At 37.7% G+C, this 576716-nt stretch overlaps 3 protein-coding genes, 1 long non-coding RNA gene and 1 pseudogene across 8 annotated transcripts; 2 read left to right on the top strand and 3 right to left on the bottom strand.

Moving 5' to 3' along the window:
• Positions 1-55957: 55957 nt before the first annotated feature.
• On the bottom strand, positions 55958-64175 carry LOC118837049 (thymosin beta-4-like). The gene is made up of 2 exons (XM_036744072.1): positions 64055-64175; positions 55958-56031 (listed from the first exon to the last, which is right to left on the bottom strand). The coding sequence occupies exons 1-2, from the start codon at positions 64173-64175 to the stop codon at positions 55958-55960; spliced, it is 195 nt and encodes a 64-aa protein (XP_036599967.1).
• Positions 64176-79039: 14864 nt separating this feature from the next.
• On the bottom strand, positions 79040-83500 carry LOC118852176. Its single transcript, XR_005010521.1, has 3 exons — positions 83330-83500; positions 81480-81589; positions 79040-79073 (listed from the first exon to the last, which is right to left on the bottom strand). It is a non-coding gene; the product is annotated as an uncharacterized LOC118852176 (long non-coding RNA).
• Positions 83501-117756: 34256 nt separating this feature from the next.
• Positions 117757-377765, top strand: ASPH (aspartate beta-hydroxylase). Of its 5 annotated transcripts, XM_036761803.1 has the most exons (27): positions 164176-164329; positions 171731-171880; positions 172361-172405; positions 173865-173933; positions 180728-180901; positions 208249-208341; positions 213001-213075; positions 217143-217274; positions 219799-219840; positions 220712-220768; positions 221384-221440; positions 221881-221913; positions 226805-226846; positions 229329-229364; positions 230499-230543; positions 249650-249688; positions 296110-296195; positions 299220-299306; positions 308745-308895; positions 314438-314574; positions 320873-320971; positions 324104-324193; positions 336449-336586; positions 346187-346322; positions 356698-356789; positions 357149-357282; positions 373480-377765. In XM_036761803.1, the coding sequence occupies exons 1-27, from the start codon at positions 164314-164316 to the stop codon at positions 373628-373630; spliced, it is 2406 nt and encodes an 801-aa protein (XP_036617698.1). In that variant the 5' UTR covers positions 164176-164313; the 3' UTR covers positions 373631-377765. The 5 variants fall into 5 exon arrangements, with proteins under 5 accessions (XP_036617706.1, XP_036617698.1, XP_036617715.1 ...); XM_036761811.1 differs by lacking the exons at positions 164176-164329; positions 180728-180901 and adding an exon at positions 117757-117890; XM_036761820.1 differs by lacking the exons at positions 172361-172405; positions 180728-180901.
• Positions 132785-133463, top strand: LOC118855881 (annotated as a pseudogene).
• A 42-nt stretch (positions 377766-377807) lies between the features above and the next one.
• On the bottom strand, positions 377808-569548 carry CLVS1 (clavesin 1). The gene is made up of 7 exons (XM_036744062.1): positions 568930-569548; positions 500866-501040; positions 476605-476783; positions 410091-410211; positions 405655-405765; positions 400342-400577; positions 377808-378080 (listed from the first exon to the last, which is right to left on the bottom strand). The coding sequence occupies exons 1-7, from the start codon at positions 569382-569384 to the stop codon at positions 377993-377995; spliced, it is 1365 nt and encodes a 454-aa protein (XP_036599957.1). The 5' UTR covers positions 569385-569548; the 3' UTR covers positions 377808-377992.
• Between the last annotated feature and the right edge of the window lie 7168 nt (positions 569549-576716).

The following is a 576716-nucleotide window of genomic DNA, read 5'->3' as shown; positions in this document are numbered from 1 at the left end:
CTTTGAGAATCTTATAGTGAGAGATAAAAGTGATTTATCACAGAAGTACCCACAATAAACTGTGAAATGTATAGAATATTGAAAGAATGCATTTCTTTTTTTTAAGCTTTATGCCCTATAAACCCAAGGAGTTATTTCAGGTGCTAGTTACCAATTTTCAGTGTATTGGTTATATGTCATATTAACATCCCCTGAGCACAATTAATTCAGGTAGAAAAGGAAATGGCATAAAAAGAGAACTGTTTGGAAAATGATTGTCCCTTTCTTGCTTTGAGGATCACTCACTATTCAGTTTATATTTCCACTAAAGTATAATTAAATTTTAAAATATGATTGAAACGTATAACAACAGGAATGAATGCTTCAGGTGGGAAAATTATGTCCTTGAAGGGGAAAAATCCAGTAAAATAGTTCAGATTTAAAAGAAAACAATTATGTAGGTATTCACATGCCACTACCCAGAGGAACACTAACACCCTCAGTATTTGGAATACTAATGAGAAAACTCACGTCTTGCTGCTTTTCAAATGGCAGCATTGACATACCCAACAAAATTGCTCTCAACTCATCTAGAGCCCTAAAGTCAGTAAAAGCCCAGCTGGATGACAAAGATGACCTTCTAGTCTGTTGAGATGTTATTGGGAGCTTCATTGTGAGGTTTGGGGGACTGAGGAAAGTCTGAGACTGAGATGTCTACCTGGAAGCGACCAAGTACTTCAAATCTCATGAATTCTCCATTGATTAGGCTATAGCACTTTCCTCCAGTTGGCTAGCTGTGGCAAGTTTGGTCAGTGCAACAGGCAACAGACATAAGAATGCCTCCTCAGACCTGAATCCATTGGTGGGGAAAATGAATATGAATTTGGGTTTGGGCATGGATGATGTGAATGTTGCCATCTCACAAGGCAAGCTATTGGACACTTTGTAAAACACATGTTATCTATTCAAATCCCTAGACCTAGCTTCCAACAACCAAAATCCACCTTTTATAGTTAATCTGACTGGCCATCTCCTTTAACCTCCACTTAAAACTAATCAAATGAGATAATACACAGAGCCTTGCAAGTCTAAACATGCAATATAAAATCAGTATCATCAAGTAATACCATTCCTCTTCCTTTAGTCTTTTTCTCTTCTCATATCTTCTCCAGAGGCTCAGTCTTCCACTCCAGACCATTCTGTTAGTTCTGAATTAGCCAAAAGAGTTAATGTATTGGGAGAAGACAGCTAATAAAAGTTATAAGATGCACAACTCAAAAGAGGAAAAAGGTTCCCATGTGGCAATATAGTATACATGAGCCCAGAAGCCAACAGGAGTTTCTCCTCAGCATAGGTTTTCCACTTGCATGGGGTTCCCAATATGAGCCAGCTATCCACAGATCCCCTTTTCCTTTCTGCCAAATGTCATGAACAATCTACAAAGGACAATGTGATAGCAGTGAGATGACAGGAGGGGAGTAGATAGACAAGAAAGTAAAGAAAATAGAACAGAACAAGACAGTTTCTATAGGATACTACAAAAGGAGAAGACAGAGGCAGGAGAGTATCAAGGGAGTACTCAGAATTAGAGCAGAAAAAATGAAGCTTTGAAAGGAAAGACAGAGTTCCTAAGCAAAGAGATACAGTATTTGAAAGACTTTATAGATGAGATCTAGAAAGGACAAGAGAAGTACATAGTGAGTTGTGTGGTCAAATTAAACGGATAGATAGACAGAAAGACAGACAGGTATATATGTGTGTGTGTGTGTGTGTGTGTGTGTGTGTGTGTGTGTGTGTGTGTGTGTGTCTTCTACTTTAAGCTATGCATTGACTAGTGAATTATTTTGTATTTTTAAAAAGGTAGAAAATGTCATTTGTCCCTTTTTTTTGCAACAATACATGAATATGAATCAACCAATAAGCACTTGTTAAGGTCCTACTATGTACCAGGCACTGTGATATAGATATACATTCTATGTTGGGACCAAAGAAACCTATAATTTTCCAATAGCATGGGTTCAATTAGATCAATTTCCTACTCAACAAACTCCAGTGGATACCTATTGCCATTAAGATCAAATATAAAGTCATTTGTATGGAATTTTAAGGCCTTCAGAATGTAGACCCAACTCTGGTCTTATTATACATTAGTCCCTTCTAGAGACTCTATTTTGTTGTTCCTCACACATTGGGTCACCAGATCTCATCTTTGTATCTTTGCTTGGCTATCCCCCATTCTTGGAATGCATTCCCTTGTCCCTTTTGCCTCTTACAATCACTTGTTTCCTTCTGTGGTAAAATGGTAGAAATTAAGATATACTACGATACAAAGTTCTAAACACAATCCATCTATTAGTAAGACTAGCAGTTACTGATAAATGGGGTCAATGGCTTCTCTTGATGACCAGAGACTCTTTCCTTTGAGTCTTTCCTTTTATAACAATTAGCAAGGTGGCAAAGCAAAATCTTGAGCCACGTAGATGTGTTTTCATCTGACTGGTTATTGGTGACATAGAATTGAAATTACATAATTTGGACCTCCCCTTCTGAAATTCCTTTAACCACTGTGAAGGCATGAGATTTGAGTCACAACATGAACATTCCTAGGTGATAGAATTAGTCTGTAGGCAGTGGGATCGGCCTGCTCCCTGTGGAAGTTGCTTGTAATTATGCTTCAGTCCTTCAGTCATGTATGACTCTTCCTGACCCCATGAATTATAGCATATCAGGCCCTCCTATCCTCCACTATCTCCCAAAGTCTGTCCAAACTCATGTTTGTAGCTTCCATGATAGTATCTGTGCATCTTACCCTCTGCTGTCCCCTTCTCCATTTGCCTTCAATCTTTTCTGACATCAGGGTCTTTCCCAATGAATCTTGTGTTCTTATCATGTGGACAAAGTGTTTAAGCTTCAGTTTCAGTGTATGGCCTTTCAAAGAATAGTCTGAATTGATTTCTTTAAGTATTGACTGATTTCATCTCCTTGCTGTCCAAGGGACTCTCAAAAATCTTCCTTAGCGCTACAATTCAAAAGCACCAATTCTGTGGTGCTCAGCTTTCCCTATAGTCCAACTCTCACAGCCCTACACTGCTACTGAAAAAACCGTTGCTTTAACTATATGGACCTTTGTTGGCAAGGTGATATCTCTGCTTTTTAGTATGCTATTCAGATTTGCCATGGCTTTCTTTTCAAAGAGCAAGTGTCTCAATTCCATGGCTTCAGTCACTGTCTGCAATGATCTTTGAGCCCAAGAATATAAAATCTGACACTGCTTCCATTTCTTCTCCCTCATTTTGCCAGGAAGTGATGAAACCAGTTGCCACAATCTTAGTCTTGTTTTGGGGGTTTTTTGAAGCTAAGATTTAACATTAAGCTTTTATTCTCTCCTCTTTCACCCACATCAAGTGGCTTCTTAATTCTTCTTCACTTTCTGCCATCAGAATGGTATCATTCACATATCTGAAATTGTTGCTATTTCTCCCAGCCACTTTAATTCCTGCTTTTGATTCATCCAGCCTGGCATTTCACATGATGGTAGGGACTCTGCATATAAGTTAAATAAGGTGACAATATATAGCCTTGTCATACTCCTTTTCCATTCTTAAACCAATCATTTGTTCCATGTTCAATTCTGTTTTCTTGGACCACATACAGGTTTACCAAGAAACAAGTAAGATCATCTGGTACTCCCATCTTTCAGAGGACTTGCCGCATTTTGTTGTAATCCACACAATCAAAGGCTTTAGTGTAGTAAATGAAGTGAATGGGTTTGTTTGTTTGTTTTCTGGAAATCCCTTGCTATCTCCTTTATCCAGTGATTGTTGTGATTCTTCAAAATCCATCCTACTCTTTGGAAATTCTTGGTTCATATACTGCTGAAGCCTAGCTAGCAGAATCTTAAACACAACCTTGCTGGCATGTGAAATGAGTGCAACTGTTCAGTAATTTGAACATTCCTTAGCATTACCCTTCTTTAGGATTGGAACAAACCATTGAGTTTTTCAAATTTATTAGCATATTGAGTGCAACAGTTTAAAAACATCATCTTTTAGGACTTTAAACAGCTCAGCTGGAATTCCATTACCTCCACTAGCCTTATTGTTAGACATGCTTCCTAAGGCCCACTTGACTTCATTCTCCAAGGTGTCTGGTTCTAGATCAGCAACCACACCATCGTGATTATCAGTGATATGAAGATCTTTATTGTATAGTTCTTTTGTATATTCTCATTGCCTCTTCTTAATTCTCTTTTACTTCTGTTAAGTGCCTACATTTTTGTCTTTTATCACGCTCCTCTTTGCATGAAATTCTCTCTTGATATCTCTAATTTTCTTGAGATCTTTGTATTTCCCATTTTTATTGTTTTCCTCTATTTCTTCACATTGACCATTTGAAAAAACCTCCTTATCTCTCCTTGCTATTCTGCATCAAATTGGGTTTATCTTTCCCTTTTCTCTCTCCCTTTCCTTCTTTCCTCAGGCATCTGTAAAGCTTCCGACAAACATTTTGCCTTCTTTTTCTTTGGAAAGGTTTGTTTTTTTTGTTTGTTTTGTTTTGTTTTTGTTTTTGTTTTGTTTTTTTTTGCTTCCTCCTGGACAGTATTGTGAACCTCTGTCTGTAGTTCTTCGGTTCTTCTATCTACCATATCTAATCCCTTAAATCTATTTATGGCTTCCACTTCATATTCATAAAGGATATCTTGGTCATACCTACAGGGTATGATGGTTTTTCCTACTTTCTTCCATTAAGTCTGAATTTTGCAATAAGGAGCTCACAATCTCAGCCACAGTCAGTTCCAGGGCTTGTTTTACCTGATTGTACACAGCTTCTTCTCTACCTTTGATTGCAAAGTATATAATCATTCTGATTTTGATATTGACCATCTGGTGATGTCCATGTGTAGAGTCAACTTTTGCATTGTTGAAAAAAATCTTTACTATGACCATCAGGTTATCTTGACAAACTCTATTAGTTTCTGCCCTGCTTCATTGTGTACTCCAAGGCCAAACTTGCCTGTCATTCCAAATATCTTTTGGATGAATGTGACATCTTCCTTAGTGTTATTTCTAGAAAATGTCATAGGTCTTCATAGAACTGATCAACTTTGGCTTCTTCAGTATCAGTGGTTGGAACATAGACTTGCATTATTGTGATGCTGAACAGTTTGCCTTGGACTTGAACAGATATCATTCAGTCATTTTGGAGATTATACCCCACTACTGCCTTTCTCACCCTTTTATTGACAATAAGGGCTCCTCTATTTCTTCTAAGGGATTCTTACCCACAGTAGTATATATAATGACTATGGGAGTTGCTACAAGAGTTTAAATTGATGAGAATTGACCTTTTAGGTTAGGAAACTGGGTGATGGGTGGGGTTTTAAAGGTGGAGGTAATTACAAGGCAAAGGCTTGACCTTTAGGCAAGTTTCTCTAGGATGTGGGTGAAGTTTACTAGAGGAAGGAACTAGGAAAGGGAATATTAAATCTAGCTTAATTAAGTCTTAGCAAATGTTAAATCTAGCTTAATTAAGTCTTAAAAAAATAGAATTAAAATCAATTTTCAATTTTACACTTCAGAACTCAGCTCAAGCACCACCTTCTACATAAGACCTTTCCTGTTCTCCCCAGCTCCTAGTGTCTCCTCTAAATTACTTTGCTTCGATTTGAATCTATTTTGTATACATTCACACATACACACAGAGGTGCATGTGGGTACATGTATGTATGTGTATATGTGTATATGTACATACTTATGTGTATATATTTATACATAATATATACATGTGTGTTTATGTATATGTATATATTCTGTCTTCCTTGATAAACTATAAACTCTTTGAGGGCAGGGACTGTTTAAGTTTTATCTTTGTCTTCCTAGCATCTAGCACAGGATACACACACACACACACACACACACACACTCACATACACAACATAGAATGAGGCCACTTTCACACCAACAGCCTTCCTTTGAAAGTGATGATGGGGGGAAGGGCAGAAAATAATCAACCATAATGGCGTCCACAGTACGTGCAAGATACTTTTGAAGTGCTTCTATTCTGAGACCATTTTAGATACTTTGTTGTGTATCCTTCATGGCGCCCTAAGGTAAAGGGAGAAGAGGAAATAGCCAAATCCTGAAGTAATAGGATCTCCTGTAGGACTATTCATACCCCAGTTTCTAATACTTGGAGCTAAGCCATGGAGGCCCAACTATATCTACCCCTAGTTCTGGATCTCCCCAGCACACTCCAACTTCATGCTGTACTAGACTCTGGACTCTCCAGTAGCTTTATAGATCACAACTTAGCCCAGATGAAATATGTCTTGACTAATCTAATGATTGAGAGCCATGGCCTTTCTTGGAGCCAGTCATATAAAAGATCTGTCACCATCAGGTCCACATAGGAACTCACAAAGCCATAATTCCTGATAGTTCACAGGAATTAGTGGGCTGACCTTGTATGATCAACCTATCTGAACATGAAAGAAGTATTATGTTCTATTCATCATCTGGCTGTCACAGACCAACTTTGCTGCTACTGCTACTACTGCTACTACTTGATATATGTTGCAAGGTAGTTGGAGGAGGCCAGAGCAGGAAGTGTGTCTCAAGTCTGAGGCATAGTCTACATGTATGTTTCCATGATAGGAAAATTGGTAGGGCTAGTCCAGGCCCTTCTTGCCCTGCAGCAGCTTTGATCTATGGATTTCATCACTCCTTGACACTTAGCTAGTTAATACATCTTACCTTAAATAGCGGAGTCAGTATCTTATATACATAAGATATATAGTATATATAGATATAGATATAGATATAGATATAGATATAGATATATACACACACATATATACATATATATGTACATATATGTATATATATATAGTAAGATATAATATATCTTACCTAATATATCTACCTTAGTGAAGTCAGTATCTTATATATATATAACATATATATTATATATATATATTATGTATATATATATATATATCGTAAGATATAATATATCTTACCTAATATATCTACCTTAGTGGGGTCAGTACTCAAGGGATCTATGATTTCATTGGTATGTGAGTTCCTTCCCCCAACACCGATCACAACCCTTCTATGCCTTTATCTGTTATCATGATCAACTTAGTAAGCATGAAACTCTCTCACCATAGCTAGACTGGTTTTCAGATGATAAACACAACCCTAAAAATAATGTATGTTGATTGACTAATGCCATCCATACTTCCAGGGAGGTTTGATGCCAAAGATTTATTTCAACCTCTAGAAGTCAGAAATGGGTATTAAAAAAAATACTGTTCCCATGGAAACCCCAGTGTCACCCTCTACAATTAGCATTTGTGCCCTATGAAAACATCATCCAGTAGCATCATGAAAATATTGTTTGCGGACCAATCTTTAACTCAGGGAAGAAGGTTGGAAAGAGCATTGCCGCTGGAGACAGAAAGCCTGAACTGGGTTTGAGACCCAGATATGCATTAGCTCTGTAACCATGAACATAACTTCCAGTAAGTTTCCTCATCTGTAAAATGGAAACAGTGCAACTTGCACTGTCTAGTTCATAGGAGTTTTGTGAGCAAAGAGCTTTATCAATCTTAAAAGGCTACAACACACATGAATATGGATGAGAAGTTCTGTGAGGGTCCTGGATCATCCTAATGTACCAGCATTAGGGCAGCTAGATGGCACAGCAGGTAGAGCGCTGGGTCTGGAGTCAGGAGGATTCATCTTCATAAGTTCAAATTTGGCTCCAGATACTGTGTGACCCTAGGCAAATCTCTTAACCCTGTTTGCCTCAGTTTCCTCATCTGAAAAATGAGCTAGAGAAGGAAATAACAAACCACTCCAGTATCTTTGCCAAGAAAACCCCAAATAGGGTCATGAAGAGTTGGGCACAACTCAAAAAACGACTGAACTCTGGGGACTTTTATTTGTAGTGTTTGCCCCCACTGCAACTCTTGCTTCCTCCCTCCATTTCCCACTCTCTTCTTCTCTGCTACTTCTAGGAGGCTCTGATGCTAAAAGGAAGAACAAGTATGTTTTTTAGTGACTTTGCTGGTGTGGGTCCTCTCTGTGACACTTCTCAAAATTGTTTTTGAGGTGCTGCCTCATTTGTTTTATGGTACTTCTGCTTGGTCAAGCCCAGTTCCTGTCAGGTTCTAATAGATTGTCTGCCTTATTTCTTCCTGCTCCCAAGAGGCCTCACAGCCAAGTCAGGAAAAAGTCAACTAGATTCTTTTTATTCTTTGACTCCCCAGACCACTTTGTTTTCCATAGCTCAAGCTTGTCCTCTAGTATGTGGTACTGGGGCTGGGGCTGGTTTGGGCAAAGCAGGCAAAAAAAAGGTAAAATTTTAAAATTTAACAGTAGTCTCTATAATCTCTTTTAAGCTCTTCATGGAAAAATGTGGAGCTAAAGAAACAGAGTTCAGGAAGGATTTTTTTTTGCTATCTGTTTCTCTATATCTTAGGAAAAGAAGTGTTTGATTGAAAGAAAACCTTCACAAAGCACAAAGATTGTATTTTTAAGGAAAGTTGAGCTGTTGATCTAAAAAGTATTTACTTGTTTTAATTTTTTTGATGAAATAATGAATGTCCTTTATTAGTGAGTATTCAATAAATGTTCACCTTTTTAAAATTAAAAATAAAGTTGCCTGGGTATACAACCTTATGAAATGTACTATGCACACCAATGAATGCCATAGAGAAATGTGAGTTATTTTATGATAATAGTGAATAAATACATCATCTCCTCTGTCAACATTAAAAAAAGAAATTCTATCTTCTTTATCAGAAAAAGAGTTCCAGTTTACATAACAGAATTTATGTAAAACTTCTAAACGTACTTAAGTTTTTGCCAGCCAGCATCAATCTTGGCACTTCAATCAACTAAGGAGGCTTGACTTTGATATAAGATCTGCAGAGGCCTGCTTCATTCACCTCAGGGCCTTCCCAGACACCATAGGCTTCACTTTGTCTATTAGCTCTTCCATCGTTGATATTCTCCCTGTTCTATGGCTAGCAAATTTCTGTTACTCTGATCCCTGTGATTCAGAACCATTATCTATCTAGGCAAAAATGTTTTCTGTCCTTCATCTCATCAATCAATGAATCAAAAAGCATTTATTAAATGTCTACCGTATGCCAGAATCTGTGCAAGGATCCACGGATATAAATACAAAGAACAAAACAGCCCCTACTCACAAGGAGCTCATATACTACTATCACACATTCTCCATGCCTCCCAGTGATCTCTTTCAGAAGAAGAAGACAAGGAAGATGAAGGAGAGGGAGGAAGAGGAAGAGAAGCAGAAGGAGAAAGGAGAAGGAGGAGAAGACAGTGAGGATGAAGGAGAAAGAGGAAAAGGAGCAGAAGGAGAAGGAGAAGGAGAAAGGAGAAAGGAGAAAGGAGAAAGGAGAAAGAGAAAGGAGAAAGGAGAAGGAGGAGAAGACAAAGGAGGAGAAGGAGGAGGAGGAGGAGCTTGGAAACACTAAATTCAGTTATAATTGTAGCATACCCTCCCTCAGCCTCTCTTCTCCCTCTCTGAAGACTGATGGGAATGAAATCCTAGAGCTAAACACCGTGAGGGAAGGGAGCGAAAGAGTAAGTAGGCAAATCATAAGTGATAAAATACCATCCAGGAAGACTTTCTAAAGTATGATAGGAGTATAGAGGATATGAAGACTCTGGGAGGAATGAATGCCAGTGAGTCTTGGCACTCAGTCCCGTGAGGTATTGTAGGTATTAAAACTAATCTGATTTCACTGATGACTGAGGCGGCTAGGCGGTACAGTGGATAGAGTGCAGATCTTGCAATCAGAAAGACCTGAGTTTAAATCTTGCCTCACTTATTCCCTAGTTGAAAGATCTTAGCCAAGTCACTTAACCTCTCTGCCTCAGTTTCTTAGTCTCTAAAACAAGGGTAATAATAGCACTCACTCACTGAGTTGTTGTAAGGATCAACTGAAATAATAGTTGTAAAGTGCTTTGAAAACCTTTTAAAATGCTATATAAATATTTGCTATTATTATTATTATTAGGAGGAGGAGGAGGGTGCTTTGGAGTTACTTTTCATAAATAACATGCATGGTGCTGACTTAATTATTATTTTCCAGTTTATATTAATTTTATTAAGACCTAATTTTGTTAGGACTGAACACATCATTGTCAGAATGCAGAAGGGTTGATTTATTATAGGAAAAGAACACTATGTGTTAATTACAGGCTTAAAGTTAAATTATGTCCTGTTTTTATGCAGCAGCAATGTAATCAGAAGATGATCACGTGCCTACATTAAACATTTACATTAGAAGTGCCTAATTACACTAGGATTTGTTTCGGTAGCACTGGCAGATGTTCTGAAGAGCCCTGGAAAATGGCATTTGCTGTTTCATAGGAGATAGGGCAGATGAATATTATTAGCCTGTCATTAATTCAGGACAGATGTAGGTAGAGATAAGACAGGAGATTTATTTTGTATTTGGCTGATTCTTCAATATAATTAATCATTTGTGCTTCTGGTCAGGACAGTGTTTCCTGTCTGTCTCCCCATAATAGTGCAAAACAAATGCAGGAAATGTCAATCTTCTCGTATTAAATGTTACAGAAACATGGATTGTTTAATTTGTGGGTTAGAGTGTCGGTGTTTAAAAAAAAGAGGAGAGTTCACAATTCCAGTTGAGAACACGTTTCCCAGAACCTTTTGCTCACCATGAGAAGGCACCAGATCACACATTCTATAAGACCTTGCCCTCTTGTTCCCTTTAAAGTGGTCATAAGCTAGTAGAGGTAGAGAGAACTGCACCCTGTCAATTATTTCCTCTCATCAAAGGAGCCTCAATTATTCCAACAGATCTATGAGCTTATGAATGTGAGTATTACCTCCATTGATGTGTATCACAACCATCTTTGCCTGTCCATCCTGTGCAAATTTCATCCGAGTCCACCTGTAAATCTGTCCCAGACAGTCCACCAAAGCCTAAGGGCTTTTTTCATGTTCTCTTGATATTATACATATAAGAATGTTACACATAAGTGAGCTATCCATCAGTTATCCTGGTTTTCCATCAGTCACTTCATAAATGTATTTCTGTTATGACTTCATTTTTTACCACTTTTCCTGCATAATTCTTCGTTTGTGATGTATTGACACCTGTAGGCATGTGCTAAATACTTGTCCAATGCTTGTTGGACTTTTATTTGTATAATTTTTACCCCATGTTTGAAAATGCAACTATATTTTCCCTCTTTCTACTTTCACTAAAGCAGAGAAGAGAGTTACAGAAGTATTTGAGACCCAGTTTTCTACCAACTTTTTTTGGTTACTTTCATCATTAATCATTAAGGTGTTCACCCTAATTTCATAGAAAAGGGAAACTCAATATTATTGTAAGGGAACTCAGCAAGCATCCTTTTACTAATAGTCTGGTCCCAGTCTAAGAGAAACATTGGACTGAAACAGTCCAAAGGACTCAGGGGAATCCATGTCCATCTAATTCCTAATGGAATCATTATATCCACCTTTAGGAATTAGTTTTACTTCCCAAGACAGATTTAGAGGATCCACGAAAGGAAGAAGACTAGAGCTCCTTGGTGAACCAGCCCTCTGTAGAATCACAGGAACACAGAACTGAATGGGACTTGCCAGGAAGGATTCCTAGTCCAACTCATACCTGAACATAAATCCATCTACAGCATCCCTAACGAGGGGTCATCCTGTCTTTGCTTGAGAACCTCCAGTGAGTAGCAATCCACTACCTCCCAACCACGTTCCTCTTTTGGATCACGTTGTTAGGAAGTTTTACTTCATTCAAGCTGAAATCTGCCCCTGCAGACTTAAAACTAAGTCAGACACTGTGTCAAACTGCCCTGAAAGACCTATGCTGCATTGTTTTTTAAAAAAAATGGCTTGATATCAAACTCCCCCACCCCATATCAGTGTTGTTGTTGAGCCATGTGCTCCACTTTTGGTGACCTCATTTGGGGTTTTCTTGGCAAAAATACTGGAGTGATTTTCCATTTCCTTTTCCAGTTCCTTTTACAGATGAGGAAACTGAGGCAAACATGTGTGTGTGTGCGTCTGTGTGTGTGTGTGTGTGTGTGTGTGTGCACGTGTGTGACTTGTCCAGGGTCACACACTAGTGAGTGTCTGAGGCTGGATTTGAACTCAGGTCTTCCTCAGTCCAGGCCAGGTGGTCTATCTACTGTGCAGCCTAGCTACCCTCTCCACCGCCACCATTAGCAGTACAACAATTAGCATTTTTATAGTATTTTTCACTTTAACTCAAATAATCCTGAGACAACCCTGAGAAGTGCTCTTATGATTCTCATTTTACAGATGAGAAAACTGAGACTGTGAGAGGTGAAATGACTTTCCCAATACCACAGAACTAATAAATGTCTAAGGTTAGAATTAAACTCAGGTCTTCCTGACTCCAGGCTCAGAGCTCTATCCAATGCACCACCTGGCTGCCAGCACGACTCATTACTCTAGAAGCACTCCTAGCTATGGTCCCTCTTCTCAGTACACCTACTACCTTACCTATGCTCTCTTCTTTTCTACTACCAACCTTGACCCAATAGCCACAAATATTTTTCTTTCTGCTACTGGATGCATCCTGATTCTCACTCCTGATTTTCACCCTCTGGCCTGCCTGCTTTGGAAAGATGTACCTGAGCAGGTTCTCTACTATATTCATGCCCTGACATCCACTTGATCTTCCTTCATCAAGGGCTTAAGTCAGATTTCTAGGTTTCAGCCTCAGGACCAAATAATCAAGGTTTTTTAACCAGTCTTCCATTCTAATTAATCAGCCTCATCTCCTACCCAAACCTCAAGCTCTAATTATGAATATTCATTTGTAATGCTTGTCTGCTTTCCTCCAGTCTTGAGAAAGAGATATCTTTCTCAAGTATATATTTCTGGGTTAACCATGGTCAAAGGTGGCATATGCTCTTAAATACTTCTGGGTTATTTCCTTGTACTTTCTTTGGTTTCTAGTTTAACCACCAGAGGGTTCTGCTATCTGACTCCAAGCTGAGGAGGAAGAATATTCTAGGTATGAGGGATATCCAGAGAAAATGCTCAGAGATGATGTCTTGATGAGAGATGGAGTCTTGTCCTAGAACAGCAAAGAGGCCAGCATCAGTGGATCTGAGAGTATGTGGCAGGAAATAGCAGTAATGATGATGATGATGACCATGATGATAATGGTGGTGGTGGTGAAGATGATGATAATGATGATGATAGTAGTGGTGGTGGTGGTAGTAGTGATGACGATGATGATGATAAGGAGGAGGAGGATGATTATGGTGATGGTGGTGGTGGTGGTGGTGGTGGTGATGATGATCATGATAGCTAACATTTACATAGCTCTTCCTAAGTGCCAGGCACTATGCTAATTATCTTTGCAATTATCTTATCTGATCCTCATAACAACCCTGCAAAGTAAGTGCTATTATCATTATACAGCTGAGAAAACTGAGGCAAGTAGAGATGAAGCAACTTGCCCAAGGTCACACAGCTAGTAAGTGTCTGAGGCCAGGTTTGAACCCTCTTCATGACTCCAAACTTTGTGCTCTGGTATAAGAAGATTAGGATGGTAGGAAGGAACTAGGTTATAAAGGCTCTGAGCACCAGAGAATTTGGGGTGACAGGAAACTGCTGGAGCTGATTGAGTCAGTGGGGTGACATGGTTAGACCTATCCACAATACTTAAGAATGAAATGTCTGTTTCTCACTTTTCCCCAACCCTATAAAGAGATATTGGGACCCTTTCCCAGGACATACGTGGCCCTGGGCTAATGCTGGCCGTACAAGTCTGCCAAGGTGGTACCTAAATCAATTGGGATATAGATTTCCTAATGCCCTATTTTTTCTTTGCTTCAGTAAAGTGCTATTTATGGTGAAAACAAGATTTAGTCAGGAATTACATAGGAAATTACCCTGTCAAGGTGTCAGTTTTCACTTTTTGAGAGACAGAGACAAAAGAAAATGGGAAGAAAGGAATAAAGCAGGCAGCTGTTCCTGCTGTAGTACTTACATCATCATCTTCAACAACAAGCATTTATTAAGCACCTGCTAAGTGCTATTGTTTTGTCCTTTGTTTTGAAGAGGACCAATGATATCACAAGGGTAATGTCTTGATTCTTTTGTGAATTGGATTTAAGTGAGGCAGAATTGAACAAAGTCATTAACCTTACTCTCTTTTTCAAAGTCATCAAAATCCAGTGGAAAGACAAAAGTCAAGATGACTGGCAATGGCCTGTAATGGCAAGCAAAATGGGACTTTTCACTATTATTTGTTTGAATGGGGCAGGCACTGTGGGATCTACTGCCTTGGAATGTTTCTCTGCACTAAGACAATTGAGAGTCATTGAATGGTATAGGATGCGGTGCTGATGGTTGAAGCTTTCCCACACTAATTTCTCACACTCTAAATGGTCAGCCTCAAGTGCCCCAGGGCCCTGAGACAGGTACATAAGATCCGAGATTGAGGTTTGACTTTTGGGGGTACACTCATTGAAAGAATGTGAGTGACAAGACTCTGGGCAAGCCATTGAAGCCACCTCCCCCCTCCCCGCTTTGTAACCCAGACACATAGATATTTGTGCTTCTCTGGTAACTCTGAAATGTGATTTGAATCAGACAAAGTCTGTCTATCAATGTTTGCAATTTCTGTTTGTATTTGCCTTGAATTTCAGGGGGCTGATCTTTTCCCCCCAATCTAAGTGAATGATATACGTATGTTTGATAAAACTGAAATTGTTAACCCCTTTAAGTTGCTTTCCTTAGAAAAGCAGATCAAATAAACTGTGCTAGCAGCTCTAGTTGTTGGTCTTGTGTTGGTCTTACACCCCTACAGCAGCTGCTAGCCACATTGTTGTTACATGGCCTAAGATGCAGTGGATGGCCTTGGCATCTTTAATGTCTGACCAGGCTCTAAGTTCTCCACAATACCTGCTTCAGCCACTTTCATGGCCATTGGAACAAACCTTTCTCATGTGCCCATTCTGCTGGGGAAAGTCTTCACATGCTTGGGGTAGATGCCCCTCAACTCATAGGTCTGAAGTCCATCAGTTACCATCAATCTGGTTTAGCCCATCTGCCAAGATGGTTTACCAAGTTGTGGCCACTGCTCATGCTGCAACTTTTTGGAGTCACAAATGAAAGTTGAGTGTCAGGTAGACATTAAAGGTGGGTGAGCAAGCCCTGATATCAGAGGCATTAGTCCTCCTTGAACACCCTAGCTAAGTGTTGGGGACACAAAGAAAGGCAAAAACACCTTCTCCACCCTCAAGGAGCTCACACTAGAATGAAAGAGAAAATATGCAAATCTGAGGCCAGATTCATACAGCTATGCACATACCAGATATATGCAGTGTAAATGATATACAGTCAGTCCTCAACATTCAAGCATTTAACTTTCAGACTTTAAGCATTCCCATGATTTTGTTACTTCATTTTCACCAAACATTCCCAGCTATGTACAACAGAAAAATAAATGAGAGGTACAAGGCATGCAAGTTTGTGGAGTGGCTGTTACCCTATTAGGTGCTTCATTGGTCTTGTTGTCCCTACTGTTGCAAAGTAAAGAGCTCCCCATTCATTCATTGCATGTTTTCATTATTTGCCTTTAAAACTCAAGTTTTTTATTGCAATTATACCCCTAGACCACAGTGCAAGTCCTTTGGGCTCTAAGTCCAAGTGTGCAAAGTCAATGACGTGGTTTACTGAGAAAACAAAAGTTTTAAATAAACTTCATGCCTAAATGTCTGCATTCAGTCGGCTGGGAGTTTGGTGTTAACAAATCAGTGATTTGTTATATCCGCAAAAAGGAGGAAAATATTTATAAAAGTGCTTGTGAATGTGCTCCGTAAAATGCTGAAGTAACCTTTCAAGTGTGCAATGAGGGAATTGATAAAATGGAAAAGTGGCTAAGTTGGTGGGTAAATGAGTTAGTTTTGATATTAATTAATTTTATCAGTATTAATGTGTTAATGGTTTGTTATGAAGTACTGTACACAAAAAAAGTGTATTTTCAGCAATCTCTAGCAAAAGATTAGAGTTTTTGGTGGTCATGGGAACCTAACTGTTGATTTCTCATAGGTTCAATGTATCAACATTTAAGTTTTTTACTTTTTTTTTTGAGGGGGAAAGGCAGGGCAATTGGGGTTATGTGACTTGCCCAAGGTCACACAGCTAGTAAGTTTGTCAAGTATCTGAGACCAGATTTGAACTCAGGTCCTCCTGATTCCAGGGCCGATGCTCTACTCACTGTGACACCTAGCTGCCCCATAAGTTCTTTACTTTCATGCCATTTTCTAGGAACATTCCCCTTGAAAGTTGAGGATTAACTGTATTAATAAGTGGGAAGGGAGGGGACAGGAAAGGCCTCCACAACTCAGATTTGATCTGAGTCTGGTTTCCACAGAAACCAAGAGGTGAAAGCAAGGAGGGAGAGCATTCCAGGCAAGGTAAACAGTCTATGAAGAGGCTCAAAGTTATTGAATCAACAGATCTGGGTTGTTATCCTAGCTCTGCCACTAATCTTTCTGAACCTGTTATTTTCTAAGTAATATTTGCATCTAAAAAGTTCTTCCATTTTCAGTTTTCTTTGGATCTTTGGCCCAGAGAAAACCACAAGACAGCTCATTCCAGCTGAGCCTTTAGCTCCCCTGAGGAAAAGTCAAATAATAATAACAGTGGATGTCTATGTAGCACTTTACCATTCGCAAGGCATGATCCTATGATGAGGACTAGGCACGCCTATGGATATGTGCATACCATTGAGAAACTCTGCTTGCTGCTCACTCAGATAAGTGCGACCACCAGGTTTCACCACCTATGTCCACCCCCTAGTCACCTGGGTCAGTCTAACATTGTCCACATACTCTACAATCATTGTTTCTTTGATACATGCTCTGGAAAAGTCTTTCCAGCCATAGCACAAACTCAGAGGACTTAGTTCCCCACCTGGCTGAGGGTATCATGGAAATACAGTTCTGAAGCTAGCTGGAAGTCATCTCAGAGACCACCCTAACCCCTCATTTTACACATGAGGAAACTGAGGTCCAAGAAGGTTAAGTGACTCGCCCAGGATTATTCGGGTGGTAAATGGCAAAGGCTGGATTTGAATCCAGGTTCTCTGACTGTGAAAAGCTAGTGTTCTTTCCACAGTATCACACTTCCTTCCATGTAAGATAATACAGATAGCTGACATTTATATAGTGCTTTAAAGAGTACAGATCTGCATACATTATATCACATTTGAACTTCACAACAACTCTCTTAAGGTAAGTACTACAGTTCTTTTTATTCCCATTTCACAGACAGGGAAAGCAAGGTATAGTGAGGTTAAGTGATTTACTGGTAGTGTTAAAGGAAGAATGAAAACCCAGGTCTTGCCTAACTCTGAGTCCGGCATGCCGCTCCTAAGTTCAGACTTTGCCGAAGGAATTTGCTGCAGCACTCACTCCTGCCTGGCTCAGTTCCCAGTACTCTAACAGGCATGCCAGGTATCCCGGCTTCTGCTTTGGACACTATCCCTGGGTCTTCCCTGGTAACTTATTTATTCCTGGCTTTTATTTCTGATGTTTTGAAATATTGAATCATGAATGCTTCCCCGGGCTACCTACCCTACTTCTGCTTCTCCAAATGAATGAATAAATAAAAAGGCATTTATTAAGCAACTACTTCGTGCCAGACATTAAACTAGGCATTTGGGATACAAATACAAGAGATTTGATCCCCTTCCCTCTTAGGTTGTAACCTATGGCTTCCAGGATTTTGAGCCTGACTTTGACACTTTCCCTGACCCTAACAAATCATCCCAGGCACCTTCCCTCCTGATCATGGGTTCCCTAAAAAGAGCCAGCCCCTTATCCACCTGTCCTTGGCATGTAGCTGCCACCCAGTGGCATTTTGCAGCATTACACTATCTGAATTGCAGCCTGGCCCTTTGTGTCCTGGGAGCAGCTGAAGGGATGGAGGGTACATATTCTCACAACAGAACTGGATGCACTTTGGAACCTCAGGCCTGCTCACTGACAGATATTCCAGTTCCCTGCCAGAAAGACTTGGCATTAGCAGCTGTATGGCCAAAGCTGGGTTGTGGGAAGGAAAAGGTGGGAGGGGCAGGAAGAAGTGTTTGGAATCCAACTCTGCCACTTAGTAGGACCCTAGACAAATCAGTTCCCTTCTCTGGGCCTCAGTTTCTTCATCTGTCAAATGAAGGATTTGGAGAGGCTAATCTTTAAGGTCCCTTCCAACTCTAAATTCCATGATCCTGAATGGATATAGTCATTGAGAATTAACTCATTCTCCCGTCCCTTAGTCCCAGTCAATGGCACACAGCCAGACACTCCTCTAATTTGCCCCTTTGTCTACCCTGGCACAGACAAAGCACTTTCTACTGATTGATGTTCTTAAAGTCCTCAAGGAGTCCCTGCTGGCAGCTCTCATTGCTTTTTCAAAGCACATACACACACACACACACACACACACACACACGCAACACAAAATGGGCAGAGGAGGGGCAGCAATTATGTGAGGGTATTTTCCTTTATTTTCTTCTAGGAGGAAAGAAATACGTGAGAGATTGGGAAGCAGCAATTAAGTTTATATGGTTCTTAAGGAAGAATGCAATCCCTCCTTACAGGCACTTGTGTTTTGTTAGCACTTCAGATAATAGAGCTGTGAGTCTAAGAAATAGGGATAGAACACTCTTCTTGGAGCCTCTCATCATGAGTCCTTGAGACAGTTCTCCAGAACTACTTCACTGAGTTCCCAGAATACTCTCTATGCTTCGCAAGGGCACACAGACAACTGTGCTAGAAAAGGACACCTGAAAGTAAGCCAACAATGCCCAAGTTTACGAGGAGGGGGTTGGGGTGAGGAAAGAACGAATGTGTAGTCTTCATCCCATCAGTTGCAGTGGGGTAAGTGGTATGAGTAGAGGTTAAACATAAGAGTTAAAGACTCTAAGATCGTCGGAGCTGGATAGGACCTTAAAGAAAATCTAATCCAACCCAATTAACAGACGAGGAAATTGAAAACTTGAGAAGCTCAGCCACTTTAACACAGCTAAGGATAGAGCTAGGACTCAGATTCAGACTTGGATCCCTTAGACTCAGGGCTTCTGATTCAAAGTTCAGTGTTTTTCCAATTAAACCTCACAAGCAGACTCCTGAGGGGCATAATATTTACACAATCATTACTACAAACTCAGAACTCTGTCAAACCCCGGAGAAGATGTCCTGCCACATATACACTCATGTGCAAGAGCACACACACACACACACACACACATACACACACACACACACACTCACACGTATTTAAACACTTCTTTATTTATGTAGTTTCAGATCAGAGCAGGTCTCAAAAACCTGGCTTGGTCCAGATCAATAAGAGGAGATCCACTCAGAGCTTATGACAGCACTGGGCAATGCCCAAACAGCCCAAACAGTTAATTCTAGGACTTTTCTGGGGATTCTGGTTCTCTGGGAGATATGTAAGAAGATAAAGACTAAACTCCCTGATAGAACTAGAGGCTCTCAGTACTGTTCTACCTTTTCTTGGAAGTCAGAGATTTCTGGAAAAATTAAAGATGTGCCAGTCTATAAGGATGACTAAAACCTTTCCTTAAAGGTATTTTATGCTTTAATACTTAAGATAATAAAGAGATGGTGTTCTAAGTATAAACAGGTATTCAGACTTTCCCTGAAAAGTTCTGGGAAATAGCAGCATGGACTTCTGGGAATCATAGTTCTGATGGGCATTATGAGTTCCCCCTAAGCGGAAACTCACGTTGTTGGAATAATGATTCCCAGCAGTCCAACTACCAGTAAGGAAGGTATTATTCTACCTTCCTTCTGATAAGCATTGTGACTGCTTTCACTATGCTCTTTTGGCATTTCTTCCGGCTTCTTTCCTGTCTTTCTTCTCTCCCCTCCTTCTAACCAATTTCTCATGTGTTTTGCTTTTCTTTTCATGGAGCTAGGAAAGGATGGATCCAAGTAGAGGAGTTCTGGTTAATGTCCAATAATCATCTCTCTGGGAAAAAATGTACCCATAACACTTTAAGTTTAGTCTACAATACTAAGATTTTGTCCATAACTTTTTTTTTAGTCTGGAAATCAACAAAATAATGAAATAAGGCCTAATTTGTAGCACTGGATATATGTTCACAATGCTAATTTAACAATTGGCTTTTAGGAGTCTGTTTTAACCAGCTCCACCACCTGCCTGACTTCAAAGGTAGAAAAGAATCCAGAAGAGAGTAGAGGTGGCCAAGTGTTCCTACTTGATAATCAGTTATGGAGGTACATAGAATTCAGTGGAAGATACATATAGCTCATACTCTATCACCACTTACTGAGTTTCTATATTTTAGAGATAGCACAGGCTTTCCTCATATAAAATTGCAAAATTTAGAGAAAGCATCTGTCCTTGTGGAGCTTATATTCCAAGTCATTGTCCAGGACAAACTAAAGTTGATTATAGTCAACTGACAGTAAAAGCTTCTTTGTTTTGCAGACCCTATAACTACTGCAGCCCATTTGTCACTCAATGATTCTATTTAGACTGTTAGCCTAGACACTGGAAGAGCTTTAGGGATCCCTAACACAACTCTACAGGGGATCAAGTAGGAGTTGATATGAATCCAAATGATACATTCTAGATTGTAGATAGTCTAGGAGTTTTTTTCTAGGCTTAGGATAAAAACAAAGGCTTTGACAACCCCAAGAGGTTGAAGAAAGTTTCAGGATCCTCCCAGAGTTTCCAATTCATTTCTGATACCAGTAATTCCATAGCCAAAATGTACATGAAACCACATTGAAAAGCTTCAATTGCTTTACAAGGACAAGATATCATTAGTAACAGCATAATCACAGCATTTCACAGACGAAAGGTGCCTCAGAGGTCATCCAGTCCAAACTATAACTGAATAAGAGCTCCCTTCTCTAAAACCTCCTTATGCAATGATTGAAGACCTCCAGTGACGTGGAAACCAACCAAGGGGACTTCACTACCTCTTGGCTAGGTCTAATTGTTGTACTTCCTTCATTCTCAGAGAGGACCAATGACATCATGAGAGTGGTGTCTTGACTTGCTGGTGATTTGGATTTAAGTGAGACAAAGCTACTCAAAGTCATCAGCCTCATTTTCTCCTCCAGAGTCATCAAAGTTCAATGGCAAGACAAAAGTCAAGATGCCTGGCAATGGCCCCAGATGCAATGGACAACTTGGCCTTTCTAAATTAAGGTAAATGCTTTATTTTTTTACCTTGAGTTATTTAAGCTGCTAGGTTGTCCATGCCAATATTCCCTCTAGTATTTCAACTTTCAACAATATCCATGTTATTTTTTTTTCAATTAGGGTCTCATGACCTAAGCATGCCCAAGAAAAATAATATGAAAACTCTGGGTGGAGATTGTCAAGGATGCAAGCTGTTACTGGTATTATAACACGAAGTCACTGCTATTTAGCCCTTTGTTGTGATTAATGTCAATGACCTTGAGCAGGGTGCAGGACAACCTAAAGCTTTTCCCAGAGACATTTATAATGTAGGGTAGAATAAGCTCAGCTATATGGGGGAAATGCTCAGGTAACCAGACTCCCAAGAATCACACTTCTCTACCACAGAGAGTTCATTCCTAGCCAGCAGTGTGATGGTAAATGTTTGATGACAGTCTCTCCAGAAGAAGAAAAATATATACACAGAATATATTAGGTTTAATCTGCATTATTAACATTTCTCCCATCACTTTCTCAAGTCTACACAATCAACAAAACATTAAATTAAGCCCTGATTTGTAGCTTAAATGTTCACACTGAAAATTTAGCAATCAGATCCCCACAGGTGATTTGAACTAATTCCATCATACTCCCTACTCCTGGCTTTCTTGCTTTCTTTCCTATCAACACATTTAGGTCCAAAGCCACAGGATCAGTGCCCACTTAAGGAGCAGCATCCCAGAGCCATGGGCTATCTCCTCTTCCATAAACTGGCTACAGAGAGCCTCAGAATGGGCCAGAGATTGATGCCTCATTAGGGCTATCAGATTGGAGACGGTTGCCTTCCTGACCTTGTGATTCCACTGCCATGGATCCCTGATTGTAGTGACAATCTCTCCTTGTTTTTACATGACTTTTCTCTGACTTCCATTTCCCCAGCTCTTTATTTGGAGTGTTGCTTTCCTTTTCAGTCTTTTTCAACTTTAGTTTTTCAGATGTTTGACTCAGGAAAATGAGTATTTTCTTTGAAATCCAAATTTACCATGTCAGCCCTTTGAGAATTGGCAGTTTACTGAGAGCAGCTATGCCCAGCGCATTCAAGAACTCCACTTCTCTTCACAGGCCAAGTGGATTTAGTATTCCTTCTTTGACGAGAGAATAAAGACGCCCTTCTTTACCTTCTGTTGATTAGACCCTTTCAGTGATTACATTCCAAAGTTGTTGTGTTGGCCCTCATAACTCTCTGAACTGTAAAGCTGCTTATTCTCCATCTTAGTGGCCCTGGGTGACAATGCCAGATGAACTGAAGCAATTTATAATGTTTTTTGTGCATATTTAACTTCTTTATATATGTGAAATGTCTTCCCTTCAATCCAGCTAATTAAAGTAGTCCAGGTTACTCAGAGTTAGAAGATATACCACAAAGCTGGGAGAAATTAAGTAACAAGTTCGCAATTACACCCCATAGGAGAATCACATTGCACCTACCCTTCTGGATTAAATTTCTCAAACATTGATGATCCTGGTAATAGTGAAATGGAGCATGAGCACCTACTGTGTTCAGCATTGATGGAATTTGAAGGAAGTAGAAAGGGTACGTGTACATCCATAATGGGTGCAGTCAGTTTTTGAAAACCATTCTTTTTTAAAATCAGATTAATACATTTCTCATTCAGACTATGTCAGTAAGACATTACAGGATTATTTTTTAAATTTTTTAATAATACCTCTTGGGAAATGACAAAGCTGACTTCAAAATCTTTTCCATGGACCTCGGCTGGGAGCAATTCCAAAATGCCCTTGTTTCTCTATAAACCAACCAGGATCTATGCACTACCATATTTGAAAAGCTACTAAAGTCAAACTGTGGGGAACTATGACTGTTACATGCTGATTTTTAAAGTGATTGAATTATTACATGAATGAAAAACAGAACTTTGCAGAGGAAAGTAGCAGGCCCATCTTTTCTAATGGTCAGTTTTGCATGTAGCAACAGTTCTTTTCCAGTAAATGTGTATGTATAAATATGTACATATGCATATACATATTTATTTACTTATTTAGATGTGATAATAATAATTTTCCCTCTTGGGGAAAAATATATTATTTCAACTATAAATTGCTATTTAAAATATAATTTAAATATAAGTTGATTCAGCTTTTAAAAATCATTTTATAAAAATCAAAGCACAAAATAGGTAAATTTACAGAAAGATTCTTTACATAAAAATTTTACATTAAGATTTTTTTTCAAAAGTAATGCTCCTCTTGCATTTGAAATACAGAAAGGGGCCCTGGATTTGAAAGTAGTGGATCTGGACTCAGACCCCAGCTCTACCACTTTCAATCTACATGAATTAGGGCAAGTTATTTAATCTCCTGAGTCTTAATTTCCTCATTTGTAAAATGAAGGGTTTGGGCTAATTGACCTGGAAGATCCCTTGTAGATCTAAATCTGAGAGTTAATTTTACAAAAGTAAAATGTATATATACAAATTTTCAGAAATATATTTTTATCAAACTTATTATCACCATGGTTCAGCACAGTGGATAGAGATCTGGGCCTGGAGCCAGGAAGAACTGAGTTCAAATCCGGTTCAGACACTTACTAGCTGTTTGACCCTGAGCGAGTCATTTAACCCAGTTTGCCTCAGTTCCTCATCTGTAAAATGAGCTGGAGAAAGAAATAGCAAACTGTAATAGTAACATAAATTTGAAGATCTTTCCCACCCATTAATAGGCTCGTGTGACCTGCTTACATCACAGGAAGCCTAAGTCACATGTGGTAGGAGGAACTTGCAGAACTAGAAGAACAAGAAAGGGTGGAGCAGGAAATTCTCAGAGCAGTTAGAGCTGAGGGAGAGAGAAGAGGAGTGCTAGCTGGGCTGTGAGTGAGTTTGTGGGAAGGCTCCAGCAGGGAGGCAGAAGGCTAATGGGATGGCAAGGCTCCATGCCGTGATATTGCATTTTAAGTTCCTTGCTATTATGATAAAGTAGGCTTACTGGTTTGGGGAGTTGCTTGCTGCTTGGATGGGTTGGACTTACTGGTTTTGGGATCTGGTTCTCTGGTATCTGAATACATGTTTTACTTCTTCTACCTTCTATATGGAGAGTCTCTCATATTTTGCAATACAGAACTACATAGGCATATTCACAATTATTGTAGATGTTGTGTTTATTGCCTCACTAATACACAAACCACTTCAGTAACTTTGCCATGATAACCCCAGATAGGATCATGAAGAATCCAAAACAACTGACAAACAACATATGGTGTAAAACAAAGCACACTTACTTCTTAATATTACAAAAGATGCATGAAACTGAGAAGACTTGTATGAATTAATGCAGAGTGAAGTTGAGCCATAATAATTTATAAAATAATAACATCACAGAGAGAAGCAACTTTAAAAGACCTATGAGTTCTCATCAATGCAAGGATCACTCACGATTCCAGAGGACCAATAACAGTGCATGCTCCCAACCTCCTGACAGGAAGCTAATGGAGTCAAGATGCAGAAGGCAACATACATTTCTGGACAAGGCCAGGATGAGATTTGGTTTTGCTCAACTATGTATATTTGTTACAAAGATTTTTTTTTCCTTTTTTTGGGGGGAGGGGAAGGGTGATACTAAAGGCAGAGAAAATAAATGCTTGTTAATTGACAAAATATAATTAAAAAGAAAAAACAGACCATGTATTATTAAAACTGTAAATTATTTTGTTACAGTTGCTGAACTAGGCTAGCCTCAGGTTAATTTTTATGCTCCCATCCCTCTTTTTTCTTTTTGTCATGTTTCACGACTGACCTCTACTGAGCATTAAGTAGAGTGAAAACCAAAACACTTTTTAATTCTTAAGTTAATGCTGTCCTTTGTACCAGTACGATCTCCTTTCAAATATATATAGAGAGAGACTGATTAAAGGCTATTGTGATTTAAAGGAACAGACTTTCGTTATTAGCTTGGATGACTGGCTGCCAAGAATGATAAGGAAGCCTGTGGTGTCAGGATAACCAAATTCTAAATTTAGGTCTTGTGTGATGCTTGCAAATGAGTAAATTATGTTAATATATGCAGAAGCCTGCCCATTTATCTATATAGGGTCTGCTTAAGCTTCGGGGCTTAAAAAACAATTAAATTTTATTTGTAAAAGCACATTGCATATTATTAAAAAACAGAGTTCCAAAGCAATTGAGTTAATAAAATAGTCTCAAGTTAATAAAATACTCAATACAAGTGTCTTTTTTATTTTTTAATTTATTTTTAGTTTTCAACATTCATTTCCACAAGATTTCGAGTTACAAATTTTCTCTCCATCTCTACCCTCCCCTGCCACCCCAAGATGGCATGTATTCTGATTGCCCCTTTCCCCAGCCTGCCCTCCCTTCTATCACCCCACTGCCCCCCCTTATCCCCTTTCCCCTTACTTTCTTGTAGGGTAACATAGATTTCTATATCCCACTGCCTGTATAACATGCATGTAAAAACAATTTTTTAAACATTTGTTTTTAGAACTTAGAGTTCTAAATTCTCTCCCTCCCTCCCCACCTGCCCTCCTTGAGAAGGCAAGCAATTCAATATAGGTTATACAAAATACAAGTTTTTTTTATTAATTTCATCTTTTAACACCACCAGAAATACAAAAGTCTATTAGTATCCATGCAAATAAAAGTAATAATAAAAAAATAACATTTTAAAAATACTGAATCAAACTTCTTTATATTTGAGTAGGCAGAGTCTACAAATATGCATATGAATGGGCCTTTTTTCCCTTGGTTTGGCTACTTTATATGGGCCTTCTTATATGTAGCATATGTATAAATTTAGATCGTTGATCTAGTATTTCAGGATATCTCTTGTTTTATATAGGGTGTCCCAAAAGTCTTAGTTCAATTTTAAGTTTTAATAGCTCAAAGCTGCATTGAGACTTTTGGGACATCCTGTGTATACCATTGACTAGACATGCATCACTCCGACGAAGTACCAAAAAAAGCTCCTAATTTTAAAACTGAGTTTAAAGGGGATCATTTTTCAAAAGATTGGCTAAGAGGGGCAATTTTTAAAGAACTTTCTTTTCCATAGATAGTGTTCATTTGTAAAGCACTTAGTACAATGCCTGGCACAAGGTAGACACTAAATAAATGTTTATTCCTCTTCCTTCCCTTGTAACATGAATGACAATGCCAAGTCAGTCGCACAAGTGGATTTTGCTTCCTTGCTCCTTTCAAGGTCCCAATAAATGCGGCTCTGTGAAAATTTGGCACTTTATCAGAGAGCTCAAGTTTTAGTTGTATTCAATGAGGACTTAAACTTTTATGGAGATGTGGAAACAACACTAGCTGGGGGAAAAAACCCACTAAACAATTCTACATTAGCATCCATTCTCTCCAATGGAGCAGTAAATTTCTGGGTGACTAATAAGCACATCTGATTTTCTTTATCTTCCAGATGAGGAAGAGAGGTCTATAAAAAGTCTCTGACAAATAATGTGCTGGTCTTCATTAGTCACCAAGCCTCCACGGGAACATTTTTTGCTATGTAGTGGATATCTTAGCATTTGATTTTTTTTCCCTACTACTAATATCCTACATTCATATAGCACCTTCTAGTTTTCAAAGCACTTTGCCATTTGATCCTCATGATAATTCTATGAAATACTTAGGACAGATATCATCATTACTATAGATGAAGACACTGAGGCTGAATAGCTAGCCAAAAGTCACAGCTAGTATTTCAGTCCTCTAAACTCTGAGTTCAGAGCTCCTTCCAATATACTTTGTTGCTTCTCTATTCTTCAGAGTTATCCATGAGGAGGCAGCACCTACCAATGGTATGGAGCAGAAGAGTTTATTCCACTCACTCCTCCCAAATGATATGCTATCGGTTATCCTATAGATAAGGATAATTTTCAACAGATGGATTGCACAAACATTGATTCTAGGAGTTTTATGGCTCTCATTAAATTCTACCACTAATTATACATATGGATATATATATATTTGTGTCTCTGTGTGTCTACACACACACACACACACACACACACACACACATATTGAAAGCAGGTGCCCATAAAAAAATAAGATGAGTCATAAATCCCTATTCTTCTCAGGAACTTGCTGAACAAGGAAACGAAGTCAGCATTAAAAAAATAAAGATAAAGATAAAAATAAACCAATCGGGTGAAACTGCAGGCTTGTAATTATGATCATGACACAGAAAGAACTCTGTGGTTGGCAGCTGTCCAGAAAGACACAGATAGGCTAGGAATGAGAGGGTTTCTTAAGGTTTCTGGGAATGGGGGCTTGGGGTGGGGGTGGTAGAGACAGGAAGAGCATTTACTTCACCCCAACTGCTGATTGGCAAGTTTTTCTATGCCTATCGTAGACATTACATAAAATATTAACACCACTGTCATTTTGATCTGGAAGCAGACATAGAGAACCAGAGGAGTTTATGGGGAAGTATGAGAGCAGTGATACTTGCAATTTGATGCAATAAAATCAGGTTATGGTGGGATACTACTGTGCTATAAGAAATGATGAGCATAATGATTTTAGAAAGGCATGTAAAGACTTTCACAAAATGATGAAGAGCCAAGTGAGTAGAACCAAGAGAACATTGTACACAGTAACAGAAATATTGTTTCAAGAACAACTTTGAGCAACTAAGTCATTTTGACTAATATAAATACACAAATTGAAAATAAAGGACAAATGAAGAAAGGTGCTATCTGCACCTAGAGAAAGAAATGATAAATAGAAACAAGTATAGAATGATTTAATAAATTTAAGAATATATATATATATATACATACACACACACACATATATATATATATATATATATATATATATATATATATATATATATATATATATACCTATTTGTGTCTAATGGTAGCCATCTCTTAGAATGAGGGAAGAAAAAAGGGAAAAAAAGAAATTTACATAATAATTTTGTTACATATTTGGAGGGAATAGCAAGTTGCACATGGCTAATTTGCAGTTTCACGCGCAATCTTTTTTATTGTACTGTTATAGAAATTCTTGTTTTGTTCCATGAATTGAAAATAAAATAAATTTTAAAAAAAAAGAATCAGGCCTGAGACTCTATACCTCTCTATTACTTCCTTTGCCCCAACAACTTGTAACCAGTCTAGATGCCAACTGACTAATGGTCAATTCAAAAACCCTTATTTTTAGAGTAATAGGAGGAGGGCTAAATTTGCAGTCAGAGAATCTGCATCCTAATGCTGTTTCTGCCTCCTACTACCTATGTGACCTTAGGCAAGTCATTTAACCTCTGAACCTCAGTGTCCTTATCTTTAAAATTAGGGGGTTGCACTAGATGACCTCTAAAGTCCCATTCAGCTCTAGCTCTATGAGCCCATGACCCAAAGGAAATGAAATACTGCTTCACAGATAAAGTGAAATGCCCACCTTTCTGACAGAATTGATAGCAAAAGAATTTTTGCAATCTTTTTTCTTCAACGAACATTCATATTTATGGAGAGAAGAATATATAGGAGCAACTGCAAAAATATAGGATGAAATTCACCATTTCTACCCTGTCCCTTGTAGTCCTTTTTCGTTCGTGTGTTTGTTTATTTTGGCAAGGCAATCAGGGTTAAATGACCTGCCTAAGGTCACACAGCTAGCGTCAAGCGTCTGAGGCTGGATTTGAACTCAGGTCCTCCTGACTCCTGGGCCAGTGTGCCACCTAGCTGCCACTCCTTAAGAGTAATTTGTGTGTCCCTAGCTGTGATGTTGAAGAGCATAACAGCAGCTGAGAGAAGTTTGCTCACACCAACTTGAAGACCAAGACAAACTGAATAAGATGATGCTGAAGGAAGCAAAAGGAGTTCAATAAAACAAATTTGAATTGAGGGACTTTTACTATACTAGATGACTATAGGTATGAATATGGCTCACAAAAGAGCTGAAATAGTCCTGCGCTTTGGCTATTATGCTTACAAAAGTTCCGTAAGATCTCCCCTGTGGGAAGAAGCTACTTAGCAAATGCAATTAGATGGGAAAACAGCAGACAGGTTAGCAGCTTGGGAGAGGGCAGCCCAGTGAAGAAAGCAAACAGATGGCAAAAGGAGATGAGCCAACGACAGCAGCTCTGTAGGGAAGGAAGTAGGAACTTCAGATGCAGAGAGTTGTCCCACCTGGCATGACTCCTAGGAATGTGAGATGTCCAAGCTATTCACTTCACTCTCCCACCAGGAAAATACTGTAAATTGCTATTTGTGTGAGGGTGGGTTTGTTGTTGTTGTTTTTGCCTAATTTCTTACCTATCTGTTCTATTTAATTGGAGCTAATTTATCTACTGGTCTATGCTGATGAAAGGAAAACATGGGTGAAGTATCATAAGTTGTGATTTTAAATAAACACCAACCCAAGGCACATTTTGAAACCAGATTTTGCTTTCAAGTTTCCACATTTGAGGAGAGCCTAGATTACATGTGGGAGTATTTTAAGCAAATGCAAAATATTTACATAACTTCTAGTGCTCTCAAAATAATGGTTGGAAATTAACTGGTGATTTATTAAAAATTCATTTAGCCCTATGAAAAACTGTCCTCAAAGACAAAAGAAAGTCAGGCCATGTATACATAAGGTACAGTCATTATTTATACCAAATTAAAATTCTCAATCAGAGACTAAAAAGAAAATCAAAATAACTGCCTAATTAAGGAAGACAAAGAAAAAAATGGTTTCAATACAATTCAAGGTGTAGATTTTCAAAAATTCATTCTATAGCAGTTATTCTGTAACAAATTCACTTGCTTAAAAATCCACATCCATTTTTTACTCTAATAAAGAATCTACGATCTCATCAGTGTGAATATTCCCCTCAATGGTTCAGATAGCAGGCTATCTATGTGTGCCTGTCTTGTGCAGCTTTTGTCTATGTCCTCCCATGAATTCAGGCCATAAAATGCATCTATTTTAATGCCTTACCTAAATTGAAAATCCTACCCTGATGACTCTTTATAGCATGGAGGTGATCCTGTGTCCTTGAAGGTTATGCCAGTGGAGCAAGTTATGGCAGGTCCTTTAAAAAATGCAAAGCTTTTTAGTATGAGGCCAGAAGCAGACTGTCTGTCATCTAAAGATAAATCTAAATCTGGAGTCTCTTGTTGCTAAAAATTTGACCACCAAGCAATGATTTGGAGAGGGTGGGGTGGTGGTAGTGGTAGGGATTTCATCATTTCTAAACTCACTACCATACTACTAACTTAAGCCTTGATTAACTCCACTCCTTTTCTCTCTGGAGGGTTAAAGGGTAGAGTATCAAATTTCTCCCAATGCTTTCTTTTAAAGAGGGCAAAAAATAGACTTTCAGATCACTCCAATTTGCATCTGTTGCCCTGCCTGGTTTCAATTCCACAGAACAAGATGCCACTGTGCTGGGTACCCCCCTGGTGCTCTGTTGCCTGAGTCCTTTTGTGTTTTGTCCCCTCCTTTAGATTGTAAGCTCATTGAAGTAAGGGACTGTCTTCCTTATTACTAATGGTATCCCCAGCATTTAGCTCAGTGCCTGACATATCACAGGTACTTGAAATTTGTTTCTTGGATTGCGTTGGATTTGTTTAAGGAATGCAGAAGGTCCATAGAAATCCATCAGTCTTTCTACTAGCACACAAAGGAGTTGCAATCTGCATCTGCAGAGGGGGTACCCACAACAATAAAATAAAAATATTTCGAGGTATTGAAAAGTCTAAACAAAAATAAAATTGAAAAGAAGCACCCTATAGAAATATAGTCTCTTAGAACTAAAAGGGACTTCAGAGATCATCAACTACAACCCATATTTGAATAGGCGTACCCCTACAGCATAGCCATCAAGCCGACATCCGATGATTTTCAGTGAGGGAAAATTGCTCTCTCCTAAAGGAGCCAATTCTACTTTTGGATAATCCTAAAATGAGCAAACATTTTTTTCCCTTTTCTCAAGCCTAAATTTTCCTCTTTGCAATTTTTGCCCATTGTTCCTAGTTCTGCCCTCCAAAGCCAAAGAGAACAAGTCTAATCCCTCTTTCAGATTGCAGTTTTTCATATACTCGAAGAAAGCTATCATACCACTTCTAAATCTTCTCCAGGCTAAATAGTCCCAGTCCTTTCAATTAATCCTCATGTGGCATCCTATTTACCCTCCTCTGAATCTCCTCCAGCTTATTAATGTCCTTCCCAAAATGTGGCATCCAGAACTGAACATATCCAGCCTCCACTTAAAAGAGTCAAGTGTAGGAGAAGCAACCAAAGGGCAGCTCACTCAACAATTATTAGGGAGACATTGCCTTGGAACAAAAAGAGAATCACTGTAAGAATCCCACTTATTTGGCTTTTCAATGCACCTCTTGCTGAATGGTTTTATAAAAATCTCATATTTCTAATTCTATTATTGTTATAAATATTATCAGAAATTAAATTTTATGCAAGGCGAAACAAGAATGCAATTTTTTCCAATAAAAGCTAAAGCTTAAATTTAGTAGCCACATAGAAATTTTGAGTTTACAGTTTATCACCTCTTCTGGAGTCACTTTCCCAACCTATATTGTACTTTATGGATTAGGTCCCCAAAGGAGTGACTGTTACTCTCAGAGCTCCAGGGGTAATCTTGAGGAACTCAGTTTCTAGTAGCATTGATCAATCACTAGCCCTCACCTGTGTGCTTCCCATTAACTATCAGCCAGTAGAAAATTTAGCAAAGGCATTTATTAAGGTAGTATATAGAAAGAACACTTGGCAAAAAAATACTTCTTACCCTCTCCCCAAAAAGAAGCCTAGGGAATGCTCTAACACAAATCACACAAATACACACAGACCCAGGGTTTTAACAGGGGCTCAAACTTAAGAGTATAATGGAAGTGAAGCACACAATACAATACACATATAGCAAAGGAATAACTCACATGTCTTGGTTCTTTTTGGACTGAATGTCCTTCTTTAAGTCTATAGCTAGCATTCTTCTCTAGTACAAGGAGTCATGTCCCTTAGGTGACTGTGTCTACACCTATTTGTCTAAATATATTGTCTCCTACTGGTTCATGGTCAACTGACAGAGGAGACAGAAAAGATATGGGGCAGTGAGACAGAGAGAGTTAGAGAGTCAGAGACAGGCAGGGAGACAGAGGCAGTGAGGAAAAGAGTGAGAAAAGATAAAGAAAGAGAAAGATGGGGGGGGTGGGAGGGAAAGACAGGAACAGAGACAGAGATGGAGACAGAGAGACAGAGGCAGAAACAGACATTAAGATGGAGAGAGAGACTTCTCCTTCCAAAAGTGACTACCTCTCAGGGCCTTGCTCCAACTCTGGAACTAGAATCCTCAACTCCCAAAGTGCGAAGTTCTTCTCCCTCCACCATTGGACTAACTGCTGCATGTGTACATAGGCCCAGAGATGTATCAGATTCTTACAGAAAATCACAATATTTCTTTCCTATATAGTAGCATCATCCTTCATAATCCTGGCAAATTAATCAAAGGCTTATTCACGCATTTTGCCAGGGTTGGTTGTAGAAAAATTTCTTAATACCCAGTTTACTCTGTTGATTGAATCTAGTTGTCTGGACCATCTGTTACATTAACTGAAGTATAAATAAAGCCTTACCCCCTTGCATAAATACATTACAAGCTAAATGGGTTGTTTTTAATTTAGCAGTACTGTCTGCGGAAAAAAAGCTTGAAATATTGACTCAAACTCAATATCTCAACTTTTCATCTGAATATAATATGCTGAATATTGGCAGGATCTAATGCTAAAATGAATATAAATTTAATTTAATAAATTTCAATTAAGTGTCTCAATTCCCTCCATCACATACACATAAATAAAAACACCACTCTTATGTTCCTTTGTCCAATATTACTAGCTTCTGTGTATGTGTGTGTGTGTGTGTGTATGTATGTGTGTTGTATATCTTAGCTAACATGGACTAATTACTTGAAGAGCTTTGCTGAATTATTTTTTATTTTCCAGTCTCAGTTGTGATGCCAAATGGACCATATTCCTACATAACCCTACACCCAACAGGAGGTGTGGTCCTGGGCAAGATAGAGAATGGTAAAGAGGAGTTAGCTTGTATTTTTATAACAGTTCTCTTGTTTCCCTGAAACTAGGGTCCTGATTTCCCTGGACCTGGACCCATCCAGGGCTCTCCTACACAAGGTATGTGTCACCCTGCTCACTCGGGTAGCAGCTCACTCATTCTCCAGCTGATGTAAGACCTGTTGCAATGGAAAGCTGAGAAGGTAATGGAAAAGGTGTTCATGCCCAGGTAGGCATGTTGCTAATGTCTGCCCAGATACAAAGAGGAAAAAAAAGGGAGAGGCATCTAGAATCGTCTTTAAGATTCCTATGTATCCCCAACCACTTATAAAGCACAGAGAGACTGTCAAAAGAACTTTTTGTCACAAACTTTTATTATGTTTATGTTTCACCTTTTTCTTTACATGAAGAAAGGCAGCTTGCAAATTTATAATTTCCAAAGGCATATTTAAGTGAAAAATAATTATAACTGCATGGTGAGAAAGATTTTTATGACACATTCCCTTCCCTAAAGATCCATCTTCCAAAAGCCCTACAAACCCCTAAAAATGTGCTATTATTCTCCCACAGTAAGCTTTAGCCACTCCTCACTCCGTGTTGCAAATGAATTCTGGATGTTTTCTGCTTTCTATGCCATAATCTACTTCTCCCCTCCTTCAGGGAAGAGAATGTCAAAGGAGAACTCTTAGCAAATGCTTTGAATTTATTCCAGTTCATTTTGTAATGAAAAATATTCTAGACTCTATAAATTAGTAATAATGAAGATGAGATGGCTGAGACAGGAGTGTTGATCAGTAGCACATGTTACATTTGGAATGAATTAAAATGCCATGCTTCTGTAGATAAAAAGAGAATTGTTACTACCAAAACATGGTGAGTAGGGCTCATGCATATACACGTATATGCACATGTGCCCACATACAAGCATACACATATACACAGAAATTCATACATCTTATTCAATATAAGAAATAAGGATTATCACAGAAGCAGAAAGTGTTTTTTCATTTCAAAAGCTACTACACAAAATAATTATTTCCAAGTAGATGAAATCATGAAGCAGACCATCTGTTGGCAAAATTTATGAATCAGTAGAATGGAAATAAGCCTCTCTCTCTAAGGATACTAAAATGATTTATTTAAATTTAAATAAATCTTCAAAATATCCCCTACTCCAAATTCAAATGTGAGTATAAATTAGAAGCATAACTTTTAGAAAAACTTTTTTGACTATAATTAATATAAGATCAATCCTTGATTAGCCTGTGACTTTTCTTTAGTAAATAGTATTTTATTTTTTAAAATTACATGCAAAGGTAGTTTTCAACATTCATTTTTTATAAGATTTTGAGATACAAATTTTTCTTCCTCCCTTTCCAACCCCCTCCCTAAGATAGCAAACAATCTGATATAGGCTATATATGTATAATCATGTTAAAGATATTTCCACATTAGTCATAAAATGAAAGAAGAAACAGAACAAAAGGGAAAAACCATGAGAAAAACAAAAACAAAAGTGAAAATAGTATGCTTCCATCTGCATTCAGACTCCATACTTCTTTCTCTGGATGTGGATAGCATTTTCCATCATGAGTCTTTTGGAATTGTCTTCATTCATTGTATTGCTGAGGAGAGTTAAGTCTACCATTGTTCATCATCACAAAATGTGTCTGTTACTGCCTTTACAAGAATTCTAAAGAAAACCTTATTCAAAAAAATTTTTGACAAATATAAAAACTCCCCCAAAATGAGGAAAATAAACCATTTGCAGACTTTCCTTGGGACAGAGATTTTCATTCTAAAACCCACAAGGTCACTAGGATCCTTTTAGTGGGAATGAGGAATCTCTAAGCTCACAGTCATACAATCATGGATAAGTGGAGGAAACCCTACTCTGATACTCTCAAGTTCTACAAAAGGCACAAAATATGCAAGACCAAATCATCTTTTAAAGCTTGCTCTTTTTTTGCTTTTAAAATTAATACAATTCCCTCAATTTCTTTTTCTTGATATTTCTATAAATAATTAACAAGGAATAGATATCACAGGAGATAAAATGGAAAATTTGATTACATAAAATTAAAAGCTTTTGCACAAAGGAATCTAATAAAGCTAAGATTAAAAGAGAAAGAATTAAATGGGGAAGGTGAAATCTTTGCAGCAAGTTTATCTGATGAAGGTCTCATTTACAAGATATATACATATGGAACTGATTAAGATTTATAAGATAAACAGCCATTCCACAATTGATAAATTGTCCAAGGATGTGGACAGTTCTCAAGCAAAGAAATTCAGACTGACTATAGCCATAAGGAAAAAAAAAATGCCCCAAATCACTACTAATTAGAGATATGCAAATTAAAGCAATTCAGGGGTCCTATTTCACATTCATTAGAGTGGCAAAGATGGCCAAAAAAAGGAAAATGATACATTTTCCTTTCCTAAATAAAATTTATTTTCCTAAAATAAAGGGGCTATGGAAAAATAGGCACATTGATGCACTCCTAGAGGACTTGTGTATAACCATTCTGGAAAACAATTTGGGATTATACTAAAAAAAGTTACTAAATATTGTACACCCTTTGACCCAGCTGTACCACTGCTAGACCTGTATGCAAAAGAGATCAAAGCAAGAGGTCAAGGTCCTTCATGTACAAAAATATTTATAGCATTTCTTCTTGTGATAGCAAAATGACTTGAAACTAAAGGGATGTTCATCAATTCAGGAATGACTGAATAAACTGTTGTTCATGGATTTGTTGGAAAACTATTGTGCCACAAGAAATGAAGAAGCAAATGATTTCAAATTATATGAACTGAAGCAGAGGAAAGTAAGCAGAATCATTAATTCTATAGCATCAATATTATAAAAAATGAAAATTTTTGAGAACTTTTATAAACTGATAAAGAACCAGGAGAAAATTTTTTATAATACAACACTGTAAAAACAAATAACTTTGAAGGTTTTAAGAACTATGATCAATACAATGGTCACTCATGATTCCAGCTTTCTATTATAGACAAAGGGTGGATTTACAGTGCAAAATGGCACACATATTTTTGCAATGTAACCATAGAGAGAATATGTTTTTCTTGACTATGCATATTTGTCATTTTTTTCTTTTGTTTTTCTTAAAAGGGCTGGAAGTGGGAGGGAGAAAAATAGATGACTATTAAGCAAAAAAGAGAGAGAGGTGAGAGGAAGAATACTACAGGCATGAAATGTTGCATGCACTTTCAGATACGGTTGCTATTATTTGTTTTATTTAACTGTTTTACTTTGTCATAAAAGACCTGTCACAAAATGGGAGTAATCTCTACATTGTAAATATTTGTAATGCAAAAACAAAACACATGGATAAAACCTTTTTTTTAAAAAATCAGTAAAATTCTTTGCAACTGCCCAGAGGACATTAATCCTTGTAAAGCCAGTAATTGTCATTACACTTTGGATCACACACGGATCTGGGAAAAAGCTATCCTTTTGCATTACAGAATGCTCAATTGTTCACATTCCCATTAATGTTATTTGTTTTATACTTGATCTATATGTATATCTCCCTTGCTAATAAGGCCTCTGGATAAACTTTAAAAAAAAATGACCTTGTCTTTAAGGAATGAGAAAAACCTGCTTTTTGACTGCATTAATGAGAAATCATAGAACAATTTATAATTTCCACCCAATTCTCAACCCAGGACAGTCGTTAGCAAACTCTACTCTGATTTAATCCTACCGCAAATGCCTGAGGAGGTCTCCTGGGCTTACATTAATGATCAGGGTAATTCTAGGTCTTTGGCATTAACAGATAAAGTGAGCTTCAGAGTTCCCAATGCTGATCGTTCCCCTGCCTTATCTCAGATCTCCAGAAGTCAGACAGTACAACAATGTCATCAAAAATTCCTTGCTTCACTTTAATGGTCAAATTCTATTCAGAGAGAGAAGCAGTCTCTTGAGTAAGGGACCCTAACCTACAAGACAGTTGGTACAGAATGACCCATTTACAGGACAACCCAGTTTTAAATGGTTGCCATGTTGCATTTCTCAGGGGCTGATTTAATTGGGTTATCTTGTAGATTAAACTAGTATCTCGAATTGCATCTGGAAACAAATGTAAGTATAAAGTCATTGAAACGTCCTGAACAAAAACATTACATGTTCCTAGCAATTTACTTTACAGAGACAAACAGAAAAGATGGGTTCTAGTATTGCCTCAGTTCCCATATGACCTTTGTGCAGTCACTGAAACTTGCAGGGTCTCAATTTCATCAGTTATAAAGTGAAGAAGTCAAACTAGATCTCTATAATCCCTTTTAGCTACAACTTTCTTTCTAACTTATTCTCTGCATACCCTTTGGCAATCACTTACCTCTCTGAGGCTCAATTTATGAATCCGTAAAATGCTGATAATAATACTTACACTACCTACTTCACAGAGTTTCTGTAATTAAAGTATTTTATAAATTTTAAAGCACTATATAGGTGTGATAAATTTTTGTTGTGATTATTACAATGTCTATGGTAACGCAAGTGTTTTATTGCACAACATAGTTCCATTGGGAGAATGAAACTGAGAAATTCAAGCCCAACCCAGGTCATGCTGAGGAAAGCATGCTTTATTAATTTGAATTATCTGAATAATCATTTTGAAATTCTGCCTTGTCTTTTTTGCCTCACTTTATTTTTCCAAAACAAACAAGCATATTAAGAAAAAAGTCTGCATTTAGCTTTACTGCATGTTATAAATATCCACAAAAGTTGTTTATTACTCTATTATTACTTAGCTATTATTATTCTAGTATTCACAGTTCCCCACAGCAATTATATTTAAGGTCATCTAGGAAAAAAAAACCTAATTAGACGATGTTTGAATGCTTTCCAAGTTTATCACATACTGCATGGTAAACTTGGCCCAGTTTGAAGCTTATTGCTACACAGAGGGTTTCTTTAAGTACTTTACCAAAACTTTTGAGTATTACTCTTTAAGATTCCTTCCAGGTCTAAAATTCTATGAGTCTATGCACTTTGGTTAAGATTAGTAAAAATCTTTCACTTTCTAGAAATGCCACACTCATCTACTTGAAGTAAATAATACTTCTTTATGAAGCATTTTATTTTGGAGAGAGAAAGACAGAGCTAGAGGCATATACATGCAGTACCAATCAGGGCTTAAATCAAAAGAATTCTTACAGGCAAGACCCACATGATATATAGAATCATAGTATTGTGGATTTAGATTGGAAGAGACCTTAAGGATTATTCTGTTAGTCCCCTTATTTCATGGATAAAGAAATTGAGGCCAGAGAAGTGAAATAATTTAACCAAGTATGAGGAAAAAAATCTAGGACCTAAACCCATCTCCTCTGCCTCAAAATCTAGAACAGGGGTGGGGCACCTGTGCCCTCAAGGCCACACGTAGCCCTCTAGGTCCTCAAGTGCAACCCTTTGATTTGGATTCAGAGAACCTACAGGACCACATGTGGCCTCAAGGCTGCAAGGCCCTGATCTAGTACCCCTCCCAGCACCCAGGGAGGTATACGTTTAAGAGTACTTACTATACAGCCCTGACTTGACCTCAAATTTCTTTCCTATTTTCTTGTCATGATATATCTTCCCTTCCTACTTGGCCTGAAACTGCCACTGTTGGCACCACTCCCCTGGATTAGCTAACTAAAGTAGAGGTACTAAATTCCTATTCAGCATGAGAGGTGGCATGGCATGCTGCAGCACCGGCGATAGGATGCCCTGGTCTCAAGTCTAGCCTCTTAAACCTGCTGGCTGTGTGACCCTGGGCAACTCACATGACTTCTCCTTGCTCTCTAGACCACTGTCCACTAAGAGGTCAGAGACTTTGGAGAAGTCTAACATCTGGAGAAGATGCCAACCTTCATTGGCAGAGAGAATTTCTGCATCTGGAGTTCTCTTTGTCAACAAAATCGATCAGTAAGCTTTTATTGGATACTTATTAAAGGTCTGTGCTAAGAGCAAGGAAAGGCAATAATAACAGTAAGCTCTGCTCCCAAGATCTTCACAGTCTAATGTGGGAGATATAGACAAAGGACTATGTGCAAATGAGACAAACTAGATAATTTGGAGGATGGGAGGGAGACTGGGAAAGGTTTCTCATACGAAGAGGGATTTTAGGAAGTTGGGAGGCAGAGATAAGCAATGAAAGCATTCCAGGCCTGGAGAAGAGTCTGGAAACTGGAGATGAGTGTCCTGTGAGAGGAACAACAAGGCCAGTTTCACTGGCTGGAATAATATGTACAAAGGAGTAAAGCATGTATATCCCTATACTATTTTTTAAATTTTATTTAATTTTTAATTTATGGAATAAAAAAGCATTTCCATAACATAATATAATTTTTTAAAAAGATGACTGCACATGAAATTGCAAATCTATTATGTACAACTTGTTATTCCTTTTAAATACATAATAGTTATCACATAATTTTTTTTCCTTTTTTTCTTCCCTCCCCCTTCTCCCCTCAAGATGGCTACCATTATACCATTAGACACTATACATATATATATATATATATATATATATATATATATATATATACACACACATACACACACACACATATATAAAATTATTTCATATATACTTCTATTTATCAGTTCTTTCTCTGGAATACAGATAATACCATCTTTCTTTGCATGGCTTTTATTGTGCCACCAAGCTGCCTCTAGATATTTTTAAATAAGTAACATCCATTGGCAACACTTTCTTTTCAATGTACCCAGTGAAGATCTCACACTTTTTATATACCTACTACCATCCACTGCCATCTTGGGCCAGTAGAACCCATTCTGTACCCACACCAAGTGTTTTCTCTTTGACCAAGTGTCTAAGATGCTTTCATGAGCCCATGATCAATAAGTCTTCAGTGGCCCCAACTGCGTTCATGCACCCCCTATGGTTCAGTACAGGGCTCCATTGCATAAAGGCAGTTTCTGCCATACTTCTGACAGCAGAAGGGAGAGATTCTCTGTGGAATGATGTTTGATTCCTCAAGAGACACACTCCATTTTCTTGGCCTGGATCATTTCTTAAAGAACATCATCCTGCAGTTACTCTCCTTGTCAAACAAATGATGATAAATGGGGCATAGAGCATTATTCCGATACTTCAATATTTGTCTGTTGATGCTCATTCCTGGGGGATATCTTAGGTATTCGGCTTTCTTGCATGTGTAAATCCACATATTGAACTTTTTTCCCATTAACAATGCATGTCACAATTGATCTTCACTCTTTCGCTTTCAACCCTTTTAACCATTTTTGCTATAGCCTTCCCAGGCCAAAGATCACTCACTGTCTTTGACAGAAAACCAGAAACAGAAAGTCTTGAGTTATTCTGTCTTCTCACCATCATCCATCCACCTTCATTAGCGTATCTGACTCAAGTCTCAGCTCTGTCCATCCTTTAATTCTCTTCTTGCCCACAGCATAGTCTTAAAAAGAAAACTAAAAACTTTGGTTTATCTTATTATCCATTACTAGACTAGACTCATTCTGAGCTTGAGTGTTTCTGAAACTGTCCTTAGAGGACTGTGCCATTCCTTTTTTTTTACACTTGGACTTTTCCTTAGCTCACTTTTATTTCTGTGTCTCTCTTGACTGTCCTGATGCATCTAGGGAATAGACAAGACCCATATACTATCTCTATCTTTTTAATTTTGGGGACCTTTCTACTTCTGCCCCAATGTCTGCAAAGAGATAAGATGCCTCCTGTCTCTTTTTTTTCTGAAACCATTCAATACCTTTTAATATTTTTAGTTTTCAGCATTAATTTGCACAAGAGTTTGAATTACAAATTTTCTCCCCGTTTCTACCCTCCCCTCACTCCAACATAGCATATATTCTGATTGCCCCATTCCCCAGTCAATGCTCCCTTCTGCCCCCCCACTCTTCTCCATCCCCTTTTCCTTTACTTCCTTGTAGGGCAAGACATTTTTATTACCCATTGCCTGCATACCTTATTTCCTACTTGCATGTAAAAACATTTTTTGAACATCTGCTTTTAAAACTTTGAGTTCCAAATTGTCTCCCCTCCTTCCTCCCCACCCACCCTCCCTAAAAAGGCAAGCAATTCAACATAGGCCACATGTGTGTCCTTTTGCAAAACTCTTCCACAATACTGATGTTGTGAAAGACTAACTATATTTTGCTCTTTCCAATCCTATCCCCTTTATCCAATTTTCTCCCTTGACCCTGTCTCTTTTCAAAAGTGTTTGCTTTTGATTACCTCCTCCCCCTATCTGCCCCACTTCTATCGTCCCCCATTTTTGATCTCCTTCCTCCTTCTTTCCTGTGGGGTAAGATACCCAATTGAGTGTGTATGTTATTCCCTCCTCAGGTCAAATCTGATGACAGCAAGATTCACTCATTCCCCCTCACCTGCCCCCTCTTCCCTCCCAACAGAACTGTTTTTTCTTGCCACTTTTATGCGAGGTAATTTACCCCATTCCACCTCTCCTTTTCTCCCTCTCTCAATACATTCCTCTCTCATCCCTTAATTTGATTTTTTTAGATATCATCCCTTCATATTCAACTCACCCTGTGCCCTCTGTCTTTATACATATACATATGCATATTCCCTTCAGCTATGCTAATACTGAGGTCTCATGAACCATACACATCATCTTTCCATGTAGGAATGTAAACAAAACAGTTCAACTTTAGTAAGTCCCTTGTGATTTCTCTTTCTTGTTTACATTTTCATGCTTCTCTTGATTCTTGTGTTTGAAAGTCAAATTTTCTATTCAGCTCTGGTCTTTTCATTGAGAAAGCTTGAAAGTCCTCTATTTTATTGAAAATCCATATTTTGCCTTGGAGCATGATACACAGTTTTGCTGAGTAGGTGATTCTTGGTTTTAATCCTAGCTCCATTGACCTCCAGAATATCATATTCCAAGCCCTTTGGTCCCTTAATGTAGAAGCTGCTAGATCCTGTGTTATCCTGATTGTGTTTCCACAGTACTCAAATTGTTTCTTTGTGGCTGCTTGCAGTATTTTCTCCTTGATCTGGGAGCTCTGAAATTTGGCAACAATATTCCTAGGAGTTTTCTTTTTGGGATCTTTTTCAGGAGGCAATCAGTAGATTCTTTCAATTTCTATTTTACCCTCTGGTTCTAGAATATCAGGGCAGTTCTCCTTGATAATTTCTTGAAAGATAATATCTAGGCTCTTTTTTTGATCATGGCTTTGCGGTAGTCCAATAATTTTTAAATTATCTCTCCTGGATCTATTTTCCAGGTCAGTGGTTTTTCCAATGAGATATTTCACATTGTCTTCCATTTTTTCATTCCTTTGATTCTGGTTTATAATATCTTGATTTCTCATAAAGTCACTAGCATCCACTTGCTCCAATCTAATTTTTAAGGTAGTATTTTCTTCAGTGGTCTTTTGCACCTCCTTTTCCATTTGGCTAATTCTGCCTTTCAAGGAATTCTTCTCCTCATTGGCTTTTTGGAGCTCTTTTGCCATTTGAGTTTTGACATTTTAAGGTGTTGTTTTCTTCAATATTTTTTCAGTATTTTTTGGGTCTCCTTTAGGAAGTCATTGACTTGTTTTTCATGGTTTTCTCACATCACTCTCATTTGTCTCCCCAATTTTTCCTCTACTTCTCTAACTTGCTTTTCCAAATCCTTTTTGAGCTCTTCCATGGCCTGAGACCACCTCATGTTTTTCTTGGAGGCTTTTGATGTAGGCTCTTTGACTTTGTTGACTTCTTCTGGCTGTATGCTTTGGTCTTCTTTGTCACCAAAGACAGATTCCAAAGTCTGAGTCTGAATCTGAGTCCATTTTCGCTGCCTGGCCATGTTCCCAGCCAACTATTTGACCCTTGAGGTTTTCGTCGGGGTATGACTGCTTGTAGAGTAGAGAGTACTTTGTCCCAAGTTTGAGGGTCTGCACTGTTGTTTTCAGAGCTGTTTCTACACAGCAAGCTCTGCCACACCAGTGCTCCTCCTCCCCCAAGACTCAGATCTTAAGCAGGCTCTGCACTGCTCTGATCCAGCCAACTCAGGCCTCGACTCAGGTCTTAAGCAGGCTCTGCACTCCTGCTCTGATCTGCCACTTAATTCCTCCCACCAGTTGGGCCTGGGGCTGGAAGTAACTGCAGCTGTAGTTCTGTCCTCAAACTGCACCACCTCCGCTGCCCCCAGGGCAGTGGTCAAACCATGAACTCCTTTCACTCTGTCTCCACAGCTTTTCCCACTAACCTTCTCTGTTGTCTTTGGTGTTTGTGGGTTGAGAAGTCCGGTAACTGCCACAGCTCACTGATTCAGGGTGTTAGGGCCTGTTCCGCCCGGCCCCTGGTCTGGTTGGTCCAGGCACTGCTCACGCTGGGCTCTGCTCTGCTCCACCCCTAGCTCTGTGAGATAGACCTTACCAGCAACCATCCAGGCTGTCCTGGGCTGGAGCCCTGCTTCCCTCTGCTATTTCATGGGTTCTGCAGTTCTAGAATTTGTTCAGAGCCATTTTTATAGGTGTTTGGAGGGTCCTGGGGCAGAACTTTAGGCAAGTCCCTGCTTTCCAGCTGCTATCATGGCTCCGCCCCCCTGTGCCACCCTTTTGAACTGATGTTCTGTAACCAAACACTGAGAAGCAGTGCTGGGGAATTGGATCAAGAGATGGCTTCAAAGATGAGAAGACTTGGTCTCAATCCTTCCAGAAGACATTTGTTTGACCCTGAGCAAGTCCTTTACCCATTCTAAAACTGTTATCTATAGAAAAATCATAGATTTGCTTTGGTAGGGGAAATTTATTCACCAAAAATTCCTTATACCAACTAGTTCATAGGTAAAAACAACTCTGGTCTTGTTTCTGTCCTCTGTAAATGTCTTTTTTTAAATCAATCAACTAGATTTTTAAGGAGTTTCCCCTTTTCCTAATCAGAATCATATCAGAATTATTTTTGCTTGTATGTTCAGAATTTTATGTTGTTTATTTGCCATAAATTTGAGTAGAAGCATGCAGACACATGGACCAATGATTATTCTCTGTCTGCCTTTCTGCTTATTGTCTCCTACAACTTTCTAGAGCCTTTACCTACTATTCTTGTTCCTATCATACCTATGTTCCTCTCAGTGTTTGGCTTGGCAGTTGTATCTAGGCTATAGTCTCCCTTCTTTTCAATTTTCAGTTTAAAGCTTTTCAGATTAGATCAGCAAGACTCTAGCCAAATATATTCTTTCCAGTCCTCACTAGGCACCATCTGCCCTTTGCCAAAAGCTCATCATTCCTGTATGTTAATCCATATTCCAGAAAGCTAGATCCTGACCTCTAAACATAATTTTCTTAGTGAGCCATTCATTTCCTGTATCTTTTCTTTCTTTTTTTTTTTCTACATCCTTACTTCTAATCAGAAGCAGTAATGAAAATACCATCTATGTCCCCAAATCCCTCAATATATTTTCCAGGACTTCATAATGCCATGCATATGCATATGTATAGATCTGTACATATATATGTATATATGTTTTTTGCAGCTTTCTACAAAAGAATTGGTGCTTCCTGTTCTTATATTAAAAGCAAGGTTGAAAAAGTTTTTTTTTTCCTTTCCATCTAGTAATATCATAATCCTCACTACCTTATTTCCAAGTACATTAGATTGCTTTTTAGGCAAATGAGTTTTGATTAATTCTCCTCTACCCCCAGTGGATGAGAGGGAAGATTTTCCACCCCCACTTTAACTATTTATGGCAAACTCAGCTTCATTCTCCTTCTATACTAAATTAAAATTATACTACAATAATGCAATTTAAAGATCAACTCAGTTTATGATAGTATTTACAGCAACTATCTTTGATTATGTTTCCAAACCCCACATTAAGTACTGTATGTCCAATCATGAACAGATTCAAGATAACCAGTTAAATGTTAAACATTTAGGCTTTCATACCAAAATCAAATAACCAACTATATCAGGCATGCATTAGAGTTTCCTGAGCAAATAAAGATTTTTTTTGTCTCTATCACAGGTTTTAACAATATGAAAACATTGTAAGAAAAATGACAAAAATCTTTAGTTCATTAAAATATTTCTCCTCCATGCATATTGTAAAAAGCACTTAATTTGATCATTTGTGTCTGTCTACATTCTTGAGTCTATCTACCAGGGGTGGGGAACCTGTGGCCTCGAGGCCACATGTGGCCCTCTAGGAAGGGCTATCCTTGAGGACCTAGAGGGCCACATATAGGCTCAAGGCCACAGGTTCCCCACCCTTGGATTCCATAGTTAGAAGTCCTTTCCAATTTTATTGATGCTTTACACCTAGTGAGTTGGTGTATCCCTGAGTTGAACCAATGCTCCTCAGCTCTATTCTTTTGCCTGACTGTGAAGGGATCAAAACAAGTTTTTTCCCTCTCTGAAGTTTAATAAAATTTGACAGGCCATGCTCTAGTTAGCAAACTAGGAATTTGTACATCTTGTGTGAGGTCCAGGAACACTCCCACCTTTCTATGCCATCATCTGACCTTTTACTTTTATATTCACACCTCAATTTCCAAAACTAAAACATTAGCTAAAGTATTCTCCCACCATCCAAGGCCTACCAGTTAATTATACCCAAACTACCATCCGTGCAGCATTATTTAATGAATATTTGGTCTGGGCAAAGCACTGTATTGTTGTATAAAAAATAGATGTAAATGACATATAGAAGCATGATCTCTGACCTCAAAGAATTGGAGGATGGGCAAGAGCTGAGTGAGGCTAAGCAAAGAGAACAGTTTCAGTAGGAATTTAAGGAGGAAAATGGATGATTCAACTGCAGCCATTCCATCCATCTAGTTAGAGTACTAGTTTGTAATAGCACTGCTCAAGGAGACAGGAAAATTTGTATATTTTCCTAATTCAACATTTAATTGTTTCTGCACTCTTGGATAAGTCACTGAACTTTTGAGTTGAGTTTTTCATGTATAAACTGAGGACTCTACTGTCTGGGGCTCTCAAAAAACAGGGTAATTTAGGACAAAATCTCAAGTAGCTGCCACAATCACTCAGTCAACAATCATTTATTAATGCCTTTTGTAGGCCTAAATCATGCTAGATAAAAACAAAACAGTCCTCACCACCTCCAATTCCATGACCTTTCTTCCCAGTTAGTGATCTTGGCTTATTGCCATGATGATTCTGCCCTCTCCCTATGCAAGGACAATGCACTCTTTATTCTTCCTTTGATGGCAGGACCTCAATTAGTACCATCTGACCTACTCAGCAGGTCCCAGTTGGGCCCTAACTCTAGCCTCACTAGTGGTAGGGTCCAGATGGTGCCAGGTCCATGGCTACAACAGGAGAAGTGTTCCAGTAGTGATAGACACATGCCAGAGATTTAGCGTTCTAATTAACAGTGATTAATGGTAATAAACAGAGCCAAAGTAAGAGGAAATGTATTAAGGGAAGAAAGGGCGCAATTAAAATCAAGATTCAACAAGGCAGGGGTGTGCTAGGAAGTGCTTAACAACTAGCCCTCTGGGGGAACAATATTCTCATGAGACACTTATAAGTTTAATTTGTATCATTAACAAGTTCTCCATCACTTTCTTAAGTTTAGACGATCAACAAAATAATATATCAAGCCTTGATGTGTAGTATTAGCTGATTTCTGAGGCATAAATGCTCACACTGAAAATTTAACAATAGAAAAATTAATAAGCCAGTGTGAACTGGCTGCAGCACACACCTGCAGTCAGAATCCCTTAGTCGGGTGGAAAGGGAACAGCCCAGAACCAAAAAAAAAAAGGGAGGGATAAGATCACAGAATATAAGGTGGTCATTTTTGATTATATGAAAAAGAAAAGGCTCATTTTTCTTTGCTCCAAAGAGCAGAACTAGACTCAATGAAAGGGAATTGCAGAGAAGCAGATTTAGATTTGACTAAGGAAAAAAAAATTAGTTATCCAAACATAGGAATGGAGGTCTAGGAGAGGATAATCAATCAATCAGCATTTATTAAGTATCTGCTATGTGCCAGGTATTGAGCTAGGTGCTGGGCATGCTAAAATACTCAAATAGAATTATGTTCTCATCATTTTGGATGCATGCTTACCCTATGTGATTCTTATCCATATCCTCCATATCCTCATCCCAGGGTTGCCATTAAGCATCCTAATTTTCTCCTGACATTTCTAATATACCAATAGGGTACTCAGGTGTCTGCCTGTTTTCCCTCCCCCTCACCACCACTTGACCAGTCCATTTTATTATCAAACTTTTCCCTGACAACATCTTTTACTCTTGTTTTTCATTGATTATTTATGGCCATCCGTTCAAACCCACCATGTGCTTCTCTATTGCTCTTCATGTAGTATTCATTTTCAGTTGTTCGGAGACTGTTGTGTTCCACATTTCAAAGCCATAACAACAATACCAGTAGAACATTGCCATTAAAAACATGGATGTTTGTTTCTGTGAGAAGCTTGGGATAATGGAAAGAAGCTTAGCAATTTCCTCAAAGCAATCTCTCTTGTTTTCCCCCTCCTTTTTAATTCTGGACTCAACTGGTCCATTTGTAGAACCACCTACACGTTCTGAAGGATGAGCTCTGGTGGATACATGGCATAATCTAAACAGTAAACATTATTTATCTGATTGATCTTTCTTCTTATATAGCCGGGCCAAACTTTCTGAGTGACTACCAATCTCTTCCAAAAGGTTCTGCAATGTTCTAGAGTTTAAAAATAGACCAATGCGATCCACAAAGGAGGGCATCTGGAGGACTTTATCATCCTCAAGGAACTCCTCTTCAACTTGGATTCTGTGCTTCATCTCCATTATCACAGTGCCCAACATGCTTGGTGAGTCTGTTTTCTGTTGCTCCTGACAATTATGATCTGAAGATCATTGAGCTCTCTCCATTACTATGTTTCAAAGAATTTCTAATGCTTTTTGTATGAACAAGAGATGTTCTATTGGAAGGAAGTCTTTGGAGTGTTGTGTGTATGTGTGTGTTTTGCACCACTTAATCAAATGTCCTTTCATAATGAAAAAATAATAATAAGCACAGAGTAATAAGCACAGAGTAGCAGTTTAGTCTAGTGGATAGAGAACAGGTTTCTTAATCAGAAAGGCCTAGGTTCAAATCCCTATGTCTAATATATACCAGGTGAATGACCCAATGCAGATTTCTTAATGTGTCAGTAAACCAGACACTGACACTTCTAAGTAATTGTTTATTTTTCAAATTTCCACATATAGTAATATTTTCAGCACATCATTTAATTAGCCAGGATTTTTTTTAAAAAAAGCTTGAGAATTTGATCTGACATTGAAGACACCAAGATTATCTACTGCATCCCTGGCCATGGCCAATCATTTTGACTTTTGTCTTGCCACTGGACTTCAATGACTGGAAAAGAGAATGAGGCTGATAACTTTGTCTAACTCTTCCTCACTTAAATCTAATTCACTCAAAAGTCAAGACACGATGTCATTGGTCCTCTTCAAAATGAAGGGCAAACAGTAACAATCTCTCAGTGTTACAGTTCTACTACGCTCTAAGACCATAAATTGCAAATAAGGAGTTGATTTACATTAGTAGAGGAGGTTCCTCACTAGGAGCTCCACATGTCAATGAACTGACAGATGCTGTCCATTTTTTTTTCTTCCGGCATTTTACTAATTTTGATCTTTAACAAATTAGTGGTCTGACCATATAACAGCTATTTCAGGAGAGACTAAAGGTGCTTACACTCTGTTGAGTAAAGGAAAGATAGTTGGTTCTCCTTGCCTAAGAAAAAAATTAATACTAATATTGTAAAACTAACATTTTAAGCTCATCTTCCAAAAATAACCATATATGATTTAGTATTATTCTGATATCCAAGAATTTCTAGCTTAGAGAGGGGAAGGGTGTCCAAACTGGCATAGTCCACCATGCCTTCCAGCATGACTGTACTATTTGAGGTAACACTTATAGAAATAGCTAGGTGGCACAATGTATAGAGTTTTGGGGCCTGAAGATAGGAAGATTTTAGCTCAAATCAGGTCCTGGATACCTACTAGCTGTATGACTCTGGACCCTGTGACCTCTGTTTGCTTCTCCTCTATAAAATGGGGATAATAACTGTACCTAGCTCCCCCAGCTCATTATCAAATGAGATAATAATTATAAAGTGTTAGCATAGTGCTTGACACATAGTAGATGATGTCTAAATAATTATTCCCTTCACTTTAGCCCTTATGGGGATCATGGACTAGGTAAAGATTGTAATATGTTAAAATATAGTTTGGGGTTAACATCCCAGAATTGTCAAGTAATGAAGTCACCATCCTATTTCTCCCTAGGCCATTATCCTAGAGGAACTGAGACTCCAGGGAGTAAAAAAAATTATCTTCTCCCTTCTAAAGATATCTTAACCGAGAAGAATGATTGCCAATCAGCCAATTGCTTCAGCGGGGTGGATAGAAAAGGAGACTAGCCAAAGATGGGTCAACAAACTATCACTTCGTTGTGGTTGGGAAGCAAGGACATAAACCAGACAAGCTTTAGTCTTTGTTCAATGATTTGATCCCCACCTTCAACTCAGCTCCCTAAAAAAGGGCCTTAGCTTTTGTTCTACCCACTTTCCTAAAGGGAAATTCTGAAAAGGTTCTTAAGCTATAGAAAACATTATTCCCTAGTATTTCTAGAAAAGCTAAAAAGGAGTTGGTGGTGTTTTTTTACATGCTTTCATGCCACTCTAGAAGTCTTTAAAGTGAAGGCTGGATAATCATTGCTGGAGGACATTACAGAAGACAATCTTGATCAGGTGCAGCTTAGACTAGATGGGCCCTGAGTTCTCTTCCAGTTTGTGGAGGCAGTAATTCTGAAGTCAACGTCAGAGGCCCGTATAAGTAACCAATTCAAAGAACTGGGCAGGAAATTGTTGTCTGGTCCCAAAGAAAAAGTTCAAAGCAGGGGAAAGCTGGGGGAGGAGGTCTGCTTGAAGCAAAAGTCCTGAATTATAAAGCAGGGTATAACAGCTTATATAGCTGCTTCACCCAAGGAAAGGCCTGAGGCAGCTTGCTTGCTTTTGTGGTTGTGACTTGCAGTGCACACACACACCTCTCCTCAGACAGCTGTAGTCCCTGGCCTAGGCAGATAGAATGGTGCAAACTCTGGTCAGAACTAGCTCAGAACCTAGCCATCCAGTGTTCAACAGGAGAGGAAGTGAGCCTCCCCACACCACCGTCCCCTAGCCTCCTCAGTTCAAATAGCTGTAGAGAGGGAGGTGCAATGGGAAATCTCCCAAAACACAAGACCCCCTCTGCTTCTTTCTGCACACTCAATCGGATTGTCTCCACTAGAATTTATTTTTTGCTTGTATCTCTGTCTTTTGGCAGCGTAGGGGGGTATCCAGGTGGCAGAGTGGATACAGTGCCAGGCCTAGAGTTAGCAAGACCTGAGTTCAAATCCAGCCTCAGAAAGTTACTAGTTCTGTGACCCTAGACAAGTCACTTAACCCTATTGGCTCAGTTTTCTCATCTGTAAAATGAGCTGAAGAAGGAAATAGCAAGCACCAAAGAAAACCCCAAATGGGGTCACAAAGAGTCAGGCATGACTGAACAACAGAAGTCTTTTTTGTGGGTTTGTCCCTGACTAGTTTTAACTTACCACAGTTTACTTCCCCCAGAGCTAGGTCATAAAGCACAGCATTCAGACTAGTTCTATCCTTATCTAAAGCACTGAATTCTTACCCTCTCATTTCAAGGGCTGAAACCAGTAAATTATTCCTTTCCTCTTTCCCTGTCATACATGAAATATATATTATCTACATCTCCCTGGCCTTGGGATGAAGATACTGGCTTCAGGCTTTGCAGGTCACTCATTCATAGCCAATTGCAGCAACCCCTACACACACACACACACACACACACACACACACACACACCCTGTTTTATGACCATCTTCTCTCTCATTGTCAAGCAAAGTCTGATGACCTCATGGCAGTACTTGTGGCAGTTAATGTCGGCTGGGACATTTGGGGGAGGGAGGGGTAGATTATTGATTTTCCCAGTGTCACATTTAGGAACCCCAATGATAAACTGGAAAACATCTAGAGTTTACAGAAGAGGGTGAAGGAATTCAACATTGGGATAATTGAAAAAACTAGGGATGTTTTGCCGAGAGCAGGGGTGTCCAAAATATGGCTCGCGGGCCATGTGGCCCACAGTGCAATTTTAATTTTCATGAGCAGAAAAAATAAAATAATAATTTGCATGGAATACATATTAGATTTTTTAATTCCATCACTAATAAATAATCTTATTGATGTTAATTTTCTTTGGTGTTTTTAAGCAGTATTACAGATGGAACATATCACACAGAATTTTCAATCCGTCTGTAGGATGTGTTCCATCTATATAATACAGACTAGTCAGTATGCACCTACCTTTATGCTGTTGTGTTGTCGCTTTGTTGTTTTGTGTTTGCTTTTGCTTTGTGCCTTGGCCTGTTGTACTAATGACACATGTTCCCCCACTTTCTATTAGTGTATTGTATTTTTTATTCTGGGTGCAGCCCTTGAATAATTATTTTATTTTAATGCTGCCCTAAGATAACCTAAGGTTGGACAGCCCTGGCCTAGAGAAAAGAAGATTCAATATGTGTAGAGGAAAGAGGGGAGGAGAAAGAGGAACAAGATGTCTTCAAGCATTTGAAGGGCTATCATGTGAAAAAGTTACTATCTGCTTGACCTCAGAGGGTAGAGCAAAAATGGGTAGAAATTGAAGAGGCAAGTTTAGGCTCGATGGAAAAAAACTTGAATACATATAACAATTAGAATCACCCAAAAGTAAAATGGACTGCCTCAGAAGGTATGAGTTTCCTTTTCCTACAGGTCTTGAAATTCATCTAGGTGGCACAGTGGATAGAGTGCCGGGCCTGGAGTCAGAGAGATTCATCTCCCTGAGTACAAATCCAGCCTTGGACACTTACTAGTATATAACTCTGGGCAAGTCACTTACCTCTGTTTACCTCAGTTTCCTCATCTGTAAAATGATCTGGAGAAGGAAATAGCAAACCACGCCGGTATATTTGCCAAGAAAACCCCAAATAGGGTCGTGAAGAGTTGGGCACAACTGAACAAAAACAATTGATATCTCTTCAAGAGAAGACTAAATGACCAGTGGGCATGTTGTGGACGGGATTCCTCTTTAGATACAGATTGGACTAAATAGACTCAGAGGCCTTTCTCAATGTTAGGATTCGGTGATTCTAATTCAGTGGGACTTCTGGGGCTGAATTCTCATTTATGCTCAAATGTGACAATACTGTGCTACAATATGCCATGGGAGATATTTCTAGATTGGAGTGGGATAAATTCACGTGGTGTGCTGTGTGAATTTGCCCAACTCCCAACCTCCCTGCAGTTATTGCTCTTCAAAGGCAGCTTCTTTGCCAATGATTATTTCCCATGTATCTTTTTTAAGAGATGTAGACCAGAGATGTAGACAATATATATTTCATGCATGAAATTCTTGCCAAATTGTCATCAATCCAAGGAGAGCCAAAGGTAATAGCATAAGTAGGTAGACAGCCCAAAGATAGCAAAGTGCCTAGGGCTAATTGTGATAATAATTGAGAACTTAGAGTATTTTTAAGGAAGGAATAGAGGAGGTTGTTGAAGTGTTTCAGACAGTAGAAATAGCACGAGAGAAGATTTCAAGTAAGGAGTAGATGAACAAGACAGAAAAAAGGAGAAAGCTGGTATGCTTTGGGTATGGAGTAAGGAGACACTTTATTCACAATTGTTGTTCAGTCATGTCTGACTATTCATGACCCCATTTGGGGTTGTCTTGACAAAGATACTGGAGTGGTTTGATATTTCTTTCTCAGCTCATTTTACAGATGAAGAAATTGAGGTAAATAGGGTTAAGTGACTTGCCAAGGGTCACACAACTAGTAAGTGTCTGAGGTCAGATTTGAACTCAGAAAAATGAGTCTTCCTGACTTCAAGTCCAGCATCCTATTTACTGCACCACCTAGATGCCTTTATTCACAATGCTACAGCATTTATCTTGTTATGTAAAGGGTTTAAAAAGAAAAACAGGCAAAGGACCAGCAGGTCTTCATCATCACAGTCCTTTAGTGCTACAAAACTATCCTGGGCCAACCTTATCCCCAAAAATCACTGTAGGAGGAGGCTGCAGAAATGCTAAAAGAACAACATCACAGAACTTCTGAATTAAAAGAAATCTCAGTGATGATCCCATCTAACCCATACACAAAATTGATCTCCACTCTAACATGCCTGACAGGAGGTCATCCAACTTATCACGGGAATTGAGTTGTTTCTCTGACCCATCCCCAAGTAAGGTCATGAATGAGATAGAAAATGGCCATGGCTGAGAGCATGCCAAAATGCAAGCCTGATGGTGGCCAAGAAGTTTTCAGCAGTAAAGTCTCAGTTTATGAGCAGCAAGAAGTAATTGAGGGTGGGTGGGAGCAGAGAATGGCAAAAAAAAAAAAAGAGTATTGGATTTGAATCTTTTGCTTCCAGGTTCACATATTAGCTCTGATAAATATGACCTGTATGATTTTTTCTAAGTCACTTAAACTACCTGGGCCCCAGGTTCCTCATCTGTAAGATGAATGAGCTGTATTAGAGGATTTCTAAGATAGCTTTAAATCTGATGATCCTTTGAAGGCTTAATTACTAGGTGTCAATATAGTCTACAATAGAGTGGGGGCACTGTCATGCTCAACATAATAGGCATATTAACATCCTTTTAAAGCTAGCATGTGATATCAAGTCACCTTCTTTATTTATGAATGAGCCACGAACAGTGTTTACCACAGGAATAACAGCTATGTAGGAACAGTTTGTTCCAAGGGAAAATCCATGATTCAAGTGACATCATTCAAAGTGTAGACAAAAAACTAAAAAGGCAACAACCCAGTGAAAATGCCAACACATATTTATCTGTGTGACTTCTGGAAAAGTCATTCAATCTCTCTGGGCTTCAATTTCCTCAATTATGTAGCTTACATTTGGGGCAGAGATACTTCAGGAAGAGCCTGATGTTGATTCCCAAGCCAGAAGGAAGGGATGAAGGAAATAAGCATTTATTAAGCACCTATTATGTACCAGGTGCTGTACTAAGCACTTCAAAAGAAAACTATCTCACTTGGTCCTCACAACAACCCTGGGAGGTAGGTTCTATTATCATTATTACCATCTGATGAAATTGAGGCAGACAGAGGTTAAGTGACTTTACTCAGAGTCATATAGCTAATGAGCATCTGAGGCCAGATTTGAATTCAATTCTTCCTGGCTTCAGGCCCAGAGCTCTATCCACTTCAACACCTATCCGTGCAGCCTGTATTTGGAGTGAAGATTCTCTAGGATGGGACTGACATGGACTCCCAAGCCAGAAGAAGGGAGTCAGGAATCAAACAAGCAGGAAGAAAAGACAGGATAGCTAGAATGGGATCAAGCGGCATGCTGGAAGATCAACCATGAGAAAATCTGAGGTTCCATACAGCAGGAATCAGGGTAGCAGCAGAAACAGGGATCCCCAACTTGAGGATGGTTCGAGCTGGAGCTGGCTTTAGGGACCAAGTCAATCCAAGAATGTCTTCTATTTCCTAGCATAGCTGCTTCTCCCTCTTCCAGTTATCCAGGTAGGCTAGCTGTTGTTCTATAACTGTTGCTCTCAATTAGGTAACATTGAGCTAGTATGAGACCCTGTTGACCCATAAAAATGTCAGCTGGATAACAGGAAGAGGGGAAAGCAGCTTTGCTAGGAAATTCATCTTGAGGAAGTTGTGCACCCTGGTGCTGGTTTAGCTTTCCCTGTATTGCAGCTCAGGGTCAGTCAGATCTTCTGATAGGCTCTCTCATAACATCTTCTAGCATTCGGCTTGCTCCCATGTTGTCTATCAAATCCTTTCCCCGATTTGCTTACCCCTTGATTCACCTCATCTGCATTGGTGGCCAAGGTCAGTTGTTTTTCCAAGTCTCTCTGCCCCAAAGGAAGACTCTATCTGTAAAATGGACAACTTAATCTAAGTGACCTCCGAAGTCTCTTCTAGATCAAAAATCTAAAATCCTCCGTAACCAAGGGAATAGACCAAAGATAGGTGCTAAAATTCAAACAAATGTTTCCGAAGATAGGTAAAGTTGAGACAGCTGTAATAAGCAGTAGATGTTAAAGTGACAATTTGACTGACAGCTTCCCCAAAACAACATTCATTGCTATGGAGGAGATGCATTGGCCACATCTTCACTTCCTCTTTGCTGCTATGCAGCTGCAGGTTAAGTCATATGTTTCTATAATTGCAACCAGTGGCACCTAAATCAATTCACCTGAATGTAAAGAGGTCCAGCTGGTAGGCTATGGGACTTATCACATAAAACTACCCAAACTTCCAATTTTCTTTAAATTCAGTCAGAGTGCTGTTTCAAGATGCTCCACTTAAAAAAGTTCTCCAGGCTATGGTGACTGTCAACCATTCGTTTGGAGGTAGTGTTGGCTGTTTCTATCATGGTTTATAAGTTGACCACTTCCAGCTCCTCAAATGTAGGAATGGTTATATATGACAAGGTTTAACCGGCTGGGCCTGGCTCAGGCTAGTCTGGTACCTTAGGTTTGAGATTAGAATGGATTGAGACATTCACAGTCTATTTAGTCATAGCAAAAAAACATTCAGAGCAGAGAAAGATATTCATCAAAGATTCAGCTGTGATTTACTTGAGCACAGCATCTTGGTGTTGATCATGCTGCTTGTCTGCTGATCCAAAACTTCAGAGAATAAATAAATACATAAATGAATGAATGAAAAAAATTTCTTAAGCACTTATAATATGCCAAGCACTGTCCTATGTGCTAAGAATACAAATACAAGAAAGACAATTCCTGCCCTCAGGAGCTTACATTCTAATAGAAGACAAAGACATGGTAGGAGACTGGTGGTCAAGGAAGAATGTTTTGGGCAGAGAAGTCAAAGGGAATGGTGATTGGAGTAATAGGGAAATTTATGGATATGTCTTTATAGAGAATGTTAGTGTTGATTTGATTAATGTTCTTAGAGGTACCATGGAAAATCAGGGGTCTGAGGGGTGGTAGAAACACACATTGTGGCTTTACATGAAGATGGCCAAGAACTGGCATGGAGAGCATAAGACTATAAGAGGAAATGCTCACCATTGGAAGACCAGGGTCACAAGGGTGAGACTTTCAGATCCCAATGAAAGTAGAAGCCGGAATGCATACAGTATGGCATGGAGATGGTGGGAGATGAGATGGGGAAAGAGTGAGTTTGATTCCTTGTGCCCTGTTTTTTCTAGTCAGGTAATCAGGAAGCTACGTCAATAACCTGAGACTCAGTCCCCTGAGCCAATCAAGCCTCTAAGAGAGATTTAATCCTGTTGAAAGAAGAACTTACCAAGCCCAAATAGTGTGGGATTTACAGGTAAATATTATTCCAATCACATAGAGAATGGAAAGGAAGAAAAAAATCTGAAAGTAAAAATGGTAATTTTCAAGGAATTATGTGTTCCAGGTCAAAGTCTGCTCAGTGGAAGAATTCAGAAGTGGAAAGGGAGCAAAACCAATTATCCTGGTAGTAGAACAAAGAGTACCTGAAGTACTGTTCCAATGTTTAATGGGTATATTTAGCCTGATTATTAGACCAAGTGTGATACATAATTCAAAAGTGGACTTTAACTTGGAGGGCAAAAATGTGGTTTATCCAAAACTATGACAATGTAAAAGCCAGTTGGAGATAAGCTAGTAGGACAAACGAGGAAGCTGAGAAATCCTCAAGGGATAGATGAGTGGCTGCCTAGTATACAGTCCTTGAATCAGAGATCTCAGAGTTTAAAACAACTTGAGAGGCCATCTAGTTCACGAATTCTATTTACAATGTCTTCAACACCTGGATATTCACCCTCTTCTAAACCCCATTATTATATTCATCTCCATAGCAGCCTCTTCTGTTTTTGGGTAGCCAAAATTGCTCACAAGCAGTTCCCTACATCGAACCTAAATCTGCCTTCCTTGTTTTCCATATGTTGGTGTAAGCTCTACCATCTGGTACCAAGTCCTTCCTCCACATGACAGTTCCTCAAATGCTTGAAGACCCCTCTCATATGTCTCCCTTAAATTTTCATTGTTCTAGACAAATGTCCTTCTTTCCTTCAATCATTTCTCATGTGACATGGGTGTCAATTCTCTCATCACCCTAATCACCTTCTTCTAGCTATGCCATAGCTTGCTAATATCCTTCTTTAGTTGTGACACGCAGAGCCAAACATACTTCTGCAATTGTAAACCAACTTGAGCATAGTCACAAATATCCTGGGACAATCTCCTATAATAGAATGAATGTCTGTCAGGATTTTCTCACAGCACGGGAAGCTTCCTTCTTTGAGCAGGGACCCTAAAATGAGACAAAGCTATCCCTGTTTTGGTTTCCTTGAAGCAGCTCCCTGGTCACCTGAGGGCATAAAAAGTGTCAGCCAATCTGAGTCTCATAGACTTAGTAGGTTTCTCAGAAGCATGTAAATTGCCATGTCCTTCACCATATCCTGACCTAATGACCAAATACTAATGATATGCTGGTAAATGGTTAAAAACTGACTCTCTAAGGGGAAAAAATACACAGGCATACTTTTAAGTTTAATCTGAATTAACAATTTTTACACCACTTTAAGTCTTGGCCACCAACAAAACAATAAATTGAATGTTTGCTGATTTCTGAAGTGTAAATAGTCATGTTGAAAATTCATCATCCCTCTCTGCTGTTGTGTGTTTTGTCCTTCATTTTAGAAGAGAACCATGACATCGGGAAAATGATAACATGACTTGCAGTTGACTTTGATTTGAATGTGGGAGGGCTGTGCAAGGTCACCAGCCTCACTTTCTCCTCCAGGGTGATCTGAGTACAATGGCCTGATATTCATCAGGATGACTGGAGATGGCCCAGGATGCAATGGGAGACCCTGGCCCTTTTAGGCTAAGGCCTTTTCGGGTTCTCACTTTGAGTAAGGTAATGCCCATTTAGTGAATAGTCCTCTTTATGAAGTGAGTAGGCGTGAGGAACCACCCCAGACCATATGGGAGCATTTTACCTGAATGGGAGCAGGCAATGCCCAGGCCTCTTGGTGCAGGGCAGGAGTCAGTCCAAGCTAGGTGAGACAGAGCTGTGCTAGCAGCCACCCTGGGTATGCCAGTGTGGTTGCTGTTACAGATACTTACTAGCTGTGTGACCCTGGGCAAGTCACTGAACCCTGTATATACCTCCATTCCTCATCTGTAATGGGAAAGGAAATGGCAAACCATTCTAGTATCTTTGCCAAGAAAACCCCCAAATGGAATCACTTTCAGTGGGATACAATTGAACAACAAATTCATTTGATAAACTTGTATGACTATTGAAAGTATACATTTCACTCTCACCATTGGTCATTGTTTAGCAGTTTACAACGAATAAATGGAATAAGCAGCTTAGCGAGTAAATTGCTATTTATATCACAGAGCTGCACCACCTATAGCAGCACTACAATTGAAAGGATTGCACCATGCTAAGTCGGAGCCAGGGCCACACAATGGACTATACCTGGAGAAATGCTAGTACTATGCTAGTACAATCTAGTACAGCTAAGGCTTTGAGAGAGGACAGAGTCATGATACACCAGCTCAGCTCACCTACAAGGGAGATGGAGGTGAGGAAACGTTGTCCTACAAGGGCAAACCAGTAAAGACCAAGTTCAAGTCACCATTGTTCACATCAAAGGCAAACAGATCAAAAGAAGTACTCAAAGGGGCAAACAAAAACAAAATATCATACTGAAGCAGGACACACTGGGGCTGGGAGGGGATCAAAGAGGAACAGCTTTGACCAGGAGGCTGTGGGCACTGAAGCTACTGACAAACTACCAACCTTATTTAAGAGGGTTAAGAAAGTTTTATGACTGGTACTGCTCCCATAACTTGGGAGAATAGCCTGGATTGATGATTGCAGACCTAAGAGCTTGAGTTTACTGCAGCACAGACAGAAAACTGATATGTGTGACCTAAGTGCATTTAGTACTTAAAGATTGTGTCAGTACTTCTACTAGGGAGTTCAGAATCCAATGTGAGGGTGATTTCCATAGTTATATGAGAGAGATGGAGAAGATGAGCAGAAGAGCCATAACTCCATAATTGGATTTATCAGCGTAGGGTACTCATTCACAATCTACAATCATTTTCAATGGAACGCTGCACAAGTTTAGAAGAAGGGAAAGGCAAGGCAAGTATGCAAGTAGAACTTGCCCTAACTTTTCATAGAAATAGGGAATTGAAATTACTAGTTTATGGAGCTGAAGAGAAGTGATTGAGAAGAGCCCTTCTCAACGGTAAAAGCATGACTAGACTATATGAAATATCTATATTGCACATGGATAAGCCTTTTCAGATCTCTGATGTGTCAAAGATTGACCAATATTTTATGGTGTTCTGTGCTCTTGCTCTTTTAGTAGCTATTGCCTATGGGTACATTTGCATGACAAAAATGGTATGGTCACCCAATTCAACTTGGCTTACAGGCAGGAAGACCTGAGTTCAGATTCTGCCTCAGATGCTTGCTAGCTGGGTGACCTTGGGAAAGTCTCTTAATTTCTCTCAGTATTTGTAAAATGGGAGTAATAATAGAGCATACCTCACAGAGTTTCTGTGAGAATCAAATAAAATGACAGTGAAAATATTTGCGGATTCTAAAGCACTAAATAGATGCTAACTACTACCACTACTAGTGACAAAGCAGTAACAGAAGCAGCAGTTAGCACTTGCCCTTCTTGTTGCTGTTGCTAGCGGCAGCGATAGTTGTAGTAATGATAATAATAGTAGTAGTAATAGTTGTTGTAGTTTTTCCTTCGTCCTTGAAGAGGACCGTGACATCACGAAGGTAATGTTGCGACTTGCAAGTGAAGGGAATTTAAGTGAGGAAGGGCCGTCCAAAGCGATGGGCCTCACTCTCTCCTCTGGAGTCATCTGGGTCCAGTGGCAAGATATGGATCAGCACCACTGGACTTGGTTCCGATGCAGCGGGAGACCTTTTTAAGCTAAGATCTTCTCCAGGTCACAGTTTGTCTGAGGCAACAACCACTCAGTGGTTAAGGCTAGGTAAGAAATAAGACCAAGAATGGCCTCTTTTACCACATGAAAAATAAAAAATCCAGCTCAGAGGGGAAGACCCTCAGGGTTTCTGGCCAAAACAGAAACAGTTGAATTTACAAAACACTCTGAAACTTGGGCTGGGACTTAGTGTTGGGCAATCAGTGAGAGCCAGGGTGATTTGGGTTTAAGGTATGGTCCTTAAAAATGAAATCTAGCTGGTAAACCCCAAGGTATCTTGCAAGGTTTTTATCGAAGTTTATATTCCTTTGGTCAGAGCACTGAAAGGTAAGGGTATGATTCCCTATGTGGACAGAGGGAGAAGAGGGAGGGAGGGAAGGAAGGAAGGAAAAGAGAAAGGAGGGAAAGAAGGAGGGAAGGAAGGAGGGAAGGAAGGACTGAAGGAGCAGTGTTGCCCAAGTGGAACTGGCCAGTTGGGTCCCCAGTGGGGCAGCTACTGTTATTCACAGATTGTTGTCTGTCCTTCATTCTCAAAGAAGACCATGACATCAGGAAGGTGATGTCAGAAGGAAGAGGAGGAAGAAGAGATTGGAATGCCAAGAGTCTAGGTCCATCTGTGTCCCACTGGGGATTCAGGATATGATGGTAAGTGGCCTCACAAAGAAATGTGGAAAAAAGACATATAAAGAGTTTACCAAGTCAGAGCTATGACCGGAGGGAACATGAGTGATTGATAATTTACAAGCACCTTAGTGATTAAATAGTAGTTATTAAGTAGTATGTAGTTACCCTGTGAGAAGCTTTAGGTATACAAAGAAAGACAAGACAGTCCCTGCACTCAAGAAGTTCACCATCTAATGGGAACTGCCATGTAAGAAAGAGCCAGAGCTGTTATTGACTACGCAAACATTGCTTCCAGGAATACAAGAAGATAGTTAATCTCAGATAGCTTCTGTTGAGACTAACTGTAGCTTGAATGATATTTTGATTACTCACAAAGAAACACATGCATTCAGTTTTTCAAGATTGCTCTGACTGCATTACATTGGTTGACTAATGAGTTTCAAATGGATGTTGACACTAATATTGAATCATGTAAATGATCAATGGCCAGGAACTCAACAGTATTTGTAGCACTACTAATGAATGGCTAGCAATGCAAGTTCCAAGTTGAAAATATCAATCACATTATATTAATACCTGGCAAAGATTCTTTTCCCCAATTTTTTTGGTCCTTTGTCAAAGTTATTGAGGCTACCATGGAGTCTTCCTGATTAAAATAGCCACTTAGTTGATAGCAATTGTGCTGTCTGTGTGCAACAGAGCTCCTTCACACCTAAGTTTCCACTTATGACCACAAGGGACAGGTTAAAAGACTTCTTTGAAAAAAAAACTGGTTCCTGCCACCAAGAATGAATACTTTGAAGACAAGTACAATGAATGGATGTCATCATTAGATTCTCTATGTAGTTCTTCTAAAAACTGAGACCTTACTGAGTCATTCCATCTGGTTTCAGCTATTGCACTAATTTTCTCAAAACCCAGAAACTGACCTTTTATTCCAGGTGAAAAAAAATTAAAGTGTTGGCATATACCAAACAAAATATTTCCAACTAGTTACACATACACACACGCGCGCGAGCACACACACACACACACACACACACACACACATACCAGATTTTCACCAAATTGTTGTTGTTATTCAATCAATCAATTCAATTGTTATTCATTCATTCAATCAAACTCTTTGTGACCTGATTTGGGGTTTTCTTGGCAAAGATACTGAAGTGGTTTGCCATTTCCTTCTCCAGTTCATTTTACAGATGAGGAAACTGAGACAAACAGGGTTAAGCGACTTGTCCAGGGTTACACAGGTAGTGAATATCTGAGGCCAGATTTAAACTTAGGAAGGTGAGTCTTCCTGCCTCCAGGTCCAGTACTCTATCTACCGCATCAACTAGCTGCCCTTTCACCAAATATACTGGCAGTGAAGTCTAATGTTAAGGTAAAATTCTATTAAAATGTCAAGTGTACTATGAACGGGTTATTTTAGCAATGCCAACATCAAGTGTATGCAAGTCATTCAATATCATTGGCATTTCCAGAAGAAAGGTTTATAGGACTTGCTTAAACATATCTATAATTGATCTTCAATCATGGTGCCATAAATATACAAAGACATCATGAACTGAGAAGTCATTCTGAGCAAACCACCTTCATTGCAGAATTTATTTTCCCACAGGAATTTTCTGCTTCATAGGAACCCTACTTTGTATTATAAGAGTGATACCTAGAATTAATGATATTCTGATCTAGACAACAGTGAATATACTCAGGAAAAGACCACAAGAAGTCTTTAATTTAATTTGAGAAATATTTATTATACACCTATATGAGTAAGGTACTGTGGTGGGCCCTGATGATGCAAAGGTGAAAAATAAGAAATTCTTGGCCCCAAGGAACTTTCCATCTAATAAGCTCTGTAACCAAGTCCATAGGAAAGAGCAGGAAGTTGAACCCAGCTTTCTTTTTTTCCTTCAGGTTTTAAAACTTCTTATTTGCATATTAAAACATTGTGCATTCCAATAATTAAAATCATTTGAACAAAAAAATGGGACTCTGATTAACTGCATTTTACAGCTTGCCAGGACCTTGGTACAGCTTTGCATTTTACTGTTAACTAGATTTACTATAGTCCCATCCAGGTTCTTCTTTTCACCAACATGCAAGATCTTTTTAAAAAAATTTTTTTAATGCCACCAGGACCTAAACTAGCCAGGACAGGCAGATGGAAAGAGGTCCCCAGCTTGGACTTCATTCAATTCAATGTCAGTAGTTCTCTACTCTTTTGATGTTGAAAGGGGCAGAGCAGTCATTTAAACTGTATCCAATCTCTTTGCATCTTACAAAGTTAAATCACACAAGCGGGAAAAGGACCCACATCTACAAGGATATTTATAGCGGCTCTTGTTGTGGTAGCCAAGAATTGGAAATCAAAGGGATGCCCATCAATTGGGGAATGGCTGAACAAGTTGTGGTATATGAAGGTAATGGAATACTATTGTGCCATAAGAAATGGGGATGATACGGACTTCATAACAACCTGGAAAAACCTACACGACATAATGCTGAGTGAGTGGAGCAGAGCCAGGAGAACACTGTACACAACCACAGATACATGGATTCTGTGAGAACCAAGCCTGACAGACTTCACTCCTCTCAGTAACACAAGGTGCAGGCACAACTCCAAAGGACTCATGATGGAGAAGGCTATCTACATCCAGAGGAAGAACTATGAAGTTTGAATGCAGATTGAGGCACACTTCATGCTCGCCTTTTTCTCTTCTCTTCTGTTTTTGTTTTTGGGTTGTTTTATTTATTTTTTTTGGTTCTGTTTCTTCTTTCTTGTTATTCATTCCATTGGTCGTAATTCTTCTCTGCAACTTGACTAGTGTATAAATTAATTCAATGTGAAGTCATTCATGGTAGTTATATGAGATTCCATGCCGTCTTGGGGAGGGAGGGGGGAGGGAAGGGAGAAAATCTGGAACTCAAAATTATGTAGAACTGTCTGTTGTAAACTAAAAATAAAAATAAATTAAAAAAAACACAATTACAAAAAAAATAAAACAGCTAAAAGAAGTAAAATTAAGAAGGCAAGGCTTATGGAATGTACAATGTGTATCGTCAGGGCAGATTTCACCCGCTTGCTTCTCCTGTTCAACTGTTTCTTTTAAAGGCAGTGGGTTTTCTCTTGTTTCTGTCTTCTTCAATTTAGACTTACCGAATTTATGGATCTCAGCCTTGTCTGGCTTGTCAGACATTTTTGCAGGTTAGGCAGTGATGGGCAGGGCTCACCAGCAGTCAGGTCTCCCAGGTGGCAGCTCCAAACTGTCTGAACCCAGGTTTCTTAATACTCATTTGAGTACTCTTTCCACTATTCCCTAATCCATTATGCACAATCTAGTGTCTCAGGAATGACTGCTTGTTATATAAGAAAATTGTAGTGCTGACATAATCCTAGTTGCATCTGCCATTAATTGTCAGCTTAGGTACTAGCATTATTTCAGGAAAAAGCAATTCTTTGGCCTTAGTTCGCATTCGATATGCTGTAATCCTTTCAAATGTAGTGCTTCTATAGGTGGTGCAACTTTGTGATATAAATAGCAATTTTCTCACTTGGTTGTTTATTCCATGTGTTCCATATAAACCTCTAAACAGTTACGAGCAGTGAAAGTGAAAAGTACACTCTCAATAGTCACAAAAGTTCATCAATAGAGTAGTTTTACCTGACTTTTGTTTATTAATTCAATAGTTTTCTTGGTTTCAATTTTATTAATCTCTCCTTTGATTTTCAGTATTTCTAATTTGGTATTTAATTGGGGGTTTTCAATTTGCTCTTTTTCTAGCTTTTTCAGCTGTATGCCCAGATCATTCATCTCCTTTTTCCCTATTTTATTCATGTAGGCATTTAGGGATATAAAACTTCCCCTAAGAACTGCTTTTGCTGCATCCCATAAGTTTTGGTATGTTGTTTCATTATTGTCATTCTCTTGAATGAAGTTATTAATTGTTTCTCTGATTTGTTCTTTGGCCCACTCATTCTTTAGAATTAAATTATTTAGTTTCCAATTAGTTTTTAGCTTATTTTTCCATGGTTCTTTATTAAAAATGATTCTTATTGCATCATGATCTGAAAAGGATGCTTTGACTACTTCTGCTTTTCTGCACTGGATTGTGAGGTTTTTATGCCCTAGTACATGGTCAATTTTTGAGTATGTACCATGTACTTTTGAGAAGAAAGTATATTCCTTTTTATCCCCATTCAGTTTTCTCCAGAGGTCTATCATATGTGCCTTTTCTAAAATTCTGTTTACCTCCTTAACTTTTTTCTTATTTATTTTGAGGTTAGATTTATCAAGTTCAGAAAGGGGGAGGTTGAGGTCTCCCAATATTATAGTTTTGCTGTCTATTTCTTCTTGTAACTCCCTTAACCTCTCCTCTAAGAATTTGTATGCCTTACCACTTGGTGCATATATGTTAAGCAATGATATTGCTTCATTGTTTATGGTGCCTTTTAGCAGGATATAATGTCCTTCCTTATCTCTTAATAAAATCTATCTTTACTTTTGCTTTGTCTGAGATTAGGATTGCTACACCTGCTTTTTTTACTTTAGCTGAGGCACAATATATTTTACTCCAGCCTTTTACCTTTGCCCTATGTGTATCCCCCTGTTTCAAATGCATTTCTTGTAAACAGCATATTGTAGGATTATGGTTTTTAATCCATTCTGCTATCTGCTTCTGTTTTGTGAGAATGTTCATCCCCTGCACGTTCAGGGTTATGATTTCTATCTGTGTCTTTTTCTCCATCCTAATTCCCCCTGTTTATGCTTTTATTTCTCCCTTTCCCCTTCTCCTCCTCAACAAAGTTTTGCTTTTGACCGTCGCCTTCCTCAGTTAACCCTCCCTCTTTATTCCCCTCCCTTATCTTACCATTACCCACTTGCTACTTCTCCTCTCCCTTCTGACCACCCCCCTCCCTTTTTCCCCCCTTCCCCTCCTACTTCCCGTAGGACAAGTTAGATTTCTAAACTTATCAGGGTATGTTATTCCCTTCTTGAACTAGATCAGATGACAGTAAAGCTCAAACACTGCTCTTCTTCCTCCCTTCTTTCCCTCTACTATAATATGTTTTTGTGCCACTTCATTTGGTGTAATTTACCCTTTTCTACTACCTCCTTACCGCTTCCCTCATAGCCCTCCCTTTATATCTCTTACTTATATTTTATATCTTTACATCAGTTAATTTACACAGGCATTCACAACCTATGTATATCCCTTTCAATTGTCATAATAGCTGTACCATTCTCAAGAATGACTTATATATATGTGTGTATATATATATATATATATATGTATATATATATATATATATATATATATATATATATATATATATATATATATGGTTAATAAGGTTTGTGGGGTTTTTCCCCCTGGTTACCTTTTTATGTCTCTCTTGAGTTTTGTATTTGGAGATCAAATTTTCCATTGAGTTCAGGCCTTTTCATCAGGAAGGTCTGGAATTCCCTTATTTCATTGAATGTCCATTGCCTTGCCTGGAAAATTATGCTTAGTTTTGCTGGGTAGTTGATCCTTGGTTGTAGTTCCAGCTCCTTTGCCCTTCAGAATATCATATTCCAATTTCTCCTGTCTTTTAATGTGGAAGCTGAGAGATCCTGTGTGATCCTGACTGTAGTTCCACGATATTTGAATTGCTTCTTTTTGGCTGCTTGCAGTATTTTCTCCTTGAGTTTATAGCTCTGAAATTTGGCTATAATATTTCTTGGTGTTTTCAGTTTGGGATTTCTTTCAGGGGGTTATCGGTGAATTCTTTCAATGACTATTTTGCCCTCTGGTTCTAGGACCTCTGGGCAGTTGTCTTTGATGATTTCTTCGAAGATACTGTCAAGGCTCTTTTTTTCATCATGGATTTCCGGTAGCCCAATAACTCTTAAATTGTCTCTCCTGGATCTATTTTCCAGGTCGGTTGTTTTGCCCATCAGATATTTCACATTTTTTTCTATTTTTTTATTCTTTACATTTTGTTTTATTACTTCTTGGTGCCTCATAGATTCATTAGCTTCCACTTGCTCAAGTCTAATTTTTAATGAGTTAGTGTTTACATTTTGCTTTTGAGTCTCCTTTTCCATTTGGTTGATTTTGCCTCTCAGGGTGTCCTTTTCTCTCTCTAGATTCTGAATCTCCATAGCCATTTCACCAATCTTATTCTTTAGGGACTTGATTTCATCAGTGGATTTTTTTTTCCATTTTTCCATATTTTCTTTTAGCTCCCTAATTTGGTTTTTAAAATCCTCCTTTAGCTCTTCCAGCAGTGCTTTTTGGGCTGGAGACCAGTTCATATTACCTTTTGAGGTATCTGATGTATCTACAGTAGTGTTACTTTCCTCTTCCATATTGGTATTTTGATCCTGCCTGTCTCCATAAAAAGAATCTATTGTCCTCGGTTTTTTTGTGTTCTTCTTCATGTTGGTTTGCCTTTTGCTGGCTTTACCACGAATTTCTACCTTTGGGCCTCAGGGCTTTCTGTCCCAGCTTTCTTATTCTGGGGGTTGTGAGTCTAGAATTATAACCTTCAGTTTCCTGAGGTGTGGGGGAGGGGTCTGGCTCCCTGGTGTCTCACTCCCTATGGGTGCTCTCCAGCACTTGCTTTTCAGCAATGGTCTCAGCTGTTTGTTGTTTGAGCTGATGTCTGGCACTTCCCCTGGGGGAGCAAGGTTACGTCTGGGCTCCTGGCGTTGACCCCTGCCGACTCTGCCCCTATGGGACTAATGAACTTCTACTATTTGACCACTGAAGCCCCACTACTTTCTGCTCAGTTCCAGCGTTCTTTTTTTCCCGAGGAATTCTCTGGGTGGGGAGGGGAGGGATTAGAGTTGTTTACCTGGCCATTAAGCCTCCTGGAAGTTCAGCAAGCCACGTTTCATACGTTTGGGCTGCAAACCTCTGGAGTCGATGTTTCATGGCCGGTGGCCCTTGCGCTGCCTCTTGTCGCTTCCACAGACTGCCATCCTGTGTTGGGAGGCCTGGGGATCTCCGCCGGTTTCGGGCGCCCAGCTTTCGCCCAGCCCGTCTCCCATTTGGATTTCCCGGCCAGCCGCTTCTGCCTTGGTCTGGAGCAGCTGCACCGAGCACTCTCCGAGCCTACAGGTTCGTGCCTCCGGCCTTTCAGACTCTCCCAGCTTGGAAATTTGCCCCATGCAGACTGCTCGTGGTTTCTGACTCTCTCAAATCTGCTCAAATTCACTTTTTTATAGGAATCTGACAGACCTGGTGAGAGAGCTCCAGTAAGACGCTGCCTTCATGCGGCCATCTTGGCTCTGCCTTTACCTGACTTTTGACAGATTTTTGAGCCCCTTTGTAAGAAATGGGAGGAGGAGTTTTGTTTCCACAGAACTAAATGTGTACTTCCCCCCTCCCCCACCCCAGCTTTAGCAGAAACCAGGCCTCAAGGTCGGTCAGGTGAGAGGTCAGAGGCTTGTACGCATGTGCATGCTTTTTGAGAAGGCAGTCAGGGGAATTAGAGAGGCTAAACTGCTTGAACCAGTTCAAGCTTATCCCGGGTCTGGTCTTAGTCAAGAATCCAGGCCTACTGATTTGCATAATTTGCATATATTAAGGAGGGAAAGTAAGGGAAGTAAAAGAATGTAGTTTAATCCTAAACTAAGACAAGGGAAATCCAATTAACTTCACTTTTGCTTCTGTATCCTTATTATCCTACCTATATAAACTGTACAACCTAGGAAAACTATGTAAAAAATAAAGATTGGTGGGGCAGCTAGGGTGGTGCAGTGAGTAGAGCAACAGCCCTGGAGCCAGGAGGACCTGAGTTCAAATCCAGCCTCAGACACTTGACATATGTACTAGTTGTGTGACCATGGGCAAGTCACTTAACCCCAATTGCTCTGCCAAAAAGCAAAAATAAAATAAAATAAAATAAAATAAAGATTGTAAACTAACCATAACTCTAGCGGGAGAGGAAGGAATGATTACCCCTGCTCCTGCAGCTGTATCAGTGTGAGTGTTCCCGTGAGCCCTACACCCGCTCTCTCGAGGAGTGTAATAAAATGCCTTCCTCTGCCCACTCTGGTCCTGAGTTCTTTGGGTGAGGATGGGCAAATCACATGGATCTTCCTAAGGTCAATCGAAGGGAAGCAATGAGCAGTGGAAGCTCGTTTTGGGCGTACTCCCAGATCTTGCCTTGGGGTGTCCTGTGATCCCCACTGCGGTGTTAAGAGGGCTACCACTCCTGATTCCCTTGGGAACCCTGTGGTCTGCACAGCCTTCCTAAGCGGACATCACTTGGGTCTTCCGGCCCTGTCTTGGGAGTCTTGTGATCTTACCGCCATTCTAAGGGACCATCACTTGGGTCCTCCTAGGATCTGACCCTGGGAAGCCCTGTGATCCCCACAGATTAAGGCGGGGGGGGGGCCTACCACTTGGCCTTCCCCTGGGAGTCCTGTGGTCTGCACAGCCTTCCTTAGGGATTATCACAGGGTTCTTCCTCAGGACTTTGGCCCTGCCTAGGAAGTCCAGTGATCCCCAAAACCACGTTTCTCACACCCTTGAATTGTCAGAAGTAGAATTCTCTTTTTTGTTTGATCTAAGGTAAAAGGGCAGTCACAACAAAAGAATCACAAAAAGGAAACTGACTGTCCTAACAATTAGATCTGTCTAGAAGTAGAATGCAATGTCTCAGGATGTAAGAAGAAACTATTCTTTGTCATCTCCATTTTAAAATTACTGAACCAAATAGCTATAGGCACAAAAGAATAAAACAAGCTACTAACAGGTATGGAAAAGGTTAAAAACAACTGAAATATTTCACCAGTTTCCCTTGGTACTCTTGGGTGAGATGGACTCTGAGTCATGATTGCCTCTTCTATAAAATAAGGGGGCTGAATTAGATCAGTAGTTCCCAGACTTTTCAATGAGGACCCTTTTTTAAAGGTAAAACAAATTTTCATGGATTCTAACATGATTTTTTTTCTTCACCTAAACCTGTGATTTTTATTGCAGAAAACTGGTGGCATCAACCCTGATCAATAACGAATGAGTAATTTGAAATATAACAGAGTAAACTGAAACACTAGGAGGTTAAATAACCTATTATTATTAAATTATTTACATTATAATTATACAATTGCATTATCATTAAATTATATTATTAAATTATTTTAAAATTATTTATTGTTGTTATGATTAAATTGCTTTCCTATGGTAACACAGCTAGTATCAGTCAACACTTGAACCTTGATCTTCCACATTCCAAAGAGAATCCTCTCTCTACTATACCAGGCTTCCTCCCTTGATGTTATAAGATTAGTGACTTTTGAGTAAAAACAAAAAATACATGGCAAAAAGCTACTATGACTTCAATAATCTTTTAAATGAGTTTTCATTTAATTAACTACAATAGCATCCACATATATCTTATTTCCAGTTTTCACCTAACATATTTTATTTCTTGAAAATAACTATGCCTGGTCTTCACATGGATTTCGGAACCTGTTTTACCAACTTTGTGGCCCATCACATGCAAGGCCCACAATTTGGAAGCCACTGACATATTAAGGTTCCTTCCAGCTCTAAGTCCTATGTATTTATAGCAAGCAAACTTTGTATTTGTTTTAGTGTTTCTTTTTATCATTTCAATGTCTGCCCATGAGCACACATTCCTATATTCAGATGCTTTTTTATTTTATGTAGCATGGTGAGTTCGATTAATTCAGGTTAAGGGGGACTGCAAATTTGAATTGTCAATTTATTATGTCTATGCTCATTCAGCTATCATAATTATGTTGGAAAAATGGAATTGAAGTTTGGAACAGAAGAATAATTTCTTAGCACAAAATCAATTTACTCTAATGCTTTTAAAAAGAATTGTGTAGCCAAATATGAGTTTTTAAAATCTACTTTCATCATTTAAATGACTAATTTATTAAACGTATGCCATTTTAGAGCATTTGAGGGGTTTACAAAACAGTCTGGGAGCTTCATCTGACACTCATTGTTCTTTTTTTTTTTAATATGGCTCATTATCTTTTCCATTCCTAAAACTACGTTTTATTTTCATTTTACCTTTGGTTCTATAGTTCCAAATGAGCAATTTTTCTAATACAAATATAGGAAGATCTACAGGGTTTTCTTTGCTGGCAGATATGCACAGTAACCTCAAGACCATGGCCTGGGGGTGGAGTAGGTGTAGAGGACTGTTTTTTCTTCATCTAGCTTTTGTTTTCTTTCCTTACTTTCTTTACCTATCAAAGAGGGTCTTGGCAATAACACTCACTCCAGTGTCAAAAGCTTCATATGGTTTTTATTTATTTGTGGGGAAGCAGTGTCCCCAAAATGGATTTTAGAGGGACAGGCTCACAATCAGAGATTTAATGGGAATCATAAGGAATTTTCTAACATTATTAGATAATATCTCGGACCGTAGACCTAGAATTAGCATCAAACATGATCAAAAGATTCAGTCTTCAGGTGGGACATGTTGAAGGCTTTAGTTAATTCTCTAGCTAGGTATGATACCTCAAAACTTTGCTTATGTACTCAAAAAGCAGTAGCCAAGCTTATCACAACGAGGCTTTCTAGCCACTACACCTTAGCAAATCGGACCAAGGAGCAACCAATGGCCCTGAAGAGCTAGAAACCAGAAGATATTGATGGAGAACAACTTGGCAATTGTAAAATCAATGAGGTGTCTAGCAGAGATGAAACAACAGAGAGTGAGTACGTTAAGCCTGGTAGAGAACAGCAAAGAACAAATTGATATCATCAGCCCTGTGGCATCAAAAGTTCAAGTATCCTCGTCTGCACACATCCTTATATGTATGCCCTCTACAATATGCCTTGATCATCTGGCTTCCTGATATTTGGTTCTTTCTTTTACATATCTGGCCTCATAGGTCCCTGATGTATGCCTGGACTGTATGGGTTCCACATAAGCATATAGGCCCTTCCTCCACTGGTAGTATGGTAACCTATAGATATTACCACATTTGTGTTTTAGTAGATTTTTTCTTATCATTCTATTTGCTATGCTGTTTGATTAAATATCTTTTATTCTGAATTAATTTGTCCTCTATATGACTGGCAAAAGTAAACACATTAGAGGGTGCTTATGAGCCATAGTTTTCTGTGAGTGCTAACCCAGAGAGGGCCTTGAACATGGTATAGTTTTTCTGGGACCTCACATGTCCTACATTAACATCCTATTATTGGTAAAAGGTGTATCAAAGATGTGCCAAACATAGCATGCTATGACTGAATATACAATATTTATTACATTTTAATGAGTCATCAATTATATTTTCTATCCTCTGTATGAACACTCTCTCCAACAATGAAGGTTCATATACCCTTCTTATCCTATGTAATTTTTGTCCATGCCTTTTTATTAGTCATCCGTAAAGAATCTATCCAGTATAGTCAGTAAAAAACCTTTACTAAGTGCCTACAATGTGCCAAACACCATGCTCAAATGCTGGGGATACAAAAAGAGCCAAAAGACAGCCTTTTAATATAAGATAGATACAAATATAGTGCCCAAATTGTCTATCGGTTATCCTTCATTCTCACTCCACGATTTGATGTTGTTGTTGTCAGCCATTTCAGTTGTATCTGACTCTTCATGATTGAGCCAATTTGGGGTTTTGATATGGGAGTAGTTTGCCATTTACTCCTCCAGCTCATTTTACAAATGAGGAAACTGAGGCAAACAGGGTTAAAGTGACTTACCCAGGGTCACACATCGAGTAAGTGTCTGAGGCCAGATTTTAACTCAGGTCTTCCTGACGCCAGGTCCAGCGCTATTCACTTACCACCTAGCTAGTCCACCTCATTTTTGCATACATGTATGTGTATATATGTACATATATACACATACATATATGCATACACATATATTCTTTTTTAACATTTTAATTAAATTCATTTTCCATGTGTAAAAATCTAGCTTCTCTCCCTTTCTTCCTCTCCACTGAGAATAAAAAAAAATAAAACCCTTGTTACAAATACATAATACAAATATGTAACAAGCAAAACAATTTCCACATTGGACATGCCACCCCCCCAAAAAAAGAAGAAACTGAGTGATAGGCAAATGGAAAGCAACTTCCCAGTTTCAGGGACAGAAGAGGTGGTAAAGAAATTGCACGCAGGACCCAGCTTGTCTCACCAATCTGTCTGTGACTTCAGACTGGGTTTTTCAGCCAACGTCTGTCAAAAATGATCTACTGGGTTCTAGAGGAGTTGTGATCTGACACCAGCAAAATGTTAGCTCCTTGAAGTTGAAGCACTGAATAAATTGAAAAACTGGTGGAGTTCTGGTCTGTGTTTTCTAGGTTGGTTGTCCAGATAATGACCCATCCTTCAGCTGGCTTGAGATGATAAACAGTAGGCATAAGCTGTTTCATGGAAAGAATTTTATATTTAACATTTAATTACCTATTTTTAAAAATTGGGTTTGGTAGGTTAAAAAATAGAAAGAATACCTGGGTGTTTTTTAAATGGGTATCCCAAAGTTTCTCAGGAATAAAAGCAACTTTGTAATGAGTGGATTACAGAAGTCTTAGCCGAGCATTCTGGGTCCTTCTCAAATTATTTCTAGACTCCTTTTCTAGCCTTTTCTCATGTTATTCCTTCTCTTGCATCCCATACTCTAACTTACTATTTCCTGAAACTAATCTATAATTTTCAATCACTTTAGCTGATTGAAACAAGTTAGCTGATTCAAAAAAATCAAGGGCAAAAATCACGGGCAAACAGATGCAGAAATCAAATGTTTAAATGTTAAGATGTAGTTGTCATGTCAGACACAGATCTTTCTTCCCTGGAGATATTACCATTAAGATTTGATGGGGTGAAAAATGTCTTCCCATGGATAGACAGTTCTCCCAGTTCTCAAAGTTGAAAGATTCCATGCAGAAGGGGAAACCATGACAGACTGATGGCATTCAGGATAGAATGCCATCTGGCACTCCCACTCTGAATCACCTGGACATGGAGCAAAGTAGAAGGATGGTCCTCAGCCATTGCATTGCTTGCCTGTCAGCAATGAGCAGAGAACAGTGGGCTTAATCATACTGGGAAGTAAGGGAAGATGCTAACCAGATGCAAGAGGGAGATAAGCTGGACCTAGTCAGGCGACTAGAGCGCTGATCAAGCTGAGGTCACAGACAGTGTGTGCTACTTCCTGTGTGTGGCTTCTCACTACTTCCTTTGTCCCTAGATCTGGTAAGCTGCTTTCTACTTACCTGTCCAACACTCACATCTCATTTCCTCTGTCGATCCAATGTGGGAAGAAGATGGAGGGAGGGTAGAGAAAAGCATCTGCCTCCTTGACTAATAGCAAAAACAGCCTGCCTTTGGAAGCATTTTCCTTTAGTCTCTGACTTTTATGTGTATGCTATTGAATCTTTTAAAAACAAACAAACAAATGAACACAGTCTACTGTGAACTACACAGTCATCTAACATGAGGTTTTTGAGGGGTGTTTCTCTCTCTCTCTCTCTCTGTCTCTCTCTCTCTCACTCTCTCCCTCTCTCTCTCTCTCTCTCTCTCTCTCTCTCAACTATGAACAGAACAGAATTGAGGAAGGAGAACTTAAGCCTAAAAGGGAACAGAGATTTTATTTTATTTTTCTAGCACAAGCTGGATGGATGTAGAGACAATTAGGGAAAGTATATTTACTATTTTTAAAATTCAATTTTAATTTATTTTCAGTTCCAAATTCTCTTTCTCCTTCCCCACTCCCAATTGAGAAGACAAGAAAAATAAAACCCGTTACAAATATGCATAGTCACACAAAACACATTTCTGCATTAGTCACACTTTTTTTAAAAAAGCTAGAAAAAGAAAGAGGAAAAAATGCATTTCAATCTGTACTCTGTTCATCAGATCTCCATCTAGGGGTAGATAGCACGTTTCATCATGAGTTCTTTGGAAATGTGGTTGTCCATTGTGTTGATCAGGGTTACCAATTCTTTCAAAGTTGGTTATCTTTACAATTTTTCTGTTACTCTATAAATTGTCCAATAATTTATTGTTTACTAATAATTTGCTATTGATAATTTTGTAGAGTACATATTTATAAATATATGTTCTGATCATGTCCCTGGACCTTCTTCTTTTGGACCTGGAGAAATACTGCTAAGGAGAAGGAGCTAAAAGACATGAAACTGAAGTAGAGGGGAGGAGGTAGGAGGGTGTTGGTGCAATTTTTGCCTAAGCACTCCTGGGCACTGAAGCTGCTACTGCCAGACTTACTGGGAATCGAACAAACAAACACACACACACACATATACAGAATTCCTCGGGGGTTCTAGCCTAATCAGCACATGAAAGACATTTAGAAAGATAATCATAAGACCATAGCTTTAGAACCGGAAGGGATGAAAATCATCTAGTTCAATGCCCTTGTTTTATAGAAATGGAACTAAGGAAACTTAAGTGACTTCCCCAAGGTCAAATAATATATGGCAGTTTTGAACACAGAAAATAGGAGTTCAAACAAGTTAATCAATCAAATAAAGCATTTATTAAGCACCTTTTATGTTCCAAGGGGCAGCTAGGTGGCACAGTGGATAGAGTGCTGGGCCTGGAGTCAGAAAGACTCATCTTCCAAAGTTCAAAGCTGACCTCAAACACTTACTAGCTGTATGACCCTGGGCAAGTCACTTAACCCTGTTTGCCTCAGTTTCCTCATTTGTAAAATGAGCTGGAGAAGGAAATGGCAAATCATTCCAGTATCTTTGCCAAGAAAACACCAAATAGGGGCATGAAGAGTTGGAGGTGACTGAAATGACTAAACAAAGGACAGCAACAATTATGTTTCAGGTACTGGGCAAACAAATTCAAAAGTACACAGTTCTTGTCCTCAAGGATCTTACATTCTAATGGGGGGAGAGGAAGAGGAAATATGTACAGGGGAGTGTTGGCCAGAGAAGAGAGTTTTGGTCCAGAGAGTCAAAGGGTTTGTGAATGGAGCCATAAAATAATAATTCCCTTTCCAATGGCAGAGGTAGTGTTGATTTTATTTTGTTTCCAGAGTAAAAACAAGAGATTGAAAGTAGGAAATGGTGGTGAGGGTTTGCCTGAGGAACCATGAAGATGGAAAGTTTCTTGTGCACATTAGGCTCTGGAATCCTGGTAGACAGCTGGATAGGATGTGAATCATAGTCAGGGCCCTCTAGATATAGTGTGTGGGGTGAGCTTTCACTCATTTATTCAGGTCACCCAAAGGCAGACTAGATTATCTGGGGGATAGGATAAGTTCAGAGAGTGAGTGATTCTTCGTGGATTCAGTGAGCATATACCATATGCAAAGTCACTCTGGGCTTGGCTGAGCTGATTGGCATGGTGAATTAAATATTTGCCCCATAAACTCAAAGGAAGTGTAATTTACTGTACAAAGTCCAGTTTTAGGAGGCAGGATGTCTGACAAGGAAGAAAGAAAGAAGGAATGAAAGAAAGGAAGGAAGGAAGAAAGGAAGAAAAATGAAAGAAGGAAGGAGAGAGAGAGAAAGAAAAAGGAATGAAGGAAGGGGAAGAGGAAAGCGGGAGGGAGGAAAGAAGGAATGGGAAGAGAGGAAGAAGAAAAGAAAGGAAAGAGGGAGGGAAGAAAGAAGGAAGAAAGGAAGGAAGGAAGGAAGGAAAGGAGGAAGGAAGGAAGAAAGGGAGAAGGGAAAGAAGGTAAGGGAGGGAGGGAGGGAGGAAGAAGAGAAGGATGTTGGTTCTTGGATGAGGTGGGGCTGGGAGTATGGAGGAGAGATAAGCAAAAAAGATTTGCCTTTAAAAATTTTTGGTGAGCCTCATTATGACTTTCGCAGCATAGAAACATGTCTGGGTTTGGTTTTAATAATGTCAAATGGTCAGCATTGACTAACTAGTGTGTGCAGAAGAGTATAACAGAATCTATTTACAACAAAGTTTTTCTGTTGTAGGAGTTTACATATTCAATCCACACAGCAAATATGGTTATATCCTTCACCAAAGTCCTACTCTGATGTGTCATCATGGTGTGATGGCGATACTTTCTTCTTAAGGGCTATGACAGAATATACACTCTGTCTGAAACGTTCTACCAAACTAGAAATGCTTCAAGTATGTCTCCAGCAACAGATTGTCTCTGTCTCCTCTACCTAGAATGTCCTTTCCCCAACATCTTCACCTGTTGTTGCCCTGACTTATCTTCAACACCCAGTCCAGGCACCATCTCCCCAGGTCCTCATAGCTGGAAGATGACTTTCCCTTCTCTAGTTCCATAGTACTTTGTTTGGCTCCACCTTATGGGATTTATTTCATTTCCAATATTCAATATATGTGTACATGTCTTAGCTTACCCATGAGATAACAAACTCTTAAAAGTCAAAGACTGTGTCTATGTTTGTATCTCTCATCATGACTTGCTTATAGGAAGGGCTAAATAAATGTTTGATGAAGAAATGAATGAATGAACAAATAAATGAAAGAATATTAATGCCACTAACAAACAAGGATGCTAAGAACAAAAGCTGATTTGGTGGGGAGGGGGAAAGGATATTAAGTCTGGTCTTACATGTGCTAAATCTGAGGTGATAGAAATAGCTAAGTAGGGGCAGCTAGGTGGCGCAGAGCACTGGCCCTGAAGTCAGGAGGACCTGAGTTCAAATCGTCATCAGATACCTGACATGTTTACTAAGCAGTGTGACCTTGGACAAGTGACTTAACTCCAATTGCCCTCCCTCCCCCTCTCAAAAAAATAGCTAAGTAGAGATAGAAAATATCTGTGAAAGGATAATTAAATCTAGCACTTTTGGTGTCTCTACTCCAGGAGCTTTTGGGAAAGGGGCTAGGACATGTCCCCGTAGTTGTATTATTTTGTCTGTCATTGCTAGCGTATTTTCTCTCCTTTCTTGTTAGGATGATGCAGAAAACAAATGGAAAATGGCAGGCTATAGATATAAAGACAGAGAGAGGTTCTGTTACACTATGTGTAGATAGGAATGGTGCTTCAATTTTGCTCCTTTGGTGATATGTCTTATTTCCCTTAAAAAATGAAACAAGGGAGGGAACAAGTGGGGAGTGACACCCCACAGGAGAAGTGGCTAAATGTGGCACTAAAGATAATGCTGCCAAAAATAAAAATAAAAAAGTCACTTGATGTGAAATCAGAGCTCCTGTATGATTTCCCTCTTCCACCTGTCCCTGCTTTTTAGACTCACAGAGAAAAGTCTATGTATAAAATTTCCCCAATACCTTGGAACTACTTCTCAAGTCAGTTTATAATGTTTCTGAGATTCTGTGAAGATGAAAAATTAATGAAGAAAAAATTGGGGAAAATATATATTACACAAATAGTAGTCCTAATAATTAAGCTAGTATGGTTAATATGTTTTAAAAAGAAGTATTACATTTTTCCTTTCTTTTTTTTCTTCTTTTTTACAAGGAATGGCCCACTAGGTAGAGATATACTTGGAAGTGAAGGTGATCAAAGACAAAAGATATCAATTAAAAAATCATAAAGAAAAAAAAACAGTGCTGTGATGGTATACAGGGTCAGGGAGGATAGTGCCTAAGTACTTGAATAGGCTAATGTCGTACACTGCAACATTCAACCTTCAGAAACAGAATACATCTTTTACTGGAGATGGTAATATACAGAGTGTAACAAACCCTTAAACATCCCTTAGAGGCCTGAAGTAGAGTTTCAAATCATTTTCACTGACGTGTAGCTCAGGCTGTGTCTGATTCCTATATCATCACAGACTCACCCTTCTGGTAAATTGGTCCTCTACTCCAGGTTAGATACCAAAGAAAGCCACAATACATGAGACGCCAGGAAAGGCAAGAGGGAAATGAATAGTTCAATCACTAGCCCCATAGCTGCCTTTCCAAAGGGCCAGTCAGTTAATCAATTAATATTTACTAAGTGCCCACTATGAGCCAGGCACTGGGGAGATAAAGAAAGACAAGAAATAGTCTTTGCTTTCAAGGAGCTCACAGTCTTCTTCTTGTTGTTGGCATATTGCTGCTCATCCTTTGTTCTCGAAGAGGGCCAATGACATCATGAGGGCGATGACTTGACTTTCATGTGAATTGGATTCAAGTGAGACAGAGCGGCTCAACGTTCTCTCCTCCAGAGTCATCAAAGTCTAGTGGCAAGACAAAAGTTAAGACAACTGGTGATGGCTCAGGATACAGTCAGTCTAATGGGGAGACAACATACAAATGCAAACAAGCAATCTATCTACAGCAAAAATTGAAGATAATCAGCACACCCTTAGAGTATGAAGAATGTCTACACAAGAAAAGGTTACATGGATTTCCCACAGAGTTACTGCTACATTTTTCCTTGATCTCCAGATTCTACTTTTGGTTATTTTCTCTTTACACAGAAGAACCAATTTTGCCTGAAGACATGTAGGTTGTAACCAGTCTTCAATTTGCTGGAAATACTAACTACTCTCCCTTCTTTCAGAATGCCCCAACTAAATATTAGAATGACAGTGTGCTGCTTCCTTGTAGCACACTTCATTTGCTCCCCTCCATTGGGTTTCATTGTAGTCTCCTGATTGCCACAGAGCTAGCAGCTATTTTAAATTTAGGTATGGAAAAATCTAAGGTTTCTTTTTTTTTCTCATGATCGCCAACATACTAAAAATAATAGCTTATGAGACAAATGTTTCAAGCATTTCTTCTTCAACCACACTCCCTTCAACAATGCAGATGGTAATTTTTAGTAGATTTTCTTTGTGAGCTTCCACCCCAGAAAGACTTCATCCCCAGGTACCCTGCCTTCTGTAGATGAGCCTCACTAAACCTAGCAAGGCTGGTCCTGAGGCAAACATACTGTCCATCACAGGCTCTGATCAGAAACAATTCATAACAAAACTTTGATTAAAAAGAACCTAAATAATCAAATTCATCAATTAACCAGGATTTTCTCTGCCTTGAATCTTTATGAGTGTGAAGCAAATGACAAGAAAGCTGGTTAAAAACTAGGTTCTTGTTGTTTAGTCATGTCTGACTCTTCATGACCTTTTTAGGGATTTTCTTGTCAAAGATGATGGATTGGTTTGCCATTTCCTTCTCCAACTCATTTTAGAGATGGGGAGCTGAAGCAAACAGGGTTTAAATGACTTGCCCAGAGTCACACAGCTAGTAAATGCCTGAGGCCAGATTTAAACATATGAAGATGAATCTTCCTGACTCCAGTGCTCTATCCACTGAACCATCTAGCTGCCCTTAAGAACTAGGATTTATCTAAAAACAAAGTATACTGGAGTCAAGGCACATTTAGATTACATATACAGTCTATATTACTGTTCAGTAAACACCTTTTTAAAAAGTATCAATACCTTCTGTTTTCATATCACCTTTATATCTCAATGTATCCTTCCCCTATTGAGTGAGCTATCCTTTGTAACAAAGAATTTTTTTAAAAGTGAAAGAAAAGCAAATCATCAAAACTAACCAAAATATAACAGAGTTTGACAGTATAAGAAATGTTCTTCATCCGTAATACCCTAACTCTGCAAAGAAAGGAGGCAAGTACATTTTCTCATCTCTTCTCCACGGATAAATGTAATCATCATAGTTGTGTATCTGCATATACATTGTTAGTTTTGTGTAATCTTTGGTGACACTCAGAATAGGACCAGGAAGCATTTATTAAGAACTTTGTATGTGTAATCACTGTAAAAAGCACTGGGGATACAAAACAATCTCTGCCCTCCAAGAATTCACATTCTAATGGGGGAGATAATATGTCAATAATCACATACTTAGAAGGTGTATACAAAGTAGACGAAGATGATCTGAAAGGCAGAGGCAAGAAATTTAGACATCGAAAGGAGACTCACTTATGGATACTCCACTAAATCTTTTAAAACAAAAAAAGTGGTCTAATGCATTCTAAGAAAAAAAAAGTCAATCCCCAGAGTCAAAAGACAAAAAAGGATTTTTTGTTTAGCCCACAGTTAAGCCAAAAAATGTAATTAATTAGAATGCACAATTTCCCAGCATTCCAGTTAACCAAGGTTATACTGGCTTTCAAGATACAGCTATGAAGAACATTGCTCTTTCTGATTATAAAATTTTCTTAGCATATTGAAGCAATATCCTGGGCTAGTGTACATACTATGGTGTATTGGTTTAGATTAAATACTGCAAACAGTTGTTTAAATGAGTCATTCTCTTTCCTGTTCATTTTAAAAGGCAAGATAGTAATCATGTTTGACTGCTTTGGCTAATAAATATTTACTTTTTAGTCAAGTTCCTTCTGTTGATAATTTTGACTTAAATAAACACCTTACCACTGATTCACTGCAAGGACTTCCTTCCCTCTCCAGAACTGGGAACATTTTTACGAAAACAGGAGGAAAAAAATCTCAAAAAGATCATGAGCCAATCATAGGATCAGATCCAGGAACAAAGCCAAGGGTAGAAGCAATTACTAAAATACATGATGGATTAGGGAGTCAGCTGGGCTTAGCAGAAAGAACACTGGCCTCAGAGTCAGAGACCTGATATTGACTCAGAATTCTGCCACTAACTACCTGTGTAAATGTGAGCAAGTTATTCAACCCTCTGCATCTCAGTTTCCTCATATGTAAAAATGAGGGGGTGACACAAGATGATCTCTGAGGTGCCTTCCAGCTGGAACAATCTATGAACAAAAGAACAAAGGAAAAAATTATTACCCTGTGAACATATGACATTGTCATAAATTAAAAGAGGATAATTTAACATTGGAATGAAGTTTTATTTTTCTTTTAAGGCAACTAGTCTGAATCTAGGCAAGCCACTTAAAAAAAACTCTCTGTGCCTCAGTTTCCTCATCTGCAAAATTGGAATAATAATAGTATCTATCTCCTAAGGTTGTCGTGAGGATCAAGTGAGAGTATATTTCTAAAGCACACAGCACAGTGCCTAGCACAGGGTAGGCACTTAATAAATGCTTGTGTCCTTCTTTCCCTCCCTCTTTTCTTTTTTTTTTCCTTTTTCCTTTCCTTCTTTCACTTTTTTTGTAAGAAAATGTCAATTGCAGGTTCTAGTTTGACTTGATTTTCTAGAAATGTGTTTGTAAGGAAGCATAGAATGCCTGAAGTACTTACATTTCACTGTTCTTTCCTTAAATGACTGTAGTCAGACTTAAAGGTAGAAAATCGTGGTTGATTATTTAATATAAAAAGTTTAGTAAAACTTATAAGTATGACATTAGTAACATAAGAAGGTAAGCAGCTGAGTGCATGAAATGGTGGAACATGTTTCTTGTCTACACATCACAATTATTCACAGGTGAACATTAAGGTTGCATCTCAACTAGTTGTTTCTATCCTGGGAATAATATCCTGGGAATAGATAACTTAAGCTACACAAAAAAGTGGGCACGTTTATATGCTCGAACTAGTTGAACCAATGAGAGGTCAGTAACCCAACTTTCTTGTCTTTTGAATGTCAACAGTGCCATGTAGAACAAATGTTCAATAAACTTTTGATAAAACAACCAGTGAATGAATTCATATATTCACTTAATTGCTTATATCCTTTTCAGCATTAACGTCCAAGCATTCCTGACCAATCAGGCATTCGCAATTCCTGCCAAACCGGTTAGGAGCAGTGTCTGCTTTTGCTACCCCTCCCCGCACATACCTCAGGAGGCTTATAAAAGTAAATCAACCAATAAACATGAGATAAGCACTCAGGCTGTTTCAAAAATGATTTTAAGGAAAGATCCAAAGATCCTCTTTTGGAATGCCTCAAAAGGACAAAATTTTTAAGAGAACAGCTTCAGCAGAAAAGCTATCCCTGTGGCTGCCTATGTCTGTGTGGAAAATATTCTCTGGCTTTACTTTTCTCAAAGCCAGATCAGCTATATCCCCTCCCCCCTCCCCCCCCAACCAGGGGTAGGAAGAGTCTTTCACTAATGCTGTTGGTTCAAGCCTGCCTCTTGTTGTGTTCCCTACTCCTACCCCTCTTAGTCACCAGTGACGTCTTTTTAAGGGCAGCTAGGTGATGCAGTGGAAAGGGCATTGGGCTTGGAGTCAGGAAGACCTGAGTTCAAATCCAGCCTCAGACACTTACTAACTGTTTAGGTGGGCAAGTCATTTAACTCTGTTTGCATCAGTTTCCTCCTGTGGAAAAGGAAATGGCAAACTACTCCAGTATCTTTGCTGAGAAAACCCTATATGGGGTCCAGGAGAGTCAGACACGACTGAAACAACAGGCACCCTTTTACAAAGGGATATTTACTTCAAAGGTATAGTAACAACAGAAGTACAAACATTCCCCATCCCCCAATATGTGAGGGGGCATCCCCTATACCAATTTGCTTGCTGGGAAGAATGAGCTCCAACTTAATTCAGTTTCTACATAGCATTGGTTCTACTAAACTTACATCAAATACCTATTGATGCTAAATGAATTCCTCTCTCATCTTCTAATGACCTGAGTCCTGAAGGTTGCCCGTTGTTCCTCGGGGTCTTAAAACTGGACTAGTTGGCTGCAAACCCCAGCAGTGACTTCACTTCTAGACCTTCCAATGGCTTGCTTTCCTGATCTTTCAAAACTCACAAGGTTACAGCCACCAATCTCCTTCACCTAAAATGAAAAAACAAACCTTGAGGTAAAGAACAAAGGCCCATATTTTTAAACCACAAGTTGGCCTCAGAAAGGGAGGGGCCGAGGGCTCTCCTCTTACAGCTTTGTCTCTTAAAAATGTAGGAAGGAACTAAGCAAAATATGTGGGCTTAATGACCTTTTGAATGGACCCCAGGTCCACCTACACAGCCAGTTAATGAAGTTCCTCTTCACTATCTGGTTAGTAGACCAGTTACAGAATGTTTACGCTTATTCCAGGTCTTTCCACAAACCATCATAACTCTCAGAAAGCAGGATCCCAGCTGTTTCCACATGGGGGATTGCATCACCCAAGTACAATGATGACTACTCATCTTTTCATTATATAGCGAACTTACATGAAATCTCTGTGAATTCAGTTGACAAAGGAGTTCTTGACAGATAATATGAATCAGAACAAGGTTGGAACTTATTGAATCAAGGCAGTAGAGTCAAGCAACAAGGGCCTCCAATCATCCTTAGCTCCCAATGAAGTCATCACTACCAACCATCTGCTCCTACCCATTATTCTGCTCCAGGTTGGAAGTCTCCATTCTGACCTTCCATCAGCTCCACATCATGACTTCCCTGAAACTTCTCTGTTGCCTCACATGGACTCTCTCTTCTTTATAAGTTCACTCAAGTTCAAAGTCAAAACCACAGAAACTTGGGGAAGATACCAGGTAGTCTGCCTGACTATGAACAATCACTTCCTATATCCCAAGTCTCCATGGTAACAACATCTATTAGCATGGCAAGGACAGGCTACACACACACACACACACACACACACACACACACACACACACACACACAAATACCCACACACACACAAACACACAATCATCAAAGTGATTACTTGGTCAAAAAGCACCATTTTCAGCAGAGGTAGAAATCAGAATGTTAAGATAATCTATAGTTAATTAACTTGGCTCCGTGTCAATGTGTAAATATGTTAATGTGCATACCTGATAATTCGTTTAGCAGCATAAAGACATGTGATCTCATAGCTAGATAAAACAATTGATTTTTATAGTTGAATAAAATCATCTTCTGTAGATCCATTTAAATAATCTTTGAAAAAATTCCAGCGGCAGAAAGGATGATGAAAATGGCATGTTCCTCATCTTGTTTCCTCATGATTTTTCTTCTGCTAAGTCTCTATTTTGAAATCTTTTTTGGAGAAAAACTATTCAAGTCCCCCATTCCCACTTCTTTTTTAGCCCTCTGTGTGATATTATCCTGAATAATTTTCTAAAAGCAGCCACAGCCAAAGTTGAAATTTTAAAAAAGAAGTTTCGAAAGTCTGGTAAATTACTTCTAAATTATACTAAGTAGGGCATATTCCTTCTATTTTGAAGGTTATAAATATGGCATGGCAACACCTATTTAGAATGTTGTTCTTAAGTTTTGGTGGGCCATGGTATGTCTGGGTAAAGGTGGACAAAGTTTTGTTCATACTAACCCTCTGATTCCAGTAGAGTTTATTCATTAAATTATTGGATATTTAAAAAATAACACTTTAGAAATAAGAATTAAAATATAAATATACCAGTTAACAACAATATTATTTCAATTAACAAAATCTATTAAATATCTATTTGAATGATGTAAAAATGATGTATTAAGTTGAAGATAAGAATTAAGGGAAAAAAGGAATCTCATATTTACACAGGACTTCAGGATATGTAAAGTACTTTAATTGCATTATAGTAATAACTGCATCTTCTCTGTTTTGGCGAACCCCTCCCCATAGCAGCCTGTTTCTGATCTTGATATGCCCAAAACTATATCTCTGTCCTTTCTGGAAATTTCCATGTCCCACCTGAAACAGCTGAATCCTTGACAGCATCAAAATCTAGTATCTCTGTGCCTCTGACATCAGAGATGGGAAACCAAGTAGATGCACCTTAACATGAACCTCCTCCCTGCCCCCTTTCTAAGAAAACCCTGTATAATTTGAATGGCCCTGGTATGAAAGACACAAAGAACAGGGTCATCCCACAAACTGACTAGGAAGAGAGGCCAAGACCTATGAAGCCTAAATGTGCCAAGTCAGAGGACAACCTTTCCAAAAGGCCATCACCGACCACCACCAACACCCCCATCCATCTTTCTGCCACAGCCTAGGTTTCTCTACTTCCCCAGCAACTGAGATGCCCCTTCTGTGTCTTTCTTTCTACAGTCACTGAGACCCAGTTTTTACCATTCTCCAGTTGGAGGCTGAGATCTGGGAATATCTTTGGTTCTGTGTACCGTTTCCTTTACCTTTCTTTCTCCATGTCCCTGTACCAGGGCATCTCATTTTAAACCTTAGGCCTACCCTAATGTTAGTTAGAATACACCATTATAAATACCTGCTGATTTACATGCAGTAGATTTGCTTATCTCTTCTGTGAAAACTTCCTCTAGATCCCCAAATCCCAAATGGAATGAGACATAAATTATTTCATTTGAGCATCAATAAATTTCGTACAATGTCTTATTATCTTCAATTTGCTGATGAGGAAATTTAGGTGTAGAGAGGTTAAGTGTCAGATCCATAGTCACACAATCATGAGGTATAAGAGGAGTTTTAAACTAGATCTTCCAGATTTTATCCAACAAGAAGGCAATCAACAAGCATTTACTACTACTACTACTACTACTACTACTACTGCTACTAGCTAATTAGCATTTATTATCTCATTTTACTCTCCCAACGCTGGAAGATAAGTGCTATTCTTTTTCCCATTTTACAAATAAGGTAACTGGAGGAAGCAGTTCTGTGGGAGGAGGGGAGAGGGCAGGTGAGGGGGGAATGAGTGAACCTTGCTCTCATCAGATTTGGCCTGAGGAGGGAATACCAGACATACTCAGTTGGGTATCTTACCCCACAGGAAAGAAGAGGGAAGAAGATAAAAAAGGGTGGGGATGATGGAGGGGAGGGCAGATGGGGGTGGAGGTAATCAAAACAAACACTTTGGAAAGGGGACAGGGTCAAGGGAGAAAATTCAATAAAGCGGGATGGGTTGGGAAAGAGCAAAATGTAGTTAGTCTTTCACAACATGAGTATTGTGGAAGGGTTATACATAATGATACACATGTGGCCTAGGTTGAATTGCTCGACTTCTTAGGGAGGGTGGGTGGGAAGGGAAGAGGGGAGAGAATTTGGAACTCAAAGTTTTAAAAACAGATGTTCAAAAACAAAAAAAAAAGTTTTTGCATGCAACTAAAAAATAAGATACACAGGCAATGGGGCGTAGAAATTTATCTTGCCCTAGAAGAAAGGAAGGGAAAAGGGGATGAGAGGGGAGGGGGTGATAGAGGGGAGGGCTGACTGGGGAACAGGGCAACCAGAATATGTGCCATCTTGGAGTGGGGGGGAGGGTAGAAATGGGGAGAAAATTTGTAATTCAAACTGTTGTGAAAATCAATGCTGAAAACTAAATGTGTTAAATAAATAAATTTAAATTTAAAAAAAAAAGAATACAAATAAGGTAACTGAGGCAGACAGAGGTCAATGACTTGTCTGGGGTCACACTGCTAGTAAGTACCTAAAGTTGCATTTGTATTCATCTTCCTGACTCCAGGCCCAGCACACTGTGTCACTAGCTGCCTATTAAGTACTTCATATATTGTTGTTGTTGTGTTTGTCAGGAAAATGATGACATCACTTGCAGTTGACTTCAGTTTGAGTGAGGGAAGGCTGTGCAAGGTCACCAGTCTCACTTTCTCTTTCAGAGCCATCTGGATCCAGTGACCAGATATTCATCAGGATGACTGGGGATGACCCAGGATGCAATGGGAGACCCTGGCCTTTTCAGGCTAACACCTTTTCAGGTTCTCACTTTGAGTGAGGTAACATCCATCCAGCGAATAGGCCTCTTTAGGAGGTGAGTCAAGGCATGTCCCCTTTAATTAGAAAAAAGAAAAAAAAATCAAGCTGGGACGGGAAGCCCTCAGGGTTGCTGTTCCAAAGAGAAACTGTAAGCATTGACATTCACTCTGAGCCCGGAGGGCCCAAAATATGGACATTAAGTGGAGCTTGGGCAGGGATCTATTGTGTTCCAATCTATGAGCTTCAGAGCTAAATAGGTCAGGAAAGATAGATAGAGAGAGAGAGAGAGAGAGAGAGAGAGAGAGAGAGAGAGAGAGAGAGAGAGAGAGAGAGAGAGAGAGAGTGAGAGAGAGAAAGAAAGAAAGGAAGGAAGGAAGGAAGGAAGAAAAGAAAAGAAAAAGACAGGAAGGCAGGAATGTAGCCAGTAAACCCCAAGTTAACTGGGGAACCTTCAGCCATCAAAATTTACCTTCCTTTAGAGAAGAGGAGAGGGAGAGGTCTAGCTGAGTTACCCAACTGGCTGGTCCCCTTTCAGGCACTGTGCTATACGCTGGAAATACCAAGGGAGAAAAGACACACACACACACACACACACACCTACACCCACACCCACACCCACACACACACACCCACCATTTCCTGTCCAAAGGATAAAATGGGCAAATTTGTTCTAAAGTCAAGTATAAGGGTGAGGCACATTAATTATCCCACCCCATTTACAAGTAATTACCTTTTTTTTTTTTAGGTAAAAATATTTCTTTGTTGAATTCATCAATCAAAAATGAGTCCCCAGCAAGCCACTCATCTCCCAATTGCATTTTCAGTGGATATCTTTGAAACTCTCTTCCTCCTCATCTCTACCTCATGACTTCCCTTGACTTCCTTTCATTCTCAGCTAAAGTCTTACTTACATTCCACAAGAAACTTTTTCCAGGTCTCCTTAATGCACCTTGAGACTCTGTCCATTTTAACCTGTATATATCCTGGTTGCCCATAGTTATTTGCATGCTGTCTTCCTCTATTAGATTATGAACTCCTTGAGAAAAGGGGCTATCTTTTGCCTTTCTTTGTAACCTCAATGCTTAGTATAGTACATGGTACATAGTAAGCACTTAGTAAATGTTTGTTGACTTTATGACAGTTTTAATCCAGAGCAAAGTCCCAACTGCACATAGATTGTCTTTTTTGAAAAATTAAAAAGATTGAAATACAAGTTATTTATGCAATTCATAAAATTCTGAGTGCCTAGGTGATTTTTTTTTTGGTCACTAAACTGTCTAGGCTATTTCCTACTCAGTTGAATTTGATATAATCCATTGTTCACAGTTGCCCTCTCTTATCACACTCCCTATAGAAATCACCAACTCAGGATACAATTAAAATTATCTTATCTTTATCTAGGAAACATTGTTTAAAAGACAAATAAGGATAAAGAAAGATTTAAAATGGCAGAGAAACTCTTACTAGTGAGCCATGCCACTTGTATGTGACAATAGCAGAGGGCAGAGAGAAACAGACTCAAGTAAATTCCTCATGTATCCAGTGTTTTTTTCTAAGTAGACATAAGTGAGCGACCCCTTGCTAGATTCTCTTAACAAACTGATCAGCAAGGCAGGAGTAGGAAAGGGTTCTAGTCATTATAAGACTTAGAGTCTTTTGAAAAGTGTGCTTCATATGCTGGTACTGCCATTCAATCAATCAATTTAATAAACATATATTATTATTACTATTATTATTATTATTGTGCCTACTTGTGCCAGGCACTGTGCTAAGCACTGCAGATATAAAAAGAGGCAAAAGACAGTCCCCATACTCAAAGAGTTCACAATTTAATGGACTCTTTGCACATGAAACAGCAAATCTATTATGTACAACTTGCTTTTTCTTTTAAATATATAATAAAGTTATCATGTATTTTTTTTTCCTTTTTTTCTTCCCTTCCCCCCTCACCCTGAGAAATGGCTACCATTAGACACGGGTACACACAGGCACGCACACACACACATATGTGTGTGTATGTATGTATATAATATGATTCTACTCATCAGTTCTTTCTCTGCATGCAGATAGCACTTTCATATGTCCTTTGTAGTTAATTTGGGCATTTATAATAATCAAAATGACTTATTTGCTCCAAGTTGTTCTTAAAACAAAACTGCTGTTACTGCATATAATGTTGTCTTAGTTCTGCTCATTTCACTCTTTATTATTTTGTGTAAATCGATCCTTGCTTTTCTAACATCACCAAACTCACCATTTCTTACAGCGTAGTAGTATTCTATCACAATCATATACCACAACTTGTTTAGCCATTCCCCGATTGATGGGCATCCCCATCATCTAGGTAGATTCGAAGCTGCTACTACAGCAGAAAACTCCATCCTTCCGATCCAATCTTACAATAGTTTCATCTCTTCCTGAGATGGGAAGAAATACTACTCTTAAGGCCTATAAAGACCCCTTACAAGGCAGACAGTCTAAACTTGACAAAATGACTGTTACACTCAAACCAAAACAGCCTCTGACTTCAGGGAGCTTATATCCTGGGGAGGGAAGCAACATGTACTTAGGAAAACAAATATAAACTATAGAAAACATTGATACAGAGTAATTTCTAGCAACTGAGGGGATCTGGATAGGCTTCCAGATATATACTTAAATATATATATACCTGAGTCATACATAGAAAGAAGGAAATTCTAAGGTATATAGGTGAGGAGAGAATATATTCCAGGCATGTAGAACATACAGCCTTTTCAAAGGCACAGAAGGCAGGAAATGGAATGTTGGGTTACAGGTAACAACCAGTAGGCCAGTTTGCCTGGAACACAGAGTACGTGAAGAAGGAGAATAGGATATAATAAGGCCATGATGGCAGGCTGGTGCTAAGATGTGAAGAGTTTTAAATGCTGAACAGGAATAATTAATACTTTTGTTACCTAACACATGAAGTTTTATCGAGGCAAATGATTTACAAAACTCAATATATAATGTAACTATTTTATGTTATACTCACTTTTCTGTGTACATGTTAAGAGGATATCAATAGGACACTCTGGCCATCCACTCACTTATCATCCCTCACCATATGATTGTGTGACTTAACAATGTTTCTGGATTATTATTATTATTATTATATTTCCTTGGTGACTCCTGTTTTGACTCCTATTCTCCCACAAGATTTCTTATAAATTAGATGTTGAGCCCTGATCACATTGTGGACCCACCATTGGCCTTTCCACAGACCTCTTTCTGATGCTTATTTTTAATTCTTCAGAGATCGTTGTGATATTTTGGAGACTGTTTGAATGACTTTGGTGCAAAAGATCCAAAGGACAGAGTTGCCTCAGATATTGACCAGGAAGAGAGGCCAAGAGGTGGTGAATCCTGAACTGCCAAGCCTCTCTAAGGGGCCATCACTGACCACTACCACCCCCATCTTCTTGCCACAGCCTGAAGAATCTCTCACCTCTTCTCTGACCTCAAGGAGCTTACATTGCTTTAAAGGAAGCAACATGTATGCAGAAAAATAAATACAAAATATAGGGAAATTAGATACAAAGTAATTTATAATGGTGAACACTAGCTATTGAGAGGATCAGAATAAGCTTCCTGCAAGAGATGGCACTTAAGCTATATGATTATAAGGAAGGATATTCTATCAGATAAAAGGGAAGTGGGAGTGCATTCTGGACATATAGTGTCACTGACATATCGCAATACCAGGTGACACCTGGCACAGGGCCAGTAGGCATGAATGGATTGCTATCTGCATTGTTGGAAGGAACTTCAAATTTGATGAGATAAGAGATCCATTTGGATACTTAGATATTTGGCAACTAGAAATTACACATTTTATCTTTTGTGCTTACTTTTATCTTTTATTAGTTAAGAAATCTTCCCCTAGCCATAATTGTGACAGAATTTTTAATGACCTGGATATTGGTTGTAGGTGCCTTTGTAGGTTATCTCATTTCCAATCTACTGCTTTGGTGATGGTGAAGGAAGTGGAGAGCTGGTCCAAAGATACTGTTGTTTTCTAACTTCTGGAGAATGTAATCCCTGCATTTCTATGTTATATCACAGTCTGGAGTCCCACCAAACCCACCAAAATTCAGTGATATATGTGAAGTTAAATTTGTTTCCTTGAATTAAGGTCGTTAGTTTGCCTTTTTTGTTACTTACTCTCTATGCATCTGTGTCCCATTCGAGATTTTTTTGTTTTATTGCTGACTTCCTTCTTGGGAATTTTCTTCTATAATTTACTGGCACTTTTTACACCTCTTTTTTCTATATCATGTCTGTTTTTCTTTGCATTCTCTGGTTTGGCAGATAACTGTGAGTAATTTTCTTCCTTCCTCTCCAATTTCAGTTTTAAGCTCTCCTAATCAGATTTTCACAACTCCATTTTTACCAGCCTCTGTTGTGTCCACTCCATCCCTGGCCAAGAGCCCATCATTCCTTTATTTTCAACCTTGGTTCAGAAATCCAAATCCTATTCTGAGATACTCTCTCCCAAAGCCTTTACCATCTGTTGGCAACTGTGAGGTAAACACCACCTGTGCCCATAAGATTTTCAGGACATTTTTTTCCAGTTTTTCGCAATGCTTAACAATGTTTCTATGGTCCTTATGACAGTTTAATTTGTTCCCATATGAATTATGAGGATTCTGTATCATTTGTTAGTCTTGCAATACCTTGGAAGGTTCATTATAGCACCCCAGAAACATTCCCCAGGAATACAGGGGACCTTTGTAGTTTACACATCAGGTCAACAAGCAGCTATTTGTGCACCCCTCAGCAGAAAGTCACAAATTATCACTATTTGTCTCATCTGACAATTACTGGATGAACTATCTTTTACAGTACAAGTAGGTTCATATCACCATCCCTTAGCACACAAAAAGCTACTATATCCTGAGAGGGTACATCCTCTCTCTCTGTATAGGAACAATTTCATAAAAACCAATAACTCCACCACAGTGAAGTATAAGTAAAGAACATTGGATTTAGAGTCCATTGGAGGAAGGAGAGACCTGGGTTGGGATTCTGCCTTTGAGAGTTATTAGGTATAATAACCACTGGCAATTCACTTCACCTCTCTGGGCCTTAGTTTCCTCATCTGAGAAATGGGGAAAATAATACCTATAATACTTCCCTCACAGTATTAAGTATCAAGTAAAATAATGTAAATAAACTGTTATTATATATAGTCAGCTATTATTATTTCCTTCATTCTTGCTACAACATCCCACCCCACTTACCCCTCATCCTCCAGCCACCTGATACTGATTAGCAATCCCTGCTGCCTTTTCATAGCTTTTTTTTCTCCTTTGTTTTTATCCATTTTTTTGCATGAGCTTCATACAAATTTTTGTCTCTCCCTTTCTCCTTCTCCCAATATAGTCCTTTCTCTCTCCTTAATTTTATATTTTTAGATATCATCTCTTCATATTCAACTCACCCTGTGCCCTCTGTCTATATATACATACAAATTTTTGTATGAATGTATATCACTCCTCACAGCTGTGAGCCCTGTGCCCTTCCCACCCCACCATGAAAATGACTGATCCTGTAGACAAGGTTAAAGTCTGAGAGAGAATATTTGTCTCACTTAACTGGATCTTGGTTGGCTAATTCATTATCCACCAGATGTGACCTATCCAAATGTGTAGAAAATTTCAAGGAATGTATATATATGAACTAAATTTTCATTTATCAAAAGTCACCAGCCAATATATTAACAGCTAATATTAATCATAAGTCATTAATAATTAATTTGTAAGCTATCTAATAAATTTTAGTCATCAATAAATAAAATATATTTAAATAAAATATAGTATTATAGTGTTGGTGCCTAAAAATTTAAGGAAAGTATAATTTAATATACTTTGAGTTTATTAAAAAGTCATACAAAAGTTAACCAAATGTCTCACTATTCTTTTTCATCTAATAATACTGATATTTTAGTTTTCCTCATTAAAAAAAAGCAAACTCCTGAGTTTTTCTGTGCATGAGCAGTTCCAATATGTTGCATTATAGCTAGAGGACCGAGATAGTGTGGAGGCTATGGATTCTTACTATATTTGTAATATTACAATAAAATTAACTGACATTTGTGAAGTGCTTTAAAATGAGCAAAGCATTTTACAGACACTATTTCATTTCAGCCTCATTATAACCCTGTTAGGTAGGAACTTCAAGTATTTTTATTTTCGTCTTATAGAAGAGGAAAGTAAGGTTCAGTGACTAGTACAAGGTTACAGAACTTGAATGCATCATAAGCAGGATTTGAACACAGGTCTGTCCTAACTTCATATTTAACTTACAAATTAACTATTCCACATTGTACTTTGAGGGAAGAATCTTAATTATTGCTATAGAAAGTGCTTAGTATTTTTTTCTTTTTAAAATTACTACCACCACTGGAAACTATTAAAGGGTAGAAAGGTTTTTAATACATATATAGGTATAATGGTAATCAGGGTGGGACTTTTTGCTGTTTTTTTGTTTGAGTGCTTCTCAGCACTGGGGTAATCAAGTGCCTTTGATGAGTCTTGCCCTTGTTTTAATTGGGAGTCTTTGAATCAAGAGTCTTTGATGAAAGCCCCAGACCCTAGGTCCCACACCCTTTTGCTAAACAGAGATGAAGCCCCAGGTACCTGAGAACAGTATATATGATCTGAGGTAGGGGTTTTGTTTTGGGGCTCTCACTCACTGGAAGAGTATCATGTGATTTGACCAGATGAGACTTTGGGTAGTTGTCAGGGAGCCCCCCGGCTTTGAAAACCCAGATGTTGATGCTTCTCTCTCTGATAACTCTATGTATTGCTACAGTTAGACAGTTAGAAGCTTGTCTACTGGTTTGTGTTTATTTGCTCTGTTTACATAATGAATGCTTGTAATTTCTGTTTGTATACCCTCTGAAGTTCAGGGTGCTGGCTTTTTCCTCTGAACTAAGTGAGTGATGTATGTATGTTTAATTAAAGTAAGATTGTAAACTCCTTAAAGTTACTTTCCTTATTAAAGCAGATCAAAGAACCTGCGCTAGCAGCCCTCCTGTGTGCTGGTGTTATTGACCTTACACAGCCACAGTAGCGGCAAGTAGCATTGTTGTTATAACAAGGTGTTCCCAAAGTCTCAGTGCTTAAAACTGCACTAAAACTACATTAGGGACACACTGTAAATATATATATTATGTGTATACGCACATAAATATAAATGTGTATATATGTATATTGAAATGGAATTGGTATATATGTAGCCTCACAACTGCATCTTTAAAAGGAAGGAATTACTTGTAAGTAATAAGATAGCTAAAAATATATTTTAACTGGAAAAATTAATATGAAATAGTATACCAAGAAAAGGATTAGAAAAACTTTGTGAATTTGTTCTTTAGGTGGGGTATATTAGCACACACACACAAACACACACACTTCAAAGTTTAAAAAGGATATCATAAAATTTTTTTAAAAAAACACACAACATGATCTGCCCAGTTCATACAGCAGCAAATACTATATCAGAATGCAAAGAACTAAATTGTCATTTATCTTGTCTTCAACGAAAACCACAAAATATCTGCTAACCTTTACATGGGCTGTTAATTCAGCCCTATAGACATTTGTCAAGAGCAATGGTGCAAATGCCAAACAGCCCCTGCTTTCCAGGAGCTTACATCATACCAGGGGAAGCAAAGCTTCCACAGATAAATAAAAAGTAACTAGGAGATAGAAGAGAAGACCGAAAACCAGAGAAATCAGGAAAGCACTCCACCCCCTCCCCCTTTGCAAGGGGGTAACTGGGCTTTGAAGGCAGATAGGAATTTGCATGCCAGCCTTCAGGGGCAACTTGTACAGAAGATGGAATATATTGCACAGGTAGGGAATTTCAAGTAGGCCAGTTTGGCTGGAAAATAGAATTCATTATGGAGAACAACATGAAATCAGTTTGAAAAGATAGGTTGGAGTCAGATTGTAAATGGCTTAAAATGCCAAAAAGAAGAATGTTTATTTTATTCTAGAGAGTAATAGAGAACCAATGAAACTTCTCGAGCAGGGAAGTGAGACCTGTTCTATGGAAATATCAACTTGGCAGTTGATGTACTTCAAGTACCTCCTGTGTATATTCTCTTTTCTCAGCCAGATAAATTCTTTTTAACCTATCTTAAAAAAACTTTAATAAATTTAATTACAAATTTCTGATCCTCTTCATTGGCCCGAATCTAGAGAAAGTTCCTACCTGCTCTCTCCTGCTCTGTGAAAACGTCCGGTACGTCATCCCAAGGGCATAATCATTTATACTTCCCTGTACCTCCAACTCTTAATGGAGAGGGGCATCAAGTGTACACAATCTGTCTGCTGAGATACAGTGTTTCCACAGAGACTGCCAACACTGGGACACTTTCCAGTTGGTCTTGGGGCCAGCCCAGCCCAGATAGTTTGGATGATGGATGTGACATGACACAGGTGTGGCATATGGAGCCTGAAGGAGAAAGCGCCAGAGACAAGGTCAGTAAGAACTACAGGAACTTGTAGTTAGGGTGGTTTGTCTTCTCTGTGGTAAGACAGGTTTGGATAATTGATGTAGACACCTGGCTATGTCCATGCCTGGGGACAGACTTGGCACAGAGCAAGTGCTCTTTCTTTTAGTATGTGGCATCGGTGGATACAGGTGCCACACTTTCAATGTGGCACAGTGGATAGCGCTTTGGGCCTGGAGTCAGGAAGAACTAAGTTTAAATTGAGACTAGTTTTGTGACCTTGGGTAAGTCATTTAACCTCTGTTTTCCTCAGTTTCCTCACCTGTAAAATGGAGGTAATGGTAGAGTTTACCTCTCAGGGTTGTTGTGATGACCAAATGAGATAATATTTGTAAAGTGCTTAACACAGAGCCCAGCACATAACAAATGCTATAGAAATGCTGCTATTGTGATTGTTAATTTTCATCTGGAAGAATGACGTTTGTCTGTGGCCATGGTAGCTGACTCCTGATCTTCTGAACCAGTGGTGACTGCTATCACCTTGGCCAGTACTGACCACCTGCCATTAGATTCAAAGCCCATGGAACACCTAGGGAGAAATGGACCAATGAGCACAATTGTTCCTCCTGGACAGATCTTTGGGGCCATAGATTAAGGTAGCATCACATAGTGGAGTACTGAACTTGGGCTGAGGAAAGCTTGAGTTCATTTGTCAGACACTATGAGTGTGACTGTGAGTTAGTAAGTCAGTTTACCTCTCTGAGCCTGTTTCCCTATACATAAAACATAAGTGATAATGAAGTTAGAGCCATTAGATCTAACTAGGATGGGATGACCAAGGTTTTGCCAAAAGATAAGAATTTCCTCAAGGGCAGACTAGTTAAAGAATTAACATTACTACAGTTATCCATTCCACATCATGGGGATTAGGGGTATGATGCCCTGGTGATTTGGAAAATCCACATTAAATCTGCTGGGGTAGACCCTTCACCTTCATTTTCCTTTAGGAAATTAAATAAGGACTTAGCCATCATATGATGACAGAGTCTACTGGAATGCCTTTTTTATAATAATCCTGCATTTCTATGTTTCTGAACTTTTTCTGTGTCATCTACTGGCCTTTGCATGTCATCTATGGCTTCTGCAAAACTGCCCCAAAATTCCCATTTAATTTCTTAAGCCAACCCAGCAATATGTTGAAACCGTGATGGGGAAAGTGGCAATGTGAAAGGTATAACTGTATATTCTTCCAAGGAAGCAGTTTGCTCAGTTTTAACATTGGTAGTCCTTTAGGAATTGCCTTGGAACTTGACTCATCACTCAGGAGGGGTAGTACAGCTGCTGGACAGCTCAGAAAGTTGTGGGTTGGTTAGAGGGAACCCTATTCATGATCAGCCCATGGCAGGTGGTGCCTGAAATTGTGCAAAATGGGGGAAGAAAGATAGTACCTTAGTTCCTAGTCAAGGGATGTCTTCCTGTAGATATTTCTGTCTCTCTGGTCCTAGACCTTTTCTTTCTCTGGAAGCTTTAAGTTCCTCAGGTTCACAGAGTTTCCTGGAATTTATGTGTGTGGGAGTAGGAGGAAGATTGATGACATTAAAAGTGTGGCAAACTGTCCTATGTGTTGAGAGCAGGACACTTCAGGGCCCCATGACCTGTGGAGCCCTTTGTGGACTAGAGAGGAGGGAGATGCTTCCCTACATCCAAGAGCTCTCTGCTTAGAGATGCCTCTCAAGTCAATGTACCCTAGAAGAGGAGGGGCAGGGCAATAAGTACACTTCAGGTAGAATAAGGTAGGGGAGGGAGACAGTTCTTGCTGGAGTCATGTCTGTCCTCCTCCCCCAATCTTTATCTTTCTTGAAATTTAATTTCTGTGGATTCTTGACACTTTACTTCAAAATAGAGCCCAAGGCACGGTGTCAACTTAGAATTGGCTACTTTCCCTGTGTCATGAGATCAGGGGCCACTTGCCTGGAAGATATGCCAAATGTCAACAACATAGCTGAAAGTAATGAACTGGAAGTTAGGAGACCTGGTTTCTACTACCTGCTCTAATAGCATGGGATCTCTGTTCTCTTCTCTGTAAAATGAGAATAGATCAGGTACATCCTATGTGATTTTTCCCAGATTTGGGTTCCATCCTACTCCAATTCAGCTCATCCTAAAATTTCAGTAACCATTAAGTAATCATCGAATGAACCTTCCTTTGTGATCTTGGACAAGTGATTTTTCTATGGGCCCTAAGTTTCCATTTCTGTAAAATAAAGGAGTTGAACTAGATGATACCCAAACTCCCTTTTATCTCTAATGTGACACTTTGAGAGTTTTTTGAAGAGTGAGGAAGAATACTACAAACTTTCAGTCCCTTCTCCAAAAGCTTTCTGGGTAGAGGCAGGGCAGGGAATAGTCTCCCCATAAGCCATCTTTTGGTGTCCTATGTCTTGGGGTCTGTTTCTCCACAGGGGCCAGTGTCCACTTTCCTCACAATTGAGGATACCTTTTGTGTTGCTTGCCCCAGGTACTGTTGTAGTGCATGACCTGGGTACAAAAAGTCTAGATATTGTAGTTCTTGTAGCACCCTTTGCATAGGATTGTTATGGAATTCAAATGGGATAATGTGTATAAAGTACTTCAACAACTTCGATGCACTATATAAATGTAAGATATTATTATAATTTTTATTACAGAACAGCATTATCAGAATGTAATTTGGAAAAGAGAGCTATTTTTTGTTATAGATGTAGACTAGGTGGATATTTATATGCTAAATGCCCTTGGAAGGCTAATGGAGACTTGGTTTAGCAGAAACCGATATTCATTTAACAAACATTCAGAAATGGTGTTGGAGTTGGGGAAAAAGCCTGCCCCATACCATGAAAGACTTAAGCCATGATCCACCATCAACCTTTCCTGAATTCTTTCTATCCAGACTCAGGCATCATATAGCAATGACATATAGAGAGGACTAAGAAGACAGAATGTCCTACTATGCTAGACAGTGTATCCCCAGTGCCATTTGCATTCCATCTGTTTTATGAAAGTACAATATACTGTCCCTTTCAGGGACATTGCTCTTTCATACAGAGCAGCTTTTTAGTGAGCAATATTTGTACCCGTGTATCTAGGTTAGTGTATTTTGGGGTCCTTTGGTTTCATATATGTGTATGTACATTCCTATGTTGTTAGCCCCAACCTCTGGAAATCATCTGAATGATTTAGTCCTGCACACAATTAAAATCTACAAAATTAAGTGAACTACTAGAAAATACTCCCAATCGCTAATACTTCGAAAAATGTAAATAACTCTGAGGTCCCACCTCATATACACCACATTGACTAACTTCACAAAAAAGGAAAATGACATGCTGGAGGGGCTGTGGTAAAACAGGTGCTTTAATACACTGTTGGAACTGTGAATTGGTCCAACCATTTTGGAAAGCAATTTGGAATTATGCCCAAAAAGCTATTAAATTACCCATACCCTTTGATCCTGCCATACCATTGCTAGGTTTATGTGCCAAAAAGATCAAAGGAAGAGGAAAAGGGACTATATGTACAAAAATATTTATAGCAACTCTTTTTGTAGTGGTAAAAAAATTGGAAACTGAGAGGATACTCAGCAATAGGGAAATGGCTAAGTATTTTATGATAATGAATGTGATAGGATAATATTGTGTTGCAAGAATTATGAAGGGGATGGTATCAGAAAAAAAAAGCTGGGAAGACTTGTATGAAGTGATTCAAAGTGAAGTGAGCAGAACCAAGAGAATAATTTATACAATAACAATGTTGTGAAGATAGTCAAATTTGAAAGACTAAGGAACTCTGATCAACACAATGACCAGTCACATTTCCAAACAGCTCTTGATGAAACATGATATTCACTTCCAGACAGAAATCTGATGGACTCAGAGTGCAGGCTGAAACATAATTTCTTCTATTTCTTTTTCTTTTTTTTGGAGATGGCTAATGTGGAAATTAATTTTGCATGACTTTACATATTTGTAATGGGTTTTATTTTTTTTTGCCTTCTCAATGAGTAGAGGAGGGGGAAAAGAGGTGAGAATTCAAAACTGAAAATAAAATTGAATGACTTTAAGCAACTAAATAATTTTGACAATTTTAAGTACACAAATTAAAAATAAAGGACATATGAAGATGCTATCTATATCCAGAGAAAGAATTGATAGATGTACAGAATAATTTTACATATATACATATACATGTGTATATATCCCTATTGTTGTCTAATGGTAGTCATCTCAAGGTGGGGGAGAGGAGAAAAAAAAGAAAAAAATAAATTTTCATGATAACTTTGTTGTATATTTGGAGGGAATAGGAAGTTGTACATGGTAGATTTGCAGTTTAATGTGCAACCATCTTTCTTATTGTACTGTATTATAGAAATGCTTGTTTTGTTCCCTGAATTGAAAATAAAATAAATTTTAAAAAACACAGTGAGGCATTTTCATCAGATTAAAATTCTTTGTTTTAAAAAATCACATAGAACTGACAAAATGAATAAGATCACAGATTGACTCATATGTTGTTTCCTTTTTGAAGTATTATTATCTAAAAATGAAGAAACTGGGAACAAATCCAGAACTTAGTGCTACTAAATTTTTATGTATGAAGAACATCGATAAAAATGCTAATCAAATTTTATCATAATGACATAAAATTAAAAAGTAAAAAAAATTCTCTGAAATGCAACTGTGAAGCTGAATGACATATGGTGAGAGAAATTTGGGGTAGTTAGAGCACATTTGGGAAAAATTAGTTCTTTGTTGACTTCTATTTGTGAGAGTTCAAACTGAATTGCTTGAATATTACTTTAATCCTCATATTCTCATTTGTTGCAAACATAGAGCTATGGGCTGTGCCTGAGCAACTTAGTCAAACAACTGGTTGGACTTTTCACCCCATATAAATTGAGTAGGTGCTCAACCAAATTAATTATTGCAGGGTGGGTTCTGAAGATGATTATGTAGACACACCCATATTTGGCAAACAGAGTTCTGGAATAGTGCTAATCTTAAGCAAACTTGTTAAGTAAGTGAGTTTGGCTTTTGTGCCTCCAGCTTCCAATTTCTGTCCAATTCTTTTCCTTAATGGGAATGGTTCCTTCACTATTCAAGGATTCAGTGTTCTACCATATGAAGGCCCCTACTAAAGTAGCTAACTCATTAACATTTAAGTACAAATGCCTGATATCTTAAAATGTTACTTCTCCTACAGGGACTTGTAGTTTAACCAGAACCAAAGACAAACTAAAGAAAATTAATATGCTGCTGTGGCATTTGAGGCCTCTCAGAACAGATGGGAGAGATTATTTGGGGGTTTGGGGCCCATCTTGTACCCTGATATCATATCACCATTCCCAACAGTTGGGGAAATTAATTATTCAGCATAAAAAATTTCTTCTTCTTCCATGCACAGATTCTTCTCAGCATGAACAGATGAGAAGATAGGCTAGAATTATTGGGACATGGCAGTTAACTAACTCCACAAAGCAATCTGGACAAATTGTTGTGCTTATTATTAGTTTATTAGTTTATTAGTACTGGTTTATTAGTAATCATAATCATAATAAAGCAAAAATGTCCCAAATTCCCAAGTAAAGAAGAAAGTGCAGGTTTCTTATTTGGGTAGTATAACCTTGGTAAAGTGTATGGAGAGATAATGGCATGGAGGAAAGGCAATACCAGTACGTGAAAAAAAACTGAAGCAGGAAGAAGCATCTCTAGCTTTTTAGTGAAGGGATACTTTTCATTTCCTCAAAGCTTGAAATCATCTGAGGCAGGATGAAGGAGAAAGCGCATGAGGCCAAATGGATGCTGCTGAGTATGGAGGGTAGGGTATGTGAGGACAGGGATGACACCAAACAGTAGTCATTGATGGATTGATATCATCTTGGAAATACATCTCTATTGGAGTACCCTATTTATCTGTCCTGTTCTATTTTACATTTTAAAATGAATAACTTGGATGGATACTTAGATGGCATGACTATCTGATTTGCAAATGACAGAGCTGGGAGGGATAGCTAACCCATTAGATAACAATCAAAAGTCAAAATCTTCTTGAGAGTCTACAATGATGACATTTAAAAAGATGAAACTGAGTAGGAATAAACATAGAGTCCCATATTTGGTCTATGGTTGGACAATGGTTTGCATAAAAAAAAATCTAGGGGTTTTAGTGGATTGCCAGTTTAATAGCCATCATTACCTCCACTGTTTCCATGTCAGTAGTGTGACACAGAAGCCAGAAAAGTAAATGCAGTTATGTTGTGTTATGAGAGGTATGGTGTTGAGAATAAGGGAAGGATAGTTCTGATGTGGGTTGGAGAGACACAGGAACCCCAAGACTGGAGTTCCCAGAAAGGGTTGGGGTCATCGGGAATGAATTAGTGGTCTTAAGCATATTTTAAGTCAAGGTGGCAAAGATTTACTGTTATGCTTTTCAGCGGGCAAGAATTCTTAGGGAACCTGCAATCTTAGAGGGGTACAGTTAAAGTTTATATAGGATAAACTATAGTAAGACATGTGCCAATATGCCAACTAGGTAATTCAGGGCGGGATTAGGGAATGGTTAAGGAGTGGTCAGTTCTTTAAGGAACATACACTTTTTGTATCTACTATGCAGGTGTTTTACCCAGAGTTTATCTCTAAATAGCCCAAAGTGGGGCCATAGGGAGGTATGGCTTTAGGCCTGAAATGTCATTAAATCAACTAAAGGTCAGCACTGACTGAGAAATACTCAGGCTGCCCTCCACCAATGTCTTGTTAGACAAGATAAACATAAAGAAGTATATAGATATCTAAGCCTAAGATACACATAATGAGGAGCTCAGGAAACATACAATAGTTCAGTTAGTGGTAAATATCTCTAAGAGCCAGCACACAGCCAGTTCAGTCAGTACACAGCCAGTTCGAACTAACAAATTCTATACGTGCAGCTGGCTACCGTATCAGGAAGAGAGATAAATGTTTTTTTTCCTAAGGCAAGCAGTTCTTGGACTGGAGAAAAAACTGCCTGAGACAGTGTTTTGAGGCTAGGGAGAAATGTGATTTTAGAACTGGGGTCCAAGCACAGATACCCAAGCACTGATCAGTTCCACTATACTCTGCCCTATTCAGTCCATAACTGAAATACTGTATTCAGTTCTTGATGCCATGTTTTATGAAGAATATTGTTAAGCTGTAGCATGTCCCGAGAAGGGCAACCAGGATGGTGAAGAACCTGGGTAGTATGCAATGACACAATGTTTCTCTTGGGAAAAGAGAAGACTTAGGGAGACTATGGTAACTATCTTTAAGTATTTATGTGCAAGAGGGATTAGACTTTCTCTTCCTGGCCTCAGATGGAAAGCATAAAGGGTGGAAATGATAGAGGCAGATTTCAATTCAACGTAAGGAAAAACTTTCTAACAATTAGAGTTGTCAAAAATGGAATAGGATGCCCTAAGAAAGAAGAGTTCTTCATTTGCATTTTTCAGGGAGACTAGAGGGGACTTCTGTTGATTTAAGAGTTTGACTAAATAACCACAAAAGTCCCTTCTAACAATGGAGTTCTGCAAATAGAACAGGGCAGGGTACTTTGCTTCTGGAAGTGCTGTCCTCTTCCACGGGAATCTTGGCAATTTTCAAAGAGGGGATCTGGAAAAACCCTCACCTGATATTTCTATCCCTGCTAACTACCTTTCATCCTTTATCTCTTTTGCCCTTCATAGCTAAACTCCTTAAAAAGGCAATCTACAATAGGTGCTTCTACACTTACTCTTATCTTACTGTGACAAATGAAAAACGTGAGAGACAGAGTTTCTGGGTAATTAATCATCATTAATTAGGCTAGCTAATAATCTATAAATTGGTGGTCAGTAGTTTCTCTCTGTAAACAAAGACAAAACTATGGAGACACTGAATGCTTTAAGTACCTTTGTAAATGGGGATGCTCCTGACAGGAGAAATCAGCCCTGATTGGTGGACATTTAATGAGGAGGTGGGCTGGAAGTCTTCAGCTCCTCTGGCCGAGAACATGGTTTGAGCATGAGGCTCAGCTGCCTCCAGCAAACTGGGCAGGAAAATTAGAAATTAAAGCAACTCTGCTGTTGCTTCACTTCACACCTATGAGCTTGGATAATGCTGGAACGGTTTAAGGCACATTGATGCACTGGTGCTGGAGCTGTGAATTGGTTCAACCATTCTGAAAAGCAAAGAGATCAAAGAGAGAGGAAAAGGTCTCATATGTACATAAACACTTATAGCAGCTCTTTTTGTAGTGTTAAAGAACTAGAAATTAAAGGGGTTCCCCTCATTTGAGGGATGACTGAAAAAATGATGGTAAATGAATATAGTGGAATAATCTTGTAATTTTGGAAGTACTACAGAGGGAAATGAGCAGAAGTAGAGACAATTTCAGATAAACCTGGGAAGACATGGATGGATTGGAAAAGAGGGAAATGGGAAAATACACTGTCCCTGAAGTCACTAAATCCTGGGTTCAGGTCAGGCCCTACAACTTGAAAACTGGGAGGTTATGAATAAGTAGTGTAGTCTCTGAGCCCATTTCCTCATATCTAAACTTTATTGGTGCAAAGGGGCACTAATCTATTCCCTAGCATACTAATACATTCTCATGATATTGGTTGTGCAGAAGGAAAAGGGAACACCACATCAAAAAACCATGTCAGGATGAAGTATAGCACTGAAGTAGCACCTTTCAATTAACATTTCCTTCCTCTACCCCTTCTTCTTCTCATCACTCTTTTCAAAACCTTCTGCTTCAGAGATATTCCTATGTTAATGCTCACACATGATATCCTTGAGAAGGACATTCAGGACTCTCTGGTCCCAGAAAGCATATTTGCTTATTTATGAATTTTGGGGTGTCCTTTACAATAAATTTGGGTGGTCTACATGTTGAAAACAACTTATCTAGCTCAGGAATTATAGAATTTTAGTTAGAGGACATTAGTTAGGTCATGTAGGCCAAACTATACCAGAAAGGAATACATACTATTATATGCCTCTATTCAAAGACCTCTGCTGAGAAGGAACCCACTATATTCTCAGGCAGCTCATTCCACTTTAAGACAGCTCTAACTGTTAGGAAGCTTTTTCTTTACACCAACCTAATCTAGCCTCTTTGCAACTTCCACCAATTATTCCTGGTTTTGCCCTCTGGGGCCAAAGAGAACAAGTTTTGTCCACATAGTAGCTCTTCAAATACTTTAAGAAATCTATCATGTGTGTTTCACTTTGAATCTTCCCTTCTTTAGACTAAATATTTTAAGTTCCTTCAAGCTATAGTCATATGAACTCAAAGCTCTGTACAGTCTCTAATTTATAAATGTTCTTCTTCAACTATGGATAGCAGAAAAGAATAATATATTCCAGATGTTATTTGCCCAGGACAGATGACAAAGGGATGATCACCTTCTTAGTAAAGCTCAGCTTCTCTTATTTTTTTCAAATACTTTATTTTTTTCCAATTATAGCTAAAACATTTTTAACATTTGTTTTTTAAAATTTGGAGTTCCTAATTCTCTCCTTTTCTCCTTCCCTCCCATTTCTCCTCACTGAAAAGGCAAGTAATTTGACATAGTTTATATACATTCAGTCATACAAAACATATATCTGTATTAATCATGTTGTGAAAGAAAACACTGACAGAAAAAAAACCCAAGAAAAATAAAGTTAAAAAAAGTATGCTTTGATCTGCATTCAGACTCCATTAATTCTTTTTCTGGAGGCAGATAGCATTTTTCATCATCAGTCCTTTGGAATTGTCGTAGATTCCTGTATTGCTAAGAATAGCTGTCAGTCAGTTTGATCATCATACAATATTGCTGTTACCATGTACAATGTTCTCCTGGTTCTGCTCATTTCACTTCGCATCAGCTCATGTAAGTCTTTCCAGGTTTTTCTGAAAGCATCATTCTTGTTATTTCTTATAGTACAATAATATTCCATCACAATCATATACCACAACTTGCTCAGTCATTCCCCAATTGATTGGCATGCCCTGAATTTCTAGCTCAGCTTTTCTAAATGAAGCCCAAGATCAACTGTATTTGTTTTGGCTGCCACATCACACTATTGACACATGGTGGATTTCCAGTCCACTAAAACTCCCAGGGTTGTCAAACCTTTCCTCCACCTTCCTGTATGTGTGAAGATTTTTTGAACCCAAGGGTAAGATTTTACATATATCTCTGTTAAATTTCATTTTATTAAATTCAGCCCAATTACAGAGCTTGTCAAGATCTCTTTGGATTCTGATTCTACAAACTAGTGTTCTGACCTATGAGCTAATGTCATCTGTAAAACTGATAAGTGACATCTATGCCTTTGTCTAAATAAATGAACAAATGTTAAAAAAGTACAGAGCACTCTAGAGTAATAATTCCTGCTACATTGCCACCTAACCATTAATGATTACTTTTCATTAAGTCCAGTTACTCAATTAGTTTCCAATCCATCTAATTATATTATTGACTAGTCTCTTGTCATTGGGCCCCACAAATCTGATTGATGAGTCCCTCACATAGCTTACTATTTCAGATTAGCTTCACTGATTCAATTTTCTTCCCAGCCATCTTCTCTCCAGTTACCTTGCCATACTATAGATGCCTTCTCCTTCCTCTCCACCACTACTTTCTTATTCTGTAACATAATCAAATCAATATTGCCATTGCCATTCAAAGGTTATGTCAATCAATTCCCCTATGGCTCCATTCATCATCCCTGTAACTTTCCAAATGAAACCCTGGCCATGTGCTGTTTTTTTCCTATAAGAAAGTAAGTTCCTGAATGCAGTGACTGTCCTTATTTTTATATTTGAATTTCCTAAGCATAGTGATTGGTATATAATAAATGCTTTATAAATCTTTTTTCCACATCTCTTCATCTTTTGTCCAAGAATTGTAATTTGAGATATTCTATTACACACATTGATAAAATATAGGTATACATCTATAGTATTTTCATGATCTACCAGTTTAAACCAGTTTAAAACCAGTCAAAAACAAGGAAATGAGGTTAGGTCATGACCTGCGCTTGATAAAGTAATATGGTTCTTTGTAATCACCATTTCCCTTGCTAGATGGTCATTAATCATCTGTTTAATAATCTCATCTAGAATTTTCCTATGAATCTAAGTCAAGTTCACTGGCCTATAATTTGCAGATTCTGTTCATTTCCTTTTTTTTGGAATACTGAGATAATATTTGCCTTTTTCCAGTCTTGTGATACCTTTCCTGTTTTTCATGATTTTTCAAATATCATTGAGAGGGGTTTAGCAATCACACCTGCCATTCCTTTTAATACCCAAGTATCTAGCTCATGCAGGCCCCCCTGACTTGAATTCATCAAAGGTAATTTAGTGCTCTCCTATCATAACCTTATTTATCTTGTGTATCAACTTTCCTTCCTAATTATTTCTAGAAACAAAAGCTTCTTGCAGAGAAAAAGTGAAATTTGAGCATCTCTGTCTTTTGTCTATTTTATCAGAATTAGCTGAGGCTGGTAATACATGCTAAGATCAATAAAAACTTAACACTCCTGACACTATTTTTACAGGACTATGTCACACTCGATCATCCTCTGTTATCTGGCCTTGCATTCATCTCTGGTGAATATTTTTAAAAATTCTAAATTGGTTGCTCTAAATTTCATTTTTTTCTTCTCTTCAGAATTGTTTCCCTTTATGTCTTCATAATTTCATTCTTAAGAGTTCCCCATTCCTTCTGGGCTGACTTTATTCCTTGGGTCCTTTCCTATATTTGTTCTGTAATCTTTGAAATCTGTGCATATCAGATCATGCATGGTTTTGTTCTCTTCCATCAAAACTCCAGGAGTGCCTTCCCTTGAAGGTTCTCATCATTTCTATCATAGTAACCAGTTCTTTAGTCTTAGTGAGAATTAGATACAGAACTGAATTTCCCTTTTCACTTCCTCCATCCTTTGAATGGTGAAATTACCATTATGGCAAGCCAAGAAGTTTTTTTGTTACTCTCCTTTTGGCAAAGAGTGAATTCTTTGTTCACTGGATAAATGAAATCTCCTATCACTACCATATTATGTCTACATACCACACTTGTTTTCGGTTTCCCAAACTCTTTAGCTCTTTCTGTTCAGGTATTTTGTAAAATATTCTAATGACAAAATCATGTCTCTTTTTTACTCTGCTGATCATCACCCAAATGCTCTTTACCATGTTTTCCCACTCTGGTTCCCAAATTTTCTTACATGAGTATATTTTCTTAATATACAATGCTATATTCCACCTATTCATCTATGTATCTTGTTTCTTTTCAATAAGGGAGACTCATTTTGAGCTCCATTTCAGGCATGGGTCTCATCCCATCAAGTCTCAGTGATACCTACATCAAATATGCCCCCTTGCATTAAAATCTCGAGTTCTGCTTTTTTGTTACTCAAGCCCCAGACATTTTATGTAGATATTTGAGGCCATTAGCTTCAGTCCGTAGGCTCATTTCTTAGATTTTTGTCTCTTGTGAACTTCTGGTGTCTCAACTGCTATTTTTCCTCCTACATTTTTGCTCTGCTTTGTGTTATTTGGTTTGATAAATATGCATAGGCAGTTTTCATCCTTCTTCCACCCTAGTTTAAAGCCCTTTCCATTAGATCTGCAAGAATTCAGGCAAATATGATGGAATATTACTGTGCTATCAGAAATAATGAGCAAATTGATTTTAGGAAAAACATGGAAAGACTTGCATGAAATAATGAAGAGTGAAATAAGCAGAACCACAAGAATACTGTATACAGTAAGAACAATATTGTTCAAAGACTAACTGTGAATGACTAAGGTATTCTGAGTACTATACTCAAATCAGCTACAAAGTGCCTATGAAGGAAGATGATATTTGCCTCCAGAGAAAGAACTGATAAATAGAAGTATGTATAGTATGGTTTTACACACACACACACGCCCCTATATATCTATTATCTCTGTCAAATGGTGGGCTTCTCTAGTGCAGGATGGGGAGGGAGGTAGGGAGAAGGACAACTTAGAACTTAAAATGTAAAAACAAACAAACAAAAAAGAATCCAAACAAATACATTCTTGCTATCTTTTGTTAGATGTACTCCATCCTCGGGCAGGTGTCTGTTTTCATTCTATTTTAAGACATATTTCAGAAATACAAGTTCCATTGTCAGAGGCCACCTTCTTAATCCTACTAAATCAGTTTATTTAATAAATCAGTTTTCATGTTCTGAATGCTTTGTCTTCAATGGGAAAAGTGAGGAAAACACAACCTGTGTCCTTAGAGTTTTCAAGATTATTCAATCACCCAAGGCTTGATAATCTTAGGTTCTATTTCCACAAAGGGGATCATAGGATTGTAAATTTAAAGCTGGAAAGGATCTCAAAGGCCATGTAGTCTACCTTCTCATTTTACAGATCAGGAAGTGGAGAATCTGGGAGGTTGTGAGTTTCCCAAGGTCACACAGGTACTAAGTGAGTGAGGCAGGATTTAAAGTGGTAAGTCACAAAATTGAGATGCAAAATCAGTTTTTCTGACAGAAAATTAGCATTGACCATTTCACATTGCTATTTCATCCTGTAGAAGGGCAAAAACCAAGGGCAAATGACAATTACATGTCTCCTTCCTCCCCATATTCCCAATTTTTTTAAACTGAGGAAATCAGGTTCATATGAATATTAAGGGAAGTCTAGAAAAGGGAAAAAAAGGTTAAACAAGAATGGCCTGAGAGGTGCATTTTGGAATGCCAGTGAACAGTCCCAAGAGCTAAGTGCCTAAGTGGCTAGGCAATATATGGACTGTTTGTGTGTATATGTGTCTTAGGTCATTTTTAGCTCTAGTTCATGGAATTTCCTTTTTGTATCACTAAATATACCCTGCTTCTTTGCCAGACTTTGCCATCAGCTGCATATGGCCACAGAAAAGCACTGATTTGGGGTAATACTCCTAGATTGACAATCTGAGGCATAGCATAGCTGAAAGCATAGGACAGCTTTTTTTTTTTTAATAAATTAGGCCATTTCCACGTAAGCTCAAGTAATCTCCCTTGGTAGGTTGTTGAGTATTTTGAATCTTGACTTAATAGATATCATTTATATGGTGCTTTAAGGTTTGCAAAGTGCTGTACATGTTATCTCATTTAATCCTAACAACAGATGAGGAAACTGAGGGTTGGCCTGGTCAAATAGCTTGTCCAGGGTTACACAGCTAACGTCTGACATGAGATTTCTATTCAGGTCTTCCTGACTCCCAGTTTAACTCTCAAGATAACCTGCTTGAGGTATTTCTAAAGTTTCACATGTCCATATGAATGTTTACAAATACTCTTCTACAACGCATTTTACCTTCTTTTTGTTAAGTACGCTTATTTATTGTAAGATTACTACTGTGCTATGAGAAAAGAGCCATAGGGAACATGGATTTCTGTCAATCAGGCCAAGTCTGTCATGTTCCTATGTCCTTTGCATATACTTCTGTATTATAATAAATCTGTGAAATAGTAAGTGTGATATAAATACTATTAAAGTATAAGAAAATAGAATCCTGTGGAATTTTAATGTTACCACCACTTAGGGACAATTGCTTTGTTTTGTTAGATGAAAATCTTCCTTAGTGTTGGTAGGTTGCAAGTTGCTGCAATGAATATGTAATCAATCCATGCTGTATATCAATACCTGATTATATAGCTCAGTGGGATCTGCCAGCACATAAATAGGCTGATTTTTTGATGAAGTCAGCACTGCGGGCAGATCCAAGAAGAGTTGTAAAACACTTAGAACTTACAGAATAACTGCAGAGATGAGATCATATATGAGTATGTGATAGTTTATAGATATTGCCTCCAAACCTATCAATAACTCTTCTTACAGATGGTACACTGAGAAACTTTTGATATTTCTCTCTTTTAAATTTATTTATCATTTTTATTTTACAACACTCCATTCCACAAATTTTTGAGTTCCAAATTTTCTCTCCCAACCTCTCTTCCCCCTTCCCCTCCAAGATGGTATGTAATCTGATATAGATTATACATATACCTTCACATCAAATTTATTTTCACCATAGTCCAGTTGTAAAGAAGAATTATAATCAATGGAACAAACCATAAGAAATAAGAAACAAAACCACAAAAAAAAGAGAGAGCAGATAGAAACTTTTGATATTTCAAAGATATGATCAAAAATTGTTAGGTCTTAGGTCAATTAGATTTGACTGTAATTAGTATTGTAGCAGTCCCTGCTTTCCAAGCTGGTTAAGATCCTCAGTAGAATCCCTTGGGTTTTCTAAAGCTTGCCTATGCTAATCATGTGCCTGCAGAATTGTGGTACAGTAGGTATTGCATGTAGAAATGATGACAATATTAAATGCAATACATCATGGCTAATGGAAAATGAATCAAGCAGTATTTATCAACAATTACGGGTAATTAAAGCTATCTAATTATTCCAATGTTGTTAATTTGATAATTTGCCTACCAGATTTTGGTGGAAGGTAGTTCAATCAGTTGTTGCCTTGTGATACTACAGGAATTTAGAGAAGCCTAGAAACTAGTATCAGGATACTTTTCTGGTAAGTGGAAAGTGCAGTTTTCTAAACAGTAGTTGCTTTCACCAAAGATCTGGGAATAACCGCTTTTGGGATGAATACCTTGAGAGGCAGACAGGCAAACAGATGGAGAGCAAACTAGGTGTGGAATTAGGAAGACCTGGGCTCAAATCTGACTTCTGATTCTAGCTATGTGACCTGGGGCAAGTCACTTAAACTGGGTGAAGTTCATGCAGCTCCCTAGAATTTATCTACTAAGTAGTCATGTCGTGGAGATTTAGTGTCTTTGAAGGAAATAGACAATATAATTGAAGTCTTCTTTTTTAATTTCCCTAATTAGCCTAAACTTTCTCTATATTTTTACTCATTTCCTAATTATTTCCTCTTAATTATATTGTTATTTTAATTTTAATTGACTTAGGTTGGGTATTCCTACTTTCGCATTATGTTTTGAATACTTCCAACCAATATTTCCTCACTAAGGTATTCCTTGGCATTAGGTAAGCTGTTAAGAGCCCCTGTTCACTATTTTAGTTCACATGGCTAGCAACTGGCAGAGTAGGATTCTCAAACCCACTTAAGTCCACTCCTTTTTCCTTTATCACAATCCTATGATTAGTAGGTAGCAAAAATTCTGAATTTAAAGATGGAGAAACTGAAACTCAGAAAAGTTAAGTTCATTTGTTCAATACCACATGGCCAGTAATTGGTAGACTGTGGTTCTCAAACCCAGATCTCCTCACTCAAGTGCACTCCCCTTTCTTCCACGTTTGTTTAATGGCTGGTCTCTCTCGATGGTATCCTAGAGTTTTCGAAGATTTAATATCCTTCCCCAAATCCCAAATTTATTATCAGAAAGAATCTTAGGTACTGATAAATTATAAGTCTGATAATTATGAAGTTGATTTCCCCTTGAATTAACCACTGGGAGAAAAAAAAACAACTAGTTTTTCTCAGTATATTTTCAGATAACTTTTGTTACTTATATAAACATACTCGTAATTACAGTTTACTCTTAAATATTTAAAGTTACTGTTGCTCAGCAGTGAAGTGTGTTCCAACCTTAACTCTAGTATATAAATTAGTTTTATTTGTAATAGTCTCCAATTTTTTTTCAATCATATTATAAACTCCCAAACTGTTTTATAAGAATGACAACTCGTTTTCATTCTTTGCTATAGTTTAGAGAGAGAGGGAAAGACAGAGAGAGAGAGAGAGCGTGAGAGAGAGAGAGAGCGTAAGAGAGAGAGAGAGAGAGAGAGAGAGAGAGAGAGAGAGAGAGAGAGATGGGAAGCAAAAGCACTCTTATATTTAAAGGAATGAAATTCCAAACTCACTTTTTATAGCTCTGGTACATTATCATAAAATCTATTGTATAATGAAAAATATGGAATTCCGGATACACCTATATTCCAACTTGCATGTACTGTTTTGATATGATAAAAGGAAAGGTATAGTCTCTTTTAGTTTTGACGACAGAATTTCATATAGTAATAAAATTTACCTTTTCATTGTTTTTGGGGAAAGTTGAGAGTACAAATTAAAGGCATCATTTTCTTTGGAAGCCAGATTGCAAATTAAAATATTATCCTCACTTTTTAGTGTGGAAACAAAGCTATTAGAAACTATTTTGGGGGCAGCCGAGAGAAGAAAGAGGAAACTATTACCATGACAAATTATGCCTAAGGTACTCAAAAGCACTCATTTGCAAACTGCAATGAAGTCACTTGTAGATGAGTGGAAATATCTGAGAGGTACATTTGGCCTACTTAAAAAAAAAAACACGCCCAATTATAGTGAGTGCTATGGTGGTATGCCCCAGATCCTACTTGTTCAGTAGTGCTTTATTTGTTATTGAGCTCAAACTTACTCAGGTTTTCGGGCAAAAGAGACCATAAAAATGGAGATATACTGGATACTTGGCTTCCTTGGCAAATTTGAAGATTGGGGGATATTCTCCCCCAACTCCCACTTATGTCCCTAAGCTGAGGTAGGATGTGTTTTTCACAGGACAGACCATGCCAATTTAATATTTAATATTTAGAGTTGCATTTCCTTCCACCCCAACACATCTTTCATAGCATACTAAAATTCAATTTTCTTAGGCATAGAGCCATGTTATACTTTAGGTCAAAAATCTTTAGTGACTCCCTATTACTTCCTAGCTAAAGTTCAAACTCCTTTGGATAGCATTCAAGGCTTTGTATGGTTTGCAATTACATTACTTTTTCAACCTTAGCTAATTTTTGTATCCTTTATACACGTTATGCTGTACTCAACGCTGTACTGTACTAGTATACTGTGTCCACTGAATAAGCATGTCTTTGTGCCTTTCCTTAAGCTTATGGTTTCTTCACTTACAATGTCCTCTTTTCCCCTTTGCTCGTTGAATTCCTATTCATCTTTTAAAATCCAATTCAAACACTGTCTCCTCCATGAAACCTTCCATGGCTACATGTCAATACCATATTTCCTCCTCACAAGGTATTTTGTTTTGCAACTATCTGACTTAGCATGTATTGCATTTTATTATCTGTGTCAAATACCATAAAGTTCTACTCTAATGTTTGAACATAGGGTGGAGTGGGCTCTGGGCTCTTAAGTCTATGCCACTGAAACATAAACTCTAATAAGTTTCATTAAGGTAGAAAAATGTGAGATACAGGCATGCAGAGGCCTGTATATCTATTGTTCAAGCTCAGCTGAGTTGTATAGTAAGGTTAGCCATTGGGCTAATGGAATTTTCAGCTTTAATAACCCTCAAAGACCATCAAGTCAAAGATGGCTTGTGATATGCCTTTGCCAGGGGAATATTCCAGCTGAAAATAAACACAGATTTTTGAAGTATTGAAGAACTGAATTTTTTTCCCCAAACCCAACCCTCTGCTGAACCTCCCTCTATTAAGGCACTGCTGTTCTTCTAGTCATTAGGTTTTTGCAACTTGAGTTACTTTGTATCTGTTTTGTATGTACTTTGTATATAAGTATGAGTGTGCCTGCTATTGGCCTAGTCAGAATGTAAGCTCCTTGAGGATAGGGATTGATTTTCAATTTTGTATTTGTATTCCCAGTACCTAGTCCAGTGCTTGGTTGAACCTTAAATCTTCACTCTGTCACTCAACATATCCAATCAGTTGCCAAGCTTTGTCAATTCTCCCTCTGAACAAATCTTACCTATTGCATATGCCCCCTTGTAGTAGCAATTAGATTTGAAGATTTTTCCCAACCATTGATAGGTCATGTGACCTGCTTATGCGAGTTTTGGGATGTTGAGGCTCCATGTTGTGATATTCTGTATTGAATTTTGGGTTCCTTGCTGTTATAATGAAGTGATGAAGCGGCTGTGGGACCTGAGAATTAGGTTATGGGATAGGGTTCTCTGGTGTCTGAATAAATGGTTTACTTCTTCTACCTTCTATATGGTGAGTCTTGTATACTTTGCAATACACAACTACATAGGCATTTTGACAATTATCATCTACATCATTATTACTGCCTTACTGTTTCACCCCTTCTCTCTTGAGCTAAGAGAGGCAGAAAATAGGGACAACTAGCCTAGGGCAGGCCTTCATCTCCTCTCACCTGGACTATTCCAACAATCTGCAACAGCTTTTTTCAGCCTCAAGTCTCTCTCATCTTTCACACAGTTGCCAGTAAATGCCAAGGCCATATTCCTAAAGAAGGAATTTGACCGTATCACTTCCTTGATAATTAAACTCCAATGACACTGTTATCTCTAGGATCAAGTGCAAACTCCTTTGTTTGGCATTCAAAGTGCTTTACACCCTGGCTCTAACCTAACTTTCCAGGTTTATTATACATACACTAATTCTCTCCTTTTCCTTCCTCTCACCTCCCCCCCCCTCGCCCCAAGTTTACTCTACAGTTTAGCCAAACTAGTTTTGCTATTCTTCACACAAAATATTTCAATTTTATAGCACATGCAGGATGATTTTTAGAATGTACTACCCCCTTCTCGCTTCTTCCTCTCAGAATCCCTATTTTCTTCCCAGCTCAGCTCAAGAGCTATTTGCTTAAAGTGGTTCCCATCACCCCAGGCTGCTAGTACCTCCCTCCAAAAATTACCTTGAATTTATTTTGCATATTCTTAGAGATGTGTATACAGTATATTGTTGCTCCCAACTGAATGGAAGGTCCTTGAGATAAGGGACTGTTTCATTTATGTTTTTGTAACCCTACTACCTAGTACAGTTATACACAGATCGATGAAACATTTATTAAGCATTTACTACATACTACGAATAGTGCTTAAAGTAAGGAAGGCAGTCCCCCAAACCAAAGAGCTTACATTTTAATGGGGGAAGACAATCCACAAACAGGGAGGGAAGGGGGGGGGGGTAGCCGAGGCAGTAAGTTCGATTGGTTGGTGTGTACATAATCAGGAAGTGGTGTGAAGTCCTGGCTCCACACAAGACAAGATAAACAGTCATCTAAGTGGGAGACGATAACCAGGAGCAGAGTCCAAGATTGGGGGCTGGAGGAAGATGAAGATAATAGCTAAAGCAGATGCAGCATGGTGAGCATATGATTAGAAAGTGGTTTTTGTAACCCTAGTGCTCAGCACAGTGCCTGAAACATAGTAGATGCTTAATAAATAGTTGTCAATTTATCTTATCCTCCTACTGGATTGTAAAAAGCTTCATGGGGGTAAGGACTGTCATGTCTAAACTTCGCATCTCCCTCATCGTCTACATGAGGCTTTGCACAGAGTAGGTGCTTAATAATGTACTGAATCGGTAATTTTGTTTCTGTAAAGTGAGCCACTCAAAATTATAGAGTTGGGAATGAAAATATGAAGGGTTGAACATACATCAACACCTAACTGCTTCTAATAAGAAAAGTAGACCTCAAAACCAAGAACTGAAGCAAAGTCTTCAACAGTTATCAGGTGTAGGAAAAGGACATTGGAATGTATTTACATTTAAAAGCTGAGGCCACTTACTGTATTCTCATCATCATTGTTGGGGAAAGTTATTGTTAGAAGCTTAACAGTTATTCTTCATGTAAAGCTCTTAGAAGTTTAGGGCTATTTAGAAAATCTGGGTAGCACAAAACAATTGCGGGCTTCCTACAGTTCAGTTAGTTTTAAAATGAATTGGTTCCCTGGGGGAAAATCCCACAAGCTCAGTCTTATTTAAACATTGCAATGCAGCAGATCACTTTCTCTCATTAGGAAAAAAAAAAAAGCAAACACTGTAGATCACCCCTCCCCCCTTCCAGCCACCCCTCCATCTATCCACCTATTCATCCATTCCCGCTGGCAAGAAGTAGAATTATGTTTTTTTAATCATTTGCTTGAAGGAGGCTGAAATTGTGCTTCCAGGACCAATCCCTGTGTCCGCAGCAGATGGAGAGGCTGCACAAACATCACCTCCGAGGTCAAGGCACGTGTCTCCTCCTCCTCCCTCCTCCAGCTCCCCCCTTTCCTCCAAGCGCCCCGCCTCCTCCTCCCCGCCACCCCCCGGATTCCCACAGACCCGGTCCTCCAAACGCTCGCGAGAGCCCCATTTGCCACGTTCCAGAGAGCTGGCAAAAATCTGGAGAACCGAACCCGCTGGGGCGGTTGCGTGGCAGCAGCACAGCTAGAATTCGGGAGAGGCGGAGAAGAAAGTCTGTACGCCCTTCGTGGAGAACTTCCTTTTTGATTGGTTGGGAGGTGCCGTCAATCTCCTCCCCCGGTGGGCGGAACCAGGGGGGCGGGGCCCGTGAGGGGGCGGGACTGCTGAGTTCCAGCACGCCGGCGCGCGCACTCTCTGGGACCGAGCCCAAATTTCTCCACGCGAGCGGGTGGGCGCGCGCGCCCTCAGAACGCCGGGAGGGAAGGAAACCCGGTCGTTGCGGGCGGGGCCAGGTAGCCAAGCAGCAGCAGCCTCCGCCACCGCAGCCCCTTCCCACTCTCTGTCACCTGCCTCCTCCCTGCTCTTTACCTGGCCTGCGCCCGGCGGTTCCTCAGTTCTACTCCTTGCAGCACCGGGCAGCGCGCGCCATGGCCCCGCGGAAGAACGCGAAAGGCGGCGGCGGCCACAGCAGCAGCAGCCCCGGCAGCAGCAGCACGGGCGGTGGCACTAGCAGCAGCGGCAGCAGCAGCCCAGGGTCCCGCAGAGGTCAGTGCTTCCCCAGAGAGGGGGTGGGGAGAGCTGCGGGAGGCGGCCGGGATGGGGCTAGCCTCTGGTCCCTCGGCCCCGCCCCTGTCGGCCGGTGCTGGAGGAGGAGGAGCAGGAGCGAGAGGGGGAGGAGGCAGTTACCAACCCCAGCCTCCCAGGTGCGGGCAGCGGCCTCTGAAAGCCAGGGGCGCGGGGGTACCCTTTGGTCTCTTTCTCCTCCTGCTTGCCCCCCCCCCCCCCTTTATTCCTGGGTCTCCGCTAGTCAGTCAGTGATGGCAAGCTGGAGACCCACTGAGCCGGAGGGGGAAGGGAGCAGCTCTCCTGGACCGGTGGTGATTCTGCAAGCTACGCCTCATGGTGAGGGGGGGGGGGAGACCCGACTAATGGAAGGCTGCGGGCAGGCCCCCTCACCTGGTCCCAGAAGTGGGGGCTGCAGGTGCTATGCAATGTGTCCAGAATCCCTAGCCAGGATTATAGGTCTAGTTTGTAAGTAGTTATTTGCATGTTTTCTCTCCCTCGGTCCCTTTTCCCCCCAATTAGATTGTGAGCTTGTGGAAGGCAGGGGCTGTTCTTCGTCTTTCTTTGTATCTCCAGCGCTGTAGTTGGAGAATAATAGTTTTTGACTTGACTGGAACTGGAAGGCACCATAGAAGCCATCTGATCGCCCTTATTTTTCAGATGAGGAACCTAGGTACTGATTGGGTTGAGCTGCTAACCAACTTTCTGATCCCCTTGCAGCCTATCCAAAAATAGACAGAATTTAGGGACCCAGCTCTGCCTTGCTTCAGGGTCTTCTTTCCTTACAGGTGAAAGACTGGGCTAGATTAAGTCCCTGTCCATCTCTTGTCTCATTTACAAGGAGAGGCTGGGAATTTAAGAAATTTTGAGGGGTGAGGCTGGCGGCTATTGACTGAATTAGGAGCTTTTTTTTGCCTTTTTATGTTGAAGAAAAGGTAATGAATTTATATCTGGTACTCACAGTTTTAGTGATAATTGAAAATGAACTGAAAGCAGAGTAAAATTCAACCTTAAGCACCAGTTCTGATGGAAAGCAGTCTTTAGAATAAGACAAAAGAACCACAAAGTTGCTAATGAGTTAAACATTTTTGCAAAAAAAAGTGTCTTTATTTTGACTTAGCTCTCCAAAAACATGCGTTGTATTTGTATTTTAAATATTGCTGAGATGCATTTGGTTTTTCTTGGGATTATGAAATGATTGGCAGAAAATGGCATAAAGTGAGGGCCAGCTTTCCACTTTGCCCTCCTTCTCTTTCCTTGCTGGCTGGCTTCTGGCTTCCTTTTTCCCTCCCCCCCCCCCCCAGTGGAAAGAACAGAACAGATGTTTTTAATCTGTTTCTTATGCTGTTTAACTGGTTCTCAATTTTTTATACTTCCTTTGAATCTTAGGGAGAAAACTGAATGAAAGGAATGACTGAACTAAACGCCTATTGGATGTGTTCCAGCAAATTAAAGTGAACAGTTAACTTTTCTTGGATGATTATATTTTGGGAGGAGGGGATGTTTATGGATTGAACAGTGTAACAATCACTTTTATTGATAAGTGTGAATAAGTGAGATAAACGTGGTGCAGCTTAAATCCTCGAGGAATTTTAGATGCTAAGATTTAGTATTCATCTTAGGAAAGATATAAATGTACTTATTAGAATTATTTGGTTTTAAGACGGATAAAATTCTGTACTTGAAGTCAGGATTACCTGGATTTGAGTCCTGCCCCTGACATTTACTAGCTGTGTGACTATAGGCAAGTTAAGTCACTTAACCTTTCTAATTGAGTTTCTTTATTTGTTAAAAGTAGACAACATCTATCAATACCTACCTAACAGTATTGAGATTTAAATGACAATTATGTGAAATGCTTTGAAAACTACGTAAATATTATCATACTAGACAAAATAGTAATTATTTGCCCCTTTAAAATTATAAATCATTATCCAGTTAATTGGGTACCTGTTTTGGGAAATTGGAATCCATTGTAACATTAAACATCAAGTGGATAAATATAAGGGGGATATTTTTGTTTTTTTAACCACATATATTTAGCAGTTGTTAGTATTCAGCAGTATTGGTGTCCAGTTTAGCAGTAAGCTTCAATAAATAGTGAAGAAAATGTTTCTACAAACAATGTTTAGTGGCTTTTGCAAATATGATGAGGCTAATTTTAGTAGAGCCAAAAGGATTTCAAGGGATATTTAAACTTTAAATGAATGTATTTTTTACGTTTTTCTGGCATTTTGGAATGTAACTTAAGTCTTCATTAATATTTGATTACGTACGTCATTAAAGACATTTTATATCCCTGAGGAGAGAGTTCCATTGTAACAGAATCATGAGGATATTTTAAAAGGAAATATAATCGTGACATCTAGGTGGCACAGTGGATAGAGTCTTCCTGAGTTCAAATTTGGCCTCAGACATTTACTAGTTGTGTGATACTGGGCAAGTCACTTAACCCTGTTTGCCCCAGTTTCCTCGTCTGTAAAATGAGCTGGAGATGGAAATGACAAATCACTCTAGTATCTTTGCCAAGAAAACCCCAAATGGGGTTACAAAGAGGCAGACGTGACTGAACAACAGAATCATGACTGAAAGTTGTATGTAGGTATAGACACACCTCACTTTACACAAAAGATGTGTTCATCACAGAATTGCCATGGTGCGGTGTACAAAGCACTGGATTTGCAATAAGAGGACCTGGGTTGAAATTCTAGCTCTGCCACTTACTCTAAATGTGACTTTTGGCAAATCATTTATTTTGGGCCTCAGTTTTATCATCTGTAAAATGAGACATGGTGGACTTAATGACATCTAAAGTCTTTTATAGTTCAAGATCTATGATTGATATGTGACACTGGCCTCCTTGCTATTCTTTGTACATGACACTCCATCTCCTAACTGCATTTTACTAGCTGTCTCCAATGCCTGAAGTTTCTCCCACCTCATTTCTGCCTACTGGTTTCCCAGGTTTCCTTCAAATCTCAGTTAAAATACTACCTTCTGCATTAATAGCCTTTCCTGGTTCCTTTTTAATGCTAGAAGTTTATCTCCAATTTATTCTGTATGTATCTTGTTTGTACATATTTAAATGTTGTCTCTCCCTTTAGATTTTGAGTTCCTTGAGGACTGTTTTTGCCTTTCTTTGTATTTCCAATGCTTATCATACTATTGTGCTTAAAAAATACTAGTTGACTTGGCTCAAGGTCACCATTAAGGGCTGGAAGTTATCTCAGATTATCTAGTCTTAACCTTCTTTTTTTAAAGATGAAGAAAATGAGGCTCAGAGAAGTTGTGATTGTCTAATCATGACACAAGTTATTGCTTATTGGTCTGAGATTTTTAACTTGAGTCTTCTGATGCTAAATCTATTGCTTTTTCTACCACACTGTTTAGTTTTGTATGTTTAGTTTTTTGTAAACTACATCATATTCTTCCATTTTTATAATTCCCCAGTTTCTTTAATTTCAAGTCTCACAGGTATTTGCTTCACATCATTGCTCTGTTTTGCCATGTTTCCCAGTATTGTTAATATAACATTGTCTAATTCTGCCATAACATTTAAAACCCTCTGTATTGTCATTTTGGCCATCATCCCTTTTTTTAATGTATTTACTATGGAATGAGATCCCCCCCCCCCATAATATTATAATATTATCTTGCCTAATTCATCCTGTTTTTAAGGAGCTAATTAAAACTTTTGTACTAGTGTGATCCAACCCTCCCACCCCTAAGGGAAGGGAGAATAAGCATTTAATTAAGTGCTCATGATGTGCCAGGCACTGTGTTCAATGCTTTACAAATATATCATCTCATTTGATACTCATAATAACTGTAAGGTAAATACATGATCCCCATTTTCCAGTTGAGAAAACTGAGGCAAATTGCAATTAGGTGACTTGCCCAGGGTCACACAGCTAATAGTATCTGAGTTCAGATTTCAACTCAGATCTTTCTGACTCCAGGACCCGCATTCTATCTACTGGGTCACAAACTGCTTCTTATGGTGTGGGGCTAATTGATCTCGGGCAACCCGATCCCAAAGGGTCAGTTTCTCTCTTTGGCTTGTTTATTCCCACCTGGAGTTAAGCCAGCAAAATCTCCAAAATAAAGCTTAGGTATAGCTTGTGTCTATTTTCCCACATGTGGTAACAGGGTCTCTTGTCCTACACAGGTGCTCAGCAAACTGTTGGTATTGAAATGAAACAACTTTTAGTACCTCTTTCTCCCCCCACCCTGAAAATTCATAAGAACACATATAAATAAAAACACTTGGTTGGACCCATCTGTCCGTTTCAGAAGGGAACTGAACTTGAGTTTTCTTTAAAGGCAAAACTCCATGTAATTCTGGTTGGTATCTTTCCCTCAGTTTCCTACACAGTCTTCTCAAGACTGTTGCCACCCAGTGGTTTAGATTCCTTCCAGAGAATTAACTTATTTTGGACATTATTGAGCAAACAAATCCCTTCCTATCAGAACTGTCTTGTTGAAGTAACTCACTAATTTTGCTCTCCATGTAGGACATTTTGCAGAAATTAGAGATAGATAGATTGATTGATTTTCCTTTTCCCAAGGAGAGCAATGCATTGTGAAATGGTAAAGAGATAGTTCTAAAGAATAAGAGTGGAAAAAGTCTGAGCTGGGTCTCACAGGCTAGGTGTCTGGTCCTCAGCCAATCGGCAGGAAACAGCCCCAGGCTCCGAAATCCTCATTTGGTGTTATGAGTGTACATACTAACATTCCATTAGGTTCTCTTCAGTTGCCTCTAATCAAATGTTCTTGCTTAATAATCTTAGCAGTTTGATTGGGGGAACTTTTTTTTATTTACTTTTATTTCGGTTTCACATTTTCTGTCTTCTTCCCCACCCTCCAGTAGACAAGAAAACCGTAATCCATTACAAATATGTATAGTCATGTGAAACAAATTTTATTGGGAGAACTTATTAAATTAATTGGTGAATCTTTTAATTATTTCATGGTGCATTTGACAACTGAAGATAAGCTATGTAGAATACCTACTGTGTGTGTCTAGGGCTATATCAGGCCACTAGGAGAATGAATGCAAAAGAAACTGGATGTTTCTTAACCATTGAAGAGCTTACCTAATTATTAACTTGTAAGCAAATTAGTCACTAGGTCTAGGGTTGTCTGTACATGAGTTTTATTTATGTTTCATAATGAGTGGTCTTTTTTTAAAGGATATATCTGCTTAGGTATAGAAAGAGAAGTAGTTTCATATAGTGGAAAGGCCATTGTATATATGGAAGGCTTAGGTTCTAGTTTTAGTTCTTAAACTTACTAGCTATATTACCTTGGGCAAATCACTTAACTTCCCTAGGCCTCAGTTTATTTATTAACATGGGGATAGCCTTGTTTCATGCCCACCTTACATGACTGAATGAAAAACAATTGTTAAGTGTCCCCTGTGTGCCGGATTTTGTGCTACATAATAGGGATACAAACTCAAGACAGTCTCTGCCCTTAAAAAGCTTACATTCTAAAGTGGGGATGTAATACCTAGAGCAGGGTGCTAAATGCTTTACAAATGTTATCTTGTTTGATTCTCACCTTAACCCTGGGAGGTAGGATTTGTTATTATCTTTATTTTATAGTTTAGGAAATTCAGGCAGGCAGAGCTTAAGTGCCTAGGATCACATGGCTAGTAAATGTCTCGGGCTGCATTTTGAACTCCGATCTTTCTGATGCCAGGACCATCAAACTACCTACTGTGTCACCCAGCTAGGAAAGGTTGCTGATGTGTGGTAACAGGGCAGATGCTAAGGACTTACTTTCCTGGTGGATAGATTGATGAAATATGAAATCTGTTTGGGGAAGTTAGATAGAGTTAGTTGAGTTTGTAGTAATCCTCCAATCAGGACGGGTCAGCTCCAGGACAGAATTCCTAAACTGAGTGGATTAATTTGGTTTGGGGATTGGAGAAAAGGGGCATTCTGGTCTGGAGGTTTGCTACATAGGGTGGGTATTCAGGTGAAGGGAACGTTACAGCAGTAGGTCAAAAGGCAAAAGGTGCCTAGCCAGGGTCCGGTTTCCTGGAGGATGGCTGGATGGGATGTGAAGATTAAATGATTCAGAAATCATAAAGCACGGTTTGTGTGTACCTTATAAATTTTATTTTTTGGTATCTACTGCTTTTAGCTGAGAATTGAAATAAGATTTTTGATTGTAGATGGGGTTGTTTAGGACCTTTAATTTTTAAGGTTGTTTCCTCCATAGCATTTAATACATATGACATTTACTCAAAACCCACACTGCTCCTCTTGGTGCTCATATGGGTCGTATCAGTGATTTTTAGAATTCAGGACCGAGGGCTAATGTTGTCAAAATTAGACACTCAGGTAATAGACTCTCTAGAAAGAGTGTTTATTTGGAAGCCTAAACTAACAGGTGGGTCATCCAGGTAGCACAATGGATAGAGTGTTGGCCTAGAGTCAGGAAGATTCATCTTCCTAAGTTCAAATCTGGCCTCAGACCCTTCCTAGCAGTGTGACCCTGGGCAAGTCACTTAATCCTATTTGCCTCAGTTTCCTCATCTGTAAAATAAGGTGGAGAAGAAAATGGCAAACCACTCCACTAACTGCCAAGAAAACCCCAAATGGGGTCATGAAGAGTTGGACAAGACTGAAGTGATTAGACAACAAAACACCACAGGTAGAGGCAATGTGGTGAAGTAGAGAAGCCTTGGATTTGTTATCAGAGCATTTGGGTACAAGTACCAGCTCTGTCACTACCTTCTCTTTTTTTTTTTTGCAGGGCAATTGGGGTTAGGTGACTTGCCCAAGGTCACACAGCTAGTACATGTGTCAAGTGTCTGAGGCCGGATTTGAACTGAGGTCCCCCTGACTCCAGGGCCGGTGCTCTACTTACTGTGCCACCTAGTTGCCCCAAAGCCTTGACCCTGACATGATTTGGGCAAATCTCTTAACCTTTCTCCACCTCATCTTTGTCCTCTATAAAATGAGGAAATTGAATTTAAATGATTTTCAAGCTATAAATCTATAATTTGTAATTTAATTAAACAAATAATATTATTCCTATTTTCTCATCATATGTAACCACAAGTTTCTTTCCATTTAAGGGTTCTTCTCTTTAGATCTGCCCTCATGTAATTTAACTTTATACTCTTAGATGATTATCTGCATTTCTGGCTAAATCCTTTTCAAAACTCTTTTCTTCAAATGAATCGACTAAAGGAAGCTCACAAATTTTTCTTCTATGAGGACTTGGACTGTCATGTTGCATTTAGCACAGGTGAAAGTAGGCTCAACCAACTCTGGGGGTGTTTAGTAACATTAGGATTGTGTAATCCAGTTTAAAAATATAGGATTACAGATTTAGAGCTGGATGTGAAATTGGAGGTCATTGGGTCTCGTTCTTTATTTTACAGATGAGGAAACTGAAGGATAGAGAGGTTAAATCATTGCCCAGGGTCACACAGCTAGCAAATATTTGCAGCAAGATTAAAACTCATATCTTCCTGATGCCAAGTCTGGGACTATATCCACTATTCCATTGAACTGCTTAATAGAGAACATATAGAAGTATTCTGACACCCAGGGTATACTTGATCCTATCTTGAGATGACTAAGCATCCTATGTTGGTGTGGGGAAGCAAATGTAAGATCCTGTTCTCTTACCCTTCCTGTGTGGTTTCAACTTGTTTCTGAAAGTTCTGGTTGTTAGAAAATGAATGTAATTTTCAAATAGATTATTTTTGTTTCTTTTTGAATTGAGTTACCTAGTAAAACAATTAAGGTTGTGGCAAAGATGAACTAGCAATTTTTGTAGCTAATATTAGAGCATTAGTCTCAGAGCTACCTGGTTTTTGTATCATAAATGTATCTTTTTATGCCAATCTCAATCCGGTTTTGTAGGCCTCAATTTTGTGCTACCTGCTGATTTGCACACTAGTTTCTCTGATGTCTGGAAGTTGTTTGGTCTTTGGAACATTATATTGTTTTATAACAGCATACTTTTTAGACTTTTCAGGCTTTTGCAACATAAGGGGTTTTGATGCAAAGGGAAGAGGTACCAATGACTACACATGCAACAATACAGTGGGGAATAAAATAACACTTAGATTAAGACTTTTTTTGAGGGGGAGGGGAGAGAAAATATAAAGAGATGGAATTGTTTAGATAAAAATAGTAGGTTTTTTAATAGAGGACAGAACCATTCATTTTTATTTCCACACACCCCTCCCCCATGTTTAGCAGAATGTTATGTACAGATTGATTCATTTAATATGAGTTGGTAGACAAGGGATTGTGGAAACATGGGCTGATTGCTTTGTAATCTGTCCTAATGGCTAGGGGGAATTACCCCTGAGGTGAGCTAGAAAACCTGAGCTTACTCTCCTGCTATGAATGAGTAGTTCTGATAGATCTAATAAGGGTCCCTGGGTTGCTATGAAAATCTTATTTAATGGTCGGAACTCCATGGAAAAGGAGATAGATGTTCTAGTTCTAACCCAAGCATTTCATCAAGTCTATGATGCTTTTCTGGTTGAAGTGATGAAGAGATACTTTGGTGATTTAATGACTCCTTGAATGATTGGATCCAAATTTGGTTTAGTTTCAACTTTGAGAGAGATCTTTAAAGGAGCCCACCAGAGATTTGTGCTTTGGACTTCTGTTACTTAGTATTTTTGTCAGCTGGATATGAACTTAGGTGATGTGCTTTTCAAGTTTTACAGATGATGCAAAGGTGGGAAGCTATTGTCTTCTACCTCTTTTTACTGTTAACAGCTAAACTTCTTAAAAAAGTTACATTTATTGCTTCAGTTTCCTTTCCTCATTTCTTAACTCTTTGCAGTTTGAAACGGTTCTATCCATAGTTAACAAATGCACTGCCTTTCCCCCTCCAAATGCTCTCTTAGTTGCCACATCCAGTCTTCATCTTTCTTGACCTTGCTCTGCAGCATTTGGTACTATTAATCACCCTGTCCTCCTGACTACTCTCTTTTCTCTGTTCTTGTGACACTATACTTTCCTGGTTCTCTTTCTGTCAGTATGGCTGCTTATTCTTAGTGTCCTTTGTGAGCTACCCACCCCCTTGTGGACCAGAGTTCTATTTGGGGCCTTTTTTTCCTTCTGCACCCCCTGTCAGTGACCTCTGTTGTTATGGGTTCAGTTATCCTATCTCTGCAAGTGGTTTCCAGATTGATTTATCTAGCCTTAATCTTAATTTTGGGTTGCATTAGGAGGTTCATACTTTATAGGAATAGGAAAGTGACTATTCCATTGTAATCTGCCCTTGTCACACTCTTCACTTAGTGTATATTGCATTTCATTGTGAGTACCACAATTTAAGAAGAGCATGGAGAGTGTCCAGAGTAGGGAAACCGGTGTGGTGAAGGATTTGAATTCATTATATTTGAGAGTAGTTCAAAGGAACTGGGTATATTTTAGCCTGTAGAAAAGATAACTAGAGGTTGGGGGTGAGAAATGATAGCTGAGTTCAAGGATGTGAAGGGCTGCCATATGGAGAAGAGACTGCACTTTTTCTTTTTAGCCCAACAAGTCAGAACCTGAAGCAATAGGTAGAAGTTGTAAGAGGTCATTTTAAGGTTGCTGTTAGGAAGTGCCTCCCAGTGGAGCTGTCCAAAAGTTTAGCCACTTGCCTTCAGAAGTGGTGAGATTCCAAATCCCTCTGGGGAAGTTTTCAGGTAGATGGACAACCATTCCTTTCTGATGTTGGTTGGGCTAAATGGCCACTAAGGGCCCTTCCAATTCCAAAGTTCTGTGATTCTGTGCCTACGTGGGTGGTTTGCAGTCTGTTCGGGCTTCCCAGAGTTATTGCAAAGGACCCCTGTAAATCGTTAAACAAATAAATGTGCCTTCTGTATTTTGGGACCAAAGTAAGAGGGTCCTGAACAACTTTTCCCATCAGACCACGTGTGACTATGAGAAGTATGATAAGTAAATATTTGTATGTGGGGGAAAGCATCCTGTACAAATCCTTGGAGGTACACAGTCCTAACAGTTTGGAGACCACTGACCCAGAGGATCAAATACAGATTTCTTAGTCTGGCATTTAAATCCTTCCATGACCTGGCATGTAACTACCTTTCCTGCCTTCTTTCACAAACCCTGCATTCTGCAAAGTGAACTACTAGCTGTTGCCTGAAAATGCCTGGAATGTGTTCTTTCTGCATCTCCACATTTCACGATCGTCTAAAATCAAGGCTTGTCAAGTCAGGTGCCAGTGAAGCTTTCTTTGATCCCCTCCTCAATTTTCTTTTATTCTGCTTATTTGTGTACTTTTTTATTTTCCCTTGCGAGGGACTGTTTCACTTGCATCTCTTTATCCTAATGTCTAACACAATGTTTTGCACATCATGGAGCTTGATAAATATTTGTGGAATTGAATTATATTATAAACTTCATAAGAATAAGGATAAGGCTGCTGTGGCATTCATCTGTTCATCATTACTATCCTACTCCTTTAAAACAACTACATAAGCATTCTTGCTTGGCTTCTGTGATACTTTCTTGATTCTTTTCCTACTTCTCTAATTTTTCCTTCTATTCTCATTTGTGAATTCAAGGCAACAAAGTGGAAAGAATGTTGGATTTGGTATCTGAAGATCTGAGTTTAGATTCTGGCTCTGCCATTTAGTACCTCTGTAACTTTGGGCAAATCATTAAACTTCGGTTTTCTCGACTATAAAATGAGACTATGTTAAATGACTTTTGAGATTCCTTTGACCTCAAAATCTATGACCTTATGGGCCTTCTCCTTACCTGTAGGCATTCCTATAAAAAGCTTTGTCATTAACCCTCCATTCTTCTCTCTCTACAATCTCTCCTTTGTTGAAATAGTGCTTTCTTTAAGCTTGCTATTAGTGTGGTCTCTCTCTATGTGTATATATGTAAATATACATCTCCATTTCTAATGTGTCAATCTAATACCACCAGAACTGTCAACTGTACATCTCTACTTGATTATCCTACCCACAAAATAAAATTTAATATGTCTAAAACTTAATTTAAAATTAGATTTGTAGAACTGAAAGGGACCTTGAAGATCATCAGATTACAATCTTATTTTACAGATGAAGAAATAGTAAGGTAGAGAGATATGTATCTTTGTATTACCAGATATCTAGTTGTATCACTGGATATCTAGATATTTACTGTAGTGACATGCAAAATCCAAGTATAATGTGACAGTATAAAAAAACCTGTTGTTACAGTTGAAATTAAGGTAAGCTGAGGCACAAAGCTCTGAGCACTATAAATTTATTAGCAAAGCATGAATTTGCTAGTGAATAGGGTTTCAGCCTCCTCAGCAAGCTAATACCCAGAATGAGGGCTATCAAATACTTTTTATAAACAAAAGGAGAAATATCCAAAAACTAGAAGGCAGCATCATAGATATGGAAAACATTGCAATTGGTTATAAAATCAGAAGCATTGTAGGTATGGGAAATAGCTAGTAGAGAGAGATTGAAGATAAGCAAGAGAATAGAAATGTTAGAGGGGACGATTTGTTGGTGAATGTAGGGTGGTATGGGATCACTTGTAGATGGAGAAGTATTTGCCTTGGCAAGGCAAAAAGGCTATATCACTTCACGTATGATAGGGTGAAGGAGATAGTGGCAGAAGTCGTCTGAGTGATGTGAGATAAGGAGAAGAAAAGAAGAGGGAGCTGTCCTCCGCATAGCAGGCAGTGATATTCCAAAATCACAGGTATGGACCATGTCAGTTCCCTGCTGAAAAAATTTCAATGGATCTCTAGGATCAAATACATACCCTTCTGTTGGGCATTTAAATCCTTTACAACATGGCTCCAAGCTACTCTTCCAACCTTATTATATGCTACTCTTCTATATATACATAGTAGTACATGCAAATTGACTTTCTCTTACTCATAGAAGCCACTCCTCTCATTTTTCTATATTTTGTTGCCCTAGACCCACCTGTCCCCTTCACATTTCCCTATTTCTTTCACCACCATTCTTTCTGACCTTTCAGTCACCCAGATACACAATGTTGGTATTATCTTTGACTCCTTACTCTTCCTTACTGTCCATGAACGACTTCCTCGGGCTATTTGCAAGCATTTCTCTTTACCTCTGCTATGGCCTTCTGCTTCAAATCAATATAAACTCTTTCTCTATAATGAGTTTCCATATCTTGTATTTTATACCTCTACATCTCTCACATCTACTCTAGCTCTGTCCCTTACCATTTCTTGTCTAGAATTACAATACTTTCTCCAGTCTGTCCTTCCATAGATTCCAAATGGATATTTCTAAAATACCAATCTGACCCTGTCATTCCTCTTCCTGAAATTTAAAATGCTCTACAATGTGGCTTACACCTGCCTTTGCAATCTTATTTCATCTTTATTCTTCATGAATCCTTTGTTACAGCCATATTGACTTGCTGACTGTTGTGTGACTCTCCTTCCCATCTCTACCTTTGCATAAATGGTTCCCCAATTATAGAATTCATTCTCTTCCTTGTCTTTTCCTTTTAGAATCCTTAGTTTCATTTAAAGCAGAGTTTGGGGCGAGTTCCTATGCAGTGCCTAGTCCTCTCAGTTCTTGACACTTTATTCCACCTCCTTTGTATTCTTTTATATATACTTTGCTTCAGTTAATGTTGATCTCTGGTATCCCCTTCTTAGTGGAACGTAAATTCCTTGATTTAGTAGACACCATTCTGCTTCCTGTCTGTCTTCCTTGTGTCTGCACAATTTTCTTTGGACCTTTAGAATAAATTGGACCCATGTTTTAATCACCTAATGTATGACTGGCTGGAATGCGGGGTGAAAAGCTCTTATCAAAGGAGCTACCCTTCTCTTTGGTATATAAAAGTAAGCTGTGAAACAAATTAAATATCTTTATGAGATTTCCCTTAACTTTCAGAAGAAAAAGGCCTAGAGCTTAGTTGGGTAAACCTGCATTTTTGTGGGTGAGTCGAGAAACAGTGGCAGTGAGTGGTCTCCTCCACCAAGGAAGAGTTTATACTGATTTGAAGCAGAAGGCCATGATAGAGGTAAAGAGAAATGCTGGCAAATAGCCTGAGGAAGTCATTCATGCATCAATGTTCCTGATCCAGTTGATTACCTGTGATTCTGGAATCTTACTTTTTTAGTCAGGCAGGATGATGATTCCTTGGGTGGCAGCAGCTTTGGGCTTTGTCTGGTGGATAATCTCTTCATGTTCAAGAGTTCCCAAGATGGAAGGCTTAAATGAGAAGGATGGCAAGGAGAAAGGGAGAGGGGCAGAGAGCTGGAGAGGGAGGGGCAGGGTGAGGAGGAGGGGGAATGAATATGAGAAAGTAATCCTTGAAAAAGAGGATCATTAATATAGCTTCTGAGAAATTCCCCATAGAGAACAAAGCCAGTGAGTTCCTGGACAATATAGATCCATTGTACAAAGAAATCCCATCATAACATCCCCAGCACTGCACAAAGATCTCTAAGGGAGGGAAGCTCCTCATCTCTAGAAGCTGGTCATTCTAGCCCCTAGGAAGTTTTTCCTGACGTCAAGCTTGGAGTGGCCTTTTTGAAACTTCCACCTATTATTGCTCCTAATTCTGCCTTCTGAGGCTAAAGAGAACAAGTCTAATCCCTTTTCCACTTGACTGTCCTTCACATCCTTTGAAAATCATAATCATGTCTCTCCCCCTTCTCCTTCCCTCTTGAATCATCATTTCTCTAAGCCTGTCCATTTCCTTCAGCTGACCTTCATGTGCTGTGAACTAGAGTCTTTTCACCATCTTAGTTCCTTTCTTCTGTGTGATTTCTGAGTCTTTCTTAAATTGAGTTATGCAGCCTGGAACTGAGCCCAGCACTCCAGGTGAGATCTGGCAAAGGCTATTTACAAATAGGATTATCGTTAGATTCTTATACATTAGTTGTCACATCACACTGCTAACTCGTATTGAGCTTGAAATCCTGTAAAACCCCCAGATTTGCTTTCCCTTACCCTCACCTTTACCCATGTTTACCCTTATCTCAGATTTGTAGAGCTGATTTTTTTTGTACTCAGGTACATTTATTCCTATTTAATTTCATTCCCCTATTAAATTCGGACCAGTGTTTTAGTCTCTCAAGATTCTGACTCTGTGAGCCATTGTGTTAGCTAACTATTCCAGCTCTGTGTCATCAGCAAATTTGATGAGCATACCATCTATGCTTTTATGCAAGTCAGTGTTAAAAATGTCCAAAAGCCTAGGGCCAAGTACAGATCTGTGGAATATTCCACTGGAAACCTGCCATTTTGACATAATGATTAACAGCTATTTTTTGAATCTGGCCATCCATTTATTTCTGAATCCACATTGTCTAGTCTATATCTCTTTTATCTTTTCCATGAGAATTGAATAAAAAGAGAAATGGATAGAGGAATGAGCTAATGTTGAAATTCTGCAAATAATATTTTATCAGTGGTATAATAATCTTTGTAGTGAGAGCTGACTTAATTTTTTATTTTTTAAAATCTTAGTTTAACAAAACTTGTGATACAAGAATTGAAGATCTACTTCTAAGTTCAGTTTATTTCGAACTTTAATTTTTAATAGTTGTCATCTCTGAAAAAAGATACATAAATCCAGATAGAAGAAATGTATTATTGGCTGTACCTAAGTCATGCTACTTATTTTTTCTGTTCTATTCACTAATTTTGTAAAACTTTTTGTTGAAATTTGGCTTATAGATTTCTTCCTTTCAGTTGTTTCTGAAAACTAACCAGAATGTGTAGCTTTTTAATATTTTTAACATAGGTTAAAAACATACTAAAACTCTTCAAAATATTTTTAGAAAAGTCTGTTCCTAAATTTGAGTGCAGATATGAGAACTTTTATAGATGATACAAATACATTGTTTTCAGCAAAAGAGAAAGGAGAGAAGTTCCCGGAGCAGAGTGGTCAACAGTGTCAGATGTTGCCAAGAGGTTTAAGGAGGATGAGAATTGAAAAAAGGCCTAGGCATGTTAGAGAGTTCCAGAAAAGTACAAAAGCAGTGTCACTGGTGGGGAATGGGAATAAGACTATGCTGAGTCCCCTCTTTCAATAGAGGACTTACTGCCCAAGACACTGCCCCATGTGAGCATTAGGCAGATTCATGTGTCAGCAGTCAAGCCAGCATCTGGCCCAAAAGCCCTCTATTGCTTGGCTGCTAGTGTCATAACCTACTTGAGGACTCTTGTTTGTATATATAGCGCTCCACACCAAACTAACCCACCATCCAGCCAACCCACTTACCCAATGGCTGAGACAGTAGAAAACATGAAGATGAAATTCCCTTCCCTCTCATAGTGCTAAGAACACACTGGGGATTGGATCTATTCCATGAAAGGAGGTGCTGGGAATCTTGGCTGGATTATTTTTGAGCCTGTTTTCTTTTGCTATGAAAAGCAACCTACCTCTACTACAGAAATGTGAAATAACTCATGTAATATGCATAAGACAAAATAATGAAGCATGTGTTGTTAAACTAAGCTTACAACAATATTTTAGGTATTTAATATTGAATATTGCAAATAATCTAGTTGGAAATGTTTTTTCTCGGTAACTAAAGAATTTATTGACAGGAGTTTACAAGTAAAAAGTAAAAAGTTCTTTTTTGTGGAAATGCAATTATTTCCATTCTGCCTTAGTTATTCCATATGTTATGGAAACATTTGGAGGAAAGTAACAGGAGGCATTTGTTCAAGGCACATGTTTAAGAAATAAGGTTCTCTATTAATCCTGTAGCTGGATTTCACCATCATCTTCATGAATATGAAGACATTTAACCAGAGAAATTAATGAAAAGATGATGTCAGTACTGCAACTGGAAAGATCATTATCTGATCAGGTTGATACTGCCAACAGCTTGAAACAAGCAAATGAATAGGAAGAATAATTTGGAAATGTGCAAGTGGCAATTCTACAGAATGGATGATGGTACCTTAGACTAACATTAGACTTTGAATTACTGTATGTGATAGGGAAAATACACTAACAGTGTAAAATGCTAATAACAGACAAGTAGCTTCTCTTTAATTACATTTGCTGAACAACATTTTAAAATGATGATGAACTTCTTAAATAGATAGCACTGATTTTTTAAATGTTTTATAAAACAGTTTCATTATAAACCAAAATTTTTGGACTTGCAAAGAAAAATTATTACAATATTGTCTTTTTTATATTTGAAATTGGCTGCCAGCACCTTCTCTCCTAATACTGCCAGACCCCTGGTGCAAGCCCTTGTATCCTCACACCAAAACTATTGCAATAGTCTGCCAGTAGGTCTGCCTGCCACAACTCCCTTCTTACTCTATGACATCCTTATTCAACTGCCAAAGTGATTTTACTGAAGTATGGGTCGAACTATGTAGCCTCCCCTACTCAATAAACTCCGTTGGTTCCCTGTCACTTTCATTATGAGATATAAAATCCTCTGGCATTCAAAGCCTTTCCTAACCTTGAGCTCCCTCCCCCACCTTTTTCTCCCCAGTCTTCTTATATTTCCCTCTGTAACAACAATGCTACTTGCCTCTACTGTGGCTGTGTCAGACCAACAAAACCAGCACACAGGGCTGCTAGCACAGGTTCTTTGGTCTGCTTTTCTAAAGGAAAGCAACTTTAAGGTTTTACAATCTCACTTTAATTAAGCATACATATATCATTCACTTAATTCAGGGGGAAAAGCCAGCACCTTGAACTTCAGAGAGAATACAAACAGAAATTACAAGCATACATTATATAAACAGAACAAATAAACACAAGTCAATAGACAAGCTTCTAACCGTCTAACTATAGCAATACATACAGTTACCAGAAAGAGAGAGGGAGAGAGAAAGAGAGAGAAGCATCAACATCTGAGTGTTCAAAGCCGGGGGCTCCTTGACAGCTACCCAGAGTCTCCACACCAATACTCTTCCAATGAGTGTGCTCCCAAAACAAAATGCTAACCTCCGAGTATATATACTCTTCTTCAGGATCAGAGGGAGTCACAGCCATGAGACTCAAACCCATGTGACCTAAGCCTTCCCATGACTTAAGCAGGTCATCAAAGACTCCTGATTCAATCAAAGACTCTTGATTGAAATAAAGGCAAGACTCAAAGGCACTTGATTGCCTTAGTGCTGAAAAGCACTCCAAAAAAAAAAAGACAACAAAAAGTCTCTTTACTTGCCATCACACCCTCCCATCTCCCTCTGTGTATTCTTCAATCCAGTGACATTGACCTCTTTCTTGTTCCACAAAGAAGACACTCCATCTCTAGGCTCTGGGCATTTTCATTGGCCCGAAATGCTCTTCCTTCTTATTTCTGTCTCCTGGCTTCTTTCAACTCCTTGTTAAATTCCTGTCTTTGGGAAATCTTTCCCAATCCCTCTGAATTTTGGGACCTTCCCTCTGTTGATTATTTACAATTTTTCCTATATAAAGCTTGTTTTACACAGGTTTTGTTTTTTTTTGCATGTTGTTCCTTCTTCCCCCATAAGATTGAAAGCAAGGATTGTTTGAGAATAAATACATGTGGTCAAAAGTTCACAATTAGTTTATCACTTAAAGGCATGCAAGCATGCAGCTTCCTAATCCTAGAGTTCCATGGGAGCACTACAGTGATTCAGCTGAACAGTGCATTATGTACTTAGATCTGGAGCCCAGTTCTCTGGGTTTCTGCCCTTGTGTCTAATGGATGTTGGGCAAGGGCAAATTCTCAGAGACTGAATGGGAGGGAGATTTCAGGGACAGTTAGTCAGCAGGTGGTCTGGATTATAACCTTCCCTGATGGACCATAAGGGCGTTGTGATTAAGGAAGTTTGTTAACGTTGGGGTGCATTGTAGAATTCCACCATATGTGGAATTTTTCGTCTGCAGGTTCTATGGCTGAAGTTGGGTAGTAGTTAGGTTATTACATCCCTAAAGGGCCAGTGCCAGACTCAGAAGGGAAAAGTTTAGAAGCTTGTACAGCCATGAGAGAAAGGGGAATTTGGAATGGAGGAAGGTCAAGTGACATTGGGCAAAAGGGATGTTGTTAGCTGTTTGTAACGCTGTTGAGTATTGCTTTGGGATGCACAATTAGTTGGCAAATATGTGATCTTCCTGGATCGGGCAGAGTTGAATCCTCCCTAGTCCATTCCTATCCATTTCCATGGGAATGGTTTGGGAAAGTAGTTCTTAAAAATAATTTTATGATCACATCCCTCCCCCAGTTTCTTTTCTTATTTAGGTTAGATTATAGCCACCAATATTTATAGTATTAGAAATTAAAATACTTTGGTATTAATATTATGAAACTAGTTTTGACCTGTGAATCCTCTGAATCTCAGGGACCCCCATAGGGGTCCCAGGATCACACATTGAGGACCACTGGTTTAGGATATGACCTTTTTCTTCAACCAATATCTTTTCATTCCCTAAGTTTATTCTCTTTGTCCATTTAATTAACCAAACTCTGTTATAAAAATTAGTTCACATTTTAGCCTGTGTGCAATATAAGGGCTCCTAGGTCTTTGTGATCTTTTTCTTTGCATATATCAGATGGAAAATTAGTAGTATAGTCACAGTAGCTCAGAGCCCATAGATAAGAAAATGTATACTCTTTAGGCTCTTCTTCCCAATTTAAATTTTATATTTATTTCTAGCTAACTCCTGGTCTCTTTACATTTGGGGAAACAATGAAATTATTGGAAATCTTTTGATAAAAGAAGCAAACAGTATATTATAGGTGAGTGTCTAGAGAGGAAGGGAAAAGCAGACTACTTTTTGGTACTTGGATATTTGGGTCTTCTGCTCTGAAATGCCTGTAAAGTCTTGATTGTCCTCTGTGATCTATCTTTTCTTTACTGCACCCCAGCTCTCCTTTCATTTTTTTCCTTTCAGCCCCACCTTCAGTTGCTTTTTCATATGTTGTCCCTGTGCTGCCAAGCCTGGGTTATTACCAGGAGGATGGTGGAGTCCTCAACAGAAACAGAAGTTTAGAGGAGAAGCAGGCCTAGGTGGGAAAAAGTCATGATCATAATTAACACTGATGATAGTGTTTTATTTTAATGATAGTACTTGATGCAGTGCATTGTATTTGCCTGATTAAAGGCAGTTATGGGAACCCAGAAGAGCTGGAGTTCAGGGCTTCAGTTAAGGAAGGGGATTGGTCTCTGTAGATTAGGTAGTAATGAAGGGTGAGGGATCTGCTGGGATTAGCATTACTCAAAGAGGTGAATTTCACTCTGCAGAAATTACATATTTCTATTATTGTTGTTCTTTATCCTATGTTTTTGGTAAACAGTTGCCAAAGCTGTCTGGAAGGATTTTATTTAATGTGAGCCATACACATCAAAATTCACTTAAGTTCAGCAAACATCTATTAATAATCTGCTGTGTATATTTTGCGCATAGCACAGTGTCTTGAATGAAAAGAAAAGTTACCTCCTGGAAGGAACTTAAATTCTTCCAGAGAGAGTAGAATAACAGCAATTCCATCTCCTGCTTTATTTGGAAAAGTTAATTCGGAATATTTAAATAGAGGTACACTTTGCATTGTGTTAGATGTGTGTTCCTGCAGAATTCTAAGTAAATTAGATTTTGAGAACTTGAATTATTTTGTCCTCAGTTTACATTTCAAAGATTATAGGATCGTAGATTTACAGCTGAGGAAACTGGGGCTCAAAGAGCTTAATAAGTAACTTATTCAAAGTCACATGGGTAGAAAGTAAAAGAGCTTGATTTGTACCCAGGACCTCTGAATGCAGAATCAAAATTCTTTTCATTGTACCATCCTACCTCTTACCCCTGTATTTTTTTTAAATTAACTACACAAATACAGGATGGGGAAGGAATATATAATACTTGAGGTGAAAAAGACATGAAAATTTAAGGAAACTGTAGACTCATTATGTACAGTGGTGTAACATGGCAGTTAAACATTAATGCAATCTGTTTTGGATATGTTGTGTTTGAGATATTTACGGTACATCCACTTATAAAAGTCCGGTAGGCAGTTGCTGATATGGAACCGGAGCTCAGGATTGATACTAGGGCTGGATAAATAGATGAGGAATTTTTTTGTATAGATGTAATTGAATTCATGGGAGCTGAGGTCGTTAAAGGAGAGAAAGAAGAGAAGATGACAGAGCCTTGGGATATATCCACAGTCATTTGGTGAGACATGGGTGAAGATCTAGCAAATGAGACTGAGAAGGAGCGGTTAGGTTAGAGGAAAACCAAAAGGGAGGAAGAGTCCAGCTGATCTGGGGAGGAGAGAATACCCAGGAAGGGAAGGAGGTCAGCTGTGTCAAATGCTGAAGAGAGGTCAAGAAGGATGTGGAATGAGAAAAAGCCACTATATTTGGTAACTGAAAGATCCCTGGTAATTTTAGAGTGACCAACTTCAGTTTTTAAAGTGTTCTTCCAAATGCGCATGCCTGAGTGTGTCATTAACCTATTCAGTAAACTCTAGTAGCTCCCTTTTCCCTCCCAGATAAAATATAAAATCCTGTTTGACTTTTAAAGCCCTTCAAACCTGATCCCTTCCTCCCTTTCCAGTCTTTTTTATACATTAGTCCTCTCCATATACTCTATGATCTAGTAACTCTGGTCTTGAATGAGGCAATCTATCTTTTGACGCTGTACATTTTCACCATTCCTGAAATGCTCTCCTGCCCACCTCCAAAGTCTCAGTTAAAATCCATCCTCTGCAAGTTCCTGGTTCTCTTTGATGTTATTGCTTTCACTTCTCTGTATACTTTACGTATCTTGTTTGTAATAGCTGTTTGCATACTATCTCCCCCATTAAATTGTGACCTCTTTAAAGGAACTGGGGTGCAGGAGATATAAAGACTGGATATGTAAATTTGGTAAATAACAGTGTAGAGAAATTCTAGGACCTAATGAAATCAGCAAGAGAGGTTTTAAAGAATGAAGTGGGCCCAGGAGTTGAAACTGACACCCACACTTAGGGAGCAGGCTGATCCAATAAAGGATATTGAGAAGAAAGAATGGTCAAGGCAGGAGGACTGGGAGAGAACATTGTAAGGAATCTTAAGGCAAGAGGAAATATTCGGGAGGAGGCAGTTGTCTGCATTGTTAAAAGCAGAAGGCTCCAGAAGGATGAGGACTGAGAAAAAGCCATTGAAATTTGTAATGAATAAGTTTTTGTTAAAGTGTTGGGTGGGAAGCCGTATTGTAAGACGAGGCTAAGTGGGAGGTGAAGTAGAGGCTCTTATTAAGTGCTAATTGATGATCTGAAACTGAAAATGGGGTTGAATTGAGACTTTAATCTGATATATTAACTATAATTTTTCTCAAGAGCTTCTTTTAATTTGAGAGGTATTGCTTTTTGTTGTGCAAGATCCTTTCATCATTGTATAATTGTATCTGTCAGATTTTTCTGCAATTTCTTCCATTTGTTTGATAATACTTCTTTCTCATAGTTGTCAAAATTATCATTCTTTTTTTGTTGCAGGTATTTTTTTTGGAGTGGTGGGGTGTGTGATTTTAAATACACTATTTTTCTTATTCATTGTATGTGGTATGAGATATGGATTCATGTTTACCATTTTCAAAGTAATTAAAATATGGCAGCCTAAACATTAAAGATTTAAAAGATTAGTTTAAATGTTTTCTAATTCAAACCATACTTTTTATTTAATTAAATTTAATATTTCTCCCAATTACATGTAAAAACAATTTTTAACATTAGCTTTAAAATTTTTTTTGAATTCCAAATTCTTTCCCTCCCTCCGCTCCCCCCCTCATTGAGAAGGCAAGCAATTTGTTATAGGTTATACTTCAAACCATACTTTTAAGATATTTTAGTGCTTCTGAATCATCATTATGAACATCAACTCTGTTTACTGTGTCTCAGGTAGGAGTGCTAGTTAAGCATTCTTATTAATACAAGAAGAATATAACAGAGTATACTTAATAACCTCCTGTATAATTTACCCCTTTTTCAAAGATGCAGGAAGGAGGAATACAAGTGTAAATTGTTCAGTAAATATTTAAGTAATTTCCTGAAACATGAGGACCATAAGATAGTATATTGGCATTTAAAGAAGCCAGATAGCTTTGAAAAACAAAAGGACAAAAGCGAGTTTCTTTTGCAATCTCAAATATAACTTTACAAATAAGGTTGTAGCACTCTCCTTCCTCTCACCTTTCCTTTTTAAAAATCTTTCATTGTGGTCGATGATACTTTTATTTTCTTCCTGGTCTTTTTAAAATAGTCTTTTAAGATGTTTATAGGGAATATGATACGTAATTGAAGAGTTACAGGTAAATGGTAATTTAAAAATAGTACTTAGGTTCAATATTTCTCAATTTAACATTTACTGTTCCTTAAAGTAGCTTTCCGTAAAGATTTAGGAAAACCAAACAAAACTTTTACCTTTATTGAATTTTTCTTTGTAGATAAATTGTGCTGTGAAATTCTTATTCTACCTGTGGTTACTTCCTGATGAAGATCTCAAACTGGTACCTTGTGTGACATGAACATTTGGTCTTTGCATGTAGTCTGCTTATTGAATTTTTTTGTGTGATTAAAGTTTTGAAAAAAAAAAAACCTGATTATCCTGAATAAAAATTTTGGGATAGATACTAGAAGGTGAACTTTGATAAGTAAACTCTTGATTATCTTTTCCAAATGGTGAGGAGTATTGGGTTAGATTATGAATACTCTATTTGTATTTGGTTTGAGAATACATATTATATTCTTTAATATCCATTTAGCAGCAAGCATTTACTAAGCACCTTTTATGGCCAGTTATTGTGCTAGGTGCTATGAGAACAGACATACTTTAATATGAATATGTCTAGCTGGACTTTGGTGGGACAAATACACATTGTGAAGTCCTAAATGAGGAGCATCTAGAAACTAGCTCAGCTTCTTTTTATCCACTTGCTCTTTATTACTGGAGATAGTGTCACCTTACATCAATACAAAATATCCCCTTTGGGTTTCAAAATTTATTTCTTGGGAAGTACTCTGCTCTAAAGGGGGTAAAATTAAATAAGAAAGTTTAAAGAAAGATTTTATACCTCACTTAATTGTATCAATGAGAACTTTAAAAACAAATTTCATGATGGGATAATCAAGATTTGACTTGATAATCAGAGTAACCTGTACTAACTATCCTAGATGGATTTATGTTCTTTTTGGCATGAATGTACCCTCTGTGGGTTTAGACTGTAACCCCTTCATGGCTTATTTTTTATTCTTGTCTGCCTTTCCACAAATTTTCAACAAAGACATTGGAAGCCTGCCTCTCATTCTTTTAATGTGTTGAGTGTAACAGCATTACGCTATTCACGTCTTGTTTGTTATTTTCCGTTCTTGCTTTGGCTTACTTCCTTTTCAGTTAGGTTATTTCCTTTTCTTTTACATAATTCTGAGCATGAGTCACTTTTGGTAGTGATATTATATTTAATTAATGCTTATGATTGTCTTTCAAGTGCCCTCTTGAGTTGCTTGTAATTTTGATTATAATCATCAATAACAGATACATAAGGTATTTACTTTGTTTTAGATTATATATTTACATGATTATAACTTTAGTACAGAAATCAGGCAACTGTAATCAACTTGCCAACATTTTACTTGAAATTACTGATATGACAACTGGAATGTTAAAATCAGTAGCTGTGTGTTACTATTACATTTAGTATTTTGATATATATATATATGTATGTATATATATATATATATGTATTTAGCAATGGAAACTTCATATCTTAATTTTCTTTTAGACTCAGTTATAAGGTAGACTATTTCTAGCCTAACAGTCCTCAGAGGAAAAAGCAAGTGGATGAAGAATGCCTGTTACCCACACTAGCATAGTTAGATGGACAACCTATAGAGTTTGGATATCAGTATAAGTATCTCGAACAGACACAGTGTACAGTGAGATGGGCCAAGAATTGAACAGGTGGAAGTGACCTAGGTTGCCCTTGGGAAATTACCTAATCTTTAATGATCCCAAGTTAGTCCTAGAAACAAAGAACATTTTAAAAAGCCAACAATCTTCCAGTTATGATATATAGCTGAGAGTCATGAGACACTACAGTCTATGGCTAATTAAGGTTGAGTATCACCCAAAGGAAAGAGGAGAGGTTCATGGAGGACACAAGTAGGCTCTAACACATTATGATCAAAGTAGCATTAGCTGTTATCTACTAACTTCCAGGACACTTTCATTCCTATCTCAGTAAGTTTAGGGACTACCTCAGTCTCTCTTCTCCCCAACTCCTGCATTCATATTAGTGGGCTTCAGTGTTAATACTCAAACACTCTTAACTTCCCAGTTCCTCAGTTTGCTCATTATGCATGACCTACCTCATCTCAGCCACAAACAGAGATGGCCATTGATGTTGTTATCACCTCCAAGTGTTCCATTCCCATGTTCATGAACTCTGACATTCTCTTATTTGGTCACAATCTTTTGTCATTCAACCTATCTTTCTTTTTAAGTCTATTCTGTGTCCTCATTGGGGCCTCTAGTCTGCTCCCCCACTTGACCTGTTGGTGAACCAATTGAACTCTACACTGTGTTTTCTTGAGTCGCTTTCCTCCTTATCCTCTCAAAGCTCTTGCCTTGCCAAGCCTCACTCTCAGGTTACTCCCATCATCTACTGCCTTTACTCCTATACATGTAACACTGGATGAAGCTTGAAAAAAATCACAAAGCTATGCTTATTGGGGCTACTACTACTTTTATGTTACATTATTGAACCGGGCCATCACTATAGCAAGGCAACCCTTTTATTACTCGCTAATTGGTTCACTAACTCAAATCATCACAGCATTTTGTCATCTGTCCTCACATCTGTTATAGTTCTTCCCTGTCTGCCCTCTCACCTAAAAACCTTGCCTCATATTTCATTGAAAAAAATTGAGGCCATTTGCCAAGAGGTCATACTTCTTACTTTTCTTCATTTCACATCTCTCAGAGGCCTCCCCCTTCTCTCTCCTTTTCCTTGCCATGGTAAACTCTACATACACATTCCAGTGGATTGCCTCTTCTTTCATCCTCATTCCTTTACTAATATTCATTCTTCCCCTGTTTACTTGCTGCCTACAAATACACCCAATATTTACCCCATCCTTGAAAACCCCTCACTTTCTTCATCTGTCCCTACTAGCGATCATCCTTTTGTCTTTCTTGTGGGCTGAGCTCCTTGAAAAAGGTGTTTATAATAGCTGCTGCTGCTGTTGTACTTCTGCTGCTGCTGCTGCTGCTTCTTCTGCTTATTGTTTTCTTCTTCTGCTTCTTCTACTTCTGCTTCTTCTGCTCTTCTTCTCCTCCTCCTGCTCTTCCTCCTTCTGCTCTTTCTGCTTCTCCTCCTTCTGCTCCTCCTCCTCTCCTTTCTCCCTCTCCTCCTCTTGCTCCTTCCTTTCTTCCCCTTCCACTCCCTTTCCCTCTCCGTACCCCTCTTCCCCATCCTCCCACTCCTCCCTAGCAAGATGGCACAGTGGATAGAATGTGTAAGGAAGACATGAGTTCAAATAGGGCCTCACAAGGTGACTGTTAAGTCAGAGGCAAATCACACTCTGAGGCCATATTATTTCAACTCATGTACACACATAGTGTGTGTGTGTGTGTATGTTTGTGTGTGCATATATATTTGTATATATATAAAAACTTGGTGATTTTATTAGCCTCCAATAAATTAAATTACCCACCTCTAAACAGATGATTCTCAAATCTCTTTGGCCAAACCTAACCTGTCGCCTTACCTCCAGTCACATACATCTCCAGGTTTCATCCGCATCTCACATTCCCAAATTCAGTCTCTTTCAGAGACTTGTCCATTCCACCTTTGGAACATCTTTCATATATGCCCACTTCTCTCCCCTGACATTACCACCAGCTTGTTGCAGGCCCTTATAACCTTGTGCTTGGACTATTGAAGTAGCTTTTTGGTTGGTCTCCCTGCTGCAAGTCTCTCCATACTCAAGTTTGTTTTTTACTTAGTTATCAAAATGGATTTGACCACATCACCCTGATCATTAAACTGTGGTGCCCTATTATCTCCACAATCAAATCTAAAATCCTTTTGGGCTCTTAAGGCCTTTCATAAGTTGACCTAGCACTTAACTCTTTTTATGCCTTATTGGCTTCCATGTACTGTGCCTTCTTTTTATTAAATTTTATCATTTTATTTAATATGTTAGTTTTCAACACTGATTTCCACAAGATTTTAAGTTACAAATTTTCTCCCCACTTCTACCCTCCCCCCCATTCCAAGGTGGCATATATTCTGATTGCCTCGTTCCCCAGTCTGCCCTCCCTTCTGTCACCCCACTTTTTCCCCCATCCCCTTTCCCCTTACTTTCTTGTATGGCAGGATAGATTTCTACGCCCCATTCCCTATATATCTTGTTTCCCAGCTGCATACAAAAACGACTTTTTTTTTTTGAGCATCTGCTTTTAAAACTTTGAGTTCCAAGTTCTCTCCCCTCTTCCCTTCCTTCCCACCCTCCCTAGGAAGGCAAGCAGTTCAACAGAGGTCACACATGTATCATTATGTAAAACACTTCCACAACACTCATGTTGTGAAAGTCTAACTATATTTCCTTCCATCCTATCCCGTCTCCCTTTATTCAGTTTTCTCCCTTGACCCTTTCCCTTTTCAGAAGTGTTTGCTTTTGATTACATCCTCCCCCTATCTGCCCTCCCTTCTATCATTCCCCCTTTTTTATCCCCTTCCCCTTACTTTCCTGTGGAGTAAGATACCTAATTGAGCGTGTATGTTATTCCCTCCTCAAGTTGAATCCGATGAGAGCAAGATTCACTCATTCTCCCTCACCCGCCCCCTTTTCCCTTCCAACAGAACTGCTTTTTCTTGCCACTTTTATGTGAGATAATTTACTCCATTCTATCTCTACCTTCCTCCCTCTCTCAATATATTCCTCTCTCACCTCTTAATTTGATTTTATTCTTTAGATATCATCCCTTCATATTCAACTCACCCTGTGCCCCCCCCATATGTGTGTGTGTATGTGTATATATATATATATGTATATATATATACATATATATATATATATGTATATATATATACATATATATATATATATATATATATATATATATATATATATATATATATGTATATTTCCTTCAGCTACCCCAATACTGAGGTCTCATGAATTATACACATCATCTTTCCATATAGGAATGTAAACAAAACAGTTCAACTGTAGTAAGTCCCTTGTGATTTCTCTTTCTTGATTATCTTTTCATGCTTCTCTTCATTCTTGTGTTTGAAAGTCAGATTTTCTATTCAGCTCTGGTCTTTTCACTGAGAAAGCTTGAAAGTCCTCTATTTTATTGAAAAGTCCATATTTTGCCTTGGAGTATTATACTCAGTTTTGCTGGGTAGGTGATTCTTGGTTTTAATCCTATTTCCTTTGACCTCCAGAATGTCATATTCCAAGCTCTTCGATCCCTTAATGTAGAAGCTGCTAGATCTTGTGTTCTGATTGTATTTCCACAGTATTCAAATTGTTTCTTTCTGGCTGCTTGCAGTGTTTTCTCTTTGACCTGGGAACTCTGGAATTTGTCAACAATATTCCTAGGAGTTTTCTTTTTGGGATCTTTTTCAGGAGATGATTGGTGGATTCTTTCAATTTCTATTTAACTTCTGGTTCTAGAAAATCAGGGCAGTTTACCTTGATAATTTCTTGAAAGATGATATCTAAGCTGTTTTTTTGATCATGGCTTTCAGGTAGTCCAATAATTTTTAAATTGTCTTTCCTGGATCTGTTTTCCAGGTCAGTGGTTTTTCCAATGAGATAATTCGCATAGTCTTTCATTTTTTCATTCATTTGGTTCTGTTTTATATCTTGGTTTCTCATAAAGTCACTAGCCTCTACTTGCTCCAATCTAATTTTTAAGGTAGTATTTTCTTCAGTGGTCTTTTTGGACCTCCTTTTCCATTTGGCTAATTCTGCCTTTCAAGGCATTCTTCTCCTCATTGGCTTTTAGGAGCTCTTTTGGCATTTGGGTTAGTCTGTTTTTTAAGGTGTTATTTTCTTCAGTATTTTTTTGGGTCTCCTTTAGCAAGTCATTGACTTGTTTTTCATGGTTTTCTTGAATCACTCTCATTTCTGTTTCCAATTTTTCCTCTACTTCTCTTACTTGCTTTTCTAAATTCTTTTTGAGCTCTTCCATAGCCTGAGACCATTTCATATTTTTCTTGGATGCTTTTGATGTAGGCTCTTTGACTTTGTTGACTTCCTCTGGCTGTATGTTTTGATCTTCTTTGTCACCAAAAAAGGAATCTAGAGTTTGAGTTTGACTCTGAGTCTCCCTGTTCGTGTTCCCAGCCAACTACTTGACCCTTGAGCTTTTTGTCAGGGTATGACTGCTTGTAGAGTACAGAGTACTGTGTCCCAAGCTTTAGGGTCTAACCACTGCTGTTTTCAGAGCTACTTCTACTCCACCATCATCCCAGGCTTTGTCATAGCAGTGCTCCTCCTCCCCCAAGAACCGCCAACCAGGACCGCAGTGCAGATCCAAGCAGGGCACAGCAAGAGAACCTGCCTTTGTGCCCACAAAAAGCTCCTTGCATTCCCGCTCTGATCCTCTGCTAGATTCCTCCCACCGTGTGAGCCAGAGACTTGGGAAGCAGCTGACGCTGGAGCTCTGGGAGCAGCCTCAGGAGCTTCCTGTTGCTGCCACCCCTGCACCACCTCCTCCACCCTCAGGGATGGGGCCAGATCTTTCTAAACTTGATCCTTCAGTTTCCCACTAACCTGTTCTTTGGTGTTGTTGAGAAGTCTGGTAATTGCCACAATTCAATGATTCATGGCCCTAAGGTCTGTTCTGGCTGGCTGACTGTAGGTCTGGTCTGTCCTGGAGCAGCCCATGGCGGGCTGTGTTCTGTTTCCAGCACCATGTGATAGACCCTACCCAGGTGACCATCCAGGCTCTCCTGAGCTGGAGACTTGTTTCCCTCTGGTATTTCGTGGGTTCCGCAGCTCTACAATTTCTTCTGAGCCATTTTTTACAGGTCTTTGGAGGGATTTGGGAGAGAGCTTAAGCAAGTTCTTGCTTTCCAGCCGCTATCTTGGCGCGCCCCCCTCCCCCCCCATTCTCTGCCTTCTAATGACACTGTCTTCTTTGTATTTTCACTGGCTATTCTGAATACTTGGAATTCTCTCCCTCCCTACCTCTCCCTCCTGATTTTCCTGGCTTTGTTCAAGTCCTAGCTAAAATTTTACCTATTATAAGAAGTCTTAAGGACTTTCTTAATACTAGCGCCTTCTATCTGAGGTTGTGTATAGTTTATCTTGTATATAGTTTGTTTGTAGATAGTTGTTAGCATGTAGTCTCCTCCATTGGACTGTCAACTTCTTCGCAACAGGGATTGTCTTTTTTTTCCTTTCTTTGTATCTCTGGCACTTACCACCTGTTTTAGCTAGCACATAGTTGGCATGTACTAAATGCCTTTGCTTGATTGCAGGGTTGTTTCAACATACAGAAGACTATATAAAAAAGTCACAAGATAAATAATAAAAATCACATGTGAAAAGGCTTTTGACAAAGTCTAACATCTATTTTTTGTTAATGCTAGAAATACCTTCTCTTAGCATAATAACCAATACAAGTGGAGTAATGGTATTTATATATTGTTTTGAGGTGAAGTAGGTACTTTTATTATCCCTGTCTTATCAGAGGAAACTGAGACCATGAGCACTTAAGTGACTTGATCTTGGTTACACAGCTAGTGTCTGAAAGAGGATTCAAACTCAGGATTTCCTGACACCAAATCTGACTGTCTACTCTATCACTTAGCTGTGTAAAACTTAACTATCTAAAACTAAGAGCCAACATTTGAAGAAAAGTTAAAGGCCTTTCCAGTAGGATCAACAGTAAAACAAGGATGCCTGTTATTACCATTACTATTTACTATAGTCAGAGAAATCCTAGCTATAATAGTAATAAGACAAGAAAGAAAAAATTTAGGGAATAAATATAAGCAAGTGTAATGGCCATTTTCCTTAATGTTTAGTATGTCATATTCTACTTTTTTCTTTATTTCTCCTCATTGATGATACAGTTTTCCTTTGTAATTCTGACTGGAGCTTCTTGGTGCATGATCCGCCTCTCCTGCCTGCTTGTCCTTGCTGATTGCTTGTGTTTTTGATTTGTTGGCTTGGCCGCCACAGTTTTGGATATAGTGACAATCCTTTATGTTCTCTCTGGTGGCTTCCTATAGATTCTGTTGAGCTGTGCATTATGCGTTGTTTCCAGTATTTCCCAGCTAATCTCTTGTATTATTTTCCAAACTACGATGTCTGAGTTTTTTTTTTCCATTCTGTTATTCTGAGAAGCACAAGATTCCTAGGTTTTCACTCTTAGCCCTTCTTCTGGTTAATTATTTCGGTAGAGATTTTGTCTTCCAGTTTCTTTGACTTTGTTCTTTTTGTATCACAGTTTTTGAGTGTGTCTAGTACTTTGCTAAATTTTTCCAGCTTTATTTCAAACTCTGTTCTCCTTTCAAATTTTTCATTGCTTTCTAATTTCATTCTTGATCTTGTCTTTTAATTATTTTATTAGGCCTTTCATCAGTCCTTTCAAGCTTCTTTTGATGATGCAATTCTCTTTGGGGGTATTATGTAAGGTGTCCTAAAATCTTTAGTGCAATTTTAATCTTTGGTAGCCTAACAGTTCACTAAAACTTTTGAAATGCTGCGTGTGTGTGTGTGTGTGTGTGTGTAAAATATATTATATTCTCTTACAAATAGGATGTGTATACATTTGCACACATAGCACCAGTATATATTGTGATGATTTGTGTGTATATGTATATAAATTATATGTTTGTTGAATTATTCTCTTCTTGAGATTTCTCCTGGCACTTTTTATCTATACTATTTTTTTCTGTGTCAGACGCTTTTCTTTGTTCATTCTCTCAGACTGGTGAATTGTCTGTAGAGAGTTGCTTGCGATGATTTCTTTTTTTTTTCTTCTTTAATTGTTGTTCTTTTATTTGGAACATTCTCAATCTTTATCTTTCTTCTTATTCTTTAAATTTTCTCTTATTTTCCTTTCCTTTTTCTCCTGTACCACCTTCTACATTTTCCTAACAACCTCTAGTGTTTTGCCTTCGTAAACAATCTTATATTTATTTTTGTAGCAAATAAAACTCAATATGCTGACAACATGTTACTGAACATGTTACTTTCTCCCTAAAATCATCTATCTTCCTTATTGCTCTTGAGGAGCCATCATCTTTCCAGTCACTTTGGTGACCATTCTTATTGTTATCCTTGACTCCTTACTCCAAATGCTATAATCATAACATATAAACCATGAAAGATCATAAATATTGACTATCAGCATAATTATTATTTTATTAATAATCAGCAAGCACGACCTCAACATCTTACCTAGTGTCATCAGGGAAGGTAAAATTTTGTAGTTTCATCATAGCCCAACTTAGATATTTGACCATAGTTGATATCTTTCTGATTCGTAATTTCATTCATGTCTTGTCATCCAGTTTGATTTTTGTTCATACGTTCCCAGAATCTTTATCCGTATGAAGATTTTTTTTAAAACTAACATGATAGTTGTATTTAAAAAAAAAAGTTTGAGCCCATAACTATCCCAAAATTGCTTACAGCTCTGTTCTGATTAGAACATTTCTAAATAGTGTGCGGTTCAGATTAGAAAAATTTGTGAGAAGTTAACTTTTTAAAAAATAAGCAATTAAATAAAAGGGTCAGCTAGGTGGCACATTGGGTAGTGCCCAGGGCTGGGAACCAGGGAGATTCGTCTTTCTGGGTTCAAATCTGGCCTCAGACACGTAGCCATGTAACCCTGGGCAAGTGACTTAACCCTGTTTGCCTTAGTTCCTCATTTATAAAATGAGCTGCAGAAGGAAATGGCAAACCACTCCAGTTTCTTTGCCAAGAAAACCCAGATGGGGTCACAGAGAGTTAGACACAACTGGAATGACTGAACAGCAATTAAATAAAAACATGATAATGATGATACTAATATCCAGCATTTATATAGTACCTTAAGATTTGCAAAGTGCTTTACAAATATTATCTCTTTTGCTCCTCACAGTAACCCTAAGGGTAGGTGCTATTTTTATCTTTATTTTATAGGTAAGTAAACTGAGGCAAACAGGTTAAGTGAATTGTGTATGGTAACGTAATAAATGTCTGAGGCAAAGTGAATAAATGTGTTATGAACATAAAAGGACCATCTTAACTGAGCTAGAAAAGAATGATCACCAAATGGCCAGGCACTAGTGGATTAACTATATCTTGCAATACTGAACAAATTTTAAGAATTTCTCCTCTTATCTAGCCCAGTGTATATCTTAGGCATTTAACAAATGTAGAATTAAACCTGTTGCCTTGAAATGGTGAATAGGTTTCTATGGACTAGAAACTTGAGTCTTTCTGATTCCAGGTCCAGTGTCCCATCCACTGTGATACCTCTTAATCTGTAATAATAAATAGAATATGTACTCATTTAATTTCTTAATGTTAATACATCTTTCTGAGTTTCATAATTTTTAGAGAAAATTACTTGCCTCCTAAATAGATATAGTGCATTTGTTAAAAAAAAAAATTAGGCATTTTTGAAGTTCTTATCAATGGGTAGACTTTATTGTTGAGAAGGAAGCCCAGTAGGCAGCATAGTATATAGCATAGAAAACTAGATTTTGCATCATATTTCAGTTCATATTTTGGCTCTGCTTCTTTTACCTATATGACCTTGGGCATATAGGTAGTAACTCTTGATTTCAGATTTTTTACCTAAAAAATAAGGGGTTTAGGCTAGATCATCTGATATCCTTCCTGCTCAGAATCTAGAATTGCTGTTCATAATCTCGGAGTCTAATCTCAGTCTGAATTCTAGATTGGTCTCGGATTCAAAAAAGATCTTATGTCTAGAAAAAAGAACAAGAGTAAAGTTTACCAAAGTGACTCAAGCCAAAAACTGAAAAAGAGGAAGAGAAGTTCTGCTAATCATTTGCCAGTTCTAGTGCCAACAAAAAGAAGTTTAGTTTAGCAAATACTTGAGTCATATTTAAAAATAAATTTATAACCACAATAATCTTGCAAGGTCAGTTAGTTCTAATTTTACTAAATATAAATGCATGTAAAATACATTTGGTCCCTAACTCCCTAGCGTAAACAGAGAAAGGTCACTTTTCTGAAAGTGACTCTCAGAAACAAAGTAGTACATGGTGGTTAGATTTCTAGTCCATAGAAACCTAATCACCATTTCAAGGCAACAAGTTCAGTTCTACATTTGTTAAATGCCTAAGATACACAGACCACTGGGCTAGATAAGAGGAGAAATTCTTAAAATTTGTCCAGTATTACAAAATATAGTTAATCCACTGGTGCCTGGCCATTTGGTGATTATTATATTTTAGCTCACTTAAGACGGTCCTTGGATGTCCATAATACGTTTATTCACTTTGCCTGTATTTGATTCTTCTCTGCTTTGGTAGGACATCCAATTTTTTGCTCCTTCAGCAGAAAATTAAGCCACTAGTCTGCCACAGTGAGGCATGGGATAGGTGTAGAGTAGAGGACTACCTTTGAGTAATAATATTAGAATTACAAAAATAAATGAGACTTGGTCCTTACTTTCATAAGATTTGCATTCTCGTGAAGTACCTTTCCTGACCGCTTGTCTCACAGTATAGACTGCCTGTTGGAACGTTTTAAATTGGCCATTCTGTAGACGTTGCAAACTCTCTGTCTCTGAGTCTCTCTGTCTCTTTGTTTGTTTTTCTTTCTCTCTGTCTTTCTGTGTGTGTGTGTGTGTGTGTGTGTGTGTGTACTCCTCTGCTAAACTTCCCTTTTTCTGTTGAAGGTACCACAATGCTTTCACAACCTTGGCGTCATCTTCAACTTTTCACACTCCTAACTCCCACATATCTCATTAGTTGTCAGGTCTTTCCTCATTCCACAGCATCTCTTGCCCATTTCTCAAGAATTGAACAGCAGCTGCCGTGATTGTTGTTGTTCAGTTGTTTTTCAGTCATGTCTGACTCTTTGTGACCCCATTTGGGGTTTTCTTGGCAGAGATATGGGAGTGGTTTACCATCTCCTCCAGCTCATTTTACAGATGAGGAAACTGAGGCAAACAAGGTTAAGTGGGTTATCCAGGGTCACGTAGCCTAGTAAGCTAGAATGTGTCTGAGCCAAATTTGAAATCAGGAAGAGGACTCTTCCTTACTCCAGGTCCACCAGTCTAACCATTGTGCCACCAAGCTGCCCCAGTTAATTACCTCTTGCCCATACTTTTTCCACTGGCTTCATTTGTAAACATGAGCTGGAGAAGGAAATGCCAACAGCACTCCAGTGTTTTTGCTAAGAAAACCCCAAGTGGGGTCACAAAGAGTCGGACATGACTGAAATGACTGAATAGCACTAACAACAACCTAACTGGTTTCTGATATAATCCAGGTCTGACTTAGGCTGGTTTGGTACTTCAGGTTCAAGATTGGAACAAAAATTATACTGGTATATCATCTCACATGAAAGAGAACTTTCACTAAGCTATAGCATGGAAAAGGCAGTCAGCAAGGCAACAGTGACACAACATTGGCTTGAGCAGCAACTATCCCCCTCATCTTTGGTCAGCAGAGTATAGTGACTTGCAGACCAGTGGGGAGCTCCTAAATTTGAAATCTCCTGACTTCTTGTTGGGTTGGTCTCAATGCTCTCAAGTGACTGGAAACCATGTACAATCTGGAACCTTTACTTGGACCAGTCTTGGTGATTGCGAGTGTTCTGACCCAGATGAGCAAATGCACCAGATCTCTGAAAGCTGCCCACTCTTTTTCTGCTCCATTGTTGCCAACACAGAGTTGGCTCAGCTTTCTCTCTAAGTTAGCAACAAACTGTTCTGGCTCAGAGAAGAGCTCTAATTTGTTGACATTAATTCTTCTGCTAGTCATTTTGCCTTGGGAGCACTACTTTTGTTGAATGGGAATATTTAGCTTGGAAAGGATTAGTCTATATGATCAGTCCAGCACTCAGTACCACACATTGCTTTTGTTGCTCTTACATCCTGTCTGTCTCTTCTCCTTAAAATCATATAGTCTATTAAATGCCAATGTTTGCTGCGAGGGTGCATCCATGAAGTTTTATTGCATTTAGGTAAATGGAAGACAGTGTTGGTGGTGAGAAGGTCATGAGATGCACAAGTCTTCAGTACTAAGTGACCATTGCTATTGCTGTTCCCAACTCCATGCCTCCCTAGGACTCCCTGCGAGGTCTGGTAGTGTAAGCCTACTCCAGCATTAAAGTCACCCAGAATTATAAGCTTGTGCTCTTTTGGCACATTGATGATAAGGGTCTCCAGGTCTTCATAAAATTTTTCTTTGACCTCATCAAGGTTCATCAAGGTGGGAGCATAAGCACTGATGATGGTGGCATGACGTTTTCCTGCAAGTGGCAATCGCATTGTCATGAGCCTGTTGTTCACTCCTTTTGGTAGGAATACAAGCTTTTTGACTGGATTAGTTTTGATTGCAAAACCTATGCCAGCTTCACAGCACTCCCCTTCACTGTGACCACTCCAGAAAAATGTGTATCCAGCTCCAACTTTCGTAAGCTGGCCTTCATTTGCCGGCATTGATTCACTCAGGGCTGCTATTTGGATGCAGTACTTGCTGAGTTCTCTTGCAAAAAGAGCTGTTCCTCTTTCAGGTTGCATTGGTAACTGAGGTGGGACTTTCTTACTGTTTTAGAATGATAAATTAATTAAGTCTCTTTGATTGAGCCTTACTAGGTGCAAAGCCCCAAGCTCAAACCCTTATCTACTAGGTGCTAAGCCTATGTGGGTGTGAAGCCCTCAGGGTTGTAAGGGGAGTTGCTAAGACCAGAGCCAACAGTAGGAGCCTAAGTTCTGGTTGTTCAGATGAGGCTAAAGAGTGTATAAAAAGAGAGAACAGAGCTATTTGCTAAGGCTCTCACTCCTGGAGGCTTGTTGGCACAGGACTCTGGGCACCTGCTCTAAGAGCCTCCTGGCTCGCCCAGATGTTGATGGTTTCTTGGTAACTATGAATTGTATTTGGTCTGTTTATAATGTATGTTTGTAATTGTTTGAGTTTGCTCTGAAGTTCAGGGTTCTGGCTTTTTCCCCTGAACTAAGTGAATGACACCCCCACAGCAGCTGCTAGCTGAATTGTTGCAACGACTTCTGTAAGCTGGCTTCCATTTGCCAGCCTTGATTCACTCAGGTCTGCTATTTGGATGCAATACTTAATGAGTCTCTTGCAGCAAGAGCTGTTTGTCTTTTAGGTCTGCTGGATTTTGTGTTGTCTATAAGTGTGCACACATTCCACTTGCCAAATGGTGAGTGGAATCATCTCTGCAGACATTTTTGTACATTTTTTTGTGTTTTGGCCACAGGGTAGGATTACCCACCTGCCATAGTAATCAGGCCAGGGTTAAGTAAGCAGACAATTTTTAGGGCACCTTTTTAGCCCATTCCTCACATTAGGAGGTGACCAGTGTGATCCTTAAAAGGCTGCTCAGACACCCAGGGGGCTGCTGAATCCCACTGCTGCTCCCAGTGAGAAATAATGACCCTACGGCCTGGGCTACCTGTGTGCAGGATTGTGACCACAACTCCCAGTGTATCTGCACCTGCTGCTTTGTCACTTGCTTGTTGCCACAGGACTTTGAGATAGGTATACTGTAATGGTAAAATGGTATGGGTGATGTCTTTTCATTCATGTGTAAATTAGATTTAAGCGAGTGTTTCAACAAAACAGCTAGCAGCTGTTGTGGGGGGGTGAAAGACCAACACAAGCCCAGCAACAAGAACCCTACCAGCATGCTGCAAAAGCACAGGTTCTTTTGATCTGCTTTAGTAAGGAAAGCAACGTTAAGGGGTTGAGAAGCTTACTTTAATTCAGCGTACAAATATCATTCACTTAGCTCAGGGGAAAAAAACCAGCACCCTGAACTTCAGAGCAAAATACAAAGTACAAACATCGACAGACAGACCTTGTCTGATTCAAATCCCAATACATAGTTAGCAGGGTTCAACAAAGTCTCAGCATCCGGGTTTACTAGCTGGAGGGCTTCTTAGCTACAGTTGCCTGGAGTCTCCACACGCCACCAAGAGTGACAGCCCTAAACAAATTACAAATATTGACAGACCAAATACAGATTCATAGTTACCAACATCTAGGTTCAGCCCGGGAGCTCGTAAGGAGGGCTGGCCCAGAGTCACTGGCGCCACCACTGCTGTGGGTGAGAGCTCTGAAGAAGAGAAAGCCAGTCCCTGGTTTTATACCATTTTCAGGGTCAGGGGTGAGTCACACATGAGACTCACCCATGTGACCTAGATTTGTCACAAAGAGGTGAGTTAAACCCACATGGTCTAAAAGTCTCTGCTGTCCCAGACATGTCACTCAAACTCATGTGTAAACTAGGCCCTCCCCTGAGGCAAGGAGGCACCAAGGACACCCAAATCTAATCAAGGAAACGGAAAAGTCTTCAAGGGCACTTGGTTGAACTAAGTGCTGAGAGCCCATTTTGCTTACCAGCACACTACTTTGAGATAGGTATACTGTAATGGTAAAATGGTATGGGTGGTGTCTTTTCATTCATGCGTAAATTAGATTTAAGTGAGGCAGAGTTGCACAAAGTTGTTGGTTTCACTGTCTTCTCTAGAGTCATCACAGTCCACTGGCAGAATTGAATCAAGAGGACTGGTGATGGCTCAAGATTCAGTGGATGACCTTGGCCTCTTTGATGTCTAACAAGCTCTAAGCATTCCATAGCACCTGCTTCAGCTGCCTTCATGGCCATTAGAACAAATTGTTCTCATTTGCCCATCCCACCAGAGTAAGTCTTCACATGCTTGGGGTAGACACCCCTAACTCACCAATGTGTTTGAGAGCCCTTGGTTGCCCTCACCTTGGTGTAGCCGTCTGCCAAAACGTTTTATTGGGATGTGGCCTCTGCACATGCTGCAGCTTCTTGGAGCCACAGGTGAGAGTTGGGTGGATTAGGTGGACACCAAAGGTGGAAAGCAGCCCTGAAAAGGGCTCAGCAGCCTTCACACCAGAGGTACCAGTCCTCCCTGAACACACCCTGCACCACATCTATACTTGTAAAATTACTTTCAAATACCATTTTGGTAACATCATGAAAAATAATGAACTAAAATTAGTCTGGCATGACCTGTTCTTTATAATTTTTTTTTTACTGTGATCTTAACAATTATTGACAAAAGGCTCGGCAGCCATCACACCAGAGGTACTAGTTCTCCCTGGACATACCTTACACCCACTTATACTTGTAACATTCCTTTCAAATACCATTTTGGTAACATTATGAAAAAAAATGAACTAAAATTTCTTTATCATTTGTCTTTATCATTTTTAGACTGTGGTATTAACAATTATTGACAAACATTTTAATATACAAAGAACAAGAAGAGGCTTGTATAAGATATTATAAACTTTGGGTACATACAGTTTGTTTTTTAAGGTTTATATATGTTAATTTTTTAACAAGGTGGAACACATCTGTTATCCTCTCTTGCTCTTTTCCCCCCTTCCGTGCATTTAAAAATGTTTTATTTTGTTATAGCTATCATTGCCTGTTAACCCCCTTCTAGTCTCTCCTGGTAGATGCCCTTCATTTTAACAAATACATTTAGTTTCCCCTTTCCCCACAAACAAATCAACAAGCCATCAGATGTGACTAGTTCTTTGGAATCACTCCTTCCCTTTCTAGTTAGTCAGCCATTTCTTTAAATATATGTTCTAGCATTTTCTTAGGAATCAAAATAAAGTTTTATGGCCTATAGTTTGCAGACTTTTCTTCCCTTTTCAGAAAACTCCCATTTTTTTCTCCCCATTGGAATTCTTTCCCTTTGTATATTCAGAATTAAATTTTTAAAACTTTCCCATTCTTTTACTGACTTCTGTAGAATTTTAGTTTATACTATCTTTCTTCTGTCCCCTTGGAAGTTTGCCTTTCCAAAATGTAGTGTAAGTTGGATGATGGCTTTCCTCTGCTCTATCATAAATAGTTCCTATTATATAGTCCAGCTAGTAGTTATTCCCTTATATTGAGAGTTAGATCCAGAATAGCATTTGCCCTTGTTTACTCCACCTTATGATAGATAAAATGATCCTCAGGGCAAGAAAGGATAAGTACTATTTAGTTTTTGTGTCCCAACTCCTAGCCTTCCTTTTGGGGGAGAACTTCAGCATATCTTGATAATTGAAGTCTCTTATCACAACTCTGTCAATTCTCTGTGCCAAACTAGTGATCTATTTCCTGAACTTGTTTTATTTTGCTAAGGAGGTTGTCTATAATATACTCAGATAATGAGTCACTTCTATCTTTCTCTGTTAATATTAACTCAAGTATATTGAGTCCTTGCTTTTCTTCTGGACTTTTGCAATTTGTGTATATGCATTTTTTTGGCTGTCATTTTTACTACTAATTCACTGCTTGAATTTTTTCTCCTTTGTTAGCTGTTTTCTGTGAGATTGAGATTATTTATATATATTACATATATGTACATATATGAAATTTTTTCTTTCCTCTGTCCTTTTAATTTTTTTAATTTAAATTTTTAAATTTTTTAAATTTAAATTTCCTTCCATGTCCTTTTTTGATTTGATTCGTCAGATGTTAAGCAAATACATTTTTACTAGTGTTTGGTAAGTATACTCATCCCTGTATTTTACTCCATGTTTTTAGAAATTAAAATCCATTTCTTTGAGACTATCTTCTTAACTGGCTCTTTACTACTCCAATTATTTATTTTTCTTCTCATTTATTCCTTCCAAATATCACCAGTGAGGGAGATATTACCATGTGCCCTTCTAATCTTTTGTTTTTTGCCCAAGATTTTCTCATTTTTCACAATAATTTGTAGGTTTCATTTGTGCCATTCCATATTATCAAAATTAGATAGTAGTCTTCTGTTTTGACAAGTCTTCTCTGTTATATCTTGTATACATGCCTTTCAAAGACGGCTTCAAGCATAGTTATCCTTTTCTTTCCCTTCCTCCTCTGTGAAACATTCCTTATACATTCCAACCTTCTGGTGTAGGACAAGTCTCCCCTCTGCTGCCTCAGATGTTTTTTCTCCCCATTGAAGCCCTACTTCGATTTTGGTACAGTGAAGAGGGCACTGACTGGAGTTAGAGGATCTAGGTTAAAATCTCATCTTTCGTGTTTACTATCTCTGTGACTTTGAGCAATTCACTTAATCTCCCTGGGCCTCAGTTTCCTCATCTGCAAAATGAATGGGTTAGACTGAGGTTCCTGTGACCCTATATCATTGCCCCTGACAAATTCATCTATGATTCCTTGAGTTCCTTTATTGTCTAATTTAGGAGGGGTACCAGCCTATATTTGGATCATAGATATTGGCCACGACTTGGGCAGAATTACGATAATTGCACTGTTAATACAGCTCACCACAAAAATTCCTCCACCGTACCTAATGATTGAGATTTTCAGCTTTGCGTTTTGAACCACTCTTGGGTACTTGACCACCTAAGCATCTTGAACCCATATTACTGTCTTTTTTTAAAATTATGTTTTCGTATGTTGTCATACCTACCTTTCTTTTATCTCAACAAGTTTACATCCCCACTTTTCCTTTCCCTTTAACATCTTGTGTTTGTTTCACCAATTTGTTTTATCTACTTAAGATGATTATTAATTTTATTTATCAATTTGTTTTACTTACTTTTTTTTAAACTTACCTTGCTATGTCAGCAATCTTCTCCTTTTCCAGGTCCTTCATTTAATCCTGCCATCACTTTCAGCTATCGTCCTTTATACGTATCTCCTTCCTTTTGCAGTCAAGTCTAGAAGAAGCTGTCATACCCGTTACCTCTAGTATCTTACCTTCCACTCAGTTCCCAACTCCTTGCAGTCTGGCTTCCATCCCTAACACTTGACTGAAACGCCTTTCTACAAGGCCATTAGTATTTTCTTTATTACTAAATCCAATAACCTTTTATCAGTCTTCATCTTTCTGTACTTGAACTGTTGGGCACAATTAATCACCCTTTTCCTTCTGGATTTATTTTCGTCTATGAGTTTTCATGACCCTGCTCTATCATAGATCTCTTCCATGCAGTTGCATCAATACCTTCTCAGTTTCCTCCATAGAATCATCTGTGTTCAGCTCCTTAGGGATGGTTGTAATCTAGGACCCTGTCCCTAGGCTGCTCTTCTTTTCTTCTTTTTACTCTTTTTTTAAACATGTGAACAAGGTTATAAGTCTGAATAGAATTTTAGTTAAACTAGATATGGTAGCTCTCTGACAGTTTTGAGATTGAAAGGAACATATATGTTTCTTAGCTGTAGATAACTATTAGAAAATTTTACCCTAGAATGTGTCATAAAAATTCATAAATGCAAAAATAATGCCCAAAGCATCCTTTATTTACCCTAACACAATATAATGCACAACCAGTACAAGTCATTTCAGAAAAGGATATTTATTTATATAGACTACATAACATGTAATCCTAAAGGATTTGTGGGTCAAAGAAAAAAAATGTTGAAATGGTAGAAAAATTCCTAACAGTGAAACAACACACTTAAACTTGTCAGATGAAGCCAGAGCAGTGTTTGGAGGAAAACTTATCTCTAAACATTCTTATCAACAAAGGAAAGAAAAAATACATCAGGGAATTCAGCATGTTATTTAAAAAAAATAGAAAAAAAACAATTTAAAAACCTCAAATGCAAAAATGGAAAATTTTAAAATACAAAAAATTGCATTGGTGAATATGGCTAGTATGCAAGAATAATGCAAAATTAATGCCAGACAGAATTCAATTAATGCAACGTGTGTGAAGTAGTGAAGGGTTTTAACATTGCTGCACTGTCAGTCTGTATTTTCTTACTGTTGCATGTGACTGTGATGTGCTGTTGGGGACCACATTACCAACAATTATATTAATATTAAAAAAAAACAACTCTTACTTGAATAGCCAGAAAGAAAAACTACTTCAGATGGAAACACTGCCAGTATAAAAAAAGAGGCTTATTATTACATTGGAATAAAAATTTAGTGTAATGGAATGGAATGAATGTGATCATAGTAAATCTAAAATAGGATAAAATATTGGAATACCTGAATCTACAGTATGGAATATTATAAAACATGAAACTGAAATAAAAAAGAAAAATTTCATCTATTTTGGTTTGCCAACAAGGAATACAGTTGTTGCAGTGATAGAATTTGTGAAACTTTTAGCTGTATGGATTCAAGATTGCAATTAAAAAAAAAAAAACATTCCTTTTAGAAGAGCAGCCATTCAGGCAAACTTTCAGGTTTAATTAAGTCTCTGAAAGAAAATGGAGATCAAATTGAGTAGTGAAGAAACTTTTTATATGAACATAAATTGGTCCAGTTGCTTTAAAAATTGAGTTCAGTTGCATATTAAAATTACTGAAAAGGTGGCTACTGAAGATGAGGACTTTAGCTGTACATGATGTTTTGAAGAAATAATTGAAGAAGGTGGAAACACTGATCAGTAAGCTTATGTTGATGAAAGAGACTTATTTTAATAAATGATGCCTCCTGGAACTTACATTTTTAAGAAGGAAAAAACTCAGCCTTGATTTAAAGTACCTATGGATTGCCTAACACTTTTATTAGGAAGTAAAGTGGAAGAGAATTTAAAATTAAAACCAGTGTTTATCTCTTTGGAAATCCTTATGCCCCAAAAGGTATAAATCACTTCACGTTTTTGATGGTCGGATAAAAAAACATGACTGACTAAAGCAATTTTTGAAGATTGATTTTCAATTTATTTTAGCCCAGGTATTGAAAAAATATTGCCAGGACAACAATTTCTCATTTAAAGCATTGCTTTTTTGTTTGTTGTTGTTTTTTTTTTTTTTTGGATAATGGCTTAGCTCATCCAACTACATTTGATTTACTGTCTGACAATGTGAGCTTAAAGTTTCCTGGAGGTATGGATAAAAGCTCTTTGCATTTATGTATGTATGAAGATTTAAAGAGATGTCTTTATAACTAATTTATTACTTTTCAATAACCTTGAATCAAATACGCTTTTCTTATCCTTTGTTGCTATATTATGTTAATAAACAGATAAAAATTATTTAAAATTTTATTGCATGTTTCCATTGGGATGGAACCAATAGCTATATTTTACTTAGTGCTTCATATAATATGAATTTAGTTGATGTGACCACTTTACAGGATTTATTATTTGCACTAATCAGACCAAGTTGTTAAATTAGTAATTTTTTAAAAGTACTAACAAAATATAAGCCTTTAGCTAATTTGATGAAAAAGAGGAAAACTGAAAAATTAAAAAGGACAAATCACAACAGAGGAAGAGGAAATTAAAAAAAATGTTATAACTGTTTTGCTCAGCTACAAACTAAAAGACTGATCATTTAAAAGGAAAATATTAATTAGTTACACAAATATAAAATGGCTCCCCAAAATGAAGAAATCAGGGAATTGAACAAGTCATAAATGGACTCCCAAGGTGGTGGGATGGGATTCCCAGATGGATTATAGGTGAATTCTACCTAATATTCAGAGAACAATTAGTTCTAATGTTACATAAATTGCTTGAGAAAATAGAAATTTTTAAAAAATGATAAAAAATGTATTTACCCTTTTTTGTTCAAGTAAGATTTATAATGTGTAGAGAAAGAAGAATGGAATAAGCATTTATCAGATGCTTTCTATGTTCCGGGCACTATGCTAAACACTTTACAAATATTATCTTATTTGATCCTTAAAACAGCTCTGAAAGATGATTGCTATTATTGTCATCCCATTTTACAATTGAGGAAACTGAGGTAAATAGTGGTGAAATGACTTGCCAAGGGTCACATAGTATGTGTCTGAGTTGGATCTGAACCTAGTTCTTCCTGATTCCAGGGCCAGTACTGGACCATCTAGTTGCCTCATTAATACACTCATGTTTCATGAGTATAGTAATGTTTCAATATTGGGAAAACTATATGACAAATTATGTTAGTAACAATAAATTATATAATTATGTTAAATATAGAGATTTTAAAATAATGTTATTGAATAATAATCCAATCTTAGAAATTACATTATTGTATAATAGTCTTGGGAAGATAAGTTGGAGCCATGTTGTAAGGGACCTTAAATTCCAATAAAAGAATTTTTGTTTGTTCCTAGGGGTAATAGGAAGCCAGTTCAGCTATGTGGAAGATGCATTAGAGAGAAGAGACTTAAGGCAGGGAGACCAATTAGGAGACTATTGTAGTAGACCGGGGAAAAGGTCATCAAGGTCTGAAGTTTGTGAATGAGAGAATGGGATGAATGTTAAGAGATGTTGTGGAGTTAGAATTGACAGTAATTGGCACCTGATTGAATATGTCGGATGAGAGTTGGGAGTCAAGGAATATTCAAAGGTTCAAACCTGGGTGACTGAAATAAAGGTGGTGCTGCTCTTGACAGAAATAGGATACTCCAAAAAAAGTGTGTTGTTTTTCAGTTAGGGTTCAATTTTAGAAATTTTTTGAAGTGCTTCTAGGGCATGTAGTTTTAAATGTCCATTAGGCATTTGGTGATGTTGGGCTGTAGTTCAGGAGTGAGATTAGAGCTGAATGTATAGATCTGGAAGTCATCTATAAAATAGTAGATGGTGGGGTATGGTGGGGGGCTGGAAGTGGTGGGGGAGGGAGTGAGGGAGGAGGAGAGAGAGAGAGAGAGGGAGAGAGAGAGAGAATATGAATTAGAGTGTTACAGAGAAAGAGACATGTATTTAGCTCAGATCTTCAGTCATCTCCAACTGCCTATTAGACATTTCAAACTGAATGCCCTAGAAGCATCTCAAAATTCTACATTTCTATTCAAGGTACCACCATCTTTTCAGGCTCCCAAGTTTATAACCTTGGCTTTATCCTCAATTCCTAATTTTTCCTCACCCCATTTATGCAGTCACTTGCATGTTTCTACCTTTAAATTATTTTTTCACATCTGATACTTTCTTTCATCGGCTTCCTAATTGGTCTGCTTTCCTCAAGTCTCTTTCCACTCCAGTTCATTCTTAATGCTGATGCCAAATTGATTTTCCTTAATTGCAGATTTGACCATGTCACTACCCCTCCTCCGGGATAAATAAAATAATAGGTTTTTCTTCCTAGCTTTTAAAGAACTTCACAGCCTGTCCTACTATACCTTTCCATCCTCATTATACATTGCTCCATATTCTGTGATCCAGCCAAACTGATTATATCTCTGTTCCTCACACATGGCAGTCCATCTCTCATATTCATGACTTTGTACTGGCTCTCTGTCCTCCATGCCTGAAATGCAGTCTTTCCTTACTTTTGTCTTATAGAATCCCTCCTTTGAAGTGACAGCTCAAACACCATCTTTTACATGAAGACTTTCTTTGCTTCCCTAACTGCCCAAGTGTCCTCCCTCACTTATACTTGAATTTATTTTGCATTTATTCTGCATATTATTAGTTTTGTACATTCATCTCCCTGGTAGAATTTAAGTTCCCAGAGAATAGACATTGTTTCAATATTTGTGTCCAATAGCACCTAGCATACATCCCTGTTAGGCCCCCAACAAGTGTGTAATAAATGCTTTTTGATTGATTTGCGGAATTATCAAGCAAAGATTAGTTGAATGAGATTCATACCATAAGCTATTATCAACATATACTTTAGTTATTAACATTTTATTTGGAATTTTCAGATTTAGGGAAAGGAGTACATTAGGACTGATAAGGAAAAGTGGGAGATTATAAAAGAACCTCTTGACTATTTTGAGTTTGTATTTGATTTGCTTAAAATTCATCTTGATGCCCACAGAATACTTATCTCTTGCCTTAAAGGTTATGTGACTAAAAATCAGTTGTAGCCTAAATGAATCTATTGTACATATATGAAGACTTGGCATGCACTTTTCAAAGGTTAAGCTCTGTTTTAGATGGTTGTAACTAAGATTTGTGACCTTATTGGCCTGGATACTTTCTTCACTAATACAGATTACCCTATTTCACTTTAATAGATGGCTTCACAAGATGCTGTTACCAAAAATATTCATCAGCTGGTAGCCAACTTTTTGATGATGTGCCTCTCTAAAGTTAGCTAGGCTGGTTCTCATATAAAAGTCTTTCAGCAGGCTCATACTGGATTATTAATTACATATACATATGTTTGGAGCAAGAGGGAGCCTGTGGAAGTTTCCCCTCCCCTTCACCACCTATGGATAACACATTCTAGAACAGTATTCTGGAACACTTACTTCATTTCTCCTTTTGATTGTACAACTGTAGCCATCAGCAAGTCTAATCATGATCTTCTAAATTAGATACTGAAATAGTTTTTGGAGAGCCAACCCTCAGAGTTTCCTGGCTAAGACCCAAGTTTCACAGCAATGCTTTGTCCTAGTCTATGTTTGGTTAACAGTGACTTAGTGTTTAGAATCAGGGCATTGAAATGTGTTTCTGAAAAAGAAAAAGATTTCAGGACAATTTGTTCTGTTTTATTTCTCTGGAATGCTTGATGCTTAGGTACTAAATTGGAAGGAAAGACTAACCAAGAAGGATATCCTATTAGTAGGAGGAGGGCTGTCTGATTGTTGGTACTGGATTTCAGAGTGAGTGATTAGTAGCATTTGGCTTATGAAAAAGAGTGACTAAAAATAACTCGTGAGGAGAGTTTGTAGTCAGGTCCAATTTCGGGTTCTAGCTGAGCTAGCTGTAAGTTTGGCCACTACTATAAAGCTGGAACAGTTGAAAATCCATGATAAATATTTTCTGAGGACATAAGCAGCATGAATGAGGATAAAGGTATATAACTAGTTTCTTAATGGAAAAGATAAAATTATGTATTTTGTGTTTGGCTGAAATGTTTGCTTCATTTTTCAATTTTACTTTGTGAAAGCAAGTTGAGTGCTATGGAAGGAGGGTGAGTGTTCAGCATTTTCTGTTTTAAACTTATAGAGACATCAATTTCTAATTAATTATAGTTGTAATAATGGAAAGATAGATCTCTTTGTGTTGTTAATATTTGTTAGTAGGGACATACTTCATTAGGTTTTGTTTGAATATATTACATTGTCATTTTGGGGTAATAATTAGGAAGTTGGAATTAACAAAATATACGCACAGCTTTTCTTTGTCAGATTTGTACATTTAGAAGGTTGATTTCTAAAGTTCCTTCCAGCTGGGTACATGATTCTGTATGGTAGTTGACCTACTTTTTGAGGCAGGCAATATTTGCAAAGAAGGGACTTAGACAATTTGGTTTTAACTCAAGATTTAACACCTTCCAGTAGATATTATTAATTTCTCATCATTTAGGACTGAATTGTTTTGTTCATCTTCCTTTACAATAATGGTTGCTTTCTAGTTAAAAAAATGAAGTACTTTTCTTCAGTATTTGAATATATTTTTCTTCTTGAAGAATATGGTGTTTATTTACTGAATAGAGTAAAAAGTTTTTCCATGATTGCCCAAGGGATTCACATTCTTTCTAGATGTGACCTAAAAGTCACTTTATTCACCTCATGGTATAGCTTTCAAACTTCTGAAACATGGGTCCTTTGGTTGACTGGGCCGTGTGTGTGTGTGTTTAAACTGTTACTGCTTATTTTAACAGAGATTCTTATGATATACAGACTTCATTCGTTAAACCAGTATTTTAATTCCTTTCAGAAATGGTGAAAGTGTATTAATGTATTATCTAATAAACATGACTCTATGGCAGGGAAGCTTTTGTTGTGTCATGGACCCCTTTGGCAGTCTGGTGAAGGCTAAGGATCTCTTCTCAGAATAATGTTTTAAATGTATGAAATAAAATACATAATATTACAGAGCCAACCAGTTATATTGAAATGTAGTTATCAAAACTATTAAAAACCAAGTGTATGCTATAGTAATATGGTAATTGTTTATTAACGTTAAATAATAAGAAATATACTTAATGTAGGCAAGTTAAAGTCAAATTTTATTTTAAAGAGATGATATATATCATTGTGAATGCTGTTATTGCCTATATTCATAATTGAAAAAAGTATTAAATTTCAGTCAGAGGTTGTTAGTCAAAATAATGGTGTAAATTTTTTTTCCCATCCATGGATCCCTTGGGGATCCTTGGACTCCATCTTAAGAATCTCTGTCCCTGAAGTGTGTCCTCTGGTAGTATTTTACTTGTCTGGTAACCAGTGGGAATGAAGAACTCTTAAGTGAATTTTCTAGATAATGGAAAATTACCATTTTAATAACTCAGGATTTTTTAAGTATTTTGAATAGAAATCTTCCTAAAATGTATTTCATATCTCCTATTCCTGTTACTTAAAATAGTTTAGTTTTTCCTTGATGTCAGTTGTACTGTGCTATAAAACTCTAGGCTATTTCTTACATGCTAAATGCCTCTGGCTTTATTTTGCTTTTTAAGTTTGTGTCTATTTTTTTTTTTACACTGTGGCAATTTCTTATTATACCCTTCTTTTCCTCCCACTCTCAACCCAATCTTCCACTTTCTGATTTGTTCCTCATGATTGGTTAGAATAGATCACAGTATAAAGACCTTTGGCAAGTTAGTTAACTTCTCTAGATCCCACATCTGTAAGATGAAGGTTTGGACTAGATGGCCTTTGAAGGCCCTGCTAGGTCTAAAATTTATGATCCTATGTTCTCTGAGATTTCTTAGAACTTTACAGTCCTGTGAGAGTATATTATAGTAGGTTCTAGACTCTAGGTAACTAGATAATCTCCTTAGAATTGTATCTGAAGTAAATAATTGTTTTGAGTGAGGGCCTGAGGGGCTCAAAGGAGGACACAGTGCAGGTTCTCTGTTATATCTAACTTAGCTGTTAAAAAGTCTTTCTCTTCCTGGTGCTTAGCTATCCAGATGGTTAAAGTAAGTCAGCACAGAACTTAGGAGATTCAGTCGTATTACTTTGGATTAACATACTGTCGTTTTTTCTGAAGAGTTCGAGTAACCAACTATATTTTATTTGGTATTCTAAGAAGAAACTATAAAGATACGTAAAATTAAATGATAATTATACATTGCATCACAAAAAGGATTTATTGCAGGATTATCTTAAGCATCAAGTGTCTTGGTATATTTAAAGGTTTTCTTTGTAGATTTTTAGAAATTGAGTATGGCATGAAATAATATGGTTTCTTATATATGTTTTATATATTTAAAATGGTTTTTAGCCAGGCATAGTTGAGAACAGAACTAAAGTTTTACTATGACATTACAAGCAAATTTTAGCATTTCTTTAAGCAGGAGATAATAGTATGTTCTTGAATAACTTATTGTACTTGAATATTTTATCCCAGAAAATCAGTATTATTATCCAGAGTGGAATGGGGTGGGAGGAGGCATATAAATAGATTTGCATTCATACAGCAACAATATAAGAGTATTGAGGTCTTAAAAAATATTGCTTATGACCCTAGCAGGCTAGTATGGCATCTCTCTCTCTTTTTTTAAAGAAATTCCAATAATATTGTAAAATGAAACTCCATCAGGTTATCTTTGTTCTTAGTATCTATAAAGTGTTAAGCTCTTGTTTTATTTATCTAGTATTATATTTATTATTGATTAAACTTAGTTGTTTTTCCATGGTAAAGTACGATTTATGAAATTACAAAGTCTATCACAAATGTCTTCGATTTAATGCAACCGTGATCCTAGTAATCAGCAAAGTCTGTTAAGATATTTACATAGTTTTTTGGTTGGAAGCAAAGTAGGTAACTTAGTTAAATAATCTTTGATGGCCTAATCTGGTGATCACTTGGGTGCAATTTTGATAATTTTTTGCACAGCAAATAAGTACAAAATAAAAGTGAGCTGATCAATTGAAAAAACATTTATTAAGACCTAATTAGTGCCAGACACTGTGCCAAGTCCTGGAGATACAATGAAAAATCGTTCCAGTTTTCAAAGAACTAATATTTTTTTAAAATTAAATTTTATTTTTTTCAGTTAGTAAAAATCAACTTCTCTCCCTACTCTCCTTTCCCCATATCCCCTTTGAATTAAGAAAGGAAAAACAACATGGTTGATTATTACAATAATTTGAGTTCCCAGATCTTCCAAAGTTATTTGACTTTACATTATTATTGTTTTTATTTAATTTATTCTCCTGGTTCTGCTGACTTCACTCTGTGTTGGTTCATATAAGTCTTCATAGTTGTCTTTACAATTATCTCCTTCATCATTTCTTATAGCACAATAGCATTCCATCATTGATCAATAAATAAACATTTATTAAGTGCCTACTATGTGCCAGGTACCGTGCTAAGTGCTGGGCATACAAAAAGAGACAAAAGACAATTTCTGTCCTTAAGGAACTTACAATCTACATTTATATACCTGTTCATACATTCTTCAATTTATGGACGCCCCCCTCAGATTCCTGTTCTTTGTCACCTCAGAAATAGCTATTATTATTTTTAGAATTTGTTTTCCTTAGGACTGACCCTCTTACTTAATCAACCTTCTCTCTAATTCCTTCTCCCCCTTCCCTCCCATTTCCCTGTTGGGTGAAATAAATTTGCATACTGAATTCTGTGCACGTGTAAATTATTTCTTCCTTTGACCTATTCAGATGAGAATGAGGTTCAAGTATCAGCCAGTTACCCTATCCTTTCTTCCTTGAATGTATTTTTACTTGTACACCCTAATCATAAGAAATAATTTATCCTAACCTTTCTCACCCTTCCCCCAAATGTATTCCTCTTTGTCTTCCTTTCCATTGTTCTTTTACGATCAGTTCATAACAGGACCCCTTCCAGACTCTGTCTAATCAGACTCCCTCTCTACTCTAAAGGTATTAGGATTCAGAGGAATCATGTATCATCTTCCTGTATTTGAATGGAAGCAGGATATCCTTGTTTAGTCACTTAAGAGTGTTCATTCATCGTTTACCTTTTATGTTGTTTTTTTTTTTGACTCTTTTGTTTGCATTTCAAAATTTCTTCATAGCTCTTGTCTTTTCATCCAGCATACTTGGAAGTCTTTTCTTTTATTAAAGTTCAGTTTTTTCCTCTTTTAGGATTATACTCAGTTTTCCTGGTAAAGTTATTCTTGGTTATAAGCCTGTATCCTTTGCCTTCTGGAATATTGTATTCTAAGCCTGTAATTCTAAAGCTGTTCCTTTTTAGTGGTGGCTGCTAAATAATGGGTGTTTCTTACTGTGGCTACTCAGTGCTTGAAATTTTTTTGGGGGGCTGTTTGCAGTATTTTCACTTTGACCTGGAAGGTCTGATTTTGCCTACAATCTTCCTTCCTTCCTTCCTTCCTTCCTTCCTTCCTTCCTTCCTTCCTTCCTTCCTTCCTTCCTTCCTTCCTTTCTTCCTTCCTCCCTCCTTTCCTCCCTCTCTCCCTCCCTCCTTCCTTCTTTTCCTAGCTCCCACTCACCCACCTACCTACCTACTAGTGAATGCTTTCTGTTTCTACTTTGCCCTCTGGTTCTAAGACTTCTGGGCAGTTTTCTTTTTATGATTTCTTAAAATATGTGTAGGCTCTCCTTTTTTGGTCATAGCTTTCAAGTAGTACAGTGAGCTCTCCTTGGTCTGTTTCCCGGGTCACTTATTTTTGCCTGAGATACCTTAAATTTCCTTTTTTTCCCCAGCCTTTTGATTTTAATATTTCTTGTCTAATGAATTCATAGCTTTTGTTTGGTCTGCTCCAGTTTTCAAGGACTTTGTTTTTGTGCAAGTTTTGAACTTCTTGTTGTCAAGCTGTTTAATTTATCTTCTAAAATTCTTTATTCTATAGCTCTCATTTCTTTTTCATTTTTTTCCTTTAAAGTACTTATTTCATTTATTAAAATATTTTAAAACTTTGAAAAACAAACAAAAACTCTTGCTTTATCTCTTCCAGGAATTCTAGTTGAATTTGTGTCTAAGCTGTATTTTCTTTGAGGCCGTGATTATAGATGTTTTGAAATCATTCTCGTCTGGGTTTGTGTCTTGAGCATCCTTGTCACTATGATGGTTTTTTTATCATGGGATTTTTTTTTTTGCTCATTCTTCCAATCTACTTAATGATTTTCGACTTTTTGTTAGGGCCAGGCTTTTGTGCTCCTCTGCAGGGAGTGTTTGTGCTGGTTGGGATGCTCTTTCTTCCAGTATTGAGCATTGTTTTATTCCAGGATATCAAGGACAGTTCAGGCAGAGGACTTGTAAACTTTCAGTGTTCCCATGATGCCCCTCCTGGGTGCTCAGGTGTCCTCTACAGTCCACCCTGGATTTATGACCAGGAACTGGTTAGTAAATGAAAAAACTTCCATTTGACACCTGCACAAGGTCTTGGTGCCCCAGTATGGGTCTTGCTTGGTGTTTAGCCTTGGTTCTCTTTTCAGTCCCTGCTCACTAGAATGCTTCACATGCCCTTGGCATATACCCTATCTTCTGGGTCCATAGACCTGTATCTCCCTATGCCAACTTTGGTTGGAAAAATGACCCATTATGACTTGGATTTTTTCAATGGGGTTTGGTTTGGTGCATTTTCTATTTCTACTTGGAGGAGTTTCCTTAGGGTTTGGGGGAAGCTCATTGTACTTCTTCCTACTCTACCATCTTGGTTCCCCACTTCAGCCTAATTCTTTTCATATAAAATTTTATTTTTTAACAAGAATTTTCTTCCTACTGCTCCTTCCCCATTGAGTAAAAAGAGAGGTGGGGAGAGGGAGGGGAGGGGTAGGGAGGGTGAGTGGAAAAGTGTGTATGTGGGTTAGGATTAGGTTAGAGTGGGAGGCAAAATTGTATAGTCCTCTACACAGTTCCCTTGTCTAAAAATGCATGTATTTCTTGCTTCTATCACTATTGTTAGGAGATTAGGTAACATTCATACACGTCTCTGGAGACTTGGTTGGTAATTGTATCAATTAGATGATATTATTCTATATCAATTATTCTAAGGCTTTCAAAGTTGTTTTTCTTTATGCTGTTGTCCTTATATAAATTGTTTTCTTAGATCTGCTTATTTCATTCAGATCAGTTCACACTATACACAGTGCTCTGAAATTGTCTCTTTTGTTATTTCTTGTTGCATGGTGATAGTCTGTTACATTCATGTGCCACAGTTTGTTTAGTCATTCTTCAGTTGTCTTAGAGACAACCTAAGGTACCGTCTTGGAATCAAGATTTTATTTTTTTTCTTTTCCTCTGCTTCTCTCCCCTTCCCCCTTTCAAGATCCAGAAGTTTGTTTTGTTTGCAACTATTCGCTCTTTTGTGTTGTCCTCATTCTTTAACTTTGTCCCCACCTTACTTTCCCTGCTTATTTTCCTATTGAGTTCCATGTATTTATGCCCAAAACCCTTCTTTGTCCATTTCACTCTAGAGTGAGATCCTTTTGATGCCCTTATGCCACCCTTTCCTTTGTAGTTGTGTATTCTTCTCACTCAGTCCAATTATGGATAATCATAATTTCCTCCAGTTGTTTAAATACCTTTTTAGTTTTCTCTGGATTTCTCCGTAATTCAAAATACCTTCTCAATTTGAGTTAAGTCATTTATTCCAGTAGAGGCCCCTCCTCCTCCCTTTTTGTTCTTCTAGGGTTATACTCTGCTTCACAGGGGAAATTACTCCTGGTTGTAAGCCTTTTTTTTTTTTGCCTTTTGGAATATTATATTTCAAGATCTCCTGGTTTTTAGTAGATACCATGAGGTCTGGAATGACATTGGCTGTAGTTCCTTGGTATTTCAAATGGGTGCTTGCAGTATTTTTTTTCTTTGATGTGGAAACTTTGATTTTGGCTGTGACATTCTTGTGACTTTTCTTTTTGGGGTTTCTTCAGGAAGTGATTAAAGGATTCTTTCCTTATTTACTTGCCTTCTGGTTCTTATCTATCTTAGTTAGCAGTTTTCATTTAGTGCTTCTTGATGCATTGTGTCCAGCATTTTTTATTAAATCATGTTTTTCAGAGAATCCAGTGATTCTTAAATTAACTCTCCCTGACTTATTTTCCATTTTTTTGTATCAGGTATCTTAAGTTTTATTTTACTTTTTCAATCTAATGATTTGGCCCTAGTATTTCTTGCTAGACTTGGCAGACATATGAAAGAAATTTCTTTAAATCACTTGTATCCTTGGAATACTTTATACTTATAGCTTATCTTCAAACAACCAATTTCTAGGAAGTGTAGTGCACTTAAAAAATTAAAAGCTGTAAGAAAGCTTTATTTTTTCATCTAATGATGTTTCCAAATTTTGTGTTTCAACAGAGGCAAAGCATGGAGGACATAAAAATGGAAAGAAAGGAGGACTCTCTGGAAGTTCATTTTTCACATGGTTTATGGTAATTGCATTGCTGGGCGTCTGGACTTCTGTTGCTGTCGTTTGGTTTGACCTTGTTGATTATGAAGAAGTTCTAGGTAAGAGTTGTATTATAGTTTTCCATAATTTAAAAAATTATAAATATGTATGTTTCTATTCTAACACCATAATTTAAATATTTAATGTTACTCTCTGTCTTGGGAATATGCAATTATAAGCAAAATTTGAGTCTCCTGGTTTGTTGACAGGATATTTTACAATTATTGAATACAGTCATGCTTCTTTAAAAAGCAAATAATATTGTAGCTTCCTTTCATATAACTTGAATAAAAGTCTTACATTTTAACAACTTTAGAAAAATGACCCCCAGATAGACAAATTGATATTTAGTTGCCGGAGACTTCCAGATTGAGAAGAAATTTGCAGAAAAAAGGATTTTAGGTCTTTTTATGGGTCCATAGTGAATTATTAATAGAGAATGAAACATGTAAGACAAGAGGCAAAATAAAGGAACATATTTAAAATAGTTTGCGTGTTTTAATGCAAGTAACAGTTCTCATATTTTTATATGCATGCAGCCAAAGCAAAGGACTTCCGTTATAACTTGTCAGAGGTACTTCAAGGTAGGCTATTCAAGACATATTTTAAATAAGCTCATGTTTTCTGTCTCTGAATTTTACTTTACCTTATTTTATTTTACTTGTCATTTAAGTATACTTCACAATATATGAGAGGCATGACTAATTTCCTTCAAGTTAAATAGTTTTAATTGTTGGCTTATTTTTAGCTTAGCTGATTATTAAATTTAACTTTGATCTTCAGAAGGTCTATACTTATCATTTTAAATTTTGTCAAAGAAATAGGAGTTTTCTAACTTTATCACTTCTCCATTTCTTTGTGGAATTTCTTTAGAAAAAATAGTATTCACTTTAGGAAGTATTAATGGTAAATTACATCTGTCACTTGTCTGAGTAGAAAACCTCTCTGCATAACCTCAGTCTTTTAGAAAAAATAAAAAGACATAATCGAAACTTGAGTAGATCATAGCTATACCACTCTGCCACTGTTGTTAGTTCCTAAAAAGCTGCAATACCTTTTGAAGGTATTTTGGTAAATGACATAATTGACCTCAGGGGTGTTTTGGGGAACTGAATTTTTATATCTTCAGTCAGTAATGTTAAATATAGATCATCCTGCTGAAAAGTGAATCTTTAAAGTATTTTTTTTCCAAATTAGAATGCTTGCTTTCCTTGAAAAGGAAAGATAAAGTCTGTGCTCGTATTGCCCATTTCTCCTTGCTGAGTCCTAATTTTTTAATTTCTATTTTATTTTTAAATATTAGTTTAGAATTCTATTGTTTAATTAGACTTTTAAATGATATAGATAAAATGGTTCATTCATAGTATCAGATTCATTTCTAGGTCTTGCTTATGAAGAAAACTATTGTGGCTTTTTTGGGGGGAGGGGTGAGTGGTTCTGCTGCAAATGCTAGTTTTTAAATAGAAAAATAACCATTTTCTTGCTTCAGTAAACATCTAGTTTGATTGAAAATTGGTTATTTAGGAGTTGACGTTCCTTTTAATTTTCTGCCTGGTAAGATTTTATTGTAAAATTGAAGGTTGAAGAAATTAACAAAAATGTTTAGATTTCAAAACATGAAGTTTCCTTAACTATTAACAATATACTTTTAATATTGTACAGTTGGACAAAGTGCTTAAAGATTTTAGCATTGCTACAAAAATCTTTTGCCACAATTTAAACCATTTTTTTCATAATTTAAACTTTAAAAGAAATGATTATAGAATGAAGTGAATTTAATCATTTATGGTTTTTACTTTTTTAGTTAATCGGATAAATGAAAGTCAGAACTTCAAAGTGAATTCCACATGATTTTTCAGTATATTAGAGAAAAGTACATTATGACTTCTTGTGAAGAGTAAATAGGGCTAGAAGTACACTGGGTTGTATTACAGCAGTATCTATGTCTACTCTGCAGAATTTCAATAAATGGAAATGTCCAGTTATCTTCTTCTCTTTCATTCCCACACTTCCCCGTCCCCTGCCATTTTTTTTAAATTATAGGGAAGCTGGGAATCTATGATGCTGATGGTGATGGTGATTTTGATGTCGATGATGCCAAAGTTTTATTAGGCAAGTATACCTTAATTATAGGATGGCACTGGAATATGTCAAAAATGATATTATATATGGATTCTTCTTTGTAAGAAAATTTCTTTAGAATTTTGCTCATAGACTTAGACATAGTTTTGTAAATTTTTAAGAAGACAGATAATATGTAAAGTGTTTCTTGTAGGCAAACCCTAGTAAATCGGGATAACTTTTATATATACTGTTTTGATCTTGAAAATACTTTTTATTTAGAACTTTTAATAAATCTTGTATAAAAACTGTATGACTTGGCTTTCCAATTAACTACATGATTGGTTTTTTTGCCTTTTAAAATATCTTTTATATGTTTAAATTTTAAATTAAAGTTTAAAGTCTTTTGTATAAGTCTACCATAAAATAATATAGTAATAGTAAAAAGTTACAGCATATAGTCTGTTGCATATCTTGAAGGAAAACACTTTAAATATACTATGTTTGATCCCATTTAGAGCCTCAGATGATTAAAATTTTTTGTTATTCTCTCCACTTTATTCCTGTGATAGTGGTGGTGCTTTGATAGAAGAGGGAAGCCTATTGATTATTCTTGATCCCTAGCAAATCTTGTTGATTTTTAAGTACTTCTCCGAAAATCATGTCAAATTTCTTAATTTATTTTTTGTCTGATGTATATATTTCTGCTTATGGAACACTCATAGCCTTTAGTTATGTTAGTATGAAATATCTTCACTGATATCAAACTCTAATGCCTCATCCTAGTATGGCTGTCACTATTGACCCTTGAAACTTGTGCCAGGTGGAGCATAAGCTCTGAAAGTTTTATCAAGCAGGAAAGGATGAATTGCTACACCAATGGATTATGTATATCTGTTGCCCCCAGACCAGCCTAGTTAAAGCTGGAGTGGCTTGTCACCAGGTTGACTGCCTGGGGGTGAATTTTTTTTTGAAAACATTATTTCAATTAGGCTATTGTTATCTTCTTATGATAAACTGCAAATACTACAAAATGAAATATTTTTAGCTGCAACCTAAATGGTTGTTAAATTCTGTGAATGTTTTCTTATTGATATGCAGGAAGAATCAATATTTCCTTTTTTGTGCATGTCTGTTTTTTTAATAGTAGGAAATAGTGAATATGATTCTAGCACCCTATTGAAGTTTCTAAAATATGACTTTGATTGTAGATATTTGAATTGGGGTTTTAAAAAAAGATATATTCTCTTGTTTGAAATATATTCATATCCCATGTGCTAATTGGCTGATACTAATTTATAGATATCAAAATATCTTATTACTCATTAATTTAAAGAAAGTTTTAAATGCCCAAACTAAATATGTTGAGTTTATAATTGTACTGTTGATTTGGTAATAAGAATATTTTCCTTTAAACAACTCTTTATTTTAGTATGATGAAAAGTTAGCTTGCTATTTAAAAAGTGTGTTTTCAAAACTTTTAATATACATTGCTATGTCATTTTCAGAAAGAAATTGTTAAGGTATTTGTAAAATGTGTCTACGAACTCTAATGTTTAAAATAGTTTCCTTGTTGAGTAATGTTACGAATTATCAAATAGCAATTATTAACAAAATTTTATTTCTGCTTTGTCCACATCTGTAGTAGGATTACATTTGGATTTCAAGTGTCAGATTTCAGATTTGGAAATTGATTATGTAGACTTTTAAATGAAGCATTAACAAGAAAATATTTGGCCAAGCCAGCAATCTCTCTTTTGTTGACTTTAATTTTTACATAGGCACATGTTTGTAAAAAAAACCAAACAAACTAATTACAACTTGCATTTTACGAACGAATTTTCATATTTAGAAATGTGATAACTAAATTGGGTGATTAAATCTCAGTTTTGTTTTTTTTTGAGAACATGCCTCTTAGTTACATTGCTTCATGTGACTTCTTTCTCACATTGCTCAAGTCTATGATACAGTACCTCCAGGGCTTCATACGATTGGTTTTGTCCTGATTGAAGTTGAGGAAGCTAACCATGAGTCTCAGCTGCCAGACTCAACACTACCATTTCTTTTGCATTTAATTTTGATCTTCCAGTGTTTGAAAATAGTGGCATAAGGTATAGTTTGGAGACAATAAAATTCTGTTTGCTCACTTCTGACCTTACGTTACTTGAGGAAGAATATCAGAAAAGCAACAATATTAAGCATATTAACTGAAACCTTCAATGAAGTGATGGCAAAGAAAATCAAAAGTAGGGGGTCAGTAATCAGGTCAATTGCAAAGGGCAAAGGCTGATATTTATTTGCTGTGATAACTTTTATGTTGTATTACACGTATATATGTGTATATGTATATATGTATATTTTAAGCGAATAATTTGTAGGCTCTTACGAGGTCTTAATTTAATCTGCGTCAGCCATATCAATTTTGTGTAAAAGAAATTACGTGCTAATTTAAATATTTCTTACACTTATTCAAAGAGCTAATGAATCATATACAGAGATGGTATGAAGTAATTTCTGTGAAATTCACAATTAACTGACACCAACCATGGAATTCATATGACACCTTGATAGTTACAAAAGTGCTTGCATACATTGTCGTTTGATCTTTACAACAGCCCCGAGGTAGGAAGTGCAAGCGTTACTATTCCTCTGTTGCAGGTGAGAAAATTGAGTATCAGAGAGGTTAAATGACTTGTCCCACATCATATAGCTAAATTGAAGGTGTCAGGTCTTAAGCTCAGTGCTTTAGACTTCTGTTTTCTTTGCTCTTTTCATTTTACCGTGTCACCCAGAAAGTCTTTTAAGTTTATCATTTGCCTGCCTAAAGAGCCTGCTTCATAATTACTTACTAGAAAGTCTGCCTATCCTAAATGATGAATTGCTTTGAAATATTTTATTTTATAGGTTTAGATTGTTGACAACTAAAATCACTTGAAATAAAAAAAAAATTCTCTCCCAAAACATTTTGCTTTGGAGACATAATACATTCCTGAGTAAATTAGTAGGAAGATGTTTCAACACAAGCCCTAAGTATCATAGGATTGTGAATAACCATCCTGTTTCCCTGTGTCAAGCAACTTACTGACAGCAATTTGATTAGTTGCTGCAGTGAGTAAAGTATAAGGGAAAAGAAGATAAGCTACATTAATGTTTGGGATCACTAGTTGTAAAGTACTTCCTCATATTCTTAGCAGCTTTCTGCCCACTAGAGGTGAGATCATAAGCCACCTCCCCACCATGTATGTTTGCGGGGCAACTACTGAGGTTTTACACTTCTGGAGGCCCTCTGGTCCTATTTTTTCTTTTCTACTGTTTCTTTCATGAGTAGCTTCTTCCGTATGTGGGTAGGAGATGAGGAACCACTCAGTATGAAGAAGGTTCCCTCTTTTTCCTAAGCTGAACATTTCCTAGGTCTCTGGTGTCAAGAATTAAAAGGAAGCTGAGTTGATGAATAAGTAGATATAGGAAAAAAAACCTCTTTGTAGAGGTGTCTTGTATAATAGTGTTCAACTGGCAGCTTTTGCTTATTATATCCTTTACTAGTGGAGTATGTCATGTTAATATTAACAGACAGTAAAGTCAGGTTCTATTTTCAAGATTTAGCAGTCGTTTATGATTTTGATTTAATTTTTTTTCAAAATATTTGTCAAGAAAAAAAGAAACATTTTTTTTTTGTCAGGGATTAGGAATAGGACATTGTCTAGGATGCTCTACTAAACATAGAAGGGAAATTAAATTTTTAAAACTCTTTGTAAGAAACCAATTATAGGATCATAGATTTTTAGTTGGAAGGCACCTCAATGGCCATTAAATGCAACCCCCACATCCCTTATTTTACAGATTAATAAATTTAGTTCTAGAAAGGTTTCATGTCCTGCCTAAGGTTACAGAGATAGTATATATTTATTTAGTAATTACCTCTAACTACCGAGAAATACGTTGGGTTCTTTCTAATCCATTTATACATGAATGTGGGTTACAGAAATCTTTTTTTTTTAAAGGCCCATATCAATAATTTCCTTATTACAGGTAATTCCTATTGTGGAAAACTCTCTCCAGTGATGCAGATCAGCAGTTGGTTTTTGAGTTAGTCTCATCGATGCCTAGGACATTGAGATGTTAACTAAGCTGCTCATGGTTACATGTCTTAGGCAAGACCTGAACTCGGGTCTTCTTGACTCTAAGGCACTCCTCCATTATCTATACCATGCTTCCACAAAACCCCCCAAGTTATTATTATGTACATTTTTTAATTTCTTCTTGGCTAAAAATGGTTTCAAGTTGAAAACTAATTCATTGATTGCACATAGAGATTCAATTCAACTTGGTTTAACATAAATTAAGCACCTAGGGAGGTGGAGCACTGCATTATACACTTACAGAAGTAAAAATGTAGCCAAGATAGGTAGCCCAGCCCTCAAGGTGCTTATAATGGTAAAGTTGCAAATTCCTCACAGGGTTTGACTTCTGGCTTTTTGTGGGAAGAGCTTATAAGAGAAGGCAACAGAAGATGAGAAAAGACACTTGAGCCAAATAAGGAAAAATGCATGAGGATTGGTCACTTTCATCTTGGAGAAAGAAAAAAATTACCCTAGAAGAGACAGCATTTGAGCTAGGTCTTTTGATCAGGAGCCTGGCACAAGACTGAGATTTAGTTGAGTGTCCAGGGAAAGAGGATATTGGTGGAGCAGTGGATAGAACACCTGCTCTAGAGTCAGGAGGAGCTGAGTTCACATTTTGGCCTCAGACACTAGCTGTGTGACCCTGGGGAAGTCACTTAATCTCAATTGCCTCCAAAAATAAAAATAAAAAAAAGAAAGAAGATGTTTCAGATTCTGGGTGCAGAGAATGGTGTAAGCTAAAAAATAGAAGTAACAGTGCTGAGTGTGTTTGCGGAACATAGTTAAGTTTGATTGGAGGATAGATTATTTTAAGAGGGAGTAGTGTATGACTTAAAGCTGATAGGTACTTTGGAACTGGATTGTGGATCATTTTAAATTCCAGGCCGAGAACTTTGATTTTGATTCGGTAGATGATGGAGGAGCTACTCAAGAATTTTAGTTACCTGAGTTTGACATGATCAGCTCAATATATTAAGTAAGAAAACTAACTGTATTGGTATAATTGAGACAATGGAGAGAGTGGCAGCTCCATTAAAACAGTTAAAATCAGTCATGAGAGCCCAGGTAAAAAGAAACAGGGATCTAGAGTAGTTGGGTGGGATAGGAAATGAGGGGATAGATTCTACTGTAGGTGTAGAATCATGAAGACTTGGCAATTTAAGATAACTGAGATTTCCAGCTTAAATGACCGACAGAATAGTCATCATGCACTCACCATTGAGAGAAGTAGGGAAGTCAGGAAGTTAAGTAGACTTTAGGATAAAACCATATGTTCAGTTTGAGATATGTTGTTTTAAAAATGTCAACAAGATTTCTAAGAAGAGCCTTATACCAGATTTGGCACCCAGGAAAAACTTGGGTTACAAAGTACTTCTTTGACAGACAAAAGTGGAGTAAATTGCGTATGATCATCATCATGTCATGTTTCCAACACTAGGTACCTATTTCTCTCATTAATTTTAGATCTTAATCATATGTATAATATTTGAAGAAATCATGTGTAGTAAAGTCTGTAGTGCCCAATTGGAATTAGTGAGATGGGAAAAATCCAGAGATCTGGGATTGTAACAACTTGTCAACATTTATAGGTTAATGATCATTTTTTGCTAGTACAACTGATTTCCTCAGACATTCCATCTTGACTTAATTTTGTGTTTAGTAATGTGCACTGATAACTGTTTTTGCTAACTTCCCACCCTGCTTAAAACTGGACTGATTGTGTTGTCATCATTAGGACATGTTTGTGTCCAAGATTTAGAAGTTGCCAGAAAATTGCATGGTACAAGATGCTGTTATGATCTGAAGAGTAAATTTTTTGTTTAGTAGAGACTCTTTAAAATTGAAAATGGTCAGTCAAATCCTGAAACTTATTTTCTTTTGGTTGGTTGAAAATGAGTACTTTATTGTCTAAGTATTAATTTGTTTTCATTGGCTTAACTTTTTTTTAATTTTAATGTGTGAAGGTGGCAGTAATTGGTGGAAAATATAGGGAAGAAGTTTAGAAAGCTAATTGCTTTTAATCACAGTTCTGCCTCTGATTTTGTAACCTTGGGTTGATTATTTAAAATTTTTTTTTTGTTAATGACGCTGATGATCATAATGGGAGAGTGAATTGTGGAGGCTAGATTGTTGAAGTACATTTATGCCTGTTTTTAAACAAGCGAAAAATGGGCCTGGTCAAATGGGCCTAAGGGAATATTTTGAGGAAATAGTTATCAATGAAATCTCATGGACAGGCCTAAGATACTTGTGTACTCAACTCTTGATTATTTAGCTGCAAGCAATGAACTTTGTGGATTATCTGTGACATTTTTAATGTCATTTTTTGCTGATATATAAACTAATCATTAGTTGAAGCAAGATATCATGAGAGACTAATTTCTTGCAAAAAATAAGATTAAGGCTATAAGTTAATGCATTCAAAATCTGGTAGGAATAACTTTTTGGTTATTTAAATTTTTATATTGCCTATGCCATTGATGCCCTTACTGCATGAAATTGAGAGTTAATTATGTAGCGCTTTTTCTCCCTAAAATGCAGAGTTTAATCTGATGCTTTCTGTTGCAATCACTACTTTATTTTCCTAAATGGCTTTTCTGTAAACACCTATGACCATGTAGAAGATTCCTTTCTTAAATCATATTTCTCAATTTCTTTTTTCCACCTAACTGCTGTCCTTTATTTTCTCTCTCTCTCTTTCTCTCTCCCTTTATTCTTGTGTAGGCCTGACCAAAGATGGCAGTAATGAAAATATTGATTCTCTTGAGGAAGTCCTTAATATTTTAGCAGAGGAAAGCTCTGATTGGTTTTATGGCTTCCTCTCATTTCTCTATGATGTAATGACTCCTTTTGAAATACTAGAAGAAGAAGAGAGCGAAACTGCAGGTGATGTTGATGGTACGTCACAGAATGAAGGGGTTCAGGGAAAAAAGACTTGTATTATTTTGGATTTACAGAACCAGTAACATTGAGCAAAGCCTAAAATTATTGGCTTGTGCTAAACTTGAAGCAGATTCCTTTCTTGCTATATCAGGATTGAATTTCAGGGGGGACTTGAGCCTAATGTTTGATTTTACTAAGAATAAAGTCAACCATGTCACCTTCCTTCACTAATTATGGGCCTTTCATTAATTTTTATTTTGTATCAGGGGAAGTAGCGCTACACAGTTGTTTTAACAATTTACAAAATAAACTTAAAAAAGTGGTATAGTTGGTTTCTGTATGATTTTGCTTCATTTTGTGAGTTCTCTGCACTAATTATGAAATATTAACTGTAGCATTGTTTTATTGTTAATACTTAATGCTTGTCTTTCTAACAGAATACTGATGATAATGGTCTTGATGATAAAATATTCTGGCATGATTGATAAGTTATATAAAGGACATGCTTCTACATTGATCTTTAATATAACTATTATATATAAATTATAACATAAAACAATTGATACCAATTTTTATTTGTCGTTAGTTTAGATTAAATAATTTCCACATTAGGTTAATATGGGTTTTAATTAAAAGCTCTGTATTGGTGCTTTTGAAGTACTTTTCAAAGAAAAAAAATAGCCTTATAATTTTGCCATAGGTTAATTAAAACAAATTGTTTTATGTTTTATGGCATGCCAGTATATTTCTGTCTGTGAAAACAAACTTTTGTTCTTAATTTAAGATAGCAAATTCACACCTATCAGGTGTGGATATGATGACTCTTTTTTTCAAATTTTATGCAAGTGGGAAAATGTGAATTTGTATCTTATATAAATGTTAAACATATTAAAATTATTCACCCACCCTAATATCCAATGTCTATTTCTTCCTGTATTTAATATTCATCTAAAATATTGACAGATATTCAAAGACTTTTAAGTTGTATGTTAAGATAAGGGTCTAAAATATTTTTAGGACTAACTAGAATTTATTGTAGTGATGTGAATCTTTGTTAAGGAGGAAGTTAAAAATAATTCTCCATTAGACTTTCAGTGATTTTCTTGAAATCTTTCTTAAACCTATTGAAGTTAATCTACTTTCGAAATGACAGAAGCACTGTAGTGGAACTAGTACATTTGTTATTTTTAAGCATTTCAGTAACTGTATAGTCTTATTTATATATGTATATATATGCATATATATAAATAAATATATTTAGTAAATAATAGCCTTATTTCATAGAGCTTTAAATAAAACAATTATAATTTGGCATACATTAGGGAGAACTTTCAAAGCTTATGATTTTTCTTTTTATTCCAGAATAGGTCTCCTTAGGCTTCTAAAGTGTGCACATAGTGAAATGTTTTGTGAAATGGTATTTCACTATTTTATTTTTGGAATTTTGAAAATTGTAGCATATATAAAGTTAAAATAAAACTGTACTTCACTTTTCCAATATTTAATCAAATTTTGTCGTTGGGTCCATTACATGCTTTGAATTTGTCAGTGATTATCAAATTGAAATAGGTGTTCCAAATGGAATTATACTAAAATCTGAAGCTGTATTGGTACCCTTTGTCTTTTGCAATGGAAAAACATCTTAATTTGACCCCAACATGTAAAAGTCCATAATTTATAAAATAGAGAAGAGGGGAGAGTGCAATCTCAAATTAAAACCTCATCTATCTCTTTGTTCCCTCTTTGTCATTTCCATATTGTCTGATTTTTGTGTATCATATTTGACTATTATATTAAAATAATAATCTTCCCTGAATTTTATCTTGAAATTTGTTAGTTTCTAGTTAATAAAGTGACCTTTAAAAATTCCTACCAGAAAACCTCAACATAATAATAGTATACTGGTTGAAGTATTATTTTCCATTTTTTCTCAGCTAATTAATGTTTTTTGTCCTAAAGTTTGTGATATTGAAAGATATATGACACCTAACAGAATTAAGATTTCATCAGTACATATTAGGGTGTTTTGTTTCAAGTTCTACAGTGATGGCAGATCCTTTTTTTTTTTTTTTTGAGTTTTTTTGTTTCATTTGAAGATTGCTTCAGGCCTTCTCCGCCATTTATTGTGGCTTTTAAAATTTAATTATGGTAAGATCTTAATCCTGAAATATGCCCCTTCATTTCAAATTCAAACATCTAATATTCATAAACCAGTGAGTTTAATTTTTAAACTTAATTTTAAATAATGCTATTAGACCTAAGAGGAAACTAACCTTGAAAATATATGCTGCTTGGTAAGCTTATGAATGGCAAATCATTTAATCTGTGGAATAGTAAACTTACAAATGCCTGTTAGAAGCGTTAATTTTTTATTAGTGTTTGCTTTCCTTGTATTGAGACTAATATGTAAATTACATGTGCAGAAAATAATTATGCCTCACTTCTCTCTATGGTAATACAATGGCAAAAATCACATGAGGAGAAAAGTAATTTATCTGAATCCTGGACTTCTGTGACGTCCTTCAACAATGGGCATATGTAGTTTTTTTGTTGTTATTGTTGTTGGGGGTGGGATGAGAATGAAAGATTATTTAAATTTTAAAAGCTTTAACACAAATGAGAAGGAAAGATTGTTTAAAATTTAAAAGCTTTGACATTAAATATTTTGGAATAATTTTTTTTATATCCAGTGATTATACATGTAATAAGTAGTTGAGACTTTTCTTCAAATTTTTAAATCATTCAAAAGGTAGCATATTTTGAAATTGATATCTCAATTTTATAACTTCATATATGGGAATCAGTTATATGTAAAGAATTTCAGACTTTGCGTGTAATAAACAAAGGGTCTGTACTTATAAGAAATGAGAACATTCAGAATTTTGAGTTTTGCTAAATCTCTGTTTTGTTAGATTAAAATTCTTTGTATACAATTTGCTGTCTGTACAGTACATAATGATGTGATTCCCAGATTAGCATCCTCTTGACTTTGTATACTTAATGCTGGTTGCCCGATGTCGATGGTGATTGAACAGTGCTGGTAGAGTTGCTACAGTGAGTGAAATGTCCCTGCTCTCTGAGGCCAGAATCTCTTCATCTGTACTTTAGCCTCTAGGCCTGTCAGCCCTGGTATGTAGTGGTCCTGGCTATTTGGAAGCTATTTTGGGGGAGCAGAGTATTCTCCGTCCTGGATGAAGTTTCTTTTGGACTCTGTTTTGTCTCTGAGCTTCCTGTGCACTAACAGGTATGGTTATGTGTTAGGGGAGTCCTATTTTTCTCTCATTGATGCCAAGGGAGCTTGATGGCATGGTGTATAGAGGGCTTGGTCTGGAGTCAGGAGAACCCGAGTTCAAATCTAGCCTCAGGCTCTTAGCTGTGTGACCCTGGGCAAATCATTTAACCTCTGTTTCTCCCAGTTTCTGGAGGTAGTAATAGCACCGATGTTCCAGGGTTGTTGGGAGGAGCAAATGATATGCTGATTGTAAAGTAATTAGTATAGTGCCTGGCACGTAATAAGTGCTATATAAATGTTAGTTATTATTAGTATTGGTATTAGTATTATATTGATGTTTTGAAAGTAGAAATGTCTGTAGTCGGTAGTGCACCTGTTTAACAAAGAATACTATGTAGTAAGACCCTGTTGGGATGAGGGAGGATTGGAGAGGGTGTACTCCATTTGGGGTCACACCAACACAACTATTTTTTAGTTACATTGAGAGAAAAAGTGGACCAGCAAAGGCACAGAATCTTTTCTTGGAGTGGTGGTGGTGGTGATAGTGATACCTGACCACTTAGCAAAGACAGAGCTGCCCAACTTATTTTGTTTCTGTTTTCTCTGACAAGGAGAGTGAGCTTCACATTGGAAATACCTGAACAAAAATGACCAAGAGGAAACTGATACCTGAGATAACTAAGGAGATTCTAAGAGGGCGCCTAGCTGCCATTAATGAATTCCAGGTACCTGGCTCGGATAGGATACAACCTAGGTCCTGAATCACTGGCAGATGTGATGGCTGTCAGTGAAAGATACTTGAAAGATCATGAAAAATGGGAGATATACTGCAAAGTTGTAGAAGGGCATATGTTTTGATTTTCAAAAGAGAGAAGAGAACAATCTGCTTACTATTGGCCAGGGAACTTCATTTTGATTCCTAAATCAATTTTAGACTGCATCCTTTTTTTTTTTTTAAAAAAAAAAAGGTAGTAAGCATCTAGAGTGATTACAAATGGCTAGGATGGCTTTATCTAGAGTAGTTGCCTTTTTGAACAGGATTACCAAATTACTAACTAAAAGGGCATGCTGTATATAGTTTACTTATATTTTAGACAAGTTCTAAATAAAATATCTCATACTTGTGGAGAAAAAGGAGAGATTGGGATTAGATGATAATAAAATCATGTAAATTCAAAACTGGTTAAATGGCTGGACTCAAAAGAGTAAGTTGTTCATGGTTCATTGCTGGCATAACAGGAGATCTGTCCATTAGAGTGCCTGAATCCATTCTTATCCCTTTGTTGATTAACATTTTTATCAGTGATTTGAATGGGATGGAGCATAGATAATATGCTCATCAGATTGCAGATGGATGACACTAAGCAGGGAGGCTTAGCTAACATAATGGATGAGAAAGTCCAAATGTATAGGGATGTTGATCAACTAGAGCAGTGGGCTGAGTAATAGGATTAAATTCAGTAAGAATAAATGTAATTGTACAGGCAGAAGGTAGATGAGGCATGACTAGATAGCAGTTGTTGTGAGAAAGATCTGGGGGTTTTAGGAAGTGTAAGCTCAATATAATTCTACATTGTAATGACAGAATCGAAGAAGGTGTTGTGGACTGCATTAAGAGGGAGAAATGCTTTTATGAATAGGAAAGTGATAATACCATGTACTGTGTTCTTATCAGACCTCATCTGGAGTATTATGTGTATTTCTGGACACTTTAGTTTGAGGAGAATAGTCTAGGTTTGGGGTTTGGCAAGGCATGAATGGTCATAGGATCCAGGATAAGGGATTAGAGTATAGAAGACCATGTAATATTGGTCTGGTTACCTATGAGATAAGATTCTAGAGATGGAGGAAGTGAAGCCAGAGGTTGAGAGAGCTGAAGGATAGTAGAGACAGTGGAAGTCTTGGTGAGAGGGTGAGGATAAATAAAGAGTTTAAGAAGAAATAATGAGACAGAAAAATGAAATGACAGAGGGTTATGAACAGATAGTGGTATTCAGAATTCTTGGTCATGTGTATTGTGGGTAATAGTGAGAACAGAGGTGAAGTGGCTGTGGTGAAGTATAGAAGTTGAAGAGGAGTAGTTTAGAGGTTTAATCTGGTACAGAGAAAATGAACATGTATGTTGAATTCTTCTAGTATAAGGGTGGGAGTTTGGATGGAGAGGAAGACTGAGAGAAGTAATTGGATTCCTTGAGAAGGGAGAGAATAATGCAGGGGCTGCCGCTAGAATTGGTTGATATATTTAGGCAGGGTGAGTGTCGAGGGAGAGCAACCTCTAAATAAGGGTAGCAGAGGCAGAATCTGGTTGTGGCAATGGGAAATAAGGAGTATTCTGATCCCCGCTGGTGCCACCCCCCTTCTCCCCCCCGCCCAGGTTGACTGTTGGAAGAGTACAAGAGAAGGCACAATCAGTATTGGAAAAGGGTGGCCAGGTATTCTGTGTGTTGGGATTTGGCCATAGTGGTCCTTGGACTTAAGGCTTTTCTAGCTAGATTGGGACTGACAGAAGCTGTGCTTTGCTGATACTGGAGTAGGGTTGTAGAGGAGGTTTTATACTGTATATACTTAAGGAAATCTACCCTGCTTTTCCTATAAAACAAAACAAAAAAATTCTCTCAGATATTTTTAACGTATGTCCTAGATTTTCCCAAGTTTTTTGGGTCACTTTTCATATTTTAACAGTGTTGCTAAGGAGGACAGATTGTATGAGTAACATGAAAATCACCAGTGCTGTAACTAGATACTGACAGGATGATTTTCTGTACATTGATATGTCAAGAACTTGTGATTTTTGGAAGTATGGGAACTATTTCTATCCATTTAGTTTGCAAGCTATCTATAAATTAATCTTAGAGATCATGTGAAGTGCACAGAGATTAAGTGGCTTACCCATAGCAAAATAGGTAGTTTTAGACGTCTGTTTCCTAAGTTTGGGTCCAGCACATTATCATGTGAAACTGCCTCTCTTGATTTTCCAAAAACGGGATTTTAATTCTATAAATCATTATTTTGGGAGATTGGAGAGAGAGCAACAATTTTGGAGCTATAGATGTTCTAAAAACAGTTTGCCACAACAGTTCTTCAAGGGAGCTACTAGTAAGAAGTGCAAAAACTGAAGTTCTCACTTTTAGCAAGTTTGGAGACCAGGAAGACTTTTGTTGTGACCTGCATAGAATGCACAGTGTTGGTCTTTTGGCCAGGGCCAAGTACCTGTATCTATGCTTAAAATGCAGGCTGGTTTTCCTCCCAGAAAAGAGTAATAAAAGAGGTGGAGATATACTTCTCCCCTTTCTTTGTTATCAGGGACATTTAATTCTCATTAAAAAATTGAAGAGGGCTTTGTTGTGAAAACAAAGAAGGAAAGAGTTCAGCTAGGACAGAGAGCCCTAGTAGATACTTGGTTCAGAGATAGAAACCAAGGGTTTTTAGAAGAATAAATGCAAATGATCAGTGACCATACCAAGAAAAAATGCCTCAAATAACCAAAAATAAAGTTCATTGAATCAAATGCAAATCAAAACAACTTTGAGGTGTCAACTTCATAATTAGCCTAACGCTTCACACTTATAAATACTCGTTGGCCTAGTAAATTGTCAAGGATGATAAGAAAATTGCAAATCATTAATGGTAGTCAATCTGTGGGAAGATAGGGATGTGGATGTATTGTTAGTAGAGCAGTAAAATAGTCCAGTTATTTTGGAAATTACTTTAGAACTATGTTAGAAAAGTGATTAAATTATCCATATCCCTTGACTTTGAGGTCTTTTTACTAGATGTAGACCCCAGGGATGTAAATAATAAAAGGAAAGGTCCCAACTATATGTCAGTTATTTTCTGGTAGTAAAACCAAACTAACCCAAAACAAACAAAAAGCAGGAAGGAGTGGGTGCCAATCAATTGGGGATTAACAGAACAAACTACGATCTATAAATGTAATGAAGTGTTATTATTCTGTAAGAAACAAATTCAAAGAAACTTTTGAAATCTTGTATGAATTGATGCATGATGAAGTAGACAGAACCAAGAGAACAGCATACACAGTGACCACAATAATATAAAGGAAAATACACTAAAAGGAACATCAATGCCAGTGACCTATTTTGACTAGAATATGATAATGAACCATGCCTACATCCTTTTTGGTAGAGAGGTGGTAGACTACAAGTATAGAATGAAGTGTATAGTGTTAGACATTATTACTGAGTTTTAACTATACTTCTTTGTTACAAAGAAGAGTTTCATTAGTGAGATATATTGAGAAAGGTAATGATGTTAAAAAATTAATATAACATTTAGAAAGAAAGAGGAAGAGAGGAATCCTGATCAATATCAGGAAGTTTTTGAGTAAAAGTCACAGATGAGAAAGCGAAGGACCACCAAACGCTTGGACCTAGTTCTAGATATAGTTGTGGGTGAAATTTAACAAAAAGACAAACTGAGGCATGTTTCTCCAAGCAAGATAACATTTATTAGCAGGAGCATGCTGCCTGTCAATATATGGGTCAGTGACCACAATAGTTTATGCCATAGACCCTGAGGAGATGAACAGCTCCCTTTTTGGCAGTAAAGAATAGAACAGGGTAGATGACATCATGGTGAGGACAACATGATTGGGTAGAGAGTTGAGGTGCAGAGAACAACATGTTTGTTTGGCAGTTTGATAAAGGGGGCTAGCAACAACCCTCCCTCCTCCTCTCTTAAGAAGAAGTTCTCATTGCTTGATAGCTAGTTGCAAAGTTTAGAGATAATGGACCAGACCTTTTGGACAGCAAATTGAACATCCTTGAAGGATAGGTTGGTGGTGTAAAGATGCTAGGTCCGATTTCCTTGTATTTACTTGCATCACCCAAGATCAGCTAAATTCCTTGAGGCAAGAATAGATCAGTGATTAGCAAGAGAGCTGGATTTTTAAACTTAACCCATTATAGGCCAGCTGAATTCTGAACCAAGTTCAGAGGCAGAGAACCTAAAACTAAGCAATTACAGAAAAAAAGCAATTAATTGTAACTAGGATCAATAAGAAAATGATAGAGGGTCAATTCAGTCTTCTCAATTTAGTGTTTTTCCGAAAGGGGAAGTCAGAATCTCTGAAGATCATCAGCTGAGATCATCCAGGAAGAGGCACAGAGAAAGAAGGTATTAGTAATGGTGGTCTATGATTCTCTCTTGTGAGGGGTACTACAACATTGTTTGATGATCTGGTAACAGTAGGTCTGCTGTGTTCCTGGAATGTGTATCTAAGATGTGATGAAGTCTTAGGAGACTTGTAGAAATAGATGACTACTAATTCTGTTAATTCTTTTGGGCACAAAAGATATTGCCAGAAGGTACCTAGAAAGCATGTTTGAACATTACGAAGTTTTTGGGAAGAAACTGGTGACCTTAGGGACACAGAAAGTGTTTTCATCACTGTGGCCAATAGATAACAGTTTCAGAAGAGTTTTAGGTTTAGAAATAGAGTTTCTGTTTCCAAAGATGATTAGGGAGAGAAGAAAAGAATCTGTATGTTCTAAAATATTTATAACAGCTCTCCTTGTGATGGCAAAGAACTGGAAATTGTAAGGATGCCCGTCAACTGGAGAATGGCTGAACATGTCGTGATATATAATTGTTATGGAATACTATTGTGCTATAAGAAATGTTGAGCTCAATGATCTTAGAAAAAAGTGGAAAGACTTGCACAAAACAATGAAGAGCAAAATGAGGACAACCAAGAGAATGCTGTATACAGTAACAGCAATGTATTAAGAACAACTTTGAGTGACTAAGTCATTTTGACTATTATAAATACCCAAATTAACTACAAAGGACATATGAAGAAAGATGCCATCTGCATGCAAAGAACTGATAACTGGAAGTATGTGTAGAATGATTTTACACACACACACACACACACACACACAGATACACACTCATAATGGTAGCCATCTCTAGCACAGGAGGGGTGGTGGAAAAGGAAGAAAAAAAGGAAAAAAAAGAAATTTACATGAACTGGGAGTGGTTAGCATTGGAGAAGAGAACATTTGGGGGTTAGGGGGACATTGCAGCTATCTGTGAAGCATTTGAAAGGCCCTTATGTGGTGAGGGCAGAACTAGGAATACTGGACTTAATTTTTCTCTTTCCTTTTTTTCTGGGAGGCAAATGCACTCCTATCTGGAAGAGATCTTTATTAGGTATCACTAAATAAAGACTGGATTTTGGATCCTAATACTTGCTTTTACTTGATATTAAGTCATTAGTGGAAAGTTTTCAAGTTGTTGTTTTTAGCCCCATGGAAAGTAATGTTCCTTTAAAAACTCATACCATAATTGACGCAACAAATTTCAAACATGAGTTGTTCCCTCTCCCCTCACCCCCTTTTTATTGCCACTTAATTTTGCTCCTCTGTTCATGTGCTTCATTTGGACTTTTGAATGAGGTAGCCCTTACGTCTATTTCTCGAAAGAGTTAAACTTGGTTGGCCTCATCTTTCTCAGCAGTTTAGATTAATTCGAACGTCTTCTCCAGCCCTAAAATTCTAGAATTACTTTTATAGTACCATATGAGAAATGTGACTCAAGGTTTCCCTCTCTTGGTATAAAGTAGAATGGTAAGCATTCTAATTTCTATGGGTCTTTCCAATTCTGTAACATTATGGGGGAAAAACAATCTACTTTTTATAATTCTATTTTTAAGCATCGTTTCCAGAGATGCATTTTGGTGAAAGGTAGAGACTCTAAGGAATACATTTATGACCTTAATTGAATGGAACATTTTAATGGTTTTATGATTGTTAATGTCCTTTGTGTATGCATGGAGACTCCGGATTATTTTAAAGTCAATTCTATAAGAAAAATTAGTTTTATTCTGGAATGATATGTATGATGTGAGAAGAGAGAAGATAATAGATGTTGATGTTGTAAAATGTTATGGCATTATTAGTAGAGTTAAGAGAAAAGATTACTTTTTCCCTCCCAGGTCTAAGTAATTTTTGTCCTGCTGTAAAATTTACTAAGCCCCTTTTATGTACAGAGCACTGTGCTTGAAGCTGGGAGGGCTTGCAGAAGTAAACATTACCTCAGACCTAAAAAGTGCTTATGATGATAAAGAAAAAAGAAATGCAAATAAATGTAAGTCACAAAAATATGTTGAGCCGGGATTTGAAAAATTTTTTGAAGAATGGGAATAGTAAAATTTTGAAATAAGGCACTTAGAAGAGAGGAGTAAGAAGTTTCTTTTATTGTAGATATGTCTAATAACTTAATTTTCAATTCAGTATTTGTGATGCCTGGTATACAGATAGGAGGATAGAAAGGGAAGAGTCTGTTTGCAGATTTTGTTTATAAACCCCATTTTTCAGGTTGGGGAGAATTAGAGTGCCAGGCAACAGATATTGAAGGAAACTTTAGAAATACAATTGACAGCACTTGATAACTTTACATTAGAGAAATGAAGGAGACTAAGATTTTTACAAGAGCAGTTTCAATAGAACATTAGATATGGGAGCCAGATTGCATAGGTTGAGGAGGGACGAGCAGGTAGCCTGCCTTAACTAGGAGTTTCACTATGAAGGGATGTAGAGAAGTAGAATTCAGTGACAGTTGGGTGAAATAGAAGAATCAAGGGGATGCAGTTTCAGAGAGTTCAGGAGACTGTAGTATGTATACAAATGGAAAGGAATCATTGATGATTGGAGATCATTTAATCACCATTTAATGGAGATTTTAGAAGCAGAAGAGAAAGGAGATGAGTCCTGTAGGAGGGAGTTGGATTAAATTTATTGACTGAGTTTCAGTTTCAGTAAGCTGTTCAAATAATCTTCTAAGATTGAAGTAAGGAGAGAACAGTTGCTGCTACCATGTTTTGAAGAGTAGGAAGAGTTAACTTATTATCACTGTTAATTTTCTTTTTTCCTCCTTTTCTGTTATAGTACAAAAGTAAACCAGTCCTACCCTTTTTATAAATCACCACAGATTCCTAATTAGGGCCTAAATCATTGATTTCATTATGTACCCTATAATGAAGTTTGGTATACTAGCAAATGTATTTAAGGTCAGTGGTAGATTACTATATAGCAGATAGTATATGGGAGAGTCACTGCTGATAAAACTTCTTTCTTATGGTCAGTAGCCTTGACCTTCCTTTTTCAGAAGTCTGCCAATGTAGCCCTGCTTTAACTAGCTGGGTTGTAGTCATCAAAATCCTTTCCTTTAGTGCCTGAAGAATAGCGTTTGGCAGCATGGTACATCATTTTAGGTAATGTAGAATGTCTGTTATAGCACATATAGTGAATCTGGTATAGGATTAGAAAATAGAAATTGATGTGGTGGAGCAGAAAAGAGTGTTGGAATCAAAGTGTTGGCCTTGCCTTTTACTTGAGCCTCAGATTCTTTTGTTAAGCAACAGATTCCCTACTGGGAATCTCATCGGGTTCTTGTAGGGAGTATGTAAAGGCATTTTATAAACTATAAAACCCTATAACTTTGTAAGCTGTTGTATTATTATTGACATCAAGTGAGAAGGGTGACTCTGGTTGGAGTTGAGTTTCATGGCATCAGCATTTCACTGTTGAAAAGGGCTTTAAGAGGTGATCTACTTTAGCACCAAGGGAGCATGCACATCAATCTGTTGTAGCAGGAGGTGAAGGTATTTATCGGGATGGCATCTTAATGCCGTTATCAGGGCACTTGGGAATAGCAGACTGGTATGGACACAGGAAGACCTGGTTTCAACTTCACCTCCAACACATTCAGGCTGAGAGGCCCTGGCCAAGTTAATTCTCAGTGCTCTAGGCAATTCTTAGGCTCTTAAGTTGCAGAATAGGTGCTGACTTGATTGATAGGGGGAGTTAACTTACCTGGATGTTCCTATACCAGTGATATCACAGGTTCAGTCCCTGTCTCCTTTCCTTGTCTCAGCATCAGTCTATTAACATGATACAAGAGGAACTCTGTATACTTTGCACAGCTGTTACGGAATAACAAAGCCAGAATAGCATTTGCCATTAATAGATCTTACTAAGAGAAAGAAAGAAGAGGGGCAGCATGATATGGTGAGCAGTAGCCTGGCCTGAGAGCAAGAAATACCTGGGTTCAAATTCTGCCTCTGATTTATTCTGCCTGTGTGATCCCAGGCAAATTACTTAATCTTTCAGTTCTCTAGGCATCTCTTGATTATAAGCCAGTTGCAGCAGTGGAGGGAGTTTCCACACCTGGAGGTTACCAGGACCAGTGAAATCACAGGTCTGGTGATTTTTGGTGAGATAATTGAAGCAGTAACCCTTAAAAAGTTTTGTCAAGGCATCGTCCCAATGTTTCTAGACCTCAATCAATTGTGGCAAAGAGGGGAGCTGTTACTGTTATCATTTCCTTTTTATCCGCCAAGCCTTTTTAGTGGAAAGGAGTTTAGACTGTCTCCTGGAATGCACACTGTCAAAACAGCTTAATCATAAAAAGTTGTTATCAGTGGTTCCTAGGCTAGTGGTTGCTTGAAAACTTAATATTCCTCCAGGTCTTTACTTAGCCAAGTGATAGAGCCATCTTTTGTTTTTACAAATAACACCATGGTCTTTTCCTTATTAATGGCAGTAAAAAAGGTTTCTTAAATATTTTAGAAATGTAAGTACTTGTAGAAAGTTTTGAACTAAGACACACAAAATGGTGTATTTCCTATTAGAGACTAACTGCAGGACTAATTTTCATTTTTGGTGTAAGTTTTTGGTGTTCATTAATTTCCATAAAAATGTATTCCCATAATCTCTCTCCATCTTGTGAATACCAACAGAGGAACCAGGTGGGGTAGCCAAGAGAAAAGCTAAGGCCAAAGGTATTTTGTTTTTTGATTTAGCTTTGTGCATATGATGATGGATTTTACACTTTAAATGCATGAGTTTTGCAAGATGGATTTTATAAATGCCGCTACTAATGTTAGATGGCTTTTGAAAATTGGTTTAAAGGGTGTGGAAAGTATTTAAATTGTAACTAGCTTTGTGAAAATTTCAGTAATTGATTTAATGATGCAGACTTAGGAAGTGTCATTTTCAAGTTAAATTTCATGTTGTCAGAGGTTTATAATTGTCATTTAACCATAAAATATGTATGTATACCTGAATATTTTTATCTTAAATTTACTTTGTGCAGAAGACACATTCCTCAGTGATTTGATTTGATTTCTTAAAGAGTCAAGCTATTCCTTTTTCTTCTACTTCACATCATAAGAACTGTTTCATTTGGCATTTTGTCAATTATAAATTTCTTTTAAAAATGCATAATTTTCTATATGATGTTCATCATCTATAGCATTGAATGACCTTTAAGTGTCTTCTTCACTGTGAAAACTTGATGTTATGTACATAATGTACATACTGATTCTTTGAAAATTATTAGCCAAAATAGCCCAGTTTTCTGACTATATTGTATTGAATTATGCTTTGTGGAATTTCTTAAACATATCTAAAGCTTTGTAATCTTTTATGCTTTTGCATGTGTTTTATGTTCATCATGGTAGCATGTCTTAGTATTTAAAATATAATAATTGTATTAATATCATATTTGTATACTTAATATAATACTTGGCATAGTTTGAAGAACCTGAAAATTTTAAATACTGTGTGAATGCCACTGTGTGATTTTGGAGAGGGCATGGTTATGAATTATATGTATGCATTTGGGGGTGTTCAAATACATTCACTTCTTTATCTCATGTGGAAAATTAGAAGTAATCTTATTTCTCACTGTTCAGTATAAAAAATAAGCAGCATACTAAAACTTATTAACTAGAATTATTGTGTTTTTATCCAAGGTATAAAAGCATATATGTGTGTATGTATGCTTATGATACACACACATAAACACTTTAAGATTTGAAAAAAATGCATTATCTCCTTTGATATTCACAACAAATCTATCTGGTAACTGCTATTATTATTCTTGTTTTATAGATGAAGAAACTGAAGTGAAGGCTTAGATAAGTTAAAATTGACTTGTTTTGGGTCACATAGCGACTAGGTGTCTGTAGCAAGAATTGAATCTAAATCTTCCAGATTTTTTTTTTACAGTCCTGCTTCATTGAAATGCAAATGATTAAAAAAAGAAAAGAAAAGAAACTGGTTTCAGATTTAATTAAAGAGAAGCTTCTTGAGTATGTCCTGACATTAGTGCACATTGAAGTCAATCTTCTTGTGTGGTATTTTCTATTACCAAGTAAGTTGATAATCTTGAATTGTAAGATATAGAGTCATCAGAGAAAGATCAAATTATTTTCACTCTATTTACTAAGGCAGGAGAGTGAACTTATATTTGAATATGATTTTCAATACTAAGTATTATTCTTATTAACTTTGAGGGAATTCAATCAGAACAGCCTATTCTCCAAGCCTTCTAATGATCCATGAATTTTACAAGAATAACCTAAAATTCATATTGTGTTCCATAAAAACAGCTTTCATTCTAAAAGAACTACATTCTGCTACTTGAGGTTTTTGTTATTTTGAGAAATTGGTAGTACCTCCCATAATTTATAGAGTTGACAAAATTTTCCAATTATTTTGCATATTGTCTGAACGCTATCTCCTATTATAAAATCTTGGTTTTATCCTGAAGTGGATAAGGTATATGCACCCTCATCTTCCTGTGAAACTCTGTTAACTTTCCATTCACAGATCCTTTAAAAGTTTAGCGAGAAAAGCAATAGCCATAACAAATTCTCTCTTTATTTCCTTTATTTCTTTTTCTTACGTGGATAATAACGTGTTGACTTGACATATACTTAGGCTAACTCTGTTGCCACAATCTTGTATTTTTTTTTAAATTTCTTTTTGCTATCTCAAACACTGACTCTACTAAAAGAAATTGTCAAAAAAAGATTTCAGTACTTAATTTTTCCATTTACTTAACTGAGGGAATCAACGTAAATGATTATATGCAATTTTTATTTTTCTGTTCTCTTCATTGTTATGAAAAGATCATATGTCTGCCTATAATACTGGGATTCTACAGTATGTGATAAAATACTTTGGAGTTTCATAGAAGAAAGAATCTGTCAAATAAAAATAATTCAGTTTGGCAAACATTAAGTCCTAAAACGCTATTCTAAGTGCAGGGGATACCAAGTTGAATTAATAAAAGTTAACGTTTATATAGTGCCTTATGATTAAAAAGTTCTTTGCATACATTATCTCATTTGGTTCTTTCAGTATTGTTGTGAGGTGTATAATACAGGTATTATTCCCATTTCCTAATTGTGGAAATAGAGGCCCAGAAATGAAGCGATTTCCCTGATTTTACCCAGATAGTATGACAGAGCTGAAATTTAGGCTCATCTCTTCTGGGTGCAAATGTGCTGCTCTTACCATTTATACACAAGGAAATACTAATTGTGAGAGGGGACCAGGTGTTAAAAAATTATCCCTCAGTTTATAAAATAGATACTTAAAAGACAAGATAAATTTTATCTCATTGATGATATTTCTTTCATTTTACCAGTACCTGAGACAGCTACGTGGCTCCATAGATAGAGTGCCAGATCTGGAGTCAGGGAGACTCATCTCCCTGAGTTCAAATCCAGCCTCAGACACTTACTAGCTGTGTGACCCCAGACAAGTCACTTAACTCTGTTTGCCTCAGTTTCATCATCTGTAAAATGAGCTACAGAAGGAAATGGCAAATCACTCCAGAATCTTTGCCAAGAAAACCCCAAGGGGGAGTCACAAAGTCAGACATGACTGAAATGACTGAATAACAGCAATAAAACCCCTCAAATACCAGTGCCTAGGTGAAACTTCAAGTATTCATTAATATTCATTTAAGGATGTGCATATGGATGGACTAATTTATTAATTTTGCATGCTGATTCTTTTTAAAGCATTTACAGCATATTTTTATCTTGAAAATCAAGAATAAATATGTTTTTTAAATTAAAGCAACTTAGTGCATTTGTTTTGTAGAAACTGTGTATGCAACTAATTTTAATTGTTTTAAAAGAGAAAAGAGAAGGACATATACCAAGATTATCAAGTAAAATCAACTTTGTGTTGAGTGCTTCATGTGGGGAAAAATAGTCAGGTGTTTTGTTCAGTGCTCCTGTCCTACAAATTAAGTGATATGAATAATTTTTTTTCCCTTTGATTGTAAAACCTGAAAAGTGAAAGAAGTAATTAAAGAAGAGCTTAAGAAGGCAAAGGAGAAACCAGAGTCAAAGAAGGAAATTAAGAATGAAGATAAAAAGAAGGGGAAGAAAGAAAAAGAGGACTGGAAGGATAAATTTGCTGCTGATTCAGATAAATCCAGAAAGGAGTCTTCCAAGGGTAAAAAAGATAGAGAAAAGGAGAAAATAGGACTAGAAAAAAGTACTAAAGACAAAGAGATTGTGAAAAAATCAGGAAGTGGAAAGGATGCTTCTACTAAAATGGCATCCAGACAAAAAGAAGAGAAAAAAGTAGAAAAAAATCTTTCTAAGCTTGGAAACTTAGCAAAGGGTCAAGACCGAAAAAAAAAGAACTAAATTTTTATTAATTCCATCAACATGGAATATGAAATGCTGTACCATTACTAATTATTTGTTAAATTATTAAATGTAAATTTACAATTTTTGAAACTCATTTACCTGATCTTGTTAAGCTGAGATTATGGATAATTTTTGTAGTAGCTGCTTAAAAAACTTTATTTACAGTTATAATTATTTGTAAATGAAACACTACTGATTCCACAATTTATTTAAGGAATTTCTTACAGTATTGAAAACTTTGACTTGATTTAATAACTTATTTCATTAATTTGCTTTCTGTGTATTGAAGTATTTTTCAGGTTATGTTTAGCTGCATAACATTTAGGTAATGCTCAAAATGGAAATTTTTGTTGTTTCCCTTAATATTCACATTTTTAAATGTAAAATGCCTTTTTAAAATTATGTACACAGAATGCTTATGACTATTACACTCTAATATCTAGCATACTTATCAGTTTGTGTGCCATATCACTGTAATATACTATAAGCTCCTTTGGGAGTCATTTATTATATTTGAAAATACAGTACCTAGCATGTAGAAGGTGCTTTAATTGAATTGGAAGGTAAGTACTTAGATGTCTATGCTGGAGTAATACATATGTGAATATATTTATAAGGTTGACTTTTCATGAACTTCTTGCTACGTATAGAATGTCAGCTCCTTGAGGGCAGGGAGTGTTTAATTTTTTTCTCTTTGGATCATTAGCACCTAATGCAGTGCTTTGCATGTAGTAGATACATAATAAAAGCTTATTGGATTTGTTGAATTCCAGAGCAGTTTAATTACTGAAGTAACAAACAGGCTGGGTTATAAGGTACGTCTACAGACTAGAGATTTTTATAAAAGCTCTATTTACTTAAACTTAAAATGATAATTTTGTATCATTTGTCATTATGTGTGCAGAATGGCATCATGTTTTGATTTGTATTGTAGTGTCACATAATTATTGAACATTATAAAGTAAATGAAACTTTTTTTAGTTCAGAAAATAATTCATTTAGCTAAAGACTTTTTAAAAAGAAAAATATGCTCCAAACACTGCATCAATTTCTTTTGTACTAGAGCTTCAATTCTCTGATTATGACAGATTGCAAAATCTAGTTCTTGATGTTTAAAAGATAATCTTCTAATTTTGTTTTAGCAGGGAAAACTATAGTGCTGCCACCTAGAGTTCAAAAAATTTTTTTGCTATATTGTAACCTTTTATTCTGAAAAATTTAATTATATTGAATTTTTACCATACTTAGGTATGGCTATAATTTCTAGATTCGTGTGTTTGTCTGATGTACAAGTATATTTCACTGCTAAAAGTCAAGCATGTAGAAATTCAGTTTATGCAAATTCTGCCTCATACATCTAGAACAGTATGTAACTTCCATCAATTCCTAAGCAAAGTTCTTCTATAATGGGTGCTTAATAACTAATTTATAGATTAAACTAATGGAATTTTTAAATGATTTATTTATATATTTGATATTAGATGGTGAATTGTTTACTGTGTTGACAAAATATATAGATTAAAAAAATTCAAAATAAAGATGTATAAGTGGTAATTTATCTACCAGTATTATAATTTTTAATCTAATCTTATCAGAAGTCAGGGAATTTTGTTTCTACTGAAGGGTAATATTAAAATAATTTTTGATATTATGTAGGTGATAAATAATAGCTACTTGACAAGACATTCTAATATAGGAAATTGTAAATTTTAAATAAATAGATTAAAACAGATAGCCTTTCCTTAATAACTCATGAATATTCATAAAAGCACCACATATTAATGACTTTATGTTTCCAGTTTGATCATTGTTTTTCTCAAGTATCTGATGAGTACTGATATTTGTATATTAAAACAAATGCGAATATATTCTGAGACTAATTATCAAGTATAGGGCTTGATATTTTAATTCATTTGGCTTAGTAAAATAAAGATCTGATCTCTATCAAAAAAAATAACACATTTTATACTACTATATTTTATTTTAACATTGCAACTCATTTGCTACCAACGTACATGGTCAGTTAAGCACTTGTTTCAGTTAATTTGTTGAGGTTATGCTTGAGTTATACTTTTAAATCAATCTCTTCTTTTAAATTTTTTATTTATGAATATATTTCTAACTAAAATAGATGCCTTTAAAATATTGTTTTCTTATTATTTAGTATAGTGAACTGAAAGTAATTTAATTTAAAACTGGGCTTCGTGTTTTTCTTTACAGCCATCGTTTGGCATTTCTGTATTGGTGGAGTTTCAAAATTCTTGTATGACTATGTTAATAGGTCAGTTTAAAAATCCTATTAAATCTGATAAGTATTCCTGGCTCAGTTTCTCCATCCCTTATTCCTTCCTTTTACTTGGTAATGTTTACTTTTTTCTTGACCTCAACAATAAAGCTGACTTAATAGTCCCTAATATAAGCCATTCAGTGAGTTATAATAATGAGTGTAACTCTCAAAATTGAAATGTCAATATAAAGACAATTCTCAGTGTATATTTAAGTTGTAGAATTTTGCAGTTTTTTCAATTTTGTTTGAAACTTAAAATATACTTTTTAAAATAAGATTTTTATAAAGGATGCTTAGGTACATAAGTCTCCTTAGAGAAGAAACTTGCTTAACTCAGTGTGCCTGAACTGTATTGCTATAGCACCTGACTGCCATTTGTAACACACTGTCTGGAGAGGTACATTTAAAGAGTTCTACTTGAAGATGCCAGGAGCACAGCTCTCTTTCTTCCAATCCTCTCCTCCCAACCTTAATCCAGGCTGTCTGGCAGGTAGTGTTTGGTTAAGGGTGAAAAGTAATGTAGAATAAGAGCTGGCATAAACTTGATGGACTATTTCCTTTCCTTTTCATTTTTGAGGGTACAGAAGTATCCCCATTATTTTCCCAATTAAATTTAAAAATTTATTTTTAACATTCACTTATAAAAATGTTGAGTTCCAAATTCTCTACCTCTCTTCTATCCCCCTCCCCTTCATCCATTGAGAGGGTAAGCAGTATGATTTCAATTATAAATGTGAAGTCATGAAAACCATATTTTCATTTTAGCTACATTGAAAACAAAAAAAAAAAACAAGAAAAAGAAAGTGAAAAAAGTTTGCTTCAATCTGCACTCAGAACTCATCAGTTCTCTCTCTGAAGGTAGATTGCATTTTTTTATCACAGGTCTTTTGGAATTGTCTTGGATCATTGTATTGATCAAAGTAGCTAAGTCTTTCATAGTTTATCATTGTTACCATATTGTTGTTATATACAGTGTTCTCCTTGTTCAACTCACTTCACTTTGCATCAATTCATTTAAGTCTTGCCAGGTTTTCAGAAACCATCTTGCACATTTCTTATAGTACAATAGTGTTCTATGACGGGCTGTTTCCAATTCAGTTTTCCATCATTCCCCATTTTTTTCTTTGGGGTTCAGGAATTGGCACACACACTCAATTCCATTTTGCTTAGAGCCAGAGTTTCTTTATTTCACACATTCAATTTCTCCTGCTCTCCTGGCGTTGAATCATTCAGGCGCTACCTGTGAAGGTTTTCTAAAGTTTATATAAGCAGCATTTTTATCTGTTTCACGGGTCACTGTGGCAAAAATATTCATCATCACCTTGTGGCCAGTCTAGCAGCAATGAGCCTCTACATTTAACTAAGCTGGTCTTCAGAGAGTAGAAACTTGGTCTCTCCAAGATTATACTTGAACCCTTTCCAGCTTCAAAGAATCCATCAGAAACTGAATTTTGCAGTCATAACATTTTAGCACCCATGGTCACTTGTGTCATGATAAGCATGGTTATCTGGAGGTGAGAGATCCATAATATGTAATGGTTACAACACTGAAGAAACAGATGGAGTTTAAAAGGATGCCCCCTTCGTGCCCCCATACTTTCTCTTGTTCTTTTTTTTTTTCATTTAAGTTATGTATAGAAAGGCAGAGGCTGGGCAGGTGGTGGTGGTTGGTATTTAGGTTTAAAGAATACTGAAGAAATTTTATTCTGTATTTCAGAGGGGAACTTTGGCACCCTAAATCCTGGGGCTCTGAGATGAGAAACGGGATTAGGTTGGGCATGTATATGTATGTGGGATGAATATCAGGGAATAAATAGAATGGGGTCAGAGCTTGTTGGCTTACAGTTTTGGTTCTGGGGAAATGGCAGTATTGGACGAGAATTGTGGAAATAGATGTTTGTCTTTCCTTTCTTCCCCTTATCTACTGACGCTGACCCTTGTATTAGTGCATGGGTAAAATGAGAGACTAAAGTTTGTTTGTAGGAATTATAATAAGAAGCAGCAAGAGTAGCTAGTGGAGACTTTTTCCAGCGGACATTATGACCCACCAATTCTGAATCCACCTCACTGTTCTATCTTGTTTGTTGTTGAGTTGTTGTTTTAAGTCATGTCCAGCTCATGACCCCATTTGTGATTTTCTTGGCAAAGATACTGGAATGGTTTGCCATTTCCTTCTCCAGCTCATTTTGCAGATGAAGAAACTGAGGCAAACATGGTTAAGTGACTCGCCCAGAATCACACAGCTAGTAAGTGTCCGAGGCTGCATTTACAGGTCTTCCCAACTCCAGGCCCAGTGCTCTATCCACTGCACCACCTAGATTCTTCAGGCAATTCTCATTGGACGTTATTAAAGGAGTTTTGTGAATACCTTGATGAAACGTTTACTTTGTCCATAGCATTCACCTAAATAGTATCCCCATTAGGTGAGAGGGAAATTGGAAAAAGAAATATGCTACCAAAAGTTATACCCCCTTTTAGCTCCTCAGACAAGTGTGTTTTTAGTTTGAATTGAAGCTCAGCAGCCTGTACTCAGCAGTCCTGCCCTGGTGGTTCATGCTGTGAAAATGACCTTGTATTCTTAGAGCCTGTGCTGGTGCAGATTCTAACAGACTGGGAAGATTTCATGTACAGGCCTGTGGATGGTTACATAGCTGCTGTCTGGGAACCAGCGTAACTAAATTTAGCAAGTCCTATCAGTAGGTTGAGTACAGTGATGCATTTTTTAGTACAGCTTTCAGAAAGCATTGATTAACTTGCAGAGAGCGTTTCACCTGGGTAGGTTGAAGGCATGGTCACCCCCCCCCCCCCAAAAAAAATTCACAAATCCTTCAACTGTTGGAGCCAAACAAGATTAGGCTGCTTTCCACTCCAATAAATATTTAAATGTCTTCTGTGTGCCGGACATTGTGCTAGGTTCTGGGGATACATTTAATAGACCCGTCCTCAAGGAGCTTACAGTATAGAGGGGGAGACAGCGCACAAAAGAAGGCAGGGAAGGGAGGGTGAGGGAATCTTGTTCTGTAGAATTGAAACCAGCAGCACATGTGAAGCCTAGTGAGCTTAGTCTGCTTTTTGCCCTCTATAAAGTAAGGCATGGAGAGGATTTTGGTACTCCACTCTCCACTCCTCCAACCAGAGAGGAAAGGAGGCTGAGGGAGGTAGAGTCAGTCAAGGACTGAGTCAGCTTTGGTGTTGAGTTTAGGAGTGTCAAGCTAGAATGTCCTGGGAGGGACATCTTGTTCCTTGGAGCTGAAACCAGGAAGGGCAACAGGTATCATGTCTATTGAACTCTTAAGTTGCATGATAAAAAAATGAAGTCAAATTTCTATAATAGTCTTAAAAGGGAATGGTGAAGTTTTCAAGTGAATTTTACCTACATTTTAGTGAACTGGCCTTTTCAGGATCTATCATTCCCATAGCTTTTGAGTATAGTCCTGCGCTTTCTGATTCTTAAATCCCTGGACTCATCATCATCATCATCATCATCATCAACATCATCATCATTATTTAATGTACTGCTGCTTATGGTGCTAAAAAAAAGCATATAATGTACTATGTGTTTTTAGTTCCTGTGAAATATGTAATTCTTGATTAAAAAACCACTAAAATTTGCAGTGCAAAGAAGTGTTGTGCCAGGATAATCATGTTGTGTTAAACTTGAAATGGTTCATCTATCGTGTCTTCTTTCCATTTACAATAAAAATGCAACAAAAATGTAAAGAATCTGAGAATACTAAAGAAAACAAAAATATAAAGACTTGTAAACTAGATATTCAAATAAATTATTTTAGAACATGAGTGAAGGCATTTATTTTAAATTATTTTATAAAATGAATTAAAGGCATTTATTTTATTTTAAGGAATTTCATTCTTAATAGATCACAGACGTAGAGCTAGAAGAGACTTCATAGACCTGAGGTAGTCTGAGCCTCTCAATGTTTAGATAAGGAAGTAGAAGTCCCAAGGAATATAAGTGACTTGCCCAGGGACACACAGTTAATAGTCCTATATTTGAACCCAGTTCCTCTGACTGTAGAGCCAGAGTGCTTTTCATTAGAGCCACGTGGCTTTCTCTGAAGAGGCACTAGGTGGCTCAATGGAGTGCTGGGCATGGAGTCAAGAAGACCCGAGTTCAGTTATGGCCTCAGACACTTACTAGCTGTGTGACCACTCAATCCTATTTGCCTCAGTTTCCTCATCTGTACAGTGAGCTGGAGAAGGAAATGGCAAACTATTCCAGTGTCTTTGCCAAGAAAACCCAAAAATGGGGTAACAAAGAGTCTGATGGGACTAATTGACTAAACAACAAAAATGTTTTCTCTGAAAATTTATCTGAAAAGCTAAAAATTTTAGCCTGGTGAAATGAGGGCTAAAAATTGCTTAAAAATTAATTGTTTTATTCTGAACTCATATGTACATTAAAAAGAAAATCCAAATGTGCATCTCTATGTACATATCATAATACAAAAAGAGAAATTGTATATGAAATTGTGAAGCACTCTTCCATATTGCCTACTTTTTAAAAAGTATATAATAAATTTAACATGTTACTTTTAAAAACTGTCATGCTTGTCTGTGCTTCCTTCTGAATTTCCTTCTCTATTATGTTTTTAAAAAATGTTTCACTGGCTCTTATTTTTATCTCCCCCTACCCCTTGATATCACTGTTCTATATCCTGCAGCCTTCAACTTACTCAATTCAAAACAGAAAAAATAGTTCTGTGTAACAAGCCTAATCACATCCACACAGTGACCATATCCACAAGTGTATGTCTCTTTCCATTTCTTGTGTTCTTCACTATTCTCTTAAGACATGGGGAACATGTTCTATCATAGGTTCTTGGGAGCTGTGGTTATCATAGCTGTGATCAGAGTTAAGTCTTTCAAGTTGTGTTTTTCTTCTTGTCATACATATTCTCGTTCTGCTTAATTCATCCTGCTTCAATTCCTATTTCTTAATATTTTCCGAAATTGCTTCTTTAGTCATTTCTTACAATGCAATAACATTTCATTATATCCACATACCACAATTGGTCTATTCCCCAATTGATGAAAATCCCCTTAATTTCTAGTATTTTGCTTTTTTTCCTTCTTAAATATCCCCTTCAGAAGCAGGAAGTTTATTTTAATTGAGTCTGTTCTTTCTCAGGTATTTTTCTCCCTCTAACAACTCTTTCTTTGTCCCCACCTGTTTTTCTGTGGAATTTGCTATATTCCTAAACCAAGTTTTGTGTATGTGTGTGAAAATGTTTGTATGTTCCACAGTCCTTTGCCTCTTTCAAATAAGAATTACGTTCATCTAATGCTCCCTTTCTGCTTCTATCCCTCCATGTTGGTATATTCTCACCCCAATTATGAAAAAAAAAAAGTGCTGTTACACTCCTTTTTTCCTACTTCCTGCTTTCTACAGTGACATATTCCCTTTACTATCCCTTTTCTTTCCCCTATTAAAATCCTCAGAAAAGAACCATTCCATTACTAGGTCTCTTGTTGTTTTTTCTTAACAATCTCAATACTTTTTGAAGATGCTGAACTTCTGAAAGGACATGTTTTTTCCTTTATTATAGCGTTATAACTTCATCATCGTATAGCCCTTCTCATTCAAATACATTTATCTTTCAAAGTTTTGCTTGATTTTTGTAGTTATATTTCAAAAGTTCTTAGTCAGCTCTCATCTTTTTATTAAGCATGCTTGAAAGTCCTCTATTGCATTAAGTTTATTCCCCACCCACCCACCCCCATCCTGGTCAGATTGTACTTGGCTTTATAGGGTATGTTATTCTTAATTGTAAACCTATATCTTTTATTTTTGGAGTATTGAATTCCAAGATCTCAATTATAGTAGATGTTGCCAAGCCTTGTATGATTTTGACTGTGATTACTTGCTAACTTAACTGTTTTCTTTCTGTGTGCAGAATTTTTTTTCTTTGATGTGGGTTTTGGATATGAAGTTCCTGGGACTTTTGGTTTCGATGTTTCTTTCAAGGAGTGGATTGTTTGTGTCTTCACTTTGACCTTTGATTCTAAATGATCTTGGCAGTTTTCGTTCATAATTTCTTGAATTATAGTGTTAGGACTTCTAATTGATTCTTAAGTTATTTCTCCTTCTTCTGTTTTCCAGGTCAGTAATTTTTTTATACCAGATTTACATTTTCTTCTAATTTTTCCGATCCTTCGATTCTGTAGTAATATTTCTTGTCATTTATTTCTTTTTGGTTTATTGCAGTTTTCAGAAAGGCTCTTAGGTAAAGCTTAGCAATATCTTTTCTAAGCTATTTTTCCCTCCTTACAGTTCTTTCCTCCAGAACTTCGTTTTTTATTTCTTTCTTCATTTTTTAGGATATTCATATAATTTTTAGGGAGATTAACTTTTTCTTTTGAGTCTTTGCTTGTAGTTTTCGTAGAATTACCCTCTCCTCAGTTGAAATTTTGGATGTCTCTGGGTCTATAATAATTATGATCTGTTGTCGTTTTCTTCTGTTTTATTTCTTTCCTGGCCCTGTTTCTGGCTTTTATAGAAGAAGGTTATAAAGAAAAATTGAATGGAATGGAACAAAAATTCCAGAGAATAATGGAAATCAGAAATTAATAGAAACTTTCTGTCTAAAATTTGTTTTAGAGTTGCTTATGAAGCCTTCACAAATACTGTATTGTACTCTACTAATAATAAATGCTGATAGGAAGTGTGTGTGTGTGTGTGTGTGTGTGTGTGTGTGTGTGTGTGTGTGTGGAGGGGGGGAGAAGCATGTAATTTATCTTTTCTTTTTTCCAAACTGAGAAGTGCCTGGGATTCCACAGAGAAATGCTATAATGAACTAGAAAATAGAACAGACCATCCTAACTAGGGAGACTAAACTACACAGTAATAGGGAACCTGAAGTTTTATACCTTTCCACAGCAACCATCAGACATTGGGTCACTTGTAACTCTGTTGTTCCTTTTTTCTTTCGCTGTACTCTTTTTAAAGAAATTCTGCACTAGCCCCCCTCTCCCCCCAAAAAACACCAGATAAATTGAACACTTCCCCATAAATTGTACAACAGAAGTGCAGAATTCTATGTAAAATTGTGAAGCAATTATGTAGAGCAGGGCTGTCCAACCTTAGGTTTTTATTGAAATAATAGACAATATATGTTGATTCGCATTTTAGTGAGAACTCTGCAGTTTGTTTTCTAAAGCATTTATGTAAATTTCTATGCTTGTAGGTGGGCCTCATCCACATGTTTGGACAGCCCTGATGTAGAGTTTAATTTATAATATACAATCAGTCCAATATGTAACTTTCAAAGTTGTACTGGTTGTGATTTCTTCAGGCCTTCCCATGTTAGGAGGGCAAGTGTGGGTGTGGGTGTGGGGACTGTATCCCTTTCCCATCTGCCTTCTTGACCTCTCTTCCCACACAAAAAAGAACAAAACCTTTGTAGTAAATATGCATAGTAAAGCAAGGCAACATGGTAGTACTTATAAATCAGTATTTGTACCACTCAAATTTTCTTCATTGGTTAAAAAATAGATATTGTTGAGGTGTTAGGTTAAAACTATTTTTTCTAACTTCATGCTGATAATCTTATTTACAAATATATTTATCAGACTTAAAATTAGTGGTTTAAGAGCATTAAATAATTTATGCATATTGTTGTTTTTAAAACATTTACAGTTTTTCTATGATCTGTTGAAATTTTCATTGGTATTTGGATTGAACTATCCTCCATATTTAGTTATTACACCTGTGATTCTCTGTAATTGAAAAGGGGAATTAGAAATAAAATCTCCATTTTTTCAGATAACATATATATTAGTACTTAGTGTTACTATAGTGGCACACTTTGTAGGTAGTCTAAAGAATGAGAGAACATTATGATTTTATTTTGAACATCAGTTTTCAGTGTATGTTTTAATAGGCACTGATATGATATACTGACATACCCTAAGACTGAAAAGAATTCATGATATATTGTGTAAAATTTGAATGGGAAGCTTGAACATATGTCCCCATTAAAATGTGCTGAGAAATTAATCTTTTAAAATTTCCTTATGTGGGAAACACTGGACAGTGTTGATAGTAGCTAGATAAGATTCTTATTTTGAAGAGAATTTTTCTTTTGGACAGCCTAAATGTAATTCTAATTAGTGAAAAGGTACACATCTAAGAATTGGGTTTTCTTTTCCTAGAGTTTTAATTTTAAAGTATACATTTTCTAGGTGGTGATACTAACTCTTAGAAACCTTTCCAGATAGTCTCTAAGCAGTGTATTGGAAATGTTTATGAATATGATCTTTTTCCTGGTCTAATATGTATATGAGTAAAGTTTTCCATTTTCACAAAAAGCCAAAGTTAACTTTATGAATGAAAAATGCAGGACTTAAGGAAAAATCTGCCTCAGCAAAATCAGTCTTACCTGGACAACCAGAGGACCACATACAACCAGAAGATCAGGCTACGGGAAAATTAGGTAAGAGTATCCTCTAATAAGATCTCCCATCACTCCCCCGCCCCACTTCATTTTACAGTTAGGAGATGAAAGCCCAGAGGTGTGAAAATTTATTCAAGATCACAGGGCTAGTAGAAGTAAGGCTGAGGATGAAAGAGTATCCTGACTCTTATGCCAGTGGAAATTTTACTATACTGTGTCCCCATAATTGCTTAAAATTCAAAATGAGTTTCCTGCCTTAGTTTTGTTACCAAAAATTTTAATAGTATTTTTAAATTTTAAATTATTTTATTTTTATTTATTATTTGTATTATTATATTTTAGTTATTTAATTAAATATTTTTATTATTTAATAGCATTTTTTCCAATTACATGTAAAGACCATTTCAAAATATACATAAATAATTTATATTTTTTTGTGAGAAAGCAAAATGATAAGAGAGTTCATCTCTGAGTGAGGAAATCCTAGTTTCATGTCCTACCACTGACGTAACTGGCCATGTAACCCCTGGGCAAGCCTCTTAATCTTTCAGTATCCCAAGACTATATATTGGATAACAGATGCTTATCTGCATTGGTGTAGATTAGGGGTTCCTAGACCAGGATCTCTGAACTTGTTTTTTAAAAAATTGGTAACTATTATAATTGTTTTCTCTTAAATATCTATATATTTTAGCCTGTGTTTAAAAACATTTTTCTGAGAAAAGGTCCATACACTTCAGTGGCCTTCCAAAGGGGTTTATGATGCTACAATTAAGGGTCCCTATAGAGGGACAGACAGTAGGGGCCCTCACGTGCTCTACCTATTCCTACTGTTTAGACTCCATAAGATACCTAGAACCTCATCAAAAACAGCTACCAGTGGGCAGGAGTACTCAAGTTATTTCCTCACATTCCCACTCTGGCTCCCCATACCTCACTGGGAGCTTATCTCTCTCAACTTTCCTGCCAATGCCTAATCCCTTCCTTCCCACTTCTAAAATTTATATTGTTAGGGCTTCACATATAGGAGGCACTTGTATATGCTTTTTTTATTCATTACTTACTGAGGGTTTCCTAAACAGATGAAATCACAGACCTGGACAAAAAGAAGAAAGTTATACTATGAGAGGCCTACAGAATGAGAAATGGCTAATATGCTTAAGAAGTGATTATGAAGAAATTTGGTTGTGTCTCTCCCACTGGCAGTTTTAGGCACTACACACTGTTTACTGATAGATTTAGGTTTGATGTCATGACAAATTTTCCCAACATTTGAGTCGTTAGAGTAGAAGGGGACATAATAGCTTTCTTTTGATAGAAGAACATGTTATGAAAGAGATTGTAGTTCTTTTGATATTCTTTCTGAATCATATTTTTTGATCATGGTATTTGGGAATTGAGAAAGCAGAACTCATTTCTTGCCTGAGATTAGAGCAGGATTCAAGAAGAAGGTATTGGATGAGCTGTCTATTAAAAGATGAGAATGATTTCTCTATTTGGAGTTGTGGAGGAAGATTTTCAAGGTGTAGAGAGTAGTATAACAAATGAGTCCAAGAATTCTAAGATTTTAATGAAAAACCTGCTGAGGCAGCCCTTCTGCTTTTGGATCCCTGTAAATTTTCCATGCTTGGAGCCTCAGTCTACCTGTGGGCCAAGCAGATTCCATCTTTGAGCCAAGCAAAACAAATCAAACTCACCAGTCTGGAATTTGAGTCTGGTTCCTTTAAACTCATTGAGGCTAGCTAGCTAATCTCATTCTATAAGAAAATGAATGAATGCTAGCTGCTTCCCTGTCCATTTCAGGATATTAATGAGGCCTGTTGATTTTACCTTTGTTAACATCTTTTGCATATACCCTCTTCTCTTTTCTGACATTGCCACTACTCTGTTACAAGCCCTTGTTGCCTCATGCCTGCACTATTGCAATAGCCTGCTGTTTGTTTTGCTTGCCACGGGTTCCTCCCCACTTGTCAATCTTCTACTCAGCTGTTAGAAATCTTCCTAAAGCACACTACATACCTTTTCCCCACCCTCTCATTTTCACTCAGTGAACTGCAGTGGTTCCCTATCACCTACCTCTAAGATCAGATATAAAATCCTCTGCCATTGAAACCCCCTTTTCAACCTGTCACCTTCCCCCAGTCTTGATGCTCTTTGTAAAATAAGATTATCATTAAGCCATTTTCAGAATTTATTGGCTGCTTTGCTTTGAGAGACAGAGCTCCAACAGATGTTTCAAAATTGGGGATGTGTGCAACACTTCTAAGGCATAGCGAGTAGTTTAGCTTGATGAGAATAAATTACTTGGAGTAGTGGGAGAAACTGAGAAGAGTATTAGATGGAGAGGGAGGCAGATAGAAGGGCATGAAAACTAGATCAGAGTTTGGAACTGATTCAGAGTAGTGACATGGTTATATTTAATCTTAAGGGTGGTGAATCCGATATGATAACATTGTGAATGGAAGAAGCTACTAGAGGCTAGAAAATGAATTATGCTATTGCTGTAGTTTCAGTAGTAATGAGATTCTGTTTCAGGTTAAGTGGCAGTGGGAACACAGGATGTAGAAGGATGTTATAAAAGATGTTAGAGATATGGAATTGCCAAGACTAGGCAGCTTGATTAGAGATGGCTTAGTGGATAGAATGCTATGCTTGGAGTGAGAAAGACCTGAGTTCAGATCCTGTTTCAGATGCTTTCAAGCTGTGTGACAGTAGGCAAGTAACTTAACCTGTCTGCCTCAGTTTCCTCATCTGCAAAATGGGGATAATAATAGCACCTACCTCCCATGGTCATTGTGAGGATAAAATGAGATTAATATTTGTGAAGTGCTTTGTAAACCTTTAGGCATTATATATTGATATGAAGGCAGACATTGTTATATTGGCACTGCTGTAGAGGCATACGGCAAGTCAAGGCTTAAAACACAGGTCAGTGGGTAAATTATGGTACCTTTGGGAGAAAGAAATATAGTGGATTCTGAGATTATTAACTTAAACACATCTTACACAGATAACCTCAATAGATGATAATGATTGCATATTTGGGCCCCAGCCCTAAGACCATGTCTCTGGGAGCCTCCCAGTTTCTCAGTAGGCCCCAGCCCTGTGAGAAAATTTTCTCTTGTTGCAGAATGCATTCTCCTATCAGAACAGACACAGGGGTGCCTGTCTCAAGGATTTCTGTCCCTGGCTGGCCCAAAGACTCTCCTCGAGCCAGGTCCCCAAGGTCCATGTGTCTGACAATTCCCTCAATGTCTGGTATCAACAGAGTTATCTCTGCAGACTCCCTGCATTTTCCCATTCATAGATCATAAGCGCCTGCTCCCAAAGGCACCTGAACTAGATTACCTAATCAGAATCCTTGGCATCCTTTCCTTGTCCCTTTTCCATATAAGCCCCAGCACCATCCTTACTCTCTCGAAGGTTCCCTAAGGACCCTTGCCTCCTTTTGCTAAAGCGTTACAATAAACTTTTTGCTACTTGACTTTCAGAGAAGGCTTGAGTGTGTAAATTCATTGCAGGTGACTCTGCCTTGGCATTCTTGGGGTTCCAGGACCCCCAAAGCTCTTCAATTAGACAACCCCCTTTTGATTTTTTTTGGCTTTTCTTTGGCCATTACAAAGAAAGCCATTACATTGGCTGTTCCACCTAGTTCAGAAAAAAACCAGTGTGGAGAGCTTCCCCTCTGCCGTGGTTCCCAGGTGACTCTAGGGCTTAGATAATTCTTCCTTCTAAAAAGATGACCTTGTTTTGCATACTGTAGCTTGTATGCTAATACTTTCTTTTAATCTTTTTCTCCTCTTGGCCATTTATTCCAAGCAAAACCTGGAATTTGTCCTTTTGCTAAATACTTATACCATGTAAAGTAGATGCTCATCATAATAATATACTGTTGGAAACTATCTTATCTTTTTTATAAGTGGATTATTTTTCTTTGGTGCTATATTTGAGGTCTAATTCAAGCCTGCTATTATAGAATCTGATAATTGAGTAGTCATTAAAAGGAATTTGAAAAATATTTTGTTTAGACAGTATGAATCTGTCTATAGTCTTTACTAGCTAATAAAATGACAGGGTGGGATTTTGGACTATAATTAAATGTTAAATGTCTTTCATTGAATAAGACTGTGTTCCCAAATTAAAAATTTAATAGGCAGGAATAAAGGAAGCTTTTAATTCATTTTTTAGATGTCACATAGAATTCGTGAAAATTTATTTCTTCTGATAGTATTGTACCAGTTTTATCAAGTTAGCAGATCGTTCTCACTCTGAATATCTATTTTGTCTCTCTGTACCTGCCTACCTATTTGTCTGTCTGTCTGTCTCTCTACCTATTTTTACCCAAATTTATGAGTCCACTGATACAAGAAACTCCTGGTGAGGAAACGTTTTCTCATTGCAGATGCTGTTCTGTAATTAGGACACTGAGAGGTTCAGTCACTTGCACAGACTCACATGAGTGAGAAGTGGGCCTTGAACACCAAGGACTTTTTGACTCTGAGGCTGGCTCTGTTATCTGTCACACATGTCCCACAGAGAAAAAAATAGCACGTTAAACTAACATGAACAAACTAGTATACTTTATTGCCTGAAGATTTGAAATTTAATTTATATAAATTAATTTCAAGATGAATATTATACAAGGTTTGAGGTGTTTATATTTTTATGGTTTTTTTATTTTAAAAAAATAACTTTTAGAACACCAGAGTGTTGAAAATGAAGTGGAAGAGGACATTCAGTTTGTTCTTAAAGAAGCACTGCAGACACAACATGGTATGAATTAAAATTTATTATTTTATGATTATCATATAAAGGATATGTTAGTTGGGACTCCTGAATTTGATTGTTGTTATTTTTTGTCATGTAGTATTGTTAAATACAGTATTTCCTAAACCAATTTGAGCATTGAACAACCTGGAGATTGCAGTGTTCTGATAGAACCTTAGTCTGGAGATATGGAATACTTCACGATAAAGAGGGGTTGGAGACTTAATGCATTTTTAATTTACAGAAGAACAGTATATAGAACTTACCACATGGACAGATTCATACCGATGTCCTGGTTGTGGTACATAGAAGTTTGATTTCATTGTTAGATGGATATAAAAACAAGTATTTTTCTATTCTAAACTTGGTTCCTCAAGTATGTACTAATGCACACATATTATACACTATAATATTAAAGAGCAATGACCATTTACAAAATGACTCAAGACACCTTGGTATAGGGAAAAGACTACTGGACTTGGGATCAGTAGACCTCATTTTGAATCCTGGCTCTGTTAACTATCTATGAGACCATGAAAATTTCATTCAGCACACTAGTTATTTAAACACTTGTGGCCCCAGTATCCTCATCATTAAAATGAAGAGTTTGAACTAGATTGCATCTTCAAGCTCTAATTTTGTGATCCTATGGCTCAGAAATTATACATTACAGAACATAATGGTTGAGTTTGAAAAACCAAAGGAAAGGCAAAAGTTCTAAAATCCCAGCCTTAGAGGTATGAAAGCCTCAGAAGCACAGGGTAAGCAATAGTAAAAGGGATGGAGAAATGAAATGAGAGAAAAGGAAAAAAGGAATAGAAGCTGTGATGGGGGTCAGTGATCAGCTCTGAGAGAGGCAACAAGGGTAAAAGAAAGATGGCTGTTGTCCATGTAGAAGGACATGAACAAAGGTAAGAATAGCTTTTCATTGTAAGGGACAAACAACCTTAGACTACTTGGAGCAATTGCTGTTCTATAACAAAGGCACCCCCTCTGTGCTTTGCCATTTGTGGGGGACTTTCTTTGAAAGGGCAAGTTATTGTAAGCTTGTTCATTTCACTAGCCTTAGAGGACATCCATATAACAAAGTAATGTCACAATGAAAACAACCAACTATTACAAATAGCATTATATTGGCTTTTAATATAATACAGTGTCAAGTTCAGCTACAATAGATAAAAGTACCAAAATCTGCCATTTAATATCCTTGACCCTCAGTTTTACCACTTGCAAAATAGGGGTGTAGTGATAGTACCCATCTGACAGAATTGTTAGGTTTAAATGGTTTAGTGTCTGTAAAGTGCTTTACAAACTTTAATGGATTATGTAGCTGTCAGCTATTCTTAGTATATTGTAGATACAAGTCAAAGACAAATAATGATGATAGGCTTGCAAAGAGCTTTATGTAATCATGTCATTCTAACCTGTGAGTTAAATACTATAGATGTTAGAAGAAGAGGAGAACTGTGACCTCTGTGAGGTCTGATGGCTCCTATTCCTAAAGCTAGGAAGAGTCACAGACAATTTGATCTCAGGTCTCTCTTAACTTCAAGTCAGGCATTTTTATTGTTACCCTGTGCTTTCTCTCAAGCATAACAAAGTCATGTTAAGCTTAAAACCAAAGAAGGATAGGTAGGGGACAATTTTGATCTTTCTATTTATTTCCTTCTTGTATTTATAGTTGAGGTGTTTCTAAATAGTATACTTGAGAAGTACCCTTTATATATAATGAGTTGTGATATCGGAAAGAATAACTGGGCAAATCCTTTGCAAATTTTTAAGGGAATTTCACTGGGTACCGACATATGTATCTACCTAAATTGAAATAACATGGCCATGTTCTTCTGTGTGAGTGCCTCTCAGTGAAAAGTTGGAAGTGACTATTCTAATAGGAATTAGTGATAACTTGATGGGGACAAAAGGTTTTTTTGAGAAAATTCAGGGCATTAAGTTCTAGATTTTTATTTTTGGTGGGTGGCTTTGGCATTTCAAAGGCAGATGTAGTAATAGAAATCTCTCTCCACACAAATATATAGGTATACACACATATATGTATGTACACATACATATATGTAGCTGTTGAAAAAATAAATTACAATTTTTTTCAAAGAACTTCTTATACGTAATTTCTCCCTAGTTTTAGAGAGTTTCTGAACACTTGTACAGGCCTGCAGAAATTAGTCTATTTTGGTGATGCTCACCAAATTTTATGCTAGCAAATGCTGGTACTCTCTAGTTTTAAGCAGAGTAATGACTAAGTTCATGTCATATAGGTGAAGATTATTATAAAATAAAACCTGGTGTTCGGGAAATTATGCTATCCTAGAACATTCAAAAGTCTCAAATATTGACCAATTGTTTATTGATTTGAGCTAATGCATAGATAAACTAAACGTGTTTTGACTGGCTGTGACTTGTTTTTATACCATAAATTAAAGATAGATAATTTTTAACCATAGGCATATCTGAAATTAACAAAACATTTTTTTTCTTGAAAGATACTTGTTCCTTGTAAGGAATTAGAATTAGTATCAGAGAAGGTTTTTTGTCATTATCCAGCCATCATTACCTTTTCTGTAACAATACCCATGTGGATCCATCCTGTGGATTAAAATGTGAAAAAAGATAGTTGATCCAGTGTATAAGTACTATACAGGACAGTATGTCAAAGATTTTATTTTTAATGTCAATTGTGCCTAGTGTTCCAAAAGGCAGGCATTGAGTGCATTTGGCTGAATGGGGGTGGGAAATGTGGCCAGGTGTCATGTTTTCAGAAATGCCACCTCTGCTAAAGAATTTGCAGACTTTTGAATAAGCCTTTACAAAATAACCTAAAACATCTTCTTGACATAGTCAGGAATCCTCTTCTTTACCACTCTATCAGCAAATACAGTGCAAGTAAGATAGATAAAAGGTAGGTTGAAGCTGACAAAATAGAGTCTTATGTTAATGTTACAAGAGTGGATGATGATTCTTGAATGCTTGTAAGAAAGTCAGTGGACATGATTTTCTGGAAGTTTCTTTGATGCTTTGCATTTTATTTAGTAATTAATTTTTCAGTAAGGCTGTCATAATGTCTCTTGAATCTGTAGGTAATTCACTCCATTTGTCTGATAAAGGACATGACCCCTCCCCCCCAAAAAGACAATCCTCTAAGGTTTTATATATCTATATTTTATAGCAATTGTTAGTCTTCATTGGTAGAAGGAGACTTCCTCACTGGGGAGGTCTATGTACTGAAATACATTATTAGTATCATCAAACTTAATTTCCTTAAACAATAGTGTTTTTGTAGAGGTACGCCTTAAGAGTTTTAGCCTGGGTCATCAGAAACATACCTTCCTCAGGCCTCAACTAGGCAACAAAATTGGGGGCTATCAGTCCCCAGTTGATTTCCCAGTTAAAAGGACAGTATCATCTTCTAGTTCTGAGCCACAGATGAAGACTCATATGACCCGAGTGAGGGGAGTTATTGGAATGCTCAGGGAACATTGGAATTCTAAGAATTCAAGTGGCAATCAGCAATTGCAAAGCTGGGATATAGGGGTGAGGACCAGGACATTTATGATATAGAGGAGATAAGTGCTGGGCTAGTGAGAAGCCATTGTGCCACAGAGTTCCCCTTTCCATTTTCTCTTGTTCCTACAGTCAGATTGTTGCAAGAAAGGTTGAAGCAGAGAGCATATAAAAAGTTGTGGTACTGATTATTGTAATGGGTTTCACTGGGTAGCAAAACAGACTTTAATTTTTCTATCTCTTTAGTTCTTGCCCTTTTACCTACCTTTCCCTTTGCTTATATCCTGTCATACCATACTTTACCTTTTTTGACACTGGAGTAAATGGAGGAGAGATTAGGAACAACTCTTCCTAGATAGTAATGGGCTCGGAAACATTGGGAGATGGAGAAAGGAGAGAAGGGATGGGAAAACAACAGTGGCAGCAGTAATTGAAGTAGAGTTCTTATGGCTGACTAATACAGATTTATATGCACAACAAGTAGGTGTATCAGAGAACACCCATAGTGACTGTTCATCAGCTTTAGACTGTCGACCTGTTTATTTTATTTAAAATAGAAAATGACAAGGAAGAAGAGTCGGTTGAAGCAGTAGAAGAACAGCAAATAGAAGATGATGAAGAAGAAATTCCTATGAGAAATGAGTTAGAAGATACACTTGAAGGCTTGGAAACAGAAGCACTTCATGAAGGTATAACAGTATTTCTGGTACAGTCAACACAGAGTACAGTTTTAAAATATGATTAAGTGATTTCTTTTCAATCCAGTTTGATGTATTAATAATAAGTAAGCCTTAACTGAAGATAGCTTTACTTACCCCAGACTTTTTGCAAGTTTTATGTTTTGTGAAATTTAGATTTTGGTATCCTGGAATTCAGAGTACTAGTCTCTTAAAACCCCATGTTCCTCTGTTATTTTTTTCCTAAACTCCCATGTTAACTCTGACATTTTTTAGTCCTACTTATCTTTAGTCTTTCCTTTCCATTTTGCTCTCTGGAACCTTTTTTGTCTTCATCATTAAAGAAACAAATCAAAACAAACTCCCTATTATCCTAACTATTTTTCTTTTTACATTCTGTCTTCTCAAGCTAATAGGGAGGAAAAACCTTAACGCCACCATTTTTGGCCCCTCATTCTCATGCTAGCTGCTCCTTCTGTCATGTTCTTCCACACTGAGTCAGAAGGAATTGTGTCACTTTCACATTCTACCAAACTAGACCCCTCATGTAGGAAGCTGTCAAATAGAAAAAAAATTAATAGATAACTTTAAAAAGCATATATATAAATATGTATGTATAATATAGATTATATAATGTAGATTAATTATAGCTATCAGTGATCGTGAAATCAGGGGCTGGAAATGTATGGCAGTAGCAAGTACAGTTATATTTTTGATAAATTCTATTCAAATATTCAAGTGCTGACTATAGCTGGATACTTCAGGGCCTATGGCAGCCTGGTTTGGCCACCAGCATAAGCTTTGATCCAGTGCGAGGCATTGAACTTTGCTGCCCTTATTTCCTCAACAGTAAGGGAGGAAGGTTAGACTAGATAAAATGTAGGACTCCTTTCAGGTGTAAAAATTCCATTGTTCTTCTACTTCTGAATTTATGTTTGATTCCTGAACTTAATAAGCTTGTCTAGGAGGGTGAGGTAGAACAAGCTCATCAATGTCTGTAATAGTAAGCAGAATTTTATGAGTGCCGTCAGAAAGGTTGGAACTAACATATTTCAGGAGAAGGAGGCATCCCTTAGCCTCTCCTCAGCTCCAGGCCTACAACTTCAATTGCACATAGGAATCTGCACTTAGATGTCTCACTGGTGACTCAACATATCATGCCCATAACATCCCCTAAACCTTATCTTCCTTCTGACATAATGATTTCTGCCAGCACCACCATTCATCTTCCCTTGTCCTCACTTCCTATATCTGAACAGTTGACAGCCAAGCAATGTTGATTCCATTTCATTCATCTGCTTGTTTTTTTTGGGGGGGGGGTGGCGGGGATACTGCCACTACCTGAGTATAGACAACCCTTCCTTACATGCCTTCTAGACTGGGGATTTGGAACCTGGGGTCCATGTGGATACATTTCAGTGGGATCTGTGAACTTAGATGGGGGGAAAATTTATGTTTAGTTTTACTTTATTTTTATTATAGATTTAAGCATCTATATTAGGTATTACATTTTTATTTTCACTAACCCAGGACCAAGATTTTACATTTACTTCGATTCTGAATGTGGGCAACAAACCACAGTGGTATTAAGCATCAACATACTGCCACAAGAGTCCATGACACTATATAATAAGATCCTTTGTTCTAGAGTGTTGTAGTCTTCTAATAAATCTTGCTTTCTGCACCTTCTCTATTACAATCCATCCTCTATACTGTTTTCCTTATGCATAGTTCTAATCATATCTCTGCTCAGAAATTTTCAGTGGTTCCTTACTGTTTATTAAGTCCAAATGTTTACTTAATATTTGAGAACATCCACAAATTGGCACTGTCCTATCTTTCCACCTTTAATTTCATTTTATTCAACTATATTGGATTTTATGCAATTATATATATATGCTCTTCATTTTGAAGGAGAGATCACATCTAGATGGGAAATCAGGAAAGGCTTTATGAATGAAGTCATATTTAATCTGAGACTTGATGTATGGGTAGGAACCACTAAGAAACTGTGGGGTTGGATGGAATAATATGTGGAAAATTGCAGGACATTATTATAGAATCCAAATACTAGGAAATACTATATAAGTTATTTGTCCATTTTTGCTTGTTAATCATTCTTATTCCTCTTCTCATGATTGAACATTTTTCAGTTCTTAACATTTGATCTGAGGTTGGTAGGGTGCAAACAAGACATAGTGTGAGGTGGTAGAAGGGGAAAACTGAAATAGGACTTTGAGGAGATTTATGTTCTGTTCCTGGTTGTGTTATTAACCATATAATTTTCAAGTTCTTTTACTCATCACAAAAGGAAGGCAATAATTCCTGCATTAGCTAGATCATAGGATTGTTATTAAGAATAACTGAGAGTATATTTTCAAATATAAAGCATAATAGAAATACAGAATTTCACCATTTATTTTATATTATTGTTTAATAGGCCAAAGATATTGAATATCAATATACTTTTGTAGATTATGGTTCAAGTTACATAGCAGTTAATAAATTCATTAAAAGCATAAATCTTGTTTTTTAGAAACTGAAGATACATATTATCGGACAGAAGGGCCTGAGTCAGGTGAGATTTTATAAAGTACTTTTTTTCCTGATTAATGCTAAGAAGAAAGTATTTTGATATGAAAGAGTATTATGATTTAAGTGGAATCCATTATTTTATTTTTAGTTTATAACATTCAGTTTCACAAGCTTTTGAGTTCCAAATTTTCTCTCCCTTCCTCTCCCCCCGCCCCTTCCCCAAGATGGCATGCAATCCGATATAGGTCTACATATGCATTCACATTAAACATATTTTCACATTAATCATATTTCAAAGAAGAATTACAGCCAATGGAAAGAACCATGAGAAAGAAGAAACAAAACAAAAAAGAGAAAGAGCAAATAGTATGCTTTGATCTGCGTTCAGACTCCTTAATTCTTTCTCTAGATGTGAATAGCATTTTCCATCATGAGTCTTTTGGAGTTGTCTTAGAACCTTGCATTTCTGAGAAGAGCCAAGTCTATCAAAGTTAGTCATTGCACGATGTGGCTGCAACTGTGTCCCCTCATTCAGCATCTGTTTATATGTCTTTCCAGGTTTTTCTGAAGTCCACGTGCTCATCATTTCTTATAACACAGTAGTGTTCCGTTATATTCATATACCACAACGTGTTCAGCCATTCCCCGACTGATGGGCATCCCCTCAATTTCCAATTCTTTGCCACCACAAAGGGAGCTGCTATAAATATTTTTGTACATATGGGTCCTTTTCCCATTTGTATGAACTCTTTGGGATACAGCCCTAGAAATGGTATTGCTGGGTCAGTGGAATCCATTCTTTCAATGAATTTTTTTTCCTTTAAAATTAGTGTTATCTATGGCGTTAAGTTAACTTAACAGATTACGAATCACTTTTAATGACAATTTTTAAAATGTCATTTCTTAATTTTCAGATTCAAATGAATATAATAAGGATGCGGAAGAGATTGTGTACGAACAGGAAAATCCAGGTTTGTGATCATCAGGTATATTAAATCATGAAAATGAACTTCCAGTATATGCACATATGCAGTTTAGTTTTCACCCAGGCTCATGACTGAAAGATTGGGGAAGTACTCTTTTGGCCTTGGGTATTTGGGGAAGAATCTTCCACCATTGTTGGTCAAGAGAATAGATGATAGCAAGTTCTGCTCCTAGGGAATGTTTTTTTCAGTTGAATAATTTATTGAGTTTTCCAGTGCAATGGAGAATTTTTAGAATGGTTAAATATTTGGAAAAGTGTGTGTGTGTGTGTGTGTGTGTGTGTGTGTGTGTGTGTATGTATGGAGGCCACTGGATAAGATGTGAGTTGATGTTTTTAGTTTTATTTTATTGTTGAGACAACATATTCAATCTGATTTATCTTAATTATTTCTTGTCTAAATGAAAACATTTATTTGCCATACTTGCATGATTTTGGTAGGTTATTATAGGACAATGGAACGATAGAGAGTAGTAAGCATGATTGTTTTTCACACTATTGTTAGGTTCTTAGCTTTATTCCAAACGTTTTAAATATAAATACTAAGTAATATATGCAACTTATCTTGAAGATTTAAAAAAATACATTTAATTTTCCTTTATAGATTACCAAGAGATTATAGAACCAGGAGTCAAAGATACAACACTGGAGTATGTTACAGGTATGATGAAGTAAAGAAGTTGTCTTGAAATCTTGGAAAGGAGTCAAATGTATAAATGTATAATGTATGATCATTTAAGGTTCTTGAAATATGATGCTTATATGATTTTTTTCAAAGCTTCCCTCAGAGTAGTTTTTGGGATGCCTTGTTTATGATGATTTGGATTTCCAATAACATCAAAACTTCATGGTAGTCAATTTAGGATTTACCCTTAATGAAGAAAAGACAGTAACATCCAATTGCTACTTTGTATCATAAACTGAACTGATTTGAGAGGTCTTGGCATCATCCAATTTCGTTAAGAGTTCTTTAGCACTACAACACATCTCTGTAGAGTATAATGATTAAATATGTATTTGTAAATATGAGTTAAATTTATATCTTAATTGCTTTTAAATCGGTTTTCTAAATACTTCTTTTTGGTTTAATTTTTTTTATAGAAGACACAACGTACCAAGACAATGATGAACAAGGTTCGAAAATTATTGTTTATATTTTACATAATTAGACTGAGATTTTTAAACCACTACTAGAAGCTATTAATGAAAAATGAGCTTTTTTCTGAAAAGTCATATTATTTCAACTTTGTTATGTCCCAATACATTTTTTTTTGGAAATTTTGTTTGAGACTTTGAACTTGAAATGAAGGATTACGTAGTCCAAACACTTCAGCTTCATTGTATTGAAGGTTATTGATTAACTGCATTTGAAAATACCAACTTTCTCACTTATTCACCAAACTTATGTGTAACTTTTAGAACATAAAAGTACAAAAGATGAAATGAAAGAGCAAACAGGGCCTCTGACTGTGATTTTACTGGTATTAGGGAACATTCAGGTGAAGAAGATTAGTACCTTCTGCAGCTTGGAGTTAGAATTGTCTAGGGCAGAGGTGTCAAACATACAGCCCATAACACTCCCGGTATGGCCCAAATCAGATTAAAATGTAATTGGGGACTATTTAACAAAATAAAAAATAAAACAAAACATAGATAACATTACATTTTAAAACTAAATTCAGTTTACTGGCCCCTTTTTCAGTTGGAGTTTTACACCACTGGTCTAGAACACTGAGAGGTTGAGTAAGTGACAAACATATTTTGAACCCAGATCTTCCTGGCTTTGAGGCTGACTTTTTATTTTCTATGCCATACTGCCTCTCAGTAGCCTATTGTACGTTCAAAATTCTGGACATAAATCTTTTTATCACTTAATTCTTAATGATTTAGAGTTGAAATATTTCTGGCATCTCTCTATCCCTCACACTTAGCACGGTGCTTTGCCATAGTAGGTACTTGGTAAATGCTTGTTGAAAGGAAATTGAATATTTTTCCTTGTTGTCTTACATTCATATTGAATAGAACATAATTTGGAAAATACTTATCTATTTTGGGAATTGAGTTTTGGCTTAATCCAGTACACAATGCTAACGCAAAATTTTATATTAATATCTCTGTGTTATAGAGATATAGTGTGTGATTTAATTATTTAATTATTCATAGGTATATACTTTTTATTCTAAAATTGGTTTTGCAGTTGTATATAGTAAATAGTACTTACTCGAGTATTAGAATTCTGTCAACTTCAACTATATGGAACTGAGGAAAACTGGGACATATAAAAGGAAAAAGTGAAGCTCTGAATAATGACCAAATGACTCAATGACCAATGACTCAAAAGAGCTAAAGATTTTGCTTGGTGTAATGGAAAGAGCAGATCTGGAGTCAAACCAGCTTTTAAATCCTGCCTTTGTTACTACTTGTCTGACCATGAGTATAATTAATTTCATTCAACAAACCAGTCTCTTAACCTCCCAGGACCTCAATTCTGTCATCAGTAAAATGAGGGAGTTGGAAAAAATTATTTTTAATGACCCTTCCAGCTCTACATCTCAGCTTCTAATTATGTTAGCTATTTCAAAAATCAAAGGTGCACTCAGAGGACAAAGACACACCACCACTGAGCATATCCAAAAGACAAGAACACAAACACTGAGAAAATTCTAAAAGAAGAGTCTAAAAATGTTTGGTAGTATAGTTTATGTAAGCATAGTTTTTTAATTTGACTAATTTGGGGCACAGTAATGACTTACATGTATGAGTTTTAAATAATCAGTCCTATTGCTTTATGATTATTATTTATGTAATTAAATTTATTCATGCCCTATTTTGAGACTTCACGTTAGACTTATTCTTCAATGATATAGGAATTAACTCTACTTCATGAATTCTTGCTTGCTGGGTCATGGGGGAAAACAGCTATGTTTGATTAGAACTCCTTGTTTGAAGATAATATAAATTAGCTGGTACCACCTTGAATTTCTTTTTCCTTTCTGAAGTTCTTTCCTTACCTGGTTTGAACAGAGAATGAGTTATGGCCAGTTCCTGTCTTCTTAAGTAATTCTTTCATATTTTAAAGCTTTCTAGCATAAGCCTGTAATATTATAGGATCATAGCATTTGGAACTAGAAAGGACCTTAGAGGTCATCTAGTTCTAATTTTTTTCTTATAGTTGAGGAAACAGTCTTGGAGTTTTGAAGTGACTTGCCCAGGATAACAAAGAGCTCTTTTGATATATTAATTTCTTAAGACATATTCTAGCTTGAGATAAATAAAATTTTTCTTTTTTTTAAACTTTTCTATTTTCATGGGATTCTCATTTTATCGATTGGTGAAACTCAATAGCTTTGTGCATTAACATGAAAAAGATTGGAAACCACTGATGTGCCTCGGCTTTTCAATGACTATTATCCAAACAAAAGAAAATCTATCCATAATAAAGGACCATGAGAGATGATCATTAATAACCAAAAAAGTCTGGAATATATTGATCATATCTATGAATCAGTAAAGGAAACCGAGAAGGGGTAGTCACACAATTAGAAAGATAATGCAATGTTAAGAAAGCCGGGGAAGATGAGACTATCCAGAAATAATGAGGGTCAGAAGTGTCTAAAGCTATAGAAAAGTCAAGAAGGATGAGAAGAGACCATCACATTTAACAAATGAAGATACCTATGGCATCTTGGAAGAGAAGAGTTTCAGTTGAATTGATGGTATCAGAAAACTCAGATTCTAAGAGACTGTCAAGTTTGAGGTGAACCAGAGGCATTGAGTGTAGATAGTTTCTGTTCTAGAATTTTTGACTGTGAAAGAAGAGAGACAGAGAATCATACATTGTGGATGTAGTGTAAAGTGCAGGTCTTTTAAGGATTAGAGAGGCTTGGATATGCTTAGAGTTAGCAGGAGAAGGAAATCAGTGGATAGAGATTAAAGAAACATTATTGGAAATGGCAAATGAGGTGAAGGTTAGGGAGTTTGGGGCTAAAGGTTCTGGATAACAGGTTAGTCTTGTCTGGAGTAGAGTTGTTTGTCTAGAGGTTAGAACATTAGTGAGAAGAATAAGGGATGATGTAGACTTGATTTGGAAGTGAAGAATTGGGGAGAAAGAGGTAAATCACTATAGAATGCCTCTATTTTTTTTTAGCTGATTTAAGAGACAAGGTCCTCTGCCAAAAGGGAGGTTGGAGGTAGTATTTAGAAGAGAAGAAGGTTGGTGTAGCCATTATGGGGAGTAAGATAGAAAATCAATCATCTAAGAATAAAATCAAATTTGTCGGGATCCTAGGTAGTTTAGTGCCGTCTTCCTTTAGTAACTCCTCCTTAGATGTGGAGGCAGTAAATGGTTGCAAGTCACCTAGTTTTGATGTTTTATAAACTATCAATGGGAGTAGGACAAAAAAGTAAGTGATACAAAGATAAAGGATGGTATCATTCAGTTGCTTATTTTTAGGGTAAAGTTTACAAAGGGAGGTAAGTGGGGCCAGAGCAAATGTGGTGAACTGGAAAAGAAGGGAAGGATAAGATGATTGGATGTTGTGGTGAGAATAAAGTGACTCGGTGGCTGAGGGAAAAGTGAAAAGATAAGATAAATGTGATCCTAAAAAGAATTTCAAAGTTCTGGATCCTGGAGGTGAAAGAGTTATTGGTTATGGTGAGATCAGGGAAGGATATTAACATTCTTATGTGCAGGTGAGGAGTGCACTGATATTGTAAAGATTATGGGAGTTGCAGGAGGTTAAAGTACCTAGGGAGTCAGAGTGTTTGAGGACCCATCAATATGTATAAGGAGGTTTCCAAGGATAAGAGCAGGAGTTGGGGTGGAGAAGGAATACTGTAAGATAGGTATTGAACTCCTTCATAAAAGAAGCATAATGAGATGGGAGAGCAGCAGAGAAAATGGAATTTGGGCAGATAAGGCTGAGGAAGAAAAGAATGAAATAGCAAAGAGAATTAAGAGGAAGAAAGGATTTTTGCTTCTGCAGATAGTGATTGACTCAGGATAAGATGATAGAAGTTTTGCCTGCCATAGGATAGGGGAAGAATTAATTGATAGGAAACCCCGTATTCCGAGATCCGCTGACGAGTTAGCACAGGATCATTGCAGAGGCAGGGCCGTCAACTTCTACAAACTTGTCACTACACATACTGGGGAGCCAGGGTGATAGATGCAGGGAGGAGCAGCTCTGTCAAGGCATTTAGTTCATTAAGTACTTGTGGGTCTCTTGGTATGGACTGAATTCACACTTGGTGCTAGCCCTACTGTTCTTTCCTAGGCCTGAGTCAGGCAAGTCTCCTGGTAGTTTAGGTTTGATAGAATAAAATGAAGCAGTGTAGTTAACAAAAGTAGATTTACATAGCCTTAGTAAGGGAAGAGCATATCATGGATCCCCAGAGAAGTTGAAGCGATAATGCATTCTGATATAGAAGAACCCATTTGAATGTTTTTTTTTTTCAAATTTTAGATTCATCTATATAGCCTAGATAAACAGCCCACATCTCAGGTTATCTTATTTCTATTCCACCTTCAGTGTGATGATCGTAATAAAATCCCTCCATGCTTGGAAATGGTACCAATTTACTTCATTATCTATTCTTTAAGCCCAAGGGTCCTAATATCTTTAATCTTTTGTGTGATTATTTTATCATTAAATTAAGGATTTGTTTTTGGATTTTTGCATTAAAAATAACAAAATCACAGGAACATAGATTTAAAGCTGGAAAAGACTTAAGAGTTCAACAATTATAACCCTCTTGTTTTATAGATTAGGAAATGGGCTTATAAAAAGTTAAACCGTTTACCAAAGTCACACCCCTACTGTCAGAGGCTGGATTTCAACTTACATATTTCTGTTTCTCTGGCTTATTATCTACCCGTTGGCCATATCATTCTGTAGATTAAGAACAGCAGCTGTACACAGTTCATTAAGCTGAAATATATACTATATGAAGTACTGCATTATAGTTTGCAGTTTTATAATGAAAACTAGGGATGATATGTGAATTTTTTTCTCCTTTTTTATAGTCTATGAACCTCAAGAAAATGAGAGAACAGAAGCTGTTTCAGGTAAATTCTTTCTTACCTCTAGTTAATGTAATGTTTGTAGTTAGTTAACAGTACAGTTTAATCCAATAAACATTTATTAAGCACCATGTTCCAGGCACTGTGCTAAGTGGGGAGGATACAATAAATAAAAGCAATCTAGTCCCTGCCCTCAAGGAGTTTACAGTCTAATGGAAGAGACAACTTATAAAAGCAGACAGGAAGTGGTGGGGGGGGGGCGGGGGGGGGGGGAAGGGGGGCAGGATGGGGAGGTAACAGGACACCACAGGCTATCTTGTATCATGGAGTTAAAACCATACAGATCAGCAGATGCAAAGTGTAGTAAGCTGAGAGTCCAGTTTTTGCCCTTTATAGTTGAAGGTTTTGGAAGGACCCGCAGATCTCGGGGGAGAGGAAGCTGGGGGAGGTAATATAAGTCAGTGCATGATTTAGCAGCATGGTGGTGAGTTTAGAAGTGATGAACTTGTCCTGGGAGGGGCATCTTGTGTGGAGGTGAAACCAGGCAGGGCAGCAGTGTGTAGTCTGAAATAACTTTCAGTTCTTAGAACAGTTGGAGTGAGGAGTCAATCTTGAAACACACACACACGCACACACAATTTTTGAAACACACAGTTCTTGGACTATTAAGAACTTGCATATATGTTTCTGTCTGAATATTTGTACTTAAACTTTTAAGATATTAAGGATCATGTCTTTTCCCTCTGTTTATTCACGTAGGATTATTCCTTATGCCCAGTATGTTCTTCCTCATCTTCATCTGTCTAGGTCTAGGTCTCATGTTATTTTCTCATTTTCTCATTTCTTATTTCAATTCAACTCGGCGAACAGTTATTAAATGCCTATTTTAAGACTCTATGCTCAGCACTAGAGGCACAAAGGAAACAGCTCCTTTTAAGGAGCCTAGATTTTACTGGGTGGACATGAGAGGTACACAGGTGAGTGTATAGATTGACAGTAAAGAGGGTCACAAAAAGATCATACTGCTCCAGGAATATTTGAAGAGTGAGAGGACATTAATAGCTACAGGAATCAGAAAAGGTTTCAAATAAATGATACTAGAGTTCACTCTCGAAAGGTGAATACTCCCATGCTAAAAGTAACTTCTCAAAAAGATCTTGACAGATAGATCAGTGGGTCAAATCAAAGAAAATGAAAATTGAGGATAAACGTAGTCTTATGTTTAGCTATGTAACATCAGCTTCACAAGTACAACATGAGAGAAGCAGGGTTAGACAGGAACAGTTCTGAGAAACTGAGGGTTTTAGTGGCCTGCAGGCTCAGTGTGAGTTAGCAGTGGGTGCAACAGCCAAAAAAAAATCTAATTTCATCTTTGGCTGCATTAAGAGAAGCATGGCTTCTAGGAATAGGGAAGTTACAGTGCCCTGTACTAGGCCCTTGTTAGACCTCCTCTGGAATATTGGGTTACCATGGTTTAAGAACATTGACAAACTAGGGTACAGAGGAGAACAGTGAATGTGGTGAAGGGCCTTGAGTTCATGCTGTGTGATCATCAGCTGAAGAAATCAGGGCATGTTTAGTCTGGATATAATAGCTGCCTGCAAGTATTTGTAAGGTTGTTGCATGGAGAAGGGATGAGATTTGTTTTGTTTGGCCCCAGAGGGCAGAACCCAGAGTAATTGGTAGATAAATTAAGGTTGAATGGATGATGTAGTAACCATGAGAACTATCCTAAATAGAAATGGCTTGCTTTAAGAGGTGGTGAGTTCCCTTTCATTAGAGGTCTTTAAGCAGAAGCTTGATGGCCACTTGTTGGATATGTTATAGTGGGAACTCTTTTGATGTTTGAATTGGAGTAGATATTGCTGAAATCTCTTCCAACTCTCAAATTCTGTGATTCTGTACTTAGTGCTTAGTTTATATGGTTCTTTCTTCACAAGAGTCCTGTGAGAGAGGTGTTATTATCTCTGTTTTTAATATATGTAAGAAACAGAGTTGGAGCAGTTCAATGACTTAATCACATAGTACTAAGTGGTAGAGCCAGAATTCCAATCCTGGTGTGCTGATGTTAAGCTCTTTGACCCATATCATGCAGCTTTGCATCTAAAGAAGAGGGAAGTGGGAATAGGTACTCTCAGGCACCTCAGAGGATTAATTTCTACTGTTGGACACTGAATTTGGCTCTAATTTTCATAACCTAAAACTAAATGGGAAACACCTCCTACCATGTACTTTTGCATAGTCATCCTAAAGATGTTCATTGCTTCAGTGGTCACAAGGCTTTAGTAGGTGTAACAAAAACGATGGCAATTTCTTTTTTATTACTCTTGGGCTATACTAGCTCAAGAAGCAGGTTTTTGTCCTCCAAATAAATATTTATACTTTTTCTTATAAAATATTTAGAAGGACTAAAGAATGATTAATGAAAGTACTAAATAAGTTCCATATTAAGAGAGCATTTTAGGCAGCTTCTGTAACTCTTCAGGAGCTCAATTGATAAATATATGTGTATATTTTTTATTTTTAGATATTGCTGTAGAAGATTTAAACATAGGTTTAGAGGGTAAGTCAATATCTAGAGTTGTTTTATTTTTCCATAATGGAAGTTAAGTACTTTATATTGATGATTCAGTTCTCAGTGTGTTGAAAAAGGAGGCATAATATTTGCAAAGAAAAGTAAATGCTATTAAAGCATTTTATTAAGTATATAATATAAACCATAAAGAAAAAAAACAATACTTTTGAAAGGAAACAAAACTATACACACACAGGGGGAGAGAGACAGAGTTAGAGTCAGAGAGACAGCTGTGTAATAGGATCTGACCAGTAAATAGAATATCAATTATTATTTAGGTCAGGTGTGATACTTATATCCAAAGAACACTGTTAGAATAAACTGTTTGATTTTATAGTAATTTGGAATAAGAATTCAATTTAACATTTTGAGAAGTAGTTTTATAAAGAAAATCTTCAGATCAATATTGATCACTTGATTGATATCTCAGTGTATCCTAAATTCAGTTCTGAATTTTGAAGCAACTTCTGTAAAAATAGACTAAATCATTATGTTCATATATGTTCTAGAAAATATTCATGAGTATCATTTTTCAAAAGTAAAAAGGTAAATATTACATTTCTAGTCTTTTTCAGGGATTGTATTTAAAGTTAACTGGAAAGCTTTTTTAGTTATAGTCATTATTATTTTAAAAATAATTTTAATTAATATTAATAGTGACTGTATAGTATCCTTGGCATGTTTCATTCATCCTAAATGCAGTATCATGGGTTATTCTCACATTACAAATGAGAAACAAGTTAATGAAATAAATAACCCTTCAATGAAATAAATAACCCTTCAACATATAATTAGTAAGAAACAGAATTTGGGTTAAATCAAAGGTCTTCTGACTTGTGCTCTATTGTTTTTTTTTTTTCATTAGATGGAAGATTTGAGATTAGTGAAATAGAGTTAAAATTTACTACCTGTTTAGTGCAGAGCATTATAACATTGAGAAATTAAAAATGTCCTAATATTTAATCAAGTTAGTAATTTATTTTCTTAAAACTACCGTAAAATATTTTCTGATAACTATGGTTTAATTTTTTTGAAGTCACTTTTATAATATGTGGTGTTAAAAGTCAAATTTGTCATATGTAAATTAAGCATGTATAATTAGTGATTTTTTTTTTATTGTAGAAGGAAATATATCCCCAGTAGAAGAGCAGCATGAAATACCATCAGGTATGACAAGCCATTATTATATAGTTTATTTTCTTTCTGTTTATATTTAGAATATCTCATATTTAGAAATCTGTTTAGGAGAAGTAAAGCTAAAAATCAACTTTGTAAAGTAAGTTTATGAAAAATAGCAATTCTTATGGTTCTCTAGCTTTTAAGAAAAAAACAAAACAAATATTTTTGTATCAGCCAAGTGGAAGTAATAGAAACCTTTCTCTCTAATTACTACTTCAAACATATTCTATTAGTCTGTTTAAGTAAATGCCGTAGGATAGTGCTCATGTACTTTAATCATCAAAAAATATTAGGGTAGGATATTTATTCTTTTTGATTTGATATTAAATTATGTCAGGGCTGGCCCCATACAAAATTGATGAAGTGAAGTTTCTTTTGGGCTTGTTGGTCTTTAATTGTGTGATTTAAGTTTTTTATGGAAATCTATGCCAAGTTTTCTTCCTTTTTCTCTTTCATCTTTTGCATTAAAACCATTATTTTGTCTTTATTTCTCCACTTGCATTCTTATTTTTCTGTAAAAAAATAAGTGGATGTAAAAAAATGGCAATATTTCTTTTGCTTTATGATGGCAGAGAAGAAACCACACATTTTTTTGTTACATTCTGTGTAGACCCTGCCTCACACGTTGCCTGCTTTTTATTCAGGTGGCACTTAATTGTTCGGAAAAATGAAGCAGTGCTTAAACTAAGTTTGTTTTTAAATGTGTTCTTTTATTTTTGAGATGATTTCCACTATACTTTCAAGTTGACATTGGAGTATAAAGCTTTCTGTCTTTCCCTAGTGTTGGGAAAATAATTTTTTTTTGTTTAGGAATTGTTATCAACACCCTTTCTCTACATTTTTCTTATTTCCTGTCACAAAGTGTGTTTTGGTTTTCTTTCATGTCATATGTTCAACTTACTCTAATGCTCTTTTCAGATACTATAATTATTGGTTCAGTGATTATTCCTTTCACTGCCTCTGATTTCATATTATCCTTTTTAACAAAAAAAGTAAGAATTTGCTAGAATTTTTATTTAATTCAGCCTAGGAATCTTCAATGAAAAGTCATACCTTAAAAATTAATTGATAACTTTTTATATCATAATCATTTCCAAATATACCACTTTCAATTTAAAAAGAAAAAGGATCCTCAATGAGTTTAATTGCCTGGACAGGGGAAATTCATCCTTAGGTATTGAAAAATTAGTATATAATTGCTAAGCTAATCTAAATGATCATGCACGTGGCAGATGTATAGCAGAATTGAGAAAAGTCAAATATCTCAGCATTCAAAAAAGGGAAGAGGGTCAAGCCTATAAACTCTAAGTTAGTGTGCTTGCCTGGTTCTGGGCACAATCATTGGGTGTGTTATTAAAGGGATGGTTTGTGGGTATTGAGAAATGGAAGCTGCAGCCACTAAAACTCATTTGGGTTTATCAAAAACAAGTAACATCAGGTTTTCTTTACTGTGTTTTTAAAGCAATTATTGTAAATGTTGTATGTCTAGATTTTAGTAAAATATTTTAACAGTCCTCATGTTATACATGAGAGGAAGATGAGGAGATATGGTCTGGATGATAGTATAGTTGTCACTTAGATGACCATGCAATTAATAAAATTAACTGACATTTACAAAAAAAGAAAAAGGAAAACTAAAATTCAGAAAATCTGTTATATCTGTATATTATCATTTAATGTGAGTTTTAGAGAATTAGCATGTATAGTCCTTATCCATGCCTTGTTTTTGAAGTTCTGAAAATAAGATGTGCCAAAATCTGGTATATATGGGCTTTTGAGGAGAAAAAGCAGACATGTGACCTTCATCATTTATGTCATATTTTTATAATATATTACAACCAATATTTCAAGCATTAACTTCATATGGAACATTAATTATGTTTACCATATCTGGAAATTTGGCCAGACAGTAAAGTGAAGACTAGTAACTGAAACAGTCAGTAAGCATTTCATGCAGGGAGTGGTGCCTGAGCTGGGCTTTAAGCAAAGTAGGGATTCCTAAAGATGGAGGTGAAGAGGCCTGGAGTCAAGAGATGGAATGTCACGTGTGAGGAGTAACTAGAACAGTCCGTCTGGACCATAGAGGATTTGAAGAGGAATGGTATAGAAGGCTGGAAAGGTGGGTTGGAGCCAGGTTGTGAAGGCCAAAGAGAAGAGTTTGTTTTTTATTCTAGAAGCAACAGGGGGCCACTCAGTCTTATTCATCAGGAAAGTGATGTGGTTAGACCTGTGTTTTAAGAGCATCACTTTGATTTTATGCAGAAAATGGTTGGGAGAGGGAAGAGATATGAGGCAGGGAAAACTAAGTTATGCTATTAGAGGATTGGTCGGGGAGGGCCTGACCTCCTAGGCTCTCAATCAGAGGAATGGGGAAAAGGAGACAGATGTAAGAGATGTTTCAGAGAGACAGTTTCTTTCTAAGTTTTGTGCATGGGCTGTCTTTTCTTCTCTGCTGTGGCTGCAAGTTTACCTCAGGCACTCTTTTAATGAGCATTTGCCTGCTAAAAAATAGGGGAAAATGGGTAGGAGAGACTATTAACTTTATGTTGTATGTACTTTAATATGTAATGACTTTTGCCTTTATGAGAAAGGATTACTTTGTACTTGTATCCCTAGTACCTAGCACAGCTACTAGTATATAGTAGGAACTTAATAAATACTTGCAGATTGATTGGTTAATTGATTTATTAATTGATTTTCATTTGAAAAATAAATGCCATGTTCCGAAGCCCTTCTTTGATCTCTCCACCCCTACCTACGACGTAACAACCTTTTCCTTCAGACCTCAGTGATGGTTTCATGAATCTCTGATTGACTTTTTAGGTGATATAATAGTTAATAATTTAATATTGTATAGCATAGTTATGTATGTTTCTGTCTTTCCCTGCCACCTCTCTGATGCCCAACCCCAAACTAGTTACATGTATCATCTCCAGTGACTAGGCCAGGGGTAGGGAACCTGTGGCTTCAAGGCCACATGTGGCTTTCTAGGTCCTTGGGTGTAGCCTTTTGACTGAGTCCAAGTTTTATAGAACAAATCTTTTTATAAAGGGTATTTTTTCTGTGGAGTTTAGATTCAGTCAAAGGGCTGCACTTGAGGACCTACAGGGCCACATGTGGCCTTGAGGCTGGAGGTTCCCCACCCCGATCTAGGACAATGTTCAGCAAATGAGAGGAATTAATTTTATTTTGTTTTTTTGGTGGGGCAATTGGGGTTAAGTGACTTGCCCAAGGTCACACAGCTAGTAAATGTGTCAAGTGTCTGAGATTGGATTTGAACTCAGGTCCTCCTGACTGGCTGGTGCTCTACTCACTGCACTACCTAACAGCCCTAAGGAATTAATTTTTATTGAAGAAATTAAATGAATCACATTTAAAAGGATAGTCTCTTTTCTACATTTTAAAAATTACTTCACTTGTCTTGTTTATAATGACTGAAAATAGTCTGTCCCAAATAAAATTCTGTTGCTTGCCTCTGGCACAACTTTCGAACAAGGGAAAATAACAAAACAAAACTAGTTTTGTCTCAACAGCTTGATTTCATAGCATCTTGGCCCGATGAGTCGAGATAATCTCACTCAAACACAAAGAAAAGTGTTTAGATTTGGAATCATCATTACCTAAAGACTCCTTTGCTCATTTTCCACGGAGTCCTTCTGTGTTCTTCTTAGTTATCACTTTTTATTTAATTTACAATAATATATGAAATTTTCTTATGTCAAAAAGGAAGTTATCAATAGGTTCATAAAGACTGAAGAATTTTTAATTTTTTTAAAAAATGTTTTTAACATTTGAAGTTCTTTCCAATGATCACTTTTATTGTTATAGTTCAGTCATTTTAGTAGTGTTTAACTCTTTGTGGCCCCACTTGAGGTTTTCTTGGCAAAGATACTGGAGTGATTTGCTATTTCCTTTTCCAATTTATTTTACACATGGGGAAACTGAGACAAAAAGTGATTTGCCCAGGGTCACAAAGCTAGTAAGTATCTAAGGCCAAATTTGAACTCAGGAAGATGAGTCTTCCTGACTCCAGGGCTGGCACTTTATCCACTCTGCCACCTACCTGCCCTAATCATCCCTTTTACAGCCCTCTAAAACCTCATATTACAAAGGAATTTGGCATGTGGAACTCTGAGCAGCTTTTGCCTTCAATTAGCACTAATATTAACAAAACGTTCATATGGTGTTTTAGGGTTCGTAAAGCTCTTTCCTCACTAAAGCACTGTGAGGTAGTTGGTTATAGGTAAATATCCTAGAGTGTATTTTATTTCTGAATTTCCCCTCATTCTTTTGAGTTGTATTATTCTTATCCCTCAGTTAATGCCTCTTACATTATAGTTTACTACTGCCCAATAATTGCCTATTGAATTAAATGGATACTAGTGTAAGTGTATATGGAGTTACATCTTTTCCACTGAAATATACTGGTTAATATCATTGAAAACTGATTTTCTATATGCTTTCTACAAATCATCTGTATTTTTTTGGTGCAGGGTGCCCCCGTTGTGTATCATACCTTCTGGTCAGTAGCTAAATGGCCAGTTAGGTTTCCTTCAGCATTGTTTCGCACCTATAACATCTCATTAAGTTCACTGTTATTATTCAATCTAGGGTAGAGTTTAGTAGTTATCCAATAACAGGAGTTATCATTTGGAATGATTTTTAGTGATACTTAAGTGATTACTAAGGCTTACTAAGGGCCCTCAGTGAAGTAAAGTACATGCAATGTCTTTTTGGTATTCGAATACCCTTTTTTCTGTATTCTTTTCTTTTGTTGTTCCCAGTCCACTTTAAGCCCTGACCACTTTTAACCCTTTTTGTGTAGTTTACGATACCCAGAGCTGGTTACCCCTCAGTTTTCCATCCCCAAATTATTACCTCATATCATTAGATTGTGAGCTCCTTGAGGGCTTTTGCCTTTCACCGTGTTTAGCATACTGCTTGGTACACAATAGAAGCTTAATAAATGCTTATCAACTGACTGACTGACCCTCCACAAAGTTCTACTCTGATATCTCATTGTGGCATGAATGTGATCTTGGGTGTTAGGAGGCTATGCTTATGGAGCCTATGCTCTTCCAAATTGTACTGGGCTTTGGGTATGGTGCTGGCCACAAACTGTCTGATTTCCTAGGACAAAACTAGCCAGGTAGGTCCACAGACTCATCACTAGTGATGTGTTATTCGGCCATGACAGTCTGTGAAACAAACAAAGCAAAATACAAAATAGTTCTCAGCCCCCTTCTGCTTCAGCTGTATTGGTAACAGTGACAGAAGCTGCTAATGTATAATTTTAGGCTGTCTTTAAGCATTATTTTATCTGCGGACGCTGTAAATGTGAGGTCTTAGTTCAGGAACCAATTGAGTGGACATATTACTAGAGGAACTGAATCATAAATTTTATCATTCTCTATAAATGAAATCATTCTTAACTATTGAAAATGAGAGGAAGTTGCAACAAAATGGAAGGATAGCTTACACGTTTTCTTTGGAGAGACAAAGGAGTGGAGTTGGATGTGTCATGCACCTAAAAGCAGGAAACATTGTTTCATAGGACATCTGGTCATTTCATATTATAGTGTTCATGATAAGTATTGGGGCAGGGAGGGGTGGGGGGGAAGGCTATTATGAAAATAATTGCAGCTTATGTGCTGCACCTGTTGCGGAGGGTTATGAGATGGAGACATTCTGCAAAGAACTTCTTTAGACCTTCCACATTACTTAGTGACTTTAGTGCAAAAGTGAGCATAGGTAAAGATAATGAAAAATATATTGGAAAACATGATTCAAGAATTTAGGAATGCGAGGATCCAAAATTTCATTAGATTACACAGAAGCATTGTGCCTGTACATTATGAATATTTTCTTCCAACAGTTGAATCACAACATTCGGGACATGACAAGCAACATCACAAAAAATGAAAATGATTATTTTTGACAGGAAGTATAATTGTTGATAGTGGGAGGCATTCTTGAATCTGCCATTTGTTTATAGTCAGGCTATTGATTTCTTAGGGCAAAAATCAAAATATAGAGCTAGCAGAAAGAATAAAAATTAGAGATAAAACATGCATTAAAGCACTTCCATTCTAAACTATTTAAACAGATTGCTGATATTGAGATATAGGAAATGGATGGATTAAAAATACAAGCAGGCATAAATTCAGCTATTTCACATAAATATTTAACCAATCCAAATCAGTTGCCCTAATGAGACCAGAAGAGCCTAAAAAAGTGTTTGTAAATATTTATTTGCCAAACTGAAAGATATAACCAAGGGCGACAACTGGTTTAGAACATAAACTTATTTATGAATCATAGGATCAATAAGGATGGTGAAAAATTATGGGCACTATTACCTCATGATAGCGAGAAACATGGTGTGTGTGTGTGTGTGTGTGTGTGTAGAGGGGTAATAGTGCGTAGAAATCTTGGCAAAATCTCCAACTAAGCAAAGTCATTCCAAGAGCATTTAATTATCAGAGTGGAATGACAAGAAGTAAATGAAAGATAGATTTCCCGACTTTTTTCCTCCATCAAAGACAGTCTACTACAAACCTAATGTGTTCATAGACGGAGTAGAAATGACACTTAAGAGGACAATAATGAGAAGAACCACAGCAGTGGACACAAATATTCAGAGAAAATCTGTGCTAGAATTGACTCAGGCTTGAGGAAATTGAAGTCAGTTGTCAAGATATCCGGAGGGGAAGCTACCAAAAGTATAGAATCTCCAAATGTTAGAATATCTTATCAGTACTCCAAGGCAGATGATTGCAAGAAGCCTGAAAACTACTGACCAATATATCTACCTTCCTATCTATATACAATTTTTATAAAAATAATCTATACATAAAAGGGCTGTGTTGATGACAGAATTAGAACAGAGCCAGTGGATTTTCATTAGCAGTATTCCATTGAAGAATACATCTTTATCATCACACAGTTGCTTGAAAGATGCGCAGAATATCAGATGCCAGCATATATCTTGTGTAGTTTAAAAAAAATGATTTGGCTCCTTTTAAGGTTGTCCTCCGAAAATGTCTCTTATGTATATGTCATCAGAGAATCAAAAGCTTCTGTGAAATCAGTAGCTACAAAGAGAACCTCATTAAAAGACGCTCTGATCAGTAATATCATATGAAGCATAAAATAGCAAGATTTGTGCTCACCAAAGTTGTTTGCCACTATTATTGAGAAGGTCTGAGTTGAACATAAATTCTCTGTAGAAACTGAGATGCTCAAGATATTTGTTTGTCGATGATAGTGTTCTATTAACATCAATCCCCAGACCATTTCAAAATCTAATAAACAATAACCAAAAATCACTCAGAAGAATCTAACCAACATAATTCTTCTTTGCAACTTGACGATTGTGTAAATAAGTTTAATGAGAAGGTTTATGTAGAATCTATATCAGACTGCATGCCATCTTGGGTGGGAGAGGGGAGGGGAGGAAAGGGAAGAAAATTTGAAACTCAAGGACATGTAAAACTAAGTGTCGTAAACTAAAAATAAAAAAATCTAATTTAAAAAAAGAAAAAAAAACAATCTGACCACCTATGCACACTGGAGTAACTAAGTGAAAAACCAAGTGAATAATGACTATATTCTAGACTATCACTTGGAATAGGATGGATATCGTAGAGTTAATTCATCAGTATATGTGGACAGACAATGCAAGTGGACAATGAATTGGGCCCCTAATTGAACAGGAGGATGAGGAGAGTACAAACTGGATTGTCTTTGGAGATTGTAAAGATATTTTAATGATCCCAAATATCATCCTGAAACCCAGACCCACATATTTAATACCAGTATTCTTCTGGTGATGGTGTATGGCTGTGAGTCTCAGAACACATTATCCAAACAATTAAAATTAAAAATCATCCAGAGGTAATGGAGAGACATATTGTGAACTTGATTAAGTAAGCTGTGCCATCTTACTAATAAAGAATTAGGCCAAAGGGGATATTTTTTAGACCTAGACAAAAGAATGACTAAATTGATTTGGAAGAACAAAAGGGATTAATATCTCATGGGAGATATTAGGAAAAAGTATGAACTAATAATGCTCTCAGATCTCAAACTATATGACAAATAATAGTCATCAAGCTTCTTTGATGCTGGTTTAAAAAAAAGTTTGTCAGTGGAACAGACTTTATTTGGCAACAAACCAAAGTAAATAGTCAAAAACAGTAGTCCTGTGTTTGATAAACCCAAGTACACACATTATTGGAGGAAAATTTCCCTTTTGACAAGAACAGAGAAAAATGCAAAACAGTTTGGTAGAAATTAGGCTTAGACCAACAACTTGTATCATGTACCACAATAAGCTCAACATGGATGACTTAAATATAAAAAGTGTCCTTAAAAATTAGAAGAGAATAAGATTAGGTGCCTTTTACAACTGTGACTAGAGAAGCTGTTGTTAAAGCATAGAAAAACTCATAAAGGATAAAATAGACAATTTTGACTACTCAGTAGTCAAATAGGTCTGTGATCTCATCAATTTGGTCAATCATGCAATTCTCAATTCTTCTCTGTGTCTTTCTATGAATTCACCAAAAGTAGGACACTCAACATGCTATAGAAGCCTTTTCCTTAAATTTACAAAGATACTAATGAAGTACTTGTACTGTTCACCTGCTCTGTCTCTCTCATTTGTCATAATGGCCCATCCTGTCTTCCCTAAGCACATTTCCCTGTGATATCTTTTATTCTTGTTTTTCTTTGAACAACATGACTTAATGTACTGCAGCCTGATCACAATTGTCCTTTGTGTAATAATTCATTTTGATTATACAAAAGTAAAAAAAAATCTTTGCTTGGATAACAAAAATGAAAGCAGAGTAAGAGAAACACTTGGGTCAGAAAATTAATGCATCATCTATCACTGATAAGTATGATGTCCAGAATATGTGAAATTCACCTAAGTTCTAACAGCAAGAGCTGTTCTTCAATAGGTAAGACATTAAAGGATATGAACAGTTTTCAAAAGATGAATTGCAAGGTATAAGTGACCATTTGAAAACATGTTCCAGATGGCCAATAGTAAGGTAAAAATAAATTAAAACAGCTCCAAGGTTTCATGTCATTTCATACAAATTGACGAAGATGAAAAAAATGAAGGATTGGTCAGTATTGGAGAGACTATGGCATAAAGGCACTTTAGTGAAGTGATGAAGTAGTTCAGCTATTCTGTATTTTCAAATAAAGAACTAGAAACAAAGTGGGTTTATGCTGAACCATTATGGCATATGAATGTAATGAAATAATGTCATCTCATTAGAAATGACAAATAATTAATATTTCAGAGAACTGTGGCAAGATTTGTATGAATTGCTGCAGAACCAATAGAATAATATGTGCACATTGATTACAGCTTTGTAAATGAAAGCATCGTTAAAAGGAAATCAAATTCTACATAATTGCAAATCCAATGATAACCTCTAAAACAGATAATTAAATAATCAAACATATCTCCTCCCTTGTATCTGAGAATTAGTGGGGGATAGGAAATGCAGATTATTGTATGTATTATCAGATGCATGAATTCTTCTAACCTTATTCCATATGGTCTTCTTATGAACTGATGAAAAATCCATACATAAGCAGACTATTCTTTAATTTTAGCTAACAGAATCCCATATATTTTCTTAAAGAGCTATGACCTTTGCTTTTACTTAAACATACTAAAATTAAAAATGTATTTTAGGATAATAGAACTGGAAGGAGATCTTAGAGATTAGTTCAACTTCGTCATTTTAGGGATTTGGAAAGAGGCCTAGAGATGTTCAATTACTGGTGGGGGTTGTTGTTGAGTTATTTCAGTTATGTACAACTCTCCATGACCCCATTTGGTGTTTTCTTGGCAAAGTTACTGGAGTGGTTTGCCATTTCCTTCTACAACTCATTTAGTTAATTACCAAAGATCAAATAATTGACAGAACTAATACTCCAACCCAGGTCCTGTGAATCTATGAATGATGTTCTGTATTTTGCCATACGTGTTTCTCTCTCAACTTTGTCATTTAAGTTATTTTAAGAAGAACCTATGTTACCATGGTACTGATCAAGGGGAAAACATGCTGCAAGAGAAAGTATAAAAGAGAACTTTTAAATGAAAACCAGGTACTAGAAATGGAACAGGAAATGTTCTGTTGAATTTCAGTTCTATTGAGCATTTTCTCTTTTTTCTACCCATCATTTAAACTGAGATGATGTGATTTTTGTTAGGTAGGATATTTAAACTGTGGCTGTTCTCTCTAAATACCCTGATATTCAAGATACAATTTTTAAATATTGTTCTAGACTTTTCCATTATTAGTCCCTTTACCATTAATTGAAAACATCAGAGAGGGAAAGATAAGTGAGTAAGTACCGGTAGTTAGTTGTCTTTCACTGATCAATTGAAATTCTCTAATTTCAGCCATCTTTAACTTTGGATTGGCAACATGGCGTAGTAGATAGAAGCTCAGCCTTGGAATAAGAAAGATCTGGGTTTAAGTGTCATTTCTAACTCATACTAGTTTTATGAGCATGAGTAAGTCATTTGCCCTCTAAGTACCTGGGGAAACTTTGTAAGCCTATAATTTACAGTTGAATTGTTCATCTGTACTGGTCTAGGGAATTTCCACAAAAGTAGTTACCCACCTTGATTAGGCATGGGACAGGACCAAAAAGAAAAACAAAACCTTTGATTTTATTTGAAAATTAAGGAATTAAGAATTCAGAGGCTATTGACTGATTGACATCATCTTACAACCTATGCTCTTAGCCTAGTTTAGCTGATACCCTCTTAGAAAAAAATCCCATAACACAGTTATTAGCAAGTAACTATTTTGTTACAAAGTTTTCCTCTGTAAAAAGCATTTACAATTTGACAATTTTTAGTGTTTTTAGTAAATATTTAAATGGAGTAATATTACATTCTGTCTGGTTGGTCCTTTAATTTAGATCTCCCCTTATTTTCACAGATACTTAAAGCTTCAGAAAGACTGTCCCTACTACAGGAGGACCAGCCATAACCTCAAGGGGAACAGATGGTTATGATAGCTCTTGTGAAGTGATTGCTAAGGAGTTCAGTATTTTTGGGAAGGAACACTAAGATATCTTAAAGGAGTGATAGCCAACTGTCATATTAGAACACAAATAAAACATACAAACATTTTAGAAGTAATTTATATCTACCTTTCTGTATGCAATTTTTTTTTGGGGGGGGAGGTGTCAAATTCAATGCATTCATTGGTTTTAATTTGCCTCTTTTTTTCTTGTAAGACTTACCTGCATTTATGTGTGATCTTCAAGTAGTTCTTTATCTTCTATTAATAATGTAGCAACTAAAGACTTTTGAAAGTTTTTTAATGTATATTTTGTTGTGGGTACTTAGCAGCAAAATTTGAGAATAATTTGGGTGAACTGTTTTAAGTGTGGGATGCTTTTAAAATCATTTTATAACTGCTAAGGATCATTGTGGTCAGCACCCTTAATTAGTAGCACTAATGAATATGTGAGCTGTGAAATTTTGAATTGCACTGATTTTTATCAACGTGAATTTCAAACATTCTGCTAAAAAAAAGTGCAAAAATGAAGCTTTTGTAAAGTACTATTTGTTTAACTGGCTATTTAGAAATGGCTTAAAATATTAAATATGAAGATTGGAGTTTCTTATACATAAGATAAACTTATTTTTCAGTGTGTTGAAGAAAATGTCATTTTAAATATGTAGGCAAAATGTAAGCTAATTTATCAGACACATTTTGTTCCAACAGATTGATAGGATCTTAGTTGTATTTTTAATTAACTGTTGAAATTGTAGTATTAGAATTTGCTGGTATATAATTGAATGCTTGTTTGGCTTTGGCAATTTTGCTTAAGCTAAAAGCACTTAGTGTTGAATATACAGTGATATTAAGAATAAAACTCTTTCAAAGTCAGTTATATCTACCTACTTTGATTAACATTTTTATAAATATGTAGTTTGTTGCATGTTGCTGTTTCATACCATGTAAGCTTTTTAAAAAAAACATCATTATGTATTTATTTTGGCTCAGAAGCTGTTGCTGTGGTTTTGTCTGTTAATAAAGGGTGGAGAAAACTTCACTTTCAGAGAAACATTAGTGAAATAAGCCATAAAATGTGGTTGCCTTTTAATCGATTGGCACATATCTCAAGTATGTTAAATACTGTCTCTGAGAGAGACCTTTATTTTCTGCTAAAAGAAAAAAGAGCTAAAATCTATTTTGTTTTTATCATGCAGTGCTCAGAGTATTTTTTGATAAGTTCTGAATGCTAACTACATATGAAATATATTCCAAAATCGTAAGCTATAAACTGGTAAGGAAAGCAATAATCCTCTAAAGCTGTGACATGGGTGATACAGAACTGATATGTGTAATCAAAACAATTCTCAATTCATATTGTGAATTGAAGGGTATTTTTATAAAGCCATATTTTTTAAGGAAATTTGGGAGTAACATAAGATTGATGAATGGGAAAAATAAATCTTATTGCATTTTTGTATATGATAATCTATTTATAGGATACTAGAAATTGAGAATACATTATACTATGGTCAGATTTTAGTTCCTTTGTAATTCTCGATAACTGATTTTATGAACTTCATGTTTACAAATGTGTGCCAAGCTGGGAAGGATCAATGGATTAAAAAATTCGAAAATGTGTATTTCTTCTGTTAAATGTCATTTGACTACAATAAAACACAGAAGAATATTTATGCCTTTGCAGTGTCTTTATTTTAAAAAGATGTACTTTAAGTGTATCATAAAGTAATTTATTCATATATATTTTTACTTAATCTACAGAATATTATTTTAGAGAACTAACATATTTGATTACTTAAAAAGTACTCAAAGTTTAGTACTTATCAGACTTCCTGTGTGCTTTCTTAATACACATTTTTACACACTGCCCTTTTAGCAGCCATTGAAAAAGTTTTGACTAGAAGTGTTTGGAATTCCCACCTTAAGGAATGGAGGTGATGGGGAAGGAACCATAAAGCTCACAATGTACAATGAATTCCAAATACAGCATGTTTATAGTGTAGATCAGTGGTGTCAAACTCAAAAAGAAACAGGGGCCATTAAATAGTAGGGACTGCTTATTGACTTAGAAAACCACATTTAACACTATGCTCTATTGTATATTTATTTATTTTGTCTAATATTTTCCATTTACATTTAATTCAGTTCCTGAGGCACTGAGGAAAGATATGTCTCCACTCTGGTGTAAATGACGGAAACTTAGGGAAATTGGCCAAAGGGGGAAAAAGAAAATTTTTGGCAATGATACACAATATTTTATTTTCATGCATTTCCTTAGCCATGTTATAGGGGCTAAATGGAAAGAAGCCAACATCATAGATTTTATTGGGCTCTGTTTATATCAGATTTCCATATAAAACCAAATTCAGTTTTTCTGCATTTTAGGGGTGAAGAGGGATAAGATGCGAAAGTATTTGTGAATAAAGGCATATCTCAAATGCTATACTGATGATAATGTGTGGGAAGGAGAGATGAGTAAGGTATCCATATACAGTATATCTCTTCTTTTCTCTTTTTCTCTGCCATCAACACCTTGCAAAAAGAAAAGGGCAAGATATAGTTTGGGAGCTACTGGGTTGAAATAGGACTAGGAAGAATTGAGAAGAGATAGAGTTTTGAAGCCTTCCAAATTAGGCCTTTAATTTTAATTTTTTTTAATTTACTTATTTTACTTTTTGCTTACTCAAGCCTCAGAGAATTGTCTATGTGCCAAAGGCAATAGAGGTGTTATTTTTGTAGGCACATGAGTGTCCCATGGGTGCTAGGCAAAATTATAAAATATGCAATGTCTTTGTTGCCCTAATATCTCACTTCCGTAATTATTCTTAAATTTCTCGTTGCTTTTCCCCCCTGCTTTTCCAGATGCTTGATTTCATTATGCTTTCTTTTGGCTATCTACAGTTATTTATCACATCTAGTCATTTGCCCCTAATAAAAATGTCCTGACTGATACGAATTTTGATTGGGTGTTAATCTGATTAAAGTAATCCACACTAACATGGATAGGGTATATATCTCCCATAGGACATATTCTTTTTGGATGTGTTTAAGGCCAGAGAAACTGTAATTATTGGAACTTTTTCAGAGTGTGCTGATTTTAGTTCTGCAAAACTATCTGCCGTGTGTGTATACCACTAACTACTTATCTTCATGTAAGTTGTAAGAAAATGTTAATTTTGGGAAAGAGATCATGCAAAAGTTAGAAAATTTGAAAAAATGTATTCTTGAATTTAAGAGATTCTTGGATGTGGCCTGTGGTTTAAAAAAAAAAGGTCAGCAAATTAATGAATCCTTCTCTATCAACTCTTCCTTGATTCTCCCACCTACAAGTGTGATATTCTTCCTCAAATTACTTTATATTTACTTACCTTATATTTACTTCTCTGTATATTTTGTATCTCCTCTCCCCATCTAGGAGAATATAAAATTCCTTGAGGTCAGGGAATATTAAGTTTTTTTCTCTTTTATCCCCAGAACTTAGCACAATGCCTTGCACACAGATGCTTAATAAATATAACAGGACTTGTTCTAGACTAGTTTAGAGGTACAAAGGCAAAATCAAAACTTTTTCTGACCTTAAGAAACTTCCTAGGAGGATATAATATGTACACTGATCAGTAAATAGAAGTACATAGAAAACGGTGCAAAGTAATTTCATGAGGGAGAGATTGTTCACAATGGTAAGGGTCAGAAGGCTTGTGTAGGAGGTAGTGCCTAAGCTGTGTCTTGAGGGAAGTTAGAACTTCAAAAAGTAGAGTTGAGGAGACACATGCACTTTTGGTGTGTCTAATGGTAGCCATCTCTTGGAGGGGGGCGGATTTATACAACCTTATGTATATAAAAGACATAGCAAGTTATACATAGTGAATTTGTAGTTTCATGTGTATTCATGAAACTACATTCATAAAATTCATTTTATATTATACTATATCATGGAAATGCTTGTTTTATTTCATAAGTTAAAAATAAATTTAAATTTTAAAAAAGAGCAAAAAAACTCAAAAAAAGAAGAGTTGAGAAATGATTGCATTCCAGGTATAGGGGACCACTTGTGCAAAGACACAAAGGGGGGAAATAGAATAGGAAGGGAGGCTAATTTGATTGGAATAAAGAGTGAGTGTATGAAGGGAAGTAATATGAACTAAGACAGGAAAGGTAGCTGGGAGCTAGATTGTGGATGCTCCTGAATGCCAGGTTGACAGTCTCATTTATTACCAGGGATGAGGGGTGTATGCATGTGTGTGTACTTTTGGTGTGTATGGGTGAAGTGTTTGTGTGTGTGTGTGTGTGAGAGAGAGAGAGAGAGACAGATACTATCTGTGTTTTAAGAAAATCACTTTAGGAGCTGGAGAACTAGAGATTTATAGTTTAAGTGAGAAATGATGAACACATTTTAAAATAGATGTCCCACAGGTATCTCAAACTCATCCTATGCAAACAGAACATATCTTTCCTTCCAGACTCACCCCACTTCCAAATTTTCCTATTTCTAGTAATTGCAGCACCATCCTGCTAGTCACCGAGGTTGGTCGACCTCAGAGTCATCATTGACACTTTCTTACTTAGCATTCTTCACTTCATATGCCAAACAGTTGCCAAGGCTTGCTATTTATACCACAACAATCTCCATTCCATGGCCAGTAGCCTACTTATTCCAACAGCCTCCTAACCTGGCCTCCTTAGCTCCCTCTCTCTCCAATCCATCCTCCCCATAGTTACCAAAGTGGTTTTCCTCAAGCACTGGTTTGGCCATGTCTCCTTCTTACTCAATAAACCCCGGTGACACCCTATTGCTTCTAGGCTCAAATATGGTTGCCATTGTTGTGCATTTAAAGCCTTTCACAATGTTGTTCCAACCTGTGTGGGACAATAATCCCCCCAAAATGAAATAACAGAGGTTTCTCAAGATAAAGACAGAGGCTTTATTTGCAAGTCTTGCACGAGAATTGGGCATTGCCCGCTCCAGAAGGCAGACAGTCAGTTTATATACCCCTTAAAGCCCCCCCCCAAAAAAACCCCTTTATAAAACAATTCTAAGAAACCCCAAAAACCCCCCTGGACCTCTATCCCCATCCATGGGGGTTTTTGGCCTCACATTCTTGAAACAAGGAAAGATTGTTAATCTAACACCTTAACTTCAAACTGACAGACAGCCGTTACAGGCATGCTCTCCCTGTGTGCATGCAGGATGTGGATATATGTGGTGTATGTGCAAGTTTAAGCAGGGGAAGGGCTGGGGTTTAATTCTTAAACTTAAAGATATAGTTCAGGTGTTATGGAAGCTAAAATATTAAGTATTCTTTTCCTTAAATGAGAGACTTTCATTCCACTCAAACCTACCATTCTAGTCTTTCATTATAAAGTACTCTCATACCCTCTACTATTCATCCAAACTAGCTTTATCTTCACACAAGACATTATACCTCCCATTTTTTTGCCTTTGCACCATATGCCCCCCATAGTTAGAATGAACCCCTATCTTCACCTCAGTCCCCTAGAATCCTTAGTTTCCTTCAAAGTTCAGCTTATGCACCACCACCTTCTATGTGAAGTCTTTACTAATCTGTTTACTATATAAGGTACATGTTTTTTCCCTTGGTTAGAATGTAAGCTTCTTGAGGGCGGGGAAAGTTTAATTTTTGTATGTGTATTCCCAGCACACCTTGCATTGTGCTTGACATTCAATGGATACTTGTTAATTGAAGCAGTAAGTGACATGCGTTGTGGAGGTAGGATCATTGAGACTTATCAACTGATTGAATATGGAAGTTGGAATGGAGTTACAAGTCAAGGATTATTCTAAGGTTACAGACATGGGGAATTTTGGACGGCAGTAAAAGTTGCATTAGGCTAACACTTTATGGAAGGTGTAGATTTCACGAAATTCAAATATTATTGTGGAATTGATACACATGGTCATACACCGATGGACATAACGCCTGCAGTGAAAGCAAAGTTACAAATTGATTTCTTCCTTAAGGGGTTTAATTTCTATCCTTATTTTTTTTTTCAAATTTTTACTTACCTCTCATTGTTCTTTTAAGCCATTCTTGAGGTTATTGGAGTTTTTCCATAATCATTTCTGGAGACCTTGCAGAATTTGTTCTTGTTCATTCTGATCCTTGGCCTGGTTCCACATTTAGTGGATCCCCAGACATCAGCGTTCAGATAAACTGTTCCTTTAATGAAAACATCCAACAGTGCCATGACTCCTGCCCCCCCGCCCCACCTGCCAAGGATAAAAACAGTCTCCATGGTGGTAAAAAGTAGTCCAGGAAGATAAGGGTAGGCAAAAATCAAAAGCAAGAATATTAAAGGTAGCAACAGCAACAAAGAATGTTTGTAAAATACTTTACAAATGTTAGGGCCTTTTTTTCCTCAGAGAAACTCTGGGAGTTAGGCGATGTCATCCCCATTTTACAGTTGAGGAAGCTAAGGAAGACAGAGCTTAAATAGTCAGCAAGTAAGTTCTTTGAGGTCTCAGGAACTCCTCACCAAAGTTCTAAAACTCCTTTTCTATCCTTACTGCCCAAATAATATTCTTTGATGTTCTATATACAGAAATAATGCTGTTGAGCCATCGTCAAGAAAAGTGATTTTTTGGAGTGTTCCAGTATTAACTGATAGATTTGCTTGAACCCATTCCCACACTGTTGCACGGTGTGCCTTATGCCCCATTTGTGAGATGTGTGGCCAAGGTTATAAGGAGGAAGAGTTGTTGCAATCTGTTTCCATGCATGAAACAATATGAGCCTAATATATTAGACCCACAGCTTGGCTTTATTTAGCATTATATTCCTTACCTATTAAAAAAAAAAAACTGGAAGCCTTTGAAGGCTTCTAACAAATTCTTTTAAGATCAGTTGAGCTCCCTTTGTTTGGAACTAAGCACACAAATTAAGGTAATACCTACTTTCCTGTAAATCTTTTGTTAATTTAGCTATGAGTGGACTAAATATTCTGATTTTTTTCTGTCAAGCTATTTTTGAATAGCAATTGTAATCTGAGGAGAAATGTCGTGGTGGAAAAGGCAACACTCAACTGAGCCGTCAACCATTGTGGGTGGATGTGTGTGTTGGGTTGGGGAGAAAGAAGGTTGTTCTTTACGGGATTTCAATATTCAACAGTGCAGTAGCAAGTGCACATGATAGCAGATTCTTTAACTCACTGTTTCAAGCTCATACAGGTAGCCAGCAGCAGAGCCAGAATTCAAACCCAGGTCCTGCCTCCAAACCCTGTATTCTTTCTATTGTTTCCTGCTGCCCTTAAGTATAATATGACTGTAGAAAGAAAGGGCTGATATTCAGGCATAGCTTAGACTTGTATAGCCCCGTTATGCTATAGTTATCCTACTTGTACTAAAATTCACTTATGGGAATATTATGAAAATGTTTTTATAACTGTGAAAAGAAATTAAACCTTGATGGAGTATATGTTTGCTATTTGTCTTTACAGCTTCATTTTAATTGCACACCTGTAGCAAGGGCATAGTGTTTAGTCATTTCTGTTGGGCCTGACTTTTCGTGACCCCATTTGGGGTTTTCTTGGCCAAAGATCCTGGAGTGGTTTGCCATTTTCTTATCCAGCTCATTTTACAGATGAGGAAACTGAGGCGAACAGAGTTAAGTGACTTGTCCAGGATCATACAGATAACAAGTATCTGAGACCAGATTTACACACAGGTAGGCTAGTCTTCCTGATTCCAGGCCCAGAGCTCTGTCCATTGGGCCACCTAACTGCCCCTGAGGGCATAATATCATTGCATTAGAGTAAATTTCATGCTTAAAAAGTTCAGTATTAAGAGAATTTTTATTTACTTAAGATTCATTTTTTATGAAATTTAGTCAACAAGTATTTATTAATTAAGCTCCTACTATGTGCAAAGTACTGCACTAGGTGCTAGGGACTAAAGGGTGATGACTGAAGTCATCATTATTCACAACGATATTATGAAGCTGTTTTTACTCTCTGCGATGTTGAATGCAGAATTTCATAATGTTCCTTGTTTTTTTTTCTCTAATCTTTCAGAAACAGTTGTGAAAACGAATGACCCAGAAAAAGAAAAAGGTGAGATCATTTTGTTTCACTATCCAGGTACAATATATGTATAGATGTCACTATGCAGCTAATGAATAACATAACATTATGTTCATTTTGTATTTCTAAAAAAAAATTGCTTATGTTTTCATTTGAAAATATTCTTATACTAAGTAGGTACTACTGTAGAGTAACTATTGTCTCATAGTGAGTAATGTGATTTGATTCAACCTTTAGCGAAATAATTATTGAATTAATATAAATATTTGCATTAATATTTATTGATTATTATTAATGCTTATTATTATTATTGATTATTATTAATGCTAATAGCTAACATTTATATAGCATTTACTGTGTGCCAAGGACTGTGCTAAGTGCTTTCCAATTGTTATCTCATTTGTTCCACACAACAACTCTAGGAGGTAGGTGCTGCTATTGTCTTCATTTTACAGGTGAAGAAACTGAGGCAAATAGAGTGACTTTCCTGTGGTCATACAAGCTAGTAAGTTGTTTGAGGCTGGATTTGAACTCGTTTTCCTGATTCTAGGCCCATTGTTCCATCTAGCTGTCTAAACATAAAGGATGTGTTGCTAACAATAACTACCTGTTAAAACGTTATATGAAGAAAAATTAGAGCAAAAAAGTTAGAAACTAGGTTTTCTGTATCATCACAGTGCATTTCATCTAGTAGGTACCTAACAAATTCTTGTTGATTGATTATTCCATGTGCCAGGAAAGGCGTGCTTTGGTGACACTGAGATTCTAATATTTATCTGTGGTGTTTTACTTCTGATCTAATCAGTTAACCACTTTACTGTTGACTCTACTGGACTCCTTGATAGAGAAAGTGATAATGAATGTGATAATGAAAAGAATGTTAGAAAAGATCTTTTACCTGTTTAATAGAAAAAAAGTACTTTTTTTTTTTTTTTGCAAATATGCTGTCATTGAAGTCCTGAACAAGTTACTTCCCCTTTCTTCAAAATGGAAGTTTAATCAAACCAGATGTAAATTGCCCTCAGGCATCACATTAACATTGGAATTCACTATTGATGCCAGGCTACCATTCCATTTGTCCCATTGGGGAAATTGGGAAATGTGTAGTAGATTCCTCTGTGAGTTGTCATATTTGAACATAAGCTAAAAGTGGATACTTTTTGAATGATCACAATTTAATTTATTAATGGATTTGTTATTTCACTAATGTGTATACTCCCTCTAATGGTGCAGGTCCCAGCCCATCCTCGTTTTTTAATCCTGTGTTAACTCCTGTTCATGCTGTCCTTCACAGAAGGGCTACATAATGTGGTAGATACCTTCCCCTAGGTCTCACTGTATACTGCAAGAGTATCCTGAAATACCCATGTAGCACAAGTACTGTTATCCCTTGCTCTTTCTTCCTAATATATCCATCTACCTCCTTTTCCAGATGTCTTCAGTATTTTTTCTAGCCTGTACTTTGTCCCTGGTAATATACTCCAGTCTATTTGTGCCCACCATGTTTCTTCCTTTCTTTTGTGGGCAACCCACAATTCTGAATTTTTTTAAGATTTTTTTTTAAAGATTATGGCATAGCATGATCAATCTCCAGAAGGATATTAGCGTTTTTATAAAGGTGGACTTTTGTTTCAGTGGCTTAGGGACGTTGAAAGCATCACATGATTTCCCAAGTACAGTTCACCCCAGTTGATCATTCAGCTATTCACAAAGTGATTCATTGTTCTTTGACAGATTCTCAGTAGTTTGGAGCTCCAGACTGATTTCTCAGGCAACTGTGCTGAGAGAAAAGCACTCTTCATTCAGACTACTCTTTCAGCCAAATTTCTTTGCTGTGGGGACTATGCCTCACCTCTTAGTATCAAACTGGAAGGTTCAACCCATAGAGCAGGGCCTTTTAATTTGGAGTCCATGGAACCTCCTCCTGCTTCCTCCTGCAAGAGGTCCATAGATAGATTTCATAGATGATGTGTAACTTTGATGGAGGAAAATATATATCTCAATTTTACTAACTTCTAACTTTAGCATTACATTTAATTATGATTTTTTAAAAAAAGTATTCTGAGGAAGGATCCTTAGACTTCACCAAACTTCCAAAGTGGTTGATGTCACACACACACGTGTGTAAAGAATCTCTGCTATAGTGTGTGGCGAAGATAAAGTAGTTAGTAGTCCCTGTTCTGACAGATTGGTAATAAGTGTACTAGAAGGAAAATCCTGGTTCTTTCCTTTCCTAAATGAACAATCGTAACTTCCATCCCAGTAGCCTTCTACCTTCTCCAACTCAATCTCTAGATAACATGTTTGATTACAGTTAGGATCCAAAAAGATTGCAGTGAGCTACCCTGTGGCAGAACTAATGAGATGCAATTTAAAGTTTTATGCTTGGGTTCAAAAAATCAACTTCAGCAATATATGATGGGAGAGATGTGACTTGTAAATTCTGTGGTATGGTAGCCCCAAAAGCTAATGTATTCCTTTCCTTTTTTTTTTCTTTTTCAAAAAATTATTTTATTTTTAATTTATGGAATGAAATGGAACCTATTCTAAAATTGCTGCACATGAGCATTTTTGCGGCTTCCTGATTAATGTTTTACAAAGAAAATATCTCTAGCATTGAATTTTCTTGTAGCATTTCCTTTCACATTGGACAATGACTTAGTGAAACATTGACTTGATGACATTTTTAACATAATAGGAGTTTAACTCTATAGCACTTGCCATACAGACATCTCTATGCTAGAATATAGAAAGTCAGTATTATTTAATTGCTGGAACATAGATATATGTGTGTTTTTTATAAACTTGATTTCTCAAATATTACAGTAATGCTAGTTTGGAGGTTAGACTGTGCTAAACCAGAATATAAAGAAAGACTCTGACCTGGGTTCAAGTGCCACCTGTTACAATTTAGGCAGATTACTTCACCTCATGGGTAATCAGTCTTCTCATGAAGGAGCTGGACCGGGAGATTTCCAGGGTTCTTTCTAGTTCAGTCCTATTCACAATAGACATTAATTCACCATGATAGCAGGGACCTCTCAGTTTGCTCATCTATAAAATGGGAATGATAAACCCTTCCTTACCCAGTTCACAGTATTGTTTATCATACTAAACCACAGAACTTTGTGGAAATATGAGCTATAAAACAGTTCTTGTGAGCTGGGTAGGCAACAGTTTATCATTCCCATTTTACAGAGAAGCAAACTGAATTTTCCATAGTCAAAAATAAGACAGATCTCAGTAATGGAATTTTACATTAGTGCTCCAACACTTTTCCTAGAATCATACTCAGTTAAAAAAATTATTGAAGCATCCAAAAAAGAGAAAGGAAAAAAAGAGTGAGCTTGTAATATTTTTAAATATGAAGGAGGTATTACTCACTAAAATACACAAAAGCATATCCAGTGAATCCTAGGCTCGCCAATACAAGAGCAGTATGGGTGTGTCACCTTGGTCACCAAACTTCCTGGTATTTGAAAGTCAAGAATTAGATTTACAAAACAAACTCTCAGAAGAACTTGGCTGATGCTTCTTTGCCTGATTGAGCACAGGAGGAACAGCAAATTATAGGTGGTGTCCAAATGAACACTTAGGATGACTGTGTTGGCATCTACTGCAGAGTGAAATTTAGTATATAAACATCTTTCTATGTTTCTCGCTCATCCCTTTGTCTGTCTGTCTCTCTGTCTGTCTGTCCCTCATTCCTCTGTCTCTCTCTCCCTCATTCCTTTGTCTGTCTGTTTCTCTCTTCCTATGTATTTGTTGTTTCTTTCTTTTTCTCTCCTTCCTTTCTTTTCTTCTTCCCTCTCATTCCCTTTGTACTGAAGTTTTGGAGAGAATTAAGGCACCCAATTCGGTGATTTGCTCTGCTGCTCTGGGACAGTTTTACTACTTCAAAAATGGCAGCTGATCTTAGTATCGATTTTTACAGTTTCAAGCTTGGTAAAAATAGAAATTTTTGGCTCTACTTTCATATATGATGTATTAATAATAAGCTACTAAAGAGAGAATTCCAAACTGTAACTTTAGATGCCTTTATTGAAAAATATAATCCTTTGGCCATTTGTTGGTGATTCTTGTTTAAATGCAATCTTGATTAAATGGGTCCTGAAGTCTCTTTAAAAAAAGAGAGTTCAACAAGAACTTAAGGTTGAAGTTTTTTTTTACATTTTAAAATGGATATCTTTTCTCATGATGCTGATTCTGGAAGTGAACTTTTTTGTTGTACTATATCGTTCCGTCAGAGATTATGGGTATGCCTTACTTTTCAGGTTTGTATAAATCAAATTATATTTTAAATATCCTGAGGGAGCAACTTTATAGAAGCAACCTGCAGGGAATCATTTAATAAAAAGATTAATCACTGTCTGAAAAAAAAGAAAAATATAATCTTTAAAACATTACTACCGTAGGTTCATTCAGAATATTTTAATTGATCCCACTGCAGACCATTGGTTTTTATCATTGATAATTGCAAATGTTGCATAAAATTAATGCAAGTAATTTCATCAGCTGACCCAAAGGAGTGAAAGGAATTCTTCCTGAGATTTGTGAGTTCCACTTAGGAGCCTCCATTTGAGGAAGTACCCATGCCAGCCGTTTTGTTGTTGGGTTGCTTCAGTTGTGTCTGACTCTTTGTGACTCCATTTGGGGTTTTACTTGGCAAAGACACTGGAATGGTTTACCATTTCCTTCTCCAGCTCATTTTACAGATGAGGAAACTTAGGCAAGCAGGGTTAAGTGACTTGCCCAGGGTCACATAGCTGGTAAATATCAGAGGCCAGATTTGAACTCAGGAAGATGAGTCTTCCTGATTTTAGGCCCAGCACCCCATTCACTGAACCACCTAGCTGCCCCATCCCTACCGTAATGATTCCTAATCTGACTCAGCTTCTGATTTCACAGGACTACTTTTCCACCTCTTTTCCAGTAGCTTTCACATTATATGCACTTCCACTCTTCTGGCCTCTTTCTCTGATTGATAAGTTCCTCTTTCTAATCCCCGTTTGAGGAAATAACCAACTATATTCACTTGTAACCCTTGTGAGTTACCCTCTTCCCCCACTCTTTTGCCCCCTTTTTTTGTATTGTCTTCCTCCATTGGAATATAAGCCCCATTGTGGGTAGAGGCCATCATTCTTTGTGCCTATGTTTGTATTCTCAGTGTTGAACACAGTAGCTGACACATGGTATTCAATTATTAAAAGCTTTATTTAATATAATGCTCCTTTTGGAAAATAGAGCATCTTAAATGATGGTTTAAAATATCAGGCTTGAATTTAACATGAAGGAAAACTGAAGTTTGTAGTTAAAAATTTCTCCAATTTCATCAAGGTGACATACCTTAGAATAAAAACTTCAGTTTTCAATGTCTATTTTATGTAGTATTTTAGGATTTAACAGCAATTGGGCTGACTTACCCATATCCACCCCCAGTCCCCCCCACCCTTTTTTTAGTAAAGTTTGGTAAAAATCACTAAGAACTAGAGATATGGTGAAACTAGATCATTCTTAATACTTACGGTTTTAGAGTAAGTCCTCGAGGATAAAAGATTTAGACCTCGTAGGTTATCTAGTCTAAGTCCTTCATTTTACAGTGGAGTAAACTGAGGTCTAGAGATGTAAGTCACTTGCCCAGGAGAATCAGAGAATTAAAATTAATGTGACTTCAAAGTGGCCAAATTCTAAATATATGGCTTTAGCTAATATTCTTAATTCCATACTTGAGATGTGCTCATTTCTGAAGATGAAAACCATCCCATTCATTTTAACTATTGCTATGTCAGTTCTTCTCCACTGGATGTCATGTTTTTACACATAGTGGTCAATAGTTTTAATAGATATGAAATACTAATCAGTATAATTGAAGGCTAAATGCTTAATGTTTCTAGTCGCAAAAGTTATACTCCTAAGATTTGTTGAACACCAATCTGGTAATTTAATTGTTTGGTTTCATTTTTATTATGTGTGTTATTGGAACTAGAGAACTTAAGTTCCAGGGGTGGAGGGATATAGTATTTTTTGAGCAATCATGTTTTTTGTTTATACTTTGACATAGAAGCCCGTATTTGAAGAAATCTTATTAGGGAATCTAGGATATCTTTACTCTTGGGCAGTTCTGCGCGTAAATTTACACATGCTACATTCCAATATTAGACTTAGAAAATAACACATGCACATTTTAAAAAGAGTTAAAAGGAATTCCTGGTTTCCAGCAAATGAGAAATCACTTACTTTTTGAAGAATCTATGCCCTAATTGTGCGCTAGAGGGTGCTAGGCAACAAGTCAGATTTAGTGCTTGCATTAACAGAAGGGATACAGCAGAAGTTGAAACTGATTGGCTCAAATGAACAGTTTGGTGCTGATTTTATATTATAAAGGCAATTCCAAATTCTTCAACTTCTCTGTGAAACTCACATTACTTTAATGTTTCTGTTAATAACACCACCATTCCCCTGTCTTTGAAACATCAGTCATCTTGACTCTTTTTTTCTTCTTCCCTCCTCATACACAAGAATAAGGGAGGTCCTGGCATTTCTATGTCTACTCTCTCTCACATCCATCTTCTCTTTCTTGTTTCCCCTACCACTAACCTAATTCAGACTAGATTATTGCAGGTGCCATGTAACTAGTCTTTATTTTTAATTTAACTTATGAAATAATATAAGCATTTCCATAACATAGTATAATAAAAAAAGATTGCAACGAAACTGCAAATCTATTATATACACCTTGATATTCTTTTTAAATATATAATAAGCTTATCATATAATTTTTTTTCTTCCATTTTTCCTCCCCCCTCCCTGAGGGCTACCATTACATGCAAATATATATATGTGTATGTGTGTGTGTGTGCATGTATGTAAAATGCTATACATACTTTATCAGTTCTTTCTCTGGATGCAGATAGCATCCTCCTTCTTACATTCTTTGTAGTTAATTTGCATATTTATAATAATCAGAACATCTTATTCACTCAAAGTTGTTCTTAAAAAATATTGCTATTACTGTATGCAGTATTCTCTTGCTTCTGCTCATTTCACTATTTATTATTTTGTGCAAATCTATCCATGTTTTTTCTAAGACCGTTGAGCTCATCATTTCTTGTAGCACAGTAGCATTCCATCACTATCATATACCACAACTTGTTCAGCCGGTCACCAGTCTTTTCTCTTGCAGTCATTCTAGTCATTGCTCTCAAGGTTTAGTCCTAAGGCACTACCCTTATCAGAATCCAGGCAAGGTGGCTTCTCTTTGGCTATAGAATTAAGTATCAGCAGCAAAGCTTGTCATCTGAGAGCCTTCATGATCTGCTTCCAACCTTCCTTTCTAGCCTTACTTCTTCTAACTCTCCTTTTAAATCTACAAAGTACCAAAGTACTATTCACACTTCCTTAAACCAGTGCTATGATTTAGGTTAAGCTGTTTTTTCTACCTTCTTTTCCATCATTACCCATTGAAACTGTACACATCATCCTTCCAGCCTCAGCTCAGAAGTCGCCTCCTTAATGAACTTTTCCATGATCTCTCTCTCTCCTTCTCTCTTGCTCCATAACAAATTCAACTCATGGCAGAGATGGAAGTAATTTCTGCCTCCTGTATACTTGCTCAGCATTTTGTGTGTGTTTCTTTCATGACACTTATCTTAAAGGATCAGAGATCTAGAGCTGAAAGGGATATCAGAGACTTTCTAGCCCAACTTCCTCATTTTGTCAATGAGGAAAGCCAGGACTACAGAGGTGAAATACCTCACCCAAGTCACACAAATAGTAATTTGCAAAGTTAGGATTCAAACCCACGTCCTCTGACTCCAAACCCTCTATCTTTTCAATGCTCTGCCATCTTTCATTGTCCTATATATTATAATTACATGGGTGTGTGCCTTTTCTACCTTACGGTAACGTTTCTTGAAAACAAGCTCTCTGATTGTATTCATCTTTTATAACCTTTGTTGTTGTTCAGCCATGAGGCAGCTGACTTTTTTTGACCCCATTTGGTGTTTTCTTGACAAAGATACTGGAGTGGTTTGTCTTTTTTTTCTCCAGTTAATTTGACAGATGAGGAAATTGAGGCAAACAGGGTGAAGTGACTTGATGGAATCACATAGCTACTAAGTGTGTGAGATCAGATTTGAACTCAGGTCTTCCTGACTCCAGGCCTGGCACTCAGTCCACTGTGCCACCTAGCTGCCTGAGGTTTTAAAACCTCAGTACCCAGCAGAGTACACAGAAGACAATCAATGCCTGTTGAATTGAATTGTAATAGGGAATAAGGATTATTAGCTCTCCTTTTACCTAGTTGTTTTAGCCTTTTTCCCCTTAGAGTTTTTGCTAGTATAGTAACAAATTAAACATTCAACATAATTCACTTGCCTGGCTCTTCTTTATTAGATACTGATGGTAATGTGGGCAGTGAAGTAGATAAAATATGGAGGAAGAAGAAGAAAAAGGACATTGATAATTGACATATTCAGTATTTTTCTTTGCACCAGTGTTTCATAAGGATATTTCATAGATTTAGATCTAGAAGGGACATTAGAGGTGATTAGATTAGAGGAAATAGCCCCAGAAAGGTTAAATTAATTCTCCTGTAGTGACATAGTAAATGTCTGAGGTGGGAATCAAACCCAGGTCTTCCTGACTCCAAATGGCAGCAACACAAGCAGTATGGTATAATGGAAAGACTATTAAGCTATGGGTCAAAGACCCAGCTTCCAGCCTTGACTCTGATATTAACTAGCTGAATGATGTGTCCAAGTTCTGTAACCCTCTGGGTTTTATTCCAGTCATCTTTAAAAAGAGACAGTTGGATTAGATGATTAGACATGCCTTCTAGCCCTTAAGTTTCTATGGTGGAATCACAGAATGTAAGAAGTGGAAGGTAACTTAGAGATTATCTAGGTAAATGGGCGTTGTGGGGCATGCCTAGAATCATTGCTACTGGGGGCAGTTGAAGTTAGTGGATTTCTTGAGCATGGGAGTTCTGAACTGCAGTCAAATTTAAACTGATCAAGTGCCCCTACAAAATCCAGGACCAATATGGTTTGCCCCACCCCCCAAGGAGCTAAACTGGCCCAGGTCAGAAATGGAGCAGGTTAAAGATTCCATGCCGATCATCAGTAGGATCATTACTACACTTCCATCTTGGGGGAAATGGAGAGACTCAGCCTCAGAAAGAAAAAGAAAAAGGAAAAAAAAAACCCAGATCATCAGGCTAACCACCTCATCGTAAAGACAAGGAAACCCAGGAGAGTTAAAAGTGACTTGACTAAGGTAATAGCACTAGTTAATGGTTGGATCAGTACCAGAATTTGTGTTCCCTAACTCTCAATCCAGTGCTCTTACTATGATTTGACAACGATGTTACAAGATTCCCTATATCTGTCATATAACAGAAATATAACATCTTTATTCTGACCTTTGGAACAGAACATAGGTAAAACCATATCAATTGAGCACAGTTGAGCTATCACTTCTCTCATCCCACATATGGTGTTCCTCTTAATGTATCCTAGGACAGTTATCATTAGTATTTTTGGCTACCTTGTCATATTGTTGACTCACATGGACTCTATTATTTATATTCAAAATACATTTTAAAAACCCCACATGATGAACTCAGTAGATGCAACAAAATTCTTTGAGAATGCTTTCGTTCATTCATTTATTTGTTTTATTTGTTTGTTTAGAGTAAAAACCCTAGAAAGTCAGGGGTAGAGAGAGGTTTTCTTATTATGACAAAAAATATCTACCTAAAATCAAAGTGAATGTTGTATGAAATGGGGAAATACTAGAATCTTTCCCAGTAAATATAGAAGTAAAGCAATGATTCTAAAATGGCTAACAATAGGCAGTAAGAGAAAGAAAGTAAATTAAAGGCATAAAGATAGGCAAAGACAAAAATATTATTATTCACTGACAACATGATTATTTACTTAGAAAATTCTAAGGAATCGACAAAAAAACTAATTGCAAAAATTAGTCAATTCAATAGTTATAGCTAAATATCTTTTCATTTTTTAAAACTTTATTTGTAGTTCATTTTTTACAGGTTTATTTTAAACTTTCTTTATATATTAAACTTTACAAACCATTTTATGGTTTGGTGCTGACCAAATTCCAGACACCAAATAAGATGAGCATGATATAAAATGGAGCAGAAAAAGAGGATTGTACATAAAGGTACTGCTGTGTTATAAAGAGCTTTCTTTTTTTTTAAGTTATGTCATCAATTCAACATGTTATCTTCTAAGCCGTCTTACTTATCTCTTTCCTACTGACCTTTGTTCTGTTATTTTCTAAGCTTTAAAAAAATATTTCAATGACCTCTTTCTGTTACTTTTTCTTTTTCCTTTTGGTAACTCCATTGCTAGCTTCCCTCCCCTTCCCCAACTATCCACTGTACCCCACCCCACCACCAGTTATTGAAAAGAAGCAAAATAAAACCCTTGGGTCATGTGGGTAGTCAAGCAAAACAAATCTTCAAATTGGCCATCTCTGAACATGCCTTATTCTTCACTTTGAATTCATTACCTTTCTGTCAGGAGGTGGGTAGCATGTTTCACCATTGTTGTTTTCTGGATTTTGTTCATGTTTTTCTGCATCAGTTCATACAAATCTCGCCAGGTCTGGCCGAAACTATCTTTTTAATTTTTCTTACGTTGTTATACTCTTCCGTTACATTCATACATCATAACTTTTTCAAGTATTCCCCAAGTGTTGGACAGCCTTATAATTTTGAGTTCTTTGCAAGAGCAAAAAGAATGGCTACAAACAATTTTGCAACCATGGACCTTTTTTACTCTTTCTTTGTTCTCCTTGGGGTATAAACCTGGTATTGGTTTCTCTGGGTCAATATGAACTGGGTATTACAAAATTTAGGGTTTTTTTGTATATAGTTCCAAATTGCTTTTCAGAGTGGCTGAACCAGTTCCAAGAGTATGGTAATGTGTGCAGGCTTCAAAAGTAACCCACAAGAATAAGTGGCATTTCTGGAGTAAAAACAAATCCAGGAGGCAATAATAGAAACAGAAGTCCCATTCAAAATAACTACAAAATGTATAAAATATTGAGGAGTTTTATCTACCAAAGAGCACTCAGTGCCTGGATAGATACAATTACAAAATGCTACGTAAAGAAATAAAGAATAACTTAAATAGCTAGAAGAGTATTCAATACTTTTGTGTGGACCATGATGATATAATAAAAATACTATCAAATTTACAGCAACAGTTGTTGTTATTCATTCATTTTCAGTCCTGTCTAATTCTTTGTGACCCCATTTGGGGTACTTCGTTTTCCATTTGGCCAATTCTACTTTTTAAGGAGATTTTTGTGAAGTAAATTTTTGTGTCTGTTTTTCCATTTGCCCAGTTCAGCTTTTCAAGGTATTCTTGTCCTTATTGGATTTTTGTACTTCTTTTACCATTTGGCCTATTTTGTTTTTTAATGTGTTATTTTTCTTCAGTATTTTTTGTGTCATCTCCTTTACCAAGCTTTTGACTCTTTTTTGTGATTTTCCTGCATCACTCTCATTTCTCTTTCCAATTTTTCTTCTACCTCTGTTACTTGAATTTCAAAATTCTTTTTAAAGTCTTCCATGGCCTAAGACCAAGTCATATTTTTCTTGGAGGATTTGGATGTAAGAACTTTGACTTTGTTATGTTCTTCTGAGTATATGTTTTGATCTTCTTTGTCACCATAGTAACTTTCTGTGGTCGGAATTTTTTCTTGTTATTTGCTTATTTTTCCAGTCTATTTCTTGACTTTTAACTCTTTGTTAAAGTGAAGTGTTGCTTCCATGGTGGAGGACACATTGTCCCAAGCCTCAGGATTTTGGGACAGCTGTTTTCTGAGATACTTCTAGGGAATCTGTAAGTTTTCAGTTCTTCCAAGGTGGTATGATCTAGGAGAGGTGTGTTTCCTATTCTTCTGGCCTGTGATCTGCTCTGTGAAGAAAGAGTACTCTTTTTTTGCCCTGGAACTGTCATGAGGGTCCCTGATCCACTGTGGCTACAAGCTCTGGTGGGCTCATGATTTTCCTTGCCGTGGGACTGCCACCTAGAACTGCGACCTAAATCTGAGTATGAAAAGCAATAGTCAATGGGGGTGAATTTTTAACCAAGATATTCTATGAAATTGCAAAAGATAAAATAATTTTATTACATGAAATTGAAAAGCTTTTGCATTGAAAAAAATTAATGGAAACAGTCTAAGAAAAGAGGCAATTGACTGGGGTGGGGGAGTCTTTTTTTATTAAATGTTTCTGATAAAAGTCTAATATCCAAGATATATAGAAAACTGCCAGAAATATATTAAAAGCTATTTCTAAGTGGTCAGATGACATGAACAAACACTTCTTGAAATTAAAATTACAAAATTGTTAACGAGCTTATGAAAGAATGCTCAAAATAATGAATAATGAGAAAAATTAAAACACTTAGGTTTTACTTCACTTCCAGCAAATTGGCCAAGATGACAGAAAATGGGATTAGTCATATGTTGGAATAATTGATGAAAGATGGCACACTAATATGCTGTGGAGCTATGAATTATTAAGACTGTTCTTGTAAGCACTTTGGAATTATTCAAAAAAAGTGACTAAAATGTCCATAACATTTGACCCAGGGATTTCACAGGTAGCCATAGATTTCACAGCAGTTAATGGCACAAAAGAAAGTTCTGTATATGCCAAAACATTTATTGTTTTTGTTCGGTCATGTCCGACTCTTCATGACCCCTTTTGAGGATTTTTTTCACAAAGATAGTGGAGTGGTTTGCTATTTCCTCCTCTTATTTTACAAATGATGAAACTGAGGCAAACAGGATTAAGTGATTTGCCCAGGGTCATACAGGAAGTGAGTTTCTGAGGCTAGATTTGAACTCGGGTCTTCTTGACTCTAGGCCCAGCATTCTGTCCACTGCACCACCTAGCTGTCCCAAAATATTTTAGCAACATGAAAAAAACCACCTAGAATTAAAGTGAATGTGCATTCGTTGAGAAATAGCTAAATAAATCATGGCATGGCACATTAATGTGATGGAATCTTACTGTGGTGCAAGAATTGATGAACGTGATAAATATTGAGAAGCATGGACAGACTTAAATGAACTAATGCAAGGTGCAACAAGCAGAGCCAGGGAAACAGTGTACATATTGATTATAAAAATGTAAATGGAAAAAAAAAAACCTAAACATCAAAACAATCAAAACTGAATGCTCTCTAATTATAATGACCAAGCTTGGCCCCAAAGAATAGATGTGAGATGACATCTCCCCCTGACACGTTGCAGATTTGGGGGTTGGGCCCGTGGATGTTTACTACTGCATAGAACATCTACCTTTTTGATACTTTTAGTTTGATGAAACTCTTTGTTTCTTCCTTTCTTTAAGCAATTTTTTGAGAGGACATGGAGAGAAGAATGCGGTGGAAAATATAGACAATATAAAAGCAAAAGATAAAATCGTGGTTGTTATCTAAATTGTTTTCCTAGCTTTGCTAACTTTATGTTAACTTCCTACAAGTTTTCCCAAGTTTCTCTGAACTCTTCATGTTCTTCATTTCTTACAGTGCAATAATATTCCATTACGTTAACATAATCAATTTCTTCGGCTATTCCCACATCATTGTGCTTCTGTTTTCCTTCCAGTTCTTTGTTACTACAAAAAAAAGTGCTGTCCTACACAGTTTTATGCTCTTAAGACCTTTTCATGTCTTTGATCGGCTTGGCAATATTACTGGGTCAAAAGGCCAAAATTCAATGACTTTTTTTTTATAGTTTCAAATTATTTTCCAGACCAAAGGGGCCAATTCATAGTTTTACCAATAGTGTGTTATTAGTAATATCATTAAATATATTAGTATATTATTAGGTATATTAGCATGCTCATTTTCCCATAGCTCATCCAACATGTATCCTTTTCAACTTCTATCACCTTTGCCAATTTGAGTGTGAACTGAAACCTCGGAATTACTTTAATTTGTATTTCTCTTATTCTTAGTGATTTTTAGAATTCTTTCACATGGTTGTTGATAACCATATATTTTTATTTATGAAAACTACCTGTTCATATGCTTTAACTATTAAGGAATGAATGCCTCTTTCTCTTTTATATTATTGGTTCTCTGTATAACTTGTCAACTATCAGAGATATGTGCTGGAAAGTTATTTTATCGGTAAAACGTAATGGAGAATTGCTTGTTTTTATTCAGAGAAATAGCTAAAGCTTTTGGCATTACAAGATATGGCTTCTATTAGGAGAGCCCCTAGTTCCACCCCCCACCCCCAACCTCCCATGTTAGGACTATGTTAGAGGCAGAAATTGGGAGCTTCAAGTTGTCCCTGAAGCCAGCACCCTATCCAGTATTCTCCTCAATGGTTTTCTTCTGATTATTACGTCCTGATATTTATTTTTTTTTACAGAAATTTGGCATTTGCCCCAGTGACATTAACTGATCCATTGTGGTGTCCTTAAGCAGGTTATAGTAATAATAATAATAGCATTTATATAACACTTGAACATTTGCAAAGTGCTTTATAAATATCTCCTTTGATCCTTACAACAGCCCTGCAAGATAGGTTCTATTATTATCCCCATTTTATATCATCATTTTACAGTTTAGGAAACTGAGTCAGAGGTTAAATGACTGACCCAAGGTCACGCAGATAGTAAATATCTGAAGATGAATTTGAATTCAATTCTTCCTGACTTCCAAATGCAGCCGTCCTCCCCATTTTACTACAACATCATCTTCCTCACTTTCTTCACAGAATCATAACCCGAGTTGGAAGGAATCTCGGAGTCTACCTAAAAGCCCATCTTGACTGTTAATCCATTCTGCAATATCCGCAATGAGTGATTATCCAAGCCTTTACTTGACAGACTCCAAGGAAGGGAAGCTTATCACCTCTTGAAGCACACAGGTTGACTTTGGGCTCCCTTTCATTGTTAGGAAGATTTTCTTTCTATCAAACCACACAAATTTGCCTCTTCACAACTTCCACCCATGAATTCTAGTTCTGCCCAATATCACCCTGTCAAAAGTTAATTTGAATTATTGAAGAAATGTTAAAAAAAGGATAAACGATTAAAAAGCCAGCCAAGAGCAGAAACAGTAACTGGGAAGTATTGTAGTCCCTAAAGTAGTCAAGATTTTCCCCTGATGGCTGGGATACCTGTTCTCAAGCTACAGTGGCTTAAGAGAGACCACATCTATGAACATTCTTTCTATTCAACAACTGTCTGAGGATCCAGGTGTACAGGGTGCTTTAAGGAGACCTTTGCAGGTGGCTGTCACCTGGAATATAGGCATCGAAAGCATCCATAGGAAATGACAATACCTAACTCCTATAGCCTTGACACTTTTATTAGTCAGGAGCATTGAACCATAGGGAATTCTGCATTTCATCCTCTTTTAAGTAAAGGTCTCTGAAAAATCTCTTTTGTCAGGTGCCTTTTGTTGCTAGTGTAGCGTCCCCTAACTAGACCCCCTGGTGTTGCTTAGAAGTGAAGGCAGAAGGGGACAAGGAAGAGGAAGGAGAAATGGAATAAGCGTTTCTATAACTCCTACTGTGTCCCAGGCACTGTGCTAAATTCTTTACAAATATTAGCTCATTTGATCCCTCAGATGCTCTTATTATTCCCATTTTTACAGTTAAGGAAATAGTTGAGTAAATTGAGAATAACAGGTTCAGTTACTTTGTCAGGGTCCTATATCTTGGGAGCGTCTAAGGCCGTATCTGAACTCGTCTTCTTGACTCCAGCCGAGTGCTTTATCAGCTGTACCACCAAACGGTCAGGAAGTTTTCTTCATTATGGCATTTTGGAGACCAATGTAAATTCATTATAACCAGCCCAGGAAAATGACATTGAAATAGATTTTTTAAGACATACTTTTTTTCTTTGCAGCTGTGAAAATAGATTATGAGATAACTGTTGTTAAAGATTTATTATAGTCTTACATTCAATAGCTATAATAGCTATTAGTTCTTAAAATATACCAGCAGTTATTATTCAGTTATTTCTGTAGATAAGTTAATTATTGTAGAATTCTGACTGTCATGGAAATCTGATTTGGAGAGATTTTAGTGAATTTAAATAAGTGTAGCATATATTGTTTCAGAAAAATAGATAAGTTTTTTTCTGCGTTGAACTATACGTTGTTTTTATTTCATATTTCTCATGGTTTTTAACAATGCCTTTGGGCAAATTGGTTATTTTTTAGACCACCTGTTTCCACTATAGTGAAACACAAGATACTAATAGTAAATTCTTCATTGTCATAAAATTCACATTTTTGTGCTATCCATTGGAAAGAACAATTGTGAATGAGTAAGTTATTCTGAGTATTATAAATACTCAACTCAGCCACAAAGAACCCATGAAGGAAGAGGTTCTCCACTTCTAGAGAAAGAACTGATAAATAGAAGAACACATAGTCCTGTTTTATGTGTGTGGGTGTAAGAGACAGAGAGAGATTGAGAGAGAGAGAGAGCTTGAGAAATGGTGGCCTTATCTAGTGTGGGGTGGGGGGTGGGTACAGAGGGAGACAGACAGGAACTTAAAGTGTAATAAAAAAAATTAATTTTAAAAAAAGAAAACATTTTCCAAAGGTAATTGCGTCACTGTTATTTTATTAGAGAATGGGAGAAAAAGCATGTTCCTTAATTATAAATCTAAACATTTTTGTTGGAAGGCATAGAAGAACATTCATGCTTTGTAAATTCTTCTTTTCCTGAGCTTTGTCAATTTTTTCAAAATTGTCTGGGTTTCCTCGCTGGCTGAACTTTCCTTTTAAAAGTGCCATGCCTACATTTTTTTCCCCTTGGAACAATTTTAAATTTGAATTCATTACAACACGTATTGAAGAGTTAAAATGTAGTCTATTCACAAACTTTTTTTTTTAATTGCTAGCTAATTAAGTGATGTTCTCAAAATTTTACCATATGTGGAAATTTGAAAAGTAACCATTACTGAGAAGTGTCAGCATTTGGTTTACTTTGATAAAGTACAGTACTAGTCATGTCAAAATCTTAAACTTTAACTCACTCAGTCTCTCTGAACCTCAGTTATCTTATTTGTCAAATGAAGCTGATAATACCTTCTCTACCCATTTAATTGAGGCTCTGAAGATCAAATGAGTCGGTCAATCAATAAATGCTTATTAATTACTTGCTATGCTCGAGGTACTGTACTAAGCAGTGGGGATACAATAGTCAAAAGAAGGGTCCTGCTCTCAAGGAGTTCCCAGGCAAATGGGGAGGCAACATGCAAACAACTGTCTGCAGACAAGCTGTATACATGATAAATTGGCAATAATTAGTAGAGACAAGGCACTAGAATCAAGAGGGATCAGGAAAGGCTTTCTGTAAAGTAGGATAGTTTGGCTGAGACTTAAAGGAAGCCAGGAAGGAGAGATAAGGGAGAGCATTCTAGGCATGGGGGATAGCCAGAGAAGAAGCCAAAAGTTGGGGGGTGGAGCATCTTATATGAGAAAGAGTAAGGAGTGCAGTGTCACTGCATTGCAGAGTACGTGGGGATGGGGAGGTCTAAGGTGTACAAAGACTGGAATAGGGAGGGGCAGTTTATGAAGTGTTTTGGACACCAAAAGGATTTTTATTTGATCCTGGAATGATAGGGAGTCATTGGAGATCATTGCGTTGAGAGTGGGGTGGGGGAGGGGATGACCCGTGCTTTAGGAAGATCGCTTTGGCAGTTGAGTGCAGGATAGCTTGGCGTGCAGAGAGACTTGGGTTTGTTTCAAGGAGACCCCAGCGGGCTGCTGCAATAGTCCAGGCATGAGGTGATGAGGACCCATTCAGAGGTAGGGGCAATGTCAGAGGAGAGAAGGGAGTATATGCAAGAGGCGTTACGGAGTCAAAATTGACGGACCTTGGCAACTACTTTGACATGAAATGTGAGAAAGTGAGGAGTTAAGGAATTCTTCATAGTCATCAAATTCCCATTCTTGTGCTGCCCGTGGAGAACTAAACATTTTCCAAAGATAATTTGTATTACAGTTATGATATCACGTCAGGACATCCATCTGGTCTTGGCAACTTTCCATTAGTCTTCAAAAGTTCTATTAGATGGAATACAGTTATCTGCCCTTGTTTGTCATTGCCAGTCACATGCATAAATTCCACTGGTGGGCTTTTGCTGTGTGTGTCTCTCTCTGGGTCACTATCTCTCTGTAAACACGTGTGTTTGTATGTATATATGTGAACATATATATTCTCAATATCATATATATGTATATATACAGATATATACACATATGCATTGTAAGCCAGGTGACTGGGAGATTGGTGTGGCCCTCTACAATAATAGGGAAGTTTGGAACAAGGGAAATTTTGGAAGACCAGATAATGAGTTTAGTTTTGGGCATGTTGAATTTAAGATAGAGTCTACTGGACATAGAGTTTACAGCACCTAGTAGGCAGTTGGAAATGTCTAGAGATCAGTAGAAAGGTACTGAGGGCTGAATAAATAGATAAGAGAATCACATATGAAAACATTAAGTAAATCCATGAGCATGTAGAGGGAGAAGAGAAGGCACAGGACAGCCTTATGGGGCACTCGTTCGTTTGTGTAACCTAGATAAAGATCCAACAAAGGAGACTGAGAAGGAGCAGTTAGGTAAGGGGAAAACCAGGAGAGAGTAATGACACGAAAACCTAGAGAGAAGAGAATATACAAGAGAGAAGGATTGTCAGAGGCTTCGGAGAGGTCAAGAAAGATGGGACTTGAGAAAAGGCCATTAGATTTGGCAATTAAGAAGTCATAACTTTGGAGAGAGGAATTTTGGTTGAACTTGAAAACCAGGCTGTAGAGAATTAAGAAGAGCATGAGAAAAAAGGAAGTAGAAACACCAATTGCAGACATTCTCAAGGAGTTTAGCAAGAAAAGGGAGTAGAGAGAGGGGATGAATGAATCAAGTGAGGGGTTTTTGAGGGTAGGGGAGACATGAGCATGTTTGAAGACAACGGCCAGTAGACAGGGAGAGATTGAAAATAAGTGAGAGTGTGGGGATGATAGAGGGGACAAACTACTGGAGAAGATAGGTTGGAATGGGGTCACTTATGCATTTAGAGGGATTTTCCTTGGCAAGGAGAATGGCCACTTCATGTGAGATGGGTGAAGGAGGAGGGCTGGGTGATGTTAGATTAGGAGGAGGAGGGAAGGAGGAGGAACTCTTGGTGAATGACTTCAATTTTTTCAGTAAAATATGAGGGAAGGTTCTCAGCTAAAAGGAGGAGGCTTTTTGGTGTTACTCAAATTTAGGTGGAAATTTAAAATGATCATGTTAGAGTAGCTGATTTCTGAGGTTGACTCTAGCTTTAATGTCTACAATTTTAGAATTATGTCATTATCCCCATGTGGGTCAGTTCATTCACGTCTCTGTTTTTTGGCCATTTGCTTCACCCTTGCTTCCAACCCACAGTCACATAAGGGCTGGGTGTTAGTCACAAGGCAAAATGGTCAAAGGGATGACAAAAAAAGATCCTTGGGAATGGGTTTATTTCATGTGGTGGTTTCTTTCCCCTTAGATTACCTATGGCTTTTAACAATAAATGCTTATTATTGAAGCAGAACGTATAAGCTATTCATGTTGTGAACTCTGAAGATCATTTCGACATTTGCTTTAATTTTAGGTGTATATTAGTGAAACAGCCACAGGAAAACCATGTTCACAGCAACCTTTTGTTAAGGATTTCCTTTAAAAAGGGGAAATAATTCTTTCATATCTTCCCACACCTTTTAGTTGCTAGGTAGGTTTTTATTGTTTTCGCGTGGGGGTCAAGGAAGGAGAAGAGATAAAGGGGTAGACCTTTCTGTAAGGCCCAGTGCTATAATCATTCATTTGTATTCAAAGATCTAGTCACTATATCAATCAGCCACAGTATTGTAATTGACACGATCACCTCTGTGCAGAACTCGACTGACCCTGACAACAAGTTGGTCCCTGATGCAAAACAAAGTGGGAAAACACTAAGTGACACTTAAGCAGTGGGGATTCACATTCCTAAAGAGCTATCTTATCCATTTTGAGATTTAGCTGAATCAACTGTTTTTAATACTGAGGATATGTTGATGTGAGAAGTATAACCACATTTTTTCCAGATATGTGTTAGATAACTTCCTCTATAAATTTCATTAAGTGGAGGTGGACCCTGCCCCAATGTGCTATTCTCCCAGTTATCAGTCTTTGAAGGTTGCTTCATTGTTTTTATTTTCAATCAGACAAAAGTGGCATGCTGTGATTTTAACATTGGCCTTTTTTTCTTTGTACGATGAGGCCAACCAATGGGACTATCCAACCCCCCCTTTTTTTGTTGTTGTTGTTTTGTTATTTTCTGTCTTGTGTGATAAATATCATTAGTGATTAGACATTTTTTCTTAACTGGTGAACCTTTTTTTTTTTTGCGGGGGGGGGGAGGTGAAAAATTTTGAGTGCCAGTCCTGTACCATGGTTGTGTTACTTGCAGGTTTTGCTCCAGTCGTGTGAAACAGACTTTAAACTGTGTTTGAAATAAGGACATACCATCTGGGCAACATAGTACCTTTAATATTCTTTGCATACAAGACAAAGTTGTGGTTTGATAGAGATATGTTTCAGGTAATAACCTTGATTTTCATGCTCCATTGAAACTTGGCTTCACTGCCCTGGAGGATCACTGACTTCTTTTTGAGCTCAAACCACAATATTAGTGATGTTATTACTAATGTCATTCAGCCAGTCATGGAGTGGAAATGGCATTAATTGCAAATTATAGCTCCAGCATAAACCCAATGAACTTTGGTGAGCTTTTTATTTCCGGGCCTTGTCATTCTGATTCATGTGGCATCTCACTTTTTTTTTCCTTTTTTTTTTTTTTTTTTGTTGCTGCTGCCATGAATCTCATGTGCATTGCATGGCAGTCTTTTTTCCCCCTTTTCTCTGCACGTGGCACTTTCTACAGCCACAGAAACTGAGCAGTTTTGGACACAGCAGGGTGGATGTTGTTGTGTCATTAATTGCATACCTCTGGTGTGTTGTGAAGAAGGGGGCCAAAGCCAATTGTCTTTTACCCCCTGAGAAGTATCATAATAGCTCAGCAGTGTACTTCCTGGAGCATATTTCTATGATGCTGAACCAAAGGTGAAGTGAGTTGTTAGGAGAAAAGAATGAGGAATATTTTTAATTAATTTTAAGTCTAAATTATGCCACTCAGTTCTATAATATGCCAATGCTACTGGTATGAGAGGTATCCTCCCTGCCTTGGGATCAGAGAGATCCAGGTTCTACACCCCATACTTCAAGGCCTTTGGGTCTGTAGATGTTATTTTTAAAATAAAATTCCCAGGATACTGAATTTTACTTTCAAGTTGATTCTCTAGCTTCTTACTACTCCCTCTCTGCCCTCTGTGGACCATCAGGCAAAGTATTTAAAGGATTAATGCTATCTGCTGTTAGCCTTGAAAGCATTCTTCATCTTTTCTAGACATACTCATTCTGAAGAAATGCTTTCAGGTCATTAATGTGAACCACTCAAACAAAACATACAGTAGGAAAAGCACTGGACTCAGAGTCAAAAGCCCTGTGTTCTAGCCTTACTAATGCATTTATAAAACTACACCCCCCGCCACCCTTGTCGTGGTAAAAAAAGTAGCAGCTTTGGAGACAGAGGATCTAACTCTGAACCTTTGCTCTGCTGTGTGACCATGGGTATATTTATCATCTGAAAAATGCAGTATTGCAGACTAGACTATCTCTTAGAGTGCTTCCCATCCAATCTGTCAAGCCAGGAACTTATGCTGGGAACTGAGGATACCAATAAAAAAGTAAGATCGTCCTTGCCCTCAGAGAAACTACATTCTCACTATAAATCCCATGACTTTATTACTACAATTAAAATATGGAGCCCAGATTCCCTTTCTGACGTGGCCAATGTGCTTATTAGTTTTGCTTGGCTATACGTAATTGTTACAAGAAAGGAAGATTCTATTGAGGAAGGGGAAAGGTGGTAATGATGTTAAAACAAACAAAAAACAAAATGACATGCGACGTATTTTATATTTCATATACTAGCACATATTTTGTATGTCAGCTTTAAGAATACTATCTCATTAATCCTCATGGTTTCCCAATAACCTTGGTAGGCAAGGGCTCTGAAGACAAGAAGGCATTATTTTTTTAGCACATTTGTTTTCCTATTATATGGTCCTAATGTAAACCAGAAAGTGAACATCCATAAACTGCATAAGGTGTGATGGATCCTAGAGAACTACTTAAGAAAAATTAGCAGGAATGTTTCATTAAACAGCCAGCTCAGCATCCTTCCCTGCCTTGGGTGTTAAAGCTTTATTAACACTGAGTTTGAAAACATTCAACAAGAAAGCCAAATGCTTATGGGATTTATCATAAAACTCTAAAGTCCCATTAATTTACATGTATGCCTTAAATTGCAGTGGCAAAATAATGTATTCAGGGAAGAAGGAAGTTACTTCTTTCTCCCACGAGCCTGCTTTATTGTGCTACTGGTATCTCATCCTTTAATTAAACTTGCCCAAAGATAAGATCAGCTAAAGTGTTTACTGTATAAATAATTCTCAATCCCAGTGTGCAAATTTTAAACTCTGTTAAAAAGAATTTGCCATCTGTTGAGACCCAAAACATAAGGTATATCTTTGCATAAAAATAAGTTGTACATTATTCATAAAAATTATCACAAAATGTATTGTCTGTTTTGATGGGATGTTAATCAGAAATCCTTTTGGATGCTACCACTTTTCTTCAGATGATAGTAATTATTGCAAGGTCAGTATTTTTGAGGGGAATGAGGGAGTTGGGGAAAGAATTGTATCCAGACGTGCTGCTTCATTGGTGTAGGGAGCTCCCAGTATGTAAACTCCTTCCACTAATAATGGAGCAGCAACTTAGGAGCGTTAGAAAGTAATTTACAGTCTTAGAGAGAGAGTTGTGTGGGACACTGTGAATTTAAGGGATTTGCCTGTGGTCCTGTAGCTAGTCTGTGTCAAAGTCAGAACTTGAACTTAGGTCTTGCTGGTTCCAAGGCAGTCTCTATCTTTTATAACAGATTTCTGTTCTGCCAATACACTATGCTTGGGAAAGTTATTTAAAAGCATAAAATTAAGGTATTGTTACTAAATTAAAATATACACATTGAAATTAAGTTTTACTATAGGAAGTTAATGAATTCTTTTCTGTTTATATTTTGTTTTTCATGGCAATTTTGTTTTTAGTGCCCCCCCCTGCCTTTTTTATCAAGGGTCAGTGACTTGAACTCTAAAAGCAATTCTTAGCCATTAGTCTGAAAAATTTAAAAATACCTTGTTCTAGAGTTTCCAAAATAGCCAGTTATAATTCAATGAAGAGAACAAGAATATAGGACTATTAAGCTGAAACTTACATATAAGCTTAAAAAAAAAAAAGAATTGTCGGAGAGTAGATGTACATGTCCCATATTCATCTTTACCCAATTTTATCTACTACTCTTGGATGCTATTTCTTTGGTTTATCCTTTTCAACCACTATCATTTAAAAATTTTCCTGATAGTCAGTTCTGTCATTTTTATAATTTCTCTTCCTTCCTTCCTTCCTTCCTTCCTTCCTTCCTTCCTTCCTTCCTTCCTTCCTTCCTTCCTCTACTTTCTCTCCTTCTCTTTTTCTTTCTGCAGTTGAGGTTAAGTGACTTGCCCAGGATCAAACAGTTATTAAGTGTCTGAGGCCAGATTTGAACCCCTGATTGCAGGGCTGGGGCTTTATCTATTTTTAAGTTTCTTTCTATTTGTGATATTCATTCTTATATCAAAGTGCTTAGAAATATAGCCCAGAGTCTGAGCATCACTATTTGGATGGACCTTCATGATTCTAATCTATTCCATCATTTTTGTTTGTGTGTAGCTAACGAGGCAATAGTTCTTTTCCTAGTGAATTGAATTATAGGTTGATGCCTCATTTATTTACCAACTAACACACTTGGGCCTATAATGGAATTACTATTTTCCAAACATGTTTTTCTATTTTTAAAATATTAGAAATGGTTTATATGTCATTTTGCCATATCATCATCACCTAAGGACATTTGTACATAATTTTATGTTCCCAGCAAACCCAGATGTTGACTATTAACTTATTGACTGTAAAAACTGAGAGGCTGGTCATTTTATCATGTTTACCACCACCCCTATAACCAAGAGTAGTAAACCTTTTAACATCATTTTTTCCTCTCTTAATAGAGAAGGGCTGTTCAAAGACACCCTTAGAGATTTTCTCATCACCATCGGCAAATGGTATTTATGGGCTTACTTGTGGCTGTATTGCTCTCTTAGAGACTACTCAGAATAAGATAAATAAATGTGTTCTCTACTATCTAAGAAGCAGTAATAAGTAATAACCAACATTAGTGCAGAAAAATTATATATTTCCACGTGGCGGACCAAAAGATGATGTAGATCAAGAGCTAAACCCTAGCCTCTAGATCTCATTTTCCTTATCATAGAAACGGGAGCATAGTACCAGGTGAACTCCTCCTCCCCCACCAGTTCTCTTGCACTTCTAGATCTATGATTCTGTGTGCTATAGTAAAAGCTCACATTTATAGGGCACTTTACAATTTACAAAGCACTTTCCTCAATATAACCTTTTGTTTTAGGGAGTAGATGTAGTATTATCTCCAGTTTAGCAGATAAGGAAATTAAGGAAGGCGCAGAATGGTTAAGCGATTTGCTGGTGATTTCATAGCTCATAATAATAGCTAGTGTTTATATAGCATTTGAAGGTTTTCAGAACTCTTTACATACATTATCTGATTCTCACAAGAATCTTGTGAGATAAGCAAATGCTTTTATTATCGCTATTTTACAGGTGAAGAAATTAAGGCTAAGAAGTTGAATGACCTGACCAGGGTCACACAACTAGCATCTGAGGTGTTATTCAAAGCCAGATCTTCCTGACTCCAGCGTACCATGCTGCCATTCTTAGGAAATATTGGACTCAGGACTCAAACCCAGGTCTTTATGCTCCAAATTCATAACAGATCTTTCCAGTGAATAATATCTCTTTTTATCCAACATTGATAGAGAATGAGATGTTTCACTTAAGTTTCTAGATATCAGCCCTTTTTTAAGGCTTTAAAATTTTAACCATGTTTTATAGAAATTCTCTTTTTTTAAAATAAAAAAATTTTCCTGCATTCTAAAATAGAATATATAGCAGAGAATTTTAGTTTTTTTTAAATTATCATTGACATAAGGTTATCATTCTGAGTATCAGTTGTTGTGCTGTTCTGTGATATACCGGTATCCTTGGGGACTAGTGAGTCAAATAGGGCTGTTGCTCCTTACCTAGTAACCCAGATTGCTATGAATTTCGAGTTGATTATCTGTTTTACCTAATTTTTTAATACATGGATAAATGAGCTAATGATTTAACAACAACCACAACAGCAACAACACTGTGTTCCAGGCACTGTGTTGAGATACAAATTTCTAGTAAGGAAAGGACCTAGTCCCTTCCTCTCAAGAAGTTTGCATTATAATAGCAGAAGACAATCCTTAGAGGGGACCAGTAGCTAGAGAGGACCGTGTGGAATAGGAATGCTAGAGGAAATGGTCCTTGGAGTCATAAGGTAATGGATTGACATGACCTTTCTAGGAATGGTAGTGATATGATTACATTTCTCCAGTTAGGGAGGAAAAGATGGTGGTGGAGAGAGGGTACTTCTAGTTGCCCCTCCCCACTTCATCCTTTTTTTTTTTTTTTCCTTCTAATCTAAAGGTTGTGAAACCAAGGAAGGCACAGAATGGTTAAGTGACTTGCTGGCAATTACATAGCTAATAATTACAGCTAGTGTTTGTTTAGCATTTGAAGGTTTTCAAAACTCTTTACATACATATCTGATTGTGCCAAGAAAATTAATAATAAAGATAAAATAAGAATTAACAGCCTTTATCTGAGGGTCCCAAGGAGTTCTCATATGAGATTAATTTTGAATATCTACTGATCCTTACATGTATTTAATAGCAGGTTCTTAGGTACATACCACAAGTGGTGATAAATGAGGTGTTTCTGTATAGGGTTTAGAGTTTCTAGTTATTTAGCTGTGAGATGGTCATGATTAAGGATCTTTGAGGGCCCCTCCCTTATTCCTTCTAGAAAAAAAAATGCCAACTTTTCACTTGGGTGTTTCAAAGCCTTCCTGCTTTGGAGCTAGCCTAAATCTCCAGATTTATTTTCCACTACTCCTTTTCACATATTAACATTTAAGCCAACCTGGCCTATTTGCTCTTCCTCAAACTTGGCATCTCATCCCTTGCCTTAGCCTTTGCACAGGCCCTTATCGCCTATACTTGGAGGGGATCAAATCAAGTGCTTATCTCATAGGGAAAGCCTTTCCTCAAGCCAGTAGTTCAAGGGTTCTTAACTTTTTTGCCTATCTGGTGAACCCTACAGACCCTTTCCCAGAAAAATGCTTTCAAATATAAAATAAAATGTATATGATTTTAAAGGAAGTCAATTATATTGAAATATAGTTATCTAATTATTTTAAAAAGTTCATAAAACTTAGGTTAAGAGCTCCCACTAAGTATTAGTTCACTCCATGAAATTCAACAAGTATTTACCAAGTACCCACTGTGTACCAGGCACTGTGCTAGGTGCTGGAGATAAAAATAAAAATGAAAAATCCTTTACCTCAAGGAATTTGTCTGTATAAATATTGTATCTCTCTCCTCCCCCAGGTAAGCTTCTCAAGGTTGGAGATTATTGCTCTTGCTTTAGAAGGTTTCATCTTTGTCTTATCATCTCTAGCGCCTAGCACAGTACTTCCATGAGCCAAGCATTTCATAAATGCTTGTTAAATTGAATTTAATTGAAGTGGACTGCAGGGAAAGAATGATCACTTCAGTTCTAGTGAGCCAGGGAAAATTTCATGAGGAAAGTGTGATTTTAGAGTGGTCATTGAAAGACCACAAGTAGAAACGAAATACTGTCAGAAGGGATGATAGGTCTATGATCTCCTTGGACACATGTTGGCATGGAAGGGGTTTCTATTTTGTTCAGAAAGCAGATCACTTAGCTGCTCTGTAATTTCCAATTTAACATATGGGGTCACATCTGTTAAAGGATTATTACACTAGAAAGAGAGTGATGTATAATTTATTAAAATAACCCTATGGGGAGACAACTGACTACATTTAATAAACTAGAATACTTGCTGGCTCCATTGAAAGCTCCCAGCTGAATCCCACATCATTTCAATAGAAGGGGCAGAGAAAAATAATTGCCCTTTCTATAATGTTTACTGTGTCATATTAGTTAGTGTCTCTCAGCTGAAAAATATTTATGTTAACTGTTCCATTTAAGCTTTGAATATTGAACTCCTGCTGGTACGTAGCTGATATTCAATTCTGAGGAGAACAAGAGTCCATTATTCCCTAGCAGGTGGGGTTAGGGAAGGGTATCCTACTTTTTTTTTTTTTTAAAGCTTACCAAACTCCCAGCTAAGCAAAGTGTTAGGAGATAAGAACCTCTCTCTACAGTTGACAGTTGTGCAATTTTGCATTTTGTTCATCGTTATGATTTCTATGAAGAATATCACTGACACTCCTCTCTGGGGTTCGTTTATAATTGTTTTTAAAGTAATCTCAAAAAGGTATATATTTGTATTAACTTTTTTAATCCCCACCCTCAAAAATTCTGAAAGGACAAAGAAGTCCTGCCAGAAAGGCTTATGGCTATTGATTGTCCAATAGCAAAAACATACATCTTTCATGATAGATTCATTTCAGAAGTCAGTGTAAAGGCAAACAATAGGAAATGTTTTGCACAATTCACACTTATAAACAAGAAAGCAAAGAACTGGAGATTCCCACTAGTGTCCCATGCTGAAAAATCTCCTGGAAACACCTGTAAACAGAGGTTTTCTCTGTCTGTGCTTTATAGGTTGAATTTGCTGATCATTTGGCACACCTGCTCTTTTTCTTAAGGTGCCAGATTCTAGAATCCATTACCATTTTATTTTTTATTCCATTATTTTTTTCTCTACCGTTTTTTCTAAAATATAGCTTTGCCTTGCTGTCTGACAAGTTTATAGTGTACCATTTGCCATTTTATTAGCACCTAGCTAAGAAAATGATAAAAATGATAAAATGATAAGAATTAAATAGAATGCAGCATTTCAAATTCTGAAATGGAAGATAAAAACATTTTAGCAGATGCGGTGGTTTCTTTGTTGACAGGCATGACTAACACAGTAATAAAATTAGGTTATATGTCTCTTAGATTTTCTAAATTTAAATATGAATCTTTTATCCAGAACATATTTTTTCCTTTCCTTTTCTTTATATTTGGGAAGCAGTATAATATAATGGAATACTGGACTTGGTGTCAGGAAGATGTGGGTTCAAATCTTGACTCTGGTGCTTGCTAGCTATGTGACCATAACCAAGGCATTTAACCTTACTTAGCTTCAGCTCCCTCATCTTCAAAATGAGGATAATGAGGATAATAATAGATAATAGTACCTCTCTACCTCTGGGCAGCTAGGTGGTGCAGTGGATAGAGTGCCAGGCCTGGAGTCGGGAAGACCTGAGTTCAAATCTGGCCTGCCTCAGATACTTACTAGCTGTGTGACCTTGAGGCAAGTCACTTAATCCTGTTTACCTCAGTTTCCCCATCTGTAAAATGATCTGGAGAAGGAAATGGCAAACCACTGCAGTGTGTCTGCCAAGAAAATCCTAAATGGGGTCATGGAGAGTCAGACGTGACTGAAACGACTGAACAACAATAACCTGCATACCTCTGACTCAAATGAAATAGTCTGTGTTAAGTACTATGAAAACTCAATATAAATGTTCATTATTATCATCATCTTTATTTTCGACCTCTCTTTCTACCTTTTAAATTATTTTTATTGCAATCATAAGCCTGTCCATGACATTTCTTTTTGGATAGACTCAAGGGGAAGGAGACTAGAAGACTTTGTTTAGTCATGCTTGAAGACACCTTGTAGAGAACAGTAAGAATACAAATAACTGACGTGTGTGGAAGTTTAGGGAGGCTGTGCAGGGGATAGAGTACCAGGCCTGGAGACTCATCTCCTCCTGAGTTCAAATCTGGCCTCAGACATTTACTAGCTATATGACCTTGGGCAAGTCACTTAACCCTGTTTGCCTCAGTTTCCTCATCTGTAAAATGCGTTAAAGAAGGAAATGGCAAACCACTCCAATATCTTTGCCAAGAAAACCCCAAGTGTGGTTATGAAGAGTCATGTACTACTGAACACCACCACCAATATAATACTTCAAGGATTACAAAGTCCTTTTTTCTATGCAAATGATTCCTAGATCAATATATCTATACCAAGTCTCTCCCCTGAGTTCCAGTTCTGCAAGAGCTTGTTGGATATTTCAAACTGGGTAGAGTTTCTTAGATTCTTATGTACAAAACAGACCTAATTTTCTTTCCCCAAAAACCATTCTGTCTTACAAACTTACCCAATTTTATCATTCTCCCAATAACCTAGGCTCATAACATCTGTGTCATCCTTGTCTCAGGCCTTTTCCTTGTTTCGTTCCTTCTCAGTCAGCTAATCAGTAAACATTTATTAAGCCCCTACTATGTGCCGTACTGTGCTAAATGCCTGGAATACAAAAAGAACAAAAGACAATTCCTGTCCTCAAGTTGCCTGTACTCACTAATGGAGGAGACAAGCAAAACTCTGCGTGTGTGTGTGTATGTGTATATGTGTTTGTGTGTTTTCACATGCACACACAGGGCAAGCTACAAACAGGATAAATAAATAATTAACAGAGAGAAGATATTGGAATTAAGAGGAGTTGGGAAAAGCTTCCAGTAAAACATGGGATTTTAGTAGGGACTTGAAGGAAGCCTAGAAGTCAGTAGTCAGAGAGAAGGGAGAACATTCCAGAAATGTTATTGTTCAGTCATTGAATCATATTTGACTCTTTGTGACCCTATGGACCATAGCATGTGAGGCCTTTCTGTCCTCCACTATCTCCAGAAGTCTGTCCAGGTTCATGTTCATTGCTTCCGTGTCACTGTCTATCCATCTTATCCTCTGCCATCATCTTCCCCTTTTGCCTTCATTCTTTCCCAACATCAGGGTCTTTTCTAAACAGTTGTCTTCTAATTATGTGGCCAAAGTATTTAAGTTTTAGCTTCAATATTTGACTTTCCAGCAAAAAGTCTGAATTAATTTCTTTAGCTATTGACTGATTTAATTATTGTCCAAAGGACTCTTTTTTTTAACGCTTTAATCATAATTTACATTTATTCAGTCTGAATAAATGGGTACCTCCCCTGAATAGAATATAGGAGAAAGTGAAAAAGACTCAGATGGGTGCCAGTCCTTTTATTGGCTTTTCCTTTGAATCTCCCACCATGCTCTTCATTGGCCAGATACTGCCTCCATGACTGCCTACATCATGTCATCCTCAAATGGCTTGTTTAATCATGCATACAAGCCTCTGACCTTTCACCCGACCGACCTGAGGCCTGGTTTCTGCTGGATCAGAGCTGTGATTGAAAGTAGTTCCAATCAGTCACCTGACATACATTCTGCTAAAGCTGGAGTGGGGGAGGGGGAGAGGGACACCTTCATCTCTGTGGAAACAAAACTCTGCCCCCCATTTTTTACAATTTCCCCCTCTTCTTTTATTCAGATTTTTGTTTCCACATCTTTAATACTCCCTTACGCCCTTTCTCATCTGAATTTTTTCCCTTAACCATCACCCCTTTAAGTAAATATGGGAAGGGGTAAAGGTTGATCAACACATTGACAAATCAAAGAGTGCAGTCCCCTTTATAAATGCAGATACAGAAACCCAAAAGAAAGCAATAATGCAATTGTCCCTTTTAAAACTCAAAAGTCTCTTCCCATACAGCTGTCTGGCAGGGAACATCGTCAGTGAAGTCCTCTGGTCCTTGGTATTTGTTCAGCCATCTCCAGCACAGCATCTCAGCATCTTCTTCTTCTTGTAGGAACCAGCTTTCTTTCCATTCTCCTACAAAAGTTACCTTAGCACAATTTTAAGTTACCATTTCTAATCCTTATACTCTGATCATTTTTACAAATTCAAAATTGGAACCTTGGCCAATTGTCGTGTTTAATAAATTCACATCAGAACCCAGTGCCTTACACTTTACATTAATCCATTATTAATTTCCTCACCAGGAGGATGAGATTTCACTAAGGAATTAACAACAGGCTCCAGTACATACATAAATACATTAAATAATCAATTTTTAAGACAGTACTAAAAGTCTTATTCAGCACCACAACTTGAAAGCATTGACTCAGTGGCATTCAGCTTTCCTTATAGTCCAACTCTTACAACCATCCGTCACTACTGGAAAAACTATAGCTTTGACTATACAGATATCTGTGCTTTTTAATATGCTGTCCAGATTTGCCATAGCTTTCCTTCCAGGGAACAAGGGTCTTTTAATTTCATGGCTGCAGTTACTGTCTGCAGTGATCTTTGAGCCCAAGAATATAACCTCTAACACTGCTTCCATTTCTTCTCTCTCTATTTGCCAGGAAGTAATGGGACCAGTTGCCATGATCTTAGTTGTTTTTTTTTTTTATGTTAAGCTTCAAGCCAGCTTTTACACTTTCCTCTTTCACCGTTATCAAGAAGCTTCTTAATTCTTCTTCTTTATTTTCTGCCATCAGAGTTGTATCATCTGCATATCTGAGATTGTTGCTATTTCTCCCAGAAATGTTTATTCTAATTTTTAATTCATCCAGCCTGGCATTTCACATAATGTACTCTGCATATAAGTTAAATAAATAAGGTGACAGTATACAGCCTTGTCATTTTCCAGTTTTAAACCAATCAGTTGTTTTATGTTTGATTCTAACTGTTGCTTCTTCACCAGCATAGAGGTTCCTCAGGAGACAAGTAAGATGATCTGGTACTCCCATCTCTTTGAAGACTTGCCACATTTTGTTGTGATCCACACAAAGGTTTTAGTGCAGTCAGTGAAGCAGAAGGAGAAGGTGTTTTATTTGTTTTTATTTGTTTGTTTCTTTCTGGAACTCCCTTGCTTTCTCCATAATCTAGTGAATATTGGTAGTTTGGTCTTTAGTTCTGCCTCTTCAAAAAAAAAAAAAGCCTGCACTTTTGGTAAATCTCAGTTCACATTATTACTGAAGCCTAGCTCATGGAATCTTTTTTTTGGGGGTGGGGCAGGGCAATTGGGGTTAAGTGACTTGCCCAAGGTCACACAGCTAGTACATGTGTCAAGTGTCTGAGGCCAGATTTGAACTCAGGTCCTCCTGACTCCAGGGCCGGTACTATACTCACTGTGCCACTTAGCTACCCTAGCTCATGGAATCTTAAGCCTAACCATGCTGGTGTGTGAAATGAGCACAATTGTTTGGTAATTTGGACGTTCTTTGACCTTGCCCTTCTTTGGGATTGAGATGTAAATTGATTTTTTCCAATCCACTAGCCACTGTTAGGTTTTCCAAATTTGCTGGCATATAGAGTACAGCTCTTTAACATTATCTTTTAGGATTTTAAATAGCTCAGCTAGAATTCCATTACTTCCACTAGTCTTAATGTTAGCAGTACTTCCTAAGGCGCACTTGACTTCATTCTCCAGGATATATGGCTCTAGATCAGGAATTACAGCATCCTGGTTATCAGTGATGTTAACAGCTTTTTTGTATCGTTCTTCTGTATATTCTTGCCACTTCTTTTCAGTCTCATCTACTTCTGTTAAGGCCCTGCCATTTTTGTCTTTTATCAAGCCCATTTTTGCATGAAATATCCCCTTGATATCTCATTATTTTCTTGAAAAGATCTCTTGTTGTTCCCATTTTATCGTTTTCTTTTATTTCTTTTCATTGCTCATTTAAGAAAACCTTTTTTATCTCTCCTTGCTATTCTCTGAAATTCTGAATTCACTTCATATCTTCCTCCTTTTCCTTTATCTTAACCTTTCCTTCTTTCCTCAGTTGTTTGTAAAGCCTCATCAGACAGGGGTTTTATTTTCTCGCTCTTCTTTTTCTTTGGAAAGTTTTTTTTGTTTTTTTTTGTTTTGTTTTGTTTTGTTTTGCTGCCTCCCCTACAATATTGTGAGCCTCTGTCCATAGTTCTTCAGGTATTCTGTCCATCAGACTTAATCCCTTAAATCTATTCATCACCTCTACTTTATATTCATAAGGGATGTTATTCAGGCCATACCTATATGGTCTGATGAGGTGATGAGGGCTTGCCCTAAAGTGGTGCCAGTGTCAGAAAAGAGAAGGGGGTGCAAAGAGTTCTGCAAAGGTAGAATCTACAGGCCTTGGCAGTAGCTGGGGTATGGGGGCTGAGAGATAGTGAGGAATCCAATGTGCCTCCTAGGTTGTGAGTTTGAAGGATTGGGAGGATTGTGTTGCCTTCTACAGGGAACATAGGGACTGGGGGGAGGACACGGGGGAGAGATAATGAAAGAGTTCTGTTTTAGACATATTGAGTTTAAGATGCCTACTGGATATCCTGTTGAAGATGTCTGAAAAGCAGTTGGAGCTGTGAGATTGGAGGGTTTGGGGCAGGAAAGGTAGATGTGAGAAATATGCCCAGAGAAATAATCACGGAAGCTAGTAAGACCACCAGGTGAAGTACTATAAAGGGAAAAGAGAAAAGGGCCTGGAACAGAGTCCCTAAGATGACCTCTCATAGAGGAAATGATCTGGAAGAGGATCCAGTAAAAGAGATGGAGAGGGAGTGGTCAGATAGGGTAGGAGGACAACCAGTAGAGTGTGTGTCCCAAAAACCTAGAGAGAAGAGAATCTCAAGGATAATAGAGAGGACAATCTGTTAGAGAAGATAGGATCCAATGGGATTACTTGAACAAGGAAGGGTTAACATTGATAAGAAGCAAAGCTACTTCATCACGTGAGATAAGAGCGAAGCAGGAGATAGAGACAGAAGGTTTATGAGTGATTGGCGATGAGGAAGAGAAGGGGAAGTTCATAGCAAATGGCCTCATTTTTTTTTCTGTAAAATATGAGACACAGTTCTTAGCTGAAAAAGTGAGGGTAAGGGGAGCCACGGGAGGTTTGAGGAGGGATGAAAATGTCCGGAAGAGCTGCTGTGAAGAGTGGGATAGTGAGTTGATGAGGGAGGATAGTAGGAGTGCCTAGCAGGAGTGAGGCCAAGTTAAGATGGTATAACATTGTTGTTGCTTTTGTTATATTTGTCCTTTATTCTCAAAGAGGACCATGACATCAGGGAGATGATGACATGACTTGCAGTTGGCTTTGATTTGAGTGAAGGAGGGCTATGCAAGGTCACCAGGCTCACTTCCTCCTCCAGAGCCATCTGGGTCTAGTGGCCAGACATTCATTAGGATGACTGGAGATGGCCCAGGATGCATTGGGAGACCCTGGCCCTTTTAGGCTAAGGTCTTTTCAGGTTCTCACTTTGAGTAAGGTGAGGCCCATTCAGTGAATAGGCCTCTTTAAGAAGTTGATCAAGGGATGGCCCCTCTAATCAAAAAAAAATAAAAATCAAATGAGAGGGGAAGACCCTCAGAGTTGCTGGCCAAAAGAGAAACAGTTACTATTTACTATTAACATTCCCTTTGTGCTGGGAGGGCCTAGGTGACCTATTAGGCACCACTCTTTTATCCAACAGAGTTTGGATCCTAGGCTGGAGACAGGTGCAATATGAAATAGGAGGTACATGATGGTCAGTCAGATGGGAGGCCCCATTTCATAAATCCTCATTCATCCAAAGTCTGAAGTTTAAGCAGGAAAAGAGTACAGCAGAAGATGGAAGTTGAACTTGGCACAGCAGAAGAAAGAAGTGCTAGGAGGGCAGGGATCTATTGGGACGTACCAACTTTCTCCTTCCTCTTCCCTCAGAGGACAAGTACAGCAGGAGATGGGAGGCCTGTTCCCAATGTGATTTTCTATACTGTTCTTCCCAATGTGATTTAAAAAAAATCAGCTCTGACCATGTAAGCCCTCCCATGCCCACCCTCTATATCCCCACTCCAGTGGCTTCCTCTTTCCTTCAGAATCAGATATAAAGCCATCACTTTGGCATGTAAAGCACTTCACATATTAGCCTGTTCCTGCCTTTCCAGTCTTCTTATACTTTACTTCCCTCTACATAATCTTCATTCCAACCACACTAGACTATTCAATATTTCATGCAGACTGCCACTCTCCATTTCTCTTCTGTATTTTGTACTGTGTGTCCCTTGTGCTGAGAATCCACTCCCTAGGCACCTCCTCTTCTTGGAGTCACTGATTTCCTTCTGGAAGCAACACCTCATTCATGAAGCATTTCCTGTTCCCTCCAGTATCTGGGACTCCTCCACAAACTACTTTATATTCATATTACATATAGTATACTTATTTATGTATATAGTCTCCTGTGATGAATGAAAACCCCAAAAGACTGAGTTTCTGGGTTATTAATAATCAGTTTATTAATTAGGTTAGCCTGACAATCAGTAATTTGATGGTCAGTGGTTTCTCTTGGTACCACAATGCCAAGGGAGATCTGAAAGGCCTTAAATCCCTTCTCCCCTGACAAGTGAAAATCAACCCTGATTGGTGGACATTTAACAAGAAAGTGGGCTAAAAGTCTTTAGCTCCTCCTGCTGAGAACAAGGCTCAATCATGAGACTCAGCAGCCTCAAAGTATCTGGGCCATTTCCTTGGGGACCTCTCTGGCTAGTTTTCTCCTTCATGAGCTAGGTCCCCCCAAACTTTAATGAAGGGGATCAAGGACAGGCAGTTCTTCCCCCAGGTCAAAGTTCACCTTGCCTGGATTCTGTTTATTCTCTAAACAGAAATTAGGTCTCTCAATTGGGTGGGGAACATGTGCCTTGAGGGACCAGGAACAAATCTCATCCCTCAGCCAGGCCTTTCAGAGGCTAATGGACCTTGGACTTTAATAGAAATGAAAGGAAAAGGGTGGATCACAAATTAATAATTAGTTATTAATGTAATTCTCTAATATTAATTTTTGTCATCTCTCTCCCATTAGACTATAAGCTCCCTGAGGGTATTGACTGTTTTACTTTTGTCTTTGTCTGGCTAGCACCATCACTTGGCACATAGCAAACCCTTAATAAGATTGCATTGATTTTTTAAACATTTTTTCTCATAACAAATTTGTAGAGCTAGTACAAATATTGATAATCTCATTTCATAGATGTGGGGACTGAGGTTCATGCTAAGGATAACAGCCGGTAGGTGTTGAGTCAAGTCTCAAACCGTGTTCTCTGAATCTAAGTGTGTTTTCTATTGCACCACACTGTTTAAACCCCCTGTAAGGTTAATGGGGAATAAGCTCTTCCCCGCCCATCAATAGGCCTCATGTAGAGCCCATTAAGGGAAGTCTGTTTGCTTGTAGGAAGGCTTACACACCTTTTGTTAGTTTCTAATTAGACACTGAGCCTATTAGCTGAAAGAGTATATATTGTGAGAGGTTTGGTTTTTTTGGGGTTTTTTTTGGTTTTTTTTTTTTGCTTTGGGCGCTTGCTTATGAGAAAGATGTTGTGATTCCCTGATTGAGACTCTGAGTGGCCCTATGTCCAGAGCTCCCTGACTCCTCAGAGGTAAAGGCTCTCTCAATTCAGTGGTGGATATAAAGCTTTGATTCAGGAGTAGAGCCCTGTCTGCTGGTCTTTATTTCTGTGCTCTGTTTTATTCTCTGTTTGTATTTTGTTTAATTAAAAAAGACTGTTGACTCCTGAAACAGCTCTCTTTCCTTAGTAAGGCAGGTAAAAGAACCTGCATTAACAGCCAACCTGGGTATGCCAGTGTGGTTGCCATTACACCCCCATCCCCACCTTACCCTCAAATTAAAGCCTGATAATTCTGTGTTGGAGGGAAGAGGCTTTTAGACAAGCCAAATAGATGATTAACACTTGTTTTGCTGCTTTTCCACCACCCATAGCCAGTGTCAGAACAATACACTTGTTACTGGCAGATGGCAGAGAAAATTTTTTTCCCCTCTAAGTGTTCCCCAGTGAATTCTTGTCTCACACCTAGTATGTCCTACAGGACTCTGGCTTTAGTTCTTTTCTCTTCAACATTCTGTCAGTGGTTTGGATAAATGCATCAGTGCCTTGCTTACTGAATTTACAGGTGACCTGTACCTGAAAGGGAGAACTGATAGTTGGAGGTCAGAATCTAGATTCTGAATCTAATAAGATGAAATGTAACAGCGATAAATGTAAGGTCCTGCATTCTGTAGGTTATAAAAAATGAAATATGGAAAAGACATGATTAGGCAGTAGCTCCTGTGAAAAAGATGTCTTGTTTTAGTGGTTTCCAGGCTCCTTGTGAATCAGCCGGTTGACATAGCAACCAAAAGGGTGAATGTGGTCTCAGGCTGCTTTGCAAGGCCTGATGCCCAGAAGAGGGAAGTGACTGTTCTGCCATGCTCCACTGGAGTGACCCCACCCCTGGAAGATTGTGCCTGGTTCCAAGCCAATATTTTAAGGAGGGCATTTGGCAAGCTGACATGTGTCCAGAAGAAGGTGGCCAGGTTGGTGAGGTGAGGGGACCAGATATCATGGCATATGAAAATCAACTGAAATAACTTGGATTTTTAGCTTAGGAAAGAGAAAGTTTAAGAAGGATATGAAAGCTGTCTTCAAGTATTTGAATAATTAGGTAGAAAAGGTATTTACTGCTTTGCTGTATTCATCCCATAGAATGAATAGATGGAAATTATGCAAAATCGATGTCTATTTATTATAAGTAATCATAATGATGATAATAATAAAAGTAGCTAGCAGTTATATAGTGCGTAGTTTGTGCCAGTACTGTGCTAAGACTTTATAAATATTTCATTTGCATCTCACAATAATCCTGCGAAGTAGGTACAGATATTATCATCATTTTACCGATATGAAAACAGAGGCAGACAGAAATTAAGTGAACTGCCCAAGGTCACACAGCTGAGGCTGGATTTGAAATCAGGTCTTCTTGACTCCAGGCGCAGTGCTCTCTTCCCTGAACTAGCTCCCCTTCTGTCTCTAAGGAAAGCATTCTCAGTAATCTGAGCTATCCAAGAGGAGATTTGGCTGTCTTGGGTAAGGTAGTGATTTTTCTCTCCCTGAAGGCCTTTGAGTGGTGACAATCACTCCGTGGCCACAGGGCAGAGATGTTTGGGAGTGGACACCTCCTACAATACTTGAAGTCAGAGCCACCCTTCAGCTCTCAGTTTGCATGATTCCATTTTCTATGAATGCAGAGAACACTATTCGAAAGGGTCTGGTAATAGAAGAGAGCAAGACCTCTCCCCCTCTCCCCCATTTCAGTTCTACCACCTACTCTTTAGGTGGAACTATTTGACACATTGCTGCCGAAATCATTCCAACTCTTGACACATTCAATTTAACAAACATTAATTGCATGCCTAATGTGGGCAAAATAATAAGTTTAGGTTCTAGGGATTCAAATAGATGGAGTATTGCATCTGGAGTCAGGGAGACCTGAGTTCAAATCAAGTCTCAGACACTAATATCTGTTTGACCCTGGGCAAGTCACTTAATCTGTTTGCCTCAGTTTCTTTATTTGTAAAAATGGAGTAAATAATAGCACCTTCCTCACATAATTGCTGTTAGGCTCAAATAAGATAACGTATTTAACAGACTTTGTGAACCTTAAAACTATATATGTATGTATATATGTGTGTGTGTGTGTGTGTGTGTGTGTGTGTGTGTATAGTTAATTAACATTTATTAAGTGGCAGCTAGGTGGTGAAGTAGAGAGAGCACTGGACCTGGAGATCTGAGTTCAAATACTGCCTCAGACGCTTTAGATGTTTGCTGTCCATATGACCAGTATGGCAAGTTACTTAATCTAGCTGTCTCAGTTTCCTCAAATGTCAATGCATTTAATAGCACCTACTTCCCCAGGTTGTTGTGAGGATCGCATGAGATAATATTTGTGAGGCATTTAGCACAGTGTTTGGTACATAATGCTTTTCCCCCTTCCTTGTGTCTACAACATCGAGTTCAGAGCCTGGCATATAGTAAGCCCTTAAAAGAATGAAGGAAGGAAAAAGCAAATATCAAGCAGCTGTTCTAATAGTTCACTATTAATAACATTAGCCAATTAATAACTAATAAAATTAGAATGGGAGCTCCTTGAGAGCAGAGCCCATTCTTCCCCCTTATTAATAATAATGATAGTAAAGGAACTTACATTCTACAAAGATTGTAATAGTTCATTAGCTGTCACTTAGAGAGGCTTTAAAGTTTGTAAAGGCCTTTTACAAATATTATTTCAAATGGAAAGGGATTGTCAAGTCTCTCTTGTTTCCCGTTATTTTTTGGATGATAAACCAGCTAGATTTAGATAAACATTAGAATGGTAAAAATCAACCTGGCCATCATTAAAATGGCTTCCATGAATTGGGCTAGCAGTAAGTTCAGTTGGATATTTTCTTTTCCTTCTGCCAATCCAAATGCAGTATTAATGTGGCTCCTAATTACCATGTACAGTATGCCCCAAAATAAATAAATAAATGAATGAATAAGGTGCACCTGAATCTTATATTCAGAATACCACAGCCTCAGCAACTTTCTATTAGCTAAGAGTCTCTTAGCTCTTCTCACTTGCTATGCTGAGTCCACAAAATGTTTCATTTAGGTTGGTTATTTTACTACCTCTTGTGTAGGGATTTCTCTTTGCCACCATGAGGCCTCTACTCACGTGTTCCTCTCTTCTTTTCTATGAACCATGTTCCTCCTTTCCATGAAACCCGGATTGCCTCCTGAAGAAATTTTTAGTCCTATCATCCCCAGGTGATGGGCACTTTGCCTCTGTGCATGCTGCTAATTATAATATTTATCTGAGCATATTTTCCTTGACGACATTTGTCTTCTTTATTCAGTTGTAAACATTTCGTTCTGGTTAAGATCATTTCCAATGTTTACCTAGTACTCTCCCAAATGCCAAAAATACTATATGGGTGTGGGGGTGGATCTTAACTAAAAGTCCGGAGAGTACAAGAAAAGAATCTTAGAGGTCATTCCAGCCCTTTTATATTCACATATAAGTAAATCAATGTTCAAATAGGAAAAGTGACCCTGTGAGCTCACACAAGCAGTTAAGTGGCACACCCATTCTGTTTTCTTTCATTATGTTAATACTAAACTTCCATAGTTTAATTTCTTTCATTAATCCTCATACTCCCTCCATCTTGTCAGCTTCTTATTTAAAAAAAAAAAGAAAAAACAGCAGGAGATTTTAAATCCTAAGTTCCATCTTATAGATAAGAAAACATTTTCAGAGAAGCTACTTCTGTCCCTTTTAAATTACCCAGGGACCTATCACAGTTAATGATTTAGAGACTATGTTTAATAATACTATTTGTTTTTAATACTATTTCAATGCATCTCTAGTCTCCTCACTATTGTCGGTGTCCCCTTGCAACAGTAGGGATTGCACCTCATTCATCACCTTCTTACCCATACTTTGAGATCCAGCGACACTGGCCACCTTTCTGTTTTTCTAACAAGATACTTCATATCCAGATTGTGGGCATTTCCCCCAAGGCTGAAATGCTTTCCCTCCTCATCTCTTCCTCCTGGCTTCTTTCAAGTCCAAACTAAAATCCCACCAACTATAGGAAGCCTTTTTTGAACCCTCTTAATTCTAGTGCCTTCTTTCTGTTGAATCTTTCCAATTTATCCTGCGGATAGCTTGTACTTCATTATTTGCGTGTTGTCTCCCCCATTAGATTGGGCTGCATGAGAACAGGAGCTGTCTTTTTCCTTTCTTCATATTGCCAGCACTTAGCACAGTGTCTGACACGGAGTGAGTGCTTAATAAATGTTTATTGAATATCTGACTGATTGCTTTTGTGCTTCCATAAATCTTCCAGAAAAGAGTATGTCCAGTGTGCTGGAATTTTTTCCGTAAGTCTTTTAATGTAGTGTGATTGCCAGTTCTGTACATTGACTGTCCTTAGGCTTATTGTCTCCTTCACTCTTGACACAAGTGGTCTACCTTCCTTTCCAGTCACATATCCTCCGTGTATCTTTTATGTCACTTCTTCTATTACACTCATCAGTGGCAATAGACTGTAGTCTGTTCACATGTATATCTCACCCATTGCACACCACAGTGTTGATTCTTTGGAGATGTTAGTGTTTCATGATCATAGCCGTGAAGTATCACAAGATTAGTGGTGGAATTTTGTTTAGAATGTGTCATGGCAACATTAAAATTGCTGCACATATTCCCCAAAAGAAATCTAGCCTTTCTTCTCCTTCTGTTCAGCTCTTGAACTAGCTCAGTGATTCCCCTGCATATCACTGTCTGGATGATAACATTCTTTAACCATTTTTCCCCCTCAGCAAAGTGAATTATTATGCGATAGAAGAGCTTGTGAGGGGAATGAGAGGAGTATGCCATGTGCGGTCCTTGACCTCCAAATTTACGAACCACCCAGCTCAAAGCCCCAGTGGCCCTGCTCTAGTTACAGCTCCCTGACACAATGTTGCTAAGTAGTTGTTGAATTTTAAATTTTAATTCTCAGTTGGAATTTTTTCAACACTTTATGTTAAGGGGAAGAGATGGACTACAGCAAAACACATTAAGATCTTTTTTTTTTTTTAACAACAACAACAAAAAGGCAGATACTTTCTGAGATATGTCTAGGGTCATCATATTCAGCCTATACTTCCCATACTCTCACACCTCTACGTTATTGTACAGTTATAGTCAACATTTAACATAATGGCCCCAAAGCACTTAAGACCTTCAAATCAGTAAAGATTCATTTATATTCACTCTGTTATGCTTATCAAGGCAGGAAAAAAATGGATAAATACATTTTAGAAAGATTTTCAAAAAGAATTAAAACAATAGATATTCTTGCTATATTTTCCTGATTTAATTATTTTGCTATTCTTTTAACATTTTTTGCCACAAGTATACCAAAATATAAAAATTTGTTTGTTGCTGGCAGAGGTTTAGAATAGTAAATCATAACAGTTTTCGGCTGCTTCTTTGTTCTTTTTTATGCTACCAAATATACTGAAGATTTGGAGAATGAATTAACTTGACACTTCACTGAGATATACAGATTTACAGTTGTGGGATTTAATGTCTTGTCATCTCAGCAATGAGTTGAGTCTTCCGTTTGATCATTTTGCTAATGCGGAAGTGTCTGTCAGCATAAATGTCAACAGAAGGAACTGCAAGTGAAGCTTGTTGTATGTCTATCTGAATGAAAGCTGTCAGGCATAAGATCCACAATTTCTGACAAGACGTTTCCCATATTAAAAAGTTCCAATGAATATGTTTGTTTATAAAGAAAAAATCCTCTATTTTTCCCCCTTTAGGATCAAACTTTAAAGACATTTAATATCTATCTGTCTCTCTCTCTCTCTCTCTCTCTCTCTCTGTCTCTCTCTCTCTGTCACTCTTCCCCCCCCTCCGCCCCATACACACACGTTTATATTTGTACAACTCAAATGACTTAAACTTTTAAAAAATTAAACTGACATCATAGAATTTTTGTGAGGAAAGCACTTCCAAGCTGGGAGGTGCTATAAAAATGAGTTGTCGTGATTGAATCATCCTAATAAGCTTCAGTATTTTGGGCATAGAGGAAAGAGTATTGATCAGGAGACCTCCAGCTGAATGACAGCTGCAACACAAACTAGCTCTGTGTAGTGGGCCACTGAATTTCTTTGAGTCCGTCTCTGTAAAAGAGGAATATTTATCCTTGCACTATCTCCATCACAAGGTTGCTATCAGGAAAGTCAGGCAGCCAACAAACATTTCTTAAATGCTTACTGCGGCCCAGGAACTGTGCTAAGATCAGGAGATACAAATATAAGCAAAAAGGAAACGCAGTCCCTGCCCTTAGAGAGCTTATGTCATAAAGGGGAAGACAACTTCTGAAAGGAAGCCGAAAAGCAGATGCACGGTGGCCAAGTCCAGAGTCAGAAGCAGATCAGGGAGAAGAATTAAGGAGGACTGGCCTGGGCCCTTCCCCAAAATGATATCCCAAGGAGGAACTCACCAGTGGGAGAAGGGGAAAGCCTTTTCTAACCATGTAAACTTTAAAGGACAACCTAAATGCTAGTTGTTAAATAGGTAGCTTGACATAGCACTGGACTTGGGAGTCAAGAAGACCTGAGTTCATATACCACTTCAAACACAGCTGCATGACACTGAGCAAGTCATTTAATCTTTCTCAGCCTTCACGCCCTCATTTTTAAAATGGGGATGATAATGGCACCTATTTCACAGAGTTTAATCAATAAACTTTTATGAAACATCTACTGTGTATCAGGCATTGATTGTGCTAAGTGATGGGGACACAAAATGGGGCAAAGGACAGTCCCTGCCCTCAAGGAACTTAGTCAGATCGGGGAGACAACACGCAAGCAAATCTATACAGAGCAAGCTATATACAGGATAAATAGGATATAATTAACAGAGGGAAGGCACTGGAATTAAAAGAGATTGTAAGGAATCAAGAAGGCTTCCAGTAGAAGATGGGATTTTAGTTTGAGACTTAAAGGAAGCAGAGAAATCCAGGAGGCAGAGATGAGGAGGGAAGCACTCTAGGAATGGGGGACAGCCAGAGAGAATGCCTAGAGCCAAGAGATAGAATGACTTGACTGTGGAACAGGCCAAGAGGCCAGTGTCACAGTATGTGTTTGTGAGTAAGGTATGAAAAGACTGGCTGAGTTATACAGGGCTTTGAAAATCAAATAGAGGATTTTGTGTTTAACTCTGGAGGCAGTAGGGAACCACTGGAATTTTATTGAATGGAGGTGACATGGTTGGTGGAATTTTATTGAATGGGGAGGTGGCATGGTTGGATCTGTGCTTTAGGCCACTTTAGTGGTCAAAGGATGGATTATAGTAAGGAGAGATTTGAGGCAGGCACACCCACCCTGTAGGCTAATGCAAATAGTCTAGGCTTGAGGTTATGAGGGCCTACCTTAGAGTGGTGGCAGTGTCAGAGGAGAGAGGAGGAGACTTATTTGAGAGATGTTGCAAAAATATAGTTGCAGAGATGTTACAGAGGTGTTGACAGGCCTTGATAACAGCTTGGATATGGGGAGGTGAGAGATAATGAGAAACCCAAGATGACTCCTAGGTTGTGAACCTGAGACAGTGGGGTGATGGTATTGCCCTCTATGGTAAAAGGAAAAGTAGGGTTGGGGTTGTATTTGGGGGAAAGATAATGAGTTCTGTTTTGGACATATTTAGTTTTAAGTTATCTACTGAATATCTATTTGAGATGTCTGAAAGACAGTTGGAGATAGGAGATTGGAGGTCAGCAGAAAGATTAGGGTAGGAAAGGTAGATTTGAGAAGCATCAGCATAGAGATGGTAATTCAATCTATGGGAGCTGATGAGATCATTAAGTGAAGTAATATAGAGGGAGAAGAGAAGAGGGCCTAGGACAAAACCCTAAGGGACACCTATGGTTAGAAGGAGAGGAAAAGGATCCAGTGAAGGAGACAGAAGTAGTGGTCAGAGAGGTAGAAGGAGAACCAGAAGAGAGAGATAGTGGTGTCTCAAAAACCTAGAGAGCAGAGAGTAACAAGGAGTGTTGGTGTGAAGGTCATATGAGGTAATATATGTAAAGTACTTTGCAAAACTTAAAGTACTATAGAATTATCAGTTACTATCATCTACAGAGACATCCATTCCCTGATTCTATTCCCTTTGCAACTGGTAAAAGGGATCTCATGTGTGAAGAGGTAAGATAGTATAATGGATAGAATTCTGGACTTGGAGTCAGGAAAGGCTTGTGTTTAATTCCCACCTTGGTCACTTACTACCTGTGTGACCTTGGACAAATCAATCACTTCATCTCTCCTAGCTTCAGCTTCCTTTGTCAATAACTGTAGCACCTCAGAAAGTTGTTCAGAGGCTGTGGTGCTAATCCTGATTAAAGATCTTCCCCTGCTGATTTAATAGGCCTCAGGTAGAGTTAGTTAAGGGAAGCTTGATTAGGGGAGACTTGCTTGTAGACAGGCCTACACCCTTTTGCTGATTAGATATGAAGCCCTAAGGGCCCTAAGAAGAGTATATCTACCCTGAGGGTAGCCATTAAACTCAGAATTCAGCCCAAGGAGAGAGAGAGAACTGCAAGGGCAGAGAGTAAACTTGAAGGGCTCTGAGAACTGCGGGAGGAGAGGATGCAGGCAAGCCATTAGGATTCCTGAGTGAGTGTTTATGGGAAGGCCCTAGCAGAGGGGAAAGTTACAGGATGGCTTCACTCCTTGCTGTGATATGGTGTTTTAATTTCCTTGCTGTTACATTGAAGTGGACTTACTGGTTTTGGGATTTGATCCTCTGGTGCCTGAATAAATGTTTTACTGATTCTGACTTCTATATAGAGAGTCTCTTATATTTTGCAATTCTGAACTATACAGGCATATTCATGGTCACCATCGATATTGTGGATCTTGCCTTGGTGATATGGAGGCTTAGCTGAAATCATGTAAAGTACTTTACAAACTTTAAAGAGCTATCAATATCATTATCATTACATGTATCACTTTCTAGATATTTTTCTTTAGCAGCATCCCTTTTCTCTGATAAACTAGATAAATTCAGATAAAAATCTGAAGATCTTATTGCTCTTCTTTTCAGTGCATCATGAATATGTGAGAGGGCAGACTCCCTGTGTTTCAAATGTAAAACTAGGGGATTGGATTTGATGGTCCTGAAGGACTGAAGTCTTCCTAGTCAGTAAAAACTTTGAGCTATTAGAAAGGAGAATAGAGTACCTTTGGAAGCAGCAGAGTTCTCTTTAGTCCAGGTCCTCAAGCAAAGGCCAGCTGGCCAACCCACCTGTTGGGTTATATTGTAGGGGAGATTTGTATTTAGGTCCCTTTTGGACTAGATTTGGCTTCTGAGGCCCTGCTTAACTCTGAGGTTAGGTAATTGTTCGTGATTGTTAAGTCAAACACTGAAAGAACAACGCACCATTTCATGAGTTCTGCCCAAGATTCACGAGAGCTGTTATTCCTAATAATTTCCTGATTTATGTCAGAGTTCCCCCGTCTGTGGAAAACAATACTTTGTGGACTGGTGAGGACATTTTAGAAGGTGAACCAGGAGAGAGGTTGCTTTTTTAAGTGCAGTCTCTCAGTATGGGATCCTTAATATCTTGGGAGCCACTGACTCTTTTGACAGTCTGAAGCCTGTGGACCCTTTCTCAGAATAACATTTTTATATGCATAAAATTAGATTCAAAGGATTACAGAAGAAGTCAATTCTATTGAAATGCAGTGATCAAAATGAAACTCATGCACATATTCATGGACCACAGGTTGTGAACCACTATCCTAGGCCGACTCTTAAAAATTTTGCCTGTGATTTCTCTCTCCAAATAAAGCCTTTCCCCACTAGCTACTACTGGACTTTGAAATTAGAAACATGCTTTTTCTTTCATCTTCTTTCAGCTAAGAAAAAGAAACCCAAACTTTTAAACAAGTTTGACAAGACTATTAAATCCGAACTTGATGCTGCAGAGAAACTACGGAAAAAGGTAGGTTTGCATTCTTGTTTAGCTCAGAGATGTATATTTGTTGTTTCATTGTTGATGATGATGATGATGATGTTATATCTGAGATCCTGTGGTGTAGTAGAAAGAACCCTGGATTGAGGGTTGTGAGACCTGAGTTGTAGCCCCAACTTTTTCGCCCAACTAACTATAAGATTGCATAGATCTCTAGGGGCAGCTAAGTGGCTCAGTGAGTAGAGCGCTGGCCCTGGAGTCAGGAGGACCTGACTTCAAATCTGGTCTCAGACACTTGACACACTTAATAGCTGTGTGACCTTGGGCAAGTCACTTAACCCCAATTGCCCTGCCTTCCCCCCTCCAAAAAAAAATGATTGCATAGATCTCACATTGCTACTGTAGGCATCAAAATGCTGTGAGAAAATGTAGTGTAGTGGCAAAAATCGGAGTCAGGTTCAAATCCTGCTTTTAGTTATTGCTAATTAGGTCTAATACCATAGGCTTTATCCCACTTTGCCTCTATGATTCTTCTTCATCTGTAAAATGAGGAAGAAAAGAAGTATTTATTAAATGCTTACTATATGCCAGGAACTGCACTAAGTGCTTTATAAATGTCTCATTTTAGAGATACCTCCCTACCTGGGAGATAGGTCTGATTATTATCTACATTTTACATTGGAGAAACTGAGACAGCGACTTTTCCTGTAGGAAGAATTAGCGCAGTTATATGTCTTCTCTCAGAAATAACACTGATCTTAGACTGTTAACAGAATTACCAGTCTCACTAAATTTCTTAATTATGTTAATAAAGATAGTATTTTCTATTCAGATCAACATAATTTCAGACATAGACACAAATGATATTTATTCAAATAAGCTGTGGTTTAGTTAATCAATGAACTAAGGCTCATTCTCTATTAAGGTTCAAATGAAGTACTAGGGCAAAATATGTTTCTGATCGTTCCCAGGGTCCTCAAGTCAATATTATTATTATTATCATCACCCAGAAGAGGAAACTGAGGCAAACAGGTTAAATGACTTACCTGGGGTCACACAGCTTGAGATATCTCAGTGTCTGAGATAGGGTTTTAAATTCAGGTCTTCCTAACTCCAGGTCCAGTGCTCTATTCATTGTGTCATCTAGCTACCATGACTTTGGATGTATTTATTTCAGTCACATTAACTCCTAAAGGACTGGAAAGACTTGAATGTGAAAGATCTGTATTTATATCCAGTTGACCTCAGTGTTATTTAAGCTGCTGCTCCCCATCATCCCCTTTGTGGGATGGCTTCTGGGGGTACATTGTGTTTGTAGGATGGTGGAGCATGCCAGTGTTGTCCACTATAAGTAGGCAATGAGTAGGTTCTCCATACTTCGGAAAGTTGATTCTATGAAAATTCTTGTTAATTTTTAGAGATCCGAAACATATTAACAACAAACAGTATTTCTCCAAAACATTTTCCATGGAAAGGTGTTTGAAATATTAAAGTAAATCACTGGGAGATTTGTTCACTAAATGGATGGTTTTAAAGTAACTTTTTAGGAATAAATCTCCCTCTTAAAAGTGATACACTTGTAGTTATTTCTGTCTTTATTAATGTTCTCATATCCAAGTTTAAATTCTTATTCTTAGATAAAACTCTTAGATATGATTATATTTAAAACTCATAAAGCAGAAACCATATTTCCAGCAATTTAAAGGAATTTCTCACTTTCTAGTCAGTGAATAGTTATAAAGTAGGATATAAATACTTTTCAACCAGAGACAGAACTGGTGATGGGTAGAAGCTAGAAAGAAAGAAATTTTCACTCTTTAAAAGAAAATTTCCCAATAATTATAGGCTGCTGTGGGGTTGGCAGGCTGTGAATTCCGCTATCACTAGTGGACCCTGAGTGGAGGGCAGATGACCACTGTTTGGGGGTATTGAAGAGAGAATTGCGGTTTGAGCATGGGTTGAACTAGCTGGCCTCTGAGGTTGCTTCCAAATCTGAAATACTGGAATATGTGAACATTGACTAAAGTATAGATTATTTTATTATGTGCTTAATCAACACAGCAAAATTCCTCAACATTAATAAGCTGCCCAGGTGAGTGAAATCTATTAGTGATCATAAAATGTTATTTTCCACATTTGAACATTTCGTTTTAGGTAACAATTACCTACACTGTTGATTGGTGATATCCAGCATGGCATATGTCCAGCCAGAATTTTGGTGTTTATTAGATTTGCCATTGGTTGGGACACAGTAAGAGAAATGATGTCGTTCATGTAAGCAGAGGGTTTAGGGACACAAAGACAGGTGCTAAAAAAGCCAAGGAAAATTCTCTTGCTTAATTGTTCCAAAAATGAAACTGGGACATGCCCATAACATCACTTGGTTATGTGCCGAGATCATACAGTAATATCATTACTCCCTGGTTCCTTCTCTAGACTCCATAGTTTGGTCACTGGTTTTCCCATACTTAGACTTCTGAGAAGCATATTAAATAACTATTTTAGTCCACATGCAATAATGGGGCAGCTAAATGGTGCATTGGATAGAGTACTGGGCCTGGAGTCAGGAAGACTTATCATCCTGAGTTCAAATCTGGCTGCAGCCACTTACTAGGTATGTGACCCTGGGCAAGTCACTTAACCCTGTTTGTCTCAGTTTCCTCATCGGGAAAAAAAATGATCTAGAGAAGGAAATGGCAAACCCTTCCAGTATCTTTGCCAAGAAAACCCCAGGTGGAGTCATGAAGATTCAGATACAACTGAACAACAATATTGATGTCAGCAAGGACAGAGGGCCAGCCTCAGAGTCATAAAGACTTGGGTACAAATCCTCCTTCCGATATGTAATAGCTATTTCAACATGAATGATTCACTTAATTTCTTGGTAGCCTGAGGCATCTCTCTAATGAGTTGCCAATGTGCATCCGTGAAGGGAGTTTTGACCCTAGGATTTCCTTATATTGATGGAATCATAAGTCCGCTCCTTCTTTCCAAAAAGGTAACATTTTACTGTATTGCATATGAAACTTAAAATAAATTCTTCTTCCCCATCAGGGAAAAATTGAGGATGCTATGAATGCCTTTGAAGAACTCGTGCACAAGTACCCACAGAGTCCACGAGCTCGTTACGGGAAAGCTCAGGTAACAGTGCCTTGTTCTGTCAGTAGCCCTCATTTGGCCGGCTTCCGTATTTTTCGTGTGTTCATATTATCTCAATTCTGCCTCTCTACTTTATTCCCATTTCTTTAAGTAGGCCATCTCTAATTTGTGTCTAGTGTGCACAAACATAAATAGGAATTTCTGGGTTTGCATCTGGCTTGTTATTATAACTATGTTGCATATTACTATATTTACTTACATTTCGCCTGCTCACACATCCTTCCATCACCAGGAAATTTTTTTTCTGAGATAATTTCCCACCACCTGCTTTGAATCAGTAACTTTCAGCAAAGAGTCCATGGGACTTTAAGACTATCAGTCAGCTTTGTTTGTTGGTTAGATATGGCTCTTTCTGTCTCTGCCTCTCTGTCTCTTTCTGTTTCTCTATGTCTCTCTGTCTCTGTGTCTCTCTCTGTCTCTCTCTGTCTGTCTCCCTGTCTCTGTGTGTGTGTCTCTTTTTCTCTCTCTTTCTCTCTCTCTCTCTTTCTCTCTCTCTCTCTTTGTCTTTCCCACCCCCTCTCTACCTACCTTCTTCCATTCCTCCTACCCTCTCTCCTCTGTCCCATCTTTTTAAAAATTTTTTGTTGCGATACAGGTTTCTGGGGAAGGAAAAAATCTATCTAGTTATAAAAGTAATACAAAACCCAAAGATAAATAAACAAATTTAAAATATATCTTACATTAAAAAAAAGAACAGTCAACTAGAAGCAGGAAAATATTTCCTTAGGAAATATTTCATATATAAAATACAATAATTTCATCTTCAGAATGGAAGGTTCTTTATTCTACTCTGGCTCAGGTATGCTCCTCTCTACTTACTTCTCTGCTTCTCTGTCCTCCATGTTTTCTGGCCTGTTGTCCTAAGTTTATTCACTGGTGAACTGTTGGGTGAGGTACTAATCACCTGCATCCCTGTGGGGAAGTGTTTAAAGTGCTGAGCTTTGCTGTAGCAGCCACCCACTCTTTTCCTCTCAAGAACAATGGCCTTGAATATGAAACTTGAAAGGAAATAAAATCCCCCAAATAAATATCACTGTACTTTTTCTCACTGACACATACTCCAGCTGTGGCATACCTAATAACACCTTTATGCATGAAACTTTGACACTTACTTGCTCTGAGATGAATATGGCAGGGAGCCAGGACCCAGAAGTTAATATAATTTCTCTCATCCTATTTTAGAAAGCAAAAATATTAGGGGAGAATTATGGCTTCATATGGTGCTTCTCAACCCTGATAGCCTGGGTTTATGTTGATAACGGCTGCATTGTTTCTGTAGCAGTGGAAAACAAATTTGAAATCATAACCTACACATAATCTCCATAAATTATTTAATTTTCTTTGTTGTTGAGCAGCATAAGCCATGGCAGGAGAAAATGAAAAGTGTTACCAAAGTAACAAATCAAATCTGGCCTCAGACATTTACTAGCTATATGACGTGGACAAGTAATTTAACCCTGTTTGCCTCAGTTTCCTCATCTATAAAATGAGCCAGAGAAGGAAATGGCAAACCACTCCACTATCTTTGTCAAAAAATCCCCAAATGGGGTCACGAAGAGTTGGATACAACTGAAATGACCCAAAAGCAACAACATTGAACAATTGAAGACTTGAGCAGATGGGGTCCAGAAATCACCGTTTGTTTCTGCTCCTTTGTGTTATAAAATCCTAATGTTGTGATCCATATTTTTGGGAGGTAAAGTTAAAAGTGGTTTGAACCTGTGATGTCATCAGTGTGGGGAACTGCTGGTGTGGAAGTTCCCTCCACTCACCTAGGTGGGCAAATCATTTGCAACGTTTCAGAGAGTTGCTTGGAGGTACTGAGCAGTTAAATGCTTCACCCATGGCCACAGAGCCAGTTTTCAGAGTCTAAACCTAGCTTTCTGTCAGCCATGCCTCACTATCTCTATGATGCAACTATGACAGTGACATAAAGCAGAAATGCCAACTTGTGCAAAATTGAATTTTACTAGTGAGACATTAACAAAAAAAAACTTTAAATGATTGTTGTTCAGTCATGTCTTACTCTTCCTGACTCCATTTGGGGTTTTCTTGGCAAAGACACTGGAATGGTTTGCCATTTCCTTTTCTAGCTCGTTTTTTTTTTCCAGATGAGGAAACTGAGGCGAATGGGGTTAAGTGACTTGCCCAGGATCACACAGCTAGTAAATGTCTGAGGCCAGATTTGAACCCAGGAGGATGAGTCTTGCTGACTCCAGGCCTAGCACTCTTGGGAAGAAAATCACATGAAGGGAAATCATCTATTGCAGGGCTGTCCAAGACATGGGCCATGCGCCCCCATGCGGCCTGTCTGTGTCCACCACAAGCACAGAAATCGACACAAATGCTTTAGTTAAAGCATTTATGTCAATTTCCACACCTGTACTAAACATGGGCAGGCCCCATAAAATCGCACTGCAGGTGGCTGGGATTAATATTCTGGCCTCTTTATCATGGGCTGTCCTGTGATATTCTGTCATTTCTCAGGTACGAAATGATTTCCTAGTTATAGTACGTTGCATGTTAGTGGGTTATATGTTGAGATATATTAGTAGATTTTTTTTCTTTTATAATAATTGGCAAAGGGCAACATGTGATCTCAAACAGTACTGATACCTTTTTACTCTTTAGATGAGTCTGAAAATTACCACAGCTAAATCCCTTGGATACTAGAGTCACAAGTGAGAATTGTAAATTATATACTTAACTCATTTTATGGTCTTGTAGAAATAATTTTTGAGGTAGATAATGACATATCACACAGGGAGTTTAAATGGATGACCTAATTATAGACAATATCAGTTTTCATGTAAATGATTAGTTTTAGATTATAACATCTATTCTGTTCAACTGCTCCTATCAATAGGCTTTAGACTGATAATATCAGTCTGGCATTATTAAACTTATTTTTCAAAGTGATTGTCTTATCGTTTTCATGCAGTAGATTTTTGAGAATTAAGAACTATTCATAAAGCTGGTCTGTTCTTTAAAGGCTTGAAAATATATGAACATTATAGTTTATAAAGTGACGGAAGTTAAAAGAAATAGGTATAATTCAAATTTTAAGGCTTTTATCATTATTTCTATTCAGACTGAACTAATTAAATGATAACTTATCTCAAGAAAGGCTAACTTTATAACAGGTTTCTTTACATGAACATTGCTATAGATAAAATGACAGAGTTGAGCAGGCCTTTTCAGAATCAAGATTACTGAAATGTCTTTACTTTGGGTAGGTCCTCATGGTACCAGGGTTTTAGCCTTACTTTGTAGGTGTAGAAACTTTATTTTATCATTTCTCCAAAGTTGTCAGTGATCTCTTTTGAGTCTTCATTGTTCCTTACCTCTTTGTAGCCTTCGATAGTGTTAATCACCTTCTCTCTAAGATTTTTTTGCGACACAGATCTCTCTTGGTTCTCTCTTTGTAAAATGCTTAGCATAGTGCCAGGCACGTAGTAGGTACTATGTAATTGCTTATTCTCTCCACCCTAACCCCTGCCTTTCTCCCTCTCCTTTGTTAGATGTATAACCATGTCAGATCTGCTGACCATGGGGTACCCTTCAAGGCTTAGTCCTGAATACTTTTATCTTTTCCTTGTGATACCCTCACACTTGTTACAGTATCTCATTGGTTCTACCTTTGCGACATCTTTCTACTTTTCTCATGCATCCATCATCATAATTTAGGCATTTATCTCTCGCCTCATCTATTGCAATAGTTTCATATTTGGTTTTCCTACTGCAGATTTCTCTCCATTATAATCTATTTTCTACATACCTCCAAAAATGATTTTCCTAAATCATAGATCTGACTCTGTCACTCCCCTCGCCCAATAAATTCTATTGGCTCCGTTACTTCCAAGATCAAATATAATGTCCTCTGTTTGCCATTTATGACATCTAAGTGGCACAGTGGGTAGAATGTCAGGCCTAGAGTCAGGAAGATTCATAGTCCTGGAGTTCAAACGTGACCTCAGGCACTTACTAGCTGTGTGACCTTGGGTAAGTTACTTAACTCAGTTTGCCTCAGTTTTCTCATTTATAAAATGAGCTGGAGAAGGAAATGGCAAACTACTCCACTATCTTTACCAAGAAAACCCCAAATGGGGTCATGAAGCCTCAGACATGACTAAAAAACTACTGAACTGAATTTGGTATTTAAAGCCCTTCACAACCTAATCCCTTTCTACCTTTCCAGTCTTCTTACATGTTACTCTCCTTCATATTGTTCCAGCTTCTGGCCTACTTGCCATACCTCAAACATGACCCTCCACTTCTGTCTTTGTGCCTTTAGACAGGTATAGAATGCTCCCCTCCTCTGCCTCTTAACTTGCCTCACTTCTTTCAAGACTCATCACCAACACATCCTTCTGCCCAAGGAATTTCTTGATACTCCCCCTTCTAGAACATTTTCCCCTAAGGTTACTCTATATGTATGTTAATGTTGTGTATGCCTTTCATTTACATATTGCTTTGTCCATTAGAATTCAAGCGCCTTGGGGGCAGGGACTGTTTTTGCCTTTCTTTGTATCCCCAGTGTTTAGCATAGTAACTGGCACAGAATAAATGCTTGTTGACAGGTTGACTGATAGTTCATCCACAGCTGATCAGATTCTGGGAATTGATTAAAGGTGACCAAATTAAAAAAAAAACTGCCTCATAAACTATGTGCTGATTTGTGAATTTATAACGAGAACTCTACTTGGCAGAATAGAGTAGTGGACATTTGCACAGGCCATTTCTTCCTCCTGGCTTTAAATCTTGTTATCAAGGTAAGTATATTCACCTAACGGACCAAATTATAGACTAGACAGTTGTTTGGTGGGATGATATTAGAGCAGAAGGGTTCAGATATTCTTGATTTCCATTAAGCCATGATAATTAGATGAATTGTCCTCCCTGTTAGGGTTATTTCCATCTTAAAAGATGAGAGTAATTCTCTCCCCTGGACTTTGCTGAACACCAACTTGACACATTTTTACTACTGAGCTTTTCCATTTTTGATATTCCTCATTAATAACCCCAAACTTCTGTTATTATAGCACTTTGCTGTCTGACCCACAATTTCTTTGAATTTTATCATTTTTATTTAATATTTTACTTTTCAACATTGATTTCCACAAGATTTTGAGTTACAAACTTTCTCCCCATTTCTACCCTCCCCCCCATTCCAAGATGGCATATATTCTGAATGCCTCGTTCCCCAGTCAGCCCTCCCTTCTGTCACCCCACTACCCCCCATCCCCTTTCACCTTACTTTCTTGTAGGGCAGGATAGATTTCTATGCCCCATTCCCTATATATCCTGTTTCCCAGTTGCATGCAAAAACAACTTTTTTTTTGAGCATCTGCTTTTAAAACTTTGAGTTCCAAATTCTCTCCCCTCTTCCCTTCCCACCCACCCTCCCTAGGAAGGCAAGGAATTCAACATGGGTCACACATGTATCATTATGTAAAACACTTCCACAATACTCATGTTGTGAAAGGCTAACTATATTTCCTTCCATCCTATCCTGTCCCCCTTTATTCAGTTTTCTCCCTTGACCCTGTCCCTTTTCGAAAGTGTTTGGTATCTGCCCTCCCTTCTATCATCCCCCTTTTTTATCCTCTTCCCCTTACTTTCCTGTGCAGTAAGATATCCAATTGAGTGTGTGTGTTATTCCCTTCTCAAGTTGAATCTGATGAGAGCAAGATTCACTCATTCCCCCTCACCTGCCCCCTCTTCCTTTCCAACAGAACTGCTTTTTCTTGCCACTTTTATGTGATATAATTTACCCCATTCTATCTCTCCCTTTCTCCCTCTCTCAATACCATTCCTCTTTCACCCCTTAAATTTATTTTATTTTTTTAGATATCATCCCTTCATATTCTACTCACCCTGTGCCCTCTATCAATATATATGTATATTCCCTTCAACTACCCTAATACTGAGAAAGGTCTCATGAATTACACACATTATTTTTTCATGTAGGAATGTAAACAAAACAGTTCAACTTTAGTAAGTCCCTTATGATTTCTCTTTCTTGTTTACCTTTTCATGCTTCTCTTGATTCTTATATTTGAAAGTCAGATTTTCTATTCAGCTCTGGTCTTTTCATTGAGAAAGCTTGAAAGTCCTCTATTTTATTAAAAAATCCATATTTTGCCTTGGAGCATGATATTCAATTTTGCCAGGTAGGTGATTCTTGGTTTTAATCCTAGCTCCTTTGACCTCCAGAATATCATATTACAAGCCCTTCAGTCCCTTAATGTAGAAGCTGCTAGATCTTGTATTATCCTGATTGTGTTTCCACAATACTCAAATTGTTTCTTTCTGGCTGCTTACAGTATTTTCTCCTTGATCTGGGAGCTCTAGAATTTGGTGACAATATTCCTAGGAATTTTCTTTTTGGGATCTTTTTCAGGAGGTGATCGGTGGATTCTTTCAATTTCAATTTTACCCTCTGGCTCTAGAATATCAGGTTCTCCTTGATAATTTCTTGAAGGACGATATCTAGGCTCTTTTTTTTGATCATGGCTTTCTGGTAATCCAATAATTTTTAAATTATCTCTCCTGGATCTATTTTCCAGGTCAGTGGTTTTTCCGATGAGATATTCCACATTATCTTCCATTTTTTCATTCCTTTGGTTCTGTTTTATAATATCTTGATTTCTCATAAAGTCACTAGTTTCTAGTTGCTCCAATCTAATTTTTAAGGTGGTATTTTCTTCAGTGGTCTTTTGGACCTCCTTTTCCATTTGACTAATTCTGCCTTTTAAGGCATTCTTCTCCTCATTGGCTTTTTGGAGCTCTTTTGCCATTTGAGTTAGTCTATTTTTTAAGGTGTTATTTTCTTCAGCATTTTATTGGGTCTCCTTCATTGACTTGTTTTTCATGGTTTTTTCACATCACTCTCATTTCTCTTCCCAATTTTTCCTCTACTTCTCTTACTTGCATTTTCAAATCCTTTTGAGCTCTTCCGTGGCCTGAGACCAATTCATATTTTTCTTGGAGGTTTTGGATGTAGGCTCTTTGACTTCTTCTGGCTGTATGTTTTGATCTTCTTTGTCACCAAAAAAGGAATCTAGAGTTTGAGTTTGAGTCTGAGTCCATTTTCGCTGCCTGTTCATGTTCCCAGCCAACTACTTGACCCTTGAGCTTTTCATCAGTGTGTGACTGCTTGTAGAGTAGAGAGTACTTTGTCCCAAGCTTTAAGGTCCAAGAACTGCTGTTTTCAGAGCTACTTCTACTCCACCGTCACTGCAGGCTCTGTCACTGCAGCACTCCTCCTCCCCCAAGAACTGCCAACCAGGACCTCAGTCCAGATCCAAGCAGGGCACAGCAAGAGAACCTTCCCTTTTGTCCACAAAGTGCTCCTTGCCCTCCCACTCTGATCCCCTGCTAGATTCCTCCCACCATGTGAGCCGAGGACTCAGGAAGCAGCTGATGCTGGAGCTCTGGGAGCAGCCTCAGGAGCTTCCTGCTGCTGCCACCGCCACTGCTGCACCATCTCCGCCACCCCCAGGGCTGGTGGCTAGACCGGTCTCAACTTGATCCCACAGTTCCCCACTAACCTGCTCTTTGGCGTTTGTGGATTGAAAAGTCTGGTAGCTGCCACAGCTCAGTGATTCATGGCCCTAGGGCCTGTTCTGCCGGCTGACTCCAGGTCTGGTCTGTCCTGGTGCGGCCCACATGGGGCTGCACTCTGCTCCTAGCACCATGTGATAGGCCCTTCTCAGCAACCATCCAGGCTCTCCTGGGCTGGAGACCTGTTTCCCTCTGCTATTTCATGGGTTCCACAGCTCTAGAATTTGTTCAGAGCCGTTTTTTAATGAGTGATCATTAGACAGCGCCTACTTTATGCTAGGCACTGTACTAAGCATTTTACAAATATCATCTTACTGGATCCTCACAACAACCCTGCAGGGCTGGTGCTGGTATTATTCCCATTTAACGGTTGAGGCAACTGAGGAAAACGGGTTAAGTGACTTGCCCATGGTCGTATAGTTAATGTGTCTGATGTGAGATTTGAACTCAGGGCTTCCTGATTCTAGACCTGCTGCCTCAAAGCAGGTCAGTTTAAATCGTCCTTTAGGAAGGATTTTTCCTGGGAAGATTTATTTGCCCACATAACTAATCTCATGAATGTCTGTTGATTTTCGTTAGTTTCCATTTTAAAGTGTCATTTTCTGAACTTGGCCCCAAATTCTGGAGTCACAACTTATAAATTACCTACAACTATAAATATTAGCAAATTAACATGGAGGCAACAAAAAATAGTAAATAGATACAGGCAGGTGTCATAGTGGACAAGGTGCTGGACTTAGATCTGAGTTCATATATTGCTTCACATACTAGATAATAAAGGCCAACATTTATATAGCATTTACTGTGTGCCAGGTGCAGTGCTAAGAGCCTTATAATTATTATCTTAATTGATCCTCACAATACCTCTGGGAGGTAGGTGCTATTGACTTCATTTTACAGATGACAAAACTGAGGCCAAAGGAGGCTAAGTAACTTGCCCAGGGTCATACAGCTAGAAAGTGTCTGAGGCCAGATTTGGACTCAGGTCTTCCTGACTTGAGATGCAGCGCTCTTTCTACTGTGCTGCCTAGGTGCCCCCTCAGGCAAATCACTTAACCTCTCTCAGCCTCAGTTTTCTTACATATAAAAGAGGGATAATAGGCATGCCTATTAGATCAAATGATATAAAGTATCCTATTGAATCAGACATTACTGTAAAGTGCTTAGTAAAATTTAAAATGCTATGTAAATTATTATTATTATTATTTTTATTTTTATATAGACTTGGAATTAGAAAGATGCTTGCTCTGTATGACCATGGGCACATTACTTTCCCTTTCAGTGTACCAGGCATATCTCTAAGATTTTAAGTTACAGAGGAGCTTTGATTTTTGCATCAGCAGAATTTCACACCAGCAAGTTCCCACATCAGTGAAATCATAAGACTGGACCAAGGTGGGGCAGGGGTAGGTTTTGTTAGAAAGCAGCTGCTTATCTCTTGTGTATCTCTTATCTCTTATCTCTCTTTGTAGCCTCTAATTAGTATATTTTTTCCTCAGATAAACATATCCTTAAAAATATAGTTTGCTAGATAAATATAAAGTCAATCTAAGAAATGAAATACACTTAGATTCCTCCCCACACACAATATGTATAATACGTATCATCCTTAGTTTTATGAAGATTTCATTTCGCTTCATAGCTCTTTATACTACAAAATACTGGATGCTTGCAATTGTGTCTTTCTTCTTTTTTTTTCCTTCCCTTTCTTGGTAGTCTATAATCTGTTAACAGTGTTTTTTCAAACATGACCCAAAGTTAATGAGAATGGATAATTATCTTTCTTAGGAAGACTCTTGTGATGATCTCAGAGCTGATCCGGCAATGCTAACACAGTTTTTGGGTTTCATTTAGTGTGAAGATGATTTGGCTGAGAAGAGGAGGAGCAACGAAGTACTCAAGAGAGCCATCGAAACTTACCAGGAGGTAGCTGACCTGCCAAATGTCCCTGCTGACCTGGTAAAACTCAGCCTGAAGCGGCAGTCAGACAGACAGCAATTTTTAGGTAACACTAAATAAATTTTAAAAATGACAATCAGGTCAGCATGAAATGCCTGACTTTGGAAGCAACGGAAGGTCAAATAGAAATGAAATCTTCAGTTTTATAACTAAGTTTGGGTAGATTATCTAGCTAATTTTATGAAGGTCACCCATAAAACTGGAGTCTCAATCCTAGCCCTTATACGTACAAAGAGTTTAAATAGGAAGTGGAAAGAAGACAATAAATAGGTTTTAAAAGTTAGAAAATTATAGACCTATAGCATCTTTTAAAAAAAAAGACAATAACCCTACTATATGCAAACAATTAAAAAAAATCATGGAGTCAGTTTTTCAGTGTATTAAGGAGGAGGAGAAGATACTCTTACCAGTCTCTCTGGCCTATCTAGACTCATACGCTGACAACTGCAGGTGAGGGCAAGCAGCAAGTATATTCAAGCTTAATTTAAGCTAGGCCTTTGATTTGATTTTATGTGACATACTTATCCATAAACTGGAAAAATTAATTCTGAGTCATATAATTGTTAGATAACTGTTTTTTTTTTTTGGTTGAAGGATGAGATACCTGGAGAAATTATAATAATATATCGTTATATCATCAGTCATGTGGTGCTTTAAGGTTTGCAAAATGCTTTACTTACTTGTTTGGACTTCTCAACAACACTAGGAAATAAGTACTACAGATACTATTATCCCCATTTTACAGATGAGGAAACTGAGGCCCCTACAGGTTGAGTAATGTGTCTAAAGTTGCACAGGTAGTAATAGTAGTGATAATGATAATAATAACTAGCATTTATATAGCAATTTAAAGTTTGAAATGTGATTTACAAATATTATTTCATTTGATCCTCATCAACTCTGGGAAGTAGGTGCTGTTATTATGTTCCTATTATAGGTGAAGAAACTGAGGCAATGGTAATTATGTGAATTGACTAGAGGTCTCACACAATCAATATCTGAGACTGGATTTGAACTTGGGTCTTCTTGATTTAAACCCGAGTTCTATCCATGCGCCACCTACATAAGAAACTCCAAAATATTAAGAAAGTAAAGAATTCTCGGGTATTTTTGTTGTCACATAAGTTCAGGTGTTCTCCCACGGTTTTGCTCTTAGGCCTCTTCTCTTCTTTATCCTCTTCTGCCTCGATGTCCTCTCCTGGAGTTGCAGTTATTACTTCTCTGCAGATGATTTCCATATCTACAGATCTAGCCCTGATCTCTCCCCTGAGTTTCATTTCCTCATTTCCGTTGCTCCTTTAAATAATTCTATGCAAACCTCATCATTCCCCTAAGATCTTGCGGTGCCCTCAGCTTCCTCCTTCTGCTGATGGCTCTACTGTCTTGTCAGGCACCTGGACTCAAACCCATAGCACATAGCCACAACCCAAGCTCCATAGCCAGGTCCCATGTGTTGTTCTTCTATCTCTTGCTGATTTGAGATCTCTTAGCCTATCTCTCTTAGCCATTTCTCTTATCTCTCATAGATTCACACTAAATCAGTCACTCCTCACCTAGACTATTGCATTGCCCTCCTATGTAGTCTTCCTACGATCAGCTTCCCCTTTCAGTTCAACGTAACAGACACTTCGGTCCAAGTCCGTAAGTTAGGCACTGGTGTGGATGGGAGGAGATCCAAAGATAAATATGACACAGGCCCTACTCAAACAGAGTTGTCTGGTCCGTCCTTCACTTAATCACCAAAATATTTGTCCTAATGTACTTATCTGACCGCAGCACACTTTTTGCCTATAGGATAAAATACAAATGCTTTCATTTGGAATTTAAGACCCCTGAGAGTCCGAGTCAAAACCACTTTTTGAACCTTATTTCACCTTACCATTGTGCATTCTGTCTTCTGTCCATGTTGGACAACTGATTGCTCCTTGAGCTCGTTCTGTATTCCCTTGCCTCAAAGCATTCACTTAGATTATGTCCAGTGCCTGCAGTGTTCACGCACATTTCCTTTTCTGCTAAAACCTAGACAAAGATGTCATCTCTTCATGGAGCCTTCCCTAATTATCACAGGGAAAGGGAAAGGATTGCTCTTTCCTTAAATATTCTTTAGAGAACTTTTCTGGATCTTTCCTTTGCACTTTTTACTTTCTACCTTGAGTCATACTTATTTATAGATATGTTGTACCTCTCTACCTTCATCCCCTCCCCCCTAACCCAGTTAAACTGTAAGTTGCTTAAGGAGAAGAATAGCTTGTTTTGTGCCCCTAGCACCTAGCACTGTGCCCAACATGGAGAAAACAACTGAGAGTTCATTGAACTGAATTGCCTTGGAAAACATCCATTATTGTATTCAACATTTCTGTATGTTATACTTCACCTTTAAAATAGAGATCATAGCAAACTAAACCCTTTGGGCTGACAGATGCTTTTGCCATCTCCTCATGCAGTACCAACAAAATGTTGAGTGAGTAGTTGGTTTTTGGTGCCTTCACAGGCTGTTGCGTACATTTTGACAACATTAAGATATTTAAACCTAAGAAGTTAAGCACTAAGAATTCACTATGTCTTCTGAAGGAAATGGGGGAAAAACTATGGCAGGAGGGTTAGACAGGGGGAAGAAGCTGTACAAATGGGAGACCTAGGAAGTCATTCCTATCATTCGTGTGCGTGTGTGTGTGTGTGTGTGTGAGTCTGTGTATGTTTGGGCAGGATCACACTTAAGTAACACAAGAGATTTTAAATTCATCTTGATTTTCATGACCGTCCTTGTTACCTAAATATAATGTTTTAAAACTCTTACTTTTAAGAAGGACTTCTTCCCTGGTGACAATTTTTGTTCAGCTTTTGGTTCTTTCCTGAAACTTCAGATTTTCCACATCTTTCTTTGGATGTCCAGTAATAGAGTTCCTAAATGTTCTTTTCCCATTTCTGTATATTCTATCCTAGCCGTAACTACAGACTTTATTACTGATTATTGGCCTGATCATGTATTTCTACTTCTAAGCCTTCCTATTCTGTACTTAGCCAGTGTTTTTCTCATTTTGAATTTTTTTTTTGCAAACTAACCAGGCTTATTGACCTATATTCCCTTTTATTGAGACTCATTCTATTTGCTTCTGACCATTTCTCCTATTTTGCAATACATCATACATCTATAACAGAGGCAGTTTGGTTTAGTGAATAGAAAGCCTGCTTTGGAGTCAATGACATCCAGGTTGTGTCTGACAAATACCAATTGTGTGATTCTGGGAAAGTCAGTTAAACCTTTCAAGTAGAGAGTTGCCAAAGGCCAAAGGCAACTCTATATAGAAATTATAAAACATATTCTTATCTGTGTTGTTCAAGTGAATTTCTTCATTGGATGTTCTCTATATTGATGATATCATAGTCCCAGTCCACACACATACACACACATATATCAGTATATATGTATGTGAATGTGTATATTTATATATAATTAATGAAGGTATATTTCCAAAGGGTTTTTTTTCCTCATGGAAAATGGCATTAATTAGGATCATAGAGTTCTAGTATCCCAGGATTGAAAGGGATTTTTTTTAGAGGTCACTTTTAGTTTATATTACCCTATATAGGCCTCCCATTTGTGTAGCTTCTTCCCCCTACCTAATCCTCCTGCCATATATTTCCCTATCTCCTTTGAAAGACACACTGAATTCTATCTTAGAGCTCAACTTCTTATATTTACATCTCTTAATGTTTTCAAAATAAAAATATCCCTGGAAAGGCCCCCAGATGTACCCAATATTAGATGTTTTCCAAATCCCGCACCATCCTGGTCAGTCTCCTCAGGTTGCATTCTAGTTTATCAATTTCTTTCTTCAGATATATGCACAAAGCAAACTGCAGTCATCCAGGTGCGACTATTGCCTCCCTTGTTCTTGATGTTATACTTCTCTTAATGTGGCCAAGGGTTGCATTGGCTTTTTTGGCAGCCACAGCATCTCCTTGGCTCACGTAAAACCTGCAGTCTATTGGGTTTTACTCAGACCTTTTTGTGTTCTTGTACTATTTTTTTTTCCACCATAGAAACAACATTGCCACATTTTCCCCTCGTTAGTTATCTTCCTAAGTGCCATGATGAATAACTGTGCTTGGGGAAAAAAATTTCTTGTATCCTAGCCGCTTCTTAAAAACCTACAGAGTACATAATCACAAGTAACTCCCCAAACCTCATAGAAAATAATCAGTTTTTGACATTAGTGAATCAAGGACACTTGTAAAATTGAGTTGCCATGAAGGTTGACCTAGGTCTTGTAGTACATGTTTTTGCCCACCAGAGGGTGATATAATACTGGAAGATGTGGCATGCTCCCTGGGTGGGTGATTTCTTACCATCATGAAACTGGGGACACACCTGAAATTTCAGTTAAATGTAGACTTGCCAAGAATAGTAATGCTTTCTCAGGCTCTGCAGTGACTTGTTCATGGAGTAGGTAGACTGGATTTTTTTCACTCCTTGAATATCTAATAAAAGGGGAAAATATTGAGATTTTTAGCAACTTAAAGCAAAATGGCACAAAATAAAAGCCTGAAATATGAATATAAACAAGTGTCAGAGGTAGGAACTTCTGTAATTGGCATTCTGTTTTTCCATGCCCCAGAATAAGCATTGTCATTGCAACTACTTAGACTTAACAATGAAGGCTTCCTAACACATTTTAGAGTGGTGATAGTGGTGGTGGCTGTTGATGAGAAAATTGCCGAATGTCATTAGGAAGATCTGAGTTCAAATCCATTCTCCGACATTTATTTAATGTGTGGCCCTTGGTAAGTCAGTTAATGACCTCTGTCTGCCTCAGATTCCTCCCCCGTAAAGTTGAGATAAGAATAACACCTACCTTTCAGAACTGTGAGGATAAAATGAGATATTTATAAGGTGCTTTGCAAGCCTTAAAGCACTATATAAATTCAAATTATTGTTGTTATTATTAATTTGACATATGACATTAGTTTAAGGAACTGAGCATGTTTAGGCTGGGGAAAATAAGATTCAGGGGCAACACAAAGTAGTGGATCTGGAGTCAGGAAGACCTGAGTTCAAATCTCGCTGCAGGAAGACCTGAGATCAAATCTAGTGTGATTCTGGGCAAATTCCTTAATTTCTCTCTGCCTCAGTTTCTTCAGCTATAAAATGGGGTTCTTAATAGTACCTATCTCTCTGGGTTGTTGTGAGGAGCAAACGTAAAGTGCTTAGGACAGTGCCTGGTATGTAATAAGTGCTTACTAAATCTTTCCTTTTCTACTTTTCCTCTCTCTCCCTCCCTCCTTTCTTCCTCCCTTTTTTCCTTCCTTCCCTCTTTCCTTCCAATGGTGTAAGTTGCAAAGAGGCCACTTTGGCCTTGATCTCCTCTTGAAGTCTTTAAATGGAAGTTATTTGGGTACTTTGGGTGTATGTTATAGCAGTGATTCCCTAACAAATGGATGCGATTAGATGGCCACTGAAATCCCTCAATTCTGCAGTATTTAGTCAAACGTTTTACCCACCTTCTGGTTTCATTGAATGATCTCTTATGATTTGTAAAAACTGATTATACCAAAGTGTGCTTTTCTTCTGTTTTCAATCAAATCAGGTCACATGAGAGGCTCCTTGGTCACGCTTCAGAAATTGGTTCACTTGTTTCCTAATGATACTTCTTTCAAGAATGATCTTGGAGTAGGTTATCTCTTGATTGGTGACAATGACAATGCTAAGAAGGTTTATGAAGAGGTAAACAAACATTTTATATTTCAACAAAAAATGCCTTTGTGTGAATATTAAGCCAGTCAGTGAACAAACTCTGACTATATGCCAGGCACTGTGCTGAGTGTTGGGAATACATATGTAAGCAAAAAGGATAGTTCCTGCCCTCTGGGAGCTTGTAGACATAAAAGAAGCTGAAAAAAAGGGGGAGGAGGATTGGGGAGGATGGTGGACAATATTGGCCAGAGTACCCTCCTTAAATGGAGGCTCTGGGGAGCCATACAGTCAGAGGGAGAGACTGAAGGGGCAGAAGGTACTTATGGGATCTGAATTCCAGGGCTGGAGGCTGGGTGGAAGGAGAGAGGGGAGAGAACCTCCTATTGCACATATATAACCTATGTTATATAGCCTATTAAAGATATGAAGTTCTTAGTTTAATTCTGGATGGTGTTATAATGCCTCTAATACTAAATATAAAGAATAAGCTCTGTTCTTGCCCATTTCCTCTTCTATTATCCTACTTTCTCCCTCCCCTAAATTCTGCTTTCTGTCAATTTCCTGATTTTAGTTGCAGACTCTCAATGCTATCCAACACATTATGTCACAATATTGACTTTGTGGTGTTATGTGTTAGGAGGTTTACTTACTGTTGCATAAGATGCATTTATTTTTAAAACTAAAAATGCAAACATCAAAGTGCCCATATCGTGACTATAGGGATTCAATGGACTTTAAAAAGACTGCACACCAGATGGAAAGGAAATAGTCACACACAGTGTCTGCACACTTCAATCCATCAGTTCTGCCACCAGTGTATCACGTAGCCTTGAAAGGACTATAATTTCTTCTTCCTTTCCAAGACAGAAAATAGAATATTTAACGTTCTCTCAGTAATAATAATCAGCTGTTGTTCAGTTGTGTCTGACTCTTCATGACCCCTCTGGGGTTGTCTTGGCAAAAATACTGTACTAGTTTGCCATTCCCTTCTCCAGCTCATTTTACAGATGAGGAAACTAAGGCAAACAAGGTTAAGTAACAGATCACACAGCTAGTAAGTGTCTGAGGCCAGATTTGATTAGTCTTCTTTTTTGACACTATTTATTTTATTTTTTCCAATTACATGTAAAGACAATCTTTAATGTTCATTTAAAAAAAATTTTGGCTTCCAGATTTTTCCCCCTCCTTCTCCTTTTCCCCACCTAAAATGGTAAGCCGTTTGAAATAGGTCATATATGTGCAATCATGTAAATATATTTCCATATTAGTCATGTTGTGGAAGAAGAAACAACAAAAGTAAAAAAATGAAAAAGATGAAAGTGAAAATGGTGTGCTTCAATCTGCATTCAAACTCCATCAGTTCTTTTTCTGAATGTGGATAGCATTTTGCATCATGAGTTTTTTGTAATTGTCTTGGATCATTGCATCACTGAGAAGAGCTAAGTCATTCATAATTGATCATTGCACAGTGTTGCTGTTAATGAAGTACAGGGTTCTCTTGGTTCTGCTCATTTCATTTTGCATCAGTTCATGTAAGTCTTTCCAGGTTTTTCTGAAATCTGCCTGCTTATCATTTCTTATACCACAATAGTATTCCATTACTTTCATATAGCACAACTTGTTCAGCCATTCCCCAATTTATGGGCATTCCCTCAATTTCCAATTTTTTGCTACCACAAAAAGAGCTTCTATAAATATTTTTGTACATGTAGGTCCTTTCCGGTTCTTTTTGATCTCTTATTGAGACCAAGTAGTGATCTTGCTGGATCAAAGGGTATGCATAGTTTTATAGCCCTTTGTGCATAGTTCCAAATTGCTCTCCAGAATGGTTGGATCAGTTCAGAACTCCACCAACAATGCTTTAGTGTTCCAGTTTTCCCACATCCTCTGTAACATTTGTCATTTTCCTTTTCTGTCACAGCCAATCTGATAGTTGTGAGGTGGTACCTCAGAGTTGTTTTGATTTGCATTTCTCTAATCAGTAGTGATTTAGAGCATTTTTTCATATAATATAGATAGCTTTGATTTCTTCATCTGAAAACTGCCTGTTCATATCCTTTGACTGTTTAGAAGATGAGTCTTCTTGACTCCAGGCACTGCACTCGATAGCTGCCATAATAATAATAATAATAATAATAATAATAATAATAATGATAGCAAGCATTTATATAGCTGTTTAAAGTTTGCATAGCCCTTTATAAATGTTACCTCATTTGATACCCACAATGACCCCGAAAGGTAGCTGCCATTATTATATACATTTTATAGATGATGAAACTGAAACAGGCAGAGGCTAAGTGACTTGCCCAGGGTACACATCTAGTAAGTGTCTGAGGCCAGATTTGAACACAGACCTTCCTAATCCTACACCTAGCATTCTGTCCACTGAACCACCTAGCTGTTGTCTTCAACTCCATCCTGCCAGGAATCTGGAAGTCAATTTTTCACATATTGGTAGAGCTTTGACTGTCCATATCAGGAAAGTTGCAAAAGAGACTTCATCATGTTATATAGGAAATTCATATAAATGATTTCTGCAATGCCTTTCAACTCTGTGTCAGTGATTTCATAATTCCTTCAGGCTGTGAGGCTATTATTTAAGGGCATAAAAGAAATCATTTACTAAATAGATTTTAAAGACCTGAAAAAACGTTCATACCACTCAGCTATCAGATATTAATCTTTCTGAGCCCTAGCCTCCTCATCTGTAAAAGGAAGGAGCCAGACTAGACGGCATTTAAGATTCTCTTAGTGCTGCACGTGCAGTTGGATGGGTCCTTCTTACTTACTGAGATTGCGTATTGCTGATGTGCAGTGTAGTGGACAGAGAGCTGTCCTTGCAATTGGCAAAACATAACTTCAAGTCTGACCTGGGGAACAGACTGTCTGTGGGCAAGATCAAATGACAAAATAATTGTAAAGTGCTTAGGATGGTGCTATATAGGGCAGCTCGGTGGCACGGTAGATAGAGCCCATGACCTGGAGTCAGGAAGACCTGAGTTCAAATCCAGCCTCAGACACTAGCTGTGTGACCCTGGGCAACTCACTTGACTCTGTTTGCCTCAGTTTTCTCATCTGTATAATGAACTGAAGAAGGAAATGGTGAACCAGTCCAACATCTTTGCCAAGAAAAGACCAAGTGGGTTGCAAAGAATCAGAAATGACTCAATAACAGAAACAGGTGCTACATAAATGTTAATTATAATAATAATAACAATTATTATTATTTTGCCACTTGACCTCAGTGCCTCACGCACTATTTTAAGACTATAAGTTGAAGAACAGTCACTGAGCTTCACTGTTGCAATTAATTTCCTCACTAAGAATTCTTTACACTGGTTGAATCACAGCTATTAAAGAAAAAAAAACTTTTCATTATTTGAAGCTAATGCTTGACTAAATCTGCTTAGAATTATTTTTCCAATTTTTGCCATGTATAGTTATTGTACCCTCAAACTAGTAAGAAAACCAAATCATAAGAGTAGCATTTTATCCTACATTAGGCTGTTGAGGCCTCTTCCTCCTTAAATTCAACAGTAAATATATATTATTTAAGCTCCTACACCTATGAACCATCATGGTTAAGATCTCAAACGCAGGATCCAGGATCAGAAGACGTGGGTTTGAATCTCAGCTCTGCTACTTTCTTCTTCTATGTCACTGGGTGAATCTGTCCACTTTTCTGAGTGTGTTTCTGTCTCTGAAATTAGGGACTAGGACCAGATTATCTTTGAGGTCCCTCTGCATCCTAGAATCTACCGTGTACCTTCATCCTGCTTAAGAAAAGAGACACGTTAATATTCTGCTACAGAATGAGCTTAAAATGAGACTTTGATTTTATTTTCAGTATAGCATTTCTAATATCTACAAATAATTTGGAATTTTGAATATATTTGGAGTGAAAAGTATTGAAACTAGAATATGTTTATTATAAAATCTTTCATTTAAAATTTCATTTTGGCAACTTAAGTTGCTAATGAGTATAGCAGGGTTGGGGAACCTGTGGCCTTGAGGACACATATGGTCTTCTAGGTCCTCGAGTGCCACCTTTCATACTTTGTATGACGTTTAGATTTGGTCTTGAGGACCTAGAAGGTCACATGTGGCCTTGAGGCCTCAGGTTCCCCACCCCTGGCAGCAAATGTTATCTTTGCAGAATTTGGAGATAGTGGTTTTTTTGTTGTTGTTTTCAGGCCAACTCTGCTTTTAATGATGGCTAGAACTCTGACAGAGGCACCAAGGGAAGTGTTTGCAGAAGGGCCTACTTGTCCCTTTGATACCATTGTCAGGGATTAGGGAAACATCCCAAACATTCTAGCTTCTCTTAATAGCCCATAATGAATCTGTCATATGTTAATTTATATAAACCTTTTTGGAATGTTTGTAGTTAGACTACCCTACTAGAGGACTGAGTCTCAGAGGTAGGAAGCATTTTAATTCATCTTAAGAATCATCTGTACAGAATTATATTTAATTATACTAAATACAGAAGTGATTATATGCGGCATGGTCTAATTGTCTCTAGTGGTAACTTCTGTGAAGCATCAATGGAATGTGATGTTTTCACATCACATCCCAGAGCTGTGGTTTTCTATGGAGTGGTTGTTTTCTTTCCCTTTTCACTTTCAGGCTGATGATCCAAAACAGATTTTTCTTTTCTTATCTAAAGATATCCTTATGGAAAAATGTGTTTTGTTTGGTAATAAAAATGATAGCAACAACTAACATTGGTATATTGCTTTAAAGTTTGCAAAGCACTTTATAAAATGTTATCGCCATGAGCTTTGCTTCACACATTTTTTTAAACCCCAAAATAATTTCATTTGGTCATCCTGTGTAAAATAGTACTTTCCATTTCTTGTTCCATTGTATAATTATTCCTGCTCTTAATTCCCAGAGATAGTGAGGTGGTGTATCTAGAACTATATAAAATAAATCAGAATTCCTGGTCACCTGGCTTTTAAGAAATGTATCTCTCTGCTATGTGGGCACAGAGGACTTAGGTTAGTACTTTAGGACTCATATGCAGGTTTCCTTTTGTATATATGATTCATTAACACTTGCCCTCAATGTTTATTTGGTTTGGGTACACTGTACTCATGCATTTCAAAGATCCTGCAGCCTGGATGCAGCTCACAGTTTATCCCAGATATGAAGGCTGGTCCTGTCACTTGAGAAGCAGAAATACAAATATATGGCAGCAATAGGGGTGGGAATGGGGGGCAAGATGGGGGAGGAGGGACATTTACATAATATTTTATGCCTGTGGCTTATTTATTCCATTCAACCAATAGTTTTGTGCCAGGTACAGTGAGGAAAATGAAAGAGATAACAGCATTTCTGCCTTCAAATATTACAGAATCAGTTGAGGAAATAAAGCGCACATAGTTCGGAAAAAATGAAAAATTAGGTGACAAAATATTTGGTTCTGGCAGTCAATCCTTTCAGTCTTTTAGAGGAGCTGGTTAAGTGTGAAGCTCTCTCAATGACTGTGCCCTTCTCTAGCCAGGCATAAGAATAGGGGGAAGGCACTAGAAACCACACTTCTCAGGATGAAGAGCACTCAGTTCAACCTTTTGGCGAATATTGGAATCAATGTCCATTTGCTCATTTGTCTTATAGATTTTTTTTCTACGTTTAGAGCAAGGAAATAATAACAGAGTTATTTCCTATTATTTTAATATATAATTAGGAACATTCAGAATAATTTATTTCTAAACCTAATTAATGTGTGTATGTGTGTATGATAATTCTGCCATATATAATACTGCACACTACTTTGGATCACAGATTGTGTACCAAAGTTTCTCCAGTAATTAGTGAAGAAAAATAAAATTTAAAATCATCCTGAAACATGATGGGATGGGGAAGGTTGTAGTGAAAGGGAAAATGGAGACAAAATGCTAAATATTTAGAATTTTCCTTGTTTATTATTTATTCTGTTGAAAAATCTGAGTCATCAGTAACTCATAAAAGTAGTTCATTGTTCCTAATCACTAGAAACAGAATTGAAATTATATTTGCACAAGTCACACAATATAGAAAGTGGACCTTATTAATTTTAGTAACTGCCTCTTCATTTTGTTGTTAAAAATTGTCTCTATCAGAATTATTGCCCAGAAATATTAATATCCGTTGTGTTGAATGAGATAATTGAGCCTATATTAATACATTCTTTGATGTGAGAGAAAATCTTTTGTTTTTCACCTGAAATCTCTAGTCCTAATGTAGTTACCAACACCTCAAGGTCAGCCCTTAAAATGTTTTGAAAATCATTTCCAAAATTTGGATTGAACTGTGATCCTTTATTTTGTTCCCTTGAAAACAGGTTCTGAATGTGACTCCTAATGATGGCTTTGCGAAAGTGCATTATGGTTTTATCCTGAAGGCCCAGAACAAGATTGCTGAGAGCATCCCTTATCTGAAGGTAACTGTCACTGCCCTTATTTTTTCATCTTGAAATTCCTTGGAGTCATTTGGATGTCCTTGATTATGCATTATGGATTGATTGTCATGCACTCTACATTGATTGATACTTGCCGCTGGGTCTTTTCTCTCTCCCCATGACCACCATATGCACTGTATGAATTTACCTTACAGTTGAAAGTATATAATGTACAAAAATGCTTACTGTAGGCATCAAAAAGGGAATGGGGAAAATATCTCAAGGAAAAATTCTGAAAATAAATCAGCAACATTGTTGCTTTTGGAAATGACAAAAGATAAAAAAGAAAGGTATAATTATTTTAATGTCTTTTTAAAATTAGTTTAATCAGTACATTACTTCCTGTAAGAAAATCAACTATAAATTATTTCAGTGGTCATGCCATGGGATGGGGGTAGTAATATAACTGCACGTATAAAATGAGGTGAAGAATTGAGGCACGCTAACCTAAAACATTTGAGTTATGTCTGCAATGTGTTTGACATGGTCAAAATTATGTTTGGACTTGGTGACTTTGGTTAGCTGGGAAATTACATAATGATATGTTAAATTCTTATACCTCTTCCAAAGAGCTTAAAGTGTTCCATAAAGATGACATCACTTATCCTCCCTAGGATGTAGGGAAGCATGAAATCATCTTGAGGCATAGGACTCTGGCCTGGGCTCCTTCTCTCTCCTGGGCTCTCCTGTCCTTCATTATAAATCCCTTTTGAAATTTTTCAACAGGCTGTGCAATAAACAACTCAACACACCAAGAATGAAGTCATTATTTTGCCCTCTTCTAACCCCTCTTCTAACAAACTCCTCCATTTCTATTAAAGGTACCCCTTTCTTCCTCTTCATCCACGTTCACAGATTTGGCATTTATCCTTGACTTATCACTCCCACTCTCCCAATATATCAATTCAGCGCCAAATCTTGCCATTTTTACCTCCAGCACATCTCTCATATCTTTCCCCTTCTTTCCATTCACATGACTCCCTTTTGTTCTGGCCCTCATCATCTTTTACCTAATCCCTCTCCACTCCAGGCCATATTCTGTAGTATTTTTCCTAAAGTACAAATCTGAGCATGTCACTCCCCAGCTTAATAAACTCTAATGGTTCCCAGTTACCTCTCTGATTAAATATGATCCCTACTGTCTCATGTTTAAAGCTGTTCAAAACCTTGCTCCAAGCTACCTTTCTGGTTTTATCATGCATTTCGCCCCTTTACTTTCTATGGTCCAGGAAAACTGGCCTCTTCCATCTACTGGCCGTTGTGTTGGCTGTTCCCCATGCCGCCGTATAGGCCTTTCTCAACACTATCTCTTCAAATCATTAGGCTTCCTCATTTATTAAATGAAGGTGACACTTTGGCAGTCTTTGTTGTAGGAATAATAATTTGTAGCACAAAAGGATAGGAATAAGGACTAGACCTGGGATTTTACTGAAAAAAGGAAGTTCCTGGATAAGGAAACTCCCTCTACCAATGCAGATAGATACTTGCTCTACAGCTTAGAGTTTCTGAGAGTTGCCTCAAGCACTAAGATGTTAAGTGACTTGCCAGAGTCACAGAGCTAATAAGTGTCAGAAGTGGAACACAAACCCATGATTTCCTCTCACCAAGGTCAACTCTCTATCTACTACTCTGGGGCTGCGTCTCATTTTGTAAAACAAAACTCTGCATATATATATATAGGAGTCATTTATTTACAACATTTTGTCATAAATACAACAAGAATAATTATAAAAATGGTAGCAATAGGGATAGAGACTGGCTTTAAGAATTCATTGGTGTAAGGAATTCCTAGGTAAGGAGGCATCTTCTACAAAGGCAAGCCAACACCTTCTCTGCTTGTTAGAGTCCTGAGAGTTACCTAGAGCATTAAGAAGTTAAGTGACTTACCCAAGTTAAATGACTTGACTCAGGCAGTATATGTAAGGGATGGGACCTTAACCTCAGTCTTTCTGGCTGTGAGACTAGCTCTGAGCTCTACTATATATGCATGATGCTCTCTCCCTAGGAAAGGAGATAACAGAATTTTTACCAGAAGTCATCTCTCAAAATATGGAGAATTTAGAGTGCAATTCCTTGAATCTAAATCCTTTTATTCTTTTCCACTTTCCAATTCCTCCTCATCTTTTCTCCTTGCTTCTCGTTTTCCACCAACAGAACATGAGGTCCTTGAAAGGAAGGCTTGTCATTTTTTTTCATCTTTGTATGTCTAGCAGTTAAACCATGGAGATTTGCACATTGGAGGAGCTTAGTCACTGATTGAATGGAAAGAGGGAAAAACGAGCAGAATGGTGAACAGGAAAGACCATTGAATTAGAATCAGAAGAACTGGCTTTGCATCTTGTTTCTACAACTTAATATTGATGTGACCTTGGGCAAATAAATTCACTCCACTGGGTCTTCATTTCTTAATTTGTAAAAATGAAAGTATCAGACTAGGAGACCTCCAAGGGCTCTTCTAGCTTTAAATCTTTTGGTTCTATTTTAAAATGGGAATTGGTTAGGGAGAAACTATCTTTTCTAAGATACAAATTTATTTCCATTTTGTTGCATTTTTAAGTGGTTTTATCAAAAGCTCAGCATGAATTTATTTCCAATGAAAAGAAATATATGGCTGTCTCCATATCACTTCACACGTTCTAGGGGTAATTAACTATTTTGGTTCAAGTATAATAGTTAAAGATTGGCTGATGGGGTAGGATTCAGGGGAGGAAAAAGGGATTTGGCAGAAATATGACCAGAGAGGTCCTTTCCTGCAGGGAAGAACCTTAAATCTCTCAGAAAGGACTACAGGCTTAACTACATAATCGCTCCCACAGAGAAGTGTCTTCTTTACTTTATGACCATCCCCAGTCCTTGATAGTGATTGCCTTATTGTTAGGATCTGGACTGTGATGTCTATCTTGTCTTGAGTTGTAAATTTTGATTCATAAACCAACTGCAAAGTTGAAACAGGATCTTTTTATCTAGCTCTTAAATGTGTGGGTGTGATTAGCTTTTTCTTTTCTTAGTTTGGTGCTCCTTTCTTAGATGTAGCTCAATGGATAAAGTAAATATATTTATTGAAATCTCTCAAGTCAATGTTACTAAGATATTTTTCTTTTACTTTTTCATCAGGAAGGACTGGAATCTGGTGACCCTGGCACTGATGATGGGCGTTTTTATTTCCACTTGGGTGATGCTTTGCAGAGAGTTGGGAACAAAGAGGTAGTGATCTCCTAAACTCATTGTTTTCTCTTACAGAGGAAATGGTAGAAAATAAAACAAAGTCAGTTGTAGAAAAAGAAAAACCAAAAAGAAAATTGCCAAAGGAAATACTCAAATATTATTTAGGCAACTAGGTGGTGGAGGGGGTAGAGCACTGGACCAGGACCCAGAAAACCTGAGTTTAAATACTGCTTCAGATACTTCCGAGCTCTGTGACCCTAAGCAAGTCACTTAACTTTTCTTTGCCTCAGTTCCCTCATTTGTAAATATGGGGATAAATAATAGCACCTGTCTTCCAGAGTTGTATCAAATGAGATATTTATAAAGCACTTTGCACTTATTCAAATGCTAAATTATCCGGGATATCAAATATTCATTAGATATTTTATAGCATGTAATTTAAGCCAGGAGTTGTTTTCAGTGCAACCCCTGGTCTAAATTTTGAGAGTCCAATTTTCCCTGAGAATTTATATTCTCATGTTTGACATCACAGTGTATTGCCAGGAAACTGACTAAGTAATCCAACAGTCTCTCTCAAAGAGGCAGATATGGAAGGGAAACATTGTTTTGAAGTGAAAAGTGTGTGACAATTAGCAAAAGAGGCAAAGTAGTATTAATAGGAGCTGACATTTATATTGCCCTTTTGTGTGACAATGCCCTTTGTATATGTTATCTCATGGCAAAGAAGCATCTGACAATTAACAAAAGAGTCAGAGTAGATAAAAGTTTAAAGAAAATACCTTAATAGGTTTCCTAGGTTTGTTTTGGAAATTTGCTATCATAACTTTATTATGAAATTAGAAAGATGTAGGTGTCTCTTAGGAAGGATCTTTATTTTACATAATCTGTTTACAAACTCGCCATTACAACTAGTGGCATAATTATTCTCTGAAGCTCCTTGGGACAAGTGTTAGGTGAACACTCTCAGCTGTAATTTCTGACAGCCACTGCCAAAGAAATACATGGAAAAAACCCCAAAAACTTGTCGAATGTTTCCTTTGTCATAATTACTTTTTTCTCAGAATGATGTCATTTCTTTAATCATAAAGTACATTATTAATTGTGACAACATATTCTAAAAGCTAGGAAGGCAATGAACAGTACCAGAGATCAGACTAGGTTTGGAGTCAGAAAGATTGGGGTTCAAATTCTGCCTCAAATCCTTACTAGCTGTGTGACCCTAAGCAAATAACCTTCTGTCAAATGAGGAGGGTTTACTCAATGACCTTAAAGATCCCATCTTGCTCTACTTTTACAATTCCATGAAAAAACAATCCACACTGATTTCTAAGACAGACATGTGGGGCTACCAGGCATGAATCACTTCTTGAAAGTCAGTGGATTAAGGATCAAAGGAGGAAGCTGCATCATTGTTTATAACAATTAAATTCTGCATCTACAGTGCAGACATGGCTAAATGTAACATAGCTTTGCATTTCTAAAATTAATCAAAAGCATGGATCCAGTTGTGGATAATCACGGATTCAAAAAATCAAGGGGGTTTGTGACAGGGAATTTATTGGCAAAAGACATGAACTGATTTGGGATAGTAGAGGTTTAGATAATTGACACTATTTTTGGTATGTTTCAATTTTTCCATATCTGTTCCTACATAACCTGCCATTCTGACAGCTGAAGTATCGTGTGGTGTTAGGAGTGAATTGAAAGAAGAGAGTCAAAATTGCTGACTAATAAGTATTTTCTTCTTCACACGTTTTGAGATGGAAATGACTCTCAGTTCCCTTGAATGACAGACAGAAGCAAGATTTTGCTGACAGTATCTGTCTAACATTGAATAAATGTCCATGCCTGATTGATATAAATGCATTTGTCACACAAGACACATTTAATTTGTCTTTGAACATTACAGAAACCAGGGCCAATGATAGATACAGGAAATCTATGTTCTCTTTCACAGCTTGGTTAGAAAGAGCCTTTTGTCATCTCAGTAACAAAACAAACAAAAACAAAAAATAATTCACTACAAAAGCATTTGTTTAGAATTTAGGATTTGAATCTTTGGGACTTATCTACAAACTCAATCTCGGTATGGAAAGTAGAGAGGTAGTTTTTCATTGCAAAGAGATCATGGAGAACCAATATACTAGTACCAAAAAACCCCCTTCCCTTGCTTTTTTTCTGAGAATCTCTTCAACTCCATGCAGATGACCTCCAATTCTATTCAAAAAACATTTTTTAAGCACTCTACTGATGTACGGTACTGTCCTAGGCATTGGAAATGCAAAGATGAAAAGTCAAGTCAACCAGCATTTATTAAGGGCCTGGCAGCATAGTAAGGGTAGACACAAAGAAAAGCAAAAATATGGTCTCTGCCCTCATGGACCCCATTCTATTGGGGGAGACAACATGCAAAGAACTGTGTGTGTACAAGACGGAGTAAATTGAAGGCAATATCCGAGGGAAGCCACTGGCGTTGAGGGAGACTGGGAAAGGGCTTCTCCAGATGGTGAGATTTTTTCTCTGAGATTGAAGAAGACAGTCAAGCTGAGGGAGAACATTCCAAACATGGGGAGAACATATCAAAACACGTAAGGTAAGGGGTTGGAGTGTTATGTTCAAGGAGTAGCAAGAAGACAAGTGTTGTTAGGTCATAGAGTTGCCAGAGGGGATTGATGGATGTATCAGAAGACTAGAAAAGTAGGAAGGGGGCAGATTATGAAGGGTCTTAAAAGCCAAACAAGATTTTATATTTGGTCCTGGAGGTCATGAAGACATAGTCCATGCCCTCAAGGAGTTTATAACTCTTCAAAATCTTTATTACCATCTTGGACCTCTATTCCAAACTCCAGACATCTGTTACCAACTCCTTATGACAGGACCTGGGTTAAAATCCCACCCCTTCCGTGAACTGTCCATGTGACCTTGGGAAAGTCATTGAACTTCTGGGCCATAGTTTCCTTATCTTTCAAATGAGGGGCCTGGGCTAGGTGATATCAAATGATGATCCTATTACCTTTTCCTTGATGTCTGGCCAGCACCTCAAATACTGTCTATTTAAAATTGAGCTTTTCTTTCTCACAAATGTTTTTTTTTTCTGATTTCAGAGTATTTGTCATTATCACTGCCTTTTTCTCAGCATCCCTTGATATTATCTAGAATCTTCTTTTCCCTTCCCTTCCTCTCCCACATAGCTCCCTAGTCCTCCATGGTACTTCATATTCATGGAGGCTATCTGTGGGCAGAGAATTGTGCTAAGCCATGGAGGCTATATAGAGGCTGAAGAAAAACCAGACTCAGCTCCTGTGGTGTTGATAGTCTGCCAATCCCAGCGTCCTAGTACAAGTCCTCATTCCCAGCTGATAGAACTCTTGTAAAAGCTTTTCTAGCTATTTTTTTCCCTCACAGCTCACCTTTTTTTTCTCATAGCTAATCTCTCCCCATTCTCTCCTTCTTCCAATCTATCATTCACACAACTACCAGGTTAATTTTCCTTATGCATCGATCTGCCCACATCACTCCTCTGTTCAAAACCCTGAAGTGACTCTCTATTGCCTACCAAATAAAGCTTAGATTTTTTAGCCTGGCATTCTAGGCCTTTCACACTCTGTCAGTACCCCGTGTCCATAACTTTATCTCATCTTGCTATGCTCCATTTCAGTTAGACTAGATCTCACATTCTTAATGGTACCCATGAAGCTTTTTAAATTTTTTTTGATAACTATCTCAATATATTTATTTTTTCATACAATCCTATATACTTTATTTTGTGAATTCAGAAACATTATTCTGAGAAGGGGTCCTTAGACTTCACCAGATTGTCAGAGGGGTCCATGATAAACAAAATTTTAAGAATGAAACCCCTCAATATTATCTTTATCTTCCTGTTTCTGGGCCTTCGCATATCCACAGAAGACCTACTTTGATGGCTTCCAGGACCTTCTGGATGCAAGCTCTGCCATGTCCTGTCAAACTGGAAAGATGTTAACAGCCTGTGCTGTTCTAAGGATAGACCATGTGTGTTCCAAGGATAGATTCTGTCCATTTTCTGTGGACCAGTTTAGTTAAGCTTGGAGAAATTGGCCACAGCCACATAAAATTTTTAGTCACAGCAGTTCATTAAAACTATTAAGTCACATAAAAGTTTCATTCATTGTTGTGAAATGAGTATCTTTACCAAGGAAATCACAAATATTTGAGACATTGAACTATTGACGAAGTATCTTGGTCATGTTATTTCAGAGGAATGCCCTTCAATTCTCTCCCCACTCTCCCTTCAGTTTTCTCCCCACTCTTCCCTTCTATCTATTGAACTTCTCTTTTTCCTTCAAAGTCCAACTCAAATGCTACTTTTTCCATGAAGCCTTTCTCTGTCCTCTTAGTTAATAGTGATCTTTCCCCCACCGACCTCATGTAGCATTTTTATGCCTCACTCGTGTATTCAATATGTATTTATTTTATAAACACAGGCTGTGTCTTATTTTATATCATAATAATGTTTACAAATGCCACATCTCCTTATTAGAATATAAACTCCATGAGGGCAGAGGGACTGTGTATTATTCATCTTTGTATTTCCCTGTCATACTGCCCTGCACATGGTAAGTGTGGAATAAAATCTTATATATGGAGTGTTCCAAAAGCTATTAAGGCTTCAAAATGCACTAAGACTTAAGGGCACCCTCTATTAATTTGAATGGAAGACACGAAATATGAATTAACAGTTATAGTTGACATTGCATTAATAGAAAATCACATGGCCTTCATATTCCCTGTTACGTAGGCTGTGATATTTATTGAATAGCCACTCTGTGCCAAATATGTTTCTAGATACCAAAATGAGATGGCTTCAAAAGAAAGCTGTGGCAATTGCCCTCTGGAAGCTTACAATCAAACGTTCGAGGAAGTCAGTCTAGCAATCTTGTATAGGATGGAATGGAGGGAGAAGAAACAGAAGGCAGGTAAAACAGCTGTGGGTTGTTTCAGTTGCTCAGGAGTTAGGTACTACAGACCTGGCCCGGAATTTTAGCTATAGAAATAGAAAAGAGTTGTCCAGAGTTTCCACATTCAGCAAAACTTTAGTTCATACCAAAGGGATTTTTCATGCCAAGACTCACAAACTCTACTTGCATTAGTAGTCTAGTCATTCATAGCAACAAAATGCGTGTGTGTTTGTGGGGGGTGGGAGATATTTGGATACTCTTTGTCTCTCAAAATTACTTCTTAGGTGTATAATTTTTTGAGAGGGATTGTGTCGGGGAGGAGAGTCTAATAATAGCATTATTATAGCACTTTAAGATTTACAGAGCTCTTAACCTCTCTCGTTGCATCCTTACAGTCACATTGTGAGTCGAGTGTTTCTCATTATTTTCATTTTACAGATGAGGAAACTGAGATAGAGAGGTTAAGTGACTTGCCCAGGGCCACACACCTAATCAGCCTTTAAAGCAATATTCGAACTCAACATCTTCTTGGCTCCAAGTTCACCATTTTTAACTGCTGTGGCACCTACTTGCCCTTGGGATAAAAAGGAATTAAAAGGGAAGTGAACATAGAGAAAAGGAAAAGAAAACAGCTCAAAATAAGAAGGCAAAAGGAAGATGGCAAGAAGTCATAGAGATAATGGGAGAAGAGAAAGATAGGAAATGCCCATGTAAAGAGAAGCAGAGGAAAGAGGATGGAATGTGGAGAAGCTTTGTTTCCTGTCAGGTCATCTGGGTGTGGCATTCATGAAAGATGAACACTATTCAGAGTCCTGAACATTTGCACTGTGATGAAGCCAGTCTAATCAAAGTAGACAGGAAAAAAAAGCATTCTCAATTTGAGATATTTCGTACTAGCTATTAACTGCTAGGGGATAGTAATGAAGCAGCAGCACTTTCCCCTTAGAGTACAATTGGCATGTAGTTTCTAAGCTGGAGAGGCAGAGCTAGGAACAGCGGCAGACCTTACAAACAGCTGCTACCCAGAGCTCATCTGCCATTTGTGTTCAGCGTGCAAAGGATGGAGGTCCTAACACTCTTGTCAGCTTCTTTCATAAATATCGGCAAAAACATCATCAGCGGTGTCATCTTCTAATACAACAGTTATGAATGTATCAACCAATTAACTAAATTGAATGTGACACTGTGAACTGAGCCTTTCTATTTTCCTGGTAAATGCACCTTTTGTTATGAACGTGAGCCTGGATCTCCTGAAACAGTACAGTCAGTGAGTGATGTAGACCTGATTCCTTCACTTCAGTTGTCGTCTCCTATAGGAAGATATGCATTCTCTCTAATGCTAGGAGCCATGGAAGCTTATATTATTCACCCTAGAGGCAAAGCTTTCATAAATGTTTCATACAAAAAGTACTCTGAATTAACATGTAAAGATATCTTAGAAAGAATTCAACAAACATTCATTTATTACCATTTGCAACTATGAATAAGATGGGAATATTGAACCAAAATCAAAATAATCTCTGCCCTCAAGTAGCTTGTGTTATATGAATGGGGGAAGAATACAACATGTGCACAGATAAATAAAACCAAGGCCATCATGTTAGGGGGAAGGGCGTTGACGACTGTAAGGTAAAATAGAGGGCCAAGAATGACTTTGGACAGCTCGGTGGTATAGTGGTTAGAGTTCCAAGCCTGAAGTCAGGAAGACTTATCTTCCTGAGTTCAAATCCAGCCTCAGACACTTACTAGCTGTGTGACCCTGGGCAAATCACTTAACCTTGTTTGCCTCGGTTTCCCCATCTATAAAATGAGCTGGAGAAGGAAATGGCAAACCACTCCAGTGTCTTTGCCAAGAAAGCCCCAAATCGGGTCATGAAGTTGGATACGACTGAAAAGACTCAACAACGACAAAATGACCCCACGTAAAAGAAGTTAGGGATTCTGAGATGCGAGGGTGAGGAGAGAGTGCATTTCAGGGATGGGGGACATCCCGTGTGAAAGCATGGAAACAAGAGGGTCAGTGTCAACTCCACAGGCAGCTTAGTTTTGCAGTGTGCAGGATGTGGAGTCAGAAGGACATGAGTTCAAATCTGCATCAGACATTTCTTACCTGTGTAACCTGGGCAAGTACCTCCTAAAATCTCTTAATAGCACCTACTCATAGGGTTGTTGAGAGGATCAAATGAGTGTCAGAGTGTGTGTGTATGTGTGTGTGTGTATCACTTCACAAACCTTAAAACACTCTATAAATGCTAGCTAGTGTTGATATTTTAGTGCTGTCATTACAGTTATTTCCAGGGAATAACTAGTTGGTCAGTTTGGTTGAAATTGTCATTTTTACTGCTATTACTATTATCATTCCCAGGGAGCCATTAGTTGGCCAATTTGAATGGAGTCTGAGAGGGAATCAGGCCAGAAAGATAGGTGTGAGTCCAATTATGATAATACTATCTAACATTCTATATATTGTTTACTAAGTGCCAAGCAGAGATCTAAGTGCTTCACAATTCTTATCTCATTCGATCCCCTGGGAGGTAGATGGTGTTATCCACCCTTCACAAGTGAGGGAAATGTGGCAAACATCCCGGTAACTTGCCCAGGATAACACAGTTGCCAAGCATCTGAGGTCAAATTTGAGCTCAGATCTTCCTGACTCCAGGCCCGGGGCTCTATCCGCTGTACTATCTAGCTCTGAAGGGTTTTAAGGGGCAGACTGAGAGGTTTGTACTTTATTCTAGATGTGGTGGAGAGACTGAAGATTCTTACGTGGTGTCAGACTTTGTTTTAAGAATGTTAATTTGGCAGCTGTGTAGATGATGGATGGGAGATGGGAGAGACAGATCAGAGAGATTATGCTGCTTGAATTAAGAGAATGAGACAGATTTGAAAGTTGTTGGTACAGAAATAAGATGAGTGAATGTGTGGGGTGGGTATGAGTTAGGTTGAAGAAGATACCAGGCTTGCAAATTTGGGTGTCTGGAAAGACAGAGAATTTGGAAAAAAAAAATAGGAGAGTTGGGAAAACAGTTTTTGGACATGCTGAGTTTTAGAATTGGCAGCTGGGGATTCAGGATTGGATATCAGGAGAGAGATCAGGACTGGATATATGCATCTGGGAGTCATCTACATGGAGATGATAATTGGACCCAAGGGGTGTGTGTGTGTGTGTGTGTGTGTGTGTGTGTGACAGACAGAAAGAGAGACAGGAGGGAAGAAAAGGAGGAGGGAGAGAAAGAAACATACACATGCCAGGCATCTTTAAAAGTTCTTTTGTATCATCTCTAATATTAACTTGTCTCCTAAAAGTCAAGTACAGGGAGGAAAAATCATTTAGGGCTCCTGAGTTTATTCTTCTGCTTTTGGTTTCAAAATATCCTTTCTCCTACTTTTTTCATAGAAAATATATATCCTTTAATTTTGAATCACCAGGGATCTATTTTGAATGTGCTATCAGATTTTTGAATTTTAAATAATTGTTACTGATATTATTATTTAATTGTGTCTTGTTATTCAATTTATTAGTTACAACACTAGAAATAATGGAAATAAGTCTTAAATGTTAGACAAATACAGTTAGAATGGAAAGTACTATTTAATGTTTATTAAATTTAAAAGATGAAGGGCTGAGATAAATTCCTTTTTCTGGTAAAATGTTATTAAAACCTTCCCTAATAATTGTCTTTGTATGGTTAAGAATACTTTTAACCCAAATATGTGGGCAAGGACAACATACAAGTGTGGCTAAAATGAATTTCCCTAATCTCAAATATTTTGCTATTTTATTTCCTAGCACGTATATGTATGTGAATACAAAACATGATATTCCCTTTGAAGGTGAGCCCACTGTTTAAAAAATAAAGAGCAGGTTAATTTTTTTTTTATTCTAAGAAGTATATTCTTTAATTATTTTTTTTCTAACTGATCCATACACTTAAAGTTGGGAATGTGATTTTAAAAGTATCAGAATATGAAGGTCAACATAGATGATAATAATTCATATATTCAGGTGAAGCAACCAATGCATTACAATTATTATAAGAATGATATAATTAGATTTGTAGCAACTGGAAGGATAAGGATTAAATGAGTAAGAAGATGCATTTTCTAATGTGGCCAAAGCTATGGAAGGTGCTTAAGAAACATAAGGAAAGGGCTTCTTCAAGAGCATATGGAGACGACACCATTCAAAAGGGGACATATGGAGAAGCATACTTTCAGACAGCTGTCTTTGAGAAGACTAGTTGTCTCCAAAGCACATTGTATCATGTTACAATTATCTTGAAGTCACAAAATGGTTCCCCTTATGTCGGAAGAAGGGGAGAGGAATAGCACTTATATAGCATCTACTCGGTGCCAGGCATTTCTTTCTTATCCCAGATGCGTTAATGTTGTATGTACAGTTACCAGTTCTCTCTTCTGCTGTAGATGCAGTGTTATATTCCTTCAGTTACTTTAACTTTTTATCAGTGTCTCTGTTCCCACTGGCTCTCTTCCCTTCACCCCGATCCCTTCTTGCCCTTTAATATTTCCCCTTCTTCTCCTCCTGTCCTGTTCATTAGCTGTTAAATTCCTTTTTTGGAGCCCCTTTCCAAAAAGCACTTCTTTCACTTTCTTCATTACCTGTTTTTTCTTTCTGTTTACTCTAGACCTTCATTCTCAAGATTTATGACCCTTATGATTCACTGGTGCTTCTCTTTTCTCTGTATTCTTCATGCTTCAAGGCATCTGTTCTAGGATAACTTGGTCTTGATCTTGAGATCTAGGTTTTCCCTCTAGGTTTTTTTTTACCACTTCCTTGTAGGACTTGCCCCATCTATTTCCCTTCTCTAGTGTGCTTCACTTCCAGAATAGTGTCAGTTATCTCAGGTGATAGAGGACATTGCTCTGTAATAGGGCTCTCCCCCACTGAGATCATCCTTTATATGAAGCTCACCACTGATCTATACCCTTTGACTTTTTTTGACTTTTTTTTTCTACCTTTGCCTGGAAATTTCCTTCCTGTGTCAATGTCTCCCATTCCCCCAGGTGACATTTGTCCCCAGGGGGTTCAGTTCCCACCTCCCAGGACAAGTAGAATTTTTAAGCACTAAATCTCCCAGACTTAATCCTACACCTCTCTTCACTGACTAACTCTCTTTACCCATAGGAACATTCATCATTCTTTCACTGCCAAAGTGAGACCTCTTTTCTTTCCCCACCTCTTCAATCTCTCCTCCTCATCTCCCAATTCTCTCTGCTATAAGCTGTAATCTTTCTGAGACTTCAGAGGCCACCGTCCCCTCATTGCTAGATTTGACCTTGGCACATCACTCACTCTTCTCTATCCCCCTGCTCCCCACCCCTTTACATAACCTCTCATGTAATATAGTGCCCCCAAAGAAGCAGTCACTTTCAGTCAAGGTATCTGCAGGTTCTGTCTATAATGCCCCATGTCTGCCTCTTCCTGTGTAACCTCTACCGATTTTCCACCTTGCCCTACCCCATCTCCTTTTGAGAATTTAGAAAGAAGTCTCTTACTGGATTATCTGGTGTCGCTCTGCTGCTATCACTCTTCTTACCTGCTGCTTTTATTCACTCTTCTTACATTTCTGTTTGGGGTGTTTGAGAGGCAAACAATCTCTTTAGTTCTTATTTTCTTTCTAATAATGTTTCAAACTCTTCTTTATTATTCAGTAACCATCTTATGACCTGTATGGTTAGGGTCAGATTTGCAGCATAGGTCACCCTGGGCTACATCCTGAGCTCCATTACTCTTCAGAACTCATCATTCCCTCCTCTTTTTTTCTAGTGGGTGAGAATAGTTTTACTTTATTAGAATGTCTTTTTTTTGTATTTGAAAGTTTTTCCTAATGTCTTGCAGTACTTGTTTCTGAATCAAATTGTTAAATTTAACTACCAGATGTCTTAGAGTTTGCAGTTGGGTATTTTTCTGGAGGCAATCTGTGAATTCCTTCAATTATAATTTCATTTTCTTTGTTTGGCAGTTCTATTATTTTCTTCATTGTGGTGTTAAGATTTTGTTTTTGTTTTAGTATTTTTAACCTTTCTTCTTCTTATAGAAAACCTATAATCCTTAGATTGTCTTTATGCATCCCATGTTCAAGTTCAATATGTTTTGTTTGTATAATGACCATTTTTTTTCTTTTACTGTTACTATTTTTTACTTCTCTTCTTCTAGATTGTGCTTCATTTCTGTGTATTTGTGTTCCTAATCTATTACTCTCTTTTGTTTCTTTGGTGAAGCTTGCCATTGAAAATTCAAGTTTTTCTATGCTGTTCCTTATTTTTGATGCGTAGGTCATAAATTCTGTTCTTATAATTTCCATTTTTCTTTTAAACCACTCAGGAGCAGCATGCTGTGGTCCCATGCTCTCCTCTAACTCCACAGGCTCCTCTGTCCCGTCAAGTATTTCCTTGATTTTGTAGTGTTTATTCATAGATGCCTGAACTAGTTTACTAGGTCTGGAGGCCTTATTTCTTTCTGTTATTGTTTTTTTCCTGTTGATTTATCTGTTTATGTTCAAGGTCTTTGAGTTTTCTTCTTTCTGAAATCTTTGGGACCTTCATTCTTTTTGGCTGTTTATTTTCCTTATCACCCACTTCCTGACTTCCTTCTGATTGTGGTTTCCTTGGCGGCTGGATCTCAAAGTGTCTCAGCCTTCTCCCACGCTGAATAATTCATGGTCCCCCAGCCTGACTTTTGGGTGGTTGGAACCGGACCCAGCTGGATTCTGTGTTCTTCCTTCAGACTTCAAGGAGTCTACACAGTCCCTCAAATGCAGAGTGTCCTGTTCTGGTGCCCTGTCCCACTCCAGCTCTTTCTTGGTTCTCTGATCCAGCCCTGGAAGTTCAGAGCTTTGCAATCTTGGTGCTTTTAGGGTACAGCCCTTCCTTAAAAGTTTTGACCAAATTGACTGTCAAGACCTAAGTAGAGTTCCACAGCCTGAAACCAGGGGTCTCCGCAGGAACAGAAAGAGAGAGTGGGGATGAAGGTATGGAATGGGTTTGATGTAAGGCTGTGTCCTGTCCTTGGATCCGCTAGTGCAGGTTTGCTGTTGGTAGTGTGGAAGGTGGGAGAAAGGGACTGAGTAAGCTGAGGGTAAGTGAATGTCAATTCTGAGATTTGGGGTTTTTGTTTTAACCTTCTTTTGTATTCTGGGTGTCCTGGACCATGGAGACAGCTGAATTTGCTTTAGCTTTGGTGCAGAATTTCTGTTTTGGAGAGGTTTGAGAGGTTCTGGGGAGCAGAAAAGATGTCTAATTTGCCATCTTGTTGTTCAACTTTAATTTTTTTTAATAGCACTTCACCAGATGCTTGAAAACAAATCTTAGATTTTATTTTTCTATTTTTCAGGCATACAAATGGTATGAACTTGGACACAAGAGAGGTCATTTTGCATCTGTTTGGCAGCGTTCGCTTTACAACGTAAATGGAATTAAAGCCCAGCCTTGGTGGACTGCAAAAGAAACTGGTTATACTGAGTTAGTGAAGGTGAGTACCAGTGTCCACTTAATCCCAGATTATCTATGATATCAAAAAAAAGTAATGCTGTCAGCTATGTAACATGAGACTGGAAGAGGCAATGAGATTAGGACAGATCACCAACAGATACAGAATTCAGCTATTTAGAGACACCTTCATTGTGAACCATACCACACTGATTGTCACTTTCTCCTTCTTTTAAAAAAAATACATATGCGCATATGGACACACAACATCCTGAAGAACCCATATTTGCCATTAATTGGGGAGAGTATGTGCAAGACATACATGTCCTTAGCATTTTGGAGCAGGAAGGGAATTCTTTTCAGGCGAGTCTCTCTGGCAAGAGACTGTGCCAGGTGCTGGTTGATACAAACGACAGATGAAACAATCTCTACTCAGAAGGAGCTTGGGGAAACAACAGGTACATATATGAGTGTATTCAAAATAAATGTGAAGAGAATAAAGGTAAAACACCAAATAGTTAAACATGAGGAAGTTTGAGAGGGGAGGCTTTAGCAGCTGCAGGGATTAGGAGAGGCTTCCTATAGAAAGCGTGCTTGAGCTGAGTCTTGAAGGAAGAAAGGGATTCCCTGAAGGAGTGAGTATTCCATGTGTGGTCTTTGCTTATTGGCTAAGTACCTGGTGATGCTCTGTTCTCAGTGATTATCTATTTCTTTATTCGCTTTTATCTGCCCCTTGGTAAGTTTCACAGAACTTGCATATAGGATGATAAACACGTATATTCGTAAGTGTAGACTCTACTGTCTATATGCAAATGAAATATTCTGCAATTTGCCTTGATGCATTATTATACAAATAAGGTTTTAATTTGCTGTAATTAATACTTGATCCATTAAAATAAAATATTTTCTACTGAAGCACTTAATATTTTCTCTCAGATTAAAGCTAAAGTTCACAGCTTCCACATCATTCAAGAATACTTTTTCCTAGGGCATTTAGGTGGCACAGTGGATAGAGCAGTGGCCCTGGAGTCAGGAGGAATTGAGTTCAAATTCAGCCTCAGACACTTACTAGCTGTGTGACTCTGACAAATCACTTAACCCTGTTTGCCTCAGTTTCCTCAACTTTAAAATGAACTGGAGAAGGAAATGGCAAACCACTCCAGTTATCTTTGCCAAGAAAACCTCAAAAGGGGTCACGAAGACTTGGACATGAATGAAAAATGACTAAACAACAAGGGAAAGTTAGCTAGAAAAATAGCCAAAGTGATTTCTCCTTCTTAACTAGAATTGCCACATTATTCTCTTCCATTGAAGCTTATTCTTTCAGAAATTCTTTTATGAACAGCTTAAACTTAAAAAAAATAGCAAATCACTAATGTTAGTCACTTAAAACTGACATTTCCTGTTAAGCTTACTTATTATGGGAGCTTTACTGGTAAGGGCAAAAAAATCCTTCTCCTCAGCCTTGCCAATCAAGTGTCCATTTCCAAATCCCGTTTCCCCAGGGCTTCCCAAAATGGTACTCAAACTCAGCTTCTGTGAGCCCCTGCCTGGTATAAGTCCTGTATTGCAAAGAGGAAAAAAAAGGAAGGAGTATAAATTAATTAGAGTGGCCACACCAACACCAAATTCCCTAACATTAAATTTGTTTTTGAAATTCAGTGCTATGTAATTTGCTAACTAGCTATATATGTAAAAGTTGTACTTTTTAAATTGACTTGTGACTTTTTAACTGTATCTATGCATACATGTATGTATATATATATTTATGCATGTGTGTATCATGTATAGTTATATACATAACTATATAAGTATACACATATGTATATGCCATATGGGCTTTTAAAATTGACCGCAGAGCCACCATAATAGGAGACCATTTGCTGTCAGAAGAAACCTTAGTGTTCATTAACCATTTATGTGACAGCCAGTGCTACATTAGGATGCCAAGCTAAGGCAAACCATTTATAATAATTATCTGGACATTGGCACTTGAGTGACTGCTAATCCATCCCAGGAATATGTTTTGTGAGGAGACAAAAAGAAAGCAATGTCCTTTAGGGCATGGGAATAAGTGAAATGTGTGGTTCAGGACAAAGAACACTGACTCTGGCATCAGAGGACCTGGATTTAAACCCTGACTCAAATATGTGTGATCTTGAAAAAGCCATCCAACCTCCCTGGGACTCAGTTTCCTCATCCATTCCGTGACAGACTGGACTAAAGACCCCTTTAGGGTCCCATCAAGTTATGCATCTGTGGTCCTATGAACCCAACTCACTCTGTTTACTAAATAATCATAATTTCTGCTCATTTTGGTAACTTTTTGTGTAGGTTTAACCAGCAGTGCAACTGGATACCATAATTGGAGGAGAATTTCCAAAAGTTTTCTCTCTTAGCTTCATTCTCATTAAAACTGTATGGGATGCATCAAAGCCCCAAGAGCCTTGGGGATATTTAACATAGAAATTGAAACAAAAATGGATTAAGATTTTTACAGTGAAAGAATCTCTCTTCTAGCCAGAGAAAAGCCCCCATAACCTAAAAATTCTGTTTTTCCCTATTTAAAAAGATTGCTCATTCATCCACACAGTGCTGCTGCTAATTTCAATGAAAAATGCATACTTCAGAAACCATTAGAATAACACCAAAACCACTGCATTAGCCAGTAGAAACAGAAAGCTAGCTAAAAATTCTCCTTTTGTATTTGCTTATCCTGACTCTCTGTAATCATCATGTAAAAAATGATGGAGAGAAAAAAGCTCTTGAAGCTTTATTTGGATTTCTCAAGGCATGTGCTCTGATGCAAGCAGACAGCACCACAGATAATTTTGTTCTTTTCTCATATCGAAGTTTTCTTGCTGTTGGAATGGATCACAGGATTACTTTGCCAACTGTTACACAATGAGTAGAAATGATTGATGAAAATAGCACTAGTACTGTCATTTTTCTTCCAGGACATGGCTTTTATTAATTGAGAAATTAATTGTATATGAGTACTTTCACCTGGAAAAAAGAAGACATTGCTAACCTACCCCATTCAGCAGTATATTAGTAGTTTTGAACTTAGTTCCCAATCAGCCAGTTATCTGAGTGATTTTTTCTCTGTTCTTAAAATGGATTACAAGAACAAAAAAAAAGTCAGATTGTATGGTATAATTTAATTATAATATAAAATTAGCAGCTTAATGTAAAATAAATGGCCACAGAATCAATAGTAACCTAGGTAGAATTTCTTATTCGTATAATCTCTAAATCTAGCTTTTTTAAGTCAAGTTTTGAACTCTGATACACTGGAGAAAGAATCATTAATAACTATGAAAGCAAAAAAATGTTGGCCAATAAATGAGTTAAGTCATTAGTTGATCTACTGATGAATTAATTTATTGTTCTTATTCTTGGTATACATGTAACAAGCATCTGCATTCTGTCGTGAGAATAAGAACAATGAATACTTAATATGGAATCCCAGTGCTACCTAGAGTGCATGAATGTCCAGTTCTTCACCTCTGAAAATAATTGCAAACATTTTTAACACTTTCTATAGAAAAAAATGTATGGCATTTATATTTTAATAGATTCTGTAAATGTCCACTGGTAGCTCTGTCCTCAAGAATGACCTCCCACATGGACCAGTTCTATAGTTCTGTCTTCTCGTTTTTTCCACCATGCCCGCTGGAACTTCTGTTTTGTCCACAAGCTGCCTTTTACTCTAGATCTTTTCTATATTTTAGTATTAATTGAAATCCAAATTTTGCCTAAGATGTTGATACTACTTCCTTTGCCACTGTCTGTAGTACTAGTTATTCCCTAGTTCACTGGGCTAGGAGGAGAAATTGGCCCATCCTTTGTTTTCTACTGATACCTCAAGACTTGTGTCAAAATCTTCAGTATTCTCCCATTTACCCACATTCAAAACTGTAAGAATCATCCTTGACTCTTCCTTCTCCTGTCACCAATCCTCAGCAAAATTATAGGTTGGATCATTAAAAGAATACTTTGTAAAAAGTGGGGATTGTGATGATTATGGAGCAACATGGGAAGAACAAATCATGGCAAAAAAAATCCTCATTTTGTTTTTTTGTCAGTTAGGTATTAGCTGATAAGGGACCTGACATAAAGATGATATATATGGATTTTGGCAGGCATTGGACAAGTTCTCATATGTCTTCCATGTGGACAATATAGAGGTGATACAATTGTGTGCTTTCAAAATATGTTGACCAACTGGATCCAAAGAGTGTTAATCATTAACTCAGTATCCATGAAGAGTTCCAAAGGAGTGATACAGGATTTGACCTTGCTTCTCTTCTCTTTGACTTCATTATATCTGTGACTTGGATGATGATATAAGTAGCAGTCTTGTCAAATCACTTGCAGAGGTCTGAGAAGGGTAGTTAATAGATTACAACAACAATAATAATAGTTTGCATTTCTGTACTAAGTTAAGGCTGACAAAGTCCATTAACATATTCATTGGAAACATCATTTCATTTGGTATTCACTGTAGTTGAGAGGTATGTGCTCTAATTATGTCCATTTTACAGATGAGGAAACTGAGTATGAGGTTCAGTCTGAGGGTAAGTGACTTGCTCAGGGTGACACAGCTAGTAAGTCTGAGAAGGAATTGGAATACAAGTCTTCCTGATTACGAAGTCTATCATAAAACATCTCAGGCTAAAACAGCAGGCTGAAAGAGTAAGGTGATTTATATACAGATTTTAATATGGCTTCAGTTCAAGGAATAGGTGTAGAGTTCCAGGCTTATATCAATAGTTGCCAAACTTTATTTGGTAATGCCCCAATCTTTTTATTTAAAATTCTCATCCCCTCTGACTTTTCATCAAATAATCTACACAGAGAATTTTCTTAGCTCTTATTCTATTCACATAAAACTAAGAATTTACTACATTTCTATAAGAGTGTGTAAACTAATTTTGAATAAGTAATAAAGTAACAATATATATTTATCAATAAACCTTTTAACATTTTCTTATTTGTAACCTACAAAATCACTATATTAGTGTCATCAATATAATGAATAGACCTGGTTTTTGGTGCAAAATTTCTCAAAGTATGGTATCATTGATGGTTTTGCTACATGTAATTTTTTCTCACACATAAATCAAGTTTGAAATTCTGTTTTGATAACAGCTACAGCAGAAAAATCCCATTTCACACAAATAAGATGTTATAAATAGTAGCATAATATATATCACTTTGTTTAATAAACCAGAGAACTCTTTATTTAACCATAGCCAAAACATAAAAAGACTTCCCAGGTTCAAGTGTGTATTTCAATATAGTGTAATAAGTGGAGACTGTTAGATGGAGTCAGATCAAATAAATCATTTGTCTCTAACAAATGGGTTCCTTATCCATTCGTATTTAGAAATATCTAGATCTTTAAAACAAAATGAGAATTGCTCATTGTAGCTTGGTCAAGGGATTAATAAGCAGGCTTGTTTTCTTTTATTTCATTTGCAGAGAAGGCATTTTTTAAAAATCATGAAATATATAAAATATTGTTTCTTAAATTTGCTGTCCATGTCTCTTACTTTTTCCCAAATTCATTCATTTACTGTCTTGCTAGATCCAAGTTTGAATTTGATGACCTTGCCTTGATCTATTTAGAGAACTCAGCTTTTCAAAATATCCACTGAATTTGCAAGTTTCTGAAAGAATTTTTAAGTGAATTTGCTTCATCTTTATTATCATTAAAATATCCATTAATTCTGTTAGTTTAACCACCTTCCTAAGCACTTTAATGCAAAAAGCTAGCATGTTTCAAAATAATTTATATTCTGCCCCCAAACATATTCTTTTTTTTGTTTTTGTTTTTTTTAACATTTTCATTATATTTTACATTTATTCGTTCTGAATAAATGAGTACATCCCCTGAACAGAGTACAGGAGAGTACAAGGACTCAGATGGATGCCAGTCCTTTTATTGACTCCCACTTCAAATCTCCCACCAGGCTCTTCATTGGCCAGATGCAACTCCCTGACTGCCTGCGTCATGCCCTCTTCAAATGGCTTGTTTAAGCATGAGTACAAGCCTCTAACCTTTCACCTGACCAGAGGCCTGGTCTCTTCTAGATCACAGCTCTGATTAGTTCTAATCAGTCACCTGACTTACATTCTGCTAAAGCTGGAGAGGCAGGGAGGGGGAGAGGGATACTTTCAACTCTGTGGAAACAAAACTGCTCCCCCCACCCAAACATACTTTTGCTGAAAACCTCCTAGCTAGCTACTCTTGTAAGAACTTGAAAAACTATATGTAACTCTTTGGTCATATTTCTTGGTACAAATGATTGTCTGGGAAGCGTTCAATGTGTCCAAATTATACAAGGGATCACATTTTAAAATAGCGTTTTGAGATCTGTGTTTTACAGAATGTTCGTAGCCAGAAGTCTCATAACATTTGCTGTTTAAGTGTGCAAGGACCATGGTTATAGGGCAGAGGGAGATAAAATATAGCAGATGAGCGTAAAGTCCTGAATGGGAGTGATGAGACCCACTGATTTGTCATTTCTAATTTCCTGTAGTACAATTTTTAGGTGAAACGAATAGCAACTGAGTATGTAGACAAAACCAGTCCTTCTCTTTATAAAACACAGTTTGTTCATAGGATTCACTTTTTAATTTGTAGAAGCAAACCACCTAGGACTAGCTCTTTTCATTTGAAAGCAGTATCTCAAACTCTGTTAGCCACAGTTTTAACATGCTCATTCAGTTCACATCCCTGCTCACAAATCTTTATCCTCAAAAAGCTTACATGCCCCTGGGAAGATATAACATGTACTGAGATAAGTGTATAAATGATGGGGAAGGAAAGATAGCAAGTACTAACAGCTAACATGTACAATGTAAGTAAGGTCTTTACAAGTAGAGGTTGTTTCATTATTTTTGTATCCGAAGTCCCTATACACATAGGAGGTGCTTAATTAAAATTGTTTGATTGTCGATTGAACTAACGGGATTGGAAAAGTCTTCCCATGGAAGAGGACAAATGAGCTAAGCTTTGAAATAAAGTAGGGATTCTAAGAGACAGAGGTAAGGGGCAGTGAATTTCAGACATTAGGACTAGTCTACAAAAGTTTAAAGGCAGGAGATGAAGAGCCAAGTTCAGAGAGTAGCAACTTGGCCAGTTAGATTGGAATGTAGAATGTGTGAAGGGATGTGATGTTCAGTAATTTAGAAAAGGTAAATTTGAGCCATATTGTGAAGGCCTTTAAATATCAAGCAGAAGAACTTGTGTTTTATTCTACAGGTACTAGGGGGCCATTGAAGCTTCCACCATCCTATAGCTGTCCTCCCTTTCATAGCCACACCTTGGAATAAGATATGTGTTTGTTACCTCCACTTTCTAACCTCTTCTCCATCCTTTATTGTCTGTCTTCCAACTTCTTCACTAAACTGAAACTGCTCTCTCCAATGTTAACAGTAGTATATTAATTGCCTAATCAGATGGCCTTGCCTCAGCTCTCATCTTTCTCAACCTCACTGCAGCTTTTAATACTGTCAGCTACGCCCTGCTTTCTAGGCACTTTTTCATCTATGGTTTTTCTTTTCTCCTTGATACTGTTCTCTGTTCTTTTACCTTTATGGCTCCTCCTTTTCAGTCTCTTTTGCCAGATCATAACTCTTGTCCATTTGTAAATATATACATATATGTGTGTATATTATATACATATCAGATGTTATACATATTTATATGTATATATACATATATATATATAAATTTTAAAAGGTAGTAACAAAACTGTTTTATTTGATTGTCTTTTGATTCTTTCTAGCTTTCTATCCATTTTTAAAATGCTTGGCTAATACTCTTTTTTTCATATCTATCACTTCCCATCAACCTATCCCTTCCAACCTCTCTCCCAGAGTTGAAGACTTACTTACTTTATAACATATACATATAGTGGAGAAAAACAAATGAAAGGCCATCTCTAAGAATACAAATCTCATCTTTTATCTTGAATACAGTACATCTTTGTCAGGAAGTGGGAACGATGTTTCATTCTGTCTATACTGTCTTTTGGTGATCTCATCAGATCCTATGGATTCAACTATGACTTCTATACGGCTGGCTCCCAATTCTACATATCCAGCCCCTATTCTCCTTAACTCCAGTCCCATATCATCAATTACTTATGAGATATCTAACGGAGGGCACATGACACAGTGAAATGAACATTGAGTCTGGAGTGAGAGGACATGGTTTCAAATCTCACCTTTGGTACTCACTGTCTATGTGATCTTCTGCAAGCCATATAATTCTCAAGCCTTATTTCCTCATCTCTAAAATGAAAGGATTAGATTAGATAGCCTCTGGGGATCCTTCTAACTTGAAATCTATAAACCACTGCTATTCAACTGTATTTCTGTAGATAACTTGAATTCACATGTAAAAAGTAGCTCATTACCATTATCCTCAAAGCCCCCTCCTCTTTATAACTTCCCTGGTTTTGTTAATGACATTACTATACTTTGAGTCACCCTGATTCACAACCTCGGAATTAATCCTTGGCTCTTCATGCAGCCTTACCTTTCCATTCATATCAGATGCAAAGTCTTGTGCATTCTGTTTCTACGCTGTATCTTTCATACATCCCTTTCTTTGGAATTAATCCCATAGCCACCCCCCTGTTTCCTGGCCTCATCTTCTCACCTGATATGTTTCCTCATTACCATCAATCTACCACTCTGAATGCATAGTCTTTTCTGGTGAGGTAAAGCCATTGTAATTTCCCATGACCCTTAGAAGTTACTAGTAGAGATTATAGAGGGAGTAGCCTAACTGATTGCTGACATGGTGTCGTGTCTGTGTGTGTGTGTGTGTGTGTGTGTGTGTGTGTGTAAATAATATAGATGTATACACACACATACATGTATACATATACACTCACAGAAATATACACACGTGTATACATAAAAGAGAGATATACACACATATGTTTGGTCCAAGGTCAAAAAAGAAATTTATTTATTTATTGTATTGTAAAATACTATCAAAATCCATAGCATGTACTTTTGCATTTAATCTTACAATTTTAATATTTACATGCAATTTTACAATGTTAATATTTACATGTAATCTTACAGTTTAAATATTTACACATAATTTTATAAGTTTAATATTTACATGTAATTGTACAATTTTTATATTTACCAAGTTTTATGGCAGTTTTTTTTTAGTATATTCTGATGAACAGTGAAATTGTGAGCAATTTATATTCTAATTTTTTAACGCCAAGATTGTTAGCCTGAGCTTGCTACAGAGTCTTGGTATGATAGGAGAAAGATAGTCATACCTTTAGCTAATAATATCATTACCAATAATACCAATTGCTTATATTCCTAAAAGGCTTACTAATAACCATCAAGAAAAAAAACAAAGCAAATTATACAAATTTTTAAGATACCATGGTAACTAATTATGAAAAAAAAACAGTAAAGCTTTTGTTTCTATGTTCTTAACAATGGGTATCAGAGGAAGCTGAAATTAATAAAACTAGAAAACTGTAAATTTCATTGAGTATTTCATTATTGTTATTTTTTAAAAGTTTTATGATTTAGGGGCTCAGTTGGACACATTTTTAGTAAAAAAAAAAAATAACTCTGGCTTTCTTTTCAGACCTTAGAAAGAAACTGGAAATTAATTCGTGATGAAGGCCTTGCTGTGCTAGATAAAACCAAAGGTCTCTTCCTGCCTGAAGATGAAAATCTGAGAGAAAAGGGTGACTGGAGCCAGTTCACTCTATGGCAGCAAGGTAAACACACTGACACTTTTTTTTTTTAATTTTCTCCCTACCTCCATCAACAGAGCATAAAATAGCATAAAGTTATGTGAACATTTTCTCAAGTGTGAATTCTTGGCAGTTGGAAGAGATGGACGGTTTGTAAAGCTGTGATTTCTGCACTTTTGGCCGAGAGATAAAGCAGCAGCAGATGTCTAGATAGCTGAAGTACCAGTCTTAGAAGCCTGTAATACATACCAGGATCATTTCACTTCTCTTTCTGCCTCCACTGAGACTTGCCCAAAGGCTTTTCTTTCCTCCCGCCCCCGAGACTGGGCCTCCCTATCTTGCCTGGGTTAGAAGTTTAGTGTCCACTCATCCCATGGCTGATTGACCCAGAAGTGTTTCTACCCAGGATGAGTTTCCTCTTGTTAGGTATCCTGGAGGCTCACCATATTTGTGCCAGACTTAGTTCAGCTTTAGTGTCTAGTCTGGTGTAGCATTGTTGAAGCTCAGAACTCCCAAACTTAAGTGATCACCAGCCTCAGCCTCCCTGGATTACAGGTGTGCTCCAACACGTCTGCTTCCTCAAATTCTCTTCTAAATTTCCTTCCGTACTGTATACATGAAAACTGCTATGTCTAGTCTATGTCTACTATGTCCGCTATGTCTGTACACATGAAAGCTCCTGTGTCTAGACGTAAGAGGGACACACTTGCAGATACCCTTTGCAGCGTCTTCTGCTGTTTGTGACCCTGTGCCTCAGACCAGCCCCCTCTACTTGATGGACAGACACTGAGCTCAGGTGCATTTCTGACATTTAGTGAATAACAATAATAACCATAGCTAGCATTTATATAGCACTTCAAGGTTTCCAAACCATTTTATAAATATTTAGATTTATTTGTATTGTTTATTAATATCATATATAACAATATTCTATTAATATATTGTTATTATATATAATATTTATAAATGTTATATATAAATATAATTTATCTTCACAGCAACCGTGGTAGGCAGCTGCTATCATAATCCAATTTTACTGATTAAGAAACTAAAGCAGATAGAGGTCAACTGACTTGCCCAAGGTCATGTGGCTAGTAAGTGTCTGAGGCTGGATTTAAATGCACATCTTTCTGACTCCAGGTCTGGTCCTCTTTCTACTGTTCCTCCTAGCAGTAATTGTTTGCTATATGCAAGCCAGCTTTCAAATCTGCTCCAGTAAATGTCTGGCATCTTGGAAAATGCCCTGGGACCTAGAAATAAGAATATCTAGCTGGATTCAGGCTCTGTTACTCAATATGTATCCTTAAGGGTTTCACTTAACCCCTAGGAGCCCACATTTCCCTTTCTGCACAATGTAGATTAAAATGCATGCCTTGCCTACCATAGAGTGATGATATGAATTAAAATAATACTGACTGCTTAACAGTCACTCCTGGGAAATGAGTCAGCTTCTATTCCCTCAAATGAAATAATGTTTGCAAAGGGCTTTGAAGACTTGAAAGCACTAAATGTCAGTATTTATCCCTGTTGTTTTGTTCAACATAGTAACACCTTCCCCAGTATTCTGTATGGGAACACAGAATTCTGGCTGCTCTGGCCCTGTTTCAGTTTGACCTGAAGTGGCCAAGAGCTGTAGAAACGCACACGATCTGTTAGAAATGAAATAATAATGAACATATTTATTGAAATATGTGATTGATATAATGGAGAGAATGCTAGATTGGGAATCAAAAGACCTAGGTTTGAAGACTTGCTGCCTGTGACCCTGGACAAGTCACTTTAACCATCTGTGTCTCGGTTTACTCATCAGTAAAAATGGCTTTTGTCATCTCTCAGCACTTTTCTGGCTCTAAATATATGATCATTTTTCCCTTGAGGCAGCATAGCAAGATCACTGGACTTGGACTAGGCAGTCTCTCAGAGTATGATCGCTTTTCTTGGAGGAGAGAGGATTTAGAAGGGCAGATGAGATCTATTTTCAAGTGTTAGATGATGATAACAATAATAATTTGTATAATGCTTTAGGTTGCAAAGAGCTTTTCAAACATTATCTCATTTGATCCTCACAATTGCCATGTGAGGGAGATGCTGTTCGTATGCCCATTTTACCGATGAGCAAACTGCGTCTCAGAAAGGCAATGTTATTTGCGTACAGTCGCAGAGCTTAGTAAGTATCTGAGGAAGGATTCAAACGCTCATTTCATGACTGAGTGCAGGGCTCTATCTAGTACACCCTGCTGCCTCTGAAGAGCTGCTTTGTGGAAATGTTATTTTAATTGGCCCCAAGGACCAGGACTAGGAAAAGACTATGGAAATTGCTGAAGGACAGATACTAGCTTAATATAGGGAAAAACTTCCTGTCCATAAGGATGAGATATGCTACCTTAGGAAGTCACAAGTTCCCCAACCCTGACTCTTCCAACAGAAGCTTGATATTGTAGAGAGAGTTCCTGTTCCAGGTGGACTAAATGACTTCCATGTTTCCCTTTGAACTCAGATTATGCGATTCTGAGTCAGCTGTAGAGTCATAGACCCAAATCACAATACTAAGAACCATAAAAAATACACAATAAACTTTACTGCTCTAGTTTTATCACTCTTTGGCTCAGAATCCTTTAATGGCTTCCAGTGGCTCAAAGACTAAAGTATAAATGGCATTCAAGTCCCTCCATGATTTGTCCCCATCCCTAGTTTTACCCTCGAACTTTACCCTCGTATTAAACACAAGCCATTTTATTTTGCATCTTTCCCTCGTACTTAGCCTTGTATCACACACAAACCATTTTATTTTGCACCAAGGCAAGCAGACACAATACTTTTTGGACACTGGTACATCTGTGATTTTGTGATGTTGAAACTCCCTCCAACAGAGCAAATTACAATCTTACATGCCTTCGCAGCCTCTTGTCCATGTCAACCCATAAATCCTACTCCAGGGGTCCACTAAACCTGCTGTTTTATGCTTTACTTGACATTTATAATCAGAATGTCACTGAACAACTTTATCTCTGTTGTTACGTCTTTCAAGGAATCTCATATTCTCTTAAATTCTGCATATGCCTTCTTGGAATAGACCCTTAAAGGTGGCCTTTTATAATTAAACACAGGATTTGCTATAATTCTTAACCTCCAACTTTGGATTAACAGAGAACAGGGTAAATTTTTTCAGAATGTTCCATATAGGGACAAGCTGGCCACCAGAAGAGGAAGAAAAAAGATCTTTCTTGGGAATCCTAGAAGATGAAGGGGACAACGTAGTAAGAATGGAGACAGATGGATGAGTTAAGAACAAGACTTTTGTTTATCTTTTGACACCATATTAAAATAAGCTAGTTCTGTCGGCCATCAGGAGTTTTTTGGTGCTAATAATAATAATAATAATAATAACAATAATAATAATGATAACAATTCATATTTGCATAAGGCTTTTAGATTTACAAAGCACATTCCTCATAACAACTCTGTGAGGTAGGTAGTTGAGGTAGAAGTATTGAAATTTTACAGTTGGGGAAACTGAGAACTTAACAATATTCTAAGGGTCACACAGAGTCAGGACCTGACTCTAGGTTTTCTGATTCCAGTTCCAGAACTTCCACTATTCCACATTGCCTCTCAGTTTCTTTTCATTAAATATCTTCCTCCTTTGTAGAATCTACTATATCTCCTAGAATAAGTCATTAAAATCTCAGGTACCTCACAAAATAATTTCTGAACAGAAAAGAAAGAAGAAACAAATGTTTATTAATCACTTGCTAGGTGTCAGACTTCTCTTAAGCACATTACAAATATCTTGTTTGATCCTAGCAAGAACCCTAGGAGGTAGGCAATATTATCCCCATTTTACAGTTGGGAAAACCAAGGCAAAGAGCCATTAAGTGACTTGCCCAGGGTCACACAGCTAGTGTTTTAAGTGTCTTAGACTAGTTTTCCCAACTCTAATGCCATTGCACTGCCTCACTGCCTCTAAACAATGTAGAATTTGCTATCAGATGTGTTTAGCAAGGTACAGCATATGTACCAATATATACCAGTGACTAAGGTAAGAAAAGAGAAAAGTCATTTGGAGTTAACAGTTTGGCCGTCAATTTATTTGTCATGTTATCACACACCTGACGTACGTGGATTTCCTGATTATTTTGAGTTACAAATTTTCATATCAGTGTAGAGTATATTTCTGTATCTAAAATATAGTAAGATCTCAGTTCGCTAATCTCTGTTGGACAGCTGATCCCAGAAATAGCTCTTTCAGTATAGGAGCCATCCCATATATTTCCACACAGAAGAGAGTTTAAGTGAGTAAAAATCATCCCCACCCCCTTTTCTAATTCTAGATGTTAAATACAGAAATCAGAGAAACACAATACTGGTGCTTGTAGTTTTGCTGTCACCTTGAGGGTGATCTTCAGGGGTCTTCCCTAGGGCCAAACACTGTGCCTATACTCTGTAAGACCTGATTGAACATGACCACCTACAGCTCCTGTGTTGGCACCTTACCTGTTAACCAACTGTTGGAAGGTTTGATGGTCTCAAGTTGGACTTTTTCTACTCAATCTTCAGGAGAGGTTTGTCCACTAGGAGAGAAGTACTAATGGGGAAAGATTGAGCAACATATACATAAAGACATAAGTTTATATATGACCTTCCATCCTTTCCAAGAGCCATCAGAAAATGTGGACCTAGGAAATGAGACATCTTTTTTTGTTTGTTAGTTTTTTTTTAATTTTATTTTAGACTGAAATACTAAAACCAAAATACACAATAGAGAAAAGAAAAAGAAACATTACAAACTTAAATATTGAAACTTAAATACAAAATAAGAAAAGGAAAAGAAGCATGTCGTGGGCACAGCAGAACATAAGGGAGGATTCAAAATATATAGCATTACATTTACATTTCAAGACTATATAATAAATACTATACATTGTGTCGAGAGCTATCCATCTTGTCTTTGCTACCTTGTAAGTTTTCTTTTGTTCTCTGCTGCGCACTTTTTACTTTGTTTTTTCCCCCTTTCTCCTGCCCGCCAGGCTACAATTAAACACACACATACACACGCACTCACGCACACACACATACACGCATACATATATAGACATATACTTTCCCTAACAAATTCTATTCCTGATCTTTGTTTTCACGTTTTGGTGTGTCTCTTGTTTCCTTTCTCTCCTGACTTCTCTACTTTACTTCTACCCGCTGTCTTGCCCTCTTATTACTTAACCCACCCTTCCTCTCAAAGATCCCTCCTTTATCCTCTCATTTCCATAAATCTAAGCACCCTTTTCTATACTTCTTTAACCTATTCCCTCACCCTTCCCTCTAGAGATCCCTCCTCTATCCTTTCCCCCCATCCCCTTGACTTTTTATTTCTTTCTGAATTTAGAAGACTTTTATACTCTTCTAGATATATATGTATTGTTCCCTCTTGAACCCATTCCTGATGAAAGTAGGTTTGCAGAACTAATAGCCCCTCTTTCCCCATCTCATTCTTCTGTGTTGGTTCTTCCTCTTGCACCTCATTTGTGTAAGACAATTACTCCTTTTAGCTGTTCCTAAACATATAAAGTCAAATCTACTCCAATCTTTCTTACACACTACCCAATTACTAATAACAATCTTACACATATGTTTTATATTTTATATACATGAAAGGTAAATAGTCTATCCTTAGTGAGTCCTTTGTAATTAAGTCTTTGGTATGTCTCATATTTCTCTTGGCTCTTGCATATCAAATCTTCTATTAAGTTCAGATTTGTTTTTTGTTTTTTTTTTAAACAAAGTCCTGAAAGCCTGATAGTTCATTAAATGTCCATTTTTTTTTTCATTCGTGATTATGCTTTGCTTTGCTGGGTGTGACATTTTCGGCTGGAAGCCCATTTCATTTGCTCTTCAGTATATAGTGTTCCAAAACTTGCAGTCTTTTAGCATCACTGCTGCTAGGTTTTGTATGATTCTAATTGTGGCACTGCTATATTTAAATTATTTTTTTTCTTGTGGCTCATAATATTTTATCCTTGAGCTGGTGGTTTTGGAATTTGACTATGATATTCCTGTGGGTTTTCCTCATAGGATCTCTTTCAGGTGGTGAACGATGAATTTTTTCTATTTCTGCTTTAACCTCTTGTTGTATTGCTTCAGGACAATTTTCTTTAATTATTTCTTGTATTATTATATCAAGATTCTTTTTTTTGATCATAGCTTCCAGGCAGTCCAATTAATCTTAGGTTTTCTCTTCTCGATCTGTTCTCCGCATCTGTTGTATTTCTTATAGGATGTTTCACTTTCTCTTCTATTTTTCATTCTTTATGTTTTGCTTTATTATCTATTTATTATTATTATCATCTGATAACTTTGCTGACTTCCCCTTGCCTGATTCTAATTTTCAAGGAGTCATTTTCTTCATTTAGATTCTGGATCTCCTTTTCTAATTGGTTGATTTTCTTTTCATGATCTTGATTTTCTTGGATTGTTCATATATATACATATATTTCTTCCTCAGTCTCTCTCATTTGATTTTTAAAGTCTTAAGTTCTTCTATGAATTTTGGGGAGGGGTGCAGGTGGCCATTCGACATTACTCTTTCAAGTAGAAGTTTTCTTTGATTCAATATCCTCCTCTGAAGATGAAACCCAGCCTTCTCTATTCCCATAATAACTCTATGGTTGATTTCTTTCTCCTTTGCCTTTGTATTTTTTTTTGTAGAAGTAGTAGTTTAATTTTTGTAATCACCTCTCATCCTGGGGTGTGGGGGATTGTGCCTCTGGCCTCAGATCTTTAGTTCTTTCTAAGTAGGGGACACTAGACCTCTAACCTTCTGTAAGTGCCCACAACCAGCAGTGTCCCCAGCCCCACTGCTTCTGCAGTTACTGGGTGTGTGCTGGTTCCTTTTTTTGCTGCCACTGCTCTCCACAGCAGAGCTGGGTCTGGCATTCCTTGTCAGCAGAGGTTCCCTTGATATTACCTGACTCAGACACCCAACTCCCCTCACCTTCCTGGGGGTAGAAGTTCTGGTGGCTGGGACTGAGACAGCCTCAACCCAGATATCCCCAGGGCTTGCCCCTTGTTTAAGGGGACCAAGGACCTAGCCAGGAGGTGTTTACTTTCACAGGGACCAAACTTCTTCCTGGAATTTTCCTTCAGATCCTCTCCAATTGACCCAAGAGGACCTCTATTGTGCCCCTACTCTCATTTATTTTTACTGCTCTATGTTCGACCTGAGGCACTATTTTATCCTTTTTGTGGGGAAAAATCTTAAGAACTTGGAATTTTCTGACCTACCCTACCATCTTCCCAGAATCCTCTGAGACAACACCTTTTGACCTCTTGAGGAGGTAGAGGGAAAGGGAGAGAAGGAATAAAGTACTCTTTTATGAACAGAATTTTTTTCCTTTTCTCTGTCAAGTTCTCTGCAACCAACTACAGCATCTCAAGTTGGATTTAATTTCATTCAAATACAGTGAGTTATGCTCCAGGCTAATTGTATCCCAGGATCAGAATGATGGTTGGGAGGGATGGGTGTTAGAAGTGGTCTCAATCAGATGAAACTTAAAATTTCAGGAAAGAATTCATTTACATGAAATTTTCTAAGCCACCCATCCCCACCCCCACCCCTCCAGCATGAATCTCTCCTAAGCATGCAAAATGACTTGAACAATAAATGTCATTTTCCACAAGGATTCCTGTTTAAACCATCATGAACTTCCTTTTTTTAAGCACTGGCTTTCCATGCATTCCAAAGGCTGTGCATATGGTTGAGCCTGAAGGTGATTTAGCAGAAGGACATTTTCAGAGTTGTAGTGCTATTCAGGCAGGCTGTTAAGCGAGACTTGGGTCCTGTGTTGAGCAGTCAGAGATGGTTGGTTGTCCCATGTGTATCTGTTATGTAGTAAATCTTGAGCATTTTGCTGTTTGGAAAACAGATGGAAATAGCCTTGAATGATTATGCAAGTGTTAACCATATCATTTTTTAAGCTGACCATATCATTGGAATTTCCATTCAGGGGAGTAAAATTAAGAGAAGCCTAACTCAGAAAGAGTGAGATATCAGTTGAGAATGGTCAGGATGGTGAAGAGCTTCAAGTTCATGCCATATGAGGAGCGTGATAAGGAACTGAAGAGTGTTTAGCCTGGAGAAGAAGACACTTGGGTCGGGGAGAGGGACATTAAAGTGATTGGAAGATATGTCATGTGAAAACACATATGCCTTATACGTAGTAAGCACTTAATAATTGCTTGTTGGCTATTGGTTAACTGACTGGAATAGAGATTGAATTTGTTCTCTTTGGTCCCAGAGGACAGAACTATATGAGCAATGGATAGAAGTTGCAATGAAGCCAATTTAGATTTGATATCAAGAGAAATTTCCTGATAATTAGAACTGTTGGGTTAAATATGTGGTAGAAGTAATTCTTTGGGTGGGAGGGGTCTGTGTTGAGCCAGTGAGGTCTCTTTTAACTCCGAAATTTTGTAATTTGTAAATTTTTGTAAATAAAAATAAAAACTCATTTCTGTTCCAGAAAGTTACTATTTGATTGCTTGTATCATAGCCATAAGGTCTATAAAACTGGTCATTCAGTTACCTATTGACTTCATCACCTACTCCACTGGGGATTATGCAGTTTAGTTCAACTAAGATCTCCTTGCCATTAATCCCAATTAGGAGTTACTTTTGCGTATCTCTTCTGCATCTAGACCTTCTTATGTATCATATTCTCTACTGAAATGAGCTCATAATTGAGATTAAAACCTTCCCAGGTAATAACTTCTTCAGTACTCAGTCGTATTTTTCCAGTTCTGATTCTGTTTCCTTATACAACTAGAATTGAGTATGTGTGCTTATCTGGGTTTTGTCATTTCCAGTGTAGGTAACTCAATATCTCCAATCTCTCTGCCTTTGGAAGCATTTGTTTATACTTCATGCATCTCTACTTGTATGTACAGTTACCTACCCAGTTGTCTGTTGGTAAATATCTGCATCTTGCTAAGTCTTCTCTTTCACCCTTCATATCCAGTTATTTCCTAAATCTTTATCAGTGCTCTTTCCACAACTTCTCTGACATCCACCTTTCTCTCTGCTTCTATAACCACTACCATAATTTAAGGCCCCCCTCCCATCTATTCTCTCCTCTACTATTTCATTTATCTCCTAATTGGTCTATCTCTCCCTCTGGTCTCTCTCCTCTCTAAACTATCCTTCATACTTCTGCCAAAGTGATATTTCTAAAAAGTACAGATCTGGTATAACACTCTCACTCCCCTCCACATACACTTGAAAAGTGTCAGTGGCTTCTTATTGCCTCTAGAACAGGGATTCTTAACCTTAGAACAATGCCTGGTGCATAATAAATAGTTAATGCCTGTTTCCTTCCTTTTTTGTATCATGGACTGCTTTTTGCAGTCTGGTGAAGCCATTACACCCTTTCTCAGAATACTACTCTTAAATTCACCATTAATCTATATGCAAAAATGTGACTGCTTGGCTTCCCTCTGCTCTCTATTCCCTGTTTTGGAATTTATTTAAGTGATATCCTCCTAACAATTTTGCAGAGGTCTAAAGTCTATTACGTGCTGAGTTCTTCTATAAAGAAATTTAATTAAAACGATTTTTTTCTTAAAAATAGCCATTTTCAGCTGAGTTTCCCATCCCTGCATGAGACACATCATCGGCCACCTCTCACACTGTTCCTTGTTGCTCTCCCTTCTCATCTCTTCTCTGATTTACCTGCCTTCCTTCAAGTCCCAGCTAAAATTCTGCCTTCTGTAAGAAGCCTTTCTCAATCTCTCTTAATATTATTGTTTTCCTTCCAAGTTAATCTTCAGTTTATCTGGTATATCTTGTACATAGTTGTTTATGTGTTTTTTTCCCCAATATGTTATGAGCTTTGTGAGGGCATGGACCTTGTTTTTTTAACCTTTCTTTGTATCCCCAGCACTCAGCATAGTACTTGTCCTATGCTAGAAAATTAATAAATGCTTATTGACCCTAGGAATGGGTAGGAGGACAGTAATTGATTTCTCTATGAAATCAAACGCAACCTGTTTGACTTTTCCTTATGTGTCATTATTTCAACCTTTTTTTAATCATCAGAGTTTAACCTAGTCTTAGAAAGATGCATTTTTAAGTTAGTCATATAGCACAAGCTATCTTCTTTTGTTTTTTAAGTATTCAGCACATCAGTAAAACAGCCTAGGTATTTGTCCATTGATGTCCATTCTGTCCCTGATACTGATTCTGTCCGTTTGTCTTCGGTTTGGGACGGACACTTTTTCATCTTGGGCTTCAGGTTTCTCATTGATTAAGCAAGGATGAGAATATAGATCTATCAGTGGTCTTCACTGCATGCATTACAAATTTTTTGCAGTTTGTTCCTAACAATGCATTTATAATTTATCTGTCTAGGAAGAAAAAATGAAAATGCTTGCAGAGGAGCTCCAAAAACCTGCGCTTTACTAGAAAAATTTCCAGAGACGACAGGGTGCAGAAGAGGGCAGGTATTTCTGACTATTTTCAGTATTGCTGTAGACTGGAGGTAGCAAGTACATGATCTCTAATGTTTTCAAAGGGATAGTTGAATTTCTTTGCTTCTTTGAAAGCTGCTTTTTTTATACTAGTTTTAATAGGCCTGAATTTCATATAGTTGACATAAAAAAATGAGCCTGGAAAACATTGTATTTCTCTGACTTTTTAGAAAATGTGAGTGATTAAATGTTTTAATCACCTCAGAAATAAAGTGCAGATAGAAAGCCCAGGTCTTCCCAACTTGAGATTGGCAATTCTTCAGCCTCCTGACAAATGTTTGAATGAAGGAGCTGTGATGAAAAGAGTGTATCTTTTTTTTTTCTTTCTGCAGATCAAATATTCTGTTATGCACCCAGGCACTCATGTCTGGCCTCACACAGGGCCTACAAACTGTAGGCTGAGGATGCATCTGGGCCTGGTGGTACCCAAGGAAGGCTGTAAGATACGTTGTGCCCAGGAGACCAGGTAAGCCTTATTCCTTTAACTTCATTCTCTATTGGGGGATCTTGGTTTTTTGAGGAGTGGATTTTTACTTGATGATTTCATGGTTTAAAATAATAGCTCTCCATTGATCAAAGATTTAGAGCAGTAAGGAACCTGAGAGGTCATTGAGTCCAACAATTTCCCTCCCCCCATTTTACAGATGAAGGAACTGAGGCTCAGGGAGTTTGAGTCACACGTCCAGGGTTGCACAGCTAAATGTCTGACTTTTACGTAGTACTTTAAATTTGCAAAGTGCTTTATAGAGACTTTCATTTGATCCTCCTAATTACGGGTCTGGTAGATACTTAAAGGTAACATCATACTCGTTTTACATAATGAGGAAACCGAGGGTGAGAGGAATTAAGTAACTCGCCTGCAGTCACAGAGCTAAGTGTGTACCAGAATCCAATTCCAGAGCAGTCAGTAACTGTCATGCCCCATTACTTTATATACTAACTAAGCCCATTGTGTGTGACTGAATCTAAAATTTCTTAAACCCTTTCTGTTAAGCTTTCCATGGCATGGTACCTTAACGAATCTTGAGAAAAGAATTAGTAGACCTGGGTTCTCCTCCAGGCTTTGCCAGCAGCTGAGTTTGTGACCCGGGGTGAGTCACGTCACTTCTCCTGGCTGGTTCCTCCTTATCTGTAAAACTGCATATGAAGGGGTTGGATTTTAAGGATTTTTCACCTGAGTTCTGTGAACTTTTTTTTCCAATTCTTTAATAACTGCATTTTGAAATAATTTGTTTCCTTTGTAATCTTGTATGTTTTGTTTAATGCACTTACCATAATTCCAAGATAGGATACTTAGGTTGGCACACTGTCCTAGAGTGTCTACAATGCCAAAAAGATTATTTAAAAATACCTATTATATATATATACATATATATAATGTATGTATACATATATACATTATATATACACACATCTGTATATACATGTATATTTATATACACACATTTATATACACATATGCATAAATACATATAATACACATAATAAATATATTATGGAAGGGCACTCTGATACGATTGATCATATGTATTGGGGCAGCTCCATTTCTGTCTGTAATTCCCAGCCTAAGAGTAGATATACTTCCATAACTGATTCCAAAAGTTCCTCTTATTTAAGCAAATGAGAGCTGTGATTTTATGTGCCACACCAGTCAGCATGGTCTCCTGACTACCTCAAAAAGTCCCCCACATTCAAACCCACCTCTCTGTCTTCAATGGGGAATCAAGAAGGACTTTCTGTGGGAGGTAACCCGCTGAGCAAAGCCTTCAAGGAAGCTAGGAATCCAAATGATCAAGATGAGTAGGGAATGCATTATCAGGCACTTGGGACAGAGGCAGGAGACAGAATGTCCGTTATAGGAAACAGCCAGCTAATTCGTTTGATGGATTATAAAGTGTAGGAGGTGGCAGTGTGAAATCCCTCTGGAGAGGCCAAGATCAGCCTGGGAAGACTTTTATCTGAGGAGCTAGCAGAGACAATAGGGAACTAATGAAGACTCTTCATGGACAAACCTGTGTCTAGGAAGATTAATTTGGCAACTGTATGGAGGAAAGATGAGAGAGGAGAAAGACTGGAAGCAGGGAGACCAATTTGGAGGTAACTGGAAGTCTAGGCAAGAGAATCCAGGGATGGGGAACCTATGACCTCAAGGCTACAAGTGGCCCTCTAGGTCCTCAAGTGCAGCCCTTTGACTGAAGCCACACTTCATAGAACAAATCCCTTTAATAAAAGAATTTGTTCTGTAAAACTTGGACTCAGTCAAAAGGCCGCACCCAAGGACCTAGAAGGCCACATGTGGCCTCAAGGCTGCAGGTTTCTCACCCCTAATTTTCTGTACCAAGTTAGTGAGGGGAGACAGATTGAAGATTTTGTATTATATCCTAGAGGCAGATGGGAGTCACTGACTTTTTTGAATAGAAGAGTAACATAGATCTCTTTTGGGAATATAAATTTGGCTGTTATGTGGAGGATGTATTAGATAGAGAAGCAAGTTGAGGCAGGGATACCAATTTTAAGAGGCTATTACACCATCTCCATTAACAGACATAGAAAATTTTGAAAAATGAGCACATTCAGGGGGAAAAAAAGAGTTTAGTTTTGAACCCATTGAACTTGAGAGGCATTTAAGACATTTCTGTGTTGGTGTCTAATAGGCATTTGGTGATGGAGAGCTGGAGCTCAGGAGAGAAATTAGGGCTTGAACTGCACTAAGACTTTTGGAACACAGTGTATAGCTATGGGAATTATCTGCTTAGTTATAATAGTTGAAGCCATGATATCTGAGGAGACCACAAAGATAGAAGGCATAGGGAGAGAAGAGAAGAGGGGCCAGCATAGATCCTTGGGGGACACCATAAGTGAATTCCACATTTTCTGAATTCTTACAGTACTTACTCTGATCTACAACACAATGTCACATTTAATTATATATTGGCTTGTATCATTTCCTTCTGATTCGTGTGCATTCATCTTTCTCCCCTGCTAGATTATAAATTCCTTTTCTTCCTCTTCTGTCCCACTTACAGCACCCACCACATAGTACGTAGTCAGTAAATATGCTTTAATTATATGGGAAGTGGAAATAAATGCTTCCCCAAAGATAGAGTTTGAAAAATAATCTAATTGAATTTATATCCTTGCAAGAGATAAGGGTTATAAGTTCCAGTCCTAACCCTGCCACTCACACTAATTGTAACAATAAACAACAAACTTGCCCTTTTCATTACTTGGTTCATATTGTGTTAAAATATGAATGGTATTGTTAACCCAGTTCACTAGCTTATGAGGAGCTACTGGTAAAAAAAATAATTTGCAGAAATTCTCCTTCGCAAATGATTAGAAGCCATGTTAATGATCATTGTGCTTACTGCCTTCCTACATATTGTGTTAGTGGGGTCATGTATATGAAGAAATGCTAAAGGACCTCTTCTTGGTAAGGCCAGTAATAGTCATCAGAGAGTATTATCACCCCTCTCATCACCATCATTCACTGTGAAGCAGTTAACACTGTAGCATCTCATTATGTTGAGTTATGCGTATTATTAAGGATGATCCTTGCACACACTTTCCGATGAGGAAAATGCACCTATTTTAAGAGAATATTGTCCAAAAAAGAAATCAAGTTCAGTGTAATATTTACTGAGAGAGAATTGCAAGCTATCAGAATGAGACAGTACATTTACCACTATCTGAAGAGGGGAGAGAATGGTTTGAAATCTGGAAGTTTTCTTGCTGTTTTTGTTGAAACAGGATTGGTGTCAAAACATACACACAGAGGAATCAGTTTTCCTTATTATGGGTAATAGGAAGCAATTTTTCAGAGCTCCTCAAAGGCCTAAATAGTGGGCAATTTGTAGCAATTTATAGATTGGAGTTCTCAGGTAGTAATAATCTGATTGCTATTTCTTCAAAGGTGATAGGATTCCTGCAGGCTTATGGCTCATTTAAATATTCCATCACCACAGTCCACAACACTGCAGATATTAAGTGCACATCCTTTATTGACTGAGAGGCACAAAAGTTTCCCAGTATTTTATTTCCATAAATAAAATAGTCTTTTTGAGTGTGTTTACCTATTGAAATTGGCAGAAGATTGGAAACAGCAGCTGAGAAGTCTTTTTCTTCTTGGCTGGGGAGTTGTATTCAAGTTCACAGAGCTGTCACCACCTGCTTGCCATATATTCTGACTCATGTAAAGTAAATTGGTGATCTCCACTTTGGTCCCAATGAAGTTGAATCTGTTGGCCCCCATACCACTAACACAGCTCGATTTAATTGTCACCTTAATTGACTGTTGAAGTTATAAAAGCTAGCCTTGAATAATTCCAGGAAGGAAATCATCACTTCATTTCTGTAAGATGCTTCCTCCAAAAGTATGATTGAAACATGCTGATAGAATGAGCTATGAGCTTACACCTCCTCTGTGTATTCAGTGTTTCTGGCTGTAGGAATGTCATTGGAAAATATTGGGCCAAAGTGATATATGGCTAGAAAGCAAAGCACTGCCATTATGTTAGTAACAAAGTCAGGGAAAATGAAGAGAGAATAAAATTAATTTGTATTGAAATATACGTTTCACTGTTGTCTTTTAGCTTTATATCACAACAATTTCAGCCCTCCCCTATACACACACACACTCCAGATTAAATGTTCCCATATGACAAAGAAAGTTAAGTAAAATTATCCTACATGGTGATTGCAGTTGGCAGAATATACAATATTCTGTGCTGATTCTCCCCTCCCTATCTCTTTACGATGAGGAGGGAGGTATGTGTCATCAGATAAAGAAACTCTGCTGCCTTCTGTTACTTTAATTAGCTTTTCAGATATTCAGTTTGACTTCTTCTTGGGGTGATCTTTTCCTTGCATTATAGTCATGTGTATTATTTTCTAGGTTTTGATTATTTCACTCTATCAATTCTTATAAATCCTCAAATTACTAATTTCTTAGTGTATAGTAATATTCTGTTCTCTCATATATTGTAGTTTTGTTGTTTTTTTTTAGCCTTTCCCCAAACACAGAGTACTGCTCTGAATATGTGGTATACAGTAGACTTCCCTTTCTGTGTTTGACTTCCTTGGATTATATGTTTTTTATAGTTGTTTTAAAGGGATTTTTTTTTGGATTATGTTAGTATTGTATAGAAATGCTATTGAGTTTTGTAAATCAAACTTGTTCAAACTGTTAATCACACCAATTAGTTTCTACATCAGGGCTGTCCAACCTTAGGTTATCTTAGGGCTGCATTAAAATAAAATAATTATTCAAGGGCCGCACCTAGAATAAAAAATACAGTACGCTAACAGAAAATGGGGGCATCATCAATACAACAGGTGAAGGTGCAAAGCACGAAAGCAAACACAAAACAACAGAGTGACAACACAACAGTATAAAGGTAGGTGCATACTGACCAGTCTGCATCGTACAGACGAAACGCATCCCACACATTGGTTGAAAATTCTGTGTGACGTGTTCTGTCTATAATACTGCTTAAAACCCCCAAAGAAAATTAACATCAATGAGATTATTTATTAGTGATGGAAATAAAAAATCTAATATGCATTCCATGCAAATTATTATTTATTTTTTCGCTCTTGAAAATTAAAACCCACGGGCAGGCCGCATAAAATCGCACTGTGGGCTGCATGCAGCCTGCAGGCCATATTTTGGACAGCCCTGTTCTACATCATTGTCAGCTGTATATAGTGATAATTTTGTCCCCTTCTTGCCAGTGTTTATATATTTTATTGTCTTATTACTGTAACTTGCATTTCTAGAACTGTTTCAGGCAGATGAACAATTCCTTTAGCTCTGTGTTTTCCTGCTAATTTATCTTTTTGTTGGATTTATCCAGTCCTGAGAGATGGATATTGGAGTCTCATGCTATTATTGTGCCACTATGTGTGTCCTTTTTCATTTTCCCTACCTTTTCTTTTAAGAACTTAGCTAATAGGCCATTTGGTGCATATATACTTAATGTTGTTATTCTTTTCATTATCTATAATACTTTCAGCATAATGTAGTTGCGCTATTTATTTCTATTGTCTTTATACATTTTATATTTATCTTATCTGAGATAATGAGTACATTTTTAGGCTTACCTGAAGCATGGTACATTTTGTTCCTTGCTGTAATTTTTATTATCTCTGTGTGTATATGTATACATACGTAATATATACATACACATGCATATACATACACACATATACGTATGTATGTATATGCATGTGTGTTTCTTATGCTTTCGTTTGCAGAAAATTTTGAGATTTGGTTTCTTAACCATTTCTCTATTATTTTTCTTTTTATTTGGGAATTTAATCCCTTTTATATTTAGGGCTATAATTGCTAAGTTTATTTTCTCTTCCATTAAGTCTGTGTGTTTTTTACTTCTTTCAAGTGAGTACTTGTTTTGTTTGCATAAGTATAAACTTGGTCCCCTTCCCTTTCTTTTCTGCCCAATCCCAAACTCCTTTAGTTGACCTTTATTTATTTGGTTTTTTTTGTTTGTTTTGGCTTTCCCTCTCTATCTCAAATAGGAGTGAAATAACTCATCTTCCCTCTACCACACTTCTGTGAAATATATGTTCATTTCTCTTTCTCATTCAAATTTTGTCTATTCTTTACTGCCAGTCCTTTTCTTCTGATGGCCCAGCATTGTTATGTACCTTCTCTAGCCTTACTGCTAAGTTCTTTCAGATTCCTAGGGCTTTGATGAATTTTGTTTCTCTCCAAGATTGATGAATGACCAATTGGAACCCTGCTGCAGGAAGACTCTGCTATGTGGTTCTTTTTATGCCCCACCTTTACCAGTCCTGCTTTTCTAGGCTCCAGGGTTCTTTCTACAATTTTTTCAGTCTTTAGGCTGATCTCTGGAACCTGGTTATCTAATGGTTAAAGGAGAATCTCCCAAGTGCTGACAGGGGTAGTCTTGTGTCTCTTCTCCTTTATGGAAATTTCCCTTATTTGGAAACGTTTAATGAAAACCAGTCTTATTTGCTCAATTGCCACAGAATATTGCTGGCAGTCACTTTTTTTTTTATTTTGTACAGGGGCTAAGATGATAGAGTAAGTCTCATAATTTTAGAATCTGATTGTGCAAGCCATAAATAACTAAAATCATTAGCTATCTACACTTGCTTTTTTTTCCATTTTTCTTTTCATGGGTTTCCTGAAGTTGCAGAATATTCATTGTGTTCCATGAGAAATTCCAGCATCTGCTATTGTAATGACATGGCAGTCACCACAACTTTCATTGGAGCCCAAAGTGTGCCTGGAGTTGTCTAAAGACCATAATGGTCATTGTTTGTTTTTTATTTTTTCTCTAGATTAGCTTCTTTTGCAAAATTTGTTCATGGGTGTGTGTGTTTATTGATTAGTAACACTTTTCCTTTCTCTGACACCTTCGGGGTTCGATGAAATAAAAACTGATGAAGTTTGTCATATGTGTGTATATATATATGTATATATATACATATATATATACATATATATATATACATATATATACATACATATATATATAGAGAGAGAGAGAGAAAAAAAAACCTCATCCAAAAATGGATTGAATATATAAACTTTTTTTTGAAACGCTTGATACAATAAGGGATGGCATAATAGCTAAATACAACAGAACTGATATTCATCATATGCAGTCTTCTATAATACCCAGCCCAAGTACTTTCCTTATACATGCCAGATTGAACTAAATCTTGGCTGCCCATTTTTCTTCTCCAATCGGCTTTGTCCAAAATTTGAATGTAACCTTAAATTATAATCATGCTTCTGCTGGCTATTGTATGTCCCTTCTAGCCTCATGGGTTAATGGGCTTGGATCCAGTGTTGAATTTGTAGTCCTTTCCCACCAGCCACTTTTGGGGAGAGAATATAGGGAAGGTTTATCCCCCTTAATGCTGGTTTCTGCCTTAGCTAATGGTGCCTGCTTTTCCCCTAGGCAGCCAGAATAGTTCCAGGAAACCAGTTGCTACTTAATTGCAGTCTTCTTTTCTTTCCCCCATTCTTAAGCCTTTCCAACTTTAAAACAAGAATATTTTAAAGAATTTCATATAGTTCTTTTTTTTCTAGCAAAATAAACTTATATATCAACCAATTCCAACATTATATATAGCATTCAACACCGATAGTCCAACATCTCTGACAAAAAAGGTGGGGGGAGAGGAAGGTTCATGCTCATATCTACTTTTGGGGCTGAACTTGTTTATTATCATGTCAGGGATTTTACCTTTGATTTTGTTATTTCGAATTAGTTAACTTGTGATAGTTAACATACTATTTTTATAATCATAGTAAAACTTGCTTTCTAGATTCTACTTTCTTTTGTTTTTCATCGGTTTATATAAATCTTTCTGTGCATCTCTGTATTCTTCATATTAATGCTTTTTTTTAATACAGGAATACTCCATTATTTTCACGTACAACAATTTGTTTGGCCATTTCCCCCGTCAATAGACTTTATTTCTTTTTGTTTCCAATTCTTTGCTATTACAAAAAGTAATAGCAGTTGGGGGAGAGGAGAGTGTTTCTATAAATATTTTCTTGCATATAGCATCTTTCTGTTTTCCATGGTAAATAAGCCTAGCATTGGAATCATCAGATTAATGGGCATGGAGATTTTTCTTGCTTTCTTAGCACACTTTCTAATTGCTTTTTCACAATGTCTGGACCAATTCACAACTCTTACAATTTATTAGTTAGCCTATCTATGTACAGCCATTCCATATTGACTATTCCAACTTGTTTTTATTCTTTGCCTATTTGCAGCATATGAGGGGAAACCTCAGAGTTGCTTTAATTTGTATTTCTTGTATTATTGAAGATTCTGAAGTAGTTTTTCATTAGGTTGTTTATAGTTTGCAATACTTTTAAAAATTGTTTTTGTATAACTTTTGACCACTTGCCACTGAAAAATAACTTGTAGTCCATACTTATGTTAGTTCCTCTAGATCCTGGAAATCAAACCCTTAGGAAAGGTAGCATGGGATAATGGTAGGGAACTGGCTTCAGAGCCATTAAGACTAAGGTTCAAGTCCCCCTTCTGACACATACTGACAGTGTGTCTTTTGGCAAGTCACTTAGCCATTCAGTATTCAAACTAAGACTATAAATGGCAGAGAAGTTGCCATTACTACATTGATAGAGTAAGTTCCTCATCAGGATCTCCTTACACCAATGAAATTAGAAGCTCAGTTGTTATCCTATCAGAACTTTTTCAGAGATATTAGGCAGAAAGTTACCTTCTACCCTCCCCCGCCATCAAGCTTCCATTCTTACATTAGTTGCCTTGATATTGTTGGTACAATTTTTCCAATATAACATAATCAAAATTTTCAGTTTTATCTTTTATGATCACAGTTATCCCTTAGTTAGTAATTCTCATCGTGGTTGTGAAACACACCTTATTTGATTCTTTCAATTTTTTTCAAGGGTGGGACCTTTAATAGTTGAGCCGTGTGTCCATTTTTAGCTTTTTGTAGCATATGATGGATGTGAGGTTTGTCTAAGCTTAATTTCTGCTGACTTGCTTTTCAATTTCTCAAACAATTTATCAGATAGGGAGTTTTTGTTCCTCAAATAATTTATACTCTCAGTTTTCTCAAAGAAAATCTATTTTTTCCACTGATCTACTTTCTTTTTCTTTTTTTAAACCAAATAGTTTTGATGATTTACCATTATGTAGTATAACTTGAAGTCTGGAAGTACTATTTCCCCCTTAATTCCATTATTTTCCTTGAAAATTTAGAACTTTGGTTCCTCCAAATAATCTTTGTTGTTACTTTGTTTAGCTCTGTGAGGTAGCTTCTTGGTACTTTGATATTACTTTATTTAAAATGATTTACTTACTGTCATCATTTTTATTATACTACCAAAGCACAGCCATAAACCCTTGATATGCCTCCAGTTATTCAAGGTATTTTTTCATTTTAGGAGGTATTTTATATTTGTATTTATATAAATGTTAAGTATGCCTCAGCAGAGTGACTTCCAAATATTTTATGTATTTTTTAAAGTAGGACTTCTCCTTCTATTATTTCTTCCTATATTTTGTTATTGCTTTTCTAGAGATGCTAGTGATGTTTGTGATTCTAAGTCTGCTATGTGAAACTTCAAACCTTTTTCCCCCAATTCAACATTTATTAAGTACATACCTTGAAACACGCAAGGCAGCAAGATAGGAACATAGATAAGATACAGACCCAGCTCTCACATAGTTTATTAATGAATGAGGAGATAAGACATTAAAAAAAAAACAGGAAAAACACATCTCCAGGTCAAGTGCTCTGATAGGTAGGGAGAAAATTGCAGATAGCAAAATGGGAGAGGGAAAGCTTCAGACAAATCAGAGCTGATGGTTAAGTTCCTTTAACTAGCCCCAAAAGTCTGTTTTATACAAAGTGTGAATAGTTCTCTGAAGCTAAGGTTTCTATAAGGAGACCATATGATTCTGTGGGTGAATTTGTTTAGACTTTTAATTTAGGATGCTATATCATTAGCTGACATAACTGGGTTGAGATCAGGGGCTCTGGGTGATGAGTGCCTGATTAAGGGAATCTGATAGGTTGACAGTCTTGAGTCATTGACTGACAAGGGTGATGCTGAATCCCCACCAAAGTGGTGCTATTGTGGTTTTGTCTGTGGGTGGGAAATATAGAGGTTGCTGACTGTATGAGTGGTGCACAGAAAGAATTTTGGGGTTAGAGGGGTGAAAACCTGACTGCAAACCTTATCTCTGCTACTTATTGGCAGTTTGATCTTTAATAATTGTCTCAGCATTTCTGGGGTTCATGTAAAATGAGAGCATTGAACAAGCTGTCTTTTGGGTTCCCTTCTATGCCTGTGATTTCATACTATTTGTAGTCCTGGGGTCTGTTTCCAATTCTACCACTCAACTGACACTTCATTTAAAGACATCTCACACTTTTTAAGCCTCGTTTTTTATTCTTAATAAAATGAGTAGAAAATAACTGTTTGTTTTTACTTTGCCACAAAACATTATTAAAAAGATTATTAGCATACTTTTTTTCCAAGTTCCTTGGGTGACAGGCTAAGCGCCTGGTATCATTACTTAGTATTATTAATATCAGTGCTAACAGCACAATAAAATTTTTATTATCAAGTAGGTATTTCCAGAATTATTATTAATTATAATTATTGTAATTTGATAAATAGTAGGATTCTATAATGTTACATAATCTTGGAAGCAAATTTTCTGCTATCATTTTACAAAACCGGAGTAGAGGTTTTTTTTCTTCAACACACGAAATTCCAGAAATAAGTTTTGGAAAAGCCCAAGTCATCCCTGGTGGGGTCAGAATCCTGCTTGAGGCCTTGAGTGAATTTGCTTCCATGAAAGCTGCTGGGAAAGGTTCCCAGGAAGCCTCCTTTCCAGTGTATTTCATGGGCTCTTTTATCCAGAGGGACTCTTTCCATGTCATAATTTGAATGTTAATCATATCTATGAAGCTTTTTACATAAACTAAGTGGTCTGAAAAATATTTATTTGCATTTCAATGATAGCCTTTATTTTTAGGCCAAAAGGGGTATAATAGACCTTTGACATCTTTATGATTCCTTTTTGTTGTGAAAAGCCCTCCTGCTTTCCCATGCTGGTGATAGATGAACCTCTGCTTTAACCTCTCCAAGCCACTTGAGTCAGGCATTTAGATGAATTTTATTGTCCTGTGCTTTTTATCTTTTAGTCTAATAAGTGCTGCACTTTGGGGTATTTGCAAATCAGACTCCTTCTGATAATTGATGAAGATTTAATTTTTTTTTCAATTTAAGTATTTAAAAGGTATCCATGGCCAAAGGAAGGAAATTGAGTGCATGAGGCAATGTGAGAAGTTTTACAAAGGGCAGACACAAGTCAAATGGGACACACTGAGTGATGTAGCTTTCACGGCCTTAAAAAAATCAACCCCAAAATCATGTTGAAGGCATATTTGAGTTGTCTTATTTTTCCAGGGAATGGAACTGTGTGTTCAGAAATTTAATTCCCACATAATGGTTTTCTCCTCTCAATATTTATGTTCAGTTTTCAGTCTTCTATTTGTCTTCATCCGTCTTGAAGGCTATAAACTATTAGAGTCCTTGCAAAATAAGTAAGTAAGCAAATCAATTTGTAAAAGAAGAAAACCACCCACCTTCTTGGGCTGTGCTTGGTCCTCTTCGGTGTCCAGTAAGTAGGAGTCAGGTGTCAGGACACCTGAAATAGCTGCCGGTGGTTCTCTCACCGTCATTGCTTCCTTTCTGTTTTGTTTTTTCTTCCCTCTTTATTTTTCTGCTTTTGCTTTTCCCCATCTTCTTCCTATTTTCTGTTTCTCAGATTGGATTTAAAAAATCAATTGTACAAGAACGGAGTAGTGATGAACTTAAAATGGAAAGTGACAGTAGCATTTTTGTATATGGCCAATGTAGGCATTTGTTTTGTTTAACTGCACTTATTTCTTATGTGAGGTGTTTTTTTTTTAATTTTTATTAATTGAAGTAGGTAAGTAGCAAGCAAAGAAAGTGCTTGTTAATTTAAAGTTTTAACTTAATTTTTTAAAAAAAGTACAGGATAGGAGAAACAATCTTAAATGATTTAGAGGTCCCCCCCAAACAATATTAAAGAACAGAATGACAGCTTCCAAAAGAGCAGATGCAGACTAAAGCTGTGGTGAGGCAGACAGAGTGTCCAGAAAATGAAAGGTGATGATCTCTCTGCTTTCCTCAATATCCCAGTCGCATCTTGAGCATTGTGTTTAGTTTTGAATGCCATATTTCAGATAGGATATTGCTAATTTGAGGCATCTAGGTAGCAAACTGTGCCAGAGCGCCAGGCATAGAGACCGGAAGACCGGAGTTCAAATGCAGCCCGAGACACTTACCAGCTTTGTGACCCTGAGCAAATCACTTCACCTCGTTTGCCTCAGTTTCCTCAGCTGTAAAATGAGCTGGAGAAGGAAAGGACAAATCACTCCTGCATCTTTGTCAAGAAAACCCCAAATGGGGTCACAAAAAGTCCAGAATTGACCGAACAGCAACAATAACAACGTTGCTAATTTGGAGACCAGAAAAGAGTGCCCTGAGAGGTGAAGGCCTTCAAGACGAAATCAGACCATAGGACAGTCATTTGAAGGAACTTGGTATATTTAGCATAGAAAAGAGAAGATTTAAAAGGGAGAAAGGTAGCTGTCTTTGAGAATTTCAATGGCTGTGGAAGAAAGATTAGGGCATCATTAGGAACAATGGATGGAAACTGCAGAGAGGCAGCTTAGGCTTGATATCATGGGAAAACTGGCTAACAAAGCTATATAAACATTTAATGAATTATATGTGGAGGTAATGAACTCTTTTTTACCGAAATCCTTCAAGTGGAAGTTGGATAAATATTTTGAGGGAGGGATTTTTGTTGAGGTCCTGGTTGGACCACTGAGGACACTTCCAACTCAGAGGAGAGGCTCTTGATATTCTGGGGCAAAGCACTTGTATTTCTGTAGAGGGCGGGGAGCAAAAATGATGGGAAGGTTAAAGAAGTAGTTGTTAATAGTGGCAGGGCTAACGCAATGGTTCCTGTTTTGATTCTAACTTTAACAATTTATTTTATTTGAAAAAAACATTTTAAACTTGAATACAAAACAAGAAAAAAGAAAAACATTTATTAAAAAAAAAACTACCCTCCTCTTCAAACTCCCTCAGGTCTATACTTGACTATCTACCTATCTACTATTGATAAACAATGAACAGTAATTCTTTATGAGCTAAGACTGAGGCCCTATGTAGTTTTTTTTTTCCTTTTCAGTGAGGAGTATGTTACTGAGCTAGGGGAGTGGATCAGAGTTTGTGCTCTAAAGGTAGACAAGAGGTTGGTAGAAACACATAGCTTGCTAACTGTTCACTATTAGTTGCTATACATACATCCTTGAATTTTGAAAGGAAAATAAATTTGGAAAGCAAAAACAAGTGCATCCTTAACCAAATAAAGTGATATATTATGTGTATATTTGCATACCACACACACACACACACACACACACACACACGCCAATCTGAAAAGTTGATCAACAAAAATAAGAGGAATTCCATCCAAGGATTCATTGTAGTATTGTAGAAAGAACACTACACTGGGAGTTAGGCAACCTGGCTTCTGGTGTTCTCTTTGTCATTAATTATTATCTTCACTCTATGTACTTTGTTCAACCCTGAATCCCTGGCCTTCATTACTCATCTTTAAAATTAAGGCATTGGATTAGATAATACCCAAGGCCCATTTCAACTCCAGATTTCTATGATTCTGCTCTTGCCCCTTCCCTTCTTTTATATATAAGGATCACCAGGGACTGCTTAGTCCACCACATAATACCGAAATAAGAAAAAGAGTTGTTTCCTGACTCTTTCAAGAATTACACGTCCTTTCACTTCTCTATGAATGGCCGCCTCTTCCCTCTTCAGGGCAATCCAGTAAGCATTGATGAGATCCCTGCCGTATGTAAGACGGTGGTGCTCAGCACAAATACAAAACATGTCTCCATCTACCCCTGCCCTCAAGGAACTTAAACTATGCTACGATCATACTCTTTACTTAGGCTTTGTTTTCAAATGGTTTTGGATTTCATTTGGATTTGGATTTCACATGTGAAAATTTGTTTGAGTGACTTATGATAGCCATTTTCTTGTAGGTTAGCTCGCTACTCCATGGCCTAGTCCTTTTATGAAAGATACAAATTTTATTCTCTCCAGAGTTAAAGTGGTAAACCAACTTCTTATCCAACCTTTAGAGGCACTGTCAGTCAGTTAATAGCTATTGATCGATTGAGATCTTATTTGTGCTAAGCATTGTATTAGACACTATAAGGGATAAAGTGAGAGAGATAAAATAGTCTCTGCCCTTAAGGAGTGTACAAGATATTTAACTTATCAGTTACTTTGAAAAAAATATTTTGAAATTCATTAAATATGCTGTAACATTTAATTTTAGCACTTTGCTGCACATGTAAAAGGCAAAAGCTCTTTTCTTATTCTTCTGCCATAAAACACTGATATCTTGTGATTGAATAACTTGAAACCCAGCCAGCTTTTTCTAATCAGTACTTAATATTTTTAACAATTGATTAGAACATACATAGTATAATAAACTTATTTCCATAATGAAATTTGGTTTCAGGAAATCAAAGCATGTTTTAAAAATACGCAATTTAACTAGAGGCCAATTTTGTGTTTTATCTTTGTATCCTTACCACTAAGCACAGTGCCTCCCACCTAGTAATCAATCAACAAATGCTTATTGAATTCAATTTAATCTGTCACTTAGAAAATCCAAAATTCTATTCTGTTCTGTTTTGGGTTTGGATTACATTATACAATAAGGAGGAAATATGTGCTGTTGGGAAAAGAATGGAAAACATGCTGCATTTAGAGTGAGAGGGTCCTGGATTAGAATCCTAGCTCTGCTATTTATTATCCTTATGACCTTGGGCAAGCCATTTCCTCAACTGTAAAACAAAAGGGTTGCACTAGATGGCTTCTGAGGTCTAGCTCTACATCTGTCAACTCTTCACTTCACATTTTAAAAATTCTGAAGAGTCAGGTAGTATAAGTAAGGCCTGCACAATCTGCAGCCTGCCAAAGAATTTCTGGCAGCCCTTGAAAAAGGATCTTCTACATTTTTCATGGGCAGCCCAAAATCCTTTGGCATGCCGCAAGTGGCCCTCGGACCTCAGGTTGTGTAGGCTTGGTATGAGTAGCGTCATCTATATGGGGAAACTGAGACTGAGGAGGTTAAGCCCATGGTCACACTGCTAGTGAGGATCAGAGCCATATTTCAATCCCAAGTCTCTTAACTCCAAATTTTGTGTTCTTTCTTTCTGTTATCAAGCTGATTTTTCCTCTTCTCCCTAATTCCATTTACTTCTTGATTATATTTTATTCAGGTTAACATTAAACTTGGTTTGTATTTCCTAAACATATGTGTATCAGTTGCTGGTGGGAAGCCAACCCAGTAATGAATGGCATTGATTTTTAAAATGTCCTATGTGGATGACATTAGCACAAAGAACAAGAGTTTTGAAATGTGCCTATGTTCTGAACACAAAACAATGGCTAGGAAACACCTGGTCTTACTGTTGCTGTGTTTTGGTAAGGAATAATAATCTTTTTAGCCACCTGCTTTTTTGTACAGTGGTACTTTTCCCAAATGGAATAACATGATGTGGTTGTCCCTTGAAAAGGATAATACTTTGCCTATGAAAAGCCAGGAAAGATGCCAGGGAGCTTTCACAAAAAGTCATCAGTCATGTGATTATTCATAGGAAAATTATGTACTTTATGGAGGGCCAGGGGCCAATTTTTAACCCTTTGCTGTCTAAAATCTCTGTTAGAAGAGATTTATTTTTTAAAATGTTTCCAAAATATACTGCAGTCTCAATACACCTTCAGCTTCATTTTTTGTACTTTCTTCACCTATAATACTGAACAATAAGAATTAATGTTTATAATGGAGAACCACTGAGTGCTGTAATGCTGTTTGAATCATCAAAGATATTAAATCATGCTTTTGATGTCAAATTCATTTTCATAAATTCATAAGAGATTTGGTTAGCTAGCATTCATCCAGATACCTGAACCCTAGAACATTGTCATAGAAAATGGCTTGTTTTTCTCTTACAGGAACTGGGAAGAAGGGAAAGTGCTCATCTTTGATGACTCCTTTGAACATGAGGTGTGGCAGGATGCAGCTTCCCTGCGCCTAATCTTTATTGTGGATGTGTGGCACCCGGAGCTGACCCCTCAGCAGAGGCGAAGTCTGCCTGCAATTTAACACATGTTGGAGGCTCGGAACACAAGTGAGGGAGGCTCTTAATGTCTGTTTTATCTGCATGGATAATGTAGACAGAACCATAAACGCTGAAGCTCCTAATGCTTCTGCTTGAAATGCAGCCTCAAAAATGCTAGCCTGCTCAGGTTTAGAAGATGCTGAAAGAATGGTTTGTCTGCTCCAGCTCATTTAGAAATTGTCCTTTTCTGTTCCATGCTGCTCTGATGCCGACATCAAAGTGAAAACATGAGACCTTCTTACCAGCCAAAGATATTGCCCCTAGAATAGGTTTGTCAATGTGCGTTGATAGGAAATGTAGATAATGTGAATGGATGGTTATCATTTTGTAATTTTTAAATGTAATTGTATTTTTCTATTAAGCCAGCCACAGAGCATTTATTTTTATGAACCACTACATTCTTTTCTTTCTTTCTTTCTTTCTTTCTTCTTTTTTTTTTTTTTTACAAGCTGTATAATGGCTTCACTTCCAGCTGTTTAGTATTGTTATCTTTGGGTACTCTATATCAAGATGAGTTTTCCAATTCCTTTTAGTATAAAGAAACTGGTATGAAAGAGAAAATGCTATTTTCCTACTGTGATGGACAGGAAAAGGTAGAAAGCAATACCTCTGTTCAAAAAAAAAAAACATGAAAATGACCTCCCTTTTTATCAGTTTATTTTTGTCTTCTTCCTGGAGGCCTGGTTTCTGACTAGTACCTTCTTTGTATTGATAATAGAGAGAAACCAAGTTGGTTGTTTATTTCTCTGCAGAAAAATTTTGTCACTGAAAAAGCATGTGTAATAATTTGAAATTGACTCCTATAAAGACCACATATAACTCATATATTCCAAGAATTAGGTTTATTTTTTTAAGAAATTTTTTTCATAGTAAAACTTTCCATCTCCTAAGATTAGGAAGATGCTTCGTAAGGAAATGGATCCAGGCCCTGTGGGTCTTGACACCTTTAGCAGTCAGGGTCCAAGCCTTCCCTTATCTTTACACAGTATTAATCCATATAGAGGATGAGTGAATGCTCTCTTGGTACTTCAGAGGATTTCTGCTGTATTTTTCTTGGATAAGTTTTTGATAGAGTTATTCAGGATGACAGAATGGAAAGGGTAATGACTGCAAATGGGAAAATGCTAGGATCTTTGTTGCACATTGGGATATCATAAGAAATCCTTTCCTCTTTAAAACAGTTGGAAACACTCTTCCTAACTTTTTGCCTTAGAATTGCTCCATAAATTGAAAAGCAATGCCTTAAAATAAGTATCAAGCTTGCATGGGTGAATTTTTAATAACACACATTGCAAAGAAATAACATTTTAAAAAATGATCTCCATAGATAATCAAATAACCAGATAAAGTTTTAATGAAGTAAAAATTTTGATTTTTTTTCTAAAACCAAATAAGAATAAAATGCACCCTTTGAAAAGTGTGCAGTGTAATTTCTCTAAAAATGTGATGATAATCACGCACTGAATGTTATTTAATGGGCCAAGATGAACAAAAATATTTATTAAATGCCACATTCATGGCATATTTTTTTAATAAACTTGAGTGCCTGGAGTCCTGGTGGAAAGTGAGCTGGAACACACAGCCTTTTTATTCCAGGAATTGACTGAGGCAACTCTTGGCTCATTTTCTTTAATTGTCTTCCAATATTGAAACTACTCGTATTTCTTCTATTTCAAGAGCACAGGTTATACTGGAGGGGCACTGGGGAGTTTTGATCCCTTTTCCTTGAAAGGAACCCCAACTAGAATGCACAGGTTGACAATACTGTATGGGGAACTTACTTGGTGGTTCCTATGTAGTTGCTTCCATATCTAAACCAGGTATTTTGCAGCTTTTTTTTTTTTGGTGAAGGGGAGGTGAGGACAGCATATTACAGGTGTGGTAAACAGAATCAAGAGAAACAGCACCTCCAAAATAATGACCAATATCAAGGGAAAAAAAACCAGGAAGAAAAAAGTCATTTTTGTCCTTCAGTATTTATTTAAGAGGGGGAAGTGACTCAACAGTGAAGGACAGTACAATCCAATGCTCATGTAATAGTAACTAACATTCGTGTCAATTCTTGTTGAATTTGGTTCCTGTTTGTAAATCTATTGCATACATGTACAGAAAATTCAAATGAGAAAATGCACATGGGAACGTTCATCTTACATTCATGTCATGAGATTTGGAGAGAAACAGATTTACAAGCTAACTCATGTTAACTTAGGTCACTAGGGTAAGTTGAGTGTTTTAAATCAGGTCACGAAATCAGGACGTTGAGACTGCCAACTTAATAGGCAGGTATCTTTTCACTGTTTTAAAACATAGCACTAATTGGCTCCAATGACATTTTAAAAACTTGGATCTAACAGTTGTCACATATATAAAGCCAAGCAATTAAAATGACTCCCTGATTTGCTTTTATTTCTTCTTCATCTTTCTATATAATTGTATAAAAAAAGTCATTGGATCACAGTACAGATGAAGATATTTCAGCATGTGATTAGGAATGGCTGCCCAAAAGTAACTGGTTTTATTTACACACCTATGCGTTGGCAGAGTGGCTGTATTTTCATTTCATTTTCTACTTCATCGATTTTTTTTTGCAAAAATAAAAATAGTAACCGACATTTTATAGCGCTTTATAAAGTTTCCAAAGCGCTTCACATACATTATTTCATTGGAGCCTCACAACAACCCTGCGAGGTAGGTACTGCAGGTGTAAAGCCCCATTTTACATGTGAGGAAACTGAGGCTCAGAAAGGTAAATTGACTTGCCCAAGGTCACACAGCTAGTAATTGTCAGAGGTGGTAAGATTTGAACCCAGTTTTGAGGTTTTTACAAGATTGGGCCAGAACACATAAACAATGTCCATTTCTGTTATTCTGTACCAGTAGCAATGGCTGGTATGCTACAAATACAAACATTAATACTTATGGATGATTTTTTTCTAGTAAAGAAGAAGAGTAGTAAACACTAATTCCAATCGGAAATGACCATGACCTATTGAATTATGTCTTCCCTATGATTTGCTCAGCTTAGAATGTTAGCCTTCCTAAATGTTTCCATTTAAAATATCTCTTCACTGCCCATCATTAACTGAACTATCTTCTGTTTGACACATGATGCCACATAATGGTACAAATAAATAGATGAATGTCTTTATGGAGCAGGTGGCTGAAGAGAAAAAGATGCCTAAAATTGTAAAATTGATTTAGGGAAGCAAACGCATGGCACAAAATCATTTCTTACAGGTTTTCTTTTATTTTATCTCTCCATCCATTTCAGTGAATGGATAGGATTGATTTTTCAAAAACAAATAAAGCAGTGAGCTGATCTTTGGCATTTCAGTCCTGCATTTCTATTCTGCTCCTTTTGTTTAGAGTACATGCCCATTTTTAGTCATTCATTCATGTGAAGAAGTATTCCTCCTCCATTGAATGTCTGCTTTCTCTAGCAACTACCAGAACTGCCCTCTGTCTGCAGCCTTTAACTGATGGCAGGAGTGAAGGGGCTTAAATGGTTCTGTAGCATTTTCCTTAGCTGTCTTGACCTAAATGAAACAATATGAACAGTTCCATTAATCACTTAAAAAATTTTCCAGTGAGATTCCCCTTTATACAGATACAGACTGAGCTGATGGACTCTAGAACTGCCTATGGAAAACCATGTCATGAGAATGAAATAATTGTTTTCCCAAATTGTGTGTGTCTTCTGCCCTCATGATGCAACATGGTTTTAGAGAGGATACAAAAGTTCAGAAAAGTGTTAGCCAAGTATTAAAATAAGTAAAGCATAACTAGCCAGAGTTGTGTGAACATGTTCTGAGGATGAATAATTCAATGCTGGTGGTGTGATTAAAGAAAAAAAATCAATGAGAATGAAAGTTATTGCAGATGCTATTGTCTCATGGCTTTGCACTATACTGAATCTGAAAATTGTATCTTTACAGTTTAATTTGGACACATGTTGTTTGGAAAAAACACTCACTTTTTCCCAGCATGATATGTTGAGGAAAAATGTCCACAATGTTGTTTATATATGTGAACAAGGAATTAATAAGTCCAACCCTTTTTAATCCTTTTAATACCACAAATGTAAAATAAAAATTGGAAAAAAATTGTTCCTGGTTTAAATTGATGTCTTGCTTCATCCTTGTATCTTTCACTGAAAAAGAAATCCCTCCGGTCTTTGCTTAACTTTGGCTGCTCAGACAGATGGCTGGTGCCGATAGTTATTGTCAGCAGAAGTGGAGGACCTTTTGTGAAACAAGATGTGTGCCTGTGGGGATCAGTTAAGCATGTGCTTCATAGGTGGCTGATGCCACTGAAGGCTGCTGAGATGTATTTTGGTGACTTCAAATTCAGTCCAGAGCCAGGAGTGGTTGGGTGTTCTCATTCTCTTCCTTTTCCTCATGTTTCAGTGTCCCAGCTTCCACGACAGACTGAGACCTGTACAGATTTAAGGGGAGGTTGAGGAGGAGGGAAAAATAGAAAAAAAAATTGCTTATCAATTCCTGACTAACAAAAAAATCCTACTGACAAGTGGGAACAATTATGCAACTTTTCTGGGCAATCATATTCTACATTATCTATCGTTTGCTCTACATAATATGTTTTTTATGTTTTGGTCTGGACCCGTGAGGTCTTCAGTGTGGAGAATTTGCTGATGTGGAAACTCCCTTGATTAGCAATTGTCTGTAATTGATAGTGTGTGAGAGTTGCCTGGGACACTGAAAGTGACTTACTTGCCCATGGTTACACAGTCAGTAGATGTCAGAGGCAAATCTTGAACCCAGGTTTTCCAGATCCCAGGGCCATCCCTCTATCTGCCAAAGCTGACTTTATCTCATAGAGTCTATAACCTATACAAACACACACTAATCATTTCAGTGTCTGGCATGGGCAATGACCTGAGATTCTCTTAAGACTGTCCAGCTTTTCACATAAGTCTGATGATGAATTGTGTATCTGAGGCCTGGAACTAAGTTTATGCAGGATAATCACCCACTGGTTGGCCATCAAGGAAATTTTTTTATTGACATCACAACAAATGAATAGAAAATGCTTCACTGGGCAGCTTCAGGAATGGAGTCTAGACACTAGTTTGGACAGGGAACTCAGTCTGTCTAACTCTCAGTGTCCTCACTTTGAAAAAGGAATGGTAGACTTGACAGCACCCTGTCTAGCATTTATTAAGCACCTACTATGTGCTGTTCACTGTGCTAAGGGCTTTACAAATCTGAGCTCATTTGATCCTCACGACAACCCTTTGAAATAGGTATTTTATACATATACATAGATATAGATATAGTTATTCCCATTTTACAGGTGAAAAAATTGATGCAAATAGAGGTTAAGTGATGTACCAAGATCACACAGCTAAGTATTCTGAGTTCCAGATTGACCTGGGATTTTCCTAATTCCAGGTCCAGTGCTCTATCCACTGTACCATTTACCTACCTCTAAAATTCATTAACTCAGCATTTTGAGTTGTACAAATTTAAGCATTTAAATTAAAAATATATATTTTCCAGAGCTAGGCAGACCATTTCATTCTCCAGATAATAATTTCTAACTTCTGGTTTATCTTCTCTTGGAGTAATGCTCATTTCCTCCTCAGTGTTTGTAATAAAGATTTGAATTGAAATGGTTTTTCAGCTTTAAATGCTACATACCAAAACTTCATCCGCCATAAGCACTGAATAAGTGCTTACCGACTAAAAATAGTTCCTTCGAGTCTTCAAGGAAATGGTGGCTTTGGAATGACTCAAGTGGGCAAAATTCACCATTTAAAATTATGCACATAAACAGCCTTGGATTCCACTGAAATGATGCGTCTACGACAAACCCCAATCCATTTCAAAGAGTCAGTGTGGACTCTCCCTAAAGCCACACTCCAACTGAGATGGAACTGCTGTAAACTTTTAAAATAAAGTGGACTTATTAACAAAAACAATAATAATAGCCCATGTTCATATAGTCCTTTGAAGTTGACAAAGTACTTAAAACAAACCCTCCTCTCTCCAACACTTCCCCCTCCCCCTTATGCAGCACACACACACACCCATAGGCAGTACCCGTACTATTCCCATCTTACTTACAGGTGAGGAAACTAAGGTTGACAAAGAGACAAAGTGCCTTGCTCAAAGTGTTATGGCTAGTGAATAGCAGCATCAGAACTCAAAGTAAAAGACTTCTGACTCCACCACACTATATTATCCACCAGAGGGTGCCAGGTATTTTTTTTTCTCTTGGTCACATATAAATTTAGGATCTTCAGATTTGAAGCTGGAAGAGGCAATCCAATCCAAGGTCATTTTGCAGATGAGGGTAAAACATGAGGTCCAGTCTTTGCCATTTACTCTCAGTGTTACTGGCCTGTGTTTCCTCATCTACAAAGGGGAAGTGTGGGATTAGATGACTTAGAAGGTCTCTTTCAGTTCTATATCTATGTTCCTATGATCTTATGAAAGTTTTTCCAAGTTCATAGAGGTCAGACAGTAAGGGATAGAATCAAGGATTCAAACCTAGGTCCTCCGACTTAAAATCCAGGGGTCTTCTGAAATTAGTATGCTACTGCCCATGTTTAATTTTTTTTTCCCAGTTGAAGTAGGAAAGAGGGAGACATGGAGTGAAGTAGGTAAGGTAGAACAGAAAGACTAAAAATTGGAAACTATTTCCAACAATAACATTTGTTGACACGTCATGGCAAACTTCTATGAAATGAAAAAAAAAAATAGTCTTTACCTAGGCCCCCTCCCTTGAGATTTTTGAACAACCTGCATAACTAGATTAACTTACCATCACCTTTAGTTTCTACAACATAAATAATTACCAAAATAGAGGGTTTCCACTACCCAATATTTCCAGAGAAATTAAAATGTACTTCCTCTGTTTTCATGGAGAATTTGTGTCTGTTCATGACACGGTAAATGATGGAACACTGAAGAGATGCTTACATTATTCCCACAGCTTTCCCTGCTATTCATCTGGCAATCACTGCAGGAAATCTCCGAGATCTCAGATGGTGCAAGTCCAAATAAGAAACAGGCAGACCAGATTGATTTACAATGGAAGATTCCAAAGCAATAACCTGAAACAACCTAGCATTACACACAAGGCATCCTAGTGATGAAAAGATGTCATGTCTCTACAATGGCTTTACAAAAACCATCCCAGAATGACAACTGATCTTTATTAAGTGCCTACTATGTGCACAGCTGTTGTTTATCCTTCATTCTCGAAGAGGACCATGACATCAGGGAGGTGATGCCGTGACATGCAAGTGAGTTGGATTTGAGTGAGGCAGGGCTGTGCAAAGTCACCAGCGCTTTCTCTTCCGGAGCCATCTGGGTCCAGTGGGGAGATACAGAAAAGGATGACTCAAGATGACCCAGGATGCAATGGGAGACCTTGGCCTTTTTAAACTACAGCCCTTAACAGGTCTCACTGCTAAGCACTAATGATAAAAAAACAAAAACCAAAGAGAGTCCCTTATGTTCTACTGAGGTATAAGCCACCTGAGAAAAGCTGATAAGCACATCAGCATCAGTCATTCAACCAGTCACAGACAAAATGAGAAGGTTGGATTAGAAAGCCCCAAAGGCAACTTCTAGCTCTAAATCTGTCATCTTGTCATCCAGAGTTGACAGAGTTAACAAAATGAGTCTATGCACTCATCCAGGCTACCGAGAAAAAAGCCTGGGTCAAAGGGATTGGGAAAGGAGGAAATAAGTCTATATTAGGCATTTGCTATGTGCCAGTCGCTGTGCTAAAATCTTTACAAATATTATCTCATTTAATCCTCATCAACCCTGGGAGATAGGTGCTCTTTCTATCCCTGTTTTCTAGTTAAGGAAACCGGCAAATAGGATAAGACGTGCCCGGGGTTACACAGCCGGAGTGTCTGAGGCAGGATTTGAACTGACTCCAGGCACAGAGCTCCTTGCTCTACCTAGTGTCTCCTAAGAAAAGGAGAGATACCTCATAGCAGGAAAGGAGGAAAGCTGTCAGAAACAACTATGGGTTTTTTTTGGTTTGTTTTTGTTTTTATTAGTGCAGATAACCTAAAAAGAGGAATTACCATCTATTTTTCCTAGGTACCCTAAGGACCAGGCATCCTTAACCAAGTTTCCAACTAACTCGCAGATAAGACCTTCTTCCTGCATTGGTTCTCTCATTAGAATGGGAGTTCCCTGAGAGCAGAGACTCTTGCTTTTCTGTTTGTGTCACTAGTGCTTTGTATGTCACATGTGTTAAGGAAAGGAAAGGAAGGAAAAGGCCATTTTTACCTGGCTATACCTTTTTCAAATAGCCATTATGGGCAGCACAGTCTCTCCCGCCATGGAACCATGACATTCACTCTGTCATCAAGGGAGAAAGGGAAATCGAAGGGCGGAGTGGCCTGTGGAGCTGGTGCTGCAGGGCAGTGAATCTAATAAAGGAAGTCATTTCCCTCCAGGGAGCAAAATGGAAACTATAATACCCCTGAAGTAGGAAAACATGCTGGGCCATAGCTACAGTTGAATCACTGGGGCTTTGCTGTCCGGCACCAACATCCAGGGGGCATGCTCCCCCACATACACACACCAGTACAAATGTGCCATCCTTATATCTCAAATAAATTGTATGATTCAGTCATCGCAACTCTACTATCTCCCCTATGCCAACCCAAGGAACCTGTTGCCACAGCAAACCTCTTCCAGGGTCCAGGAGAATAAACTTCTTTGAGAAGTGGACTGCCCCTTCAGCCATGATTGAACTACCTCTTGCCCTCCTGCATCACCCCACCTTCCTCTGTTACCACCTTTGTTCATTGTACTGCATTGACAATGATGGTTAGGTAGTAAACCCAAGAGTCCTTGGAACAGCTGCACTCCAAATTGTTAGCCCTGCTTTGAGAGAAATGATTATTTTTCCTCTTGTATTAAAACCCAATTATTAAATTAGATCAAGATTTTCCCTTCCTATTTCCTCATTCAGAAACCAGCCCCTGTACGGTTATTTAACTAGTCTCTGAAGGATATTGCTCATAGATGAAATTGCCCAAATCCTCTGGGTGCATGCTTTTCCATCTTGGGTGGGATCCCATCCAGCTAGAAGACCTTACAAACAGATTGCAGTCTAGGCAAGTTCTTGCTCTTAGGATATAAGCCCTGTCTTTGAAAACTTCCATTAGATTTTATGGTGACTCAGCTTATAAAGGTGAAAACCAGCCAGAGTGGTCTAGGTAGAGATGGATTCTTTTGTCCAAATTGCTGGAAGTGGCTGAGTCTCATGATCAACTCATGTTTTCAGCAGGAGGAGCTGAAGACTTTTTGCCCACTTCCTCATTAATATGTCCACCCCCTTGATTATTTACCAATCAGAGTTGATTTCTACCCTCAGGGACACCCCTTTCCAAAGACTTTTAAGCATTTGATGTTCTGGGGTGGTGGGATCTTCAGTTACGAGACTGATCTCAACTTATTAATTATTTGCTAGCCACAATTAATAAACTGATTATTAATTACCCCCAAAACTATATCTCTCGGACTTTTCATTCTTCTCAGCTTCCAGCCCAGCCTTGTCAGCCATCATACTGTGAAGCAATCCTTGTAAAGGTGTGACCTGGAAACTTTCTCTTTGGGTGCTACAGCCCTTGTCTTCTCTATGGCCCTAGCTACTAAAGACCGGGAAAAGAAAGTTCTCACAACCACAGTCAAATGGTTGATACTGTCAAATGGTTCACTGTCAGAAACAGCTATGTTTTTCTTTTTTGGTTTGTTTTTGTTTTTATTAGTGGAGATAACCTAAAAAAGAGGAATCACCATCTATTTTGCCTATGTCCCCTAAGGACCAGACATCCTTAACCAAGCTTCCATCTAATTTGCAGATAAAACCTTCTTTCTTTGTTGTTTCCCCCATTAGAATATGAGTTCCCTGGAAGCAGAGACTGGCTTGCTTTTCTCTTTGTGTCCCTAATGCTTTGTATGTCACATGTGCTAAATAATTGTTTCATTCATTCACTTACTCACTCATTCATTTATCTAACATAGCCCAGCTCCAGGTAAGGGTTCCTTATATAAGGCATTGGTGGCAAGGTTGACATTCCTCCTATGGGGGCAGAGACACACCAAGAAGCAGGACGCCAGGGTCCAGGCACAACAGCATGTATCATGGAGACCAATGGAGTCCAGAGGTTGTTGATCCTTTTGGTTTCTTAGACCCCCTTGACAGTCTGGTGAAGCCTATGGATCCCTCCACAGAAGGATGTATAAATGTTTAAGATTCCAATGGAAATAGTTATGCTAAAACAGCAAAATAAATATTTTTTAAAAGTTCATGAACCCCAGTCAAGTCCCATCCTTTCCTATTATATGATTAAACAGAACAGCTGTATTTAGTCACTCCCCACAATTCTCATTAGGAGCAGGGTCTAATGAAGGTAACTTATAAAGGGGAACCAAAGCCATCACGTTACTCCCAGAAATTCTTTGGGCCACAATTATGATTTCATTGATCCTGGGAACTCTTGGTATAGATATTCTCTTCACTGATGCATACCAGCAACTGTTCTGTAATGTTTATGCTCTTACAGAATTTCCTGGGACACAGATTGAGTGACAGGTCCATGGTCACACAGCTAGTATATATCAGAAGTAGTATTTGAACCCACATCTTCCTGAATGTAAAGCCAGTCTGCTGTACATCATACTTCAGCAAATTAGGATGTTGATGCAGAACCCCTGCACTGATAATAATCTGAAGTTTCCATCTGTCTTTAGCTGTGCATTATAACTCCCTGGGGCTGTCTTCTATCGGGTTTAGAGCCCAGAGCTCATCTTATGTATTAGCAGGAACCTCTCTACCTCTTTGTCTAGGTTGTAGGAGCAAGCTGATACATGATCCAGCTTTCTCAGATCCCAGAGGGTTGTAGCCTTCCATGTGATATAGGAATAGTCTCTGCTAAGTACAGTCTGCTTAGAAAGAGTCAAGCTAAGGCCTGCCCAGAAGTCACCCCACAGGTGAGCCAGGAAAGCCGCCTCTAATACAGTCTTTCCCCTTCACCTCATACTGTCACTTTTTACAAAAAGCTCAAGTCTGGCACAAGATTACTCTCCACCAAGAAACTTCCCTTCAGATTGTTGCTTTTCCATTGTTTTTCAGTGGTGTCTGACTCTTCGTGGGGTTTTTTTTTTGAAAATAAAAAGTAGTGGAATGGTTTGCCATTTTGTTCTCCAGTTCATTTACAGATTGAGGAAAGTGAGACAAGCAGGGTTAACTGTCTTGCCCAAGGTCAGACAGCTAGTAAGTATCTAAGGCCAGATTTGAACTGAGGAAGATGTCTTCCTGACTCCACTCTATTCCACTATATCCACTGTGCCACTTAGCTGCCCCAATGGGTTAGGTAACTCTAATAAAAACAAAGCTCACCCTAGCCTCAAAGATTGCTTGATTTTAGCTGGGGGATGAACTCTACTTGTTTTTTAAAAGTGTTGTTTTTTATTTCTCAACAGCAGAGATGTAACATTGGCATACTCTCATTTGGATTTTGATGACAAGTAGGATAAGACCTGAACCACCTCACATCTAAGGAGTGACTTGGGTGGGCTGCCTACAATTAGATTGCAAAGATCCTGCCATTGTGCTGACTTAATGTTAAGGGGCTGATGTTACTTAAGCCCTTACCCAGGGACTGAAATTAAAATTCAGTGGGAGAAAAAAAGAGCTGTCCTTTATTGAACCAGCGTGAATGCTCTGCACATGGATGCCAGTGATCCCTTCTCTAACCCATACAAGTAATTGGGGAAGAGGAGGGAGGAGTATTCAATTTTCATTCCATCTTCAAGTTCTTCAGTTATTTAACTTCTTGCTAATGTTTATCTTTATGTTACTATTAACCTGCCTCAGAGGAATCATAGGATCATAGATTTCAACTTACATGGGACTTCAATGGCCACCAAGTCCCACTCCTCATTTTAGAGATGAGGAAACTGAGGGCAGATCAAATGACTTGTGCAGGATCATACAGCTACTAAGATCCCAGATCAGGATTTGAACCCAGGTCTGACAGATGTGACATCCAGCGCCCTATCCATTCCATCTTAAAGAATCACAGAACTGCAAGGAAGGAAGGAATATCAGGGCCCTCATCCTCAAGCCTCATTCAAATCATGAATCTCTTCTATAAAATCCACAAATGGTCCTTCAGCCCCTGCTTAAAGACTCCTAGAGCTAGTTGCTCACTATTGTCAGAAGCAGTTCATTCCATTTGGGGACAGCTCTAATTTTTAGGAAATTTTTCATTATATCAAGCCCTATTCAGCACCATCTTAGCATTCATTGCCACTACAGTGCTCATTTTACACATCTGGGAACAATAACGAATAACCAAACACATAGAAATGATTAATGAAGGCATTTATCTGCTTTAATAAGCTAGCAAGGTTTTTCACATCAAAACGAACAAATTAAAAACCATCTTTCTCTATGTTAATGAAAAAATCAGCCGATGATGTTTTGAATAGAGCATAGAAAGAAACCATCCCAATGACTGGGCATTGAAAAGGAAATAATTTGCCATTTTATTAAAGATAAATAAAAAGTGAACTTCTGAGAAAGAACCCAGGCATTCACATGCCTACACCTGTTCTTTTTCTGTAGCTTCATTCTAACTCATTCATTAACAGAACGAATGCTGGTAGATTGCAAGCTCCTTGAAAGCAAGGACTGTCTTTTGTCTTTCTGTTACCAGCACTGAACCTGGCACATAGTAGATGCTTAATGAATGTTTACTGACTGATAGAAATCATGATTTTGAGATTTGGCTCTGACATTACTGAGCAAGTCACTTAACTTCTCTTATCCTCAGTTTCCTTATCCATAAAATGGGGATAATATTTTCAGTACTAATCATGATAGAATGTAGCTTTTTGAAGAGACTGTTTAATTTTTGTATTTATACCCCTAGCACCTAGAGCACATATATCATTCCCTTAATACTTACTTGTCGACTAACCAATTGATAGTAGACTGTGAGGAAAGCAGAGTGAAAAACTTTGAAGTACTATATACATAGGAACTATTAAAAACGCAGCAAATATTAAGTGAGGGCATACTATACCCAAAGCACTGTGTGTGGGGTAGGGGGCATAGGGATGGAGAAGAAGGAGGGTGAAATGACAAAGTCCCAGTGCTCAAAGGGCTTACATTCTAATAGATTTAAGACTTTACATAATTTAACATTTAGAACTTTTGCAATATCTTCAAGAGAAATGGTGTCATCCATTATATTTATTACGTCTCTTAGAAATACTGTCTACAGGATAAAACACAAACTCCTTATCCTGGCATTCCTTTTATGCCCTCTGTTTTCAACCAAAATACTAGCCACTCCATGAGCCCATCCAGCCTTCTGTTATTTTGGGGCATTTTGCTCTAGTCCCCTGTGACTAAAATGGACTTTTTCTATATCTCTACTGTGAGTAAACTGAGCTGCCTGAATGGGGACCCAGCTAGTTGGGTAACTCAGCTCATCCTTTGCCTCTTCCTCTCCCTCTCCATCCAGAAGCCACACATTTAACTTGGGCTTCACTGGCTAGATTCCTTCCTTCCTTCCTTCCTTGGGCCCTCCTGCCTTAGAGTGAATGTCAATGGTAACTGTTTCTCTTTGGAACAGCAACCCTGACGGTCTTCCCCTTCCAGCTTGATTTTTTCTTCTTTTTTTAATTAAAGGAGCCATTCCTTGACTCACTTCTTAAAGAGGCCTATTCACTGAATGGGTGTTATTTCACTCAAAGTGAGAACCTGAAAAGGCCTTAGCCTAAAAGGGCCAGGGTCTCCCATTGCATCCTGGGCCATCTCCAGTGGTCCTGGTGGACCCAGATGGCTGTGGAGGAGAAAGTGAGGCTGGTGACCTTGCACTTTGACCTCCCTCACTCAAATCAAAGTCAACTGCAAGTCATCTCATCATTTCCCTGTTGCCATGGTCCTCTTCGAGAATGAAGGACAAACACAAAATGACTGATAAAAATCCTTCTCTTCTTTTAAGGTCCATCTCAAACATTACTTTGTCCATTAAGCCACCCCTCTTCCACTCTTCAGGAAGCTCCCCTCACTCCTCTAATGTTTCCCATCATTCCTATGCATCTGTCATAATCTAACTTATATTGAACATTTTGGGTACGTTTCATCTCTCCCTGCTCTTTGAGGGGAGGATCTTAATTAATTTTTCTCTTTTGTTTTCCCAGTACCTTGCATAATGCTCTTCATATAGCAAGTACTTAATAACTGTTTATTGAATTGAATGAAAGGGAAATAGAATGAAAGGGAATTGATGAAAAGCAAACGCATACTGTCCTTTCCTTTAAGGATGATTGTGTTACCGCCTGCATTTATCTTCATAGTCCTCAAGATTACATGACCCTAGAGCCCCATTTTCAATCACCATTAATCCAAAAAGCCAAATGATTTCTATGTTCTGTAGATTTCAGTATAATAGAATATTCTAATGGAGAAATGAGTGATCTTAAAGTAGCATGCATAGAAAAAAACCACTCTGGTTTCCAGAATAATGGTCTATCACCACTAGTGCTGGCAAGTACAAAGAGCTAGGGAGACATTTCATAAATTTAGGTTTTTCTAACTAGCTGTGTGACCCTAGGCAAGTGAACCCTGATTGCCTTAGTTTCCTCAACTGTAAAATGAGCTAGAGAAGGAAATGACAAACCACTCCAGTATCTTTGCGAAGAAAGCCCCAAATGGGGTAACAAAGAGTTGGACATGACTGAAAAACGACTGAATAACAAAAACAATAATTTGGAATTTGAAATTACTCAGGTGGGAGATTCAATTACATTTATAATGTCCAAAGATGAGAAGATACCACCATTTCATGGTATATTTGGTCATTTCATGTTAACAGTACTCACTGATGAGCATTTATATAAAAAAAAACCCACAAATGATAATTATAGCTAATGTACCAGAATTGTGTGCAGAGGTGGAGCAGGTAGAGAAATTCCTGCTAAAAACATGCTAAGACCCTCCAAATTAAATCAACGTGTACATCGATGACTGCTGACTTAACTGCAAAGATGAACATGGAAAGACAATGAAAATATGTCAGAAAGCATAGTTCAAGAGAAGGAAATAAGAGAGCTCAAAAGACTGGAAGCTACAAAAAAGATGAACATCCCTATGTCCTGAATAGCTTCTTTAAGAAAAAGACAAGAGGCACCAGATATGATAAGCACCAAATAATATCTTTAAGATGAAATTGATTGCATCTGAACAGCTGAAAAATAACTAGTTACCGATGTGAGTCATTTCTGAATCAATTAATAAAAAAATTGACTTATTTAAAAAGAGGTCAAATTTAATACCACATTAGAAGAATAAAAATTAGAAGACATGGTACATATTTGCGGCAGCTCCAGTATGACCTATTTAAATAATAAGTTGATGAGGAAATAAAAGACAATGACACAGACTATTACTCTTTCCTAAGGAACTTTAATAGATGCAAATTGAAAACCACAAGAAGTTACTTGGGAACCTCAATTCTGCCTTGGACAACAAGTATTACTTTTATTTTCTCTTCAGTTCATATTTTGCTTGTCCTCTCAGCCAAGCAAAATGGCCTTTGAGCTGGAGAAGACAGAATAAAAGTGACTACCAGGGACCTGATGCCCAAGATAAATAAGATAATAAGATAGATCTAGTTATCCCTGATGAATTCAAGTTACTTGACCCAGCTAAACTACGTCTCAGACATTGAAGGAAATGGGCAATGTGATAGATGAGCCACAGGCAGTGATATTTCAGGATTCTATAGAAAAGATTCCGTAGGGCCAGGAGATACGCTGTAAGAGTGAAGGAAGTCAAATATCCTGATTTAAAAAAAAAAGGTGGAAGGGAGAAAAGGAAATCTGCCAACTACAGCCCGATGAGCTTGTTTCCAATTCCTGGCTAAATTCTGGAACCTATTACTAAAGTACTACTTGGTGAACATTTAGAAAAGAAAATGATTATTGCAAAAGAAAACACAAATCATCAAGGTTTCAGTAGGAATAGGTTATGCCAGATTAACTTTATTGCTTTCTTTGACAGTGAGATTGAATTGGTGGATCTAAGGAATTTTTTTTTAGTAAAGCATACCATGTTATTCTTGTGTAAAAGATGGAGAGATGTGGGCCAAATAGTAGTACGAGATGGATTTAGAACAGGTTGACTGGCTGGATTCAAAGTGCAATAGTTAGTGGTTCGATTCCGCCTTGGCTAGGAGTGTCCAGAAGAGCACCCAGGGATCTGTGCTTGGCCCTATACTTTGTTGTTTGTTAGGATTCATATAACACTTTAAAGGCCATGAAGCACTTTGCATATGTTATTTCATTCGATCCTAATTAAAATTTTTATTTATATATTTGACATTTTAATATTTTATCCAGAATTCAGATCAAGACACAAATGGTATCCTTTTTCAGATTTTCAGATGACAGAAAGTTGGGAGTGATAGGTAACATGCTGTGTGACAAGTTAGAATCCAAAAGGCTTTTGATAGGTAGAACACTGGGCTGAATCTAGTAAGATGAAATTTAATATGTTAAATATGAAGTTTTATACTTTATTTCAAAAATTGATTTCAAAGCATAAGATGAGGGAAACACAGTCATTTGGCTGAAAAAATATCTAGGATTTTTAATGGCCTACAAGCTCAATCTGAATCAAGTATAGGTGGCATTAATAGGGATACAGTTTCCAGGAATAATTGATAGTCTCGCAGTGCTAAATGCCCTAAATGCTAAATGCCACATCCATAATATTGTCTTACCTTGAAAAAATACCATATTTTATTAAAGACATTGATTAGCTGGAGAACATCCATGGAGAAGAAAGAGAATGATTGGTTGAAGGAACTGAGGATGTTTAGCTTGAAAAAGAAAAGTTGAGTTTTTTTTTTTCAAATTCTGATCAATACAATGATAAGCCATAAAGTCAAACGATCAAAGATGAAACATACCACCTACCTCCTACCAGAGAGGTGATGCAATCAAAATGTGAAAGAGACATGTTTTTTTGATACAGCCAAAATGAGAATTAATTTTGTTATACTACACATATTTGTTATGAGGGTTTCATTTTTTATTTTGTGTTTTGTTCAATTGGGGGATCACAAAAGGGAGAAATGATAAATACTTGTAAAAGTGAGTTAATACATTTTTAAAAGAGAGTAAAAAGGAAAAGGAGAAAAGACTAAGGAGAGATATAACAGCTGTCTTCAAATACCTGAAAAGATATCATGGGATAGTGAATTACATTTCCCCAGAGAACAGAACAATGTGTAATAGGGGAAAATTACAAGTAGGTAATTCATGGTAGAAAAACCTTCCTAACTATTAGAGCTATCCAAAAGCAGACTGGTCTCCCCTGGGAGGTGATAAAACTTCCCAAATAATATCAAACCAAAGGTAGATGTCCACCGATCAGTTATGTTGTAGTTGGGATCTTTTTTTAGGATAGGTCAGTCTAGGTGGCCACTGAGGTCCTTTCCAACTCTGAAATTCTGAGATTTTGTAAAAAAAAAATCTGTGATTTTTTGCCAAGTGGAAAGACATGGTATTCGGGAGTGATGCTGGTTTGGAATAGAAACTTGTATGAAAACATTTTATTCAGGATGGTGAAAAATAATGAGAAATATTGTCTTATTAATCTATAGGAAGCAGGGAAAGGAAAACCAAATTTCCAGAAAGAATGGTGAGAGACTCAACTAAACCAAACCATCCTATGGGCATTAAAGCATAAAACTTGAAGAAAAGAATGAAAAATAATAATAAAAGATGTACAAAGTTCTATATCACAAAATCCTTTCTCCATCAATTATGGTGGAGCCACCACATTTGGACTCAAACATTTTAATACCAAAGCATTTCATGAAGAAATAGAAAGGCACTAAAGAGATAGATAGATATGTAGATAGACAGACAAATAGATGTTATTAGGCAGAATGAGCAATCAAACTATACACAGATACAGAAGCAGTCTATGCACAGGCAGCACAACTTTGCAGAAATTGAGGGTTCTACTATCAAGATATCAGCAAAAAGAAAGAATAAATGTTTGGGAGAAAAAAGTAATGGACTTTATTATAATCACAAAAGGCACAGAAGAAAATATCAATAACTATTGACTCATGTATCTGCTTTCCCATATCTACAAAATCTTTAGGAAAAGAATCTACTCAAGAATAAAGGACATATTCAATGACGCTGGAGACAGAACAGGCAAATTTTTACAAGCAATATCAATCATCAGACCATATTTTTGCAGCCATACAATTGACTGAAAGGTGCAGGGAATAAAAGATCTCATTGAATTTATTGTTTCTTAACTATTTAAAAAACGTATTTGATTTGATAGAGGCTTTATTTTAACAGGACATCTCCTCTGCAATGTCAAAACCTTTCATATTCTTTGGAAGATGTAAAAATAGAGATAACTTTGTTTGATAACCCTCTGGTTATTGATATTACATAAGCATAAACATGGCACTGGATTTTATATTTGGCAGTTCATTGGCTAAAATTTTACCCATGGTTACAGTTGTCATAGAATCTTATATGATCATGATATGTGAGTTGGAAACTTCTTGAAAAAGAACCATTACAGCTTAAGTTTGCTCTGTCAAATCAAAGGCCTGCTCTCTGGCTGGTACTATGATCAATATTCAGCAAACTATTTATAACCCTACCTCTTCAAAATAAATGTAGTGGTATGTTCTCATTTCATCTTTCTGCCAATTTTTATTACAAAGATGTGGTCTGCTATAAAAATGATCTTTGAAAGCATGCCTTATTAAGGAATACACACACACACACACACAAGACATTTTAGAGATGAAAAAGTACATGTGAACTTACCCAGCATAATAGCTAGCATGTATATAGCACTTATATGCTTGCAAATACATTATAAATATCATCTCATTTTATCCTTACAACAATTCTGGGAGGTAGGTTTTATTATTTGGTATATAAGGAAACTGAGGTAGACAGAGATTAAGTGACTTGCCCAGGGTCTATAGACACAAGCTGTTATTTATTATTATTAGAATATCTCATTTGCAGAGTGCCTATAATCTCTGGTCAATTCAATCCAACAGCGCTCACCAGGAAATTATGAAGACATTGTAGGAGAGTCTTTCATATGCATGTATATTAAACCTGTCCTCCCTGATCTTTCTAGTTCTTTTCATCTTTGTTCATAGGTTTATTCTCCAGGATTTATTTAGCTATTTAGCTCTTCTCCACTGAACATTCTCATTCTCGTTACCTTATTTCTTATAACGACTGACGATCCATTTAAAAATGATCATTCCCATAGTATTTACTCCTATCTTTCTGCTTCCACTGTGGGCATTCTCATGGCCATCACTCCACCACCCCCCCATCCCTCCTCCCCATCATCATTGTTCTGTTGTTCCACAGATCCCATAATTAGAGGAAAATGGTTGTGCTATTGTTAAGCCAGAAACAAAGTATTTTTTAAATTTCCTATTGGTAGCCAAATGGAAAGGAGGAAAGGAAAGACAAATCGACCTCTCTTCCCTCCTCTTTCCCATCCTCTTGTTTGAGAAGCAGCAGGAGAAAGCAAAACAAAACTGAAAGCTATCCAGCCTCTCTCAGAGCTGCAACATACCTAATCATTTCCTGACTACAGGCTTGAAGATGTGGGTTTTTTTTGTTTCCTTCAGCAAAGGAAAAAAAAACACAGAAAGCTGCATGCTGGAATTAGATGAACATAGAATAGTTTTTTTTTTAAAAATCAAGGTTCTCAAATACACTATGGATGGAAAGAAAGATACAATTTGTACTCTTACAGCATTATCAGGGACTAGATTCAAATCTCTTTAAAACATCTTTGGCTTATACTTCCAGTCAGTGCTTCCCTTGGGAACAGCAGAATTTGGTTCATTTTGCCTTCACCCCAGAATTCCCCTAGAAACACAAGGATATGTTATATGCTCTCTAAGATGTCTTAGAGAGCATATAGTGTAGTTCCCACACAAGCATCTAGGCTAACAAAGCATCAGATATAGTATGGGTTTTATTTAACTACATAGAAAACACAAAGATTCATACCGAAGACCACAGACTGTCTAGGCACCTCACTGTCTTTCTTTGGAAGACTTACATTTTCTCCAGGAGCTAATACCATCCTACAGACTTAGAGTGTTCCCTTGGGACTGAGGTCTCTCCTTAAAGAAAGAAGTTATCTTCCTATGTGAAAGATTCCATCTTCTCTAGGAACCTACATAGTCCACGTGGCTCATAGTGCCAGCAAAAGGATAGATTACTCCTCCAAGTATACCTCCCTATGAGGTACTATGAGACAGCTAGGTGGTATAGTTGGGTCTAGAATCAAGCAGACAAGTTCAGATCCCACAGCAAACACTTATTAGCTGTGTGACCCTGGGCAAGTCACAACCTCTGCCTGCCTCAGTTTCCTTAACTGTAAAATATACATGATAATAGCACCTTCTTCATAGGGTTGCTGAGAGGGTAAAATGAGATAATATTTGTAAAAAAAAAGTGCTTAATACTGATCCTGGCATATAGTAGGCATTCTATATAAATGCTTATTCCCTTCACCCATATCAAAGATACACATATATGTAAATATATTTGTTTCTTTAGAGAAATCTTTTGTTTGGAATAAATCTCTTTCGGTATCATATAATTTCATTGGGATATGCTGGTACTCTAGCGCTCAGGTCAGCAAACAAAAGTCTAGAGGGACCTTCTTTCAGCAGAGAAAGGCATCAAGCTTTACAGAAGAATACAATGTGGCTAATCAATCCACTTGCTTGGGAAGCTAGACTCAGTTAGTTATAGTCCACCTCCCAACCCCCCATCTGTTCTTGCTGAGTTCTGTTTTTTCTAACAGCTCAAAGTGATTCATCTTCTAATTATATTTCATTACATGTATATAATTAGTATATTGTTCTATATTATGTAATATATATTATTGTATATTACATATTATTATAATATATATTTCTATTTTTAAAAAAGTGAGGGAGCCAGCCCTCCACTGCCTTTTATTTTCAACTCGCCCTCATTCATTTTCTTATTGACAAAATATACAGTATAGATTTTTTCTCTGATCCTGAATAGCTCCTTAGACTGTGTCTTGGAAGAGGCTGGCCTCCTCCTTCCTGTCACAGAAAAGAAAGCTATCCAGCAGCAGAAAATAAATCCATGTCTGAGACACAAATGATGATCAGGCCACACCAGCTGCTGTTCAGCTGGGAGTCGGCCAATCATACTGTTTCTCCTCGGTTTTTCAAAACACGAGCAAGCCCCAGGCGGCAGCCACAGAAGACTTCAGCAGCTAATAACCAACATGAAATACTCTGCATTTACAGCCATTCCTAAGGGACCTTGTTTCCAGGTATTGTAATGTGTTTCTAGAACAAGCAGACTGAGTGAGGGTGACACAGAGAAGCTGAGAGCTTTGACCCCATTTGGATTGGGAACCAGACACCAAAGAGTTTAGTATACAGTAAAGACTCTTGAGTTCTTTATGATGTGGGGTATTTATGAAGAGGGGCATTAAAAGATTTTTATTGAATTTAACATTAATAAGGAGCATCTGTTTCCCACTTGCATAGTAAAATTCTAGCAGCCTGGGAAACAAGGTCTCCGCTGTTCCTGGACAGCCACCGTCTCCCACATCTTCATATGGATTTTATTTTGTGATGATGTATGACTTCTGCCGGAAATAGGTTGTTATCCTGAAATTGCATAAAATGCGGACTATAAAAAGAGAAATGACTAAGGTCAGGGTGAAGCCTATTAGCAGCTGAAAAGAGTCAAATAACTGACATATGCCCCCCTACTTGGGAACCAAGATATTGGCTATTTCCTCCTGATTTGACAGGGCAAGGAATTACTTGTTCAGGAACTTGAATATCTCTGTGGAACAGAGATAGTGTGAAAAGTAATTTCCCTCATGAAGCTGCCTCACGTCGTCCACTTAAGGATCTCTCAGGGGTGGGTAAAGGACACATGTGTGTGGTAGAGACTTAGGTTGGGGTCAAATTATTATTTAAATATAAAAGATTAATGAATCTTTCTAACTATATCTCTTAGTCCAACTGAAGAGCCACAGTCAAGTATATGACATAATTGGGAGTGACCCAGAAACACTGGTCACCTACACAAGTTGGTAGATCACACTGATTAGATCGGAAGTTGTGGCTATGAGGCAGAAGTCTCAGAACTGTTCTGCCATACAGTTTTATGCAATAGAATGTGAGAATGCAGCCAGAGTTATGACATCGTGTGGCACAGTGCAAACCCAGAAGCAATCAAAGCCCATCCAGTGCCTGGGCAGATAGTAGGCGCTTCATAAATGTTCATTGACGGACCGACTCAAGAGCACATAATAGCATAATGACAAGTGCAAAAATTTTAACCACTGGGGGAAAGATTCCTTATTAGATAAAAACTGCTGGGGAAGCTTGGAAGTAGATTAGGAGAAATTGCATTTAGATCAATATCTCACACCAAGTACTACAGTAAGCTCCAAATGGTTCCGGCCACTCCAAAGCAGATCTGAGCAACTGTTCCTGCTAACCTATGATACAAGGTACATGATGCTGTACTTGACAAAGCTGAGGAGAAGGGAATAAGCTTTTATATTATGCCTACTATGTGAATATTATCTAGTTTGATCCTCACAACGGCACTAGGAGGCAGGTGTTATTATTAACCCCATTTTACAGATGTGGAATTGGTAAACAGAGGTGAAGTGATTTGCCCAGGTTCTAGTAAGTATCTGAAGTGGAATCTGAACTCAGGCCTTCCTGACTCTAGATTCAACTCCGTTTTTGCCACCCAGCTGCTTCTAGCTGAAAGCTAGCAATTGGTACCAAATAACTAAGGTGATATCTGACCCAGCTGACAGAGCTGCCAGGACCCAGGAAGGGGTTTTAAGGATAGGGGGAGTCTTTAAAGGATATCTCCTTCAAGTCTCAGTTAAAGTACTACTCCCTACATGAAGCCCGATCCCCACAGTTGCTCGCACCCGTCTTACATTCATAAAATTACTTTCTATTTAATTTGTACATATGTTACATTTGCTTAAGGTCATGCTGTTTCATCCCAATGTAATATAAACTTCCTTACAACATAGACCATTTTGTTTTTGTCTGTTTGCTAAAACTCAAAATGTCCAAAACTGAATTCATTATCTGGTGCAGTTCTCATCACCTCACACATTCACCATGGCAATAGCCTGCTGCTTTGTCTGCCTGCCTCAAGTTTCCCCCCATGCCACTCCATCTTCTCAGCTGTGACATTAATCTCCCTGAAGTATAGATCTGACCACGTCGCCTTCCTAGCCAATAAATTCCAGTGGCTCCTGATCATTTCCAGGATCATATACAAAATTCTTTGTGTGGCATTCAAAGCCCTTCACAATTTGGTCCCCTCCCCCTTTCCAGACTTCTCACACCTTACTCCCCGCTGTTCACTCTGTACTCAGAGATCCAGTGATGCTGGCCCCTTTGCTGTTCCTGGAACAAGACATGATATCAGCCAACTTCAGGCATTTTCACTGATTGTTCCCTAGGCACTGAATACTCTCCTTCTTCGTCTCTGCTTCTCGAGTTCCTTTGTTATTGTTGCTGTTGATGAGTCATTTAAGTCATGTCTGACTCTTTGTGACTCCATTTGGGGGTTTTCTTAGCAAAGATACTGGAGTGGTTTGCCATTTTCTTCTCCAGCTCATTTTAGGATCAAGTGACTTGCCCAGGGTCGCACAGCTAGGAAGTATCTGAGGCTAGATTTGAACTCAGGAAGATGAGTCTTCCTCATTCCAAGCCCAGCACTCTATCCACTGCACCACCTAGCTGCCCTTTCCTGATTTCCTTGGCTTCTTTCAAATCTCAGATAAAATCTTATCTTCTGTGTTTTTCCCTTATTGTTTATCTTAGTTTACATACATATATGTGTGTCTATATATATATATATATATATGTCTTATTTCTTAGATAAAAACATCTATGTTTTCATGTTCTCTCTCCATTAGACTGTGAGCACCATTAGGCTTTCTTTTACCTTTCTTATTATATGCCCAACACTTAGCACAGTTACTGGCACATAATAGACATTTAATATACATTGATTGCATGAAAAGAAGAACTCAGATGTGAAAGTACAGTCGGGATTGAAGGAACTTGCTAACTGGATGGTGAGGTTGGGGGAGAGAAAAGGAGAAGCAAGAGAAGATTTCAATTTTTGGATGAGTGGGAGAATAAAGGTCTCATGAATAGAACTGGGGAAGCAAGGCGAAGGGGCTGGCTGGGTAGGATAACTTAATGCATTGAGTTTGGGACATATTGAATTTGAAGTGCTAGTGAACTATTCAAATTGAGTAGGCAGTTAAAAATAGGAGTCTGGAACTTGGGAGAAAGGTTGGGGCTAGTGCTGACCAAATGGGAATCATTCCCGTGGAGGTGACAGCTGAAGCCATGCAGATTGCCACAACAATCAAGGAATCAGAAAACCTGAGTTGAAAGATTCCTTAAATGCTATCTAGTTAAACCTATACTTGACGCCCCTGGTTTTTTTTAAAATTATGAAATACTCTGCTTTTTCAACGTTCACTTTTCTAAGAATTTGAGTTCCAAATTCTTTTCTCCCTTCCTTCCTCTTTCCTCCCCTCTCCCCAAGACAGCATGTAATCTGATTTAGGCTATTCATGTACAATCATATTAAACATATTTACACATTAGTGATGTTGTGAAAGAAGAATCAGGACAAAAGGGAAAAACCACAAGGAAGAAAAAAAGAGAGAAAATAGTATGCTGGAGACCCTGGTTATAACACCTTCAACCAGTGCCCAAAGACTTCCACTGAAGGGGAGGCCCATGCATCTGAAGGTGGCCAATTCTACTTTGGGATAGTTGTTATTGCTAGGAAGTTGTTTTTTCTTACATCAGTCCTTAATCTACCTCTCCATGACCTCTCTCCGGAGAGAAAAAAAAAGAATGAAGGGGAGGCCATAACAGGACCTTTCAGGAATAGTAAGTGTACTCTTTTTTTCTTCTAGCTTCAGACATGCCAGGAGCCTGTGGATATTTATTGAACATCTAATGTGCATATATTGTTGTCACTGTTCAGCCATGTCTGACTCTACTTGATTCCATAGACTGGAGTGGTTTGTCATTTTCTTCTCTGCTGTGCTCGGTGGAATCTTAAGCAAACAGGGTTGAGTGACTCACCCAAGGTCACGTAGCTAAGAAGTATATGAGGTCAGATTCAAACTCAGATCTTCCTGACTCCAAGCATGGTGCTCTATCTACTGCAGCACCTAGCTGCCCCCCTGTGCACATAGCACATGGAATAATGCCACGGGGGCTAGAAAGATATATAAGATACTCTCTGCCCTTTAAGAGGTGACAATCATTTTGAAGAAGTGGATAGGCTCACACATAGTAGGTTTGGAGATAGCAAGAAGCAGTGAGAAGAGGAAGGCCAAACACCTTGGTGATCCTACTCCCCAACCCCCACCACACAGACACACACAGACACACAGACACACAGACACACAGACACACACACACACACACACACACACACACACACACACTCCCAAGGCATCAAGGCCCAAGAACTCATGTGAAGGCAGCCATACTTTAAATGCAAGAGCCTTCCTGAGCTATCAGGACTGGGCAAGGGAAGAGATGAATTGTGCCTTTTTTCCTATTAATGCCCCTACTTTTATTCCTTTGAAATAAAGAAGGTCAGAAAGGACTAATGGAATCCTGCTCAAAGTTTTCTAGAATGGGCAGAGGGTTGTCAATTTAATTATGTTACTTTTTATCATTGTTCATCCTTCTTTCTGGAAGAGGACTGATGACATCACAGGTGATGTCTTGACTTGCCTGTGAATTGGATTTAAGGGAGGCAGAGCTGCACAGATTCATCAGCCTCACTCTCTCCTCCAGATTCACACATGCTGGGGCATTCCAGATGTTGGGTGCGAACCAGCACCTGAGAGATGGAAGGCTTGAGGGCAACCCAGCCAAAATGATGGGGATTAGGAGGGAAAACAGCCACACAACTGGTCAACACAAAGTAACGCAGATATGTGCATTTTCATTCTGAACTCAGTACCATCGCAGTAGGATCGCACAACTCAATTTATAGCTATTGTGACTGAAACTTTTCTTTGAGATGTCAGCTGTCAACCTCCAGAGTGATTCCATTTATAGGTCTATTCCAGGAACAGTAGAAAAAGACCTCCTGGGCAACTGAGTCAACATATATATCAACTCAGCTATCACTAGGAAAACTCAAACCATTGGTGAACAGTATTCCAGCCAACAACAGGGACTAGCTTCCTGGTGGGTTGTTTTTCCATTCAGTCAATCTCAGAGGCCTGACAAATTTCATGTTGTTTGTGCATTAAAGCCCTCTCTAGTAATCAGGGAAGTAATTAAGCTGCTGCTGAGATCCTGCTCCTTAGCTGCTGTCATACAAAGGCAATAATCACACTTGTGAATAAAGGGCCCTTTGCTTTCCCCTCTAGCAAAATTATCTGTTATTATCATTAGATTTTATTCCTGTTCCATCCACATCATGGTCATCGATGTCTTAACCCACAGTAGGACCCGATCACAATGCCCACTTTCTAGAAAGCACTGATAAGCATTTCTCACCTTTTCATCGGCTTGGGTGAGCACTCTCTCTCTAGGTTGGAGGATGTGTGTTTCACGTGCATTGCGTTATAGGAAGTGTGAGTATAGTCATTCTCATCACTGTAGTCAGGACCGAGTAATGTCCGAGCCCAAGTTCCCATGTCATAGGGAGGGAGGGTGCCTCCAAATTCAGAGGGCAGGAATTCAGGGTGTATTAGTTGGTGAAGGCTGTTCAAATTGTTGCCATGGAGAAAGATCTAGAGGGAAAAACATAATAACAGAAAAAAACCTGAAACACATAACTGCAAAACAATCAGCATGCATATATTAAGAGTCTATGATAAATTTCAGAAATAAAATCAAGTTGCTTGAGGGGGAAAAAGTCTTTGTGTTAGACACTGTTAAACATAAGAATACAAAGACAAAAAATAATCCTATTCTCAGGTAGATTACATTTAATAGGGGCAACATATACCTCTATAGGCACAGACAAGATACAATACATACAAAGCAAAAGCAAGGTCACCAAAGCAGGGAAGAGATTATAAACTGAATGGAGGGAAGGTGAGGGTTAGGGAGCAGACTAAGAAAGATGTCCTGCAGAAGGTGAGGCTTAAGTCAACTCATCAAGGAAACCATGGATTCTAAGGAGTAGAGGTGAGAAGAGAAAGCATTCTAAGACCAGGGGACAGCCCATGGAAAGACATGGTGATGCAGGATGGAGCATCACCGATATGATGCACAGAACAGAATCTCGGGATTACAAGGGACATGAGAGGCTGCCTATTCTCTGAACAAGAATCCCTCCAACAAGTAATCATCTAAAAACGTACTACTTCCTTACACAATCCATTTTACTTTGGGAAATCCCTAAGTATTAGGATGGTGTCCACAAATTCCTTACATCAAAGCCATAATATGCTCCCCTATTAGTATTACCCAGAGCTCTTAGTTCTTCCTTCTGGGACCAAGAACAAGTATAATTCTCCTTCTATATGATAGCCCTTCAGGCACTTGAATATACGCCTCTCAAGTCTCTCCTGAGTACTCCCTTTTCCAGGCTAAACACTTAGTTTGTAAAATCAATCATCTTTGTGAACAGAAGTTGACTCCTGTTCATTCCACCAACACAGCTGCCTTCCAGGATATAGTTTGGGAATGACTTTCAGATACATGGGTGATGTAAACATGTTTGAAGTAAAAAGTGTTCTTGTTTTTGCTTCAGAATTTAAAAAAAATGTATTTCTTGCTTAGGAAAAGGAATAGGGTATTAGTCCTAGAAAATGACATCTGGTATTATTGGATATGAACCAGTTTTACAGATATGATCAACTGCTGATTATCTGAATTGGTGGGAGAATAGAGTGATATAGATTAACTAGACCAACGGATAATCCAACAGTCTATAAACCACCTCTGCAGCTTTCCTTTATAACTCTCCCACAATGGTAATGCTCCCCCACACACACACTTCTGTTCCCCTTCTCCATACCGAAGTAACTTATTCCTATCCATCCTACAAGATCTACTTCCATCTTTCTACTCTGAATTTTTTCACTGGGTGTCCCCCATTCCTGGATTGCTCTCCCTTCTCTTTTCGGTCTCCTAGCTTCCTTCAAGTCCTAGCTACAGGAAGCCTTTTCCAGTCCCTCTGGATTCTAATGCCTTCCCTCTGTTAATTATTTCCAATTTATCCTGTATATATCTTGTTTGTACATAGTTGCTTGCATATTGTCTTTCCCATTAGACTGTGAACTCCCTGAGAACAGGGACTGTTTTTTGCCTTTCCATATATTCCCAACACTTAGAACAGTGCCTGGCACACAGTAGGTGCTTAATAAATGTTTATTGACTGATTGGAGACTTTGTCACTCACTCCATCCCACAAAGATCATAGGATCACGGATTTAGAACTCTAAGGGATCTTTCAGATAATTTAGTCCAACCTTCTCTTTAATTGATGGAGAAACTTGAAACCTAGAGAGGTTTAACGCTTTTGTTGTTTGCACAGATTTGTACTCCTCCCTTTTAACAGTTTTCTTTCACTTACGCAATGTCCTTTCTCTGAACTCTAATAGCACTTAGAGTCTATACAACACAATTTAGTTATTCATTATATTCAATCTTTCATTATTTTCCAATAGTATGCCCTGTGTCCTCTGGGCAGCCAGATGGTGCAGCAGATAGAGTGCCAGACCTGAAGTCAAGAAGACTCATCCTCCTGATTTCAAATCCAGCCTCAGACACTTATGAGCTGTGTGACCTTGGGCAAGTCACTTAACCCTGTTTGCCTCAGTTTTCTCATCTGAAACATGATCTGGAGAAGGAAATGGCAAACCACTTCAGTGTCTTTGCCAAGAAAACCTCAAATAGGGGCACAAAAAGTTGGAGAAAACTGAAAAACAACTGAGCTACGCTCTGTTGAAACTATAATCCCCTTGAAGACAGACATCTTGTCTTATCCTGCTTTCATATAACTAATAAGTGTCTGGCATGGCACTTGGCATGCAGTAGGTACTTAATCAGTAATTGCAGGATTAATTCAAATATTTAGTTTGGTAATTCCTGATTTTTTAAAATCAGGCTATTTATTTTGCTAATTATCATTTGGGAACAATACTAAAATTAGTTTATTTTTCCTTAGAACACATTGACTGATATTGTTAGAGCTGGGTGAAGGTGGAAATTAGCCTGAGATTAAAAATCTTTGTGGATAGTCCACAGCATAAATAATCCACATGTATTTGTAGTTAAAAATTAGGAGGCAATCTAGGTATAGGAAAAATGCTTAGGCCTACTCATGTCACAATTCTTATACTAACAAAGATTCCTCCTCACCTCTTTACCTCCTACTACCCAAATAGGCTTGCTGCCTCCTGGCTTCCCTGGCTTCCTTCAAGACTCAAAGCCCTATTTTTGTAAACAGACCTTTCCTGGTTCCCCTCTTGTCTGGTGCTTTTCTTCTGAGATTATATGTGAACGTGAACAGACAGGATATACATGAGATGTACATGTATGTATGCATGTAAATGTATGTGTGTGTACATGCATGTGTGTATACACCCACATACACACTACATCTACATCTAGGAGCCATCTATACTAACTGCCTCCATTTTCTCTCCTGTCTCTCCCTTCTAGAGCCTCTTCAATCTGTCTTCCAACATCTTCATTCAACTGAAATGACTCTTTTTCAAGTCTCCAATGATCTTTTAATCGACCTTCCTGCAACCTCTGAAACTGATGATCTGGATATTCTCCTAGGTGGTGCTAGAGTGCTAGACTTGGAAACAGGAAGACCTGGTTCAAATCCAGTCTCAGACACTTACTTGGTCATATGATACCCAGGAAAGTTATTTAACCTCTCTCAGCTTTAGTTTCCTCATGTGTAAAATGAGGATAATAATGACCACCTACCCTGCAGGATCATTTGGTGATTCCAACACCTACTGTTGGCTCGGTTATTATCTCCATAATGATGCTTCCCAGATCTGCCCTTGTCTTTCACCCTCATCTCCAGCCTTGCATTACCATCCCAGACTGGATGCCCCACAGCTATCTCAAATTCAACATGTCCAAAACAGAAACAGCTGGGTGGTGCAGTGGATAGAATACCAGGCCTGGAATCAGGAAGAGCTAAATTCAAATCCAGCTTTGGACATTTACTAGCTGTATGACCCTGGGCAAGCCACTTTACCACTATTTGCCTCAGTTTCCTCATCTGTAAAATAAAAATATTAATTATCTTCCTTGCAGAGTTCTTGTGATGATCAAAAGAGATAATAACTGTAAAGGGTTTAGCACAGTGCCTGGCACATAGTAACCCTAGATAAATGTTAATTTTTTAGACTATTATTATTAATTATCCCTCTAAATCCACTCTTCTTTCTAACTTCCCCATTCCTTTTGAGGGCACCGCCACGTCCCCAGTCATCCGGATTTACAACCTTAGGGTCAGGTTCGGCTCCTCATTGTTACCCCATTTCGGTGTCTATGATGCGTCTCAAATATTTCCCTGTCTCTCCACTAACAAAGCTACCTCCCTTCTTCATGCCCTCATGACCTCTAGTCTGGACTTCTGCAATAGCCTTCTAATTAATCTCTCTACCTCATCTGTCCCTGTTCTAACCCATCTTCTACATAATCCAACCTTTATATAACTACCAAAGAGACTTTCCGAAGGCCTAAGTCTGATTCTAAAATCCCCTACAAACTCCACTGGCTCCCTATTCCCTCTGGGATCAACTCTAAACTCCTTTGTCTCTCATCTCCATGCATTTACACTGAGCTAACCCTCATGTCTAGCTTGTTCACCTTCCTTTCCTCTACCTTGTTGAATCTCTGATTTTCTTCAAGATTCAGCTCAAATGCAACCTTCTATGGGAAACCCAGCTGCTAGTGACTTCTTCCAAAATATATCCCCTCTATTCTGTATGAATACTGTGTGTGCATATTTGTATACATGCTGTCTTCCCCTTTAGAATGGAAGCTCATTGATAATGGGGACTGTGTCATTTTGTGTTGATGGTGGGGAATTCTTTCTTTTGTGTCTTGTATCTCAGGGCCTTACACAGTGCCTGACACATAGATGCTTGTTGATTGCCAGAGGTCTGTCCTTAGAGTCAAGAGGATCTGGGTTCAAATCATGCCTCTGACAGATACTAGTTGTGTCATCCTGAGCAATCTACTTAACCTCTGAGGGCCCCAACAATTCTCTACGACTAGAAGTTACAGATGAATCAGTCAATTCCTATGGAGGAAGTTCCCACATCAGAAGTTCCCTCCACCATTGAAATCATAGCTCTGGACCAAAAAAATAAATAATTAACTTTTCCTCCAATAGAACTTATATATAAATCAAATAGTGATGGACTTGAAATGTCTACTGGGAGGAATAGGAACTAATAGCAAAGGAGGGAACCAACTTGTAAACATTTCTTGGGGTGATAGCAAATTTGCAGGACAAAACTGGAATTCTTAAAATATTCCATGATTAGGAAGCTGTTTGGCCCCACAGCTTTCTCACGCAAGCCTTTATAGGAAAATAAGCATCTACTCCGCACAGGCCATCAACGTTCCCCCGTTTGTGTCTGGGGCCCTGAAAACAACCCAGCTCTGCTGAATTATTGATTAAATCCAGGCCATTTGCAAACTCCAGCTGAGACTCTAACACTCAGTGGCTACACAAAAATACCCATCACACAGAGCAATAAAAAAACAGGGCTTGAGAGAACACAGCAAAGAAAAGACAGGGCAGAAATCACTCCAAATTTCCTGCTTCTATGAAGACATATATCTAAAGACATATACACATTGAAATCTTTCTTTAATTACCCTTTTCCTTGTCTTGTCTTTGAGGAATGGTTTGATTAGTGTGTACAGGGCATGAATGTACCAGGGTTGATTGACAAAATGGACTCCTCCAAAGCGAGCAGGAAAACTGTCCTGTAGTGAAGAAAGAAATGGAGACCAATTAACAAGCACACCAGGGTTGGCAGGGAGACAGCAGGACTATGGGCCAGAGAACAAGGCTGTTTCTTATCCATGACTGAGGCACTCACTAATGAATGTGAGAGGAGGAAAACACACACTTATTCCCTTGCTGTTAAGGTCTCCTGCCCACTTCCTCCCCTTTTCCCATCAACTCCAGCTCTTCTTATGTCGGCCTTTTGGTGTTGGGAGCTTTAAAAAGACAATCAGTAGGTGGGTGGACTGCCTTTCTGTGGGTCTATAGCTGTGGCTATTTCTTACTCTGCACTGTGGAGTCTCTATTCAGGGTGAGGGGGTGAGGGGGTGGGGTTGGAGCCTGGCGGTTGGGGGAGAACCTGAATTCTAATTCCTCTTTGTCCAGCAATCAAGGTTTTGGTTCCCACACACACTTGACACACAATCTCTCTCTTCACCCCTACCTCCTTCTACACAAATCCAACTCACATTATCATAACAGTAGCTGAACTTTCTGGGTCAATGAACTCAGGAGTAAAGAACGAGGAAAAGAATTGAAAATGCTCTTGGGTACTCAAAGAGAGGAGGGCACAATGGAAATGACAGAACACAGTCACTGGTGGTAGATTTTTTTTTCATTTGGGGCACAGAGGTTCATGAATTTAGGTAAAAATTGGGCCCTGGAACACTATTGACAAGGGTGAATTGATTGATAATGTAGGTTTCAAAACTTGTTCTTCTACATAGATAGGGATAGGGAAGGGCTTTGTGATTTCCTTGCTATAGAGAACTCCCTGATGAGGAAACTCTGTCAATGCAAGTCCCATCCTTTCTACAACTGGAAAGTCTCAGAGAGTTGCCCAGACTTCTAAGAATTAATTGATTTGATCAAGGTCACAAAGCCAATATGTGAAAGTAGCTGATCTTTAGCCCAGATCTTCCTGGTTTGGGGAGTGGCTACCTGTCCACCATTCCATGCCGCCTTTTCAACATAGAATGTTATGCAGTAAATGGAGAGTGATGAGGACATCACAAAAAAGTGCTTATGTTTTCAGATCGAGTTTGTCTATAAAATCATTCAAGGGAAAGAGGATGATATTGGCTGTTTTCTGTACTGATGAGACTCACCGAAGAGGGGAGGTGTCTAGGCCCAGACCAGAAACTCTCCTGAGAGAACCCCAAGCCCAGTACTAGGAAGGAGCTTTCTCCAGCTTTGGAAGAAGAGGAACTTGGGGATGCCTGGAGAGGCTTCCACTGAGTGCAAGAGATATCGATCAAGGCTACCTGGGTTCAGTCCTTTGGGTTGGGAATATTAGTATATTGATTGTTGATGTAGTCACATCGATATCAACCTGAACCTCCAAGGACCCATAACCTAGGATAGGCCTAGATGGAAATGGATATCTGAGTTGAAGTCGGCCACAGAGATGTCCATCTTGATGAGAGAACAGCTGCCCTGTAACCAGAGAGCACCTACACACCAGAGTTCTTGGCATTTACCCTGCAAGATTGCCTCTTGATTCTTCCTTCCACAAGACCAATTGGCCTTGCAGACTGTCCCTGGACCAGAGATCACAGTTCTTCCCCACTCCCACCCAGGGGGTGATAATCTAATCATCAGTAGAAGCTGGGGCCTGAGCCAGACCTAGTCTGGATGGCTAGAAAAGATGAGTAAATCAAGAGCCCTATAGCCTTGGATTCCTCAGTAGCAGGCTTCCTAACAAGCCAGTCAGCTCACATCCAGAATTTCCATTCCTACCCTTTCCCCCAATGCAATCAAATCAACATTGCAGCTAGAGCCAGGGACACAGCTCCCCAGGCAGCTAAGAAAGAGCAAGAGCTCTCCTTTGCTAGCAGATTCTCTTGAGAATTGCCTATGATCCTCCACCAGCTTTGTCCTCTACAAGTTTATGTTATCTAATCTCAAATGGGGCACCTAGGTGGCACAATGGATAGAGCTCTGAGTTCAAATCTAGCCTCAGACACTTATTAGGTGTGTGACCCTGGGCAAGTCATTTAACCCTGTTTGCCTTAGTTCCTCATCTGTAAAAATGAGCTGGAGAAGGATGTGGCAAACCACCCCAGGATCTTTGTTAAAAACAAAAAGAAAAACAAACAAACCAAAATGAGGTCATGAAGAGTCAGACACAATTGAAACAACTGAACACCAACAATTCCAAACGGGCCCTCGTTGCTGCAGCCCATCCTTATATTCCTCCCTGCTTGATTCTTGACTGCTCTTTCACTAGCATCTATTTTACGCTTTCTTTTCTCTCCAGAAACCAACTCTCATCCCAATTCTCTCTGAGCAAAGAATGTCTTAAAAACTGTTGTGAGCTTCCTCTTTTCTCCAGTTCTACACCTGAATGGCTCTCAACCTTGTCTGCCCATTCTCTCTTCTGTTGCTTCAATATTACAGGAAGAGGTGGTCCTCGTCAGTCCTCAGTCAGTCAGTCAACAAGCATTTATTAAATACTTACTATGTGTTAGGCATTGTGCTAAGCACTGGGATACAAAGGAAGGCAAAACACGGTCCCCGCCCTCAAGGAGCTCACATTCTAATGGAGAAGACAATGTGCAAAATATGTGCAATGGGATAATAATAGCTAACATTTATATAGTGCTTACTCCATACCAGGCACTGTCTCAAATGCTTTACAGATATTATCTCATTTGGTCCTCGCAATAACCCTGGGAGATAGGCACTCTATTACTCCCATTTTACAGAAGCAAACAGAGTCTAAGTGACTTGCCTTTGGTCACATAGCTAATAAGTATCTGAGGCCACATTTGAACTTAGGTCTTCCTGATGCTCCACTTACTTGGAAGTGGAAGGTAATTTTGGAGGGAAGGTACACAAGCTGGTAATAACAGAAAAAGACTTCATACAGAAGGTGGGTCTTGAGTCTTGAAGGAAAGTGTGGGAGGCAGAGGTGAGGAGGGAGAACGTTCCAGACATGCAGGATGGCCAATGAAAAGGAAGAGCTTCGGGAGATGAAATGTTCTGTTTGAGGACCAGGAAGGAGGCCGGTGTCTCTGAGTCACGGAGCACGTGGGAGGCAGGAAGAGTCGGAAGACTGAATGTGTCAGAATGGGCCGGGTCATGAAAGTCTGAAGCCAAACAGAATTTCATTATTTCATTCTGGAAGTAATAGGGAAGTCCAGGAGTTTATTGAGAGGGATTGGAGGATAGTGATATTGTCAGTCCTTATAGTACAGTGAGTGGCTTGTAATCAGCGCTATGTGAGTGCTTTAGGAAAAAAATATTTTGGTAGCTGGCTAGAGGATGAATTGGAGGGCAAAACATATTTCCATATTATCCATGTTACAAAAGAAAACAAACCAAACAATACAAATAAAGAAAGAAAAAAGTATGCTTCAATCTGCGGTTTATCATTTCTCTCTCTAGGCTCACTCTCTGTCCTCTCTCTCTTCCTCTCTCTCTCTCTGTCTCTCTCTCTCTCTCTCTCTCTCTCTGTCTCTCTCTCTCCCTCTCTCTTCCTCTCTCTCTCTTGCTCTCTGTCCTCTCTCTCTCTCTCTCTCTTTCTCTCTCTTCCTCTCTCTCTCTCTCTCTCTCTCTCTCTCTCTCTCTCTCTCTGTCTTTCTCTCAGCCCCCCCCCTCTGTCTCCTCTATCTCTTGGTGATCTCACGAGCTCCTCTCTATGTAGATGACTCAAATCTATCTAGATCTCATCTTTTTCTTGTTCTCGTTCTGTCTCCCCAATTGCCTGCTAGTCACGTCTATCAGGATGTTCCAAAGGCATGTCAAACTCATCATATCCAAAATACAATACATTATTTCCTTTCTAAACTAACCCTTCTTACTAACTTTGACAGGTCTGTTAAGGGCGCTGCCATCTTTCTTGGCAACAAGGCTCAGAAACGCAGAATCATTTTGAACTTCTCAACTTTCCCTTACCAGCCCCACCCTGCCCCCATCTCCAGTGTCCCAATCACTTGCCACATCCTCCACGATATTTCCCCCATCCATCTCCTTTCTATCCATGTTATTACCACCTTGGTTCAGGCCTTTAACACTTCTTTCTGAGCTACTGCAATTACTTCCTAGTTCATTTCCTTGCCTCCATCTCTCCCCACTCTAATCTGCATGGCCATCAAATTAATACTCCAAAAGTCCAGGTGTGATTGTGGCATTCCTTTGCACAAGAAGCTTCATAGTCTTTATGTCATTCTGGTATTAAATACAGACTCTTCTGTTTGGCATTTTAAGCCTTTCACAACCTGAATCTAACCTGTCCTTCCAGACTTCTTCCACACTGCTCTCCCTTACAAACACACTCCAACTTCCAGTCAAACTGGCTTACCTTGCCCACCTGGCCTACCCCAGACTTGATGTTGTGTCTCTCAACCACACGCTTTTGTACAAACTCTTTGAATCTAGAATGCTTTCCCTCTTCATCTTTATCTCTTAGAATCCCCAGTTCCCTGTAACGACCAGTTCACACAGAAACAATGTCTTTCCTGATTGTGCCAGCTGTTAATGTTTTCTTTATCTCTCTGAAATTACTTTATATTTATTCTTCATATATTTTGTGTCTACTATTTACTTCCAGAAGAATGTAAAGTTCTTAAAGGCAGAGGCTGTTATAAGCCCAGTATCTAACACAGCTTGTTGAAATTAATTGAATTAAATTAAATTGAATTGCATATCCTCTTATGAGGGCCTTCTGGTTAAAGCCTGCTTTTCACATGCTCTACTTTTCCCAATTGTTTTTTTTTTTCCAAATCTTTGAGCCTGTAGGATCCCTGGGCATTTTCTACACAAGGACCTGATTTGCTTGCTTTCTATCTGAAACCTACTTGAGTGGCAACATAGGCCCAAATATCCTATATTCTGATTTGTATTCATCTTGGCTTATAGGGCTCAAAAGTAAGACCCATCTTAATACTTTCAGGATTGCTATGCTTGCTTTCATTCAGCTCTATTACATTAAAGAACATGAAAAACCATTAGCAAGACAATAGGAAAGCTCAAAGAAATTAGAATTGGAGCAAAGAGTTTGTGCTGTGAGATATCCCCTGCAGGTGCATAAAACAGCATGACCAGATCTTTTTTTGTAACAAGGAAAGGAGATTAGTAACATTTGTCCCCCCAGAAACCTTTGAGCTTGTAGGATCCCTGGGTATCTTCTACACAAGGAACTGATTTTAAAATGTAAGTGCATTTAAATGTGGTCCAAAGTATGTGTGTGTGTGTGTGTGTGTGTGTGTGGGCACGCACATGAATGCATATGTGTACACACATATACACATACTATATATGGGAGATTCATATATATGACATACATATGACAGACATAAAATAACAATCCCCTATATGTGCCATGTGTATATATACGTAGTATATCGTATACATGTAGTATATACCCACATAGCTTACTTATATATCCATATGCATATGCATTTACATAGATATATACATACATATACACATAGATATGAAAACCCTGGATACATACACATACATATATACAAAATACATAGATGTCTTGGGTGTGTATATGTATAGAGGTACACATGTCTCTGTATATATACATGTGTATAAACACATATATATCATGTATAAAAAGTTTGAGAGATATCATTTCTGGGTAATTAATCATTTTATTAATCATGCTAGCAGATAATAAAAGGAGTCAGTGCACCTTTTGAATGCCAAAGACCATTCATGGAACCCACACAACGTTAATGTGCCCTTGGCAGACCTGGTATTCCTGAAAGTGGCAATCAACTGTGATTGGTTAACAATTAATGAGAAGCATGAATATTATAATGAGAAATGAGCACATTCTAATGAGGGGGTAGGGGAAGTGACTCTGATCACTCAGTCTTATATCTTATCCAGACTAAAGCCACCTACGGCAATCTAGACAAATGGGGGTTCACCTCTACCAAGGCTGCTTGAGATGAAATTCTTTGTAAAGTTTTCTAGTTGAGTGGGGTCTCCCATGAGGATTGAAAAGCATGTACTCTGGGTATTTAGGCAATCTCATCTATCAACAATGTCCTTCAGACACTGAACAACCTACAAGTTTTTGAAAAAATCCTGGTGCTAATTCAATAATTGATTACTAATGTAAGAGACTCATTTGTGTATATACGTGTAAGTTAACTATGTATATATATGTATATATATATATGTTATATGTGAATATATATTTGTTGTTGTTCAGTCATGTCCTATTCTTTGTGACCCCATTTGAGGTTTTCTTGGCAAAGAGATGCTGGAATGGTTTGCCATTTTCTTTTCCAGCTCATTTTATAGATGAGGAAACTGAGGCAAACAGAGTTAAGTGACTTGCTCAGGGTCACACAGCTAGTAATTTTCTGAGGCCAGATTTGAATTCAGGAAGACGAGTTTCCCTGACTCCCGGGCTGGCACTCTATCTACTGCTACACCTAACTGTTCTGAAATCTTATACTTACTAGCTATGCAACTGTGATAAGTCACTTAATCTCTCTAAGTCTCAGTTTTGCCAAAGAAATTTCTTTGTCCTGATGCTTCATTGATGACCACAGCACTAAACAAAGACAGTCACCTCTGGCCCTGGTCCTTGTGCCCTTCAGCTTTTGTTGTGATGGTGGTTCGGCCTTGCCCCGTTTGCCCCTCACCTAGTTACATATTTTAGAACCCTAGGAAGCAACAGGAAGGGATCTTAGAAATTATTTAGTTTTATACTCTCATTTTATAAATTAAAAAACAAAAAATAATAACATGGAGACCCAGAGAGATTAAGAGTAGTAAATACAGATGCACAATATACCGCAGTTGTCTTTCCACCAGATCTTAGCGCATGAAAATTCACACTTGAATTAAATGACAGGAGGAGTCACAGAATTAGCCTAGCAATGAAGGAGTTAAAAGTTTGCAGTTTGGGAGGTTTGAAAACTCCTTTCCTAAGAACAAAAGCCTGAGATGATGCAAATCATGCCCAATTTGATGCTTGACAAATTGTCTTTTCTTTTAAGGATAATTTGGACTTAACATTACCAGATTCAAAGGAGAGGCAGTGTGATGTAATGATGAGGGAGCAGGTCTCAGAGTCAAGGACACCTGGATTCAAACTCTACCTCAAACATATTTGCTATATGATTCTGGGTAAGTCATTTCACTACTCCATTAAGTGTAGGTACAACTTCCAGCAACTAAGTTATAAAGTGGGTCAGATCTGCAATGGTGGAAAGAGCTTTCCTCACGGAACTTCCTTATTCAAATAAAGTCACAGGTCTAGTCCAATGGCATTTAATATACAATAAAGAAATGTAAAATGAGTACCAAGCCTGGTGGGAAGTCCTGTGATTGGAGACTGATCTCTGCAGAGTCCTGTCCTGGCTTTCTGCCTTCCTTAGCAGACTTAGGATCCCTTTCACTGACAGCCAACTATATGAATCAAAATGAAGATTCTTCTGTCTAATGCAGTCAATGTGCAGTTGGCTCATAAGCCCCCGAGTGAACACAACAGCACAATCACTCTCACCAATGACCTGCCCGAAGTGCTGAAGACAAAGCTAATTAATTACCAGCCATCATTCCTACCAGTTGCTCTTATTCTTGTCATATCGACTTCTTCTGGGCACTTGGGATGAACGACAGACAATGCAGAAAGTGATCCTTGAAACAATACCTCCCCACTTAGGTCCTATTGTTTTCCCTGAGCATCATTGGTGGGACGAGGGGCTCTCACTTCTTGGGAATTATGGGACATTTGACACAGCACACCTTTTGGGGAATGCAAGGAATAACTCTCTCCTGTTCCCATGTCCCCATATGCTTCTTAACTATGCTTACTGGCTGAGGCCAAACAGTCATCACCACCTGATGACCCATCTGTTTGAATGCACCAATGATCCTACCCTACTGGCAACCCATTCTTACTTGAATCAACTTCACTAAGTCTAGCTATAAATAGAACTACACCCTCTAAACACTGATCAGGAGGGGGAAAGAGTGGCTTATAAAATTTAGCAGATTAATTTTGACTGCTTTAATTGAAAAGGGAAACAATTCTTTTAGGGGTGTCTTACATGGACTGAAATCACTATTGAAGTGGCATCACATGAAAATCACCTATTTCCTGGAAGTTCTCCAATCTGTTTCATCATGTAAATTTCCAGGTATCTTGTTTTATAATCAATAGACATATAGGATAAGTAAGAAAAGAAAAAGAAAAAAAGGATGAATTATGTCTTCACAACATCCCTCCAATATTTCCCCTTACTACACCTTTTAATCATCTCCATTACATTAAAGATCTTGGCAATCCATGACTATATGATAGCTCAAGGAACATTAGAATTGGAGCAGAGTTTGCACTATGAGCTGTCCCTTTGATAGAATTCTCTCTCATGTATCTTTATCTATCTGTGTAAATAGAAATAGATAGATAGATAGATAGATAGATAGATAGATAGATAGATAGATAGATATGATACTCTCCTTCCCATACATACTACACAGTCTTAGCAAACCTGCCTTGTTCTATTCCTCCCACATGACACTCCATTTCCTTTCTCTGTGAATTTATACCGACTGTCCTTCAGGCCTGAAATCTATTCTACCTCACCTCCATCATCATCATCACCATGACTGTGACCATTATCACCACCACCACCACCACCACCACCATCATCATCACATTCAAGGTTTGTAAAGGATTTTATATGTTATCTCATATTTATCTGTTATCTCATATATGTTACCTTATATTTTATATATGTTATCTTTCTATATGTTATCTCATAACAACCCTGTCAGGTAGGTGTTATCATTATCCCCATCTTATACACGAGGAAGCTATGACTGATAGAGTTAAATAACTTGCCCAGGGGTCAAATTTGAACTTTCTGACTTAAAGTCCAATACCCTATCCATTCTGTCTAACCCTCCACTTCTTAGAATCCCTTATTTTCATTGAGGAATGGCTGAACAAGTTGTGGTATATGAATGTAATGGAATAGTATTGTGCTATATGAAATGATGAGTAGACAGACTTCAGAAAAACCTAGAAAGACTTATATGAACTGATGCTGAGTGAAATGAGCAGAACCAGGAAGACACTGTACATAGTTAACAGCATCATTGCACAATGACTAACTTTCATAGACTTGGCTCTTCTCAGCAATACAAGGATCTAAGACAACTCCAAAAGACTCATATTGGAAAGTGCTGTCCACATACAGAGAAAGAACTATGGAGTCTGAATGCAGATGGAAACATACTATTTGATCTCTTTTTTTCTTTAGTTGTTTTGTTTTGTTTTTTCTTTCTCATGACTCCTCCCATTGGTTCTAATACTTCTTTCCAACATGACTAATGTGAAAATATATTTAATATGAATGTATATGTATAGCCTATATCAGATTGCTTGTCATGTTGGGGAGGGGAGAGGAGAGGGAGGGTAAGAAAACTGAAAACTCAAAAACTTATGGAAGTGAATGCTGAAAATTAAAAATAAAAAATGAATAAAAAAATTTTAAAAATCCCTCATTTTCTTAAAAACTGGCACCCCAAGGTTGATGAATCTAAATGGAAAAATTGGCTTTATACTTTCCAATACTTTCCTCTGCTCATAAAGAGTTATGATAGGAAAAGCAGCATAAAAAGGTGGAAAGAATAGTAGACTTGGACTAGAAGACCTTGATTCTCACCTCAATTTCATCACTTATTTGTTCTATGATCATAAGCAAGTCATTTAGCATCTTTGAAATAGCCCAAATTGATACCACTTTAAAATGCTTTGATCTCAGCGTACTTAAAAGCAGAATTTTTTTTACCATGCCAGATCAATTTTAGAAAACAGTAATAAGGATTTATTATTTACCTATTGTGTCCAGGCATTGTCCTAGATACTGAGAGTACAGAGACCAAAGTGAAAGTCTCTACCCTCAAAGTGCTTATATTCTATTGGAGGAGTTAAACCTTTTCTTATGTTACAGTAACATGTGGCCTACCTTCCTGAAGCTTACTCTCAGGGTGTGCTGGTAAATGTTTAACAACTTGTTGCCAAAACAACAACAACAATAAAAAACTTTGAAGCTTATCTTCATTGTTAGGATTTTTCTCCACCACTTTCTTAACTCTAGACAATCAACAGAATAAATAAAGCCCTGATTTGTTGAATTTGCCAGTTACTAAGGTACAAATGCTCCGGCTGAAAATTTAACAATCAGTTCTTAGGGAGCTGGTTGGAGCCGGCCCCAGCACACCCCTGTAATCAAATAGACGATTTCATCTTTATCCTCCTTTTAGATTTCTCATTGGCCAACTTCATTTTTTTTCCTTCCTCTGTGCTGAAGCAAGATTGTCTATATTTTCGGGTTCAAAAAGACAAAACTCTTACACACAGGCAAATTTGTGAAAGCAGAGCATTGAAACCACTTAGCAACATAACAGAACATTGGGAGACCACTGCTGGGACCTTGGCTCCTTGATTTTCCTTTTTTAATGTCAGAGCAGTGCCTTACTGTTGAAGGAAGTCCCATTTTGTCACTGTATGTCTTTTAAATGTTTTAAGACTATGTACTAAGATAAGTATACTTATAAAACAATCATAATGCCCCAACAAAAGAAAATAGATCACATAGAATTTTTTTTGTGATGATGAATGCAGTACAAGATGTCCCAAAAGCCTTGGTGCCATTGTGAGCCATTAAAGCTTAAGCTATTAAAGCTTACAATAGCACTAAGACTTTTGCGCCACCTTGTATTATTTCTCTCTTATGTAGATTGATATATTTGTGTTCTCATTGGTGTTGGTTTTCTTTCCAAAGGGTAAGCTGAAACCCCTCTGTGACTGTTCATCCTATGTAATTCTTGTTCATATCTTCCTGCAAATCCTCCTATAGGAGTCACCTAACATGCTAGAGACCTTCCTCTGGTTTTTAAGTATTTCAGATGAATCAGAGCAATCCTTGTGCTGTCCACCTGTCATCTCTCACTCTCACTGTATGACTTATCGATCCTTTTTCTGGGCTCCCATGTCTGTGACTATGTGTTTTATGGCAATTTTTGCACACGAATCAATATTGGTAATATTTGGCAGCCTGCTTAACATTCATCAAATGTCTACTTATTGCCCTTTGGGTCACCTGCTAGTTTTAGTTTTCTGAAATCTTCTATTCTTTTCATGATTCAAAGATGAATTACTGATAATTCCTCTCACTTCCCTGCTCACTCTTTTCCATACCTAAAACTGCTTTCTCCCAATGGCTAATCTGGACTCCACTCCTGGGTCCCTCACCACCCCTGGATGAGTTTGTGTTTTGTCTTGCTAGGGCCTTGACCTCCATGACACCTCCCAGACCACTCTATTGCCATAGGGCCTTGTAGGTACTCCCTTGTCCTCAACCCTGTTTTCAAGCTCCTTTTTTATGTCTTGTCTTTCCCTATCAGATTGTAAGCTTGTTGAGGTCTGGTGTCATCTCACTTACTTGTATTTGTATCCTCGGCACTTAAAAAAGGCTCTTTCTCTGTCTCTGTTTCAGTGTTTCTCTGTCTCTGTCTCTCATATAACAAAGAAGAAAGAAAAATCCCCAAAGAGCCCCATGGAGAACGACATGGCTGATGTACCTTATCAAAAGATTATATTACAGTAACACTGCTTGAATTTCTCTCTGGCATCACAAGCAAGGTGAATTATGTTCACATATTAAATGTTTATATTTTATTTTTCTTTTAAATTGGCTACAAATCCACCAGTACACGCCAAGAATCACTGGGCCAGGAATCCATACATCTGATCTGAGTTTTAGAAGTTTTATTAGAGGACCAAGGTTATTTTCTTTTCTTGCTGGTGAGTTGCTGGTAAAAATGACCTTCAGGTTTCCACCAGTTCTCCTTAATGAATCACCTAATTGGTATTACTGTTTTTAAGCTTCTCTATTTCTACATTCATACCACAGGTAAGCAATTTCTTTTTCATCTTCAAAAGATTTGTGATTTCCTCATTGTAGACCTTCCTCTCCACCAACTCTCCTTAGTAGATTGAGACATAAGTTGCTGTAACAAGAACTATCACTTGGTGACCAAACTCCCAATGAGGAGCCTTTCGGAGCTTAGCTGGTGGGTTGATTGGTTGGTTGTTGATTTCAATTCTCAAAGAGGACCAAAATGACATCACTATGTTGGAGTCAAGGTACAGCGTGTCCTAGTGTGGCACACAGAGAACTAAATTCCTTCTACTGAACAGGTTGTGATGAAAATGCCTTATAAACCTTAAAGTGCTATATAAATATGCGCTGTTATCATTATTCTATTTTTTTCCACTTTGGTTTGGACCTGGGGTTTCATTGGTGGATGGAATTTCTGTTAAGGAGACTGATCAACACAGATCAGCAATTTTTCTGCAATTTACAGTGTCAAGGGAGTTGCCTAGGGGCCAACTTGCCCAGGGTCACATAGATAGTATGGATTAGAGGCCACACTTAAACTGAGGTCTGCCTACCTGAAGCCAGCCCTCTATCTGTTTTGTTATTCTACTTCTTATTATGACTTATTGTCACTCAGTTAATGTATGACCAACTAATGGCAATCATTTCCCATATCAGGGGAGACATAGAAAAAGATTTCCCAACTGATGAAATGGGTATAATTGGTGGTGGTGGTGAGGCTTGTTTTAATCCCATATTTGACAGAGATGTGTTTGTATTTTGTAAATCAAGTAATAGTAATTACTTTGCTACAATCACATTTCTTCACATTGAGAGGAAACGGGGAGGTCTGTTGATAGCAGTCACAAATCAGATTAGAGTTTTCCTCCATTATATTGTATTGCATCATTATATCTTATCACATCACATCATATGATATGTTAAGTGAGTTGTCTTGGGGCTATACAGCTGGTAAATGTTTAAGTCAGGATTCACATCACTGAGGCAGGTCTTCCTGATTCCAGTTCAAGTGCTCTCTCTATTACATTATACTGTCTCCTATAAAAGTTATGTGTGTTTGTATCCACCCCCCTCCTAATCCTAGTATCTGGCATATAATGAGATAGCATGCAGTCAGAACTGGGTTAAAATCCTGGCTCTGTCATTTTATCTGAGTGACCCTGGGTAAGTTATTTAACCTATCCTGGCCTCAGTTTCCTCACCTGTAAAATGAGGCAATATGACTGAATGACCTGTTCAGTCCATTCTAGCTTTAAATGTATGATCCTATGCCCCTATATTCAACTTTAATATAATAATGTCAGAATCTAGCCCATTAGGTGTTAGGTCACCTAACCTTTTACCACCTGTTAGCAGCAGCAGGGATTTTTTTGAGAATGAGTCACAGCATAGTTGAGTTTTGACTTTCTACACTGTGTGCCCAGGAGAAAGTCACAATTTCTTTGAACCTCAGTTTCCTCATTTGTAAAATGTATGATATAATTCCTGCACTATTCACCTCACGGAGTTGTGACAAAAGAACTCTGTGAATTTTAAATGCATATCTAATTTAAATTAATAGTCTCATTCTTAGAGGTAGACACAGTTATACATGCATGGTCCTGCAGAAAAGGTTGGGATTGGTACAAGATAAATCAGGATAAATCAACAGGAAGATGAGGTGTTGGGGAGAAAGAGGAGAGTACGTGTGAATGATAAAGAATTAGCAATCGGCAAAGGTCTGGTTTATGTGCGAAGGATTAACACAAATTTAGGAGAGAGGTCTGGTGCCAAGCATGGATATGAGAGATCAGGAACCAGGTCAGAAAGCAATCTGGAGGAAGCATTTACTGCTTGACAGTTTTTTGCTGCAGCATATGGGCTGACAGATGCTTCTTTTATGCCTTATTCTAGAGCACTGGCTGCACACACTCCCATTAAAAAGGAGAGAATGTTGATTGACAGGGCCTAAATCAGTGTGTATGAAGGAGGAGAGAGGCCTTCCAGGGAATACAGGAGAGAAGGGGAGAGATTGGAAGCATGGGGCATTGTCCCCACAGGTGAAATGGAGCAATATGGATTGGGGAGATGATGTCAAAATGAAAGAAAAGGTTTCTGAAAGGACAGGTAGAAGGGTGCTAGAAACAAATCAAGGCCAAGATAGCAGAGAGAGGAAGGAACCCTCTGAAGCACTCCCAATTCTCCTCCAAACAACTAGAAAACTGCCTCAGAATTGATCTAGGAGCAGGGAAGCAGATCACCAGCCTGACAGGAAAGATTTGTCTCATTGGGATAGGAGGGGAGTGAGGTCTAAGAGCAGCAGCTGAAGAAGCCAGCTTCACAGCAGGGGCCTGCAGCAAGGCTACTGGGACAGTCCAACAGCAAGGCCATGCCCTCCTGCAAACCAGCAGCCCCCTAGACAACTGAGCAGTCTGTGGAGCACAGCAAGGTCCCCCCACCAGCAACCCCATTCTCAACACAAGCCACCAGCCAGGACTTGACCCCATTGCTGAACAGTGCTGAAGCCCCACCCTAGGTCTGGGCAGCAGTGAGACTGGACCTCTGGGGCCTGCTAGCAGAGAGGCCCTGTTTCCATAGCAACCCAGCAGCAGGGCCCCACCCCTGGTACAGGTCAGCAGCTAAGCAGCATAGCCAGCGAAGACCAATATGGAGGCCCCATCCCCCCAACCCCACCAGGTACAAGCTAGAAGGGAAGCCTACCCTCCAGAGAAGGCAAGCAGCTAAGCCCTAAAGCCCAGAAAAAGTCAGAAGTAAGACCCAGAGCCCCAGTACAAAAAGCTTGGGACAGTGAAGGACCACAGCCCAGCTCTCACATAAAAACACCAAGGCACCAAAAAATACAGAAAAACTGAGCAATAAACAGCTTGACTATAGAAATTTACTCTGGTGACAGGGAGGAACAAGGCATAAACTTAGAAGAGGACAACAGTGTCAAAAGGGCTACATGTGAAGCATCAAAGAAAAAATGTAATTCCTGGAAGAGTTTAAAAAGTATTTCAAAAAGCAAATTAGAGAAGTAGAAGAAAAATTGGGAAAAGAAATGAGAGTAATGCAAGAGAATCTTGAAAAAAAAGTCAACAGCCTAGGAAAAGATATACAAAAATTTGCCGAGGAAAATAACTCCGTAAAAAACAAAGTTGGCCAAATGGAAAAGGAAGGAAAAAAAGCTTACTGAAGAAAATAATTCTTTAAAAATTAGAATTAAACAAGTGGAAACTAATGACTCTGTGAGACATCAAGATATGATAAAACAAAATTAAAAAAGGAAAAAAAAACAGAAGAAATTGTGAACTTTCTCACTGAAAAAACAACTGACTTAGAAAATAGATCCAGGAAAGATAATATGAGAATTATTGGACTACTGAAAGCTATGATAAAAAAAAGCCTGGACAAAATCTTTCAAGAAATTATCAAACTACCCTGATATATTGGAAACAAAGGACAAAATAGAAACTGAAAGAATCTCCTGGTCACTACCTGAAAGAAATCCCAAAATGAAAGCTCCCAGGAACACCACAGCCAAATTCCAGAGCTCACAGATCAAGGAGAACATATTGCAAGCAGCCAAAAAGACACAATTCAAATATTGTAGAACTACAGTAAGTATTACACAGGATTGGGTAGCTTCCACATTAAAGAACTGGAGGGCTTGGAATACTCAGAATATGATATACCAGAAGGCAAAGGAGTTAGAGTTACAACCAAGAATCACCTATCCAACAAAATTAAATATAATCTTTCAGAGGAAAAATGGATATTTAATGAAATAGAGGACTTTCAATCATTTCTAATTAAAAAACCAGAGCTGAATATAAAATTTGACCTCCAAATACAAGACTCAAGGGAAACATGAAAAGGTCAAAGAAAAGAAATCAGAAAAAGAAAACATAGGAAATTCAGTAAGGTTAAACTGTTTATATTTTTATATGGGAAGATAGTATTTGTAACTTAACAGCTTTATTACTATAAGAACAATTAGAAGGAGTATGTATAGACAGAGGGTGTGGATACAAGGTGACTTTGATATAACGATACCCCCCAAAACAAAATAAAGGGATGAGAAAGTATGAATGGGGTAAATTATCCCACATGAAAGAGGTATTATAATGAAGTGGAAGATGGGGAGTGGGGTGGTGGGCAAAGATTAAACCTTACTCTCATCAAAATTGGCTCAAAGAGGGAATAACATACATACTCTGGCAGATGTAGTAATCTATCTTACCCTACAAGGAAAGAAAAAGGGATGGGGATAGTAGATGGGGATGGATAAAGGGGAGGGTATATTGGGAAAGGCAATGATCAGAAGTAAAACACTTGTGAGAAGGGAAAGAGGGAGCAGTGAGTGAGAGGTGTATAAACAAGGGAAAAATAGCATGGAGGGAAATACACAGTTAGTTATCATAACTATAAATGTGAATGGGATGAACTCACCCATAAAATGGAAGTAGATAGCAGAATGGTTTAAAAACCAGAATTCTGCAATATATTGTTTACAAGAAATACTTTCAAAGCAGAGAGATACACACAGGGTAAAGGTAAGGGGCTGGAGCAGAATTTATTAAGTGAATTACAGGAAGAAATAGATAATAAAACTGTACTAGTGGGGGACCTCAAATTTCTCCTCTCAGAAATAGATAAATCTAACAAAAAGTAAACAAAAAAGAAGTTAAGGAGGTGAATAAAATTCTGTAAAAGTTAGATATGATAGTTCTCTGAAGAAAGGTGAATGGGAACATAAAGGAATACACCTTTTCTCAGCAGTACATGGCACCTCCACAAAAAATGACCATGTGTTTGGACATAAAAACCTCACAACCAAATGCAGGAAAGCAAAAACAATAAATATATCCTTTTCAGATCATAATGCAATAAAAATTTAATTCAATAATGGACAATGGAAGAGAGATTAAAAATCAATTGGAAATTAAACAATCTAGTCCTAAAAAACAAGTGAGTCAAAGAACAATCATAGAAACAATTAATAATTTCGTTAAGGAAAATGACAACAATGAGACAGCGTACCAAAATTTATGGAATGCAGCCAAAGGGAAAAATTTATATCTCTAATTGCTTGCATCAATAAAATAAAGAAAAAGCAGGTTAATGAAATGGGCATGCACCTAAAAAATAGGAAAAGAACAAATTAAAAATCTCCATTTAAACACCAAACTTGAAATCCTGAAAATCAAAGAAGAGATTAACAAAATTGAAAGTAATAAAACCATTGAACTAATAAATAACACTAGAAGCTGGGATTATGAAAGAACCAATAACATTGACAAACCATTGGTTAATTTAATTTAAAAAAGGAAAGAAGAAAACCAAATTACTAGTATCAAAAATAAAAGGAGTGAACTCGCCATCAATGAAGAGGAAATTAAGACAATTGTTAGGAGCTATTTTCCCCAATTATATGCCAATAAATTTGACAGTCTAAATGAAATTGATAAATATCTACAAAAATATAAATTACCCAGATTAACAAAAGAAATAAAATACTTAAATAACTCAGTCTTAGAAAAAGAAATTGGATATGCCATAAATGAAGGAAACAATCCCCAGGACCTGATAGATTCACAAGTGAATTCTATAAAACATTTAAAAAATAATTAATCCCCAAACTATATAATAGTATAGGTGGAGTCCTACTAAATTCCTTTTATGACACAAATATGTGCTGGTACCCAAACCAGAAAAAGCCAAAACAGAGAAAGAAAATTATAGACCAATTTCTCTAATGAATATTGATGTAAAAATTTTAAATAAAATTCCACCAAAGAGATTACAGCAATATATCACAAGGATCATACACTATGACCAGGTGGGATTTATACCAGGAATGCAGGGCTGGTTCAATATTAGGAAAACCATTAACACAACTGACCAACAGAATAACAAAAACCAACAGAAATCACATGATTATCTCAATAGATGCAGAAAGAGCTTTGACAAAATATAGCATCCATTCCTATTAAAAACACTAGAAGCCTTCCCAATACAATCAGAGGTGAAGCAAGGGTGTCCGTTATCACTTCTATCATTTAATATTGTACTAGAAATACTAGTTACAGCAATAAGAGAAGAAAAAAATGATAGGAATTAGAATAGGCAATGAGGAAACAAAACTATTACTCTTTGTAGATGATATGATGTTATACTTAGAAAATCCTAGAGAATCAGCTAAAAAACTACATGAAATTATTCAAAACTTTATCAAAGTCACAAGATACAAAATAAACCCACATAAATCACCAGCATTTCTATATATTACCAACAGAGTCTAGCAGCAAGAGATAGAAAGAGAAATTCCATTTAAAATAACTATATACAACATAAAATACTTGGAAATCTACCTGCCAAGACAGACTCTGGAACTATAAGTATAAAATACTTTTCACACAAATAAAGTCAGATCTAAATAATTGGAAAAATATTAATTGCTCATGGGTAGGCCAAGCCAATATAATAAAAATGACAATTCTATGGAAATAATCTATTTATTCAGTGCCATACCAATCAATCTATCAAAATTTCATTTTATAGGGGTAAAAAAAATAAGAAAATGCATCTGGAAGGACAAAATCTCAAAGATATCAAGAGAATCAATGAAAAAATGTGAAAGAAGGTGGTCTAGCCATGCCAGATATGAAACTGCATTATAAAGTAGTAATTATCAAAACAATTTGGTATTGACTAAAATGGAATAGATTAGGTGCAAATTATGTTATAGTAAATGACCACAGAAGTCTAGTATAAGATAAACCCAAAGATACAAGTTTTTGGAACAAAAATTCATTATTTGACAAGAACTGCTGGGAAAACTGGAAAACATTACAGCAGAAACTAGGCATAGATCAACAGCTCACACTGTATACCAAGATAAGGTCAAAATGGGTCCATGATTTACATACAAAGGGTGATACCATAAGCAAATTAAGAGAGCATGAGATAGTTTATCTATCAGACTTATGGATAAGGGGAAAATTTAGGACCAAAGAAGATATAGAGAGCATTACAAAATGTAAAATTGATCATTTTGATTATATAAGAGCAAAAGGTTTTTGCGCAAACAAAACAATGCAACCAAAATTATAAGGAAAGCAGAAAAATGGGAAAAAAAATTTTGCAACAAGTACCTCTGATAAAGGCCTCATTTCTCAAATATATAGAAAACTGAGTCAAATTTATAAAAATACAAACAATTCCCCAATTGATAAATGGTCAAAGGATATGAGCAGGCAGTTTTCAGATAAAGAAATTCAAGTTATATATAATCACATGAAAAAATGCTCTAAATCATTGTTGATGAGAGAAATGCAAATTAAAATAACTTTGAGGTACCATCTCATGCCTATCAGAGTAGTTAATATGAGAAAAAAGGAAAATGATAAATGTTGGAGGGGATGTGGAAAAACTGGGACACTTACGCAATGTTTGTGGAGTGGTGAACTGATCTAACCATTCTGGAGAAAATTTGGAATGACACCCAAAGGGCTATAAAATTGTGTATAGCTTTAATCCAGCAATGCCTGCTGGGTCTATATCACAAAGATATCCCCCAAAAGGGAGAAGGACCTATTTGCACAAAAATACTTACAGCAGCTCTTTTTACGGTATCTAAGAATTGGAAATCAAAGAGATGCCTATCAATTGGAGAATGGTTAAACAAACTATGGTATATGATTATAATGGAATATTATTGTAATGACAAACAAGGTGATTTCAGAAAAACCTGGAAAGATTTACATGAACTGAGGCAAAATGAAGTGAACAGAAACAGGGGAACATTGTACACAATAACAGCAATATTGTTCGACGAAGAATTGTAAATGACTTAGCAATACGGTGATCCAAGCCAATCCCAAATGACTAATAACGAAGCTTACTATCTGCCTCCAGAGAAAGAACTGACATTGATTGAATATAGACTGAAGTGTGCTTTTTTTTCTTTTATTTGTATTTTATACAAAATGACTAATGTCAAAATGTTTTGTACAATTGCACATGTCAGTCCTCAATTCAAAGACCTTCAAAGGCCTCCTAAAATAAAATAAAAATAACTCACAGTTTACATTGTTCTTTATGTCTACAAAATGTTTTCAACTCAACAACACTTCGAGGTAGGTAGTGCTATATTAACTTATCTCTATTCTACAGAGGAGATAATTGAGGCCCATAAGGGTTAAGTAACTTGGTCAGGGTCACACTACTAATAGTGTAAGTTCTGGAACCAGGACTCAGATCCAAGTCTTTTGGCTTTACAACCAATGAATTGACCACTATATCATGCTTCAACCATTTCTTCAGTATAAAATTAAAACTCCTTATCCTGGCTTTGAGGACCAATATGATTTGACTCCAATCTGTCTTTCCAGCCTTATTTTGCATTACTCTCTTTGATCCATTTTATAGTCAAGCCAAATAGAAATATCAGCTTTTCTTTGAACTCATCATGTTCTCTCCTTTCACTGAGTATTCAAGCAAGCTATCCCCACTCACTCCACACCTCTTCCTGTTAAAAACATGCTCTTCCTTCAACATTTAGTTCAGACATTCCCTAATCCCTCTTTCTCTCTCCAGCTGAAAGTGATTTCTCTCTTAATGTTTTTCATTGCACTTTCCCTTGATCTTTTCCTTGCATTTGTCACATCCCCTTGCACTCCTCACACTTATTTATATGTACATATTCTTCTCCTACTAGACAGTAAACTTCTTGAGAGAAAGTAGAAAGAATACTGAATTTACAATCTGAGGACTTGGGTTTGAATTCCAGTTCTGCTATTGACTATCTTCCTCGTCTTGAATAAACTACTTGGTCTCTCTTTAGACTCCGTTTTTTTCATCTTTAAAATTAAATTGTTGGATTAGATGATCTCTAATCTGCCTTAAATCTCAAAATTCTGAAGACTAAGTAGTTATTCAACTTTGTATCACCATTGCCTGGTAGGTCATCCACATACTCTCCATTCCCCTTTTTAAAAATCATGCTCTTTCAAAAGAATATGTTGTTGTTTGATTTCATCTGTGTGTGGAAATTCTGCCAATGAAAATCAGCCCCCTTCTCGGCAACTTATAGGCTCAGAGAGTTGATTGAGTGGTTAACTGACTTGCTCAGGATCAAGCAATGAGTATGTGTCCAAAGCAGGCCTTGGTTTTTGCTCTTCTACTCTGAGGCTGCTCTCTATACCTACTGCCATGTGGCATCTCACCACTTTATATATAGTAAGCGTTCAATAAATAGCAAATTGAATTTAACTGAGGACAAATACATCATACTGGGCATTTTGGGGCTTTTGTTGGCATCTAAATGATGATGATGATAGTGATAAGCAACTGTAAGACTATGTGTTGCAGAGAAGGGGGCTGATCATTTTGATTCTATATTATATATATATTTCTCTGTACCAATGAAATTACACAACAATAACAACACATTCCTTTGAAAGAAGAGAATGATTTTTAACAAGCAAGGGCATGAAGAGTGCAAAGCCCTTCATGTATGTTCTCTCATTTGAGCTACTTTTTTATTTTCCCCATTTTACAAATGAGGAAACTGAGGCAGAAAGGGTTAAGTGACTTGCCCAGGGTCACATAGCTAGTAAATGTCTGAGGCAGGGTTTGAATCCAGGTCTTCTTAATTTAAGGTCTAGCACTCTGTCTCCTATACCTCCTAGCTGCCTATAAGAAATAAGAAGGGGGGGGGTGGGAGGCCAAGATGGCAGCTGGAAAGCAGGGACTAGCATGAGCTCCCTGCCTAGTCCCTCCAAAAACCTATAAAAAATGGCTCTGAACCAATTGTAGAACTGCACAACCCACCAAATAGCAGAGGGAAGCAGGGCTCCAGCCCAGGACAGCCTGGATGGTCTCTGGGTAAGGTCTATCCCACTCAGAGCTGGGAGTGGAGAGGAGTGGAGTAGAGCCCAGCGTGCGCGGCATGGACCAACCAGACCAGGAGCCAGGCGGAGTGTGCCCTAGCGGCCCGAATCAGTGAGCTGCAGCAGTTACCAGACTTCTCAACCTACAAACACCAAAGATAACAGAGAATGTTAGTAGGAAAAGCTGTGGGAGTGGAAGAAGTTCTTGGTTCAGCTACAGCCCCGGAGGCAGCAGAAGTGGGGAAGCTACAGAACTACAGCTGTAGTTGCTTCCAGCCCCAGGCCCACCTTGTGGGAGGAATTAAGTGGCAGATCAGAGCAGGAGTGAAGAGTCTGCTGAAGATCTAAGTCCAGTCCGGGTTCGGGGTACTTGGGGAAGGAGGAGTGCTGGTGTGGCAGAGCTGGGGCATCCCCCCAAGCTTGGAACATAGAACTCTTTAGTCTACAAGCAGTCATACCCTGCTGAAAAACTCAAGGGTCAAGTTAGTTGGCTGGGAACATGGCCAGGCAGCAAAAACGCACCCAGGTTCAGTCTCAGACTCTGGAATCTTTCTTTGGTGACAAAGAAGACCAAAACATACAGCCAGAAGAAGTCAACAAAGTCAAAGAGCCTACACCAAAAGCCTCCAAGAAAAACATGAACTGGTCTCAGGCCACGGAAGAGCTCAAAAAGGATTTGGAAAAGCAAGTTAGAGAAGTAGAGGAAAAAATGGGAAGAGAAATGAGAAGGATGCGAGAAAACGATGAAAAGCAAGTCAATGACTTGCTAAAGGAGACCCAAAAAAATACTGAAAAATACCCTGAAGAAAACAACACCTTAAAAAATAGACTAACTCAAATGGCAAAAGCGTTCCAAAAAGCCAATGAGGAGAAGAATGCCTTGAAAGGCAGAATTAGCCAAATGGAAAAGGAGGTCCAAAAGACCACTGAAGAAAATACTACCTTAAAAATTAGATTGGAGCAAGTGGAAGCTAGTGACTTTATGAGAAATCAAGGTATTATAAAATAGAACCAAAGGAATGAAAAAATGGAAGATAATGTAAAATATCTCATTGGAAAAACCACTGACCTGGAAAATAGATCCAGGAGAGATAATTTAAAAATTACTGGACTCCCTGAAAGCCATGATCAAAAAAAGAGCCTAGATATCATCTTTCAAGAAATTATCAAGGAGAACTGCCCTGATATTCTAGAGCCACAGGGCAAAATAGAAATTGAAAGAATCCATCGATCGCCTCCTCAAATAGATCCCAAAAAGAAATCTCCTAGAAATATTGTTGCCAAATTCCAGAGCTCCCAGATCAAGGAGAAAATACTGCAAGCAGCCAGAAAGAAACAATTTGAGTATTGTGGAAATACAATCAGAATATCCCAAGATCTAGCAGCTTCAACATTAAGAGATCAAAAGGCTTGGAATACGATATTCCGGAGGTTAATGGAGCTAGGATTAAAACCAAGAATCACCTACCAAGCAAAACTGAGTATCATGCTCCAAGGCAAAATATAGACTTTCAATAAAATAGAGGACTTTCAAACTTTCTCAGTGAAAAGACCAGAGCTGAATAGAAAATTTGACTTTCAAACACAAGAATCAAGAGAAGCATGAAAAGGTAATCAAGAAAAAGAATAAGAAAAAGAAATTGCAAGGAACTTACTAAAGTTGAACTGTTTTGTTTATATTCCTACATGGAAAGATGATGTGTATGATTCATGAGACCTCAGTATTAGGGTAGCTGAAGGGAATATGCATATATATGTTTATGTATATATATGTATATGTCAGTGTGTATGTATGTATATATGTATGTGTGTGTGTGTGTGTGTGTGTGTGTGTATCGAGAGAGAGAGAGAGAGAGAGAGAGAGAGAGAGAGAGAGAGAGAGAGAGAGTGGGCACAGGGTGAATAGAAGATGAAGGGAAGATATCTAAAAGAAATAAAATCAAATTAAGGGATGAAAGAGGAATATGTTGAGAGAAGGAGATAGGGAGAGATAGAATGGGGTATATTATCTCGCATAAAAGTGGCAAGAAAAAGCAGTTCTGTAGGAAGAGAAGAGAAGGCAGGTGAGGGGAAATGAGTGAATCTTGCTCTCATCAGATTTGACCTGAGGAGGGAATACCATAATGCTCAATTGGGTATCTTACCCCACAGGAAAAAAAGGAGGAAGAAGATAAAAAAGGGGGGATGATAGAAGGGAGGGCAGATGGGGGTGGAGGTAATCAAAAACAAACACTTTTGAAAGGGGACAGGATCAAGGGAGAAAATTCAATAAAGGGGGATAGGTTAGGAAGGAGCGAAAGATAGTGAGTCTTTCACAACATGAGTATTGTGGAAGGGTTATACATAATGATATGCATGTGGCCTATGTTGAATTGCTTGACTTCTTAGGGAGGGTGGGTGGGAAGGGAAGAGGGGAAAGAATTTGGAACTCAAAGTTTTAAAAACAGATGTTCAAAAACAAAAAAAAAAAACTTTTTGCATGTGACTAGAAAATGAGATACAGAGGCAATGGGGTGTAGAAATTTATCTTGCCCTACAAGAGAAGAAGGGAAAGGGGGATGGGAGGGGAGTGGGGTGACAGATGGGAGGGCTGACTGGGGAACGGGGCAACCAGAATATATGCCATCTTGGAGTGGGGGGGATGTTAGAAATGGGGAGAAAATTTGTAATTCAAACTCTTGTGAAAATAAATGCTGAAAACTAAATATATTAAATAAAAAAAAGAAAAAAGAAAAAAAAGAAATAAGAAGTGGGGGAGGGGGAGAGGGAAAAAGAGAAGTAAATATTGCTCTATTATTTGTCATGCTTTCTCATCTGAAAAATAAGACTGTTGGACTGGATAACCTTTAAAATCTCTCTTACCTCTAGATCGATAAATTATAATATCCGAGACAGTGGCAACACTATTTGTCTTTAAATCTAGATGCTTTCTGTTAGTTACCACCCTTGCCAGGCCTTGGCTTGCAATGCTGTTTTCCAAATGTGAAAGGGGGTAAAAGTATAATAGTGATAATCAATATCAATAAATTTTGTCCCTTTCTAAATCAGAATCTTGTCTTAGTTATTTCCAGTGGTCTCTGTTGGCCAGCTTTTGTCCTGGCTAGTATGTAGTAGACACTTAAATGCTTACTGACTTGGCTAAATCTTAAATAATGGAAAGGCTTCATTGCTTTCTCGCCTGGACAGAGGAAGGAAATAGCGCTAGCAAACCTTTTAAGGAACTTGTCTATTTTTCCCTTCTGAATTTGGGGCCTGTGCTCTGGAGGAACAATTGCAATATCGAGTGGAGTTGAAAAGCCGCTGCTTGCATGTAGGGGAAAGGTAAGAGATGCAGTTGTCTCTTGTTTAAATGGAAATTACATGCAGTGCTGATTTCTTGCTGTCTGGAAAGACTGGCTCTGACAGCAGAGAAGTCCATACGATAGAACCGGCAGGTTATAGTGATCTCCGGCCACAAGGGAATATCCAACATTTGATGAGAGAGGCATCAGACAAAGCTCACCATCGCATCCAAGAGTCACTTGACAGCTCTGGAAAATGCCAACTTCTTTTCTCCTATATGTGAGGTTTCTGCTTTTCAAAAAGACTACAAAAAATTACACAATACTCAGTCTGCTTTGAGCCCTCAGAATAACCAGTGCCTGGAGCCCATTTTTTTTTAATATTAAGAGCTCACATTTATACAGTGTAAGCTCTATTGTATAAATGGAGAGCTCACATTTGTATCCCATTATCATCACAACAACATATGAAGTAGGGAGTGGGAATATTATCTCCAGCTTAGAGATGAGTAAACTGAGATCTAGAGGGATTAAGTGACTTGCCCAAGGTCCCTCGATCAGTTAATCTTATGGAGCCTAAACATTTGCATTCTTGTTTTGATACATTGATACATTCTATATCAATGAGTTATTCTTGCCATTCTCATTAGACTAGAATTTCAGCTCCATTCTCACCACCTTAATTCATTTTAAATTTTATCTGGTTTCAATGCTCCTCCTCCTTTTTCTGTCTTTTTCTATCTTTATCAGACCAACGTGCCTCAAAGATGATCAATGGCTTCTTTGCTTAGAGAAACACAACTTTAGCAGCACGGTCCAGAACATTTCTCCCAGAAGCTTTAATCATAGGCTGGGTGAGTTCTACTAAGCTTTCAGTGACTAGGAGAATCTTCAAACACTTGAAAGCCAAATGAAAGTCAGGTTATCATTGGCAAAACTAGGTGTCATTTCTCATATATTGTACGGATATAGTACGGATTTAGAGCCAGGTGACATAGGTTTAATTTTATCTTCCAAACTCTGGAGCTGTGTGATCTTGGGCAAATCACTTATTTCCTACAAATGTGGGTTAAGGGTACTTGCACAACATAGCTCCCAGGGTTTCTGTGAAGGTCATGTTAGATAATTCATTTAACACCCTTGATAAGCTCAAAGGCTATGTGATTTATCTTTGGGGGAAAGGAGACAGATGATAGAGAATGAATTTGGTAGAATAAAGAACTCACAGTGTAGCACCCCTTTGGGGATTTGTGATGGAGGATTCAGTCCCCACTCCACACTTCAGAGTAGGCACAGATAGCCTCTTATGGTTTCCTGTTGTCATAAAGACACTTTTTACAGGCTGCTGTGTGAAACTGTATGGCTGTACTAAAGGAGCATTCTCTGCCTCTCAGGCTTCTTCATCCTTCTGACCTTGAAGTATAAGGATGATTCTCTGATCCCTAGAGTGTCAATGGAAGGGGGTAGATCTGTTCCTTACTGGGCTCGGGGGAAAGCTGGGAATTGGTGGCTTTTTAGGCAAGCCTGTGATTAGGATGGAGCTACTGCCCATTTTTTTTCCGTTGGTACAGGACCCTGTGAGATCTCAAAAGGTATTTGGCATCTTCCCCTCCCTCTCTTCCAAGCAACCAAGAAGTATTGGTTACTAGAGCAGTTGCGGCAGAAATAATGTCAGAGGCAAAGAGAAAAAGAGAGGAAAAGTCTCTCAAGGAAAGAGAGATCGCACCAGAAGAAAGCTTGTGTGTTGTTAATAAGGACATATTAAGTGGAGACGAAACATAATATGTAAAATGATCTCACAAAGAAACTATTAGTTAGCCTCTCAGTTGATTGCAATCATTCTATGATTCTTTATTGTTTAGCATCCCTTTTCATGTTGGAATAAACCTGCTTCCCTACCTGATTCATGTTTGTATTCTGAGTACCTTTTTTATTTCCTCCCTCTGCCCTCTTGTCAAGGAAGATCCCCATTAGGCTAGAGACCAAAATAGAACTATTCCTTCATAATCTGAGGTGGTGGTGTGATTGGGGCACTAGAAAGCCTAGTTCCCCTATGGAAGAGACAGACAACCCTAGGATAAACTTTGAGAGCAAATAAAGGACAAAGATTGGCAAAGACCACCAGCCTTTGTGGCCTTAGTCTACTGATACCTGGCTAGCCACTATGCTAGACTAGTGTGAAAACTCCCCTATGAATGGAGACCAGAAATTTATCTCTAACTTGAAGTCAAGAGTTGCCTGGAACACTGAGAGGTTTAGTAATTTGCCCATGGTCACAGAGTATGTGTCAGAGGAAGGACTTGAACCCACATCTTCCTGATTCTGCAAGCCTTCTACCTACTGTGCCACTGTAGCTTCTCAGATTATCATTATTATAAGAGAAATTCCCCAATACCATGGTAACATGGTTTTGGGGGGAACATTTTCATGTCTTACATGTTTAATTAAAAAGACAAATTCTCACAAGTTCCTTACATTTTGAAGCAGCTTTAAAAAGGTCATTTATTTATCATAAACTATACTGGATAAACCATTCTACTGTCTGATGCCAGTTGGCCAACCGAGGAATCAGATTTCTTCATGCAATCACTTTTAGGTCTAACATTTCAGAATGGGTTTTCTCTGGAGGGTGATATGACATTATTACATGAATTTTTCTCAATTAGCCACAAAGAAAAGCATAGGACCTTCTGTGTCAGCAGAAATCCACAGCTGCTAACCTGTCTCCATCTCCTCTCTTCCCCCTCTGTAAACCCTTTCTCAGAGGTGACAAAAACCTGTTCCTGGAAAGAAAAGAATCTATAAATAGGTTTGTAACATTTCAAGGAATTGTGTCTGGTATCTGGGCTACAATGTATCTATGTATATATGTGTGTTTATATATTTTTCTTTATCATTTAAATACACTTACATTGTATCAATTAACTATAGTTCTGTGATTCTGCAGCTGAAAACTAGCATGTGCATCCATGAACTTTAAACTTCAAGATGCTGGGAAATGCTCAATTACATGACAAATGCAGAGGCTCCATCCATTAAGCAGACCAATCTATTGCAGAATTCCAAGCCTTGAGAAGCTTTGATAAGGCAGGTTACTGAATCTAGACAGGCAAGCAGCATGATACAGTGGAAAGCGGGCTAGATTTTAAGTCGAGGAAACAGATTTCAAAACCAACCTCTGCCATTTACTACTTGTGTGACCTTGGGGAAGTGATTTAACCTATCTGGACCTCACTTTCCTCATCTGAAAAATTAGTGGGTTGGACTGGATGACCAGTAAATGATAAATGGCTGTGCCATCCCCCAGGAACGAGCCAGTGAGAAATGTAGCCCTTGACCAAGGGAACAGAGAACAGAGAAAGCATTGCCTTGTGATTCAGAGACAACCTAGAACAGTAGACAGAGAGTGGGATTCAAAGCCAAGGATGGAGGCTGCAATCATAGCTCATATCATGAGTAAGAAGTGGTGTGACCTTGAGCAAATCACTTCTGCTTTATAGGCGTCAGTTTCTCCCTTTGTAAAATGAGAAGATTGTACTGGTTAAAGTCTAATGTCTATATCAGCTTGAAGTCTATGATTCTCCTTTCCTGGCTCCCCAGTCCAACAGAATCCAGGTAATTTGCTACTATTCTCCAAATAGAGATAATAAGCATTATTTCTGTGACTCCACACATTTCACCAATTTTAGATGTAGAAACCTGGGAGGTGAAGAAAGTTTTCCTTGAAAATTTCAGCCCATGATGATCTTTTCCTTGTCCTTTTATAGTTATTCTCTGTACCACGATAAGGGGTAGAGAGTGGGGTGGGAGTGGAGAAAAAGCATTTATAAAGCCCCCACTATGTGCTAGGCATTGTGCTAAGTGCTTTTACAAAAATTATCTCATTTGATCTTCATGACACTGAAAGGTAGGTACTGTTATTATCCCCATTTAACAGTTAAGGAAACTAAGGCAAATAGATGCTAAGTGACTTACCCAGTGTCACATAGCTATGAAGTGTCTAAGGCTGTATTTGAACTCAGTTCTTCCTGACTCTAGGCCCAGAGTTCTATTCACTGTTGTATCATCTGCCTCTATCCAACACCAACAGCCTCCTCAATAAGAAGGGCAAACGTACATAGTGTAAATTATATTAGATTTGGCCTCAGAAGACTTGGGTTGGAGTCAAGCTCTGATACTTCACTCTGAGACTGTTTCCTTATCTGCAAAAAATGGGGGTAAATAATATTTACACTAAATACCTCAAAGAATCCAGGTGAAACCCCAAAAAAATGATGTATGAATGTGCTTTGAAGACTATAAAATGATATACAAAATGATACTTTTTTTATTTGTTTTGTAGTGAGTAGAGCATAGGATTCAGGACTGGAAGGAATGTTGGAAATCTAGTCTGACCCCTTTATATATTATGAAATTAAGACTTAGAGAGATAAAATGATGCAACCAAGGTAACACTGGTAATAAATGGTAGACTTATGGAATAGAATTGGAACTCAGGTCCTCTGACTACAGTTCCAAAAGTTTTTCTGCTGCACCATGATTCGTGCTTGCCAACACATACTTCTCTTTCCCCCTTTAGTACCTAACACAGAAAGACACAATACATAAGAGATACTTAGCGCTAATTAAAGAGACTGCTGACATGGCCCAGAAGCAATAGTTCTGGTTACCAGAGACTAAATTTTCCAAGGACTTTCATTTTTAAATTGAATGCAGTTTTCAGCCAATAGAATTCTACTTTAGAGCCAAATTCAGGCAGTTAATCAATAACCATTTATTGAGTACATGAGGTATACCCTTGTTATATTTACTTTTGAAATTTTGGTATGTGGATGTTCTTTTCCACTTACACTATTGTAATTACTGTGTATGTTATTTTCTTGGTTCTGCTTAGTTTACTCTGCATCATTTCATATAGATCTTCCCGTGTTTCTTTGTATTCATCATGTACATAATTTCTTATAGCATAATAATATTCCATTATATCCATGTATCACAATTTCTTTAGCCATTCCCCAATTGGTGTTTCCAATTCTCAGTTATCACGAAAGTGCTACTATTAATGTTTTGAATATATGGGGATTTTTTCCTTATTGATAGCTTCTTTGGAGTAGAAGTCCAGCAAAGGGGTCTCTGGTTCAAAGGGTACAGACATTTTAGTCACCTTATTTGCATTAATCAAAATTGTTCTCAAAAATGGCTATACCATTTTATTGATCAACCAACAATGCATTAGGGTGACTGTTTTGCACAATCTCTCCAACAATGTCTGTTGCAATTATTGTATTTTATGTCAATTTATGGGGTGTGAGGTGAAACCTCAGGGCTGTTTTGACTTGCTTGTCTTTTATTATCAATGATCTTGAGCATTTTTTAAATTATGAAATACTTTGGGACTACCAGGCAGTTCTTTATATGATATAAATATATGATCTGGTCAGTAAACAACATCTATGTATGTATGTATTAAAATTGAGGGAATATAACCTCTGTATGAATCACTTGAAATGCATTATTTCCTTTGACTACAGATACTTGTTCATATGTCCTTATATTATAGATGATAGAGTGGATGCTAGAATCCATCCATTCACAATGAAATGCAAACTAACCATATGGATTGGTATAATTTCTCAGCTTTTTTTCTTTCAATGGTGGTGATGAAATTTTGCTAATCATTCATATATTTATGTTAATCCATCTTGTGATAAAAATACACTGAAAGTGAGATGGCCTAAGTAGGAGGCACAGTTAAATATATAACAGCTGGACTTACTGGCCTTTATGGACATTCTGTTTTTGTTCAGTCATTTTAGTCATGTCTGACTCTCCATGACCTTATTTGGGGTTTTCTTGGCAAAGATACTATAGTGCTTTGCCATTTCCTTCTTCAGCTAATTTCACAGATGAGGAAACTGAGGCAAAAGGGTTAAGTGACTTGCCCAGGGTCACACAGCTACTAAGTGTCTGAGACTGGATTTGAACTCAGGTCTTACTGACTCCAAGCTCAGTGCTCTATCCACTACATAGTTGCCCTTTTTGGACACTGAATCCATTATTTTAGATCAACTAAAGCCAGATTTTAACTAAATGAACTAGTTAGTGGCTTAGAGACATAATACTCCCAAAGTGCACTTACATTCACAGATCTAAAATAACATAAATCTAAATGCCAATGATTATGTTCAAAGAATTTGAAAATCTTTCTGTCACAGAAAAAGAAATATGTTAGACTTTTTCCCTATTACATTAGCAAAAGGCAAACATATATCCTTGTCTGAATCTTAGAAGTGGAAGATATTTTAGAATTCCTCTAATGCAACCTATATCTGATCAAGAATCCCTTCTACAGTATCTCCAACATTTATCATTCAGCCTTTGCTTAAAGACCTCTAGGAAGATCTAGAAGCTCCCTATACCCCACTCCACTTTCATGCTTCCTCCTGTGTGTTGTCTCCCCTATTAGATCATAAACTCCTCGAGGGCAGGGACTGTCTTTTTATTAACTAAATCCTCAGCACTTAGCCTAATGCCTGGCACTTAGTCGTTTTTGTTGTTCAGTCATACCTGACTCTTCATGACCCCAATACTGTCCATCAGGTTTTCTTGGCAAAGATACTGGAGTATCTAAGTGACCTCTGGATCACACAGCTAATAAAGTGTCTGAGTCTGGATTTGAACTCAGGTCTTACTGACTCCAGGCTCAGTGCTCTATTCACTGAATCACCTAGCTGTCTCTTGTTGGCACATAGTAGGCAGTTAATAAATGTTTATTGGATTGGAATGGGGAACCTACTTCCTCTATCCTGCAGTACTTTCTAAGGCTATTATCCCTGCTCTGTGGTTATCCATTTCTTAGGCTACTATTTCCCCCCACCCCTTTCCAATTCTGATCTTATATTTAACCAAATCAACATTATATTGCTCGCTACTCTTGAATTCCTTTCCCCCTTAATATTATGATTCCAACCCTATGACTCTCCCATTCTTATGCATAGTCTGTTGAATAAAGCTGGAGGAAGGAAGTCATATAACTACGCTGATTGGGTATGTTATAAATTTATGCTACCAACTAGGTTTTACTAGGCCCTTACTGCATCAAGGCAACCATTTAATTCTTCCCAAATGGAATCCCTGTCTCATTCCCCTCAAAAGCTTTTCCAAGCCTCTTCTCTACTCAAGCCTTCCACATTTCCTTTTTCTCACATGAGCACTTTGCTTATTACTTTATTGAGAGAAATTGATGTGATCTCTTTCCCCTTTCCTTCTCTTGGTCACAAAACTCTTTGACATCATCATTATCATCTCTCCTATTTATCCTCTAGCTTCTGAGGATGAGGTAGCCCTTTTCCTTATCGAGGCTAAGACCTCTACTTTTAGCATTGACATTATCCCCTCCTTTTCTTTCTCTATATTCTCTCTTGTGGTGATCTCATTAACTCCCATGGATTTAATTATTATCTCCATAGCTATGATTTCATTACCTGTGTACCTATTCCCACTTTCTCACCTGAGCTTCAATCCCATATGACTCGTTGAATATTGGACATTTCAAATTGGATATCCTGGAGACATCTTAAGTACAACCTGTCCAAAGCGCTACTCATTATCTTTTCTCCAAAATCAACCTGTCTTTTAAACTTCAAAAATACGACCGTTCTTCTAGTCTTTTAGCTTCATAACCTTGGTGTTATTCTTGGCTTTTTACTATCTCTTACCCAATGGTCAATCAGTTGACAAATCTTACTATTGCTATCTCTCCTATCTTACATCTCACCCATTCTCTATTCACACAGCTGCCACCTTAGTTCAAGGACTTATCACCTCTTGCCTAGTTTATTGCCAAAATCTCTGAATTGTTTTTTTTGTCTTAAGTCACTTCCCTATTTTAGTCCATCCTCCACACTATTTCTGATGAGATTTCCTTAAATCCTCCTCTGATCATGTTACTACCCTGTCCAAAACCCCCAGTGGCTTCCTATTGCCCACAGAGTCAAATATAAACTCCTTTGTTTATCTGTTTAATCCTTTCCCAAACTTGTCTCAAACTGTCCTTCCAGACTTATTTGACATTACTTTCTCTCCTGAACTCTGTGATTTAGCCAAACTGACTTTCTCTCTATTCCTCACACAGGACACTGCACCTCCCGTCTCCATGTCTTTGCACTGATGATCTCATTAGATCTGTTTCTTCCTTCAAGATCCATCTCAAATGCAATCTTCTATATGAAGCCTTTCCTGATCTCTTCAATTGCTAGTATTCCTCTCAAATCACATTGTATTTAACTATTATATCCGTTGCTATTCAGCCTCTAACTACAGAGAGAGCCTGAGAGAGAGAGAGAGAGAGAGAGAGAGAGAGAGAGAGAGAGAGAGAGACGGAGAGAGAGACGGAGAGAGAGAGACAGACAGAGACAGAGAAAGACTGAGACAGAGAGACAGAGACAGAGAGAGATAGAGAGGAGAAAGGAGAGAGGAGAGAGACACTCCTTTGCTGGACTTACACTCCAAGGAAGCTATCAATAAGGAAAAAAGTCCCCATATATTCAAAATATTAAAAGCAGCACTTTTTGTGATAGCTGAGAATTGGAAACAAGTTAGATGCTCACCAATTGGGGAATGGCTGAAGAAATTGTGATACCTGAATATAATGGAATATTACTATGTTATAAGAAATCGTATTCTCTCTTGAGAATGTAAACTCTTTGTCAGACACTCTTTCTACTTTGAGTTTTTCCACTGGCTATCCCCCATGTCCCCATGCCTGGAATTCTCTCCCTCCCTTTCTCTCCTCACCTCTGTCTTCTAGATTCCTTTAGCTCCCAGCAAAAATCCCACTTTATGTAAGTCTTTCCCAATTCCACTTGATTCCAGTGCCTTCCCTCTGTTGACTATTTCCAATTTATCTTGTGTACAGCTTGTGCATATGTAGTTGTTCAAATGTTATCTCTCCCATTAAACTGAGCTCCTTGGGGATTGCCTTTTACCATTCTTTGTATCCCTCATTGTGTAGTATAATATGCTTCTGTCACATAATAGGCAATTAATAATTGTTTATTGACTGAAATGCCCTTTTTAAAGGTATTCATCCTTTTTGGCTTCTCTGCAGTGTTTTTAACTGTTGATCACACTTTTCTGTATACTTTCTCCTCCATGGATTTTGAGTGACACTGCTCTTTTGTGCTTCCCTTACTATGTGTTGGACAGATTTTTCTGGATCTCTTTTGCAGATTCATAATCCATGTTCCAATCCCTATTCACCAGCTTACTCCTGATTTCTCTTTTGGATCATGTCTTCTTCTGTCTCTACACTCTTTTTTTGGTGACCTCATCTTTTCCCATGGATTCATGTTATGCAGATGACCCCCCAGTAAACATGCCTATTCCTCTTCTCTCCTTTAAGCTCCAATTTGGCATTAGCAACTGCCTGTTTGACATCTTCACCCAGAATGGACATCTCACACCTAAAACAGAGGTCATTATCATTTCTCCTATACCCACATCTCTTGCTAATGTCCCCATTATTTCAGATGCCCAGGTTTGTAAGCTAGGAATCATCTCCAATTCTTCAATCTTACCTCATAGAGCCAATCATTTACAAAATTTTACAGATTCTACCTCCTTATCATATTTCAAATCCATTCCCTTTTTTACTCACATTATAAATACCTTGATCTAATTCCTAATCTTGACTAGACTACTATAATAACCTCCTAACTGATATTCCAACATCCAGTCTCTTTTCTTTCCAATCCATCTTCCACACTGCCACTAAGTTCATATTGCTAAAGTGAAGGTTACTCTTCTGCTCAAAGAGTTTCACTGGCTCCCATTGGTTAAAACATAAATCCCCACTAGATTAAAATACAAACTCCTGTTTGACATTTAAAATCCTTCATAATCTAGCTAATTACTTTCTGGCCTGATCATACATGATTCCCTTTCATATATCTGATTCTCCAGCCAAACTGTCCTCTTTACTGTTCCCTATCTATGGCATTCTATCTCTCATCTCTTTGCACAAGCAGTCTCTCATGCCTGTGGTATTCTCCCTTCTCATTTTTTATGGTGGGAGCCCCTACTCCCTTTCAATGGCCAGTTTAAGCACTATCTCCTTCAAGATGCTAGTCATGTTTAAAAGGAGGCAAGGTTCAATTTTTGTTTCAGGGAGAAGATCTTTGAATCAGTGCTCAACTTAAAAATCATTAAAACTGGATAAAATTTCAAATGAATTAAGGTGGTGAGGATGTAGCTAAGATCCCAATCAAATGAGCATGGCAAGAATACCTCATTGACATAGAATGTATTAATACAGGAATATAAATAGATCTGAATGTTATGGAGTCTAGGGTCCAGTCAAATTTTAAAATGAAAAGCAACCTTGAGGACATTAGAATACGAATGAGAATTCCCCCTAGGATGACAGGTGGGAATAATGACAAGTTAGTGCTGGTTCCAATCAGCTGTATGTTCCTGTGGAGCACAACTTCTTATCATGGATGAAGAGAAAGAAAAGAAAACAAACTCATCACCAGTTAGAAACAGAAATAGACCTATTAGTTATTATCAGAGAGACAGAGGAAATCACATTCTTCTCTTTTCTACAGGGTAAGAGGTAGAGTAGAAAGTGTCAGCCCTGGAGCCAACTGTTAGTCAATAAGCATTTTTTAAGCACCTACTATTTGCTAAGACTCTATGGTAAGTGCTGGGACTCACTTTAATCATCTGTATGATGAGTATAATAGCATACTATCTGCTTCATATATGATTTGAACCAGATTGAACTGAATTGAACCAGATTGAAATGTTTTAAACCATGTTGAACTAGGTTAAATCAGATCAAATCATTCTGAACTGATTGAATGAATGGTTTAACTTGTATTGAACCTGTCTAAACTGTATTAAACTGGTTTAAAGCAAATTGAACTGGTTTAAACTGGACTGAACCTAAGAAATCATTCGATGTGGTCAAGTGATATTTATACCAGGGATGCAAAGATGATCTAACATTAGGAAAGCAATCAATATAATTACATTTTAAAGAAACCATCCAAAACCACACAATCACTTTAATAGATGTAGAAAAACCCTTTGACCAAGTGCAGTGCTCTTATGCTAAAAACCCTACACAGGATAGCATAGAGGGACCTGCTTTTAATAAAGAGCATCAAACTAAAATCAAAAGCAATCATATTCAATGGGGATACACTAGAACCTTTTCCAATAAATACAAGAGAGAAGCAAAGATGCCACTCTCCGCATTATCACTGGATAAATTATATTGAAATTATGAAGTTATTCATGCCTGTTTACTCAAGAATATCATTACTAGGCAGTTGGCTGAAGGATGTCAAAATCAGAGGGGAAAATCTCATATAAACAAAATATTTATAGCAGTGCTTTTTATAATTTCAAGGACCTGGAAAGAAAATTGATGCCCATTAATTGGGGAGTGGCTGAAGAAACTGTGATACACAAATATAATGAGACATTATTATACCATATGTCATAATTAGAGAGAGAGAGAGAGAGAGAGAGCACTGTATTATAAATTGAACACAAATTTTGGAGTCAGAGGACTTGGGTTCAAATTTTCCCTTTGACATTTACTTCCTTCCTGACTTTGGGAAGAGGTTGAATTAGATGGCCTTTTAGATTTAAATGATCTTATGATCCCACGAACATAAAAAAGAATCAGAGAAACTTGGGAAGACTTGTATGAACAAAGAGGAATGAAATCAGCAGAAAGAACCAGTTGTACTTTAATCACAATGAGATAAAAGAAAAGAACACAAAGATTTCAAAACTGATCAAGGCAATGATTTGTGACTTCAGAGGACATGATGGAGAATCAGGAGTTGTGGTGACAATTGGTAGGGAGCAAAACCTGTGCTTTCAATCATGTCTGATGTATTGCTTTGTTTTGTTTGATTGAACTTATTAAAATGGAGGGGTCTTGAAGGGGTTTTGGTGGGTTGACAGGTGGAAACATTGAGTAGTGAAAGAGGTTTAAAAGTGGGGGGAATGACAATACTTTTTTTAAAAAAAGTAAGAGTTTATTCCAAAACTCTAACACTCTTCATATTTAACTCCAACATATTCAATTTTAATGATACATAATAACATGGGGAGGAGGAGGAATTCTGTTTGGGAAATGAATCCCAGTCAGCATCAGTCAGATTTTATTGAGTGCAAAAAAAGCTTGACTCTTACACTAGAAGCCAATTACATTGGTAATTGTAGGAGCTATTGTACTTACAAGAATAATCAGCTCCTCTGGAGGAGCTCTACCCACCTCTCATGTTGAGTTCAAAAAATGCCAGAACCCTGCTAGCTAAATATAAAAAATGATTGTCACAGCTGTGTCCTTAAAAGACATATGGGTAGAGAATTTATTCAAGGGAAAAAGAGATAATCCTATTTTAAAATGTGTGCTATATAGTCCCAAGATAGGCAGAGAGGCATAGTGAATAGAGACCCTTCCTTGGAGTCCCCTAGGAAACTCTCTAACCTTGTTAAGTTGCAGAGAAGATGCTGACCAGAATCAATTAAGGGTGCTTCCTCATCTGGGCATTCCCTGGGGATTATCAATTAAATCACAGGACCAGTCCTTATTCTTTCTCTCAGAAGTTATTTTAGGGTCCATAGATGGATTTCAGTGGGTCCATGAACTTGGATGGAAAAAAATGCATCTTTATTTCAATAAAAGTATTTTCCTTTATAATTCTACACATTTTATTTTACACATTTTATGCATTAATATCATTTTGAGAAGTGTTCTACAAATATTAGCACACTGCCAAAGGGGTCTATAACACAAAAAGGTTGAGAACTATGCACCATCCTAATATGTTGTCTCGGATTCTGTAGGACTCTAACAAAGAGGATCTTTCATACTCAAATTTCTAATCCAGTGGATAAACATTAATCAAGCAACCTCTATGTGTATTATCTATTTGGAGTTATTTTAAACAGTGGTACATAATGATTGTGACACATATAATTAATGCTTTAAATTTTAAGGAACACCTTCAGACTGTGGTCTTAGCTCATTTAAATCCAACTGAGTAGTGAGAGAAATATAAGGCCTGGCAGGGGTGACTGTAACTTTATTGTAAAGTGGAAATCACTGGGGAAATGGAATTCAAGCAATGGATTTTTTATTCAATTCAGTTAAAGTCAACAAATAAATTTGTTTTAGAGGTATAAACATAAATTCCTTAGGTATTTAGAATGAAAAAAAGAATCAAAGTTATGGAAGGGGCCTTAGAATCTGTCATTTAATTCAACTTCCCCATTTTTCAAATGAGGCATCTTAGGCTCAGGCTTAAATGCCCAAGATCACAAAGCAAGAAAATTGTAAATCCAGGACTTGAACCATTTTTAATGAATATGCCCTAGTACATGGGTAGCAGCTGTCCATGGTCCTAATTAATAAACTTGTTAATAGCTCTTCTTCGTTCACAGAAATTATTTTTATGTGGAAATGTACGTGTGTGATTATTGTTTGTTGAGAATAAAGAAAAAAGTTTTAAGATCCAGAAATCTGACCTTCGGTTATACTTCTCTTGTTAAGGACAGTCATTTTTAAAATAAAACCTTATGTCTCCAATACACCTATTAGGACAAAAATATTGACTGAGATTCTGCTCTTGTCACTAATTGCAAGACCTTTTGAAATTCAAACAGGTCATTATCCTGTAGTAGATACTAATAACTATAATAGGAACAGATTACTTCAGTAAGACAAGTAAATGAGTCTAGTTGCCAACAAAAATTAAAATTGGGACATTTATGAATTTACTAATTAGTTTTCTATGATGTTAAAGTAGTTAAAATTTAAATGCCTACTACAACTTATAGCTAATATTAAATAATGGGATAATGTATAGGCTTTGAGTAAAATTTCAAGAGTTCATGTAAGCAAACACACCTTAAAAATGTTGACCTTTTAAATTAAACTATTCAGTGGCAAGAATGGTAGTGAATACATAATACAACATAGCTCCAGCCCTTGGGATAATACATAAACTGAAGATAAACAGCATGTGTTTTTGTGTGTCCATGTGCATGTGGATGCTCATAAGCGAATAGACTTTGGGCTCCTGGAAACTTGAAGGATATTTTTATAACATCCTCCTGTGTAATCACAGTATTATCACAGTTTGGTAAGCACTCCATAGGCAAAGTCAGAACTAGGGCAAACAGATGGGGCTCTTGCCCCAGACTTAAATTTAGAGGGCACTAAAAGCATTTGGAGTATTTCTGCAACATAGAAATAATAGAGCTTAGATTGCATCTCCCCTCCCCCAACACATGGCTGAACCACTGCTGAATTTTTCCCAAGCCGGTTTTGCCATGTTCTCTATTCCACTGGGCCCCCTACTCCCAGTTTCCATAGAAGAAAGAGACAAGGGTCAAGGAAATGCCCTATGCGTGTGTTGCTGTCCTTGACTTTATTCCATATCTGGCACAATGGATCACAGAGTCTGAAGATTCAGATAAATAAATTCTTTAATAAAAACATATTCAGAGACTTCCAAGTAAAAGCAGTTCCTGAGGCAGTAAAAAGCAGTTCACAAGGAACCAGAAGCAGCTAAAAACTGCTAAGAAGAGTCAAAGCAGACTGCAAGGAAGTTTCTTGAGGTCTCAGGAGTCCCTGCCAAATTTCTAAAACTGCTTTTAATTGTCCTCCTGCCTGAAGGGCCCACAGCTGGGACCCAGATCAATCTTTCTAGAGGCAAAGTTAACTCAAACTGCCCAATTCTGCTCCATTGGTTCTTGGCTCATAATGGTCCTGTTTCATCATGAGAAAGTTTCAGGTCTAATTCGTGGCCCTCTAGCTCCACTAATGCCCACAACAATGTTGAATCCACATTCATCTAATGTCTGGTAATTATCTCTTCTCTCTCTGATTGTTGTTGTTCATCCTTCATTTTTTTTTTTGAGGCAGCTGGGGTTAAATGATTTGCCCAAGGTCACAGAGTTAGGAAATGTCAAATGTCCGATTCTGGATTTGAACTCAGGTCCTCCTGACTCCAGTGCCAGTGCTCTATCCACTGTGCCACCTATCTTCTCCCATCCTTCATTTTTGAAGAGGACCAGTGATGTCAGGAGGGTGATGTCTTGACTTGCAAGTGAATTGGATTTGAGTGAGAGAAGGCTGTGCAAAGTTACCAGTTTCACTTTCTTCTCCATAGCCATCAGGGTCCTGTGGCAAGACATAGGTCAGGATGACTGGTGAGGGCCCCAGGTGCAGTGGAGAGACCTTGGCCTCTTAAGTTCAGATTTTTCCCAGGTGCCAGTTTGTCTGAGGCAACACCCATTCAGTAGCTAAAGGCCAGGTAAGAACTGAGGCTAAAGATGGCTTAGTTTGCCCTCACAAAAGAATAAGTCTGGGAGGGGAAGACCCTCAGAGTTTCTTGCCAGAACAGAAACTATTGCGATTTACACTCTTGTGCTGATAGTAGGTGAGGCTCATCTCCAGGCAAAGGGTAACAAAGGTATAGGATCCTGTGATAAAGTACGAAGGTGTTCGGATCAGGTGCTGGGCAAGCAGATGCCCTTCCCATTCATACTGATACTATACTCTCTCTCTCTCCCTCTCTCTCTCTCCCTCCCTCTCTCACTCCCTCCCTCCCTCTCTCTCTCTCTCTCTCTCCCTCCCTCCCTCCTTTTCTCTTTCTCCCTCCCTCCCTCCCCATCTCCCTGTCTCTCTCTGTCTCTCTCTCTCTCTCTCCATCCCTCCCTCCCTCCCTCCCTCCCTCCCTCTCTCTCTCTCTCTCTCTCTCCCTCCCTCCCTCCCTCCCTCCCTCTCTTTCTCTCTCTCTCTCTCTCTCTCTCTCTCTCTCTCTCCCTCTCCCTCTCTCTCATCGGGAGAGAAACTCTTTGATCCTATGGGTTCTAGATTCCACTGTGTGTATGGAAGGGGATGGTGGAAATGGATGGTATCTTCTCTCTTGGATCAGTAGTGTCACTTTAAGTGACAGACACATTCTTTTAAAAAAAAGTCATTTTGAGGGAACATTTCATTTGACTGTTCTAGCTTTAGGTTTTGCTGTGCACAAGGCAAATGTTGCTAGTAGGGCTCTGTTCTGAGGACCATGGGGAGTAATTCATTCTTTTCATTACAAAACTTTACTATAAAAAAGCGAATCATTGCAAGACAGTCTCCAGCTTCCATTACTTGGAACTAGCTACTGCCTTTACTCATGATTGCTCTTCTCTGTTCCCCATTACCTAGTAGAGTGCACGGCCCATACGAGCTACTCAGTAATGCTTACTGAATTGAATTGAATTGAATTTAGACGTCCACTTTAGTATGTTTCCAACCTCGCTCATTTAACCATTTACCCTCATCTTGAAGGTCACTAGAATGATTGTAATGTTTATGTAATGTTAACAGCTCACATTTATATAGGATTGTAATATTTAGAAAGTGCTTTTCTCACAACTCTGTGAATAAGTGGATCAGGTATAATTGGCAACTAGGGTATAGCCAAGGAATATTTCATTGTTTCTCCAGCATCGTCAACTAATCATCCGGTTCCAAAATGGACCACCACCATCATTCCAATTTATTGTGTAGACAGCTTGCATATATGCTGTTGTTTGCGTGGTGTTTCTGCTTGAGCTCCTTAAGGGTTGGGACTATCTTTTTTTTTTCTTGGGTCCCAAGAACTTAGCACAGTGCTTGGAACAAAGAAACGCTTAATAAATATTTAGTTATTGATTTACTGATTTCCTTCCAAGCAGCATAAAATAACTGTATAAGGATGAAAAGGTTTACTGTGTAATGTCTTCCTCCTGGGATTCTGCTGGACACTATATCTAACCCGAGATGAGCCTGCCTGCTGAGCTTCTTAAAGATGGCTGAGACTCAGAAAATACAGGCTGAGAGAAGCTAAGATCCTCTGTTAGGGCATAATTTAGTGGAATGGCCATTTCTGGTTTGTTTGTTTTTTTTTTTTTGTTTTTTTGCTGGGGGTAGGGGAGAACTGGACCTGTGAGTTCGATGACATAGAGAATTCAGGAAACTCCAGCAACTTCTCTGCAATTTATAATCTTAGAGAGTTTCCTGGAGAACAAAGAGGTTAAGTGACTTGCTGAGGGTTACAGAACTATAGATTTGAATCCAGGTCCTCCCGGCTCTGAAGCCTGGCTCTCTATCTACCACCCCAAGATGACTTTCCACATTATAATTAGTATTAATATTATTGGTAATAATAAAAGAATGCATGCCACATTGTAAACATTTGAATATTTTTTCATCCATTCAACAATAATAGTATCTCATGTTTATTTAAGACTTTAAGATCTACAAAGCACATCATCCCCATTTCACAGATGGGGAAACAGAAGATCACAGAAATTAAGTAACTTGTCTATCTATAGTCACACAGCTGGTAAGCATCAGGGCCAAGACTCAAAGCTAAGCATTCTTTTTTTAAGATTAATTTATTTATTTTTAGTTTTCAACATTCGTTTCCACAAGATTTTGAGTTACAAATTTTCTCCCCATCTCTACCCTCCCCCACGCCAAGATGGCGCGTATTCTGATTGCCCCTTTCCCCAGTCCGCCCTCCCTTCTGTCACCCCACCCTCCCATCCCCTTCCCCCTAATTTTCTTGTAGGGCAAGATAGATTTCTACACCCCATTGCCTGTGTATCTTATTTCCCAGTTGCACGTAAAAACAGTTTTTAACGTTTGTTTTTAGAACTTTGAGTTCCGAATTCTCTCCCTTCTTCCCTCCCCCTTGAGAAGGCAAGCAATTCAATATAGGTTATACATGTATCATTATAAAGCTAAGCATTCTTACTGAAGCCCACCATGCTATGCACTGCTGCACCCTTCCTCTTTTATTTATGATAATTCTGGTCAAGAAGGGTAAAGGTTTACCTTGATCTTCTTTTGACGAGTTATTTGCCATCCTATTTCTGTGAATGTAAATTCTCCTCTTGGAAGCATAGAGCAAAAACTCGCCTCCTATTTCTAAACAGATCGTCATTACAAAAATGTAGACACCCCCTTGCAAAACCTCTCTTTCAGACACAGAAATATAATTTAATAATAACGACTGGAATTTATATAGTGCCTCACTGTTTAGAAACCATTTTTATATAATTAGCTCCTTCAACTCTCCCCATATTCCTGTAAGGTAAGTAGTGTAGTCATTATCATCCTTATCTTACAGACAAGGAAATTAAAGTTCCTAAAAGTACGGTGATTTGTCCAAGGTCACAGAGCTATCAAAGGACATTACTGGTACAGGAACCTACGACCTGGAATGGCAAACACTGTTTCTTCTACACCACTAGTCTGGCCCCCTGAGGAAAGACAACATCATCTCAGCGGCTAGATGATAGAGTGGATATAGAGTGTTAGACTTGGAGTCAAGAAGACTTTCTTTGTAATCTTGCCTCAGACACTGACTAGCTGTGTGACCCTGGGCAAGTCACTTGACTTCTCATTCTTGGTTTTCTTAGCTATAAAATCGGGAAAATAAATGAGATAACATGTAAGTTACTATAGAAATGCTAGCTATTACTACCACCCTTAACTGATTTAACTCATTTTTGCCATAACTCTCACATGGGAGGGGTTTGGGATACTAAAAGCTAAGCAGGAAACCTCTTGGAGTTGGTCTATAATTATACGTAGGAACAGAAAGAGGAGGATTATGAAAGCCTTTTCTACTTATCATGGGCAGAGAACCACTCACATTATGTATACCTAAAGCCAAATTATAGGAAGAAAAGGAAAAATTCAGGTTAAAATCTTGATAATGACAACTATCGGAAAGGCATTTTAGGAAAACAAGCAGATAATCAACCAGTATTTTGAAGTTTTCACCTGGATATTTGCCCAAAGATGAGCCTTTCCTGATTTTTTGGTGAGGGGGGCTCCCTTTATAAAGCCAGGAACTCCTGTCATTAACATAAGCATGTAGAGGGAAACCAGGCTTTCCAGGCAAACTGAAAAATCCCCTAAATAGATGTTTCCCTGAATAGATGCTCCATTTACTGTATCCATATATTTGCATAAAGAGACAAAATGATACAGAGGATGGAGAGTAGTGACAGAGTCAGAAAGACCTGGGTTCAAGTTCTGTCTCTGACACATACTAGCTGTGTGATCCTAGAGAAGGCACTTAAATTCTCAATGCCCCAGGGAGTGCTAAAGGCTATAAGATTCAAAACAGTTACTGAGCTGCATTAGGAAAGGGAGTTCCCTACAAAAATAAAATCACAGGCAAAATATTGTTATTTTGTTACCTTCTGGCTCCTATCTACCACCCCCAAAGTATGGGCAATTTCAGCCTAAATTCTTCACTGTGATCTATCAATCAATCAACAAATATTTAAGTGCCTACTATGTGCCAGGCTACATATTATATCCAAAATGTTAAAAAAGAGTGCATCTGCTACACCAGATGCAGTGCAGAGGATTTTCCAGCATCCTAATTCTTTCTTACCTGCCTGTTGTTGATATGAAACAAGCAGATTAGGGCAAGTATGATCAGGGTAAGAGAGAACCATTGTTGCTGTCTGAATTATATGGATTTTAAACGGACTTTCCCCATTTTTCTCTTGCACTGCAAGGCACAGGATAAAATATGCAATGAAATGTACAGGACCATGTGTGAAATTTACTCCTTCCTTATTACTGCTTCTCAAAATCCTTATCTTCTTTTATAGTAGAGATCAGATGCTACCTTCGTGCAGAACCTCATCACCTCTCGCCCGAATTATTGCTATAGAATTAATTGATCTCCTTGCCTCAAGTTTTTGCCCTTCTCAATCCATCCTTTGCATGTCAATCCAACCTTTGCATGGCTGCCAAACTGATTTTCCTAAAGCACATATATTACCGTGTCATTCCCCTAGTCAGTGCTACAGAATGGCTCCCTATTGCCTCTGGGAGCAAATCTAAATTCTGTTGGCCATTTAAAGCCTATCACAAGCAAGTACCAGGCATGATGTATACTGATTGCTCTCCTTCATGCACATTAAGTTTCAGCCAATCTGGCCCCTTTGCTGTTTCTCATACATGGCAATCCATCTCCTGCCTTCTCCTTTCCTTCAATGAGTTTACTCCTCACTTTTGTCTCTCGGAATTCCCAGTTTCTTTTAAGGATAAGAAGAAATGCTACCTTATACCAGAGGACTCTCTTGATGCCCCTAGCTGGTAGTTGTTGCTGTTCAGTCTTAAATTATGTCTGACTCTTCTAGACCCTATAAACCCTACTGCCCATGGGGTTTTCTTGGCAAAGATACTGGAGTGATTTGCCATTTCTTTCTCCAGTGGATTAAGGCGAGCAGAGGTTAAGTGACTTGCCCAGGGTCACACAGCTGGTATCTGTCCAGATACCACCTGGTAGGACCTTCACTTTGTATCTATTTTGTATATACCTACATATGCATATTAAGTCTTTCCTAGATAGACTATAAACTTGTTGGGGAGAGGGACTGTTTTTGCTTTTTTTTTTTCTTTCTATCCTTAGCACAGTGCCTGGCACATGGTAGGTGTTTGATGAGTACTTGTTGATTGAGTTGTTAATTCTCCCTCTTTAGTTTTCCTAGTCCTACTTTTATTGTAGGCAGCTAGGTGGTGCAGTGAGTAGAGCACCAGCCCTAGAGTCAAGAGGACCCAAGTTCAAATCCAGCCTCAGACACTTGATACACTTACTAGCTGTGTGACCTTGGGCAAGTCACTTAACCCCAATTGCCCTCCCCACCCCACTCCAAAAAAAAAGAATCAAAAAAAAACATATTGCATCCTAGAGTCTGGGGCTTGTGTTATAGTCCCCTTGGGCAGTCTGGTGAGGCCAATGGCCCTCTTCTTAGAATGATGTATTTATTTATATAAAACACATAAGATTGCAAAGAAAACTAGCTATTTTGAAAAACAGCTATCAAGGTACTTTTTAATAAATCAGATTTCTCATGTACTTCACAGGCTCCCTAACATCTAGTCACAGACCCCTTCAAGGTCTGAGGACCAACCTAGGTTAAAATTCCCTGTTCTAAGTAGAATATACACTCCTTGAAGGCAGGGACTATTTCCTTTTAACTTTTCTGTTTTCACAGTAGTTATTTTATTAATTTTTAGATTAAACAATAAGTTTTATTCATTCTAAACTTGATATCAATAACAGCTAGCACAGTGCCCTGCATATAATAGGCATTTAATAAATGTCTGTTGAACTGAATTGAATTAGAAATTAATACAAGAACTACGAGACCATAGTTCAAAGACAGAGGACTATCCTAAGGAGTACTGATGCTCACAGTTTGTTGAATTGTAAGGTTAATTATTCCTTTCAAAGTCTTTGCTTTGTAATGTATGTATAATCTTGGAAATTATTCTGCTTTAAGGTAAAAGAAAACTTTTCTCTGCGCTGAGCAAATAGAGACCTTGCAGGTGACACATCCTAAGTGCATTACTTAGTAGAATAATATTCAGCTGGTTTTTCACAAGATTTGAAACTAGAAACTACCTCAGAGTTCCACCCTCTCACTTTAAAGATGAAGAAACTGAGATCCATGGGGGTGCAGTGCCTTGCCCAAAATCACACAGGTAGTAAGTAACTGGCTGAGCTGGGATTAGAACCCAAGTCCCATGATATTTAACCTAGCACTTTTGCCACCATACCACACATTGCCACCTCTCCTGCCAGAAAGACTCACAAATTGTATATTTCACCTGCGCATTGTAGTGCAAGCAAAAAATGAGGAAAAGTCAGTTGAAATCCATATAATTCAGACAACAACAATGGTTCTCTCTTACCCTGATCCCACTTGCCTTAGTGTGTTTTTTTCACATCAACAATAAGCAGGTAAACAAGAATTGGGGTGCTGGAAAATCCTCTGGAGTCCGTCTGGCCTAGCAGATGAACTCTTTTTGACATTTTGATCTAACATGCATCCTGTCACATAGTAGGCACTTAAGTGTTGATTGATTGATCACCATGCAGAATTTAAGCTGAAATTGCTCACACTTCTGGGGCAGCAGATAAGAACCAGAAGGTAACAAAAGAAGCTATTAAATTGTCAGAGAGGAAAGTAGGCTGGCTAGAGAAATCTATGGAAAGAAATCACGAATGACTCAGGCATCTGGGGCTTAGAGTCAGCTGCCTACACAAAAGATTCATTCTGGGATAAGAAGATATCAAGGAGTCATTATGTTGTTCTTTTTTTTAAACAATTTAGTTGTTATATTTATGCTTGTTTTTGTTTTATTTTTAAATTTGGTTCATTAATGTATTTGATGAAATGAAAATCAAGTACAAATAATGAAATGAAAATACAGTCAAATCAAATATGAATGATGAAATAAAAATACATTTCATTAATGTCTTTAGTGTTTAAATTGGTCATTTCATACTCTCCAACCCCAGATTAAATTCTCCCTTGGGACAAAGAAAATTATTAAGTAAAAATATCTGATATAGGGACTGAACCAGACAATGTCTATAATATTCTGTCTTTGCAATCTCCTGCTCAGATATTTTATCATCTGAGGCAGTCAGGTGGTCAATGGATCTAGTGCTGGCCTTAGAGTGGAGAGGAACTAAACTGACATTCTGCCTCAAATACTTGCTTGCAGTGTGCCCTTGGGCAAGTCTTTTAACCTCTTCTTGTCCCAGCCCCCTTATCTGTAAAACGGGAATAATGATAGTACCCCCCCTCTTACAGGACTTTTATAAGGATCCAATTCAATAATGCGTAAGGAGCCTTGTGAACCCTAGAGCATATTATAAATGCCAACTGTTAGAGCGCTCTTTTCTCCAGGACCTACCCTACACATTTGGTTACTTAGAGTTCAACTTCTTAGTGAAGTTTTCATATACATTGGTGAATGGTACATATTTTTCTCTTGCTTCTGCTTATTTTGCTCTGTATCAGTTTCTACATATCTTCCTACATTTCTCTGAGTTTCCAAACCATGCTATAAGATAAGGAACTCCAGTATTACTATTCCCATTTTAAAATGAAGAAGCTAAAGGTCATCTAGGTGAAGTCACTCACCTTAGGCTACATAGCTAGTACATGGCCTAGCCAGCACTCAGACTCAGATTACTGGGGCTCTTTGAATTAGACCATGCTGTCTTCAGTGGGTTTGTGCTCTATTTTACTGAAATTAAATCAGTTAATTTTTCTCTGTATATAAAAAAATAGAGTGCTCATTCTCCTCGATTTCTTGACATCATTTGAACACCTCCTTCTTTAAACTCCTGCCTTGGTTTTCATGACATATGCTAGCTTTCTCCTCATTTTCTGATCACTCTTCTCTCTTTTTATAACTCTATCTTCAGTTCACGGACTATTGCCTTCCATAATGGGGCCCTATGTTCTTTATCCCTGTGTTCTTTCTCTATGCTGTCTCTGGTTCAGCTATAGCCTCTCTGACACCAACTGTGAAATCAGCCCAAACCTCTAGCCTGACCTCTATCTAGTCTCATAAGCCCAAATGCTACAGAATAGCTCAGCCTGAATTTTTTTTGTCACTTTAGATTCGGCAGGTCAGAATGGAAGTGTTTGTCATTTCTACCAAATCCGTTCCCTCTCACAACCTCACTTTTAAAATCAGTGATTCTACCTCACTCTCTCAAAACCTCAGAACCTTCCACTTCCTCTCTCTCCTGTTTCCAGTATGTCAAGGAATTATGTTGAATCTTCTTTCAAGAGGTCTGTGATTATTCCTCCCTTTCTGGCCTCACTGCCACCATCGCATTTCAGTCTTTCGTGACTATCACAACGGAATTCATGATTTATGTCTGAACTGGCTAGCATAGCATAGCAATGTATGCAAAATTCATTGCAAACCTTAAAATATTATGGAAAATGTTGTTGTTCAGTCATTTCTGACTCTTCATGGTCCCATTTGGAATTTTCTTGGCAAAGATACTGAAGTGGTTTGCCATTTCCTTCTCCAGTTCATTTTACAGATGAGAAAACTGAGGCAAATAGGATTAAATTGATTTGCCCAGAATCATAAAGACATTAAGTGTCTGAGGCTGACTTTGAACTCAGGAAGATGAGTCTTCTTGACTCTGAACCTGGCACTCTATCCACTGCACCACTAGCTGCCCCAGCTTCTGTAGATGCTAAGTATTATTAAGAAATAAATTGAGGCACAGAGAGGGGGAAGTAACTTTATCTGCACAATGGTGTGCTGGTAAATGTTTAGTAATAGGGTCTATTTCTCTCTGCCCCCGCCAAAATGTATGTAGAACATATTTTAGATTTAATCTCCATCATTCACATGTCTAGAAGAGGGTCCAAAACTTACTTGGCCTACTGCCCCCTTTTTAAAAAAAAGCTAGGCAGTGCCCCCCAGAAATCTACTTCCTTTAACCCTTTATTGTTTTTTGTTAAAATCTGCATCATTTCAAAAAATATAAAATATATATATTTTTAAAATGATGCATACTAAATTTAATAATTTATTACAAATTTGTGGTTCTTTTCCTGCATTGAAATTTTGATGATGCAATATTGTATCATATAACCATATAACATCATATTGTAAACAACTCATTATGTGCACATATTCTTGCCAATTCATGCTGGACTTCCCGACAATATGCAACACATTCACCTGCCAACACTTGCTTGTTAAGACCTGTTGGTGGACTTGACCACTGATGGATTATAACTTGCTTCTTGTGTGTTTATTTGGAAAATAATGTAATCACTATAACTTTAACTCTGTTGCACAACAGATGAAACATGTATGGAAGGTTTCTCAAATTTTTCTTCTCTTCTTTCCTTTCCTTATGCTGCCCCCACTCCCTTATTTTTATTCAACAACCCCCAACTGCACCCAAGGCTACTACCGCCCCCCCATCCATCGTTCCACCCCCGTGGTGGTATCACCCACCTCTGGTTCTATACAATTAATGAAACAATTGATCAAGATCTGATTTGTACCTTTTGCTGATTTCTAAGGTGTGAATAATCACACTTAAAATTTAACAATCAGCTTTCTAGAGCTGGTGCAGCCCCATCCTATATGCCATCCTATATACATCTTTCTAAAACAATCAACTTCATTATATCACTTCTTACAAACTAACAGTTTCTCTTTTGTCTACAATAATGTCCTTACTCCTCCCCATTCCCACGTTTGTTTTCCAATGTCATTCACAGACCATCACTAGGTCAACTTACCAACCAGGATTTTATGACATAAACCATTCATGTCAGGTCTGTCTCCTCATTATCCCGGGAATATTCCATGAACATTCTTAACTCCAAGATTTTGCCTACGCTGTTCCTCCTGCCTGAAACATCAATTTTTTTCCCCTTTTCACTGTCCCACTTCCTCCATTAGGCCTTTCTTAGTCATGGCTGCCCATGGTCTCTTCTGTCTCTGAATCACTATATCACTTACTGTCTGTATCACTTAATCTCTCACAGTCTGACATTGTGATTTGAATTTGGAATCAGGTCACAGCACTGCCCTGTATGACCTGGCTCAAGTGCCGTAACCTATCTGGGCCTCTGTTCCTTATCTGTAAAATAAGGGAATTGGCCTAAGAGACCTTGAAATTCTCCTTTTGTTCTAAATTTATGATCCTATGATCCTAGTGGGGCAGAAACCATATCTTTCATCTCTTTAGTATTTTATGATACCTAGTATAGTATTAGGCTCCTAACAGAACCTCAGTAATGGACAACGGATCTAGGGAATGGCTTGACAGTAAAGAAGGTGACAGATACTCAATAAAATATGTGAGATAGCATGTTGCTTTCCGTATTTAGCAAAGCTAACGGTAGTGATGCAAACTTCCACCTGCCACTCTATTTTTGCAGTTGGCTTTTAAATATTTTATTCACAGCTACAAAGTGAATTTACATAACTCTGATGATCATGGGGAAAAAGACACATGGATGTTATAAAATGTCAGGAATTTCTGAGTGCTGCTCCAGGTAGTATAGAAGAAAAATGATCAGATTAGGAGACAGAGAAGGCAAAAGCTGGAATCAGAGCAAATCACTTGTCTTTTGTGGGTCTGAATTTCCTCATCTGTAAAATAAGGGGGTTGGATTAGATGACCTCCAGATCTTAGTCTATCAGCTTTACTCCCCTCTGTGAGTTTCTAGAAAGATAGGGGTTACTTTAACAGCAGCCTGTTTCCTTTTTTGGCCAAGAAATTTCAGGCAGCTGGAGTCAAAGAGGAAGGAGAATGAAGAAGAGAGGATATGGGATTGAAACTGGACTTTCCATTGCAATAAATAGTGGAAAATACCTAGAGAAAAATACCCTCACATAATTATGGAAATACAGAATCTCTCCCCCATATAGCCACAGTAGCTGAATGAAATATACTGACATGACTCAGCTGAAGATTGGATCAAGGTAGGAATCGTAAAATAATAGATTTGAAGCTGGAAAGGACATGAGAGGTTATATAGTTCAAAACCCTTATTTTTCAGACAAGAAAATTGAAGCCCATAAGAGTTTAGTGATTTGTCTAAGCCTGTAGCAAATTGAAGAGCTGAAACTCCAATTCGGTCCGGCTGACTCCAAATCTGGCCTTAATGTCCAGGATTCCTGCTTTTTTAGTTTGTAAACTCCCATGATCAAGTTTGTTTTATATTTGTTAGATACTAAAAGTGTGAGGTACTTTTTTCTCATTTGAGTTAATTCCTCATATTGCCCCAGCCCTGAAAATATTTCACATAAATCTTTCCTTTAGTTAGAGAAGTTGTTCCCTTAATGCAATGCTATGTTTGTGTCTACGTGTCAATGTTGCAGAGTAGATTTTATATACACAAATACATACATATATATTTGAGAGGCAGCATTACAGTGGATAGAAAACTGGCCTTGGAGGTAAGATAACCTGAGTTCAAGTGTCTTCTCTGACACATACGGGCTGTGTGGCCCTGGGTAGGTCAGAGGATCATAGATGTGGAACTGTCAGGAACCTCAGAATTCATCTCATCCAACTCGCTCCTTTTATAAGTGAGGCAACTCAGTCACTGAGAGGTTGTCACTTGACTAGGGTCATCCAGGTAGGGTACAAGATGTTCACAGATACAAAAGGAGTACAAACTGATTGGGGGCATTAATTACTGAGGGAATCAAGAAAAGCCTCTTGAAGGAACTGGTATTTAAACTGAACCTTGAAAGGACCTGGGAGTTCCACAAGGTAGAGGTGGGGAGGCTAAGGTTAGAGAGCATTCCAGCCATAGGAAATTCTAGGTTATGCAAAGAAATGGAGGTGGGAGAAGAAATGCCAAGTACAGGAAATGATCAGTGCACTTGCTTGGCTGGAGCTCAGAGAGTATATGAGGGGGATGTATGTATAATTGACCTGGAAAGATAAGCTAAAGTTATATTGTGAAGGGCTTTAATGCCAAACAGAGGACAACAAGAGCATGGGGGTGTGTGTGTGTGTGTGTGTGTGTGTGTGTGTGTGTGTTAGATTGGATCTGTTATTCCAGTGGTGTAAGAGTTCCTCATGAAACTCCTTCTACCAATGCAAATCTGCAACTATTCTATAATTTATAGTCTTAGAGATTTAACTGGAGCCTAGTAGAAAAATATTGGCAATTTAGAGTCAAGAAGATATGTGGATCTCCAGTACCTTACACAGATCCTGGCAAAAATGCTTAATAAGTGTTTACTGATTCATTGATACAAGATGACAAAAGTAAAGAGGGAATGAGATCCTGGACTATATGGATAGATTATTTGGATGTGAACAAGCCAAGACAAAAAAAGCTAGTGATTTTTACCCAATATTGATCCTAGACTCCTCTTTTTTGGTGGGATATTAATGGTTTTTTCACTTACATTACTATTTTCAAATCTATGTATTTGCTGTAGTGATTACTAAAATAAATATACTTTTAAAATTCATAGTAACCTTTTCTCAATCAATGTATACCCAAAGTATAACTGCTATCATGTGGGAATTCAGAAAATTTTTGATATTAAAAGACATCCTCAAAAAGGTTGGGAACTACTTTTCTGAAATGAAGCAACATAATATGGTAACTCTTTTTCTGGAGCCAGAGGACTTGTGTTCAAATACTGCCTCTGACACTTACTACCCATGTCCTGGCCAAATCTCTTACATATGTGGGGCTCAGTTTTCTTACATGTAAAATGATGAGGCTGTATTGGATGACCTCTGAGGTCTTTGAATTTCTAAATCTGTGATCATATGATTTTCTAGTGTGAGGGCTGAGATACTGCTGAAGGTAAACTAATGAATGAAATCTTTGTCTCCCTGAGGGGTGAGAAGATACTACTGGGAATCTAGAGAATAGAAAATATTTATTCATTGGAAATTAGTTTCAGGAGATTTCTCTGGCATTATCAAGAACACCCATCAAAGAAAGCACATCATGGAATGATGTTGATAGGATCATAGATTTAAACCTACAGGGATCTTAGAAGTCCTCTTCCAGTTTCTCCCTCACTGTTTCATAAACCCACAAGAGCTCCACAACTGCATTAGCAACTGTCCAGCTGTTTATAAACAAATAGGATGGGGAAATGGATTTAATCGATAAAAATATAAGCTTAAAGAAATCCTTTTTTAATCTTTAGAAAGAGAACTGAACTTCATTTGCAAGACACTTTGAGAGACTAGAGATTATTTCATAGGTTGCTAGATGACAGATTTGCAGCTGGAAGGGACCATGGAAATCATCTGACAAATGAAGAAACTAAACTCTCCAGAACAGAAGTGCCTGACCCAAGGTCAAAGATAGCAGCAGTGCCCAGGAGTTATATTTACATAATGCCAGACTGACTTAATTTCTCTTTTAGATAGGGTTATTGAAGACTAGAACCTCTGGTGTGAAGGCTTGTTGAGACCTTTTTAGGGATGCTTATCCACCTTTGGTGTCCACCTGTCACCCAACTCTCCCCTATGGCTCCAAGAAGCTATAGCATGTACAGAAGCCTATCTTGGTAAAACTGTCTCAGCAGATAGGCTAAACCAGGTGGAGGGTAACTGACAAGCCAACACCTATTAGAAAGTTAGGGAGAGGTCTGCCCCAAGCATGAAGATTTCCCCCAATAGAATGGGCAGATGAGAACAATTTATTCCAACAGCCATGAAGGCATCTGAAACAGGTGCTGTGGAATACTTAGAGCTTGGTTAGAGTTCAAAGACACCAAGGTCATGAACTGCATCCCAGACATTCGCTAGTAATCCTGACTTTTGTCTTGCCACTGGACTTCAATGGCTCTGAAAAAAGAGAATGAGTGACAACTTTGTGCAACTTTGCCTCAATAATGCAATTCATGTGCAATCAAGACATCATTCCTTGATGGCATTGGTCCTCTTTGAAAATGAAGGACAAATAACATACAAAAAATGGAGAAATGTGGACTAGGTTACAAAAAGTAATGTTATTTGGAGGGATCAAGTGAGGTCCTGAAGATGGAGGGAGCTAGAGAAGAAGAAATTTAAAATGAAAGAAAATTTGTTGGTTATAGGTAAGGAGTCCCAGAGGATACAATGGAAGGAGAAGAGAGAGAGAGAATGGGACATTATAGAGGTAGAGATGAGGTTGATGGCAAGGAAGAAGTAGACAGAGGGGACTGGAAAGGGCAGTATTTTCTCCAAAACTGGAAATTCAGTATCCCTAGGATAGGAAGAGTAAGAGGGTTGGAAATATGCCAACCATTGTGGAATGAATCCAGACAAAGTTTATGTGGATGGGAGGTGCAGCTCGTGCTAGAAGGTGAGTCAAAACTTCAAAGTCTCCCTAACATCCTGGTCCTTGAGGTACTTGCATTTAGCCCAATGACCAGGGGCAGGAGCCTTAGTGATGTTGGGTCTCCAGGAGGGTTGGAAGCTTAGCCTCTGATCAAGCAGCATACAGTAGGCAGCATTGCTGTTCTTAGGGTTTCCAGGAAGCCCAGTTTCACAGCAGACTAATGTAGTGCCTGGCTGCTGTGTCACAAAGCTGAGAGAGAGGGACAGTGAGAGGGAGAGGGAGAGGGAAGGGGGGAGAGAAAGAAAGAGAGAGAGAGAGAGAGAGAGAGAGAGAGAGAGAGAGAGAGAGAGAGAGAGAGAGAGAGAGAGAGAGAGAATCTAACATGCTAGATGACAGAATTAGGTTCCTAAAAGATCTCTCTACAGGCTATAATATTGGGCCAAATTGAGCAGGATTCAATTTTATAGGGACAAGCATAAAGTCTTATCTCAAAATTTAAAAAAATCAACTTCACAAGTACAAGATGAGGAGGTGTATCTAGACAGTATTTTACGTGTAGAAGGTCTTAGAGTTTTATGGAACTGCAAGCTTAGCCATGTGTTACGTCTGCTGAAGAAGCTGCTGTGATTTTTGGCTGGTTTAAAGGAAGCACAGTGTCCAGAATGATGGAGATTGTAGTCTCAATGTATTCTTCCCTGATTGGACCATATCTAGAATATTCTCTACACAGTTGGACTTAACATTTTAAGAACAGTGGTGTAAAGGAGGATGATAAGCATGAAAGCCTTTTAAGATTTTACATATATATATACATACATATGCACATATATAGATATGTGTATGTGTGTGCATATACACGTGTGTGTTAAATGGTTAAAGGAATTATAGATATTTAGTCTAGAACAGAGAACCTTTTTGAGTTACGTAATTGTCTTCAAGCACTTGAAGGGAGTGCCAGGCCTAGAGCCAAGAAGACTCATCTCCTTGAATTCAAATCCAGCCTCAGACACTTACTAGCTGTGTGACCATGGGCAAGTCACTTAACTGTATTTGCCTCTGAGTCAGAAATACCTGGATTCAAATATCCTCTTTGATACATACTGGCTGTGACCCAAGCAACTTTCTTATCAATCACTTGACAGTATTTATTAAGTGCCTACTATGTACCAGTTATTGTGCTTTAAGACTATAAGCTGAAAGCAGTTGTCTGCTTGCATTGGTAAAGGGAGTTTTCTCACTGGTAATATCCTATGCCAATGATATTATAGCTCAGTCCAAATATATATAAACTGTGAATAAATAATTTAACTTGTCAGTGTCCTAGGCAACTGTCTAAGATTATATATTTCAGAAAAAGTCTTGATATACATTGGTAGAATAAATCCCTCACTATGAATTGGTCCTCTATAGCTATGAAATCACAGGTCTGTTAAAACAAAACAAAAACTATCTTTGTGAGTGTATACATACACCTATGTGTATACATGTAAGTGAGTATGTATATATCTATGTATGTGTAAATATGGGTGTATATAAATATGTGCATATATATATATATACACATACATACATGCTTACCAACTTTGCTTCCAAAGTTGATTTTTAAATTTATATACACCTGTGCTTCTGCCTTTGCAATACACAGGACAGCATCACAAAACAAAAGGTTACAGGGGCCCCCGGCACCAAGTGGTGAAATGCTATGAACTCCAAATGTTATAGCAATCTTGTGTATACCATATTGATTTCTGGCTAGGCACCACATTTTGTGACTGCAATTGGCTTCTGCTTTTGAGGGCAACCTACAGTAATCACCACTACCCAGCAGCCATCAGAACACTGGTGCACAATAAAGTACACAGAGCAGAAAAAAAAAGACCTAATAACTTATTGAGAGTGACAGAGCCTGAGACTTAGGAGATGAAGGAAAGGAAAAGGGCAGAAGAGATGAGAAAAAAAGAAGTGAGCCTGGAAAAAAAGTTGGAAGAATCAGGGGAACGAGAATCAGGGGTGGGGAACCTGTGGCCTCAAGACCACATGGGGCCCTCTAGGTCCTCAAGTGTGGCCCTTTGACTGAATCCAAATTTTACAGAACAAATCCCCTTAGGAAAAGGATTTGTTCTGTAAAACTTAGATTCAGTCAAAAGGCTGTACCCAAGGACCTAGAAGGCCCCATGTGGCCTCGAGGCTGCAGGTTCCCTACTCCTGATAGAACATGTGAGCTTTGCTAAGAATAGATTTTTCAATTTCATTTTTCTAATTATTAGAAATTTCATTATTCCCTATTTCTAATATACAAAGGCTCCTAAGTATTTGGTTATTCCCAATTTATTTTTTTAACTTTATTTTTAATTTATGGAATAAAACAAGCATTTCCATAACATAGCCACAAATGGCTCCTAACTACTCCAGCTTGAAATTGAAAAAAACAAGTAAAAATCTTACAAATGCACTGGTACATTAATCACTATACAGGTTAGTATGTCTTTTTAAAGAAAATGTGAACTAGAAAATCCTGAAGTGTCAATATTTACATGCACAAAGAAGGCTAGAAAGTGGGAATTGTACATGAATTGATATACTACATATACTTATACTGTATATAACTTGTTGCTTTTACTATATATTAATTATAACATGGTAATAACAGCATTGCACAGCTTGTCCATATCTCCCTTTGAACCATCCCCACTCCTGACTCCAGGTCTCCTTTGCATACTTAAATATATGTATGTAAATAAATACATATACATACATGCATATATATATACATATCATAGATCTACCAATCACCAAATAAAATAAGCATTTTTATATACATAGCAGAACAAAAAAAAAGAGAGGAAAGGACATGAACCTGCATATTTCTATTACATAAAGCTTGTTTTCGCTGTTTTTAAGAAATTAATAAATTCAACATGGAAATTTCTGAACTGTGTAGATCTTGTGCAGGAAGGCCCAAAAGCCTGAATGTGCTGGGATGTGGTTGTTACTTTTTCCAAGAAGTCCTGGGAGAAATGTTGCTATAGGAATACATAAGTGATAAGAGATTTTTCTGTGAGGGAAGAGAATTGCTCATTTTAATTGTCAGTCCATTTGACTTTTCTGTCTCCTGTTTTCCTCTTTACTTCTTCTTCCCACTCATTCCTGAGATCTCAGTTCGTTATAGCACCGTGCTAATTAGTAAGTCAAGGTTGAAGAATTTTGGTTCTCAGGTGGGCCAATTAGTTTTACCTTGTTCCAACCACAAATTTAATCCTTAATTCTGACCATCTGACATGTGTACCAATGAACTAAGGATCTAGATCAGAGGTCTCATCTGTGTACGTGAAAGTGAGCACTTTTAAACATAATGACTAGTAGCCAAATAGTTTACTCACAAGACACAATAAGATCTATAAAGAGAAACACCGAAGGATCTTTTGACCCAAGAATGATTTCAGTGAAGTGATCAGGTAGAATGAAAGCATAGTTTGACCCACTGTTCTTATTTTCAGGTGTTCACTTGGGGCACCGTCACAGTGGTTCCATAACTTAAAGAGATCTTGAAACTTTAATGACAAAAACATGGACATTAAATGTTTTTCTTCTTTAACCAAGTCCTGAGGAACGACCCATATACAATTTTATAGAAATGGCAAATTGTATCTAACACAAAGTTGAGATTTTACAAGTCCATTTTTTGAAAAGAAATAAATACATTGACGGTCTGTAGGACAGATTAGATTTTTTATATTCTAGTTTCAGCTCAGATCAACTCTTTCAGAACCAGCTGCCATTTTTCTTCACACTAGCAAACATATACAGTGAATCTGCTTTCAGTGGAAAGAAGATACTGGCCTGGGGAAAGAAGATATCTTTTCAGAAAATTGAAACACTTTTTAAATGCAATTCCATTGTTTCCTCTCTCCTCAGTGGACAATATAGATGTGGGTTCTTATGTAGAATACCAAGATATACATGTGTGCATATGAGTAACAAGCATTCTACTTATACCAGAGGATTTAGAGTTAGACATTACCTTAGAGATCATCTAGTCCAATTCCTTCATTTTAGATACGAGGAAACTGAGGCTGGGAGAAGTAAAATACTATGTCCAAGGTCACCCAGGCACCTGGAGCAGATATTTGAGCCAGATTTTCAGTGCTTTCCATGATGATTTATATTGGTCAGACTGGCCCAGCCCTTGTTCAAGTTATAATGAGTGTAGTATATGAGAGAAGGGGAAAATGGCCTATAGGTAAGGATCAGAAAAGGGTCCGAAAAGAAGCTTCACTTTGGTGGACTATAGATTCCCCCATTGTCTTGTATTGTTATATGTGGCCCTAGCTATTGTACCTCTGGTGGTGAGGGGTGTGGGGTGGGGAGGGTATGGGGAAGAGTGGGAAGAGGTTGTATAATACATCTGTACTTCCCTAGAGATCTTGTATGGGTCATATTTGGGCACTATATAACTATGCTACACTACTAGTGACCAACATAAGGAATTGTCTGATTGAAGATCCCTTTCCCACCACCTCCTTTCTTCTCCTTCAAACATACAGTACTTGTTCCCCTTCTTGTTTTCTCCTCCATTTTTCACCTCTCAGATAATCTTTCTCACATATAGATACTTACCCTTTTGAACCATTTTCCCCCTTTGCAATTTTCTCCAATACTCACCTACTTTATGTCAGAATTTCATGGTCTGTCATGGGCACTGATGGGCAAATCTCTCCAGTGATAGAGAGATAAGTCCAGGCAAGGATCAGCTATTCAATCCCGAAACCAAGTCTGCAAAGCATGAAATCACCTCACATCCCTTTTGTTGGATATATTCCGTATCCTGTGTCAAAACATGTTGGTCACTAGTAGTTTAGCATAGTTATTTATGTGACTCTCAGCTGAAACTGGTTGAATCTAATTTGTTCCCTCTAACATTTTCTTTACACGTGGATTTTTTATATCTCAATTTTAGATGCAACTTACCACTGCTAGAAAATTGTATGGGAGTAGTCCCTGAGTACTTGGTCAAAAAGGAAAAAAAAAATATATATATATACACATATATGTTTGTGTGTGTGTGTATATATACATATATATGTATGTATATATATGTGTGTGTGTGTGTGTGTGTGTGTGTGTGTGTATTGGAGAGGAGAAGGCAGGGCAGTTGGGGTTAAGTGACTTGCCCAAGGTCACACAGCTAGTATGTCAAGTGTCGGAGGCCGAATTTGAACTCAGGTCCTCCTGATTCCACAACCCATGCTCTACTCACAGCGCCACCCAGCTGCCCCTGAATACTATCTTCTAATGTATGTTTATTTGTCATTCAAGTTTCTGCCCCATAGCAAATAGCGAAGAGGAGAGTAGTAGTAACGGTTTACATATAAGCTGTTGTTCCTAATTGAATATGTGTAAGTAGGGGAGTGCTGGTACTCAGTAATTTGGTAGGTAAATAGTTTAGAGAAATGCATCTAGTATTAGTCAGCTAACAGTAGCATCTGACAATCATTTGAAATATTTACATGGATTGAAATAATGAACACTGTTACTTGCTTGCCTTCAAGCAAATGACTTAAAGCATTTTGTATCCTCTTCAAGAACATATTCCTGTTTCTGCCGTTTGCTATAAAAAAGGTGAGTAAATTACTAGTAACCCATTTACTCATGAGTTTCACAGTCACTGAAGATCTCTGTGTTCTGGGTGCTATGGGAGGTGAGAAATCTAACCTGCTCTTGCTGGTTTTGCCTTTAATGACACATACAAACATGCAAAACATACTGTTCATAGGATTTCAGAGTTCTAAGAGATCTGAGAGATCATGAAGGTCAATTCTTTCATTTTACAGAAGAGAACATTGGGATCCAAAGAGAAACTATCTTACTTTGGTTCCCACAGCTGCTAAAAGCAGAGCGGACAGTGAAGGCCTACTCCTCTAATAGCAAAATGGCACAGGGGATCAAGTACTGAGCCTGGAATCAGGAAGACCTGAGTTCAAATCCAGCCTCAGATATTTACCAACTGTGTGATTCTGGGCAAGTCACTTAACCTCTGTCGGCTTCAATTCCATCAACTATAAAATGGGGATAACAGCATCTACCTCCCAGAGTTGTTGAAGATTGAATGAGATGATATTTTAAGTGCCTGGCACGTGGTGGATGCCTAATAAGTGCCTGTTTCTTTCCTTTCTTCCTTCTAACTGCAAAAACACTACTATTTCTGATATACCTTGATGCCTCCCTCTCATGGGACATAGTAATGCCTTGCACTAGAATTGTCCCTTTCTCCAAGGAGTTCTATGTGATTACCTGTCATTGATTTTGTTTTTGTTTTGTTTTTTGGAGGGGGAAGGCAGGGCAATTGGGGTTAAGTGACTTGCCCAAGGTCACACAGCTAGTAAGTGTGTCAAGTGTCTGAGGTTGGATTTGAACTCAGGTCGTCCTGACTCCAGGGCTGGTGCTCTACTCACTGCACCATCTAGTTGCCCCCCCCCCCCCCCGCTCCCGTCATTGATTTTAATGGCCACTTGGGGGACTGAGTGAAGGCTGCTTTATGGAGCTGAATGCATAGCACATGTGAATTACTTAAAATCACATAGCTCACTGTGGTTCTGGGAGAGAAACCTCCCCCTTTCAGCCTTCTGCTTGTAAACCATTTGGGCTCTAGCTCCATTAAAATAAAACTATGATAAATAGGAGCATAGGAAGTAGAGCTGAAAGAGAGCTTAAAATCATTTAGCTTTATTACTCTATCAAGTTCTGGGCCTGAAGTCAGGAAGACCTGAGTTCAAATCCAGCCTCAGAAACTGACTAGCTATGTGACTTTGGAAATATCTTTTAACATCTCTTTGCCTCAGTTTCCTCATCTGTAAAATGAGGAGTTGGGCTCAATAACCTCTAAGATCTTATGACATTCTTTATTCTGAAGATAAAGAATTGAGACTCATATAAGTATCAGTCAGGATTCAAATCCAAATCTACCAACTCTAGAGCCCATGTTCTTGCCACTAGACCACTATGTAAGGTCAAAAACTACAGAAGTCAAGGAGGATGAGAACCAAAAAAGACCACTGCATTTGTTCTTAAGGAGGTCATGGTTGCCTTAGAGACAGCACTTTCTCAAGAAATGATGAGGGCAGAAACACAGGTGTAAGGATTTGAGAAAAGAGTGGGTAATAAGGAAGCAGAGACATTGAGCGTCCACTTTTTCTGAAGTTTACCAGTGAAGGGAATGAGAAATATGGGCTAGTAGGGTCAATTGGCTGCATACAGGAATGGCTGATGGGTTCAATACCCTATGGAATATGGGATGGAACAGGATCAAGGTAGAGAGGTTAGCCATAAAGATAAGTAAGGATATGACTTCTTCTGTGACCAGAGGGAAAGAAAAGGGACTACATCTAGGACTTAATTAGAGATAGTAATGAATCTCCTGAAGTGGTTACATGTATTAGAATTTATACTATTCTAAGTTATAATTATGTAAGTTATATAATGTATATATTATAATCTAAGTTATAATATGTAAAACATGGTATTTGATTTCAGCCCAATTGAAATATACAGTGTGACACTTCAGGGGGATTCTTTATTACTATTCCTTAGTATTAATTGGGAACTAGCTATAGGTGATGCTTCAAAGAAACTTTTGAGGAATGGAGGAAAGTTGAGGGAAATCACATCAAATGGCTTCAATTTTCTCGATTACATATGACATTGATATAAATGTGGAGGTACCCCTGGAATTGGTGTGATGGGAAAGTAGAAGATACCTGGAAAATGAGTGAGGAAATTTAAAAACGTTGGAGCAAAATTATTGAATTGGCACAGGTAAGCTTTCCTCTGTACTACCTACTGCCAACTTCTCACATTAGGACCTCACTTCTACTTCACTAAAACATCTGAAGGCATTCACAATGAGCTCCCTTTCTCTGTTCCTCTTCATTTCACTTTACTCAGGCATCCTACTCTTTCAACGCTGGTTGTGATGGGGAGTTAACCCTTCTCCTTGCCAAGGACAATTTCTTTTTCTTCCCCTTAATGTAGTTCCTTTTTTCCCAATTTTTAAAAATTTTTATTTAAAGTTTTGAGTTCCAAATTCTTTCCCTCTCTCCCTCACTCCCTTGTCTCCCCTGTCCAACCCCCTTGAGATGGTAAGCAATCAGATATAGGTGATACATATGCAATTATGTAAAACATTTCCATATTAGTCCAAGGACAATTTCTCTACAAGCACTTTTGATCCCATTCCCTCCAGTCTTCTCCAACAGATTGTCCCCACAGTCATCCCTATTCTCTCTCTTATTTTCAAACGATGCTGATCTATTGACTCCTTCCCTCCTTGCAGGCTACAAACACACCTGGTCTTCCCATCCTCAAAAACAAACAAGCCAACCAATCCTCAACTGATCCTACTCTCATTAGCTTTCATCATATATCTCCTCTCCCTTTCATGGACAAACTCCTTGAGAAAGCATCTAAACACATGGCCTCAACTTCTCCTCTCACTTTCTTTTAAACCCTGTGTCACCTGGCTTCTGGCCTCATCATTCACCTGAAACTTTTTTCCAAAGTTAACCAATGATCTCTTAATAGCTAAATCTAATGACCTTTTCTTGGTCCTTATCTTTCTTGACTTCTCTGTAGCCTTTGACATTGTCATTTATTTCTTCCTCCTAGACACTCTTTCCTCTTTGTGTTTTCATGACACTGTTCTCTCCTAGGCTCCTATCTGCTTCATCACTCTATCTCAGTCTGTTTTGCTGGTTTTTCATTCATGTTATGCCAACTAACTATGGGTGCTCCCAAAATCTCATCCTGGGATCTTTTTTCTTTTTACTCTACTGTTTCTCCAGCTCTGATGGATTCAATTATCATCTCTATAAGATGACTACCAGATTCATTCTCTGTCTCTCTGTCTCTCCCCACCTCTCCCTATCTACCTACCTACCACTTCTCTCCTAAATTCTAAATCCACATTATCAACTACCCTTCAACATTTAGTGCTATATATCCCACAGGCATCTTAAACTCAACATATCCAAAACAGAGTTCATTTATTTTCCCCCCAAAACCTTTCCTTCTTCTGAACCTCTCTATTCCTGTTGCTAGCACCATCATCTTTTCAGTCACAACCTTGGTGTTTAGCTTCCACTTCTCAATTTCATTTGCCCCTCATGTTTAATTCATTGCCACATCTTCTTGTTTTACCTTTGAAACATTTCTCAAATATTTCCCCTTTTCTCCACTCACGCTGCCATCGCCCTAGTTCAGGGTCTCATCACCTCTTGTTTGGATTATTCTTTTTTATTTATTTTGAACTTAAGAAATAAAACAATCATTTCCATAACATAGTAGAAGAGGGGAAAAAAGATTGCATATGAAACTACAAATCTATTACATACAACTTGCTATTCCTTTTAAACATATAATAAAGTTATCATGTAACATTATTTTTTTCCTTTTTTCTTCCCTCTCCCACACCCTAGAGATGCTACCATTAGACACAAATGTGTGTGTATGTACATACAGATACGCATATACATACGTGTGTGTCTATGTATATGTATATAAAATTATTCTATACATATTTAAATTTATCAGTTCTTTCTCAGGATGCAGATAGTCACCAATATTATTCAATATTTTTCTGGAAATCCTAGCAATAACAATAAGAGAAGGAAAAGAAATAGAAGGAATCAGAATAGGAAATGAGATAATGAAAACCATTTCATTTTGCAGATGATATGATGATACACTTGGAAATTCCCAAGGACTCAACTAAAAAGTTAGCTGAAACAATTAATAATTTTAGCAAAGTAGCAGGATATATAAAGTAAATCCACATAAATCATCAGCATTCCTATATATCACAAAAAAACCCTGCAAGAAGAGATAGTAAGAGACTTATTTAATAGTAAGAGTTGTTTAAAATAACTCTAGACAGTATAAAATGTCTGGAGTACACATGCAAAAGAAAACCCAGGAACTAGATGAACAAAATTACTTTTAAAACTTTTTATATAAATAAAATCAGATTTAAATCACTGGAGAAATATTAATTGTTCATGGGTAGGCAGGGCCAATATAATAAAAATGTCTCCACTATTACTGTACCATTCTAATCAGTCTCCTTGCCTCACATCTTTCCCCATTACAATCTAACCTCCACTCAGCTGCCCAAGTAATTTTTTCTAAATTGTAAGTCCAAACATTTCACCCTCCTCCTCCACAATTCTACTACCTCTAGGAACAAATACATAATCCTTGATTAATCATTTAATTTTTTAAAAATGATATGATTCTTTCAATATTTTCAGTCTTTTTCTACTTAACACTCTTCCACATATTTTAGGATCCAGCTTCACTGACCTATTTGATGTTCCTTCCTCATGATATTCCAGTTTCTATCTCCATATGTATACAATACTTCACTTCCCACATCTCTATCTTTACATTGGCTGTCCTTCACACACAAATACTCTCCCTTCTCACTCCACCTTTTAGCTTTCCTAACTTTATTGAACACTTAATCCCACCTTCTTGGAGGAGTCTTTCTCTATTCTTCCACCTGCTTATGCCTTCCCACTCAGCTTACTTTCCACTGACAGTACAAAAATCTCCCTTGTACTAGTTATTTACACATTGTTTCCACCATTAGAATGTAAACGCCTTGGGGGCAGGGACGATTTTTGCTTTTCTTTGTATCCCTAATGCTTAACACAGTCTGCCACATTATAGGCACTAAATAAATGTTTATTGACTGACCAATATTTATTGGCCCTGCTGAGGTTCTGTAATGAAGTATTAGCAGATAAAGCCAGTGTAGATAAGAGATTTCCTTCAACAATATTAAATAGCTATGAATTAAACCGGCCAGAGAAATTTATGATAGGGGTTCCTTAAGACTGATGATTCACAGGTTGAGAATGAGGGAGAATCAGGGAGAAAATGCATGTAGTGAACCATTTAATTGGTTAACTATAGGCTTAAGGGCAGATATGGAGACAACTGAAAGCGTGGACAGGGAAAATAGGGGTGGAACAAAGAAATGGAAGGTCACAATAAGGCTGAAGAGGAGGGTTAGTGTGAATAGGTGGAGATTATTGACACCAATTTCTAATTATAAATCTTGAGAGTGGTAAAACTCTGAGAGATGGTGATGTCTAATGTTCTAACCGAGGAAATGAAACCAAGTTATTACACACATATTAATTCTTTGGAATGTTTAACATTGGGGGTTTGGAAGAGGGGGAAGTGAGAAACACTTTGCCTTGGCTGTCCCATAAAAATCACAGACCTGTTTTTAATGTTCTTCCAATGGCTGTTTCTAATCACACCGGGTCTACTTTAATGGTGAATGACTTTTAAAAGGACATGAAAGCCAACCATAAATTCTTCATGTTTACAAGCTATTGAAATATATCTGCTTTAGAATGCCTGTGTTCAAAGAATATCACAAAATCCTCTTTTAAAAGAAACTACTTTTTTGTAAATTGCCCTGCATTCCCACCCTTAATCCTACTACTGTTTTTCCTCCTTAACATTTTTTCCCTTGACTTAGGGGAAGCAGGTGAATAATATTACTAATGAGCCACCTGAGGGTGCCATCAATAAGGATATCATTCTCTTTTCAATAACATCCATCTGTCTTTCTGAAATGTCTGCCTTTCTTACTCCACTGAGTATCACACTCCACAGATCATTGCCCTCAAAGTGCTAAAAACACTCAAGGAGATCAACAGCTGTCATGTTTCATCCTAAGGGTGGCAAAAAGTAAAGGTAATTTGGCTTTGTGAGATGAATAACCCTCAGGTTCCAGGAATGTTAGCTCAGGCCGGGTCTTGAATTCAACATGAAAATTTTCTCTCTTGACATCTCCCTTGTCTTCATCTCTAAAAAGGAACTAAACTATTCTGTGCCAGATTCACCTCTCTTTTTCACATTTCATTTATAAGCACAGGAGATTGAAATGATTTCTGTTGAAATGAAAAGTCTTAATTCCAATCGCATGAGATGAAATGAAAATGGTGTGTGCATATTTTAGTTGAATTCAAATCCAAGAATTAAGCTTTGTGCATACAGAATTTTAGGTGGTGAGAACCTGAGGCTAATGATGACATGGATGTTGGGCAATGTTCAAGTGTACAAGTGATTCCATGTATTTTCCTGCCACTGTCATCGATTTTTCTTTCTTTTTAAAAATCTTATCTTTAGTCATGTCCTTGGAGACAGCATAGTATGGAAAGAGAGCAGAGAGAGCATCTTGGAGCCAGGAAGACCTGGTTTCAAGTCCTGTTTCTGACACATACTATTCTAGCTTTGTCTCCTTAGACAAGATGCTTAACCCATCACGTTCTGGAAAACTGAACCAAGATTTGTAAGTCAACACCTCCTCTGAAACTTATATTTGTAGAGGGAATTACCTCATCTGGGAATTCCCTATAGTAATGAAATCATATGCTTTGTTGTTGTTGTTTTTATCACTCTTATTTGCTAATAAATCCATTTTCCTTCACTTGCTAAAAGAACCATCCTTTGTAACAAAGGTTACAAAAGAAAAGGGAGAAAGAAACAACCAACATATCAATGATATCTGCCCATCAGTTATTTTCACAGCCTGCCTGTAGAGGCAAGTGAAGACTGCCTTATGGATAAGGATCTTGTGGTATAGTAAAGTGTTTCCTGCACTTGTGTATGGCTACTAAAGCACTTTATTTCTTTATCCTGTGGACCATTCTATCCTCTACTCTCTTCTTCTCCTCCTTAGAGCTCAAGCTGCTGAATGATCAAGAGGGTTATATTCAATAGGTGAAGCAGTAGAAGCTGTGTTTCTCCTCTCCCCACTCTCAGAGGTGGTCTTTCTTGGACAGTTCCTTCAAAATGGGAATTGTTTCAGATGCAATCTGAACTGGGGGGAGAGAAGCAAGAGCATTCACTAGAAACTGGGCACATGGCTAGCTCTCCACACTAAGTCAGAGTTTGTGAAGGAATCAGAAACACTGAATTTGGAGTTCCACTCCCACCTCCAGCACTTATTAGTTATCTAATGCAGTGTGTAGAGTGAAGGACATAGGTTCAGGAAAACTTGGGTTTAAATCCAGCCTCTGATCTTTACCAGTTGTGTGAACATGGAACTCTATGCCTTGGTTTCCTCAGCTGTGGGGATAACAATGCTTTCGGTGCCTACCTCACAGAGTTGTGGAGACCTAAATGAGATATTATGTGTAAAACTCTTGGGAAACTTTAAAATCCTATGAAATTTTAAGTTAGTATTATTTTTGAGCCCATTTTATCATCAATAAAATGGTGATAGAAGTACCTATGTCACAGAGATATCATGAAGGTCCCTGAAGAATCAGTTCTTTATTTCCCCCATAGGAAAGATTATCAAATAATCTTGATATTCTATGGCCTTGTAGAAGGGGAGGGATGGGTGACAAGACGGCTCTTTCTACTATACTCAAATACCATAACTAGGCCACATCCTGGTTTCATGGTCAAGGCCATGGCTTGTGGGCACAACACTAATTTATTCTCTTTACAATGACTTTTCAGCCAAGCATTATTAAGTTACCTCTTTGGCTGGTAAAGTAATATCTCTTCTCTTCTCCTCCCCTCCTTTTAAGATAATGGATTCACCCTGTTGAAACTCTAGTTCTAGCCCAGGAATGTCCTCTCAGGCTCATGTTGAGCTTCAGTCTTTGCAGGGGAAGAGTGAAAGGAGAGGGGAATGTGTCTCATCTTCCATCTGAAGCTGACAAACCAATGCAACCACTTAGGTTTCTGTGCAAACCTGCTGAGTAATCTTCTCGAAGCAGCTTCTTTTCTCTGCTAAGCCTGGTACATACAAAAAGGTTTAATATGGACTCAAAGGTCTATTGTATCCCACTAGTAAAAGACTCATTTATTAAATAGAGAATTCCTTACTTGAAGCAAAATAGAGCTTCTCTGAGGCTATTTCTTTTAGTTGTCATGACCAATTAAAATCAATTTTATTAAATGCTTTGAAGTTAAATAATTTAGTTATAGTGTTTTAATTACTAATACTATTTGGTATTTGCATTGATTGATTTTTTTCTATGCACAACTAAAAATGTTGATACTATCTAGATTAATATCTTATAAAAATGTCTATATGAATTGTTACAAATATTTCCATGGACATATATTTAGAAAAAAATATAATAAGTACTCATTTTTACACTGTTGAATGGGATCCAAACCATTATTGTAGACAGCACATTTCCCCTTAAACATATGCCCTTTTCTGACCTAGTATGAAGGGACAGTGGAGGGGATCTTCTAACAAGGGGCAATTAGCAAAGGTGTGCTAGTAAATGTTTAACAAGTGGCTCTCTGAGACGATATGTACCTACCACATACTTTTAAGTTTGATCTGCATATTAGAATTTTCTCCACCACTTTCTTAAGTCTAGAAATCAAGAAAATTATAATCAATCCCTGATTTGTAGTGTTTTATAGTTTCTGAGATACAAATGATCACATTGAAAATTTAACAATCTGTTTGATGGTTACAGAATGTTCAGGCATTCCCCTGTAACTAAACCTTACAGAGATAATATGCTTGTCATTTGCCAGAAGCCAGTCCTGAGGGTCTGGGCCCTTTTGGTAGGGGTTTCCTTGAAGGAGGTCTAAGACAGGCTTAATATTAACCATAGGTTTGCTAGACTGGAGAACTAAATGGCTTTGAGTCCATGATCTTAGTAGTTGTGTAAATGAAAGCAAGTCACTTAATGTCTCTGATTCTCCATTTCCTCCTCTGTAAAAAGGAGGTAATAATATTCTACTGCCAACTACACATGGTTGTTTTAGAGGCAAATATTTTGTAAAACCCAAAGTTCTATGCAAGTGTGAACTAATATTATTCATGTTATCCAATTTCTAAGGTATCATGAAATTATAGAGGTGTGGCTCTCTTTCCTGAAAGAGCTTTTAAAAGAGAATGGGTTTCTTTGGAAAGGTTTAATCAAGAAGATAAACCAAGAGATGAGAAATGTTTAAAGTTCTCTTTTAACTCTATGATTATAGAGCCAGAGTTCTTAACCTGGGAATCCCCAAAAGGGTCCATAGATACATTTCAGAAGATTCATCAACTTCTCTTGGGGAAAAAAGTATCGAGAGGATTCTGGGAAGATGGCAGAGTACGTCAGAAAATTCCAGGCTCGCAAGATTTTCTCCCACAAAAAGTGATAAAATAGCACCTTAGGGCAAACAAAGTGCGGGTAAAAATAAATAAGAATAGGGGCACAACAGGGGTCTTCCTGGGACAATTTGAGAAGAAAAATCCCAGGATGAGGTTTGGTCCCTGTAAAGAGTAAACACCTCCAGGATAGGGTCCACTTTAACAACAAGCAGCAAGCCCTAGGGTTAGTTGGTTTGGGAGACTGCCTTGCCCCAGCCACTGGAACTTTCACACCTGGGATAGTGAGGGGAGCTTGCATCTGAAAGGGGTGTGGGGGGTGGCTGTGGGTACTCACAAGAGATTGGAGGTTTGGCTTTGGTTCCAGGCTAGAGGGAAGAACTGAAGATCTGGGGCAAGAGGCACCATTTCCCATACCCCGGGGCTAGAGGCGATTATAAAAATCAAGTTATTACCACAAAAATGCACAAGCAAAGGAGAAAGAATCCAACCATAGAAAGCTACTATGGGAATAGAAAAGACCGGAGTTCATCTTCAGAGGGGGATATTAAAGTAAAGTAACCCCCTTCTATCCCAAAGAGTAATGTCAAATGGTCACCTGCCCAAAAAGAATTCATAGAAGATCTTAAAAAAAGACTTTAAAAATCAAAATACAGAGATGGAGGAAAAACTAAAGAAAAAATAAGAATAATCCAAGAAAAACAAGATTATGTAGGGAAAGTCACTCAATTTGAATAGGAGATCCAGAATCTTATGCAAAAAAAATGACACCTTGAAAATTGGAATTGGGCAAGGTGAAGGCAGGAAATTATAAGAGATCAAGAAATAAACAAAATATGAATAATGAAAAAATAGAAGAGAAAGTGAAACATCTTATAAGAAAAACAACAGACCTGGAGAACAGATCAAGAAGAGAAAACAGCTCCGTGGCTGCCATTTTAAGAGACTGCCATAAAGCGGCGTGGCCGAGGCGGGGCTGAGGGGACGCCATTGGCTATTCGGCCGGGCTGGAGGCGGGGGCTCCTCTGGCTGCCCCGCCACGGCTTCGCCTGCCGAGGGTTCGGAAAGAGGGGCAGAGCCCGAGGACTCGACGCATAGCCGGACGTTAGGATTCTGCCCACCAGAAAATCTTGCAATGATTGGATTGGACCCCTGGATAGATACTCAAACCTTCGACAGATCAAATTTTACATCCCTGAAAATGAATCTCCATTGGAACAGCAGCTTAGGAAATTAAGACAAGAAACACAAGAATGGAACCAACAATACTGGGAAAACCAGAATCAGACATTTAGTAAGGAAAAAGAAGAATTTGTTTACTCAAAATTGAAAGTTAGAGGTCTGGCATTGAAAGATGAAACAGATAAAAAAAAATAACACTGAATGCAGAAGAAATGGCTGATTTTTATAAGGAATTCTTAAGTAAAAATTTTCAGAAGCATATGTACTATAACAGAGACTGGTACAAACGAAATTTTACTATCACCTTGTTCATGGGAAGAGTGGCCCTACAGAGGATTTGGAGGAAGCTTGGATTCAAGCAGGTGAAGAACAATTAGAGGCACACCTACATCTGCCTTCACCAGCTCCTGTGCTGGCCCTCAGGTTCAGGCACTATTGTGACTGTGACATCCTATTTACCTCGAACATCATTATATCATATGGAAGCAACTGACAAGCTCAACTTACGTGGATGATTTTAAAAATGGTTTTTAAAGTGTAAAAAAAAAAGAAGAGAAAACAACAACATAATCAGACTAACCGAAAGTTATGATCCAAAAAACAATCTTGATACAATAATACAAGAAATAATTAAAGAAAATTGTCCTGATGCATTAGAACAAAGGGTGGGGGGCGGGGGGCGGGGAATAGAAATAGAAAAAAAATCCATTGATCACCACTTAAAAGAGATCCTATGAGGTAAACTCGTAGGAATATTATAGTCAAATTCTGAAACCCACAGCTCCAGGATAAAATATTAAAAGCAACAAGAACAAAACAATTTAAATATGATGGTGCCACAATTAGAATCACACTAGACCTAGCAGCAGAGACATTAAAGGATTGTAGGTCTTGGAACACTATACATCAAAGAGCAAAAGAACTGGGCTCTGGCCAAAAATATCATATCCACCAAAGTTGAGCATAATCTTGAATGATAAAAAATGGACATTTGATCAACTGTCAGACTTTCAAGACTTTGTTAAAAAAAAACTGAACATAAAAGAAGATTTGACATACAAGAGCCAAGAGAAATGTAAGGTACATTCCAAAGACTGATTAAAAGGGATTCAGTAAGACGGACTGTTTACTTTTTATATATGTAAAATGCAAAACATATGTCTAAGATTCTTATTAATAATTGGGTAGCACATAAGAAAGATTGGGGTAAACCTGAGTATGATATGAATTTAAAAAGTAAAACCATTTAGGAACAGCTAAAAAGTAATTATTTTGTACAAATGAGGTGTAAGAGGAAGAATCGATGTAGAGGAATTAGATGGGAGAGGAGGGCTGGTTGTTCTGGTAACACACTTTCATCAGGAATGGGTTTAAGAGGGAACAATACATATATATGTATATGTATATGTGTATGTATAAAAGTCTTCTAAATTGATAAGAAACAAAATGGTAAGGGGATAGGGAGGGGGGAGAGGACAAGGGAGGGATCTTTAGAGGGGTGGGTAAGGGAATAGGTAAAAGGGGGTGTATAGAATGTTGTTTAGATCAATTGGAATGAGGATAAAGGAGGGATCTCTAGAGGGGAGGATGAGGGAATAGGTTATAGGGGCCTATAAAAAGGCATTTAGATTTATGGGAATGAGAGGATAGAGGAGGAAACCTTGGAAGGGGGTAGACTTGTAATAAGATGGCAAGGTATCAGGTGGCAGTAAAGTAGAGAAGGAGGAGAGATAGGAAACGAGATATGCACAAACATAAAAACAAAGATCAGGAGTAGAATTTGTTTCGGAAACTATATGTCTTTATATATGTGTGTGTGTGTGTGTGTGTGTGTGTGTGTGTGTGTGTGTGTGTATCAATAGCTATAGAGAAATATACCCACACTTAATTGTAGCCTTTGGGGTGGCGGGGTGGAGAACAAAGTAAAAAACTGTACAGCAGAAAACAAAAGAAAACTTACAAGGAAGCAAAGAAAATATGGACAGCTCTTAACACAGTGTGTAGTATTTTATCATACAGGCTTTCTTGAAATGAAAATTTATTGTTACATATTTTCAGTCCTCTCTTATGTTCTGCTATGCACATGTTTTTTTTTTTCCTTTCTTACTTTGTATTTAAGTTTATGATATGTTTTTGTATTCTTTATTCTGTATTTGTGTTCCGGTGTTTGAGTCTAAAGTAAAATTTTAAAAAACAAAAAAATCTTTATTTTCAGTAACTTATCACTGAAATTTAGCTTTTTCTACAATTATTTAAAAATGTTTTCTGAGAAGGTATCCCTAGGCTTCACTAGACTTCCAAAACGAGTCCACAACACCAAAATGGTTAAGACCTCTTGCTCCGTAAGTTAAATTCCATTCTTGTGATTTCCATGGTTCTAAGAGAACTTTTAACTTCCTACGTTGTAGCAAAATCTTATTTTGCTCTATGGGCAGTAAAAATAAAGCAGAACTCAGATATCTAACTTCTGTGTGCGAATTATCAAAAAGGAATTTGAACACAGTTGAGAAAAGGAGTCACGTAGATATCTTCAACCCTGTTTCTTGGCTTTCTAAAATATTTTATCTTTTGTTGTCTAGATTGTTCTGGTAGGTAGTTTGGGACATTAGGTGGTCCTTTTCTAGTAGGTTAGTATGTGTGTCAATTTAACACACAGTAAACACATGCCCCCTTGTACACATCTAGATAAGAATGTCTGAGGTAGAGAAGTGGGGAAAACTGTTGGATAACTGAAATAATAGAATCACAGAATCTCAGAGCTGGAAGGGATCCCAGAAATTACCTAGGCCAACCTGTACTGGAACAAGAATCCCAACTCCAACATCACTTACACCTGATCATCTAGCCTCTAGAAGACCTCCAATGAAAAAAGAACTCATTATTCTATGAGGCAGCTCATTGCACTTTTGGATATCAGCAGCTTCAATCCATCACTGCAAGTTGTGTGCTCTGGGCTAAACAAAATAATTCTAATCCCTCTTGCACATGATATCCCTCCAAATACTTGAAGATAGCTATCATGTTCCCTTAAATCTTCCTTTCTCTAAGTTAAAATGCCTAATTCCTTAAAATTATCAATAGTATTGTGAAGCCCATGCATTATTTGGGCCCCTGACAAAATGGACTGAATTCCCCCTTAGAATACTCTCTTAGTAATAATCTCACTAGATCATGTTGCCCCTAAGTCAGAATTTGTGATATATATGTGTGTATATATATGTGTATATATATATACATATATGTGTTTGTATGTGTGTGTGTGTGTGTGTGTGTGTACACACACACACACACACACACACACACACACACAACAGCAGGCTTGCTAGACTGCAGACTTGAGTTTGACTCCATGCCACAGTAGTTAGTGGAGTTGTGAATAAGGGAAAGTCACTTGATCTCTCTGACTCCCATTTTTCTCATCTATAAAGTGAAGATAATAATACATCAGAATATTCTTTGTTTTCTCTAAAGACCATTAGCTCCCCTGCAAGCATTAAATATAACAAGATATCAGATAGAGAACAACTTTTGTATTTTGTCCATTAAAACTTCAGAATGGGCTTATTTATATTTGAACCCTTCTAAAGTGAGGAAAATACTCCCACCTTCTTTCTAAAGAGCACCAATCAATACTTGTCTCTGTTTTATATAATCTCCCTCTCTACTTATTTGGTCCATGTCACTATGCTAGCTAAGGGACAAGTCAGAGATTTCCCCAGTTTTATCCTTTTTCCATTTTGGGACTGTATACATGGTACACCCCACAGATCTTTGCTCGTCTGAATGACGATGGACTACCTTGACTCTGAATTTCTTTCAATGAGGCTTTGAACGTTGTTCTTCTTACTCCCACAGAGGTTCTCTTTTTCTCCTTCTATGTGTCTGTCTGGAGAAATCCCTTAAATACACATGGTTTCCTATAAATTCAGCATGGATGTACAGGTTTTTGCGTAGCCTGGCATCTGCATTTGTGTCTTTTGCTATATATGTCTCTATCTGTGTCTTCCTTTGGGGTGTGTGTGTGTGTGTGTGTGTGTGGTGTCTACTCAAGATCTCCACTGTTGCTCCCCAAATGAACACCAGGGAAAATTCATGCCTGAGCATGTCTGCTAATTGTGTGGCATGACTTAGACTCTCCTCAATATTCTGGAGGCCTTCCTTTGAATTCATTTCAGTTTGTTCATGTCTTTCTTACGATGTGGCACCCAAAACTGAACACAAAGCTCCAGGTGTGGTCATATTAGTACAGAGGAGAGCAGGGCTCTGCCTCTTGTGCTCTAGAGGCTTTTTATGGTTTCTATGAATGCAGCCTAAGATCACATTCACTTTTAAGCCAATAAGCTTGCAGTGCATGGAAATTCACATCTCTTGGGACATGAACTGCTGTTTAGACACACTTCCCTAGATTACATGTGTTTTAGGTTTCTTTTTTTTAACAAAAATGAAGGACTTTAGATTTATGTGTGTTAAATTTAATCTTTTTTAAAATGCATCCTACCACTGTTTTCATACCATTTTTATCATCCAACTTTGTTTTTGTTATCTATGTCTTTGTTCAAGTCTTTGATTAAAATTACTGCTTGATGGCAGAGGCAAAAAGTACTCTAACCTTTCACTCACCTTCTTTTACCTCATGTAGAGAGAACATAAAATTAGACACTTTCATTATAAAGAATGACTCTCAGAGGATCAGAACCAGAAAAGCATTCTGTGTAACCTGGTTTCTGTTGTAGCCTGGTCAAAAAACACAGTTGACATAAAATATACAAAAACTTCATTGCAACCATGTTTTGCAGGATGGTGATTGTGGCTTTCTTATTTGGTTAATATGGGCAGCTAGGTGGTAAAGTGAATAGAGTTCTGGGCCTGCAGTAAGGAGGACTCATCTTTCTGAGGTCAAATTTGGCACCAGACACTTACTAGCTGTGTGACCATGGGTAAGTCACTTAACCCTGTTTGCTTCAGTTTCCTCATCTGTAAAATGAGCTGGAGAAGGAAATGACAAACTCCTCCAGTATCTTTGCTAAAAAAAACCCCAAAAGGTTTACAAAAACTCAGACATGATTGAAGCAAGTGAATAACAACAAATAATATAGAGTTTGAGTTAACATGTTACTTATCTGTACTTTTTCCTGGGTCAGAATATGAGAGGAAGCATGAAGGAGCTTGACTCTGGAGTCAAAGAATCTGGGTATATATAAATCTCATCTTTGACATTTAGTCTCTGGGATCTGAGCAAATGATTTGACCTCATTGGACCTCAGTTTCTTTATCTGTAAAATGAGGGGGATGGACTTGATCATCTTCTATGTCTAGGTCCAGGATCTTATGTTCATGGCAGCAAAGTGATGGAATGCGTAGAATGCTGGACCTGGAGTCAGGAAAACCTGAGTTCAAATCCAGTTTCAGACACTTACCAGCCCTGTAACCATGGGCAAGTAATTTAACCTCTGTATTTTCTCAATTTTCTCCACTATAAAATGGGTATCATAATAATACTTTCCTCCTCAGGTTGTTATGAGAATCAAATGAGATAATATTTGTAAAGTACTTAGCACAGTGCTAAGCACTGTGTAGGGACTTAGTAGGCACTTAATATATGCTTGTTTCCTTCCTGCCAATGTTAAAATTGCTCCCTTTTCAAGCAGCCCGAATTGTTTCAATCATTGCTTAATGAAAGGGAAATTATAAATTTATTAATCATTTGATTATAGAATGCAATGGTGGGGGGGGGGACCGAGTTTTTGCTTACTTTGTGGAAGGGGAACCATGCGAGAATAAAGTTTGGCAAGTCTAAGTACATGGAGGGTCACAGAAATTTATACATGATGATCCATATAGTTGATTCCATTTGTCATGGGGGAAGTGCTCCTGTATAGGGGGTTAATATAGTCTGACCTGCCTCTCCAAGCAGCAGGAACTGGTCATTTATGGAATCATATTAAACATAGCTTCTAACAATATTGTTGTATGACTGTGAAACACTGAACACAAAAGTCTGAAGAACTGAAAATAAGTATTACATAGAAGGCAATAAAGAAGTGTAGGGTAGGTATGAGCAGGCTGAAACATAGAGCCAATGAGGACCTTCAAGGAAGAATGAGAGTAAAAGATGTAACCAAGGAATTGTATGTAGAGTAGGAGAAATATCCATGAGAGTCCGTATGTAGTGGATGAGGCTAGTTCTTTGTCTTAAAAGGTATTGAAACCATTCTCAAAACTCAATTGGTTCTAGGGACTAAAGGCTTTGGATTCCCTTCTTTGTATAGTGCCTGATATATAGTAGGTTTTTCCTAAATGCTTATTGACTGATTGACTGTTGACAACAACTTCCTGGTCATATGAGGAAAAAAACACAAGGAACTCCAGTCCCCTGTCTGATGCCTGGCTAATAGACCACGATGGGCAACTTAGAGGAAGGGGAACTAAATCACCTCACTGTGTCCTTACTGCAAATCCTTGTTGAATATCTTTGCTATGGGCAAGTACATCTTTGTTAACTGTTCAGACCTACAAATATTTCATTTCATTTCAATATGAGACCTAAACTACCAGGAAACAGGTCCAAATTAGGCCCAGTCCCCAGTAGCATGACAGGAAAAAAATGGGATGGTCATATAGCAAGGGTGAGGAATAGTGTAGACAGGCTCCATCAATACCCTTGTAATGTCAGGATAAAGCAAATAAGGCATTTAGCCTGTTGGGTGGATCTTTTGTGGTGAAGTTATGGGAGGGCATGGATAAGAGCCACAGAGGATGATCAGGCATGGATAAATTACAATCTGCATCTTTGGAGGGAACATCCAAATCGATAAGATCAAAGATCAATTTGAGCTTTAATTATAGCTTATACTTATGTAGTGCTTTACTATTATAAAGCACTTTAAAACACATTATAGAATTAGAGACTTGAAAGGGACCTGAAATGTCACCTTACCCATTTCACTACATGGTGGAAGATCTCATTTGCTCCCTATAACACTTCATAATACTGCTTATTGGGCAGTGTGAATAGAATGATGGACTTGGGGTCGGGAAGAACTGATTTCAAATACACTGGTACTAGCTGCAAACAAGTCAAATACCCTTTCTGAGACTCGATTTTCTTATCTGTGTAGGTGGAATAATAATGCTGTAGCATCCATCTCATAGGGTTGTTATGAGACTCAAATGAGATAGTATCTCTAAAATGCTACCTAAATGTCAGTTATTGTTTTTATCACCTTAACAAGTTTTGTGAATACAAGAACCTTTTGAATATATCTAATTCTTTTAACAGATGGATAGATATGGCCAAGGTCTCTAAGTTCAAAATCATTACCCTCTGAATTTGGGCCTCATATCTTCCAATTCCTACCTTTTTGCAGTGTTTTCCATTAAACACATGTTGACTGGTTATATGAGAAGGGAGAGAAGTTAGGGGTAACTTTATTAATCTGCCCCCTACACCCCATTTCTTTTCCCATTTAGTTATCAAAAGCTATGCTTTTATTACCTTATAAAATAACTTGATAGATTTGGTCCTATTTTATTCACTGAGACTTGGGCAATATGATGACTTCAGCTCATGAGGAAGAATAAACTGTGCAGCATGATGATCCCTTAGAATCATATTTACCTGTTGTATCCTATTCCTATCAAAAACTCCCTAGTTATTCAGAAAGCTGCATTCTCTAAGGACTATCCAAGGGTCAAAAAACAAGCTCCATGTTCTATGTCATATTATGGCACAAATTCATCCAATTCAACTTCAGTTCTGGTTATCTCTTAATAGAAAATTTTAACCTTTCTCACTTATGTTTCCATAAATATTAAGGGATATGTTTTATTTTATGCGATACCTTTAGGCAAAAGTTGAAACCATTTAGGTGGCTTGTTTTGTTGTTATGTGAACCCAGGGGACTGGTCTCAGAGCTTGCAGAACTCTGGCAGTCAGGAATAGCCTCAAATTTTCATCATGGAAGCATTTAGTCCTTCATTTTAGTGGAATGATTGTAGTTGGTGACTCCTGGCTCATTCAAGTGGTGTGAACCTCTATATCATCTTCACAGGGCAGGGGAGTTGGAGCTAAAGGTTTTTTTCCTTTTTTGATCCATTACCATTGGGAAGAGAGGACAGAGCTTAATCACAGTAGAAGGGAAGTCTTGGATTTCTCATGCTGGGGTAAAGAGATAGGGGCAGTAAAAATCCAGGAGGGGAGAAAGGAATGAGGAGATAAGAGGGAGGTTGGGGTCAAAGGGCATTCTACAGCACTTGATCTGCCAGGGCCCCTAGTACCTGGTTGGGTTGTAAGTGGCCTGGAGAAGGAATTCCCTTGCTCGGCAGATGTTTTTGCCAGCATCTCAATGGTCTCTGTGTTCATATTAAGCTATTTTGACTAAAATTCCATGAAATTTCATTTTAGAAGCTGTCACAGAAGAGAATAACTTAATCCAAATATGCATTTTACATGTATAGAAATTCCATATATTTCATCAAAGGATTCCCACTTTACCAAGCAATGATCATAGAATTTACAGTGAGAAAATACCTAAATAATCATTTGGCTCAAGTCCCTCATTTTACAGGTCAGGACACTCAGGCTTGTTCATAGTCACAGAAATGACAAATAGAAAACATGTGATTTGTCCACGTGTCCTTGGACTTCAAATCCAATGCTTCTTCTTCATAGCACCACACTACCTCTTTAACTAGAAGACCATTGCCAACTCAGGTGATTGCACATTGCCTGTGGTTCACAGTACCTAGAGATATAGTTACTGGTGGAAATCCAAGCCTTGAAAGGATTCAAGGACTTAATCCTGTTTTCCATTGCCAAAGCACAACTTAACACCCTTTTATTCTCTCTAATGCCAGCCACCTCAAAATAGAAGGGAAATCAACTCCCATGCCTGGAACCAAGCTTGATTTCTCCAACTCCACAAAAGGCATGGTTTTTGTCTTTATAGGCAGCATGCTATTACCAGAGGCCTTGGCTTCAAAGCCCTTTATTGACACGCATAGGGCTGATAGAGCCTGCTCAGTTCTGAGCCCCAAATGGCAAACACCTCTCTTTCCTATAGTGCTGTTGGTGTTTTCTCTGTCTCTCTTTTATCTTCTAATAGGAATCCCCATTAGGCGTCCAACTGGTCTGGTCCCTTCCTGAGAATGCAAGGTCCATTTATCTGTCTTTATTTAATTTATAGCAAGCTGGTCTCTTATCTATCTTCAAAGTTTCAAAAGCGTCCTTGAGTGACATCTGGGGGATATCCTGTTCTCTGTCACATCACAAGAGCTGTTTGTAAAACAGTGGGAACTTTCTGTAACATTCCTTACTGACCCTATTCCCATTCTGGTCTAAATATTTGAATTAGTTTGAATTAGACATTAAATTATTCAATTTAAAAAGATATTATAAAATAAAACTTTTTAGTTAAAAATGAACATACATATAAATTCTTAGGTAGGTATGAGGAATGAAAATATTTAGAGTTTTTGTTTGTTTTAGTATATAAAACAAGGATGTTTAGCCTTAATGAACCAATTAGAAAAATCACAAAATGAATGTTACAGCTAGAAGAGAACTTGCAGAACAGCTAATCCAACCCCCTTGTCTTAAAGATGAGGAAACTGAGATCCAAAGAAGACAAATATCCCTTTGAAAAATCTACTTTCTGGTACAGGTCCTTATCACTTCAACAAATATTTTTTGAGTGCTATCTCTGTGATGATAGACACTGCGGAATAGGAAAGGATAAATATTTAATGCCTTCCTTTTATTCATCTGCTCAGTTCTTTGGAAAGAGTAGCATTAAATGACGTCTCAGTGTCATCAATGGAGGTTAAAGAGGTATGGGTGGTGGCTATAGGAGGGATGTGCTATGAAAATGAGTTTAATATGTTATATATAATGTAATGGAGAATTAGTATCCTGTGAAATATCTATGCATATCCAGTGAGGTTCAATGGAGAGATTTTCTACGGTGAAGATTTTAGAAGAGTATGTACATTGGTAAGTGAATCAGGATGGGGAACTGTCCCAAGGACAAAGTTATCCAAAAGGGGTTGGTGAGAGGAAATTACCTAGTAAGAGTCACTTCCGGTGGGCAGTTTCTTGTCTGAGGGATGGTGTCCTATTTCCATATTTTTGTCAATGAATCGCCACTGTTCCAATTAGATGAGCTTGAGACAAAACACAGACTGGCATTAAATGCCTTTTATAATGGCACTCCTACCTACGTATCCAACCGTATGCCCCAACTACCTCTCAATATGAACAAAGCTCCTGAGAACTTTTCATCTGCCTTGTCAGCAACATTAAAGGCCAATTTGAGTTGAAACTTATGATAAATTCTGAAGATTGGGGGTGTGTCTATTTTTGTGTATTGGCAGGGGAATAAAGACAACAAAAAGAAAAGTTCCACTATTTGGTGTGGACATAAAGGTGAACACAGGCATGGTGAAAAGGCAGAATTATTTAATTTCTATTCACATTTATTTCCTCTACCAAAGGGCATGATGTTCAGATTGGGAAGGAGAAAACAAAAATAGTTAACAGGAAACTGAGGAAGCTACGGCTCACGGTGGATAGAGTGCTGGACATGGAATCAGATGAGTATGAATCCTGCCTTGGGTACTTAGTAGTTATATTACTCTAGGGAATTGATTTAATTACTCTGAGCCTCAGTCTCCTCATCTGTAAAATAATGGGTTGGAATCAATGTCCTCTAAAGTCTCAGAGGCTGTGAATTTGTGATCCTATGATTTATGAAATATTCATTTCATCAATTCGTTATGACATTCCTTTACGAATATAACAGTAGAGGACTATGCCCTGGACAAATGTCAATTCAGGGTACTGAAAGAACTTGGAAATGTGATTGTTGAACAGCAGCCTAATTGGGGCAAATATCTGAATTAGACATAAAAGATGTTATGGCTATGATCTCTGAGGAAGTGTGATGATTGGGAGAAATGCAGTCAAATGGTCAAATGTACAAATTTCAAAAGGGGAAAGAAAGCAGATCTTCAGAATTTGTAGTTCAGTGGATTTGATCTCTATTATTTGTAAAATCCTAGAACACGTTTTTAAAGGGATAGTTTAGAAGCACAGAGAAAAGAAGGAAGAGGTCAATAATAGCCAGTCTAAATTAACTTAAAAGTATTGATCAGATTATCTTCATTTCCTTTTCTGACAGTGTTACAAGATGAGTAGATCTGGAAAATGCCATAGAAAGAGTGTATCTGGGTTGTTGGGAATTTTTGTGCTATCCTTGCATGAACTCAATGATTAGTTAGTACAGTTAGGGTATTTGGAGCTGGTTGAATGACCAGACCCAAATAGAGTTCCTTAATACACTAATGTCAACTTGGAAGAACGCCCCAAGTGGAGTGCTCTGGGCTTTGTCCTTGACCTAGTTCTGTGGAATATTATTGAAAATTATTTGGATGAAGGCATAAGTGGTGTGTTGTTTACATTTTGAGAGGAAAGGAACCTGGGAGGGATCACAGATATGCTGGATGACAGAATAAGTGACCAAAAACCCTTTGATAGGATGGAAGGGTAGACAAGTTAAAATTTAATCAGGATAAATGTAAAACCATAATGTTGGGCCTAAAGAAATTTTAATTATTCACTCAATAGCCATTCAAGTATATATTGTGTGTTAAGCACTATGCTATGTACTGTATATAGCCCCTATTATCAAAGTACTTATGATCTAGCAGGGAAAAGTAGCAGAGACACAATAGCATTGAATAGTCTACAACAAAATGCTTCAGTAATGTGTGGTGACCAGAGAAAGAAATTCAGCTGAATATCACCAGACTCTAATTCCATCAAAAGGACACTTAAAAAACATGACATTTGGCTCAAAGATAGTTAGTCACCAGAAACATGAAGTGTGCAAATTTAGAGATAGATCTCCCTCCCAGATGGTCACCTGGTCTATTTAAGCCTAACTTGTGGTAGAGGCTTCCAGACTGTTATTGGTATGATCAGCCTCAGTCAAACACATTATACAGTGACCCTGACATCATGATGTCATGTTGGTGCTCTTCAAGCACAAAGGACAAACAACAACTCAGTCACCATTTGAATACCACGAGCAAAGGTGGTCTTAGTATCTCCCAATACATTCCATTCCACTTTGGGCCAGCTAATTGTTAGAAGATTCTCCTTTTCAATGAAACCAAATATGCTTCTGTCCATTCCTCCTAGTTCTGTCCTCCAGGACCAAGTAAAACAAGTCTAACCCTTTGCCATTTGGATTTGAGTTTAATTCACAGGAAGATAACTTTCCCATACCCCTTAAATATTCTCTTTCCCAGTTCCTCTCCTCTCAACATTGTTCACATATCACCATAAGGTTCCTCATTATCCTGTTTACTCTTGCGTTGACACATTTCAACTTGTCCTTACACTTCTTAAACTACGGTACTCAGAACTTAACACAATGTTCTAGATGCAGACAGATTGGGGTAGAGAATGCTGGGACTGTCAGTCCTCCCAGATTCTGAATGCTGTGTCTTTATCAATATGGTCTAAAATTGTTTTCTCACCAGCTAGGTGGCACAGTGGATAGTATACTGGTTCTGGAGGTAGGAAGACTTGTCTTTCTGAGTACAAATCTGACTTCAGACATTTACTAGCTGTGTGACTCTGGGCAAGTCACTTAACCCTGTTTACCTCAGTTTCCTCATCTGTCAAAAAGAGTTGGAGAAGGAAATGGCAAACCAGTCCAGTATCTTTGCCAAGAAGAGCCCAAATGGGACCATGAAGAATCAGATATGACTGAATCAATTCACCCACGACAAAAAAAATTGTTTGGCTGTCCTGTCATACTAGGGACTCATTAAACTTGAAGTTTTTTTAAAAAAAACCCATAGGTCTTCTTCATATAAAAATGTTGTCTAACTAAAAATGTTGTCCCTCTCTTGTACTTGTGCAGTTGATTTTTTGAACTTAAAGTATGGGACTCTACATTTACCCCCCTTAAGTTTTATCTCATTAGATTTGTCTCATCTTGATCCCAATTCTGTTGTTCACCATGCTGATTTTCTCCCAAGCTTTGCTTTGTGGGCAAATCAGAAAAGCATACTTTTTTCCAAGTCATAAATAAAAATTAAACAGCACAGGGTCAGATTCTTGAGAAAGTCCACTAGAGATTTCCATAGGAGTTGACATCAATTATTACTTTTTCAGTCTTTTTCTTCAGTCTTTTTCTCCCAGATAATTAAAGTTTCTCTTCAGGACTTTTAAAATCCAACTATCCAATGAATGGAAAATACTACTCATAATTTCTTATAAATCCTTAATGAGCCCAGGGATTATGGTCTCTGAGATTTCGCTACTTAACTAATAAAATTTCAACATGATGTTCACGAACCTTATTTTTCCTTTCTGCTATTCCTGCGTCACAACCTCATTTTTTCTTTTCCTCCTAAATTCAACAAATTCCTTTCAATTCATCTGTGAGATACAGCTGAAATGGCATGACAAATAGAATAAATTTAACTAAGACATAAATTTTTATGTTAAGTAATCAGTGTTGTGCTGGCAAATGTTTAACAACTAGCTCTTGGGGTGGGGAAGTATGCACAATGCTTTATGTATAAATATGTGTGTGTGTGTGTGTGTGTGTGTGTGTGTGTGTGTGTGTGAAGTGATCAGAGTTAAGTGACTTGCCCAGGGTCACACAGCTACTAAATGTCAAGCTTTGAAGATTTGAACTCAGGTCCTTCTGACTTCAGGGCCAGTGCTCTATCTACTGTGTGCCACCTAGCTGCCTCCTACACGACATTTTTAAGCTTAATCTGCATTATTAATCTTTTCTCCATCAGTTTCTTCAATCTAGAAATCAACAAAACATTAAATCAAATCGTGATTCATGGCATTTGTCAACTTCCAGGTTATAAATGCTCACATTGAAAATTGAAAAATTGGCTTATTTGAACAATAAGCTTATTCGAGCTGGCTCCAGCAGACTGCTGCAGTAGAAAAAGCAGTGCATTTGAAGTTAAAAGCTCCAGGTTAGAATCTTGACTCTACCACTGACTAGCTGTATGATCTTGGGCAAGTCATTCAGCTTCTTGTAACCTTGATTTCCTCATGTGTTAAATGAGAGATTGAATCAAGTGATCTCTGAAATCCCTTCCTCTCAATATCATCCTATCTTATGCAGTACTTAGCAAATGTCAATTCTGCAGGTTATTACCATGGTACACACATTCTCTTCCTTCAAAGATTTTCCCATCTAAAAAATCTTCCTTCATTGCAAAAAGATTTTAAAGAGCAATAAGAGATGCTATATGTTTAAGGCTGAAAATAATTCTTCACGATCAAAGAAAAATTTTTGCTTCCATTGATCATGGTTGTTTTTAGGCATAGGGAATAGATTTATCTCTGTACGGTTGAGAGATAATTAAACATTCTATGCTACCCAAATACTTATAAAGCATCAAAGTACAGTTGCCTGGGCTAGTGAAATTATACCAGTCTTGGAACATTAAATAGGGTCAATGAGAAATAGGGAGCTACCGTGTCGAGTGATGGCTAGTGAACTAGCTAATAAGATCCAATTTACAGAGAGATCTAACCTTAGAGAACTGTGGGAATATATTGAAAAGACAATTACTTTGATATTAGCACTTTAGATCCATATGAATTTAGGAGGTAGAATAAGTTACTTCTACTATAGATATATAGATATAGATATATGTGTGTGTGTGTGTATACTTTGTGTGTGTATATATATAACAAAATAGTTATACAATACAATATGAAATAGTTATATAATATATGTGCAGTAGTTAACATTTTTAAATACAAACACACATACACACACACATTTCTCATGCCTGGCTTTACTACAACAGAACTATACCAGATATGTTAGTATATGCCTTCCTTTCTTCTCAAAGATTCTAAACCTAACTCAACTCACCTTCATCAATGAGCCTCTAATGAGTAATGTAGGAGAATTATATACCAAGTTATCTAGCAAGTATTGAAATACTACTACTGCTACTGCTACTACTACCTACCTACCTACCTATTTAACTAACCAACATTTACAAGGTCTACAAAATACTTCACACACATACACACACACACACACACCCCTGTGTGTATGTGTATATATATATGTCTATGCATGTGTGTATGTATATACATATATATATACACACATACATATATATACACACATACATATATATACATATATATATGACCCTCAGAACCAGTCTTTGTAATGTGCCAATTTTAAAGAGGATGAAATTGAGACTGAAAGAGGTCAAGTGACTTAGGGCCACACAATTAATAAATATGTGAGACAGGATTTAAATTCAGGTATTCCTGATTCCATGATGGATATGAGAGAGAGAATGTGTAGAAATATTAGGTGAAGGTAAGAGAAAGTGACAGGGCACCTAACTCAGAACTTTGGAACACAAAGCCCTGCCCTGATGCTTCATCATGTGACTAGTTTTTGAAGATTATGACAAAAAAGCCTAAGCTCTGATAGATGGAAAAGTTTGTATATAGTCCTAGCAATAGGATGATTCTACTTTCCAAGGACTAGTCTGGCTAAGCATGGAGCGGATTATCACCAGTGGAATGGTTCCTTGGTGATGAATTCTCTGGCTGTGGCAGCCTATGAAACAAACAAAAACATGAAATAGTATTCAAGTCTTATGTAGTTTCTTATGTGGCTTCTATCTACTTCTGCATTTATGGTGGAAAGAAAGGGGAAAGATAATTTTTAGATTATTCACATTAACAGCTTTTGGTACTCTAAATATATGATCCTTGTGCAAGGATGAGATAGTGGATGTATTACTGGTGGAACTGAATCCCATCAATCTTGACAACCTCTCTATAAACAAAATCAGAAGAAAAAACAACTCAGCGGAAGGCTTTCTAGTTCACAAGTTCTTCTCAGAGGCAAAGAAAGGAGCTAGTGGAGTTGGTTTTTCTCATGCAGCCAATGATAATAAGAAACATAATTTCATGAGACATTTGGCTGTCACATGTTGCAGCACTGATGATACTTTCTAAAAGACCACAAAGAACATAATTACAGATAAAGTACCAACATTTGCTGCAGAGGATCAAGTCACGTGGAAATTCTACAAGAACTCAGGAAGACCTTCCAGATTAAATTGACCTGTACTTTTATACTGTGTGACTTTAATCTAAAGGTTTATAAGGATGAGAATTAGGAATATGGAATGAGAGACCAAAGACCTGTAAACTGAAATAAAGCCTCATCCCTCTACATCATGAGTTCTTTTTTAGAAAAAAGAATTTGAAGGCACTAAAGATGGTGAATATCAAACATTATCACAAAAAAGAAATTTATTATATCTTAAGTCAATAGATGATTCATTATTTATGTGGATATCATTTCTGAATTAGCTTCCTATATTTAATCAGACCACTCATTTGTTAATAAAAAAGATAAAAATTAATATGAAGTTACAATAATAAAAGTGAGAAAATATGTGATTAAATGATTGAAACTACATCAACCTTACCTATATAAGTAAGTTCTTGAAGCACAAAAATAGTAATGGAGGAAATAATCACAAGACCAAAGGAATCTATAAACCACATTGGGCAGCAAACAAACACTTGACCTACTTTCCGAATAAAGAAACACAGTAGCCAAGGACAACACCAATTTAGAATATGAATCTGTTTATGAAATCATACAGAGAAAAGATAGAGGAAGCTCATGCACAGTAGTGCTTCATAAAATAGCAAGAGGAAGCAGAGGGAAGCTAAAACCTCCTGAGGGCATTTAAAGATGAAACCAGAAGGACAGCAAAGAGAAAAGATGAACAAAATCTGTAAATACTATTGTAACAAAATCTTTTCATCATCAAAGATAATGGTGCTACCACACTTAGACTTTAATATCACAGACCTTGAGGAACAGAAATAGATAAAAGAAAAATTGTTGAACTAGACTAAACACCCTAAAGAAGGTTTATGCTGATGACTATACAATTGTGAGGGCATTGGGGCATTGACTTATGAGTTATAGGAAGGAAGATAAGATATAAAAGGGATGGAAAAAATATTGGACCATTTTATTAACAAAAAAGTGTAGAATGTCAGTTACTGCCTATCCATACTCCTTTCCTATCCCACATCCTTGAAGTGGATGTTAGAAGGGAATAGGCAAACTTTCATTAGCAATATTCCACAGTAGATCATTTTTATTATCAAACAATTGACTGAAAGATACAAAGAATGCAAGATCTTACTGTGCTAAAGTTTTGTTTACTAAAGTAGTGTTTTATTTAGGAGAGCAAAACACTCCCTTAAAAGTTTTCCAACAAGATGCTTCTTGTGTACATGTCAAAATTATTTAAGATTTCTTGAGAGATATAAGAATAGAGATAAAATTTATGTGATGACCTTTTGATCAAAAAAATTTCAGGCGAGACATAAAACAAAGGAGACATTTGCTTAGCAAATGTGTGTACCACTTCCATGGAAGAGATCTACTTAAGAGTCAAGGGGAAAAGAAGGAGAATATCAGTGGTGTACAGTGTTCACTGTCATCATGCTACATGTAGCTGTTAAATAGGGACTGGAGATGTGGAGTATAGATACTATGGTTTTTAAAGATGGAGCAACCTTGTGATGTAGCAAAGCTATTTTTGCCATTTGCTGGGTTAGTATCCAGCCTCAAAGATGGAACAAGTTGTGCAGGATAACACAAGGAGCACAAAGGACTTTGAATGAGACCAGTTACTTTTCTGAACTTTACTATTTATTCTGTTGAATATTTGCTTACAATGACAGTATGTACTTATTTATACCTTCCAAGAAAATCAAACAGCACAACAAAGAATTCCTTTCTTCAAAAACAAACAAAAAGCACTCTCCTAGAAAGGACTCCAGTTGGGTCATTAACCAGTATCTAAATGAATTAAAGCTACATAATAAAAATAAAATAGAATAAAAAAGAATCCAAGAAAAAAGAGATTCTCTTTGGAAGGTGAGATCTGCCATTGTTTTTATTTAGAGATGATGTTGTGCTAATTGTAGCACATCTCCAAACACCTCAATGAAATCTGTAATTATTCTCAAGAATTTAGTGTAACTCTTTTCACAGGAAAAGTCAAATGCATGAAGAATGCCTATTGTCCAGATTATGATACACAGTTGGATAGAAAAGCCAAAGAGCTTGTCTATCAGTGTGCATGTCATGGACACTGAAAATTTATAGTCAGTTGGGCACGAGGTTGAGCAGGAGGATGAGGAGAGTGACCTGAATTTCTTTTCAGAAATCACAGAATTCTTCTAATGATCCCAAACTTCTCCCCTAAAGTCTCCTGCTCTAATTCATTTTCCACACAGCTGGCAAAGAGCTTTTTCTAAATTTTAAGTCTGATCATGTAACTTGCCTATTCACAAACTTCCAATGGTTCCCTAGTAACTCTAGGATCAAATATTATTTCATCTTTTTAAATCACTATTTCATGTAAGTTTTATGGTATATGTAAATGTGAATGTACTAGTACTAGTATATAATTTATAAATAAGTAAATATTCACACATTGGGAAAGGCTAAAAAATGAGCTGATGGGGTATGTGATCCTCCCCAAAATCAGAAGCCATTTTATAAGTAAACAGATATGTATGCAATAAGGTAAAAAAAAAGGTAAAGAAAAAACATTACCATGTCTATTAATAAACACTTCATAAATGCAGTATATTTAAAGGAATCAGATATTTTTGAATGACCAATAAGACAAATAGCAACAGTAAACATGTTAGTATATGAAGCCCATTTTAGCATCCTGCTTGGTTGACCACTGATAAATATTATTTATTGATAGCAATATTTTGGCTATGATGATTACTAAGATGATTTCACATATCAATTTGGAGATATTATAAGCCTTGAGAGCCAGAATTCAGCCACTGGTTCATTTCAGTAGAATTTCCCAATGGTACTGAGGACAGTGCAACTTCTATGTATAAAATATGGCATAGATATTATTCTAAATTTGATTACAGATTAATTTATCCAAGATGTATGACATACAACAGTTCTTTTAGACATAATTGAATATATTTAAAAGTTACTCTCAAGATTTAAATAGCTTTTAGGCATTTGCAAAATCCATATTTTAACAAAGATTCTTTGCAATGAAGTTCCCAAAATATCTATGCAATTGGGACAATTTAATAGTGTAAAAACTGAAATGTCCCATAATACATCTCACTAACAGATTAACAAATATAGTTAGGATGGACTGACTGAACATGACTTTAGATATTACCACTAGATACCTCCTTAAAGAATAATTTTCCCTGTAATTATTGCTACAATTTATTTTGCAAAGAGTAATGCACACGCCATTTATTCTAGGACAATCATCATTAGCCTAATCATCATCTTTTAAAGGACAGAAACTAGGAGAACTAAATAGAAGTTTCTCTCTAAGGGTCATTAGCCCAGTTTCCATCCCCTGAACATTACTTGTTATCAGCTCTGCTTTCAGGTTAATGGGACCTACATGTACATAAGAAATAATCAGTTTTGCAGAAGGAAGCTGAATGAGGAGATGCACAATAATTATTTTCTCTTTTCCTGGAAGCTTTGTGCTGAGGGGTTCAGAACACTTAGCAGAAAGATCTCATTTATCCTCAGTGGGTCTTCTGCGGGGAAAGCAGGTGGCAAACACAATCATTCACACATTCCAATCTGGAATGTTGAACCACAGGGAGGTTATTGCAGCTGCCTAAGATCACACAGCCAATCAGAAATGAAGGAAACACTTTGGATTTCTATTTCCTCATGAATTCCACATTCCTTATTCACTGCACCATCTACTTTGTGTTCATTGCTCTTGATATCCAATCAGAGCTTCTACAGATGCTAATAGGTTTTGAAGAATGAATTATAGACAGTACATGGCCTTTAATTTTCTAAGTAGGGCACATGGATTTAACTTGTCTTTGTGTCATTAGGAGACATTCCATTAAATCCCTGTTTAAAAGCACTGCAGAGTTAAGACACAGTATTTCTGAGGAATCTGTTCCTGATAATAAGAGAAAATGTTAATGACATTACATTACTGCAAAGACAGATCTTATCATAAGAAAAATGTATGCAGTCTTTCATGAACTAATTGTGGGTTAATCCAATTTCTTTTCAATGCATCTTGGAAACCTAAAAGCTAAGATTATGAAGGAAAGAATTCTGGGCATGTTAATAGCAAACATGAAGGAGGCTTGGGAGGTCCTAAAGTAGGGACTATGGGTAAATACTGAATATTATGGAAGATGATATCTAAGGTTGTTAGCTAGTCATAATAACCAGGTCAGCCTAGAGAACAGATAACTAAAATTCACAGACAATCCAAACAAGCCATTTTAGCCTAGTTGAAATCCTGTGACCTTGGAGCAAATCACTTAACTTGGGGCCTCGGTTTCCTTATATGTAAAATATGCATAATGGATTCAACTATGTAACATATATATATATTATATATATAATATATATATATCAATATAGACTGATCTGTTATGGACTATCTTCTATCTAAATCGGTGATCTCATGAACTGTTATATTTAATATGGTAATATTAAATTGAAGTGGTTTAAGTTTTATGTTCTTTTATTTTTCTAGGCATCAGTGATACCATATTGCATTTATATTCTGCTTTGTAGCTTTTAAGGTGCTTTCACCTACAGTGAATGCAGACTTACAGAATCTTAGAGTTGGAAGGGTATTAAGATGCCATAAAGTCCAACCTCTATACAAATGCTCACCCAGGCTCTGCCTAAAGACCTCAGGAATTTCCTACCAAACAAGATACCCATTCAACTCACAGACCATTCACAATGTTGGGAAGTTTTCCTTTTATCAAGAAATGACTTCTGCAACTCTCATCCCACCATCTCTACCCACATTGTTTCCAGTCCTGTCTTCTGTGGACAAGCAGATTGTTTAATTCCTTTTCCAGTGACAATCTTTCAGTTACTTGAAGATGTCTATCATGTTCTCTAAGTTTTCCCTATTCCTACTAAACTTGGCAAGTTTTTCAACTTGTCCTTGGGTGGGATGGTCTCACATGACATTGTCTCTTGTGATTCTCGTAAGATGCCTACTATGTGATACAGCAGTTCTTATCTCCATTTTATCGATGAGGAGACTGAGACCCAGAAAGATTAAGTGATTTGTATAAAGGTCAAACAATGAATAAGTGACAGTTCTGGGTAGAGAACCAAGGTCTTGAGGTTCAGTGTTACTCACTACAAATGAGAGAGGATGGAAAACAAAAAGCAATGAGGATAACAAAAGGGCCAGAGATATGGAAAGCATGAAGAGAGGAAGTAAAAGGCCCGGGTAGTCTCAGTTAATTGGCAGTTGGTCCTCTGGCCACCTCTCTGGATATCTGAAATCAGCATTTGCGTTCCTAGCATAGGACTATCCACAGCAGAAATTCTTTAAGAGAATATTTCATTGGTTCCTGAAATTTTATTTTGGACAAACCAGTGCAAACCCTTCCTCCTCAATACCATCCCATAATCTTTCAGAGCATCTGTTGATTCCTAATTTAAGGCCTTAGCTAGTAAGAAAATAACATGGCATCCATTTATGAAGGATTAAGGGCTGAGGCAAAACCACTAGGATTTAAAAGTCTTATACCAGAGATGTCAAGTATTTCAAACAGGAAGGTCAGGCCACTAGGATAGTAATTCACCCCTCAGGCTTAATTTAAAACTCTCTTTGATGGTGGTTTAAAGGAAGGGTCAAGTTATCTGTTCAAATATATAATCGAGGGAAGAGATTTGAGGAAGGAAAAGATTTGAAACCAAGAGAAAAAGACTAAGAAGATAACACTCTTGAATATTTAGAGTTACACAGTAGATTACCCCCTCCTCCCCTACCCCCCACCCCCGCTTTTCTTCCTTTTTAAGGTAGCATTTTGAAAGATGAAGCCCAGCATGAACTTATTCTTTGGGAAGTAAAGGTGGTAACAATTTTAAAAACCATTTGATCACTATTGATAATATCTCTATTTTTTTTCCAACATTGCATTTTGAAAGTCAAGAAAAATTATGTAGCTCAACTATTAATTTTTATTCACTCTTTATTAAGTGGCTGGGGTGTACAAGGTATTTCACAGATCTCATGCAACCCTTTAGGGGCTAATATTATTAAGGGATATGGATTTTTATTGCTCTTTAGTCTGTAGGGGTGTTTTCACACACACATACACACACACACACACACACACACACACACGCACACACACCCCAGAACCTCCCACAGCCTCTGTAGCTCCTTTTACATTCTTCTTCCTATTGAGACCAGTAGCATGTATAGCCTAAAACTGGAAAAGAGTTTGCAGATAAGTGATGCCAAAGGCCTGCATTGAGGAGGTTACTTTGAGGAAGGAAAATAATAATGAAAATAATAAATGGTACTAGTATTAGCAGCTAGCATTTATATAGGACCTCCTACATGGCAGACACTGTACTAACCACTTTATGCATATCATCTCATTTGATATTCACAACAATTATGGGAGGGAGGGGCTATTATTATCTCCATTCTGTAGACGAGGAAACTGAGGCCAATAGAGGTTGAATGACTCCCCCAGGGTCACATGTTAATTCAGATTTTTCCAGTACTTCAGCCAGCCCTGAGTGTCAGTGAAGAGCCACTAGTAAAAGCTACATTCACTCATTTAGGCCATGTTTGTGAAATGGACACAGATGTCACAAGTCAAGCTTACATAATTAAAGAGACAGAGCTGGTACAGGAGGACTTGGGTTCAGTCCCAGCTCTGCCACTTGCCACCTATTGTGTTTTTGACCACATCACTCAATTCTCTCTGGGCCTCAGTTTTCACATCTACAAATTGACTAGATGATATCTGAGGTGACTTCTGGCTCAGCAACTACCATTCTACCAACCTGGGGGTGATTTTAACCCTTAGTGAAACTAGGTTGCCATGAAAAAAAATGATTTTAATTCTGAATATTTTATACTAGATCTATAACTTTATAATAGCTTGCTATTACAAAAATGATATTTGTATATAGTGCTTTAAAATTTGTATAGGACCTTACATGTATTCCTATGATTCTTGCAATAATCTTGTAAGGTAGGTACTATAATTATCCCCATTTTACAAATGAGGAAACTGAGGCTAGAAAAGGCTAAGTGACTTTGCCCAGGGGCACACAACTAGTAAGTGTCTATAGCAAGATTTCAGGTCCTTTAAGCTCCAAGCCCCAAATTCTCTCCATCATACCACTTCCCAACCCTCTTGGATAAAAATCACTAGTGTTGAAATGATGGTGTTAGAAGAGACCTGAGAAAACATCTGATCCAACCATCCCCCTCCCCCATTGCAGAAATTCTTTCTATAGCAGTTAGATATTGTTTTATCCATTTCCTTTAAATGAATACAAACCATCTCCTAAACACTGAAACCATATTGGTATTCAGGAAAAATGAATGTTCTTCACCAGAAATCTAGGGAAGCCCAAACTCATGGGATGTTGGATCCCACAGAAAGCCTCTTGCAGTACAAACAAGAAAGCAAGTATTTTAAACCATAAAAAAGCCCCTACTTATGTCTTCTGCCTAGACCTTCCTTTTGCTCTCTTCCTAAGTACCTTTCACTCTCTCCTTCTTCTACCCCCATACTTCCTGTCAGATAGATGTACATGGCTTTAATCTTTATGAACCTAAATGGATTAAGTGCAAATCTCTGATCATTATTTGCAATTGTTTTAGCAAGTAATATATGGCTGTGGCAAGAATAAAGTTTAAACAAAAACAAAAAAAAATAGTAAAACACAAATATCTGAGGCTCAGGCTGGTTAAGAATTGGGGGATATGTACAGGTGAATTTTGTCCCTTTTTCCTTCCTCTTGATAAGAAATATTATTCAGATTGTGATTAATCCCCCCACACATACACGCACATATACATGCAATTATTAGATTATGCATCTACATGTTCAGATAGATGTATACACACATACCTGTAACCCTTCGATGGCCAGTTTGAGGATTGAAGGTGTGAGTTTGGATGCTTGTTTGAAGGAGAAATTGCTCCAGTCTATAATTAAAATGAAACCATTTATCTGAAGTTCTGGGTCCTCAATAAGAACTTCCAATGACAACAGAATAGCCCGGAGAATGTCGGTGAAGGAGTTCCTAAAGCCAGAGCAGAAACAAAAGGCTGTTTGTAATTATTTCTAGAAGAAAGCAGATCCTAATGACACACAGTTTGTAAATAAAAAATGAGGGGGTAGGTATGTATCCCAAAGAGATTTTTAAAAAGGAAAAGAACTTATATGTACAAAAATATTTATAGCAACTTCTTTTGTGGTCACAAAGAACTGGAAATTGGGTGGATGCTCATCAATTGGGGAATGGCTGAACAAATTGTGGCGTATGATTGTGGTGGAATGCTATTGTGCTATAAGAAATGATGAGCAGAATGCTTTCATAAAATCTTGGAAAGACTTACATGAACTGATGCAAAGTGAAGTGAGCAGAACCAGGAAAACATTGTATATAGCAACAGCAATATTGTAAGAACTATGAATGACTTAGTTATTCTCAGCAACACAAAGATCCAAGACAATTCTGAAGGACCTATGATGAAGAATGGTATCCTCCTCCAGAGAAACAACTGATGGATTCTGAATGAAGATTGAAGCATAATTTTTTTAAACTTTCTTTGCTTTCTAGGGTTTTCTTGTCTTTTTTCTTTTACAACATGACTAATATGGAAATATGTTTTGCATGACTATACATGTATAACCTTTATCAGACAGCTTGCCTTCTGGGGGAAGGGGGTAGGAGAGAATTTGGAACTCAAAATTGTAAAATGAAAAAAAATGGTTAAAATTGTTTTTACATGTAATTGGAAAAAAATAAAATATTATTTTTTTAATTAAGAGGGTGATATACTTTCCCCTCCTCCAGGACCACAGACTTCAGAGTGATTTTACTACTCTGGAAAGGATATTCTGTAGATAGATATGAAAATGGGATCTTTGTCATGAAGTAGACTTTTAAAGCTGAAATGGATCATAAAAATAATCTAAGTACAATCCCCTTATTTTATAGATGGGAAACAGGCTCAGAAGGGCTAAGCATTTTTTTCCCATGGGGATAAAGAAAATTTGTGGCAGAGCTGGGATCTCCTGACTCTCAATTTAAAGTATTTTTGGTACGCCACACCACCACTCCATTTCTAGCTATTCTGTGCTGAGTATTTAAGATTTCACTGAATCTGAAATCAAATCCCAACTCTAGATGTCATTTGGCAACTAGCATTCATGACTGGAGAACATAGAGCAATACAATCCCTTGATTTTTACTGAAGTGGCACAGTGTGTGTCTCAGGTAAGGAAACAACTTGGAATGAATCAGTAACCATGGCAACAGGCAAACCTACATAAGCAACCAAACACTGTTGAAATGCTGCACATCTTTCTAGATCTCAAGTATGATCGCTCCTCCCCATTCACCAGTCTGCTTCTGTTTTAACTCATTTTCAAATATGAACAAACAGAGAGCTAAGAGCTAGACATCCCATGGTAAGTATTATTCATATATAAAAATCCCTCTGGCAAAAATCCAAGGGATTTTACAAGATCTCAAGTTCTGTGCCCTTGTTTGGGGGGCTCAAAAATGCATATCCCAGGCAGGGATAGGTGCAACCACTGCTACTCATTAGGAGTGGCCAGTCGTTGGATCTCCAAGAATTCCAATATTTTGGGAATCAAAACTCACAATTTTCAGAATTGAAATAACAAAAAATGCTAAATAATGAAAGATTATGAGTGAACTCTTTTGGCATGAGAAATCACAAAATCTGTGATAGAGCCAATCAACCAACAAATATTTGAGCAGCAGCTGTGGTCACCATTATGTACTAAGTGTTATGAGAGGCACAAAGAAATAGAAACCCTGGGGGTTCCTGCTGTCAAGGAATTTTCAGTCTGATTGGGAATAATAGTAATAGCTAATATTTATGATGTACTTTAAGGTTTACAAAGCACTTTACATAAATCCCCTCAATTCATCCTTGAAATACTCTTTTAAGGTAAGTATTCCTATTATCCTGATTTTACAGATGAGGAAATTGAGCCTGAGAGAGGTTAAGTGACATCCTCTGGGTCACATAGCTTATAAGTGTCTGAGGCAGGATTTAAGCTCAAGTCTTAACTCCAGGTCCGGCACTCTATTCACTATAGGCCTGGGGGGCATGGCTGGGGATGGGGGAAGGGGATCATCAGTCATGCCAGAGGTACCCTCTTGTGATGCCTAGTTTATGCCGGCTCTTATCAAACCTACTCAGTTCATTGTGGGTCAACCTGGTTCAGTTCCACATAAGAGGATGTGATGTGGAAAAGGACAAGGCTTTTTTGTAAGAGAGACTGGGGTCTCCCATTTATTTGATTGACTTTCCACCTCTGATGCTACAAGAAAGTAAGTAATGATTAATTTGGAAGCTGGACATTTCTAGTCTGGAAGTTTCCAGGCACTGTAACAGAGAAGAGTCTAGAAAAGGGTCAGGGGAAGATGAAGAGATACCAGTTTGGAGGAGGCAGTGACTCTAAATCTGAGACAGTTTGCTACAAGAATTATAAGGCATAGTCTCCCACGTGATTCAATTCAAAAAGCACCCATATTTGCTGTGAATTACCTTAGGTGATGTATGAGGCAATTACGGACAAGACTTTGTCCCACCCAGCCAGGAACTTACAATTCAGATGGGAAGATAAGGCCCTGACACGAATAACTACAAGACAGATCAGAATGTGTTAAATGTGGAAAGCAGTATGACCCCCGGGTTAGAGAGTAGGAAGCCTGGAAATTGAGATTCTTTACGGTCCTTCTCTGATCTCTTCTACTGATTTCATTTTTGCCTTCAGGTCAATCTCCTATGAAAAAGGAATCCTCAGCTAGCAAGTAGGATGGTTGGGAGGAACTCCCTCTAAATTGAGAACAGAAGGTCTTGAAAATGTAAGGTGCTCTGGGCCTGCTTGACTTGGCTGAATTGGACTGAGCAACAACAAATTTTGAACCTGCTACCCAAAACCTTAGCTCAAAAGTCAAATTACAGAATTTAGCAATGAGGATCACTTGTAGAATGGAGACCTATGAGCCCCTTATTCTCTTGAGAGTCAGGCATACAAGTACCTTTAACCCTTGAATTCAGGTCAATTTGGCCAATGTTTATGTGTGCACAGTACTGTGTTAGGCAGTAAAGAAGGTAAAAAGTTTAGATAAGACACGATCCCTGTGTTCATGGAATTTAGTGTCTAGTGGAGATTGGGGGTGGCTATAGCTATCTAGACAACTCTAGTACCAAATCTTACATATTAAGTCTATTAGAGAGATGTTCACAGAACGCTATGTGAGGTGTAAGGAGAGACAGCTCATTATGGGATTGAAGATGGGATGTTTTATGGAGGAGGTGTTACTTAAGTTGAGTTTTAAAGAATGGCTAGTAATTCAACAGGAAGGGGATAGAATAAGCATAAGCAAACACAAAGAGGTGGTAAACAACAGGGAAGATGGGGAAAGGTGAGATATTACAAGCAAATATGCACATATAGTATGGTGGGCAATGCTTTTAGATTAATCATTATTTTTATTTCTTTATAGGATATAGCATCATACGATATAGGCAGAAATTGTCTATGCCCTTAATTCAAGCTTTCCAGGATGCCTACCGTATTATACCACATAATCATTGCACTCTATTTGTTATTTTTCCAGTCCAAAAATCGGTTTATAACCTTTCATCACGTAATCATCACATGGTATAATTCTGTTCATCATGCCGCTTAAAAGGTAAAGAGCGTAGCAATGTATTCACCAATGGCAAATGGATGAGCATTTACCTCTTGCACGTTGTGAGTCATGAGCCTAGAATTCTCAGCACATGCACATTGTCAGTGTATTTCTGAAAGCCAACTTGCATGGTTTGTTTAGAGTGCTGCAGTACTAATGGTGTGGTCACTCAGCCCAGTGAAGAGCTATAGGTGCACAGGGGAGCTGGTGGGCAGGAGAAGCTGCCATGATATGGTAAGACTTGCATCTTCCCAATTTTAACATATCTTCACGAGTATTCCCTGCATCCTAATCTTGCACCAAAGATAGTTTAGTAATAAATGATTTTAATGTAATGCTGGCACAATTTTTTATAAAAAAGTTTTACATAATGGTCACAATCTACTTTTTTGCAAAAAAAAATTTGGCATAAAATTGGAGATGATTATGCGGTGAATTATGGTATCTGAGGCTGGAAGAAAAGAAACTCAAAAAGGGGGATGATTTCAGACCATAAACATCTCTCTGCTAAGGCTGTGAGTTAGAGCTGACTATATCTTTATCCCTCTGTGGCTAAAAAGGCATAGAGATTAAAAGTAAATTTGTGTACTACCCCTTTTAAGGTATAAGAGATGGCATTCATTTGGGGAATGTTTGATACCAGACTCTTTCTTGCTATATATCTTCCTATTCTGCCTTAATAAAATGTGATTTGTTTGAAGACTCATAGGCCTTTTGTTTTGTCTGTCATAGAAATGTATTAGTGGGGGTTTGGGCTGTGGTTTTAAAGTAGGCGATGGTACAGAATGGCACATTGATCCTTGGAAGCAGTGAGGGGTCCCACAATCATGTGGAAGATCTGTGGGTGCTCAGTAACATACTTGAATCCTCCTTCAATAACAGGTTTGCTATACTGTGAGAAGACCTCACTTTTCAAAACCTCAGTAGCAAATAAAATAAGGCAGAATATGTTCAACACTAGCAATGTACCATGCAAAACAGAAATCACAGAATTTGACATTGTTCCTGACTGTGAAATTTCCCAGAGGACAAGCTCTAGAAAATCCTAGTTTTCAGTTCCTTAAAGCTTAAATCAGATAACAGATTATTGCTGTGTAGATTGTAAAACCAACTTCAACCCATTCATTATGTTTGTCTTAGCGATGAGGCTAAGAAAAGGCAATGAATTTAGGAAATATAGGACAACTGAGTGTGGTGGTGCTTGCCTGGAATCTCAGCTCTGGGGAGACTGAGGGTGGTGGATTACTTTAGCCCAGGAGTTTTGAGCTGCAGTGGCCCAAGATGAATGGGTATTCACATTAAATCTATCAGCAGTATGTTGAATTCCTTAGGTGGGGTGGGGAGCCAGGCTGCCTGAGGAGGGCCAAATTGGCCTAGGTTGGAAATGGTCAAAGCTCCTGAGCAGATCAGTCATGGGAATCAGGTTCATAAGTGGCTGCTACTGTATTTCCAGACTGGGTGAGAGAGAAAGTCTCAAAAAATATAAAAATTAAATTAAATTTAAAAAAAGGAAATGTAAGATAATTCTCAATTCCTCTACTACCTACTTCTTTGGAAGAAAAAAAAACAAAATAGAAAGTTCATGTTTTTAGCTCAGGGAAAGAATTGAGAAAATGGTGATAAAAATGGAATCTAGATTGTTAGACAAATTTAAGCATGCAGATTAGTTGTGCTTCCTCATAAGCATGTCTGTTTGTGGATACAGATAGCCAGAATGCAATTTATTTATGGCCTTTGAAAATAACACTTGGATTGAAAGTCTCAAATTCCTAAGCTTGCAGTGTTTCTATACTGTTCTTATTATCTGTGGTTGATGGAAATCCAAATTCCTTTTCTCCAAGCTAATGAGCGTTTATTGTGACTTCTCCTATTGTTTTCCCCACATTTCACATATTTTAAAGAAATGATGAACTCAATGATCTTAGAAAAGCAGGGATAGATTTGCATGAAATAATGAACAGAATCAAGAGAACGTTGTATACAGTAACAGTGATATTGTTTTCAAAACAACTTAAAGCAAATGAGACATTTTGAGTATTATAAATACCCACATTAACAACAAAGGACATATGAAGGAAGACACTATTTGCGTCCAGAGAAAGAGCTGATAAATAAATGTATAGAATGATTTTACATATATATGTGTGTATGTATCAATTGTGTGTATATATATTTATGTGTGTTTATATATATATACATGCATATGTATACACATACACATATTTGTGTCTGATGGTAGTCATCTCTAGAGAGGGGAGAAGGAAGAAAAAATAAGAAAAAAAGCAATTTACATGATAAGTTTATTACATATTTTAAAGGAATAGCAAGTTGTATTCAATAGATTTGCAGTTTAATGTGCAATCTTTATTTTGTTATATTATGCTGCAGAAAAACTTATTTTATTCCATAAATTAATTTTTTTAAAAAAAAGAATCTCTGTGCTCTTCTCTCCAATCCATCCTGCACTCAGCTTCCTTAGTGATTGTCCTAAATCATAGGTCTGACTATGTTACTCTCCTCCTACTCAGTGCACTCCAGTGGCTCTGTATCACTTCTATGATAAAACATTAACTCTTCTGTTTGCCATTTAAAGCTATTTACAACCTGGACCCTTGATACCTTTTCAGTCTTATGCTTTATTCCCCTCCATGAACTCTAAAATCCAGTGACACTGGTCTTCTTGCTATTCCTCACACGTGCCATGCCATCAACCTGCTCTGTGCGCTCTCTTTCTCTCTCTCCCTCTCTCTCTCTTTCTCCCCCCACCCCCGTGTGTGTATGTGTGTGTGTGTGGCAGGACGGGGCATGGGGTGCGCAGCTAGGTGGTAGTGGATAGACTGCTGGGTCTGAAGTGAGGAAGACTCATCTTCCTGAGTTCAAATCTGATTTCAGACACTTATTAGTTGTGTGAACCTGGCCATGTCACTTACCACTGTTTGCCTCATTTTCCTCAACTGTAAAATGAACTGGAAAAGGAAATGGCAAACCACTCTGGTATCTTTGTCAATAAAAACCCAAGTCGGTTCACAAAGAGCATGACATGACTGAAAAATGACAGAACAACATATGTACACGTTATCTATCTATCTATCTATCTATCTATCTATCTATCTATCTATCTAGTGTATACATAGTTATTTCATCTTGTATTCTCCATTAGAATGTGACACTCTTGAGGACAGGGACCATGTTTTGAGCTTTCTTGACATCCCCAGCACTTAATACAGTGCCCAGCATACATTAAGAACTGAATAAATGCTTGCTGTCTGACTGAGTGATTAACTATATGCTCACTTCTGTTGCTGGTAAAAACTATAATTTTTGACTAAAAAAAAAAAACCCTGCCTCTCAAACAAACACCTCTTAAACATGGTCCCGAGGTCCTAACATGGTCCTAACTGCCAATAAAATACTTTGTGATCTTGGGCAAGTTGCTCCATGATTGGACTACATAATCTTTAAGGTCCTTTTCAAAACTCTAAAATTCTATGACACTCTAACACCTTATGACTGGCAGTGGCATCAAAGTTTAGAGCCAGTCTCTGCAATTCAATTTGGGAAAGGTGGACAGAAATGGAAAAAAGCAAGATGGTACAGTGGGAAGTTCCAGATTTGGAGTCAGAGCATCAGGATTCAAATCTCAGTTCTATCACTTACAGCTTCGGGACCTTGGGTAGATCATGGAATCTTGCTGGTCCTCAGTTTTCTCATCTGTAAAATGAGGTGGTTGGACACAATGACCTCTGAGGTCCTTGTTAGCTCTAAATCTATGATCTTTCAAAATGACAAATAATAATAATAATATTTATATAGTGCCTATTATGTGCCAGGCAATATGCTGAACACTTTACAGATATTATCTCATTTGATCCCTACAACAACCTCCCAAGATTATCATCCTAATTTTACAGGTGAGGAAACTGAGGCAAGCGGGTTAAATTACTTGCCCAGTATCACGTTGCTAGATACAAGGCTAGATATAAACTCAGGTCTTCCCAACTCCAGGACTAGCATTCTATCCATTGCACCACCTAGCTGCCTTGGGTGTCTAATACTGTAGATTGCTTTCCTGCTTTTGGAATATGGGAGAACTTTTTGAAGACCTAGAGTTCTTTCATCCTTCAGTCTTTCTTTCACTCAAATTCATAGATAAGTCTGAATGATCTGGTGGTAGACCACATAGGGATCTTTTGATAGCCCTGAAAATCCAGAGGGAAAAGGAGTAAGTATTTATGTAGCACCTAATATGTTCCAGGCACTATGCTAAGTGCTTTAGAAATATCTCATTTGATCCTCACTACCCTATGATTTATGTGACATTATTATCCCCATTTTACAGTTGAGGAAACTGAGGTAAACTGAGGTTAAGCCACTTGCCCAATGTCATGAAACTATTAAATGTCTGCAGCCAAATTTGTATAATTACCCAATGACAGCAAGTGTATGCATACATTTTCTTGTGTTCTTTTCCACTTCGCATCTTCACTGTGGGTTAATTATGCCATGTCATGGAAGATAATAACTGTAACAATATTAACACTACAATTAGCAAAGCCTTCTGTGCATGTGAGTCTAAGAGAGCCTCTGAACAAGCCTTTGAGGTTGCTACTGCAGGCATTGTTTTTCCATTTTCACCGATGAGGGAACTGAGGCTCAAAGCAGTGAAGGGATTGGCACTTTATCCTACAGCTCGTAAGTTTTAGAGGAAGAGTCTGAGCTCCAGCCCACCTCTAGTACTTAATACACCATGTGGTACTGCCTGTAAAACATTAAAACTTCCTTAGGAGACATAAATTTCAAATCTCCGGATCTAGGTGGGGTCAATCAGCTTGGGAGCAGGGCATATCCACATTCCAACCTGGTTAGAACAGAGGCAAAGGCAGACTGTTAATGAAGGAGACAATTGTGACAATGTCTGTGATGGACACTGGAAGGATATCTTAGCGTGGAGGAACTCCATGGACTTTTGGGTCCCTTGCTGCACTGAAGTGCTGGTCACAGGAGTGACTTTCTAAATAGTTTGGAAGACACAGCTGGCAAATTATTTTATTTAGTCTGCCTCCAGAACTGAGAATTAAGATGGCAGTTAATGGAAGCAAAAGAAAAGGAATGGTAAAACTCCCCTAATGTGAGTGAGCTGTGAGCTTTCTAGCCATTATTAAAGTACTGTGGAAATTTCATTTCATGCTTGTCTACTTTGGTAAATCCCCTCCTGACCAAGCAGTTATAGAAAGGTACAGACTGCAATGGAAAGAATGCTAATATGTATTGATACAGCTAAACAAGGATTTTTTTCAGTCATTTCATCTATAACAGGGCCATACAAAATGCAGCCGGTGGACCGCATGGGGCCCACAGTGAGATTTATGAGGCCGCCTACAAGCATAGAAATCTACATACATGCTTTTGTAAATGACGCGGAGCTACCTCAGAGCTTTCACTAAAATGGCAAATCAAAATATGTTGTCTATTGTTTCAATAAAAACCTAAGGTTGGACAGCCCTGATCTATAATTTAGTAATTTTAGTTCATGCCTAAACATCCAAAAACGAAAACAAAAAGTAGCAGAGTACCTAAAGAAACTTGCTACACATGTATCAAACTTGGGGAAGCTAGGTGGTATAGTAGAGAGAGTGCTGGGCCTGGAGTCAGGAAGATCCATCTTCCTGAGTTCAAATGTGACCTCAGACACTTATTAGCTGTGTGACCCTGGGCAAATCACTTAACCTTGTTTGCCTTAGTTCCTCATCTGTAAAATGAGTTGTAGAAGGAAATGGCATTGTCTTTGTCAAGAAAACCCCAAGTGGAGTCATGAAGATTAAGACACAATTGAACAACAACAACAAAATCAAACTTATTGTCTGATGAAAGACAATAGAATTAATTATATGAGAAAATGCTTAGGGTTCACCATTCGGGTTATTTTATAACCACAAAAGTAATAATGGACTTCAAAGAATATACGGATTCCTAAACAAACAAAAAGTAGAGAATTGGGCTATTACATGAAGAAAGCCATTGAACACTTTGGGGGTTAATAAGAATGGTTTTTATTTTTGTTGTTCAGTCATGTCTGACTCTTCGTGACTCCATTTGGGGTTTTCTTGGCAAAGATAATGGGGTGGTTTGCCATTTCCTTCTCTAGCTCATTTTACAGATGAGCAACTGAGGCAAACGGAGTTAAGTGATTTGCCCAGGGTCAAACAGCTAGTAAACATCTGAGGCCGTTTGAACAGGTCTTCCAGACTACAGGCCCTGTCTATTATTCATTTTATCACTTAGCTGCCCAAGATAAGAATGGTTCTACAATTCCAAATGGAGCTCTCTTTAATGTCAAACGGGGGTGAATTACACTGCACTTAGGAGTAATTAAGTATCCTAATATTGTTCTCATTCTGATGAATTAGACTAATAGCTATTGAAAAGAAATAGGATTGCTGGTCATAGTTTTCTGACTCCTCAAATTGTGTCTTCTGTCTCTTTCATCTTGAAATTGTGAAGGGAATTCAATAGAAAGCAAAATGGGGAGAAACATTAGAAGAGGATGTGTCTCATAGCTTCCCATCGCTTTGAATAATAAGAGGTTCTTAAACTTCTTAGTCTCTGGCCTCCCAAATTCTTAAAAATTATTGAGAACCATCCCAAAGGACTTTTGCTGATTTCACTGCATAGTGATATCTACCACATTAGAAATCAAAATACATTAAATGATTATGAAATTCATTTTGATCTCTCAGGCCCCCTGAAAGGATCTCGGGGACCCCTGCTTCAAGAACTGCTGGTTTAGATGAACTCTTCCCCTTTCTCTGGTTCCCTTTCCCTGGGTGCTGTGCTACAATCACCATCTAATCAAAGGGCAACAGTCTCAGAATTTCAAACTCCAGTGATAATTGTGAGGCTTGGAGGCATGGACAATCAGTGCCATAGTCTGTACACCTGTGTCTTTGGGTTGAGAATGAAAATAACACCATTATAACCAAGTCAAAAAATATGTTTGCTCTTCCCCCACTTCTACCACCAAACAAAAAAAAAACCTCTCCAAAAATGGCCCCTAGCAGGAACAAACAAGCATGGTGCTAAGAAAAGGCTGAAGACTTTACGTTTGTTTTCCTATTGCTTTCCGGTAACTAGGTAACAGGCACCCGAAACTAGAATAATGTATGCAATTCATATCAGAAGCTTCCTTGGAAGGTTTCTAGGCCTTCCATAGGTGGTAGAGCCTTTCAGGTTGTAGGTTTTGTTATTAAAGAAGTTGTTTCCCTTTAATCACTGGGTATGACAATTAAGCAGTGGGATCTGTGGAGGTTTTGAAGAAGGGAGCCACCTGGAATCACTCTAGTTGGGAGAAAGTCACATTGGACACACTATATGCTTGGGCTAGCTTCATGTTTGAGCCAGCCCCAAACATAACTGGATGACCAGCCTTCTGGAAGGACATTATTTCAACAGGCTATTAAATTTCAGAATACCAGGGTTTTCCCCAAATCCCTCAGGGTTGCTCTGCCACTGAAACATCTCAGAAAAAAACAGTTCCCTGTCACCTGCCCCCCACTCCTTCTAGCTATTACCTTTGCTCTACAGCATTTGTACTCCTGAATGATGATGACTGTGGGGAGGAAGTGTTTGTGAGAGAAAGAATTCCATAGAGCATGCTCAGAGTTTCTCTTCCTGGTTCTTTTTGCCCACATGGGTGTTTTGCAACCTGCCTAGCTTGTGGTGACTCAGCCTGGGAGGAAGTGAAAGTTTTGGTTTGACAATGTCCAGTCCTGAGTATCTTCTCTTACCTTCTTCACCCTCACATCCCCATCTATGGACTGACATGTGCACTTCAGACAAGCACTATGGATTCTCATTCTTGCTCAGTTCTGACAGTGTCCCTACTGTTCCAACAAATAATAGGTTATGGTGATCAGCTTGAGCCTCCTTGTATTTCTAGGGTACCATACATTCCTGGGATATGTTTCAGACAGGAGTCCAATCCAAAACCTTTCAAAATCTTCTCCCTAAACCAAGAGTTATTAATCTGAGGTCCATGGACTATAGATTTCAAGAGGTCCATGAGGGGGGCGGAGCCAAGATGGCAGCTGGAAAGCACGGACTTGGTTAAGCTCTCCCCCAGGTCCCTCCAAACACCTGTAAAAATGGCTCAGAACAAATTCGAGAGCTGCAAAACCAATGAAATTGCAGAGGGAAGCAGAGCTCCAGCCCAGGAAAGCCTGGATGGTCCCTGGGAAGAGTCTATCACACAGAACTGGGAGTGGAGCGGAGCACAGCCCAGCGTGGGCTGCACAAAGACCAACCAGACCTGGAGCCAGGTGGAACATGCCATAGGGCTCTGAATCACTGAGCTGTGGCGGTTACCAGACTTCTCAACCCACAAAAACCAAAGACAACAGAGAAGGTTAGTGGAAACTGCTGGATCTGAGTGAAAGGAGTGTGTGGTCGGCCCCAGCCCTGGGTGCAACAGAGGTGGTGCAGCTCTGGGACTGCTTCCAGAGCTCCACCTGTGGTTGCTTCTGGCCCCAGGCCCACTTGGTGGGAAGAATTAAGCGGCAGATCAGAGTGGAAGTGCAGAGCCTGCTTGGATCTGGGTCGTGGTCCTGGTTGGTGGTTCTTGGGAGAGGAGGAGCAGTGCTGTGGCAGAGCTTGCTGCATAGAAGTAGCTCTGAAAACAGCAGCATAGCCCCTAAAGCTTGGGACAAAGTACTCTCTACAAGCAGTCATACCCTGACAAAAAGCTCAAGGGTCAAATAGTTGCCTGGGAACAAGAACAAGCAGCAAAAATGGACTCAGATGCAGACTCAGACTTTAAAATCTTTTTTGGTGACAAAGAAGATCAAAACATACAGCCAGAAGAAGTCAACACAGTCAAAGAACCTACATCAAAAGCCTCCAAGAAAAATACGAATTGGGCTCAGGCCATCCAAAAAGGATTTGGAAAAGCAAGTAAGAGAAGGAGAGGAAAAATTGGGAAGAGAAATAAGAGTGATGCAAGAAAATTATGAAAAACAAGTCAATGACTTGCTAAAGGAGACCCAAAAAATACTGAAGAAAGTAACACCTTACAAAATAGACTAACTAAAATGGCAAAAGAGCTCCAAAAAGCCAATGAGGAGAAGAATGCTTTGAAAGGCAGATTAGCCAAATGGAAAAGGAGGTCCAAAAGACCACTGAAGAAAATACCACCTTAAAAATTAGATTGGAGCAAGTGGAAGCTAGTAACTTTATGAGAAATCAAGAAATTATAAAACAGAACCAAAGAAGTGAAAAAATGGAAAACAATGTGAAATCTCTCATTGGAAAAACCACTGACCTGGAGAATAGATCCAGGAGAGAGAATTTAAAAATTATTGGACTACCTGAAAGCCATGATCAAGAAAGGAGCCTAGACATCATCTTTCAAGAAATTATCAAGAAAAACTTCCCTGATATTCTAGATCCAGTGGGTAAAATAGAAATTGACAGAATTCACTGATCACCTCCTCAAAAAGATCCCAAAAAGAAAACTCCTAGGAATATTGTTGCCAAATTCCAGAGTTCTCAGGTCAAGGAGAAAATACTGCAAGCAGCCAGAAAGAAACAATTTGAATGTTGTGGAAACACAATCAGGATAACACAAGGTCTAGCAGCTTCTACCTTAAGGGATCAAAGGGCTTGGAATATGGTATTCCAGAGGTCAAAGGAGTTAGGATTAAAACCAAGAATCACCTACCCAGCAAAACTGAGTATAATGCTCCAGGGCAAAATATGGATTTCCAATAAAATAGAGGACTTTCAAGCTTTCTCAGTGAAAAGACCAGAGCTGAATAGAAATTTTGACTTTCAAACACAAGAATCAAGAGCAGGAAAAGGTAAACAAGAAAGAGAATTCATAAGGGACTTACTAAAGTTGAACTGTTTTATTTACAGTCCTACATGGAAAGATGATGTGTGTAATTCATGAGACCTTTCTCAGTATTAGGGGAGTTATATATATAGACAGAGGACACAAAGTGAGTTGAATATGAAGGGATGATATCTAAAAAAATGAAATAAATTTAAATTTAAGGGGTGAGAGAGGAATATATTGAGAGAGGGAGAAAGGGAGAGATAGAATGGGGTAAATTATCTCACATAAAAGTGGCAAGGAAAAGCAGTTGTGTTGTAAGGGAAGAGGGGGCAGGTGAGGGGGAATGAGTGAATCTTCCTCTCATCGGATTCAACTTGAGGAGAGAATAACATACATAACCAATTGGGTATCTTACTGCACAGGAAAGTAAGGGGAAGGGGATAAAATCGGGGGGGGGGGAATGATAGAAGGGAGGGCAGATAGGGGGAGGACATAATCAAAAGCAAACACTTTTGAAAAGGGACAGGGTCAAGGGAGAAAATTGAATAAGGGGGGACAGGATAGGATGGAGGGAAATATAGTTAGTGTTTCACAACATGAGTATTGTGGAAGTGTTTTGCATAATGATACATGTGTGGCCTATGTTGAATTGCTTGTCTTCTTAGGGAGAGTGGGTGGGAAGGGAAGAGGGGAAAGAATTTCAAACTCAAAGTTTTAAAAGCAGATGCTCAAAAAAAGTTGCTTTGCATGCAACTGGGAAATAAGATATACGGGTAATGGGGCATAGAAATTATGTTACCCTACAAGAAAGTTAGGGGAAAAGGGATGGGGGGGAGTGGGGTGACAGAAGGGAAGGCTGACGGGAAAACAGGGCAATCAGAATATATGCTGTCTTGGAGTGGGGGGGAGGGTGGAAATGGGGAGAAAATTTGTAACTCAAAAGCTTGTAGAATTCAATGCTGAAAACTAAAAAATAGTAAATAATAAAATATGGAATTCAAAATAAAAAAAGAGGTCCATGAATTTGGGTACAGAAAAAATGAGATTTTTATTTTTCATAATCTTTGGTTTTCTTTGTAATTGTACATTTTTTATTTTATTCATTTAAAAACATTCCTCCGAAAAGAGCTCCATAGATTTCTTTGGACTACCAAAGGGGACCCTGACACAAATGAAGGTTGAGAATCCCTGCTCTCGGGTATATTTGGCTTGACTCTGAGAGTGCATTGCCCCCTTCTAGCCTTTACAAGAATACTGAAACTTCCAGAGGGTCTTATTTCAGTGACAAGGTCATGTTAGTAGAGCATTTCAAAGTAAGTAATGCAAATATTCCTTCCCTTCCCTGCTCCCAATTCCTATGCCTTTTGGCCCTATGATACCAAAACGTGACCAACTGACCCAGCTCCTTTGCTTGGATCCTGCCTGACACCACAAACACTGAATCAATTCATACCTATGACCTAGAAATCCTATAGCTACCCCAAACTCAACATGTCCACAGTGGAACTCATTATTTTTTCTTATAAACTCTCCTGTGTTCCTAAGTCTTGCACTCCCTACCTCCTACTTCCCAGGGTCACAATCCTGGAGTCATCCTTGGTTCTTCACTTTTCTTCACCCCCATAACTGTCAACTCTCATCCTTTCTACCTCCACAATATCTCTGCCCATCTGCCTCTTACATCTGTCCCTTTCTCTCTACTCACACTGCCACTGCTGTAGTTCAGCAGCTCATTACCTCTCACCTGGAACACTGTGTTAGTCTCCTGATTTGTCTTCCAACCTCCAATCTCTCCCCTCTCTGACCCATTTTCCACATAACTGCCAAGGAAATATTCCTCGCTGTTGCCGTTACAGTCTCCTTGCTTAAGAAGTTTCATTCAGCACTTCCTAATTGCTTCTAGAATATAACACAAGCTCCTCTTTTGGGACATTTCATACCTTCTACAATTTGGCTCCAACTTGTTTTTCCAGACTGATTTTACATTACTCCCCTTTACTCACTCTAAGTTCCAGTCAAACTGACCTCCTTCATGTTCTTGCCATGCACCATTCTATCACCTAGCATTACCCAGGCTGCCCCCTCTCTTCTGTTACCTCTACTGCTTGGAATTTCTGACTCCCTGACTACCTTCTAGGCTCACCTCTAATTAAATCTTCTCCTATTCCTATCCTGATCTCATCAGTTATTAGCGACCTCCCACCAAACTATTTTGGATATACTTTATATATTTTTCATAATGACTCACCTGTATATATTATTTTCCCCAGAAGGAGGCAGACTCCTTATAGGTAGGAACTATTTTTTCTTTGTCTTTGAAGCATTGAATACCGAAGACAATGCCTAGCACCTAATAGGAACTTTAAAAAAAATTTGTGGAATAAAGCAAGCATTTCCATAAGGTAGTACAATAAAAACAGATGATCGTACATGAAACTGCAAATCAACTATGCTCGATTTGCTATTTTTTTCAAATATGCAATAAAATTATCATGTAAATTTCTAGAGATGGCTACCATTAGATTTGAATAGGGGTGTGTGTGTGTGTGTGTGTGTGTGTGTGTGTGTGTGTGTATGCAAAATTATTCTATACATGCTTCTATTAGTTCTTTCTCTGGGTGCAGAAAGTGTCTTCATCAGTCCTTTTATGTCTTTTCACATTAATTTGGGTATTTATAATAGAAAAAATAACTTAGTCACTCAAAGTCATTCTCAAAACAATATTAATAGGAACTTAATGACCTTTCTTGAATTTAATTGAGTTGGCTTGAAGTTATCTTGTATGGGTGGAGAAGGCAATTCTTCCCATCTTTCCTTCACCTGACCCCCTGTAAATCTACTTTCTGATCGACATGTCGGAGTATCAACATGTTCCTTTGAAACGTTTGTTTATTGTCTCCTGCAGAAATCAGAAACAAAAGAAATGGACACAGACGTTTAGCTGAACATAATTTCATTGATAATAAAGAGGAAGTTCGTTATACTGTTTTAGTGAAGATTCTCCTGATACTTCCAGATGTAATTTTGTCCTGCAATGTAACTTTCTTCCACAGAGACAATAATATCTCTCTGGAGAACTGCTTTATGGACGCACTTAGAGGCAACATTGGTTTCCACTACTTAATTATATTACAGATTATCACCTGATAATTCTCTGAGCAATTAGAGTCAATGGTTATTATTTATTGCTACTATTTAACATACTGGGGCTCCAACAGCGTGGTAGATAATATCATATTGACTAAGCCCTACATTATTGCTCACTATGTGACCACAATGTGCCAGATGCTGTCCGACAAAATAGAATCTCTCCCCCAAAAGATTTCCCATCAAGATTTCATCGCTACATTGGCTGCTGGGTGATGAATCTCTCTGCCTCAGCCATTCTTAAAGATTATCTATTAGGTTACAGAGGGATTGTGATCAGCTGCCATGCAGAGAATAATCACTCCCATGAAATCACAGATGCTTAAAGTATTAAAGTGTCAAGGGAGAATTAATTTTATATGGGCTCAGCAAAGTCTGATACAGAGTCCCCTTCCTCTTTCTTCCTTCCTTGGGTCACTCTTGGGACTTTAGATTTGCTAAAGGATTAGAATTAGTGACTATATCCTCCTGTACCACCATTTCAAAGAGATGAGAAGCTTTCTAGGATTAAAAAATAAGGGAAGCAGTGTTGTAAACTGTATGTTTATGTGGGAAAGCAACAGGCAAGTTAGAGGACTTTGAAACATTGGTAAAAAGATGCAAATGGAAGAAAGAATAACCTCATAAAAATGAGAAATGTCCTTATCCTCCTCTTACTGGAAACAAGTCAAAGAAAAGGAACATTTAGGGAAAGGGATGGAGGTAAATTAAAACTTTTTAAATAAAAATTAGTAGAGTTTCTCTCATTAAAGAGGCATGAGCCCAGGATCTAGAAAAATCTGGACCAGACTTGCTTTTCTGCTTTGGCACTTACTCCCTATAGAAGCCTGGGTATTTTTTCTCATTCTCCCAATTAACCAATGTGCTGGGAGAACTTCCTCAGTCTTGGCATACACAAACTAGGACTAATGTAGAGGAATGAATACTTTATTTTTTTAAATCATGAAATGACAGGGTTTAGAGCTGGAAGAGACCATGGAGCTCATTATTTCTTCCTGTTAACTGACCTGTGCGACTCCCTAATTTTACAGTTGAAGAAAACGAGGCTGGATGAATTGGTTTACCCAAAGCCTTATGACCAATTTGCAGTAGAGCCAATATGAAAATCTAGGTCTCTTGACTACTAAACTGATGTTCATCTCGAACCACACACCAACTTTAGGCAGCAAGGACCTCTCCACAGTTCTCTGTATGCTCAAGCAACATTTTGTAAAATTGGGTATGGTTATAACATAATGTTTTTAATAGATGATATAGGGTCACCATATTAGTTTGGTGAAGAAGAAAACATCCCAAGAGATTTTAGCATATTTTCTATCATTTCTCGAAAACAACCCAATTTTGTAGAATTAGAATGTAAGCTCCTAGAGTTAGGGATTGTTTACTTGTTACCTTTATAGTCAATGGCATCTGGCAGATAGTAAATGCTTAATAAGTGCTTATTGAATTTAAGTAGAAACCACCAAAAATGTATAGGCTTTTGATAGAAATTAAGAATCATTCTATAACAGAGTTTTATATATATTAACTATATTTGATATATATATATATATATGTATACTCTAAAAAGAGTTCCAATGAAGTCAATGCCTGAAGTGAGTCATCTGACACTCTTCTCCATGATGTTGGAGAATTACTGAGGACTGTTTAGTAAATAGTCATTCTTCTTACCCACAGACTTTATAGTCTGGGCAGAAATATAGAATTCTAAAGCAAGAAGCGATGTTAAAAATTATCTGGCCTAGTAATTCTCAAAGGGTGTGTTAAGATAATGTGCTGGGAGTCCTACTTCGTGTGTTGGGAATCAAAGAAAATTTGTTTTTAATCATAACACGTGGGCAAGTCTCCTGACTCAAACTTCCATGACATGCTGGGATTTGTCATGGCAAAGAATGATACCAAAAATGTTAGCAAAAAAAGTTTGAGAACCACTGATTTATTACAACACCCTCATTTTAAAGGTGAGAAAACTGAAGGCCAGAGATTCATACAATGTTCAGTAGAAAGTTATACTGTTAATAGAAGAGCAAAGTAGAACCAGGTTATGCGGTTTCTAGTCTGGGCCTCTTTATATTTTTACTGTTTCCCTAAAACTAACAACCAGTGATGTTCTGGAGGCAATTCAAATAGACACTGGAAAGTCAGTTCAAATTAGCTCCAGGGAACTGGTTGTTAAAGTTCCAGTGCATACCTTGGAAATTGGCAAATACTACAAATCATTGTCTAGAATTAAGAAAATAATGAAGAAAAGGTTAATTACACTTAAATGTGTGTCATATGTACATTCCCTCCCCTCCCCAAGAGCTGGCTGTTAAACATTTATCAGCACACTACTGTGTAAATAGATGTATCTAAGAGGAAACTGAGTTCTTATTTCCTTCTCAGTGTAGGTAGGAGTTGTTATTTAGTCGTTTTTCAGTCTCCGACTCTTTGTGACCCGTTTTGGAGTTTTCTTGGGAAAGATACTGGAGAGGTTTGCCATTTCCTTCTCCAGGTCATCTTACAGATGAGGAAACTGAGGGTTAAGTGACTTGCCTGGGATCATACTGCTAGTAAGTGTGTGAGGCCAGATTCGAACTTAGGAAGATGAATCTTCCTAACTCCAGGCCTGGAGCTCTATTTTCATTTCCCCAGCTAGCTGCCCAACGAGTAGCAGAAATGGTGTTTGTAGGAGCAATCTATACATAACCATGGACTATACCTTCAGACAGAAAACAAAAGATATCAAGAGGAAATACCATTTTGCTAGAAAAATACAATTTATGATTGTTAAGTTAAAAAGTAAGAGGAAAAAATCTATTTTGAAAGAGCCTAAATTAATCTATGATCAGTTTGATTGGCATAAATACTCAGGTATCAGTCTTGTACTAGTCAGTATTATTGATGACAGAGTCAGTTGAAGATTTAATAGGCAATCTTCGTGTCTGTCAGTGTTTCTCTCCACCCACCACCTCTCCAACCCCCAAACTGTGTCAATTTGTGGGTGAGAGAGGGTATGCCAGTGGGAGGCTCAGGCTTTCATGAGGGATAGAGAAGACCCTCTAGAATATTTAGTTTATAGAGAAGGTAATTTTGTACTGTGGGACTATTTGATGAAATTATGAGGTAAGATAATATCATGTTGGATAGCCCTTTTATTCCTCAGTTATTGTCTTGCAGGAACATCACACTGGGGAAAGAAAATGGAGGCTTGGTACATTTATTCCTCCTGCATATTCCTATGACACATTTGTTATAATTGAAAGTCTGAAGAAATCTTTTTAAAGAAAATCAACTATAGCATTCGCTGCTTGTTATTCAAGCCAGAAGTCATGAATTCTTCAATATTTAGCTAAAGAGTTTGTCTATTATTCCATGCCAGAGAAGGCAAGTACAAGTAACTCAGAGAATGATATCCCATATAATCTTTGTTGTCATCTACTGTAGGTTTGCCAGGAATAAAAACATATTAAATCTTTTTTTTGCCTTCAGACTAATTCTGAAACGTAACAAAATAATATCTTCCCTCCATTGTTCATTGATCTTGACTGTTAATTTGCATTTGATCAATGATAGCGTAGCACAGTGTAAAGGATTGTTGTTGTAGTTGTTAAGTTGTTTCATAGTTTAAGTGATTTATCCATAGTAACACGGCTAATAAATCTCTGAGACTGGATTTGAACTTAGGTCTTCCTGATTCTAGGCCTAGCTAGAACTTTATGTACTTTGCCACCTAGCTGTCTATAGCATAGAGCTATAAGAATTTCTCCATGGCCCTGTTCTGTTCAATATTTTTTTAATTAATGACTTAAATTAAGGCATAGCTAGACAACATATTTATCAAATCTGTGGATAAGAGAAATCTAGGAGTTAGCTAGCAAGTTGGGTGATAAAAATGGGATCCAAAAAGACCTTGGTGATGAAATAATGAGGTAGATTGAAGGAGAAGAAATTTAATGGTGATCAACACAGAGTTCTACCCTTTTTAAAAAAAATTGCACAGTATGAGATGGGGAAGACATAGCTGAGCAGCTCATGTGAAAAGGATCTGGGGGATTTAGTAGGCTGCAAAGTTTGAGGTGAAATAGAACCTCAAGACAATTATGTGATTTTTAGGCTGTATTAATAGATGTTCAGTATCCATAATATTGTAAGCACTCACCTCCTATGGTTGTCATGGGAATCAAATGAGATCATATTTGTAAAGTGCCTAGCATAGTGCCTTATATATTATGTAGGTGCTTCATATTTGCTTGTTTCCCTCCTTCCTTCCATAATGAGAGAGGTTCTGGTCTCATCTGGAGCACCATTTTCTGTTATGGGCACATTGTTTTTGGAAGGATGATGGTGAGTTGGACTATATTAAGAGGAGGGCAACTTGGGTGTGAGTATGTCGATATCATTCCAGAGGAGGATAGGTTAGAAAAGGAACTGGGAATATTGGCAAAAAGAAGACTTTGGGAGAATATGCTAGCTGTCTTTAAATATCTGAAGGGTTGTCATGGGAAAGAGAAGCAACGAAACACAGTGGAATAAATACTACCTTTGGAGTTTCAGGACCTGGGTTCAGATTCTGACTGTTGTTAAGCCATGTGACCTTGAGCAAGTCACTTACCCGGGGTGGGGGGAGCTTCAATTTCCTCGTCTGAAAATGAGGAGATTGGATTAGATTGGTGATGTCAAACTCAAATAGAAATGGGGGTCGCTCTTTTAATAATCACTAACATAATAATATCTAACATTTACACAGCACTTGCTATGTGCCAGATACTATCGTAAGCACTTTACAATTATCACATTTGATCTTCACAACAACCCTGAGAGGTAGGTGTTATTATTATCCCCATTTTACAGTTGTGGAAACTGAGGCAAATAGAGGTTAACTGACTTGCCCAGAGTCACACTGCTAGTAAGTGTCAGAGTTTTGATTTGAATTCTGGTCTTCCTATCTCCAGGCCCAGAGCACTATCCACAGTGCTGTCCCTGCAGAGAGCATTTTGATAGTTTTAGAAGGTAATATTAATGTTTTATTATATTTTTATTTATAAATAATTTTGTTATCCCAATTGCATTTAATTTGGTTTGGGCCCATGGATGCAGAGTTGACATTTCTGGACATGATGATCTTATGTCTCTAAATCTTTGCCCCTTTTATTAAGCTTGTTTTGCTTGGTTAGGCCCATAATATTATGCAGATATTACAGAAAGGCGTATTTCCACACCATGTAAGGAAAACTTTAATAATTCAAGCTATCAGAAAGTAATAATAATTTATCTGAAGAGCGTTTTGAAAAGGAACATCCTTTTTAGGCTGTGTGTCCTCAGTTTTGGTTTGGAAAATATGGTCCCTAAAGATACAAAGCTCTAGATTTAGAGCTAGATGAACCCTCAGAGGGCAATTAGCCCAACCCCTCATTTTCCAGATGAAGAAACTAGGGCTCAGGGAGGTTAAGTAACTTGCCCAAGTCACATAGTTAATAGGCATAAGAAGTAGGATTTGAACCTAGCTCCACTGACTCAAGAGGCAGTGCTTTTTTCCACTGTCAGTCAACAAGGATTTATTAAATTCCTACTATGTGCCAGGCAGAGAGTTAAACTCTGGAGATAAAAAGGAAGGCAAAAACAGTCCCTGTCTTCAAGGCACTCTCTCTCTGTCTCTGTCTTTCTCTATCTCTCTGTCACACACACACACACACACACACACACACACACACACACACACACACAACCCTAAAGAGAAAAGCGTGTCAAAGGGAAGAGGGTGATTGACCATGTCAAAGGCTGCATAAATCAAGAAGAATGAAGTTAAAGAAAAGGCCATTAGAAAAGAGATCATTGGTAACTTTAGAGAGAGCATTTTCAGTTCAGGTACTAGTATTTACATTTTACAGATAAGGAAAATGAGGCTTTAAAAGGTTAAATGTGCCCATGGTCATGCAACAGGTAGCAGAGACCAGATGGCAACTAGGGTCTCCCTTAACTGCTATAAGGCCACATTATCTGTCCAATAACTATTCTGACCACAGGCCTGTGAGGTGGGCAGTATAAGTATTATCTTTCCATTTCTCACATTAGCTAGCAATAAAACCCTCAAACCTGGGTCTTCTGATTCTAGTTCCATCCACAGTACAAGTAGGTATGACATTACTATCACTAGAAAATAATAAGGGAAGAAAACTCATTTCACAAGTTAATATTGCCAGCAACATACCAAAACACAATGCCTGTCTTTTGCATTGTTGTCACTGGGATAATAGTGGCATCCTTTTAGAGTAGTATAGGCCAAAAGGGTAGAAATTTTTCTGTCATAATTAACAGAAGTAGGGATATAATATGGTAGACTAATAATCTTCCCCATAAAAACTTATTCCTTATTAAGAAAACATATCATTTAAATGATTATTTTCTATGCCTTCTTAAAAGCAATATAATAGGGCAATTAGGGCTAGGGTTAGAAGTACAAATCTCCTAAGTACAGTTTAAGAACTATTTTCATTAATTAACTGTTATAATCTCAATGTCTGTGTTTTCCTTTGCACCTTGAAGAAATAATATTACATTCTCTCCCCTATAGTCAATTTCAGGCCCTTTATTGATAGGAATAGGTCTGATAAGTCTCATACAACAACAAAAAAATGCTATTGTCACCTATTTGCATTTATTATATTTCATTACCCCAACTTACCAAATTGCTGGTGAGCTTTTTTGGGGGGAAGGGTGGTAAGAAGGTTCTGATCTGTGATTTCTGGGGTGTAAGGAACTTTTACAGATTAGCCATAGTTCTGAAATTTATATCCTCACAATAACTCTGAGAGCTAGGTAGGGCGAGTATTATCGTGCCCATTTGGCAGAAGGGAAAAAAGATTTAAAGAGGTTAAGTGACTTGTCCAAAGTCACACAGCTGAGGCACGGAATAAAAGATACTCAGGAATCTTCTTGGAGACCATAAATTATGTCTGAACACAATGACTTAATTTTAAAAAATTAATTTATTTTTGGTTACATTTTAAGTTCCAAACTGTCCCCTTCCCTCTCCCCCCCCACTAGAGAAGGCTACCATCTCTCTCTCTCTCTCTCTCTCTCTCTCTCTCTCTTTCTCTCTCTCTCTCTCTCTCTCTCTCTCACACACACACACACACACACACACACACACACATAAAACCATACTATACATACTTCTGTTTATCAGTCCTTTCTCTGGAGGTAGATAGCATCTTCCTTCATAGGTCTTTTGTAGCTGATTTGAGTATTTATAATACTCAGAATAACTTAGTTTACATGGTAATTCTTCAAAAAATATTGCTGTCAGCATATACAATGTTCTCTGGGTTCTGCTCATTTCACTTTTCATTATTTTCTACAAGTCTTTCCGTGTTTTTTTCTAAAATCAACCTACTCATCATTTCTTACAGCACAATAGTATTCCATTAGAATCATATACCAATACTTGCTCAGCCATTCATCACTCAATGGCCATCCCTGCAATTGCCAGTTCTTTGCCACCACAGAGAGAGCTGTTATGAATATTTTAGGAGATGTAGATACTTTTCCTTTTTCCCTGATCACCTTGGGAAATAGACCTAATATTGCTGGGTCAAAGACATAAAGCAATTTTATAATTCTTTGGGCATAAATCCAGATTGTTCTCCAAAATGGTTGGATCAGTTCACAGTTCCATCAACAATGTATTAGTGTCCCAATTTTTCTACATCCCCTCCAACATTTGTTATTTTCTCCTTCTATCATTTTAGCCAATCTGACAGGTATGAGATGAGATTTCAAAATTGTTTCAATTTTCATTTCCCTGGTCAATTTATAGCATTTTTAAAATTGACTATATATCTCTGATTTCTTTATCCAAAAACTGCCTGTTCATATCCTTTGACTTTTTCTCAATTGGGGAATGACTCATATTCTTATAAATTTGACAAAGTTCTCTGTGTATTTAAGATATAACACCTTTATCCGAGAAACTGTCTATAAAATTTTCCCCAATTTTCTGTTTTCCTTCTAATCTTGGCTACTTTGGTTTTATTTGTATAAAAATTTTAAATTTAATCAAAATTAGCCATTTTATATCTCACAACGCTCTCTATCTCTTGTTCATAAATTCTTCTCCTATCCATGAGTCTGATAGGTAATGTGGTCTATGTTCTTCTAATTTACCTATGATATCTCCCTTTATGTCTAGGTCATTATCAATTTCAAAAAAAAATCTTCCTAAATACATGTGATTTCCCAAAGAATCATAGCTCAAAAACTCTGACTTTACTGTCTGAAGAATGAGGGATCCAGTTATAATAGGGGGTGTAACTGTGTGGGCCCTGCTACCGGAATGCTCTCTGGCTTAGGAGTTTGCATAGCTGCTGAAAGAAAGTAACCTTGTAAATTCCACTCTAGATGAGTGCCTCATCAGGGAAATCTTAAGTGAGTAGATAAGTTCTGGTAGCACAGTGCCTGGCACATAGTAGGCAGTTAATAAATGTTTATTGGTTGACTGCTCAGTCTCTTGGTTTGAATTGAACTAGAGAGAGGGGCCTTCTAGACAGGGGCTACTTTTATTTATACTATCTGGGTTGCTCCTGGAGCTGACTAGATTCCGTGGGCTGTAGCCAGGATGAGCAGAGAGCACTGGACCTACAATCAGAATAGATTGTATGAGGACTGCCTCTACCACTTGCTAGCTAGTGTGACTTTGAGGAAGATACTTGATTGCCTTATAAAATGGGCTCATGATACTGATCCTACCTACCTCATAGGTAGTTGTAAATATCACAAGATCATACGTTTAGAGCTGGATGGGTTCCCAAATACCATATAGTCCAACTTTTTCTTGCAGGTGAGACCACGAAGGCACAGAGAAGTTAAGTAACTTACCCAAGGTCACAGAGCTAGGATCATTCTATAATGCCATGGGGCCTCTTGAAAAGATCCACTTAGAAATGCTGGATTCATTCATGTAAAGCATAGGTTCTGTCCCTAAGCTGTATCTCTTATCAAATTAGATATGGATGCCAACTACTGTAGGAATCTTAGCAGTTGTTATTGGAGGCAACCATCAAGGCCAATGGTAGAGAGATGCAAGTGACTGGGAATAGCAAAAAGGGAGAGGAGAGAGAGAAGCAGGTCCTGAAAAGAGTCGCCAAGGTAGTTGCTGTGTGAAGCAGGGGCCTGAAGCCATCTGAGGCCCAACATAATCCTCCTACAATACGTACAGACTCCTAATGCTGCCCTGCACTCTGGAGGTGTGAGCCACCAATCTCCAGCAGCCTCTTTCTGACTACCAGGCATCCAGCCAAGCTAACCCTGGGGCTTACTATTTATCCAATTAGCTGTGTAGCTAGGGAGGGATCTGATACCCCAGGAGGTCTCTGTTATCTTCATTGCATTGCTGTCAATGGAAATCAGGTAATTGCCTGAAGACGACTCAAGGTTATGTTTTATTTCCGCTATTTCATGTATCGTTGTTACTCTGCTTACTTTTGTTTCAATATAACTGCATGTGAACAAACCATAACTGATGGGGGAGGAGAGTAAATACGAAATATTCAAGTATTTTCTAAACCAACGCTGGTCTGGAAGAGTGTTTGAATGTGTATGTTTTACAAGCCACAGCACCGTCTTATCTTTCCAATAATAAAAACTGCAATTTCAAGAGCCAAAAATCTTCTAATGCTTTCTTGAAATTGTTCCCTTTTGCAATTTAATATCGTGGTACTTTAAAGTATGAGGGAATGCTTCCAAATACAATAACTGATAATAGCAATGATCTAGACGCTTAGCAGCAAAATAGCTTCTTTGGGGATCGGCAGGAAGTTTAGCAAAAAAGAAAATACACCCAATAGAAGTTCGTCTATCTAGAGCTGGAAGGGACCCCTGAGGCCCTTAACTTTGACCCCCTCACTTTATAGATAAGAAAATTAAAGCCCAGGAAAATATCAGCTCATCGGTTCATTGATTTAGAGCCTAGAAAGGATCTTAGAGTTCACAGAGTTTACCTCTCTCATTTGCCATGAGGAAACTTAGCCAGAGAGAAGTTAACTGACTCGCCCCACAGGTAATACACATTAGATACTGAATTTGAATCCAGGTCTGTGCCTGCTCACCAACTCAGAGTATGATAGAATTGCGTAGAGCACAAAGAGGTTAGGACCAGGGACAGAGCTTGTCAGAGGTAAGACTTGAACCCAGTTCTTCTTGCCTCTGAGGCTAACTCTATTCCTTTCTCCCTCCCTTCTTCCTCTCTTTCTTTTTTCTCTTCCTTTATTCCTTCCTTCCTTCCTTCTTTCATTCCTTCCTTCCTTCTTTTCTTCCTTCCTTCCTTCCTTCCTTCCTTCCTTCCTTTCTTTCTTTCTCTTTCTTTCTTTCTTTCTTTCTTTCTTTCTTCCTAGCTTCCTTCCTTTCTAGCTTCTTTCTTTCTTCCCTCCCTCCTTCCTTCCTTCCCTCCCTCCCTCTTTCTTTCTTTCTTTCTTTCTTTCTTTCTTTCTTTCTTTCTTTCTTTCTTTCTTCCTTCCTTCCCTTCCTTCCCTCCCTCCCTCCCTCCTTCCTTCCTTCCTTCCTTTCTTCCTCTATTTCCCTAACCCTAAGTGTTCTGGAAGCTCTAATTACCCCAGTTTCTTTTTCTGGCATCCTGGTGGCCCTCTACTCCTGGGGGTTCAACATTTTAGTGCCAGACTCATGCCAATGGGCCATAACCCCACTGCACCTCAAAACCCCTGAACTCAAGTGATTCACTAGCCTAACCCAGTAGGAGAGATTACAGGTGTGTGCCACCATACCAAGCTTTTTCATATCTTTCTTAATCAAGAATATGACTTTCAAAGACCTGTTTCTCCGCGATCCACCTCTCAGTAGTCCATAGCATGAAGAAAATGAAGACACCCAAACAGTTACCTAGAGACCTCACAGAATAACAAAGGCTGGCAAATGCTATCAGTTCTGTCAAAGGATATTGAAAGGTTAATCCCCTACCCACCACCCAAACTTTAATTGTTCTATAAACATTTATTAAGCACTTATTTTGTGCTAGGTACAGTGCCAGAGGTGGTCCCTTCCATCCCTCAAGGAGCCAAAGAACCTAATAGAGGAGATAAGACATGTACAGAGATAACTATCATCCACATTTTTAAATTCTAAGGGTTGATTAGTACATCCTCCATCAATTCAGATAAGGGAGTTTAAGAGAAGCTATATAGGGGAGGTAACATTTGAGACAGGACTTGAAGAATAGGTAAGATTTAAATAGGAAGAAACTGGGAAAGGGGAAGGAGAGATTAATCCAGGCCAAAGAAATGGCCTGAGCCAAGGCCCAGAGACAGAATAGCCTATATAAGAGAAAATATATTGCTTATTGGCTTTTATCATTATAGGAGCAGCAATGATTTTGTTGTCAAAACTATTTATCAGAAAACTGCCCTCAAATGCAGGTTAACAAAAGGAAATAAGACAGTGTTTTAAGGGTCAGCTTTAGAATATTTTACATAATAGCCACTGCAAGATGAATGGGATAGCCCTGTTGAATCAAATGGCTTAACGTCCCAGCTAATACAGCAGATATCCTATCTTCTGGTAAAAGCAGAACATGAAGTAGAATATGTAGACATAGCCATCCCACTTAACCGAAACGTTGCAAAAACCTGCCTGCCCAAACAAAACAAAACAAAATCCATCCAACAGACAAGCAGCAAATGTGAGAGGTAAAGTAAAGCCAATTACCTCAACAACTGGAGTGTCTTAATCTGTCATGCTCTGATGTTCGTTCAAAAATTGCTTCTAGACATTTGTATCATCAGCCACAGATCTGTACCCTAACAATAGATCACTGCAGTTGTTCCTTTTTTATTTAAAAAAATTACACACACACACACACACATACACACACACACAAACACACAGTTGTGTTCTAATAAAATGGGCAAGCCAATCTACTCCTTTAAGCCTTAGTTTTCCGATTTGTAAACTGAGGGCAATAATGTTTGAGGTGTTACTTTTGTAGGGTTTTTCTGAAGATTAAATAAAACGCAGTTACCCCTTCCACATTGGGACTTTCCCCATTGTGGTTTCAATGTATTGTGGGTCAGCATAAGAAGTTAAATGGGAATTTTGGGGGAGTTTTGTGGAAGTTGCAGACAATACCACTCGAAGGCCAGCAGATGACACAGAAAAAGTTTAAAAACTCAAAAATCCACAATATATATATATATATATAGTATTGTATAATATCAGCACATTTTATCTTTTTATGCCATAATAATTCAGACTTCTCTGGTATGAAGGGAAAGTAAAAAAAAATTACACGGATTTTCCAGATCGTAAGGATACCATGACCCTAACCCCCATAATGTGGGGCTTTGTAAACTATAAAGCAGAGTAACCCTGGGCTTCAGCTTTTTCATGTGTGAAATGAGTGATTCAGATTAGTTCAATTCAGTTCAAGTCAGCATTCATTAAGCACTTACCTAAGGGACTTAGAGTAAGTCTCTTAGGTAGGCACTAGGGCATATTAAAAAACAACAGTTCCTGCTCTCATAAAGTTTATATTCTCCTGGGAGATACACAAGATAATTTGAGGGAGGAGAGAACACTAGTAATTAAAGAGGTCCTTCCTCAGGAGGTCTTAACCTCAGCTAAACCTTGAGGCAAACTAAGGATTCTATGTGGTGAAGGTCAAATTAAGGCAGATCAACAAGCATTTATTAAGCATCTACAATCCAGACGTTTTCAGAGTGGGCAATACCGCCCCCTGGGGGGCACTGGAATAATGGTGGGGTGGTAGTTGCCTAGGTGCAATGGGGAGTTTGAATAAAAATAAGGGGGCAGTGGAAGCATAAAGAAAGAAGAAAAGATAAGAAAATTTTGAAAAACCATTCATACATCTTTCATCTATTGTGTAACAGAGTTAAAGTCATAGTGATTACATTATTTTCCGAATAAGTCAGTGGTCAGGTGCACTCACCCTAAAAAACAAGTGTTGGCATGCAAGCATGTCGTGCATTGTCGGGAAGTCCAGTATAAATCAGCAGGAATATGTACGTGTAATGACTTGTTCACAATACTATACTACAGGGCTACATGACTCAATATTGCATCATCAAAATTTCAATGCAGGAAAAAACCCCACAAATTTACAACAAATTATTAAATTTAAGATATGTCATTTTTGAAAAAGAATTTTATATTTTTTGAAGTGAGGTAAAATTTTTTAAACCACTAAAGGGTTAAAGAAAGTAGATTTCCAGGGGGTGCTGAGTAATTTTTTTAAAAAAGGGGTGGTAGGCCAAATAAGTTTGGGAACCTCTGACCATGGGCCAGGAATTGTTCTAGGTGTCTATTGTTCTGTTCTAGAAATGGAGAGACAACAAGAAAATAGTACCAACCTTCAAAGGAGATTACTTTGCATCAAAGGGAGAAACATGTGAACATAGAAAGAAAATTTAAAAATATGTAGAGATAATGATATATGCATACCACTCTGAGACATCTTATATTTAGGGAGGAGGGGCTAGCGGTTTAGGGTAGGTAAAGTAGGACTTCATGAAGAAAATGTCCCTTGATGTAAGCTTTGCAGAGAGCTAGGGACTTGGAGAGGTGGAGGGGAGGAGCAGAATACATTCAAGCCTAGTGTGTTCACTAGCACTGAAATGGAATATTGTATATAGAGAATAGCAAGTTAGACCCAGTTTAACAGTAATGGAGAGTCAAAAGGGTAATGGACAATAAGTCTATAAAAGCAGGTGGGAACCAGATTGTGGAGATCTTTGAGTGCTAAACAGAGGAGTTTGTATTTGATCCAAGAGGGAGGAATTGGATCAGATCTGTGCTTTAGAAAACATATTTGCATTGGTTTTGTTTTAAGAAGCTTATTTCTTTACTAAAATTAACCTTAATTGCTCTAAGCATATCCAAAGCACAGCTGAAATACCTTCTAAGTCTTTAGCTTAACTTTCACATTTCTAGATATGGTTTCCCCAGCCTTTCTCTTTGTTCTGTAGAACCACCTCTTTCCATATCACTTAGACTTGCTTGAGATGGCCTTAGAGTACCACTTAAGAGTAGCCAATAGTCACTTTGTATATCACTAGTGAGGAACCAATTCTGTAACAGAATATGCAACTGTTGAACAGAACAGAACAGGGCTGTCTCTGTCTTCCTCTTAAATAGAAACCAAGAAATTGACTCAGGCATTAAAACTGGAAACATGATGGAAACTTTAAACACCAATAGAATTTTACGTAATCTCCAATCCTATTTCTTCTTCTACTCTTTACATTTAACTTGCCCAGGATTTTTTCTGATCACTTACATACCAACTATACTCTTGTCAGAAAATTATTGGTTAACTATTATTTGTTGACTAATGAAGAGAAGTGGGAGGGAAGATTGCTGTTTTCTAAAGTGTCCATTAGGTTATGTTGTTCAGCTGGAAAGTCAATTCTGGAGTTTGATTCCAGTGAAAGATCATAGACTCTCAAAGTAAGGACATATTTCAACTATGTTTAGATTGAGAAAAGCAATTGCTATTTTAAAAATAATAATAAAAGCTAGCCTTGGGCAAGTCACTTAACCCTGTTTGCCTCAGTTTCCTCATCTGTAAGATGACCGGAGAAGGAAATGCAAACTCTTTCAGTATCTTTGCCAATAAAACCTCAAATGGGGTCACAAAGGGTGACTGGCTGAAAATGACTGAACAACACATTCCTAGCATTTCATCAAGATTTGTTCCTAAGGGCTAGAGGACCCGTGATTTGTGGCATTGGCAGAGACAGTGCCCACTTCCAATGAAATCATGGATCTTTAAAGCAATGAAGTCACCATTATTAAGATGAAGAATCTGTATAGCAGGTACAGGTGAAAAATTATGATTGTAATTAATTTAATAAGACTCTGTACCTTACAATATCTTTAGAAAAAGCTAAGCACTAAAAGATCAAGGAAAAGTCAGTGAATGGAAGAAATTATGGGAATTGAGTGAACCACACTGACCTCAGCTTGTAACTCAATTCTGCATCAAGCTCAGTTCCCTTTCTATTCAATTATGAGTCTAGTCCAATTTCGGTCTTGTGAAAAAATTTTATTCAATTATGAGATTTGTGAGAAAACATTTTCGTATTGTTTGAACCTAGCCCTCCATGTCTGGGAAGCTGGACCACCTCTAGCTGTTGCCTAAAGACCCTTAACTAAGGACCAAAGTTATGCTGACCAGAACCCCGGTCAGATCTAAAGACTGATGCAAGAAGTTTTCACACAAGTATATATCTCAAGGAATTCATACGTCTTTTCTGAAAACTGGACCCATATTCTTGTTCCTTTTGATTTAATACAGACATTTGGCAGGTAGGAGGGAGTAGAACACCTCTTTTTCTGATTTCAGGGAATTGCACCTATTTATTCCCCCTCCCAACTTGGAAAGTCCTTAATCTTCCAATTAGAAATCAGATTCCCTAATCTCGTGCGGCAGCTAGGTGTCACAGTGGCTAGGGTACTAGGCCTTCATCAGTAAGACTATCTTCCTAAATTCAAATCTAGCCTCAGTCCCTTACGAGCTATGGTGCCCTGGGCAAGGCACTTAACCCTGTTTACCTTAGTTTCCTCATCTATAAAATTAGGAGGAGAAGGAAATGGCAAACCCCTCTGGTATCTTTGCCAAGAAAATTCCAAATCTGGTCACAAAGTCAAACATGACTGAAAAACAACTGAACAACAACAATACTCTCTTATCCTGGTTTATATCCTGTTAGTTATTTTCTTTTAATGCATAAAAATCTGTCTCTCTCTGTTTTGGGTCCAGTGCCAAGCTGAGGAGGCCTGGTCTTGATTTGTTGTGCATGTGGTATGTATTACTTAATAAATTGATATGCTTGGAGCTTCAACCTTTGTTTCCCCAGTCATTTCATATTTCATCCATCACAGAATTGAGGGTCAATATAAGATAAATAGCCAAGAACTGATTTTACAACAGACTTTTGTTCTCAAGGTATCTCAGAGTACTTTTACAGGCAATCAGACATTGGTAAGCCATACCATGGATTGCAAATAATGTAATCGCTATTTTTTTCATCCAACTTTAAAAAAAAATTTGGAATATTGCCAGGACGTCTCTGGCTTGTATCTTGTTTGTGTGGAACAGTAGTCTCAGCCCCAAGAGCATTTATCTGATGAAAGCCCAGTGGGAAAAAATTTTTCCTTGGCTCTGTTTCAAAGAAACCAGTAGTGACTGGCATCCACGGTAGCCTGCTGTGTTTGTAGAGGACAGCCCAAAAGAATGACTATCACAGATGGTGAGTTCAGAATTTATTTGTGTTGCTTTCCATAAATGTTGGAGGGAGAGCATGAATGTGGATCCAGATCTGCCTGGGACTGTGTATTTGTAGATGCACATTCATAAGGGCCCTAAAACAGGAGTAGGCTTCCAGCTGTAAATATACCTGATGTGTGGAAAAGACACTACTGACTGATCATATGGAGGGGCTAGAAAGCCCAAGGAAGCCATTTACTTGTGAGCTTTAACTGGTCCCACTAACCCTAAACAACCCTGATGCAATTTTCAGTCATTCTCGCCTCTAACCAAAATTACAGACTTATCAACATGTGGAGCGGAATTTAAATGGTTCTGATGGGTAGAAATGACAAACATTAAAATGACGAAGAGGCTGCAAAAATAGAGATGTTTTCCATTGTTTATCTAGCAGACGTTGTTTATTCCTTTTAATGCATTTATTAAGTATATTTTAGGAAAATTCTATTATAGAAGATATAAAAGCATTCTATTATCTGCATAAATATGAACTGAGTGTGATGTTTTGCAAGGAGATAACAGCATGGTTGTGTTTTCCAGGAAATAGTTCTGTCTAGGGAAGAAACTCTTTTTTCTATTAGAAAGGTTCTATTCTAAGAATTATTTAAGGCCATGGTTCAAAAATTTGACATCTAGTTCCAGAAGAAGACTATACAGAAATCTCAGCTTACCTTAAAAATATAAAAAGCAGAATTAAAAAAATCACCTCTAGATGTACCCAATGCTGTCAGCTAATGAACTAGGGTAGGCATTTCTTTTATTCCCTTTACTATATAGTACATTAACTTTAAAAAAAAATCTTACTTTTCTCTGTTGTGTTTTTCTCCCTCCATAAGGACAGGTCAGATAATCAATATTCCATTTGACTTTAAGAGTATCAGTTGGCTCTCAATTATCTATTCACAGGTAAGGAATCACAGGAACAATAGATGATTGAAAGCTATAAGTAATAAGTTCAGTTGATGGCTGTCCACTGCCTCCTCCCTATGAGAATCCAAGAGTAAAACCACAACTCTGAATTCATTCTGAAAAAAACTGAGGAATAGGACATCCTTCTTACTATCCCAACTAGGGGAAGGGATTTGGGGCGGGGGGAGGGATTGGAGTATAATCTAGTTATATGAATTGGGAACTTTTCTCTGCAGTCCTTCCTATTTAAGGAAGGGGCTTGGCTCACAGTTGAGTTGGGTAAAGATTATCCACAATGCCACTTATTTCTCTGTGTTTTTGTTCAAGTCACTTAATTTCTGGGCCCCAGTATCTCCACCTATAAAATGGGATCAATTATACTTGTATTCCCTACCCCACAGGTTTGTTGCACATAGACAATTAGAATTATAGAATCTCAGATTTAGATTTGGATGAAATGTTAGAGGCTGCCCAGTCCAATAGTATCATTTTTAGTGTGAGGAAACTGAAGCCCAGAGAGGTTAAGTATACTAGCTGTGTATAAGGTCACATTGCTAGTAAATGACAAAGCTGAAACTGAAGTCTAGGTCCCATGTTTCCAGATTCAGTAATACAGGGATTGGGACTGGACAGGTGGTTTCATCGGTATATGGAGCTCCCAGTGAGAAACTTCTCTACCAATGCAAGTCAGCACCTTCTCTGCCCAGAGCCCTGAGAAGTTAAGTGACTTACCCAAAATCACAGAACCAGCAGGTGTTGGGCAGTGGGACTCAACCCAAGTACTCCTGGACAGCTTCCCATCTACTACACCATGCTACCTCTCCCATGAATGTTACTTGTTATTACTAAGATGAGGTTATAAGTCAGGCTATATATTGTAAGAAATCCCTAATTGATTATGGAAGCTCTAATCTCAACTACTCAAGTGGATTCGTGATCTATTCAATGTGAATACACCTTTCAATAATACAGAAAGAAATCTATTCCCACCTTCTTATCCCATGTAACTCTTCTCCATATCCTTCCATAAGTTAGCCACAGGGAGTTCACCCAACATGATAGGACTCTTCCTTGGTTTCTCTGGACATCACACCATTGGAACATGAAGGATGTTCATTGAGTGTTCCTCCTTCTGGCCTCCTCTGGTTAACCGATGATACCATCTTTTTTTCTCATTCATTTCTTCAATGACATCCTTTATGCTGATTTCACTATATAATGCTTTATTTGTAATATTTTTGGAGCCAATCACATTCATCATGCACACTCCTTTGCATAATAATAATTTCCAGTTCTTTGGAGATAGTTATATTCTGTGTCTTCAAGCCATACAACAATTATGCCAGGAAAATTCAATTTTCCTTAAACTGAGGTCTATTTTTACCTAAATTGCCCCCAACAATGTCGAAGTGTATTCACTATATAATTCAAATTCAGATAATCTATTATTAAGATAAACTTCCACCTTTTGCTAAATATGCCACACACACACACACACACACACACACAGACATGCGCGCGCGTACACACACACACACACGACCTCTCCCTGATTCTTTTAAGAATGAACACCTGCCATTGCATTTTTGTTTTCAGGAGATAGTTCGAGGTCAAACTCCAGCCCAAAAGAAAATAAAAGGATGTCAGCCTGACATACCACTTTTGAATGACTGTTGCCTTCTAATCTAGAGACTATGAGACAGATAAGATATATGAAAAATACTAGGTCCTGGATCTGTTTCTTCCTCTGCTACTAACTACCTGTATAACCTCAAGATTTCTTACCTGCTTTGGGACCCAATTTTCTCATCTTTAAAATGGAAAAGATCAAGCTAGGTGACTTTTCCCTAAGCTCTAAATGCTATGATTCTATGAATAGGGCTATTTTAGACAGATGATGGAGAATATCCACTGCAGGCAAAATAAACACCTAGATACCTAGAAGCAGCGAGGTGGCACAGTGGATAGACTGCTGGACTTGGAGTCATGAAGGTCTGAGTCCAAGTCTTGCCTCAGACTCTTACTAGCTGTGTGACCATGGGCAAGTCACTTAATCTGTTTGCTTCAGTTTCCTCATCTGCGAAATAGACATAATAACAGCATCTACCTCCCTGGGTGTTTGTAAGGCACAAATGAGATAATATTTATAAGCGCTTAGCACAGTGCCTACCTAGCACATAGTAAGTGCTATGTAAATGTTAACTATTATTATTATTAAATAAATAAAAGGAGCTATGGATAAATACAAGAAACTTAAAAGGCAAAATAATTGGCAGTAAAATCAAGGGATCCAAGATGAAAGTGCACTAGCTAAAAGGAAAATGATTCACACCTTTTATCCCAATATGGTGCAGTAGAAGGGGAATATTTGCAAAAAGAAAAGGAAAGGGAAGGAGGGAGGAAAAGAGGAAGATGAAAAAAGGAAGAGGGAAGACAGAAGGAGAAATATGCGTGAAGAGCAAAAAGTGAGAAAATGGACATGCAGAGGAGGGCAATGTTTTAACAAAGGTTTTAGCAAGGAAATAAGGTACCCGAGGCAGTGAGGTGTCATGGAAAAAGGTCTAGAGTAGGAGATCAGAGCTTCTGGGAGGTGGCCTGGTGTAATTGAAGATAGTGTCAAATCTTGCCTCTTTCAACGTTCTCCAACTGTCAGTCCATAAAAATCAGCCCTTAGTAAATTTTTATAGGTTTGCAAAAATCTTTACTACATAAGATTCTCACTTCTTAAAGCCTAGGTATGCTTTTAAAAATGGGCTCCTCTCTGTGTTCTATTCCTTTTCTGATCTTTCTCCTTTTCCATGAACCTTGTCCCTAACCCTAAACCCCCAAGATGCATAGAGTCCTTGAGTGGAGGCTTCTGAAGACCAAGAAATCTTCAATACATACTTTAGCTTTCTATCTCAATGGTCTCCAAAATGGAGAGTCTAACTTCTGGGAGAGGGGACATAGAATGACATCAAAGAGTATGTGGTCAGCCAGAAGGTGGGAATATTGGTCACATTCTACCCTTCTCTTAATAACCAAAGATACAGCTCATCTCTAATCCAATCATACTTAGCCTTCACTCATTATCCCTACTCCACCCTCCACTGTTCTATGTAAACTCCCAGTCTCCTCAGTTCCTTTCAGGCAGGCTTCAACCCCTCAAGACATTTGGGCACCAACTAACTGGGACGTGGGTATCCCCAGCAACAGCTACAGAAGTGTTATTTGGAAAAATCTTACCCCTTAGCATGTCTGTACTTTAAGCACCATGTCACCCTGTGGGTACCTCAATGACCTCCTAATTGGTTTCTCTGTTTCCAGTCTTTGCTGCTCAAATCTATACTGCACTTAACTGAGAGTCATTTTCTGAAAGCTGGTCATACCGTGTGACCCTGCCTCCTTATATTCAATTTCTTTTGTTGTTGTTGTTCAGTCTTTTCAGTTTGTGACCCTGTTTTAAGGTTTTTCTGGCAAAGATACTAGAGTGGTTTGCCATTGCCTTCTTCAGCTCATTTTACAGATGAGGAAACTGAGGCAAAAAGGGTTAGGTGAGTTGTCTGGGGTAACATAGCTAGTAAGTGTCTGAGGCTAGATTTGAACTTAGGAAGATGAGTCTTCCTGACTCCAGGTCAGGTACTCTATTCACCGCTCCACCTAGCTGTCTACATATTCAATAAGCTCCAGTAATTCTAGAATCAAATATAAACTCTACTTGGCACTTCAATTTCTTTGTAATCTAGACCCTCTGGTCTATAATCAACTTTTCATATCTTTCCTTCTTAAACTCCACAGGCTAGCCTAATAAGCTTCCTTGTTATTCATCAGGCTCATAAAAACACACTTCAGATACCTAAATATGAATGGGAATTTAGGGTAAGATAACCATCAGAACTTTGTAAATAAAGACAAATGGCTTTAAACTGAAGATTTTCTGTTGAGCTGAAATTAGATACAATTCATTTTGCTTATTGTCTTTGCATTGTATATGGTGAATATCTAATCCCAACGAAAGATATATATTGTGTATCTTTTGATTAAAAAAAAGAAATTCACATGCTTGGCTAGCCATATTGTTCAAATTAATTTAATAATTAATCACTTACAATTATTAACATGTCTACCCTAACCCCAATAAAACACAGATTTTTAAAATAAAAAAGCATATTCGATCACATTGTTTTCATTAAAGAATATTACTAATAATATTTTAGCGAAAGTAAAAAGGTTTTATACCTCTAGTAAATAAAATATTTTAAATATTTTTCATCTTTGCCATCCATTTTAATATCTGTTCTGTATATTTTATAATGAACATAATGGTATAGTAGCACATGTTTATAATTTATAAATATACATATATGGAGGCTGCTCAAAAATGTTTTATTGATAGCAGTGTGCAATCAACAAAATTTAGAGACCACTGGTCTACCTGATCAATCAGCAATACTATTCTGGTTGGAAGATGTTGTATTAACTGATCTTTAAGGTCTTTCAAAATTTTGCATTTTGTGATCTAAAAGAAAATGCCTATCTTTCAAATTATTAACTTTTGGGGAACAGGTTGAGAAAAATGTCAGGAAGTTAGAAATAGGGGACAAAAGTGGAAAGCAGTATTTATTTAGGAAAAAATATCCCTGTGGCAATTGTCTTCTATTCCCTCTTCTTCCAAAATAATCTACTGAGAGAAATAATGCACTTGGAGACACATTCGGCACTTGATGAATACTTAGGGATCTAATCAGGTGAAATACTTAGTCCTCTTTTGAATGTTACCTCCTATTTCTTAGAGCAGCAGGTTCCATTTTTATGCTGGAAAGCAAACCAGCATCATCAGCCCTAGTGCTCATCCTGGCCCAAGAAACAAAATAGCTCCTGGTCTCAGCCATCACAACTACCACCAATGGCAGAGAAAGCTGCCATGGCAGGTCCATCTTCCCTGGGAACCCTCTTAAAGTGCAATGCTAATATCATTCATTCAAGAAATATTTCTGCTCAAATTTTGGTTAAAGACATTGTTTGAGGAAGAAAAGATAGGCTAGCAATATACTGTTTGGTACCTGGAGATGCCTGGAATCACTTTAGCAACCCTATCCTGCTCTCCTACCACCTCTACGCTATCCCTGCCTCCCTACTGAAGCTATGAAACAGTATTATATTATCATTGATTTTAAGAAATCTATTCTTAAAGTTAGACCCTATATATCAGATTTACTATAGACTCTGTGCCCACTGGCCTTCAACACCCAACATATAAAATGGACCCCATTTTACTTTCTGACAATGTTAGCCTACAACTTCTAAATAACTAATGAGAGAAAACAACTCTCAAAAATTTACCCTATTCGATTGTCAGGGGGCGGAGCCAAGATGGCAGCTGGAAAGCAGGGACTAGCGTGAGCTCCCTGCCGAGTCCCTCCAAAAACCTATAAAAAATGGCTCGGAACCAATTCTAGAACTGTAGAACCCACAAAACAGCAGAGGGAAGCAGGGCTCCAGCCCAGGACAGCCTGGATGGTCTCTGGGTGAGGTCTATCCCACACGGAGCTGGGAGCTGGGAGCTGGGAGTTGGGAGCGGAGTGGAGCAGAGCCCAGCGTGAGCGGCATGGACTAACAAGACCAGGAGCCGGGGCGGAGGGGGCCCTAGCACCCTGAATCAGTGAGGTGCGGCAGTTACCAGACTTCTCAACCCACAAACACCAAAGACAGAGGAGAAGGTTAGTGGGAAAAGCTGCGGTAGTGGAAGGAGTTCGCAGTTCGGCCACCACCCCGGAGGAGCGGAGATGGGGCAGCTACAGCTGCAGTTGCTTCCGGCCCCAGGCCCACCTGGTGGGAGGAATTAAGTGGCAGATCAGAACAGGAGTGAACAGCCTGCTGAAGATTGAAGCCCAGTCCGGGTTGGGGGTTCTTGGGGAAGGAGGAGTGCTGGTGTGGCAGAGCTGGCACATCCCCCCCAAAAGGGGAACATAGAACTCGTTAGTCTACAAGCAGTCATTTCCCGCTGAAAAAATCAAGGGTCAAGTTAGTTGGCTGGGAATATGGCTAGACAGCAAAAACTCACCCAGATTCAGTCTCAGACTTTGGATTCCTTCTTTGGTGATGAAGAAGACCGAAACATACAGCCTAAAGAAGACAACAAAGTCATAGAGCCTACAACAAAAGCCTCCAAGAAAAACATGAACTGGTCCCAGGCCATGGAAGAGCTCAAAAAGGATTTGGAAAAGCAAGTTAGAGAAGTAGAGGAAAAATTGGGAAGAGAAATGAGAAGGATGTGAGAAAACCATGAAAAACAAGTCAATGACTTGCTAAAGGAGACCCAAAAAAATACTGAAAAATACACTGAAGAAAACAACACCTGAAAAAATAGACTAACTCAAATGGCAAAAGAGCTCCAAAAAGCCAATGAGGAGAAGAATGCTTTGAAAGGCAGAATTAGCCAAATGGAAAAGGAGGTCCAACGGACCACTGAAGAAAATACTACCTTAAAAATTAGATTGGAGCAAGTGGAAGCTAGTGACTTGATGAGAAATCAAGATATCATAAAACAGAACCAAAGGAATGAAAAAATGTAAGACAATGTGAAATATCTCATTGGAAAAACCACTGACCTGGAAAATAGATCCAGGAGAGATAATTTAAAAATTATTGGACTACCTGAAAGCCATGATCAAAAAAAGAGCCAAGATATCATCTTTCAAGAAATCATCAAGGAGAACTGCCCTGATATTCTAGAGCCACAGGGCAAAATAGAAATTGAAAGAATCCACAGATCGGCTCCTCAAATAGATCCCAAAAAGAGATCTCCTAGGAATATTGTCACCAAATTCCAGAGCTCCCAGATCAAGGAGAAAATACTGCAAACAGCCAGAAAGAAACAATTTGAGTATTGTGGAAACACAATCAGAATAATCCAAGATCTGGCACCTTCTACATTAAGACATCTAAGGGCTTGGAATACGATATTCCAGAGGTCAATGGAGCTAGGATTAAAACCTAGAATCACCTACCCAGCAAAACTGAGTATTATGCTCCAAGGCAAAACATGGATTTTCAATAAAATAGAGGACTTTCAAGCTTTCTCAGTGAAAAGACCAGAGCTGAATAGAAAATTTGACTTTCAAACACAAGAATCAAGAGAAGCATGAAAAGGTAATCAAGAAAAAGAACAAGAAAAAGAAATTTCAAGGGACTTACTAAAGTTGAACTGTTTTGTTTACATTCCTACATGGAAAGATGACTTGTATGATTCATGAGACCTCAGGATTAGGGTAGCTGAAGTGAATATGCATATACATATATGTCTATGTGTATATATATATATATATATATATATATATAAGTGAATGTGTATGTGTGTATATATGTATGTGTATATATATATATATATAGAGAGAGAGAGAGAGAGAGAAAGACAGAGAGAGAGAGCGGACACAGGGTGAGTTGAAGATGAAGGGAAGATATCTAAAAGAAATAAAATCAAATTAAGGGATGAGAGAGGAATATATTGAGAGAGGGAGATAGGGAGAGATAGAATGGGGTGGATTATCTCACATAAACGTGGCAAGAGGAAGCAGTTCTGTGGGAGGAGGGGAGAGGGCAGGTGAGGAGGGAATGAGTGAATCTTGCTCTCATCAAATTTGGCCTGGGGAGGGAATACCATACATACTCAATTGGGTATCTTACCCCACAGGAAAGAAGAGGGAAGAAGATAAAAAAGGGGGGGGATGATAGAGGGGAGGGCAGATGGGGGTGGAGGTAACCAAAAACAAACACTTTGGAAAGGGGACAGGGTCAAGGGAGAAAATTCAATAAAGGGGGATGGGTTGGGAAGGAGCAAAATATAGTTAGTCTTTCACAACATGAGTATTGTGGAAGGGTTATACATAATGATACACATGTGGCCTATGTTGAATTGCTTGACTTCTTGCGGGGGGGTGGAAAGCGAAGAGGGGAGAGAATTTGGAACTCAAAGTTTTAAAAACAGATGTTCAAAAACAAAAAAAAAGTTTTTGCATGCAACTAGAAAATAAGATACACAGGCAATGGGGCGTAGAAATTTATCTTGCCTACAAGAAAGGAAGAGAAAAGGGGCTGGGAGGGGAGTGGGGTGACAGAAGGGAGGGCTGACTGGGGAACAGGGCAACCAGAATATATGCCATCTTGGAGTGGGGGGAGGGTAGAAATGGGGAGAAATTTTGTAATTAAAACTCTTGTGAAAATCAATGCTGAAAACTAAATATATTAAATAAATTAAATTAATTTTTTAAAAAAGCAGGAGCAGAAGATAGAAGCAAGGGCAGATAACAGAGGATGAACACAAAAATGTGGCACTATCCTATAAGAATAGAGATAAGCATCAACTGAATGAACTGGGGCAGGCAATAGAGGTAAAAAGCCTATTTCAGATATAATGGATAAGGGAAGAGGATCCAAGAAGGAATCTTGCTTGGGGGTAGAGGAAATGATAATAACAGAACCAAAACACATATACCCAGATCTTATTTTGCTTCTATTTTTCTCTATCAAAGAGAATGGTCTCTAATAAAAGATAACCTAGCTCCCTTTAACAATTCCAAGATAGTAGGCATGAATTATATTGCAGAGTACTGAAAAAACTAGAAGATGCCATTGATAATTATCATCAGTGAGTCTGTTACTTATTACTTGTGTGACCTTGAGCAAGTCAATTGTCTTCAGGGGGCTTACAGTTTCCTCATCGCTTGTTGTCCATCCTTTGTTTTCTAGAGGACCAATGACATCACTGGGTGATACCTTGACTTTTGAGTGAATTAGATTTAAGTGAGACAGAGTTGTGAAAAGTTGTCAGTCTCACTCTCTCTTCCTGAGTCATTGAAGTCCAGTGGCAAGATAAAAGTCAGGACTACTGGAAATGGCTTGGGATGCAGTAGATGACCTTGACATCTTTGATGTCTGACCAAGCTCTAAGCTTCACAGCTTACAGCCCCTGCTTCAGCCATTTTCATGGTCATCTGTTGGAATAAGTTATTCTCATCTACCCATTCTACCAGGGGAAGTCTTCAGATGCTTGGAGGAGACATCCCTCTAACTCACTGATGGGTTTGAGGCCTGTCAGTTATCCTCCTCACCTGGTTTAGCCCATCTGCCTAGATGTTTTACCAGGTTGTGGCTGCTGTGCGTGCTACAGCTTCTTAGAGCCACAGGTGAGAGTTGTTTGAAGGTGGACACCAAAGATGGATGAGCAGCCCTGAAAAGGGCTCAGCAAGCTCTCACACCAGAAGTGCTAATCCTCCCTGAACACCCCCATATATGCCTTCCTTCATTTGTGGTTGGATCTAAAGTTGCTTCCAACTCTAAACCTATGCTTTCTCAAACAGGAGGCTCCTCTAGGGTATTCAAAGTGGTTCATATAGCAAAAATTTGATTTAGTCACAACTTTACAGGATGATATCTATTACCTAAAATGAGGATTGCCTGCTGAGTTCAGTTAAGCACATTTTTCATTATTGAGTTTTTTCGTCTTTCACCTTGGGGAAGGAAGGGGGGCTCCTTTGTTTCTTCATATTGCCACCTGGAACATTTATTATTTGATAGTTATTTTCATTCAGTATATTTATCATTCGATATTAATGCATTGATTGAGTTCATTTGAGTGAACCCCTACCCTTTCTGTACTCCAAATTCTCCACCCCGTTAATGAGGTGCCTTGCAACCTGCCTCACAGTTGTGCTCTGGGGAAATAACACCCAGGAAATCCTTTGGGCAAGAAAACGACAACATGAAAGATGACCAAATACTGGGAGAGAACTCTTCCAAAGTTTCACTGTGGAGTGGAGGTGACCCTGGGTTCTCAAAGGCTAAGCCAATGAGGTACAACCATTGGTAGCTCATACCAAGGTAGAAAGGCCTCAGATTTAAAGCCAGTGACAGACTGTGTCTGTCATCTAAGGATGACTGATGTGCCATGGCTAGAACACCGAAATTCGAGGCATAGAATCTGAGTTCAAATCTCAGCTCTGTCACATATGGCCTGTATGTTTTTGAGTATGTCCCTTTGTTTCCCTGGGTCCCATTTTCTTCATCTGCAAAATGAGGTAATCTAGATAACCTCCAAGGTTGCTTTTAGCTCTAGATCTCTGACCCGAGAAATGACCAAGCTCAGTGAAAAGAGACACATTATCAGAGGGTTGGATATCAGATAATAAATATTTTTTTGGCCACAGTAACTCATGAGAGCAAATCAGGGGGGAGTTGTGACCTGGAAGGAATATCTACACCAATGATATCATGGATCCTTGAAATATTCATTTTATCAAAGAGATAACTCATCAATCTGCCTTGTTTTTAATGACCATTTTTGTTAGTTGTTCTAATCAGTGGTTTCTTATACTTGTTCTGTATTATTATTCTGGTTTATAAATAAAGGAAAGGAATAGGAAAAGCTTCTGCGATTTGCTCGGGTTCAAATATTACATTACTGTGAGAAGCAGGAATTAAACCAGCTTTGAGCCTTCTCAACTGCAAAGTCTCCTAGGCCACATTTCTTCTGCATTAAATGGTAAAGAAGGTTTTATTACAGGTAGGTCACCTTCATTTTTAACCCTTATCCTGTCACTTGCTCTTAGTAATCTCTGCCTTTGTCTCATTTTATGGATTTTGATTTTTGTGGGCTTTGATTCCTTCTCCTGTGAGTCCTTCTACATCCTACCCCGCCCCACCTCTGAATTGATTTCCAATGGTATTCCTCCTCATTCTCATTTCTCTTTGTGCATTGATTTTCATTCCTCTTGAATCCTCTTTCTGCTGTGTTTTATCTTTTCCCATTACTTTCTGTGTCCCTTTTCTTCCCTTTACATGTTTTCCTCCCCACAGAGAACCTGCAAGTCTCCACAGCAGGAAGTTTATTCAAGATCCAGTAACTGTGAGAGAGCAATTCTCACTTTTCACCAGTCATTTCAGGAAGGTGGGAGAAATGATTCTCTGCTGGTGCAGGCACCACTAATCCAGGAAAGGGAATTTTGCCAAGCTAAACAACTGAAATTCTGAAAGGCTGGGGTTTGCATCTAAATTTAATATTTGCTACCAATTATTAAAATCAAAATTTACAAAAAAGATATCCAGTTTTCTCTGTTTACAAAGAAATTTCAGAAATATCCATGGAATGAGACAATTTGCTCTCTCTCTCCCTTTCTCTTTCTCTGTCTGTCTCTCTCCACCTACCCCCCCCCCACGCCACACACACATGAACGTCATGTGGAGATATAGGTATATCTGTCTCTATATCTATCTCTATCAATTGGCCTATCTATTATCCATCTTCCCATGAAATACAACAGTGCTTTGGAATAAGGGGGGAAAATGCATATGTCAGAATTGCTTTTTTCATTTTGGAAATTTTCAAAGTTGTCTTAGGAATGTTAGATTTTTCTCTATAATATTGGCTAAAGTTTATGAATCTAACCTGAGTGTGCAGCTAAGCTTCAAGTGTTTTGTATACCGTGTAAATGGAAAAAGACTGACTCAGAGTTGGTGGAGAAAATGCTAAGTGCCAGGTTAAAACTGAGAATGTACGTAAGGGGTGGAGTTTTTATCAAAACATGTTGGAGGAGGGAGACCTGTGGTTCTACACACTCTTCAAAAAAGACATACAAAAAGACTTCAGAAGCTTTAGGAGTGTGGGGGAAGCTAGCTCTTTAATATAATCTTGATTTTCAATTTGTCTGCCTAGAAATTTCAAAGATTTTCTCTTTGGGTGAGGCCAGGGCCTTTCTCTTGGTGTGAGCTGATATCTTATTTCGTTCCGAGCTAAGAGCTCATTCATTCTTGTGTATTTTCTGCTACAATCTGATTTGTAGAACTTCTCTAAATTCTGTTTGCTATTTTGCATGGATAAATGGATTTCTTCACTGTCTAGTATTAGTTACGGTCTTTTGAATAACTTATATTTGGTGGAAACCTGGTAAGTATAAGCTAAAGGGCTACTCTCTTCCTAAAGAACTACAAGGGAAGTATCTTTTGTTTGGAACTCCAATAGATTATATACCTAGGTCGGCACTATTAAAGGGGAAAGATAAATATAATTTAGTCCAACACCCCTCTCAGAGAAAGAAGAAGGAAGGAGCAAGCACCCAGTCACAGTCCTTCTCTTGCTCCCCTCAAGGAAAAATTAAAGTCTCCCTTGGAGGGAGATGAGCCAGATTCTAGGTTTTCCTGACTTCAAGTTCAACATTTTATCTATTACATAAATCTGTCTCTCAAGGATGCCAGAGCAGTATTAGCCCTGTATGCCAAGACAGTCAGGGAGGAATATAGATTTTGACATATCGCACATTCCCCTGTCCTCAAGATGGCTAGGAAGGTATGGGTCCAGAAAATGGTTCAGCAATAAAGAAGCTGAAGGAAATCACCTTCTTGCAATTTTCCTCCATCATCAGCCTTGGCTCTTTGAGTGGCCACTTTGTTCCATTAAACCAGTGATTATCAAACTTTTTATCACAGAACCCCTTTACACTCTTAAAAATTTGTGGAGGACTCCCCCCACAAGAGCTTTTATGTAGGTTATATCTATCAATATTTACTGTATTGAAGGTTTATTTATTTTCTCTCAAGTTCTGTCAGAAATTTCTTCCCCATTATACTGTGAGCTCTTTGAAATAAGAAACTGTCTTTTGCCTTTATTTATATCCCCAGTGCTTAGCACATAGTAGGTGCTTTATAAATGATAGTCGACTATGTTTCTTCTCAAGTCAACAAACAACAAGCATTTATTAAACAAAAGAAATAATAACAAAAATAAAGTATGTCCTTTGTGTCTTTTATCTGAAGGGTTGTTTTTTTCTTAGGTTCTCTCAGAACTGTCTGAATTTCTCCTCTAGGTTCTTTTTCTGGGCATTTCTCACACAAATACACTTTTACTGATATTTTTAAAATGTCAACATAAGAAAATGCATCCTACAGATTTATTGAGTGAACATTAGAGTTTTCTTCAACTATTTGAAGGGTTCTTAAGGTAGGCACAGATTTTGGCTTCGTGTAAGGAAAAAATTTCCTGACAGAGCATTTCAGAAGTAGAATGGACCTCAGGAGGTAGTGGGCTTCCCAACTATGAACCACTAGGCATCTTCAAGCAGAGGATGGCTGACCATTTGCTAGGGAGGACACAGTGGAGATTCCTTAGCAAATTAGACCAGATTTCCTTTGAGAGTTCTTTCAACTCTGAGACATTTCTGGTTCTATATGTGTGAAAGATTATTCTATTGACAGAATGGAAGAAATGTTGGAGGGGAAGGAGAGTGAAGACTGGAATACCTGTTAGAAGGCCATTGTCATTACCCAGGAGAGAGTAGTAATGGAGAGAAATTGTCTAAAAGAAAGGTAACCAGGCTGGTGAGAGGACAGGAGACCCTGCCATTCAAGGAACTAAATATATTCAGCCTGGAGGAGAGAAAACTCAGATGACTCACAATAGCTATCTTCATACAGTTGAAAAGCTGTCATGTAAAAGAAAGATTACACTTGTTCTTCTTGGCCTCAAGTACAGCCCTTTGACTGAATCCAATCACAGCGCAAATCCCCTTAATAAAAGGATCTGTTCTGTAAAAGTTGGACTCAGTCAAAAGGCCAAACCCAAGAACCTAGAAGGCCACATGTGGCCTCAAGGCTGCAGGTTTCCCACCCCTCACCTAGGAGGACAATGTGTGGGAATAATATGGAGGCAGATTTGGGCTCAGGACAAATTTCCTAATACCTAGAGCTATCCAAAAATGGAATGGCCTGCTTTGGAGAACATCCACCTGGTGGTATTTCCTCTTCCACCTGGTCCTGCCTGGAAGGTTAATCCTTGTATGCACAGGCTTTCTATTTTCCAGGAGGATCCCTGGTATCACTGGCAGAAAAAGACCTAAATGCACAGGTGCTTATAACCATGCTGCTCCAGGGCCGCACCTGTCTCTAATCTGCTCCAGACTTTCATAAAGCCCTTATGTTTCAATGCTAAATCCTGTGCTGGTTTCTCAAAAAGAGCCTTCTAATTGATCCTTTTTTTATTAAAGGAAAGTTATTTGTATGACCCATCATGGGAATTTAAAATCTGAAAATTCCTGAATGATATCTGTTTGATACTCTGTTTTCTGAAAGAAAAAAACTTTAGATTTTACAGACTACAGTTTGACAGGAGGAGTTAAACTGAGTGTCATTTTAAAAGATGACGTTTGATGCTTGTGAACAACAAAAGACTTAAAAACATGACGATATATGACATTGTCAACACTGTAATCTTGATGGTAGAGAACATTTCATAATGAATATTAGTACTATGTATAATAACTCATAAAATCCAGCCATAAAGAAAAGTATGGACCTAACTAGTTTCTAAAAAACAAAATAAAACAAATTAGGCAAATTTTCATCAATCCATCATTCTGTCACACAGTACCACTGAGAAATGGAAAGCTGCTCAACTGACTTTATACTCTAAAGCCACACTGTATTAAAGAAGTACATTTTAGTGGGTATATACAAATGAGTCCAGAGCAAACATAGGATCATAAGAGTATAGTTAGGAAGGATCTTAGTGTGATCTAATCTAACACCTTCAGTCTGCTAGTGAAGAAACTAAGATCCAAAAAGAATAAGTGATTTGCTCAAAATCAACAGGAGGCAAATCAGAAGTAGAATATGTGAAGCTCCTTCGACTCCAGAACCAGGTCTTTCTACTGCACCCAGACTTCCTATCTCTCTGTGAACTGTTTCTCAACCCCTTTGCTCCAGTCTTTGAGAGAGGTGGTCCTTTTCTCTTTGTCAAAGCCAACTCTCTGCCTGTATCCTTGATCCCATGCCTTTCTGTCTTCTCTAGGTGCTTTCCCATTCAATACTCTCTCTCTCTCTCTCTCTCTCTCTCTCTGTGTGTGTGTCTGTCTCTCTCTCTCCGTCTCTCTCTCTGTCTCTGTCTCTCTCTTTCATATACACATACACATTTAAAATGCTTGCTAAATCTATTTGGAAATCATCCAGAGGGCAGTATAGAAAATTAAGTTTCTAGCATTCTGCCTTATGGTTTCCATTTCCATCTTTGAAGATTGTGATTATTTTAAATTGCTCCCAAGATGATTTCCAATTGATTTTTTTTCTCATAGCAACTAGTTATTCATGGTCTTGATCAGTATTCTCCATTTCGCTTAACTTTGAGGAAAGCTGGCATATGTCAGTATTAGATGATTGGATTGAGATAAAGGGCCTTTCTGATTGTAATTGCTCAGTGCTAAAATGTGACCCTATTTTTCACAGGATTTGTAGAGACCTTATTACACTTTCAAATTCTCACCTACATTTCAGATATGTATGATGTACATAATAAAGGATATTTTGTTCTTCAGTGTACTCTCTCACTCATCCTTGAAATACCTAACAGAAATTACTTCCTCAGCAAATTCACACCATGACAACAGCTCCAATGTAATTTTATAACATAGAGGGCTACTTCTAGTTATTTTTAATATGGTAAAAGAAACACTAGTGAGTTTTTTTAGTCATGAAAAATGACAAAGAAAATAAGAGCAAAATCTAAAAAACACAGATCCTCAGAGCTCAGAATCATCCAATATCATTATAATTATTGCTAATGGAAGCATAATTCTGTCTCCAACATAGTGCACCTTTCACCAAAGCCTGAGAACATTGTGTAGAGAACATCCTAATTTGACATTTCATTACATTAATTATCCTCATCATATCTTTCTGAATTAGTCAGTCAGTCAATAACATTTGTCAAATGTCTTCTGTGAATAGAATACACTTACAGGAACTATGGGGGGTTAACAAGGGACTGGAGACACAGTCTGCTACGAGGGATTTTACAATTTTCTGGGAAAAGAGATATCAAACATTAAAACACAAATAACAGAATCATGTAAACATACATGATGCAATCATCATCATCAAAGCTAGTTTTATATAGTGCTAAGGTCTGCAAAACATTTCACAAATAGTATCTCATTTTATCCTCATTAAAACCCCTAGGAAGCAGATGCCGTTATTATCCCTATTTTACAAATGAGGGAGCTGAAACAGAGATTAAGTTTCCAGGGCAACATTTGAACTCAGATCCTCTGAACTCCAGGTTCCTTGCTCTACCTAATGTGACACCTAGGTGTCTTATGGCATAAATAGAGGACATAAGAAGAAAGATGCAATCTGCTGTAACAACAATGCTGCTAGCAGCTGCTGTGGAGGTGTAAGGCCAGTAACACCAGCACACAGGAGGGCTACTAGCACAGGTTCTTTGATCTACTTTTCTAAGGAAAGCAACTTTAAGGGGTTAACAATCTCACTTTAGTTAAACATACATATATCATTCACTAAGTTCAGGGGGGATAAAGCCAGCACCCTGAACTTCAGAGAAAACACAAACAGAAATTACAAGCAGAAATTATATAGAGCAAAATAACATAAATCAGCCAACAGGCTTCTAGCTGTCTGTCTAAGATATTACATACATAGTTACCAGAGAGAGAAGCACTAACATCTGGGTTTTCAAAGCTGGGGGCCTCCTTAATGGCTACTCAGAGTCTCCACGCCAATACTCTTCTAATAAGTGAGCCCCAAGCAAAATTTTCACTAGAGAAACAAGATCTTCACTTGGTTCTTGAAACAATATCATCTGTTTTGGAGCAGGCTGCATATAAACACTTCTTCAGAGTCAGAGCACTTCATACCACTTGAGGGTTTCATACTCTCATGACTTAACTAGCAAAAGGGTATGGGCCTTCCTACAAACAAAGGCAAGACAAAATCAAAGGCGCTTGATTGCCTTAGTGCTGAGAATCACTCCAAAACAAAAGACAACAAAAAGTCCCACTTTGCTTGCCATTACATCTGCATCCAGAGAAAAGACTGAGAAATATATATATATATGTGTATAGGGAGAGAGCGAGAGTGAATGATTTTATACACACACACCAACACACACAAATGCACATACATGTGTGAATGTATGTGTGTAATGATAGCCATCTTTAGGATGGGGGAGAAAGAAAAAAAAGAAATTAAATAATAATTTTATTATATATTTAAAAGGAATAGCAAGTTTACATAATTATTTATAGTTTCATGTGCAACCATATTTTTTATTATACTGTGTTGTGAAAATGCTTGTTTTATTCATAAGTTTAAAATGTATTTTTCAAAAAGGAAAAGGCCAGGAGTTGTCATGTAATGAAAATAAGAGTACCATGGCATCCATGAAATATTAAAAGGCCCTGAGGAAAGTACCCCTTGCACTTGGAAACTTCTTATAGAAGGACTTGAACCAGAATCCCATAAAGTGGGAAGGCATATAGGTTTCAAGCTACACTGGTGGAGATACAGTCTGTCTATATCTGTAAGACAATGGGTACATTGATATATGAAACTCCATATGACCAGTGAAAGTTATTTACACTTGCAAGGGGAATTTCGGGTGATTGCATGACTAAAGTGAGATGCGTCAGAGAAAAGTTCAAGGACATTTTAAAGGATGAAAATGAAAAGGACTCTAGACAGGAGGAATGATTCATGTGGTAGGTCATAGGTGGTAGCCAGAATGTTATATGAAAGAATAGAAAAGAGTTTTGCCTTAGGTAGTGCATCATGGGATTAAAGTAGAAAATAAAGAAGTGACATATAGATAGTGAAAAGCTGGTGTCTTTAAGGATCCTTGCACATGCTGTTCTTTCCCCTCTCTGTCTTTGCTCATCTTTCCATTGAGAGAAAGGGTGATTGTCAGAGGAGGCAGAGCTCAGGAGAGAGGTTTTATGGCAACAGAACTCTGGAGAGGAGGATATGTATACATCACTGAAAGTCCCTGAAGTGAGATGCGATGATTGTGATCACTGCATGGAGGAAGCATGCCCCCTATGTGTCCACACTTTGGGGAAAGCCCATTGGCCCCATGCTAGTTATGTTGCTGTTGCTTTGGGCTGTTCTTTGTTTCATATATGAAAAGCATCTTCCTCACTGGATTATAAACTCCTTGAGGCCAGGCATTATGCTTTACCCTTCTTCTGTATCCCCATTAGTGTCTTATACCTTTCAGGGAACATAGTAAGTCTCACTAAAGTGCCTGTTGATTTAATACTTAAGTGAAATTAGCATGGCAGGCCTTGAAAGAAGAACAATGGTCTTTGGTCTTTCATTTGAGCCATGGTTCCAAGCTTACTAGCTGTGTGACTTTAGGCAAGTCTCTTCATCTCTGAGTTTGATTTTTGTCATCTGTAAACTGAAAATAATAACACTTGTACTTCTACCTCTCAGAGTTGTGAAAAAATGCACTTTGTAAACTTTAAAACCAAGAGTGTGCTGGTAAATATTTAACAGACTCCCTCCACCCTGCAAAAAATATTCCTGGCATATTTTTAAGTGCAATCTGAATTATCCATATTTTCCCCATCATTTTCTGAGGTCTCGACAATCAACAAAACAGGAAATCAAGCTCTGATTTGTAGCCTTTGCCTATTTCCTATGTGGAAGTGCTCACACTGGAAGATTTGAGCTGGCTCTAGCACATTTCAGCTTAAAACTTTTTAAAAATGTAAGTCCTGGGGCAGCTAGGTGGTGCAGTGAGTAGAGCACTGGCCCTGCAGTCAGGAGGACCTGAGCTCAAATCCGGCCTCAGACACTTGACACACTTACTAGCTGTGTGACCTTGGGCAAGTCACTTAACCCCAATTGCCCTGCAAAAAAACAAAAGCAGAAAAAATTTAAGCCCTTGCTATTAATATAAGCAGAGTAAGACAACTCCTATTTTCTTAAGTGATGTTGAGCACTCTCTAGGGGCCGGAATTTGGAGAAAGTCCTGATGTAAGTACACAGCTCTCTTAGTATAGGCTTCAGAGGGAGAAACTATTCCATCTAAAACACAGGTGGCAATACTAAGGGGCAGAATTGCTCCCAATTGCTTAAGATCTGGTTCATAAGTGAAATCAAGAATAGAAGCCAGCTGGCTTTTTTTGTTCATTGGCCTGCCCACCTATGTGTTGCAGTGGATGACGCTCCAGGCCTGTAGTCAGAAAGACCTGAATTCAAATCTGGCCTCAGATGCTTACTAGCTGTGTGACCCTAGTCAAGTCACTTAACCCTGTTTGCCTCAGTTCCTCATCTGTAAAATGAACTGAAGAAGGAAGTTGTAAACCACTCCAGTATCTTTGCCAAGAATACCCCCAAATGGGTCATAAAGAGTCAGACACGACTGAAAAATGACTAAACAGCAACCTGTCCACTACTGAACTGCTTAGAGTTACAACTACTGAGCATAAATGCTGAGATAATACTACATTACAATGGCGATTAGAATACTGATTGTGCCAAAATCCAAAATAAACATGCATATATGCTTGACACACTTAACGTATTTATCTTGATCTTGAAATATCAGGATCTCAAATCAGTCTACATATTTTGAGATGAAACTTTGTATAATAAATAGAAGTACTCCTTTTTTTGAACATAGGGGAAAAATAAAATAAAAAAACTTAGAGCTTCTGTCACATTATGGCTGGCTTCTATTTTTTCCTATTTTTTCCTGTTTTGTACATTTCGTTAAATGCTTACATATACATGCAAATATATATATATATATATATATATATATATATATATATATATAGTCACATGAAATCAGATACCCTCATGTTTTGATTAATTAATAGAGGGATTGGTATCACAACACAATACAGTTCCATTGATAGGATGAAGTGGCCTGCCCCCTCAGAAAGTCCCATGAAAAGGTATTTCCTAACATCTCCAGAAGGCTGTGAGATAAGGTGCACAGACTGTGGTCACATCTTGGAGAAAGCATGGACGTTCACTTTTACTCAACTCTTAGAATGTTAGTGCCTGGAGCTAACCCCATTTGACAAGTGCTAGTTAAGTTTCTTTGGGTTTCCTAACAAAACAGTAATAGCTCATTGATCTGGCAATGTCAACCATCCAGAAGATGATGGTATGAAGATAGGCTGGGGTGGGGTCGGGGGACCTAACCAGAGTAGAAATAGAAAGGACGTCTAAGCAATGTTCCCTCTGAATTTTTTAAAAGTTGTGAGCCAATGATTATGTAGCATTACCTGACATTCATGCTTCACGAGCAAGAAATCATAAAGACAGGGCATATATGTGCCTCAGGTTTGCTGCTGTAATCAAAATTTCAAAGGAAGTTAAGCTGACATCCAGCCAGTGATAGAAATAATCATTATTGTGCCACATGGTAATCAGGCATAAATAGTATGTGATTCACATAAATGACTGTACTGTAATTAGTAATACTTTTACACAGTCAAACCAAATTCTTAGTTTTCTCCTCTCACTTTTTAGTGTTTGAACATCTATAATCACTGTCAATGTGGACAAGGTTCCCCAATACCAAGTACACTTTAATCATCATCATTACTAAATGCATGAACACACACTGACATTCACACATGTTCAGAGACAAAGGTCCTGGGTCTCACTCCCCAACATCTGGGGTTCCCTGGCCCCTGATCCACCCACACCCCTGTCACAGGGCTTGAGGTTCCTGTATTCCGTACACATATCCTTAGCAGGCCTCTCCTACGTCTCCCCCAGCTTCCTGGCCCACTGCACCCGAAGCAAAATTTCCTTGCTTATTGCTCTTTGGCTCTTGGTCCCAGAGGGCTTTGAAGCAAGAGATATGCTGGATCATGAGACTCAAATGAGTCAATGCATGAAAAGTGCTTTGGAAATTTAAAAACACTCTTTTGATTGCCCTGTTATGGGGGCAGGAGAAAAAACTTGACATATTATTCTGTGAATGATAAAGAGGGGAGAAACAGACTCAGGGACACTGACAAAGAGGACTGGAGATGACATATTAAAACTGCCTTTGAATTCAATGTATCTGGGAATTTGGGGAAAGAAGAACGACAGGAGAAAATTTTGTTGCTGTTCAGTAAGTTTTCAGTTATGTCCAACTCTTTGTGACCCTGTTTTGGGAGTTTTCTTTGCAAAGATACTGGAGTGGTTTGCCATTTCCTTATCCAGCTCATTTTACAGATGAAGAAACTGAGGCAACAGAGCTAAGTGACTTGCCCAGGGTCACATAGCTACTAAGTGTCTGAAGCCAGATTTGAACTCAGGAAGATAACAGTCTTCTTGACTCCATGCCCAGTGCGCTATCCACTGTACCACCTAGCTGCCCCTGAAAAAAAAAGTTTATATTTGGTTTAAAGGATAGGGAAGGGAGATGGCTGAGGCAACCTTAAGTGACTTTGAATAAAATAACATGTTTACTTTTAAACTCAGCATTCCTATAGCATGATTTTGAGAAGTCAGAAAAGGTCCCTAGGCCCCTTCTACTTAACTCCCTACCCCAATTTTACCACATATTTCTAGTGCCTTCAACTGAACAGCATATAAGAAATAGAATATTTCAGATAACATTGAATTAAAGTCTACAAATAGAGATTGTTTTTAAAAAAGCAAGTAGTGGGGGAAGTGGTACATTGGTGAGTTTGGGTCAAAGTGCAAACCTGATCCTTTGTTATTTTGTGAACAAAATGGGATTAGAAAGAAGGCAAGCCTTGGACAACTGTGGCAAACAGAGCATGAAGGGAGGCTGGAAACACAAAAGACAAACTTTAGCAACTTTACAATTTCACAATTGGTTGTACCACATGATCTCTGAGCTCCCTTCCATTTCTAATAATCTAAGAATTTTTAAATCTCAATGCTGGCTTGGCCCTGCTGATTTGCACATTCACAATTCTAGATGATATGCCAAAGTTCTGAGTGACCTTTCTCACTTTAGCAGGAGTTGGAGTTTGGAGCTGTCAAATTAGCTAGAATCATCATGATATCCAAGACCTAAAGTTTATTTGAATTACTAATGGAAAGTAGAATTTACAGCATTTGACTCATATTGATTCTTATTTTCAGATGCAATTCTAACAAGCTGGTCAGGACTGACAGAGGCTGGCTTACCATTAAAATAAGAAGTGGTAACTTGGTAGCTGCTTACCTTTGTAAAAGTTTAAAAATGAGCGTAAAACCTTAAAAACAAACCAGTGGTTTGGGGCCATTTAGTGCAGGGAAAAATAGCCCTTATGTGCCTGATTTCCACTGATGTTTACAATAATGAATGTATCATCACAGAATGTTTAGAATATGTTTAAGAAAGAAAAGAAACATGCCAGACATGTTCGGACAAATTGATCATCAGATATAAAGTTGGAAGGAACCTTAGAGGTGATCAAGTCCAACCTTCTCATTTTACAAAAGAAGAAACTGAGGCTCAGGGACGTTAATACTTTTCCAGTCACACAGCTAGAAAATAACCGTTGAAACAGGATTTGAACCTTGATCTTCCTGAATCTGAGTCCAGCGCTTTTTCCACTGCGACAGTACTCTGCCTCAACTCTTATGTTTTAGCAAGATTTCTATCCAACAGAGTTAAAACGAAGAAGAAGATAAAGAAGATGAAGAAGATGAAGAAGAAGAAGAAGAAGAAGAAGAAGAAGAAGAAGAAGAGAAGAAGAAGAAGAAGAAGAAGAAGAAGAAGAAGAAGAAGAAGAAGAAGAAGAAGAAGAAGAAGAAGAAGAAGAAGAAGAAGAAGAAGGAGAAGGAGGAGGAGGAGGAGGAGAAGGAGGAGGAGGAGGAGGAGGAGGAGGAGGAGGAGGAGGAGGAGGAGGAGAACAATAACAACAGCAACAGCAGCAGCAGCAACAATAACAACAACTCCTAGAACTTTAGCTCTAGTTACAAAGAAAATTCAAATACTGAGAACACTCCATGCCCCAACAATGCTAAATAAATGAGATATGAGGGTTGTCTTTTGGGTTTTTTTTAGCAATTCCACTGTTCAAAGTCATTCTTTATCTTCTATTTAGTCTGAAATTCCCAAAGGATGATTTATTTCCTAGGATCAAAACTTTGAATTTTGAGGGACCCTAGATATCCTAGCAACACTGAATAAAATGAAGGTTCTTTATAGCAAATCTGACCTTCTTCCTCCACAGTGCCCAGAGTCATAGCCTCATAGAATCTCTGAGATAGAAAGTACTTAGGGGTCATCTAGTACAACCAGCATTTGAATAGGAAATATCACAGAGAAGTATCCAACCAGTTTCTCCAGTGAAAGAGAACAGACAGCTCTTTTAAGAAGTTCTTTCTTATAACAAATTGAAATCTACTTTTCTTAACAGGAATTTATTAAACGCTGAATGATGCTGCGGTCCAGAAAAATCCAAGTGGTTCTTAAAAACTGAAAATTAAAGGTCATAGGCTTTGCAGACTATATTAGTTCCTCTTATTACCTCTAGTAGACATATGGAGAAGTAAGTGTTTGAGATAAATCTGAATGGTACAGTACCTCTCACAGATGCTGACTGCTAGTCCCTTACCATAGTAGTTATCATTTGGGATTCCAAAGAAATATCAGACGTGGCATCTGCCCTCCTTGGATTTACTACCTCATAAAACTAACTACATAAAACAGAGGATAAGAGAAAATAGAATTATGGGATATACTTCTATTTATCACTTCTTTCTGTAGATGCAGATAGTGTCTTTCACTTATGTCCTTTATTTTTAATTTTTGTGTATATCATAATCAAAAAGACTTACTCAAAGTCATTCTTAAAACAATATTGCTGTTACTGTATACAATGTTTTCTTGGTTCTACTCACTTAGCTCTTCACCATTTTGCGCAAGTCTTTCCATTCTTTTTCTAAGATCATCGAGCTCATTATTTCTTATAGCATCGTACTATCCCATCACAACCATACACCACAACTTGTTCATCTACTCCCCAGCTGATGGGGATCCCTGCAATTTCCAATTCTTTATTACCACAAAGAGAGAATAATTTTACGTATATATGTATATGTATTTGTATATGTATAGGTATATATGTGGTAGGGAGGAGGGAAGAAAAAAAAGGAAAACATTTACATGATAAGTTTATTGTATATTTGGAGGGAATAGCAAGATGTACATGGTAGATCTGCAGTTTCATGGGCAATCATCTTTTTATTGTACTGAGTTATGGAAATGCTTGTTTTGTTCTGTGAATTGAAAACAAAATACATTAATAATAAATAAAATAAAATCTGTAAGTCTTACAGAGTTCAGACTAAAGAGATATTAGAGCACACTAGTATATTTGGAAAAGGATTTCTGGTAGGGACTGATCTGAGCCTTTAAAGATGGGATACAGTTTGAAAAGGCAGAGAAGAAAGAAGAGGATATCTGGGAGGAAGTATAGTGTTGTGGAAACCTCATTGGTCCCGAAAGTAAAGAAAAATCTAAATTCTAATCCTGGCTTTGCTACTAACTTGAGCAAATCATGTACCTCTTTGGGCTTCAGTTTTCTGATCTGTAAATTGTTCAGAAAAGGATTAAGTAATCTCTATGGTCTGTTTTAGCTCTATGGAGGAAAGGAAATAATAGTATAAGCAATGGCGAAAGGATAGTAATTCATTTAGGCAAATATTTATTAAGCACCTACTGTGCGCAAAATGCTAAAGGAAAAAATAGGTGAAGAATGAAGGGTAAAACTGGGAGACTGGGCAGACTGAGCACTCCAAGTGAATAAGTATCATGGGATCAAATATAGAGGGCCTCTGATAGTTAAATGAAGAGTTTGAACCTGGTTCAAATGCATTGTAGATTCCTGAGCATGCCAATTATAACACATATGCACTCGCAGAGTAGGCTGTACCTACCCCAACAGAATATTTGAGCAGCAATCCAATAAGAGTGACAATTGGAGGTTCCTTTAAGAGAAACGAAACTGGAACAGGAAACTAGGAGACTTGGGAGGCAGAAGGTGCCATTTGATTTGAGAAAAATATTGAGAAGTGGGGGTGGGGGGGAGCTAAATGTGTGGTGATGAAGGGAGGAGTAACATGAGAAGCTGAAGGAGAAAGTATGAGAAAGAAACAACACATCCCTTTAAAACCTTCACAACAGAATTTACTGGCTTTTTATTTTCCCGTCTGACGTTGCTGTTGGTAGAATCATAGCAATAACTTCTACTACTTTCGAGTATACTCAAATAAATGGTTTCTGAGCTTGATTTACAGCCTTAGCCAAGTGGTGGCATTTAATCACTCTCAGCAGCTGTTTAAAGTTCCATATATCATTGAACAAGAGCGATTATCTCCAAAACATATTTAAAGGGGAGAAAAGCTGTTGAGTGGTTACAGAACAGAAGGGCATGGGACCGGAGTTCAGGTTGGAATCAGGCCATTTGTTGGATCTGTGATTTGCTTCTCTAAGATGATTGGTCCCTGATTAAAATGGGTCAAATGCAAAGCTTGCCCCCCTCATTGCTGACAGAATGAATGTCCCAGAAGCACTTTAAAACTTCACAGTAAAAAGGCCTCCAGACATGCCATGTGTTCGTTATTCACTATGTAAGCTATGCCCATTATAGGCATGTTGAACATGACTTACAAGCAATTGCATCATTAAGAATGACTGTACTATTTGTACATGTTTTTCAGTCACTGGTTTCCTAACTAGGCGCAAATCCTGTTCTTAGATTACAGCAGAACCCTGACGGAATTGAAACCAAGTTAACTGAGAGCCTAGCCTCACTTTCCCTACTATATTTAGGACCCTTGTCCCGAGAGTAAGTTATTCTTGTTGCCATGAGTCTCTGTTAATCAAAGATGTTCTTATCTTCCAAAGTAGCAAATGCTTTGTATTTAAACCTTTTGGGATTATAAGTGTGAATTTATGAGTAGTAGCTGGCATGAAAATTGATGCGATAAACAAAGGCATGCTTTCTTCTCTTCTGCCTTTTCCATGATGTTTGTACATGTCATATGACATCTGACTTCTTCCTGAGCTATAGCCAAAAACAACAGTTAGGCCGGAATTCACCACAGACAACTTTCGGGGGATCTCCGGAGTCTCCTAAGACCTTCACAGCTTTGTCTTATTATTCAAACTCAAGGGGAGTTAGCTTGCAAAAGAGAAGCTTTTAAAGATCTGAACTCAACTTGAAGACGTTGACAGTGGAGAGAGCATAGCTTTGGACTAAGGGGATTCCAAATATGAGTGGCAAAGTGTTTCTGGGAAGGGAGTTTGGGAGGAAAAATGCATCAAACTTTTGGGTTAACCCATGGGGAAAGGTTCACTTCCATTCAGTAAGTCTGGGATGTAATGAGATAGGCACATCCAGAATCATCCTAAATTGGTCCTTTCATCAATATGTAATTGCTTGTTTTGAATAAATATATAATAGAACTCAAAGTTATTTAGAAAATCTTCCTAGTTTAGGCTTTTTTACCCTTTATTTCTAAAATACTTTGATAATTGCATTTCAATATAACTGTTTTCTTTCTATTTTACTTCATGAATTTAAAAACATTCTGGGAAGGTGTTCATAGGAAATAAATCATCCTTTTGGAATTTCAGACTAAAAAGAAGATAAAGAATGACTTGCTGTTCCTCTTATACAGCATCCTTTCTCCTACCTCTTTGTCTTTGCACAGGCTGTACCCCATGTCTGGAAAATACCCTCTCCTCAATTTCACCTCTTAGAATTGTTAGCTTCCTCCAAAGCTCAAGCCAAGTGCCACATACCATATGAGATCTTTCTTGACCTTCAGCTACTAGAGACTTAATCTGATGCACTTATTTTGAAAATATTTCATATTTTCCTGTGTACATATTGTCTTCCTCCAAATAGAATGTAAGCTCCTTGACAGCAGAAGCTATTTTTTTTGTCTTTGTAACCTGAGAGCCTAGAATGGGGCCTGGCATATAAAAGAAACTTACTAAGTGCTGTTTAAATGAATGAGGGTGAAAGTATCAAAATAACATCATTGTGTTTAAAATTAAGAAGGAAGGGTGACAAACCCAATATTGGACTAGATAATTTTTGACATCCCTTTCAACTCTGAGATTCTATGATTCTATGTCCCAGCAGGTTATATTCCTAAAATCTCTGTGAAAACAATAATCATATTCATTTAGTCAAATATTGTTACTATTCAACTATTCAACTTTTTAATCAAATATTTCTAGAAATTATTAAGACATATAGCTTGGCAATGATTTGTCAGTCTTTGGCCATAAACGGATTTTGGATATAGTGATATTTGTGGTCATGGGATTGGACCTAATGGTCCATACCATTTTCTAAAGTCTCAGTATGGTTGACATAGGTCAGTCAACAATTATTTATTAAGGTCTCACTCTGTGCCAGGCATTGTACTAAGTACTAGAAGGAAAAGGAGAACCAAAAACAGCCCCTGTCCTCTTAGAATTTACATTCTAATAGGGGATACAACATGTAAACAAGTAGGCACAAATACAGTAAGGCAGAGTTGATGGAAGGTAACCTTAGAGAGGAAAGTTCTAGCAGTATAGGAGACCAGTACAGGATGGATTATTTATACCTGTCTCAGAGGCCAATCCATGCACACTTAATACCTCAATGGTATAAAAAACCTATTCTCTGATATGTTCCATTACAGCCTTTCCAGCTGTTATACTTCATGATAAACTTGGTAACAAGCAAAGTCTGATGCCTGACTCCTTGCAGGGTACAATTGTGTGTCTCATTTTAGGGGAATAGAAATTAGTAAAAAGTAATTCTCTGGACCTCTCCCCATAACCTTAATATGAATAACCATTCCATTTGGGGGGTTACCTGAACAAAGCTCACCTGCTTTCCACCCTGTTCCCTACATTGATTCATCAGAAATTTGTCCACTTTTATGTTATGGAGTCTTGTATGGAAAATAGCAGAATTCAAAATGAAGACCAGGTCCATTTGTGGTCATAAAGGTTTTGCTGATTGTCTATGCTTTTCTCAAAGCCAACAAAACAAAACAAAATGAAACAAAAGCGAACAACCCTCTCTAAATCTTAGCAAATTAAAACTAAGCAAACATATGAAAGCTAGATGCTACTGAGGCAGATCTCCTCCACCATAAAGTTTTAACCAGAAGAAATAATCTTTTACTCCCATTTCCCATCAGCAAATTATCTTCAGTATTATTGATAGTATTGTAATGGTACCTTTGCAAAGGGAGCTACAGATCAGTAGCTAGGATGGGAATTTGAGAGCAGAGCTATTTCTAATCTGTCAGTTGATTACCACATAACGCAGTGTGACCAGAATCATTTGAAGCCTTCACAAAATGTTCCCTCCTGGGTGGGTGGATAATTCGCTTATTCCAAAGGAGTAAAAATGCTCATCTGACTTAAGGTTGTGTTCTATTTTAAAAAGTTAATGTGACAATGTTTACAATGATAGCAGTAATCTACAATGATAACTATAATTTGCAGTTATGTAGAACTTTGACTAAAAGGAACTCAAATCCCTTATTTAAATGTCCATCTCTCCATTACATTTTGAAGGCCACAAGGGAATAAAGTTGAAATGTCATTTCTCATTTTTTCCTCCAGAGGAGATTGAAATTACTTCACCATATTTTAGCAGACTTTCTTGACAGGCATGTGGCTACTGATGAACCATCCTGCTTTCTTATTCCTCCTACTGAAATCATACCCTGAACCATCTTGCTTTCTTATTCCTCCCACTGAAATGATCTGACACTTTCTCCTTCCTTTTCCTCTCTCTTTTAGAGAAAGTCTGGATAAGCCCACAGATTTGCCTGAGCCATCCTCCAGGGAGCATCTCGATCCCTGTTGCTCTCTTCAGGGCAGTCTGAATCACATTAAAAATGCAATGAGGAATTGATATATGCCTCACAACTATGTAACACAGAGCTAAGATGCATAAATGCCATAGTTCTAGAACCTGGACAGGAGAACATTCTGGAATTTCCAAGGCCCCAGAACCAATCGCTGCAGTTGTTTGGGTCAGGTTCAAGATAAGTTTGGGAAGTTCTTAGATGGGCTTCTTTGAGACCAGAATACCTCTGTTGTGTAGAGAATATATTAGAACAATATTTCTTAGCCTATGGTCTAGGAACATATTTTAAAACATTTCAATAGCTATGTTTCAATATATTTGGATTCCTTTTCAATAACATGTACTTTATTTTATTTATTTAAAAGCATTATCTGAAAAAGACTTCACCAGACTTCCAAAGGAGTCTGTGATACACAAAAAGATTAAGAAACCCTTTTCTGTATAATCCTCAGAGATTTGCAATGACTTCACTAGGCTCCTAAGGACACTAGTTCATGAGAACTGCCTAAAAGATCCTAACAGAAACCACATAGACATAAGAAACTGCCTTGCTTCCTAAGGAACCCTGAACCTGAAGGAGCAGATCAATCTCACCAAAGACACCTTGAAGAAGACCTAGAGTAGGGTAGACCTTAAATCACAGTTAGTGGCTCTTCTACCTCTGTAATTTCTTTTGACTGATCACTACATCTCAGAATTGGAGTAGTCTTCAGATGCCAACAAGTCCAATCTACTTGACCCAGAGTCTCCTTTATCAATTAACTGGCAGGTGATCATCCACACTCTACTTGAAGACGTCCAGGGAAGAGAAACTTATTTCATTATTAAGAGTTATTTCATGAAATCTTGAGGCAGTCCTCATGTTGACTGTTTTTTTATTGTAGTTAAACACTTGTTGGATTGGATTGGATTGAAATGATAGCATTTTAGAACTGAGAAGGAGCATAGAGACTGCCTAGTCCTAAACTGTGCAGTATTTCTTTTCTATGAAATAAAAAAAGACTAGCTTAAAAATGTTAGCAAAAATTTGTCATATTGTGCCATGTTGCATAACTTATTTCCTATTCTAAAGTTTTGCTGTATTGCTACCTATTATTTTACTAAAGTAACATAATAGAAGAGAACAAATGACATGAAATAGAGATTAGGTAATTAAAACGGTTTTCACTATTCTCCAGGACCTGAAAATTGACAATTCATATTTATGTGTGCCTTTGATGGTAGTAAATCATTGCTAGTTTTATTGCTGAGCAAAATAAAAAGACTGTTACAGAATATTCTTGTTGGCTACACAAAGGTAATTCAACTGTTTAAAATGCTAAGTGAAAGAACTAAGATTTAGTATTGTAGAATTATAGACACGGAATTTGTGAAATCTTTAAAGTCCTTTACTGAATTGATTCAATTTGGAGATAGAAAGGACCTCAGAGTTCATCTAATCTAGCCTCCTCATTTTATAAATGGGGAAACTAAGTCCCAGAGGGGTTAAGAGACTTGCTTACTATTTTCATACCTGGCTTGTTTCAAAGCCTGCTCGGTGCTTTTCCTGCTTCTAGTTCCTTTCATGCTACTGGTTCTCTTTGGTCCCAGAGAGCAGAACTTGGAACCATGGAGTAGAAGTTGCAAAGAGACAAATTTAAACTTGATGTCAGAAAATACTTCCTAACAATTAGAACTTTCCATAAGTGGGATGCACTTCTTGGGGAGGTGGAGGTCTCTAAGCAAAGGATAGAGGACCCACTTAGGCATATTTCAGTCAGGCTTTGGGGAGGTATAGATTGGAGCATATGGCCACTGAGGTCCCTTCTAGCTCTAAAATTCTCCCTCACTCAAATCAGTCAATTGCAAGTCATGTCTTGATAACAGAATGGGCCAATAATTTGTAGATGCCAGCACTACTGAGGATTCATATGTTTTGGTTCTTGATTGGCCTGAGACCATTCTCAGTATGTCACACCAATTGAGTTTGAATATCAATTTAAAGATGTTTCTTCCAGTTCTATCTTCTTTGGAGATAGAGAACACTGGATCAGTTCCTTTCTTATAATAACTCTTTACATACTTGAAGGTAGTAATTAAGTTGCTCATTAGCCTTCTTTTTTCCATACTAAATTACCCTTCCTCTCTTTTCTTTCTGTTAAAGACCCTATTTTATTTAAAGATCTTATTTTCCAACCTGTTCATTATTCCCATTGCTTTTCTCTGATCCTCCTCCAATTTCTCCACATCTCTTTTCAAATAGGAGTATAGAATTGTTCACAATGCTATCATGGAGGCCTGGTCAGTGAAAAGTTAAAAGCTATATATTGCAACTATCGTTTTTTTGCAGGGGGAAGGCAAGAGAATTGGGGTTAAGGGACTTGCTCAAGGTCACACAGCTAGTAAGTGTCAAGTGTCTGAGGCTGGATTTGAACTCAGGTCCTCCTGACTCCAAGGCTGGTGCTCTACTCGCTGTACCACCTGGCTGCCTCTACCACTCATCAAAAGACTCATTTCCAGCCTCAAGGGACCCTGACATAATGTGTGGCTATGAGACACACAGTACATGTTGATACTTTATTTTCCACAGTTTCTTGGATACCTCAAAGAACTTTTTTAGTCTTTGTATAGTAACTCAATTACATTGTAGTTTACAAGTAAAGAAACTAAGACTAGTTGATTTACCAGTGTCTCCTAAACAGGGTCGGGCTAACCCAGAGACTAATTGTAGACTTTCCATACTATGTGTGGGATAGCCTGAATTTTTTTTCCATTTTTTTAGGTAATTTGGGGGTATTGGCAAGAATCTGTTGCCTCTAGGAATTATACTCCTAGATAAGCATGAGCAGAATCCTTCCAGAGTGATATATAGAGTTCGGTTCTGCCATGGTCCATCACTGATCACACCAGAAATAATAGATCTATGATTCCTTATTTGTTGTTAAGAGTCCCTACTTCAACCAAAAGACCTTGGGTCCTGGGGACAAAGCAATAACCAATAGATGATATTTGAATAAGGCAGCTCCAAATTTGAATATCAGCTGTAAAAATGAGCTAGCAAATGAACAGTAACCAATGGATTTTTGCAAGGATGTCACAAAGATGAAAAGGGCTGATAGTAAAGTCTTATCATCGTCAAAAGGTTTTTTCACTTGGGGCTCCACCTAACCAGTATCAAAGAACTAAGCATCTTATTATTTATTAAATACTAGAGCTAAGTGGTAGAAATATAAACTCTGTGCCATTTCCAAAATTGCCAGTTTCATTTTGTGAGTAACTCTGTGAATGTCATTAGCTAAACTTAAATCATTTTGATGAAACAGTAGTCTGACTTTGTAATTCTGACATGGCCAGTGCAAAGAACAAGTAAATAGGAAGATGTCTATTTTGTGAAGAAGACTCGTTTCCTCTTCTGTCACAATGCAAAGGTTGCTATTTGTTTCTCCAATTCCAAAACTATTGCAATATTCACAGTCTATAGAGTGAGTTAAAGAGGCAGGGAACCCTCCCTGGGAGGCTAAGTGATCCCATCATTCAACTGCCTACACTTTCCCTTTGAGACATCTAGGCCTACATGAATAAGATTTACACAGTTTAATACATATTAATAACCATTTTAATACTCAATAAACCTTTCATGTAATACTTCCCCATCACTTCAGTCTTTAGCTCAGTGAGAACAAAATGGACTCATCACTTGGCAGGCCTTCGGAATCCTACTGAGGCTCTGTCTTTTTAGCAATAAACAAGAGTTTTGGCAGAGAACAAAAAGATATGTACAATTGGAAAAAAAAACAATATAGGGAACTAGATTTTATTCTTTATTTCTTCTTTATTAGTACCTTTGTTTTTATAGCTTTCATATCTGACCTAAGCACTGATGGGTTTTTCAATAAGTTAAGTTCCCTTTATGATCTTCCTCTTCTTCCCTCCTTCCCTCCCTCCCTCCCTCCATGCTTTTCTCTGTCTCTGTCTCCTCTCTCTGTCTTTGTCTCTATCTCTGTCTGACCATCTTTCTGTGTATGAGTATATTCTGGCTCTTTCTCTATCTCTGTTTCTCCTTACCCCCCTTTCCACTTCCCCCCTCCTCTATCCATGAAGCAGCCTCTGTGTCTCACTCTTTTAGAGAAAGGGGAAAGAAGGTCGAGGCCAAATAGCACATTTCAATTTGGAAAAACTTGCCTCATGTTGGTACAGACTCCTTATCTAGAAAATGGAAATTACAAGAGCCTAGTGACCAAAGTGTGAAAGAGACCACTTTTTAGGTATAAGTCTCAGACATTTTAAGGATCATTTGTATTATTTCCTCCCAAATTTATTCATTGTTATATCTATCAACTGGTTTTCAAAATATTCAATACTAGAAATTAAACATAGAGCCTATCACAACTCGACACAGTACCACCTTCTGAATTTATTATAAGTAAGTCACCATTTAATGATATTAAACTCATCATCTGCCTCAAATGATGGAAATTCAGGGATACTTTTATAGAATAGACTTGAATGGAGTCAGCGTGATAAGTCTTTTCATAAGCTTCCACATTTCCTTGTTTTTCATAATCCCAAATATGAAAATCCACATACCTTTCACAGCACAGAGAATGGCAAATTCTGCCAATTCAACTTTAGTTGTCTGTCCTATATGTTCTTAAGACTTTAAAAGACTTAGAAATATTTTCAGATACTGGAACATCAAAGGCTCCTTAATAATATCTGGATAATTTCCTCTTATTACTATTTTATAGCATAGAAAAAGTGGAAAGAACAATATCTACCCTAATCAAATCTACATTCCTGACCAACCTTGGGACAAATGAGTTTTTTGCCAATAAAATTCATTTCTCAGGGTAACATTATGCCTGTAGGCCAAGTATACATTTTCCTTTGGTTTCCAGGATGGGTGACAGTAAGTACCAGCCATTACCTGCTCTTGACACTGACTACTGGTTTAATATTAAGAAAAACTTGCCTGGCCTATTTTGCTGGGTCTAATGCAGTCCTTTTACAAAGCCTAGTCTTATTTCCAAAAATAGTATTGTATGAAATCTAAAACCACAGGAAACACAGATATTTGCAGATGGGACACTGAAATCATCAGAGAGAAAGCAAAGCATTGAGGGCAATTGTTTTGTTTGCCGATACTTGATTTTTAGTGACTTACTGAGCCAACTTTCACAGAAGAGAACCACTGTGTCCCTTACTTCTAGGAGGACAATCAAATTTCATTAAAATAAATGATCCACTTTGCTTAGAATGCTGCAGTAAATTAGAGAAGGGATATTAATGAAAATGAAGTCCTTTGGACAATGGAGGATTAAATTTCAAGACATCATGTCTTGGCTGCACATATGAATGTAGTTCATGGAATTTCCATTATCAGAGGACAAAATACCACAAGAGGAGATGACTGTACATATATATATTTTCAAAAAAGTAAACAAATAAAGACACTATCTACATTTACCTACTCTGATCCCAATTGGCTGCAAAGAGCAAAAGGATCTTCCTGCCATAGTGATCTCTCTTTTCCAGTACTCCAGGGAATCCATCAATCAGAGCCCGCTTGATTCCTGGGTCATCAGCCTTGAAGTTTTTGAACATGTCCAGGTTTAGTTGGCGGTACTGGAAGTACTGAGCCAGTAGTCTAAAGGCATCTGTTTGGTGAAACTTCCTGGCTCGAAGAAATCTCAAGATGAAGGCATCATCTGTACGTAAAAATCCAATGTCAGGTCTGGTGATGATCATGTCCCGGACTTGCTGAATATCCTGATGCAATATATCTGGATTTTCGTTCAGTTCCAGACGAGCTTTCTCTATAGTCTCTGGACTGAGTCCAGCTTGTAAATGGGTCATCTTTGCTGAATCTCCTCTTCCAGGGCTTAATTCCTGATATTTTAAAAGGAAAGGGACTGATCCCATTCAAGTGATAGTTTTCTGGAAGCTTGACCCATTCAGGAGCTGCTTCACTGCCAAGCTGTTTCAGAGAAAGACAACTAGAGGGTCTTTTTCTTATTCTTGGAAAGCAGTAGGACATTCAGGCCATGTATGGTGGTCTCCATCCAAAAGGGAAGCAGAATTTATGCCATCTTTCTCTACAAAACAAATCCATAAAAATTTATGACATAAATCACACCACAGAGAAGATACAAAGAAAATCTGTATGAGTGAATTTCTGAGCTCAGTTCTGAAAACTTATTCCCTTATACTGTGCTTCTGATTAAGTATTCACAGAATAAGTGCCAAATTATCTTAAAATGAGAGTATTTAGCATAATTTTGTCATTGACATCTTGCATCTATAATATGCAAGTATTTGAAATATATTTGATGAATTTATGATTACATGGAACAGTTAGCAATAGAGATGTAAGATTCAATTAGCATTAGATTGTTCTTTTATTAATTGGTCTAAGAAAGGATAAGAAAGGAGAAAAACTAATTTGCCATATGTGAGACTGTCCTTAGTCCAAAGATATGGCAGGAGAAATGGCAGGTGGCTTATAATACTTCATTTTACCAAAAAGAAATATCTCTCAGAATTATACTTCTCAAAAAGTAACAATAAAAAAACTTCACAATACAAAGAGAATCAATCTAGTGGAACAAACACTTAATTGGGTTCAGAGGACTTGGGGTGAATCCTTGCTTTATTATTTGGGATTTGTTAAAGTCTTGTGGGAAGGGGGTTGCCTCACTAATTAATAGATTCACTTTTCCTCAGGAGAGGAGTCCGAAGTATGGGGTTAGTGCTACAGGCCTTGCAGCTGAATAGGACATTGAGGTTAAGGTGGGCTTCACCAGAGGGGAGAGATAATTGTATTGATTGTTTATGGCCAATTGTGAGTCCTTTGTTTTCTACTTTTGGGGTGGATGAAACAAATGCTGTCTATACCCAGTATGCATTGCACTCAAGTGCTTGGATGAGAGCAGTGTGCTTTTACCCATATCTGTGGAGATCCAGACATGAACTAGTATTATAAGATTTCTCAAAAGAAACTGTGGGTGGGGATAAATTAAACCAAAATGATGTGATTCTTTGAAGGGCGCCCCCCCCCCCCGCCCCAGGATTAAATCTATTCTGTACAAGCCTGGAGCTCAAGTTACAAGGTCATGAGTTACATAACAACAAACATTTATCCTCTCCTAGGCATACATCCTGGAAGTTCTGAAGAACAGAAGAAACATTCAGGGTGAACAAACTGGGAAATGTAATTATGTTTCCTAATTAAAGCTTTTCTGGCTTAATGGCATCAACAGCACGAGGAAGAATTTCCATTCCCAGCCTATTTGTGACTGGTGTTTTCCGACCCTCCCAAAACTATCTCAAGAGAGGAAATTCTTTCTTCTCAGCTTGGGGCCAACTGTGATTTTTCTGAAGATAGGCAGTCCCCTCCACTATTTCCATGTTATTTTATAGTTAGGCTGAGGGGGTCTAGGGCACAATGAACATAACTAACTTAGGTTTGCTTTTTTGGCTAAAAATAATGGGGAAAAGCACTTTTATTTAGACTTGACAATGAAGAATGTCTTTGGTGATATTACATGCCATGTGCAAACTAATCATTGAATAAAGTCTTAGGTCTTAAAAACTTTGAAAAATATATAAGTTCATATATCAAGAATAATGTGGAGTTAGAGCTGCTATAAACTAGGATGTAGAGGCAATATGTGAGTGTGTGCAGATAAATTACGTTTCCCCCCACCTTCATGCTACCCCCATACTCTTGAACTGACATGCCAGTCATAGATGGGATAATTCAGACAGGACATTATCTTCTTATACCACTTGGGTGATAAATGTTTTTTTTGGTAATAGGACCTTTACCTTTCTGCCTCTGGAAGGCCCAAATAGTGTTTTAAACCTTTACTATTCCCCCATATGATTCGCTTTTATCTCTTCTCACTTAAATGTGGTCAAACTACCATGAGCCTATTTCTATTCATTTTAAAACACTCTTACATGCATTTTTATTTTATTTAATGATTGGAGGAGTTAGCATCCAGAGAAGAAGGGAAAAGGACCTTACAATATGCCTTGACAATATGCCCTCCAGATTCCCAGGGATTTCTACTTTTCCTGCCAATGTGACTTAAATAACCATCCTTGTCATCTGTGCTTATAGCTGCACCCTTAGGACCACTGTACCTTAAACCCTCCTATATGTGTTATTTCCCCCATTTAAAATAGGATTTATTTAAATTAGCTTGATTTTCTATTTGTATCCCCATCACTTAGCACAGTCTCTGGAACGTAGTAAATGTTTAATAAATGGTCTTTCATGAATATGATTCATTTGATAGCATTTATTGAATAGCCTTTTTTTTCATTCAATGATGAGAAAATTCATTCAATAGGGTTGTCCCTTGAGTATTTTCTCATGGTCCCTGAAAACCTTAGATAATGAAAAGAGTGCTTAGATGGGGAGGAAACAGATTTCTCACTCCATTGTTTAGAAAACATAAGATTTTAGACTGGAAAGGATCTTAGCGTAGCCTAGTTAAGTCTTCTAATTTTACAGATGACAAAGTTAAGGACTAGAGAAATTAAGTGGTTTACCCAGTGTCACACAGAAAGTTAGCAGCAGAGCTGGGATTTGCATGCATGACTTCTGACCCCCAAATCAATCCTTGTTTCACTACCACGCATATTTACCAGCTGTGTGACATTGGACACGTAATTTAACCTTTCGGAGTCTTGAGTGCCTCATCTTAAAAACAGAAAGAAGAATATCTTTATTTTCTTGAACATAGGAACCGGACTGGGAAATCTCTTGAAGTTTCTTCCATCTTTAAGAATGGTATTTCTACTTTTCAATCACTTCTCAAGGGAGCCTGTTTCATTGCAAGATTGCTCTTATGTTATGGTTTAACTTAACTCTGGGTTTTCCTTTCTTGGTTTTGAGTCTGTTCAAAATTTGCTACCTTATATACTCTACTACATCCTGCTAAAAATGCTGCAGGTATAGCCTGATTTCCCCTCCTCTGTATAGGATTGGGAGGGGAAAAGAGAGGTGAATCTGCAGCATTGTTGTTGCTCTTCATTCTTCGTTCTCAAAGAAAACCAATTTAATCACAAAGGTAATGTCTTGACTTACACATCTATTAGACATAAGTGAGGCCAAAGTCATCAGCCTAAAGTCAGAGGAAAGGCAAGTGAGCTTTCCCTCAAGCAAGGTGCCATAAAACACTGTCCTTGGCTCAGAATAATGGCTGTAAGTTGAATAGAAGCCTGTAGGCCTGATGTATGGAAAAATGCTTAATGCGTAGAGCTATCCAAGAGCAGAATGAGCTACCTTAGGGGGTAGTTAGGTTCCCCCTCTCACTAAAAAGCTTTAAACAACAGCTAACCATTCACTTTTGTTGCATTATTGAGGAGACTCTTACTCAGGTACAGATTGGACTTGATGGCCTCTGAGCTCCCATCCTACCTTTAGATTATATAATAGCAGAAAGACTTGGGATCAAAAGTCTTGTATTTAAATACTTATTAGCTATATGGCCTTGAACAAACAACCTAACCTTTCTGAGCCTCATTTTCAGAATCTGTAAAAGGGGCATAATAGTCCTTGCAGCACATACCTTATGGCATTATAAGAATCCAATGACATGATATCTGTAAAAGCTCTTTGTACACATTTTATGCACCATATAAATGTGCTTCATTATTGCTATTTTGTCCCCTGACCTCTTGAGCTACTGGGATTTCGAGCTGATTCATGTTGCTATGGCAAGGGTAGAATATGGCCTTTGACGTTAAGATTAACAACAGATGCAGCAGTTCATGAGACTGGACAGATGCGAGAAATTGGAGTTATAGCTAGTGTAAAATCCTAATTTACTGAAAATCAGATCCCTAATTAGACTCCATTACTCACTGTGGGAATAATTGTGAGTTACTAATGTGTATTTTCTGCTTGGACTTTCCTGATCAAGCATGCAGAACTCTCTCACATGGGCATGGTAAACTACTGTCAGTCCAGCTTGGCAAAGGCTTCAATGTAACACACCTGCTCCTCATGAGATCTCAGCTTTTTAGAACCTTGGAACTAAGCCTAATTAACATCTACATTTTTATCTTATTTTGTTTATGAATCCTAGTATCAACAGCTCAATCATTAAACATTTATTAAGAACCTACTATGTGCCAACAACTTTGCTAGATGCTAGAGACAAAGATAAAATGAAATAGTCCTTGTCTTACAGGAACTTATAGTCTATCAAGGGAGATAGCATGTATATAAATAAGCATATAAATGCTAATAATAATTTCTTTTATATAGCACTTTAAGTTTTGCAAGTGCTTTACAAATATTTTTTTCTCACAATAACTTTGGGAGGTTTTACTATTATTATTATCATAACCCCCATTTTACAGATGGAGAAACTTAGACTGGTTGTGTGATTTGCCCAGGATCACAATCTAGTAACTGCCATTTACCAGATTTGAACTCAAATCTTCTTGGCTCTGGATTCAGCACTCTATTTACTGCACCAACTTACTTCCTCTAAACTACATACAAAATAAAAATAAGGAAAAGTTTTTGATGGGAGGGCATTAGCCTCTGGGGTATCAGGAAAAGTTTCATACCAAAGGGGTTGGTCAAGCAGAATGTCAATAAAACCAAAGGATTCTAAGAGTAAAAGTGAAATGAATGAGTATTCCAGGTAGAGGGGCAATCAGGGAAGAGGTGAAAAGATGGAATGACATTATATGAGGAATAATAAAACTGATTTGAATAGGAGAGTGTGAGAAAAGAATTTGAAGTGATATATTAGAAAGAAAACTGTACAGCACTGGATTTGCAGTCAGAGGACTTGGCATTGAATCTTGGCTTTTCTGGATTTGAAGTCAGGTAAAAACTAGGTTTGAGTCCTGGTTCTACTGCTGCCTATTTGTGCAGATAAGATTTTGTATGCAAATTTTTATCCTCTCTAACCCTCTGTTTTCTCAACTGTGAAGTGAAGCAACTGGAATAGATGATCTCTAATGTCCCTTACACCTTTCAATGCTATGTCCCTACTGACTATGAATCAGAAGATTTGGGTCCCAGAATTGTAGGTTTGGAAGAGATGTTGAAAACCATCTAGTCAAATCTGCACCTGACCAAGGATCTTCTATACAATGCCAAAAAGAAGTAGTCATCTTTCCTTTGGTTGAAAAGGAACTTACTTCCTTCAAAGACAGTCCATTCCTCTTTCAGATAGATCTAATTGTTAAGAAACTGACCCATATATCAGGCCAAAATCTGCCTTTCTGAAATTTTTACCCAGAATGTAGTTCTGCCCTTTGGGACCAAACCAAAACAAATTTAGTTCCTTGTACACTTTTATGTAATATTCCTTCAAATGCTTCATAACAGTTGTCATTTGTCTTCTAAGTTTTCTTTTCTCCAAGCTAAACACCCTAAGTTGGTTCAACTAGTTTTCAAGGTCATTCTAGTTGCCCTCCTGTGAATGCTTTCCAGCTTATTAATGTCCTTCCTAAAATAGTATCCAGAACTAGATACAATATTCCAGATGCATCCAACAAAGGCAGAGTACGGTGTGACTATTGCTTCCCTTGTTCTGAACATTATGGCTTTCAATGGCTTGGCTGCCATATCACACTGTTATCTCATTATAAGCTTGCTATCCACTAAAATCCTCAGATCTTTTAAAGACAATTTCCAGTCTATGCACACATTCCCCAATGTGTACTTAATGAAGTTGACTTTTGAAATTCAAGTGTAAAATTTACATTTCCCTCTTAAATTTTGTTTTCTTGTATGTGACCCAATATTTTAGCCTGTCTAGAACTTTGTGGTTCCTGCCTCTGATATCCAGTGTGTGGCCAAGCCCTCTAACTCTGTATCACCTGAATATTTGATATGTATGCCATTTATGACTTCAAGTTTTTGATTTTAAAAAATTAAGTAATGCGGGGCAAATCACAGATCCCTGGCACACTCCACTAGAAATCTCTCTCTCAACTGCCATTGAATCATTGAATTACTGTTTTGGTTCAGTCTTTCAACCAGTTCTGAATTCATCAAAGTATACTATCTTCTAACACTCATTGTTTTCCCTAAGAATAGCATGAAAAAGTTTTGTTAGATGTTTTGCTGCAATCTAGGTATAATACATCTGCAATATTCTTCTGCTATATGTCTAGTAACTGTTGAAAATGACATTAGTGTGACATGACTTGATGTTGATGAAGCTATATTGTCCCTTTGTGATCATCATTTCCTTTTCTAGGTGTTTACTGATGATTCTTTGTTTAGTACATTCTAAAATTTTGCTAGGAATTCAAGTCAAACTCACTGTTCTTTAAATGAAGGATTCTACCCTTTATCCTTTCTATTTTGAAAACTAGGATATTTATGCTTCTCCAAGTCCTATGGAACAACTTCTCCTCTCCACAGACTTTTAGAATCAATGGCAGTGGCACTACCCTCTCATTTGCCATCCATTCCAAGTTCAGTCAATTATATTTATTAAGTGCGTAGTATGATACAGGCACTGTGCTAAGCAGTGGTAAAACAAAAAAGGTGGTGGTGGTGGGGGGTAGTCTCTATTCTCATGGATCTCATGTTTTAATGGGAGAGACAATTTACAAACAAGTTACAAATAACTATATATAAATGAGATATATTCAGGATAAATGTTTCTTTTCTCCAAGCTAGATGATCTCAGAGGGAAGTTGTTAGCATTGAGACAGAATGGGAACCAGGTAATTCATGAGGCAGAGGTGAAGAGGAAGAGAATTCTAAGCGTAGGAGACAGACAGTGAAGGTACACAGAATCAGGGGGTGGACTGTCATACAAATGAAGGAAGGAAAAAAGGAATGAAGGAAGGAAAGGGGGAAGGAAGGAATGAGGGAGGAAGGAAGGGGAGGGAATAAAAAAGGAAAGAAGGAAGAGAGATAGTAAACATTTATTAAGTGCCTACTATTGCCAGGCTCTTTGCTAAGCACCTTAAAATATTATCTCATTTGATCCCCACAACAATCCTTATGTTATGATTTTTACAGCTGAGGAAATTGAGACAGACAGAGGTTAAGTGACTTGCCCAAAGTCATACAACTAGCAGGTTTCTTAGGCTGGATTACAATTCAGGTCTTTCTTACTCCAGGTTCAGCATTCTATTCACTGTGCCACATAGCCACCTCTAGAACAGCAAGGAGACAAGTGTCATTGGACCTTAAAGTATGTGAGGGTTAGGTATTAGAAGACTGGAAAGATAGGAGGGGAAAAGATTATGAAGAGATAG

This window comes from Trichosurus vulpecula, chromosome 1, assembly GCF_011100635.1.
Source record: "Trichosurus vulpecula isolate mTriVul1 chromosome 1, mTriVul1.pri, whole genome shotgun sequence".
In the NCBI taxonomy this organism is placed as follows: Eukaryota; Metazoa; Chordata; class Mammalia; order Diprotodontia; family Phalangeridae; genus Trichosurus; species Trichosurus vulpecula.
This window is presented reverse-complemented; position numbering and strand designations above follow the sequence as displayed.

Bases quoted from the DNA above. Each gene is read 5' to 3' on its own strand.
- LOC118837049 (XM_036744072.1), bottom strand. From the start codon at position 64,175: ATGTCTGACAAGCCAGACAAGGCTGAGATCCATAAATTCGGTAAGTCT. The intron at 56,032-64,054 runs GTGAAATCTGCC...TATTCTCTGAAG, and splicing joins TGAACAGGAGAAGCAAGCGG to TTTTGGATCAGCAGACAAGC.
- ASPH (XM_036761803.1), top strand. The intron at 208,342-213,000 runs GTAAGAGTATCC...AATAACTTTTAG, and splicing joins TCAGGCTACGGGAAAATTAG to AACACCAGAGTGTTGAAAAT. The intron at 299,307-308,744 runs GTAACAGTGCCT...GGTTTCATTTAG, and splicing joins CTCGTTACGGGAAAGCTCAG to TGTGAAGATGATTTGGCTGA.
- CLVS1 (XM_036744062.1), bottom strand. From the start codon at position 569,384: ATGGGATCAGTCCCTTTCCTTTTAAAATATCAGGAATTAAGCCCTGGA. The intron at 410,212-476,604 runs GCAGCCACGGAG...TGGTCGTTACAG, and splicing joins TATGGCAGTCTCTTAAAATG to GGAACTGGGGATTCTAAGAG. The intron at 400,578-405,654 runs GTAATTAAAGAA...TTTTCCCTCTAG, and splicing joins AAGACAAGACAAGGAAAAGG to ATCTTTCTCCATGGCAACAA.